This window comes from Lynx rufus, unplaced genomic scaffold, assembly GCF_022079265.1.
Source record: "Lynx rufus isolate CCGP_SWC_20201006 ecotype Redwood Valley unplaced genomic scaffold, mLynRuf1.p SCAF_2, whole genome shotgun sequence".
Taxonomy (NCBI): Eukaryota; Metazoa; Chordata; class Mammalia; order Carnivora; family Felidae; genus Lynx; species Lynx rufus.
The window spans coordinates 178,380,618-178,907,972 of NW_025814834.1; the positions used below are offsets into that span (position 1 = coordinate 178,380,618).

The following is a 527,355-nucleotide window of genomic DNA, read 5'->3' on the forward strand; positions in this document are numbered from 1 at the left end:
TCTGAAATGTTGCTGCTTCCTAACACCCTCTTGTTTCCGGTCTGCAATGTATCAAAGTGACCCAGGTAACAAAGGCTGGGGTTCACACCTTAGTGAGCCTTTTGTCCTTCGGAGTGGTGTAGTGGGGGAAGTCACACGGCTGAGGGAGGCTGTGCTAAAACAGACAGCCCAGGTGTTAGGGATAGTTGGAACTTCCCCCAGCCATTTCTCAATACCAACTTCCAGAATCACCCTCCAAAATGCAAAGCCAAGCAAGTCTCTCCTGCTTTCCCATAGGTGAAGTTTCCCCACCCTGTGCAGGTTGGGGCCAAGCTCTTTATCAGGGTGACCCAGGCCTCTCACCCCCCAGGCCCATCTCCCTGAGCACCCCCACTCCCACCTGGTGATCCAGTCACATTGCACTGCCCGTGTCCCCAAGCAAGGCCTCTCCCACACGACTTTGCGCACTCCCCTTTGTCTGGAACATCCTCCCCTAGTTCCTGTCCCCATGATTCTCCAGGTCAGCTCAGGCCATGCCTCTTCTGAAGGCCACCTGCCCCACCCAGGAGACTGGCTTCCTCCTCTGTGCTCCGAATCCCCCCTGTGCCTCCCTGACCCATCTTGCTCCCCTTGGGGGCCCTGCCATTGGCGCTTGCCGGGTCTGACATCCTTACAGGCTTGAACCCCCCTCCTTCAGCACCAGCCCTAGAATGGCTGCTCTACATACGAGATGCTAGAGCTTCCTGAGACCCCTTGGTTTCTTCTCTCCTACAATATGTCACGGGGGGGGGGAGGTCCCCAGAGCCTGGCACAGTGCCGCACACAGAGCGGGGCTCAGCAACCAATTGGTTATCTGTCTCGTGTGAAGTGTCATAGGGGGGTCCTTTGCAGCCTGGTGTCCATTTCAGAGCTGTTCCGCCTACCAGAAAGCCACAGCTGGATAAGGTCCCTCTTCCCCCGAGATGCAGCCTGCAGAAACCTCAGAGCCAAGAGAGGTAGGGAAGCTCAGAGCTCACTGGCATCTTTCCCAAGAATGACGAGCAACACACAGTGTGCTGGCTGGAAAGACCCTTCTCTCTTTGTGGTTGGGCAGGAAATGATGCTCTCACCTTCATCTTTGGTCCCAAGCCCCAGGCCTCTGTGTCCAGGGTCCTCCTGGGTAGCTCCTCAGCGATGACCCATGACCCCCATGACCCCACGAGATCTGAACCAAACTCCCTCCCAACATGCTCCGCACCACCCGGATTCCCTCCATCGTCCCACCTGGGCATCATTCATCATTCTAGATCGTCTTAACAGGCACATACACACACGCACACACACACACGCACACGTGCGTGTGCTTCTGAATCAGTCAATCTATCAGTGGCCCTGATAGATTTCTCTGTCAGCCTCTGTAAACCAAAGTCCCTGTGTACCTTACAGGTGATTCTTGGACTCATTTAAATTCCAGGGTCCCTGATGTAGGGACAGTCTCTAACTTACTTCCCACGCCAGGGGCCCCCAGGACACCCTCAGAGCGAGGTGGTGACTCAGCCCCTTCCCTGTGGACTCACTGCCCCAGGAGTGGCTTGTGTAACCTAGGCCAGCACGCCAAGCCTATCAGCTTCAATCTCAGGTAGATAATCTGTCAACCACAATCTGGGATGGAAGGAAAGTTCATATGCCTTGGGCACATCTAATTTGTCCTTGTCATCAACCCTTGCCTGACCTTGGTGACTTCCTGGGGCAGGGCAGAATACGGAAAAGAAGGATCCGGCTGCCACCTTTTGCACAGGGGAAGACTCCTGCTCCGATCTCCAGGAAAGCAAGGTCGAGTGGGCAGTATCCCGACTCCCAGGCAGGAACAGAAAGGCAGGGGACAAGGGGCTTGGTCCAACCTTTTCTGGCCTCTTGAAGGGCTCAAAGTTTGTGGTGGAGGTGTTAGGACTTTCTGCTGGATTCGTTAAGATCCTGAGAGGGTGTGGAAAGAGGAGGAGGGGAGGGAAGGAGGAGGAGCCTCAGGGGCGGTCTCTGCACCTAGATGTTCCTGACCTGCGGGAGCTGGAGTGTCTCCGTGGAGAAGTGGATGCCGCATGGGGCTCCTGCCTCCCCCGGGATCCTAGCTACAGGGAGCCTCTGGGGACTCTGGGCCTGAGGAGCTGGGAGGCATCCCACAGAGAGGATCGTCATGGCGTGTAAGAAGTGGTGCTCCAGCCGTCAGACCAAGTGGGCCCTCGTCGGCAGTGCCAGTGTGGTTCTGGTTTTCGCCTTTGGGATGGTCCTGAGCTTCGTGCTGCAGCAACGCACCCGGCCAGGTAGGGGCCTCCCTGTCGTGCCACCTGCTTGGCTTCCCCGTCGCCCACTCTGACAGCCTCCTCTCCCATCCCACGTCCCCCACTGAGACTCTGTCCCCAGCAGAAGGCCCCATCAACTTTCCCCTCCTCCTCCACCAGGCTCCCGTTGCCCACCCGGCCCAGACCTCCCTCCTGGGCCCCTGAATGGGCCTTCTCGTTTGAAGATGATGTGGGCATCCCAGACTCAGAAGACAGAGCTCACTTCGTATTCCCCCCATGCCCATTTCCCCTTCCCTTCCCGCGGAAACTGGGGGGCAGCCTCCACTCCCGCTTCTGCCTCGTGTCTGTAGCCACAGCACCTGGCTTCTACCCTGCGCCCCCTCAACCCTCCCTGCCCACCGGGCACCCCGGCCTCTGGGGTCCTTGACCCCTGCCTCGGCTTGCCTGCAGACGGCCTCTGTCTTCAGCCTGCTCTCTCCAGCCAGCGCTCACTCTGCAGCCCGTGAGATCTTGCTAAATACAACCTCCCTCGCTGCCCTCAGCACACAGCCAACCCCTTTGCTGGCGTTCATGGCCGTTTACAACCTGATCACAATGCCCCTTTCCAATGCTGCCCACACCATGTCCCCACCGCCATCTGTACCAAGCCAGTGGTTATTCCTCTAGGTGACCACCCTCTTTCCTCGGGCCCAGCCTTTGCTTATACTGTTCTCTCTGTCAGGAACAACCCAGTCCCCCTTTCCTATCCCATTTGCACCCAACCTCAAGGCCCCCTTAAAATTTCCCTCCTCTGTGAACGTCCTGACTGCCTAGGCTGCTTTGGGGTCTCCTTGTGCCCAGGAGCCCACACATTTCTCTCGCGCACAGCACTGATGGCCCCGAGACCCCCTGTCTCGCTGTCAGATGGAGAGCTGGACACACCCTGAGAGCCCAGGGAGGGTCAGTGGGATGAACGGACAGGAGTCTTGGGCAGAGGCGAGAACCGATGCTAACGGACCCCTTGGGCTTCATGCCAGGCTGTGAGCAGGAAGCTGCCTGCCGCCCGGACGCAGACATGCTGGACTACCTTCAGAGCCTCGGCCAGATCAGCCAACGAGATGGCCTGCTGGTCACCTGGTACCACGCTGCCAACAGCCAGAAGGAGATGGGGGCTGCCCTAAGCAGTAAGTCTGGCTGCCAGGACTGGGGCAGGCCAGGGTGGGGGTGGAGGAGGTGGGGGGAGAGCAGAGGTGGGGATGAGACAGCACCACCTACGAGGCGGCATTGTGGTGAGAACCAGATGTGTGATTCCAAAGTCATCATGTCCTGCCCTCCGTCCCAGCTGCCCCCTCCACCACCTGCCAGCTGACAGCTGTCCCTGCCTAGCCTGTGGAAGCCAGAAGATATGTGAGTTTGAGGCCCATTGCTATCAAAAAGAAGCTGTGAAAACCTGAGCGAATTGTGTGATGCCCCTGAGTCTCCAGTTCAGACTGATTATGGCAACGAGTCAGCGGCCCTGGGGTAGCAGACAAGCGATCCGGCCCCACTATAGCAGGACTTTGGCCAAGAAGAAAGTCAATAACTCCAACCAGGCAGTGCCCAATAGCAAGCAGCAGGGAGAGGTACCCCTTAGCATAGCTTCGGGGGTCCGGAGAGAACCCCAGGCCCAGTTTTCTCCCGGAGGGTCCTGCCAGAGCCCCGGAGTAGGCTTCTAGGAGAAGGGTGGTGCCACAGCTGGGGTGGGGACCGAGTGGGACCCAGGGGCAAGGTTAGGCTGGTGAAATCATCTTGGACATGACTTCCATGTGGAGAGGAGGGGCCGGAGCCAAGATCTGGGAGGCAGACGGAACCAGGTTCAAGTCTTACCTTGGCCCCCTGCTGGCAGAGTGATTTGGGACAGGTGACGTCACCTGTCCGCAGTTCACTTTTTCCCTCTGCAGAATACGGATTGGTAGAATTTCCGTCTCATTTGTCATCCGAACCAGGGCACTTCCGATAGCGAAAGAAATCATTACCGAAAATTATGCGGAGACAACATGGGGCACCTGGGTGGCACAGCCAGTTAAGCGTCTGACTCTTGATCTCAGCTCAGGTCCCGATTTCACGGTTTGTGAGTCTGAGCCCCACATCAGGCTCTGCACTCATGGCACGGAGCCGCTTGGGGTTCCGTCTCTCCTTCTCTCTGCCTCTCCCCCCACTTGTGCACACACACTCTCTCTCTCTCTCTCTCTCTCTCCCTCTCTCTCTCTCAAAATAAATAATAAAAATAAGCAAAAACGAAAAAGAAAATTGTGCAGGGAGAACAGAAATACACCCGACTATCTCAGGCAAAGGGGGAGGTACGGTCACTCTAGTTCCGTGAGCTCCTCCACGTGAATAATGATTAACACTCGGTGAATGCCTAACCAAGGCTATCTCCATTAAATAATAATTCTTGTGAGTGAGGAAAAGGAGGCCCAGAGAAGTCCAGTAACCTGCCAGAGTTAACAGACTGCAAACAGGAGCGCTGGGACCAGTAGGCCGCAATCTGGGTCCAGAGCCTGCCCGCTCGGCCGGGGGGCTGTCCTGCCTGGCTGTGCTGTGTAGAGCCTCCTGGCACGTGGGGTGGAATGAGGGGAGGCCTCGGGAGCTTCCTGTCCCCTCAGGACACAGCCCTCCCTCCCTCCTCACTTGTCCCTTCCTCATACCCCGCCCGAACACGGCGGCCCCCCAGATTCAGCATCTCGAGGGCAAGACAAGACAGAAGGCTTTTTTGAGGAAGAAGCTGGGTCTAGGTGGCAATCCCAAGGAGGCAGGTTAGGTCCAGAATGTACTTTCTGCCGGTCTTCAGTCCAATTCACTGAGTGTGCGGCTGGGCCCTTGCTCTGGGTCGATCTCCAGGGGAAGGTTGAGAAATGAGTAAGATGTGACCTTGTCTCCAACGGGCTCACAGCGCCTTAAGGGAGGCAGCATCAGAAGGTCACCAGGGCTCAGAGATGGCTTTTGATGCACCCTGCCTCCCCGAGACTGGCACCGGCCCCCACTGGATGGGGAAGGAGACAGCTACGCATCCATTCTCATGAGCTACCCTCTTACCTGCACCCCCACCCGGTTCTGGCCTGGCTTCTCTGGGCCTCACCGGGGCCCAAGCCTTTTGGACCCCTCTCTCTGCGTCTTTTTTAAAAAAATTTTTAATGCTTATTTTTGAGAGAGAGACAGAGCGTGAGCGGGGGAGAGGCAGAGAGAGGGGAAGACACAGGATCTGAAGCAGGCTCCAGGCTCTGAGCTGGGCTCACAAACCACAAGATCATGACCTGAGCTGAAGTAGGACATTTAACCGACTGAGCCACCCAGGCGCCCCCCTGCCCCGCCCCCCTCTCTGCATCTTAACCAAAAGTTAAGATGAGAAAGAAATTTGTGCTCATCAAAATGAAGGCCGCCTTCATAAAGCCCTTTACAGTGTAACAACGTGCTTTAACACCTATGTCCTATTTTCATGGCCTGGGGAGGCTCATCCTCACCTTGCCAACAGGGAGTCCCACACTCTAGAAGTAGGATCTATAACAGGATGAAATGCGATGATGTGAAATGCCCAGCTGGCTGCCAGGGACAGCCTGGCACTCACCTTCCTTCACCTCCTGGAAATCCAGGCACCTAGATTCTAGAGAAATCTGCAAAAATCCTGACTTTGGCCAAGCTGTTTCTTTAACCTTTCTGGACCTGGGTTTATCGATCTTGACTTTTCTATCATTAATTCACTCCGTTTTTCATCATTCAACAACCATTTGCGAAGCTCTTTGTTGTTGTTGTTTTTTGTTTTTTTTTTGTTTTTTTGGGTTTTTTTTGTTTTTTTTTGTTTTTGAGGCCTGATACCAACTAGGCACCAGAAATTCAAGTGATGTTCAATTCAGACCTGGACCCTGCTCCCTGGTGCCTACAATCAGGAAGGTTGATGCTAAGTGAGCAATTACATGGGGCCAAGCACTCAAAAAAGTAGCACAGAAGCAGGTGACTAAGTCAGACTGGGCATGGGGTTCAGGCACGGCCTCCCTGAGGAAGCGATATTTTAAGCCAACACTAACACATGAGCAGAAGGTGGCCTAGTAAAGCTGCAGAGGAAAGAGTGTTGCCAAGGCAACAACCATGAGCAAGAGCCCAGAGATGGGAGCACACAACAAATTCGAGCCTTAGCACTACTCAAAGTGTGGTCCATGGACCAAGGGCATGGGCATGGCTAGGGAGCTGGTTAGGTATGCAGTATCTCAGTCCCACCCCTGATCCCACTGCTCAGAACTTGAATTTTTTTAAATATATTTTTTAAATGTTTATTTCTTTAGTCTGAGAGACAGAGAGCACACGCACAGAGGAGGGGCAGAGAGAGAATCTCAAGCAGGCTCCACGCTGTCAGTGAAGAGCCCCATGTGGGGCTCGATCTCACATACTACGGGACCATGATCTGAGCTGAAATCAAGAGTCAGATGCCTAACTGACTGAGCCACCCAGGCTCCCCCAGAACTTGAATTTTAAGAGTGCCTGCGTGATTTGTGTGCACGTTAATGTTGCAGAAGCTGGAGGGGCTGGAACCTAGAGATCAGGGAGAGGAGGACTCAAGGTGAGCTTGGAAATTTTGTCAGGGCCTAAGCCTGGCCATGCAGGACCACAAGGGCTATGGTAAGGAGTTTGGATTTGATCCTAAGGGCAATGGGTGGGGCTGTTGTTTGGTTGTTTTTTATAGGAAGTGACGTGATCAGGTACATACACGTTTAGAACACTCACTCTGGTTGCTGTGTGTAGAGAATGCACTTCAAGGGGAGCCAGGCTAGAGGTGAGAGGTCAGGAGGTTGTGAGTGCAAACCAGGAGAAAGGGCTCCTGCAAGTGTCTGTTATGCTGCAGAGCTGAACGTGACCCCTCCCTCCCTCCACTGCACACCCCAAATGCCGAGTGACCCTGGCAGGGTCTTCCCGGTCTGCTTCCGTTGGGAAGGCCTTAACTCTCTCCTAGGTTGAACTCTGGAGGACAGGGTTTTAAAAATTGAAATTGAAAACTGAAAAGAACAATGCTCCGTGCTGTTAAGGGTGCAAGGAGATGGGCAAGCTTACATACCTCAGGTGGGAATATGAATCAGAACAACTTTTCTAGACAGTGATGTGATAATATGGACTTAGTTTTTTTTAATGTTGACTTATTTACTTTTTAAATTTTTTTTAATGTTTTTATTTTTGAGACAGAGCATGAGCATGAGCAGGGGAGGGGCAGAGAGGGGGGGGACACAGAATCCGAAGCAGGCTCCAGGCTCTGAGCTGTCAGCACAGAGCCCGACGCGGGGCTCGAACTCATGGACTGTGAGATCATGACCTGAGCTGAAGTCGGACGCTTATCTGACTGAGCCACCCAGGTGCCCCTACTTATGTACTTTTTGAGAGACAGAGAGAGAGAGAGCATGAGTAGGGGAGGGGCAGAGAGAGAAAGGGAGAGAGAAAATCCCAAGCACCAACAGCATAGAGCCTGATGCGGGGTTCAATGCCACAAACCACGAGATCATGACCTGAGCCAAAATCAAAAGTTGGATGCTTAACCAACTGAGCCACCCAGACACCCCAATAATTTACACTTTAAAAATGACCCTTCATGGCCCTACCTCAAGTTCCACAAGTAGGGATTAGAAATAATTCAAAAGTCAGGATAAAAATATGCACCATTTGTTAGTAGCAAAGAATTAAAAACTACCAAAATGTCTCAGGAATAAGAGGTGGTTAACTAAATCGTGGTGAGCACCCACAACCAGAGTTTTTGTAGCCATTTTTCTTTTTTAATAAGACATAGAAGGTTGTGAAGATGCCATAATACTGAAAGAAAAAGATCAAGAATTACAAATGTAGTGTGGTCTCAATTGTATAAAGACCATATGTAGGCAAAAATGGAAGAAAATACATCCGAACGTGAACTATGATGGAAATGTGGATGAATTTTTTTCTTCCTGCTTTTCTGTATTTTCCAAATGTTCTTTGATAAACGCATGATGCTTTGGTGATGGGGAAAAAAAAATTTTTTTAAAGGAACTGATCGAGTTGTGCCTCTTGCCCAGGCAACGCCATGGTCCTGGAGGCAGACGTCACCGTAGAAGGACTCAACACGGTCAATGAGACAGGAGTCCCCGTCATGGCGCACCCCCCAGCCATCTACAGCGACAACACCCTCCAGCAGTGGCTGGAGGCTGTGCTGGCTTCTTCACAGAAGGGTGAGGACTCTCTCAGCCCCTCCCCAGCTCTCGGGTCCTCCCCTGGCTCCTTGTCTGAGCTTTCCGGCCCTAGTGGCCCAGAGAATTCCAGGTGAGGTGGGGGGTGGCAAAGTGCCAAACACGTTCAGGTTGTTCCCTCCTGAATCCTCCAAATTGGGTATAGCCTTTCAGAGCCCAACTCTGCCCTTCCCTCCCAGGTCCCTTTGCCAATTGCCATCTGAATCTAGGCATCAAGGCATCCCCCTCACACCTCCCCCCACGTCCTTCACCCCTTCACCACATGCCGTCCCCAAACTCAGCCGCTCTAGTCTTCCCTCCACCGCAGCCACCAGGCACATCTGAGTGAGATTTCCAAAATGCCCATTTTGTCATGCCACTCCCCTCTTTAGCCCTGCATGGCTCCCCACTGTCCTCGGGCAAAGTGTCATCTCCTTGGCCTGGCTTTCCACACCCCTCTCCCAGTTCCCAGCCTCGCCCCTGCAGTTCTCTTCATCGCCGGCCCCTGGCTGCCTGAGTGGACAGGCCTGTGTTCACAGGGGCCCTTCATCTACCTTGATTGCCCTCCTCTACTCAAACACCCCTCCCTGCAGGCTAAGTGACTCCCCGCACAGGCTCAGGTGGCTCAGGACCCTCCAAGCCTGCCCTTTCCAAGAACCATGGTCTCTTTTCATCAGATGCTTGACAACCCCTACACCAGCCCAAGTCCAAGCCTCTGTTTCCTCCCCCTCTCCCCCAGGGGCGGGGGCAGAAGCTCATTCCCCGGAGGCAGGTCCTTCCTCTGGGTTAGCTCTGCCTGTTTGAAAGCCCTCTTTTCACCCAGCTGGAATCTGGTGCCTGGCTTCTCTCCTCCTCCCGCTCCCAGCCCCAAACACACACACACACACACACACACACACACACACACACACCCCATACCTGCTCTCGCTGCTCCAGGAAGTCAAGTCTGCCGGTTCCTTCTGCCCTGAGCGCGAGAGGCCATTTCCCCAAGTTCTTGGCCCCCTCCCCACAGGCATCAAACTGGATTTCAAGAGCCTCAAGGCTGTGGGCCCCTCCCTGGCCCTCCTGCGGCGGCTCACAGAGGACGGGAGAGTCCGAAGACCTGTGTGGATCAATGCCGACATCCTGAGGGGCCCCAATGTGCCCATCTCAATCGAGGTCAATGCCACACAGTGAGTGTTCACCTCTCTGCCCCAGCTGCATCCAGCCCGCTTCCTTCAACATCTGGCACAGAAAGTGCTCAGGGCACATTTACTGAGTTTACCTCCAGACACACCCTGTCATCTGACCTCTGAGCCTTTGCACGTGCTGTTCTCTCTGCCTTTTCCCCCATTCCCTGATGAAGCTAGGCCCCGTCATGACCTCCTCCAAAAACGACCCTGACATCCCAGGCTGCTGAGAACCTTCCTCCACACTTCCCTCCTAACACAGCCCTGATTTCATTGGGCTGTCACTACCGATGACAGGGTTACAGCCCCTACTACACTGTGGACTCCTGGAGGGCAGACAGGGCCCAGTCCTCTCTGTATCCCCAGTGACCAAGGCAGGGCTTGGCCTGCTAGAAAAAAGTCTAAAAGTGCTAACTCCTTCCCCAGCCCCCCTGAAATCCCGGCACTGCCACCAGCAGCCGTCACACAGCCCAGATGCCTAGTGCTCCACAGTTTATAGTGAAGGGCCACACAAAAGAAGAGAGTGTGTCCGATTTGACCTTTACATAGCAACACCACGTTAGGAGTATCTCCCCCCATTTTGCAGAAGAGAAAGCTGACCAGTAATCAAGACTCAATTTGTTGAATGTTTATTATGTGCCCAGCCCCTGTTTCAAAAGGCACTTGAGTTATCAAGAGAATGAGGTAGGTGCTATTATTTTCATTTTATTAACAGAAGAACAATCTCGTTGGAGTTACGCGACGGGCCTAACTCTAATGATTGCAAAGCAAAGATTCAAAGCCAGGCCTTTCTGATTCTAACATCCATCTGTCCAGCCAGCCAACAATCCATCCATCCAGTGTTTATTGTGATTCTCAAACTGAGATGCATTTGGAAAGCAGCAGTTGGGACAATGCAGTCAGTGGCCCCAAGATAAATATGGCTCATCTTCTTGGAGTGTCGATTTCACTCACTAGTTTAGGGAGGAGAGGGTCATGTTATTTCTCTATTAAAATTTCTATCAGGGCAAAGTTTAAATGAAATTTAAAAATAAAATCTGAAGCTTCAGAGACTTACAGCTGGCAGAGTCCAAATTCCCACATCGGGGGGCCCTGGCTTGTCTCCCCGGTCCAGATGGGGACGCTTCAGAGGCCCTGCCCTCCCAAAAGGGACGCCATCTTTGAGAATCAAAGAGGTTGAGTGAGCTGCCCAAGGTTACAGAGTCAGGACCTGAACCTGGAACCTAGAACCCCTGACTCCAAAGTCCGTGCCTTATTTATAGGACCTAAATAAGTCACTTATGTTCTTCAGGACTCTGCTTCTGTCCTTATATTCTATATTCACCGGGCCTTGTCACTTCCTAGCACGGTGACGGGATCCCAGGAGATGGGGAAGGGGACAGCAAGGCTCTCAAAGACCAGTGTCTCTGATTTCTCTGCAGGTTTCTGGCCTTGGTCCAGGAGAACTATCCTGAGGCCACCCTGTCTCCGGGTTGGACCACCCTCTATGTGCCCCTGTTCCCGAACAGAACATACACCAGAGCCATGGTGGAAAAGATGCAGGGACTGGTGGGAGCACTGCCACAGAAGGTCACCTTCCCCGTGCGGGCTGTCATGGTGCGGGCTGCCTGGCCCCACTTCAGCTGGCTGCTGGGCCAATCTCAGAGGTGAAAACTCCCAGGCCCCTGCCTTAGCCCCTGACCCACCAAACCCACGCCCAGGCATTGATGCTTCTAGACACTTAAACACATTTGTCTAATACCCGCTGGTGCTCACATCTTCTCCTACGGCCCTGGTTTTGCTTGTATACCTCTGGTGACAGGCTGCTCACTACCATTTGAGGCAGCCAGTCCACTGGTGGATAACATCTACCTAATGAAGTCTTCTGCCCATGGGAGCCAGCTGTGCCCTGCACAGCCTGCACCTGCAACTTCTGCCCAGGATGGTCCTGCAGGAATTGAGGGACCCCCATCTGCACTCCTGCAGTCTGCTCCCACCTTCCTCAGCCACTTCCCACAGGAGTCTCAAGGCTGTCTCCTTCCCCCTCCACACCTAATTTCTCCCCCACGGCCCTGTATCCACCCCTTTCTGTCCTTGTCCCTTCCCTAAGACAGGACCAGAAATACACATTCCCAGTGAGGAGGCAGGGCGGGCCATCCCCTCCGTCCTTCTCAGTCTCTGCTTTTGCTCTCCATTAGTGAAGCCCTGTGGCTCCTTCTGCCCCTGAGGAGGAGGTAGTTCTCAGGGAGAAGGGGCTGGTGGGAAGCTGGAGGCCAGATGCTCTATTCCTGCCTAGCTAGGGTCCTGTTCTGAGCACAGGAGTGGGGTTGAGGACCTTGCTGGGCCCAGGCAGGTGCTGAGCTGGCTCTCTGGGCCCCAGGTACAGCCTGACGCTGTGGCAGGGCGCCTCGGACCCCGTGTCAGTGGACGATCTCCTCTATGTCCGAGACAACAGTGCCTCTCACCAAGTCTACTATGACCTCTTCGAGCCTGTCCTGTCGCAGTTCAAGCAGCTGGCCGGTAGGGAAGGGTGTGGGCGGGCAGGAAGGGGCGGGGGGTGGGGTGGGCCTGGATTCTGCACAGAGCAGCATTTGGTGGACACTGGAGCAGAGCTGGAGGGGCGAGGCATCGGAAGAGGAAAATTCTGGGTCTAACGGGGTCAAGGAATCCTTTTAAGCACCTATCGTGTGCCAGACCTCGGTATGGTATGCTGGGCAAGCCTCATATCCAGGAAGCTGTGATTCTGTTTTACGGATAGCGAAACTGAGGTTCAGAGCAGTTAAGTAATCTACACAGTCATTTGCTTGTACATAGCACAGCTTAGATTGGAACCCAGCAAATTCCAAACCCCATGTACTTTTCCCTTACAGCATAGTTCCTCAGAGACTGACCCCTTCACTGTACCCACTAATCAGTGGCCCAGATGCTACCGGTTCCCTTGTCCAGACCCCTCATTCCCTTGACCCTGAACCTAGGAGAGCCTGCAGTTAAACCATCCCAAAGGGAACCCATCGGGTTCTCAACATTCCTGCACAGGCGCCATCTAGGGGAGGGGAGGGGGAATTCCAGCTTGGGGCTCCATCAGGTTCCCACCCCAGCAACTCTGCTCGTTGCCTGTGGGACCTTGGGTAAGTCTCTTATAATCTCCAGTGGACTCCACTGGAGCAAGCAAGCCTGGAGGGTTGCTGTGAGGCTTAGAATGCGCGTAGACACAGTGCACAGAAGGCACTCCGTGAATGGTGGCCGCTTCACCTTGGCAATTTGGGGTCCCACAGCGAATGCCACGCGGAAGCGAATTTACTACACGGGAGGCAGCCTGATCCCTCTTCTCCAGCCCCCTGGGGGAGACGGTCTGAGCGTGGAGTGGCTGGTTCCTGACATCCAGGGCAACGGGAGAACAGCAATGGTTAGCCTCCCAGGTAAGGTCTGTCTTTAGCCCTCGTGCTCCCAGATAAACTGTGGGGGGTTCCTGTGCTTGGGGTAGGAACCTAGGGTCTCTGTTACCGTGGCAACGGGCTGGATGCCGCGGTGGGGGAGTACAGGGCTATCAAGAGCACGGGACTCCTAGCCTTCAGTGCCCTTGAGCCCTGACCTATATCTGCTGCAGGAGAGGCAGGCACAGGCCCCAGGGCTCAAAGGCCAAGAGCTGAGCTAGCAGCTGATCACGTCATCCTTATGAGCCCCGGGCACATTTATAAAGCAACCCTTCCACCCGGAGCCTGGACCAATCAACAGATCTCAGCAGATGGGGCACCAGCTTCTCCTTTACCACCCCTTTCACAAGGGCCTCTGACACCCCACAACCCCAACTCCTGACACCGTTGTCTGCACTGCCTCTTCCAGACAGAGAAGGCATGATCCTGCTGAACGTTAGCCTCCAGGAGCCTGCGGCCAAGGAGCCGGTGCCCATCGTACGTGCCCCGGGAGGCCCCGCCCTGACACTGGAGTCCTGCCTGCTGCAGCTCGCTGGGCGTCCTGGACACTGGGGTGTCCATCTGCACGTAGCAGAGCCCTCAGCCCTCCGGCCAGCCCTGGCCATGCTGGCCCATCTCTCCACACTCGGCCACCTGCCTCGGCCTGTGTGGATCGGGGCCACAGTCTCCCATGGCAGTTTTGCAGTCCCTGGCCACCTGGACGGCCAGGAGTTGCTTACGGCTGTGGCTGAGATCTTCCCCCATGTGACAGTGGCACCGGGTTGGCCCGTGGAGGCGCTGGGCAGTGGCTACAGGGAACAGCTGCTTGAAGATATGCTGGAGCTGTGCCGGGCTCTCTGGCAGCCTGTGTCCTTCCAGCTGCACGCAGGACTGCTGGGCCAGAACACGGCTGGAGTCGTGGCCAGGCTGCTGGCCGCCTCCCCCAGGGCCACTGTCACGGTGGAGCAGAGCCCTCTGGGGGGCAACTACGCATCCGTGAGGGCAGCGCTGCTGGCGGCCAGGGCTATGGACAAGACCCGAATCTACTACAGGCTGCCCCAGAGCTACCGTGAAGACTTGCTGGCGGACGTTGGCAGGAACTGAGCGCCCAGTGGTGCTGGGCAGGTGGACCCCTGGGTGAAGGCTTCCCCCGGGGCGGGGAGGGGGCAGGAAGGAATAAATGCCCCTGCCTTCCTCAATGCACTGCACGTGTGTCCCGTCCCCGGGGACCGGATGGAGTGGGCGTGGGCAGGAGGTGGCCACCGAGGGTTGCCTAGAGGGTCTGGAGGCTGGGGGCCAGATCGCTCCGGTTGTCCAAGAGGAACTGCTCACAAGCCTTGACGGTGGTGTAGAACTCAGAAGAGAGACCAGCCACGTTGGTGGTCACGTAGTTGAGAAAGCCCGGGGTAGCCTGGTTGTAGTAGGACACCTGCAGGACAGGAAGCCACACTCAGGGAGGCTGGGCGGGGGGCCGGGGGGAGCCAGGTGGGCATGAGGCGGGCAGGGAAGGCAGAAAACGCAAGCCAGCACCCCTGGGCCGCAGAAGGTGACACACTGTGACTTCCTCCAGCAGGCTTCCCTGACCTCTGTTGTGGGGACTGACAAACAGGACACTGTCATCATGTGCCTCCTCTGGCAGATGAAGGAGGTTCCGGAGGACAGGGACTGGGTGTCCAGAGCCCAGCGTGGATAAACGGTGATACTCCAGGGTCGTAGAAACAAGTTAGAAATAAGCCCAGGGATCGTGCTGAGATGCTCCTCAGGTTAAGGGTGTTAAGTTAGTGAACACCAGCCTACTCCCTGCCGGGGTGAGTCTTGGGGTCCTAAGGCAGCGGTGCCTCAAGGATGGGGAGCTGCAGTACCCCCTGCCCTCGCTCGCTCTCAGCCTCCTCACCCGCATTTTCAATTAGCACTGGCTGCCCTGCTGAGTTTTATGGGCCCTGAGAGCCGTATAAAGCCTTCCCAGACGAGAGAGGTATATAAGTAAATAAATAATGAGCTGAACTTTAGATCAGAACCCAGGCCTCTGCCCTCAGCATCCAGAGCTTTCTCCGAGACCCTGGAGTCTTGTCTCTGCACAGATTAGATCTTAATGAAGGCTTGTTTTCAGCCCCTGACACTCTTAGGCTGCCCCAAGCTGGAAGAAAGCCTGCTGGGGGGTGGGGGGGCAGGTGGGGCCCAGGTATGGGACTGACTGAGCCTGCAGCACTGAGCTCTGGACACGCATGTGGCTTTGGGGGCACTGTTGGGGGGAGGGGGGACACCGGGCCTCACCTTGGTCAGCTGGTCCCCCTCTCGCCAGAAGCAGAAGCCTGAGCAGAGGGTCTCCCCGCGCCTGTATGCTGGTGTCTCGGGGTGCGTGGGCAGTGTAACGGACCTCAGCGCGATGACATAGGGGTCCCTGGAGCCGACAAAGGGCAGAGAGGGGCACACAAGGAGGTGAAGGCCTGCTCTTCCCAGCTCAGGCTCCAGAGCCCCCTCCACTCAGACATTCTCACCAGAGTCTAAGGCCCATAAACTCTTAAAGGCCCGAGGCCTGGCTCTGGACCAGGCTAGAGAGAGGAGGCACCTGTGGGTCAGCAGCCCTGAATCTGCCAGGAGCCAGCCTGGCTTTACTGTACATCTTCTGGAAACGCTCCTCCACTGCAGCCACTCGAAGGAGTCACATACTTTGGGATTTCATGCTTCATTCTTCTGTGCTTGTCTCTAGCAGAAGTGATGCCGACTATCCTGACGCAGGGGGCAGGCAGCCTTCCCACTTTTCAGCCAACGTGGCGCCCTCAGGGGGTGAGGCCAAGGAGGTGGCCACATGAGCAAGGGCCTGTCCATGACCGGGGCGAGGCAGCCTCACCACTCCAGGGACACAGGCCACCCTGCCTTAGAGCACAAGTGGCCAGAGGGGAGATGTGTCCCCTCGTCCTCCACTCTACCCACAGCAAGGCCACGGCAGCCCAGAAAAGCCAAGTGGTGCCTGAAGTCCGCAGTGGGCAGAAAGCAGAGCTCTGAGGCTAAGCTGACACCCCCTCCCGGGCGGGGGGTTAACGAGCCCTGCCCGCCTCCTACCTCAGCAGGCGGACACCCACCCGTTGTCGCACGGCTTCCGCCGAGAGGCCAGGATCACAAAGTCCTGGGGCTTGGCGTCACCGCCAAGGGCAGGGCTGATGACATGGTAGATGGCATCATCCTCATCCACCTGCTGCACTAGCTCCACGCTCCTGTAGGGAGGCCCAGAGATCAGGGTTCAAGGGAGTCACACTGGCCCAGGCTTTCCCATGCCACACCTTCTTGAGCAGATGTCTGGGGGACTTTACCACCTACATTGCTCAGCAGGGACCACAGGAGGGCAGAAAGGCCAGGCCAAGCTGCACATGAACACACACACACACACACACACACACACACACACACAGGAGCTCACATAGATGCATCCTCAGCCAAATGCACACGCATACAGACATGGGAACAAAGACATGCACACCTGTGAGCGTACACACATGCACAGACACACAGATACCCACCAATGCACACACACACCACGGTGTCTGTACATGTCTGCAGGTGCACACACCCGCACCGATGTGGGACAGTTTAGTGGTTGTGAGCTCCTGCCATGTGTCAGGCATTGCTCTAAGAGCTTTCCATGCACTGTGTCCTTGAATCCACAGCGGCCCATGCAGGAGGTGCTCTCAGTATCCCTACACATGAGGGGCTGACTCAGAAAATAACCTGCCCACAGCCACAAAGCAATTCAGGCTGAGATGTGCTCATACTGGCAGGTGCCAGAGTTCCGCCCCTTGGGCCCGGGCATGCTGCACATATGTGTCCAGGTACACACGCAGAGGCTTACACCAACACACGTGCACACACACAAGGACAACCACACAGAAACACACACGACCATGTCCAAACCCGCCACTCTCTGCCCTGCTCTCTCACTCACCTTCAGAGGCCGTCTCATGAACAGGATGCTATCGGTGGGGTGGGAGGAAGCAGCTAGGGGTTCCCTTTCGCCTTGGGACACTCTCCCCACCAATCCCACCAAGGGTCAAGATCTGACCTGGCCTTCAAGGCCCACGCCAGCCTGCCTCCTCCAAGAAGTCTTCCTATCGTAAGCCCAACACCCCCAACATCCACCACCAAATCACCTCCCGGCTTTGTAGAATGTCACTGCCAACAGGCCTGGGGTCACCTAGACCAAGGCTTTTTTTTTTTTTTTTTTTTTTTTAAACAACAGCCTTTTTTGCACCAAAACCTTAAACAGAAAGCCTGTGTAGAAAGAGCCACAAGTAGGCCCACGCTGGTGAGTTAGATGGGAGTAGAAAGGGGAAGGCAATTGGTCAAAAATCAATTTGCCAAACCTACAGACCCTCCCTATGGCGATGCTCAGGAATACAGGCTCCTCATAAGCAGCCAATTGGAGAAATGATCAAAGAACTCCCCAAAGTAAGGTGTTGGCACAACAGAAAATGACTTTAAAGGGATTTGAAAAAATACCAGTTTCAACTTTAACATTCTCATATTAAACACTGAAATTTTGGCTATTTTCCTAAGAACAGATTTCTCTTCCTTGGTTAAATTCAGGAAGAAAATATTCGCCTGAAGAATCAGTAAATTCAGGGAACAAATGTATTCACAGGAATAACATTTATATTCAGTAACTCACTACATTCAAAAATAACATATGCATGCACATATCCATAAGAAGAGCTGGCAAACTGGGTGAATTCATCAAATCGGCCATTCCTTTAGTTACCCTGAGTCTGGGAAGGGGCCCACCTGCCCCCTCAGCGTTCTACCCCCCACCCCAAGTGGTCCCTGAGCCTTCTTTGGGGACACAGGACCCCACAGAACATGGTTTGAAAATCACTGATCTATCCAGAGTGCAGGTGCATGACCCACACTTCAAGTACCCATTTTAAGAAGAGGGAAACTGAGACCTAGAAAGGAAGTGACTTGCCTGAGGTCACACAGCCAGTTGGGCCAGAAATAGGATTTAAACCCAGGCCTCCAACTCCAATTCCAGGCTCAGTCCCTTCCCTGAGGGCTCAGAACGCCCTTGACTCTGACACCCACCGAACACATGTCTGTAATTCCCGCCCGCCCGCCCCGACGACGCCCAGTAGGGGCCAAGCATAATGGGGGATGGCTCAACAGAAGGACACCCCTGAAGGCCCACCTTCCCAACAGGCCTGAGAAAAGCACCCTGCCCCACTGGCGCCTTGGCCCTCACCGGTAGTGCTTGTCCCACTCGGGCCTCCGAAGCAGGTCTGAGAGCAGCAGGAAGGCCTGGATTGTTTCCACCTGCACCAGCATCTCCATGTGGAAGGAGAGGAACTTGTCGTCCTCCAGGGTGTACAGGCGGACCTGCATGGGACAGAGGGCGGCCTCGTTCCTGCACCACCTCCCCAGCCTATGCTGGGGGCGGGGGGGGGGGCGGTGGGGGCTGACTCTGATGCTGGAGGCCAGGGCTAGAAGCTCAAGGCTGCCACTGATTTGCTGTGTGACTGTAAAAAAGTGACTCAACCTCTCTGAACCTCAGTCCCATCCCCATGAAAATGGGCTGTTGATAGAATTCAGGACAGGTAGACAGGAGGGTATCCTACGAAACAATGACTGAGGCAACAATGGAGTAGATCCTTAGAGTCAGGCGCCCACTGAACCCCCTAATGTCACAGGTGGGGAAGTGACTCTCCTGAGCAAAGCTCATGTTTTCCCTCAACCCATGCTTGTCCGCTGTCCCCATCCCTACAGGAAAGAAGGAGCAGAGAGAGGGAGGAAGCAGCAGGGCAGAGAGCGGCAGAGATGAGAGGTTGGGGGCAAGATCGTAGGCAGGCAGCAGAGGAAGATTTGTGGGTTCTCCACTCCAGGTCCTGTGGGAGCAGCGGTGTTTCTATAACTGGGTTGGTTTCACGGTCTCATCCAAATCCTTTTAAGAAATCCCCTTATGACATGAGTGCTTTGAGGGAATTTCTATTGCTTGCGATCAGTCGCCTCTGCTGGGTGGATGGGATCGGCTACCTGGTTGATCTCCGAGGACAGCACCCAGTTGTCCTTGGTCACAAGCATCTTCAGGGAGGAGACGTTGTTGTAGCTCAGGTACACCTGGACAGAGCACATAGAGAAGCCTCACGCTCTCCCCTTGAGGGGCTCTGTGCTGAGGCCGTGCTGGACTGGGGGAAAGCACATCGAACTCTGAAGGCGGGTGGGTGCCGGGCCCTGGGCTTCGGGACAGGAGGCCCAGCCTTGGGCAGACTCACTGTGTGACCGTCTTCTCAGGGCCTCAGCTCCCTCAGCCAAACAGAGGGACAGGGGAAAGCCCTTTGCTAACTGTACCAGTCCTGAGGCACGACATAATATCCTGTCCCCTTCTGGACCACTTCCAAACCCACTCTGATGAGAAGGGAGAGTCAGGGTCCCCCCGCCCCCACCATGGGCCTGAGAACTGTCCAATCAGAGCAGGAAGTCTTACCTGGTTGCTAGGGTCCCAGGGGACAGAGATGGGCATTTCTGTCTGTTTACAGGACACAATGTACTTCCTGGGAGAGGGAAAAAGACAACCATGGTCCCTCGGGAGCCCATGTCTTCCGGAAGACTTCACTCCCTGTGCTCAGCCCAGCAGGCTGGGAGGGACTCCTATCTGGCCAGGCAGACTAGCGAGCGGGGCAACAGAAAAGAGCAGCTGGGACCATCCAGACTTGGTCACAAGTGGAGCTGGACCGGGCAGCGGGGAAGGGTGCCGGGTGCAGGCTCGGTGCCCCCACCCTTACTGAGCAGTCGGCTCTGCCTAAAGCAACTTCACCCTTGCGCCTCTGTGTCCTCCTCTGTACAGGGGACTGGGAGTCACATCTGCCTTACAGGGTCGCCATGAGGACACTGGTAGGTGCTCCACAGATGCACCCCTTTCCCATTAACGCAGATGGTGAACCCCAGTACATTTCCAGCACTTTCAGGTCGGTAAAGTGCTCTGACAGCACAGTCATTCACACCTGGCCGTGCATCTTGAGCAACTGTATCTCCTCTCAGGACCTTCCTTTTTAATGTTTATTTATTTATTTTGAGAGAAAGAGAGAGTGAGAGCAAGTGGGGGAGAGGCGGAGAGAGAGGGAGAGAGAGAGATTCCCAAGCTGGGTCCGCACTGTCAGTGCAGAGCACAATGCGGGGCTTGAACTCATGAACCGTGAGATGGTGACCTGAGCTGAAATCAAGAGTCAGACACTTAACTGAGCCACCCAGGTGCCCCAGAACCTTTCTTTCTTCGTCTGCCCGACAGGCATCAGAATCAAAGGAAGGAACACAGGATTCAGAATTGGCCAGACCCGGCCAGGTTCAAGTTCTCACTCTGCCCATCATTCCTATCTGTGTGCCCATGGCCACCTAACCCCTCTGTCCTCAGTGTCCTCGCCTGTACAATGGACCAGGAAGACCGCAGTGCAGTGAGGCTGCGTGGATATAAAGGGCCCAGCCCAGTGCCCAGCACAGGGGCGGCACTGAAGAAATGCGAGTCGCCCGGGGCCTGGGGAACAGGAGGACGGCCCTGAACCCGTGTCCCCTCCCTCCACCCAACCCACTCTTGCCTGTCCAGTCGGATCTTCTTCCTGGCACTAGCCTCTCGGTACCGCCGCTCGCCATCCTGGGGAGAGACGCAGGGACGGACTACAATGCGGGCAACACAACCGGCTCGCAACCTCCTCCCCGCTCCCCTTACCCTCTGCCCCCCCATGGGCCCAAGGAGGTCCTTCAGCCCTAAAATGGAGTTCAGGTCTCACCGGGGCAGCCAGAGTCAAGGCAACCTGGACAGCAAAGTGCCAAGTCTCTGAGCTCCAGCTCAGTCTGAGCTCAGAGGGTCTCAGGCTCTGAGCGACTTTGGGAACACCACCTGCCCTCGCTGGACCTCGATTTCCTCCTCTGCACCAGGGGATCCCCAAGGGCACTCACAATGCTAGGAAGAAGCCACGTTTACCGAGCACTTGCTGCTACCAGGCCTCTTCTAAAGCACTTCCCAGGCAAAATTTCAAATAAGCCTCACAACAGCTCTCTGAAGTTGGGACTCATGTTATCCCCATTTCACAGAGGAGGAAACTGAGACACAGAAAGGTTGGTGGCTTGCCCAAGGCGGCAGGGGTAAGAAGCGGGGCCAAGAACAGAACCCTGATGGCCTGACCCGGAGCCCACCCTCTCACCCACTGCCTCTAATGTCCCCTCACTCGTGAGCATTAAATGGCACGGTCCCTCATGTGCCGGTTCCTCCCCTCCCCCACCCTACCACTGTCAACTGCCCAGTGCCCAGCTGCGGAGTGGGGGGTTTTTACAGCCAGTGCTCAGCCCTGTGAGGCCGGCGGGCAGGGTGGGGGGCCTTCCCAGCGAGAGGGAGTGCTCCTCCAAGGTCACCCCAGGCCTCCCAGAAGCAAGCCGGGGACTGGCCCACAGGAGGCACAAGATCGCATTTTTTTTTTTTAATTTTTTTTTTTCAGCGTTTATTTATTTTTGGGACAGAGAGAGACAGAGCATGAACGGGGGAGGAGCAGAGAGAGAGGGAGACACAGAATCAGAAACAGGCTCCAGGCTCTGAGCCATCAGCCCAGAGCCTGACGCGGGGCTCGAACTCCCGGACCGCGAGATCGTGACCTGGCTGAAGTCGGACGCCTAACCGACTGCGCCACCCAGGCGCCCCACAAGATCGCATTTTTTAAGAGACAGCCTTTGAACCCAAGCCCCTGACTCTTGTCCCTGTACTTCTTGCTCTCCTGTCCCCTCCTCATAATGGTCACCATTTACGGAGTGCCTACAGGGCTCAGCCAGGCACAGGGTCAGTGTCCCTCAGCTCCCCCCCAACATCCCTGTGAGGCAGGGGTGTAGATACACCCACTTTACTGGCAGGGACCAGAAACTTGCAGAGGGCACCCAGTAGAACACGGAAGAGGAGAGTTTCAACCCACCTCTGCCCCCAAAGCCCGTGCTTTTCCAACCCTGCAGGCTCACGAATGCCTGTCAACACCTAACCATGAGCTAGGCCAAGGTGCCTGCCTTGCACAAGGGCATCTCCAGGGGCCACAAGGCACTCAGAGCTGGCTGTGCCCCAGCAGAGGGGCAGGGCTGAGCCCATCACTCCCGCACCACCCCCACTCTTGGGCAGAGAGGGAGGGGAGCTGGTGGCGGGGCAGGGTGCCACTCACCCCGGGCTGGGGCCGAATCCAGGGCAGAGTCCGAGGCTGGTCGTCCGCGTCTAGGACCACGAAGGTCATGAAGGCGCTGTTGATGTGCCGCCGTTGGGTCTCAGCACCCTGGCGGTAAGCCTCTACGCACACGCCCACCTCCATGCTGAGAGAGAGGGAGGGCTGTTTCCATGCTGGACAGACTTTCCTGAGCCCACGTCCCCTCCCCAACACACACGTGCGCATACGCACACATGCACCCACACACATGTGCACGCACACCTGTCCACGCCCCCACACCCCCTCACTTAGGAGGCTCTATGATCCCAGAATGTGGTCATTATGCAGAGGGGGAACCGAGGCCCAGAATAGGGCAATCATTGGGCCAAGGTCACACAGCAGTCTGGAAGAGAAGCTGGACTGGAAACGGGGCCTCGCAGCTCCTGGTTCAGGGTTTTTTCCCCTGCACAGCCACAGGATGCGTGCTGGTCAGACTGTGAACAATGACAATGACAGTAGTAATAATCCCTCACTGAACATTCTCTCTGGCACGCCACCAGTAACGCCTCATGGAACCCTCACAGCTAGAATGTAGTTGTGGTGAGCTCCATTTTACAGACAAAAGAACTGAAGCTCAGTGACGGTGAGAAACTTGCCTAAAGTCCAGCCTTTACAGCCAGTAAGGAGCAAGCCAAACTCGAACCCCGGGAGCCTGGCATCCTCACTTTTAACAACTACACGATGATCTTTGAAATCACCAACAAAGACAGATATTTAAAGTAAGCTTTCTTGGAGGTAGCAGGATTCATTCCAAATTAAGGGCTCTGGGACCTAATTGTTGTTTTAGGGAAAAGGTAGGAATGGATTTGACAAATGAGAGAAGACTGGCCCTGTGATCTGAGCATGCACAGCATGGCAGGCCCAGAGGCAGGGGCTGGGAAGAGAGACAGAGACAGAGAGCATAGGATGCGATCCCGAGACAGCAGGAGGCACAGGGCTGGGGCATCCAGAGGAGGGAACAGCAGAGCCGAAACGCGGTCATGGTGAAGGGGCCCAGCAGCCGGGCAGGGTTTAGACCTCACAGGCCTCGTCTACAAGGGGAAGCGTCCCTGGCAGCTTTGCAATTGGGCCCCTTCTTGGGTCAGGAAGAACCCTCAGCCCCCGGGGGGCCCCGGTCCCTCCCCTTACCTATGCTTGAAGGCGTTGTTGACGATGGCCTTGAGCACCAGGCGGTCCCCAACCTGGGAGGGGCCCCGGAAGTGGAACATCTCAATGGTCTTCAGCGTAGGGTGGGCTCGGCACAGCCGGCTGGGGCAGGGAGACAGGACAAAAGCCCCCCCCCCCCCCGGTGCTTCAGCCACGGGCTTGGGCCAGACTCTCCCCCTGCCCCCATCCACAGACCCAGCCCAGAATCACATGCACCGCCCTCTGGCCCCCCCACTCCCACCTGGCCCAGGACACTTCTGCCCAGCAGAACTAAAGTCCCCTTTCATAGCTTAGAAGAGTCAGGTCTATGTGCACTCAAGCAGCTGAGCTTGAGGGGACAGAAGAAAGAACAGGGCTTGGGGCAAATCCCTTCCCCATTTTCCTTCAACCTCTATGCCCAGCACCTGCTGCTTCTACTACCTAACACCCCCCTCCCGGTTACCCAAAGCTACTTGTCACTCAAGGCCCAGCTGAAGAGCTCTCCTCCAGGAAGCCTGCCGTGACTATCTGCGCTGTGAACTTATTCTGAGATCTTATCACACGCGTAGATAGGGCTGCCCAAAATGGCATTGCGTATGCGCTGTGTCCCACAGGGTAAACACAGGGGAGGGGCCAGGCTCTTTAGAGGTGAGGTAAACACAGGTCTTTAGAGGTGAGGTAAACACAGGTAAAGAGCCAGGCTCTTTAGAGGTGAGGGTTAATCCCCCTGGCTGAGGAAAACACTCCCCGCAAATACAAAGTCATGCAGGTACTAGGGCATCAGTCAGGGAATGTCCATTATCATAACTATAAAAAAGACCCCAATATTTAGAGAAGAACAAGCCCCAGACAAGTGCAGAGATTACAGAAGAAGGAAGGAATTATTTTCACCCGTAGGGAGAAGGGAACCGTTAAGAGAGGCTTCCTGGATTTTAGCAGACCAAAAGTAGCGAAGTGGCATGGAGGCAGGTTAGAGCAGGAGCAAAGGCAGAGGCTGGGAATTCCGGGAGGGGGTGGGGAAGGGCAAATGGCTTGACGTGCACCTGGGGGCCTAAGATACAAGAAGACAGCAGGCAGGGCCAGGTCAAGGGGAGGCCCTAGCTCCAAGGGGCTTGGCATTTCCAATGTAGGCGGTGGGACTGCGGGGTTGTTTTTTTTTTAATTTTTTCTTTAATGCTTATTTATTTTCGAGAGACAGAGCACGCGCAGGGGAGGGGCAGAGAGAGAGAGGGAGACGCAGAATCCAAAGCAGGCTCCAGGCTCTCATCTATCAGCACAGAGCTGGATGCGGGGCTCGAACCCACAAACCATGAGATCATGACCTGAGACGAAGTCAGTGCTTACCCGACTGAGCCACCCGGGTGACCCTGGGTTTTTTTTTAAGACAAGGAAGGAAAGGCCAGCTCACAGAAAACCACTCCCTAACAGAACAGCCAAGCTCCTGAAGCCTTGAATGCCAATGCCAAGCTGGGGGTTCCCACCCCTCCCGCCCAGAGGGAGCTGGCCAAGGGAAGAAGGGAGAGAAAGGAAGGGAAGCAGAGGCAGCACACTCTCCCCTCACCTGGCTGCGATGGTGGCCACGTTCTCCATCCAGGCCATGATCTGGCCCCCAAAGGTATTGCCTTGGTGATTGGCATGGGGGGGCAGCACCAGCTCCACGCTCTCCACGCGGGTCCTCTCGGCCGGCACCATGCAGCTGCAGTCTCTACTCTCCAGATCTGACCGGGAAGGACAGAGGGAGGGAGGTGGGAAGGGGAGAAGTTCCCAAGGGCAGACCCTCCCACTGGGCAAACGCAGGGGCCCCGCCACCAGCACGATCTCTGTCATCCAGATTCTTTTACTGGCTCAGCACCACGTGCGCTGGCCCTGGGTGAGGAACAGGAGGACACGGGACGGGGGAGAGGAGGCTGTCTCGGGGCAGTGGGCGGGACACCCACTTTGAGAGAAGACACACCTGGGTCTGAACCTCAGGTTCAGGTTGTGTGACCCGGGCCAGCCAAGTAAGCCTCTCTGAACCTGTGTCCTCAGCTGTGAAGGGGCAGATGTCAAACCCAGCCCATCAGGGTCATGCAGATGGAGTATGGTCGTGACCCGAGAGTGCTTGGCACCGCAGTCAGGAGACAGACTCTCAAAAGGATAGTTCTTCCCTCCCTCTGCCCCGACAGGCCCTGTCCCTCTGGGGCGATGGCATCAGGAGATCCTCAGCGGGAGAGGCCAGAGAGTGGGCAGGGCCCTGCGGGTCAGAGGAGCAGATACTGATACAATCCCCACCCGCCCAACTCAAAGAGGTGCCAGGGAGAGACTTGTCAGGGAGGGCCCATCAGAGAGGTGGCCTTTTGCTTGGCTTGCAGGCTGCTCCGAGATGCCACAGACAGGGAGGGGAGAGCTTGAGGGGGCCTGAGCCGAGGTCTGGAGACCGGGCAGGTAGGACAGTCCCAGGAAGCAATGAGGCCGTGGCTGGGTTGGAGCTGAGGGCAAGTAGGAGGACAGCACCAGGTGAAGCTGCATGGCCCGCCAAGGGCCCAGATGCCAGGCTAAGGCATCTGGACTAACCTTTGCATGGAAGGGCTATCAGGACAAGAGGGATTTAGGAGGGCTGCAGTGGATCGGTGGCCCTGGGGAATCTCAATGACAGTAGGAAGAGCTGGGAGCCCCCCGGCCCAAGCCATAGCCCCCAGACCTTGCATACATAAGGCACACAGAACTCAGAGCCCCTCTCACTGCTTGACTGAGGCAGCTGGTTGCACCTGCTCTCTTCCACCCTGGGCGGCTGGACCACTTTGAACTGTCCTATAATTAATTGCCTCCTTTAGGTTTCAAGGAAGACTCCACGTCCTAACGCTCTGGAGACTGGTGAGTGAATCCAAGGTTACCCCTCTGGGCCTTTGCCCAGCCTGTGTTCTCTGTCAGGAAAACCTTTCCCTATCTCTCCATCTGTCAAAATCCTCCTCGTCCACAGGGGATCTTTGTGTGCTGGTATAGAACAATCTCCAACATGTACTTTCAAGGGGAAGGAAGAAAGATACAGAACAGTATGTTCTGTATGTTCCCTTTTGGGTAAAAAGAGAGGGCTAAATAATACACAGCATGCTTAAATATGCAGGGAATCTTCTGGAAAGATCTCCCAAAATGAGTAACTGGAGGGAGCCTGGGTTCTGGGTGGGAGAGAGTCTTGCTTTTTATTCTATATTTATATCTATATGATTTATGTATATATGTGTATATATCTATGTGTGTATATCTATGTGTTCATATATATATGTGCTTTTTTAAAAAAAAAAAAAACCTACAGTCTTCAAGGCCACGCTCAACAGTACCTTCCCCAACACGTTTTGGATAACAAAGGGTTTTCCTGACGTCCTAATTCTATCTTCACGGCTCCCGGGAGCTGAGCAAGAGGCCCAAAAAGACCCTTCCCTGAAGCAGACTTTGAAGCAAGAGGGCCATCAGGACAGCGAGTGGACGTTCCAAGGAGACTCCCTTCCTCCCTCTGCCCACTGGGGGCCTGGGACAGAGGGGGCATGTAGCATGCCAGCTGCCCTCCCCACCCACGGCCGCTCACCATCCTGAATGACGCAGTTGGCCAGGAGGTCCTTGATGGTGTCCGCGTAGAGCAGCCGCATGCGCCGCCGTTCAGCCGCCACACTGTGCTCGGTCTTCTCCTCCTCCGTCTGCGGCGTGGTCTGCTTCAGCTTCACCTGCGGGCGGGGGTTGGCACGGGGGGTGCTCAGGACGGGTTTCCTGAAACAGCAGGAGTGCCTGTGCCCCAGCATCGTCACACACTTGGGGCGGCTGGATAGCTACAGGTCTTTGTGCCCTCTTTGTCCCCATCTTCCTGTTTCCGTGTTGACTGATATATCACTTTCACCCTCCAAATGCCCCAGTCCCATTTCTTGGGCAAAGGCATCCAAGACTAGGGGCATCTATAGGACGTGTGAGGGAATGATGAGGCCTGAAGAATCCCCGTGTGAGACACACAGGAGTAGGTGGGGAAGAGGAGAGAGGGAAGGTGCCTGGGGTCCGAACACAGGTAGGGGGAGCCGCCTCTGGGGGCTGTGGATTCCCTGAAGCACCCCCACCTGCACCCCTCGGTCAGTCCCCAGCCTCACCACCCTGGTCCTGGCCGGCCTTGACAAGCACCTGGGTGGTCCAGCCGCATTGTGCAGCCGGGGATAGCCCCCACCTTGGAGAGTTCCCGGTGGGCCACAAAGGTGGCCAAGGCCTTGCACACGTTCCACTGCTTCTCGGAGCACAGGTCCTCAGAGGCCACCTGGATGCCCACCTGGAGAGGAAGAAAGGGTGGGAGGAGTGAGGAGGAGAGAAACAGAGCTCCCGACCTGAGGTTCCATAGCTCAACGAGACAGGAAGTCCCACCCCAGGCCAGACCTCATATTCTTCTATCACTTACTGAGTCTAGACAGCCAGAAACCTGGGATAGGTTCTGATTCTACCCCTGGATCCCTGGAAAGCCTTGGGCAAGTCACTTCCCTTCTCCGGTCTTTGGCTTCCTCATTTATAAAATGGGAGTGAGCATGGGGACGCCTGGCTGGCTCAGCCGGTAGAGCATGTGACTCTTAATCTCGGGGTCATGAGTTCAAGCCCCACATTAGGCATGGAGCCTGCTTAAAATATGAATGAATGAATGAATGAATGAATGAATGAGGGAGTGAATGAATGCAATGGGAGTGAGCATACCTACCCTGACAGGGTTACAGAGGGAATGAAAATGAGACTGAACCTAGCAAAGGACTTAAAGTAGGTAAAACGTTAGCTACATTGAAAAGACAGACATCTGGGGGGCACCCAGGGCATACCCAGAGGCAGTCAGGACTCTGCTGCCCCAGCCTCAGTGGCCCAGCTGGGGGACATGGCCTGAGCCTGGCGTCCACAGGTGGGAAATACAGTCGCTGCCCCAGAGTTCACAGAGCCCTGTGCATCACTTAAGAACCCTGCAGCATAGGACTCATGTTCCCATTTCACAGATGGGGAGACAGAGGCTACGGGAGGTAAGCTAACGGACTGCAGTTCAGGCTCTCCCTACTCCAGTCCTGTTGCCTCCAGGGTCAGGCATGGCAGCTGCCTTCCCTGCTTTCCCGTGACCACCTGGCTGCTGAAGAGAGTCTTAGGTTAAGGGTGAAGACCAAGGAGACTGGAAGTCAGTCGCACATTGGAATCTACGTGACCTGGTGACCTGGGACAAGCCTCTTCCCCTCCCTGGGCCTCAGTTTCACTTCTGTGCTAGGGGGTGTTGGACAGGAAGATCCTTAGGATCCTCCCAGCCCTGCCAGCTGTTTCAAAACTCTGCTGCCTCGACCAGGGCTCTGTGGGTGTGGGTGTGGCCAGGCTGGGGGCTGAGTAGGGAGAAGAGGTAGAAAACCTACCCACCCACCTACCCACCCCTAGGCAGCACCCACCCCACACACCTCCATGCTAGAGTTGAAGGCCCGGTTCACCTTGGCCTTGATATTCACCACTTGTCCGACACTGGGGAGAGAAGCGCAGGAGGTGAGCCTTCCACTGGGGATAGAGTGAGGGAAGAGGGGCCCCAGATACTTGCAGGGCCTCTGCTGAAGGCAACTGGCAGAGAAATGTCATGGCTTACGGAGCATGGTCACATCGGCAATGTCACCGAGTCCTCAAAGCAAGCTGGCAAGATAGTGTTAGTACCTCGTTGTACAGGTGGGAGAATGGAAGCTGAGAGAGGGGGCGTGGTTTCACTCATCTCCCCCTTGTCCAGTGAATGCTCAAGCTTCTTTTTGCTTGTGGCTCCACAGTCCCCTCTTCAGGGAACCTGCCCCCACCCAAAGCCCAATATGGTTCATCCTCCCAACACTTCAACAGAGGGGGCCTCTGTCTCCCCCACAATCCTTAAGCTCCACTGGGGCAAGGATCACATCTGCTTTGCTCACCATTGACTTCAAGGCCTAGCACACCTCACAGGGTAGGTCCTCCACAGACAGTGGCCTACTGAATGAACGCATCCCACATCTGCTGAATGCCTACTATGCGCAAGGGACTATAAACAAGGGGTAGGAAGGAAAATGGAAACATTTCAAGAATGCTTATGATGTCCCAAGCATTACCTCATTAGAGTCTCCAAATAAGCTTGACAAGCTTACATTAGAGTGGATTGAACACCCGAGAGGGTAAGCCATTTGCCCAAGGTCACCCAGCTAAAAAGTGACAGAGTCAGGGTTCTAGACTGTTCTGTTGACTACACCGGCCCCACCTTTTCCAGGTGCAGTCTGTCCCTCTGGAATAATTCCCGTGTCCAGATGAACAGTCAGACTCCCTAGAGGGGCCACCTCACCTGCTCTGTGTCTAACCGGAGGCACAGAGTGTGCCCAGCTGATAGCCTATGAGGAGGAGGCAGAGGCTGGAGTGACCTTGAGCAAGTCCTTTCACCTCTCTGTGCCTGGGCCACAAACATGGACAGCACAGGGCTTATTTCTTTCCCAAAGGCACAGCCTCTTCCCCAAGGCTAGGAAGGGTCCCTTCCAAGGGGACTGCCTGTCAAGGGGTGGCAGTGGACAAGAGCCACAAAGGCCTGGGCTCCAGCCAAGCTCTACTGAGTCATGTGACCTGGGATGAGTCACTTTGCCTCTCTGAGCCTATCTCCTTGTCTGTAAAGTACAGAGAAGGTGTGACTACTGGGGGTCAGGCTAGAGGAGGTAAGACAGAGCCGGTGCTGGGAGCTCCGTGAATAACAGGAGCTCACGTGTGCCAAGGACTTGTCCATTTCTGTTCATGTTGTTAGCGGTCCTAACTGGTCCCCGTGGAAGGGACTGTCGTTTTTTGGAGATGCGTGCTGACATATGGAGGGATGAGTGTCATGATGTCTGCAACTTACTTTCAAATAGTTCAGAAAAAAACAGAGAGAAGTCTGTGTATTTACTTATCCATATATAGATAACGCATATGTAGCAAAAAATGTTAATTCTTGAATCTCGCTGGTGGTGATCACTGCACTATGCAACTTTTCTATAACTTTGAAAGTTTTCATTATAAGAAATTGGGAAAAAAAATTCCATGATCCCTGAAATAAAAATAACAGTCTATTTTCTGTGGTGCTAAAAAAAAGAGAGAGATTTGTGTCTCTTCTTCATCCCCCTCCTCCTCCTCCCCCTCCTATTCATCCTCCTCCTCTTTCCTCTCTTTCTCCTCCCCCCTCCTCCTCATCCCCCAACTACCCCCCTCCTCCCCCCTCCTCCATCTCCAAAGCCAAGCAGACACCCATTTGGACTCCTGAGCTTTTCTTCCTTCCTGACTCTCTTCCATCCCATAGCTCAAGCCAAAACCGGCTCCTGCCCCAGGGTCACTCCTTCCCCAGGGCCACTGCCCAACTTCCTCGGGGGCCACCTTAAGCCTCCAGCCCCCTAACACTCCCTCCAGGTGATCTTCACATCACAGAGGCAGCTCCCACAAACATGTCTGAGCCCCATTCAAGCCCTTCCCCAGGACCAATTTACTGTCAAGGGACAGAGGAGCATGTTAAATGACACCACAGTGATGCTAACAGCAAAACCCGGATGACGGAGAACTAAGAGGGCAGATGACCAGGAGAGAGATGGTGAGGGGACAGGGTGCTGGGGGGAGGCGTAGCACCTATAGATAAAAAAAAGACTTGAGGGACACAGCAATCAGTTGCAACCTTATTTGTATCTAGGCTTGGACAACAAAAATAACCGTAAAGCAAAACAAAATGAAAACAGGGGCGCCTGGGTGGCTCAGTTGGTTAAGACTTTGACTCTTGATTTCAGCTCAGGTCATGATCTCATGGTTTGTGAGATCAAGCTCCACATCAGGCTCTGCACGGACAGCACGGAGCCTGCTTGGGATTCTCTGTCTCTGCCCCGGGCTCCCTTGCACTCGCTTGCTCTGTCTCTCTCTCTCTCTCAAAATAAATAAAACTTTAAAAAATAGAATAATAGGGGTGCCTGGGTGGCTCAGTTGGTTGAGTGCCTGACTTCAGCTCGGGTCATGATCTGGCAGTTCCTGAGTTCGGGCCCCGCGTCGGGCTCCATGCTGACAGCCGGAGCCTGGGAGCCTGCTTTGGATTCTGTGTCTCCCTCTCTCTCTGCCCCTTCCCTGCTCACACTCTATCTCTCAACAATAAATAAATGTTAAAAGAAAAAAAATTTTTAATAGAATAATAAATTTTAAAAATGGAAAAAAACAAAAGCAGTTCCTACCACTTAGAGATACATTTTGAAATATTTTTAAATGGCAAAAACAAAAACAAACAAACAAACAAAACAACTTCTCCAGTTTCCTCAGGTGCAGCCAGGCCTCTCCTGACCACCAACCATGCTCCTGACCCCATCCCCAGCTTGCCCTCCTTCCCAGCATCCTCTCTGGCTTGCCCTTCCACCCACATCCTCCTCGGCCCAGACTCACCTTCACTCTCTGAGTCCTGTGGCGGGTCCACCCACCATGCATGCCCACTCCCCACCCCCAGCCCTCTCCTCCCTAGCTCCTCTGGGTGCCAGAACCTGCATTGGCAGCAGAGACCTAGAACTGGCCCAGACACAGAGCTCCCCTTGCCTTCTAAGTGTCCCTACATACAGTATTGATGGTACTGAGCCAGTTCAAACACCTCCTCCAGGAAGCCCCCCTTGACTACCCCCTATGCCATTACACTTGCCCCCAGACATACAGAAAATGCATCCCATTGGTTAAGAATAACAGTTCCAGGGTTCCTGGGTCCTCCACTAGCTACCCGGCCTTGAGCAAGTTATTTTGACTCTCTGTGCCTCAGTTTCCTAACCTGTAAAATGAGGATACTCATAGCCAGAACCGCACAACATTGTTCTGAGGATTAAATAGGTTAATGTATTAAAAAAGCATTACAAATGAAGCATCAAATTAGTTCATTCATAGTGACAAAGGTACAACACCAATTAAAATGTTAATAACAGGGGAACTGGCTGTAGGGTATATAGGAACTTTCTGTATGATCTTCTGAGCTACAACTTTTTTTTGTAAATCAAAAACTACTCTAGGGGCACCTGGGTGGCTCAGTCAGTTGAACAACCAACTCTTGATTTCAGCTCAGGTCATGATCTCATGGTTCATGGGATCAAGCCGTGTGTCAGGGTCTGTGCTGATGGCACGGAGCCTGCTTGGGGTTCTCTCCCTCCCTCCCTCTCACTCTCTGCTCCTCCCCCACTTGTGCACTCGCTCCCACTCTCTCTCAAAATAGATAAATAAGCACTTTTTTAAAAAACTACTCTAAAATAAAAGATATTTAGAGTATGACAAAGCACCCATGTGTCAGAGATCATGATTAGCATGGCACATACCCCTTGAATTCAAATTCTGTTTCTACACCTGCACAAATGGGAGCTCCTGGGGCACAGGGACCATGCTCCAGTTGACTTTGCATACCCGAAACCCAGCGTGGGCCTTGATCTGGAACAGGCGCAGGTAGTGACAAAGGACCGAATAAACGAAGACAGGAATTGGCCAAATTTTCTCCTTAACTCAACGTGCTGGTACCCAGAAAGCCCTGACTCAATCCTTGGCATTTGATGTCCTAGGCACTGATGGTGAGTTTCGGAGCAGGAGTGGAGGCCAAAACACCATATGCAGCCCCTGCAAGGCTGGGCTGAGGGCTTTGCATCAGTGTAGACAGTTTACTGGGGTTTTTTTTAATGTTTATTTATTTTTGAGAGAGAGAAGCAAGTATGAACGGCGGAGGGGCAGAGAGAGACACACACACAGAATCCAAAGCAGGCTCCAGGCTCTGAGCTGTTAGTACAGAGCCTGACACGGGGCTCGAACCCACGAACTGCAAGATCATGACTTGAGCTAAAGTTGGACACTTAACTGACTGAGCCACCTAGGTGCCCCAGTATAAACATTTTAAAAAGCAACTAGAAAACAAAACAAAACAAACTGCAATGTAGTGAACTCCTCATTCTTGGAGGCATGTAAGCGGAAGTTGAATGGCCCAAGTTTCTGACTCAGGCTTTTCCAAGGGACCTTGCCTAGGAAACATTCTACAAGTGACCAATGACCCATAGAGAATGTCCAAGTTCAAAAAGATATGCACGTTTAAGACTAATGGCTTCCATTCTGCAGATCAGAAAACTGAGGCCCAGAGAAAGAGACTGACCACCCCAAAGTCACACAGCACCCCATGATGCCGCCTCAGCAACGTCCAACTCCAAACCTGGCCGCGGGAACCCACCCCGCAGCACCCAACAGCAGCCCAGCTCCTAGCCCGTGCCTCTCCCAGAGCCCCTGCAGATGGGCCACTACCTGCTCTGCAAAGGCCCTCGGTCCGTCAAGTCAGGTTCCAGGGCTCTGCACGGCTCACAGGCTGACCAGGTGGGGAGAGGGAGGAGGAGCCCTGCGTTGGTGGTGGGCAGACCAGGGGGACCAAGCAGCAGGAGGGGCCACTTACCTGATGGTGTGCTCAAAATAGATATCGTCCATGGAGGCGGTGACGCAGGGGCAGCCAGCGTGCCTCTCGGCTGGCATCAGAAGAAAGCCGTGGGTTAGCATCATCCCCCTGTCACCAGGCCTCTGATCAAATGTCAGGCGGCCAGAGCTAAGGTTGTGCCTCCTTGCCCACACCCACCCTTCTCTCGTTTTCTTCACCTCGCTTACTGCACCCTGACCCTGCTTATCTATCCAGGTTTTGTCCATCTGGGGTCTCTCCCTTCTGCCAGACTGCAAGTTTCTTGAGGGCAAGGATTTTTGCCTGTCTTGTTCACTGAGGTGCCCCAGCCTGGGAACAGTGCCTGGCTCAGGAGACACTCCATGAGCAGCTGTTGAATGAATGAAAGATCACACTGGGCTATTCTAGTTCTCGGCCCGCTCAGGTGCCGTACCCCGGTCCAGTCACCTTCACCCACCTCTGTTTCCTTGCCCGAGTCATTCTTACTGGCAGGACTGCATTCACTACCTTAGTCCCTCCGGAATCCCTCCCCTGTCCCCAGGGCTGAGTCACGGCTTCTGGTCTGTTCTCCCACAGACCCGATTCTGCCTCTTTCCCAGTGCTGGGGGGCAGGTAGATCACCTATCTGTGCCCCTACTGGACGGTGAGCCCCCTGCGGGTGGGAGAGTACTCAGAGCTCAGTTCAGCTCCACTCAACTCAGCAAGGCGGGCAGCGGTGGCCTTTGCTCAGGGCACTCTCGGGCCAGTCTCGGAGCAGCCACATTTGAAGGTGCAGGGACAGAGCTGTGGAGGTCTGGGGGAGCGAGGGTGGGCCCCAGCTGAGCGTGGAGAAATTGGAGGGGGCATCTCAGGCGGCTGGAACAGTACGAGCAAAGGGCAGGACGAGGAAGGAGCACGGCGCTCGGGAGGGCCAGTGACCGCCTCTGATAATGGAAGCCTCCCCTCTGGGTGGTGGGGCCACCGGTGGGAGGACAGGTGCACCAAGCACGGGCTCACCGGACAGGCAGGCCGTGGTGTCAATCCACTTGAGCAGCTGCCCGACGCTCAGCTCGCCGCGCTGGTTGGTGTGGCAAGGCAGCACGAGCTGGCTCATCTGCACCTCGGTGGGGTTCCGGTACCCCTCGCCGCCCGCCATGGCACCGTCGTCTTTCTCTGCGTGCGAGGCTGACTTCCGGGACAGGCGGCTTGAGAACACGGAGGCAATGCCCTGGGAAGAGGTGGGGACGGGAGGTCAGCTCACTGCAGGATCTCCCGGGTCCGCCCGACCTGAGACCCGACTGCCACAGGGAGAGCAGACGGCGCCCCGGGGACACCTCCCGCCAGACCCCGACTCCAAGAGTGGCCACCACTCTCAGACCCCAGGAGGCTCGCTGGATGCCACTTCCACCCAGTTTCCTCTTGGCCAGCACCCCATGTTCACAGGACCTCGGACCTCGGGGAGGGGGAGGGAAATTCAGTCCTTCTCCCTCCAGCTCGTGGGCCAGTTGGTTCAAGGTCTGCCTCAGATTGACCTTCATTCTTGCAAGACTCCCCCTCTCTCTGCAGGGAGGCCTGGTGAGCCCTCTAGTAGTCAAGCCTGGGGATCTGTTGTCAATAAAGTAGTCCAAGAAGCAGCCGCCGTTTCGCCCCCAAAGGGCCCTTCCTCGGGCTCCTTCTTTCTGCAGACGACACCAAAGGCAGCACCCCCGTTGGGTGTCCCCCTGTCCCGAGCACTTGGCTTTATGACTAGGAGCGCTCACGCAGTCCCTGAGCAGCTGTCTGAACCAGGCCAGGGCCGCAGCAGCTTCCAGCTGGAGAAGCAGCCCAGAAAATCCTCAAACTCCTGAACTGAGGTGAAATTTCTGCCCAGGGCCTGGCTTGCCTCATTCCCTGGGCGGAAGGGGTAGACAAGCACCCGGCAGCGGCCTGGATGGGGTGGGCTGGGGAAGGGGGGGCCTCCCGTCTCTCTGGCCCGCTGTCCCTAAGAGGCCGTGAATGAGAGCTGGGGACACCTGCATGTGTGAGAAAAGTGACACAAGTTCCGATTCTCACGGCAATGACAACAGCCGCTGCCAATACTGATGTAGCGCTTACTAAGCGGCAAATACTCTCTTCTGAGCACTTTGCGTGTCCTGATTCCATTTTATTCATGCAAAAAAAAAAAAAAAAAAAAAAGCCTGAGGTAGGTTCACTGGTGCCCTCGCCTTACAGGTGATGAAATGGAGGTCCCAGTACGTGGCAAAGTCTGGCTGCGGCACAAGGTCTGGCTGCAAAGCCCGAGGTCCTACCCCCCACACTACACGGTCTGCTCCTGGGGCTGAGAAGAATCCAGGGCCCTGGGCCTGGACTCAGCAGCAACCAGTGCCATGACCCGACGCTGACCCTACCACAGACGCACAAGGGGTCAAGGACAGCTCTCGTGGTGGAGTCCGTGCTCCTTGAGTAACCTCCCCCACGAGGCTCCCGTAGCTAATTCAATACGTTCAAAGCACGCCAGGGTGACTCGTTCAAGGTCACTGACCCCCAAGGGGCAGAAGTGGGATTCAAACCAGGCCTGTCTGACCCAGAATAGCTTCTGGGTTCCCAGAGAGGCATCTTGTTCCCGAGAGCCCCTGGGTATGACCAACAGTGCCAGACTCCGATGGGAGAGAGGAGGGCAGCCCCAGCCCCAGCAGCCTGGGAAGAGGCCTGCAGGGTGCCAGTCTGCCAGGCTTGCAGGCTCCTGTCGGCGTCTGGCAGGCCACTGTGGTCCAAGCAGCAGGACCTGTCACCATGGTAACCACTGCCAAGGCATTTCCGGCCTGTTGTGCAGTGGGGGGGGGGGGGGGTGCGGCATGATGTGGCTGCCTTTCTGGGTGTGGGAGATGGCGGAGGGAGGAGGCAGACAGATTCCATTTACCCACGTTCTTCCCAAACCCATGCCACAACCAGGGGTTCTGGGCAGAACATTCCAGAAAGAAGTGAAAGAGCAAGTTAGGGAAATGGGGGAGGCAAGACGCAGAGGGTGAATGGTCAGAAGAAAGGGAGCAGACCATCGGGGGTTTCTGGGCAGTTCCAGGCATACACACGGGGAAGCCCTACACACTATGCCTCTGCTTTACAAACCTGTTTTCACATCTGCCACCTCACTGGATCCTCCCAAGGAAGGCAGAGGGTGAGGACTGCTGACCCCATTTTACAAAAGACGAAAGTGAGGACGGAAAAAGCCCTAGACCAGCGGTCCGGACACCTGAGTTCCAGTCCTCCCTCTGCTTCTCACCTGCTCGGTCTCCACTCCCACCAGCCTCCTATTTCCTATTCTATGAAAAAGAGTCCCTGCCCTCCCATTGAACTGTACATGCCTGGAGGCAGGATCTTGGCCTTGTTCAATCATTCATTCATTCACCAAGCATTTCTCCTTTACCTTGGACCTAACATTGAGAGAACAAAGATAAACTGGTCCATTCCCTTTGAGAAGCTCCTGCTGAGTGCTTACGCTTAGAAGGTCCCTGCACACAGTAGGCCCTCACCAAAGGTTTGTGGAGGGACGATCAGAGGCAGACTTGAGTTCAAATCCTAGCCCTGTCCCTCTGGTGCTATGTGATTCCGGATTAAGTCCCCTTCCCTTCTGAACCTCATCTGTGACTCGCTGGGCAGGCAGAGGCAGGGGAAGATTGCCAATCCCTAAGGTACCCCCAGTTCTGGTTTCAGGATTCCGGACTCTAACCCCGCAGGGTTCTAGCATGTCCAGCTGACATTTCCATTGAAATGGAAGCTGAGAAGTCCTGTCACCCTGTCAGACAGGAAACAGCGTGATCTTCTGATCAGGGCTGAGCTCCCAGGCAAACTGAGGGCCAAGACCTGCTGTGGCTGTCCCCCTGTCTCTTCAAAGAGAGGGGCCCAGGGGCGCCTGGGTGGCGCAGTCGGTTAAGCGTCTGACTTCAGCCGGGTCACGATCTCGCGGTCCGGGAGTTCGAGCCCCGCGTCGGGCTCTGGGCTGATGGCTCGGAGCCTGGAGCCTGTTTCCGATTCTGTGTCTCCCTCTCTCTCTGCCCCTCCCCCGTTCATGCTGTGTCTCTCTCTGTCCCAAAAATAAATAAACGTTGAAAAAAAAAAAAAAATCAAAGAGAGGGGCCCAGAGCCCCTGGGCTGGAGCACGAGTAGAAGGGACAGAGTAGCACTGGCGGGCCCAGGCACAGCCTCTCAGACTCCAACTCCTTCTTTGGCTCTAAGGCAGTCTGCCCACACCATGGCAGGCCAGGCTGGCCCTCCTCCTATCCCAAGGTGGGCAGGCAGCCAGCCTGGGTGACAGGGGCGTGTGCAGCCCAGACAAGCTCTGGCCAATGGGGCCCCAGAGCCAGGCCACTCCTCCCAGGCCCAGTCACGGGAGAGCAGAGGCCCTGGATGGAGTCAGGGACTGCAGCAGCCAGGCAGGCTGAGCCAAGACAGCTGACAGGGAGGGCAGAGCCTGCTACGAAGGTGGAGAGGGCACCCGGGGGTCAGAGATGTACCCTCTCAGATGGCAGATGTGCCTGCGGCTGGCCCAGACCACAGCAGACCTGGCCAGATTTGGTCATCCCAGACTAGGTCTCAGCTGGCTACACCATGGGCTCTGCGTCCCTCCTCCCGGGCCACAGGAGGCATCCCGTGGCATCCGTGTCACAGACCTGCTGCGTCAGAGTAGGAGAGGCCACTTTGCCCAATCCCTTTGCAGCTGAGGAGACTGACACACACAGAGGGACAGGCTGGTCCAGGGTCATAGAGCTGAGGAGCCAGGATGAGCCCCCCTGGGCCAGGGCTCCTTCTAGACAATTTGACAATAACCCCACACAAACAGACGACCTCGATGTCCTCTCTCTCCTAAGTACCAAGTCCCAGTGACCTGCCTTCCCTAAACTCTCAGGCTCCCCCTCTGCCCTGACAGCTCAGGCCCTGGCTAGGAACTGCCCGCTCACTAGACTGTCTCCACAGCCTGTCCCCAGGCCTCCAGTCTCTCCACCTCCTTCTAGCTTCCACAAGCACCAGAAGGATCTTCCCAAACAGCAAATCCACCAACATGACAACCATAATTTTCTGTACCCTGTCTTGCAGGACCACTAGGTCTGGCCTTTACAGCCCCACCCACCCATGCACCCACCCCCATCCCCCACATACTGTGGGACTTCATTCTGTCCCTTAGGACCACACAGACCTCTCTGAAGAGCAAGCCAGACCAGACACCTCCCCTGCTCAAGACTCCTCAATGGCTCCCTACTGCTCTCAGGATGAAGCTCCTGCCAGGGCCCCCAGCAGCTGCTCTCCCAAGGTCTAGACCACATGCCATTCCTCAGAGCACCACTCTTACCCAGTTCCTTTCCCCACCATGTGGGTGTTGCTTCTGCCTAGGATCCCTTTATCTGCCCTGTGTGCTGGGTAAGCTCTTCCTCCTCCCTCTTCAAGCCCCCACCACCTCTTCCACAAAGAAAGTTGGGGCCTCCCTGGCCCCACAGCCTCGTCTGTCTCCATCACAGCCCCAACCAAACTGTGTAGTCACTGTTTTGACAGCCACCCCCCTCATCAGATAGGCATTCCCTTGGGACAGGGACAGACTCAGTCCTACCACAGAGCAGGTGCCGAATAAAACCTACAGAAGAGGAAAAGGAAGGAAAATGCTGGTGACAGAGCGGTCCCAGAGCTGAGATGTGAAGACAGGATGGTTTAAGGGGCAGAAAGGACACGAAGGGGGAACAGAAGAACAGTGGCTCAGGGGATGGGACCAGGAGGGCAAAAAGAAGCAGGTAGGAAAGTACTAGGTACCTGTGTGGGTGGAGTCAGAGGGAGAGGGGCCAAGGAGTCTCTGGAAACCGGGGAAAAACTCCCAGAGAAGGTTGTGACTTACAGTGATGAGGCAGGAAACAAGACCAGTGAGGGAGATCTTAGTGCCTTCAGGAACCATCCGGAACAGGCCTAGAGCAGAGGAGACCCACCTATCCTGGCAGGGAAGAGCAGGCTTGTGTGACCTCTCAACCGACCCACCATGACACGAGACTGTACACAGGCCACCGGGGTCCGTCTGGCCTGAGTTCAAGTCTGATTCCACAACTAACTCATGTGACCTTGGGCAAGCTGCCCAACCTCCGTGGGCCTCAGTTTCCTCGGCTGGAAGAATGGGATTATAACATGCACTTCATTGGTACGTATGTCATTGTGAGGATGAAATGAAACGAGATTAAGTGTTTAAGGCTGTACGTACCACACCCCCACCCCCGCCCCCCCCCCCCCCCGTTATGACCAACATTTATTGAGCACTTACTGTTAGCATTATAAAGCTGAGTTGGGGCTTTCCACAGAAATATAGCTGGGAGAGACCCAAACATAGTTCACACTGACTGTTTACCTAGTACTCTCTCGTCTGAGTTCACCAGAACATCAGGGCAACCCTGTGAGGGGTTGTTAGCCCCTTTGAGAGGTTTGGTGAGAATTCAAAAAGCCAGTGACAGCGGAACAGACATTCAGGCCTGTGTAGGAGACTGCAAAGCCCATGTTCCTCCCTCTCCACTTCCTGAGGGGGTGGGGACCAGAAGGCAGGCCCCAGGGGGGCAGGGAGAAGCAGCCTTTGGCCCACCCTAGGGAGCCACCGGCCAGGCCTCATGAAAGGCCTGATTGTCTGAGCCAGGCCACTCCGAGCAGTGTGAGGAAGCCATACAAACTAGACGCCCTGTCTGCACAAAGCGGGAATCCAGCCTCTCAGAGAAACAGGGTGGCCTCCTGGAGGTTTCCCACTAGCAAAGCGGCAACATTTGTCAACATCCTAAATTCCGCCTCGGGCCTATTCCCCCATCTTCCTCCCAAAAAAGGCTCTGAGGCAGCCTGCACACGCACAGCACACAGACCCCACAGGCACCCAGAGCTGAAATGCAAACAAAGCTACGGAACCAAATAAGGGAAGAGAGGATTATGTTAGGAATCCAGTTGCACAAAGATGCCGCCAGAGAGAATTGCATTTCACCTTGAGATTCCCAGCAGACATAAAAAAGGCGAAAAGGGGTAGCAGTGGGTACCAAACTCATAGAGTTAAAAGCAGAGAGCTCCCATCCACGAAACCAGCTTCAGGGCCGGGAGGAGGACACCAGAGGGCTGTCCCGTCGGCTTCTGATTGTCATATAACGTGAGATCATATCTTCATTCTATAGGATAAAACAATGGTCCCCAGTGCCCTCTACAAACATCCTCATTCTGCCTCTGGCCACAGGCTGTGTTGGCACTTGACATTTTTTCACGATTATGGGGTGGGAAAAGTAGAACATGAGACCAACATTTTGTGTTAAGCGTCTCCTATACCAGCCCCTTGCTTAACATTTACTGAACACCTGCTGTGCATCATGTTCTATGCTGAGAAATTTCATATGTGTTATCTCAGTAATTTTTACATCTGCCCCGTGAGGCATTATTGTTCTACCCATTTTACTGATGAGCAAACTCAGATACCTTGTTTCTGAGCAAGCCGAAGTCCACTTACATCTCTACAGAATTTCTACAGATTTTTCAAGGGCCTTGGAGACGGGGCAGATGGAAGAGATTCTTCCAGTCTGACACTCAGCGAGAGGAAGCAAATGACTCCAAACATGCAACCAGTCAGTGACCAAAAAGAGTAGAGGCCAGGACCCTGAGTCTCCGTCCAGAGCCCAGAGTCTGGCACAGGCTGATCAGGCACTGGGCTTCCCCCTTCTTCTGACAGCCAGCTCTTATGCTCTCCCAGTATGAAAGAGGGGGACGGGAGGGCCACCAACCTTCTAATCCTGCCCTACACCCCCACTCTGACAAGGAAGGGAGGTGGGGTATGGGGTACAATTGAAACTCTGAGCTAAGGACAAGCTTTCCTCAGGGTAGCCCCATCCTTCCAGAAGTAGAGCTTCATGGGACATGGGACAAAACTGAACATCAATGGAACTTTTATCAGTTCCTCATCCCCAGAAGACCTTGGGCAATTATTTTACCTCTCCACGTGTCAGTTTCCTCATCTGCCTAATGGGGATAATAAAAGAACCTGAAGTTATAGTGAGGATTATAAGACAGTGAGCCCACTAGAATGGCTATAACCAAAATCATGGACAGTAACAAGTGTTGGCAAGGATGTGGAGAAAACAGAACCCCTGCCCATTGCTGGGGGGAATATAAAATGTTTGACCCACCATAGAAAACGGTTTGGCAGGTCCTCAAAAAGCTGAGCATAGAAACACCATATAACTTTGCCATTCCATTCCTAGGTATATACCCAACGGCACTGAAAACAAGGCCTCAAACAAATACACATACACACATGTTCATAGCAGCACTATTCATAACAGCCAAGAGGTGGAAAGCATCCAAATGTCCGTCAATGGATAAATGGATAGACAAACTGTGGTATATCCATATAACACAGCATTAGTCAGTAATGAAAAGGAATGATCGATACATAAAACGTGGATGAATTTCAAAGCCTCATGCTAAGTGAAACGAGCCAGATGCAAAAGGTCACACAGTGAATGGTTCCATTTATATGAACTCCCCAGTACAGATAAGCCCATGGAGACAGAAAGCAGATTGGTGGTCACCAGGGTCCTCCTGTCCCCAGGAGGAAAGGGGAGACACTTCTTAAAAGTTAAGGGGCTTCACTTTGAAGTGATGGAAAGGTTGGAACTAGATAGACGTAGTGGGTGTACTAAGTTCCACTGCACTGTACTTGAAAATGGTTGGGGCGCCTGGGTGGCTCAGTCGGTTAAGTGGCCAACTTTGGCTCAGGTCATGATCTCGTGGCCCGTGAGTTCGAGCCCCGCGTCAGGCTCTGTGCTAACAGCTCAAAACCTGGAACCTGTTTCAGATTCTGTGTCTCCCTCTCTCTGACCCTCCCCTGTTCATGCCCTGTCTCTCCCTATCTTAAAAATAAAACGTTAAAAAAAAAAAAAAAGAAAATGGTTAATTACGTTATGTGTATTTCACCTTGATAAATTAATATCATTTTTTAACTCTTAAGAGTAACCATTTTAGGGGCGCCTGGGTGGCGCAGTTGGTTAAGCGTCCGACTTCAGCCAGGTCACGATCTCGCGGTCCGTGAGTTCGAGCCCCGCGTCGGGCTCTGGGCTGATGGCTCGGAGCCTGGAGCCTGTTTCCGATTCTGTGTCTCCCTCTCTCTCTGCCCCTCCCCCGTTCATGCTCTGTCTCTCTCTGTCCCAAAAATAAATTAAAAAAAAAAAAAAAAAGTTGAAAAAAAAAAAAAGAGTAACCATTTTATTTTATTTTTTTTTTTCCAACGTTTATTTATTTTTGGGACAGAGAGAGAGACAGAGCATGAACGGGGGAGGGGCAGAGAGAGAGGGAGACACAGAATCGGAAGCAGGCTCCAGGCTCTGAGCCATCAGCCCAGAGCCTGACGCGGGGCTCGAACTCACGGACCGCGAGATCGTGACCTGGCTGAAGTCGGATGTTTAACCGACTGCGCCACCCAGGCGCCCCTAGAGTAACCATTTTAGACAAATAATAGGGAAGTCTGCTAATTTAACTTAAATTAAATATAAAATGTCAAATGCATTTTTTTAAAAAAGATACTGGAAGCAAGAGTGTTTAGCATGGTAAAAATGTTAGGTTTCATGATTAGCTGTCTAGGTCTCAGTTTGCTCATCTGTCAAGTGGGACATTTAACTAGACAGTCTCCAAGACTCTTTTTAACCATGAAGGGTTTGGCATACAGGAAGAACTCCTTACCAAGGCCCATGAGGCCCCGCAGAGGGGCTTGTCACACCTCCCACCACAGGGCCTTTGCTTATGCTGGTCCCTCTCTCTAGAGTGCTCTTCACCTCTGCAAAACCTATTCACCCCTCGTGTCCATCACCTCTTCCCCACTCTCATGATCCTGACACCACGTACCTCCCCTCTCTAATACTCTCCACTCCAACAACATTCAGTGCACCGTGGGAGTATTTGGGTGGCCTAGACCAGAAGACACAACAGGCAGGAGCCCTGTCTTTCTCCTCCTGGAGTCCACAGGGCCCAGCACAGCACCTGGCTCACTGTGGACCAAGTGAATGAGTTTGTTCAGTGGGTCCCCAACCTCCACTAGTGTCACCCCATGTAGACACTCACCCCAGGGAGAATGCCGGCCATGAGGTCAGGTGAGGTTCCCCACTAGAGACCCCACTCCTACTCCTGCACCCTCACCCCATTCTAGAACAGAGAGCCTAAACACCACCTGCCTCCCTCCACCCCCAAGGGTAAAAATAACCTTGTCTGAAATCTGACACCTACCCTCAGCCAGGTCATCTTGAAAACTCCCCCTGTCCCACTGAGAAGCCTGCCAGGGGCCAGACGGGGTGAGGAGGGCATTTTCTGAATGCTTTCCCATTCATACCTCATATTTGAGGCATTGTCCCTGGGAAGGTACACAGGGGACCTGAGCCTGGAGAAGTCCCAAGTCCTGTCCAAGGTCCCCCAGCTCTGAAGCACAGAGTGCTGGCCTCTAGCCTCCATCTGTACCACAGCCCCTTCATCCACTGTGAGGGTGAGAAGGGCTTTGGAGATGGATTACAAACTGCTTGCTTGTGTGGACGGGGAAACAGGCATGGGCGGCTCTCTGTCCAAAGGCCTTCAGAGTCAGGCAGACCTTGGGTAAGCTATTGAGAAATTGTTTCCTCCTTGGGGGGAAGAAAAAAACCAAATACCCCCACCCCATCTGCATCCAAGAGTAGCGTGAGAATTAAGGGAGGTCCCCAAACCAAAGGCATCCGGCTAACTGTGAAGTGCTGTGCACATGTGAGGGGGCAGTTGGCTGTCAGCGGCCTTGGTTTCTCACTTTGGGGAAATGGAACCATGGGGAGCGGAGACAGCATGGGACAGTGGGTTCCGGAGGTGGGCAGAATACACGTGAATCCCAGACCTGCCCTCAGAAGCGCAGGGGCCCCAGGCAACTTGCTTCCCCTCCTCCCGGTTCAAGGGCAAGGCACCCCCACGCACCCCTCCCTCTCTGTAAAGGAGTACTTTGCAGCCTGTCCTGAGGTGAAAAGGAGGGAGCAGATGGCAGGTGCTTGGTAAATGGTAGTGGTTCGCTTCTTGTGAGTCGGAGGGGGGCCTGCCGGAGTGGGCCTCGTCCTCCCGGAGCCAAGGTCTAGATGGCAAGTCGCACGGAACAAGGGGATACACTGAGGGAGCTTGTGTGGAAGCTGGAGGACGAGGGACTGGCTGCGTGTGGCCCCCCTGCAAGGACCCTCACGCCCACCCCTCTGTACTGTCTGGGCCCTGCCCTGGCAGTGTGCCCCCCGACGAAGGACCCATGGCCTGGGAGCACAGTTTTTCATTTCTCTGGCCCCACCTTCCTCATTTATAAAATTGCAGAGGAGACTGAGAGCAGTCACCCTCCCACTTTCAATGTTTATTTATTTTTGAGAGACAGAGAGACAGAGCACAAGCAGGGAGGGGCAGAGAGAGAGGGAGACACAGAATCCAAAGCAGACTCCAGGCTCTGAGCTGTCAGCACGGAGCCCGACGCGGGGCTCGAACCCACAAACCAGGAGATCACGACCTGAGCCGAAGACCGACGCTCAACTGACTGAGCCACCCAGGAGCCCCTCCCACCTTCCTTAAATATTTACCATATGCCAGGTACTGTGCTGTATGCACCATCTCATTTCATCTTCACACACAGCTCTGTTATCCACTGTTGTTCTCTCCATCTTGCAGATGGGAAAATAGAGGCTTGGTAAGGGCAGAGTTGGGGCTGGAACTCAAGTCTGTTTGACTCAAAGGCCGAGGCTGCTCGGCCACTCTCGTCTTACTGCTGCATCCCACACGTTTGTGCCACAGTCGAGGGCCCTTCCAAGACACACACACACACACACACACACACACACACACACGCACGCGCGCATGCGTGCTCTCCTCCCCTCACTGCAGGCAACAGCGATGGTAATCACTACCAGTTCCCCTGCCCTGTCTGGGATCAAAGCACTTGTCCCACGGATGCTCAAGGCCCAGCAGCCTGTGAGGGAGGGAGGTGGCCACCACCGGTGAGGAACCCGCAAGCTCTCAGAGCTGAACACTGTACTCTGTGAATCCTCAGATCTCAGGACACTTGGTGTTGGCTCGACTACCTCTCTCGGGTCCAAGAGTCTCAGCTACCGCACGTCTCGGCGGGGGTCCAGCATGAGCTTGCTCACTCCCAGAGACGGGGGGCTCACTCCTTTCTGACATACACCCTTCCACTGAGGAGTGGGCCTGCCTGTCGGAGCTCTTCTGTGCCCCCCACACCACTCACTGCTGCTTCCCTGACGCTCCCCGCCTTGGGGCTGTTTGCTACCCCCTTCCGCCTACCTCCAGTAAACCCCGGAAAGAGGTAGGAGGGATCTGAACACAGGCAATCTGACCCCCAGCGCGATCGGCCCCCACTGTGTGGCCCTCCAGGGGAGACAAGTCTGATAGTAGCCAGCCAGAAACCCACATTCACGGGCAACACCCCCATGCTGGAGCCCGTGGCAGTGAGGTGGGCTCTGTGGGGACTATGAGAGAAAGCCCAGCCTCTCCCCTCATCACAGCCCTGCCTGTGCTCCCTGACAGAGAGCCAAAACTGCCACCAGACCTGCCTCTGGTGACCATGGCAACAGGCACCCAAGATCCTGCGAGCAAGCCCTTTCACCTGACCCCAAGCCCCTCCAGGATGGCAAAGGAGAGAGGGAGAAAGAGCCAGAAGGGAGAAGTGGGGAGAAGAGAGATTACAGAGAGAGAAGGAGGAAAAGGTGGTAAGAGAGAGAGAGAGAATAAGAAACCACGGGGTCACAGCACAGAGGCTGGGAGGGAAGAGAGCAGCAAGGAGAAGCAAGGAGACAGATAGAGGCACTCAGCAGAGGGAGAAGTAAAGAGGCAGGAAGGCGCCCCCTCCCAACTCCCCTGCTGCACACATTCCTCAGGCCTCAGCTGCTCTCAGCCCTGCTGGAGGGATTCTGGCCCCGGGCTGGGACTTCCCAGCCCAGGAAGCTGGCAGCCCAAGGCCCCTCTGAGGCCCCAGCTCCTTCTCCAGCCCCTGCGGGCCCCTCGTGCAAGGGATAGGGTCCTGTCCCTCCAGCAGGTGGGGCCCCTTCTCCCACCCTCAGCAGGAGGCCCCCCGGTGCTCCCCAGTTCTCCTGCCTGCCCCGGGGCCCACCTTTCACAGAGCACACCAACGTTTTCTTCCCTAAAGTGTTCAAGAAACCATCCCTAAGCAGAGTGAGTGGCCTGAGTGAGAGCTCTGACGTTATCTATGGACGCGTTCCTTACACCGGCAAGGCGTGAACCAGGCCTCAGAACAGGCCTAGCAAAGGAACACCAACCTCAAGGGGCTGCTTCTAAGGCCCCGAGTCGCCAGGCCGAAGGGGTAGAGACCCAGAGCTGGGCCTGGACTCTGGCAGAGGCTGCTGTGCTGAACAGGTGCACCAATGGTTCTCTCCAGGCACTCACCACACTCCAGAACCTTCCCTCAGCCCCAAGTTCTCCAGCTGCAAGATGGCCTTCTCATATCTGTCCCCACATGCCCTACACTGTCTCAGAGGAATTCGAGAAAGGTTTGTTGAGGAAACAATGAGCAGGACAGAGAGAAGGAAACAAACAAGGGGCTAGCGGGAGGGCCGGAGCAAGGTCCAGTGGACAGAAGCTGTTAGAACCCTGGCCCCTCCTCAGTCTCCCTGGATAACCTTAAGCCATTTACTTCGAGCCACAGGAATAGACACATTCTGTGCATTTTGCGTTTGCACAGACCCAGAACATTGTAAATGCTCAATAAAAATGTGGAAATGTGTTAAATTAAACCTGGAGGTATCTCCAATGGAGTGTCACATTTGTCTGGTCCGTTCAACATTTGACCAAATGGCTGTAACGAAGACAAACCCAGTCACAGATGGCCACCTAAAAGGCTGTAACATACAAACATAAAACCAAGCAGATGAAATGAACGAGATTCGTGGTATCTGCCTGCATTTAAGTTTTTCTGTCGCTCTTTAAGTTATGTGGCTGCTGGGGTGGCTCTAGCTTGATGGCCGTGTCCTCACGATTTCATCCGTCTACAACAGTGACAATTGCTGCTGAAGGCCTCTGCTGTGGTGACGGTGGAAGGTGGGGATGTGTTTAGGGCAGGGGATTCTGTGACAGGAAGGAGGCAGCCTCCAGCAGGGTGAGACCCAGCCCTGGGAGGGGGAGTCCAGGGGAGGGGTGGCATGGGAGGACAACCAGGCAGGAGGGGGACAGCAAGGAGGCTGTATTACATGTGGCCTGGTGACGGGCTTCAGGCTACAAACCTGAGGGCTGGCCAGGTCAGAAGACAGGAGGGTCTCAGTAAAATACAAAACTAAGACCAGGGACACCCAGCTGGCTCAGCTGGTAGAGCATGTGACTCTTGATCTTGGAGTCATGAGTTTGAGCCCCACATTGGGTATAGAGATTACTTAAAAAATAAAATCTAAACACACACACACACACACACACACACACACACACACACACACAAGACCAAACAGGGGTGCACAAGGTTAGAAAGAGGCCAATTCTGGCTGCGGATCAACATCAATCTTTTTTAAAACTCCCATTCATCCCTTCAAGATGCTGGGAATACAACATTAAACATGTTCTCTAACGGACAGACGATAAACAAGCAAAGGAACATGATCATTTTAGAGAGTAAAAAGTGCTAAAAGAAACAATGGATGAGATGAAGACAGAAAGGGGTGGACGAGGAGATCTAATTTGAGCTAGGTACTCAGGGAGGCTTCGTGGCCCAGATCCAAATGAATGACGAGCGGGAGTGATCATGCAAGGCTCTGGAGGCACAGCGTTCCAAGCAGGGGAACAGAGGGTGCAAAGATCCCAAGGAAGAACAGGGACAAGCTTGGTTGCCAGAGGAACAGCAGGGCGGCCAGTCTCAGCGAGGCCCAGTCCTCTGGCCATTCCTACCCCGGGACCAGATACCAGTGCTGCCATCTTGGATTCCCAAGGCCAGCCCATCCACCAGCTGAATACCACCAAGTAACCTCCACCAACACCCAGCCAAGCCCTGCCCAAATTCCTGACCCACAAAATCTCAAGATGCAATAAAACGGGTCTCGTTTGAAGCCACTAGGTGTGGGGGTAGTTTGCCACACAGCCACAGTAAGTAGGACAGACATCATCCAAGGAGAGAGCAAGGACAGAGCTATTTAGAAGTCGGTGGGAGGGAGCAGCGTGCAGAGGGGACCACAGGGACCCTGGGTGAGCTGCAAAGACACCAGGAGAGGGTGGGTCTCCAGGGGGGGTGCCTCTTGGAGCGGGGTGCTGAGCTGTCCCAGCAGGTGAGCAGAGAAGCTATAAGGGGGCAGAGGGAGGGCGAGGACAGGAGTCACGGACTAGGGACAGGATGAAAGGTAGAGAAGTGGAAGCAGGGACCACAGAAAACTCTTGCAGAGGTTTTTCTAGGACAGGGGAGCAAAGAAACCAGAAAGTAGTTGGAAGGGGAGGGACATGGGTAGAGGGGAGGGATCTTGTTTGGCTTAGAGGCTAGGAGGTACTGGGGTCTCATCTAGATGCTGATGGGACACAGCCAGGAGGAGAGGGATTTCTCTGAGCCAATGAGCTGCTAACAGACAGGCTGTCCAAGAATTGCCCTCTCAGGAGCTTGAAGATCCCATTTTAGAAATCTATGGCTGCCATCTATTATGTCCCTACTGTGTGCCAGGCCTAGTCCTTGTGGGTCCTTGAATCTCCACTCCGTTCTGAAGCAGGAGTCCTCATTCATAGTTGAGGAAAAGGAAACTCGGGGAATATGGAAAGATCCACCCAAGGACACATGGCCAGTAAAAGGCAGAGGGGAGAGGAACCTGGCTGGCTCTGTGGGTAGAACATGCAAGTCTCTATCTGCCCCTCCCTGCTCTCTCTCTCTCTCTCTCTCTCTCTCTCTCTCTCACTCACTCACTCTCTCTCAAATAAGTAAACATTAAAAAAAAATTTTTTTTAAGGCAGAGGTGAGGGGCACCTGGGTGGCTTGGTCGGTTGAGCATCCAACTCTTTTTTTTAAGTTTATTTATTTATTTTGAGAGAGAGAGAGAGAACAAGCAGGGGAAGGGCAGAGAAAGAGAGAGAGAGAGGGATAATCCCAAGTAGGCTCACGCTGCCAGCTCAGAGCCCAACTCAGGGCTCAAACTCATGAACCCTAAGATCACGACCTGAGCCGAAACCAAGAGTCAGATGCTTAACCGACCGAGCAACTCTTGATTTCAGCTCAGGTCATAATCCCAGGGTCTTGAGATGGAGCCCCGAATCAGACTCTGTCTGCACTGAGTGTGGAGCCTGCTTAAGATGCTCTCTCTCTCTCTCTCTCTCTCTCTGCCCCTCCCTCCCACTGGCGGGCTGTCAATAAAATAAAAAAATAGGGGCACCTGGGTGGCTCAGCCGGTTGAGCATCTGACTCTTGGTTTCAGCTTAGGTCATGATCTCACTGTTTGTGGGTTCGAGCCCCACACTGGCATTGACAGTACAGAGCCTGCTTGGGATTCTCTCTTTCTTTCGTTCTCTGCCCCTCCCCCGCTCGCTCTCTCTCTCTCTCAAAAAAAATAAATAAACATTTAAGATACCAAACGTTAATATCTTAAATAAACGTAATTTCATTTCATTTAAAAAATTTTTAAAGGCAGAGGGGAGAGTGGCTTGGGTTCTTGTGACTCCAGAGCCCAGCAGGGGTGCCGCAGGGGGCGTGGCCAGCCCTGGAGGCAGATTACATCACGCAGCCCGTGGGACTTCCGAGACAAAGCCTGGCACTTTGGAGAAATTCCATGGATTGCCTTTTGGGTGATACGGAGAAAGAGCTGAAGGTGGGGTGGTCTCTGACCAGTCCGTCTCCCTGAGCTGTAGGGACCTCAGCACCCCAACCACCATCATCACCTTCACAGTGGCCCATCCAGAGGGCGTAGCGGGCTCAGAAGTCCCTCTCAGCCTCCTGTTTGCCTTGCTGAGAATCAGTTTGCACAATGAAACACACCTTCTCTTAGTCTTAAGCAAGATGGGTGGGGATCAGGTAAACTCAGAGTCCCAGGAGGCCCTGGGGTGCGGAGTGGGGGTGCTGGGAGCAATGCTGGGCTTGCCCCTTTCCTTGCCCCAAACTCACTTAGTCTTTGGGCCCCTTCCTCTCTCCAGCCCCCCTCCCCCACGTCCCCCACCGCCCCCAAAGCCTCAATCTTAAAACTCGGCTCCTCTGTGTCAAGGCCAGCATGGTGCTAACCTGCTTGGCACAAAGCAGCCTCAAGTGACCGGGACCACGACTACCCCATAGTCCCAAGTTACAGACGTGGAAATGAACGCTAAGAAACAAGTAGCCGCTAGCCTCTAGCCCAGAACCAGCCAGAGTCTTGGGACTCCAGACCACTTATCTGTCCCCGCCCCCACCCACCCACAGTTCACAGCGGGTAGTATCCCCAGAGAAGGACAGGAGCTGGGTCTCTCCATACCCTCCCTAAGGGACCAAACGGAAATGGAGACCCACCTGGTTCAGCTCAGCCCTGGAGAGTGCTGGAAGCCTGAGGCTGCTTTAGGAAGGCCTAAGGGCCGCTCCCTTCCTGACCTCTGACTACTTCCTGGGCTTGGGAATGGGCCACACCTGGCAGGGCCACACCCCGGGGGCAGATCGCAGCCTGTTCTAGAGGTCACCAAAAGGAGTGGAGAGGCCCGGGGTTCAGCGTCACCACCGCTCCCCCCACCCCCACCCCGGGCAGCGCGAGGCCCATCCCTCCTGAGGGATGGGCCTCTGGGGGCCACAGCAGAGAAGCTGCTGCGGCCAGCAGCCGACCCGCTGGGCTTCTGAACAGCCAGACAGGACAAGGCACGCACGGCACTTCCCAGTCTATGAAGTGGGTGCCCCCAGGAGAAGATAAGAGACTCCTTGAACTCGGGGCCAGGTCCCATGGCTCCCTGGTGTCCCAGTGATGGACAAATACAAATTGTATATATTTAGATCCCACAACGTGATGCTGTGATACACGTATACACCGTGAAACGAGGACCACAATCAAGCTAACACGTCACCTCACAGTCACCCTTGCGGATAAGGACGCTTGAGATTTACTCTCTCGGCAGATTTCAAGTCTGTGATACATGGTTAACGGTAGTCCCCGTGCCGCTGCACGAGGTCTCCAGAACTTACTCTTCCTATAACTAAAAGTGTGGACCTTTTGACCAACATCTCCCCTTCTCCCCCACCCTCCCCAACAATAATTTTTTGAGTACCTGCCATGTTCTAGGCCTTTATATACATTATATAATGGCTTTGTATCCATACTACCGTGTAACCCTCGCCAAAACTCTGTGAGGGACGATTATCCCTCTTGTATAAGAAAGGAAACCGATGGGGCGCCTGGGTGGTGCAGTCGGTTAAGCGTCCGACTTCAGCCAGGTCACGATCTCGCGGTCCGTGAGTTCGAGCCCCGCGTCGGGCTCTGGGCTGATGGCTCGGAGCCTGGAGCCTGTTTCCGATTCTGTGTCTCCCTCTCTCTCTGCCCCTCCCCCGTTCATGCTCTGTCTCTCTCTGTCCCAAAAATAAATAAACGTTGAAAAAAAAAAATTAAAAAAAAAAAAAAAAAAGAAAGGAAACCGAGACCCGGGCTGTCTGAAGGACTTGCCTAAGGGCACTCTGCCCTCGGTGCTGGAGCTGGGCTTTTGCTTTTTTTTACCACCAAAGCCACCTCTCCAAAAGAGATGCTTCATGCTTCATGTCTACTGACATTAATTAATTAATGTCTGATGTGCTGAGGGCAAATTATTATTACTGAAGGAGCCCCCAGGCAGGATATACGTATCACATGGGCAAGGGGGCCAGAGAGGGACTCCTCAAGGGCTCACTGCCAAATTCTCTCACCATTGCTAATGGAACAAGTTCTTTCCCACATCTCACGCACGGATGCCTCTGCCTGGACCGGGCTTCCTGACCTGAAAAGGCCCCCAAGGCCATGCTAACCCATCACTTCCCCCAGGGAGCCTGCCCTGCCCCCCTCGGCTGGTAAAGGGCCACCTCTGGGCTTCCCTCTGTCACAGCCTGGCCACGCTCTGCTGTCATCAGTGGTGTGTCCCTCCCTCTGTCTCCCCATCGGCCTGCGGGCACCTAAGGACAGGTCCAGTCTGACTCATCCCAGTGTCCCCAAAGTGCCAGGCTCTGGTCCTTTCCATCACTGCCCTGATGCCACCTCCCGCACACAAGGAGCCTGCTCCTGGAGAATGGCAGGAGCTCGCAGGTCTGCGGCCAGGGGAGCTGGCAGAGCACCCAGCCGACAGCACCATCTGTCCCTGGAGACACAGGACAGGGCAGGCACGAGGCAGAGGTATCAGCTTCTCCACTCGGCCAGGTCGGCCCAGGACAAGGAGAACAGCCATGGCACCCGGGCCCCTGCCCAGCTGTAACTTGGGCTCAGACAAGACTTTGAATTCTCTAACTAGCTCCGAGTGGCTCAGGGCTAGAGCCTTGGTCTTCTTATATGTCACACCAGACGAATACCACTAGCCCAGCAGAGCTACTGAGACGTTTAACTGTGTCTGACATGTGGCAGGTACCCAACGAGTTAGTTTTTACCACCTCATCCAGCCAACTGACCCTGGCTTTGAAACACTAAGGGAACTGAAGTCCAGTAGAGATGAAAAGAGAAGGACCAACGTTTACCACGGCCAGTTGTGTGCCAAGCTCCGCACTCCTCCCAACTCTTTAATCTTGCCAACGATCTAGCAAGATCGACAGGAACAGACCTGGTTCACGGATGAGGAAGTGAAGGCCTACAGGGTGAAGACAGTCAGTGTCCCTAAAGTGAGCTCTCCAGACTCGTGAGCAGCTGTCCAGACATGCTGGCGATACTTGGCCCGGCCTGGACCAGACACAGGTCCCCAGACCCTGGTGTGTGTGAGGTGGGGGCAGGTGATCAGCCCCAAATCTGCATTTGCCAGTGCATGAAGCTCGGATGTGATGGGGTGGGTCTGAGTGTGACAGTGAGGCCACTTTCTGGACGCACAGAGTTTCCAGATGTCGCCCTGGCCAGGAGAGGGGCTGGAAGAGGGGTGTCTCAGCCTGGCAGGTAGGGATGCCAAGTCTCGCGCCAGCCGTACGAGCCCAGGTACAGCATCTCCCTTCTCCGCGCCTTGTCTGTACCAGTGTGCCGGGCCTATCGCCACCTTCCTATTGTGGGCGGTCAGGGTGTGGATGGGAAGGTGGCTAGGACCTTCATGGCGCTGGCCAGACAGAGAGGAGCCATGATGATGTGTTTCCCTAGGTCTCTGAGCTTCTCTGAGCACAGTGTGCAGGGACTATGTACCTTGGCACTAAGTCTGGGACCAGCACGTCCCCAAGGACCACACAGGCTAGCGGGCAGGACGATACGACTGCCAGCACTCCAAACCCCAAACCCTGACTATAAGGGCCGGACCCCCAGCCTGCAGCACATCACACCCTTACCTCAGTCCCTTCCACGCTCACTCCTGTCCAAGCCACACCGGCCTCCACTCGGTAGCTCAGATGCACTGAGCCCCCTCACACCACGGAGCCTGCAACGAACTGAATGCTGTTCCCTCTGCCCGGAATGCTCTTCCAGCTCTTCCCCTGGCCATCATCTCAACTGCTAGGTTTCTGCCTCGTTGTCGCCAGCTCAGAGAGCCCTCCCCTGAACCTCTCTCGTTATTCTTGCCCAGCTCCCAGTTCTCCAACAATCTGGGCTTAATCTCAGCAGTGCCACTTAAGAGCCGTGTAACCCCAGGCAGACGACTCGACACTTTCTCACTGTGTCTCCACACAGCAGCCTGGGTTCATCACAGAGTACTCAGTACCTGCCACGTGCTAATCCCTGTGGAGGCAACAACTGCAATCAGCACAGTATCCTGAGGAGACGCCGTTAATTCTGGGAGCAGGCAGGATGCAGATTGGAAGGGGAAACGATGGCTGAGCTGGGTGTTGAAGGATGAAGAAGAGCCCTCCAGACTACAACCACTAAGGGTGTCTGTCCGTGGCTGAGACCAGGGTTCGCGTGGGGCTCCTGAACAGGCTCAGACTAAGTGTCTGAGTCTTGCCTCTTCTTCCAGGAAGCCTTCCGGGCGCAACAGCGCCCTTCTGAGCTTTCATAGTCACTCATCCGTTCGGTAGCTTCTGCCCTCATACCATACGATAGGCATGTCATTTTATTCCTGCGGGTCTCCCCTCTTCACCACACAGCGGGGTCCTCCAGGCAGACAGGCCCCTGCCTTTCACTATCAGGACCAACCTCAAGATGGTACACAAGCCCTTCACCAAAGTCCTGAACCCCAGGATGTCAAGGCTGGGAACCTCAGAGAACAACCAGAGATGGGGAGCCATGGGGTGAAGAAAGGATTCTAATCCAGGGGTGGCCAAGCATTGTGCCTAAAACCTCCTCATACCCTGAACTAGACCCTCAGTGAGGCTGGGGGGCTGGCTGGGCCGGGGAAGAGAACCTCCAGCTGTCCTCAGGTTCAAGGTGAAGCAGTGGGATCACTGCCAGGGCTTGGGAGCAGCGTGTAGGTTGGTGGACACACGAGTATGTGCGCAGATACCCGTGGCTCTTTCTGATCTGCCACCACCCTGTTGGCAACACTACCAGGGTGCAGGGCTCCTCAGGGGAGCTGGGATAAACAGCCCCATCACCTTCCCCAGAGTAAATAAAGTTCCCGGGAGGTGACCTTGACCGGGCTAGAACGCAGGCTGAGCAGAGGTTCCCAGTTTCCCACTAGGGCTCCAGCGGATCCCTGCCAGACCAGGAGCGCGGGACTCAGTCCCCAGTACAGTCTGACACCTCGGATGGGGAAGGAGAGGGTCTCCACTCAGAGAGGCAAGGACTGAGCAGCGTTCCTCCCTCACACCCTGCTCCCCAAGCTGGGCAGCAGACTCACCGCCTCATTCATTCATTCATCCACGCGTTTCGAGAGCTCGCTGGGTATCCAGTGGCAGGTAAGAGCCAGAACCACCTAACTCCAAAACGCCCGTGTCTGTAGTGTCACAGGATACTGACAAGGGCCCCCAAAGCCTGTGAGGCAAAGCTTACGGGTTATCTGAGGCCTCCCTTCTGTTCCCAGTCAACCTGGCTTTCTTTGTCCCCAGTGGGTTTTTTGATTTGCTTGCTTTTCATTAAAAACAGCTTTGGTAACAACCCAGAAAATCATCCCAAACCGTCCTATATTTCCCAGGGAACTAAGAGAATTCAGGAAAAACCAGATCTGCGTGCAGGAGATGGTCCACAGGTGGCAATCAAGGCTTGAGTGTTCTCAGCCGGCACGAGGTCCCCCATGCCACCTCATGAGCCCAATTCCACCCCCATACTTACCTCCACTCCCCAGCTCAGGAGAGCAGGCAGGAGAGTATTGGGGAAGCAAAAGGCTGCCTGGGCTCAGACTCGGAATGTGTGGGCTGGAATCTCACTCTGGGCTCTTGCTGGGCTGAGCCTCGGGCTCCCTAAGAGCTCAGATTCTGGAGCCAGATTGCCTGAGTTCAAATCCCAGCTCTGCCACCTCCTGCCAGGGTGATCCTGAGCCTGGGCAAGTCCTCAACCTCTCTGAGCCTCAGTTTCCTCATCTGGGATATGGGGATGATACCTGTACCTACCTCGCAGGAAACGGAATGAATTAATATATACAAAGCATTTGGTATCGTGCCCAGGTGTGGCCAGCACTATATACAGATTTGCTACTACGATACTGTTATCTCTGTAAAACGGTGATGATGATACATGCCTTCTCCACTGCCTTCTCCCCAGTTATTGATGGGGATCAATGGGAAAAAAGTCATGAAGTGCCCAAGACATAGCCTCGCCTGGAAAACGCTCTCTGCCCCGTGCTCAGGAGATGGGACCTTGCTTCTTAGACCCCACCCTTGGCCTCACTGAGAAGCTGCCTGTGCCCATTCATTCGTTAGGCACTGTCCGGGACCCTGACCGTGCTCAGCCCTCCGCCGGGCACACCAAGAGCAGCCTCATGGAACTCACTGGCTGGTGGGAGAGATGGGCACTAACACAAAGGCTCCCTGTGCCCTGAGTAATCTAGGAAGGCTTTCTAGAGGAGACAGCATCTAAGCTGAGATCTGAGGGCCCAGAAGGAATTTTCCAGGGGGCAGAAAGAAGCTGGGGGCCACCCGAGCAAAAAGCACAGTACGGACCACAGCACAGAGAGGAGAACAAACGCGGTCAACTGAGGCAGTGGCAAGCAGTTCAGTATGGCCACCACGCTGAATGCACAGGGGTGGGGAAGGAAGGATGAGGGGGGAGAGGCAGCCAGAAGCAGAGTACCAAGATCCTTTGGTAGCAGGTAAGGAATGTGAACGTTGTACTGAAGGCAGCCGGCTGAGCAGGTGGGGAATAATCACGTGTCCCTGTTAGAAGCATCCCTCCAGTGGAGGGCGATTGGAGGGGCCGGCTGTGAAATCGGGGAAGCAGGGAGAAGGCGTCCTGGGTGGTGAGGGTGCCGAGGTCTGAGGTGAGCGGCCGTCATGCAGACGGAGGGAAGGGATAAGTAAGAGATGTATTCACCCCTGCCCCTTTCACAAAAGGCATTCCTGAAAACATCCTCAGAGGATACCCACTCTATGCTCAGCACAACCCCTGCCAGTCATTTCACCAGATCAAAGGATCCCGCCAGGCGGTGATGAACACTTGGGTCTGTCCCATGCCTCAGTATCTAATCTCAGCTCCAAAGTCCTCGTTAAGACATTCCAGGGAAACGTGGTCTTGCCAGGACACCTTGCAGAACGCCTTTTCAACAGCCCACGCCTGGTCCTAAGCTTGCTCTCTGAAAGAGGTTATCGTCCCTGAGAATCCCGGGCTTGGTCCTGCCACACCCTCGCCCACCCACATACCCCCTCCCCAGCCCTGTAACATCTCTCAGCGTCAGGGCCTTCGAGCCCTGAACTCCAGCGCGACACACAGCCACGGAGCTCAGATGTGCAGCAGACACACGCACAGGACTCCGCTGGGAGAAACCCACACCGCCAGAATAGAATTCCAGACGCAGACAGCGTCCAGCGCAGACACAGCCAGCCCTCGGGGGAGCTAACGGCCCCTGGGGCTGGTTTGGGGATTGTTGCTTCTAATAAACCAGCCCAGGAGTTCTGCCATTCCTCCTTCAAAGAGAGCTGGAAAGTGGTCCATGGAAAATGAGAGAGAAGCCATAGAACTTCTGACTTAAACTGGAAACTTCGATCTTCTCTCGAGACCACCCCCACCCCCGCAACCTCCAGCCCCCTCTCCTTTGCCTCCGATCAGCCCCCAGCCCACCGCCCTCCATACCCTTCGCAGGTGATTTCCGACATTCTGGATCATTGCGGCGAGACCCCACCAGCTGGTCACACCGTTGGTCGAACCCTCTGAGAGAGACACTGGTAACCTGAGCAACAGCCAGGCTCTGGCTCCAAATGAAGCCTGTCGGCCTCTCCTCCTGCTCCTCCTCCGGAGCTCCCGCCCCTCCTGAGCCCAGCTGTTATCACTGAGTCCTGCCCGTCCTCACACTGCCCTCTGCCCCCCTCCTCCCAGAGCACCCCCTCCCAAGGCTCCTGTGCCCGCCTGGTGGAGAGGAAGGAGACAGGCTGCCAACTGGGCCCCAGCCATGTCAGGGGGCCCTGTGCCCGCCCACTGGGCACCTAGCCGGACTTGCACTTCGCTTCCAGCCACAGCCAGACTTGGTCGCTTCCAGCCCACTTCCAGCCCCTGACATCCTTCTCAGGGGGTCTCTCGGCTCCAGGGTCCTTCCTAGGGGGCCGGAGTTCCCACCTTCCCGTCCCCAGCCAGTTAGCCTGGCCAAATGGTCACCAGGTTTCCATCTGTCCACAAGGGGTCAGGCTGAAAGGTGGCAGGAGGCCAGGGAACTGCCAGCAGCCTCCCGGAGAGACACCAGCCCCACCTGCTAGGACTCTTCACCCTTGGGAGTGCTGCCCCCAAGTGCAGCCCAGTGCAGCTACTGGCCAGGGACAGGGCACACCCCCTCGTTTCCTTACAATGAGCAATGCGACTTTTCTTAAAGTGGCATCTGCTAAATCTCACCTCATTAGCTTCACAGGCTTCAGCCCCCCTGGGCACCCGCCCCAGTGCCCTCCGTAGCCACTACCAACTTAGAGACCACCCAGATTTTCCCTTCTCCCTCTCACTTCTGCAAGAGGCTTAACGAGGAGGCCTTGACGCTGACATTGGACTTTTCACGACAGGGCCATAAAATAAAGTCCTCGGTGGCTAAGAGAAGAAGGTACGCAAGAGCCAGGCAGAGGAGCTGGGGTGGACGGATGGATCGGGAGTAATAATGAGCACCTCACAATAACCAAGCACCGACTGTGCGCCATGCCTGGTGCCGGTCCTCACTCCAACCCCACCGGAAGGTCCCTTGGGGAGGGTAGGTGACACGCCCCAGGTGGCACGGCTATTGAGTACAAAGCCACGTTGGAACGCAGGTCAGCCGGATCTGAGGCCTCTGCCCTTCACTGCCTCTAGCTCATTCCCCACACACCTGATGATATCTCCACCGCCCCCCCTGCCCCCGCCCCCGGGCCTAAGACACCTGGGTTCTGGGCCTGGTTCTCTCACTAATGTGCCGTGTGACTGTCAACAAGTTCCCTCCTGTCTCTGGGACTCCCTGCTCTAGGAGTCAAGGGCTTTAATGTCCACCCCTGTGAGCTCAAGGCTTCCCCTGAAATAACAGACCCAGCAGTCCAGTGTCACCAAGTGAGAAATTAAAGTCACACCTTAAAAGACAGCAAGATGGTCCAAGGAGGGCACGGAGGGCTGGGGCAATCTAGGAGGCTTCCTGGAGGAGGTGGTGGTCTCTGGCCTGAAGACTGAATGGGTTTGGATAGGCTGAGAAGAGGAATGAGACAGAAGGCCTAACAGGAACAGAATAGGACGCAGTAATAGGCAGTAAGGATTCTCATCTTGCAGGAAAAACAAAAAAAAGCTGGGAATCTGTCGAGAAGGACCTTGAATGCCAGGCAACAGGGCTGGGGCTTCAAGAAGCTCTGAGAATGAAGAACATGTTCCACATGCTAAAAGCCACGTGAAGTGAACAGGATAGGAATCATGAGACCTCCCTCGACTGGTAAGAAAAACAGCCCAGAGAAGGGAAAGCTCATCTCATTGGATCCAGGCAGGCGGCCAGGGCAATTCAGGGCCCCGCTGTGCAGATGAGGGAATGGAAACCCGGAGAGGTTCTGATCCCCAGCCTGCCCCCTCCCCAGCAGTCCATAATGTCCCAGACTCACTGGACTCAGTCTGGTCCCCCCACCTTACAGAGGGATACACTGAAGCCGGGGATGAAAAGTGAGCTACCCAAAGTCTGCGAGAAGTTGTCTAGAATCACCACCCCTGACCCCTGACCACCCCACCCCACAGCAAGGCACAAAATACAAGAGACTTCAGTAAGACTTATGAGAGGCACTCCAGCAAGGTTGAATCAGTATACTGTCAGGAACCAGCAACAGAGAACCAGAGCTCTCTGCAGAGAAAGAGAAAGGTCTCTCTCCTCTCTGCTCTTTATTATGGAACTGACTCGTGTCTCTCTGGCAGTTCTGTCGGGTCCGTTACTTCAACAAATATTTCCACAGGGATCTGCCTCCCCTTCCCAACTCACTCGGGAGCCCCCTCAGGGCTGACACCATATCTTACTCATCTCTGTGCCCTCTCCCATCAGCCCCCAGACCAGGGCCCTAAACATAGGAAACATGCCACGTGCCTAGATGAATCACAGTCCTGGAAAAGTGGATACAGAAGAGGTCTTAAGTGATAGTGAGGTCGGTGGTCCCCAAACTTCAGCCTGCAGCAGAATCATGTGAAGGGCTTTTTAAAATTCCGACTGCGGAGCGCCCGGGTGGCTCAGTTGGTTAAGCGTCCAACTTGGGCTCAGGTCGTGATCTCATGGTCAGTGAGTTCGAGCCCCACGTCGGGCTCTATGCTGACAGCTCAGACCCTGGAGTCTGCTTCGGATTCTGGGTCTCCCTCTCTCTCTGCCCCTCCCCTGCTCATTCGCTAGTGCGCACTCTCTCTCTCTAAAATAAATAAACATTAAAAAAATTTTTTTTAATAAAATTCAGATTGCTGGGCCACATCTCCTGTAAAGCTCCAGGAGAGCCCAAGAATTTGCATTTCTTTATTTTATTATTGTGCTTAATGTTTATTTTTGAGAGAGAGAGAGAGAAAGAACAAGCAGGGGAGGGGCAGAGAGAGGGAGACACAGAACTGGAAGAGGGTCCAGGCTCCACGCTGTCAGCTCAGAGCCTGACACAGGGCTCGAACTCACGAACGGGGAGATCATGACCTGAGCCGAAGTCAGATGCTTGACCAACTGAGCCACCCAGACGCCCCGAATTTGCATTTCTAATAAGATCCCAAGTGATACTGACGCTACTGGTCCAGGGACCATACTTTGAGAGCCAGTGAGCTGGGCCAGCCCTCCCATTTTCCAGCTGGGGTGGATGAGACCCAGAGATTGTGGGACAGCTCTTGACTGTACATCACTCTTATCATCACTGCCATCGTCACGGCTCTCCTCACACACCCTGGGCAAGCACGTCATAGAGGTTACCACCTTCAGGCCTCATCCTAGAAGGAAGGTACTATGATTATCATTCTCCTACAGAGGAAAACCGGAGGCAAAGCGTCATTTGTCCCAAGGCATGCACTTGATAAGAGTAGCCTAAGGATCTGAACTCTGATCTAAGTCTAGAGCCCACAAGTGTAACCACCACTCCACACAACCGCCTACAGCTTATGCTGACCAAGGACTTCTCTAGAGGTTCTCAAATCTTGCAGGCTCATTTCTGGTGTGGAATGAGCTTGCGGTGCCCATGGCCCAAAGGCATGGTCCTTAAGTGTGCCTCTGGGGACTCCCGTGTCTAGGGAAAGCCTGCTTTTCAAGCCCCAGGAACCCTGAGTATTTTCCGCCACAAACACTTCTTTTCCCACGTGACATCCTTCATCTGGCCCCACAGATGGGGCCTTCCTGGCTAGAAGACAAATGTCTGCATTAATTCCTCAGCTGTACCATCCCACTCGGTGACAAAACACAGTGGAGTCACCTCCATTTATATGCCACAGTGTTACTGGGTTGTCACTTTCTGGCATGGGTCTGTCTCTCCCATGAGACTGGGAACTCACACGGACAGGGAGTTGATCTGAGTCACCTGAGTCCTCAGGACAGGGTCTGTCCAGAACAAGAGTTTAGTACTGATAAGAAGGAAGGAAGGAAGGAAGGAAGAAGGAAGGAAGGGGGGGAGGGAGGAAGTCAGTCAGGAAGTGGTATAGGGTCAAAGGAGGGAATGAATGAATGAATACATAATCAAACTCCCAGGAATTCCCTCTTCTGCCTTTCCAGATAGGACCACAGACTCTCTGGGGACCTCTGACATCATCCACTCCAACTCCCACTTTCAGAACTGCCCTAGCTGAACCCCTCCATGGGCTAGAACCTAGAGCTCTCTCCTGCTCCAAACACACATCTACTATCCCAAGCTCCACTTATCTACATCCGAGATTGAAGGGCTCACTCCGTCTAAGACTGCTGAACAATCAAAGAACTCTAATAGCCACAAGGATCTTGCTAGTACCCCATGATTGTGGCTCTGGGTCACCCAGAACGCGGCTGCTCTCCTGGCCTGACAGAGGGCAGAGAGATGGGAGCACATGTCCTGTCCTCTACCGGGCCCTGGCCTCCCCATCCAGACTTATTTCTTCTAATAGTCTCAAGCCATGAAAAGAGCTCCCAACTGTCCCCTCACACACCTGGGATTTCCTTTGTTCCTGCTGTTCCCTGATGCCCTCTGATAGCTCTACATCCCAACCCTGGCCCCCATCAAGCCTGGCTCAGATGGCACCACCTCCAGGAAGTCTTCTGAGCTCCTCCTAAGTGAAAATTCCATCCTCCTTCTCAGTACCCTCTCCACACACACAAACACACACGCACACACTTCACAGCGCTTTCTCTCTCTCTCATGCTGCTTTTTCTCTTAAGTTGGGCTGATTTGTGCTAATTTCTCCTTCTTGACCTTGAACGGCTGACATCAGGGATGGAGTTGATTCATCAGAGTATCCTGCCCCCACCAAACACTCAGGGCCTCGAACATAGTAGATGCTCAGTATAAGTGTCCCAAGAATGAAGGAATAATTGAATGTGAAGGAACAAGGGAATGTGTGAGTGAGTGAATGGCAATAAACACACGTGTACATGAATGATCAAATGAATGAATGAATAAATGGATGAAAGAATGGATGAGTGCAGGAATGTCATTCTCTCCTATTCTCCAGTCTAAAGACTCCAGTTCCTTCTGGGGGCCCCTTCGGCTTGGCATGGCAGAATAAAGGAAGTTTTGAGATAAACAGAAGGCGGACAGGAGGAAGGAACAAAGCAAGGAGGCGGTGATACAGGAAGTAGAGGTGACATCAACATTCCTCCAAGGCCAGGGCCCCTCAGAACTACAGCCCTCTGTGGAGAAACTGGGCAAAGAAAGCAGTGGGAAGCCAGTCAACAGTGCAGAGGAGAGAAGACACAGGTGGTAGAGATGGGCGGGAGGGGGGGCGGGGAGGGGGGTTGCCAACAAGCCATGGAGGCCAGATTAGGGATGCACGAACAGAGTCCCGAACCTGTCCAGCCAATCCTAAACTCCATCCTGACCAGTGGGCTCAAACATGCCCTTCCTGCCCCACTCTCAGCACCTCCATCTGCTGGGGCCAGAACGAACTCCTGGGCCCAGCCAGCCTCACACTGGACCCTTGTGCCGGAGGTTACTCACAACAAGGGCTAGGGCTCCCCCACCCACCCCAGATCTAAGTGAGTCAGCATCGGCTGCACCCTCTGGAGTGTGAGTCCACAGGCCCTTCCCAGGGCCAGCCTCCCCCATCCTGGTGAGAGGCCCGCCCAGCTCAGCTCAAATCCCAGGACGCTTCTTCATGCCTCAGCCTGCCCAAGCAAGAGTGTATCAGGCACCAAAAGGCTTGTCTGGAGCCCAGTCCTGGGGTAGAGGCAGATCTGCCTAGAGAGAGTGCTGGGGCTGAGGAGAAGCCAGCAGCAGGGAGATCCTAGAGAGTGCAGTCTTTCCCAGGCAGGAGGCAGGGGAGGGGCGCGGGGGGGGGTCTTACCCAAGTGGTGGGACCCTCTAGACCCAACTGCTTGCAGGGCGGAGGCGGGGGGAGCCTGCTGGGAACTTCGGGGGGGAAGCAGCTCCGCGGGGAGAGGCTCAGAACCGGGCATGCGAGGTCCCAAAGCGGAGCCTGATGGGGGAGGCTAGGAGAGGCTGCGGGAGGCACAGAAAGCAGCGGGTAAAAGACGGGCGGGCGGGGGCGCCTGGGCGAGTTCCCGACGACTCTGGTCCCCTCCCCTCCCCGGTACGGGTGGGGCGGCCCCGGGCTGCAGCGGCAGCGGCGATCGCAGAGGGCCAGGGCACCGAGCCGGCGCCAGACACCCCGCCCCGCCAGGCGTCAGTCCCGGGGCGCCGGGCAGAAGCGGAAACGTGGGCGCCGGACCTGGCAGTGTCCACGTGGAGCAGGACAGGCGCCAGGGCGCAAAAGCCGCTGCCTGTTCTTGCTAAGTCAGCCCCTCAGAGTCCAGAAACGTAATACCTGCTGTTCTGTCACACCTTTACTGAGCACCTACTATGTGCCAAACACTGAGCTGGGTGCTGGGACCCAGCTTCTCTGAGCCAGACACACTGTTTTGCCCTAATGAGTATTGATAGAAAAAAATCTAAATGGACAGTTCAGAAAAGAACAAAGAAAATGAATGCCATCCATGATCGCTCTGCTCAGAGAGAATCATAGTATTTCAAGGCATGTGCTTCCAACCAGACTAGAGCTGAAAAATGTGGACCTGCCAACCGGGGAGGTGGAGACCCCCCTGCCCCCTCTCCGAGTGCATCTGCATATGTTATGTTATAGAGTGTAATATGAGGTGACATGAAATATATGATATGGTCATGGGCATAAGTTGCTGCCTGGAAAAGTCTCCATCGGTTTTCACGTTTGCGATACACGCTCATCAGGACCTGACAGAGGATGGTGGTGCTTCCCGAAAGACACCAGATCTTGGGAGGAGGAGTCTGGCAATGGAAGTGGCTTCCACACCAGGATGGGAGGGGTGGAGAGTCAATCATGGCGGACACCTCACAGAGGCTGGTACTTGAACTCCTCCCGTCCCTGCCCCTCCCTGGAGAAAAGAACAGTGTGCAACAAAGAGAGCTATCATCCTGCCACCCCTGGGGCCCACGCAACTCTCCTGTGGGGACCTCTGACCATGACACAAGATGGGGCATTTTCTCAATTACTTTGCTTTGGCCATGTTCTCAGAGCCCCCTAAGGGTGCAAGAGTCACATGGCTGGATTGCTGGGCAACCCACGCATGGGGCTTGGCACATGTGACATGGTCACACGGACAAGTGACATGGGCCTATCTCTGGCTCCGCTAGCAACATTAATGCAGGAGACTCAGCTTGGCTGGTGTCAGCAACAGCAAGTAACATATGAGATCGCTTTTTGAGTGCACTGAGACACATGTGGGGACACCCAGAAACATAAAGGACAGGGGACTTTACAGGGAAGGAGAATTCCCACACTGGCAGGATGGATCTGGGCTGGCATAAACCATGGTTTGATTTTAATGTGACACTCTTTATAATCAAATGGTGAATGCCATAGATATTCAGGTTATCTAAAAAAAAAAAAAAAAGAAGTGACCAGGGGCACCTGGGTGGCTCAGTCGGTTGAGCGTCCGACTTCAGCTCAGGTCATGATCTCATGGTTTGTGGGTTCAAGCCCTGCATCAGGCTCTGTGCTGACAGCTCAGAGCCTGGATCCTGCTTCAGATTCTGTCTCTGTCTCTCTCTGCCCCTCCCCTGCTTAAGCACTGTCTCTCTCTCTCTCTCTCTCTCTCAAATATAAACAAACATTTTTAAAATTTTTTAAATAAATAAAAATAATAAAAATTTAAAAGTGACCATATTGGACATATTGTTTTGTAATCTGCTTTTTTTCTCTCTCAACAATTATCATAAATATCTGTCCATAATTTTCATTGCTACATACTATTTCTCTTTATGGGTCTACTTGAATTTATTTCTTTTTGTCTTATAGCTTGATTGAGATATCATTACATACAATAAACTGCACATATTTAAAGGGTATAATTTGACAAGTTTTGACATACATATTATGTATACATACATACATATATATATATATATATATATATATATACACATATATATCCATGAAAGCATCACAACAGAGGTAATGAACATATTGTCACCACCGAAACTTCCTATAGCCCTTTGTAATCCCTCCCTTCTGCCCCACACTGCCCCCTCCCCCACATCCCAGGCAAACAATAATCTGCCTCTGTCACTCTTGATTAGGCTGCATTTCTAGAAGGCTATATAAATGGAATCATACAGTATGCATTCTTTTTTTGTCTGGCCTCATTCACTCAGCATAATTATTTTGCAATTCATATGTATGTTGCATACACCAATAATTTGTCCCTTTTTATTGCTGAGTAGAATGCCATTTTATGGTTATAGCGCAATTTGGTTATTCATTCACTTATTGACAGACTTTGGATTGTTTCTATTTGCTGGCTGTTATACAAATAAAGCTAGTATGAGCATTCATATTCAAATCCATGTGTGGACATATGCTGTCATTTCTCTTAGGTAAATACCTAGGAGTGGAATACCTAGGAGTGGTCAAGTCATATGATGGGTGTACGTTTAACATTTTTTAAGCTGCCAACATTTTTCCACAATGGTGGTATCATTCCACATTCCCACGAGTGGCATGCGAGAGTCCCAACTCCTCCTCATGCTCACAGCACTTGGTCAGCGAGTTTAACCTTAATCATTTCCGTGGATTCACAGTGCTTCATCATGGTGGGCTCCATTTATATTTTCCTGTCCGTTAATGTTGTTAAGCATCTTTTTGTATACTGACTTACTGATCTGGGTTTCTTCCTTGGTAAAATGTCTATTCAAACCTTTCCCCATTAAAAAAAAATCGGGTTGATTGTCTTATTATTGAATTGTAATAGTTCTTTAATACCCAAAAGAATTCAAAACAGGCTCTCCAAGATATATTTGTACAACCTATGTTCACGGGAGCACTGTTCACAATAGGCAAAAGGTAGGAACAACCCAAATGTCCATCGACTGATGAATGGATAAGCAAAATGTGGTACACGCATACAATGGAATACACTCAGCCTTAAAAAGGAAGGAAATTCTGACACATGCTAGAACATAGATGAACCTTGAGGCATTATGCTAAGTGTAATAAGTCAATCACAAAAAGGCAAATACTGTATGAGTCCACTATGTGAGATAACTAGAGTAATCAATAGAAACAAAGCAGAATGGCAGTTGCCAGGGGCACTTGGGTGGTTCAGTCGGTTAAGCATCCAACTTCGGCTCAGGTCATGATCTCACAGTTCATGGGTTCGAGCCCCACGTTGGACTCTGCGCTGACAGAGCCCAGAGCCTGCTTCAGGTTCTGTGTCTCCCTCTCTCTCTGCCTTCCCCCCCCCCCCATTCTCTCTCTCTCTCTCTCTCTCTCTCTCTCTCAAAAATAAATAAACATTAAAAAAAAATAAGAAAAAAAAAGAATGGCAGTTGCTAGGGCCTGGGGCAGAAGGAAATGAGCAGTTGTTTAATGGATGTAGTCTCAGTTTGGCAAGAAAAAAAAGTTCTGGAGATTGGTTGAACAGCAATATGGATATACTTAACACTACTTAACTGTACATCTAAAATTAGTTAAGATGGTAAATTTTATGTTATGTATATTTTACCACAATTAAATTTTTTTCTCTTTTTATTTTTTTTATTTAGTGAACTCTACCCGCAACATGGGGCTCAAACTCACGACATTCTGAGATCAAGAGTCACATGCTCCATCGACTGAGCCAGCCAGGTGCCCTACAATTTAAAATTTTTTTTTTCAACGTTTATTTATTTTTGTGACAGAGAGAGACAGAGCATGAACGGGGGAGGGGCAGAGAGAGAGGGAGACACAGAATCGGAAACAGGCTCCAGGCTCTGAGCCATCAGCCCAGAGCCTGACGCGGGGCTCGAACTCCCGGACCGCGAGATCGTGACCTGGCTGAAGTCGGACGCTTAACCGACTGCGCCACCCAGGCGCCCCTAAAATTTTTTTAAATGTAAGTTTATACATAGGTAGACACGAGTCCTCCATTGCATATATGTTTTGCAGATATTTTCTCCAAATCTGGGACTCATCTTTTCATTTTCGTAAGGTCTCTTGAAGAACAAAGATTTTTAATTATGATGAAGTCTAATTCATCAATATTTTTACTTGATACCATAGACTTTTTGTGTTCTACTTAAGAAATCTTTGCCAAGAGTTGCCTGGGTGGCTCAGTCGGTTAAGCATCCACTCTTTTTTTTAATTTTTTTTTCAACGTTTATTTATTTTTGGACAGAGAGAGACAGAGCATGAACGGGGGAGGGGCAGAGAGAGAGGGAGACACAGAATCGGAAACAGGCTCCAGGCTCTGAGCCATCAGCCCAGGGCGTGGGGCTCGAACTCACGGACCGCGAGATCATGACCTGGCTGAAGTCAGACGCTTAACTGACTGCGCCACCCAGGCGCCCCATGCATCCACTCTTGATTCTGGCTCAGGTCATGATCTCACAGTCATGAGGTCAACTCCTGCGTCAGCCTGCTTAAGATTCTCTCCCTCTCTGCCCCTTCCCCCTGCCTCTCTCTCCCTTTAAAAAAAAAAAAAAAATTGCCAACTCCAAAGTCACTAGCATTTTCTTTTATGCTTTCTCCTAGACGTTTTATGGTTTTAGCTTTTACATTAAAAAAAATTTTTTTTGTAGTTTATTTATTTTGAGACACAGAAAGAACGAGCAATGGAGGGGCAGAGAGAGAGGGAGAGAAAGAGAATCACAAGCAGTCTCTGTACAATCAGCATGGAGTCTGACTCCGGGCTTGAACCCAAGAACCAACAATGAAATCATGACCTGAGCTAAAATCAAGAATTGGACAATTGACAGACTGAGCCACTCAGGTGCCCCAAGCTTTTACATTTCGACTATGATCTATTCCAAGTTAATTTTCATATTTGGTCTGAGGTAAAGATAGAGGTTCTTTTTTTTTTTTTTCCGACATGTGTCTATCCAGTTGTTCCAGCACCATTTTTTTTAAGTTTATTTATTTTTGACAGAAAGAGAAAGAAAGAGAATGAGTGGGGGAGGGGCAGAGAGAGATAGACACAGAATCCGAAGCAGGCTCCAGGCTCCAAGCTGTCAGCACAGAGCCCGATGCGGGGCTCAAACTCACGGAGTGCGAGATCACGACCTGAGCAGAAGTCAGACGCTCAACTGACTGAGCCACCCAGGCGCTCCCCAGCACCATTTGTTAAAAAGATTATAATTCTATCCACTGAATTGCCTTAGCACCTTTGTCAAGTCAGTTGACTATATGTGTGGAGGCCTATCTTTGGACTCTCTACTTTGTTCTGTTGATCTGCATGTCTGTCTTTAGATCAATACCACATTTTCCCAACTACTCTCACATAGAAGTCTTGTAACCAAATCACATAAGTCCTACTGATTTGTTCGTTTTCAAAATAGTTTGGCTATTCTGAGTCCTTTGCATTTGCATTTAAATTTTGAAATCTGCTTGTCCATTTCTAAAAATAAAGTAAAGTAAAGCTGGCCCAGATTTTGATAGGGATGGTGTCATATCCATCAATTTGGAAAGAATTGACATTAATAATATTGAGTCTTTTGATCCATGAACATGGTATATGTCTCCATCTATTTAGGTTTTCATTAATTTCTCTCTGCAATATTTTGTAGTTTTCAGCTACAAGTCTTACACATCTTCTGTCAAATTTATTACTAAGTATTTCATATATTCATACTAATATAAATGTACTTTAAAATTTCAGGGCCTGCTGGCTGACTCAGTTGGTTGGAGCATGCGATTCTTGATCTCAGGGGGTCATGAGTTTGAGCCTCACACTGAAGGTAGAGATTAGTTAAAAGTAAATAAACGGGGCGCCTGGGTGGCGCAGCCGGGTAAGCGTCCGACTTCAGCCAGGTCACGATCTCGCGGTCCGTGAGTTCGAGCCCCGCGTCAGGCTCTGGGCTGATGGCTCAGAGCCTGGAGCCTGTTTCCGATTCTGTGTCTCCCTCTCTCTCTGCCCCTCCCCCGTTCATGCTCTGTCTCTCTCTGTCCGAAAAATAAATAAACGTTGAAAAAAAAAAATTTAAAAGTAAATAAAAAGGTGGGGCACCTGTGTGGCTCAGTCAGTTGAGCGTCCAACTCTTGATTTCGGATCAGGACACGATCTCAGGGTTTGTGAGTTTGAGCCCCAAGTCAGGTCCTGCACTGATAGTGCAGAGCCTGCTTGGGATCTTCTCTCTTCCTCTCTCTCTGCCCCTCCCCTGTTCACAACCTCTATCTCTCTCTCTTTCAAAAATAAATAAATTAACTTAAAAATAAATAAATAAAATTTTCTATTTCAATAAGAATGTTGCCGGTATGTAGAAATCAATTACTTTTTAAATATTAAGCATCTGATCTGAAACTCAGTAAACTCACTTTCAGTGGCATTTTGTAGGTTCTTTAAAATTTTCTGGGGCACCTGCCTGGCTCAGTTGGTAAAGCATGTGACTCTTGATCTCAGGGTTGTGAATTCGAGCCCCACACCGGTGTGAAGATTGCTTAAAAATAAAATTAAAAAAAATTTTTTTCTTGACAGACGATTATGTTGTCTGCAAGTAAAGACCGTTTTTCTTTTTATTTTCAACCTCTATGCCTTTTATTTCTTTGTCTTGCCTAATTGCCCTTACTAGAAATTCCCAGCACAATTTTAAATACAAATGGTAAGATCCTGACATCCTCTCCTTGCTCTTGATCTTAGGGAGAAGGCACCCAATTTTCACCATTAAGTATAACTTTAGGACATTAGTTTTTTTTTATAAAAGCCCTTTATCAGGTTGAAGAAGTTCTCTTCTGTTTCTAGTTTGCTACAAGTTTTTCTCAGGAATGGATGTTGGTTCTTGTCAAATGTTTTTTCTGCATCTATTGAGATGATAAAATGGTTTATCTTTTTAAACTTATTAATATGGTGAATTACACTGATTACTTTTCAAATGTTAAGCAAACTCTTCATCCCTAGGATAACATGTATTGCATAATGATGTACTTTACTTTTTATATATTGTGGGTTTTGATTTGTTAAAATTTTGTTAAGCAGGTCATGTAGCCAGCTCAGTTGGTGGCGTGTATGACTCTTGATTTCGGGGTTGTGAGTTCAAACTCCATATTTGATGTGGAGATTACTTTAAAAAGTAAATCTTTTTTTTTAATGTTTATTTATTTTTGAGAGAGAGGGAGGGAGGGGAAGGGCAGAGAGAAGGGAATGGAAGATTCAAAGCAGGCTCTGTGCTGACAGCAGAAAGCCTGATGTGGGGCTCGAACTCACAAACCGTGAGATCATGACCTGAGCTAAAGTCGGACACTCAACCAACTAAGCCACCCAGGAGCCCCAAGAAATTAAATCTTTAGAAAACAAATACATACATACATACATAAATTTTTGTTAAGAATTTTTGCACCTCAGGGCGTCTGGGTGGCTCAGTCAGTTGAGCGTCCAACTTCAGGTGATGATCTCAGAGTTCGTGGGTTCGAGCCCCACATCAGGCTCTGTGCTGACAACTCAGAGCCTGAAGCCTGCTTCAGATTCTGTGTCTCTTTCTCTCTCTCTCTCTGCCCCTTCTTCGCTTGTGCTGTCTCTGTCTCTCAAAAATAAATAACTGTTAAAAAAATTTTTTAAGGATTTTTGCATCTCTATTCATTATATTGTTCTACAGATAATATATGTTCAGGGTAATGCTGGGTTTGAAGAATGAGTTGGGAAGTGTTCTCTTTTCTTTAATTTCTGGAAGAGTTTATAAATTAATATTACCTCTTCCTTAAATGTTTGGTAGAATTTGACAACAAAGTCATCAATATGTTACCTTTGTGGGAGGCTTTTTTTTTAATGTTTATTTATTTTTGAGAGAGACAGAGACAGAGCATGAGAGAGGGAGGGGCACAGAGAGAGGGAGACACAGAATCCGAAGCAGGCTCCAGGCTCTGAGCTGTCAGCACAGAGCCTGACACAGGGCTCAAACCCATGAACCGTGATGGTGACCTGAGCCAAAGTTGGAGGCTTAAGTGGATTGAGTCCCACGTGCCCTGAGAGGCTTTTTAACTACACATAAAATTTATTTAATAGATATAGAGTTATTCAACTTAACTATTCCTTCTCAACTGAACTTGATACTTTTATCTTTCTCCATTTCATCAAAAAATTTAATTTATTGGGTGAAGTTATTCATAATATTCCCTTATTATCTAGTTAATATCTGTTAGATCTGTAGTGATCCCTCTATCATTTCTGAGGTTGGTAATTTATATCTTCTTTTTCCTGATCAGGCTGTCTAGAGGTTCATCAATTCATTAATCTTCTCAAAGAACCCTATTTTTGTTTCATTTGTTTTTCCTACTGTTTTTCTGTTTTCAATTTATTTTTCTTTAATGTTTACTTATTTATTTTGAGAGAGAGAGAGAGTGAACAGTTGAGGGGCTCAAAGAGAAGACAGAGAATCCCAAGCAGGCTCCTTGCTGTCAGCACAGAGTCTGATGAGGGGCTCAAACTCACTGTGAGATCATGACCTGAGCTGAAACCAAAAGTCAGATGCTTAACCAACTGAGTCACCCAAGTGTCCCCTTTTTCTTTTCTTTTTCTTCTCTTTTCTTTTCTCTTCTTTTCTTTTTTAATTTTGCTGTGCCAACATTCCCCTCTTTTTTTTTTTACAAAGTTTATTTATTAATTTTGAGAAAGAGAAAGAGAGAGGGAGTGAGTGAGAGAGAGAATGAGGAGGGGAGGGGAAGAGGGAGAGGGAGAGAGAGAATCCCAAGAAGGCTTTGCACTCTCAGTGTAGAGCCTGATGTGGGACTCCATCTCACAACCATGAGATCATGACCTGAGCCAAAATCAAGAGTCCAACATTTAAGCAATTAAGCCGCCCAAGCGCCCCCTCTCTGTTTTCTATTTATTAATTTCTCCCCTTCTCATTATTATATCCTATCTTCTGCCTACTTGGATTCAGTTTGCTTTCACTTTCTGGTTTCATGACAGTAGAAGTTCAGGTAATTTATTTCCTTTTTTCTAATATAAGTGTTTAATGCTATAAATTTCCCTCAAGTACTGCTTTAGCTGCATCCCCCAAACTTCCATATTGTGTTTTCATTTCATTAAGATCAAAATCATTTCTAATCTCTCTTGTGGTTTCTTTTAGACCTATATTTTATTTAGAAGTGCATATTTTTATCCTAAAATGTGTGGAAATTTTCCAGATATCTTTCTGTTGTCAATTTATGATTTAACTCTATGTGATCAGAACACTTTTAAATATATTGATACTTATTTTATTGCACTAGATATAGTCTTCTGTAGTATTTCACCTGTACTTGGGAAGAATACATATTCTGCTGTTGTTGGGTAGAGTATTCTATAAACGTCAGATTAAGTTGGTTGAGTGTTGCTCAAATCTTCTATATTCTTACTGACTTTTTGTCTAGGTGTTTTATCAAATATGTTGAATGTGTTGAAATATTTTACTATAATTATATATTTGTACATTTCTTTTTGTGGTTCTACTAGGTTTTGCTTCATGTATTTTGATACTGTTTCTAAATGCATAACCACTTAGAACAGTTATGACTAATTCATCAGTTATGACTGATTAGTGAATTGACCCTTTATCATTATGTAATGACCCCCTTTATTCCTGGTAATATTCTTACTCTTATATCTATTTTCTTTTTAATTTTTTATAATTTTATTTGAGAGAGAGAGAGAGAGTGAGTGGGGTAGAGTGACAGGGGTGAGAGAGAGAGAGAGAGAGAGAGAGAGAGAGAGAGAGATTCTTAAGCAGGCTCCACATTCAGCACAGAGCCCAATGTGGGGCTCAATCCCACAACTCTGGGATTGTGACCTGAGCCAAAATCAAGAGTCAGATGCTCAACCGACAGACCCACCCAGGCACCCTGTGATCTACTTTCTTCTGAGTACTGTTAGCATATCTTTTTATATCCTTTTACTTTTAACATATTTGTGTTTTCATATCTAAAGTATATGCTTTATAATCTTATAAATAGTATATATTTGGCTCTTGTTTTTTTAAATCCAATCTTACAATTTCTTCCCTTTAATTGGAGTATTTAGGCTACTTACACATAATGTGATTATTGGTATGCTTAGGTTAAGTCTACCATGTTGCTGGGCTTTTTTGTCTCACCTACTCTTTGTTCCCCTTTTCCTCTTTTTCTGCCTTCTTTTGAATTATTTGAGCATTTGTTATTTTTTATGTTTACTTAAAAAAATTTTTTTTGTGTTTATTTATTTTTGAGAGAGAGACACAGTGTGAGCAGGGGAAGAGCAAAGAGAGAGGGAGACAGAGAATCTGAAACAGGCTCCACACTGTCAGCGCAAAGCCTGCATGGGGCCTGAACCCACAAACAGTGAGATCATGACCTGAGCTGAAGTCAGACACTCAACCAACTGAGCCACCCAGGTGCCCCTTGAGCATTTATTATTATTTCATTCATACAGTAGCATGGCTAGCATTAAAATAACCATACATAGAAATGACTGAGAACCACATAAATCTATCCCACTAAACCCATACTCAACGGATTTCCAACACAACTTTCCTTCAGTTACCTCACAGAAGCCCGCAGCCATTCCAACATCACCCAACACAAGCAAAAGTATTACCATGAGGAATTCAAAGTGGAAAGAGGCAGCAGCCTCAACGGATTGTAGTTAAAATAACTTGTGTTTTCAAATTTTGCACACATGATCATGTAAGCACATTGCATTGGAAGGATTAGTTGAAGCATCTGCCCTCCTGCAGTAGACTGTGTACAACCTATGAACAGTATAAGACTGATGTGCCTTGGCCCTTGCACATGACATCATATCCAATAAACGTTTGTTAAATGGCTGTGTAAGCAAGTGAAATGAGCCCTAGACTGAAAGTCACAGAACCTGTGTTTGAATCCAACTCTGCCACTAAGCCCCAGGACCTTGAGCGTGTTACTTACTTTCCTTGATCTTCAGTTTCATTTGTTTGTAAAAGCCCTTTTTAAAACATCATTGTATTTTAATGATTTTTTTTAACCTAAGGAATCTATCCATCCATATGGTTTGAAAATTAAACAGTACTGAAAGGTTTATAATGAAAGGCAATTGTACTCTACCCCTCTCCTCCTAACCACCAGTCCGGCTCCCAAGAGGCAACCACTTTTTCTTTTACCTATTTCTCCTAGTTACCTATGATTTTATAAATAATGTGCTTATACAGCAATTTCTCACTTTATCAGTTTTAAACATTATCCAGTGGTGTCTTTCCATGACAAGTGATGGATTAACATATACCACTGCCAGAATTCTTCTCTCTCCCTACCCCAAGAGAATTCTATCTGTGGTGACCTTTGTAAAGTCAAGTAATACACATAGCACTTTTTCTGTTGTTCCATAATCTATAGACAGTACGGCTTGATATCCCACTGTGTAAAATGAGGACATTAGGGCCTTTCCTTTCCCATTCAGCTCTCTTCTCCCTCTTCTACCTCTCAGCTTCCCTGTATGAATTTTTTAATTGTCAAGGTTGTTCACATTAAATTCTGTCCTGTGACCATAATTAAATCTTCAAAGCTTTGACTACAGGTTGATTCTAATATATAGTGTCTACATTATTATCAGCTAGGGGAATATCAGTTTTTCAGAGCCAATTGGGTACTATTACATTTCCTTTCTTAGAGAGCTGTTTGTTTTTCCTAGAGTTTGTAATTATTTTTGTTTTCTAATTACTTCTGATAATATTTTCCTTAATTTATTGTCACTCAGCTCTGGACAGGTTCACCTCTCTGTGCTCTTCATACACTTGTGGTTATCTCTATCACTCCTCCATCATATCATATGGTTTATTGATTTCACTTTTTTTCTTCATAGAGCCCTCTGTTCTCCGATTCCAATTTGCTCTAGTTGTTCTTTGGGTTACTGGTACTAGTGCTGTTCTCCACCCAGATGTTATAGTAGAATTGCAAATGCCTGACCCCTTTGAAGTTAGGTCATGTGACTTGCTTTGGCCAAGTTACATCTTTTCTTTTAGTTGGAAGCTCTAAGAGTCAGTGCATGGTTTACCTCTTTCCTTTATCTCCTCCATGGTGATGTGCAGCATTCAATACTGGAATTCAATACTGCAGCATTCAGTTGTGGAATGAGAACATGGAGTAGAGTCCCTAGCTGGCCTATGATGGACACATTGGCGTGAGTGAGAAATAAAGCTTTGTTGGGTTAAACCACTGAGACTATGGGAATATTTGTTACCTCTTTAACGTTTATTTATTTTTGGGACAGAGAGAGACAGAGCATGAACGGGGGAGGGGCAGAGAGAGAGGGAGACACAGAATCGGAAACATGCTCCAGGCTCTGAGCCATCAGCCCAGAGCCTGACGCGGGGCTCGAACTCACGGATCGCGAGATCGTGACCTGGCTGAAGTCGGACGCTTAACCGACTGCGCCACCCAGGCGCCCCTTGTTACCTCTTCATAATCTAGCCTTTCCCAACTGACATGGAGATTACTAGAAGTGGAATGCTATTGTAACACAACCCAAAATATGTGGCATTGACTTAGCATTGGAACAGGGAGGGGCAAATAAATTATTATCAGAGTCTGTGATGAAACACTTAGTGAAACTACGTCCTCCAGTAAGTAGGAGGGCAGCTCATGGGTCTAATAAACTTGTAGCTCAATGAAAGAGGTTGGAAATAGAACATTAGCAGTGTGTATTGATTGCTGTTAGCTATATTTGGCAAGGTACTCCAAGAAAGATATGCTTTAAGAAAATAATTAGCTGGTTTACAAGTAAGAATGAAATGGAACAGAAAGAGTCGAGACAGGGACTTTCAAGATTGCTTCTCAGTCCCAATCTATAAAAGATGAAACTGAGAAGAATTTTGAGTGGAAAGGCTAAGTGAAAACAGAAAAATTGCCATCACCCCCTTATTAAAACCCCTAAGTACATTGGGGCACCTGGGTGGCTCAGTCAATTAAGCGTCCGACTCTAGCTCAGGTCGTGATCTCACGGTTTGTGAGTCTGAGCCCCGCGTCGGGCTCTGTGCTGACAGCTCAGAGCCTGGAGCCTGCTTCAGATTCTGTGTCCCCCTCTCTCTCTGCCCTACCCCTGCTTGTGCTCTGTCTCTCTCTGTCTCTCAAAAATAAATAAATGTAAAAACAAAACAAAACAAAACAAAACCCTAAGTACATTATGGTGTCAGTATCACAGTAAAGGTCCAGTTAAAGGCATGGCACCCAGTAAATCTTTCAATTGGACAAAATAGCTCAGAAAAGGTAACTAGAGATGGGGCTCTCCCACTGTATCTGGTCTAGTTAGAAAAACAGAAGCCACCCCAAGAGTCTCAAGATTTAATTCGGGGTATTAGTGTTATATAGTGTTGGAAGTCTGAAATAACAAAATGATAGTAGTAATTGCCAAAGCAGCTACTATCTTCAGGGCTGGAGAATAACAGGAAGAGGTATGGTTACCAGAACTAAGGTTTGAGAAACCCCACCTGGCTGCTACTCAGACTGCCAGCGGGGGACCACGGGCTGGTGTGCGGACATCTGAGAGGGACACCAAGCCTCTGGTGATGGGGCCAGTCTTCACTAAGAGGCATGGCTGGTTGGTACTGAAACTTTTGAGGGGTCGTACATGATGTGCCTGGAGCTGGGAGAGCCAAAAGAAGCTGAAAGCCGAAGCTACCGCTGTTCTTTGCTCTTGGAAAGATGCTAGTCAGTGCTGAAATTAGAAAGAAAGTCCTGTTTTCCCTTCTGCTACCTTTTCATCTCCTGCCAATTCTCCCACTGGAAAAACCTAACAGGAAGCCATCAGGCAAGGACACCTGGAAAGTTATGTTTGCTGAGTTCCAGTCAACACAAACCAAAATATACAAGGGTACAACTTGGAGCTGAGAGACAACAGAAAAACAACCAGCACATGCAACAAAGCACGCTGGCCCCAGATACCCACATTTCAAAAGACGAGGTATGGGAGTGAGAAAACAAAGAAGCATAGCAAACCTAAGAATATCTAGAAAAGAACTCTGGGTGTGGCTTAATGGCTATGGAACTGACCAGAAACAAACAGATAAGAAGCCAGCTAAGCTTGCGAGAGAGTTCTAGTCTCAGAAGAACTGCCAGCTTGGGCCAAGAGACTGTAACAATTAAGTAATAAAATCGCCCTTGGGTCTCTAGCCGTCTGTGGGCAGAAAGTTGACTGAGAAAATGACCCAATCCCCAATCCAGGTATATTTCCCAACAGTATCTTCAGATGTGGCCAAGGAAGATCATGGGAAAGGAACATCCTCAGAGACAGCCCCGCAGAGGAGTCTCAGAGAACAATGCATAAGGGAGATGTCCCCAGGAAGTAGAACCTGGGCCTCCCCAAAGATTATTTTCCACCTCTGTGGAAGGGGGCCCTAAAAATGTCTGCCTGCTGGAATTTCAGAACTGCTAACAGTCACTGTCCACTGTTGTATATCTCTCATCATTTCCCTTTCTGAATAAGAGCATTAATTACAATTACTATGTATGGGTTCCACAATTTATATTGGGAGTAGGGGATTAGCAGGTATCATACGTTCATTTCTCTGGTTTCATTTCCCTAGGTTAAGACAAGCCACATCTGGACCTGACTTGGAGACCTCTGTGCACCATCCAGAAACCCTGGGCTTTAACTCGATGCTGCAGTTGAAAGGCATTTATGGGTTAGCTGCCTCAGGGAGGAGAGGCTGTGGCTCCACACTCTTGTCAGTGCTTGGTATTGTCAGGGTGTGGGATTTGGGCCATTCTAAAAGATGTGTAATGACATCTCATTGTTTTCATTTCATTTCCCTTATGACGCATGTGGTAGAATATCTTTTCATATGCTTCTTTGCTCAGAGAGGTTAAGTACTTTGCCTGAAGTCACACAGCTAAGAAATTAACAGCTGGCATTCAAACCCAGGACGTCTGACTCAAAGCTATGGAGGAAATCTCTATAATTTATAACCTCCAAAGAGGTAACTCCTCTTTGGGTCCTCAAAGACTCCTGGGCAAGGCACTTGGCCTTGGTCCTCCTGCTCCAGGGCAAGGCGCTTGGCCCCTCGGGGTTCCTGTTTGTTCATTGGCAAAATGGGTAGAACAAGGATTACTGCCCCACCTACCTGTCGGGACTGTTGGGAGAGTCAGCTGAAGCCATGGATGGGAAGGAGGCTCTAAGCTGCAAAGTGAGGCCGCAGGGGTAGCAGAGGAGGCCGGGGAGCTGGGCCACCTCTCCCACCTCCACTGCCAGCTTCCTGGAGCAGCCTCTTCCCAGGAGTTGGGGGACACCCAGGCTAAGCTTGGGAGAGGCTGTCCTTCCTGAGCCCTGTGTCCAGGTGTGGCCACAGAATCAGACGTGGCCCAGTGGGGAAAGGTCCACATCTGGTGGGTTCCCCTAGAACAAACAAGGAATGACCAGAGGTGAAAGTGCTGTGACAGAGCTGGGCGTGTGGGGTGGAATAATCACAGACAGGCGCCTAGTCCAGCTTGGGGAGCCAGGGAAAGCTTCCTGGTGGAGGCGCCCACGGGCTCTCCTTGCTTACACCGCCCCGGCCTGGGCCCCTCCCCTAAGCCACCATCTCTGGGTTCCCTCAAAGCCTCCTCCACTTCCCCTTCGGAGCAGCCACGCCAGCTTCTGAAGGGGCGCGTTCACGCGGCCCGGAGCCCTCACCGCCATGCCTGGCTCTCGGCGCAGAGTCCTCCCCGGGGCCGCGGCGTCAGGCCCCGCCCCTCACTTCCTGGCCCCGCCCCCGCACTCCTTCCGCCCCCAACCTCGCAGGCAGGCGGCCTCGAGCTCACCCTTTTCTCCTCCCCACCTCAGGATCCGTTGCACCCTCCCCTTCCTCCTGGGAGGGCTCCTTGTCATCTCTTGCGCCCTGCCTTAAAGGACACCTAATCAGAGACACATTTTCTGAGGACCCCCCTCTAAAGAAGGTCTCCCCTGGACTCTTCTCTCAGTCCCTAGTTGATTTCTTTCATAGCTCTTATTATAACTTCCAATTGTTTTATTTGTCTATTTGTTTTTTTCTCTCCTCTCCCTCCTATCTCCTCCCACTATAAATGCGTCGTGACGGCAGGGATGGTGCAGGCCTATTCTCAGCAGCCTCCATAGTGCCTAGCCACAGCAGGCACTCAATAAATATGTTTTAGGGGCGCCTGGGTGGCGCAGTCGGTTAAGCGTCCGACTTCAGCCAGGTCACGATCTCGCGGTCCGTGAGTTCGAGCCCCGCGTCGGGCTCTGGGCTGATGGCTCAGAGCCTGGAGCCTGTTTCCGATTCTGTGTCTCCCTCTCTCTCTGCCCCTCCCCCGTTCATGCTCTGTCTCTCTCTGTCGCAAAAATAAATAAACGTTGGAAAAAAAAAATTAAAAAAAAAAAATAAATATGTTTTGGATGAATGAATGAATTCATAAAAGAATAAGTGGATGAACTGGATCTTAAAGGATCTAGAGCTGTGCCGTCCAATATAATAGTCACTAGCCACATGTGGCTATTGAAACTTAAATAAATTAAAAGTAAATAAATTTGGGGTGCCTAGGTGGCTCAGCCTGTTAAGCATCCGACTTCGGCTCAGGTCATGATCACACGGTTCTGGAGTTCAAGTCCCGTGTGGGGCTGGTGCTGACAATTCAGAGCCTGGAGACTGCTCTCTCTCTGCCACTCCCTCTCTCTCTGCCACTCCCCCACTTGTGTGCCCAATCTCTCTCTCTCTCTCTCTCTCTCTCAAAAATAAACTTTTAAAAAACATTAAAAAACAATTAAAACGAAGTAAATAAATTTAAAATCCAGTTCCTCCGCTGCACTAGTCACATTTCAAGTGTTCACTATCTATATGTGGCTAGTGGCTACCCTATGGGACAGCACAGGACATTTCCATCATTTCAGAAAGTTCTATTGGACCGTGCTGCTCTCGATGACCTTAAAGGCAGAGAAGGTGGACAAAGGCATTTGGAACAGAGTGCAAGGATGTATTACATACATACACTACAGTTGTGAGACAGCACGGTGATGTTGTGCTCTGGAATAAAAAAGGGGGGGCACATCACCCCCTCTTTACACAGCCCTGTTTGTTGTTAGAAAGTTTGGTGTAAGGTAAGGAAGAATGTCAGAGATGGCAGAGTCCTAAGAGACCAGCTGCTCCCAACCATCTCCCTTAGAAGCAGAGACTGCTGCCCTGAGGGGAAAAGAGACGTACCCAAGGTCACAGAGAAGGTCGCATGAATGGGACCAGAACCCAGACCCCCTGATTCCCAGTGCGTTAGGCCGTTAGGTGGTTTCCCCCATCAGGTTCATGGGCACCTCTTCCCTCCTTCCCAGGCCCTCTTCCCCCACAGCCTGGCTGTGGGGTATGTGGAACCCCCCCAGGCAGGTCCTCAGCACTCACACTGGCCATTTTATTTACTCCCTAAAGCACCCTCCCCCCCCCAACGTCTGACCCCTAGAAATTTTAGACATCCCAAGGAGAATAGCTGCTTATAACCATTTGCTAATTACACGTATGGATGTCAATTAATTCATTTAGCTAATTAGCCACTCGATGAGCACCACGCACCAAAGAACTGTAAAAGACAGGCATATGGTGAGAGGGGGGTGGCCGGGTGCTCATGCAGCATGCAGAGCTGGGGAAGGGAGGGCACAGTGGGTGCAGCTCCTCCCTGCCCCCACATGAGTGGAGGGAGGCAGCTTAATGGCTGGGGGGACGGATCTGCTGCCGGTGCCATAAAGCACAATTATGCTTCCCACTAATGGTGCTGGGAAGCCACATGTGCACACACACGCTCTCATGTGCACAGACAAGCACACGTACGTATACATACATTTCTGTTTACACACACACACATTCACATGCTCGCAAATATGGCATGCACGTAACCATAAGCACAGTGTACGTGCACATTTACACACATGGACACACTCACGTGTGGACATGTGGGGTCAGATGGAATCAATCCACAGAAACTTTCTTCACCAAGCCCTACCTTTGGCCAAGGCTGGAAAAGGGGAATTAATTCTCTTTTACTGCAACCAACTTTATGCCAAGCAGTGTGCTCAGTTTTTCCATGGACGTCATTTAATCTTCACATAACCCCACAAAGAATGGGTTATCTTCACTTTACAAATGAGGAAACTGAGGCTCAGAGAAACCAAAACAGTTGCCCAAGGCCGCATGGCTGGCAAACGGCAAAGGTGGGCTAATCCCCACATCTCCACGGCCATCTGCTTCAGGGGGCAGGAGAAGGGAAAGTGGGGTTTTTATCTGCTTGCAGTTGGTGGGAAACTGAGAAAAATAACCTCCTTTTGGGGGGACCAACTGCTTATGGAATGAAAATGGACTGCTCACAGGCTTTGTGCCATAGAGAAGAGAAGAAAATTGAACACTGATGAGAAAGAAGATGGATGGGAGGAGGGACACACACTTGGGATTCTATCACAAATGCCATTCTCACTGGTCTTCATCCCATGAGTCCACCCTGGTGCCACCTCTGTGCCAGGCAGGCGCTCGGGACACAGGGTGAATTAGATGTCCGCTCACAGCCAGGGGAGGCCGGCAGAGTGACACAGGCTGTCACCAGAACAGCAAGCATTTGAATGGGCTGTCTGGATGAAGAGTCCAAGCTTTCCCTGAGTTCCATGTCCCTCTTTCCTCCTGTACTCAGCGGTGGGGCATATCACTCTGGATCTCAGGGTTGTGAGTTTGAGCCCCATGTTGGGCATGGAGCTTACTTAAAAAAAAAAAATTTCTGTTGCAAGTGACAGAAAGTCCAACACAAACAAGTTTCAGCAGCGGGAGTGTATTGGCTCATATTACTGACAAGTCAAGAGGTACTGGGCAGCTTCAGGCACAGCTTGATTCAGGGGCTCAAGCAAAGTCATTAAGACCTGACTTTCTCTATCTCTTGTTCTTACTCTCTCCCATGTGTTGGCTTCATTCTAAGGCTCCACTTGGTGATGAGCTTCTCTTCCTCTCAGCTCCCAGTCCACTGGACTTTTTTTTTTTAATAAAATTTGTTTAGTGTTTATTTTTTGAGAGAGAAACAGCACAAGTGGGAGACAGGCAGAGAGAGCAGGAGACACAGAATCCAAAGCAGGCTCCAGGCTCCAAGCTGTCAGCACAGAGCCCAACGCGGGGCTTGAACCCACGAATTGCAAGATCATGACCTGAGTCGAAATCAGTACTTGATGGACTGAGCCACCCAGACACCCTAAGATAGGCTTTTTTTTTTTTAACATTTATTCTTTTTTTTTTTTTTTTTTTTTTGAGAGACAGAGAGAGACAGAGCATGAGTGGGGGAGGGGAAGAGAGAGAGGGAGACACAGAATTGGAAGCAGGCTGCAGGCTCTGGTCAGCACAGAGCCCGATGCGGGGCTCGAACTCACAGACTGCGGGATCATGACCTGAGCTGAAGTTGGATGCTTAACCAACTGAGCCACCCAGGTGCCCCCTAAGATATGCTTTTCTAAGAGCTCCTACAGAAGCATGGGATTTGCTCTGATTGGATGGGCTCAGGGCACATGCCCACCTCTGAACTAATCAATCACCATGGCTAGGGGATATCATGCTCAGACGGACTGGACCCATGGGTGTCCCACCCAAGGTACACCCAAACCATTTGGACTGAGAGCAGGGGCAGATGGGATCCCCAAATGTTGTCAGAAGAAGGGGGAACGGATAGAGGGCTTGGAGGCAAGCTATCAATACCCACTACAATGTTCTAAGCATTCAAGGTAGGCAGGGTGGGGAATACCCATTCTGCAGCTAAGGAATCTAAGGATGAGAAAGGAGACAAGCCTGATAAGGATTACACAGACAGTAAGGGGTTGAGTCAAGATTTGAACCAATTCCTCTTCACTTTCCACCTGAGCCCCTTCCCCAACAACCATCCAACAACACTCTCCAGGCCTCCCCTCCGGAGCTCGCCATCTTCTTCAGAGTCTGTTGTCTGCCAATCAGGAGGCTGGGCCGGCAGGGCCTCCTAACTGCACAGGAGAGACCTCCAAGGCCGGGCACTCCGTGAGAGCCCCCTGCTCTATCTACACAGGCACCAGGGCCCCAGCCACATCCCTTTGTGTTCACTCCAGGACAAGCTGAAAGCCTGCGCCCAACTCTCTCCGGGCTTCTTTCTGTGCAGGGGCAGGGGGGACAGGCCAGGAGGGCCCAGGAGTGGCCCCAGCCACCGACCCATGGGAGGTGAGCATCAATGCCAGCTTCCTGGCCCCATGGGTGGCATGACAGGGTGGGGCCTGTTCTGGCCGTTTGCTCACAGTAGTGACTGGCCTGATAACACACCCTTTACCGGCTGCCTTCTTTGCCCCGTCACTGTCCCCCTCCTTTCTCTGCTTCCTGGGATCACCCCCTCAAACAGGCTTGCATTCAAATCCTTTCCTCAGGACCTCCTTGTGGGAAAATACGACTTAAGGAACCCCCCCCCATTCTTCTATAACATGAGGGTACAGGAGGCCTAAGGGAGTTCAACTAGATGGATGCTTTTCAAATATTTTTCTAGTAGAATGATTTTTTTCAAATGCTTTTTTTTTCTCTGTCTGGCCTCTAAACCCCACCCCCACCCCTCCTGAAATCCAGTCCTCTGCCCTCCCTTCCCCTCATCCCATTGAGTCCCAGGTGCCCCACAACCCCTTCTGAGCCTTGTGAACTCCTCAGCCCCTGGCATCCTCTGAGTCAAAGGCATTTTTCTTCCCTGCCAGGTTGTGTGCTAAGGGCAGGCAGGAAGTGCGGATCCCTTAGTGAGGGAGGCAGGTCATGGAAATGGTAACAGTTTGCTCCCTCCCCACGCACCTAAAAAAATCAGACACATTCCACACCTCAAAAACGAGTTTCCTGTTGAAAACCCTTGTCGAGTCTACATATTCTTTGTTATAATGTAACTTTGGCCTAATCATGCTGTAAGAATACCCACCCCCTCTCACCGTGGAAAACCTTACAAAACTCCCTCTTGCATTAACACAACATTGGAGAATGCCATGTTGAGGGGCTCCAGACTGATCAGGTCCTGGGTTTCTCCCCAGCTTCAGGAGGGGTTATGAGAGATCTGTCTTTCTATCTCCTTTTACCTGCCTCTCCACCATCTTCGTGAAGGACCACCTTCCCATCTTTCTTGGAGTATTTGGAGATGGGGGTATCCGTTATCAAACGCTATGTAACAAATTAGACCAAAATTTAGTGACCCAACACAATATTTCGTTATGCTCACAAATTCTGTGGGTCAAGATTTCAGGAAGCTGGGCAGTTCTCTTTTCGGGTCTCCCACGTGGTTGCAGTGAGATATCGGCTGGGGCCACGGTCCCCTGAAGGCTTGCCTGGGCCCAAGGATCTGCTTCCAAGGTGACCCACTCATGTGGCTGGCAGGTGGTGCTAGCTGTTGGCCAAAGGCCCTGACTTCTCCCCATGTGGGCTTCTCCACATGTGGGCTTCTCCACAGGGCTGCCCCAGCCTTCTCACGGCATGGCAGCTGGCTTCCCCTAGAGCGAGAGTGCCAAGGATCCAGAGCAGAAGCTGCAAGGCCTTTTGTGATCCAGTCTTGGGAGCCACCTTATCACTTTTGTCTAATTTCATTGTCTATACAGGGCCAGCCCTGATTCAGACACTCCTGCAGGCCATGTGGGTCACCGGGGCCATCTTGAAGGCCGGCTACCACAGGATGTTTAATGGGAGCCCTCTCCACTCCAGGTAGCCCATACTGTCTGATCCTCAGGCCTGATCCTGACACACCCCTCTTCCTTCACCACCACCGCCGCCACCCCCCAAATCCCCCTAACATGAGATTATAATGCAGTAGCATGTACCAAGAATTCAGGGCCCAGGGCAGGAAATGTCTGCAAAACCCTTGTCAGCCATCCCCCTCGGTGCCACGCTCCTCTTACAAACTTACAGGACTCCTGGGATCAGGGAGGGAAGCCCCATCATCACCGCTGCACTGTGGGGACAGAAGCCCTAGGAGGGTCAGCTTTATTGCTGGAGGGGTGAGATGGGGGAATCGGGGTGGGGGGGCCACCCGGTTGCTGACATACACCCCAACCACAATCACCAAAGAAGAGAGAATCCATTCCAGAGGCTGCCTGCACTCCACCTGAGGAGACTCCAAACAAGAAATGCCCAGCCCCGGGGCGCCTGCGTGGCTCAGTTGGTTAGGCATCCAACTTCAGCTCAGGTCATGATCTCACGGTTCATGAGTTCGAGCCCCGCATCGGGCTCCGTGCCGACAGCTCAGAGCCCTGGAGCCTGCTTCGGATTCTGTGTCTCCCTCTCCCTGACCCTCCCCAGCTTGCGTGTAGGCACTCTCTCTCTCTCTCTCTCTCTCTCTCTGAAGAATAAATAAACATTAAAAAAAAAATTTTTTTTAAAGAAACGCCTGGCCTGAAGTTCCCAGAAATCTGTGATCCACAGAGTCTGTGAGCAGACTGTGGGATGGTTTTATACCACTTCATTGTGGGATAATTTGATATGAGGCATTAAAAAACAAACACCCTCAGGTCCAAATTCACCACATGTTAAAGCAGTGATTCTGCCCCAAGCTAAGCTAACCTGGCCCAGGGGTGTCAGGCTCCCTGCAATTTTATCAATCAAACGGGTCACTCCTCTTCCTCTGTGTGGAACAGGCAGGAGGGGTGGAGAGAGAGGCCCAGAGTGTTCATTGCAACAATCTGCGACTACAGCAGGCAGACAAGGGGAAATACAGACAGGACACCCCCATGCAGCCCACATCCACATACTGTGCCTTGATTTCCCCACCCTTCTGCCCAGATCCCTCAGTTCCTGTCAGGTTTTCAGGCAGTTTGGGAATTTCTCCTCTCCCTTCCACCCCAGCCCCATCCCAGGCCTCCAAGCCATCATACATAAATGCTTAAGGCCCAACTAAACACAGTCCAGCCTCTGCTTTTAGCAACATACACACACACACACACACACACACACACACACACACACACAAACAGCAGAACTGGGACACTGGTTTGTCCCTAAGCTGAATGAAAGTGGCCAGCTACCCTAGGACCCAGCCCCAGGAGGGTAGGCTACGGGTGGGCAGGCTGGGAGGCAGGTAGGAACTTCATATTCCCTGAGTTTGACCACACCTGGAAGGAAAAGCATCAATCTATATTTAAGCAAGATGGATGGTTTCTTGGGAAGCCCAGTGGGATAGCCCACAGAATGGCAGGGATCTTGGCAGGAACGTGGGTGGCTCCAGGGGACTTGGGAACTGGAACATAAACCACACTTGAACAATGATTGTGTGTAGGGAATAGGACCGTGGAAGACTGTGTTTCCTCCATATTATTTGGATTTCTTTCTCAATACCCATGTATAATCAACCATGGCGGGGCCTGCATGGCCCATTCAGTTGAGCGTCCAACTCTTCGATTTTAGCTCAGGTCATGATCTCAGGGTCGTGGGATAGAGCTATGCATTGGGCTCCATGCTGAGTGTGGAGCCTGCTTGGGATTCTCTCTCTCTCTCTCTCTCTCTCTCTCTCTCTCTCTCTCCCTCTGCACCTCTCCCCTGCTCTCTCTCTCTCCAATTAAAAAAAAGAGTTTAAAAAAATACTCATGAAAAAATTAAATTAAAATTTAAAAATACTAACGGAGGGGCGCCTGGGTGGCTCAGTAGGTTAAGCTTATTGTTAAGCTTCCGACTTTGGCTCAGGTCATGATCTCACAGTTGGTGAGTTCAAACCCCACATCAGGCTCTGTGCTGACAGCTCAGAGCCTGGAGCCTGCTTTGGAGTCTGTGTTTCCCTCTCTCTCTGCCCCTCCCCCACTCTCACTCTGTCTCTCTGTCTCTCTGTCTCTCTCTCAAAAATAAATACACATATAAAAAATATTAGTGTATAATCAACAATAAGAAAATATCCATTTAGGGGCACCTGGGTGGCTCAGTTGGTTAAGCGTCAGACTTCAGCTCAGGTCATGATCTCATGGTTTGTGAGTTCGAGCCCCGCGTCGGGCTGTGTGCTCTCAGTGCAGAGCCTACTTTGCATCTTCTGTCCCCCTCTCCCTCTGTCCATCCCTTGCTGGCATGCTCTCTCTCTTCCTCTCAAAAATAAGTAAGACAGTAAAAAAAAAAAAAAAAGAAAGAAAGAAAATTTCCATTCAGAGAAAAGAAGTTTGGAGCAAGGAGGGGACGCCTGGAGCCCTACAACCTATGCCCCAATAAGCACCCCCCACCCAGGGCTCCTGAGCACATCCACTAGATGATTTCTCAAGATCTTCCAGCTCAGACCCATCATCAAACACTGCAGAGTCTGGAGCCTTTTAGGGTCCAAGCCCAGCCTCACCTGCCCTGACCTGGCCCGGGATGGCAGCCAGCACCCCACAGACTCGGGTCCCCACTGCTGATCTGCTGCCTGCTGACAAATGATCCTGCCTTCCCCATGAGCTGTGACTCCCAGGCCCACCCGTCAGCTGCCCAGCCCGAGCGATTGGAGTTTAATGATGTCATGATAGGAATGATTACAATTGTTAATTATGTCCCAGCCGTCAGGAGCTTCTGCAAGCCCTCAGCCAGGTGGCAGCTGTCACAGACACCCCACACCTGCAAACGTACCTCTCCTGACCTCATGGACCACCCCACTGTGCTCCCAAAGGCCCTGAGATATGGAGGTAGGCATTTCAGTGGGGCATTTCAAGGCACCAATATGTCCCCCCAGGCCCCAGCACTCTGAAGACCTAAGTACTTTGCCCTCTGGCTTAATTTATAGGACCCATGCTGTCAGAATCCTGAAGGGAAACACTGACCACACCACTATCTGCTCACAGTCAATGGCTCCCTACTGCCACAGCATAAATTTAAACACCTCGGCTTGGCATATTAAATGTTCCATGAAAGGACGCCCGGAGAGCAAGTTTCCCGCCTTCCTTTAGCTGGTATCTCTGCCCACCCTGCTGATGGAGCTGCCCCACGGCCCAGCCATGCCCACATACTTTCCCCGGCTCAGCTATACCTGCCTGATCTAAGCTCAGCCGATTAGATGCTCTCTCTTCCATGGGAACCGGGCTTCCCAGATGAGCAACTGAGGTGTACATTAAGTGCTCAGGAGCCATGGGGAGGTTATAGTCCACTTGGGGACCAGAGAGGACACATGAAGAGGGAGCATGAAGAAGGGAAAGAAGAGGGCCACAGAGAGACAAAAGATTCCAGATCCAGTTCCAATGGGTTCCAGGAGAGGCTGTCTCCTTCAAACACTGTCCTTTCTCTCTTACTCTGGTTTCTGTTAAACGTATATAAGATGGAAGCTATTTTGCTCATCCAAACATATGTAGTTGGGAACAAACATTATATGTATTTCAAAGAAATTCTCTGAAAAACCATTTGGGGTTCAAAAGGGACTTGGGGGGGTGCAAGTTCCAAGGGCTTGTCCACATTTTCCACAGGCATGAGGAGGCTGCATTCTGAGAGGCAGGTGAGGACATCATGCTGCTTCTAGAAGCAGTCTGGAGTAGGGCTTCCAGAGAACCATCGTCTGGGTTTCCACCCCGGCTCTGCCACTTACTACATAAAACGGGACCCGTTGCCTCTGGCTTTAGTTTCCTCATCTGTAAAATGGGCATGCTGATGATAATGGTAGCTACCTCGAGGGGTTATCGTGAGGACTCAGTAAGTTAATATTCAGAAAGCACTTCCTAGTACCTGTTAACAGCAAACACCAACAAGTGTTGGCAATAGTGAGGAAAGTGGCTGCTATTGACAGAAAGTCCCTGGAGTCCTGAGATAAAGTTAGTGTGCAAGAAGCTGGGGCACAGGTGAATTTGAGAAGAACGAAGAACGGAATTTAAAGTGGATTATTCGTCACTGCGTTCCCAGGGGGTATTCTGGGCCCAAGGCAGCCGGAGTCCCTGCCTTCACAGAGCTTCAATTCTAGAGGGGAACAGGCAACTAACAAGGTCCTTTCAGATAAGGACCCAAAGGGGCGCCTGGGTGGCTCGGTCGGTTAAGCGGCCGACTTCGGCTCGGGTCATGATTTCGCGGTCTGCGAGTTCGAGCCCCGCGTCGGGCTCTGTGCTGACAGCTCGGAGCCTGGAGCCTGTTTCAGATTCTGTGTCTCCCTCTCTCTGACCCTCCCCCGTTCGTGCTCTGTCTCTCTCTGTCTCAAAAATAAATAAACGTTAAAAAAAAAAAAAAAGATAAGGACCCAAAGACAACAGAACCCAGGAAGACGGTGGGGGTGGCTGGAAGGCTTCTCTGGAGTGGGCAGTCAGGGAAGGCCTCCCTGAGGAGGTGATGGAGAGAACTAAATTCCCAAAGACCCCAGTCCTGAGGAGGGAAGCCATCAAGGAGGGGACAGCATTTACAAAGGCTGGCACGGTGAAGGGGGGGGGAGAGAGATGCCACCAAGGAGGGGAGCAGTGTGTGGGGAGGGCAGGGCCGGGGGAGCCCCCAGGACAGGCAGCCGAGCAGGGGCGTGGGAGAGCAGAACAGCTAACACAGGTTCTGTTCCGTTCTTTGCTATAAAGCATGAACAGAAATGGCCACGTCCATCTCTGCTTTAACTCAGTCCATCCCACTTGTTGTTCGTGTGTCTGGGTGGCTCCCTTCTCTTGGGGGGATTCAGGGAGGTTCTGAATTCAGGAGGAAACAAGAACCAAGGCAAGAGGCCCCTCCAAGCCTCTCTTCCTCCAAACTTAGCCCTTCCTAAAAGGGTCCACAAAATTCCCTGTTTACTCAGAGCCCAAGGCTGGTTAACCTGCTGTAAGAAGGAAGCTGAGAGAACTCACCTTCATCCTGAGAACTTGCTGAAGACCAGAAGGCTCCCTCAGCAACCTTTAGTGAGAAAGGAGCACTGGTTTGGGAGTCCAGAACACTGGGTTTCGGTCCCTGCTCTGACACTTAGGTACTAGGCCTAACCAGTCTGCTCTGTAAAACATGGTAACAGTTCTTGGGGAAGGTCAGTGGGCTTTGTACACCATGACAGGGAGTATCGATCTCAAGAGACCCAAGCTAGTCATCCCATTTCCCACCCTTCCAGGTGCCAGGCACGTGCTAAAGAAAAAATGCCATTAGAGACAACAAACACGAGGAACGAGTGCTGGATGGGACAGCTTTGCTACTGAGCTGGTCACCCAATCCGACACAGAGTCCAGGCTCTGGGGAGATGCGAGTTTGATGAGGAAAAACTGAATCAGGTCTCTTAAAACCAAACACCAAGAACTGTCTGCCCCAAGTGAGGAAAGCCAGGCCTCTGAATAGGACAGAGACACCAGGTCTTGTCAGTAGACAAGTGCCAGGCCAGCTGGAGGTACTAGCTGCATGTATCTCAGGGTCACGGCATTTAGCACCTCTGCTGTGCACATGAAGGGCATGCCGAGGTCAGAGTTATGTGGCCCAGCAGGCCTGTCCCAATGTCAGTAGGCCAGGTGGTCAAGGCTGGGGTTATCACCCTGCACAAAGCTGAAGCTGCATTCTCACTGATCCTCACAATAACCCCACGAGATACGTCTTCTTATCCCAATTCTACAATGGGAAACTGAGGCCCAGAAAGGTCAGGGATTCCCCCTGCCCTCTGCCCCCCAGGTCACGGAGTTAGACGGTGGCTGGGCTGGGATTTAAACCTAGATCTGTCTGACTGCAAAGGACATAACTGGCACATCAGGCCACAGAAATGCCTGCTTTGGGTGGATAGCAAGCAGGCAGTAAGCAGGCTGAGCTCAGAATGCACAGAAGTTTGTGGAGGAGGGAGGCAAGGAGGAACCCGGCCAGAATGCTGGGGCCAGTGGTCCCTCCCAGGCCCCTGGGGTTGGTGGGAAGCTGGGCCAGGACGCCACAGGGAGAAATGTGGGACCTCTCCCAAGCTGCATGGGCAGGACCAGCCTCCAGCTTCCCCCCAACAGCACCCCCCCCACCAGGGGGTGATTTTTCAAGCCAGACTTCCCAACCTCACCCCTCCCCTCCCTGGGCGGCCAGACACCCCGACCCCCCTCCCCACCCCCGACCGCCTGCCAGCCAGCCCTGCCTCCCTCCTGGAGCGGCCGGAAGCCCGCAGTCGCTGTGCAGACACCCCCTGGTGGAAACAGCTCATTACGGGGACGGGGAAAATGTGCTAGAACATTAGCTTAATAAATCAAGCGCTCCCGGAGCCCGCAGCCGCCACCGCTTCGTGAGGCAGGGCCGTGAGGCGCCCACCCCCGCTGAGTCTGGGGGGCGGGGGAGCCCCGAAAGCCCTGCCCCTGCCGGTCCACCTACCTCCTCCTGCCCTGCGGAGCCAGGCTCGCACCACCCCCCCATCCCAGGGGGCCAGGCTCGCGCTGCCCGCCCCCCCTCCGCAGCCACCTCTCCCACGGAGCCTAGAAGCCTGTGTGTAGAGAGGGCTTGCAAGTCCAGGCCACCCAGGGTGTGAATCCTCCTGCTGCCACTTGCCATGTGGGCCTACGGGAGCCTCAGTGACTTGGTCTCTACAACCGAGGCAATAAAAGACACTATTGATGAAGGGCCAGCTAAGAGCCAGTACTCTCCATAACTCTCACAGCTCTGTGAGATCCCAGAGACCTCCCATTTTTTCAGCCCGTAGCTGGGTTATTTTCAGTCCTGCCAACCCTCTGCCCAGAGTCAGTACCAACCCAGTAGCCCACCTTCACCCCTAGAGGGTGCTCTCTGTGAAGACAGTCCTGCAGGGTGACCAGGTCCTGCAGGGCGGCTGGATCTGCACAGCCACAGGCTGGCCACCCTACCAGCTGCACAGCTTCGCAGCTGAGGAAATCCCGACCAGTGGGAAAAGGGCTGCCTCCTGCTGGGTACCGGGAACCCCAGGCTTCCCGCAGCTGGCTGCCCCTGGTGTGTGCAGGGCCCTTTCCAGTCCCTGTGCCCCGCCTTCCTGGGGCAGGGCAAGCGAGGACTGCCTCCGGGTGGCCTTTCCCTTCTAGTCCCAGCTCAGGCGCCAGCCCACTTAGTGCCCACAGAGAATCCCACCCCTCTCAGGGCCTCAGTTTCCTCCTCTGTGCTACGCTTTGCCCCAGAGGATCCTAAGAAGGCTCCAGCTTGCCCCCTCCCTCCCTTCCTCGCTGCTCTGGGCTGGGAAGGGGAGGCAACACCAGAGCTCCTTAGTAGGGAAAACCACTGTCTAGAGAGCTAATTCCTCCTGCTCTCTGGGGGGTGGAGAGAGGGCTAGAGGAGAAAAAAAAATTCAATTACCAGCCCGACTATTTGTCAACTCCTCCCTCCCCATTGACTTAATTTTCTCCAGCCAGGCCCAGAGTCAGAGGAGGCAAGAGTGAGTCCGTAGACCCAGAGAGGGAGAGAGAAAAGAGAGCAGGAGCAGGGATAGGGAAGGAGGAACCCCCCAACCTGGACACAGGGATGGGCCCGTTGGACACACACCAAGCCAAGAAGCCTCACTTGAGCCAAAAACAAACAAGCAGCGCCCAGAGAAGAGGAACAGATATTCTTGAGTGCCTAGCCCTGCCCAGAAACTCAGAGCAGCATCACTTCCTCCGGGAAGCCTTCTCGGATCCCCCAGCCTGGGTTAGGAGGCTCCCCTGGCCTCCCACAGCCCGTCTGGACTGTGCTCATGGACTGCTAACTTTCATTCGTTTATACAACAAATATCTGTAGAGCATAGTACATTCCAGGCTAAGTGCTGGGAATAGAACCAAAAACAAAAACTATAGTCCGCCAGAGAAGACTGACAATAAAATAAGTATAAATCTGTTTGGATTATCTACTGCCGTGTAACAAATCATATCAAACCTTCGCGGCTTAAAATAACAATCACGTTCTTTCCTCTCAGGATTTCTGTGGGTGGGCAATGTAGGAGGGGCACAGCCCGGCAGTTCTGGCTCAGGGGACCCACGCACGTGCTACTGGAGACGGCCGACAGAGGGCCAGAGCTGGGGGGGGCGGCTGAGCACCCCTCTCTCCATTGACTCCCAGGACCCCTCTGCACGAGCTCTCCGGCCTCTCCGTGTGAATGAGTTTGGGCCTCCTGACAGCATGGCGGGTTTTAGGGCAGTCATGGCAGGTGGCTTCCATCATCACGAACTTCCCAAGAAAACAAAGCAGACATGCATGGCACTTTTATGACCTGGCCTTAGTTATAAAAATAGGGTCCTTCCACCGCACTTTGTTGGTCATAAAGGTCTACCTGGGTTCAAAGAGAGGGCATATTGACCCTTGATTTGAGGCGGGGAATGTCAAAGTCACATTGAAGAGGAGCATATGGGATAGAAGATATTATTGAGGCCGTTTTTGGAAAACACAATCTGCTACAAAACCCACTTGGATTTAAATAGGATCCCTCCATTCACCCTTGGAAGCTAACTCCTCCACATTTCACATTTCTGCAAATTCCCCAGGGGCTGACTTACATTTCCCCGATCACTTCGGATTCCAAAATCCTGCTTCTGCCATATTTGATTAATCCTTGGGGTTCTCACCGGCCTGTGGGGGCTGACTCTGTCACAAGCCGTGAATCTTGGCCAGAAACTCCACCCCTCCCTCAGTTTCCACAAAACGCTCACCGGAGGCAAACGAGAACACAGTGGGCTTTGCTGAGGGTTTAGGGAGACAGAGGAGCAACTCTGGAGACTTGAAACTGAGTGTCAGGCACTCTGCTCCGAGGTTTATGCCTGGTCTCTGTACAGCGCACCCCTCACCTCACCTCACGTCCTGTCCCCTTTCACCCTCCTCCCCCTCCACTCTCTGCCTCTCCCCTTCCTCACCACCCCAACCCCCACGGCCATTTTTGTCAGCCAAGTTAAGCACTTCTCCAGCACCCCTGCCCTAGTCTCAGCCCCAGGCATCCTTCAGGAGGCTGAAACAAAGGGCTTCCCAAGTTCACAACTGCCTTCCCTGAAGTTCCCAGTGGATCCGTGGATTCAGTAATGGATGTTTTCCTCCATTACCCAAGCCAGGACCATCAGGTGGGACCAAGGTTCTAATGGGGAAGTGCTTCATATGGACCACTTCACTTAGTCTTTGGAGAAACCTTATTCTGTCCAGTCTGCCTCTCTCACTGTGAGTTCTCAGAAGACCAGCCTGAGTCGTTGAGTCCTTGGACCCCACACAGGGCCTGACCCCAGAAGAGCACTCCAAAAAGGTTCACAAAATGACAGAAATTCAAATGACGGTGACACCAATGACTGAGAGGTCAGACCCTTCAAGCCAACCCGATCACCCCATCCCCAGAGGAAAGCTATGCTCTGAGGCAGTTGTAGGCTGTCCTCCATGCTGACCGTGGAGCACCCAACAGGAAGACAGCTCAGGAACCCCAGCAGAAAAATGTGTGAAGCACACAACAAGTGATTCACAGAAGAAGAAGCCCGGATGGCTAACAAGTGCATGAAGACCTACTTACACTCACAAATTACATCCATCATATTGGCAAAAATTAGAATGGCGGGTAATACCAAGTGCTGCCAGGCAGGCAGGGAGGTGGGAATGCTCCTGTACCGCTGGTGGGGCACCAAGTGGTTCAGTCATTCTAGAAACCTGACGATATTTAGTAAAATTAAGTAGATGTGTGTCCCATAACATAGCAGTTGCAACCCTGGATATCCCAGGGAAATTCTCACACAGGTCCATAAGGGGACACCATCTGTGTCTGGGGACACATTTACAAGGGTGTTTTTTTTTCAAGGAATTATTTGTGAGAGAAGGAAAGTGGAGAAAACATAGATGTCTTCACCAGGAGACTAGATACTAAAACATGGGTTTTCTTGTCCATGTTTTCTTGGGTGTGCACTCAAGAAACTATACAGCAATTGGAGGCAACATAGAGAGATTTTCAAACACATAGTGTTGAGTCGGGGGTGGTGGTGGTGAAAGATTAAGAATAACACCTCCTAGCACCCCAAACAACACTTCATATTTCACAAAGAGACATGCATATTTAGGGTTACATATGGAATTCTCTGGAAAGAAGAGCCCAGTGAGGGGCAGTTAAGAAGGAGAAAAACCCAACATACATTGTGTATTTACTTTGAGCTAGGCACAGTGTTCAGAGCTTTGTATGTATCATCTCAGTTAATCTTTAGAATCTCCTGTGAAGTAGGTACTACTAACATCCCCATTTTTTCAGATGAGAAAACTGAGGCTAAGAAAGGCTGTTATACTATCCAAGGTCACATGGCTGTGAAAGTGAGGGTAAGTGCCAGGTTTTGACCCCAGGCCTTGGCCATGGTGCCCACCTTCCCCTGCCCTGCCTGAGTTCACCTCAATCCCAGCTACGCTGAACGAGAAGGGGAGGGGCAGAGAGAGAGGGAGAGAGAAGATTCCAAGCATGCTCCAACACAGGGTTCAATCCCAGAAACTGTGCGATCATGATGCCAAATCCAGAGTCAGACACCTAACCAACTGAGCCACCCAGGCACCCTGCTATAGTGGTTTTCTTGTCTTTTTTTTTTTTTAATTGAGGTATAATTGACATGTAAATTCTATGAGTTTTGACAAATACCCTCACTGTTTGGATAATCATGTCTTCTCTCCCAGTCTTAGTTTCCTCACCTACAAAATGGCGTGATGTCAACAACATTATAGGGCTGCTGTGAAAGAGAAAAGTGACAAGAGGCTAACACAGAGCCTGCCACACAGCAGGCAGGCAGTAAAGGTCTATTACTATTATTCTCAACAACAAAGACTAAACTGAGCATCCACTCTGTGCCCCAGGTATGTATGACCTGGAGACCTCCCGAGCAAATCAGAGATGGAGCCTGCCAGTCTCCTATGGATTATTCAACTATGCTGGGGTGGGTACTGGGATAAAGAAGGCGTAAGGGAGGGGTGCCTGGGTGGCTCAGTCGGTTAAGCATCTAACTTTGGCTCAGGTCACGATCTCACACGGTTCGTGGGTTCAAGCCCTGCGTCGGGCTCTGTGCTGACAGCTCAGAGCCTGGAGCCTGCTTCAGGTTCTGTGTGTGTCTCTCTCTCTGTCCCTCCCCTGCTCGTGCTCTGTCACTCTCTCTGTCTCTCTCTCTCAAAAAAGAAATAAACATTAAAAAAAAAAAAAAGGCATAAGGGACAAGGGGAATTGAGGGGGAGGAGTCCAGCCCAGCTTTGGGGATCATAGAGGGATTCCTAGAGGGAGGGATGCCTGAGTGGCACATTGAAAAGCCACCGTTGAATAAGAAGGGGCGAGAGGCCTGGGTGCTGGGAAATGGGATTCCAGGCAAAGCAAACAGTATGCGCCCAGATCTGATGGCTGAAGGGAATGTGGTCCATTGGGGGAACTGCAAACAACAGCTGGCTGGAGGAAAGGGAGTGTGAAGGGCGCGGCCAAGATGAGCTGGAGAGGCCAGCAGGGCAGACCACGAGGGCCTTAAGCGCCACACAAAGGAGAGGGCCCTCCCTGAGGGCGCCAGGGAGCCAGTAAAGAGGTTTAACACGGGGGTGAACAGGGCCACTAGGTGTGTATTTTAGAAAGTTCTTCCTGTGCTTTCTTCGTTTTGCTTGACCCAGTTTATTCTTAATCTATCCCAGCCTGTGAGCTCCTTGAAGGCAAGAACCGTATCTGATTTTTCCTTACATCCTCTCAGATCCTCGAGGGAAAGAGGCAGGGAATAAGGTGGGCTGGGCTGGGTTTAAGAAAAAAAAAAAAGTCATTTTTGCATTCCTAGGGCCTCACTGCAAGAGGGAGGATTTGATTCCCTCTCCAGCTACATCTCCCCCCCACTACCCTGTCCTCTTACACTTTAGCTACGCTGTTTTCTAGACTCCTTAAGGGTCATGCTCCCTCATGGCCTGTGCCTGCCCACACTGATGCCTATCCTTGTCATTCCTCTCCCCGGGTTGTCTTTCCCCTTCACCTCCATGTATCTGACCAGTTCTTCCCCCTCCCCTGGGACTCAGCACAAGCTGTACCTTCTTCGGGGAGCTTTCCCTGATCTCCCTCCAGGATGGGTGAGGGTCCTCTTCAGACTGCACTCCACCAACAATTCTTATATGACCATGCTGGTTGTGTCTGCCATGGTCTGTGAGCTCTCTGCAAGGAAGAGTGGTTTTCTTGTTCACCTCGGTATCCCCAAGGCCTGGCAGGACCTAGTGTGACAACCTGTGTGAGCCCAGGGAGCAGGACAGGCTCCTGAAGCGACATGCAGTGTCACTAAAACACATAAGATGTCCCAGACACAAAGGCCAAAAATGAGGTTGGAGAGATGGGCAGGCCCAGGTCACAGAGGATCTACCAGCCTGGGGTGGAAGGCAGGGCAGGGATTGAAGCAGAGGAGGACGCACTTTGTGGCACAGAAAGCTAGCGGCAGGGGCCAGTGTGGAGGAAGGCTCAGAGGGGTCAGTTCAGAGCCCCCTGGAGACCAGCAGTCTGGCAGATTAGGGTGGCAGCTGAGGGAAGAGAAGGACTGGAGAGATATTCAAGGGGAGAAAGGACCAGACTTGGTGCCTGATTGTTCGTGGGCAGTAGGGGAGAGGGAGGAGTAGGAATGACTCCCAGTGCACCTTCCCGCATCTCCAGGGAGAGAGGAAGGAGGCTAGCAGCCAACTCGGACACCAGTTACCTTGGACACAAATAACCCTCAGGGACCCTGCTCCGCCATCGCCTAGCTGCAGCCTCTGACAGCAGCCCCCCACGCCCCCCCCCCCACACACACACACCCTGTTTTCCCAAAGGGCTGACTTGACGCTCTACTGGCTCCTCGCCCACCGCTCCCTCCTGCAGTCAGCTCCGCGCCAGCCAGGAGGGGAGGGGAGGGGAGGGGCGGGGCGGCCGCAGAAGCCCTGCAAGGAGGGGAGGAAGGGCTGGCGGAAGAAGCCAGCCCAGCGGACCCGAACCAAAGAGCAAGGGAGAGTAGGAGAAGCGGGGCCGTGAGGAACAAAAGAGGAGGAACAGCATAGTGTTACCAAACACTGGAGGTGCAAGATGCCTTCCAGGTCCTCTTGCCCCACCCCACCCCCCATTTTAGAGATGGGGAAACTGAGGCCCAGACATAAGGCCGAGTTTAAGAGCCTAGAACCCGGGTTGCAACAGACTCACACGCCCTCAACTGGAGCAAGCACCTCTGCCCTGGTCTGGCAGGGATGGGTAAAGAGCGCCACAAGGGCCCCCAAGTAGAAGACTGGCCCGCTAATTGAGCCTATGGTTCAAGTCCCCCAAAGTCCTCATAGTATAGACAGCTAGACTGAAAGTCAGGGGAGTTGAGTTCTCACTCAGCTGTGTGACTGAGCAAGTCAAAATATCTCTAATCTCTCATTTGTAAAATTCCTAATCATGCTTTTCTTCGGAAGAAGGCACTGAAGTCAGGGATGAAAGAGGACTTTATGAGTCCAAAGAAGCCATAGGACCTCAGGATGATTGGGTGCTAACCTCATGTCCCTAAGTGAGTCAGTCCTCTCTCCGGGCCTCAGTTTCCCCAAACACACAATCAGAGGACTACATCCATTGATCTTAAAGGTCCAGTCCCTCACTGAAAGCCTGCAGGATGTAGCCAACTCTCTTCCAAAGTTTAAAATTCTAGAGTAAACAAACCGCACCACCTCATTCTCCAGCCCCCAAAACTGGCTCTTGGAAGCCCTCTTCTGACCTGTCACCGGTCACCGGAGGGTCACTGCCGCCGCGGCCCAGGTACGACTATCTGAGTCCAGAACTAAACCCAAAACGTCAAGGTCCCTCGCCGCCCCGGCTGCAAACCTCCGGCGGTGGCCCCTAGGGGGCAGTGTTGCCCCGAACTTGGGCAGGCGCCGCCGCTGCCCCCGCCCCAACGGGCGCCGGGAGAATACTTGAGTTCTGGGAATGTTTGACGCCCCCAGCACACACACCGCCCCCCGCTGCCGGCCCCAGCCCCGGGGGCTCCCGCGCCGCGCGCTGCCGGCCCGGTGCGGACTTGCTGCTGGCTCCCCCACCGCTCCCAGCAGAATGCACTTCGCAGGGATAGGGCTTTTGTTTTTATTTTTATTTTTTGCAGGAGTGGGGGCCAGGTACCGGGCTCTTGCCGCTTCCTGCGGACTACGATGTCTGTGCTCCGAGATCCGAAGGAAAAATTTGAGGGGCGGGAGGGGGGGCTTGTTGTACCAAAAACCTGTCAGCTGCTTCCCTCGTCATCCCTTTATCCCTTTTAGCACCCCCTACATTTGGCGGTCATCCACCCCGTACGTCCTCCCGCATATCCATCTCCAAGGATCCCCCAAACCCCAGGAAGAGCCCCGGGACTGGGGAGGTGCAGGGAGCTATAGGATCCGATGTCCCCAACCCCACTACCAGCCTCGCTTTCCCCAGCTCAAGCCCAGGCCCAGGGGCCGAAACACAGCCCAGATTTGAGGGGTTGGGCTTGGGGGGGGGGTGACCCCTGCTGCGAAACCCCCAACCCCAGCTGAGCAGCAAAGTCGGGGTTTGGAGTGCAAGCGGTAAAGGGGAAGGGAAAGCCCCATTCAAGTTTGGTCCAAAGGTTTAACGGGAGGGAGGGGAGTAGGAAGAATTTAAAGCCCCGAACCCACAAAGCAGACTTTTTAAAAAATTATAATTGAAAACATCTCGAAGTAAGGGCCGCCAGAAGTGGGCCAGCTCACCCCCCCTGCCCCATCCCCCTCCCCTGCTCCCCGGAGTCCGATGAAGTCATGATAAGTAGGCTGCAAAAAAAAAAAAAAAAAAAAAAAAAAAAAAAACTGGGGAATGGGGGGGGGTTGGGGGCACAGGGGTCCCAGGCTGGGGCCCCGCGTGGACACAGTTTGGATACTATGGTTACGCGATCCGACCCAAACAGCGAAGGCGGACAACAATAGCGGCCGCCAGAGGAGGAAATTCCTTCCGGGGTGGACGGCGCGGGGGGAGGGGCGCCTGGCTGGAACGCCGAGGCGGCGGCTCGGCCAATCAGCGCGCGGCCGCCGGCGGTTTCAAGGTGCCCCGCGCCGCGCGCCCCCACCCCCCCGCGCGCTCCGCTCGGGCGCTGGAATTGCTGAGACGTTTCCCTGCACGCGCCCGGGTAACCCTGCGGGGGCTGCTGCCCAGGCCGACCCCCTCCCCAGCCCTTCTCCCCGCCCCCTTCGGAAACCCACCGCCCCAGGAAGGCTGAGCGTTCCGGCGCTTGAGTTGCTTGCACTTGAGGGGTGGGGGGGAAATCCCTCCAAACCACCGCTTTCTATGGGGTCGGTTCCTGCACAAGCCTGTTTTCTATTTTAAAGCAAGTCTCAAGAAAAAATGAGAGAGAGAGGAGAGCGAAGGTCCACCCCAACTCAGAGCTGGGAGGCTCTGACCCCTGCCTGCCTGGCCGCAGGGGCTGTTATATAATAAGCTAGGTTATTGATATTGGCGGTCCTGGCTGGGCATCTGGCATGCAGAGGTCCAAGGGCAGAGCTGGCATTTAGAACCCCCTAGTGCCATTCCCCACCCACCCCGTTAATGTTACTTGCCTTGTAATGGACCAGAGAAACCAGGGGCTCCCCTCAGCCGGTGTCCGGGTTATTTATGTGGTGCCCGCCAGGTGATTGCCTGTTTCTCCCCCTCCTACCAGGGGTTCTGTGCCCAAGTCCCCTCCTTTAGAAGCCCCAGACTGGTTCCCAAGCTTCCTTCCCCCGCGGCCAGGCCCTCCACCGTTCCTCTTGCTCTCCTGCCAACTACCCAAAACCAAAGCTGCTTGCTGGGCACTGCCAGCACCGAGTTGGTCCTGTTCCTTTTTTAAGCTCCCTGAACCAGGTTTCTGCTTTCCGATGCCTCCTGGGCACAGAGCACCACTTCTGCAAGGAGTAGATGCCTTTTTATTCATTGCATATTAAGAGATTCACTCTCTGGAAGGATCTAGCGTTCAAAAAGTATTTGCCTCTCTCTCCTACTCTTTTTCTCCCTCTTCATATATAATGGGGATAGCCCTAATTCTCCAGTTCCTCGTGTGTCTCTTTATAAATAAATAATGAGATTTTATTAATTATGCACGTACAGTATCTGCAAGCAGATTGCTATGTCTCTTGATGCTTAATAAAAAATTTTTAAAAAAAGGAAAAACCCTCCACACGGAAGCTGAATTTTTTTTCCCTGCAAGCAAACAAAAACTTCAAGGAGCCATATGTCCTCCAAGGAGGGAGAGCAAGATAGAAGTTGGGGAGTGCGTGGGGTAGGAAGGGAGGGATTAAAGGGGGTTCCTTTGCAGATTTTCAAGGCAGCTGAAGACAAGAATTTTGAGTTGCCTGCTTCACGTTTGTGACTGAGCTGCCTGTCTGAAAACATACCAAGGTTTGCTGGGGCGTTTGTGTGCTAGGCGGGATGGGCAGCTGTTAATAGTAAACAGGAAACCCGTGAGAAGAGAGCTGGCCACAGCCCAGTCCCTCTTTCAATTCCTCGCCCCTCCTCAGAGCCCCAAACCCCCAGCTCTCAAAACACACTTTCTGGGCATTTGTGCATCACCTGTTTCCTGAGCGCCCAGCACAATTCCTGGCACATGTGAAGGGCTCAACAAATATTTGCGTGTTGAAGGAATGGGACACCTACGGGGGTGGGAGAGTGGTTACAAAAAAATGGCCAGGGGCTAGTGGTCTTGGGGCTCCAGGCCTTGAAGGTGTGAGAGTTAGGGCTTTAGCCCTCAGACAATGGGGCAGGGGGTCCTCACCTCTCCAGTTTTCTGGTTCAGGAAATGACAGGGCAGACCTGAGCATTCAAAAAACTAATCTGGATGGACACCAAAGAGGGGTGCAGCAATGCAGGTGACATTAGGCAGAGTCAGTGTGGCCAGAGAGGAAAGGACATGGGGGACATGCCCTGGTACCTTTAGCACATGGAGATGAGGGAGTAGGGGGGTCAGGGGTGAGCTGTGGTTCAAAACCGTCTGGTTCCGGTTCTGAATAGCAGGTGTGTATAGAGGTCTGAAGGGGGCCCAGATGAGATGCAGGGACTCCTCTAGAAATAGGCACCTTAGTTTGAAATTTGAAAAGCAGGAAAAAAAAGACCCCAGAAGAGGGATGTACGATTGCCCATAGAGCTGTTTGTCCAGGGAGTTGTTGGGGACCCAGGGGTCCCAAGAGAGTCAAGGACGAGCCGGGGTCCCATGGCAAGACAGTGGCCAGGCTGGCACAACACCTCCACCACATGTTCTGCCTCCTTCTCAGGTACTTTAGCCTCGCAGGAGAGGTTGTTCTTACCCAGCCCAGAACAGACCAAGCGTCCTGACCAAAAGGTTGATTAAATTGGGCGTGTGTTGCACAAGTTCAAAGATAAGTTTTTTCCAAGGGAGAAGCCCTGGATGCCATTTCTCCTGCCTGTGAGAGGTCTGTATATCAACAAGGAGTTAAAACATCAAAATAAAATTGTGCTGGCTGAGGTTACCACAAAGCTATCAAGCTGGGTCTTGCCGGGGCCCTGGCATCTGCTGTGTAATTTGGGGAGCACTTAATCTTCCAACCGTGGGTGGGGGTAGCAGCCTGACTTCTCTCTTTGTATCCTCCTCATTAAAAAGGACCAAGATCCCTTTCCACACGTGTTGAAGAACATTTTTTTGTGTGTGCCCAGGAAGGGCAAGGAGATGCAGATACTATAGGCACTTGGGATTTGGGGAAGTGGTGGCAGGATACAGCATGGACCCCCTCTCGGAGAAGGCGTGACCTGCTGTGTGACTTTGAGCAAAGCCCTCAGTTTTCCCACAGGTCAAATTGTGGGGAGGAAGGGGGTGCTGGCTGAAGATCAAGGATCCTTCTCACTCTCTGGTTCTAAGACATCGGTCCAGGGACGCCTGGGTGGCTCAGTTGGTCGAGCGTCCGACTTCAGCTCAAGTCATGATCTCACGGTCCATGAGTTTGAGCCCTGCATCCAGCTCTGTGCTGACAGCTTGGAGCCTAGAGCCTGCTTCCGATTCTGTGTCTCCCTCTCTCTCTGCCCCTCACCTGCTCATTCTCCCTCTCCCTCTCTCTCTCCCTCTCCCTTTCCCTCTCCCTCTCTCAAAAATAAATAAACATTAAAAAAAGTTTAAGATATAGGTCCATATGGACCTCAGGGCTATTTTCCCCCATGGTCTTTGGGGATGGAACTTCTGCCCCCACATTGCCATCATGCCTATATCCCACCCCCAGTTCCAGTTGTGGGCCAAAGTCCAAAAAGACGAACTACCTTTAGACCACAAAGGTCCCCAAATCACCGACATGCCCAAGCTGCAACAGACGGTGTCTCATGCACATACCCGCGGCAAAATCCTAGGGTCAGATACCATCCAGGCTGGGAGGTCACCAGGTCACCAGGTCACCAGGCCCAGCTCACATCGGATGCACATAAGCCCTCTGCCCCACATTCCAGTCTAGTGTTTGTCCAGCTCCTGCTTGAATGCCATGTGTGACAGGGAGGGGGCACCACGTCTGAACTCCGGCTCAGAAAATGCTCCACGAGCTAAAAACCCGGGACTTACTCTCGAGTTCCCACTCCCCCTCCATCCAGTCAGTCTCTGAGTCCCGACCTTCAACCTATGTCTCCAGTCCTCGTCATCACTCACCTATGTGATGATGTCAGCTTCCTAACTTGGCCTCCCTGCCTCCTGACTAGTCCCAACCAAATATTCATCGGTGCTACCCAGCAGAGGGCTCTTTCTAAAGCCTTAGGCTGAATACAACACTCCTCCGCTTATAAATAAGGGTGGCCCTGAGTTGCCCACATAACCCAAATCCAAATTCCCTAGTGCACTCTTCAGGGCCTTTCCTGATGGGCTGCGGACACACATGCAGTCCCATGGCCCATGTGCCTTCCGTGCAGCCATACCGAATGGCGTGCTGTTCCCTGAACATACTTTCTCCTTCCACACCCGTGTCCTCCTCCATGCTCTGCCCTCTACTGAGAACACCCCTCTCGACATTGAAGAGATTAAAAGTAAAGATTCCCTGCCCTATAGGAACCCGCGTTCTAAAGCAGCCCTGTCCACTATGGTAACCACTCACCACACGGACTGATGGAGTGCATGCCATGCGGCTGATCCAAACTGGGATGTGCCGGGAAGTGCAAAATACACACCAGATTTCAAAGAAGAAGATACATTAGCTTGTTAACACTTTGTCTATATGGATTACATGCTTACAATATTTTCGATCTATTGGGTTTAATACAGTGTGTTATGTTAGAGTTTTTTATTTTTTTTAATTTTTTTTTTTAACGTTTATTTATTTTTGAGACAGAGAGAGACAGAGCATGAACAGGGGATGGTCAGAGAGAGAGGGAGACACAGAATCTGAAACAGGCTCCAGGCTCTGAGCAGTCAGCACAGAGCCCGACGCGGGGCTTGAACTCACAGACCACGAGATCATGACCTGAGCCGAAGTCGGCCGCTTAACCGACTGAGCCACCCAGGCGCCCCTATGTTAGAGTTTTTTAAATGTTTATTTATTTTTGAGAGAGAGAGAGAGAGAGAGAGAGCCCGCCGCAGGGCTTGAACTCATGAACCAGAAACACGAGATCATGACCTGAGCTGAAGTCGGACACTTAACCAACTGAGCCACTGAGGTGCCGAAGTACAGTATAAGTAACTCCCCCTGGGTTTGTTTGTTTGTTTTTATAAGCTCTAAGCCCAACTTGGAGGTTGAACTCACAACGCAAAGATCTAGAGTCACATGCCCTACCAACTGAGTCAACCACGCGCCCCTATTTATTTCCTAAAACATTTGTGACTTGCATGATTGCATCTTTGGGACAGGACCTCACAGCGCACAAACACGAAAGCGAGTGGTTATAAGGGTAACGTGGTGGGGAACATAGGGTGCTGGAGGCACAGGGCAGGCGGTCACTCAGGCTTCCCAGAAGATCCACTGCCTAGGGCGGCACCTGCATCCAGCTGGCCCACAGTGACAAGTGCTGCTTGAAGTAAGTGCAGAAAGGAAGAGGAGGAAAAAATCCAAATCCAAATCTCAGCTCTCCATAGCTTTCTCTGGGAAGCCGTCCCCGACCACCCTGTCCCCTGCCCCCACCTGGGTTATGTCCTCCTAGGGGCTCCCACAGCCCCCTCTGCTCCCCTGTCATAGCACGGATCAGCCTGCATTGTCATGGCCTTTAACTGGCCTGACCATCTGCCCACCCCTCCCCCAAATATGCGCCTGAGGGCAGTGCCTTGCTTCCCTCACAGTGTGTCCCAGGGCTTGGTGCAGGGGGGACGCCTCCAGCGAATGTTTGTTGAAAGTTGAATGAATTCCTTCGTTCAACAAACAGTCACTGACCCCCAGTGACCTTTCCAACTACATCCTCCTCCAACCCCACACATCCTCAAAACACAAGCCTACCACCAGCCATATGTGCCCATGCCACCGCCCATGACAGTAACAGTGGCTGGGTCTCACTGAGCACCGACCATACGCCACATGGTACTTATGTAGGTTAATCTTGTTGCTTGTTCCCCATAATCCTGGGAGATGGGCTCCATATATGCCCATTTGTGTACAGATGAGGAACCTGAAGCTTGGAGAGATGAAGTACTTGTCCAGGGCCCAAGGTCACACAGTAGGTCTGGATGGAGCCGACTTTCACAAATCTGCCCTCTAATTCCCAGGCCTTTGGCCTAAGACAGGGGTTTTCCTGGGGCTGTCCCCGTTGACCACTCTCCATTCTCTCCTCTTCCCTTACCTCCTTGTCCCTCTCCTTCTATGTCTCCAGGCTGTGAGAGAGCCGAGTTTATCTCAGACCCCAGCAGCAGGGAGGACCCCCACCCCACACTGTGCAGAGGAAGGGCCTCCCCCCCAAATGCTGCCTAGGGCTGAGCACCCCACCCCCAGCTGGGGAAGGGAGGAGGCCAGGAAAGAGAAACCCACCAGGGCCTCTGGGGCACAGCCCTCGAGGAGCCCCGGTGTTTGGTTTCAATTAGGAGGACAAATTCCAGGAAGCCAGGCCAGTGCTGAGGGGGATGGGGGTGTGCAGAGCAGGGCTCAGAACGAGGAGGCTCCTGGAATCTGGCCTCAGGAAGAGGCTCCTGGAGGGCTGAGGGGCCCACTGGGGAAGAAGCTTGGCCCACAGGGCCCAGCTTGAGTCCCAGTTCACAGTTACTGACTTACAGTGCGCTCTCAGAGCGGTGAAGACCGTGGGTCAGGCACCTGGCACAGAGCAGGCTCTCCAGGGCTCAGTAAATGGTGGCCAGCATTGCTTCCGTTGATGCTTACATTGTTCTATAAATTCCAGCTTGGGGGGTGGGGGGGAGCAGTGCCTGGTGGTTGATAATGCAACCCACTGCATACCAAGCCGAGGGCTGGGCCCCGGGGCCCCAAGATGACCTAAGCTGAGAGCTCGCATGCAGTCCAGGAGCGACAGGTACAAATAACTGTTATGTGGTGTGGTCAGTGTGAGAGCAGCAGCAGGAGCTGGGTCCTGGGAGGCTCACAAGAGCGCGGAAGATCAGGAGGGAAGAGCCCTCCTCTGTCCTGTTCATGCTGGCCTCCCCAGCCCCCAGCCCCATGCCTGGCACATAGGAAGCACTCAATAGTTACTTGTTGAATTAATGGGTAAGGAACCCTTCTGGGAAATTTCAGGGAAAGCTTCTTAGAAGGTGGGGGGTTGCATCTAAGCAGGGTTTCAGAAAATGAATCAAAGCTGAGAGACTAAGAAAAGAAGGGCATTCCAAGCAAAGGGAACAGATGATGCAGAGAGGAGGCAGCACAGAGCACATGGCAAAGTATTCACTGATTCACTCATTCAACAAGTATCCATGGCGTGTGCCTGTGAAGGTCCAGGCCCTGTGCTCAGCTGATGGCTGTGGCTGGGCTGGAAGGGACTGAGCTGGAGCAGGGGTCAGACCATGGGGGCAGGGACGGGGTGAGCGTTCGTATCCTGCAAGGGAGTCATAAACTGTGGGGAGGTCCCGAGGGGTTTCTGTCTTCTGGGAAGTCACAGTGGCAATATAGAACTAGCATGTGGGGAGAGAGGAGTTCCTCCCACAGAGATGAAGAATCTGAGGCTCAGAGCCATGTTGGCACGTGCTCGGGGACATCTAGCTGGGCAATAGCGGAGGGCAGGCTTTTGTGTCACAGCCCAGGGCTCTCTCTCCTGAGCCAGCGCTGGGCCCAGCTCCTCTTCAACCAGCCCTACCCTGGGTCAAAATCCTGGGTCCTTGGCTCTTGTTGGTTACTTCCTTACTGAATGACCTTGGAGATGTCTCCTCCTCTCTCTGAACCACAGGCCTTCAACTGAGGCCGAGTCTCTCTCAAAGCGTGGGTCAGGTACACTGAGCGGGATGGCCCACAAGCCGGGCCACACAGAAACAGGGACCCTCAAACTCATCTCGGGAAAGTTATTGCTTCTGATTATGTCAAGGAGAAAGCCCAGTTTGAACCTGGTACGTCTTTAACACCTAACACTTGCTAATCTCCCTTTAGAGCAAAGAGAGGCCTCTAGCAAGCAAGAGTATCTAAGCTAGAATTGCTTCGTTTTCCTTGAATTTTTTTTTTTTTATATTTATCTTCTGTTTTTGGAAAGCTAAACATTTAGAGTACAGATACAGCTTCTTTTGCTAAAGTTTTGTACAGTGAGTTAATTTAAAGAAAAACACTAAGCAGATACAGAAAAATCTTAGAGGAGGGGTGCCAATGACTGGACATTAGGGGAATCGTGGATGGGGCACCTCTGACTCTTGGGTCTAACATGAGCCATTTTTCTAGGAAATTGACCTAGGGTCTTGGTGCTGATATTAACTTTTGTTTTTAAGTTTTTTTCTTTATTTTTTTAAATTTTTTAAACATTTATTTATTTTTGAGAGACAGAGGAAGACAGAGCGTGAGAGGGGGAGGGGCGGAGAGGAGGAAACAGAATCAGAAGCAGGCTCCAGGCTCTGAGCTGTCAATACAAAACCTGACGGGGGCTCGAACTCACGAACCGTGAGATCATGACCTGAACCAAAGTTGGATCCTTAACCAACTGAGCCATCTAGGTGCCCTAAGTTTTTTTTTCCCACTGTTTATTTATTTATTTTTGAGAGAGAGAGAGAGAGAGAGAGAGAGAGAGAGCATGAGTGGGGAGGGGACAGAGGGTCTGAAGTGGTCTCTGCACTGACAGCAGCAAGCTCCATGCTGGGCTCGAACTCATGAACTGTGGGATCACGAACTGACCTTAAGTCAGACGCTGAACTGACCGAGCCACTCAGGTGCCCCTACTTTTTTTCACCAGGCATTTCATGTTGGAATCAGCTACTTACCAAGGAATTTCCCTCAGCAAATTTCAATACCAGCTACAGCACCTTGGCCACACCCCCCACAAAAATGGGGATATGGAAGGAACCCCAAGCTGGGGTGGCCAATCTTAAGCCATTGTTAACCTCCTTCTCCTGATTCTAGGGGAGCTCTTGGAGGGAACTCTGGGAATCCCAACCCTCCTAGAGTCAAGAAAAGCTGTCAGGAGGGCCCTTCCCAGAAAGTCTTACTTTACAGCCATGCGGGGTGTTGGGCCAGTGAAGCCAAGGCCTCTGAGGACCCCCTTCACCTCTGGGATAAAGGCGAAGCTCCTTGTGCGGCACTCAGGATTCTTCAGTGACATCCCCAATCTGTCTCTGCACACGCCCCACTACCTGGCTGGTTCCTACCCTGGCTTCAAGCTCCCTTGTCACCATTTCTGGGGAGCCCTTTCTCAATCTCTCCAGTCTCTGCCCCCAGTCTGAGCCAGGGCCTCCTGTGGGATTCCAACTTCCTTAGCATCCCAGCCCTAAGCACCCTAAGTCATCATTGCCTCTTTGTGTGCCCATTGTCCCCAAGGATGGGAAGACAGTGTGTGTTTTGTCTCTATATCCTAGCACCCAACACAGGGGGACGCTTGATAAAGCTCTGCTGAACTGAAGAGGGTACATTTTAGTGCCCACGTGGTGACATCGGTTCCTTTTACAGGCCTCCTCTTCTTCTGTTGAGTCTCCTGCAGGGAAAGGTGCCTGTGGAGAACAGCGAGAGGCAGGGTTCAGGGAAGGCCAACATCTAACACCAGGCAGATGTGGATTCAAATCCTATTTAGCTGTTCAACTGATTTATCTGAGCCAGAGTATTCCCATGTGTGAAAGGGGGATCCTAATCCCCACCACAGAGGCAGACAGAGTATGATGAATAAATGAGAAAATGTGAGAAAAAGTACATCCACAGATCAGGTGTACACTTGCCTACTAAATCATGGAAGTGTTAGAACTGTAGAAAGTGTGGAAACCCTAGATGTCCAGGGTAAATGGGAATGAACTCATTCTGCCCAATGGACTGTCGCAGGGAAGGCCCTCTACTTGAAGGGACTTTTGAGTTGGGCTTTGAAGGGTGACTAGGAGCTCCCCACAAATAGTGAGAGAACATGGAACTGAGAAGGTTGAGAGTCACTTAGGGAGAGTACTCTCGGCCTCAACAGGGAGTAACAGCAAGAAAAATTTTAAGATTAAGCAAAAAGGACTTCTCATCCCAAGCTTAGGGCAGAATTTTAATCCAGGATTTGACTGAAAGTGCAAAATGGCCTAAGAAGGGTCAAGGGCCCCTTCATTATAAGTCAAAGGTCAACTGGTTCAACCTTCTATGGCTAAGCCACCCAAGGACTTTTGTCCCTAAACCTGCTTCCTTTGTGCTAGAAGTGAGTTCTCCTTGAGTGAGTAGGGGAAGGAGACTCCCCCTGTTTCCTGGGTTCTTAGCCAATGGGCTGGGCCTCTGGCCAAGCAGCCCCTTCCCTCCCTCTCCAAGAGCCTGACCCCGCACCCTGTGTAGGTTCTTCATTTCTCTCTGCAGCCTTGACCCAGGGCAGTGATACCAGCCAGGGAAAGCCCCCTTTCCTGGGCTGGGGAGGGATGGAAGGAGGCAGGGTCCATTTTCTAGGTCAGAACTCCTCGCCCTTGCCCTTCCTCCCCTAGCCCATGTCTTTTAAAACTAGACCTTGGGGAGAGAGGGAGAGTGGTTGGGGAGAGGCAGAGAGTGTGGATGCTTCTGTGTGTGACTGAGTGTGTATGCCTGTGAGGAGAGAGGGAGAGGGAGGGAGAGAGAACAGAGCCTTGGAGTGTGCATATGGAGAGAGGGGCGGGGAGAGAGAGAGAGAGAGAGAGAGAGAACAGAGCTGTGTGTGTGTGTGTGTGTGTGTGTGTGTGTGTGTGTGTGACTGCGTGACTGTGTGCTAGGGAGACTGTGGGGTGTGTGTGTGTGTGTGTGTGTGTGTGTGTGGCACTCCAGCAGCAAGCTGTACCTTAAAGGTACAGACTGCCTCTGACTGCTCCCCTCCTCCTCTACCCCTAGCCAGACCACCTTCCACCACCATCAGCTAAGAACCTGAGCAGGACCAGTCCCCAGCGACTCCTGCGAGGGGAGAGAAGCAAACCCAGCGCTCTCAAACAGCCCCCCTCCCAGGTTGAGGCTGGGAGCGCTCTGAAGGGGGTCCTACAGGAGGGAGGAGGAAGGGGCTTTATTCCTGAGGAAGCAGGGCCTTGCAGAGGGAGGACTGCGGGCTGGGGAGGAGTGGAGCCCCAGCTCTGGGGCCACAACTGCTGGCTGGGGTCCCAGCTCATCATTCACTAGGGTGGGGTGGGTGGAGGGAGGCCACAACCTCCACACCTCTTTTGCAGGGCCTCCGGGACAAGGGCACAGAGTTGTGCAGCTATGGGGGATGCAGACCGTGAGGATGTGAGGGTGGCAGGACCACCATGGGGGGTCTCTGGTGCAGTTGGGGAGCCCCTACCTCAAGTCTGCGCTCTCAGGCAGCCTTTGTGCCATCCAGGCAGCTGGGGCTGGCAGAGCAGAGCAAGGGCATTTGTTTTCTCCCCACAGCAACCTGCCCCTCCCCCACCCTGACACCAAGGGAGGCTCCAAGGGAGGAGGAGATGGGTGGAGCACTGGGTAGCTAAAACCTGGTTTCTCCTCCGACCTCCACCTGAGACTCCCGAGACTCGAGCCTCGCTGTGTGACCCTGACCAGGTTCCTCACTCTCTCTGGGCTTCCTTTGCCGGCTCTATGTGATGAAGGAGGTTGGGTTCCGAAGCTCCACCAGACATTCCCCTCTTCTGAGTCCTACGACAGGCGTCATTTGATGAGAGCATGCCTCCATCCAAGAAGAGGATGAGAAATTACCCAACCCTGAATCCTCCCGGCCCTATCCCAGAGCCATAAAAAGTATGTGCGCTGAAGCGTGCGGGAAAATCTCCTGGTCCAACGCCTCCGTTCCAAAGTCGGGGAAACTGAGGCTGGGAGGGAGAGACAGAAGCAGTGATAAGCCCCAGATGCACGGGGAGTGGGAGCCCAGGTCTGGACTGGAGCCCCAGATCGAAGCGGCGAGGCACAGGCCGAGTCGCCCAGGGAGCCCGGGAGCCGGGCAGCAGGGAGGAGGAGGAGGAGGAGCCCAGGGCGCGCCCCTCCAGCCTTGGCCCCCGCGGGCCCCTTCCGGCCCCTCCCCCAGCCTGCGCACCGTCCCGCCACCTGCTCCCCCGCCCACCGGGGCGGGGCGGCCGCCCCCCTCGTTCCCTTGGCAACGCGCGGTCCCGGCCGGCCGCCCTGGCCTCCCAGCAGCAGTGCAGCCCATCTGGCCCCAAGCCCGTCCCAGCTGGGCCGCCTGAGGCCCCGGTCGCCGGGGGCCCTCACAGCCCAGCAGCGGTCTGAGACTAGGGCAGGAGCGCCAGGCGTCGGGCACCTACCTATGCCACCACCTCGGCTAGCTGCTGGGCTCATCCTGATGGGTCAGAAGTCATACTAGAAGCCCTCCAGGACCCCACTCCCTACCCTACCCCTGCCCCCCTACCACCCCAAATGTCCACCCAGTGCAGCAGGAGGCAGCATCTCAGGATGAGAGGTCGGCTGTTTGGAGCCAGCCACTCTGGTTGCAAATCGCCAGGTAGTGCGATCTGGGCAATTTACCTAACCTTTTACCCTTCTGAAACTGGAGATGATCATAGAACCTGTCTCATAGGGTGCTTGTGAAGGTTAAATGGGTCAATAAAGAAAAATACGAGGAGTCAGCACTCAGTAATACCAGCTATTATTATGAGTGCAGGTGGCAAGTGCTCAAGATAGCCGTGGCAGTGGCAGCCGAGGAGGGGTCCCAACCCAGCCTGGGAGCCCCAGGGGTGGCTTCCTACCGGAGGCCATGCTGATGGAATCTTAGGAAGTAGCAGTTAGCCAAGGGAAGAGAAACAGCAGCAGCAAAGGCACAGAGGTGAAAAATCGCAGGGGTGGGGGTGAGGAGGGGTGTCCGGGAGACTTACAAAGCCCCTCAGTGTTCCTGGAGAGTGTAGAAAAGCTTGGCTTTTGGTCAGAGGGCACGGAGACAGGAGCCACTGAAGGGTTTTGAACAGAGGCATGACCTGTCCCTTGTTTTCTAGAGACCACTGCAGCTGCCATATATGCAGTGGCTTGGAGGGGCCCGTGGTCCTTTTAGGAGACGGTGAGGCTTCAACAAGGGGAGATACAAGGTCAGGGAAGATGGAGACAGATTCATGGCTATTAAGGAAGTAGACATGGCAGGATGGTGACTGGACTGGAAGTGGCTGGAAAGGTCAGAGTCAAGGATGGACATGGGCACTTGGGTGGCTGGCTTGAGCACTGAGAGTGTGGCAGGGCCAGAAGAGGGGCAGGTCTGGGGGTGGGAGGTGCTACCCAGCTTGAGAACACTTGAGTTTGGAGCTGAGAGACAGAGACCTGGGCTGAAGAGACCATCATGGGGACATCAGTGCCTGGATGGTAACAAATCCTGCCAGGGTCTGAGAGCTGCCCCAGCGTCAGCAGAGGGTGGGGGCCCATCACCAGGCCAGAGAAGAGGATTTATGCTTTGCGATTGGATTCTAAGCTTCATTTTCCTGGAACCAAGTAGAATTTGTCCGGACTTCTGACCCAAATTGTATGTGTGCTGTTATCACTTTCTGAGGTTTTGGGGTTTGGGAGGGTTGTTTGGGGTGAGGGAGGGGCAGGAGAGTACAAGGAGATATCATATTGTACTGACTCATCCCAGCTCTGTCCATTGCCAGGCAGGAGGTCTTAGGCAAGTCTTCTTATAATGCCTCAGTTTCCTCCCAGCTATCTATCTTGAAGGGTTATTGTAAGAAGGGCACAAAGCTCCTGCATGGTCTCTGGCCATCTTTATTAAACATGCAAATTCTAGAATCTTCTCCAAAATTCAAGAATTTGAATTGCCATGGGTGGGTCTGGGAATCTGTAGGTAAAACTGACGTGTCATTGGGTCAAAGCCTCCAACCACCACCCTGGGACTCCTCTGGCACTGGCCCCTCCACAGCGTGGCACGCCCCTCACATTTGCAGCCTGAGGCAAGAGTTCAAATGGCAGTCCCCTTGGGTGCCTGAATGGCTCAGTTGGTAAGCGACTGACTTTGGCTCAGGTGGTCTCACGATTTGTGAGTTAGAGCCTCACATCAGGCTCTCTGCTGGCAACACAGAGCCGGCTTTGGATCTTCTGTCTACCCTCCCTGGCGTGCGCTCTCTCTTTCTCTTTCTCTCTCTCTCTCAAAAATAAATAAACATTAAAAAAAAAAAAAAAAAGAAAGAAAGACCAAATGGCAGTCCTCTTGCCAGTTTGTCCTTCTCTTCCCCACCCTGCTTCCCATCTATTGTTAAAGTCTTTGTGTGCAGACATGTGGACTCAGGCCCCCTGTCCAAGCTCCCAGGCACAGTTGGCCCCCAAACAGCTTCCTTGTCCGGCCCTCAGGCCTAAGGTTGCAGCACAGTCTGGTGGGAGGATAGACGCAGGTCCTGGGCTTAGAGCCCTTTGGGCAGGGAACTCCAGACGCCAGGCACCTGGAGCATGATCTAGAATGATAAACTTGGGCTCCAGGTGGCATGTCCTCTTGGCCCCATTTACACCACACGTTGGAGCAGGGGTGGGACTGCAGGAAGGCAGAGGAGAACCCTAGATAACAGAGTCGGAGCCGAGGACCAGCTGCCCAGATTTGTGGACTCCCCTGCCTCTGTTTCTATCGGCCTTTCCCACCAGGCCCTCTGGTTCCCAGCAGCCGTATCAAGGAGACTGTAGCCATTCATTCATCTGCCTGCGCCCTGCCTGGCTAAGGTCATCTCAGCCTCTGCTGGCCCTGGGAAGTATAGCGTTCTGAGGCCTCCCGCACAGCTACCTCGGGGGCCATCACAGCCCACACATGCCCAGTCCCTGGCTTGTCATGGAAGATTATATCATTCTTTCAAAATGAAGAAACTGAGGCTCAGAGGAGACGAAGGGGGAACTGCCATTACAGAGCACCTACTGAATGCCAAGTGCTGAGGCAGGTGCTTTTAAAGACATAACCACACAACACTCCTGTCTGAATGATCCCCAATTTGCAGGTGAGGACAGTGTGGCTCAGGAGGGGGAGGTAACTGGCCCAGAGATCACCCAGCCGGTGGGAGGCAGAGTCAGAATACAGATTGGTCAGACTCCCGGGTCCAGACCCCAGGGATGCACAGTAGGCCTTCAGTAAGGCCTGCCAAGAGGAGCGGAGGATGGTTGGAAACCTGGACCCACCACCTCCGGTGAGGGCCATGGAATGTGAGGAATGTCCATCCCCAGGGTAGGGCTGTGGGCAAGGTGACCTTTGGGAAGATAAAGTCAAATTCCAGTCCTTGGAGACTAGCAGAGGTAGACCTGGGGTGGTACTACCAGGGACCAGAACCAGCTGCAACGGGGCATCGGCCCCCAAGCCCCTCCCTGAGCCAGCAATTACAACTGAGGCACGTGATGGGGGTGCACAAGGGGGGCCACCGCCACATCAGCCCCTGCTGTCCTCTCAACTGGAATCTCCTTTCCCCCACCCTGCCAATGACACTTCAGCCACTATGCTTCTCACCCTGTCCCCAACTGTCACCTGAACACTTCCACTTGGAGGGCCCTGGGGAATGTCAGCCATAACGTCCATAACTAAACGCTCCATGCCCCCTGACTCACCATCCTCCCTGGGAGTACCACCTCCATGCCCCAACCTGATCGCCTAGATGGCAGGTTGCTAGCCTTGCCTCTTCCTTTTCCCTCTTACTCCATTCAGACTCAGTCTCCAGTGTCTCCGCCCTCTCCCTGCTGCCTCTGGCCTCCAGCCTCAGACCCTCCAACCCAATCTCCCCATGGCAACCAGAGTAAGTTTCCAGATGTGGCAAATAAAAATACAGGACTCTCAGTTAAATTTGAATTTCAGGGGCACCTGGGTGGCTCAGTCAGCTGAGAATCCAACTCTTGATTTCAGCTCAGGCCGTGATCCCAGAGGCATGGAATTGAGCCCCGTATCAGACTCTGCACTGAGTGTGGAGCCTGCTTAAGATTCTCTCTCCCCCTACCCCTCTCTTTAGTTTATGCTCTCTAAACAAACAAACAAACAAACAAACAAACAAACAAATAAATAGGGGCACCTAGGTGGCTCAGTCGGTTAAGCATCCATCTCTTGATTTCAGTCATGATCTTAGTTTCTTGAGTTCGAGCCCCAGATGGGGCTCTGCACTGATAGGAGGGTGGATAGGGAGAGACCTGCTTGAGATTCTCTCTCTCTCTCTCTCTCTCTCTCTCTCTGCCCCTCCCCTGCTCATGTGCTCTCTCTCTCTCTTTCAAAATAAATAAACTTAAAAGAAATAAAAAGAAAGAAATAAATTGGAATTTCGGACAAATAATTTTTTTTTTTTTTTTTAGTATAAGTATATCCTAAATGCTGCATGGGACATACTTATGCTAAACAATTTTTTGTTGTTTATCTGAAACTTTCGATCACTGGGCATCTTGTATTTTAGCTGGCAACTCTAAGCCAGAACATACTTCATCTCTTAAAATTCCCCAGTGGTTCCGTGAGGCATGGAGACTGGAGAAAGCTCCCACGCTTGGAGCATTCTTGCCCCACCATTTCTTGTCTGCCTGTCACCAGCAACCATTCAATTCTCAGAAATCACCTCTTCCAGGAAGCCTTCTGGCTTAGGGGCTGCTCTGTGAAATGGGAGGCTACCAAATTCCCTTATCAGAATCCCAAGTGCACTGTTAGGCTCCTCCAGCAGTAAGAGCTCCATGAGACCAGCATCTTGTCTTTCTGTTCACTGTGTTTTAGCCTCCAGCACCTTGCATGCGCCCCGAATGACTTGCTGTGGAACCCTGAGTAAGCCCATTGCCTCCTCTGGGTCACAGTCTCCATCCATATGAGGAAGGCCACGTGATATGGTCTCTGAGCCCCCTTCCAGCTCTGATGGCTGCCCATTTCAGCCTGCCCCGGCACTTTGATCCTGGAGATGCTGGGCACGGGTGGCACAGGAGAGAACTCTGAGCCAAGCTTGGAAGACCTGAGGACAAGCCCTGGTTCTGCCTCTCTGCAGCCTCCGACAAGTTTCCCACCCTCTCTCAGCCCAACCTTTCTCTCCTGCCAGGCTCCGGACAAGTGGGGACCACACCACCTGCTGTAACCTCATAAGGCTGGAGAAGTCTGAAGCCAGAAAGGTAAGGCGCACAGCACAGCACCCGGCGCATAGGAGGCCCTCAAAAACACAAGATTCCTGCCCCCTCTTCTCACTCAACTGGAAGGGTGAACAACCCTGGAGGGGCTCAGGCAGTGGGGGCTGCAGAGCTCCAGGGGGAGGAGGGAGGGAGAAGCTGGGCTGGGAGCATTCAGGCAAGACTTTAAATCTGGTCTTCAATTTATTTATTTATTTCTTTTTAAAGGGCCTGAGCATCTTCTGCGAGGAATCCATCCAGCCTGCCAGAGACAACCTGCAGTCAGTCCCCCACTCCCTTGAGTGTTAAGTGTTCACCCTAAGTGCAAGGTGGGGACATGTGAGTGTAGGTGGAACAGACCCCAGGAGACCTGGGTCCAAGGACACACCAGCGTGGGGGACTTTGTTCAGCCTTAGAGCTCCCATAATCTCCTCCAGACCCCCAGGGCCACCCCCCAAGTAAACAGCTTGAGGGAGAACCGCGTGGTGCTCGCTGGCTTCAGGACAAAGCTATACCACCACCCCTGTTCCAGCCCCCTCTCAACCAGCGGGTTCACAAGATGGGGATGTCCCAGCAGGCTCTTCCAGTGCTAGGACAGGGCCTTCCCCAGGCCCGCTTCTGGTCTCATCTGAATGATTTGGTGTAAGGAACAGGGGACGGTTCCTTCTCGGATAGGTAATCCAGGGTTCTAGAGGATGAGACGACAGTGCTGTGAGCCTCCAGAAATGAATTCCTGCCTCTGGACAGGAATCTGAAGATAGATCAGGCTCTCTCACTCTGTCTCCTTCTTCTTGGGCTCTTCTCTGTCCCCTCTCCTGCTTCCTTTCTTCTCCTGCTCTCTGTCTCTCCCAGCCCCTGCTGAACTAGCTTCCCAGGCCTATTAATCAGGCCTGATCTGACCTCAAGACCAAAGAGCCAAGAAGAGAAGGGAGGCAGGGAAGAAGAATGGAGGGAAGAGGACAATTCACCTGCCCGAGACCTGGTCAGTGCTACTCACCTTTGCCTCTCTTGTCTCCTAGACCGCCCCCAGTCACCCTACAAGGCAGAACCTATTTATAGGGGAGCAAACTCAGTCTCCAAGAGCATAGATGTTCTGACTGGCACCACACAACTGATAAGGAGCCAGTCTCCAGGCTCCTAGGTGGCTCCTAGTTGACAACCGGGAGCTTAAACTGACCCGGGAGGAAGAAGAGCATCTCCTTGGTCCTAAGGCTCTCAGTCATTCAGGGCTGAAGCCAGTCAGGGCAGGTGGGAGGGCTGGCCTAGCTAGTCCCTGTCCCAAAGAGGGCAGGTAGCCCGAGGCAAGTCACTTCACCTTTCTGAAGATCCTTTTGTCCAGTTAAAATCTGGCCAGGAGTGACCTTTGCCCTCGAGGGAAAAGTGATAAGTGCCTTGACTTGTAGCTAGACTTGATTTCAAATTCTGGTTCTGCCTGTCCCTAGTTGAGTAGCTAGACACAAGTCACTTCTCACTGCTGTGAAATGGGAGTGATCAGGCCATCCACATGGGCTTTTGCTGAAGATTGGGCCCCTTAGACGGCTCCACAGCTGGTGCTCAAGGGGTGGAAAGAAATGCAATGAGAAAGCCTAGTGACCATCAGCTGTGGGACCAGGCAAGTGGCTCCCCCCTACCCTGCCCCCACGATGCCAAAGCACTCTTGGGCCTGGGAGGGCAGACTAGAGACTCGTGTCTGACCTTTTACCCTCTCGGATCCCCAGAGAGCACACCCTCACTCCATCCTACCATCCTGGCCCTTACATACCCATCCTGCTCCATTCTTCCCTGGCCGACTCAGGGCTCTGTTCCCACCCCACCCCCAGTACAAAAGGGACATTTGACATTCTTTGTTCTGTGCAAGCTCATTCTCTGAGTGTGGGATCCACCAGGGCTCGCAGCTGGGACCTGCCACCTTCCCCCCCAGGCCTGGCCCAGCTCTGCCAGAGCTTTGTGCGGGAGGAGAGGGAGGGAGGGGCCGCAGAGGAGAGTCCCAACCCCCACCATCAGAATTGGCAGGAAGGAAACCTGGTGGGGGAGGGTGCCGGAGAGGTTCTAAGAGGACTGCACTCACAGGACTTGTTTGAGATTGGGGTAGGGGCTAACTTGAGGCTAAAACCTATTTTTCTCCTGGCTCCCAGCTAGGGGCTCTTTTCACTAACTAGTTTCTTAGTAAATTTTATTTATTTACTTTTAAAAATGGTTTCATATTTATTATTTCTGAGGTGGGGGCGGGGGGGGTGGAGAGAGAGAGAGAGAGAGAGAGAGAGAGAGAGAGAGAGAGAGAAAGAGCATGAGCCCTGGACGGGCAAAGAGAGAGGGAGACACAGAATCCAAAGCAGACTTCAAGCTGTCAGCACAGAGCCCAACGCGGGGCTCCAACTCTCGAACAGAATTGTGAGATCATGACCTGAGCCAAAGTTGGACCCTTAACTGACTGAGCCCCCAGGTTCCACCTTAGTAAGTTTTAAAGAAACTGCTCCCAACTCTGCCCTGATTTCCTGTGTGACATTGGGTATGTTCCTTTCCTTCTCTGGGCCTTGGTCTCCCTGGTATAAAATGAAGGGAAAGACCTGGAGAACCTCTCACATGAGAGGGTTCCTGAGCCAGACCCTGGCCAGGTGCTGGGATACCACAGACCAGCCACCCTTCCAGAATCTGGTTCTAGGATTCCATCAAGAAGGAGCACAAAATGACTTCTTGAGGTAAAAGTAATATGTTTCCATGAAAGTAGGATCCCCCCAAATGGATCTAGCCTCCCTCCCCTCAAACTGATGCAGTCCTGGACAACCTCCAAAGCTGTTTCCCCTCTTCATCTATCAATAAGCTTGTAAGACAAACGAGACCAAAATGGTGTTCTCCTTTTACAGAAAATAAGGCTGCAGGCTCACCGAGGACAGGCCCCAACCCGCCCTGGGAGTGACGCCTGAGCTCACTGGGGAAAGACAGATGGTGGATATTCTGGGTGAGGGCCCCACATGAGCAAGGGAGAGAGCTCAGGTAGACCTGAGGGCAGCAGAGAGAGGAGGCTGCAGGGTGTCGGCTGCCTGGCTAAGGAGTTTTCCCCACGGGCGCTGGGGAGCCACAGGAGAGGGGTTTATGCCAGGCCTGTGTCGTCACTACTGTTGTTGCAAAGGGAGTGAACGGTGGACCCAGACAGAGACCAAGGGAGCCTGAACAGCTGTAGACACAGGTAGCTTCTGACAAAAGGGCCAGGGAGCCTCAACAGGCCGTGGGGGAGGGGGAGCCAAGCAATTCCTCTCGGGGAAAGAGGGGAAGTGAGCGGGGAGATGAAGCAGGGGAGAGGAAATGAAAGATTAAGTGCATAAAGGCCATAAAGCTCAGAAATGTCCAGGCCGGATGGATTCCCAGTTTATAGACACATTTGCGTTCAAGGATGCTCAGCCGGGCCTGATACCCCAGCAAGAGCAGCCGCACAAGGAGGCCGAGGGGATACTGGGCTGGAAGGGACCCCTCATGCCCCTGACCCACTCTCTTGCTCCCCCCACCATTCCCAAGCTACCCCCCACTCCTCCGGCTGGCTGACAGCCCAGCTGGAAGCAATTGTGGGAGCCTCCAGCCCAGAGAGCTGCATCCCACAAAGGGCCCTGGTAAATAGCAGCCCACACCCCAGACGGCCTGCGCACACACCCCCTCCTTCGCAGCCCCCTGCCCGGAAATTTAAAACAACTGCTCAACATAGTCTTAAATCCTCCAGGAAGGAGCTCCGGTAAGGAGGCCAGGCAGGAAGCATGAGGCTGGCCAAGGCCCTGCCTGGAACTCCCTCTCTCTCCAGCTCCCACCCTGAACTCCGCTGAAATACCGCCCCGCAAAGTCTGGCCACGGGCCTCTCAGCCCCTGGGGTTCCTGTGCTGGTGTTCGCTGCGGGACGCTGCAGCTGCCGCTTGTCAGAATCGCCAAGTAGACAGGGAGCACCCTGTGCACGGGATGGTCTTGTCCCCTGCTTGTCCCCAGCGCTGGGTCTGCCACAGAGCAAAAGCATAGCGTATATATGAAGAAGAAGGAATAAACGGAGCCACCAGGTGACCCTGAGCTGTCACTGCTCTTTGGACCTCAGTTTCCTCATCTATCAAATGGGCATGATAACTTTTACCCTGTCTACTTCCCAGAGTTGTGAGAGTTGAACAAGAACCTTTGTGCAAGTGTTTTATTTTATTTTATTTTATTTTATTTTATTTTATTTTATTTTATTCTATTCTATTCTATTCTATTCTATTCTATTCTTGGTTTTTTTAATGTTTATTTTTGAGAGAGAGAGCGAGAGCACGCGCATGAGCGGAGGAGAAGCAGACACAGAATGTCAGCACAGAGCCCAGTGCAGGACTCAAACCCACTGACCGTGAGATCATGACCGGAGCCAAAGTGGGCCACTCAACCGACTGAGCCACCCTGGAGCCCCAGTGTGCAAGTATTTTAGTAACTGCAAAGCTGGCTTGCCTTCCTGACCTTGGCTTGCTCATCTGTAAAAGGAGGGTCCCTCCCAGCTTTGATATTTGGAGACTTTAGCCAGAGAGGAGAGTGCTCCTTAAATATCAGCTGGGTATTCGGGGGAGGCCAGAGGCTAGAGTGACAGGAAATAGAGCCCTGGCCAGGGTTCAGAAGGCCACTATTTCAGTTCTAAAGTGGCCTCTGACTCATTGTATGACCTTCTCTGGGCCTCAGTTTTCTTCTCTGTAAAATGGGAGTGGGTGGACACAGAATGCCTAAAGTGACCTCTAGCATTCAAGCTCTGTGAATGACAGGACATTATTCAGAGGGCAATGGGGAGCCACTGATAGGCTTTGAGCTGGAGAGCAGCATGATCCCAATCAGGTTTCAGAGCACTCACTCTGGCAGTGGGGTGGTTTGTGGGCAGAAGGACAGGGAGGCCGGATTCCGGAGGCCTGGAAGAGGCAACAGAAGACAGTGTCTTTCCTCATGCTGTGCCCGTGCCTGGACTGCTCTGCCTCTTCCCCAGGTCCCTGCTTTTTCAAAGTCACCCATCTAAGACACAGTTCAGGGAGCACTTCCTCCCTAAGGTCTTCCCAGCTTGGCTCCGATGCAGTTACTTCCTCTGCCCTGCGGTCGCCCAGCCCTTTGTATCTCCATCCCCGGACCAGTGTGGATTACTGTTGTGTGTGTATGTGTGTGCACAGGCGTGCGTGCATTTCTCTCCTGGGCTGTGAGCTCCTGAGGTCGGGGTGGGTGTCCCACATCCCCGTATCATCTCTAGCACCCACCACCGGGCCTGGCCCAGAGGCGGTGCTCAGTACATGCATGCAGAGTGCTGCGGATGCCAGAACATCCTACTCTCTGAGTCCACCTGCAGGATACGAGACTGGGCTCCAGCCCCAGCTTAACTGCCAGTAGCCATGTGACCTTGGGTGAGTTACTTCTCCCTTCTGGACCAAGGTCCTTTTTTGGCCAAATAGGAATTACCCTGATTATTCATTCTTGAGTCAGGACTCTGATGGGAGGGAGCATCCTTAGGCCTTTTCCTGGGCATGTCCCCTCACCATTTCCTTTGCTGTGCCCTGGATCACGGTGCGCTGTGAGGACTGATTCCAGAACCCAAGCTCACTGAAAACCTCATCCGTGGGTCCTGTACCGTGCTGTGCACAGAGGGGTGCTCGGCAGGCCTGTATAAAGAGGCATTTGTCTACTCCACAGCCCCAAGAGAGGGAGCCTAGTGGGATCTCCATAAACAGTGATGTGCACCAAATGCAGGGCTTTGCAAGAGTCCAGGAGCCCAAACCCAGCTGCAGTCCAGCCTCTGTCCCCATATCCTCCTGCCCAGCCATCCTCCTGGGGCTGGCTGGTCTGACCTCCCCAGAGAGCTGTGGGGAAGGGGTGCTGTCAGCTCCAAAAGCAGATGGATCTTTAGCCGGCACTACTCTGCCCCAGGCAAGCCCTGCCTGAATCTCAGCCAGAATCCCCCTTCTACTCCCCCGCTCCCATGGGCTGGGACAGACCTCAGCCAGCAGGCCTCCCAGCTTTGATCAATACAGGGCAGGCAGCCAAGGCGGCTGCAGGCTCCATCCTCCCAGGAGGCCCCGGCTCAGCCGGGGTCACAAGGGGGAGGGGCCCCAGCAGCAGCTTGGCTCAGGGGCTATGGGGGTGGGGCAGGGTGTGGAGAGCAGGAAAGGCAGGCATCACTCATGCAGTCGTTGTTCACCCCTTCTTCACCTGCTCGCTTCTTCGTCCACATTCAGGTGGTCCACAAATATTTGGTGAGCACCAACTTTGCCCCAGGCACTGGCATTGGCCCTGGGGCACAGTGAGGAGAAGACAGCAGCTCTTGTGAAACTGATTTTCTAGTCTGGGAGAGAGACAGCCGAGGAGGAATGAAATAAACAAACATAAGAGGTAGTTTCTAAAGGTGATAAATACAGAATAGGGTAACGCGACAGAGAGATCAGGCGACATCACACACACGGTGACCAAGGAGGAGGCCAAGGAGGATAACGTCTGAGCTGAGGCTCAAATGATGAAGAGGTGCCCACCAGGCTGGCTCAGTCAGACCCCCAGAAGCACACGCCAAGATGGAGAGCTACATGTAGGAACCTTCTGGGGGCTTGCCCTTGGACCCTGCACCTGCGGGCACCTGTGGGTGGGTGAGGGAAGTATCGCAGAGTGATGGAAGGAGTTGGGCTACGCTGACGTCACAACAAAGGCCTCAGCTGACCCCCATGCATCAAGGAGCAAGGAGAACCTTTCCAAGTTGTCCCAGTTCCAGGCAATGGGTCTGGCCTTTGTACCCGCATGCTGGCCAGCCGATGGGTAGCTACCCACAGGAAGGGACAAGACTGGCCAAGCCAGCTGTCTTCAGAGGAGGCATTCCAACAGAGTCTCAAGTGAGAGCAGATGGGGGATGGAGCCCCTCAGCCCCAAATGGGAACCTGGGTGGCACCCCCTCAGCATCTACGAGGTGTGCTATGATTTGAAAGAAGAACATTCCAGATAGCGGAATAGCAAATGAGAAGCCTTGAGGCAGAAATGAGCTTAGCCTGAAGAAGACCAGCGTAGTGGAGAGTGCTGAGTGAAGAAGAATCACAGGACAGTGGTCAGAGAGCAGGCAAAGGCCATTCCAGAAGGGCCTGTGAACCAAGGGACTTTATTCTCAGTGTGAAGGGCCACCCCATAGGTCCTTAAGAGGAGAGTGATCTGGTAACTCCCTATTAACACTACCCTGGCTTCTGTGGAGTAGGGGAGGGGGAAAAGGAGAGCAGTAGAAGGCCATGGGAAGAGTCCAGGTGAGAAGATTCTGGATAAATCTTGGCTGTTGTAAAGATGCCTCCAGTGTCCTGTCGGTGATATTCAACCAGATGAATTTTACTTTTTACCATTCTTAAGGTCCTGAACTCTTGTGGCTTGGGGAAGAACCTCAGAGATTCCTACTTCCTCTCCCTGACCTGGGCAGGAAGCCCTTTGCCAAAATTGGTGGTTAGTGACCAGGCAGCCCATGCTATGCCCCATAGAGACTGAGGAGCTCACTCCCCTTATGGATCACTCTGCTGGAAAGTTCTGAGAGCTGCCTCTTGTAGCTGTTCCCAGGGGCCCCTGTTCTGCTCTGGGCCACACTAACCACATCTGTTCCCTCTGCCCCAGTAGTTCCCAAGAGGTGAGAACATGCTGCTGTCTCCACTCCAACCCCATATCTTGTCTGGTGATGATCTCAGATGATGCCCCCTCCCTAACTCAAGCCTAGTTCCTTGCCAGCCCACCAATTCACTGCTATGACATGCATCTGATTCTTCAAAGGTATGGAGAAAAGTCATTTTGTAGAAGTTGTAAGAGGAAAATATTTTCTTTAAAAAAAAAAAAAGTTAAATATATTTTCTTCTGAGGCCTGACTCATGTGGAGGCCAAACCAGACTAGGAGTTAGGACAGGTGGGTTCTAACCTGCCTATGTGACTCTGGACCAGTCTCTTCCCCTTTCTGGGCTTTATTTGCTCCTCTGTCAATGAGGCTGTCGAGCTGGGTGGAATTTAAAGCTGAACCAAAATATTGTGAGTTCATGTGTAGATCTGCCCTTGTTCTTTCTTTAAAATCTGAGCCAAGGGATTTTCTGATTTCTTTTCCTATGACTCCCAGCTCCAGACTCGGAGCTAAAAAGGTCGCAGAAAACCTAACCAACTTCCTCTGCTCCACGCCACCCGCTTTGCTGAACTGTGTTTCAACATCACCATCAGCTGATTACCTCTACCTTCAGAGCTTGTACACCTCCAGACATAGGGAGCTCACTATCTTGAGAAAGTTCTTCAGCTAAACACGAAGATTCTGTAAGTAATACAGCGGCTCTTGTCTTTCTCTGTGTCACTGCTCATCTAGTCATTCATTCATTTATATTTTCATTCATTCAATACTATTTATTGAGCCTCCACTAAATGAAGCAGAAAACTCATGGCCCAGCATCGGAGCAAAATCATAACTCTAAAGGTAGTTTATGTTCTTTGAGCAATTATACTATGGCCAGCATTGTACTTAGCACTGCAAATACACCATCTCAGTTAATCATCATAGTCACCTCCCTCTTTGCAAATGAACAAATTGAGGGTTAGGGAGTATGGGAGACAGGGTCCCAGTAGGAAACAGATGGCAACTGAAGGGTTTCTTGCAGAGTTGAAGAAAGGGACTATTTACACAGGTGTGGAAAGGGTTAAGGAAACCTACAAGGGATGGCAGGGTGCCCCAAGGTTAGCAACAGGGAGGAGCCCTAACCACCTATAGATCTGAAGGGAAAAGAAGTGAGAAGGTTGTCAGGAGCACCTGGTGAAGCTAGAGTTGTGAAAGAGGGGGCACCTGATGGGACCCATGGCTGTAGAGAATGGGGGTAGGAGTAGAGGAATTAATAGCCTTTCCTCTCGCTCCTGCTGGTGCCTCCCAGTGATTGAATCCGCAGGGAATCAGTAGGCAAGATTTTTCAGGAGATATAGTCCACAGAGGTCAGGCTTCTGGGCACACTGAGAGAAAAGAACCAGTCTTAGGGGAGTGTGCAAACTGAATAACCGACCCAGAGAGTTAGCTGATTTGTCTAAGGTCTCGAAGTCAGGAAGTTGCAGAGCCATAGAAATAAAGACAGTGATTCGTGCGCTGTGTTCAAGTTGTAAGAGCCTGAAGGAGGGAGTTGTGGGTGAGTTTAGAAGGATCTGGAGGATAGGCAGGAGTTTGTGGAACAAGAAAGGGGAAAGGACTTTCCAGAAAGGCTGGAGAGGGTATAGGAACACCACCTGTTGGGCAAGAGTGAGGCGCTCTGCAGGGCTGGAGAGAGCTGGGAAGTTTCCAGAAACCTCTGGGGGGAGGCTGGAGAGGGAGCTCGGAAGTGTTACTATTGGAATAAGATAAAACCACTACTCATCCATTAATTTACTTTAAATATGTATTGATTGGGCTTCTGCTCTTTGCCAGGGACTGTGCTAGGAGTTGGGGTTACAGCCACGAAAAGTGCAGTCACAGGCTTGTGCAGCCATGGTCCTGACCTTGTGGAGCTTATGGTCTAGTAGGGGAAGGGGAGAAGCCACTGATGAGTGGGAATGAGCGCTCTGAAGAAAAATCTGGATTTTCTCTTCTAAGCAATGGGAGACACTGATGGACATTGATAGCTGAAACTTTTTAATGTGTTTTTTTTTTTTAATTGTGGGACAGCTTGCAAATAGTAGATTGCCCAGATCTTAAGTGTATTGCTTAATGAATTATAACCACCACTCAGATCAAGACTCAAAACATTTCCAGGGCCCAGAAGGCTCTTTCATGCCCCCACCCAGCCGTACCCCCGCATAAAGTAACTGCTATGTTGATTTTTATCCCCATGTATTCATTTTGCCTGTTTTTGAATGCCATATAAATAGAATCTTATAGTATGTACTTGTTTGTGCCTTTCTTCTTTTGCCCTACATTTTGCCCAAGAGATTCATGTGTGTTGCAGCTTGTGGCAATTGCCTGTTCTTACCCATGGCTATTTAATCTACTGTGTGTGTGTATGAATACATGTATTATTTTATTTATCCAGTCTACTGTCAATTTGGGTTGCTTCTAATTTTTGGCTATTATAAATAATGCTGTCATGAATATTCTTTTTTTTTTAATTTTTTTAGCATTTTTCAGTTTTGAGAAACAGAGAGGGACAGAGCTTGAGCAGGGGAGGGACAAAGCAAGAGGGAGACACAAAATCCGAAGCAGGCTCCAGGCTCCTAGCTGTCAGCACAGAGCCCGATGCGGGGCTCAAACCCATGCACCGTGAGACCATGATCTGAGCCGAAGTCGGACGCTTAGCCAACTGAGCCACCCAGGCGCCCCTGTCATGAATATTCTTGTACAGTGTTTTTGGTGACCATATGCACGCTCATTTCTGTTGGGTATACATCCAGGAGTGGGATCCCCGAGACATACATGTTTAGCTTCAGTAAATACTGCCAATTTTCCAAAGTGTGGTATCAGTTTATACACCTACTAACAATGTATGGAGCCCTAGTTGCTCCACCTCCTTGCAGACCCTTGAAAATGTTGGTCTGGTTCATTTTAGCCATTCTGGTAAGTGCATAACAGTCTCTTATTGTAGTTTAAATTTGCATTTCATTAGGGCATCTGGCTGGCTCTGTCAGAAGGGCCTGTTAAAGCCCCGTATTGAATGCAGAGATCACGAAAGAAAATACATTTTTGAAAACTTCGAAAAAAGTAAATTTTCGGGGCTCCTGGATGGCTCAGTCGGTTGAGTGTCCGACTTCGGTTCAGGTCACGATCTCGCAGTTTGTGAGTTCGAGCCCCGCGTCAGGCTCTGTGCTGACAGCTTGGAGCCTGGAGCCTGCTTCGATTCTGTGTCCCCCTCTCTCTCTGCCCCTCCCCAACTCATGCTCTGTCTCTCTCTATCTCTCAAAAACAAATAAACGTTAAAAAAAATTTTTTTTTAAAAAAGTAAATTTTCAAGTCACTGACACATAATGTGTGGCGCACCTTGTTATATACTTATTGATAATTTGTGAAGTGTCTGTTTAAGTCTCTTATTTTTTTTTAATAATGGGTTGCCCCGTTTGTTTTCTTGATGCATGAGTTCTTTGATACATGAATATTCTAGGTTTAAGTCCCTTGTTGGATATATGTATTGCAAATATCTTCTCCCAGTCTGTGGCATACGTGTTCAGTCTCTCTCTCTTTTTTTTTTAAGGTTTTATTTTTGAAAAAGCAGAAGCCGGAGAAGGGCAGAGAGAGGGGGACAGAGGATCCAAAGTGGCCTTGGCACTCACAGCAATGAGCCCAACGTGGGTCTCAAACACGAACCTCCAGATCATGACCTGAGCCGAAGTCAGACGCTCAACTGACTGAGCAATCCAAGCACCCCCTTTTCACTCCCTTTAGTGGTATCTTCTTTTTTTTAAATTTTATTTATTTATTTTTTAATTTATATCCAAGTTAGTTAGTGTTTAGTGCTATAATGATTTCAGGGGTAGATTCCTTAATGCCCCTTACCCATTTAGCCCATCCCCCCTCCCACAACCCCTCCAGTAACCCTCTGTTTGTTCTCCATATTTAAGAGTCTCTTATGTTTTGTCCCCCTCCTTGTTTTTATATTATTTTTGCTTCCCTTCCCTTATGTTCATCTTAGATTTGAATCTTAAATTCTACATATGAGTGAAGTCATATGATATTTGTCTTTCTCTGACTGACTAATTTTGCTTAGCATAATACCCTCTAGTTCCATCCACACAGTTGCAAATGGCAAGATTTCATTCTTTTTGATTGCCGAGTAATACTCCACTATATATATATATATATATATATATATATATATATATATATACCACATCTTCTTTATCCATTCATCCACTGATAGACATTTGGGCTCTTTCCATACTTTGGCTATTGTCAATAGCACAGCTACAAACATTGGGGTGCATGTGCCCCTTCAAATACCTAGTAGTGCAATTGCCGGGTCTTAGAGTAGTTCTATTTTTAACTTTTTGAGGAATCTCCATACTGTCTTCCAGAGTGGCTGTACCAGTTTGCATTCCCACCAGCAGTGCAAAAGAAATCCTCTAATTGGGGTCCCTGGGTGGTTCAGTCGGTTAAGCGTCCAACTTCAGCTCAGGTCACGATTTCCCGGTTCGTGAGTTCGAGCCCCGCATCAGGCTCTGTGCTGACAGCTCAGAGCCTGGAGCCCGCTTCCGATTCTGTGTCTTCCTCTCTCTCTCTGCCCCTCCCCTGCTTGCTCTCTGTCTCTCTCGAAAATAAATAAACATTTAGAAAAATTTTTAAAAAGAAATCCTCTAATATCTTTTCTTTCAAAGTTTTTATTTATTCATTTATTTTTAGTAATCCCTACACCCAAGACGGGGCTCCAGCTCATGACCCTGAGATCAAGGGTCATACACTCTACCAACTGAGCCAGAGGGCACCCCTCTTCGTGTTACCTTTTGATGCACAAAAGTTCTTAATTATTTTTAAAAGTTGTTAATTTTAATGACAATCATTTCCTTTATCTTTTATCTTTTCAACTTTTTCCTTTATGGTTGGTTTTTTGGTGAGTCTGTGATTTGAATAGAACAATCTTTGCCTACCTCAAGGTGGTAAGATTCTCCTATGTATTCATCTAGAAGCTTTATTGTTCTATCTTTTACACTTAGAACTCTGATCCATGTTGAATTAAGGGTTGTTTTTGGTAGGGTACCTGGCTGGGCTCAGTCAGTAGAGTATGCGACTCTTGATCTTGGCGTTGTGAGTTCAAGACCCATGTTGGACATGGAGCCTACAAAAAAAAAAGAGTTGTGTATGGCATTAGGTAAGAGTCAAGATGTCTCCCCCTCAAATTTCCAGCATCATTTTTTGAAAATACTCTTTTCTGGGGCGCCTGGGTGGCTCAGTCGGTTAAGCGTCAGACTTCAGCTCAGGTCATGATCTCACAGTCTGTGAGTTCAAGCCCCGTGTCAGGCTCTGTGCTGACAGCTCAGAGCCTGGAGCCTGCTTCAGATTCTGTGTCTCTCTCTCTCTGCCCCTCCCCTGCTCATGCTCTGTCTCTCTCTTTCAAAAATAAATAAAAACATTAAAAATTTTTTTGAAAAAAAAAAGAAAATACTTTTTTTCCTTCCAATGAATTGTAGTGATTTTTTTTTTCATATATCAAGTGATAATATATGTGTGAGTCTATTTCTGGGTTCTCTATTCTGTATCATCAGTTTACTTGTCTACTTTATGTCAGTGCTATATTGTCTTAATTGTAAATTTTTATGGTAAGTTTTTTTTTTAAGTTTATTTATTTATTTTGAGAGAGAGATAGAAAGAGAGTCAGAAAGGGAGGGGAGGCAGGGCAGAGAGAGAGAGAGAATCCTAAGCAGGCTCAGCACTGTGCAGAGCCCAATTTGGGGTTTGATGTGGGGCTCGAACTCATGAACTGTGAGATCATGACCTGAGCCAAAATCAAGTCAGATGCTTAGCTGACTGAGCCACCCAGGTACCCCATATGGTGAATTTGTATATGTAGTAGTATAACTCCTCAGGCTTTGTTTTTTCCAACAGTGCACTGTCAGTGTAGTTTCTTTGCATTTTCATATAAATTTTAGAATCAGGGCATTAACTAAAAAAATCTATTAGAATTTTTATTGAAATTGCATTGAGCCTATAAGGCCAATTTGGGAAGAATTGATAACTTTACAACATTGAATCTTCCAATCCATGAACATGGTATATCCTTTCTCTCCCCATTTATTCAGCTTTTTTTTTTTTTTTACTTTCTGCAGCAATATCTAAATTTTACAGAATTTAAAGTTACAGAATAAAGTCTTACATATATTGCATTTAATCCTGATGATTTTTTTTCAGTTGACTTATTTATTTTGAGAGAGAGAGCATGCACAAGCAGGAAAGGGTCAGGAGAGAGGGAGAGAGAAAATCCCAAGGAGGCCCCAAGCTGACACTGCAGAATCTGATGTGTGGCTTGAACTCATTCATGAACCATGAGATCATGACCTAAGCTGAAACCAAGAGACCAAGAATCAGAGACTTAACCAACTGAGCCACCCACCCCTATTCCTGATTTTTTTATGCTATTGTAAATAGTATTATTTTTAAATTTCATTTTCTAATTGTTTGCTAACAATAATTATATTTTTGTATATTGTCTTTATATCTAGCGACTTCATTGAATTAATTCTAATACCTTATTTAGAAATAACTTTGGGGATACCTGGGTGGCTCAGTTGGCTAAGCAGTTGACTCTTGATTTCAGATCAGGTCATGATCTCATGGTTCGTGAGTTCAGACCCCATGTCGGGCCCTGCACTGACAGAGTGGAGCCTACTTAGGATTCTCTCTCTCCTTCTCTCTCTGACCCTCCCCTACTCACATTCTCCCTCTCTCTCTCTTTCTCTCAAAATAAATGAAAGTTAAATTAAATTAAAAAATAGAACAGGGGCACCTGGGTGGCTCAGGTGGTTGACCATCTGACGTCAGCTCAGGTCATGGTCTGGAGGTTCATGAGTTTGAGCCCCACATTGGGCTTGCTGCTGTCAGTGTGGAACCCACTTCAGATCTGTCCTCCTCTCTCTGCCCCTCCCCTGCTCATGTGCTCACGCTCTCTCTCAAAAATAAACAAACATTAAAAAAAAAAAAAAAAAGACCAGGAATGCCTGTGTGGCGCATTCGGTTAAGCATCTGACTCTTGATTTTGGCTCAAGTCATGATCTCGCTATTTGTGGGTTCGAGCCCCACATCAGTCTCTGCAACTGGTGGGGCAGGGCCTGCTTGGGGTTCCCACGCTCTCTGCCCCTTCCCCACTTGCACTTTCTCTCTCTCCAGATAGATAAATAAACTTAAAAAAAATAGAACAAAAGAAACTTTAAAAAAAAAAAAAGAAAGAACTCTTTTTATTTTTAAGTAACCTCTATACTCAACCTGGGGCTCAAACTCACAACCCCGAGATCAAGAGTCACATGCTCCACCAACAGCACCAGCTAGGCACCCCTTTCTATTGCTTTTTCTTGCTTTATTGTCCTTGCTAGGTCCACTAGTACTAACGGTTGAGCAAAAATATGATAGGACATTCTTGCTTTGTTCCTCCCATCAGAAAGAAAATGTTTGATACTTGACATTAAATATAATCTTAGCTATAGGATTTTTGTAGATATCCTTTGTCAGATTAAAGAAGTTCCCTTCTATTTCTAGTTTGCTGAGAGTTTTATTGTAGCTGGTATTGAATGTTATTTAATGTCCTTTGCTCTACCTATTGAAATGGTCATATTTATCTTATTCTGTGAATGTGACAAATTATACTGATCTGATTTAGGATATTAAATGAGACTTGAATTTCTAGAGTAAGCCCCACTTGGTCAGACCCATATACCACTGTGTAGCATGGGTCAGAGTAAGCAAGATTGGAGACAGGGAGCAAGGCTGATGCAAAGGTCCTGATAAGAGGAGGAGGACCTGGACTAGGGTAGAGGCTGTGATGAGTAAAGAAGATATTCTGAGAGGGTGGGGTGGGCAGGACTCAGTGGCAAATGAGATTTGAGGCCCATAGGAAATAAGGGCTTCTGGTCTGAGCATCTAAGTAGGTGATAGTGGTATCATCTTCCAGGAAGAGGACTGTAAGTCTGGGCTGACAGTGAATGATAAATTCCCTTTGCTGCATTACATATATCCAGTGAAGCTGTCCAGGAGGCAGGTGGCAATGCAGGCCTAGAACTTTCGAGGAGGTGATAGGAGCCTTGAGAACAGAGAACATGGCCCGAGGACAGAGTGCAGACTGAAGAGTAGAGAACCCCAGGATGAGCCTTAGGGAAACCCCCAGTTAAGAGAGAGGTTGAGGGGCGCCTGGGTGGCGCAGTCGGTTAAGCGTCCGACTTCAGCCAGGTCACGATCTCGCGGTCCGTGAGTTCGAGCCCCGCGTCGGGCTCTGGGCTGATGGCTCGGAGCCTGGAGCCTGCTTCCGATTCTGTGTCTCCCTCTCTCTCTGCCCCTCCCCCGTTCGTGCTCTGTCTCTCTCTGTCCCAAAAAATAAATAAACGTTTAAAAGAGAGAGGTTGAAGGTGAAATCCAGGGAAGAAGATGTGGAAAAGAGCAGCCAGAAAGGATGAAGGAAATCCAGGAGCCCAAGATACCAAGGAGGCCATGGAAGACCACACTCCAAGGAGAGCGTGGTCACCTGTGTCAAACAAGAGGTCAAGTGATGAAAGGACCCAGGTGGATTTAGCACCCAGTACCCCTGGGGGACAGAGGCAGGGGCAGGGCTGGGAGGTCAGAGAAAAGGTCACGTGCAAACAGCGTCAGAGATCTGGTCCTCACATTTCACGCAACAGAGACCGAGGCTTAGTGACAGGAAGCATCTTGTGCAAGGTCACACATCACAGTTGTGGCGAAACAAGGACCAGAAACCTGTTACCCTGAGTCCCAGAACCAAGCCTTTTCAGTATCGGTCCTAATAATGATAGCTAACCTTTACAAAGTGTCTACTAAATGTCAGGCGCTGTTCTGTGCATTTCATAATAGTAACCGATTGAATCCTGTATGAAAAAGATTTTATTTATTTATTTATTTAAACGTTTATTTATTTATTTTTTTTAATTTTTTTTTCAACGTTTATTTATTTTTTTTGGGACAGAGAGAGACAGAGCATGAACGGGGGAGGGGCAGAGAGAGAGGGAGACACAGAATCGGAAACGGGCTCCAGGCTCTGAGCTGTCAGCACAGAGCCCGACGCGGGGCTCGAACTCACGGACCGTGAGATCATGACCTGAGCCGAAGTCGGACGTTTAACCGACTGCGCCACCCAGGTGCCCCAAAAGATTTTATTTTTAAGTGATCTCTACACCCAACACACCCCCCAGATCAAGAGTGGCACGCCTTACTGACTGAACCAGCCAGGCAACCCTAACTAATTTAATCCTCAAAACATGAAATAGGTACGCTTGTTTCCCATTTTACAGATGAGAAAACTGAGGCATGGACAAAGTTCACGTGTTTTGTTTTGTTTTGTTTTGAAGTAGGCTCCATGCCCAACGTGGGGCTTGAACTCACAAACCTGAGATCAGGAGTTGCGTGCTCCACCGACTGCACCAGCCAGCCCCCCCACCCCCCCACCAACTCCATGGTCTTAACCGCTTCTCTATAATCCCTCTTTCAAAGTTTAAAAACTATCCCTCCATGGATCTGAATATTAGGATCCTATCCTCCAACCTCATGATTTCTAGCTCTGCATCCATGTTCCCTTTGGCCTCCACAAAGTGATGCCCAGGCATTGCCACGCCTCCGTAATGTCCTTCTATAGCTCCCCGTCGCCTACATCTTAACCCCTAACCTGGCTCTAGTCCTCTGTGATCTGGCCCAGCTGCCCCTCATCAACCACCACAGCATCTTGCCTCCCTCTGCATCTCACTCAGGGCTTTTAGTTGCCAGCAACAGAAGCCACTCAGGCATGCGAAAGCAGAAATGGGGTGTGCGGCAAGTGGCTAGGTAGTTCAGAGAATCATCAGGAGGACGAGAAGAGCGGCCTCAGGAGAAGACGTCACTTCCAGGAACAAACTGAGGAACCGGCCATCTGAGAACATGCTGTCCCTGCCGCTGTCACAGTCGAACAGCAAATGCCAGAAACTCAACCTCGGTGGCAACGGCTACAGCTGTGCCACCAGCATCAAGGCCACGTCCGAGTCGGGGATTCAACCCTGCAAACCCGTGCTGCCCCTCCCCCCGCAACCAGATGTACGTGGACCACCTCCACCGGCAAGGTGCCAGCTCATGTTGCTTCATCCTGAATCAAAGGTCTGAACAAGTGCATGGGCCGACCCTGTGTCACACGTCTGCCTTCTACTTGCAGAGAAGCTTGGTGTTCTGTCTTCTATCTTGGGAAGATGGGGCTCACTAGGGAGAATCACCCCAAATACAAAGAAAAAGATAGGCAGCCGTAGTGAACTATAGTATAGGATTCATTTTTTTATATATTATTTTTTTATTTAAAAAAAATTTAATGTTTATTTATTTTTATTTTTTTTAACGTTTATTTATTTTTGAGACAGAGAGAGACAGAGCATGAACGAGGGAGTGTCAGAGAGAGAGGGAGACACAGAATCTGAAACAGGCTCCAGGCTCTGAGCAGTCAGCACAGAGCCCGATGCGGGGCTCGAACTCACGGACCGCGAGATCATGACCTGAGCCGAAGTCGGACGCTTAACCGACTGAGCCACCCAGGCGCCCCTTAATGTTTATTTTTGAGAGGGGGGAAAGGGGCAGACAGAGAGGGAGACACAGTATCTGAAGCAGGCTCCAGGCTCCGTGATGTCAGCACAGAGTCCGAAGGGGGGGCTCGAACTCATGAACTGCGAGATCACAACTTGAGCCAAAGTCCGACGCTTAACCGACTGAGCCACCCAGGCGCCCCTAGAATTCATTTTTTTAATATTTATTTATTTGAGAGAGAGAGAGAGAGTAGGGGAAGGGCAGAGAGAGGGAGAGAGAGAGAGAGAGAGAGAGAGACAATCCCAAGCAGGCTCCACCCTGTCAGCGCAGAGCACCCCCCCACCCCCGCCGCCCCACCTCATGCAGGGCTCCAACTCATGAACCATGAGATCATGACCTGAAGCTGAAATCAAGAGTCAGACGCTTAACCGACTGAGCCACCCAGGTGCCCCAGAACTCATTTTTATTTTTAAATTTTTTTTTTAACGTTTATTTATTTTTGGGACAGAGAGAGACAGAGCATGAACTGGGGAGGGGCAGAGAGAGAGGGAGACACAGAATCAGAAGCAGGCTCCAGGCTCTGAGCCATCAGCCCAGAGCCCGATGCGGGGCTCGAACTCACGGACCGCGAGATCGTGACCTGAGCTGAAGTCGGACGCTTAACCGACTGAGCCACCCAGGTGCCCCCAGAACTCATTTTTAAAGGCATCCTCAAGTGTTACCTCTTCCAGGAAGCTTGCCCTGGCCCCCAGCCCATCTCAGCCTGCCTGGGTTGAGTGAGGTGGCACTCAGTGCCCTATAGATCTCATGGCACTGATCACAACGTCCTAACATGCTGGGATTGGCCACCCCTACCACCGCTAGATTACAAATTCCCCTGAGGGCAGGAGCTGTCCCACTGAGCTCTTTCCACAGGCCTGATATCAACACAAGCTTAGTGAGTGTTTGTGGAATGAATAAATAGATAAATGAACGAATGAATAAAGAGGCTTAGTTCTCTTCTACCTGGTCTATGGCAGCAGTAGGAGTTCTTCCCTGAGAACTTGAGGCACAGAAGGAGGGATGTAGTTGCAGAGGTGATAAGTGCCAAATGGAAGTGAAGAAGGGACAGAAAGGGCTGCTAACATATAAGACCAATATAACAAATAGGCTGTTAACATTGCTTAGATGGGGTAGCCTCCTGGTTGGCTCTATTTGCTATAGGAAGAGATATTTGGACAGGAAGAGATATTTGGACAGGCCTGGAACCAGGGATACAACGCTGGGTTCCATTTGAAACCTAATAGAATCACTGTGAACTCCTGAGCCAGCAGAATGGAGCACAAAGAAAAGAAGGCAGATAGACCTGCCCTTTAATCCCTTTTTTTTTTTTTTAACTATTGTTTCTCTGAGTGGCTTTGACAAGTGTTTTTACTTCTCTGTGTCTCAGTTGCCTCATCTATAAAATGGGGATACTAATGTCTCACTCCTCCCAGGCGGATGTGAAAAGTACCTTTGTAAGTTTGTGGAAGTGTCTGACATAGGGTTGGCCCTCAGAAAATGGGTCCCTTCTTGCCCTGAGCCAAGCGCTAATGTTTCTTTACTTTCCCTCTAGTCCTCCCCCACAGCCAATCTCCCTACCCACTCCTGTCCTCCTTTTTTTTATGACACACAGCAAAAGTTGGGTGCTTTTTAAAATGCTTATTTAATTCATTTGAACCAAAAAAGTAACTTAAGAAATTAACTCACCAGTGTGAAGCGATGTCAGTGTCAGTAGCTGGGCAGAGGGCTTAGCAGCACTCAAGCCTTCCAGGGATGTTCACACCATCCACATGCAAAGCCTCTGGCAGGAAAGCAGGCACCCCCATTATTTACGTATCTTTCTGAAAAGGAGAGTGTACCTTGTTCAGTAAATGCTTATTCTTCTAAATGTTTTTTTTTTTAACGTTTATTTATTTTTGAGACAGAGAGAGACAGAGCATAAACGGGGGAGGGTCAGAGAGAGGGAGACACAGAATCTGAAACAGGCTCTAGGCTCTGAGCTGTCAGCACAGAGCCCGACGCGGGGCTCGAACTCACGGACCGCGAGATCATGACCTGAGCCGAAGTCGGACGCTTCACCGACTGAGCCACCCAGGCGCCCCAATGCTTATTCTTCTAGAAACACTAGGGCAGGGTGGTGACCACCAATATTGTTTTGCCTGTTCGGCATTCATTCCCCTTCTTTGGTGACAAAGCCTGCACTTTCTTTTAGGAACTCACTCTCTTACTCTTGGTTCCAGTGAGGCCGAGACCTCAGGCTGCCTGGCTTGATCAAAACATTCTATGACCCTGAGCTCACCGATCAGGCCTTAGGCGGTCACATGATCCACATCAGCCAATGAGAGCAAGACCTGGGATTCTTGGCAGAGTTACCGGGAGAGAAATGTTACTTTTTCATGGGGATTACCAAGTGGTAGAACATAAGCCTGGAACCATCGGTGACCATCTTTGAGGCTTTCTATGGGAAGGTCCTGTCTGTGAATAAAGCCAGCACCAAAGAAAGCAGAGCCAAAAGTTAGAAACATATATTTAATAGCGGTATTTGAGGCTCTGGGTCCAGCCAGGTCTGAAGCCAGCATTACCCCTGGGCTTTTCAACTACATAAGCCAAAAAATGTCCTGTTTTGAGTAAGCCACTTTGAATTAGGTTTCTGTCAGATCCAAATTAAGTCACTAGGTGTGGGAATCTTTTTCTATCTCAAAAATCACATTAGGAAAAAGCAACTTAACAAAGTGGTGATAGTGGTAGTCACCACAGAGAGCCCCTGGGGGCTTGTGGGACAGGGCTGGGCAGCAGATTCACTTTCTTCATATGTATAAAGACACTAAAGGTTTTTTTAACCGTTGGGGGGCGCCTGGGTGGCTCAAGTCAGTTAAGCATCTGGCTCTTGGTTTAAACTCAGGTCATAATCTCATGGTTTGTGAGTTCGAACCCCAAGTCGGTCTCCTTGCTGACAATGCAGAGCCTGCTTGGGCTTCTGTCTCCCCTCTCCAGCTCTCCCCCCCCCCAAATAAATAAATAACTAAAAAATATATTTTTTAAATCATTGGAATGTATTTTCCATTTAAAAAATTCAATCATTTATATTTAGGACGTGTAACTTGTTATTTAAAGAACAATAGAAACAATTTTCTCACTTACCTAAACACATTTCCTTATTCTTTAAAAAAAAAAATTTTTTTTAATGTTTATTTATTTTTGAGAGAGACAGAGACAGAATGCGAGTGGGTTAGGGCCAGAGAGAGAGGGAGACACAGAATCTGAAGCAGGCTCCAGGCTCTGAACTGTCAGCACAGAGCCCGATGCGGGGCTCCAACTCATGATCCGTGAGATCATGACCTGAGCCGAAGTCAGATGCTCAACCGACTGAGCCACCCAGGCGCCCCACATTTCCTTATTCTTAACTATAGTATGTCATTTTAGAAAATTTGAAAAGTAGCAAAATATTGTAAAGAAGAAAAGTCCAAGAAGCATCTGTAACCCCATCATGAATTTTTTTTTGTCTTTCATTAATTACCTTTCATGTTGTTGTTGTTGTTCAGTCTATTTAATTCCTACAGCAGCCTTATGAGGTTAAGTACTGCCAGTGCCCCCTTTTGCAGAGGATAAAACTGACTTATAGAGAGGAAAAGTGACTTACTCAAATTCAGAGCTGCTAACCAATATATATATCACACACAGACACACACATCATACAACATAAATTGGGGGGGGGGGGTGGGAGGACGTCTCATACTATATAAGTACTTTGTTTTTTTAATGTTTATTTATTTTTGAGAGAGGGAGAGAGAGAGAACATGTGCATGTGTGTGCACATACACGCCCAAGTAGGGGAGGGGCAGAGAGAAGGAAACAGAGAATCCCAAGCAGGCTCTGTGCTGTCAGTACAGAGCCCAATATGGGGCTCAATCTCATGAACCATGAGATCATGACCTGAACTGAAATTAAGAGTTAGACACTTAACCGACAGAGCCACCGGGTGCCCCAGTATTTTTATATTCTTATGTTTTTCACTTAAAACTATATCATAAACATTTCTCATAACATGGCCTATTTCTTTAACACAGGATTGTTAATGGCCATAAAATATTCTGTAATTTGACTGAGGCATTATTAATTTCTCTAATCATAACCTATGGCTATTCCAACTGTTTCGATGTTTCCTTCTTGTTAATTTGTTGTGATAAAGCCTCTAGTATGTGAATATTCAGTTCCCTGGTTATTGGTTCGGGTTAACCCCCAGAAGTGGAGTTACCAGGTCAAGGAACATGAGAGCCTCCTGGCACAGATTGCCATCCCGCTCTCCAGAAGGGCTGGTTCCATGTACAGCCCCAGCAACATCCGTGAGCATGCCCAGGCCACCGCGTCTTCACTAGCACTGGTCATGATTTTACTCACCTGCCTGCCACACCCCTCTCCACAACATAATGAGCATCCACACTGGCACTTACCCTTCTGTGTAGAATGTAAAGTTCCCGGAGATGGACAGAACAGCAGGCTTCAGAATCTCCTGTTCGTTTTGTCTTTATCGTTTGCGGTCTGGGCATAGGTCCTCATTCTAAGTCTCACTCGTAAGTTGGAAATGGAAGACTGTCTCTTGGTAAGGAAAATCCAGTCACGGTTGAGTAAAGGGAAGAAGTGATTAGGAATGTAGAGGACACTGAAGTTTCTAGCAAAGGGTGCGCTCAGAGACATACATACCAAGAAATTAACATAAAAGTGCTGGAGGAAAACATCAGTGAAGTAATGCATAACCTAGGAATGGGCTCAGACTTTCAGGTATGACTTTAACCTAGAAGCTATTAAAGACATGAATGATAAATTTGAGAACATAAAAAATCATAAATTTCCATATGGCAAAAACTTGTACGTAAACACAAAATGGAATTAATATATATTATATATATATATACATATGAATCTGTATATTGTATATATATTGTGCATATATTAATACATATGTATATATATACTATTATAACTCATTAACCAATGTCAAATTTCATTAAAATATAAATATTTGACTAACAGACATAAAAGCAGATAAAGGATACGAATAAGCTGGTTGCCGAAAAAACAAATACAAATGGTCAATAAACACAGTAAAAAGATGAGCAACTTCCCTTATAATTAAATTAATCACCGCACATTAAACCAAAGAGATACCAGATTGTCCAAACTGTCAATGAGGTATCAGGCTGTGAAGATGAAAAAAACTGCCAGGACGTTGACAAGGAGGAAAGCTACTGCAACATTCATACGTGCTTTGTGACTGTGTAAATGGGCGTCATAATTTTGGAAGGTAATTTGTTCGCCTGTGTTCTGCAAGTCTCTGAAGCTGTTAAAAAGAATGAGATATCCCTTCATGTCACGTGAAGAGAGGTCTAGGATATACTGTTAAGATAAAAAAGCAAGGTACATGGCACAGTATATATAACATGAACTTATTTGTTAGAAGTGAAAAGGATATATATATACATGATTGCGTTTAGAGAGATATGGAAAACATTTGGACGGCTACACAGGAAACTGCTAACTGTAAGCTGGCTAACTGTTAAGGCTACCTGAGAAGGCTTAGATGGGAAGGAAAGAGTGGGGGCTTTTACTTTCCACTCTTTCTGTACTGCTTGAACTTTTTTATTATTTTATTATTTATTTTATTATTTATTTATTTATTGTTTTATTATTTTATTATTTATTTTTTATTATTTTATTATTTATTTTATTATTTATTTATTTATTGTTTTATTATTTTATTATTTATTTTATTATTTATTTATTTATTGTTATGTTTATTCATTTTTTTCAGAGAGACACAGAGCACGAGTGGGGGATGGGCAGACAGCGAGGGAAACACGGAATCTGAAGCAGGCTCCAGGCTCTGAGTTGTCCGCGCAGAGCCTGACATGTGGCTCCAACCCACGAACCGTGAGATCGTGAGCTAAGCATCAGACTTCAGCTCAGGGTCGTGATCTCGCAGTTTGTGAATTCGAGCCCTGCATCGGGCTCTCTGCTGTCAGTGCTAAGCCTGCTTTGGATCCTCTGTGCCTCTCTCTCTCTGCCCCTCACCCGCTCTCTCTCTCTCTCTCTCTCTCAAAAATAAATAAACATTAAATAAATAAACAATATATATAATATACATATTAATTATCATATATATGTGTATATACACGTATATGTGTGTGTGTGTGTGTGTGTATATATATATATATATATATATATATATATATAAATGTGGGATGCCTGGGTGGCTCAGTTGGTTGAGCATCCGACTTCGGCTCAGGTCAGGATCTCTTCGGCTCAGGTCAGGTCGGGATCGTCTGTCCCCTCTGTCTTAGCCCTTATGATTTCCTATTAAACTTTATATTTGTGTCTGTCAGCTCTATTGGACTTGGAGCTCCTTTGAGGGCACAGGTACCTGGTATCTGAGTTTAGTTAACGCTCCTAGAATGAAAAAAAAAAAAAGGAACACACGACTTGATGTATCTTTATTCCACCAATGTCTCTTTACTTGCCAAGATGTCTTCTCTCCCAGTCTTTTTTCCATAGTTTCCTAAAAGTGATATCTGGCCAGTGACCACTGGCACTATCTCTGCTGAGGAAAGCGGGCTCATGCACACACACACACACACACACACACACACACACTATTACACTCATATGCTTCAATTACAATGTAATTCTATCCTGTGCCCATAAACTCAGGAAGCCCCTTACCCAGGGTCAAGACCCTGGTCTAAGCAGACCCACTCTTACATGCTGTACCTTGAAGACCCTCTTTCAGCCCAAGAGCACATCCATCTAGGGCTTTTGATGAGATACAGGCTGCCTTTGCTATTCTCAGACAGGAGCATCGGTGACAGAGGCAAGAGTATCCGGCAAGAGTATCTCGCTGTAGGGGTTCAAATGCTCCCTCAGAATTGGTGGGAGGCCACACCCTCAGAAAACAGACTCAGCCCTCTGATTTTATCAAGGGATCTTTAAAGATACTACAGGAAGATGTTGTGTTCCTTTCTCCACAATAGTTTTTGAGTTTGCTCTCTCCGATGGCATGTAGAGAGCATTTGGGGGGGGGCAGGTGGGATTTAAGCAGCAGAAACTGGCTATGGCTAATGTGAGCCCAAAAGGAACGCACTGGAAAGCTATGGTGTGGCTTGTAGACCGGAAAGAATAGCTGGGACATTAGGCCTTGCAGAGAACATAGGAAGAAGAGTTCTGGAGATCCAGGCAGCAGGACCCAGCAGCCTTTTGAGAAAGCCCACATCAGACGTTTCTTGCGTCCTGCTTCACATCTTCTCAGGCTCCCTGTGCTGCCACTGTGGTCTCTTCTGCACACGTTTTGACCCGGTTTGCACTGATAGTGTTCCGTCTCACAGTGAGATGTGCTGCAGCCTCCTGCTTCCGCCCCAACTTCTCTGAGGCTGCCACCCGAGGTGCCTGTGGGAGCCGACTGGCCACGTGTCATGGGCACCCCCGGGATGCAGGGGTGTCTCTCCTTACCCAGTGGGGTGAGGAGCCAATGGACACTGTCCTCTCCCTTCACATCCCTCCCCTGCCTCTTGCAGACCGTTCTGAGACTCATGCTGTACTCCTCAGAAGGTTCCAGTGGGCTGGAGCATCCAACATGATAACCCTTGGATTAGATTTGTCTTCCCAGTTCCTCTCTCCTGCTCCCTGGAATTACTTCCTCCAAAACACTTCCTGCACAGAAGCCCCTGCTCAGATAGTGAGTTGAAAGGAGACCAGACTAAGACAAAAACTTTGTCTTGGGGATGAACGATGCGTACATTGTGAGACAAGTCAAGGTTCAGATTCCAAGGAGACCATTTAATTGTCCAGGCTTGGACCATGGTCCATATTTTAGCCAAACTGATGGCAGACCACCCCCCTCCACCCCAAAGGCTCTATCCAGTGTTTGGAGGATGGTTCCCTAAAGTCAGTCAAGGTGGCTATCAGAAGAAAGGCAATAGATGCTTCTCAGTAGGCTTCCCGACCCTGCTAGCATCTTGGGGCACCATGCACGAACCACATCTGAACCGAGCTTTGTTTTCCGCACAACCCTTTTTCTGGCATTGCCCTTCTCCATGCATGGTGCCACCATCCCCCCAGATGCCCCAGCCTGAACCCTGGGAGGGTTCTCATTGCCCATCAGTATTCCAAATGATCTTCTTGCGCTCAGTCTCACTCACACTCTCTGTCTCTTTCTCTCTCTCTGTTTCCTACAAATTGTTCTTAGCCACTAGAGTGATTTTCCTAATGCAGATCTGAACAAATCACTTTGCTTGTGTTTAAAACTTGCTTGTGTTTAAAACTCTTGGCCGGGGCACCTGACTGGCTCAGTGGGGGGGGGGGGGGCCATGTGACTCTCGACCTTGAGGTCAAGAGTTCAAGCCCCATGTGTGGAGTAGAGTTGATTTAAAATAAAATAAATTACAGGCGCCTGGGTGGCTCAGTCGGCTGAGTGTCTGACTTTGGCTCAGGTCATGATCTTACTGTTCACGGGTTCGAGCCCTGTGTCGGGGTCTGTGCTGACAGCTCAGAGCCTGGAGCCTGCTTCAGATTCTGTCTCTCTCTCTCTCTCTCTCTCTCTCTCTCAAAAACATATAAACGTTAAAATAAAATAAATTTTAAAAAATACATAAAACTCTTGGCCAGCTCCCTATTGCCCTCAGGATGCAGTCCTTGAAACTTCAATGGCATAATCTTGTCATGACCTGGGCCTACTGGCCTCTCTGTTGTCGGCCCTCCTCCCCATACACAGCTTCTCCTGAAGCCATACTGAGATACAGGCCATACTCTCTCATCTGTTCCTGGTACCTGGAATGCTCTTCTGGGATAGTTAGCATGCTTTTCAGCTGCAAGTAACAGAACACCCTAATGCAAACTGGCTTACACAATCAGGAAACACATTATCTCACCTGGCATAGAGGCAGGATGGACCCCAGGTACTTGTACACTCAACAAAAATGTTGAGGACGCAGCTCATTTTGTCTCTTTCCTCTGCCACCAATGGGATCAGATTCAGTTGAATCTGATTGGATCTCTTCTGGGTTAAAAGAAGACGGCAGTAAATTCAATCTTCGCTCCTAGACACGACAATGTCCACAGGTAGAAAAAGAAGCCATGTCTGGCGTCTTTTTATTTGATGATTGAAAGTTTTCCTCAGAAGCCCCCTAGCGGACTTCCCCTCAGCCTCACATTGGCCAGGATTGGCCGCATGCCCATTCTTTTTTGTTGTTGTTGTTAAATGTTTATATTTGAGAGAGAGAGAGTGGGGGAGGGGCAGAGAGAGAGAGCGGGAGATCTAGAATCGGAAGCAGGCTCCAGGCTCTGAGCTATCAGCACGGGGTAGGGGAGCTCAAACCCAGGAACCGAACCAAGAGATCACAACCTGAGCGAAGTCGAATGCTCAACCAACTGAGCCACCCCAGGCGCCCCATCACATGCCCATTCTTAAACCAATCACCAGCAATGGAAATGGGATCATGTTTGGTGGGAGGAATGCGGGGGTTGGGGGGTGGCACAGTCGGCCTCCATGACTTCGACACCTACCTTCTCCATTTATTGGGCTAATTATTTCAAAACTCAACGCAAGTGTTATGTCCTCTGGGAAGTTGCCAAAGAGAAACATTCCTCCTCTATCCGTCACTACCACCACAAGCACCAGCACCTCCGCCCCCAGAAATGTAAACTCTTTCACAGCAAGAAGCTGGTTCGTATTTACTCTGTATTCCCAGTGCCTAGGTCAGTGGCGTGCAGGAGAAACTCAATTACCTTGTTGAAAATTTCTGTAAGTAAACTATTCTTTCAACCAAAACGTATCGTATCATATACACCGTCTACAGCCAACTTTTTTCCATTTCACAATATACTATAAAAATCTTTCCCTCGTATTGTATCATGTTAAAAAATAGCTACGTCAATATTTCATAGTATTGACACACTGTACCACAAATTATTTAACCAATCCCTGTGGATCATTGGTCATTTAGATTGTCTGCAGTTTTGCAGCATTATAACAATGTGGCTGTAAGCTTCCTTAACATAGACCTTCGACAAGTATGTTTGTTCCTATGATAAATCCCTACGAGTGATGTGTGGTTTAAAAAGACAGATGGAAGGGGCACCTGGGTGGCTCAGTTGGTTAAGCGTCCGACTTCAGCTCAGGTCGTGATCTCGCGGTCTGTGAGTTCCAGCCCCGTGTTGGGCTCTGTGTGACAGCTCAGAGCCTGGAGCCTGCTTTGGATTCTGTGTCTCCCTCTCTCTCTGCCCCTCCCCTGCTCATGCTCTGTCTCTCTCTGTCTCAAAAGTAAATAAAAATATTTTTAAAAATCTAAAAAAAATAAATAAATAAAAATAAAAAGACAGATGGTTGCAAATTCTTTGATACTCCTCTCATCAAGAGGTGTGGTCTACATTCCCTTCCCTGAAGTCTGGGTGAAATCATGCAGCTTTGACCACTAGAGCACAGTAGAAGTGACAAGTCGTGCCTTTTGAGGCAAGTTCATAAAGTTTTGTGTGTCTTACGCCCTGGGTTTGGGGAATGCTCTTTCTCAGGACTCTCCCTTTTGAAACCCAGATGGTCTGCAGTCAAGTGACCAAGTTACAATCCTAGCTGAACTCAACTTTTGAGTCATCCTAGCCTAGGCACCAGATGTGTAAGAGAAGGTACCTCCAGAAGATTCCAGCCTCTAGCTGTTGGAGTCTGGCTAGCTGAGAGCCCAGACACCCCAGTTCACAGAACAACCACCCCTTCTGTGCCCTGTCTAAGGTCCCCAGGATCCCTGAGCATGATAAAAGAGCTGCTGTTTATACCACGAAGTTTGGGGTAGTTTGTTATGCAACAATAGCACTTGGAAAACTGTGAATTTCTCTTATGGATAGTATACACATTAAAAAAAATGTTGATTTATTTTGGCAGAGAGAGAGAGAGAGCGCGCACAAGCATGGAAGAGGCAGAGAGAGAGGGAGACAGAGAATTCCAAGTAGGCTCTGCGATGCCAGCACAGAGCCCGAGGTGGGGCTCAAACCTGTGACCCATGAGATCACGACCTGAGCCAAAACCAAAACTGAGTCAACCGACTGAGCCACCCAGGTGCCCCCAAAGTATACACATTTTAAACTTTTTGATTCTAAATTAAATACTGAATTAAAGTTTTATAACTCAATGCAAGCACACTTTTGCCTCCTTTGGGAAACTGCCTCCATGACATAATGAGGAAGGTGTTTATCTGGGATGTTACCTTGAGCAAGTTTACCAAGATGTCTACTGAAGATTGGGTTCCCTAGGAAGAAACCCTACTTTGAGTGTTGTGGTCCATGGTTTATTGTGAAGTGCTCTTGGAAGATGTGCCTGTAAGGTGGGTAGGAAGGCAGGATTGGTTAGAGGCAGAAGCTGACCAGAAATGTGGCTATAATTGAAACCTCATTTGATCCTACAGAGAGCCATGAAGCTGGGATGGCCCTTCGGAGATGTCCCAAATTGAGGCAAAGTAGCAGGCACTGCAGCCCCACATTGGCCACCTTTGGGAGGGGGTGTAACATCGGGTGAGGACCCCTGCAGCAATATTCCAAGCAGCTTAGGATGGGTGGGTTAACCTTGAAGAGGAGATCTGGGTGGAGGACCAGAGTGTCCACTACAGTCCACCCCTTGCACTTTCCTGATTTATTTGCTGCCATGAAGTTTGACCCATGTGGGACTCACTTCTCTAGGATTCTAGTTGGCTTTGTGTCCTGGAAAACTTGAAAGGTTAGTGGGATGAACTACAGCACTAGCTGCAGAAGTTGATTTCAAGGCTATAACTGACACAGTGATCACCCTTCTACCACCTGATCTAGAGTCCCCGCACTTTTTTGCCAGCATCTCTTCTCATCTGGGCAGCTTTCCTCGTGGAGAACCAGACCCTTAACCACAAAGGGTTTGAGCCCCGTGTTACCATGGTCTGCTTGCCTTGTCCATGTGCCATTAAAACTGGGCAAAGAGCATAAAGGACACCCCAGGGGATCCTCTGAGCAAGACACATCTTCTCCTCTGCTCCTATTGCTTAACCACATGGCTGTACCTCCTCCTTTCGACCAGCATCGATTACCTCTGCTAGTACGGGGATTCTTTTCCTTGTGATGGTCTCTTAGCTCAAGGAGTTCAAAGTAAACAGGGAGCAGCCATGATTTAAAGTTCATTGGCACTCTTACTGTGTCCCTTCATGGAAACATTACCCCTTTGGGACCTCTGGACCCTCAGAGCAGGTGTAGAAATCTCCTCTCAAAGCAGGTATAACTTTGGACGAAGTAGTTCCCTACAACCAAAGGCAACTCCCAGGGAGGAATACAACTGCGAATTCAGCAACCCAAATTCCCAGGAACTGTGGGATGAGTGTGTTGGTCCAGGAGAGGGAATCTCAGTGAGGCACAACCACAGAATCCGCTGCAACATTTGAGGTTCACTCTCTTTCCCAGAAAATGGGAGTAACAACAGCTTACTGGCATGGGTATTGGGAAGGAAATGAGAGACTATAGGTTACAAATCCCAGATTGTACTCAACAAATGTTAGTTTCCATCATCTTTATGTAGAGAGTTCTGTAAGTGATCGTGTTTCAATTTTGCCTTGGCCAGTTAGGAGAGAAAGTTGCTGCTCTGAAGACACTTCATTTTCCAAGAAGTGGCAGTGCCTCACCTACAATACTGTCCCAGCACCTTGCTAAGCCAAGCCAAGTACTTCCCTATGGGGTCTTTGATTTGTTTTGGTATCTGTCAGCCAGGCAGCCAGCACCTAGGCATGGGAATCCCTTCACCTAGAGGGTGACTCACAGCTCTGACAGGTTGGAAAATACAATAAAGGGGTGGGGGGTAGTGTCATCAGGCATTCCTATCAGCTAAAGACACTGCTGATAATCTCTACTCCTGCCCTCTTTCCAGAAGGATCTCTCCATTCTCCCCCAGATGGCTCAGTTAGTAGTTCCATCCAGCCATTGGAACTGAGCCATTTAGGGGACAGAATGGGGCATCTGTGGTCCAGATGTTGTGACTGAGTTGGCTCCTCCCACTCCAGGCTACCCACTGGGTTTGCATCTCACCGCAAGGCATTTGGGACTTAGCCATGGAGTGAGTAGGCTCCAGGTGTGCCCAGCTGGGTTTTCTGCTTGAGATCCCTTCACTGACTCCAGGATAATTCTTGTGAGCAACCACCTCTCTCTGTTCCCTCCCTCCATAGGAGGCCTCAGAGTATCAGTGGGAAGCCACGCCTACTATTCTTGTTTCCAGACCAGTATATAAGAGGAACTACACTCATGAATAACACTTCCCCGGAACTCACATCAGCACATCAGCAGACACCCTTTTGCTGAAGGATTTTACATGTCCCATTGTTCATAGCTTCTTGCTCTGAACCTTCTCTCTGGCTCTTCTCCCATTTGTGGCTCCATGTCAAGTTCAAGAGCTCGGAGTGTCCTTGATGAGGCTGGGAATACAGCCTCCGAGGGCAGGTATTTTGCTCCCACGTGTTGCTTCTTTATGCAATCACATCATTGCCTAGTGAGAGTGAGCACATAAGTGTGTTCAGGGAAGACTCATGAGTTAGGGCTCAGCTGCTGGGTTTTGGGGAGCTCCGGAAGGGGGAGAGATGCTAAGATGGTAACAATGCCAAGAAAGAGGCTGGAGTCAGGATGCCCAGAGTCCAGTCCTCACCCTGCCTCCTGCTAGCTGGGTGACGGGTAAATTGCCCCTCCTCTCTAAGCCCGGCTTCCTCCCCTACAGAATGGGTGAAAGAACACATACTTTTAGGATCCTTGTGACAGCCAATGAGCTAACATTTAGAAAGCTAGTGCCATCTAACGTTTCCTGATCACATACCACGCTATGTACTTGGCCAAGCACTTGATAGCTATTATCTCATTTAATCCTCCAAAAAACCCCAAAGAGTTGGTGTGATGGCCTTCATTTTACAGAAGAGGAAAATCAAGGCTTCCAGAAGGTCAATGATACAGCAGTAAGTGGCCTCTCTGACCCCAAAGTAAGAGCTAGTAACCACTGCACAAGACTGGACTGCAGCCCCAGCACAGGGTCTAGTGCAGTATAGATATACACTGCATCTTTGCTCCATTCTTCCCGGCATATCCAATGCCCTGAGAGAGAAATTGATATGATCATTCACCGAGCACGTACTACGTGTGAAGTGCGAAGTGCTTGGTACACCTTGTTCCGAATCTCAGTCCAAAAGGATGACGCCATGAACTCCATTTTCCAAATGAGGAAGTGGAGGCTCAGAGAGGTCAAATAGTTTGCCCAAGGCCACACAGCAAATAAGGAGTAGAGGTAGGACTGACCAAGGCCTTCTGTTGGTCTCCATACCCCTGTTCCCACCGCCACAGCACGCTGTCTGTCGATTAGGGGGCTGTCTACAAAGTTGGTATCTGAGGGTGTAAGCCTCTTTCTCGGAACCAGGTCATATTGTTCCCTCATGCTTCTAGGGGGCCTAACACTCCTCTTCCTGAAGGCAAAACCCTCATCTTCCCCCAGCACCCCAGAGAAGAAATTTTTAGACAGGCCCCTGAAGACATCTGATGGCGACTAGGGTCACACCGGAGCAGTGAGCAGCTAGTCTCTGAACCTTTTCCTACAGCAGGTTATTGGAGGGGGGCAGTCTTTTGGCGCTGGGGGTCTTGCTGTTCAGGAGGGGCACTGGGCAGGGGAAAATGGTGACTCAGAGCCCAGTGAAGCCACTGGAAACAAATCGCTGACTTCCCAGTTTTACTGCGGGCTGCCCCAGTGCCTGGTCCCGTTTGTAATGGTAATTTGGGGGAGGGGGGAAGGCGTGTAGGCGGCTCTCTGAGGGTTGGAGCTGTAGCATTGAAGTTAGGTTTCCTAAATCCACATCAACCTAGGAAACATGTACAGGAAAGAATGCTGCAGATGTGTGTGCGTGTGTGTGTGTGTGTGTGTGTGTGTGTGTGCTCGCGCGCGTGTGTGTAAAAGAGAGGCCAGCAGCCACTGACAGACAGAACAGGGAGAGAGGGAGAGAGAATGAGAGAGACAGAGCAAAAAAGAAAGACAAAGGAAGAAAGGGAGAGGGAGATACAGAAGTCCAAAGACACATAACAGCAGATGAGGCCAAAAGAGAGGACAGAGAGGGGAGGCAGCGATGTGCAGGAAGGGAGAGAAACAGACAGACGTGTAAAAAGATCATTCATTGGGCAAGCGGTTGCTGAGCACCTACTATGTGCCAGGTCTTGTCCTAGGCTGTGGGGACTTGACAGTGGACAAAATAGACAAAATCCTTGTCCTCGGGCGTCTCAGGCGGGAGAACAGGGAAGCCCGGAAAGATAGGTAAAAAAACCCAGAGAAGCCCACAGAAAGGGACCGACCGAGAAGGAACTGTATGGAGAGATCCAGAGATAGAGATGGGCTAAGACATGGAGACAGAAGAGGTAGAAACAGATAGGCATGCAGAGACAGAGCAACGGGCTATAAGACACAGCAGATGAGAAGGTGGAGACCCAGAGCACAGGCAGGCAGACAGAGGCAGAGAGATAGAGCCCAGTGGACGCTGCAGAGAGTAGTCCCTTTCTTGTGAGCCTGCTCTGTGCGGGATCAGTGCCTGTGGGTGACCTGTGTTCTCCCATTCCCCCCTCCCAACATCCTCTGAGCCGGACCCCAGCCCCCAGTGACCAAGGAGCAGGTCTTAGGTTCCAGTGACATTAGCCTTGGAAGAGGGGCTGACCACCCCCACCCCTGTGCCCATTGTTCTGGACTCCCCTGCACTGAGCTGGCCGGATCCTGAGGTGCCCGACAGGTGTGGGCTGACTTCCAGCACTTTCTCCTCTTTAGAAAGACGGGTGGGCAAACTGGGGCCCTGGCTAATGGGTCAGGATGGCTGTGGGGTCTCCGGGGTTGGGGCAGCACCGGACGAAGAGCCAAGCGCCCAACTAGGAGCCAGGGCTCTGTGTTCTAGCCTTGACTCTGCCCTCACAGCACGGGGGGGGGGGGTGGACGCTCTGTAAGGCCCCTGCAGCCCCCACAATTGTGAAGTCTATGAATCACGTGAGAGTAAGTTTTGGAAGAGACTCATGTTTGAAAGCTGGGACTTTGATGGTTGCCGATGTCTGTTTCCGTGGAAACAGGGCTCAGAATCGGAGAATGAGCCAGTGAGCTCTGCTCTGGGTGCCCCAGATAGCTGGGGGAGAGGGCTGCTCCCGTGCCTCCTCCCCCGGTGGCCTCCGAGGGTGGCTAGAGAGGACGTGTTGAACACAGGGACCCCAGGGACACAGCGGACATTTATTGAGCACTCACTGGTGCCAGCCCAGCACCGTGTCCGGCACTTGGAAGGGAGAGAGGCGATGATCCTGCCTGAGGAAGCCTTGCTATCTCCACAGCACTCATCCCTAGGATAGACTTACTCTGTCCGAAGTGGACCCCCTGTTACTCAACACACAGAGAAGCTAGGTACTGGGCAACACCGACATGAACAGGGCACAGTCCTTGCCTTCCCTCAGGACCCATGGGTGCCCAAGCTGTGTGCCCATGAAGTCAGTGTGGAAGGGAGCAAGAAGTCCTGGTCTCCCTCTCCTGTCCCCATCCCACCCCCCTACCCCAACACCCATGCCCCATGCTGTTCTCTTGCCTGGGGTCCCCTCACCACCACGGTGGCCCTGTCTAGCGAATTCTTGCTCAACCTCCAAAGCCCCACCTTCAAGCTTACTTCCTCTGCAAAGCCCCCTCCCCCAGGCCGTGAGCATCTTGAGAGCACAGGCTGAGTCTCCCCATCTCTGTGTTCCCAGAGGGGAGTGAAGGCGTCCCTCCAGCTGTGTCGAGCTCCATCCCGTCCCCCCTTCTTAGACACTTCACTGTAACGTGGGCCTCGGCCTCTAGCCAGTACCTTTGTCCTCTCCCTCTCTACCCGCTCTTTCTAGTTAGCGTCTATACAGGTTCTAGTCTCTCTTGTCTTTAACCAAAACACAGCAAAGCTCCTTCCCCCTGGGGTGCTGGCCTGCCTCTTACCTCCTTCACAGCCCGATGTCTTGAGACAGTTGTCTGCCTCTGTGGTCTCTGTCTGTCTCCCTCCCACACCACCACTGCTGTGATATGACTTCTGCCCAGATGGCTCCCCCCAAACTGCCATCGCCAGCCAGTCATGGCTTCTGCAGAGCTCTCTCCTGCTTGGCCACTATCTGGGATTCGACACCTTCCTTGAAGCACTGTCTTCCCTAGGCAGCCCCCCCGGCCCACATTTCCTCCTCATTGACCCCCTCTGGACAGGCCTCCTCCATCACTTTAATCAGATCCTCCTCCATCAGATCTGCTGGTGCTCCTCAGAGCTCTGTCCTCCAACTTACCCTTGAGAGTGCCTTCCACTCCCATTACTGTCCAAGGAAGGCCACCTCTCCTAGCCACCTTCCCTGGCCCGCTGGCCCAGCCTAACACGCCTGCACTACGCCTATGCACAGGGGCCTATGCTCTCCATGGTGACACTTGTCATGGTGTATTATACGTACAGTAGAGTTGTGTGTCTCCCCCTCAGGCTGCAAACTCCCCAGGGGCACATCCAGCCCCGGTGCTCCCGGGGCTCAGGACGCTGGTGAGCCACAAGCTGCAAAGGGACACAGGAGCGAGATTATGAAGGACCTTGAACTTTTTTTTGCTAAGGACCTTGGGCTTCATCTTGTATGAGAAGGAGAGCCACCAAAGAGTTTTGAGCCAAAGCATGCCATGGTCACATCTGTGCCTTAAACACATCCCTCTGGCTGGCGAGGAGAGGGTGGAAGGTTGGGGGAGCGTCTGAAGGCAGAGAGATCAGTTGGGGGTTATGCAATAATCCAGGGCTGGACCATTGATGCGAGTGGGGGTAGCGAGTGGACAGAAAGTGGGATGCTTGTGGGCTGCCTGGCTGGCTCAGTCCGTGGAGCATGTGACTCTTGATCTCGGAGTTGTAAGTTCAAGCCCCACATTGGGCATAGAGATTACTCAAAACTAAAATATTTTCAAAAAAAAAAAAAAATGTGGGAGGCTTACTAGATCCAGCTGACCAACCCAGGCTCTGGCAGAGGCAGAGGGGGTAAGGAAGAAAAGAAGCAGAGACCCACTCTTGGGTTTCTGGCCCAGGGAAGTGGCTGGTGTGGTGCCTTGCACAGAGACGGGGACCGAGTAGGAATTGGGTGGGGAGAAATAAAGACCAGTTCTGGACACATGGACTTTGAATCACCTGGGGGACCTCCAGGTGGGAATACCTTTTAACTAAACAGATGCGGGGGAGGCTGGTGGTGAGAAAAATATCTGGGCCAGTGGGGTGCATTCAGGAAATCATCATGGAAGTTCAGGTATGTCAATGCCATGGGCATGGCTGCACTTGCCCGAAGCAAAACGAGAGGCCAAAAACGGGAGCAAAACTGAGAGCAGCTCATTCATGGTAGCTTGTGTGGCGAATATCCACCTCCCTTTCCGTGGGAGGCATACCTCTCCCTGCCCCACTGAGGCTGGGTCGGCCATGTGACTTGCTTGCATGGATTGACTTGGCATCTGGTGCTCTTTCCCCCACTCTAAAAAAAAAAAAAACAAACAAACCACGCCAGGCTGCCTCTGCCCTTCAGCCTGGGCTCAGCAAGGGAGACCCATGAGCAGACTCGAGCTGTGCCCTGAAGCAGAGCTGCCCAGACTGGCTGCAGACCTGTGAGTGAGAAATAAATGGCTTTTATAATAAGCCACTGAGCTTTCGGGGCTGTTTGTTATGTAACATTGTATCAGCAATAGCTTGCCTAATACAATTTTAAGGGGAGGCTGGAGAATAAGAATCCTTTAAAGGCTAACCGGAAGAACGGTGAGAGGGGAAGGAAGGAAATTGGGAACTTTGGGGAGAGGGCTTCGGGAGCATCCTGACCTCTGTTGCTCTGAGGTCGGGGGGCAGGTGTGTGTCGGGGGGGGGGGTGGGCATCCATACTGTTTGCACCACGCCTGCGTGTCTTTTTTCTTACATGTTATGGTTGGGTCACCTTAGCTGCGTCACCGGGCTGGAATCTGAATTCTAGATTCAGACGACTCCCCAGGCTCCATCTTTAGGGCAGACTTCTCTCCGGAGCTCCAGACTTATGATCTACCTGTCCTTGGATATCTCCATCGGGACCTCCAATGGGCTTTTCCAGCTCAACACGTCCAAGACTGCCCTCTTCATACTTGCCACCCACAGACCTGCTTCCGTTCCTGGGCCCCCTGACTGGCAGCTCCCTCCTCCACGTCAGAAGCCTGGGAGTCAGCTTTAATACCCTCACGTGCCTTTAGCCACCGAGCCCCCCCCCACCCCCCCCCCCGGGGAAATTCTCTTCCTTCGACTTTTCTCCATCCCACCTGCCTCAGCACCTCTCACCACACCTGCTGCTGAGCCCCCTACTGCCCTCAGGGCTCCCTTTTCTACAGTAGCCCCTCAGAGAGCTCTTCTTGAAGCACAAAGAGGTCATGCCTGGTTAAAGCCCCTGCCTTCAGGACACGTCACCCAAAGGCCCTGAATGGTCCAGCCCAGTTGAATAAATTCATTAACGCCATTCATTCCGTCTGAAACATATTCCACACCTGCCCCCCAGGCTCCCACTCAAACCTCAGTTTCGACCTGGCCTGGTCCAGACAGCTTTCCTGATGTTTCCCACCACCTCCCACTCTGTCCCACTCCTCTGCACATGGGACAAGTTGAAACGCTCCCCCCACCCCGCCCTTCTTTCAGGTGCCCCTTTCAAAGCCCCATGACATCCTGTGTTCGACCCCTCCTGTGCTCATAACCCTCACAACTCTTAGCTCAGTCTTTTTCCTTTCTGTTTTTTATTGTGGTAAAATGTAACAGAACACTTTACCATTTTAACCAGTTATAAGCAGGCAGCTTAGTGGCATTACGTAGGTTCGTTCACATTCTTGTGCTAACATCACCACCACCCATCTCCAGAACTTCTTCATTTCCCCAAACCCAGACTCTACCCATGAAGCCAATAACTCGTGTTCCCCTCACCCTACCCCATCCGTGGCAACCACCATTCTATCTTTTGTCCCTATGAATTTACTCTCTCTCTCTCTCTCTTTCTCTCTCTCTATATATGTATATATATACACACTATATGAGCGGACTCCTATATTTGTCCTTTTGTGTCTGCTTCTTTCACTTAGCATGATGTCTTCAAGGTTCAACCGTGTTGTAGCCTGTGCCAGAACGTTCTACCTTATTCAAGGCTGGATGACATTCCATTGTATGGATATATCACATTTTGTGTTTCTTTTTTTTTTTACATTTATTTATTTTTGAGACACAGAGCGAGACAGAGTGCAAGTGGGGGAGGGGCAGAGAGAGAAGGGGACACGGAATCCGAAGCAGGCTCCAGGCTCCGAGCTGTCCGCACCGAGCCCCACGCGGGGCTCGAACCCACAGTCCGCGAGATCATGACCGGAGCTGAAGTCGGGAGCTTAACCGACTGAGCCACCCAGGCGCCCCCACATTTTGTTTTTCCGTGCATCTGTTGATGGACGTTTGGGTTGAGTCCATGTTGTAGCTATTGTGAATAGTTCTGCTATGATCACTGGTGTACAGATATCTGTTTGAGCCCCTGCTTTCAATTATTTTGGGTGTATTCCTGGAGGCGGAATTGGTGGCTCATACGATGGGTCTATGTTTAATTTTTTGAGGAACCTCCATACTGGTTTCCGGAGTGGCTGCACCATTGCACACTCCCACCAACAGTGCATGAGCGCTCCAATTTCTCCACATCCTCGCCAACACTTGTTATTTTCTTTCTTTCTTTCTTTTCCGCTCTAATAGCTATTGTAACACTGTGAAAGTGGTCGGCCCACTTTTGACTCCAGCCGTTGCCACAGTAACCAGCTTCGGAAGTGTTACCTGATAGCACCTCCCCTCCTGTGAAGGAGCTCTAGTTTTCCGATCTGGGGTTTCTCTGATACCATGGCAAGGGACACCTGCAGAACCGCTGGGCATTCTGCTCCTGTCACAAGGACTGGCTATGAAGAACTCCACCTTGACCGGGCTCCTCCCTGCCACAGAGACTTCCCTTCCCTACCTGGAACATTCTTCCTTTGTGTGGTTCACTCTCCCACATCCTTTGGAACTCAAACATCACCTACACAGAGAAGCCCTCCCTGATCACCACTCCTCCCCCCGCCCGCCCGACGGGATCAGACTCTGTCATTTGCTCTTATACATCCTCTATTTGGCACAGTTTGCCACGTCATATTATCTGTGTGCCTATTGAATTAACCCTTATCTTGCTGGGCTGTGAGCCCCAAACGGAAGGAGACTGTGATTGTCTCGTTCACACTGTATTCTCAGCACCTACTGCGATGCACAGCCCATACCAGATGTTCAGAAAGTCTTTGTTAAATTAATTATTTTATTCAACATTTAACATATTTTTGTCGAGTACCTGTTCTAGAAGGGGGATAAAACTCCCACAGAGCTTAAATTCTAATGAGGGAAAAAGGTAAGAAAAACAAATAAAGAAACATAAAATATGTTAGGTGGTGATGGTTGCTATGGAGAAAAATAGAACAGGATGAAGGGGGGGCAGGTGCCATTCCACAGAGGCTCGTTAGGGACGGCTCCGGCCATGTTCAGATGGGGGACCTGGGCGAAGTGAGGGATGTGCAAAGCCTTGGTCTGGGAGAAGGTGCTCCAGGCAGGGGGAACGGTGTGGATAAAGATGTAGCAGTCGATCACACACAGAGCACTGGACGCCACGGAAGCCTTCATGGAGGGTGGCGTGGAGACGAACGCGTGGCCAGGACACCCTGGAGAGGAGGTTGGGGGGACGCAACAGGAACCTGGGAAGAACCACAGCATCAGCTTCCTCTCCCTGCTCACCCCTGGCAGGACCTCGCCTTGTATTTTCTTGTACTTTCCAGCGTCCTTGGCTCAGGGCTGAGCGCTTAGTAGATGCTTTCTAGATAGAACTCACTTCTTCCAGAAAATGCCCCAAACCATTCTGCTACGATACACCTCAGCACAGGTGTGTGTCCATCAGAAGTCTCAAAACACATGCGATTTTAAACTTAAATTCGCTTCCGTCTTCCTTAGCACCTCTCTGTTTGCTGGCTCTGCTGTGCTAATAACATCAGGAGTAATCATCTTTTTCAATTTACAGAACGCTTCTCCAATTACTATCTCCGCTGAACCTCCAAACAGTCTTCAAAGCAGTGGTGTTCCACTGTCCGGAGGCGTCGAGGGGCGCAGGCTTGGCTGGTGGTGACTGACAGCCGACAGCAATCCCCCAGGGTTCCTGCACTGCATCCTCCTGCTTGCCCTGGACACGGCCGCTAACGTTCTCCCTTTCAGAGGCTCACACAGGGGAGGCCAACCTGCCCCATGGCCCCTGGAGAGGCCCTGAGCCAGGCCCAAGCCAGGTCCCTGGACGCTGGATTTTGTACCCCCTCTCCGAGACCCCCGATCTCCATGGGGAAACTTCTGCTAAAACCAGGGCTGACCAGCCTGGGCCTGAGCCCTTGCAGCCCAAGTTTTGGCCAGATGTGCCTCTACTCAATTCCAGGACCCACTGGGCTGCGGGCAGGAGGGGGATGGGCTGCGTGCTCGGTGACCATTCAAATAGCCCCCCGAGGGGAGCCCCGTCCTCCCAGCAGCTGTGAGGAACACTGAAAAAGAGCTTCTAACCAGGGAGAGGTAAGGAGATCCTGTGACATCCTTGGCAGGCACAACTCCCCGCCGAGCCCCTGAAGTCTTTTTCCTTTAACTGCCACCTTCTGGAGGCCTGGCCACTGCCAAGCTGACCTCAGAGCCCAGGATTTCTGCCCCCCACTTTCTGGCAGCTGAGTGAAGGAATGGCCATTCTAGCCTAAGCTTGGAGCTGACTTCTCCTTCTCCTCTCCCACCTCACCTGGTGCTCCCCCTCATTCTGGTCACTCAGTTATTTGCGTCTCCTTTTACCACAGTGGCTGGGCACTGGAGGTCCACCGGTGAATGGCCATCATTCCCCGACTAGGAGGACCTTAACGTTCCCGTGAGGGAGGTGCGCTCACATCCACACCTATGCAGTGTAGCTGACTGCAATCAGTCATAGTTTGTGGGAGGTACGGGGGCTGCCAGGGGACACCTGGCCCAGTCTGGGAGCTCAGAGAGGGTTTCCCAGGAAGGCTTCCTGGAGGAGGTGCCACCTGCCCATGCTGGATTTCAGGAAAATTAGTAGGAGTCTGTCCCAGAAAGAGGCTTTTGGATGAAGGATTTCCCAATAGCGTAAGGTCTATAGAGTGAGGATTTGTGTTTGGTTTATTACCTAGTGGCTGAAACAGTGCTTGGTACATAGTAGATGCTCAATAGACATGTACTAAAAGAAAGAAAAAAAGGAAGAGGGAAAGAGAGAGAGAGGGAGGAAGAAAGAATGAATGAGTCTAGGGTGGATGTGTGCAATGACCTGGTGCATTCTGGGAACACAAAGTACAGTAGTTCCAGGGGGCTGTAGGTAGGTGGGTGGGGCTGGGAGAGGGGCCTTATCTAATCCTATTGTTGGCGGTATCCCTTTCTTATCTCCCCCAGGGACCCAGAGCTACTTTGAGGATAAGACCATTTTTTCCTCTTGTGGTTCCCTAGCCCCTGGTGTGTACATTGAATGTCAGTGTGCTCACAGGTATCAAACCTGGGTGGTGGAGACACACAGATGACTCAGTTAGTTCCTCTCCCTGCCAGGTCTGGCACAGGAGACAGACAGTAAACAACTGGCTGCAACAATAGACAGAATGAATGGAGAGCCACCATGGAGGTTCAAGCAAAATGAGACCAAGCCGAGGGATGGATGACTTTTGCTCCAGGAATGAAAAGCAAAGAGGTTTTGGAGGAGAAGATGGCATAGGAGATGTTGGCCCTAAAGAATGGTCAAAGGGAGGTATTGGGGTGGGAGGCATTCTGGTTAGACACACCAGGCCCAAAGATGTGGTCTGGGGCCGGAGGAGCTCAAGGATGCAGGGGGGAAAGGTAGGTTGGGGTTCTGAATGCTGTTCTTGGGTATTTGGACTGGCTTCTGATCTGACCACATCTTGGATCATTGTGCCAGCAGCTGCACACCTGGTTGGGGTTTGCTGAGTGGTTCTGCTTCCCAGGGGCTCATCAGCTTCCTTCTCTCCAGCGGGCTGGGGGGCTCTCTGCTCTGTTCAGGTCCTCCCTCCCGCTGTTTCTTTTAGCTGCACCACAAACTTACTGATATGGGGCCTCATGCTGTGTCAAGCCCTAGCAAACGGCAGACCACAAGGACAGAGTATCTGGTACAGAACCTGGATGCCACTCCTCTTGCCACATGTGCTCCGGAAGAAGGTGCTAGTCCTTTTTTTTGGGGGGGGGGGGGGAGAAAACTACAGAAGGGAAATTAGCATCATAGAACATGAGATTTAGGATCTCAAGGAACATTAAAGATCTTCTAACCCTCCTTTCCCATTTTAAGATGAGGAAAATGATGCCCCAACAGACAGGTCTGTGCTGCAGCACTGGGGCTGATCAGGCCTAGCCAACTTGGTAGAGACTGCCATTGTAGAGCCAGAGAAGGGTAGTGTTTTCCTTTAGCCAGGACCTGACCGATGCTCATGATACTCATAATTTGTGGGCCTTGCAGACCCGAGATGAGTCAGGCTTCTTATGAGTCAGTCTGTTGACAAGCCATCCTTGGCCATTCCTAGCCCATCAAAAATAGAAGTCCAGGGGAAGGGTATGAGCAGGCCAATTTAATTAGTGTGGGCTCTAAGGTACCTTAAGTTAGCCCCATTAAATTAAACCGCCTAGGGGAAAAAATAACTGTAATTATTTCCTTCTCTCCTCTATCGTTGTATATCAACTCCCTCCCAACCTCCATGCTTCTCTCATTCACAAAACAACCTTTAAACTAGGGGCTAGCATACAAACAACCATAAACTAGGGTTCAGTATTTCCCTTCTTCTGTCCCCTTCCTGGGTGATCTCTAGGTCTCTCTACACAGAGAACACAGTGCGTCCAGAAGCATCCGTAGGGCCTTGGCTGTATTCTAATTTAGGGAGGCAGTTACACTGAGTAGAACATTATTCCAAAAATGCACTGAGTCTCTTTCCTGAACCAATGCAGATCGGTTTGCTGAGGGGCATTTCTTTTAAACGCCCCTTTTCTCTTTTCAAAAGATTAAAATGAGCAAACTTTAATGGCAGGGAATTATTCTTTATTTTGTTGAAATTTAGTTCTGAGTTTTCCTACTTGAAACGTGTTTTCCCCAGGACACTGACCTATCCTTTAATTGTTTGGTGCGAGGCATGTTAGGGGGAGGGGCGTTACTTGTTTATTGGAACAGCGCAGTTAAAAAAAAAAAAAATCAACCTAGGCTAACAGTTTCAAGGCTCCCCTAAAGATGTATCCAAACAGGCAGCCAATCAGCGCTTACACAGCTTTTTCTGCTCGACTCTTTTAAAGAGACAGTGCCGACAGTGTTTTATCGCATTTAAAGAGAACGGCGCTCTAAAAGCAGTCTGAAAATGGGGGAGTCTTCCCCTATTTCGCTGGTTTCTGGTCTAATAAGGGACTCATAGTGTGTACTCGGGGTTCTCAGCGTGGCAAAGAGGAGTCAGCAGCAAATAGCTGGGTCACTCTTCCAGCCCCCCCCCCCCATTTCCCATTGTACACCTGGGTCACTGACAATGGAAGCTTCCCCTCCCCCCCAAGCTCATCTCCCCCCCCCTCCACTCCCCAATTTAGCTCCATTTATTTGAAGTTTGCAGATTTCAGTGGCGCGCACTCCACGTCGCGGGGCGCCCAGGTGATGCCCCCGTCCCCCGGAACGGTACCGTCTCCGGTGGAGAAGCCAAGGGGCTAACTAGCCAGGGCTGGCGGACCTTAGAAATTTAGGAGCACTCTCCCTTTTCTTAGCACAAGTCCCCAGTCCTCTCCCTCAGGCTCCCCAAAGCACGCCAAGGACCTTTTTCGCGCGACTCCACTTTGGGGCTTTCCAAAGTATTTTAATGATGTAGTAAAGGAGCAGCCGCGCGCCTCGGCGCCGACTCGGGCCGCCCAGCTCTCAGCGTGGAGCCCCGGGCCCGGCGCTCGGAAGGCGGACTGGGCAAGAGGGAGGACCGGGGGCGGGGCGGCTGGGGGGCGGCCTGGAGTCTGGGGTGGGGGTCGGGGTCGGAGCCCAGGGGGAGGGTAGGCAAGGGGGAGGGGGAGATAAGGGCTGGGCCGGCGCGGGCCGGGCGGGGGGGAGGTGAGGGGCAGATAAGGGAGAGGGACGTGGCGGGAGGGAGCCGGCGGCGCTCCGCTTAGGGGTCCGCGCCCCCTCCTCTCGGACGCTGCCGCAGCGCCCCCCACCCCCCAGTGGTCCCCGCACGCGGAGTGGTCCCCGCTGGCCAAACCCCCTCATCGCCGGGACCTGGAGACCAGAGCTCCCCCAGCCCGATTCGAGTCCCCTCCCCACAGCTACAGAAAAGAGAGGCGCGCGCCCCCGGGCACCCCCGGCTCGGCCGCAGGAGCAGGGGCAGCGGCTCGGCAGAGGCGGCCGCAGCGGGGACTGCCGCGGCCGGGCGCTGACAGGGCGTCCCTCCCGGGCAGCCGGGCCCGCCCCCGCGCGCCGATTGGCCAAAGCGGCCATCAATCGCGGGACGTTGACGCCCGCCTCGCTTCCTCGCCCGGGTAGCCACGTTCGGTTGAGCTCCAAGTAGACCAGCGGCAGCGGCGGCGGCAGCGGTGCCGGAGGCGCAGAGGGCGGCGCAGGCGGAGCCGGGCGGGCGCGCGAGCGAGCCAGCGGGCGGCCGGGCCGGCGGGCAAGCGGCGGCGGCGGCGGCAGCGGCACCCCAGGCCGAGCCGGCGCGGGAGGAGTTCCAGGGCGATGGGGCCGCGGCCGGGGCTGACGCTTTGACAGCTGGAAAGAGCGCGGAGCCAGCGCCTGGGGGGGAGGGAGGGGAGCGCGGCGAGGAGAGCGCGAGCGGGCGAGCGAGCGAGGCCGGGGAGGGGGCCGGGAGCGAGGGGACAGCTCGGGAGCAGCCGGAGCGGTAGCGGCGGCGGCGGCGGCGAGGCTCGGCGCCCTCTTCTCTGCAAACCATGTTTGCCAAAGGCAAAGGCTCGGCGGTGCCCTCGGACGGGCAGGCTCGGGAAAAGTAAGCCCTATTTTCCAAGTGGCGGCCGCGCCGTCGCGGGGCTGCGGGAGGGCGGTGGGAGGCAGGTGGGCGGGCGGGGGCTGCTGCGCCCCGGGTCGGGCGCCGCCTGCCTGGCCCCTTCCCCGAGGCCGCGGCGGGCGGCGTGGGAGAGCCCATTGTTGGGAGGCGGCGGAGGCCGGGGCGTCGGGGGGCGCCGCCGGGGGAGGGGGCACCTGGTGGCCGCGGGGCGTGCCGGCCGCGGGGGCCCGCGGAGAGGGGTGGGCGAGGTCCCGAGCGCCGGCTTGGGCGCCCGCCGCGGCGGCCGCACTTTGCCCAGCGGGCGCGGGCAGGGGGCGCGTGGCTTCTGCAGCCCCGAAGGCTCCTTTTGTCCGCCCGCGGCGTGAGGAGTGCGTGCCGGGGGCTTTGTTCGGCCGGGAGCCCTCTCCCTTCCCTGCCCTCTGCCTCGCTGCCCGCCCCGCGCCCTCCCGGGCGCCGCGCTGGGCAGGGACGGCGGCGCCGGCTTGGCCCTGGGCTTGGGGGACAGTTGCTTGGGGGGGAGGTGGTGAGGGTGGCGCTTTGCTGCCCTCTCCAGAGCGCACTGAGCACCCCAGAGTCCGGGACTGAGTCTCCCCGGACCCACAGAGCTAAGGAGAGGGTGGCGGTGGCAACGAGTGGGTCGGGAAAAGGAGGGAGGCTCTGGGGTCGGAAGGCTTTCGAGTTTGAGAGACCTAGGTGGTTTTGGCTCCGATGCCAGTTGGAAGTTCAAGTTTGGGGGCTGCTTTCCAGCCCTCACGGCTCGAGGCAGCGCGTCGCCTGGTACCCACCCGATAACTATTTCCACCCGAGTACCCACCCCCCCTCCCCCCCCCCCCCAAAGGGCATGGCCGAGCTGGCTGCTCACCTCTGGTTGGGGCCACAATGGGACAGCGCAGACAGGGCTGGAAGCCGGCTGGTAAGGTCCAGAAGCGAGCGCCCCGTGTGATCTGACGTCTTCCCTCTCTTTTTGTGCCCCCTGCTCACTTTCCAGGTTAGCTTTATACGTCTACGAATATTTACTGCACGTAGGAGCACAGAAATCTGCACAGACCTTCTTGTCAGAGGTGAGTGGAACTCCCCCCCAGCCATCTAATTTCTGGACACCCCCTCTTCCCCACTATTCTTAGAGCCTTTGTTTTCAGGAGCAGCCACTGTGGCCACCATTTTGAATTTTTATCACCTTTTGGCATTTATTGTTAGTTGGTCTTCACAGCCTTTTGGCTCTGGGAAGCCCCCAGCGCACCCTTCCTCTCTGCTCCTCTAAGTGGTCTCTGCTCTCTGCTTTCCAGATTCGATGGGAAAAAAACATCACGTTGGGAGAACCGCCTGGGTTTTTGCACTCGTGGTGGTGGTAAGTTTGCGTGATAGTTTTGTGTGTGTGTTTGTTTTGTTCTGAGCCCAGGATCCTTGTGAACAAAGACGGGAGGCGTGGAACAGACCCCCATGCCTTAGCCCTCAGTCTTGGCACAGAACAGGGCACCTGCGGGCGCTCAGACCAGAACTGGTGAAGGAGGAGAAGGGCAGGAGAGGCTGGTGCCTGAAGTTTTTGCCTTGTCTTTCTCCTCCTATTGAGAACCGACTAAATTGTGCCTGGTGTTCGTACAGAAACTCTTTTACTTTTCTGTCTCTCTCTGGGGTACCAAGCAGGGGCTTGAAAAAACCTTGAAGGATTTTTGTCAGTTCTGCATGCTGCTTTAATTAGAGGGAGTGGGGGCGGGGTGGGGTGGAGAGGATACCAGGTCTGTGTTACAACTGGCCTGTCCCTTCCTTTTTCTTCTGTGAGTTTGAAACCTTGAGAGAGCAAATCTACTGGGGCCTTTCCCAGGCACACTCAGAAAAAGCAAGAAGGGGCTGCCACTTCCTTTAAAGATACTGATTCAGACTGATTGGACCTTCCTCTCCTCTGTGGGCCCTACCCCCAGCATCCCTAAAGCCACAAAGTTTCGTTTTAGGGAGAACCTTAACTGGTTGGTGTTGACCTCTCAGAGTGCATGTAGTTTCCTGGCTCTCCCTTATTTGTGACCCTTTCCTGGGGCCCTTCAGGGTGGGACCTCAGCAGGTGTGATCTCCTTGTCGGTTTTGCAGCAGGCAGGAGGCGGCTTAGGGGTCAGCAGGAGTGAATTGCTGTGAGTGTAAGACCTGGATGTTTTGTGGGACCGATTGGTGGAGTCTTTGACATCCTTTTGAAAAGGACAAGAAAGCAGAGTGGCTTTTGATATTTTGGTGGGAGTTCAGAAGGGTCCCTGTGCCATGTCTTGGGATCTTAGCGCGTTTACCTGACCACCAGTTCAGGCTACTGTTTCAAGTTTCTTTGAATCGAAATGCGGGGGGATGAAGTGTCTGTTCTAACTTGCACAGAGAAAATGAGTTTTTAATTACTTCTGCCAACCTCGGAACTGCCGTGCTGTGGCGTAAGGGTTCTACCTGTAGGAGTGGGTGATGGGTTCTCTGTGGTGGTTTTTGGAGAGGACTGTGTGAGCGGGGTTGGTGTGTCTGATCATCGTGAATTTTGCAGAAACTTGGGCTCATAGGTAGAAGTTACTGAGAAGGAGCTGCGGAGTTTTTAGTGTTGGAAGTCTTCGGTGTGTGGGGGAGTTAAACGTGTGCAGCTTCAGGGGACAGAAAGGAATGTTTTTGAGCCTCCTTCTGCAGCTACTAGAAGCCCCCGATTTTCTTGTTCCATCCGTAATCCCTCGCGCAATCTTCTCCGGCCTTGTCTCAGCCCCAGGAACGTGGAGAGCAGTGGTGGCTCTGAGTGGCTGTGGTCTGGTTAGTTAGAAGTTGCCTTGCGCTACTTGACAAAATGAGCTGAGGCTCCCTAGGTGGGAGGAAGCAGTGGCCCTGATTCTAAGAGGGTCAGGCCACGGGATTCACACCCCTTGAATGGTATGGCTCCTCCGATGACACTGGCAGAGCTGGCTGTTTGTGATGGGGACAGGAGCACCAGACCAGGAGTCAGACTTAGGCTCTGGGGCCCGTTTCCTTCAAGTGGGTGCCCAGCCCTGGGCCTTGGGCTCCTAACCCAGAGGCCCTTACTAATACCAAATACTGGGGTTTGTATAAGGTTTTACTGGCTGACAGGTGATTTGTCTATTCTCAGGTGATACAGAGTGTTAGAATGACCATACAAAATCTTGGAGGGGGATGAGGCAGGGAGGTCTAGGCTTCCCCCCTGACCCCACTCCCCTCTTGCTGGATGGGTGGACTGAGGCCTCTCTGAGGAGGGCTATTTCAACATGAAAGGACAAGATACTTGGTTGTCTATAACATACTCTTCTTTGCCTAATTGATATGCATTCTTTGAGTGGGGGAATGGTTCTTGCATAAGAATTCCTTGGGGGAGGGCCTGGATGGGAGTAGGGGTGAGCTGGGAGGGGCGGGGGTGTGGGCTCTTGGCTCTGGGATTAAGAACCTGTACGTTCCCTTTCTTGCCAGTCACCCAGATTGCTACACGTATGAATCATAGTCCTGACTTTGACAGTTTAACCTTTTTATGAAACGTAGCCGTTTAAGTTGGGGAGGGGGTTGGTGAGAGGAATACAGCTGAAAGGGGAGGCGTGGATTCTTATCTACATTCCTACGTGTCCTATCTGGGCACCCCCGTGGACGGCTTGTACTAATCTGTCCAAACTTCAGTTGCCCGTGTATAAAGTAGGGGTAAAGTCACCCACCTTGTAACACTGTGGTAGTTACGGGTAGTGTCGTGGGTGAGAGGCATCCGGCACATGGTAGGCACCCGATAGAACTGACACTCTTGCTACAGATGTCTGGCTTGCCAGAAGAAGTCGGTCCATTTTGTTTTCAAGCCCGAGTTTGCTCAATAAAGGCTGGGGGTGTGGGATTGAGCCTCTGGGAGACCTGGTGCTGTTAGCACCGCACGTTGTGCACTTGTCGTTGGGACACAAGTGATAATTAGTAACCTGATCTTATTTTATGTTTCGATTTGCAGCGTATTTTGGGACCTTTACTGTGCAGCTCCTGAAAGGCGAGACACTTGTGAACATTCGAGTGAAGCAAAAGCCTTTCATGATTACGTGAGTAACAAATTTTTAATCCTGGCAATAATTACAGGGTTGGAGAGCTCTAACTTCTCTAGTACCAGAAGCAAATACACAGCCAATTGGCAGTGGTCTTTGTTTTCTCCTTGCCTTTCTTTTTGTTCTGCTCCCCTCCCTGCTGCCCTTGCCCCATTCTAACTTGGTGAACGGTATTTCATAATGTTGTGATTATGCAAAAGGTGTAGATACCTATCTGGAGAATTAAATGGTGTTGATCAGGGCTCAGCCATGTGAGGGTTATGTTCAGAGTGGACAGTTAGCTGGGAAGAGACCGAGCCTCCTTGGTATTGGTTTAATTCAAAAATGTACCACCACCACAACAGAAAAGCAACTATGAAACTTGTGCTTGGGTGTTTGAGTGAGCATTGGTGAAATGGACTCTTGCATTACGTTCCAGGGAGCAGTCTTTTCAATTACGTTTTGGGTTGTGTGTGGGGTGTGTGTGTGTGTGTATGTATGTATGTACGTGTGTGTGTGTGTTGGGGGGGGCTCATGCTGTGTCCACTAAGACCATGTATGCTTTCAGGTCCTTGGCTGCTCCATAATCTCGTGTTCAGAACGTTCTTGTGAAGGTAGTTAATTTCATCATATCATAGTGCTTGCTTTGCTATCATTCATCCCCTACCTGGATGAGTTTCTTAAGATTTATGAAACGCTTATAAGAGCGATGTCTACCGCATATCCATCTCCCATGGCAGTGCCCCTCAAAAAAAATATTGGATTCCAAACATGGGTTGGAGTCAGAATTTATGATCAGATGAAACACGATCTTGGGGAGATGGGAGATGGAAGGGGAAGTGTCTGCAATTCTTCCCAGCCTCTTTCCAGTCTTTGCTTCCCATTGGCCTGGTAGATGGTGTGTGTGTGTGTGTGTGTGTGTGTGTGTGTGTGTGTGTGTGTGTGTGTGTGTGTACGCATGGCCACGCACACGCAGGCAGAGAAGAGGTGGTTCATTTGATCTTGTACTTTTTTCATGAGGTGGGTAGGAATGGTCTCCAAGCTCTCGAGTATTGAAGTTGGTTTCTTTTAACGTCCTCAAGGCCCACCCACTTGGCCAGGCCATGTGTGTCCCCTGCGTGCAGAGGTTGAAACTGACTTAGGACACCGGAACCTAAGTTGCATTTCACAAGTGGTCAAATCCCATTTCCATGAATATCTTTACAGTGAAGATTTCCCCTGAAATACAGGGAGTTAGAGACTCAGCTGGAGGCTCACTGGTTTTAAGAATATTCAACGTGATGCAATTTTGTTATGACTGAAAAGTTAATGCCCTTGGAACAGAATGCTGAGGAAATTGACCAGTTCATGTACCCTCTCCAGGGTTGCAGAAGAGAAGCTGGTGAATGGTACTTATGGCCTGGTAAACTTTTAGTAGTGCAAGGTGAGGTGACTGGTTCTTTTATGGTGTGGTTCTTATGGGAAAATCTGTGGTGATGATCATAGGGTTTCCTGAGCTGGAGGTTGGCTGAGGAGGCCGGGAGGTACATTAGCCATATAAAAAATAGTTAGTGAATTTGACCTTTCTACTTAAGAAAAGTCTTGCTTTTTCTCTGTTTTTTTTTTTTTTTTTTTGTTTGTTTGTTTGTTTTTGTTTTTTTGTTTTTGAACCTATGGAGAGCTGATTCCTGTGTGGCCAATCTTTGCTGTGCAAATGGTTTCATTTTTAAGAGTTGGGGAGAGAGGTGGACGTGCCTATGTCAAATAAATCTCTTGATATAGGGTGTCTATGCTGTCTTTTGCAAGCTGTGAGAAAAGTTAATTTTTTAAAAATATATTTATTTATTTTTGAGAGCGAGCGCACCAGCCGGCAGTGGGGCAGGTGGGGGGTGGGGTGTGTGTGCGGGGTGTGTGTGCAGAGAACAGAGGATCCGAAGCAGGCTCTGCCTTAAAGCAGCGAGCCTGTTGCAGGGCTCAAACTGGAACCTTGAGATCATGACCTGAGCCGAAGTCTGATGCTCAACTGACTGAGCCACCCAGGCACCCCAGAAGTTAATAATTTCTAACAAAGTTTTGTGCTCTGGTAAAGGGTGTGAGGTTCTGGCCATTTGTGGTTTGGTCTGCCATCTTGAAGCAATATGGATGGCAGTGAAAGCTTGCGTGGGTTTGCGTTCAATAATTTGTTAAGGAATAGTGTCAGAATTATGCTATGAAGTTGGCATAGACTTGATTGAAGTCACGCTGATTGAGGACCAGAGTTCACGGATTTTGGGGTCAAAACTCTTTTTCCTAGGTTGGAATCCACTTGGTTTCATTGGTCTGAGAGGCAGGTTGTGATAAATGAGGACGGGGAGGGAACATCTGTATTGTGAAGGCATTAAGGGGTGGTTTGGGGTTGCAGGGGTGACAGAGAAGCAACTGGAAAATTAAGAGAAATTTGAGAAAATTAAGAAAAGGAACTCTCTTTTTTCATTGTCCTTCTCCAATCTTCATGTGTTCTATTTCCATGGCTACTGTCTAGTTAGCCCTCATTCCTGCTTGCTAGAATTATTGCTGTTGTCTCTTTCCAGACTCTTCCTCTAGTTTGGAATGCATGCCTCTCCTATCCATTCAAATCCTGGCCATTTTTTTAAACTTTTTTGTAGACTTTTATGATAACTTTTATGATCGTTTTCCGCACACTTTGATCACTCCATCTCACTGCCCATGGAAACCATCTATACAGAGCCTTGTTGGCAGCTTTCCATGGGCTGGGGCCTTGTGCTTGCTGAGTGCTTTGGTTCAGTCTCATTTCAAGCTGCCAGGGGCCAGGTGAGAGAAGGAATTGTTACCTCCATTTTGCAGGTGAGGAAACTGAGGCACAGAGAGGTTAATTCACAGCCGGTATCTGGTAGAATGAGGGTCCAAACACGGGCCATAACTGACTCCAGAATCGGTGCTCCTAACACTGGCTCAGTGCTGCAGGACCATGGCAAGTGCCCTGTTGGCTCCTGTTCCGATTGACTTCTCATTCAGATTTGTCTTTCCAACCACAGCTTATTAATCTTTTCCATGCCAGAGACCTTTCATGTGTATACAGACCTATTCATCTGTGTAACTCTCCCATAATGCCTTGCACATAGTAGGCATGGGTGCTAATTGAATGAAGGGGTTAAGAAACTATGGGTGAGAAAAAATAGGTAATTTGGGGTCACTGAGTAACCTGGCCTGGAATACCAATGGCATATTGGAAGATGTTCTTTTGGCGACTTCACTTTTGCGGGGTGATCTTGAGCCAGGTGCCTCTAATGTGCATTAGCTAGTTACCTGGCATCTTGTAAAAGAGTGGGCAGCAACTGACTTTCCTTTTTCAATTAAGATGATTCACAGATCACCATAGTTTGTGGGGGAGCCTGTCAGCCCAGGTACCTGCTCAAGCCTTGGTGAGGGGCAGGGGTGAGGAGGGAGTGCCCGACTGCTGCTGGGCTAGAAGGGACCTCGACTGGGAAGATCCTGGTCTCCACTCGCTTAGGGAAATGACTTTGTGTTCCTGGCAAATTGTCTCCCCTTCTTGGCAACGGGCCTAGGGGTCTTAAAGGCTCCTCTCACGTCAAGGCCGGACCCTAGGAGCTGGAGTGAACCAGGTGATTCGGGGGAGGGGGTTTAAATTTTCTTTGAATTGGTGAGTTTTTATTTGAGTCACAGTCTGTTTCCCCACTGACACACCGGGCACATTATCTGTAAGCATGAGTCCCTGATGTTGACCGCATGTAACGTGGAGCATTAGGACATTTGGTGCGCGAGTGGACTTTTCTGAGAAATTGGTTTGCCTTAAGTCAGAACAGCCGTGAGGCCCCGGGAGGAGCCTCACGGGGACTCTACTGTGGTTTCCTCTCCCGGCTAGAGCGTTGGGTCTCAGAGTATTGATGAACGCCCTTGGGTGCCATTGGGTCCTCTTAGACGCTGCTGTCTGGGTCCTGGCCTCCTTTTGTGGAGCGGACACTCCCAGTGCTACCTGTGTCTCTTACTTTGGGCCCAGTGGTGTCCTGGCTGCCTTCTCCACTGGGCTCTCCTCCAGGGTCAGTGGGGGTGCTAGAAACAGGTGTCTGTGGTGCCTTCTTGGCTACCAGCAGTCCTTTCCCTCCTTAAGGTAGCTAATTGTATGTTTTCTTCTTGGCAGCAAGGAATGAGCGGAGTAGACAGGGCCCGGGGTTGGCTTCAGTGCCGAAGGTGCCAGAGAGCAGTGGTGGCTCCTTGCGCTGCTCATGTGACCGTAGTTCTTAGAACGCTTTTTCAGCACATGCTTGTGGTTTGGCCTCACGGGGGCCTTACTGGCCAGGTTTTATTCTTAGATTTCATCCCCATTTCACAGATAAGAACACTGAGGCCTGGAGTTTAGATAGTTTGTCCAAGGGCATGTAGCCAGGGGGCAGAGCTGGGACTAGATGTTAGTCTTTCGAGTTCTACCTCTCAGCCTGTGACGGCGCTTATTTGATACAGAATTCCTGCTAAACGGAGGGAACGTTTGTGCATTTGGCCCCAAGTGTGCCCCTGTACAGTCACTGCAGAAACGCATTCAGCAGAGAATTAGACTGAAGCCCCTGAGAGGTAAATTGCAGAGTCACTGGCAGAGGTGGGACTGGAGCTCGGGAAGGGAGTTTGTTATGGTACAGTGGCTCTTTTGGCAGGGAAAATGTGATAAAAGCTATGGCCTTTCCTTCCAGAAAATACATGCGTCCCCACAAAGGAGACTTTGTGCCTGGTTTTGGGAGGTGCACGGATTGCTGCCTCTAACCCCAGCCCCTCTGTGATTCCCGGGGAAGAACTCGGGGAGTGTGCTAGACATGGAATCCCATGACCTTGGCTAGTGTTGAGCCTCAGTTTCTCCGCTCTGAAGACCTGAGGTCCCTTTCTGCTCTGCCATTGGGAGCCCCCGACTCAGCAGGGCTGGCTCCCTTAGTCCTGTGCGTCTGCAACAGGACTCTGCTGACCCCCTTGCCCCCAGCTGTGAACCTGTCTCCAGGCAGTGGGGGGCAGGTGGGGGGATTAGGAAAGTGCCCCAGAGGCCTAGGCGTGGACGAGAGCTGAGGTATTTGTGGCTCTGTGGCAGGGGTCCAGCGTCCTTGGTGGGTTCGAAATAGCAAAGTGATATTTGAGAGGGCTCTCCTTGGATGTGCTGAGCTGGGGTTCCTGCCAGGCGGGGAGTGTCCACGCCTGCCAGAACCCTTTGGGGGCAGGGGCATGAGAGGACGGCAGTGCGGGCAGAATGGGAGGGGAAGGGCTGAGGCCCGGCCCGAGGAGCTGGGGAGTGCTCTCCCCAGAGATAAGCCAGCCTAGCCATCTGCCCAGAGGTCCTGGCAAGTTCATAGCAGTTGCCTTTGGCTCTGACCCTTGGCGCCCTTGTGTGGCAGATTAAAAAAACAAAACGTAACACAGTTATTTTTCCCCACCCCCACCCCCCTTGGAGCTTAGACTTTGTGTTGCATCCTTTCTTGGGGCTCCCACCCCGTTTGCTGCAATTCCTCTAACCCCAGAGGCTGCCAGACTCCTCCATCGGTAGCTAATTAAACACTAAATGAGTAACTGGAATTGCATTTTGCCAGAACCCAGGCTGTGCGGCCACCTTAATGGGTTTCAAGTGGCGGCAAGACCCCAAATTGCAAATCCTTGCCCTTTATTTCAAGGCAGGAGGTGGGGCTGGGGCAGGGGTGGGGGTAGAGTGGCAGGGACCCAAACACAGTTTTTGGCAGTGGTCACTTCATTTGAACTCCAAGACCAGCCGTGTGCACGTCTTTGCATAATGCCATCTTTGTTAGCTAAGCATTTGCAAACTTGGACCAAGAGTTAGTTCTGTGCCAGCCACTGCTCTGAAGGAGCCAGAGACACCCAGCCCTCCTCGAAGTGTCCCTTAGGCTGTCTTAATTTTCCAAGGGAAGCAGGTTCTCTAGTGGAGACCTCAGGCCAGGGCTGCCTTGCCCTCTTCCCTCGACCTTCCTGCCTGTGTGTGTGTGTGTGTGTGTGTTTTAAGCCTTAAGAGGGAGACATGGAAGGGAGGTGTGTGTGCTTGAGGCCCTGTCAGCCAAGATAACAGAAATGTTACACTAGCTGTAGCCTTTATAATAGCGTCTAGGGTTTAGAGTATTTAGAAAAATTAATCTTTTTTAGCTTGGTAATAATTCTGACCACGGCACAAGTGCATTAGATGATTCACATAAACTTCTTTAATACATGTTGCTAGGAGCTTACAGCAAATAGACAATAACGATTGTTTGTTTTTGATTCGCCAGGGTAATGGGGTTTTCTGTAGCCTCAGCGAGATGAGTTTTAGAAATGTTTCTCTCCCGTGTTACGCTTTTCTCTACCCGGGTCTTGAATCCTCTGGGTTTTGAAGGGTTTGGGCTCAGACTGATGACTGGGATGCACACCTAAGTTCCATTCCTCACTGTCATTTCCTGGCAGGGTGGAGTTTCAGATCTCAGTTTCCCCATCTGTAGAGTGGGCGAGTGGTGGTCCCTTCGCGTGGTGGTTTTGAGAGTTTTGTACTATCACGTATGCGGGATGGTTGTGTCTCTGTGGCTTGTGCTTGGTGAGTTTATCTCCTTTCTCTTTTGCAGCCCTAAGGTTTTTTTCCCCCAAAACTTTTATTTATTTAATTTAATTTATTTATTTATTAAAAAAAAAATTTTTTTTTTTTAACATTTATTTATTTTTGAGACAGAGAGCATGAACAGGGGCGGGTCAGAGAAAGAGGGAGACACAGAATCTGAAACAGGCTCCAGGCTCTGAGCTGTCAGCACAGAGCCCAACGCGGGGCTCGAACCCACGGACTGCGAGATCATGACCTGAGCCGAAGTCGGACGCTTAACCGACTGAGCCACCCAGGCGCCCCTCCCCCCAAAACTTTTAATATGATAGAGACAACAGCATCCTTTTCTGGGAGAGCAAGCTGACTGAGGGACCTGGACACTTGAATTTCCCAGTGATGCTCTCCAGTGCCTGGGCTCCCCGAATGTATCATGGAGTCTTTCCCTCCATACTAGCTGTCTTGTCTCACCCCCACACCCCTGCAAGGGGCAGAGTAGGCAGTACTACCGCAAGCTGGCGCTGATAAATGCTCCCCTAAGATGTCGGCACCCCTTATCTGTGTTGGACAGAGGCGTCCGGTCCCACATAGTGAAATGGTAAGACCCAGAGGGGCTTGCGACTTGGCATCAGCAGAAATCTGGATTCAAATTTTGGCTCACACCCCTTGTTACCCGGGGGAGCCTTCACTCCTCAGGGTCCCTTCTCGACTGTGAAGTAGGTACAAGGGTCGTCCTTGCTCAGCCCCACCATGGAGTGGTTGAGAGAAAGGCATGGAAACCCGTCTAGCGAGGTCAGTGGTGCTGTGATGTGCTGTGTAGATGCTTATAGGGATGAACGGGATTGAAAGCGCCAAGTTGGGATCTTGTCATCGCCTTTCGTACGTATCCCACCCTTGCCTGCCTCAGGTCTCACTTGACTTTTAAAAAAATTTTTTTTTTTCCAACATTTTTTTATTTATTTTTTGGGGGGGACAGAGAGAAACAGAGCATGAACGGGCGAGGGGCAGAGAGAGAGGGAGACACAGCATCGGAAACAGGCTCCAGGCTCCGAGCCATCAGCCCAGAGCCTGACGCGGGGCTCGAACTCACAGACCGCGAGTTTGTGACCTGGCTGAAGTCGGACGCTTAACCGACTGCGCCACCCAGGCGCCCCCACTTGACTTTTTGATTGAGCAAGGAGTCCCAGAAGGGAGCCTTAGGACGTGAGCTTGGGAGGGGATGTGTCTCCATGGCAGGTCCTTGGGAAGCCAGTGCTGGTACATTGGCTGCTTTCTCCTCTGACTTCCTGCGGAGCTTGAGTGAGACATTGGTCATTTGGCTCCCGGGCCAGGAGCAGAAGACACTGCTGAGTTTCGTGGGGTTGATCCAGCTGAATTACGGAGTGCTTGCTCTGCTCACTGTCTCGTTGAAGAGACAGATGCAGCCTAGGATGTGATAAGTACTTAGAAAGCCTTGTGCGGAGAGATCTTGGTCTTTCGAGAGATCAGGATGCAGTCAGGACAGATGGTGGGAGAAGGTAAGCGGTCCCACTCTCGGTGGCGGCCAGGAAACGTATTTAATGTATATGTACATGGCGGGATCGCAAGTGATGGAACTGGAGGTCACCTAGGCATCTTACAGATAGGTAAACTGAGGTCCAGAGAGGAAAGATGCCCCACCTGAGGTGACCGGTAGGTCTCAAACCTACAAAGCCAATCAGGATCCGGGACATTTATCTTTGCTTCGTGCTGCCTTGCTGCACCTGTAAGCTGTGCAAACTCGGGCACTTTAATTAGCCTCTCTGTTTCTCAGTTTCCTCAGGTAGAAAATGGGGTTGATAGCGTATACCCACCTCATAAGGCCGTCGTGGGGATTAAATGAGCTTATGTGCTTGCACACATCCCGTATGTAATAGGGCCTGGCACAGAATAAGCACCATGTCAGCGTGCTAGCATGACCTCACCTTGGGCCCTGTGTGGATCCTGGCTTTCTCATGGCCAAAAGGGAGGCAGCAGCAGAATGGTCTTGGTGTGAGAGGTGTGTGTGTGTGTGGACATGAACCATCATAGGCTGCCTCACCTGTTGATTAGCGCTCTGGATCTGTGGCTTTGAATCCACCTTCTTCAAGTACCCTTGGACATTTGGAGGGTGAGGGTCGCACCTGCAGCCTCCAAACCGGCCCCAGCACTGTGAGGATGTAATGAGATGACATTCATGGGCATTCTGGGCTGGCAGCTGGACTGTGTTGTTCGGTCAGCGTCCGTTTTCTCCTCTGCTGGCCACTTCTCTTGATCTAGGAGTCTGGAACTTTCCCCTGCCCCCTCTGACCCTTCCTGTGGTCCCTGCTGGGTACCACCGGAGATGGGGTGTTTGCTCTCCTGCCCGCTGGCCCTCTGTAGAGCAGATGCCAGCCTGGAATGTGGCTGTCTCCCCACCAGACCTGCCAGGACCACCCCCACTGGGGACACCCCCTCCTTTTCTTCCTTCTTTTTTTTCTCTCCCCGGGAACTCTGTGTCCTTATTTGCTACTTGCTGCCCGGCAGGAGGGTGATTTGAGTCAAGGTTGTATCTCTTCCCTTCCCAACTGGTAGATTAAAAGCTCTTGAGGGCAGGGGCTCTTACCTTCACCCTGTTTGTGCTACCCCCACTCCCGGGGCCTATTGCAGAGTCTTGAATAAATCCCGAGATTGGTGAGCTAGACTCCGGGCCTTGAGAAGTGAGAAAGGTCTGATCCCTGCCCTGGGATCAAGCGTGTTAAATACACGTTTTAATGGAGATGGACAAGTGGCACATGGTAACACATTGTTTTGCAAACTGTGAGTTGTGACCCATTAGTGCCTTGGGAAATCAACTTAGTGGGTCACGACTGGCAATTACAAAAAATGAAACAACTGTATCACACAGAGGAAGCGTAAGTATTGTTTGGGGGAACTTCTATTTTCAGTGATTTATGCGTGCCCGTAAATAAATGTTGCGTCCTGGGTTTGCGAGGTAAAATTTGCCTCCTTGTGGGTCTCAGTCTAAACTTTGAAAGCCGCTAGCTCAGAGGGGGCTGAGATGGAATCTTGCGACCCACAGGTGACGTCAGCCAAGCGACAGACGGTTGCTGACCTCAGTTTCCGGATCTGTAATAAGGAGGGAATTATTCCCACCTCTGAGGGTTCTTGGGAGAACTGTTTCCCCACCATGTCTTTCACTTCCAGGCTGGTGCCTCAGGGCTCACTTGGTGGCTGCCAGTGGTGTTTGCTGCCCTGTTCTTTGTGCAGAGAACATGAGCAAAGTGCCCGGCAGGTGCTTGCCAAGTGCTGAATGAGCAGTAGCTCCCACCTAAAGTCTGCAGCTTGTCCTTGCCGGCTGGCCACAGGGCAGCTCTCCGTGCCTCCCCTCCTCCGGGTCCTGGCCCTCCATGGAGGGTGCTGTCGGAACACCTGCAGGGCTCAGGCTACAGCAAGGGTCTTGAGAATAGGTCTCCAGGCATCCTGTCTGACCCAGGTTGGCCCAGCTTCCCAAATTCTCTGTCCCCTCCCGGTGACAGCTGTTTGCACAGCTCCCGAGGCAGGCTTTGTGTCTCCCGTTCTTTGTGTGTTTGGGTGAAGCGCCTGACATTTCACTTCTGTTTCACAGTCCTCTGACCTTAAGAAGCACGGCTGCTCCCTGGGGCCCCTGTCTGAGGCTTTCCTCTGATCCTTCCTTCCCCGTCACAAAAGGCTGTTTGAGAGAGCAGGCTCTGGGGTGGCAGACCTCCCCTATGCCCGGGATGCTGGCTGCAGCTTTGAGAGCTCTTGGGATAGACAGAGCGTGGCTTTGCAGACTGGACCGGGAGGGCGGTGGATGGCGGGCAGTTGCTCCCAGGTGTCCACTGCATGCCTGGCTCTGTGCTGGTGGTGGGGATGAGGGCAGGGTCATGGACGGTGCCCGGGATTTGCACTTGGATGACCAGAGTTCAAGTTCTGATTCTTTCAGATAGCCGTGGGTAAGTCCTCTGGCCTCCCTGAGCCTTGGTTCATCTGATCCGAAATGATGTGAGACGAGGCCTGGATTTTTTTTTCTGCCTCTCGAGCATTTTAGAAGTCGGGTGAGAGCGCGTGAAGATGGTTTTTGTTAGTGGTGGTCGCCTGTTGAGAAGGCTTTTTGGAATGTGAACAGACCATCCGATCACGGACTGTGTATTAAGAAGCAATGTCTCAGTTAACAGATGGGGGACACCGAGGCCCGGAGTAGGACGTTAACACAGCAAGTCTGCGGCTGGACAGATACCCGATTCCCGTGGCAGCCGCTGAGTGTAGAAAACCTTTCCTTCCGAGGCTGGCGCCTGTGTCTGTGCCGCCCGTTAGGAATTTCGCAGCTTTCTTTGGGAGATGCCGTGGGCTTCCTGTGGCTTTGGCCATCCGTGGCCTGTGCCGAGGGGGGCAGACGGCCCGGCAGGCAGGCCTGGTGTCGGGCGTGTGCACGCTGCTGTTCTTTTCTCGCTGTCTTTTAGAAGGCTTCCAGTAGCAAATGTTATCCTCCCTCTGGAGGCCCTTCCTCTTGGCAGCGCTGGCCTCCCGCCGCCCGCCAGCTCCCGCTCGTCGAGCCCACTTGTGTTACACGAGGCCGCCCTGGCCCACGGCTCTGCTCGCGGGTGTCGCTGCGGATCTCCGGGCTGGCGAGCCGCTTCGGAAGGGGATTTTACAGCATGACAGGGAATTTCAGCCACCACGTTATCTCCGAATTGGCCAATTGATGGTTTCAGCAGAGCATTTCAGCATCGGGGAAGCCAATACAATTTGAGTTAGTTGTGATGGCTGCCACTTTAAATACCGCGGTGAATTTCTGTCAGTGAGCTAATGCGTGGAATAGGGAATTGCAGAAAACTTGATCACCAGAGTGCATCAGTCGATTCTGACCCCAAGCTATAGAAAATGAACTGAAATCTAGTTGACTGTCGCCACATACTTTCTTTGGCATTATTTAGCTAGCAGCATCTTTGTCAAAGGGAACTTGAAGAGAAGAGATGAGGTAAAAATCACGGTATTGGACTCTGGCCGCCGCGATTTTAGGGAGCAGCGATCTTCCACGGGAGGCTGAGCCGTCGGGTTGGGGTGGCGGTTTCTTGCCGAGGGATAAGTAACTAAACTACCTAAACCACGGCGCTGTGGCTTAAAAATAATTCGTTATTTGTTTAACGAAGGAAACCGGTATTTATTGAGCACTTACTGTGTGCCAAGACCTTGAGAAAAGTATTCTTATTCAATCCTTGTCCATTGGGGGCAACGTAGGGGACAGGATATTTATTCTTCGCATTTCAGGAAGTAAGAACTGTTGAGAACGACGAACAAGTTTGAGTGCTAATTGTGTGTCAGGCACCGTTCTGAGCCCTTTAGGTTTTTTGTTTTTTTAATGTTTATTTTGAGAGAGAGAGAGAGAGAGAGAGAGAGAGAGAGAGAGAATCCTAAGCAGGCTCCGTGCTGTCTGCGCAGAGCCCGACGCGGCACTCAGTCCCATGAACCGTGATACCATGACCTGAGCCGAGATCAAGAGTTGGATGTCTGGCCGCCTGAGCCACCTAGGTGCCCCTGAGCCCTTTAGGTTTTATCTCTTCTTGTACTCCAAACAGCCCAACGCATTAAGTTTGGTTTTCCTTCCTATTTTGTAGAAGAGGAAACAGACGCAGTAGAGGGATTCAGTAATGTTGAAGGTGGACATAAAATGAAAGTGGTCTTCATTACCATACCATGCTGCCTCCCCGAGAATCAGTACCAGATTCGACATCTTTGTTGCCTGATTAACTGATGACCTATCGCCCAGCCCAGGGTAGTTTGATACTGGCACTGAGAGGAGTAGCTGGAGGGGGTCTTCGGGGAGATGGGCAAGCTGAAGCCTTGCCTGTGGGGTCGGGTGGTGCCTTACCCAGTTGGTTTTCAGTGACCTCAACCAGGAGGAAGATCTCTTGCTTTGGGCTTGCCTACCCTAACGAAGAGTTTCCCCTTCTCTTCACGTACACCTGCTTCCATGCCTGAAAATATTTCATTTGCAAATAGATTGCATGCATCGAGTCACCATTTTAATGAAGAAGTAGGAAAGACAAGAACTATAGAGTTGCTGATTAGAGCTTCCTGCCAGCTCAGGGGACCCAGTGTGAGCATACCAGGTTGGTAGAATTCTAGTCAACACAACACGTTGGGAATTTCGGTTCCATTTCGGTTGAGGTAGACTTGATTTTTGTGGAGCCTAAAAAAATGCCAGCCATGCTTCAGAGTCTGCAGTGGAGTTTTCAAGAGACCATGACCCTCTGCACTTCCTCCACTCACCTAGCAATGTAAGAGGCTCCTTCTAGGCTTATTCTGGGATGGCCAGGGTTGGGCTTTGTGGAGGGAGGTTCCTCATTTTTTCCCCCTAGGGAGTCAGGAAGGGTCATGATGCCGAGTTTGCTCTGGGTCATTCTTCCAAGTGCAGGCCGCTCAGAGCTTCCCTGTGAGGAGAACCCACCTGCGGGAATGGGTGGCACAAGGAGCGCACGGAGCCTTCTGTGTAGAAGGCTCCCATCGCCAGCAGGTGCTCCCGAGACTCCCCTCCCTCCCAAATAAGAACCGTGCTCCCTACCATTCTGAGCTGACATCCATTGGTGGCGGGGAGGGGAGATGGATCACTGGACAGAAATCCTCTTTCACAACCAAACCGCCCCCCTTACTAGCCGCGTAACCTTCGATCGGCCATTGTCTTCTCTCTGGGCCTCAGTGTCGTAATCCGTAGCATGGGGACAGTGAGGGACACAAAAGTGATTTCTGAAACCGTGGTGACCAGCATTTGTCACACGTTTACCCTGGGCCAGGCACCGTACGTGGGCGTGACATTTAATCCCTGTAACTCTCTACAAGGCAATGGCTATCTTTATAGCCTTTGGACAGGGAAACTGAGGCTTAACTGGTGATGAAGTCATTAAATAAAGGAATCAGGATTTGAACCCAGGGCCTCCTCCCTCCTTTTGAGCCATGCTGCCAGTTTCACAAACTTTTGGATGACGTTAGGAGTTGGGGACCGTGGGGTAAAAATGCACTTTGAAAGAAGTGAGGATCATTTCAGTAGAAACCTGTAACCGTATGTCTTTAAACAACCACAGAAAAAAGATGTCAGTGACGGTTTGCTTCCCAGGGAGGTGAACGCAGACAAACCTATTTTGACTGTTAACTTATTTTGTTGCTTAAAAGCCAGTGACATGCAGCGTTGGATTTATTTTTCTTCACAGCGTTTAAGTGTTTGCCACTTCGTGAGTGACGTGTGTGAATGGGGGGATTGCCTGTACTTTGGGGATGCATTTCAGGCTTTTGCCTTAAGAGGGACCTGGGAGAAGGTGTGTGAGGTGCCCCTGGAGCCAGAGCCGAGCAGTGGCTCGAGGGCCTTGTGCGGACCTGTGTCTCAGGGTGTTGCTGGAGCCAGAGCTCGCTCTGGAGTTGGGGTCACGGTGGAGAACCGATCGCAGGAGTCTTTGTGACTGGAAGCCTAAATATTTATTCTGTTCTGTCCCTAATGAAAACAAATTGTCAACAGTTGTTCAGTAACTGACTAAATTAAAATCTGTAATTAGTCAATTAGATTAAAGAGTTGGCACAACCTGATTGTATCATGCTGGTTAGGTTATTAAGAGAAAGGGTGTGATTTTTAATTACTGAATGCTAATTTTGACAGTTTCAAATAGAAACAGACGTGTTTTTCCCCCCTTTCCCTAATTCTGAATGGTTTGGAAAGTAAAGACACTCCATGTGTAAATTATAGTTTTTTGTTTCTGTTTTTTGTTTTTGTTTTTTTTTTTTTTTTTTGAAGGAAAATAATCCAAGAAGGCCCTGCCATGGAGTAGGGGGATTTTAGTTAAGGGGCCACATTGGATTTCATTGATCGGGTTAGCTGGAAATCCTTACCTTCTTGAGGGATGGATGGCCTGGCGTTCGGCAGCTCTGTTTTTGCTTTAAATGAGAAGTTGAATTTCAGCTTCAAGCAGTCAAGTCATTGGGTTAGAGTTCTTTTTAGCGTCCCCCCCATGTCTTTCCTCTCAAGGGGCTTTTTTGACCAGCACCCCAGAAGCGACGGGCAGCAGGAGACCGATCCAGTGAGGAAGCAGCTGTGTGTGTGAAGTGTGGTGGGAATCCACGGGACTCAGACACCGGCAGACATGGATAACCGTATCTGACTTTATTTTATAGAGTACTTTCCCGCATACAGGGCAGCCCGGTGAGAGCGACAGCCGGGATGAAAGTTCTTAGTGCTTCTGCTTTATGGCTGAGGAGAGCTGAAGGCTGAGGAAGGAGGAAGCCAGGGGTGGGTGTGCAGGCAGGATGGACAGGTGGGTGGGGACAGGGTTGTGCGCAGGCGGCCAGGAGTTCTGGTAGGGCAGAGAGGAGAGGGGCTTCTTGCTTGGCAGGAAGATGGGATCAGGAGGGAGGGCCGGCTGGTGGATTTAGAGGTGTAGAAAGCCAGCGGAGAGTTTAGGTTGAATGGAGTCCGCTGACTTGAAAATGGAGCAAGTCCTTCTGTTTTGTTTCTCTGGGGGATGCTGTCTCTTTGCCTTCCCTGCCAACACTGGAATACGGAGTGGGGGCAGTCTTGGAACTGGGGGTGAGATCTGAGCTGCTTCCAGACCCCGACACAGCCTGGATCCCCTCAACTGCCAGAAGGGCCTTCCCGTCTCCCCGCCCTCCTCCTCAGCTCCTGGGAGGTCACATGTGGTTGGCCCTGGAGGCATAAGGAACATGGTATCTGGAGAGCCTCAAGCCTTAGAAGAGGTCCAGGGGCCACTGCAGGAAGGCCACCCAGCCCTAACCTCTCCTTGCCCCAGTCCTGTGCTTAGTGACTATGGGTTGAGACTCTAAACCCGCGTCCCCAGCCGAGGGGCTGCTGTCTCCTTATGGCCCACTGGGCATCCTCCCTGTCTTGGAAAAACTATCCCAAACCCTGTGCCTCCAGGAACCACAATGGATGGTGGTGTTGATACGGTGCGTAAGCTCTACTTTTTGCTGTCTTAAGTTTTCCATGATCCATTTGGGAAGCACTGGTTAAAATGGCCTTTGGTTTTCAAGATTTAATATTAAAGCTGTTGATGAGCCAGGATGAGTCTTTTTTAAAAGGAAGCAGTTTTGCTGTTTGCATTTGATAGATGTATGGGATGCTTGGGAACCACAGTGCAGAGAAGAAGGTGAGGCAGTCTGGGCTCTAATCCCATTAGGACTTTTGCTTGTAGCGTGACCTGTGCTCCTTGCTTAACTGAGCCTCAGTGTCCTCATCTGTAAAACGGGTTGCACTCAGCTTGCATTACTGTTTTGAGGCGAGGATGCTGGGCACCTTAGAGGATGCCCAGTAGGTATTTCTGGAATGAAAGAACGGGAGGCTGAAAAGTAGCCAGTGCTCTTGGGAAAGTATCCCTGCTTAGGGAGCTGCACCATGTATGTTTAGACCCACAAGTAAGTGAGAGGAGCCGAATTAAAAGCAGGAAGTATTTACAAGTGGTGGATTGGTGTGTGTTCTGAATTTGGAATTGCTCTTTCAGACCCAGGATCCACAGCCAAGGTTAAAGAGGCGGTGTGTGTGTGTGTGTGTGTGTGTGTGTGTGTGTGTGTGTGTAGTGGCAAATAGAAGAAAGGAAGTGACATTGCTAGGAGAGAGTTTATTTTAAAGCTTCCCCACTGATAGATTTGTAGTCCTGGGTAAATAGGGAAGCTTGTAAAACTTGATTCATTTTCTTCCTGAAGTCTGTTTTTGCTGGGGAGTGGGGGTGCGAACAGAGCCTCCAAGAGAATCACACGCTTTTAGGTTAGAAGTGTTTGTGTGTCCCCAGCACACCGTGGACAAGGCCAGAGCCGTGTTCTCACCTCCATCCTCTGCCCCCAAATCATCTTTCCCTTCCTAGGACAGAGTGCCTGTTGCTGGGCTTTGCTCTGGTCTCATCTAGGGATGAGTGAGGACTTCCTGCACTCGGGATGACTTCCTACTTCCTTCCTGGCCTGTGCTGCCCAGAGCAGATTGGGCTTGCTCTTTTCTTTCGGTTAGGAAACACATTCTCCCTCGTCCCTGCCCAGGCCTGTTCTGGATACATGGACAGGCAGCCTGGGCGACCACTGGCCAGCTAGGAAGCTAGGGTGTGTCCTAAACTGAAGGCCCATGTGAGCTGTTCAGGAATTAGAAGTTACTGCTCCCGGGAAACCAGTGCAGAAATGGAAAGATGGTCAGCAGGGAGAGGTGAGAAGGTGGTTGACCTCGTATGTTCGGGAAAAAAAAAAATTGAGGGAATTTTGGAATGTTGACTGTGTATTTTTGTTGTTTGGGTGGAGTGTGAACCTTGAGACTTAGATACCAAACATTGCCAGGCTGTAGTTAAGGAAGGGAAGGGCTGGGCTCCCTACCTCAGGGCCTTTGCACAGGCTTTTCCTCCTTGCTTGAAGCACTTTCCTCCATTCTTTTCCCCCTTGGGGATCTCTGTTCATTTTTCATGTCTCAGTTCGGATGTCTCCGAATTCTAAAGAATGCCTCATGATCATCTTTGAGCCATTGGGCAGGGCCCATAAACTTGAGGGCTTTTGACACCTGATGGATATTCCAGTTCATATTTGTGGACTGAAAGTGATCAGGAAGTACCAGGAGGCTACCCACCTCCCAGGGCCCCGTCTGTGCATTTAAATGGCTTCCTGAAGCCTTAGTGTCCTCGGCACATGTCCCAAGTTTTGTTGCCCTGGCCTTGCTGTGCGCCTTTCTTTTCTGAAATAGATCTTGGACGTATTAATGGAGCTTCCAATATGAAATGTCCTCAGAGATGTGTGGAAAAATGCTCAGTGTTCAGTTAGCCCAACCTTTGGCCAACCGTTGAGGCCTCTGAGGCTAAAAGCCCTGTGACTCTTCTCCTGCCTGGGTTTTGCATTTTGTATAGAGGCTTGGGGGGAGGGTGGGCAGGGACCCGGCCTGGAATCCTGAACACCGTCCCTCGGCTGGTGCCTTAGTGTGGTGTTAACCTAGGATCATGGGCAATAGCCTGGTTTTGATTCTTCTAACTCTCCTGCTTATCTGGACAGGAATATTTCCTGATTTGACCCCCTGTAACTCAGAGTTGGTGACAATTTTATCCGGCCACACAAGCCTACAGTTGGCCTTTGCATTATCTGAGAAGACGGTTTGCTTAGCCTGGAGGACAAACAAGATTTGGGGATGAGGGGGTGGTCAGGACTTGGGCCACAGGACTTTGAGCAGTGGAGCTCTTAATCTGTTCTCCGTGGAGGGCCAGCCACACCCTAGGGAGGGGCTGCCGAGTTCTAAACCTTCTAAGCCAGTGGTTCAAGCTTTTCCGAAGGCTTGAAATCACTTCCCTTTAAACACCACCTTCTGTTAAGACTGTCCTGATGGTGCCAGTTCGTGAGGACATCTTATCCCAAATCCACTGAGGGGTCAGAGCAGATACTTGTTTTTCTTGGATCTGTACAGTTTAGTCTTTTATCCTCAGAGAGTTGGTGCCTCTGAGGTGTGGTGACAGACGGGACAGCAGCCAATCATTTACCCTCACAGAACTCACAGACTGTTCTTCCCCTTTCTGTGGGGTTTTTGTGTATTAAGATGTTAATTGCACGGCTGTGAATGGCAGTTACAACCTGCAGGTTCAGGTGAGCTTGCCCGCCCCCCCCCCCCCCGCCCCCCCAGGAGAGCACCAGAGAGCCTTCCTGGCCTCCCATGATGGGAAGAGCATTGAGGTCATTTGTGCCCCAGCCCGCCCTAGCCCTCTGGCCCGCCCCAGACTTCTGGACTGGCTCCTTGGAGTTAACTGACTGCTCACTTCTTTCTCTCTGAAGTTTTGGTAAGCGATACCTCCCTGGTCCCAGGCTCGGTCTGCAGCTCTACACAGCTGAGCCCCTTGGGGGCCTTGTCAAGGTAGGGTGAAGAGTTTGGAGAAAGTGATGATTGTGCCTTGGACACAGAAGAGGCGGAACAAAAATGTCCTTGCATGACTGTTACTCTAGAAGTTTTCTTTAAAAATTGGTTATTGGAAACACAAATCCACAAGAACATAAACTACGAAAGAAGGAGAGATACGCTGACATAAGGACGCTTTCAGGGGCCTCCGTTCTCTTAGACCTGAGTTAAGTTTTCTAGGCTTTACCAGAAACACAAATGCCCCTCCTCGTGGTTGGGGCGTGGACATTGCAGCCAGGCCTGGGCTACCTCCAAGGCACAGGTGCCTGCCACAGTACCCCCCTTTTCCAGCGAGTCCGTGAGTTTGTTGTGGACTGTCTCGCCCTGGGGAGGGCCGGGGTCATGGGCCAGGGCCACTCTGGGCTGCTGCTTCTCAGGAAGCCAGTGCCTGCACCATCCAGAGCTGCCTTGACACTTGAGATACACGTAGCTTCTTTCTCTCCCTTTTTTCTTTATGAAAATGTTTACGAGGAGCGTGTGTCCCCTCCGCATTCTTTTCACGAGGACAGAAGCTGTCACTGAGAGCCGAGAGACTAGTTTTGATCCACAGCTGATTGTGGCCCAGTCCTTGACGTAATTATTTGGTGGGCCTATGGGGTCCTGTCCAGAGCATAATCAGGACTCAAGCATTGGGCCTGGAGGGGAGGAGGATCCATGGGACGGGAAGCGATGGAGGTGTGTGTGATCCAGGCCACGGAAGGGGTCACTCCCCATCGCAGTGGCAGCATCGGCTGCTCCAAGGGAGGGTCCACTGCTGACCTGATGCAGGAGGTGTGGCTACAACCAGCTTGGCCGCCAGGCTCAGACCACACGGAGGAGGGGCCTGGAGGAGCTCTCCCAACCTCTCTGCGGTTCAGTGGGTCCAGTTCCATTTTCCCTTCTCTGAGTACAGGCTCCTTACCACTCTTGAAGCCCCCATTGTCCCCACTGCAGGACTAAGAGTGCCCTTTCCCGGGCTCCAACAAATGAATAGCACACAATTGGTGCTCATTAAAAGTCTTGCATTTCTTTAAAAAAAAATTTTTTTTTTACATTTATTCATTTTTGAGAGACAGAGAGAGACAGAGCACAAGTGGGGGAGGGGCAGAGAGAGAGGGAGACACAGAATCTGAAGCAGGCTCCAGGCTCTGAGCTGTCAGCACAGAGCCTGACGCGGGGCTCAAACTCACAAACTGCAAGATCGTGACCTGAGCCGAAGTCGTACCTTTAACTGACTGAGCCACCTGGGCACCACCCCCCCCTTTTTTTTTTTTAAATTTTTTAATGTTTATTTTTTAAGAGAGAGAGCGCGCACCCGAGCACAAGTGATGGGGGAGGGGCAGAGAGAGAGGGAGACACAGACTCTGGAGCAGGCTCTGGGCTCTGAGCTGTCAGCACAGAGCCTGATGCAAGGGTTCGAACCCACAAACGGTGAGATCATGACCTGATCAGATGCTCCCTGACTGAGCCACCCATGTACCCCAAAAGTCTTGAGTTTTAAAGCAGTGGGTGGGAGTGGAGGACTTGATGCATCATCTTGATGCTCTTGCCAGGAGGCCAGGGACCATACTACCTGTGTTTTGCCTTGCACGTTGGAGGTGCTCAACTGTTTGGGTGAGTGAAGTGGTATCCAGGGGGAGCAGGACTCTGGCCTGGCAAGGGCATGGGTGGCAGCAGGGAGGGGGGGAAGGAGTCTGTTGAAGGGGATACCAGCGGCTCCTGCCTTTCTCGTGCTCTCTGCGGGTGGTGACAGCCGGCCTCCTGGCCTCTCCCCAAAACCGCCCCTTTGTTGTCTTGGGCCTACGGGTGGATGCCAGATTTGCTTCGTTCATGTTAAATGTGATGGCGTCATGTCTCTCCCCTACTCAAAATCAAATCAAAATGGAACAAATCGGGAGCCTCACAGAAGATAGCCCAGAGGTTTCCCTGGCTGTAGGGTAGAGGCTCCAGACGATGAGCTAGACATCCAAGGTCTTTCTGGTCTGACCTCGCCCACATGTCAGATTTTGCCATTTTTATTACAGACCTCATTCTAGCGCTGGACACTCTCTTCTTCGACATAGATTAATTATCACAACCTCCTGGTGAGGTAGGCAGTGGTCTTGAGGGGAAAAAAACCCAAAGGGCCAAGCAGGTAGGATTTGAGAGTGTCTGAAGGTACAGAGGGTGGCTGGTGTGTGTGTTGCTGGTGAAAGCCCCCCACAGACTAGAAAACCCGGCGCCTCGCTCCTGTCTCCTCGTTCCTGTATAGAAAGTATCATGTCTGTCACTGGCTGACACTTTGAGGGTTTTTCTTTTCTCCAAATAAATAATTCTTTGTCTCTCTTCAGGGTGGCGGATGGGGCTGGAGAGAGGCAGCTGATCAAAGGCAGCCTCCCTGACTTTGAACAAGTGGGCTGAGGAGGGGGCTTGGACAAGCAAGGGGGGTGGGCAAGGAGAACCATCACTGTGTAGCTGGGGCGGGAGGGGTGTCTGTGTCACCTGAAGCCACCTCCCCAAACGTGTCCTTGTGCGCTCCTGGCCTGGGGAGGTATGAGTGAAATATTAGGCTAAATGGAGAGTTCCTTCCTCAGAGGAGAAAGCGGGCTCCCTTTTCCTGTCCCTTTGTCTCTTGTCCCCTTTGTCCCAGCCCTCTAGCTCTGCGGCCTCCCCTCCCCCAGCGGTTCCTTCCTTTGTGCCCCCGCCACTCACTCACCAGCGAAACTTAACTGGAGCCTCCAGTGGCCGCCCAGGCCCCTGCCTTTTCTGCTCCCCCTGAAACAAAAGTAGCTGCTGGGGCCTGGCCTGGCTGTCTGCACAAGGACTAGAAGGAACCAGACAGGGGCCCCAGTCCCTACAAAGGTGGTGGTTAGTTTTGAAGTTTGGTGTTGGTTGTTGGTAGCCCCTCCAGAAGGAGCAGCATTGTTGGGGGGGGGGGGCTGCTTCCTCAGAGGGATCTGGGGCTGTAGTGTGGCCGGGGGACCCCCTTCCTTGGACCCCCTTCTCTGGACCCCCTTCCAGGACCCCAGGAAGGGCCCTGGGGCCTCCATCAAAGCTCCTCTTTCTCCTGCCCTGAGTGTTTCTAAAACGGGGCCCTTTTCGTCTCAAATTCTGTGTGTGACACCTAGAAATAAGGGCGGGCTAATCCCCCTAAAAGAGCCAAACCCACACTTCTGGCTACCAGAGGCCCACCCTCGTTACAGGATAGTCTTCATTATCTTTAAAACAAACGTGAGAGCGGTCACTTGGGAGGTAAGCATACATTGGGGGAGGATAACTTGAACGTGGGGGAAAAATCTAGTCATAACCTTGATTTGCTGAGCATATGGAAACGACGGGCTTGATTGAGTTTTTCATGGTGAGAGTAGGAGCTCCAGTGCCTGATTTCGAACCTGGTTTCTAACCAGGGGTGTGAGGATGTGTGCTTCCTGAGGGCATGGGGCTGGGCGCCTCACATTGGACTTGAGAGACCGGGGCCTGTGGAGGTCAGGTGGGAGCGGGTGTGTGGATTTGCTGAGGCAGAGCAGAACTGGGGCCGGTTGGTGTGGCCTCATTGTCGCCAGAAGTAATTTTCCCTACTTAAAATATTTCAAGTTATTAATTTAACCATATACGTTTAAACGCACGTTAGAAGAGATAACGTGTAAATTTAGAAGTTCTCTACTCTGCTCTTAACTTACATAAAAAAATCGACTCTAGTTCTCCACGTGCATTTTTGGCATCAGTGTCTTAAATGCTGTCACCAAAGCCACTGTTTGTTTTAACCCACTTTTCTAGCACGTTTCACCAGTACTCCCATTTGAGTTGTTTGATACATGTTATTTTTCAGATTTACATACGATTCTGTCTCTAGGAATTTTATCAAAAGCCACAGGGATCCATTAGAACATTAAAACTATTGGATTTGTAAAATTTGTCTCATTGGTATGTATTGCTGAGAAGCAGATTTGAGACCCCCGTTTTGATGCTGGAAAGTGGGGGGAGGCATTGCCCATTCTGAGTCCCCTGTAACCCTGGTATTTCTCGGAGGCTGTTTCTTTCTCTGTAAAGAACAGATGACAATAGTGCCTAAGGCCCACTTCTCAGGATTAAGTATGTGAAGAATGCAAGGCAGTGCCCTGTATGCAGTAAGCACTCAGCAAATGCACTGTTGGAGGTTGGACTGGTTGGAGCACTCTGGCCCTTCTCATTTGCAGAGTGACTTTGAGGGTTTACGAGGGGAAGCTGGGAGACAGTCCTTGTAAGGAAAGCCAGGACCACGTTGGGTTTTGGAGTGGGGGGCCATTCCAGGGAAGGGGGTCGCACTTTCAGCTGATGAGAACTCAGTAATAGGAGCGAGATGAGGCCTGAGGCCTCTGGCCCCAGGACCATTTACTCATTGTCCTCTTTAAAAGTAGTCCCAGTGCTTGGGCTCAGGTCATGATCTCACGGTTTGTGGGATCGAGCCCCTCGAGCCCCCACCCCCGCCTCGCTATTGGTGTGGAGCCTTCTTGGGATTCTCACTCCTCTCTCTCTGACCCTCGCCCACTTGCACTTTTACTCTCTCTCTCAAAATAAATAAACTTAAAAAAAAGCAGTCCCTGTGGCCTGCCCTCCGGCGTTCCTAGAGTGTGGCATGTTTTCTCTTCTCTTGGTTTGGAGCCTTGTTGCCCAGGAGGTGAGAGAAGACTTGACCAGTGTGTAGATAGGACTCCTAGCGAACATTTAGGCTCTGTCTTTCAACTGTCTTCATTTCAAAGCCGGCAGAAGCTCAACTCGATATAACGGGCGCCAGGTCCTGCGCGTGCCCGTAGATCTCTGTCGTCATTGCCACGGTCATTTGCCATCTCAGGATTGGGGGTGACGTGCCGCCCGTTCCCCTGGTGCTTGGTTGGGGTGGAAGTTCCGGGGATGGACAGTAGCCGAGGTGTGTGTTACTTGTGTCCAGCCTCATGGGGCAGATTTGCATCGCCGTTTGTAAATAAGGGCTGCTTTGAATACCCACCTCTGATGCACCTGTGGTGTCGGCTCTGCGATTCCCAATTTAGATGGCTGATGGTAATTTGAAACTGAAACCATCAAAGTATGTATCTCATAAAAAAAAGAAGGGCAGGGGAGATAAGAGCCCCCCCCCCACCGGAAGTTGTCACCTAGCTGGGACCTTCCATGTGGATGGCAAGGGTCCACACCGACCGCATGTGGAGGGCCCTGCCTCGCACCAGTTTGTCCCTCAGATACCGTATTTCATTGAGAGAATTAGCAACGTGAAACGGAGATGGGTGGTGTGTTCAAGTTACTCTGTGTAGCTTTAAGCCACGCGTCGCTCCTTCCAGCTGTGAACTATTTCCCTGGATTAGCTTTTTGTGGCCCCAGAACGAGGAAGGATTATGGCAGTGGTAAAATCAGGGTAAAACGAATTCCAAAGACTGAAGACTTTAGATATGTAGGGTTGGGGTGGGGGGCAGATTTCTTTTCTGAATGGGCAAGGCCTAAGGGCCCCTGCCCGTCCGGGTGTGTAGGGGAGGCAGAAGGCGCAAAGGAGACACCCAGAGAGGACTGAGACACCCTGAGGGAGTGGGAGGGGGCCCCAAGGGGTGGTGGTGGCTCTGGCTTGGGGGAGGGGTCTCTATTTGCATAACTGATTGTTGCTCCCGGGGATTGCTGTGGGGGAAGGGAGGCCAGTACAAAGGCTCCTTCCTCTCCTTCCCAACCCCTCCTCTCTCCTTCCCTCCTTTGCCCACCCCCTTCCTCCCCTCCAGCGCCGGCTGTTGAGCCTGGTCGGCACCACCTGTGCCCCCTTGGATGGCTCAGGGTTGGCCTTGCCCCACTGCCCAGTGGACTGGGTTTTGCTGCCCAGGCTCCAGTAGCAGGGGGAGCTACCGCAGCCGCCTGGGGAGTCAAGATAAAGTCCAAAGGAAGGCCTCTGGCTGCGCGTCTCTCTTTAAAAAGTGGTACTTTTTAAGACGGTTTTTTGCATGAGCTCTGGAGTGCTTGCCTTGACCACCTTTGCTACCTAAACTAGCCGTGGGGGAGACCTTGGCCTGTGTCCCCTTTCATAAGGTGGTTTACCAGGGCCTATGTCTCGTGGCCCACAACCTGACGCTTGGTGATTCACTGGAGTCAAGGGTGGCTGGTGGCGGGGGTGGCCAGTAGCAGCATCAACCATGTCTCAGAATGGGAGTCCCATGGAGGTGCGCTAGAGATGATCTTGCACTGACGCGGGTGCACAACTTAGTATTTTGCTCACCACTGCGTATCCTAGGCAGTAATACCTGCTGGGTCCACCACACATCTTTGTGAAACCAGTAAGTAAAAGGATGCATGCGGGTGGCGTGACCCCCAAACAGGAATAAATACGACCTAGCGGTTTGTCGTCCACTCTGTTGGCCATATTTATTGAGTGCCCTTGGGGAGGCCACCTCCCTGCCTGAGCCTCAGTTTCCCCATCAGTAAAATGGCGATGACGTTCTTTGATCAGGCTGCCCTGAGACTCCAGGGAGATGTGCTGTGGATCATTGCCGTGATGCTGAGCTCGTTGAGCCCTGCAGGCTCTGACTGGAGGGTCCTGCCCAACATCTGGGGAAATAAGGACAGAAGCAGGCCCTGGACTCTTCTGCCCACGAACGGAGAACCACATGGCAGAAAGCTGGTGGGCTGTGTAGGAAGCTGACCTGAAGGGTGGGCTATGTCAGTGTCCTCGCGGCCTGCTGGGTGGTCTCTCCTCTCTGCTGCCTTGTTTGTTTTGCCACAGGACAAAGTTAGTTTGCTGTTGGCAGGTGAGACTCCTACCAGTTCACCCAGGGGGTGGGGGTGCCATGCTGCTGTTTACATCTCCCCAGGAGGCCCTTCCCCTTCTCCCTCCCCCACACCAGAGTTCCATCATCGTGCTGAAGCTTAGGCTATTGTCCTTTTAACAAAGTGAGGACGGAAGGCATTTCAAAGCAAATCCATGCCCTAGTGGCCAGTGAGTTCCCCTGACACCCCCGGTTTGGGGTCGGGGGGTGTCGGTATTATAGACAGCGACTGCACCTCCCCCTCAACTCTTGGGGGCCGGGGCTGGGTGCTTAGTATTGTAGGGGATGGCGGTTTGCTTTGGGAAAGGAGGCAGAGAGCCGGGGAAAGCTTGTGCCCCGTGAACGGCTTTATTGACTGCTTCTTTATCTGATCCACAACTTCTTCAGCTATGAGGTGGGGAGAGCATCAGCCTCCAACCAGAGGATAGTTGAGAGTGGTCTGTGAATCAGTTTCTCTCTGGAAAATGTTAGGGATTTGGTACTGATAATCCTGGAAAGGCTTGGACGAGTCAGGAACTTGCACTGGGAGGGGCAGGGCCATGGCTCCTGAAGGGAGTGATGACTGCCCTTTTGTGGCTTGCTGAGGGGGTTCATAACAAGGGTCACAGGGACTGAGACCACTTTCCCAGGGTGTTTGCTCAGAGGGGCTGTATTCCCGGAGCCCGCGCCCACCTAGTGGGTAGCTGTAGGAGTTAGGACTCAGGGCTCCCAGCCACCGGGCCACGCTGGCCACCCCCAGACAACCTGTGTCTCTTTCCTGTGAACTTCCTGGGTGCCAACTCTAAACATCAAGAATAGCTGGTCTTTCCTGTCCAAGCAGGTTTATAGTCTAGTAGGGATTATGGGATGAAATAATGGTAGCTCTAGCTCCGGTGGTCCCAGATCACACATAGCCTGGAACAGGCTCAGCCCATGGCACTCAGCTCAGACGCTGCTCTTGGGTGTAATTTTGTGTGTGTGTGTGTGGGGGGGGGGTCTGCCGAGCTAGGGTGCTGAGAGGCATTCCTGTGTTTTAAAAACAACACTTGCTGACCCATCCAAATTCAACCAGCACCCCCCCCCCCCCGCTCCCCGCCCCACAGTCAGAGGCCCAGTTGGCTGGATTCCCATAACTCTTCTCAGTTCTACAACTAGAATCAGGGAAGGTGGCGCCTGCTTTTTATAGAAGAGGAAACTGAGGCCCAGGCAGGGAAGAGGCCGGCTTGATTGATGGAAAGAGGCCCCAGAGGCTCTTGAAAATTTCCCTCCAGCCCTCCGCAGCAGGCTGCTAGGTCTCACCTTGCTCCCAAGGCCGTTGCTATTAGCAACCAACTTCCCCTGTTGGTTCTGGGGGCCCTCGAGGGGAAGAGGGAAGAAGGTGGAAGCCAGGCTGTCAGTCAGTCAGGTGGCATTTGAGTGTCTGTGTCAGTGGGTTAGTGCAGGTGACACTGGGGGGAGGGCCTGGGTGCCTCAGAGCCATCCAGTGAGGAGGCCCGTTGGTTTGCTATTAATTGTTCCCAGTAACGGGGAAATTAATGCAGGGACACCTCACTTTGTGCAAAAAGATGCCACATCGCTGTTAGACCATACACACAAAAGAACAGAAGAGGAAGAAAAGCAAAGACAGAGTAGAGGATGACTAGGCAGTAAGGTCTGCTAGAGTCCGTAGACTTTGCTCTTGTCCTGGCCCAGCTCGTCTCCAGCTGTGTGGCCTTAACTTAATCACATGGCCCCACTGAGCCTCAGTTTACCCATCCAGAAAACGGGTCAAGGTACAGGTGTACATTAGCAGTGCAGATGTGTGATGCTTAGCATCTTCTCTGACACTCCTGGCCCCTCTGTAAAAGATGACTGGTGTGAGAACTGGAAACCTGTGGAGGGTGGCTTGCCAGTCACTTGGTTACATTTATCGAGTGTCATCTGGGTCCTGCCAAGAGGATGGTGCTCAGGGGGTACAAAACTGGGTGAGGATCAAGTTGATCTTTGTCCAGAGGGGTGGGCAGACTGATTGACAGTCGAGTAGGTAGGTCCTAGTCCGTGCTGGGAAGGGGATCCAGGCAGAATCTGAAAGGAACCCAGACAGGGGCGTCTCCGGCCACCTCAGGGGCTTCCGGAGGGGGTATTGCCACTAGGCTGCAAAGGAGACAGAGGAAGAGAAAGTGGAGGGGAAGCACTTCCCCGGCAGGTGCAGATCTTTGTTTTGGAGGCCTGTGGACAGTGAACATCGACAGCGGTTGACATTTGGGCTCTGAGTCTGTGCCAGGCTCTGGTCTTGTGTGTGCAAAGTGACAGTTCCCATAACCCACCCTGTGAGGTAAGTTTGTTTTTTTTTTAATGTTTGTTTATTTTTGAGAGAGAGAGAGACAGAGCGTGAGCGGGGGGGGGGGGGGGGGGGGGGGAGGGGCAGAGAGAGAGGAAGACAAAGCATCCGGACCAGGCTCCAGGCTCCAAGCTGTCAGCACAGAGCCTGACGTGGGGCTCGAACTCACGGACCGTGAGATCATGACCTGAGCCGAAGTCGGAGGCTTAACCGACTGAGCCGCCCAGGCGCCCCATGTGAAGCAAGTATTATCCCATTTTGGAGTTGAAGACCTGGGCCACGGAGAAATTAAGGGGCTTTTCCAGGCTCACACAGCATGGAAGATCCCACATTCACACCCCGAGAGCCAAGCTCCAGAGACACATCCCCACCATGGCCACTTCTGAGTTACTGCCTTGCCTGACAGGATCGGATCTATTGCCGAGAGGGAGATGCTCGTTAACTAGCGGTACGACCCACTAGTTGCGCGAGCTGGGGAGTCCTCCCCGCCTCAGTTTCTTTATCTGTAAAATGAGAATAACCCGTGTCTCTGAAGTGAGGTTCTTGGATGGAGTCTGCTCTGTGGGGTATGTCCACAGAGTGCTTTGTGGGCAGAGAGCTGTGGCCCCCCCCAGCAACTTCAGGAGGGGTGGTTGCAAGGGAGAAAATATCCAACCATAAGGCAGTCTCTCCCCTCCCCCACAGTCCTTGATTGAGAGGCCAGGAGCCTGTGGGACTTGGGCAGGATTAGATAAAACGTGGGCAGAGTGCCCGGCCCAGCACTGGCACACGCACGGCCCTGGTAAACAGTAGTCATTTTCATTATTGTGTCTTATCTCTCGATATTAGTAATTATTATTGATGGTCCTCTCATCAGTCCTGTGGGGTGATTTTGGCCTCGCTTTATAGAAAAGGAAACAGCTTGGAGGGTGGATAATGCATCCAAAGTCACAATAATTGGCAAGACGCGCTGAGATTCTGAGTCGGGCGTGTCTCCTCCTGTCCCTGCCCTCTTGCGTTACATCACGGGAAGGCTCTGCCAGGCCCTCCTGTGTGTCGTAAGGCAAGGCTTACAGTTTTACCAGGGCTTTCTCAGAGACCGCCTTCCAAACATGCTGGTTGTGTAAGGTGAAGCTTTCTCGTGGACATGTGGTCTCTTGGTCTGTGCCAGACTCTGGTCTTGGATGCGTGAAGTGACTTAATTCCCATAACCAACCCTGTAAGGCAGGCAATATCCCATTTTGCAGTTGAAACCTGGGCCGCAGAGAATTTAAGGGTGTTTTCCAGGCTCTCTCAGCATGGGAGACCCAGCGTTCAAACCCTGAGAGCCAGACTCCCCCACTTGGATGCTTGAGCTTGTGATGGTGTCTCTACACTCCACAGCGATGCAGTTGCCCCTGGTGCTGGTGTATGAACTGCACCCCCCCCCGACCAAATCCAGACCCCGAACACCTCTGTCCTATGAGAATGTGCGGCCCCTGTGTGGACAGTCCAGCGTCTGCCAGCATGGTGACCCAGTACAGTTATAAAAATAATGCAGTGGAACAAGCGTCCGTAGCTTTGGGGTTGCCTGGAGCCTTTCACCATGGCCCTTTAGAAGACCTCCAGACCCTCTTTGAGTGGTCTCCGGGCAGCGGTATCATTCATTACTTCTCTCCCGCCTCACCCCTGCTGGGATGAGGTAGTTGTCCCTGTCGATTTGCAAACCGGCCCCTGTGGTTCTGAGCCTTTGGGTCTCCAGGCCGTGTGTGGCCACAGCACAGTGCCAGGCAACATCGGGAAGAATCCGTGAGGACGCAGGGATCCCGGGTCTCCTTGTCTTGTGTGACGGCGGCAGAGAACCGTTCCCAACTTCAGAAGTGAGCCGTGCCTCATCAGGACTGCCACCCTCCCAGCCACCGCGCTTGTGCTAATTCTTTGTTGATTTAGAAGCCTCTTCAGGATCGTGTAGTGCCTCAGGGCCACTCTTGTGGAGAGGAACTGTAATCCCTTAAATATAATAATCCCCCGCACTGGATACTTTATAGCACGGTCTCCCGTACACGAGCTTGTTGGCACCCTCCAGCAGTCCTGGTGGAGTGACGGACAAGGCTTATTATCCTGTTTTGTGGAGGAAAAGGCAGGTAGGTGGCTTTTGTGACTTTCCCAAGTCACACGTCCAGTATACGGTGAAGCTGGGAGTAAAATCCAGTCTAGTCGTGGTACACAGGACAGATGGCAAATACTTGGTGCACACACCGACACTTCTCCCTTGCTCGCGTCAGACATTGCAAGTTGATCACCGTGACTCTTTCCCTTGCGCCCCGGGTTCCCAATTACTTTTAGTAGCGCATTCTAGCCGGCCGTTGTCAGCTGAACAACATCGGTATGCAAGGGGAGTTCCTTGTCATCGGTGTCACACACGAGCTGGAAGTGGGCCAGTGACGTTGCCTGCGTTTCCTGGTTGTTTGGATTTCTAGATAAGTGAAAGCCGGATGCGCACTGTAACTGGATTCCAGTTGGAAGCCGTGCACCTTTCTGACAGAGCCAACTACCGGCTTCCAGGAAGGCCCTGGAGAGTCTCAGTGAGATGCGTAGTGGTTGACGGAGGGAGGGCTGCTCGAATTGGAGTGCCAGATGGTGATCCAGAAGGGGATGGAAGGTGGGACAAGCTAATTGCCGAAACGTGATTGAACCCTCCTAGTTGGAGAAAGCATGGAGGAGGCAGCACAAACGCCTTTCTCTTCCACTCCGTGTTTTGCTTTCTCATGGGTCGTCCCAAGGATGACCTTCCACTCCACACAAAGACCCTCACGGGATGTGGGGATCCTGCGTGTTGGAGGGGTGATAACGTCGAGGGGTGTTATTATGTGCCCAGGAGGTCGTTGGGGGTGCCATCCTTGAGAATCCTCTGTCTCGGCCAAAAGACCAGGGTCATGTTCTCAGACTGGTTGGCAAGTCTGAATATCCAGGCCTGTTCTGGGCATCATCAGATACCAGGTTTGAGGTGGAGGTTGAGTTTGAAGTTCTCATTCAAGTTGAACCTTGAATTCTGCATCTGACCTTGGATAGCCAGACCATGAGCACTTCTTCACCTCAGCCTTTCCTCCATGCTGAGCCACAGAAACCGTCCGCCACGGTCACCTAACTAGTGGCTCTCTTGTTTTGATCGCGTAACTCTTCAAACATCAGCCGATTTCTTGCTGTCAGCCTCCACGTGGATATTCTTGACCTTGGTTTCCAAGGTGCCTTTTCATCCGTCCACTTAGTTGCACAGACCCTCTCATCTCCCCCAGCAGTGTCACCCCGCTCCCCGCCTTCCTGCCCACGGGCAGGCTCCCTGGTTCATCCCCAACCCTAAACCTGCGGAGCCTCTTTTGGAGTAAGTTCAGCTCAAACCCTCACCTTTTCCAGAAAGACTGGCCCGGCCCCTCCATTTGAGAGGACTCTCCCACATGAAATACAAATTTAAAGAAAGCCAACTGTAATGGTTAGAAGGTACCTTACAGGGCATAGGCTTCGGTAGTTTTTTTAACTTACTTTTTTTTCTTGGTGGCAAGAGAGCCCTTTCTTTAAATGAAGGCTTCTGTGGAAGACCAAATAATAAAACAGAAAACGGAACTGTCCACTAGTTGAAGGAACGTGGGGTGCTGAGTCCTGCCTGCTGAACCTCCCACCTGTACACCCCCCCTCCTGGCCCCCGTGACCCTCTGATTTAGTTCAGTTCCCAGGCGGAGTGGTTGTGCCCAGGGAAAAGAGATGACTTAGCTGAAGATTCCCTAGTAAGTGAGAGGGATCCCCATGCCTCCCAGCCACATCTGGGGTACTTTCTAGTTTGTCAGCATTCCCCAGCTCTTCAGTGAGATGTTCAAACAGGTTTCAGTGAAGGGTCTGCAGCCAGCTTCTTGTGCGAAACGCAGGGGTAAGCAGTTTCTTTAACTAGGGCTTCTCGAGTTTTTAGTGCATTGGGATGCATTGCAGATCTCAGAAGTCGGGTACAGTAAGGTAGTGGGGTGTGGACAGATAGTATAAAATACAGTGATTCTCAAACGTGTTTGGCCACAGGACCTTATCTGGTTGAGGAATCCTAAAACGGTTTCAGAAATACTACAGGTGGGAAAGTGACTGGGTTGTAGTTGGTGATGAATATATATGTATATATATATATATATATTTTTTTTTTTTTTTAATGTTTATTTTATTTTTGAGAGAGAGAGAGACTGAACGTGAGCGGGGGAGGGGCAGAGTGAGAGACACACACACAGAACCCAAAGGAGGCTCCAGGCTCCAAGCTGTCAGCACAAAACCCGACGTGGGGCTTGAACCCATAAACCATGAGATGGTTACCTGAGCTGAAGTTGGACGCTTAACTGACTGAGCCACCCAGGTGTCCCGGTGATCAGTATTTTCAAATGTTTATTTATATTTTGAGAGAGAGATAGAGAGAGAAAGTGAGAGCACATGTGCATGTAGGGGAGAAAGATTCCCAAGCAGGCTCTGTGCTGTCAGTGCAGAGCCCAACGTGGGGCTTGAACTCAAGAACTGTGAGATTATGACCTGAGCCGAAATCAAGCAGAGTTGGACGCTTAACCAACTAAGCCACCCAGGGGCCCCTGATTCCCACACCCTCTCCCCCCCGCACCACCCTCCCCCTCCCCAGGACAGCTGTGGTCTGGTTGTCAGTCCAAGAACAAGTCCTTTTTCCTGGGCTACGATGTAGTATCTCCATCCTAACAGCTGTCTGTTTCATCACAAAGCCTCTGATTTGGTGTCTCGTGAAGGGCTCCCATAAGCCTCTGCCCTCCCATGTCTTTAGACACTTTGTCTTTTCCAGTGATCACCAGGTAATTCACTGGTCCCTCATGATGGAACATTAAGATCGTTGCTGGTTTTCTCGTGTTGTAAACGGCACTGTGATGAACGTCCTCGTGGCTATTTGTGCACGTAGATGGGATGGTATTCTTAGATGCAGAATGGTTGGGTCACATGGTATCCACAGCATGCTTTATAACCACAAGTGCATCAGAATTGCCACCACATCGCTTCATAGCCTCCGAGGTTCACTTCCCAGCGTCGTTCTTGGCAAAGGTATTAACCAGCGGAGTCGGAAGACGCCGGCTGCACAGGCAGCCTTGGCCTAGGTAACCAGCACCTGGGAAGTCAGAGGAGGGCCTCGTGTTGTTGGCCATGCTGTCTTATCTGGCCGGTCTGGTACTGGAGGGCCCTTTGCTCTTTCTCCTCTCACCCTGCTGAAGCTCCGCTCCAGCGGCCGGGACTTCATACATATTAACTGACTTAGATTGAGAGGTTTTTCCCCGTGTAAGAGCTTGGTAGTGGAGACCCATTTATATGAATGCTTTTTATGTCCCTGAAACCTTGTGCAAGAGGCACAGATTGGACTACAGAGACAATGGGGTATCAGGGGCCTCGTTTACAAGAAGGTTTCTGTCGCCACTTTTATTGCCTGGATCCTGCCTGGCTCCTAAAGGGTGGTTGGTGTTCTGAGAGGGGGGTGGGCGAGGGGCAGAGGAAGAGGGAGGGAGAGGATCTTTAAGCAGCCTCCACACCCAGTGCGGAGCCCCTGCGGGGCTCCATATCATGACCCTAAGATCATGACCTGAACCGAAATCAAGAGTTGGACACTTAGCCAACTGAGCTGCCCGGGAGCACCAGGGGTGGAGGTTTATGGGCAGCAGTGGTTGGTGGCATTCTTTTTTCCCCTCTTCCTTTTGGCTCAAGTAGATCATTTTGGAGGAGGACTGACTCTTGGATATGGACTAGAATGAACCCTTCCAACGAGGGGGAGGCAGCCACACTCTGGCCTTCTGTGTGCAGATGGTGCATCAGAACTTTGTTTGCTGCTTCAGATGAGTCCCGTGAGATCACGTGGTCCCTTTCCTGCTCGAGGGACCTAAGGCGCTGAGAATTTGGGTACCGTGAACAGTGTCACTCAGCTATAAGAGGGACAGTATTGGGACTGGCAGCCTGGTTTGTCTGACTACAAAGCTGGATCGTGCCACGCCTTTTGTCCAGGAATCTCTAACCTTTATTCGAATTAAGTCTGAGTGGTTACAGGTCTTGTAGGAGATGAATATAACGTGATTCTTAATTTTTAATTATGTGAATAGCACCTTTTTTTAATGTTTATTTTTGAGAGGGAGAGAGAGAGAGAGAGAGACAGAGAGAGAGAGAGAGAGAGACAGAGACAGACAGAGCACGAGCAGGGGAGGGGCAGAGAGAGAGGGAGACACAGAATCTGAAGCAGGCTCCAGGCTCTGAGCTGTTAGCACAAAGCCCAACGCGGAGCTTGAACTCATGAGCTGTGAGGTCATGACCTGAGCCAAAGTCAGATGCCACCCAGGTACCCCGGTACCCAAGTACTTGTTGTGTTAAATACTGCTAAAATGGCAGAGGTGTATAAAATAAAAAGTAAAGAGCACCTCCTTGCACCTTGCTTCCCCCTTTTCTGACAACCAGACTTAACCTTCTGGTCCCTTTCTTTGCATTTACATGTATTAATATCTGCTCTGGTTCAGCCCTGAAAGCCATTTCAGTTCTGACAGGAGGCCTTAGTGCGTGCCCACTCTATTTCTTTAATTTCAGCAAACCCAAATTAAATAGCAGCATGATAACTCACTGTAACTTTGGGCAAGTCACCCATTCATGAGAGATAAAACATCAAATCTCTCGTCCATATACTTGGGGTAAGAGTCCGGAGCGTCACAGGGTTTTTGAGAGAATTATGAGCCAACAATGTAATGGTCTGGTATAAGGCACAAATGAAGGTTCGAGAAAGTTACCTGAGATTGTGCCCCCGCGTTGCAAGATATAGGAATGGACGTAGTTAGTTACTCTGCCTAACTCAGAGTCATGTGGACAACAATTATATAAATAGCCATGCATACAACATAAGCTATAAGTAAGCTATAAATGTCACCAGAGAGGTGTTAGCAGCAGTTGGAGCCCCGGGCTCCAGTGGGGGAGCAGTTAAACCACGGAGGGTATTAGGGAAGGCTTTCTGAAGGCAGTGCTCTCCAAGAAGGAGGGGTGGGGGGGCCTTAATAATGCTAACTTATTCAGCCTTGACTTTGTGTCGGTCAGTGTTCACCACATTTTATGTAACCTAACTCATCTTACCCACACGAATAACCATGAGGCGAGAACTGTAGTTTTATAGGCGAGGAAACTGAGACACAGAGAGGTTAAGCGGGCCGCCCTAGGTCACACAGTAAGGGTCTGAGCGAGGACTTGAGCGTAGGCATTCATTGCTCTCACTGGTCGTGCTGCACAGCCCACTGGATTTCAGGGAGAGTCAGTCTGGAGGGGTGTAGCAACCAGCATGAGCAAGGCTGGGGGGTGAGGCCGCTGCTGGCAGAGCTGGGGATGGCCAGGGTGTGCGGGCGGGTGGGAGTGGCAGTTCATGACATGGCTGGATAGGGTGATTGCAAGCACGTCAGGGAGCACCTAGAGCCATTAATATCTGTGATAGTTGGGCCTCCTCCCCTCCCTGCTCTGTCACTTGAGTGGGGGAGTAGCTGCCCTTCCTGGCATCTGCCTTGCGAGTGACAACTCCCAACCTGCCTGCCCTGCTCTCGGGCCACTCGGTGGCTCATAGGCAAGCTGCCTGCTGTTCCTCAGTTTGTGTTTGCCCTTCCCTTCAGCTTTTCGAAGAGTAGAGTCGTGTCAGGTTGCTGGTCATTGCTTGTTTTTGAAATTCATTTAAGAAAATCTACTTCCAGGTTTGTCTTATACTAGCCATTACACACACACACACACACACACACACACACACACACACACAGAGGCATGCATACCTTCCTTGAGGGAACCATATTGGTGACACGACAGAGCATGTCCTCACCTCTCGTACCTGTGGCTGCCAAGGGCCTTTCGACATTGTGTGTGATGCCCTTGCACTTTGATTGCTTCACCGTGCGGCACAATGGAGCCTCTGTCAACATGCCAGCTAATTAATTTTCACTTTGTAATATTGCTTCACCCCTATGCACTGTTCACGGTGTCCAGGGTTTTCCCTGGTGCTGGTTTGAGGAAGGCTCTGGAAAGGGAGGATGTGAATGTGAACCCTCCCTCCTGCCCCTTCTGCGGAGGCCTGGGTCTTTCCCATCTGCATTTCCCTCTCAGCCTGATTTCCAGTAGCTGTTTTGGGGGAAGTGCTGGGCGCTCCTTTTGGGAGAGGTCTTAATTATTAGAGTGTTAAAATGAGCACAGACCTCTCTAATTTGGTCTCCTCAAGGGCAGAGTTGTGTGAGAACCAAGAGAAGCTGAAATTGCAGACAACTGGTAAAGACGGGCTGTTTGGGTTCAGCACTGCCAAGTTCACTACCACAGTGGCGAGGAGGGGTGGGCCTCTGCCTGGGCAGGGAGAGGGCGGGATTTGTAATTAGCACATGCGCTTTGGGTATGTGGAAGGGGTATTTCTAAAGGGCTTAAAATAGTGTGTCTTTTTGGATATTAATTTGCATAGGCCATTCTATGTCGCCTTCCCCTCCCCATTTTTTACATTGCTGATGTTAAACTTGGGCCAGGCATTCACATTTGCAGAATTGAATTTTCTGTTTATATTTTTCCCCCGTCGCTGGTGTTTTATTATGAGAAGCCTCACCTATTGTGTTGTGTTAAAAGGAGTGCTGGGTTGGAAGGCAGGAGGGACCTCTCAGTCTTTCTTGCAGCCTGACCTTGGCAGGTCACCTCCTCCTCTTCGTGCCTCAGTTTCTCCATCTCAAGTGGAGGTGCCGAACCAGCTATCCTCATTCTTTGAAACCCATCTATTATTACACCCTTTGTAGTGGGTTATGTTTGACTCCAGAGTAAGGTTCAGCAAGCTTTTTCCGTGCAGGGCCACGTAATAAATATTTTAGGCTTTGTGGGTTGCATGGTCTCTGTCGCAACTACTCAGCCCTGCATCGTAGTGCAAAAGCAGCCGTATATAATACAGAAATGAAGGGGTGTGTCTGTTCCGGTAAAACTTTATTAACATTTGGCTTGTGGACTTTAGTTTGCCAGCCCTAGCTCTAGAGTGTTCTCTTTGTTTTTGTTTTTTAATGTTTATTATTAATTTTTGAGAGAGAGCGCGAGCGAGTGTGAGTGGGGGAAGGGCAGAGAGAGAGTGAGACATAGAATCCCGAAGCAGGATCCTGGCTCTGAGCTGTCAGCACAGAGCCCAATGCAGGTCTCGAGCCCAGAAACTGTGAGATCAGGACCGGAGCTAAAGTCAGACATTCAGCTGAAGAATTTCTTCAGGGAAGAATGTCTTACTTGAGTTAGGGACCAACCTGAGCTCTCCTGAGGCCCAACCTTGCCGCGAATCTGGTCTGCCCCCTAGGTTTCCGCTCTGGTAACTGGGAGGTAGTCTGTCCAGACTCTTGGAGAGCAGGAGTGTCTAGCTCTATGCAAATTACCCTGTTCGGAAGAGTTGTAAGATTTGGCAAATCCCAGCTTAAGTCTGATTAAGGAAACTCTACCACAAAACAGCATACTTTTTCCCTGTATCCTTTCCTTCTATATTTTCCCTGTGATACATCTTTACAGGGAGAGGGGGAAAAAAAAACACAAAAAACAAACCCTGCTTGCTTTTTGTCAGCGTATGGCTTTCTTAGGCTTTTATTTCAACATTAAAAAAATCGGTGGTACACGGGGTTGTTTCAGGGACAGCACTGTTCTGCTCGTTGCTCATACACAACTTCTTGTTTTTTTAAGAAACTACTTTGAGAGGCTCCTTCTTTGAGGGCCTGAGGACACTGTGGTTAGTGGGGGTAAAGGAGTGTAAATAAAGGTTACCCCTCTTCTTTGTAACTGTCAGTGTGGTATCAGATGGCTGATGTGGTAGCAAGATCGTCCCTCATTTCTTTGAATAGTGCTAAATAATGCTTTTCTTCCAGGTGAAGAAATGCTCAGTATTCACATTATTGCTGAGGGCTGTCACGTGTCCTCTGTTGGTCCTTCTCTTGGGACTTGAGGAGAAGGGAACATTTGTACCCATTTCCCAGATTGGCAAAACAAGGCAGGGTGCCATTGAAGAGCTTTGCAGTCTGGATTGGAAATCTCATGTGGCTACGACAAGCCAATGTCTTTATCGTTTTCCTGTGGAACTGAGATGTGACTCAGCAGACAGTATCTGGGGGTTCAGGGGTGCTGTGCTAGAGTGGGCTTCCTAAGGCCTGGTGCCTCCCTTTACCAAGAATGCCCTCCAGAAAGTGGCGCATCCTTACGGTGGAGGCTGGGAGGGTTATGCCCCTCCGACTCTCCCAGACTCCCCATGGAAGTGTGCAGTCAGAGTGACACAAGAGTGTGCTGTGCAAACGCACTTTGAGACCCGTCACTCTAGCCCACCACCCCCATCCAGTCAGATTAGTGACTCCCGGGAAGCGCACAGCTCTTATAAATGTGAGGCTCTGCTGTTATCGGGGGGAGGGGGGAGAGAAAGGGGGAAAAAATCCACCACTAAAAGCAGAACTAACCTCCAGGGCAGCCTAGCATGTGGCTGAGATACTCTGGCAAATGTTTGGACAGCTTAAGAAGATAAACTAGGACTTAAATAAATAAAACCAACTACCTGGTCTATGAAAAAAAAAAAAAAAAAACAAGGTAGATTTGGGGGCCTGCTATTTCCTGAAGCTTTCAAGGCCGGGAGCACGTGGGGTGGGAAATGTACCATTGGGTGACCCTTCCTGGTGGAATAACTTCCTTCTCCGGGTCGCAGGAGCCCATGCCTGTGTAGGGCCCTCCTGGAGGAGCCTGGGGTGGGCTGGAGGTTTCAACCTGGTGGAGTCCTCACTCGCCGCCCTCTGTGGCCCTGAGGAGGGCCTCAGCCCAGATGCCCCTCCTCCACTCATTAGCTAATTGGTCTTTCCACAGAGCAAAGCAATCCCTGGTGTCCCCCAACCTCCTTCCTTTGCCAGGCCTATTTTGGGGGACAAGAGGACTGTCAGTGGAGAGCCTGCTCTGTGGACTGACACCACTCAGTATACATGAGGAAAGTTTTTTTTGTTTTTTTGTTTTTTTTAATTTATTTACTTTGAAACCGCGACAGAGCAGGTTCCGTACTGCCGGCACGGATCCCGATGCGGGGCTTGAACTCAACGAATGGTGAGATCACGACCTGAGCTGAAATCCAAAGTCTGACTTTTCACCGACTGGGCTACTAAAGTAGGTACACCCAAGGTGGGGCTCGAATCCATAACCTCGAGATCAGGCGTCGCATGCTCTCCCGACTGAGCCGTCCAGGCGCCCCCTGAGGAAGTTTGCTCTTACTTGAGCAGTTACTTGTGCCGGGGATTGTCCGGGGGTACAGTGTTGGCAGCAGCCCCCAGCATGCTCTTGGGGAGCTCATGGTCCAGAGTGAGGAAGTGAATGACTGGTGAGGAAAGTGGAGTTCTTCCCCTTGCTAGGGTACTTGTGTGGATGTGTTGGTCTGTGGTCTCCTCTGCTTGTCCTAACCGTGGAAATCAAAACCTGGGTGAAGATAATCAAATGCGATGTCAGACTGGGAATGAAAAGGGGTACATTCTAAATATTTCCTGAAGCTACCCGACAAATACTTGCTAGGCTGTGAACCCTTCTTTGCTGAGCTCTTTTAAATATGTCCCCAGTCTTTTCTCAGGAGAACTTCTGGTTGCCTCCTAATTTTAGCGAGGAGGGAGAGGTGACCCTGGGGGTGGGAGGGCAGGAGGCTGGCCACGCCTACCTGTCAGGGAGAGTTAAAAATGAGGTCTTTTACCTTTTAATGATAACGCACATTGCCCGGCAGTATCCTAGTGGTGTGGAGGGCCTGAGTGTGTCCCGTATGTCCAGTAAGGTCACTTGTCTTGATTTTGGCTGTCACTTGTGCTGCTCATAGGTATTGTGTTGATATACACCACGGATTACGGCCTTGCTTGTTTTACTGTGGGGAGGAGGGTAAGCAGGCTCCCTACCTCCTGTCTGAGGTCTGGGAGGGCTTGCTCTATTGGGGGCAGCATTTCTCTGCTTATTCCACTGCAGCCATCAGTGTGGGTTGAATCGCAGCTTCAGAAAGGCTCTTGTCTTCCTTTTAGGGGTGTTCAGTTTTCCAAATATTTCCCCTCTCTCTTCTTCAAACCTTCGTCTGTTTAGTCTTCTGTGAAGGGAGCAAAGAGCTTGAATGAACGGCATAAGATTAAACATTTACATCTTTGTAGTCAGGACAGGCCAAGTTATAGATTGTGAATCTTCAAATAACGTTATTTTGGGAATTGGTCTTGACTATACTTTGGTCCCGAATTGGCATCTCCCATTGAGGATAGAAGTTCATCGTAAAGTGTAGAACTGGAAGTGACAGAGGTCCTTCTGTGAGTGAGGGTTTGTGGAACCTCACTCTGGGCTAACCTTAACCCTTGCAAGGTGCTTTTATGGGCGTTATCATATAATCCAGACTGCCATCTGAAGAGGTAGCTTGGTGTGGTTCTCCATCTTGCACATGGGGAAGTTGAGGCTCTAGGAGGTTCAGTGACATCCCTTGAGTCTTGTGTCCTGAGCTTGAGCTGGGATTTAAGCATATGGGTTCTAAAGCCTGTGCTCTTTCTATGGCACCACACTGCCTCCTAGCTTCCTCCTTTGTGGCAGCTCCTGGGGGGACCCAGACAGGCTTCTGATTAAAGCCATTTGTGTGGCCAGCTCACCTGGATCACAGATGTGGGAACCCGTAAAAACTGGCTGAGGACCCCTGAGCCCCTCTGGCATTATTATTTTATAGCTGAGAAAAGATGCCCCATAGAGAGAAGTGACTTGCCAAGATAGTACAGTGAATGTGTTTGCTGATGCTTTTTAGATGTTTGTTGAGTGCATTCCTGGTGTCAGTGTTGTTATACCACATCGTTGGGGAGAAAGCAGTGAACAAAACAGACCAAAATTCCTACCCTTGTGGAGCTCAAACTGAGGGTTCCATATTCCCATGCCATAACTTCCTACCCTCAGCTTCTAGACCGCTCCTTTATCCCACCATAGATGCAAGGAATGCAAAAATAATTTTCGTGTAATATTTTGAGCCTGAACACAAGGAGAGAGGTGAATCAGCGGGAGAAAAGAAGTTATGCAATTGACTCTAAAACTAAGGGAAAAGATACTTGGTCTGCTCATTTGTTTTAAATCCCCATTCTTTCTACAAGTCAGTCTGTCTTTCTTTCTTTCTTTCTTTCTTTCTTTCTTTCTTTCTTTCTTTCTAATTTCTTTCTTTCAAGGAACTTTTAAAAAATGTTTATTTATTTTTGAGAGGGGTGGCCCAAGCAGGGGAGGGGCCGAGAGAGACAGGGAGACACAGAATCTGAAGCAGGCTCCAGGCTCCGAGCTGTCAGCACAGAGCCCGATGTGGGGCTCGAACCCACGAACCATGAGATCATGATCTGAGCCAAAGTCAGGTGCTTAACTGACTGAGCCACCCAGGCGCCCCTCTACGAGTATTTCTTGAGCACATGTTATGTGCTGGGCACTGTTCTAGGTCCTCTGTATTCGGCAAGTGAACAAGGCCCTGAAGGAGTAGCAGTTACAATACACTTAGTTCTCACTGACACCCAGCAGTGGCAGGAGGTCGAGCTCTGGCTTCATGGTGATTACCGATTTGTGGTCTGAACATTTTCCCAGCATGGGTGGTGAATGTTGATCTCTGTGGCCGCCCTCTACCCTCAGCATGCCAGATTGGGCAATGTTGGTGATCGATTCCAACATGGCATCCCCCCCCCCCCCCCCAAAACGGAGAATACCTACCTGCCTTGTTTCTTACACGGGGTCTGTTCCCCGACTCATTTTCTGATCGTCTGCTCCACAGAGGCATCCTAAGCATTTGAGTTTTTACATAATGGAGTTTTCCTTACTTACCCAACTTCTCAGTCACCACCTGCAGCTTTGGCCACAAAAACAGTGACCTCTGCAGCGGGGAAGAATTTGACCAAGGATGTCTGGGGAGACTTTGTATTTATAAAACACCCTCTGCAGGTTAGTGAGGGGCAGGAAGAACATGTTCATGTCCCCTTAGGAGTCCTACCCACCCCACCCCCCCTTTTTAAGGAAAAGCTATTTTATTATTTCTTTTATTTTTAAGGATATTTTATTTTTTAATGTTTGTTTAATTTTGAGACGGAGAGAGAGAGAGCATGCTCACACAAGTGGGGAGGGACAGAGAGAGAGGGAGACACAGAATCTGAAAGAGACTCCAGGCTCTGAGCTGTCAGCACAGAGCCTGACGCGGGGCTCGAACCCACGAGCCGTGAGACCATGACCTGAGCCGAAGTCGGACACCCAACCAACTGAGCCACCCAGGCGCCCCAAGGATATTTTATTTTTTAATGTTTGTTTAATTTTGAGACAGAGAGAGAAAGAGTGATCACACAAGTGGGGAGGGACAGAGAGAGAGGGAGACACAGCATGTGAAGCAGGCTCTGTGCTGACAGCTCAGAGCCCCACATGGGGCTCAAACCCACGAACCGTGAAATCATGACCTGAATCGAAGTTAGATGTTTAACAGACTGAGCCACCCAGACACCCCTAAAGGGTATTTTATGAGAGAGACAGACAGAGAAAGAGCGTGAGCAGGGGACGGGCAGAGGCAGAGGGGGTGGGGGGAGAGAGAGAGAGAATCTCAGGCAGACTCTACGCCCAGCACAAAGCCCAACTTGGGGCTTGATCCCATGACCTGAGCTAAAATTAAGAGTTGGATGCCCAAGTGACTGAGCCGCCTTGGTGCCCCAGGAAAAGCCATTTTAAAACATGCACAGCCTGAATGCTCCCCTTTGCATTCTCTTCCCGTCAGCACCTTACCATTTGATAACCTCTAAAGTCCCTTCTGAACTTGAGACTCCCTGGCCCAAGTTTTCTTTCCAGTGTCTGCTTCCCCTTCATTGATGGGGAACTCACTACCTGACAGGGCGGCACATTTCAGTTTTAGACAATTAGAATTAATGTCTGTTCTTGGTATTACCACCACTAAGTAGAAAGACTCCCTCTTCCTTATGACAGCTTTCTTGGGGGGGGGTAATTATAGCAACTCATTCATGTTCTCTATTCTTCCCATAAAACTCCCCCACCTGCACCAGTGGGTTTCCATTTAAAATAGCTCCTGTTCTGTTTTGGAAGGCTTCTCTCCTGGCTTCTGGTTTGCCAATGTTCTTCTGAAAATGTGGCTCCTAAAACTGACCTCCAGCCCCACTCTTTGGCCCGGCACCCTCGAAGTGTCTGGAGTTGGCAAGAGGGAGAAGTGTGGCAGGGGCGAAGATGCTCTTGAGTCAGGAGCTGGCCGCGATCCGCTTTGCTCTGTGGTAGGTATTAAGTGCGTTCCCAGGCCTGTTTCCTGCTTCCAAATGCCAACATCCCTGCCTCTTATGTGAGGTTTAGCTTAATCCCCAACCTTACCTAAATGTTACTTCTATTATTATTCAGAGCTGTGGGTAGAATTTCCCTGTGTTGTTGAGAGCGTGGGTGGGGACTCCGTAGCGGGAGGCCCACTCTGCCTGGAATCCTCCTCGCTGGGTTCTTTGTTCAAAACCCCTGTCCAGCCAGGATGGTGCTGCTCTTCTAACGTTGCTTATTCGAATGTCTTCAGAGATTAGACGGGACAACTCCCTTGGTTCGCCAGCAGGGGATACTGGGGTCCAGAGGGTAGAAGTCAGCTTGTCCCCATTCTCCTGTCACACGGCAAGTGAAGTTAGCCTTTGTAGCTGGAAGGCTAACTTAGCTGGAAGGCTAAGCTGGAAGGCTTCTTGCATCTTTTCTTGGTACTCTCTCCCACCCTGGAGTGAGTCTGGAGCTGCAGCTCCTGAGAAAGGGTCTTTAGTTTGCCGGTTGTAGAATTGAATTGTCTGTGAGGGTTCTGGCTGCTCAGCCCTGGCCAACAGGTACTGGGATTTGCACAGAAACCCTCATACCCTGCCCTTGCTTTCCTCTGTCCCACCTGAGCTGGTGGGCTGGCCAAGCGTTAGGGGCACACCTAATGAGAATCCAAGGATCCGGTGTAGCCATCAGATACCGAGGGCCTGCTGAGCACAAGGCGGGTGGAAAGCCAGCAGAGTACAGGGGATAGTTGCCATGGAAGAGGTGCTCCTTGAGGGGCAGTAGTTTTCACGGTTGTATATATGGTGCCTGGTGCCTGGCACATATAGAAAGTGCTCGACATGGATTTGTTGAGGGAACCAAAGGATTTGCATAGATGAAACCAAACAATGGATAAGCTTGGTGGCAGCCTACCCATCTTGTGGGCTAAAATGGAAAAAAGCCGATTCCTTTTTATCTTCCAAGTGTTCTTGGAGCTCCTGCCCCATCCTGGACCCTGCAGAGGGATATAAAGGTGTGGTCACAGCCCTGCCCTCGAGTAGGTTAGGGAAGGAGACCCCAATATAAGGACCCCATGTCTAGATGGTAGGGGAAGTTAGCACTGGTTGCCCAACTGCCTTGGCTTTGGAGCATCCTCCTTTGAAGGGCCCCTCCCGGCTGCTCCTGGAAGTGTCCCCCAGGTATCACGGTGGCCAGTGCTTGCTGCCCAGTGATAAAACTCTAGCCGAAGCTAGAGTGCCCTCCCTTCCTCTTCCCGGGGATATGGCCTACCCTTAGCCGCCCCCACCCCACGGCCGCTCTTCTGCTCCTCTTTAACCTGACTGACCGGCTGCTGTGCGTGCAGAAGGCCTGGGTGACGGGTGAGCATGATAATAAAAATCCTCACTCCTCTCTGGGCGCCGTGCCGTTTGTGGTACGTTTCGTTAATCACTTGGCAAAGAGAACATTAGTGCTTTAATTCACTGGACTGGGTTTCCTCCCAGGTGTCCCCCGGTGGGGGTGAGAGGTGGAGGTGGCCAGGCTGGCTGGGCAGTGCTTGAGGCGGGGGTGAGGTGACAGGGTGGGCAGGGTTGCATTTTCTCCTTTTTCTGTCCCGATAGAGCCAGTACAGTGCCTGGGAACCCCCTCCCTACTGAAGCACTGACACTACTGAAGCACTGCCCACCCCCATGTTGCACATCCTGCCCCCTCCTGCCAGTTCCCCTGCCCAACTTTCTAAGTGAATCCAAAGCCTTCTGTCAGGAGAGGGGCTGTGGTGTGTGCCCAGCACAGTGGCCTCAATTTCCCCTTGCCTGCTTTGGCGGGGTGGCGGGGGTGTTGCGTTAGGCACTCTGGGGAGATGTGGGCAGTGCCTCCCACCCCCTGCTGCTGCCCAGCCTGTCCTTTGGGTCCTGGGTACCTGGCTTTCTTCCCTTCCTCTCCTCCCTCCTCCCCCCTTCGCTTCTGTCTTTGCTCTCTCGAGGAATCAGCCCCCCTTCCTTGCATCCTTCCATCCAGGGACCCCTTCTCAGCCCTCGGGGAAACCACACAGGCCTCCTGTGCTCCCATCGATGGGCCCTTTTCCCTTTCTCCTCCAAGTCTCCCCCCACGGAAGGTATGGCATGAGGTGAGGGGGCCTCGCCCCCAGTGCTGAAGCCCAGCCCGAGTTTTTCTGCCCCTGCGTGGTTTTATGAAGTTTCTCCTGTCAAATCCAAGAGGCTGAGGAAAGTCATCTTAAAGATTTATTCCTCAGGGACCCCCTGAACTCTGGTCGTTGAGCACAAAGAGGGTTCAGTGTCTGGGGGTGGGTGGGAGACTCTCCCTCTGGAAGGAGGGAGGGAGCGGTCTGGGCGGTTGCGGGAGTGGAGGCCTCTGCCTGTGCATCTCCGATGAGTTGCAGATGTTGGGGGGTCAGGGGCGGGAAGAGTCAGCCCCCTGAGCTCTGGCTCCCCTTGGAGCATATGCACCGCAGTTTCCGGGAGCTGTGTGTGTATGGTGGGGGGGGGGTGCGCCGCGGGGAGGTGGGAGCTTGTTTGGCAGCAGGCGCCCATCAGACAACTGGAAAGTGCCAGTGCTTGCCTGGCCATCTGTCCCCCTCCGCCTGGCTCCTGTCCGCCTTCTGCTTACCACAGAAGGGCCCGGCAATAGTCTGCAGTGCGAGGGCACGGAGCCTGGCCGGGAGGGGCAGGCACGGTCCCATCTTGCCTTTGTTTATTCCCATCTTGTCCCCGGCTCCTGTGCTCCGCGCGAGTTGCCAGGTGCCTGAAAAGTTTGCTGTGCTGCCGCTCATCGCGGTGGTTTTGTGGCAGGACGGTGGGAAGGGAAGGTGGATGTGTGCTGTTTTGTCTGTTTGCTTAAGTGAGACCTTCGCCCTTCCCCCCGTCCGCTGTTTGCCTCCGTCCTTGCTTTAATTTGTAAAAGCGCCACCAGAGCCAGAGCCAGAGCCAGAGCCAGAGCCGGCCAACTCTCCGCGGTTTGGGCTCATCTGTACACCACCCTCCTCGAGCTAGTTAAAGGGTTAAAAATTATGGGGAAGTTCAGCCGGCACTTGCAAGATATGGTTGCCGTAGCAACAGGCCTTCTAATCTGGTAGGTGACCTGAGAGACTGGAGAAGATGTAGGGGTTGGTTTGGCATTTCATTATTTCATGAGGCTGCCTCTCCAGCTGGTTTCTCTGCTGAGCTTAAAGCTTGCTGTTCCTGCCACTAGAATTACTGGCACATTCCAAAACAACAGTGTTGATGGCACTAGCAGTGCGTTAATGGGGGTCTGGCCAGGCAGGGTGGGCGGAGGAGAGGGAGCTGGGTTCCAGGAACCCTAGCGTGGGACTTGTCCCCTCGCACAAAGGGGGGGGGTGTGGATAGAAGGGTGTGCGCTCAGGTTCGCTTTCCTGCATACAATAGCTGCCTTCTTAAAACACCACCGTGTAAACGGAATCCTGTTTTTTAGTGCCCTGAGAGGGACTGGCTTTTTAGAAGGGTTTTCAGGGAACTTGTTTAGTTGGACAAAAATCCTCTTTAAATTTTGGGGCCCCTGTGTAAGGTGGGAGGAGACCCCCCCCCCCCCAGGGCAATATCTACACTTGGTTTTCCCTCTTCTTTTACTTACCTCCAGGTGGATGTGGTCCAGAAATTCGGTTCAGTTCAACACATTCATTGCGCGTCTCCTGTGCTCCCAGCCCCGTGCCCAGAGCAGAGAGAAATAGGACAGAATTCCTAGTTCACACCACAGTCCTGGCCAGAGAGGCTCCCGGTCTCTCAGTCTGCGAGGGGCCTTCCTTTTAGAGTGACCTTGTATTGAGGACACCTTTCTCAGAGGGGTCTGCTCTGTTTCTCTTTTCGCCTTGGCTGTGATTGCCCAGAAATCCATGGGCCTGGTAATTGGTATGTGTAGATGCCGTGCTTTTCTAAGCACCGTGTCCTGCGTAGAGTTCTGTGTTAGCTCGGGCCCCGGTTCACAGGGAGTTCCAGTGGGTTGACTTTGTGGGTTTCTTGCTTTCCTCAGTTTCTTCCTTCTAGAGAGGTTGAGCATGCCTGAGATTCGTGAGGGAATTTTAGGTGGTGTCGTCCCTCTCTTTGAAAGAGCGAGGTCTGTGTGTTAAAGGCCTGGCGGGTGGCTGTGGAGGTTCACTGTTCCCATTTCATAGATGGAGAAGCTGAGGACCAGAGACAAGGGCATATCCACTCTTGGGGCTTCTGGATCCCAGACGAGGACTTGCCCCCACTGTGCCAGGTCCTTGATGGCCTGTCCATCCACTGTGTGTATGGCCCGTGTGTGAGAAGGTTGGGCCGGAATGTGTGGTTCTTGGTGGGTGGGAATTTGGGAGATTGGGAAGTGCACTGTAGATGTCAGAGGGACAGGCACCCTTACATGATCAGGAGAGTCCATGGATGGTAGGGTGCACTGGCCACAGGCTTTGGTTTTCTGGTTCAGAGGATCCGGTTGGGCCAGTGGAATGAGAGACTCACCTGTTGCTGGCCAGCATGGCCCGTGTTGGGATGTGGGAGTGTTCTGGGGAGGGCACAGAGGTGCCACCTGCAGCCTGTGTGGGACCAGCTCAACTTCTGGTCCCCGTGTGCTTTGGGTGGTCGGTCCCCTCTGCACCACAGTCTCCCATCTCTAAAACACCAGAATTGACTTCATCATATTCCACCCGTCAGGTCCCTCGGTCCATGTCCGGGGGTAGAAGCAGCATCTTGGCAAAGTTCCCTCTGTACTTCCGGGCCTCAGGTTGGTTTTTCAATAACGTAGAAGGTGGCTTGAGGGTTTTGCCTAGTTTTTATCGGGCTTGGGTGTAATTTTGCCCAATTCAGTGCATTTTAATGCATTTTAAGCCCTTGTCCTTGGGCTGCTGTGTGGGGGAGGCAGGGATCAGGCCACATCTTGGGCCTCGGAACCCTGCCCACCTTGGTCTGACCTCCGTGGACTCTGGAGATGGTAATCAGAATTGGGTTCTGATTCTGCCTGTGGTTCACTTGGATACCCAAGCTCTACTTTTCCTACACAGAGAGATCTTGGCTTGGGGTAGTGGGGGAATTTAGCACGTCCGCAGGGCCTTTGTAAGTGAAGCATCTCAGAACCACCGAAGGAAAAGATCTGCAAGGCTGAAGCTGCTGGGATTGGGCTGTGTGTCTGTGTAGATCGATGGGTGTGTGTGTGTGTGTGTATAAGTGGGTAAGTCACTGGGTGGAGTGGGGGCGTGCGGGTTCAGGTGAAGATATCTGGGACCTCTGGGATATAAAAGTAGAGGTGAGGGGCGCCTGGGTGGCGCAGTCGGTTAAGCGTCCGACTTCAGCCAGGTCACAATCTCGCGGTCCGTGAGTTCGAGCCCCACGTCGGGCTCTGGGCTGATGGCTCGGAGCCTGGAGCCTGTTTCCGATTCTGTGTCTCCCTCTCTCTCTGCCCCTCCCCCGTTCATGCTCTGTCTCTCTCTGTCCCAAAAATAAATAAACGTTGAAAAAAAAAAATTAAAAAAAAAAAAAAGTAGAGGTGATTTTGCTCCTTCCCACTTTGGCTTAGATTTTGGCCCAAAGTTCTTTCTCTCACAGTGGGCCTGCCTGATTTCCATGGAAAGAATAGATGTGCCCTGTTCTAATTAGAGAGCCAAAGTCTCCTTACATGCAAAATAAATAAAACAAACTCGGTATTCACTCCAGAGTTGGCCTAGGCCCTCAGAGACCTGCCTTCCCCACGGCAGGGGTATGTGGGGAGCCTTAGTGGTTTCCTTACAGATGAGGGAACCAAGGGCCACACAGGGGATGGAATGACTGCCTGAGGACACATGACCGTCAGGTTCCAGCACTGAAACCCACGGCTCCTGAGGCCCAGCTCCTCCCTCTGACCCACTCCCCCCAGTTTCTCCTGTGTTCTTGGGGTTGCTATTCAGGAGACATGCCCCTCAGAATCTGCTTACGTTCTGCAGGGTTGGGTAGGTTTTGTGCTTGTTATGGGGGATCTTAGTTGAGCCTCATGGATCTTGTTGTGGTTCTTCTATCATTCACCATCCTCTGTTTTACAGTAGGATAAAATAACAAAGAATTTACCCCCATATTGAAATTAAAAAAATTTTTTTTAATGTTTATTTTTAAAAATTTTTTTTAATGTTTGTTTATTTTTGAGACAGAGAGAGACAGAGCATGAATGGGGGAGGGGCAGAGAGAGAGGGAGACACAGAATCGGAAGCAGGCTCCAGGCTCTGAGCTGTCAGCACAGCCCGATGCGGGGCTCGTACTCACGGACCGTGAGATCATGACCTGAGCCGAAGTCGGACGCTTAACCGACTGAGCCACCCAGGCGCCCCTTAATGTTTATTTTTGAGTTTATTTTGAGAGAGAGAGAGAAAGCGTGAGCTGGGGAAGAGCAGAGAGAGAGGGAGACACGGAATCTGAAGCAGGCTTCAGCCTCTGAGCTGTCAGCACAGAGCCCAATGCAGGGCTCGAACTCACGAGCTTCGAGATCATGACCTGAGCCGAAGCTAGACGTTTAACTGACTGAGCCACCCAGGTGCCCCAATGTTTGTTTATTTTTGAGAGACAGAGCACAAGCAGGGGAAGGGCAGAGAGAGAGGGAGACACAGAATCCGAAGCAGGCTCCAGGCTCCGAGCTGTCAGCACAGAGCCTGAAGCGGGGCTTGAACCCACGAACACTGAGATCATCACCGGAGTCGAAGTTGGATGCTCAACCGACTGAGCCACCCAGGTGTCCCCCTCTCCCCCCACTGTCATATTGAAATTTTAAAGCAGTTGCTTGAGTTCTCCAGTTTTGCGTTGTCTATGCATTTCTGTTAAGAGTAATAGTAGTGAGTACAGGGCCAGTCATGGTAGGTCCTTGATGGTCAAAAAGATGACTGAAATGCAGCGGCTTCCTGCTGCAGGGCCTAGCCAGGTGAGACTCCCAGGATAGCCGCCCACATCTTACATTTGCCTTGTTGTGTTCATGTTGCCATAATAAGACACAAAATGGATCACTTCCTTCTCTGGAGGGTGGGAGTGGGAGGTGAGGGGAAGGCAGGTGGGGGTTTGGAGATGAAGCCTCACGGGAAGTGGAGGGGGGTTTCTGACAAAGCTTCCCTCAGGATATCTTGTGGAAAAGTTTGACTCCTTTTCATGATGTCACTTGAGGAAGCCTCCGTACCTGCCAGCCCGAGAAGTTTGGATCCATTTGGCTTCTCTGGAGAATGCCACTTCCTGGAGTAACAAGTTAGTCCTTCCTAGGTGAAGTAGGACTTGAATCCATTTCCTTCAAGCTTCCTAAAGTGTCCCGTGCTAGTTCTGAACTTGTGCGTCTTGATGAGGAAACTAAGGCCTTTGGTCCTTTTATGTACCTTGAGCCCCGTCTGGCCCAAAGCTGTGCAGACTGAGGGTGCTTGATACGTTTTATCTTTCATAATAAGGAGGCCTGTTAGTTTGCCCAGAGTTCCCACTGCTTCTTGGGAGTTCCTTATGGAGAATGAACTTAGAGCCGTTTGGATGGGTGGATGGGTAGGTGGCTGGCTGTCTGCTTGAGTGGGTTGAGAGTGCTGATCCAGCCTCGGGTGAGTCAGGAGTCTTCCCAGAATGCCACGTTACGTTCGAGAACTTCTCTCCAGCTCGGGGTACAGGCAGCAGGCGGGCCCTGAATCTCATGAGGACCCAGCGAAGTTTCTCACCGTTCCCCTACGGTATCTGCTGGAAGTTCCTCCCTGTTCGGTTGATCTGTTGGGGAACCTTGTCTTAAACGAATATCCCACATGCCAGAGGAATATGGAACAATGAAGGAAGATTGTTTTTAAAGCTTAATTTATATTTAAATTCTCACAGCCTTACCCTTGAGATCTGTGAATTTTTAGCATTTGTGGCTTCAACAGTTCGCATGTGACAGGAGTAATTTATAACCTCCCTGAGTGTAACTTTGATTTTTGGCCTGAGAGGCGGGTTGGCCTCCTAGTCGCTGAGCGGGTGGGTAAGCCTGGCCCACAGCTCTTGGGCACTGCTGTCCAGTGCCCACCCTGCCCGGTGCCCACAGCTCTTGGGCACTGCTTATTCATACATAATGTAATTTCATCCTTACGGTAACTGGGAATTGGGTGTAATTGCTGTAGCTTTACACGTGAGAAAACCGAAGGAATTATATGTCCTGTACGTGCTCATTTTGAAAAGTAGAAGGAAGAAAAAGTCACCCCATCATTCCACCACCAAAACGAACTTTGTGCTAACTTCTTTTGGTGGTGGTGGTGGTGGTTGGGTGGGGGTGGGGGGAGTATTTCCTTTCAGGCTCTTCTTTTTTTTTTTTTTTTTTTTTTTCCACTTAGCATTTTTGCATTATCACGTTCTAGTCACAAAATCCTCATTACGAAAAATAACAGTTAAGAAGCTGCGTAGGCTCTGTTTCTGTTTCCGTGTAGGTATGGTTTCTGGAGGGCCTCCGTGTGGGACTTCTCTTCACAGTTCCTGGGCAGAGCTAACCCAGGAGCGGGAGTGGTCCATTCAGCCAGCATCCCTGGCTCAGGCATTCAGACCCAAGCAGGGCCCTTTGTGTCTAAAGTAGTAGTTGATTGGAGTGCTAATGAATCAATTAGAAAATTACTTGCTGCTGAGATCCTCAGCCAAACGAGGATGTGCAGTCTTAGAAAACCATCCGAAGGCCATACGCCTATAAATCTCTCTTGGCTGTGGCCCTTGTAAATCGCGCTGCAGCCTTTCTTGGACCTGTTAATCACTTGAGAAAAACGGGACCTCTTCTGCCCTGCGAGGGCTGCCTTGCGCTTGGCCCGCTTTTCGAGCGTGTACTCTGGTCCATTCTTCAGTGGTGAGAAAGGGAAGACCAGAGTACCTAGTGACAGCATTTGTAGCTCCCTCTGAAAGAGAACCAACCATTCGGCAGCATGCCCTTCCTTGTTCTTTCTTTTAGCCCTCCCCACAGCCCAGTTGGGAGGTACTGTTATTACCGTGTGCCAGTTTCTGCGGATGGCAGAACTGGAGCTCGGGGAACAGAAACAGCTTGCCCCTCCAGTCACACGGGAACGCAGTGGTTTGGCCTTCGGATCCCCGCGTCTTCCAACTGTCCCTCTGCTGTCCTACCTTTCCACACGGGTGCCCCGAGTCCTAGATCTTAGTGGGTCTTACTAGTCCTAGGTTGGGAGTGGCAGGTAAGGCTCGGCCCTTAGAGGTTAAATGGTAAAGGCGTCCAGGTCAGTACCCTGGGTTTTGGGTTCGATGAGGTGTAATCTGGGGCAGGAGAGTTGGAGTGACGGCCAACAGTCATGGCTGGAGGGACCCCGGGTGGGTGATGGACCAGCAACTTGGGTTGTGAGTTTCAGGGCAGTTGCCAGGGTGCTTGAACCTGAAGTGGAAATGGGTAGAAGGGAGGGAGGTTAAAAAAAAGGGACAGTGTTGTAAGTCCTGACCAAAGTGGGAGCCATCTCTTGAAAAAGACAACCGCAAAAACAATGATTGTGATATGTTTTTCTGGCCCTTCCACACCTGTTTCCTCATTGGCTACCCATCTCGTCTGATGACACCCCCCAGCCCTCAGTGACAACTAAGGTGTCACTAATCCTTTACCCGTTTGCTTCCAGACAAGCCAGCTTGCTTCTCTGAGGCTGAAACCACAGGCGGCTCCCTGCTGGCTTCCTCTTTTAATTTGGTTTCATTTGCCGGGAGCCTGTGGCCCTTTCATTGCCTGGTGGAGGGGCAGAGGAGGGGGGGGGGCAGGATTGTTTATAACCTCAGATTCTGTCCTTTCGTTTAGTGTGTCAGGACCATTTTGATAGCCTTGCATCCAACATTGGGTGCCTTAGGATGTCTGGCAGTTTTGTTCATATGACATTTGAGTGCTAACTGTGTGCCCAGCACACGTGTGCTCAGGTGCTAACCGTGTGCCCAGGTGCTGGGAGGGAATAAATAGCACAGATGATAACTGTGCCTGTCCTTTAGCGCTGACATACTATGGGATGGCATTGCTGTAGACCTTGGGTCTCAAGCTCTGATTTGGAAAATAGGACCCTAATAAATAAGAACTCTGATCTCTTCTTTCACCGTGGCTCTTTTTAATATGCCCAACACTGTGCCAGGCATTCTATATTTGTCGTCATGCTCTGTCCTCAGAAGAGCTTCATTAAGGCAGGTATTGTCGCTCTAAATTTGCAAGTGAGGCCACTGAGAGCACATAGCAGGTGCTCAGTAAATCTTTTTGGCTGGATGTGTGGCATACGGCTTGCAGGCAGTGGAGCTGGGTCTCTAGCCCAGCCGAGGTTCTCAACAAGATAATGTCTCAGGCTGCTTGTCCAGAGCCGTACCTGTCACTTGAGGCCGGCTTCCTTCTGTGGATTTGCTTCAAGTGTGAGCACCAGAGCTTAGGAAGATTATATTACAAGGTCCTGGTGTGGTCTGTAACCAGCTAGATGTGTATCACCATCATCACTGCCCCTGCCGGAGGATTCCTTTGTTTCTGGTGGTTTCATAGAGGTGCAAGTGAGATTTAGCGGCTACTCAACTTTCCCGGCTACCGCTGTCCGTCCCCTGGCTTGCTGCTTGAGGTGCATTGGTGCTGCCATCTGAGCTGTGACTGTAGGAGGGGAGTGAGACTGGGATCCACCTGCCCTTATGCCCCAGGACTCTAGGTGATTCTCCTTAAAGTTAGCAAAGGTGAGGCAACAGGTGCAACCTTTAACCTCATTTGGTCTGCCTGGCCAGCATTTGGCCATCCTATGTTGACTTGATCACACCAAGTTCTAGGTATTGAAAATCCCCAAAAAATAAAGCCCAGCCTCTGGATGGGAGTGGGTTGGCTTTCTCTTTGCAGAAGCTCAAAGTGCAACAGCTGTGTGGGTAGTCAGCAATCTGGGTGTTAACCTGCTTGGCAGGCGGTTGAAGTAAAGTTCCAGGCAGGCGTCAAGTTGGTGGAGGAGAGAGTTACAAGCACGTGGCTGGCCATGGCAGGCAGGGCAGATGAGGTCTACTTTCTTTGCCTCTTGTTTGTGCCCTGGACCTTCAGGATCCTTTGTGAACTTTCTCCTTTTCTCTACCTCTCTCGGCCAACTCTCTTAATTTCCAGCCACCTTCCACCTGCTTCCCTACATCTCTGTATTTCCCAACACCTTGTGCATTGCCTCAGACTCTACTTGGCTGTGCTCAGTTGGCAGGCCAAGGGGTACAGTCCACCACCCAGTAAAGATGACCTTGTGTCACTGTGACCCAGCTGGGGATGGGGACTCTGACCTGTGCCAGAGGATGGTAGAAAGTCAAGAGTGCTTGCACGGATGTCAAGGTGGGTCACGCGACACTGCATGGGCAGCGGTGCAGAGAAGGAGGAATGGGGTGGGTGAGAGCGTAGTTGGTGATTGGAGGGTTGGAAAGATTCAGGATGGATTCGTTTCCCGGACTGCAGTAATAGACTACCACAAACGGGTTGCCTTTAAACAAGAGAAATTTATTATTTCTCAGTTCTGGAGACTTGAAGTTTGAAATCAAGGTGTCGGCAGGGCCGTGTTCCCCCTGAAGGCCCCAGAAGAGGATCTGTTCTGTCTGTGCCTTTCTCTTACCTTCTGGCATTGCTGGCAGCCCTTGGCATTCCTTGGCTTGAATGAGGCTCTGCCTCTGTCGTCACATGGCAGTCTCCCTGTGTGTCCTTTGTGCTGAAATTGCTCTTATTTTACGACACCAGTCATAGGTTAGGTCCCACCCGAATCCACCATGACCTCATCTTACCTTTATTGCATCTTCAAAAGACCTGTTTCCAAATAAGGTCACATTTACAGGTACTGGAGTTAGGACTTGTAGAGGGACACGTTCAACCTACAACACAGGGTGACGGTGCTGACCCTAAATGCAGAGTGTGTTCAACTTCTTGTTTTAAGGGGCCTCAAAGATCCTAATCAATTCTGTAATTTCAGTCAGGTACATTTATGTTAGGAATCTTGTGTGTGCTGTGTTCTGGGCTTGCCCCCCCTTGCACAGGGGTGAGACACTGCCTGGCCTTCACAGTGAGAAGCTTCTATGGAGACCAGGGTTTTTAGAAGAAACTTGGAGGAAAGGTACTTGCAAGTACTTCAGTCATGACCTTAGAAATACAGACGGGCTTTTTCTTCCTGCCCTATTAATTTTGAGGCCACCTGGATCGAGCCAGGATTTACTCTCCCTGCCCTCGGGATGAAGGTGATGGGGAAGGTGGTTGGGAACCTCTGGATATGGAGGTTGTTTAAGTGCCTTAGTTTCTTCCTTGCAAGTGAGAAATGTGCTTCTTGGTGTCTGTTCCAGGAAGGCTTGGAGCTGTGTTATTGGAAGAGCAAAACACTGTAATGTCATTAGAGATTTTTTTTTAAAAATAGGGGCTTCTGTATTTTGTTGTGGATAAACATGAAGCCAGGTGGGTAGTGTCTAATGGATTGGGCCAGCCCTTTTTCATCCTTCCCAGAAGTTTCCTGTAGGAGCAGAGAGACCTGAGATCAGTCTGCTCGCCACGCATGAGAATTCTTCCCACGACTTTACAGTCTCCCTGTCTGAGAAGGATTTCCACACAGATGACAAGAGTGGAGCAAAAAGCATTTGTAGCTATTGTGTTGGTGAAAACCAATGTAATGTAAATAGGAAGTCAGGATTATATGTATCCTCAAAATGCTGCGACTGAAAACCACACACGCCAGATGAAATTTACAACCACGCGCCTGTAGGCTTCAGAGCGCTGTCTGCAGGCGTCAAGGGCTTACGCAGCGGGCGGACTTTGTTCTCTCTGCCATCCCTCCTCTCTGTCGCCTCCCCCCCCCCAAAAAAAAAGAAAAGAAAATTAATTAGGCATTTCCTCCAATGATTTCACCTCTTACAAGGCCTTCACCCCTCTGAAGATACAGAACATGTTGAGTCCAGAAGATTCACCACCCTTTCTGTCAGTCGTTACAGAGAGGACAGTGGTACATCCCTAAATGACCAAACCACAAGGGATCCAAGGAAGTATTGTGGACATACTTTAATCTCCTCACTCTGTCTCCAGAATGATAGCTTTCCTGGGAGTGGCCTTGGATCACCCATTCCCAGAGGGGGCCTTCAAGAGTCTACTTTTGCAGAAGTACAAATATTCATTATGCTGAGACTGATCATGTGCTTTACACAGGTAGTTTTGTGAGTAGATTAGTTTCATGTCTTATTTCCAAGCAGTGTCGTGGATGACAGAGACAGAACTCTGGCACTTCTGCTATCCAAAAAATTAATATTGTTAATACCCTGATTTCTGTTTTGTTGGTATGACTTAGTTTCTAAACATGTCCCTTGCCCATAGGAGGTCAAGGGCAGTGGGATAATAGCAGTCCACATTGCTGATTGAGCCCAGCCATCCAGCCGTAGGTGCCTCCTGGCTACCGCACCCTCCTCACCTGTGCTTCCCCAGCTGCCTGGTGCCTGGCTCTGTGCTGCCGTCTCCCTTCTTCCCCTCTGGTTTTCTCAGAGCCTTTGGGAACCCAGACCACCTGCCTCGGTTTGCCAAGTTGCACGTCCTCTTAGATTCTAGAACCCGTGTAGTGTGTGGTTTCCCTTCCAGGAGGCTTGCCCACACAGTTAACTGCCTGTGGCACTCCTTCCTCCAGCGAGAGCTCTTTGAAACTGATGTTCCCAAGAACCGATTTCTTCTTGGGGAGAGGGGAATGGGGTATGATCCTTGCTCCAAATCCTACTGGTGTCCAGAACTGCTCTGCCAGGGAGAACCTCGTGTATGTCCAGTATGGAGCACGGCTTTAACCTTCACGGGCCCACATATCCCCGCGAGGCTGAGGAGATCGCCGTCCTATCCAAACACTGCACATTCACATGTACAAATAACTATGCGTTATAAGTCCAGGGGTTTGTAGGCCCTTTGTGTAGCCCTTCAGAGAGAGACCTGCCCCTCTGCCACTGAGTGTCCCCAGTGGCCTTGTGGTATCCATTTTGTCTCCTGTAGGGTGGGAGCAGTGATAGCTACCTGATGGTCCTGCTGTGGTGATGGTGACTTCAGTTGTTAATAGCGCACCTTAAGTTGTTCACCCACTCCTCACCATGACCCAGCGAGGGCAACGTGCTGCCAGCTGCATTTCACAGATGAGAAAACTTAAGCTCAGACAGGTGAAATGATGAGCCCAGGGTCATGGAGTTTAGGAAGGGTCAGGATTGCAACTCAAGCAGTGTGGCTTTAGAGCCCCTGCCAAACACCTGATCTGCAGCAAAGGAATGCAGTAGGTGCTCAATAAACGGTAATAACAATACTAAAAGCCACAGGGGGGTAGGGCACAGCTAACCTGTTGGTTGTGGGGCTTCCCCTCCCCTACAGGTCTCCACCTGTCCTAAGTATCTCCTTGTGCAGGAGCGGGGCTCCAGACCTTGCGGGTGGGTGGAGGCGAGCACAGATCCGCCACTCCTGGGAAATGTGTAAAATCCTGTTCCTGAAAACCGGCCGGGTTCTCAAAGTGTCCCGGCTGGCGTGTTTTGCTAGTCACGAAACATGATCCATACGCTGTATTTTAGGACTTCCCATCTGTCGGCAGGCAGGCATCATCGGGAGGGTTTTCACTTGAGGGAGCTCCAAGCAGCTCACCAGTGGGGGAGGGGAGGTGGGCTAGGACGGTCTGTGACAGCAGGGAGGCACAGCCTGCCTGCTTGGGGGACCTGAGAGACAGGATGGGGGGGTCCTTGGAGTGTCCTGCTCAGCAGCATACCGCATCCCTTTCCCCATGACTTCCCTCAGTTTTTAGGTGGATTCCCACGTTTTAGTTCAGCAAAACAGAGAGAGAAGGTGAAGTCGCCAGGATTTCAAGGCAGCGCTGACACTGGAACTTAGAAGTCTTTAGACTGTTGTCCTCTCCCTTCCTTGAGTCTCTGTTTCCTGGGTCGTAGCTGTGCGGGTGGTGCAGGGGCAGGGTGTGGGAGACCTGGCTTGGAAGCTGGAGGAGTGAGGGCAGGGAGGGGAGGCCTGGCGCCCCCACCCTGCCGGTGGAGGCGGAGCGCGGAGAGGGCTGAGAGGGCTATCGATCCACCCATCTCCTCTGAGGGAGGGCCGCAGCACATTCGAGGCTTTCTTTTTAAAAATGCATTAACTTGACCGTAAGCAGGCCCCAGTTTCAAAATAAATAAATAAAAATAAGGCAAGCAAAACAAGTGGGAGTGGGAGGCAGGGAACCTTAGAAAAACTAAAAGTGTGCTTGAGGAGGGTCCTTCTTGACGGAGGTGTGCCAGCTACAGGCCAGGATGCGGGGCCTGGATTCTGAACCAACGTTGTCCTGCTGTACTGTGCCCAGGTTATCTACATTTCCCTGGCTCAGCTGTGCAGGGAAACTTTACCTAAAACCAGAGGTTCCAGAAAACCCCTCTGGGGGTGGGGGAGGGTGGAGGGGGCCTCACATGGAGTGTGGTGGTAATCCATATATGAAAACCTGCCTTGCCAGCCCCAGTTTGGGGCACTTTGGTCTCTTTTTTTCTCCCTCAAGCCGCACTGGTTTTCTCTTCGTTTCCCCCCAAGTGCCTTTGCACAGGCCCTTCTCTGCCTAGAAGGTGTGTCCCTCCCTTGCTTTAACCCCCCTGCCCCCTTCTCCAGGTTAGCACCTGCCCCAAGGGCACTTCCTGATTCTCTGTCGGTCAGGCCTCCTGGTATAGACCCCCAAGGCTCTCAGTACTTCTCTTTTGTAGTTCTGACCACAAGCATAATAAAAGAATTAACTTTTACAGCATTTAGCAATTAAGCTTGGGGAAGGCGGGGACTGGTCTGTCCTGTTTGCTAAATATTCATTGTCCAGCACAGCACTCTAAAAGGAGTAGTAAATCCTTGTGGAATGGATAGAGGGTAGCTCAGGGTCTATTCTCTTTGGCCCATGGATGCATTTTGGGTGAGGGTGGAGGGAATAAACATTTGAGATCAGAATTCACTGCGAGTTCCTAATGTTTCTAGAGGCATGGGCCCACTTTGAGGTCAGGATATGGTTTCGGAATGGAGCTCCTAACACTTGAAACAGGGAGACTTCTGCCTGCAGCCCCATAGGCCAAGGTACACAGCATCCAGATCTGGCCTGTTTGGAAGGCTGTCCCGGTGAACCCGTTTCCTTAGTGGGTGGAAAGACACGGAGCCCAGAGAACAGAAAGGACTTGGCCAAGACCACACGGCAGAGCCTTTGAACACCTTAGTTTAATAGTTAAAACACAGTTACTCAGGTGCCAAGTGCCTAGTGCGCAGGCATTGTTTCCTTTGCTCCCTGTAGTGGCTCTGTTGGGGAGGCACCACGTGTGGAAGAGGAAGTGGAGACTCCGTGAACTTGGTTGCTTGTTTCAGAACACAGCAGAGGTGGCACCAGAACTCTGGTCTTTCTGATTGCACATCCCCTTGCCTCCCAGCAAGGGGAGGGGGACTGGTGACGGCCCAGTTCTCAGATTGGCTCCAGTGCAGACCCTGCCTGCTGCCATAGCCAGTGGAGGCTTAGCGACTTACAGGAGCCTCCATTGCTTCCAGCCATCTGTGCTGGGGGGACTGGTGGCTCACAGGGACCACCTTTCTCCCCCACTGGGTGTCACCTGTGTTTGTGTTCTCCCTCTTCACCTCTGCAAGAGCTGCAGAAATTTCTCTCCCCCGGGCCTCCCGGAGAGAGGGACGGAGGGTGATGAGGCAGAATTTGCACCATTCTGGGAGTAACTTTCCATCATTTGTGGCTAAAAATAAAACGTGCGCTTGCTCCTCACTGCCTGTGGGCTTTCTTTTGGGGTTTCAGTGGGAGCCGCTTGCCCCTCTGTTTCCCCCTCCTAGCTGCCCCTCAGCAGGCGTGGGGCCGCCCACAGTTTTGGGGACGGGTGGGGAGGATGGGTGAGGGGGATTTGAGGCTGCTCACCCTCCCTGAGAACAGAGCCCACAGGGCCTCCGTGAGGAAGTGCCTCTGCTTCTCTGCAGCAGCAAACAGCCGTGCCGGTGGGCTGGTGCCCCGGCATGCATGGGGACGCCAACTCCCTTTGCAAATATTACTGCCGCTGAAAAGAGACAAGCCCCTTTAGAGGGCTTTCTTTGTGCAGCCTGCTTCTTTCCGATAATCTGGAATGCACAGAGGCAGGAGAGATAAATTAATTTGTTCAATTAATTTTGTAAATATTGACTGAGCAGAAGTTTTACACGAGTCACATGTTAGGGACCCGAGGGCTAACCAAAACACAACAGGACACAGTTCCTTCCGTGAAGGTGCTTATCCTCTAGGTAGGGGGAGAAAGAGGGAAGCCTTAAGATAGCCCTGGAGCAGGCAAGCCATGGGGGTCCTGCTGCGCACAGCACCCTCCCTTCCAGAATTCAGTTGCAGTGTCTGCCTGAACGGGGAGCTAAATGCCAAACCGGACATTTTGCCTTTCCCTCTTTTTTTTTTTTTTTTTTTTTCAACGTTTATTTATTTTTGGGACAGAGAGAGACAGAGCATGAACGGGGGAGGGGCAGAGAGAGAGGGAGACACAGAATCGGAAACAGGCTCCAGGCTCTGAGCCGTCAGCACAGAGCCCGACGCGGGGCTTGAACTCACGGACCGCGAGATCGTGACCTGGCTGAAGTCGGACGCTTAACCGACTGCGCCACCCAGGCGCCCCAGCCTTTCCCTCTTTTTAAGGCACTTTAATTCCTCTCTCCCCCAGCGACACATACATACGTACATACGAACATACATAAAATCGAGTACTTACTATGTGCTAGCGCTGGGCACTCTGCTAAGTACCTTACTTGGCATTTATGTCCCTGGACTCATAGTGACCCTGGGAAGTGATTTTTGCTCTCATCCTTATTTTGCAGTTGATGAAATGGAGGCCCAGAAAGGTTAATTAACTTTCCCGAGATCCCACAGCAAAAATGTTGCAAAGCTTGGATTCAGCTGTGGGCAGATTAATTCCAGAGCTCACTCTCTGCACTGCTAGCTGTATAGACATGTCTACACTGGGCATGTGGCTGTTAAGCACCCACTATTGGCCCAGCATGAATTATCCTAACGGTGCTTTCTCTTTAAAAAAAATCTCCACTATGCTTTCCATTTGATCTTTAATGTTCTTGTAGCAACCCTGTGGGAGAAGAATCGCACCCCCAGTCCCCAATTTCCCTTAAAAAAAAACCAAAAAACAACAAGGTCTCTGTAGAGGGTACCATACTTTAGAGACTGGTATTAAACCCTCTAGAGCCTGTGGGAGAGTGAAAGTCTCTGGAAGCATTCTGCAAACTGTAAAGTGCCCCATGAAATGAAGGGCATGGGAGAAAAGGTGCCTCCACGCGGAAGACTCACTGGTACCCCAGACCTTACGCATCACAATAGGGGATTTCTCGCACTGTTGTCACGGTGTGGTTTCAGGTACCTGTGAAAAATTATGGTAATTAAAATGTAATTTGGAATCCCCTGTTGGCTCACAGCAGCTGGTCCAGATGTAGGAGGCTGGGGCTGTCCGTGCTGGAACAAGCTAAGGCTTGTTAGGGGTGTCACTTTGTCCTGCCCTTTGTGTTGCTGAGGAGAAGGGTGGGGGCAAGAGATACAGCAGCTATTTTTATATCGTTCACGTCATGTTCAGCATTACTGGATGTTTGTGGTTGGGTCCCTGTTTAGCCTCAGCCGGGAAGAGAGAACTCCCTTTGCTGCCTTGGTCTGTATGGAAATTCAAGCTCATACCCCTTGGGTTTATATATTTGTCTAAAGCAGAGGGACCTAAAGTGACCGTACAGTTCCCCTGGATAGGTCAGAGTTGTCTTATTATCAGGGCTTAGATTTTCCAGGGCTCTTCAGACGCAAGGAACCAGGTCCCCATCCACTCCCTCATCCACTCCCTTATTGTATTCAACAGATGGGTTTTCAGTTTGAGATACATGCCAGATCTTTTCCCAGGTACTTGCAAAGTGACGTTGACCTTTGAACAGTGCAGGGGTTAAAGGCGCTGGGCAGCCCCTACCCAATGGAAAATCCATGTGTAACTTTTGACTCCCCCCAAACTTAACTACTCATAGCTTATTACTGTTGACTGGACGCCTAATAGGTAGCATGAACAGTTGATTAATGCGTGTTTTGTATGTTATGTGTATTATATACTGTACTTTATAATAAAGTGAGCTAAGAAAAGGGAATGTTACTAAGAAAAACCATAAGGAAGAGAAAATATATTTATGGTACTGTGCTGTAAGAAATCTATGTAATAAGTGGACCTGTGCAGTTCAAACCCGTGCTGTTGAAGGGTCAGCTGTATTACCCCTCAAGGATTTCATGGTCTAGTTGGGGAAATGGAAAGGAAACCCTGAATTTGGCCTATGCAAGCCACACATATATGTTGGGCTTTATTGTAGGTACTGCATTGTCTTAGAAGGGGCCCAGGCGTGGGAACATGGAAGAGGGGCACTGGGATCAGGGGATGTTGGAGGCAGCTTCCTGGAGGATGCATTTGAGTTGTAGGAGTTGACTTAATGAATCGGGGGACAAGAGGTTCCAAGTATGTATTTTGGTTTTATTTGCCACAGGGCTTCATTTGTATACATACATGATATTATGAGTAGTTATAGTCATTGTATCTTATTTTATTACCCAGTTGAGGTCCTGGGATTTTATTTTTATACCCAAAGGGCGCGCGGTCTTTGAAAAGTTTGAGAAAAAAATGCCGTGTGTCAGCCAAGCCCTTGTTGCTTCAGAGGTCAGAGATGGGAGGTCAGCCACACAAAGCCTGCCCTTGAAGTCTCTGCCTCTCCGGGCCTCTTGGCACTTCCGGCACCTCTTCCTGCTAAAAGGGCAGACCAGAGTGGGTTATTGCATAGAAGGCGTTAAAACAAATGGTTCCCCAAAGTCTGCGCCCCGGCGTGTGCACCAAGCCCGAGCGTGTGTCATGCGATCGGGCATCTGGTCTACCTGCGTATCCTGCTGATTGAGGCATGTGGCCTGGGGGTGACAAGGCTGCTGGTGATCCCTCCGTGAAGACCGACTGTGGGATCTGTTGGAGAATGGAAGTATACAGAGCAGAGCACTTAGCTGGAGGCAGCCCGGCATGTCAGGGCTACTTCAGAGCAGGGGCTCACATCTAGACCTTGCAAGAGTACTGGTTCCTTGTCCTTTCCGCTTCCACTGTTTATATGCGTTCAAGTGTGTGACGTAGTTTCTGCCAACCGAGCATCCAGCAGAGCCTCTCTACCACCACGCCCTGGGAGGGGTGTTGAGGAGGCCAGTGAATACAGTGCAGTCCTGCCCCTGGGGTAGCTGACGGTTCTGCGTGGTCCTCCTGCAGATGGCCAAGGGGCCTGACACGACATCTGGCTTCTGGGGACCCTCTGCAGATAGCTGGAGTGTCTCGGAGTGTCCCCACCATCCTTGCGAACCACATGCTGACACTGCAGCATGCCAGCCCTGTCCTTGGTGTGGGATTATTTGCAGTTAGCATTCCAAATGTCAAGTTCCCCTTGACTTGATCTGAGCAGACGAAACAAAATGGCAGACAGATTAGAAGGGGCTTGAGAAGCCTTTTCGGATTTGAAAACCTTCCTTTGTTGACTTTGAGAAGCTGCTGAACCAGGCCAGTCTGCAGAGGCAGGGACATCTGCCAGGTGCCCATGGGCTCTCTGGGCTTGGGAGGCTCTGGCTGGTGCTGGCTTTTTTCCTCCAGGTGCCTGGCAGCTGGGGTGCCCACTGAGCTTGGGCAGGAGTTGAATCCAGTTCCTTCTTGTTAGTGCCCCCAGAGCAGGAGGGGAGGTGAGGAGCTGGGGCCTCTGAGGGCTTTAGGGCAGGTTTGGGTGGGTCCCCGAAGACAGGGGGCCATGTCAGGCAATATCTGTTTAATCTAGACTTGTATTTGCCTGCCTGCTGCGAAGACCCAGTAGGTAAAAGGGAACTCGATGGCTTACCGTATTGCAGTTCCTCTGAATGTCTGGGGAAAGGTTTAAATAGTGCTCACCAAAGATGCGGACGTTCCTGGCTAGAACCCGGGTATCATTGCTAGAAGAACCTTAGGGATGGTCCCCTTCATTCCCTCCCTTCTGCAGTTGTGGTAGCTGAAGCTCAGAAAGGTTAAGTAATCTGCACAAAGCCACACAGGAAGCAGTGGGGCTGGAATTTGAGTAGTCTGTCCGGCTCTAGCGCTCGTAATTGTCCCATGATGTCACATTGGCTCTTGCTCCCAGTCCTCCCTTCTCTGAGACTCATTTGTCCTGCCCTTCCCCCAACTGCTTCCTTTTCCTGCCTGCATTCCCCAGGAATCCCTCTGCGGGTGCTGCTTCATCCAGCTTGGGAGAAGTACGAAGAACTGGAGGGCTGAGTGAGAACCCAGCCCCCAGCCGCTTCCCTACCACCTTCCAGGGTACAGAGTGCTTGTCCTACAGGATTGTGCATGTATTCTTGTCTGCTGAGGACAGGCCAAGATGAGTTTCCCTCCTCGTTGGGCCATTCAGGGTACCAGAAAGGGTTTGTGGAATTGCTATGTCTGACCTCAGGGGAGATAGACTTTATGCGCGAGGCTCTGCAGACTGTGGCCGGGTAAGTTTTAAGTCTGGCCGGACACCTGATCTTAAACCCTATCCTTAAATCTGCCTCGGTGCCCTGCAGCCACTGTAGGACAGATTGCATAAAGTTTCTCTTGCCTAAAGGCTTTTGACAATGGCCCGCAGTCTCTGGACCCAGAGACTAAGAGGTAGTTTTCGCTTTTCTCTCCTTTTCTTTGCACACTTACGCACAAATGCCTTTTGTCCCCAGGAAATGCAGCTTTCTCAATCCCCATCCTGGAAATATCAGCGGAATGTAATAAATCTGATTTGTGTTTATGTTGAAGAAATGAAACACATTTCTGGGGAGGAATGCGGTGGAGGCCTTGAGAAGGGGCTGTGTGAAAGCGTGGTACTCCCCCTCCTTCCTGATAGGACTCTGGTAATAAGAGCTGTCTCCTGTGTTCTGCTGTTGGGCAAACAGAAGGCAGAGCTGGCCAGGGCCCCTCACAGCTGCGGCTGTCACCTTCTCAGTTCCGAGAGTCCGGCTTCTCTGGACCCTGTACCTTCTCGGGGATTGCAGTTCTTCTGGGGACAGCGCCCCCGTGCTGGTTGAGTCAGAGCTGATTAGCGAATCCTCCCCGTTCTCATTCCAGGTTGAAAACAACAGGATGAAATTTAATAGGCATAAATGTAAAGTCCTGTATGTGGGTTCAAAAAAAAAAAAAAATCAACTTCACAGGCACAGGACAGGGAAGCTTCATGTGAACAAGCGAGCGAGAAAGTGACCCTTGGCTGTACCTGACAGTTGGTTCTGCGGGCCAGTGGTTGGCCGTCAATGAAAGAGAGTAATGCAGGCTCACTGAACAAGGATCACGTCCAAAAGGAGGATGATGATGATGTTGTTAATGACTTGTAATAGTAGCTAGTGCTTCACATGCATTATCATTGCACCCTTAAAGTCATCCTTTGAGGTAGGGCAGAGGATCCCCTGTTTTGGGAAGAGGCAACCCAGGCTTGGGAGACTAAGTTACTTGCCCAGCGTCACACTGCAAGGAGGTGGAACCCAGAGCCTGTGCTACCTGGAGCGAACTAGAGGGTCAGCAGATGGCAGAGATTCTGAATGAAGAAATGCTGAAGGAGGGGCGCCTCGGTGGCTTAGTCGGTTGTGTGTCAGACCTCGGCTCAGGTCATGATGTCACAGTTCGTGAGTTCAAGCCTCGCATCTGTGCTGACAGCACAGAGCCCGCTTTGGATCCTCTGTCTCTCTCCCTCTCTGCCCCGCACCCACTAGTTCTCTCCCCACCCCCCTCAAAAGTAAAGGGTAATAAAAAATATATATGTTATATATATTATATACGTTATATGTTTTATACATTACATATGTTATATATTACATATATATTTTATATATATATATATAAATATATATATGTTATATACACATGAGAAAGAAATACCAAAGGAAATACTAGCGGTTAGCTTGAAGGCAGTTTTAATGATGCTTGACTTTTGTTCAGTCCCCACTGTGTGCCAGGCACCACGCTGAAGAATTTATACGTATCAACTCCGTTACTGCTCTGTTTTATAGATCAGGAAACTGAGGCACAGAGAGGTTAAGTAAGTTGCCCAAAATGACGTAGCTTGTGAGTGGCAGATACAGAATTCAAACCCTGATGATCTGGCTTGGAGGTGTTGCTGTCTAGGCCTCGCAGCCTTGGAGAGAACCAGACTGGCCAGCGTGGGGGCGGTGGGTGGGGAAGGAGCCGGCTGTGCTCTTTGTTCTTTGAGGCAGCCTGTCTGCAGGACGCCCTTGTGTTTGGATCCAGGGCAGAACCACAGCCTGCGGGTGGATGTATAAATAGGCGAGGCTTCTGCTCTCCCGAATCTGGACACCAGGTGGTCACGGAATAGGCCCCTTGAGGGAGGTAGTGAGCTCCCCACTGCCGGGTGACTGCCCACCCCTCAGGGATGCCCAAAGAGGCGGAGGGCTGAGGGGACCACCTGTGCGGGCCACGAGAGTTCCCCGGGGCCCCTCCGTGTAGCTGGCTGGCTCCCAGTCCTTTGTTGAGGACAAGCCCAGCTTTCCTGGCACATCCCCCACCCCCAGGCAGTGGCATGTCCCCGTGGACCACTAGAGGGGAAGTGACCGGGTGTCCGCCGGGTCCAGCCTGCCCTATTAGGAAGCCCGGGCTGTCAAGCCGGGCAGAACTGCTGACGGAGGCACTGGGAACAATGCTGCGTGGGAGGAGGCGTGTGCGTGTGTTTGCTCGCCTCCTGACCCGAGTGCCAGCAGTGACACATTTTATTTGTCCCCTCTGGTCCCCTGTGGGCATTCAGCCTGACTCTCTGATAGATCTGACTCCCACTTGGGCCCCCTGTCCTGCTGTAGCTTTGGCTATAGGGCAGGGGAGCCAGTCAGCAGGCTCTGGTCCCTCCTGATGCCAGGGCTTACCTGGCCTCCTCAGAGTTCTTACCAAGGAACCCCGGGAGCCCGTCACCTCCTTGTCTCAGGCACGGAGAGGCGAAGTGACTTATCGGAGGCCATGTAACCAGCACGCACGGCAGAAGGCACAGTCAGGCCCTGGAAACTGGAAATGGGAGTGAAGGGGCCTTCGAGATCATCTTGTCCAGCCCTTTCATTGTACGAATGAGGAAACAGGGCCCACAGCTGCACCTTGACCTGGCCGAGGCACGGCTGGTTGTCAGTGGCAGAGCCGGGACTAGAACCCAGGTCTCCTGGCTCCAAATTCTCGGTCCTCTCCCTTCTGCAGCCCCCTCCTCCACTTTGGGTTTCCTCACATCTCAGTTCTGCTGCTGCTTCCCCTGCAGGGCTGACTGATGCAGTGGTTGTGGCTCCCACCCAGGCTTCCCTTCCCATACTGCCGCTGTCGCCTTCCTTGGCCGCCAGTGTCTGATTATCCCCGTTGTCACTTCCTTTGCCTCCCAGGACTGGTAGCAGCAGCTGGTTTACAAGAACTTAGCTGAGTGGAAGGAGCGCGGGCTTAGCTAGGCAGCTTTGGGATCCAGTCACAGCTCTTCTTCCACTTGTGAGATGTGTGACCTTGGGCAAGTTGCTTAACCTTTCTGAGCCCTGGTTTCTCATCTGGGAGATCAGATGATTTGGACCTTCCAGCCCTGCAGGTCTGTGAAAAATGATTTTCAAGAGAGTGAGTGAGACCCACGCGGACCTGTGGTTGGAGGCTCTTGGGAAGGGCAAGGTGGCGTGGGCTGGTGGGAAAGGCCTGTGTTGGGGGGTATAGGGCATGCATGTGTTTAGAGTTCTGGCTTCATCAGAGGTCTGGTGCCCTGGTTGGGTGCTGGTGGGCACTTGGGGCAAGGGACCCCACCGTCCTTGGCCCCTTCTCTGCCAGTTCTTCCTCTTTCTTTGCACCCATGCTGTGGGTGACACTGCTTGTCCTTGGTGGCGGCTGCCCAGGGTAGAGAGGTTCCTGGTAGAGGGTTGGCCAGCTGATTGGCATGGCCTTGGGGCAGGCATGACAGCCAGGCACAGGTAGGAGCCAGATCTTGTGACCTCTCCCCTGCATTGGATGCCACCGGATTTTGTCGTGGGAGGAATGCCAGCCCTCTTATTAGGCCCGAGGGACCCTCTACTCCATGTGAGACCACATGTGTGAGATGGAGGGAGGGGAGTTAGAGTTAAACCAGGAGCCCCTGGCCTCTTGTGACTGCTCAGTCCTATAGTCCTGTCAGCTGTTTACACGATTTTCGTTTTTCGGCTTTTGCCTTGGCTGTGAAATTGCACTGTTTTCTGAACTAATCCTGTTTCGTGTAACCCAAATCCAAGTATCTGGATGTGAAGGGCAAGCTTTTTTTCCCCTCTTCCTTAACAAAGGCTGTCCTAGGCGGTAGCATCTGGAAATGATTCAGCATCTGGTCTAAGTATTGTGTACATGCATGGACACACTTCCATGGTATAATGTGCCCTCACCCAGATCATATGCCTTTGTCTGTCCAGCCAGGCACATACCTGTGCTTCTTTCTGTATAGGCGACTTTACGTACAGAGGTCATCTTATTGGGACATATGCTTAGGTGCGAACACACGTATGAAGGTTTATTTCTACTTAGAATGAGGAAATATTCAAAGGCTTGATGTATAGAAAAGCATTTGCACTGATGGATGTTGATGTATTTTTCTTCGCAAAGTTTAATAAACCATTTAACAGTGCCTTCAGTGACTGTAATTAGCTGATTCTTCATTGTTCCCAAGCTCTGCCTTAGCAGGCATCCCAGGACCCCGTCCCCACTGCTAGTATGGCGATTCCCCACACAGAGTTGGGTGCTCTGGAGAGGCGGCACAGTTCAAGGTGAGGTGCGTTGGCCCTCTGTTAATGGTGTGCCTTTGCCCTCTCGTATTGCTATGGGTGGGAGCCTGTCCTGGGTGATTTCTGAGCTGGTTGTGTCCTTCACATTTAGGCTTGGGGGGTGGAATGCTTTGATGGCACAAGGTTGGGGCCTTCGGTTATGTTGACATCTGATCTGTGTCAGCAGATAGAACTTGTATCCTCACCATGGGCGTGACGGGCAGAGGGCATTGAGTACCTCTGTTCACTCTAGTGGACGATGACCAGGGAGCGGTGAGATGACCTGTAATGGTGGAGAGGATGTTCCTTGGGAAAAAGGAAGGGGGTCAGCCTTGCCTCTCCCTCTTCACCTCAAGAGACTGCTGGTAGGCTGATGGCTGGTAACATCTTAGACTCAATTCTGGGAAGAATTGGGTAACCACCAGGGTCAATGACACAGGGACAGATGGGTGGTCTGGGAGGAGGCACGTGGAGAGCTGTGCTGGATGACCCCCCGGGGGGGGGTGCATTATTAACTCCCCTTTGAACTGCAGGGGAAGGTGGGGCTGTAAGGTAAGGTGGGGTTGGTAACCTCTCCCTCGCGGTCACCACCAATCCTCACTCGCCTGGCACCATTGCTTGGGGCAACCCTCCCTCCGTGGTGGCCGCAGTTTATTGATTGTTGTTCTTTTCCGTTGACAGTGGAGTTTGGCCCAGGTCTCCCTCTGGCTCAGGTGTGATGGAGAGCCCACCAATGACAACCCTTGAGAGCAGTTTCCTGTAGGTCGTCACGTCTGCCCTCTTTACTTTGGGGGCTGCCTGCAGCGAGGGATTGATGCAGGTCTCTTTTCTCCTTTGGTTCAGAGTTCTGGTATGTGTGCATTAGGGACCATATGATATCTGAACTGGGATACTTTTATAACCAGGCCGTGCTGTGTATGCATCAGTGTGCTGGCAGTGGGTGTAAACCCGGTCGTTTGGGAAGTTCCTTAGTGTATGTTGAAGGCTCTCCCCTAGCTTATGCGACATTTGACCAAAATCCACCCAAAAAGTAATGCAGGCGTCCTCTCCCTTGCCTGCCCAGCCCTACAGCCTCATGTGAACGGTGAGGTGAGGAGGACAGCCACCAAGGCCATCGCCTTCCCTGGTCCTGAGGGAGGTGAAGCTGGGGCAGCTGTTTGGTGTAGCACATTGCTGCCATGGCATCCAGATTCCTAAGAAGCAGGGTCGGGGCGGTGGGGATGAGGGGCTCCCTGCTTGGGACTGTGCCTTGGAACAGTTGACGGGGAGCTGGATCCCTGAATTCAGTCTGGAAAAATGTTTCTGGTGAGCCCTTGCAGTGCCTGTGGCCTGCTGGAGGTGAGTTCGGCTCCCCTGCATGGGGCCTGGGCTAAGCCTGGGGGCCCGGGTCGGAGGCAGGGGCTCTGACAATGGACCGAGCGTGGTTGTGAGCTCCAGCCTGGCCGGCTGTCTGGCTGCCTCCGAAACATAACTCAATATCGATTGTGCAGGAGGCCCAGCCTCTGTCACATGCAGTAATCCTTGCTCCACAGCAGGCATGCTCCTTGAAGGGAGAAAGGAAGCGGTTTTGTCCCTGGTACAACACGTCTTTAAAAATGCACCTTGATTTAAGATTCTGCTTTCTATAGCATATTTTAAAATGTCAGAAAGATAAATATGCAGCCTTTTTAGTGTGTCTGCCTTGAACCGAATCATTCACTCTCGGGGTCACAGGCACATTCAGACTCCCCGCCACCCTCCTGCCTTCGATGGTGTGTCCATCTCTCTTCCAGGAGCCGAGTTTTGGTGGGGCCTGGGGACTAGGCTCTCGAAGTCCCTTTCTTCCGGAAGTCCGGGAGATACATTTGTTTCCCCAGCTTTGAGTCTGCTAAAGCTGTACAGAGAGTTTCCAGAATATTTTTTGGAACTTTACTGTTGGACTTGTGAAACAGGCACTGGCTTCTAGCTGCTTCCATATGGGGACCCTTCTCACTTCCCGTGAAAACCCACCAGCCAGAGGATCTAGGGAGGGAAAATGTACGTTCCAGCCCTGGGCTTCCAAGACAGGCAAACACTGGCTCCCTGTTCCAGTAGAACTTGGAGGAAGTTAGGCCTGGTGGGGTCAGGGGAGCCCCCCATTCTTGTGGTGGTACGGGGCATCGCAATTCCAAGGTTGGGTAATGGCACCTTCGAAGCTCAGTGAAGATTCTGGAGGGGGATTGAACTATAGGTGAGGGAGATGCCATCAGATCAGTCTGTGGGGTTTATATCCTTTTGTCATTGGTGTGGCTTTTTATAAAGGATACCCTGGCAATCCAGCGGTTGATTTTCTCCCTCTCAGAAGGAGCTGGAGGAACCCAAGGGGTTTTCAAGATGGCGAGTGAGGACGTCAAGACATTGATTGTTACACTGGTTGAAGAACTTAGAAACCCCAGGGGGCAAAGCTGCCTTCTGCCTGAGGGAGAGCTTGGGGGGGGGGGGGGGCTTCTGGTTTGACAGGTAGTCATGCTCAGTTAGGTCTGAAATGAACCTGGAGGATGCTGTCTACACCAGCCTCCACCATGTATAGAGATGAGGTGCTGTGACTTGGCCAGGGCCATACAGAAGATCAGCAGCTGAGCCAGAAGCTTTTAGTCGCCTTGCTCTATGGTCTCAGGTGGGCCTGGCCTGCGACTCAGCGGTGCTGGTCGTGGCATGTGGACAGAGCTCTGGCAAACACCTGGCTCTCGCCGGGCCCCTGCCCTCTTCTGTCTCGGTGGGTTACATCCCCGAGGACTGTCCCTTTGGCATCGTGGACCTCGCGTGTGCCGATCACCCCCTTGCTGGGCCCCAGTGTGTTGCTCACAGAGCACAGGAGAGAGGAGGGGAGGGCAGGGCCGACCGCCTGGACAGAAGTCCGGATGACCGGACAGCAGAAGGGGAGGCTCCAGGGGAAGAGCTTCCGTTCTCCCGCCCAGTCCCCGAGTCGCTCTTCCTCTTCCCCTACAAACCATTTTGAGGATCATAACATTTATCATGAGCTTTATTATGGGAGACTCTTCTTCATGTTTAAAAATAAACGCTGGCTTACGGAACTATATTTGGTACATGGAAGCCGTTTGCATGTAAATGTGCTTAAAGGACACTGCTTTCTTTAAGATGTAGAGTGAGCCCCAGCTAGAGGGGCGTGCTGGGGTGGGCTGCGGGAGGGACCCCGGGGTCTGCCTCGCTCAGGACAGTTGGCTTGTAGCCCTCAGTCCCATTGAATCTGTCCTTCCTTCCCCAGGGACAATTGCAAAACAGGATAACTGGTGCTTAAAAATTCATAGAAAATGTTTCTTATCACAACGTCATAATTGTTATGACTCAGAAAAGTAGAATTGCCATTCCACTCTGCCTGTCTGCCCTCACTTTTGTTGCCTACCGAGTCCCCAGCAGCAGCTGCAGAATCATAAAAGAGAGAGAGAGCGAGCGAGAGAGAGAGAAAGAAAGAAAGAAATCCAGGGCAATGCTTTATTTATGTTAACGGCTACATTTGACTTGAAAATTCCGTCCCCTGAGCCTTGGGGTCAGCACATTACAGAGTGATTGATGGCTGTCAGGAGCCGGCAGGGCGGCAGATTGCAAAGGGGGAAGCGGACATCATCGGACAGATGATGCCGTGGCTTTTGGGGGCTTAGCAGAACCCAGACCTTGAAAGGAACGCAATGGAAAACAAAAGCAGTTGGAGAACTCTGCTTTGGGCCCGGCCTTTTCCTCTTCTCTTTCTTTCCTTTTCCCTGTCTTTTCTGCTGAACACTAGGAACAGGGCGGGGGCACCCCACCATACCAACACACCCCAGAATGTATCGCTGTTGGGGTGATGCTGTGATAAGACCCTAGAGAGGCCAGGCCCAAGATGGTGTGCCCTCACCTCCACGTGTCTGAGTCGTGTTTACAAACCAGGGGCTCTTCCCCCAGGTCACCTCTTGGTGAGAGCCCCATAGACATCTTCTTGTCCCCCACCTTCTCCTTGGCCCCATTTCCGAGGTCCAAAAACCAAACACAGGAGGACCACCTCTTCTGGCAAGTTGTTCCCACCCTACGATCCAGGCTACTTCGGATTATGTTTCCAGAGGGCTTTCTGGCTAATCCTTGTGTATTTTCGCCAGTGGAAACAAATGGTATTGGACCCACAGGCCTGTTTACAGATGGGGAGACACGGGAATGATGGAGGAGCTTTGAATTTTAAACATTAGCTAATGAAATTGCAGACGGGGGCGCTGGGTGGAACAGCCTGGGTATTCCCAGGAAACAGTTTGTAGTCAGTTGTGAGGAAGAGAAGCAGGCCGGCTTGCTCGCTCGCTCGCTCGCTCGCTCCACGGCTATTTCTGGAGCCCCTACTGGGTGCCAGGAGCCACATACAGAAAGAGCTCTGCGTGCTGCCCTGGGGTGTCCCAGCCTGAGTAAATAGAGAGTGTGCACGAAACTTTGCAGGGAAGAGGGTGGAGGAGGGCGAGTCTGATACTTCCCTGAGTAGGAGGGTTAGGAGCCCGGCCCTGCTGGAAAAGGGAAGGCACTTGGGGAGGGCCCTCTGGGCAGATGCTGGTGGGATGGGCGTGCGGAGGAGATGGAGGCGAGGCTGGGGCAGCGTGTGGCTGCTTTAGAATTGGACCGCCTGTCCCCAGGCGCGGGCAGGATGGCGGGTGGCTGCAGTTCGTCATTTCCCCTGCCTCTGCCTCCCCCGCCTTGCTGCTCTTGTGCAGTTGTGTTGGAGACAGAACTGGCTGTTCATTCATCCGCTAATTGTTTTGATAAGAGACTCTAATTATCCACTGCGATCATCAGATTACCGTGAGCTCCAGGAGGGAGATTGGAGAGTTTGAGCCCACTGCTGCAGCCACAGCAGCACCCTCTCCCAGAAAGGGACCCAGCGTATGTGCTCTCTGTGCCCCTAGCCCTCTGTGCCCAGTTCCCAGTCAGTGCCCGCTGAGCCATCGTGTGGAGGTGTCCCAGATGGCTGGGGTAGGCCCTGGAAATCCACTGGAAAGCACAGCCCTGATGTCAAGCAGGACTTTCCCTTGGATTATCTTTGCCACTGTGTTAAGTCCACAGATAAGGGTTTGGTTCTAGGGATTTCAGAGTAAGGTGAGGAGTGTGGAGAAAATCAGAGGAGAAGCAGTAATGCCTGTAATGAATTGACATCAGCGGTAGAGACATTCAAACACCTTTTTGGACCGTTTGATTAAGTTCTATTACATGTGATTTTGGTATAAAGAGAGCAACAGGCAAAAAACAACCAGGAAGTCAGATTATAAATTAATCCAGTAATCGAATCCTCCAGCAAAGGTAATGGGGAATGATGGTGTTGTAATTGATCTGATACGGACTTTCACATCAGTGGGAGCTACAGAGTGAGGGAGCATCTCGCCTTGGGACGATGATCACGATCGTGATCGGGTATGTCCTACGGAGAGATTTGGCGTGGCCCCAAGGGATTGTTGGAGAGGAGGAGGGTTCCACTGTCAGTGACTCTGTCTGCCTTCATTCAGGCAATGTCTGTAGCTCCCAAATGAGCCAGGGCAGGCCTGGGCTGTGGGGATCTGGCTGGGGTTTGGAGGGGTGGGCAGGGATGGTTGCCCACGTAGAGTCACATCCTGGTTCAAGACACTGGGCTGCCTTGTATGCCAGTATCTGAGGCTCTGTCTTCCCATTGATAAGACGGTGCCACAGCAGGTGATGTCTGAGTTCCCTCTCGCCTCTACTCTCTGTAGTCCTTTTGTTCTCGAACCCCCAACTCTCCCTGCCCTGACCAGGAAGCCAGAGAAGTTAAGTTCAGCTTTCCTTAGTTCCCCAGCATCGGCTGCTCCCGTTTTTTCCCACCTCCTAGAAGAGGGGGGCCGACTCTGTGCCCTGGCTCTCCCGTTGTCTTCACATTTGGGGCTCAGCTAGCTGGGAAGTTTGGCAACACGTCAGGCCATATATCTTGTAAACCGCCCTCCAGAAACGACCTCGTTTAGCAGATTTACAGATGTAGTGGGCCTGCCTGTTCTCGGGGGCTGCCATACTAAATCACGGCAGGTCCACTGGACTTGGACGCCTCAACACAGAACTTTTCAAAAAATTTCAGGCAGGATATATCACTGCCCCATTAACTCCTTGCCATTAATCTACCTCTCCTAAAAACCTGGAGTTTTCCCCAAAGCACTGGGACTTGGTGAAAAACGGGCCTATTTGGTAAATTCTATAAATCAGGCCGGTTTTCTCCTCGGCTCGCTCCCCAGCGGGCCTGCCTCGATTGCCTCGGGGGTGGAATGCCAGGTGGGCCAGTGAAGCTGCAGCCTGGCAGGGTTTTTAGGGAGTGTCCTGGGGACGGACACTGGCCTTGAGAGTTGGGGCTGCTGCTCTTTCTGCATCTGACCCGCGAGATCCCGGAGTGAGCACTGTTCCTAGGGCAGGGACTAGGGCTGTCATCAGTGGGGGTTGCCAGAAACCGCAGCGGCCCCTGTGGTGGCACAGAGGCTGGCAAGGGAATGGGGCCCTGCCAGGGGACTGTCTGGAAGGGGCAGACCCCTTCCCTCATCCTTCCCTGATTGCCGAAGACAGGTTTTGTTCAGACGGGGCTCTGTCCACGGCTTGAAGACTGTTGAGAGTCTGTCCCCATGTCTGGGGTCCGTGAGCTGGCTGGGGCTTTGGAGCCCTAGACCTGAGCGTGAATGCTAGCTTTCTTGGTCACTAACCACAGGAATTCAGGGGTATTTGAAAAGAAAAGCTGTGACTTGGAAGAGTGGGACCTAGGATGAGTAAAAGGAAGAACAAGAAGGGACAGCTGTGATCTCCAAGAAACAAGTTCCGGTATCCCACCTCCCCCCTTCCTTATCCCAGCTCCTCATTGGGGGGGAGAGCACATTCAGCAAGCATGCTTGAGGATTAAATGAGATGGTTCTTGTAAAACACTTAGCATGATACCTTTCAATAAGCGATAGTAAGTCTTATGGGGGAGCACAGAGGCATACCTGCCGCACCCCACGTGTTTATCTTGCTGAGGTGGGCCCATGCTAGCCTGAAGGGGAGTGACTCTCGTTTTTGCTAGTTCCCTCCCCTCAGTCTTTGCAGCCTTCTTATGGGTAGAACTAGGGTTAGACGGTTTCTGTAGGCCTTGCAGGGTCAGTACATTTCACCTCTTAGAACTGGATGAATTCACTTCAAGGCTCAGCTGTGACTGGAATCCAGGCTTCTGGAATCCACGATGGAGCCTCTCCCCCAACCACCCACCGCCTCTGCAGGCCTTCTCCCTGCCCTCAGCTTGCCTGAAGGCAGGTAGTACAGCAGGTGAGGCCAGGATCAGTCCTCTCCTGCCTGTTGGGACAGGGTCTGGCAAGCAGGCTGGGACAGGAGGCTGGAGCACCACCTTATCCAGGGAAGATGGGGAACCTCATTCCAACAGGATGCCTTGGCATCCTGCCCTGCTGGAGGAACTGGTTTCCAGGGCCTGGCTCCCAGCCCCACCTGCTGGAGGGGTCCTGGAGGCTGGGGACATGGATCTTGTCTGTTTCTCCTTTTTTGGCAAAAGTACCTGTTATCTGTGCATCTCTTGACCTTTTACAGAGCTAATTAAGCCCTAGAGGCAGAGTTTTGGGGGCCTGTTTTTTTTTTCCTTTGTCAACTAAAGCGTAATTTTAGATCCTCTGGGAGCTTAATTGACTTGCTCCAGGGCTGACCATTGGTTCCCTGTGCTGGGATGGGGTGGGGGAGGTTTAAGGACCCTGGACCTCTCTTCTCTGCCCTCCCTGTTATTTTGTTCTAATAATTCAGATACCTTGCCTTTTCCTTGTCCTGGAAGCCTGGAGTCTCCGCCCGAGTTCCTTGAAAATCGTAGGCTAGGGTTCAGTGAACAGACCTGTGGAGTGTAAGTCATTATTTATCAGTATTATCCCAGAAGGCAGGGAATCTGTTTTTATTCCCAGCCCCCTGGAAGGTGCCGGGTGTAATTTTGGAGGAAACCAGTGATTGTATGGGGTGTTTGCCTATGACACACGCTGTGTTGGTCTTTCAAAGCCACCGGGTAATGCTGGTTGACTTAACACTTGAGGCAAAGTGGGTTGCTGTGTTTTTCTGAATCTGGCTTATTTGATTGGGTAGGGTAGACAGCTGACTTATTTCTTGGAGATCACAGCTGTTCCTTCTTGTTCTTTCCTTTGTCCATCCTAGGAAAAGGGGCCTTGCCTTCTATATCTCTTTAGTACACACCCTGTGTTCCCGCTTGATTGGGCCTTTTGGTATTTGGTAGGTGCCATCTTGAATTTATGTGCCAAATACATTAGTAGGTGGTATTGATAAGAACGAACTGTGTTGTGGGTCCTTGAGGGACTGGCCTGCTGGCCCAGATCCAAGAAGGCTGGCCATTGTCATTGCTGGTGGCTACTGGCCATGGCTGCTCATGTGCATATGCCTCAACCCACCGAAGCCTTCCAGTTCCCCCAGCCACAAAACTTTACTGGTTGTGCAGCAGCACACCTCCTAAGACCCCAAGTCCATACGGTTCTTCAGTCCACATTAACACTGTCCATGACCCCCTTACTGCCCGAGACTGTATTACTCTCTTGCGCCTGGCCTGCCTGTCCCCAGCCAGCCACAGGAGAGATAGCAGATCCTTGTGACCAGACCAGAACCTTCCTAAACAGTGATCTCATAAACTGTGCTTTGGGAAGGCTGGAACCAGGGCCGAAGCTGTGTCCCATCTCCAGGCACGGATGTCAGGTAGACCTAATTTTTCAGTCCCAGAGCTTTGGAGGGTAGAGCAGTTTGCATTCCATTTTCCCAACCCCTTTCCCGACCGGCTTTCTGGTTTTATCTCCAGGCAGCCGAACACTGCATAAAACATCATGGCTTTAATCTCTTCCTTGCTTACCCAACCCCTTCCCTTTGTAGGCCAAAGGCCTCAGACCCTGTCACTGTCCACTGTGGGGAACACTCTGTCCATTTTTGTCGTGGTGGTCTTCAGCTCCCTCTCCTTCATTCTGCTCTTTCTAAGCAGAGCGGCACATTGTAGACACTCCAGTATGTTTGAATGAGTGAATAATAACTAGTCTGACATCCTTGGAGGGCTTACGGGCCGCGGGTCAGCACACCAAAGTTATACACACCTTCATTTGATTTGCACAGCAGCTGTCTGGGTTTAGCATCCATTCCCCCATCTTTCACAGGAGGAAGAAGCTGGGGCTCAGGCAGGTGAAGGCCCTCCCAGGCCCCAGAGCTGCACCATTGTTTGTGCAGATCCATCCAGAAGAGCCTCCGCCGCATCTGGGGAGTATTTAGGTAATGGAATGAGAGCTCTCAGGACAGGAGCAGGGTGTGATGAAAGGGGCCGTGGGATAGAAGCCAGGGATGGACATCATGCAGCCACTGGACCTCAGGCAAGTGTGGAACCTACTTAAGTCCTTAGTTTCTTCACCTGGAAACTGGAGGCACTGGGATGTGAATCAAAACTGCTGCCGGAGTTCTTGTTCTGAAATGTGAGTTGGCCCTCCTGCACCGGTGCCTGGACATCCCTGCTCTCTCCTCGGCTTCAGGATGCAGCTCATGCTCCCCAGCTGGGCCCAGGGCCCTGTGGGCTTAGCGCCTTTGTGCACGGCACCCCTTTTCCCTCAAGCATGAGCAGAGGGGCTTCTCAGAGTTCCCTGGATATGCCATGTTCCCTTGCATCATTGTGCCTTTGCACACGCAGCGTCTTCCACCCAGGGTGCCCGACGCTCCTTTGCTTGCTCAGAGGGCAAGTTTCCCTTTATGACTGGGCTCTGGGTTCTTTTCCCAGCACATCTTTTCTGCCTTCTCAAGGCCCTGCCATTCTTCATTCATCCGCAAATTCCTTGGTTGCATGTCTCCCTTTGCCAGGTGCTGTACTAGTTGCTGGGCTGAGACAGCCTCTAGAGCTCTGCTCTGTGGCTTGAAGTTCTGTGTGATTCCGCCTAGTTTCCTTGAAGTTAGGGCCTGTCTCTGTGGCTCTGCCCCAGGTTCTTAGCACCTGGGTGATGCTCAGGATCCTGCCTGCCCGGTAACTGGGTGTCTTCGGTGGCTTTGAAGCCAGGCCTCTCCTCTCCTTGGTCCTTTTTTCTTTTTCTTTTTTTGAGAATGGGGGCCAGAGCCCAGAGCCAGCATTTCTCATCTTAGAAATTGGCTTTCCTTCTACATAATTTTTATTTGCTGCTATTCCCCAGCCCCCCGGAAGTCACTAGTGATTGTGGTGAATGTCTCTCCCACTGGACTGGAAGCCTCTGGAGGCCAGGGCCACATCTGATTCACCTCCGCTTTGCCTGGTGTGAAGCAGGTACCCAAGTGTCTGTGACGGTGGGAAGGGCAGCAGGCAGCCTCTGGTTGTTGTATTTCGGGTGGGGGGGGTGGGGGTCTGTGAGCTGAGAGAGCCCCCCTCTCTCCTGTCAAAACCTGAGAAATTGTGAAAAGTGTGTCCAGACAGTGGGTTTGAAACCAGTCTCCTGAGCACTAGTCTTTGTGGTTGGCTCATTCCTTAGGCTTTTCCTGTACCACCTGCCTCCTTGAAAGAGAAGGGGCCAACCAAAGGACAATAAAAGTACCGGAAACACCATGTCTTGGCTGCCCTTTTTTTTTTTTTTTTTTTTTCTTCACAACCCTTGTTTACAACCTAATCAATTGATACAGGACCTGCTTTTGGCCATTTTTCCTGGGGGTGGTCATTGTCCCTTCAGAAGGCTGGCGCCTCCCTGGAGGGTTGATCATTAACAGATTCAGAGAGGGTCTGGGTGGTAAAGCAGTAGGTAACAGAGGGGTTTGCACTGGGAGTGGGGGCTATTAAGGATCTTCCTAATTGTTGGGCTAAAGGTGGGTTCAGTGGGTTATGAGGTCCAGCAAGAAGCCGCTGAACTGTGAGGCGGCACACTCCTCCCAGGAGAAGTCCGGTTCCATGCTGCTACGGTTTCTTGTGTGTTTGGAAATTTCCTCCATTAGACGTAAATCCTCAGGACTTTCCGTTACCCCGGTTTATGCCTTCCTTGTCGCCAGCAAAAGCACAGGTCCTGAGTACCTACACGCTGCTGCTACGCGTAGACCTGTAGCCACACAGACCATCTGGTTTACAGTCTGGTTCCTGGAGGAACTTTGGACTGTTGAACGGTTGCCGTGGGGGTGGGAGGGGAGACAGGGGCCTTAGTTCTGTGACCTGGGCTCAAGTCCAACTCATCACGTAGGTGAGAAGAAAGTCAGCTCCCCTCTGAACCCCACTTTTCTCATCTGGAGCCTGGGGGTGAGAATATAGTTCCTTTTCTCCAGGCTGTTGTAAGGATTAGAGAGAATATATGTGGGAGCATCAGACACATACTCAGTGCTCAGTAGTGGTTGGTTCCCTCGTGGTCCTCAACAGCCAGTGTGGTGCAGAAAGCCCAGAACAAGAAGGGTTCAGCCACAGACTTGCAGCATCTCCAAGATTCAGTTTGCTCATTTATAAAACGGAGTGGCCCCTGGTCAGGTTGCTGAGGGGAGATCACGGAAAAAGGTGCCTGGTATATCCTGGGACACACAGCAGCCTTCTCCCTCCTGTCACTCTCTAAATAAGTTTTAAGGCTATGCTAAGTGGTGGAGGTCAGGCTGGTGCAAGCAGTGTTCTAGTCTAGAAGATCTTTGCAGCTGCAGAGCGGAGGAGGGGAAGATCCCTGACTTGAGCTGGGGGTCCGAGAGGCCCCTGGGAGGCAGTGCCACCTCCTTCCTCTAAAGGGACCCTGGAGGGGGTGGGCAGGAGGCTGGGGATGTGGCCCTTTCCCAGCATCCTGTTCCTTTAAGCCTGAGCTTCCAGCTTCCCCACCGGGTGGGGAGGGAGGGAAGACGCCAGAGAGCTGCTTGGAAAGCTTGATCCTCCCCTCCCCCAAGCGCTGGGGGTGTGAAGATGAACTGGTGTAACTACAGCTTGGTGTTTTGGTGTCTGTGAGAAAAGCAGAATTGGCTCAAGCTGCTTTCTCAGTTAAGGGGATTTAAGAAAGGAAAAAAAAAAATTAATCCAACCCTGGTGATCAATCTGACACCTTCCCTTTGAGCCCCAGATGGCTGATTGGGGCAGAAAGTTGGCCACCGCGGCTGTTGGGGAATGGAGCGGTGTATATTGAGAACTGTGGCTCTCTCTATGCGCACGCACGCTGTATGTAAAGCCTGCCTGCCTGCTTTGGTTTTTTTATTTTTTATTTTTTCATTTTTTGAGGGTATTTCAATATTCCCAGAAGGTTCCTTTTGGTTAAATGTCATTCTCAGAGGTGTCATGTTAACAGAGCTTGCAACCAGGTTTGGCTGCCATGGTTCAGAGTCTTCCTGCCACGTCCTGTCCCCTTGCTGAAGTCCCAGGCCTGGGCATGAGGTGGATGGGTTGGAGGACGCATGGCTCTTCCGGCGCCTTGAGTAGGGTGCCCTGTCTTTAGAGTCAACTTCAGGGATGGTTTGGAAAGTGAAAGGAAAACATTCACGCTACCATTATCTTATCACAACTTCTAGACTTGGACAGAATGCTGTCCGGGTCTGTACATGGGTTTGTGGTCTGCTTTTCCTTTTGATAAGCCTGTTTCTAATTATTCCTAATTATCCTTTAATGGCTGCATCGGTTTTATTTAACTCTTCCTCTCTTACTGGATATTCCTTCCTGTCCTCCCCCTTCCTCCCCACCATTGTACATAACACTGCAGTGAACATCTTAGCATTTCATTTTGGATGATTTCCTTGGAATAAATTCCCAGAAGTGAAATTACTGGGTCAGAAAGTATGGGCCTCTCCTTTCAAGATCCTTGAGTCTTTTTGCCAAATTATTTTCAAAAGGATTGTCTTGATTTATACTGATGCTAGAATAGATAAATGGGTATTCTAACTGCATTTTTGCTTGCACTGGGGATTATAAAACACGTTTTTTAAGGAAGCTCTTTTTTTTTTTTCGCTCTAGATGAAAAATGTTATAACCCTGACTTTCCTACTTTTTGTACCAACCACCACGTCCGACTGCTGTGTGCTTCTTATAGTGCAAGTGGAGTGTGGTGAGTCCTCTCTGTTCCCAGACTGCCAGGGACTCACAGCTGCCCAAGAGAGAGGAGAGGGCGGCTGGTGGGAACAAAGGTAGACCAGGTGCGATCTCGTGCTATATGAGCCACATGTGCTCTCCACGTTAAGGGGAGAGGAAGTTGCAGGCTTAGGGAGCCTTAGCCTTGAGGAATGGGCGTGGCCAGCGCTCCCTGCTTAGGAGCAGGCTCTTGGTGGTGCCCCGGCTCATCATTTTGTTCGACAATGTTTAAGGGGCCTCCTGGGCACCACGCTCAGTGGGGATAGGGAGATGGATAGGAGCCAGCAGTCTTTCCAGGCAGACAGAATCACACACAGGGAATTTCTATATGATGTGACAGATGGCTGGAGAGGGTGCCATGGATGATCAGGGCCAGAGTGACAAGCTCTGCCGTTCTTTTGTTCTTAGATTTTCAACTCCCTTCTCCCTTCCCTGTTCGTCAGGGGCTCCCCTTACCAGTAATGAAGGCTGAGCAAATCAACAAGTATTCCACCTTGTCCAGTATTCATACCCAGGTGGCTTTTGACTTCATGGAATTTCCATGCTGGGAAGGGACGTTGGAAGCCAGCACCCCAGGCCCTGTTGGGTGTAGTCAGTGACCGGGTGCTTACTGCCTAACTAGTCTGCTCACTCCGCACGCTTTTCCTCCAGCACCCTCTCAGGTCCTTTCTAAGAAGAATCTAAGGAAATATTTAAGGCCGTAGCATATTTGTCCTGGGAAGCAGTATTAGAGGTGTCAGGCCCAACTTTCCATCCATTTAACAGTATGTAACAAAGCAGTTTTGCTCCGTGAGGGCTTCCCGTATGTGCCAGGCAGGGAGTCACTGTTGCCCCGCCGACGTTGGTGAGACTGCACAAGCCATGTCTGGGCACAACTTAGACGCCACAGCTCTCGGTCACATTGTGTCATATAGAAGAGTTCTCATGCCTGTCTTCTTGTGGGCCTGAGAGCTCTGTGAAGTAGCGGGGGGTGGGGGGGGGGCGGCGGGTTCTTTATTCTTTCTGCTTCTCCACGGAGTTTGTGCCTGCATGCTTCAAATCTGCTTTTTGGGGTGTGTCCCACAGGCTCGGTTGGTGTGGTTTGTCACTGTGTGGTCACACCCCGCCGCCCCCCCCCCCCCCCCCCCCCAGGCAGAGAACCAAGTAATTCTGTCTCCCTTTGGGAACTGGGTCTAGGGTTACATGTTGGGGGCCAGTGCCATTTGGGCGCATCGCAAGAGCCTTGGATAGGAAGGGAAGTCTGGTGCTGGTCCCAACTCTTGGCTAGGCCCTGCCAGGCCCCCATTCTCATCTCAACCACCCTGATACCTTCTAGGTCGGCAAAGTGAAAATCCCAGGGTTCCTGTTTATTAGCTGCCCTGAGGTGTGGGAAAGCTTATTTTGGGGAAAGCTTGGCCATCTTGACCCTAAGTAGCATCAGCCTAGGACCTCTGCACGGAGGTGATGGACGGCCTTCAGCCATCTGGCAGGGAAGGTACTCCACTCTCCAGCACTTTCGTGTGAGACCCTGGGCACTGACCCCAGCGGACTCGGCTGTTGGTTTCAGAAAACACAGGCACACAGTTGGCTTTGGTATGGTCATCTCCCCTTCCCCTCAAGCTCCTGGTTGGGGAGCAGGAAAGCCCTGAAGCAGAAGAGAACACAGAACCCCCAGATTGTGCTGGGGAGGGGTGGCTCACAGGACTGGCTCCCAGCTGCCTTCCATTGTCTGCTGTGGCAGTGGCCTTAGCCCCCTCCCCCAGGTCCTCCTTTTGAGAATAAACATATCAACAGGATTGATTACCCAATTGGTCCCCAGGCAGCTGGCTCTGGCCTGCATCTGGAGCTGATTTCTCTGCTGTCACACACCCATTGTCTTGGATTATTCACTTCCACAAATCAGAGGTTGGCTTCACCGCCCTAACCCTACCACGACCCCCAGATGCTTGTTTGTCGGTCGAATGAACACTTCCTGCTGGGGGGGGGGGGGACAACCCTGAAGCACACGTGGGCAGCCTTTGAGCCCCACCCCCCTGCCCTGATGCAGACAGGATGTTCCCATCCCAGCTCCTCCCCAGCCTCCACCCGGGCCTGCCTTTCTGAAGTGGATTGGAAGTGGAGGAGACATTTCCAGGAAGCTGGATCAATCCCCCCATCTGGAGGGAGAACTTGGTGGGGAAGAGACACCCAGGGGCTTCTTGGGCGCTGTCTTGTGGTCTCTGCCTCCCAAGTGGGGGCAGTGGATCTTGAGCCTTGGCGGCTCCTGGCATGAGGGTTGGTCTGGTCTGCCCACTGGGCTCAGGAGCTGTGACAAGATGGGACAGCCTTAAAGGCACTGAACAGGTCATGGCTTTGCTTTGAACCCAGAGTGGAGGCTGTAAAGGAGTAAACGGGAGCATATTCTCTGGTCCTCTGTGAAATGCTGCCTGTTCTTCAAGGCTTGTCGTGAGCTACACCCTCCTTGTGAAAGGAAGCTCTCTTTGACCACTTGCCCCAAACAATCCCTTTCCTTTGAAATACTACAAAGCTCAGAGTTGGTGCTGTGGGCTGGAGCCCTTTTCCTGCGGGCTGCTGCTTTGTTGCACAAGAATGAGAGAAGGGCAAATAGACCGGTGAATGCTAGGGAGAGGCAGTTGGGTGTAGTCTGAGACGGCTGTGTAGGAGAGCGTCCACTAGCTGTATGCTGTGCTGGGCAGGTGTGCCATTGGGACCTCAGTACCATGGACCTGGGGACACAACACAGAGCTCATTTGGGGTGGAATAATTCAAGGACTTTTTCTACGTGCTGCCTTCTTGCTTTTGAATGGTGATAATAATTTGGCTGGTTCTCTAGCTGAAGACCTTAGAAATCGGATTCTCTGCTACACAGGGCTTGAGGTGGAGGGGGACGGTGGGGCCAGAAGGCTGCTTGCTCAGTGTAGTTGGGCTGTTTTCCTGAACCTGCTGGCTTGCAGTTAGCTCCCTCCCTGCATGACAGCGGCGATGGCCATGGTCACAGGGCCACCCTTTGGGGGGTGCGTGTCCTTGCTTATTTGCTCCAGATGAGGCCGACTTGATTTGGAGGCCTTGCTGGTGTGGTCCTTTGTAGTTCTCCAAGCCCTGCACCTCCACTGCCCTCTGTGAGCCCTGCAAGCAGTCTCTTGAGTTAGTGGGGTTGCTTGTCTTCTCTTCGCCCCAGAAGCCCCGCAGGGCCTCGTGATCTGGTAGGGGTTGGAACCAGCTTTGACGTCCAGGTTGTCCACACTGCCTCTCTGTCTTCTGGCTTTTGTTCCAAAGCACAGAGTGCTTGTGGCTCAGCCCTTCCCGTGGGTGTTTTCAGCCTGTGAGGACCATCCTCCTCACTCCCAAGCCGTTGGTGGGTTTCTACCTGGAGCCCAGGCTGCCCAAGGCCAGACCGTAACTCTGCTGCCCCCTTCTGGGGTGGCCCGTTCTCTCCCTGTGCCCACCTCGCTTTCCTATCTAAGACGAGGAAGTCTGTCGCTGGTTGGTGTCAGTGAAGCGTGTGTGGCTTTAAAGACCTCAAACTGCAGAGTCCTTCTTGCTCAAGTCTCCGGAGAGATGAGGGTGGGGACCTGTGTTCCTTCCAGGGCCGTTAGCTCCCGGTGCAGAGAGCACTAGATCGGGCCCCGCCTGGACCCAGACTCCCCGGCACGCAGGCTCGCCGTCACCTTCCGTTCGCTTTGTCCTGTGCCAGGGGGGTTGTTGTCCTGTGCACACCTGGTGCAGGCATTTCAGTTGTTGGCAGACCAGCCAGTGAAAAGACTTTACAGGGGAACTCTTCTCTTCCCAGGAACAGAAGAGGTGGAGTGGGAACGCTTGGCCTCCCCATGCCCATCCCGGGCTTCTGTCCACCCCAGCCCTGCTTTTCCACTTAGCTCTTGCTCTCCCCATGGTCTCGGGACTAGTACTTTGCAGATTGCATCAGGGAACCACTTACCCCAATTAAAACAGCCAGGGTGGGGGCAGGAGGAAATGGGCTGAGGTGTTGGGAATGTTTCAGCTAATGCGGGGAGTGCTTTTTAAAAGGCAGGTAGAAAACTTTTTTCTCTTGGTAGATCAATTAAAGACCTTTCTGAAAATTAACCCCTGGGAGGTATGTCCGTGGGCTCTGTTTTCCTATGTATACCCAACTCTGTGCAACCCGCCCCCCCCTCCCCAGTCCTGCCTAAACATACTCTCAATGCCTTTAGAAATTTCTGTGAAAGGTGACCAAGTGTTTTTCAAAAGAGCTCCCCTTCTGTGATAAATGCCAGGTAGTGACTGAGCCTGCAGCCCCTGGGGAGAGAGAAGAAAGCCTGGCTGAGCATTGAAGAACCATTTCTGAGAGGGTGGGAGCCTGGCTGTGCCTCCCTGAGGTCTACACGGCCTGCTGGCAGCAGCAGGCACGAAGACGGGCATCTTGTCAGAGCCAGGCAGATGGCGTTCACCTGCTCGGGACACGCTCCCTGGTGCTGGGGCCCTTGGAGTTGCCGGGATAATAACAGACAGCTGCCATCTCCGGGCTGGAGATCTGCGGGCATTCAAACACTTGGGAAGTGTGCAGGAGAGAAGGAGCCGGCTCCAGGCCTCCTGTCCCCGGCACGGCCTGTCTTTTGTTTTGAGATTTGTGGTGCCCCCCCCCGCCCCATCAACATCCGAGCAACAAGAGTGTTTTAATAGAGGACAGTTCTGTTTTGGAAACGACAAGAAAGCGCCTTGTCGAGTGTGACCTGGCCCGTCCTTTGTCCAGCCTTCTCCTGCTTTGTGTATGCTTGCAATGGGTTTTGTTCTAAGGGGCAAAGGAGTTGGACATGGATTTGGTGTGTTCCTGGGGTTTTCTTTCTCCCCACCCCACCCCCCCTTTTTTTTTGGCAGCGACAAAGGCTTTTGGTTATTTCTGAGTACAGGGCAGTCGGGGAGTTAGGGATTTTCGGGACCACTCCAGCGCCTTTGAGTTTTACCGGGTGGTGTCAGGAGTGGTTGAGAAGCCAACTTTCTGACCGCCTGGTGTTTTCTCGGCCCATTGAATACATGTGTCAGGGACAAATTGTGTCTCACCGTGCCGTCAGCCTCAACTCCTAATAGGGACATTTCCCCAAATATCGGTCGGATGCGAGGCTGACTGTTTTGAGACCCAGCTTTGTTTCCCTTCTCTTGCTCTGCGGAGGAGGGATGCTGATGCCTCCCTTCATTATCCGCTTCCTGTATCGTGGCTAGAGCTCAAGTCTGGGTTGACTTGATCTGGCTTGTTGTGGAAACTTCGGCTCTCGTTAGGCTACTTGCAAAATTATGCATTGTTTGGAGGTAGCTCAGTTTGATGGGGTCTGATAGAAATTTTATAACCACCCTCAAGGCAGAGCTCATGCCTCACTCCTTCAGGCCAAGACGGGAAGACAGGTTTGCCAAGCAAACGAGTGGTGTCCTAAGATGCAGGAAGATTACAAAACCCGCTCGATAATCTACACTGCTCGAAATCAGCGTGCTCTGTTTGCTTACACGCTCTGGTTGCGCCGTTGACAAATGGGCCCTGCTCAGTCGCTAAAGCCATATTCTGTGTATGCCTCATTCAAGTGCATTATAACTTTTTACAGTGGTAGGTCACACCAGCTTTTCATCTTCTATCCCTAATTATTCCAAGTCGGTGAGATTGTTCCTGTATAAGACAGTGGCAGAGATTACCTTTTAGTTAGGTACTCTTCATTTTCGGAACTGGCCTAGGAATGAATCCCTGCCCCTCTGGATTGGTACCCTATCCTAATCTTCTTGGTTATTTCCATACTGCTCTGTTGAGAGGCTTAGGAGTTGTTTGTTTGATGGGGGAGGTATGCTTTAAAACATTAATTTATTCTACAGCGCCAGGGATTCAAAGGTAAGATGGGATCTTTGCCCTCTGGGAACCCACCATCAAGTAAAGTCAGACAAAGCGTTGAACACAGGACACTGTGTAGTTCTGTGCAGGGCCCGGGCCAGGGTAAGCTGGGTATAGAAGAGAGAGAATGGGGTGGTTCTCCGGGGCCAGGGGAAATGTGGGGTGGGTATAAAGATCGGGGCGCCTGGGTGGCTCAGGTGGACAGGTGTCCAACTGCGGCTCAGGTCATGATCTCGCAGTTCGTGAGTTCGAGCCCCGTACCAGACGCCCTGCTGTCAGCACAGAGCCCGCTTCAGATCCTCTGTCCTCTCTGCCCCCCTCTGTCCCTCCTCCTCCTGTTCTCTCTCTCTCTCTCAAAAATAAATAAACTTAAAAAAAAAAAAAAAGATTGGTAAAGAAGGTGGTGCTCGAGGGGTGACTGGGGGAACAGCTGGAACCCTTTTGTTTCACCATTAGAATCTCAAGGTTGAGTGAGCGTCAAGGTAAGTAATGGCGCTGGGCCCCCGTGGGAAAGTCTGCCGTGGTCATTGAAGGATCCCGCTGTCAGGCAGGTGCCAACTCTGCCAGCTACAACTGTGTGGCCTCAGTAATCTAATCCTCAGTTGCCTGCTCTGTGAAATGGATCTGATAAAGTATTTACGTCTTGAGGTTGGCGTGAAGGTGGATAAAGGGAAGTGAGCGGAGTAAGTACTCCACACCAGATAAACACGTACCGTTATTATCATCTTTATAGTGACGTTACCCGGAACGGCTCCTAGGACATGTCAGATGTCAGGGTGCTGGTCCCCCTCCACCCAGCCACCATCTTTCCCATTCTTCCCAGGGATAAGCCAGATAAGGGGCGGACGTGGCGTCTGGTGAGGCTGTGCTGTGGCCGTGCCTGTTTACCTCTGTGACGCGGCCTGGTTTCGGATAACTTGATGTTTGCTGATAATGCGCCTGGTGTCCTAGCCTGAAACTCTACGCCTGTTTGGACTTGTAGCATTTCCCCTGTCCTCCGGTGGATGCGCTCTGTGACACATGGCTGACACCGGCCTGAGGCTTATTGCCCCAAGGTGTGCGTTATCGTAGCCCTCCCACTCTTTCCCCTGGCAAGCGTGTGATCTCCACTCTGAAGGCCCCGTGGATTCTGTGCGGGTTCCGTCCTGGGGGTGCTTCTAGTCTAGGAGGAGGGGTAAGAAAGAAGCCCAGGAGCTGCCAGCCTGGATAGAAGGGTGCCAGGAGTTGGGGACAGAGTGGGAGCAGGGGTGGGGGTGGGGGGTACCCGGTCAGGTAGGGGGGTTCTGGGAAGGGCTACTGAGGAAGGAGGCCCTGGGGCCTCGAAGATTTTGCACAAACGACGATGAGTGGGAGTGTATCTTGGTGGAAGAGGGGGAGAGGTGGAGGAATAGCTAGCAGGTCAGGGTGCCTGGGCTGGGGACAAAACTGGGAGGGGGCAGAAAAGTCTGCCAGAGAGAGAGGCAAATAGTAGTGACTCTTCCAGCCCCATGCCCAGCTGAGAGCTTCCTTCTGTTTATGGTGCATCATTCACAAGATCCAGACTGGGGTGCCTGGGTGGCTCAGTCGGTTAAGTGTCTGACTTCAGCTCAGGTCATGATCTCATGGTTTGTGAGTTCAAGCCCCATGTCAGACTCTGTGCTTATAGCCCAGAGCCTGGAGCCTGCTTCAAATTCTGGGTCTCCCTCTCTCTCTGCTCCTTCCCCACTCATGCTCTCTCTTGCTCTCTCTCAAAAATAAATAAACATTAAAAAAAAAAAAAAAAAAAAAGAAGATCCAGACTTGAGTATCTTGGGGCTTTGCCATGGCTCTGAATTACCGAGCCTGGCAAAGGAAGGCAGTGACCTCCAGCTTGAAGCTTTCTTCCATTTTTAAAAACGTTTCCTGGCCCTGTGATTGCTTGCTGAGGTAACTTTCTGCTCTCCTAACTGGATCTAATTTGCTGTTCCTCAGCTGTGACATCTGATAATAGAAAATGTAGTATTTATTGAACCCCTATCATGTGCTGCCCACTGTGCTAGGCAGGTACTGTGTACTCATGGACCATGGAATGAGGGTATTTGGGGACCGGTGACAGTGGGAAGGGAAGGGAAGGGCCTGGGTCTGTGCTGGGTAATTCACATCTATTGAATCTCTTGGTTTCTCACAAGGACCCTGGGGAATAAGACAGTGGTTCCCCTCTTACTCAGTTAACAAGCGGCCTGGAGGCTGTCAGCGTACAGATGTCCCAGCTAGGATTTGTTACCCCTAGCCATACTCTTCATGGGATCCCTCAGAGGGATCGAGAAGGAGAGGGGGGCATTAACAGAGATGGAAATATGTTTGTTGTTTAACATTTGTAGGCATTGGAATCGTCACCCTTTATTTATTTATTTTTTTTTAATTTTTTTACATTTATTTTATTTTTGAGAGGCAGAGAGACACTCCCTCCAGATGCACTCTGCGCTGGTCTCTGCCTGGCTTTCCTCCCGTCATGGTAAATGTCAGCCACGTGTGTTGGAGCGACAGTGCTCCAGTAAGGGAGGCATTGGTCCCCTGCATCCTCGCCCCTCGGTGGTGGTGGTGGTGGTGGTGGCGATGGGGGATGTTACCGGGTTTTTCTGGGATCGCCTTCTCAGCACCTGCCAAGGCGCACCACGGGTCATCTCAGCAGAAGAGAGCTAAGAGTATCTGCTGATATTCCTTATCAGCAGAAGATCCTGGGATCTAGCTCCAGCGCCCCCTCTAGATTCTGCTCTTCTGCTTCTGCCTCTGGCTGCCCCCTGTGCGTACGGCTTTTGCACGCACCGGACCTTCTTCCTAGAATGACCTGTTCTTCCAGCATTCCACCTGCTATGTCCTTTGCCTGCCCCTACTTCCCAAACCCCCATTCTGCCTTACTTCCCCGAGCAGCTCCTCATCCCCTGAAAGGCCTCCTCAGTGCCCCTATGTGAGACTAACCCTGTGCCCACAGTTCACTGGGTGCCAAGTTGGCACGGGTGTTTCCTGGCCCTGGGGCGGGGCGGGTGGGGGCGGGGACCCATCCCAGTGCTCTGTAATGCAGGAAATTGAGGACTTGGCTGCTGTGTTCTGCAAGGCACCTGGGTAGGTGACTGGTTCTAGGCCACTAGTCCCACTTAGTCACTGTACCCACTCTCTTCTCTGCATGGTAAATAGCTTGGCCACCTGTGTTTACCAGAACCCCCAGGTCAGAGTCCTGGCCTGCTCCCCATGCCTTCTGTCATTTGGGGCCAGTGTACCTGACCAAGCCCTCCCCTAGTTCTAGGCAGACCTCACCCCATCCATCCTGTCTGCAGGACTCAGGGCTACTGCACCCCCTACTCCCTGGCCCCATGCTTGTTCTCACCTGAAATGTCGCCTGGGCCGTTCTCCCATCCTCTTGTCCGCGTCCTGCTCATCGTTCATTCACATACGTCACGGAGGCAGTGCTGGCCTCTGCGGACAGAATGTTAGACACACCTGTCCTCCTACGGTCTCACACAGTCACATAAAAAAAGTGAAATGGATGAAATTCATTTCATTAGTCTATTCTATTTCCTCGTAAATGAATATGCCCCAAACACTATCCTTTTCAGATGTAATCAGTGTAGAAATGATGGACGAGTTATTTTACATACTCTTCATACCAAGTCTTTGGGATCTGGTCTGTATTTTAACATCTCAGTTTGAACTGCCCACATCTCGAAGGACTCATTAGCCCCCTTGGAGCTGGGGTTTCTGTGCTGGACCGCGTGGGCATGGAGATTAGGAGCATGAGATTTGTCGAGCGGTGGACCTGTTTTAGGTTGTCTCTTGACTCTGCCATTTATTGGCACTGTGGCCCAGGAGGGTGGCTTCCCCTCACTGAGCTTATTATGATCTGCAGAAGCATATGCGCCCTTACCTCACTGCATTGTTGGAAGGCTTGAACGAGCTGATGTTCGCAGAGGCTCAGGTCAGTCCCGAGCATGTAGTACTGGTGACGGTGCATGTTGAAATAACGAACGCTGACTGATGACCAGGGGCTGGCTCGGTGCCAGGACCTGCCCCCTGCCCCCTAGGATGACCATCCAGGTGATCGATAGCAGACCGCTTGAACGAGGGCCGTGAGTGACAGAGGGATTTGGCTGGCTCAGGGCAGGAGCTAGCAAGAGCACTGAGGAGGGAGTGGTCATCTGGAGAGGCTTCCTGGCGGAGGAGCCCCACCCCAAACTCACCTTGGGTTCCTTGGTCTCCAGAGTCCTCTGTGACAACTCCAGCGCCCTGGCGGCTCCCGTTTGCTCACTCTTTGTCCTGTGTAATTAGTGCCGTGTGCTTCACTCTTGTCTCTAATTGTGTCGTACAGCGTGTACTTTATTATATCCGGGTATAATACCGTCAGGCTGGCGGTTATCTTGTTCACTAATTGTTTCACGTGTCTGTCTTGTCTGCCCCGCCAGATCACCCGCTTCTTCAGAGCAGCAGGCACATCCTCGGTGCCTTTTGTCCTCCCCTGCCATGGCAGGCGGGCCTCAGGACCCAGATTCGAGTCCTGCATCTGGCACACTGGCCACAAACAAGGCACTCCCTCTCCTTTTACAAATGAGCAGGGTGACACCAGTGATATTTAAACTCCCTCCATTGGTGGGTCTTCAATGTTCTCAAAGTGATGAATGGTCATTCCTTTGCATAGGAAGTATTTGTATATTTATTTATTTAATGTTTATTTATTTTTTGAGAGAGAGAGAATGCGTGCACATGCGTGCATGAGTGGGGAAGGGGCAGAGAGAGAGGGAGACAGAGGATCCAAAGCGGGCTGCACGCTGACAGCAGAGAACCCGATGCCAGGCTCGAACTCACAAACCGTGAGATCATGACCTGAGCCAAAGTTGGAAGCTTAGCCGACTGAGCCACCCAGGTGCCCCAACACAACAAGTATGTATTTATTGAGCACCCCCCGAAGTGCCAGTCATTGGGGAGGTAATGAACAAGACAGGATTTCTGCCCTCAGAGTGCTGCAGGTTTAGAGAAAGGGACAACTATAAAGGAATAAAAATATCCATAGAATCAATTGGAGTTGTGATTTACATTCATTCAGCAAATTTTTTTTTTAATTAAAAAAAATTTTTATTTTTGAGAGAGGCAGAGATAGAGCGTGAGTGGGGGAGGGGCAGGGAGAGAGGGAGACACGGAATCCGACGTGGGTACTGTCAGCACAGAGCCCAATGCGGGGCTTGAGCTCACAAACCGTGAGATCATGACCTGAGCCGAAGTTGGACGTTTAACCGCCCGAACCACCCAGGTGCCCCCATTCGGCAAATCTTTGAATATGTCTTGCACAGCCTTGCCCTGTGTTAAGCAGTGGGGGTGTTACAGTGAGCGACACCGGTCGTTTCTGTCCTCTTGTTTACTGGGTGGAAGGGAACACACGAAGGACGATGTCGCTGTGCACATGGGTAGGTGCTCAGGGAGAGTGGGGGACACTGGGCTGGGAAGAAGGGGGGTGGGAGCCCTTCTGAGGGTGTTTTGCCCCTCCCGCCCAGAGTGCAGAGAGGGGACTGGGTGAAGTCGGCACCTTCCTCCTTCCCCTGGAAGCGTGTCCCAAGGCTGGCACGTTTGTGCTCCTGCCCTTGCACATATGATTTGGGGGAGGCTCAGGAAGGGCTCTAAACACAAACCAGATGAAGGCAGTGCCCGCGGGTGCCTGGGAGCAGGGGCGGCCCCGAGAGCATGTGGCTGGGTCACCCTTTATAATTATAACACTGTGGTGAAGGCCCCGGAACCCAGGGTGGTGGCGGGCGGGGGAATGCCGGCTTCCCATCTGCTCAGCCTCTTTGGGCTCTGAATGGATTAGTTCTGTTTGGGTTGCAGCTTACTGTTGTGTGTGTTTTTCATCCCCTCCCGTTTGTTCTCTCTCCCTGGCCTGAACGCCTGCTCACAGGAGCAGCGAGGGTCCTGGTGTGGGAGGGAGAATTGTGAAGTGGCCATTATCCAAACAAGAAAGGGAATCATTGGAGTTTGCATTCTTCTGGGCCTCTATGGAAACTCGGATGTGGCTGGGGGTAGGGTGGGGTGTCGAGGCCTCGGGAAAGTGAGAAGATGGGGTGCAGCTGTAGAAACCGGGGCGTGGTGTGGTCTGTGTGACTGACCCCCCATGGAACAGTTGTGCCCCTTCGGTAGGTTAATTCGTGCTGGAAGACCAAAGTTGGTGTGCTGGTGGTGGTGTTTCTTGCAGGCGGGAGGTCTGGACCGGCACTAACTCATTCCTTCCAAATGGCCTTGGTGATGCCTCTGTTGCAGGAAACTGTTGGCAGCAAAGTAATATTACAGGCAGTGTGATGTGGTCAAAGACCCACGTGAGCCTGCCACTGACCTGGCCCCATGACCTGTCTCCAAGCCTCAGTTTTCCCAGTGTGTCAAGTGAGGGTATTGATTCCTATCTCGCAGGGTTGTTGAGAGGGGGAAGCAGGTGAGGTGTGGAAGAGACTCGGTGCCACCCGTTGGACCCAGGACGTGTTCAACAGAGCCTGAGTGCCCATCTCTTAATGCCACACCAGAGGCACAGGACATTTGGGATGTTGGGAGTGCCCCTGGGCACTGCTGGCTTTCTTCATGGGCTTCAGGGAGCTTCTGCAGGTAAAGCAGACTTGTGGGAAGCCAGCATTACTTTTACCTCCTCTTTGGAATAGAAGGGTGTGGCCTTTCACTCCTGTTGGCATTCCTCAGTGTTTACGAGGAGCCCCACTGTCGAATGGATGCTTTGGAGAGAAGGGTTGGGGAAGGCAGGGAGGGCAGCCACAGCCTCAGCCTCTTAAGAGGCCACATTCTAGCCTAGAATCAAAATTTCACACATGTGGAACAATTAGAGAAAAATAACAGATGGCGTCTGATCAGATGTCACTGCTCTGTGAAGCTGTCCCAGACTGCCCCACCCTCTGGCAGAAAATAATCCTTCCTTTCTTTGAGATCCTGGAGCCCCGTGCAGGCCTGTGCGATGCTGTGCATTGCGTTGGTTTATAATTGGTCGTTTGTGCCGTTAATTGTGCAACAGCAAATGTTTGTTGAGTGCCTCCGCGTGCCAGGTGCCGTCCTTGGTCCTTCCTCTTGTCCTTGTCGAGCACCTGCTCAGGATAGTTCTAGCCGATAGTCTCCACTTGGGGTTTCCAGGTTGGCATGTGTATTTCCTTATGCTGGGCTCCTGAGCCCCCAAGGCAGCGCCTCCGGGGCTGCCTCTAGACCTTTCGAATGCCCCTCTTTCTTGGATGTTCGGTCCCAATAGCACTCTCTTGAGTTGGGTCTTCCTGTGAGCCTTTTGGCTGATCTGGAGGAGTCTGTGAAGACGCGGGCTAGCCACCAGTTTGGCGCTGCTAATGAGCTATGTGATACTAACACTCTCATCCTCCCTGGGCCTTTGTTGTTGTTGTTTTTTTTTTTTAATTTAAAAACAAAAACAGTAACAGCAACTGGGATTGGATTGAATGATGTCTCTGGTATTGGTTCTGAGACTTGAAACTTCTTTTGCAAATTGTGTGGGCCTGGAAATGCCTTTGGTGCGCTGGACCCTTAGCTGAGCTGGGCCAGGTGTCTTCTGGGAGTTTGCCTTCTGGGATCTCACAGTTTTGTGGGAAAGAGGGACATAGGCATAAGCAGATGCTTCCGATGCTGCAAGGGACCCAACCCCGTTGCTGGGTCCCAAGAGAGGGCTCTACCCAGAGGGCTTCCTGGATGCAGTGATATTTTCTGTGGATCCCACGATGAAAAAAGGCGTAGAAATTGGTGACTGAAAGGGAAGTGTGAAGAGAGCATTGCAGGGAAAAGAAGAGTCTGTAAGCCCTTGGAAGCGTATGTGGGTGGAGCTGGAACTGAGAAGGGCCTGCCCAGCCAAGCTGGTGTGCAGCCGGTAGCCACCAGGCCACTGAGCTTGTCAGTGGCTGGTTAGGTCGGTTTGGGGAGAGGAGTAGGGACGAGGGGAGGGCTAGAGCAAGTGCTCCAGGCCCTTGGACCGAGTCTAGATGGAGAGTGGGGTGGATGGAACTGGGGCATTGTATGGCAGCTGAGAAGTCGGCCTGGCCCATGAGAGCCGGCATGATTGGAGGGTTGCCCACACGCCCTTGACCGTCAGACATTTTCCTAATAATATGCTGCCCTCGTGCCCTAGAGGGTGGGTTTAGGGGTGATTGTAAGCAGCTTAGATTTGCTGAGGGCATTTAAAAAAAAAGCCACCTCTATCCAGATTATCCAAAGAATGAAAGCGTGGTGGAATAAGAGGCACCCTGGCCAGGTTCTGGGCATGTCTGTCTCCTACTGTGGGCCTTTGTTCCCCCTTTGGTGAAAAGGCAGGGGGCGGGGGAGACACCGGACCAATGCCTGAGGTGCGCTAGCCCACCCCCGTGACTGCCGCCTTTGTTTCCAGGGGGTTGAGGATCACACGGGGCAGGGTGGCTTCATTCTTGGCAGGTGGAGTGGAAAATGCCAGTGTCTTAAAGCGAGTCCCAAAGGGGGTGGGGATGGGTGTGTATTTGTACTTGGCTGGGCGTGTCCCCAAACATCTCCCTTGGACAGGGTATCTGTTCTAGCCTGGCTTGGAACCTGCACAGAGTCCCTTCCCTTCTAAAATGTTATCTTCCCTATTAAATATTAATAATCAACTGCTTTCAGTGGGATTAAACCCCCAGCATATTCTGGGTGGTTGTTGCCGGTGTGCGTGTCTCCATGCCTGTCCTTGACCCAGCGTGGCACCTTGAGCAGAGCAGAGAAGGAGAGCGGGAGGGAGAGTTTGTTTTTGCTACTTTGGAGCCATGGCAGAATTTCTTATACTGCCAAGTTATTTTCTTGGTGTGTATTTAGATAGAGGAGATGATCGAGAAGTGGATGACGTATATTTGCACAGGGATGTTTGTACACGTTGACCATGGCGTTGTCGGGGCCAATGTCCAGGAGCTGGCTACTGCCTCAGCCCTCCTCACACACTTGTCAAGGAAGGACTTTGGGTACCTTCTCTCAAAGGGCTGGGGGAAAGGGTGGGTGGCAGGACAGATCTTCTCTTCCAAAGGCACAGAGCATAGCTGCTTGGACCCCAAACCAGCCCCCTCTTCCCATTGTGAATGGGAGGGGAGGCAGCTGTGAGTCCTGCACTCTGCACTCTGTCCGTCTCGGGCCAGGGGCCTTGGTCCGGAGTGGTCCTCTCGGGTCTCCCCAGACCTAATCAGCTTACCGTGGGCAGGGCAGTGCTCTTCTGTTATTAAATGCAGAGCTGTGGTCTGCATGATGTGGGCAGCTTTAATGAGATTAGAAAGCTTAACCGAGAGGCCAATTACATCTGGGCCTGTACCTGTTTGGGCGGCTGTCTAAGCCCCGACCTGCATCCGGAAGCTTCCTGCAGGCCTCCTGGGAGCCTGGCTGGGGAGGGTGAGGGGCAGAAGAGGCCTGCCCATCTGTCTAGTCATCGCTGGACCTGGGGTCTATTTACCCTGGTCAGGGCAGAGGCAGAGCCCGGGAGGAATCTGCTGGAACATCTGATCCAGGAGCTCCTGAAAGCTGGATGCCTGCTGCCTGGAGGGAGGGTGGGCAGCTGGGTGGTTGCAGAGCCCCCAGAGGCTTTTGATGTGCAGCCAGGTTTGGGGACCAGGAGTGGAATTTGTCCCCTTTGTTTTTATAGGTGAGGGGAAGGGACTCGGAGCCGCGGCCTGACTCCTAGTACAGGCCCTTTGTTACTGTAGCTTCCTCCTTTCTTCCCACCGCTTTGATTGTCTGGGAGCAGGGGTGCTGTTGCCTTTCTGGTCACACCAGGTTTTGCGTTTGTTTCTTCATTTGTGCTTCACATTTTGCGTGAGGTAGGCCAGGCAGGCAGTGGCAACTTCTCGTTGTATAGATGGTCAAGTTAAGGTCGAAGAGACCCACCTCACGCAGGTGCCAGAACCTGAGGGGCTAGTTGCAGGGTTAGTGTCTTTTCTTGCCATGACTGAGGTCTTCTGTCTGGTTCCCACTGGGGCGCTCTCGGGTGGGGAGTGTAGGTCTGTGATGACTGGACCCAGCCAGGAAGAATTGTGACCTTGTGAAGACACTTCACCATCGTGATCTTCACTGGCAAAAGGGTCAGGTGTGAAGCACAGGAGTGGGGTTAGCATCTCCAGGTTGTTGGGAGGATTGGCCTTCCCCATGCCTACCTCCAATGGTGGCTTGTTCCCTTTGCTGGGACACACAGGCTGGCAAGTGTCAGTTCCCTTTCCTGGGACACTTGGGTCGGCAAGTGTCAGGGGGTGGGATTGGGACCGCTCTGAGGCTCTACAGGTGAGGACTGCCGGCTGGTCCCTCTGGGCGAGGCCTTCCTCCGTGGAGAGTGGAGAAAAGGCAGAGCGGAGGGTTTAGGAGTATCCATTCAACAGTTACTTACTGCGTAGCTGAAAGATACAGGCCAGGTGGAGTTCTAGGGGAGGCAGCGGAAACTTCACTTTCGCAGACTCTGTGAAGCAAGGCTTATTATCCTACTTTTCCACATGAGACTGCCAAGGTACAGCCGTCTTGGGAGACCCAGGTCCCAGACCGATTCCTGCCCTTGACCGAGGTCTGTGAGCTGGAGGCCGCATCTACAACAGAGGGACCGCAGGATCTCCTCCTCTTCTGAGGTTCTAGATTCAAAGTTTCTGAAGCCCTGTGGATTACGCAAATCTAATTAAAAACTTCTATCTTCAGTGGAGAAGACCCAGGCCAGGGACTTAAATGAAATTAGACAAAATAGAAGAAAAACAGACAGCTTTAGACACATTTGCAGCAGAGAGGGGTGCTTGGTCATCCATCGAAGATAGTTTTGTCATGTCTCTGTGACTCACGAGTTTCAAGGTAGGATAGAACCAAGATTCAAATTCAAGCCTTCTTCAAGGTTTCCATGTTTCTCTCCTGCAGTGATTGCTTGAGGAGAAAAACAGAGAAACACTGGAAGATAAGGCCCCTCTTTGTCCTTTTTGATATTTGGGTTTATGAAAGTTTGTTCTGTTCTTTAAAGTTTCATCTTTATAAAGGAGAAAAATAAGAAAGAAATTACCCAGAAGAGCCAAGGCCTAGCTTTGTCCAAAAAGCTCTTTCATAGTCCTCAGTCGTGCGATAGTTATTGATTATTAGGCATAGTAAATATGTGGATTCTATTCTTTGGAACCAACAGTCCTGAAGGGAGATAGCTTTTGTCCTTACGATAAGGCCATGTAGAAGATACTGGAAGAGTCACAGGTAGAGTTTCACATGGGCTTGGAAGACAGAAAAAATCCTGCCCAGTGCCCAGGGTGGCCCAAGGGGCAGGTGGAGGGACTGACATGGTGGCAGGGAGTTGTGGGCATTCTGGGTGGAGGGGATGGTCTGTGCAAAGGCTGGGGACCAGAGAGGCTGAAGCTTGGGCACAAGAAAAGAGGGAGGTTGGAGTGGGGGGAAGAGAGGGGGACTAACATGAGATCATGGCCCTTTATTATCTCCTTATTTGCTGTAAGTCTCATGCCAACCCCAGCAGACGTATTGTCTTGTATTGGAGGAGCTTCTTGAGTCAGGGGGAAGTGCCTGCCGCTCTGAGTGAGCCGGGGAGCTGGGGAGCTGGAGCCCTCATGCCACTGCTCTCTGTACTTTACCACAGCAGTCCTTGGTTAGGAGTTCATTGTCATTGAACGTTCCATTGGATGACTTGCAAGACAGTTGCAGGTGGAAACTGGTATCTTCCAATATTGAGTTCTAGTTCATGAACCTACTCTACCTATAGGTGGATAAATGGAAGGTGATAGGGAGCTTGTCTGGGAGAGAAAGTGTCCCTAGGAGTGGAGGACCTGAGATCTGGTTGGTAAGTGGCTGGAGCCATTCCCAGGGCATGGTAAGCACAAGGAGGGAGTAGAACAGGGGTACAACCAGAGGTCCCTGTGGGCTCGGAGAGCCTGGCGTCTGCCCTCGTTCTCCTCTCTGCCCTTCTCAAGTTCTCATTTCATGTTAAGTGAGGGACTGAATCAGGGAGGAGGAGGACGCATTCCTCCTGAGTGAGCTCAGGGCTTGCTCTGTGGCTCGTCTCTGATGGCAGGAACCATGTCTTTTAGAAACCTGTGGTTTGGAGGGTTCGGCTGCGACGGGCATCCTCAGATTGGCAGAGGATTCCTGTCTGTGGGACACGGAGAATGATGTCTCAGGTTGGGACCTCTGCCTTGCTGTCCTCCTTGGTCTCCGGACTAGGCCAAGGAGGGGCTCTTCCCACCTTTGCTGTCCCTAAGCTCCAAAGGCGGGTTCTCTCAACCCTGTCAAGAAGCCTGTGGAAAAAGTGGCTTCTTGGTCAGTGGAGCAGACATCTGTCTTCAGTGAGGTGGAGGACCAGGGCATCCAGCCTATCTGAGAATAACCAACAGGCTTTGCTTTGGAGGTGCAAGGGAGGCTGGGCTGAGAGGGCTGATAGAAGCAGCCAGATCTTAGCAACTCATTAAGACTACTCGAATCCACTCACTGCACCCAGCCTACTGGGCCCAGTCTCCACTTCTTCCAAAGTAGGAACGCGATGGGAATTTAGCTCCCTGAGGCAACCCTGCTCTCTGTCATTGCCCCACAACTACCAGTGCTTTGCCCAGATGTTAGCTTTAGCTAATTCATAGCTGTCTTGGGAGGGAGAGGTATAAAGACGATTCCATTTTACTGACCTGACCAGTACCTCTATGAGAAGTGGCCTGCCCAAGTCGTTTGCCAGCAAGGACCAAGCAACACCAGCACCCAGGTTTTCTGAATACCCAAAGCTTGGGTTTTACAGCCAGAGGGAACAGTGTGTCCTAAAACTAGCCTGGGTGTGGTGGTGGTGGTGGTGGTGTATGTGTTGTTACGTTGTTGTTTAGAGAGGACAGAATAGTTGTATGGATATAGCCAAGTGGTAAGTACGTGACTGAGTTAGCTAGTCCTAGAATTTTACTTGTAGACATGGTGACTATTCTTGAAAAGCAGGATTTCTGCAAGGACTTTATCCATCCAAAAAATATTTACTGAGCCAGCACCTTCTCTGTGCTATGTACACCCTTCCTGCCCCTGTCCCTGGGAAGACAGCTGGCTCCTTGAATAAGGAATTAACAGTCCAATGTGACAAGTGCTGTGATGAAGAACACATAGAGGACGAAGAGGTATCACCCACGGAGAGAGCGTGGAGGAGTGTTCCAGAGGGGTGGACCGGCCTGTGTAGAGGATGCTTGGGCATGTTCATCAAGTAAACATGGGTGAAAGGAAGGCTTTTGTTAGCTGGAGTACTAAATATGTGCATGTAATAATAGGTTATTCTTTCTCCATGGGACTAAAAGCATCTCATTTGTTGGACCCGGATGAACGTCTCTATAAAGACCTTCCTTTGTGCTTCAATGCCGTATGGAGTAGGGGACGGACCACCTCTATGGGAAATCCTGGGTCTGTTTCAGAAGCCACGTTTGGGTCAGAGTCCTCAGTAGATAAACTCTCCCTATCCCCCAGAAGCCTTTGACCAGTTAGGTCATCACTGGTCCTTCCAGGCCAGGCTCCTGGCCCCACCCCATTAGCAGGTTTCCCCACTAGGATCCCAAAGGATACGTGTTCTGGGATGCTGTGGGTGGGGCGATACTAGCAAGAAAGCCCTGTCTTGTACCTCTGCTAGACACCCAAGAAATATCTGTAGATGTCTTTGTGGGGGAGCTCCGAAAAGGCCGCCCTGCCTTGCGCCATAACACTCCCTGGTCCTCGGCAGGCCACAGACCTAGGTGTGGAGGCTGGGGCTGTGTCAGGGACTGAAGCAGGTCAGCTCTTGGTATACACCTGATCTACCTCTTCGGCCCCTCTGCATCACTCTTGAAGCAAAGTAAACAGTCCCCCCGGGGGCCTCTGAAGGCTTGCTGGGGCGGGCTCTGTCCCGCAGTGCCACTGAGCAGGGTGGGGGTGTGATGTGGCTTTGAGGGGCTGATTCCTGTAATCACAGAGCTCGAGTCAACCAGACTGGCTGTGTTTGGTTCCTTGGGGACACAGGATATCAGAGCTATTACCTTTCCTGCTTTAGGGACAGAGACACACACACAGAATCTGTGAACCGGTGACCCTATAAACCCTCCTGTTGGAAGTGTTAACATTTCTGTAAAATGACCGTTCTAGTTTCCTCACCTCAACACCGCTCTCTCGTGTTTGCTCACAACCCCAGGAATTGGGAGCAGGGCAGGATGAGAGTTCCTTCTCTCTGGGCTGATCTAGTGCAGCAACAACATTCATTGCATACCACTGGATACCTGGCCTGGTCCTAGGAAGCCTTCCTGGGCCTGCTGCATTTAGGCCGGGGCTTGAGGGGCAGGTGGGGTGGCAGGGGAAGCCAGGGGACAGCTGGCTCCCAGCATGAGGACCGTTCTACAGCAGAAAGGGGGCGCTGGGCCGTGTGGCCTCTGTTGCCAGCGTGGCCAAGCCATCAGCATCTCACGGGCCGGCACCGCCGGGGCGGTAGAAACTGAGTCCTGCAGTTTCCCTCTCCTCTTTGGGTCCTCCGGACTCACCCACCTTAACTTTGTCTGTTTATAAATGAGACACCTGGGGCTCCGAGACAGGGCTGCCCTGCCTCTTGTTCACCCAGCTAGTTTTTGTCGAGGTCATTGTTGAGGTTGAGCTGTATCAGCCAAAGAGTGTGGTAGAGGGGAGGAAAGGTGGACTTTGAAGTCAGGTGGACCTGGGTTCGAATCCCAGGATTCGAACTGCTCCCTGGCCTGCTGTGTAAGTACAGCAGGTCAGCTCTCTGAACTTGTTTTCTCCTCCAGCACAGGGACAGTAATGCCACCTACCTCCTAGAACTGTCGAGAGGGTCAGAGATAATCCTGAAGGGCCAGGCATCAGGAGGCACCTGTTACCGTCAGCTGTTGCTGTTCCCTCAGTCTTGTGGGCACTGCAGGGAGGGAGGGAGTGTGGCTGGAGCATGTCACCTCCAGAGGAGTAGAGCCCTGGCTTCCCCCGTGCCCTGGAGGGCTGAGACGTAGGCCCAGCCGTTGCCAGCCAGCACCCACTGGTTAGGGGCCAGTGTAGGATTCTCTCCCCCTTGTACTCAGTTGCCGGTGATCGTGCCTGGCAGGCTTCTGGGAGCCAGCTGCCAGGGGCCTCTGGACAAGGTTCTCGGCCTTCTACGTCTTTGGCATCACCAGCGCCTGAGCAGGAGGCAGCCTGGCACCTGGATTTCAGGCAGGAGAGCCAGCTGTGCTGTCCCCCCTCCGACAGCTGTGTGTGGAGGGGTGCCCGAGTGGACAGTGGCAGACTCTCTAAGTGCCCAGCTTCTCGTGGTGGTGTTTGGTCCAATTTCCTTTGAGTTGTGACCTACATCATTCTTTATTTGCTAAACCCTCTGAGCAGGCAGCAGTAATAAATCAATTAATGACTCCGATGAATCGTTTAATGGCTGACAAAATAACACTAAAGCCAACAGCTTGCATCTCTCCAGCAGTAGCAGAGGATGCTGGTTGACTGGGGTGGGGGACGGGACAGAGACTGTTAGCTAAATTAGCGCAATTAGTGCATGCTTTAAAGGCTTAGGTGGCATCTGCTCAGCTCTGAGCCCGTGCGCCAGCCGTGCAAACCACAGTGGTGGGCTACTCAGTGGCTTCCCTCCTGGCCCCTTCCTGTATACACCCTTCCCAGCCAAGTGTCAGCTTCTCTGGACTTGATACAGGGGACCCCAGTGAACTTTGCAGATTGCACAGTCGTCCTGTCACAGCAGAGGAGGAGCCGAGGGCAAGTGACTCTGTCCCCACTAAATTCGGTGCCAGCTGAACAAAGTGTGGGCTCCCGTTTCTGAGAGGTGTGTTCTGAGGGTCATGCCTTTAATGATTTCTTTTAAACCTAAAAGTTTCTAGAAGCAGGCGATTTTTTTTTTTTTTTTTTTTTTTGTTCCCTGCACACCTCAGTCCTGGCAGGATTAAGTTGTCATTGGAACTGAGCGTGTGTGTGGGTCCACGCCAGGGAATTTTCCGCTTTGCAGAGGCAACTGCCAGTGTTCTTGTTAAGGAGCTGTCACTGGCCTACTATGACATGTTTGCGGTTGTAAGTAGCTCCTTTAAGACTGTGTGTGTGGAGGGGGGGGTGGGGCACGGCTAATGGTGTAAACTGGGGCCGCGAAGCTCATCTCTCTTTAAGAAGAAAATCGGCGCTGTGCAAATAGCGTGCTGTTGATCCACTCTGTGCTGTTCATTTGCGGGGGCACCTCTAGCCCTTAATCTCCCTTGTCTTGCGTGTACACGCCTAGGCACCCGTGCCCTGTGCCGTGCGGCCCAGCCGGGGAGGTGTTTGCACATGGAGGAGGGTGCCCTGGCTGGCCTCCACGGTGTAACCAGGTATTAATTAAGTGGGGCTCCACCTCATACACAAACGGTACCCTTTGATCCAATTCCCAGAAGAAGCTGGGTGCTCCCTGGGATGCATGGGCAAGGCCCAGTGGGATGGTGGCCGTGGCCTTCTCAGCACAGGGAAGGAAGCCAGTTCTCCTTTTGGAAACGTTCTGACTGGCGTGCCTTTGTTTCGTTCTTAAAAAATGAAATCAGATTTTTCTAACGTGGGGTAGGGCGAGGCCACTCTCCAGAAGAGTGGCTTCTGTTGAGTGGTAGACGTTGTCTCCCGACACTCCTGACTCCCTTTCCTTCCATGTGCTCTGCGTTCATGGACTCATGGAAACTAAACATGTCTGTTGTCTGCCTGGTGCTGTGTCTCCGGCTTAGGGGCTTCTGTTTGCGGAGCACCTGTCTCAGGCTGAACCCGTTGCCTGAGAGTCGTGTTTAAAGTTCCCCACACCTCTGCAGAGGATGGAGGGCTCCTTCCTTTACAGATGACTGGGCTCTGAAAGGTAAAGCAGGGTGCCCAGTACCTCGACTCCTGGAGAGTGGAAGGGCTGGGCCTCGAACCCGGACCTCTCTGTTCCCGGGGGGGCCATCTTGAAGCATCCGCTTCAAAACGGAGACCCGAGAAGCTGTGACATGGCTGAGAACAGGCCCTGGTTTTAGCACATCTGGCTTGACTTCCAGTTCTGCCCATCCGAGCTGTGTGACCCTGGTCAGATCCCTTGACGTCCTCATCTGGAGTCCCTACTGGGTTGTTGGGGGCCCCCGGGGGAGAAACTGGTAAGCTGTGCCCAGCGTAGCCGGTGAGCTCAGCCAGCAGGTGAGCTCAGCCAGCAGCCGCAGCCTTCTCAGCCCTGGTGGGCGGCTGACTTCCCTCCTGCGGAAGAGCCCCCTGTTGAGGAGGGGAAGTGAGTAAGCCCCAGGCCCCCCTCCCCCCCCACCCCAGCCCAGAAACCAGGCTGGCATGGAGTTCTGAGAAGGTGGAGGCCTGGCAGGCTCTGCACTCTGGAGAGGCTGTCAGAGGCCTGCCTCCCCGGGAGGCTTGAGATGACAGCACTAATCTCTCACCCCGTATCACCACCCGCATCTTCGAGTCCTGCCGTCCTTTAAGGCCCTGGCTTGAGTGCCACCTCTTCCATAAAGCCTCCCTGATCCCCCTAATCCCTGCCTCGCAGCGCCCGCCCGGAGCACCTTCCCACACCCCTCAGTTCTCTGTCACCGCGGCTCATTTCATCCTCCAGACCTTGAGGGCAGGGCCGCGCGCTGTCATCTGCCGCCCTGGCGGGCACGGCGCGTCCCAGCGGCCCCAGGAGCCAGTGTTTGCTGAGTGCGTCTGACGTGTGTAAAGCACTCGTAACCTGTTTAAGCTCCCACCTACCTTGTTTCTCCTTCTCTTCTCAGGGTAATTTGCCAGTCACATCCAGCAGAGTCTTCAGCGAGTTCGTGCGATCCTGCACAGACACACACACACACATGCACCACCACCACACCCCTTGCTGAAGGCCAGGCTAGTCACCTGTTCGCTGGAAGGAGCAGGGTTAAGTCCGTCTGCTTAGGGAGAAGAGCAGAACATATGGATGATCCCAAACGCAGAGAACCGCACTGTGCTGCCCTCACGTTTGTGATGATCTGTCTCTTGTTTCTTTCCACAAGCGTCAAAGAGCACACAGAACTCTCCCTGGGAATTGCAGGGTTGGTGGGGAGACCCAGTTTCTGGGTTTCTGGACCCAAGACTGGGGAGTGGAGGGACAGAGAGACTAAAGTTAGAGCCACTCATGATAATGTGCTTCTCTGCGCCTCCGTTTCCTTACTGGTAAACAGAAACGACCTCTTCCGCAGGGATGTGAGGAGTCAGGCCCACCCCTCCCCTCTCCTGATCTCTGGGGTCAGGATGAAAGGCAACTGCTTCTTTCCATACCCCCCTCTCTGCACGCACCCCTGCATTTGCTCCCTCCCCCAGGGGACTCGGGAAGAAGCGCTGGCGTCAGGACGGCCCTCACTTGGGCCCGATGGCCTGGCTGTGGCAAGTTGGGGCTTTTTCTGCCTACACATGACCTTGTTTTTCAGTTTGCTCTGCTGAGAGCTCGGTGTGATGCCCACTGTATCGTTGAAACCACAGGACCTCAGCCGCCTCATTTGGAGCTGAGCAGAGAGAGGCCAGGGGCAGGAAGGCTTGCCCAAGGCATACAGCAGGTGATTTACAGCCAGAGGAGGAACCCTGGTCCCGAGACGCTCACCCCAGGGCTCTTCTGTCATAACAATCCCCAGGACACACCGGGCAGTGGTAGTTAATGGGGTTCTTCCCTTTCACAGAGGGGAAACTGAGGTTGAGACCATCAGCATGGCTCTGAGTTGGCAGAGCAGAGATCAAGCCCACATATTTGGATCCGTGGTGCACTCTTGCTGTGTCCCAACTGTGAGCCACCCCAAGTTAACAGAGGCCACCACTTCCTGAGACAGCTCACTCTGATGCTCGGATCTGGAGAAGCTTTTTGTAGCTCAGAGCATCTACTGCTGGGCCCAGAGCCATCCCGCGGCACCAAGAGAGCACGTCCACTCCTGCTTCCACGTGACAGCCCACTGGCTATTTGGAGGCAGGGATCCTGTGTCACTCACTCCCGTGTGTCATCTGAACCTATTTTTAATGCCAGCTGCTTCTGTCTCTTCACATAGCAACATCTCTGCGTTTTCTCCAAGCTGCAGACTTCAAGCCCCTGTCCTCCAGGACGGATTCTTTTCTCCGGTCTGTGCATAAGACGAAGAGGCCCTCTTCCTGGACTTCTCCCTCTTTTGACCCCACTTCTCTCTGTCTCGGCCTTTCTGCCTGGGTTATGACACTGTCTCTACTCCCTCATCTACATCTTCGGTTTCTGTCCTGCTAAGATTAACATCCCCTGGAGGAAACTCAGCCCAGAGGGACCCAGGTCGCTCCAGTATTTTGTGCAGATTGCTGAAGCCTCTGTCTTGATGGTACCCGCTCAGGCATCCGTCCCTCTCCTGGACACAAGCATCCCACAGAGACCTCCGTTTCTCACTTGCCCTTCTCACGTAGGCAGCGCATGGGTGCCTTCACTCCTCTGAATGACCTCTGTTTCCCGGCCGCGTTCACACAGCCACATGCCACACACCCTGTGGCATCCTGGGTGCTTGGCCACATGGCCTGTGTTGAGTTTCAGTGGAGAAAGGCTGTGCTCGGTGGTTTCGCATGTGGGCCCTGTGCTGCTACACGCCTGAGTATTGGGGTGGGGCGAGGAGGGAGGGCATTTGCAGAACAAAGTTCCGTTTTGCAGCCCTGTAAATCAGGAGGCGTGGCCACGCTGGCAGGAGTCCCGTGGTTCATTCTGAGCATTTGTTTTTATCCAGTTTTCCAGGAGCTTCATGTGTAGAAGATCATTTTTAAAAAAGAGTGAACAATGGCTGGGGGTTAGGATGGTCCCAGGCTAGTTTGTGGAGTGAGGATAACTAGGGTTCTCGGGGTGCGGTCGGAAGATAATACCTAGTAGGGAACACCCCTGCCCAGACCCACGCTTCTGGAAAGGAAGCATGAGTGCTTGTCACCTACCACAAGATGCTTTGAGCTAAGAGGTGGCAGGCTCCTGGGAGCTTGTCCCTCGGTTCCTCTGCAATGACCCTGCTGTTCCTGGAGCCACAGGGGACTTCTTGCAACAGAGCGAGGAAAGGGCCTAGCACCACATCTGGGACTTGCCACGTCTGTTTGTACTCCAGGGTTGTTGAGTGGGTTAGTTGAAGGTGCATTGGGGATGCCCAGCACTGGCAAAGGTGGTCACTATTGGAAACCAGATTTGACAGTGAGGGATGCCTGTAGTCAGAATGGCATGTGTGAGACCAGCTGGCGTGCGTCTGGAGCACATGGGCAGGCTGAGACGCTGCAGTGAACCCCCGAGCGAGCCCTGGCGGCTGTGTAACCACCACGGGATCATAAAGAAACCCTACTCTTCAGGGGAGAGGGCTGTGGGATCAGTCCTCCCTGGAAAGCTCCCAGGCCGTGAGCAAAAGTACGCTACTTTGCAGGGGAGCTGGAGGGGCCTCGGTCACCTTGAGCTTTCCAAGTTGACTCTACCCCTGAGCCTCAGAGGAGGCAGCTGGCTGGAGTGGGCCACGGCACCCAGCGCGAGGCCTGTTTTCTATTTAGAAAAGAATTTTAAGTTAGTTTTATAAAAAATGCATGAGTTACCAAACTGCATGCCTGATTTGATTCTGCTTTTTTTAGTCCATGTATGTATGCATATATGGATAAATGTTGGTGAGGAGGGCCTGGCGGGGGGAGCTCAAATGTCATCGGCTGTTATCTGCAGGCTCTGATAACAAAGAGGTTTCTGGGTGGTTTTTAATCTTTGATCTCTTAAGTGTTCTGTAGTGAACAGAGAGGAGTTAAAATTCGCAGTCTCTGGAAAGAGAACTGTCCCCCTGCAGAAGGAGCTGCTGTTTCCAGTCCCTGCCCTCTGGGTGTGTGGACCAGGCTGGGAAGAACAGCCTGGAAGAAGGGCCTCGGAGATCGTCGTGTCTAGCCCTTCCATTGGACACGTGGGGAAACTGAGGCTCCTGGCAAGGAGCCGAGCCCACCGGGAGGTCTCTGGCTCCAGAATCCAGTGCTCTTTACTCTCCTGCTCCGGTGGGAGGGCTCCATCCCCTGTACCCACCACAGCCCTGGCAGCTGTAGGCCTCCGTGAATGTCAGGGGCTTTCGGTTTGGGTTCTGTGTTTTTAGAGAAAACTCACATGAGACGCTTTGCTGAGTGCCTTAATGGAGCTCTAACTCAAAGCTGGAAACCACAGGGAGAGGCCGATTCCTAGCAATCCGGAAAGGCCTGGCTCCAGATGGCCAGGTTTGAGCAGGTCTTTGAATAATAAAAGTCATAATCATTTATTGAACACCTGCTGTATGCCTCACATCTTCGAGATGGGTAAAACAGCCCCTGCTGCCAGGTGTGGGGGTGGGAGAAAGGGTCCACTGGGGTTGGGTTGTGTGAGTAGCCGTTACTTCTTAACCCCCTGGTCGCCCTCTAACACAGGTTGCTGCTTTTCATTTGCTGCTTTGTGCTTTTCTGCCCTTTTGGAAGTTTTCCGTTAGGAGCACGTGTTTGTGTCATAATCAAAGGATAGCAATAGCTGTCATAATTCAGGTTAATTATTTTGTTTAGTTTTGCTGCTGAACGAGGCTTTGAATGATAAAAGTTGTCTCCTCAGCGTCCTGCCACCTTAATCATTGTTCACATGGCCTTCCTTTCATTGGAGGAGAGCAAAAAAAATCTGTCTTCCACCCAGATGTCAGAGAACTGCACCATCCATGTTCTGGAACCGTGGTTATCCCAGCCCTGACATTCAAAGGACCATGGAACACCCACCCCCAGTTCCTAGAACCATTGACTCACTTCTGATTTTTGTAGGGAAATGAGATCTCCCAGTGAGGGAACCTTTGGAAGTCATGCTCCCAGGTTCAAATTTTCATTTTAAAAAGTTGTGTGTGTGTGTTTTTTTTTTTAAAATTATAAAATATCCTTATATCTTTAAAAAAGGACAAAAAGAGCTCTTCTGTATCATTAAGGAAAAACCTAATATACAGAAAGCAAAGAAGGTGAACATTTTACCATAAAAGTAGATCTACAGACCATTTCAAAAGATAGTGATCCAAAAAAATAAGGCAGAATACCAGGGATCCCATTTTGTAACTACCAAGGTAGCAAACCCCAGTGTAATGCTTGTTAATTAAATTGGTTAAATGATGATACCTCTATATAATATTAGACTCATTAAAAACTTGTGTTTTCTTTGGCTGTGTAATGAGAGCGGGAAGTGCTCTTGACATTCTTCCGCAAAAAACGGTGGCTAATTTTCTTTTTCCTTGGCCGTGTGCTATAATAAGCAAGTGTTGGGTACTAAATGATAAATGCTAATTTAAAGAAATCAAGTTGGTGAGGCTTTCCAGATCTTTCTGTAAAAGCGAAGCCTTGTTCTGGGCTGAAAGCTGGAGAAGAGTGGGTCTGGACCGAGAAGGACGGATGGGAGAGGGTTGTCCCGAGCCTGCTTTCTTTCCATGCAGATATTTGTGTCTCTGGGGTGCTTGTGTCTACCTCAGAGGCCACCTGGGGGTTCAGGGAGAGACGGGGAGGGGGGGAAAAGCACCCAGCCGGTCTCTAGCATCGGGCCCAATGGCTCCTGCCATGCGCACCACCAAGCACTTGCCAGTTAGGAACTCTGTTATTCCTGTCCTCATCCTACAAACAAGACGGTGCTACATTTGTTGAATAAAACGTTTAGTTGGCTTTAGCAAGGCAGGGTTTTTGGTTTTTCCCAGTGTGTCACCTACTCCCACCTGCCTGCTGATTATTGTCATTGTGCACCCCACCCCCCCTCCGTCCCCACCTGGTTAACTGCTGGACTTGTACCAAGATGCGAGTAATTGGAGAAAGACCGTGTCCTGGGAGGGTGCCTCTGAGGAACAGGTCATTTCTTCAGATTTGTACGTGTATATATACTTGTAGATTTGTGTATTTGTGTGCATGTGTACATATATGAACTTTTTTTTTTTTAAGTGTTTTATTTTTCAGAGGGAGAGAGAGAGCAGGAGAGGGGCTAGGAGAGAGGGAGACAGAGGATCTGAAGTGGGCTCTCTGCTGACAGCAGAGAGCTGATGCGGGGCTCGAATTCACAAACTGCGAGATCATGACCTGAGTTGAAGTTGCTACCCAGGCACCCCATATGAACTTTTTTGGTTTGGTAGGAGGGTGACTTTTATAAATGATCTGTGTTTGGAGGGATAGCTGGGTGAAAATAAGCCAGAAAACTTACGTTGAAGAATTGAAGGAAAAAGTAAAATACACCCTGAAACTCCCAGCTATTACAATGAAGTGTTAAAGATGTAGGACAGAATTGGGGCGCCCGGGTGGCTCAGTTGGTTGAGCATCCGACTTCAGCTCAGGTCATGATCCCGTTGTTCGTGGGTTCGAGCCCCATGTCGGGCTCTGTCTCTGCTGACAGCTCAGAGCCTGGAGCCTGCTTCGGATTCTGTGTCTCCCTCTCTTTCTGCCCCCCGCCCCTCTCTTTCTCTAAAAATGAAAATAAACAAAAAATATTTTTAAAAAAGATGTAGGACAGAATTAAAATGCAGAAACAGACCCAAGCCTTTGTAAGAATTTTGCCTCCTGATTTCAAATGAGTGGGGTGAAATTGTACCGAGGTACAGCTGCCTGAGGAGTAAAATCTATATTCTGTATCAAAATAAGTTCCTGAAGGAGTAAAGAGTTAAACGTAAAGCTGGTCTCTGAAAGAACCTGAAGCAAACGTAGGTGCCTGTTTACGTTGTTTCAGGTTTTTTTTTTTTTTTCCTGTTTTGAACTTTTCTGCTCCTGCTTCCGAGGAATGATTGTTGGCTGTAAATCTTGAAAAGTTGCATTTTCACAGAACCACCAACCACAAACAAACAGTGCAGCTAATGGATAGCCTGGCATACTCCCCCAGGTGGCCCTCACCCAGATAATACTGGGGTGGGGGCTAGGCAGAGGCAGGCTGGTCTCTCCTCTGTCTCAGTGGGGCTCACACCTGGAAAGTGGGAAGACCAAATTTGTGATGTTGGGGGCTGCTTGGAACACACGACAGGATGGTTGGCAGAATCTGTAATTATGGAGAGGGTTGCTTTTCGGTGGGCAGAATGATTTTGAAATGTTGGGCCGGGACAGCCAGCCCATCCGTTACCCCCCCAGTCTCTTTACCTGGGTCTGTTAAGACACCCAGCGCATGCCCATACTCAGCCCTCCTTGCTTCCAGATTACCAGGGTTTCCCGGTTTACAGAACACGGCCCGTCCTGTCACATAATCCTCCACGCCCGCGATGAGCAGGCAGGACAACAGCGATCCCCACTTTTTATAGGAAACTAGTGCGGGAAGGCCAAGTGACTTGGCCACGGCCATCCGTTGCTTGTAGAGGTAACAGCGCTCTGACCCACATGTTCTCAGGGGTGTCTGTTCATCTTGCTGCCATGTAGCGTGTTCATGGGATTCGTACATTACCTCATTTCCTTCTACCATCCTTGGAAGTTAGGTGCTCTGGTTCCTGTTTCCTGGCTGAGGAAAGGCAAGAAGTGAATTCTGCATTTGTAGGAGAGAAAGAGGTGGTCCGTTTCCTGACCCCAGGGGCTCACTCTTGTCCCAGAGAACCAGTCAGACCTCTGGGAGACAGTCAGTGATTCAGTCTCGAATTCTCAGTCCCGGGCGGGGAGGGTGGGGTGTGGCAACACTGAGGTAGGAGGTGGGCATCCTGCGGGGGTGGGGGGAAGTGCCTGGGAGGTTTAGAGTCGGTCAGGGCGGGGGCCGGTGGGGGAGTATGCAGGGCACCAGCCCAGGTGGGGTGCTAGGCCCGTGACTTGCCCTGGGCGCGTGCGGGCCCAGGCTCAGACATGCTGACCACGTGGCAGGTGGGACACACATTGTCTGGAAGGAGGCCAGGCTGGGGAGAACGACGTCTGTTCACCCCCAGGAGGCGTTTGTTGAGGCAGATGTACCAGGTAAATGCCCGAATAGCAGCATTTAAGAAGAAAAGTGCCTCCAGTCCCTGCATTGGGCGGACCCACCTCCTCTCCGGTGGCACCCAGGACCCTGACCAGGCCCAAAACACCCCTGCCCTCCTTCGACCTTTCGAGGGACATTTCCCAGCAGGGATTTGTGTTTATGCGTTAAGTTGTGGGTCTTTATTGGTCTACTCTGTACAGCATGCAGCCTCTTGGAGAGGGCACAAACATTTGTAAAGCACCTCAGCCGCCCTGTGGGAGCTTCATAAAGCCGCCGAGTGGGTGAGGCAGGGCACCCCTCCATTCACAACGGCTGCTGTATGTTGGCCACCCACTACTGTTCTGTTCTGCAGTGCGTGCGCGAAGCGGGAGACCTTGTTCTCCCATTTTAGAGATGAGGAAACAGAGGCTCGGAGAGTTCGTCACTTGCCCAGTAAGACGTGCCTGGGAAGGTGGTCTTTGAGGAGGGTCTGTGGAGGACGTGGGCAGACCGGGAGAACCCGGTGGGACAAGGCTCAGAGCTCCAGGTCTCTTGCGGTGGGTACAGCCTCCTAACTCTCCACCTCCTTGTCTCCGCAGAGCGCAGCAGCCGCCCCGAGCCCCGTGCTTGGCAACATTCCCCCCAACGACGGGATGCCGGGAGGCCCCATCCCGCCAGGTTTCTTTCAGGTACGTGCTGGGCCCCCTCGGCCCTGTGCTCCTTCCACTCCTGGCCAGGCCCCGGGCGGGAGGGAGGGAGAGAGAAGTAAGTAGTAGCTCAGTTTGCCATGGTCTAAATACAGTTGCTGTGTGCTGGTTCAAACCCTTCCCATCCCTTTCTCCACCCCCTGCAAACCCTGAGGAGGGGAGAAAAGAGATGAAGAGCCGACCCCCTCTGCACGCGCTGTGTCACTTCTGCTCCAGCTTGTTTTCTTCACACCGGCTTCGCAGTCACGACACAGCCCGCCCCTGGTCGGGGAGGCGGGGGTGGGCCCCCCCCTTCCAAGTCCTCAGAGAGCTGTCTTTTATAACAAAAGCCTTTTTTTTTTTAAAAAAAAAAAAACAAGTAAACTGTTCTTTGTTTCTGTTTTGTTGCTGCTGTCATTGTCATTGTTTACTTTGCCTGTCCAAACTACAAACCTTAGGCGTAATCTAAAAAAAAACAAAAAACCCACCATCCTGGCAGGTCTCGGAATCCTTTCCCTCTGGTTAACCACTTGATTTTTTCCGAGTGCGATCACAGGCGGCATCCCACGAGCATCTGGGCCCGCACTCCGCCCGCCAGAGGCAGGGGCAGGTCCCACATGGAGTGAAAGCCAGGCCTTCCCCAGAATACACCTTGTGGGCCTCTGGGGGCTCCATCTTCTGTTGGGGCTGGGTGTGGCTGCTGTCCCCTCTCTGCCTCCTCCTCCTTCTATCTCTGCAGGCCTCTAGGAAGTGGGGGGTTGGTGGGGAGACTCATCCCATTTTAACCAGGCTGAGGCCGGGGAATGCTGTTTCGGAGAGGTACTGGCGTGCAGGGCTGGAAGGAACTGCTTTAAGCTCTTTTTTTGTTTGTTCATTTATTTATTTTGAGAGAGAGCAAATGGGGGAGGGGCAGAGAGAGAAGGAGAGAGAGAATCCCAAGCAGGCGTCGCACTGCCAGCGCAGACCCCAGTGCTGGGCTCGAAGCCACCAACCGTGAGATCATGACCTGAGAGCTAAAACCAAGCGTCGGACGCTTAACCGACTGAGCCACCCAGGCGCCCCTTTGATGAAGCTCTTGAGTGGAACATTTCATTCTTTGAAACCTGTCTGTGGCTGGATTTGAGAATCTGCCTTTGTCCCCCACCCCTTTGAAAGGCTAGCGCTTTCAGAGAAGAATATGGAAGGAGCTGTCATATAGAAAAGAAGGCCGAGATCTCTCCGTGAAGCCCAAGAATTCAAAGCTGGGAGCCCTGAGGCAAAGTCCAAGGAGACTTTTGCTTGGTGTAAGCCAGAATCTCACACCTTGTGCATCTAGCGATGAGACGCAGGCTGCTGCAAGTGGAGCCTCCTGCTCTGAAGGCATCTGAGCAAAAGGGGGGACAAACCCCTCTTAGAGATGTTAAGGGGACTTTCTCCCTGGGTGGGAGACGACCTGGACAAACCACTTCTGCTTTGTAAGATTTCACATTTCGGTTGCTCTTGACCCCCGGGAGAGAAGGGTTTGGACGTACTGCTCACCAGCCAGGACAGGAATCAGCGAAATTTGGGTGTTGCCCATAAAACGGCAAGAGTGGGTTGTCCACCAAGATGGCGGTGAGGGAGGTGTGAGGGATGTAGGGATGGCGGTTGAGGGCTTTGGATGGTCACACATGCATCTATATACATTCCTAGCATGTTGCCCAAACTGGAGCCTTGCCCTGGGGTGGAAATGGGTACAGCCTCAGAAATGGGTGTGCAGACTCCAGGTTAGCCCAGACCAGGCATCACCTGGGGCTTGGCTGGGGGTAAGGCATCAGGAAGAGGGGCCAGACTTTGGAATGAGACATTCAAATGCTTAGAAACCTGTGGACCCAAGAAAGAAAGAAGCCAGGTGGGCTGCTGCCCTTTCTCCAGAGGGGAAACCCAAGGGACTACAGTCATCCATGCCAAGGGACAGTCCTCTTCCTGGTCACTGCAGGCAGATGTTCTCTTCCTAGTTGGAGATCTTTCTTACAGGTGTTCTGTTCTGCTTGGGGACCTCTTTTCCCAGGCTTACACATCCTCCCACATGATACCCTTGATACAGTGCACTTGTGACTTTCCTGTCTGGTGGACGGAGCCCCAGGCGCCAGGCTCCACCTGTGTGCATGCCTGTTGAGGCTGCCTGCTGGCATCTGAGTGCTCAGTGCAGGCCACTGTGGTGGGAAGAAGTGGACAATAGCCAGCTGTATTTTTTAAATAGGCCATTGGCTTCTATTTTGGCCTGAGTCTGGGGCAAGGCAAAGTTTGCCTGATATGTGGGCAGCTCTTAACTTCCTGCTTTGGTATAATTGTCCATGGTTAAAGCCTAATTCCAGACATACTTCTTGGGCCCTCCCCTGTGACGTTCAGGGGTGTGTGGTCAGAAAGTCCAGACTGATTCCTGTCCTTATTTGGCCACTTCCAGGCACCATCAAACAGAGGTCGCTTTTGGATCCTCTCGACCGGAGGTCTTTTCTGATCCCTAATCAGGATGAGTCGGCAGGGGCTGAGGCGGGTGGGGGGACAGCATTGAGCAGGGACCTGTGTGCCCCGGACTGTCTGCTTCTGGGGTGGCTCTGGCTGGCTTTGTTCTCCCCGCCCTCAGGTGAGGGCATCATGTTTAATCGGGCAGAGGAAGATGAAGCAGATGGGCACTTCCTGGTTGTGATGCTGAAGTACTCACGCTAGGTCACTGCTGAGGGGAAAGGGTATCTCTCTGGAAGGCGGTGGTGACTGCCCATTTCCGGAGTAGGCCAGGACGCAATGCGAATATTAGCTATTGATTGCCGGCCCTGCCCCTTGCTCATCTTGCAGGCAGCCACTCTGATATTAGAAGGGAAATCGAGATGGTATCGGGTTTTATCTGCTGCCAACAATTTGCACTTCTTCCCCTGCTTTGCCCACGGTCTGGGCAGGCAGCTCTGATGCAGGGGGGCTTTGTCCCAAGGAGCCAGCCTGGGCTGGCTGATCCGGCTTTGACCAGATCCTGTCCCAAGGTGGCCAGCCCAGTTTTCAGATCAGGACTCTGCCCCTAGTTGGTGCTAAATATAGAAGCCCGTGGGGCCTCCGGGTAGGTGGGAGGGAGCAGCTGTCCACCCCTGTCCCAGCCCCTCCGAACACAGGGGGGCTTTCTTAGGTTGCCAAGCTGCAAGGCTACTCCAGGGGTCAGAAGGCTTGGCCATCCACATACTAGGTTCCATCTGTTTGCTTTTTCTTATTTGGTGTTGAGGTTTCTCAGGTGGACGGTGCGCTGGTCCTGTGGCATGAGATGTCTATTAGTAGCAAGTTCAGGGCTGGCAGAGAGGTGGTCTGGGACCCAACCTGACCATACCTCACAGTATTGGGGACTGTTTTGGTTTTCTTCGGGTTATGGAAGAACTTACCAAGGGTGTTCTGGTTCTGTGCTTTCCTTGTAAAAAGACGGCCTTGATCTTGGTATCGCGAGTGTCTGGCATGTGCTAGGAACCCGGGAGATGTTTGAACTGAGTTTATTTCTGTTGCTCATGTTACCAGCAGTGGAGCCCAGCCAGCCCTAAAGGTCTAGATCCTCATTCTGACCAGGCTTGGAGTGTCCAGAGGTGGTATTCTGCAGTGGGGAAGGATACAAAGGACCGTTGTCTCAGGACACCTGTTCTGGTCCCCCACTTGTCCACATACTTGCTGAGTGACATTGGGCGAGGTGCTCCCCGTCTCTGGGCCCCAGTTTCCTCACTAGTAGATGAAGCTGGGTGGACCAGATGGTCTCTGAGGGCCTTTCCAACTTGGATTTTCTGCTTTGGATCCAGATGGATTTTACATAATCAAGCAGTGGCATTTTTTTTTTTTTTTTTTCCATGCAGCTTAAGTCAGTTGGTCTTCACATCTGGCAGACTCGGCTTGGTTTGGCCAGGCCTGCTGGTCTGGGTGGGCCCCCAGCTCCTTGGCCCTCAGGTGGTTCTAAGGGAGGTACCGTCCAATGAGGATTTCTAGGTCCAGAGCTGGGGAGTAGTTGCAGGAGGGCAGGGGTCATGAAGACGGGAGCATTGAGTACAGGCTGTTTTTGTTCTTGTTTTGTTTTAAATTCCAGTGATTGTTTTCAGTTATGTAGTGTTTTTAGACATCCAGCTTACTTTCATTTTGATCGTAGCCTTTCTGCAGAGGGGGCAGGGCTAATTGGGAAAGTGAGACTCGGAAAGGTGAATGACTTCCCCAGAGTTCTCAGCTGTGGGCTACAATCAGGGTCTAAACCTGGGCTTGCTGCTTCCAGATCCTGGTGTTCTTCCACGGCAGTCAGATACATGTCTGATTGCCTACAGGAAGAAGAGACAATAGAGACCAAGGAAAAGGAGGGAAATGATGGAGGGAGAAAGAGAAACTCTAGCCATCTTGTCTCAAAAGCAGGCAATGTTTCTATTCAGACAGCAGCTCTGACTGGTTAGTGGTGTCTTGCTAGAACACGGTGCTGGGAATGATGCAGAAGCCACGTCCAGGCTCAGCAGATACCGACTGGCAATGTCTGCCATGAACATGGGGATGTAAGTGGTAGTACATGACCCGTGTGTTTGCCATCCGTGATCTAGTCCAGGCTTCACTTCATAGATACAGGATGGAGGCTCAGAGGCAGGCGGGACTGTGGTTAGCGATAGTGGTCAGCCACCTCTGAGGGCAGGGGGCTGGACTCTAGGCCAGAACTGACCAGTCATAGTCTGCCCCCAGAAGCACCCAACCTACCAGAGAGACTGACAGGTAAACCCATGCCCTATAGCAAGAAATGGAGAGACCAGCCTGCTCAAGAGCTTCCTGGAGGCAGTACGGTCTGGGACGGTGTGTAGAGTGAGGTGGATGATAGGTAGGTGCTCACTAGGAGAGGGGGACTGGAGAGTTTTCTGGCAGTGTTTGATGGACCTTTTTAGGGACTGTGGGCTCCATCTGGGGGTAGTGGGAGCCACTGGAGCACCCTGGTCTGGATAATACCTTGGCCAGGTCTGTGTTCTAGAACAGTTAACTCTGTACTGCTCTGTCAGCTCTGTAGGGGCAGGAACTTGGGGGCTGACCACATTAATGATGGAGACTGGTATTGCAGAGACCCAACAGAGGTCAAAGGGCTAAAGACCGAGCCTTCTCTGGACAAGACAGTCCTGGGGGAGCCAGTTCCCTTTGCCCGAAGCACAGCCTGTTCTGTTCTGAGCATCCCCAGATACTTTCCATTGTAGTGGGGGCACAGTAGGGGTTGACATGTGTCCCCCCCCCCCCCATTCTAAGGAGTTCTTAATTCCTGCCAGCTGAGTCCACTCACCTCTGAGGTCTACCTCCAGAGAACCCTCCCCATCAGTTGTGGGTGGGGGTAGGGGAGGAGAAGGAGCATATCATGTGTATAGCTCAGAAGCCAAAGAAATGATCCAAAAATAAGAGGAAGAAACCAGATACACGTGACCTTGGACCTTTCTTGTTGAGACTATAGGAGCGCTTCTCTCCTCATTTCCTGCAGAAGTAGCTGGGGTTTCTCTGGGAGAGAAGCAGCCTCAGGAGGGCTCTGACAAGTGACTCCAAGTATCTGAAGTTTAGCCATATAGAAGATTCTCAGACCTGGGGCACCTGGCTGGCTCAGTTGGAAGAGCATGCAACTCTTGATCTCGAGGTTGTGAGTTCGAGTCCCACATTGGATGTAGAGATTACTTAAATGAATAAATCTTAGAACAAGAAGAAGATGCTCAGATCTGCCTCTGCAACGCTTCAGCCCTTAGATCTCAGGTCCTTCAGAGGAAAGAAGAGGGAGGCCAATTTGAATCTTTGTGTGGAAGATCGTTCTACCACCTGCCAATTTAACAAAGTAGTGAGCTCCTTGGCACTGGTGGTAACCAAGTAGAGACTCAGTGCTCAGTAGAGAGCCCTGGGGACTGAACGCCTTGGGCTGGGCTGGTGTGTTTCCAGGGAGGATCAAAGCCCAGTAAATGAGAGCAGGCTGGCAGCAGGAGCTCAGGCAGTTCCCAAGAGCTGGGCCGAGTGCTGTCCATTTCCTGCCTTCCTCTCCGGCGGGAAGCAGGCAGCAGCACTGTGAGCTGACATTCCTTGCCAGAAAGCTGCAGCAGCAGGAAAGACCTCTCTGCTGACTAGGGCCAGGGCGGGACTAGGGGAGGCTTGGAAAGAAAGAAACCACCCTGTTTGTGTGGTTTTCAAAGCTTGCTGCACAGGAGGGCTCGATGGGTGGGGGTTTAGATCGCCATTCGATGGATGGTGAATCTGAGGCCGGGACCTAAACCATGTAAATCTTGGCAGACTTGGGGCGCCTGGGTGGCGCAGTCGGTTAAGCGTCCGACTTCAGCCAGGTCACGATCTCGCACTCCGTGAGTTCGAGCCCCGCGTCAGGCTCTGGGCTGATGGCTCAGAGCCTGTTTCTGATTCTGTGTCTCCCTCTCTCTCTGCCCCTCCCCCGTTCATGCTCTGTCTCTCTCTGTCCCAAAAATAAATAAATGTTGAAAAAAAAAAATTAAAAAAAAAAAAATCTTGGCAGACTTGCTGATCATCCTTTAGCCCATTGGCCAGACGTGGTCTCTAAGGGCACAGTGACCTCGCGGTCACCCACCCTTGGTGAGCATTGCGGACGAAGGAGGCAGCCGTGGACCTGCCCTCAAGGGGCTCGCAGTCTGGTGGAGGCAGGGAGTGATTACACTGAGGCTTCAGTGCCACGAGGGCAGGTGAAGGAGCAGCTGGCCTAGCCTGGGGTCCATCTGGGAAATTTCCCCTGAGGGGCTGACATAGGAGGCCTGAGCAGGAGGCAGTTGCCAGTAAGGGGGTGGGGCAGTGTGCCAGGACATGAGTATGAAAGGGCAAGTTTGGAAAGGCAGGAGACCTGGATAGACGCTCAAAGGACTGTAACTTAAAGACAGAGGAGCCATGGAAGATTCCTAAGAAGGGGAGTGGCCCGGTTCCAGGAAGACCCCTCAGTGGCCTGGAGGGGCTGTGCTTGTGGCAAGCTGGCCATTGTGGAAGTGTGGAGTCCAGGCAGTGGTCCCCTGGGGGTTGGCCAGGGCCTGGGCTGGAGTGGTGACTGAGTGCAGTGCTGAGCACCTCCCTGGCCTGAACCAACAGCCCCTTGGATATGGGCGTGGGGAGGAAGCAGAGCTGGGAGGATGCCACGGGTCCTGGCCTACCTTGGCCTGAGGTAGCGAGAGGCTGTCAGCCAGCCGCCTCCTATCAGACCCTTCACTTTAGAAGGCAGGGGCCCCACACATGGTCCTGTGGCTGCCCCTTTGCCCCTTGAGGCTCCCAGCCAGTGTTTTCAGGTCCTAAAATGGAACTATCTTGACCCCCTCTTGTAGTTGTCGGTAGAAGGCTCTCTAGATGAGAAAAGTGGTCCCCTTATGTGATTCCATTTGACCCTTTGAGGTAGGCCTGACAGCTAACAGCATTCCCACTCTGGATGAAGAAACCAAGGCTCACGTTGGCCAGAGTTGCTCAGGGAAGACAGGCCTGGACCAGGTGGTAGTCTCTATAGAGTTTTGAATGAGCACTCAGTCCACTGGGGAGCAAATCCCCTCCCTTTCTGGACCCCATTCTCTGGCCTCGGCCCTTGCCACGTCTGCATTGCTGTGGGCCAGAGGGGGTCTGATAGATGCGCTGGTCTGTGGGAGAGGAGGACAGAGATGCTGTGTCAGGGGTGAGTGCACCAGTTCCTGCCGGGGACAGAAGCACCCCCTCCGCCCCGCCCCTCACCCTGTTGTCTGCCTCCAGACTGACAGAAGGCAGGGTCACTCCCGCTGAGAAGGATTAGAGAGGAGGCGGGGCACCCCAACTGCTGGGCCCTGAGCTGCTCCCACCCCAGCCCCACCTGTTCCAAGCCAACTTGGTGCGCTCTGCAGCAAGAGCACCACTCCTCTGATTCCTGTGAAGAATCTAGAAGCTAGCTTTAAGCCTGAAGACCCCTGCCCTGGCTGTTGGACGCCCTGATTTGAGTCCGACCGTGTTGCCAAACGGCTGTGTGTCCTTGGGGAACCATCCTCCCCTCTCTGGGCCATACGTGCTTTAGAGGACTTCATAAACCCCTGGCCGCTCAGAAACTCTGTCACCTGGGCTGTCCCCTTCTCCCCACCGTGGACCCACACACAGGCCTCCCTGCATAATTGCCTGGCCTGGGTGGAAAGGCCAGGGCAGGAGAGGAGGAAAAAAACCTTTTCTTGCCAACACCACCTCCACAAAGGTCAGGCTGTGCTCCCGCCCCGCCCGGCAGCCAGCTTGGTGCCTAACGTCTGCCCGGCGGCAGATGACCGCGCCGGGGCTCCTAGCAACCGCGGACAAAAGGTTACTCCTGACGTGCCAGGCTGCCGGCCCCCTCGCCCTCCCTTCGGAAAGGGAAAACAAAGTTGCGGCCTTGACTGGCGCGTGTGCCTCTGTGCACGCGGGCGGGCATGTTTGTGTCTGCACACTCGAGCCGCCTCTCCGCCCCTCCGAAAAACGTGAACTCCGCATGTCGCGCCGTAACTCTCGCTGATGAAATGGAAAGTTGAACATAAATCAATGTCTGCCGCCCTGTTAGCTATGCATCAGCAGTCAGTGCCTGGGAGATTTGCTCAGTAACAAAGCACCCAGCCGCTCCGCAGGCCTCGACCGCCCCCTAACGCGGAGCCGGCCCCACGCCGCTGGGGAGCTCAGCTGCTGGCCGCCTCTGCCTCCCCACCAGGGACCGCCCCCAGCCCCAGGTCTCTGCTCCCTTTCTGGGGAGAGGAGGGGGAACGTCTTCCGGAAGGACCCTTGGACCTAGGAGACCCGGGCTAGTTCTTGCTGCTGCTCCTTACGCTCCCCCCAGGAGACCCCAGCATGTCCCCTCCCTCTGGCCTCTCCTGAGTTGTAAGCCTACTCGCATCTCTGACTTTTGTGGATCCCATCCTCAAGGATTGGTGTTCCAGTAGCCTCCTTCACCTCTCGTGTATTAAAAAGCTTGGGCTGGTTTATCCTTTTTCGCCTCTCTGCCTGGGTTTTTACTTTGGGTTTCTTTTAGAACTGGATTTCTCCCTCCTGGGTTTGAGAGCTGCCGTGCCATGTTGTCCCCTGTCCCAGCACCAGGGTCGCGTCTGTTCCCTCCCTCCCCCTGTCACCCCTGCCAAGATCCTCCTGCCTGTCATGGGGGTGGAGGAGCCCCCTGTGTTTCTGTTTTGTTTCTTCATAGTTGGCTGAGGGGGTAGACCCTCCCGTGTTTCTGCTTCCACCTTCCTCCTGTGCAAATCGTGCTGAGGTTTTTTCCCTTAAAAAAAAAAAAAAGGTCAAATTCCTCAGCCCTTGTAGCAGAAAAGGTTGGAGGAAGAGAATTCCAGTGGAATCCTATAATAACACGCCTTGGCATTATGTGGCTCAGGATAGACCCCCCCTGAATGAGATCATACCACTCTGAAAGGAAACTGCCCAATGGGGAGTCTGGGCTGGGCCAGCGGGCTGGACTGGAGTCTGAGGACTTTCTCGAATCTCCCTGAGTGTTCCAAGAGCTGGGATATGGCAGGAGATCCACAGTGTGGGTTTTGTGTTCATGTCCTGTTTTCTGCGTAAATGAACTCCGCAGCCGACCTCTCGCAGACAAGTGCCCTCCCCCAGATGAAGGCCTTGGGATAAACAAAACCCCTGGGCCAGGCCCACCTGTCATTCAGCAAGCCCCCTATCTCTTGCTAATACCAAAATGGTGGCGTCACACTTGGTAAGAGTATGGTTAGGAAGCCGCAGCTTTTCCATGAAGTGTCAACATCACAGTGTGCAGTGGCTGTGACCAGGGGCTTTGGAACAAGACAGCCCGCTGTCACTTCCTGACCACGTCTTCTGGGGAGCTTACCTGACCTCTCCGGGCACTGGTGTCCTCAGCTGTGCTGAGGAGCAGTCATTCAGCAAATCACAAGGCCTCTTTGGAGCTCTGGTAAGGATTGGCTATACGGAGAAATGTGTCCGTGTTCAGTGATGTTCAATGGTTTCTCACTGCCATTGAAACATTACCCATTGGCTTTAGGATCTGGCTTGACCAGTAGTCAGAAGCCTAGCACCTGGGCCCCTGGAAGCTCATCTGTCATCCCTCCCTCACCCTCTCTGAAGGTGTTCCATCCTTCCTGGAGGCCCTGAGGTCACGCAGCCTGGGTTGTCTTGAGAAAGTCCGCTAACCTGTCTGAACCTCATTGCTTCGTCTGCCAGTTGGGGGTGAAGATAGCCCCAGACTCTTGGGCACTTGTGAGGATGGCGTGAAATGAACCTGTGGAGCCCTGCCTGGTGCCTGGTGTGGGTAAATACTCAGGAATCTTCCTTGTGGATATGTGTAGGTCTGTCCTGGGGCTGTTCTTTTCTCAGAGGTAAGGGTCAGGGTAGGGCTAGGGCCACCGTGAGTGTTCTTCCAAGAAGGGAGTGTTAGGGGCTCAGCACAGCCTTGGGGGCAATGATGTGTGGGAGAGGCTCTGGGTGTTTTCGAGATTGATTGGCTTTTTAGTACTTAACCCTTCAGTTAGACTGACGTACCTGTTACCTACTAAGCACCAGGCCCTGCTTGGCCCTTTAATGTGCTACCTTACTTAGTTCTGCCCACCTGGCCTAACTCCTTGTTCCCTGGTCTACCCGCTGGGAGTTTACAGGGGAGGTAGAGGCAAGGAAGCAGGTTGTATGTTCAGGAGCTTCTGATTCTGTTCCTGCCAGGCTCAGCAATATGAACTCCTTTTACTGTGAGTTAATGTCAGCTCTCCCGCCCGGGAGGCTGGGTCTTTGCCGGTTATCCTGAGTTCTGTTACTAGTGGACCTCACCTGGGTAAATTTTGAGTTTCAGCTCCCCGCCGATAAAACAGGAACAGCTTCCACCCGCTTTACCAGCTGTGCGTTTGGAAATGTGGCTGGAATGAAAGGCAGATCAGAAATCTGCACAAGGCCTCCTTCCTAGGGGCTGGCATTCAATCATCTGTTCCTTCAGTACACATTGAGTGACAGGTTTCTGCCTGGCCCTGCAGAACCTGACTGCAGATGTTCATAGTATGGGGCCGACCCCAGCCTGGGCTAACTGCAGGCCAGTGGGCGGCTCTCCTTCAGCAAGTGCACTTCCTGTCTATGGTGTCCTTGCATTGAGGAAATCAAGTCCAGGTTCTGGGTATGCCATTCACAGGTCTTTGTGATCTGACCCCTGCTACCTTCACACCATTATTAGACCAGCTGTTGATCCCCAGGGCAAGGGCCAGAGCTATTGCTCTCACACACGACTTTGTCCCTCCAGCATGTCTCTGTGGCCTCTTCTACAGACTGCAGAATCCTCCCCTCCCCTTGTTGCATGAAGGCTCTTCAATTTTGGGTCATTTCATTCAAGAAGACTTTGACAGAGTCTTGCCCTGTCCTTGTCCCAAGGTCAAAAAAGATATGCCCAAAATGTGGATCTGATTAAGTGCCTCTTCCTCAGAATAATTATAGCATCTGGTCCCAGGAAACTTACTCTGAAGTTGTGGAAAAGGCGCTAAGTGTTTGGAGACTTGCAGTTTGTTCTGGGGCAGTGGCTTTACCTTTCTCGGTCTCCATCTGCCCATCTGTGATACGCACCAGTGTTAGAAGGGGCGGACGTGGGAGGTGTGGTGGAAAGCAGAAGAAATAAGGGACCACTTCAAGGGCCACACGACTTCTGCAGAGTATGCTGAAGAGCTCTCAACATCAGGCAGAGTGCGTGAGGGTCATGCCTCTAGCCTGAAACTGTTAGAACACAAGGAGGCCGCTCCCTGGGTTTGGGGTAATACGAAAGCTTAGTCAAAGAAAGAGGGGAGCTCCTGAAGTATTCCTGGAGGTGGGGAAGATCCTGACAGCTTTTTGTTACCAGCAGCCTCCCTTTGGTGAGGGCCAGTTCCTGGCACCAGACTAAGTACTTGACTCTCAGTATCTCAGTCCTGCAGCTCTCTGGGAGGAGGTGGGGGTCCCATTTTACAGGTAAGGTTAAGCAAGTAGTGGGGTGGGGGAGACTGCAGACGATGCTCCTGGCCCATGAATCTGGGGTTCTTCCAACAGCGCTTAGCCCCCTCCGTCCCCAGCTGTCCCTGTGCTTTTGCTGAGGTGAGCCAGTTGCATAACCCACTGCCCGGGTGACCGCGGGCAGGCTTCCTAAACCCATTTCTCCCCAGAGTCCTGGTTCTTCCCCTGCCCCATCTGTTGCTTCTCCTTGGCTGAGGAAGGAAGATGAAATCTTGGGCCATTCCCCAAGCTGTTCCCTTCCCTCCCAGTCATCCAGGGAGCTGCAAACCAAAGGGAGAACCTTGGCCAACTTCTTTTTCCTCTTGTGGTCAGTGGACAATAGGGGTTGAATTCTGGCATTCTGGATTTGTGCCTTCCAGAGCCCTGTGTCTCCTCTTCCTAGTTGGATATGATGAAATCTTTACTTTTTGGATTGTCTGTCAGGGCGTGAAGGGGTAGGAGAGGAAGGCTGTATCCATGCATGTGTCTGGAGAGCTTAAAGTAGAGCAGGAATTCTCCGGGTGGATGAGGCAGTGCCTTTTTAATATGCACCTCGCCTTCAGTGTGCCGTTGTGATTAACAGCAGAGCCTGAGCGCTGGTGAGAGGCGGTGTGGAGGCTGGCGGGCAGGAGTAGGATGTGTCTCTGCAGCACTATCCATTCTCAGAGCAAAAGGCAATCTTTTGATGGGGTGGGGGGGGGATTTTGTTCTCTTGGCAAGGTAGGTGTTCCTAGGGATTGGTGTGGTTCTGGATCCTGAGTCAGTCTCTTACCCATTGACGCAGAGAGTCGGTCTCTACGGCAGTGAGTATATGTCAGGGAGGGAGAGGTTTGCTGTCTGGATCCTGACCAGAAACCCACATGGCTGGGACTGGGTATTGGAAGCCTTCCCCCGGGCCCCAGCTCCTTTGCCAGCACTAAAGAGGGCTAGCTGTTCAGGACTGGAGTATGGCTTAGTGGGAGAGCAGGTGCATACTCCATGTGTGGTCAGAGAGAGATGGGAATCAGCACCCCAGACAGCTATGGACTTGGTGTCCCGAGAAGTCTTAATTTCTAAGTTGAGAGACACCATAGAAACATCTCTGGAAAGGAAAGGAAAGGAAAGGAAAGGAAAGGAAAGGAAAGGAAAGGGGAAAGGGGAAAGGGGAAAGGAAAGGGGAAAGGGAAGGGTGTATAATTTCCAACACTTAGGCACGAGCTGCTAAAGGTTAATGACCCCACTTCTCAGCCTGGAGCGCCCAGCCCCAGGTCTCCCCATCTTGTGCATAAGGCCCTCTAGCACCGTGCCCACACAACCTGTAGAGCACAGGTGCCAGTCTCTCAGCCCAGAAGCCCCTCTGTGCCTTTTCTGCCAGAGGACACCTGATCATCTTTCCAGGTCTTGCCTAAATGTGATTATTCTGTAATTGCTGCCCTCTTGCTCTCTAGCATGCCTGGTACCTTGTCTCTGTTGGGGTGCTGCTGTGGTAATAGTTAAACTCTGGTCTCTCCAACAGCCTGGGACTCTTTTGGGGAGGCCTGAAGTACTATTCAAGCGTCTCTGGTGCTTAGTGCCTCCTTGGCCCAGGGTTCTGGAACCCAGTGGCTGGATCATTGCCAAGGTGGACTGGGTTTTGCACATATGTTCTGGGTATCATTGCTTTTCCCTGTGTCCCTATAAAGGGTGCCTGGTTATATGGACACAGGCACGTACAAAGAATCTCTAGCAGGGAGACCGCAAACGTTTAGCAGCCGGAGGCAAAGTCACCTCTCTTAAACCTACCCCATCCCAACCACAGCCATTCAAAGTAGAGCCCTTCCTCGAGATGACCCTAGAGAACTTCACGGCCCAGGAGAGAGTCAAACAGTGTGGGCCTGCTGAAAGAAGTCAGGGCTGGAATGGAGCCCCCAGGATGGTCTGTGCTGGCATTCGAGGGATGAATTTGTTCCCCAGCATTGTGGCAAGAAGGAAACTGGGGAGATGATCAGCAAGGAGGTACTCTAGGACCAGCCAGCTGGATGTGAATGCTGGTTAATTGTGTTATAATGATGAAAGATCAAGAAAACCAGGGCTCAGAGATTGGCCACGTGGCATTTTGATGGGAGAACTAGAACTCGGGTTCACTGACCCGTGGTCTAGTGCTCATTCTGTTCATCCTCAGTGGGAAAAACTGTGGCTGTGATAAATAATACTGTAATGTCATTGGACTTCACTTTCCTTACTGTAAATGGGGTTGATTTTTGCTTCACTTATTTTATTAGAGAAATATAAGGTTAAAAAATTAGAAAGTAGATACAGTACTATTTTATTTCACCTTGAGAATTTCAAAAAGACCCCAGTTTTTTCCCTCTACAGCCTTGAAAACCATTACCTATCGCAGGGGTCAGCAAGCCTTTTCTCTGAAGGACCAGACAGTACATCTTTTAGGCTCTGTGGGCCATCTGGTCTCTGTCACAACTCTGCCATCAAAGCATGACAGCAGCTCTGGACAGTAGACAAGTGGGCATGGCTGTGTTCCGATAAAACTTTATTTACACAAACAGGCAGCAGGCCCTATTTGGCCCCGAGCCATAGTTTGCCAGCGCCTACTCTAGCTGAACATGGTGGCCGTGCTCTTGGGGTCCTGGCACTCCAGCCTCCGCTTTGGGCATGCAGCGTGGTGCAGGGCACCCAGCCTGGACCTGGGACCAGTGAGATGGGGCTCAGTCTCCCTGTCTATGCATAGAGCTGGGGGAAGAGCCTGGTGGGGGGCAGTATGTGCCGGAACTCTGCGTTAGGTCGTGGACCCGCCTCTACTTTCATTTGCCACGTTTCCTCCTTTTGTTTTGAAAACCGTCGCCTGCTGATTCTGCGTCTCTGTCTCTGTGAGGCAAGCGTGTGTGCCTCATGCCTCTTGAGAAGAACATATGCTGAGCACCTCCTGTGAGCGTCTTGGCACCAGATTCACAAGTGTGCGGACCTCTCGCCCTTGCTGTCTGCCCGGCACTGTCTCGGTTCCTCGTTAAGAGGGGGGAGAAGGGGAGGTCAGCTGGGGCCTTTGCTCAGACAGAAATCAATGAGTCTTCCGCTGATCTCTGCACAGAATGGACCTCGGTGGCCATGTAGATTGCTGATGGTATGCAGAGGTGACCCCAAGGGGGAAATGCTGTGTACTGTCTTGCTCCTTCTGACTGGTAACTTCCCCACCATCCTGGGAAGATGGGCTGTTGTCACTCGACCTCTCTGGCAAAACCCATTCTCCTTGTCAGGTGCCCATGGAGAGTCACGACTGTTGCAGGCTCATCTCCTAGGTGGCCGTGGCCAGCAGCCCCTGACTTGGAGCTCTCCTGGGGTCATGCCATTGGGTATGGCCCAGCTCAGCCCCCGGAGGACCTGCTGTGTATGTCCCAGGCTTGCGTCCCAGGCTCGTGTTGGGTGGGCGTACGGATGGCCCAGGCTTCCTCCGCCCTCGGAGAGTTGGTAATTTCAGCTCCAACTCTGGCCTATACCTCCCACATACACACACATAGAGAAGCCCTAGAGAGGACAGATAGAAGCAAGGATAGGAAAGCCACTGTGTGAGCCGTTGCCAACTTTGTTCCCATGGGTCAAGATAAAGAAATAACTTTTCCTCCAATGAGGCGCATGTTAAAAGGGGGGGGGGGTTGGTTAAAGCTCTCCCTCCTTCACCTAGCCAGGTGGTCAACTTCGCGCTCTAGGGACCAGGCAGACCATGTTGACGGATGTCGGGTGTCAGTGGCACTCGGGCACACCTTGGCCCTCTCCCCAGAATGGGCTAACAGCGTTTTCCGTCAGCATTTGTGTCCAAGGAGCAAATTGGATTGTCTGCCGCATGCCTTTTACCATGTGTATAATTAATGTAATTTTATATTCACTCAATTAAAGTGACACACCCAACAGGCAGATTACACAGGCCCCTAGTAATGCCGGTCGTCTGTCTCTGCTGCCAGTAGATGAAACCCATCCCCTCAGCCTTGCCAACCTAGGGGCCAGTGGCCCCATGAGTCAGGGAAGGTGTGCAGTGTTTTGTCTCTGAGCCACCTAAAACGTCAAGTCCCCTTCCCCAAAGGCCTTCTGTTGAGACAGAGCAAATTTAGCCAGTGGTAACCACGTAGCATTATTCTGCAGCTTGCAGGGTACTTGTATGGCTTCGGTATGAGGAACGTGTCACCTGAAACCCTCCCCCTTACAGATGAGCAGCCCAGGGCTCAGGGATACGAGGCACGGCTCTAGCCCGAGTGCCCTGGGCTCTGGGGGCCGACACTCTGGCCACTGGCCACAGCCCGGCTTCATTCGTGCTCTCTCCCAGGTTCCCCTCTGCACCCAGAAAGCCTGGGGCTAAGTCTCAGCTCTGTTTCTCAGCAGGTCCATGATTGCTAGACAGGGAAAGGCAGCTTTGCAGAGTGTGAGGTGGCACTGGGTGAAGGAGCGGTGAGTTTTGGAAACATTAAAGTTAGCACATGGTTTTTATTACTCTGTTCCTTTAAAGACATCAGTGCAGTGTTTGTTTGCTTATTTGCCTTTTAATTTTAAAGAGCTATCCTCTCTTACCTGCAAGAGTTTTTAGCTCAGAGGGCCAAATTGGTCACCTTCTTGGTACTAACTTTTCCTCCTGGTTCCTTGAACTCAAAGGTGTTAGTTATACCCCCCGCCCCCCCCCGGGGGCTGGCTGACTGTGGCTGTGGGGTCCGCCTGCTGGCCCAGCCTCGCTGCCCCGTTTGGGCCTTGCCCAGGATGTCCACGTGGGGTGGGTTGAGCAGCCTACGCAGCGTCTGCAGAAAAGACAGGGTCTGAAGAGGATGGAGCCGTGTTTCGGGGGTGCACCTTGACAGGGCTGAGGAGGGTGCTCCCGGCAGAGAGGGTCTAGCTTGCACTTTCCCCGGACACGGGCAGCGAGTGGCCACCGGAGCATGTGGCGCGGGACCACAGAAGACTGAGGACCTTGTGCGTGCCTGGTGCTGTCCGCTGCACCACCCCACTGCAATTCCCCTTGTCGTCCTTGTGAGGAAACTGGACTCACAGCGTGCCCTGCGGGGGCTGGGATCAGATGCCAGGTCCATGCAACCTGAAGCTTTCCTCCATCGTGCAACAAGCCCTTCGATCTCTCATGGATGACTTCAGGTGAAGTCCAGGGACTCCACCCGGAAGTGACCGGGAGGCATAGGTGGCTCCTGCTGATGCTTCTGAAATGCCTTTCTGCAGAGACCTTGGGTCGGCTGTGCTGTGGGAATGTTCTGCTCCCCACGACGTCCGTGATGGCAAAGGCTCTTCCACGGAACTGGCAGCATCCAGAGTTTAAGTGAAATGGCCCAGCGTTTGCTTTGATCACACCTGCGGCAGAGCCTCCCCACGCCCTCCCCGCAGTGGCTCTTAGAGGCTGCTGTGCGTACCACCACCCAACGCTGGCATTGCAGGAAGAATGAAAAGGAAGTGCAAGAGTTCTGTATCTCTGGTCAGAGATCCCGGGAACGTGTGAGACACAGTGGCAAGTCCCTTAATAGGGTCTGGGGCAGGATGAAGGCCCAGGCAGGAAGTGGGTACGTTTGCCGCTTCCTTTTTCCAGATTCAGTTGCAGGGTTTCCCGAGTTGGGGTCTCTGCCAGGTGCAGGCCTCCTTGCTGTCCCCCCATGGTAGGGGCAGAGCACTGCAGTGGAAAGAGCTCTGACCAGTCAGGGGGTCCCAGTTCTCATACCAGCTGCCTGTTGGCCCACGTTCTACAGCCACTCTGGGCCTCAGTTTACTTGCCCCCTTCTCTTGGAGCCCAAGGCATTTTAACTGACACTCGAGCCCATTTGTCACTATGTCCTCATAACTTCTTGCCAACTAGCGTGGGAGCCTCTAGGGCCAGATGAGTCTGATGCATCTCCGTGACCCACCCCCAGGAAATGGGGCTGGCCGGACGCCTGAGGTCAGCATCCAGAATATGTGTGTGTGGGTGAACGTGACTGCATGCGCCGACACATCCTTCAGCCTCGAGGATTTGTTCTTCCCTGGTCTTTGTGCTCCACGTGTGACACGGAGGCACCACTTCCAAGCTCCTTAGGATGGTGGGCAAGCTCAGACCCCCTGGAGCTCTGGAATCAGACTCTGCTGCTGTTTCCACTGCTGAACAGCTTTGCAAGTGGCTTCACCCTTTTGAGGTGTAAGTGGAGCCACTGATGGCCTTTCCTGTGAGGGGTCCAGGGTTACCTGAGCTAATACAGGTGAAGGCCAGCTCCCCCACGTGGCCTTGTGTGGCTTCGATTATTCCCATTTCACCGATGAGGGAAGTGTAGTCAGTGGCAGAGTCATGATTTGAACCGGGTTCTTTCAAACCCTGTTTGTTTACCTCCAGTGGACAGGAACATGATCACCATGAAGAGAGCCCTGGGCTGGGGTTAGGAGATGTGGTTTAGCCACCAGCGTGGTCTTGGGCAGGTCCTGCGTCTGTGCTGGACCTCTCTTTTCTCCCCTGTAAATGTAGGACGTTGGAAGAAGTGTTGATCTGTCAGGGCCACCCAACAAACAAGTGACTGCCAGCAGGTGCGGTTCTCGCCAAGTTTCCAGTGGGACCCCCCCCCCAACTCCAGTTTAGCCCAGTACTTTGTGCACCTCAGATGTCTGCTCCTACCCACCAGCTCCAGGAAGGCCCCTGGAGCCGTCCTATGTGGGAAAACTCATCAGTATTATCAGCGTTAGGACTCCCTCCCACCTTGATCCTTTCCACCTGCCTGCCAGATCTTTTCAGAATTTGGGGAAGAGAAAAGCCAACATGTCAACAAAGATCAAGATCCTTTTTTTGGTCTGCCTTCTCTGTAGCCTTTTGACCAAGTGAGTAATGAGTTGAAAAGACCATAAAGTCCATTTTCTCTATACCTATCTGTTAGTCTCTTTTTGAGCATGCAGGATGCGAGAGAAACACCTTTTATTGGCCCACTAAACCAAAAGGCAGCAAATTCCGTACCTCCTTGTGGAGATGGGAACACGTCTGTCATCCTCTTAACAGAAGCAAACATTTCAAACGCAGAACCTGTTCTCTGCTCCTAAGAACGTGCCAAGTGTGCGGGGTCCCTCCCTGTGCCGTTATATGCCGTCTTGAGGACAAAGTCCAGACGCAGATGTAGTGGCAGACAGCTGCACGCCGAGTGGAGGTAGCAGAGACACGGAGGATGGAGCTTTGGGTAGACATAGCGGACCACTGGGAATTGGTAGACTTCTGGCTCCATGGAAGAAAAGCTTTCTGGCTCGTAGAGCTCCCAGTAGTGCTGGGGGCCATGCGGTGCTGGGAAATACACAAGCAGAGCCTGGTCAACACCCCCCCTGGGGTGGGAGGGGAGCTCCGTGCCCTGGGGACGTGAACGCTGAGCATCTGTGTCCATCTTGAGATCATGGTGGGGTTTTCTGTTTGGGTAACTGGCTGGCCTGGGTGAGGGTTCTCTTGTCCTCAGTATTCCAGAGCCTGGCTCCAGGTCACAGGGGAGACTTCTGAGATGCTGCTCCTCCCTAGCTTAACAGCCTACTACTCCCCGCCTCTCCCCGCTTGCCAGAGAAGTTGCTGGGGCCCCACTGACCAGCCACATTCCCGGCTCTTAATACTCACTGGCCGTTTGTCTTGAGGCACCTGCTTTGAGGCAAACCTATGCCACATCTGCTCATTCAGGGACCAGTCACCAGAGTCCATCCAGAAGCTTCTGAGGGAGGTAGGGAGGTGAAGCACACATACCAGCCTGCCCTGTGAACCTCTGGGGGCCCGAGCAGCCATAATCCATGGCCAAGAGATGGCTTAGAATGGCCCTCCGAGACCCAGTTTCAAGAATTGGCCCTCAGCAAGGACTGCCATCGATTGAGGCCCCCTGTGGGTGTCACACACTCTTCGGTGCTTTGCATACATTTTCGGCAACCTGTCATCGAGTCAGCCTGCTTGCCTCCCCTGGCTAACGGGGGCACAGGTGTGGGGGACCTGCCCAGAGACACACTGCTCTCTCTGAAGGACTGTATGTTACCCGTGAGGGCCATGAGGGTTGGAGGGAGGAGGCGCTCCCTTCCTGCCAAGAGCTGGGAACTGACAGAAGGCCTTTTGCCCCCTCTTGGCAACTGGACCTCACCCTTGAACCCTTCTCTTCCGTTCTTTTTATTTTTCTTTTTTTGGGGGGTTGGCTTTGAATTATCTTATTTTGTTTACATTGCACCCAAGTTTCATGGTACAAAAGACTTGCAGGTGCAAATATGTCCCGCCTTCATTAACTTCCCCTCCCTTTTTAATTTATGTGATTTCAATTTTCCTTCCCTGTACTGTTAATTAGGGGACCCTCTAATCAGTGCCATTATCACAGTGGTATTCATGTTTAGGAAAGCCGCTAAACAAATGCTTGCAAAATTGCTAAATGGCTAATTAATGTCTGTTAATTAAGAAAATTGCTCATGGTAACAAACCATGCCGTTGCTGGCAGCCGCTAGAAAGACACACACTTGTTGAAATTAGTAGCGTGGCAGGTAGGGGAACATCTGCTCCGCGGAGCTCTCCGGAAGTGAGCAGCCCCTCGCTTGGCCAGGAAACTCCAGGCCTGTCCTCGGTGGCGCCCCCGGGTTCCTGTATGCCTCCTGCAGTCTTTTTCTGCACACCTCTTCTCTGCGTCCCCTGGCCCTGCTGGCTGGTACCAGCCCCTCCACCCGTCCCCAGCCCCAGCCTGGTTTCCTGAGCGGGTGGGAGGCTGGGCAGCCTGGCTTTCAGGGAAGAGACTGTTGAAGAAAATCCTACCTGCATCTCAGAGATTCTCTCTCCCTCTCTTCTTTAATGTAAACCCCCCCCCCCCATTCCCCCTGCCGGTGTTGAATTTTTCTCAAAATATTCCGAGAGTATTGGGTGGAGAAGAGACAAGTAGGGTATGCTTCTCATCACCAGCACCAGAGTCCAGCTCTGAATGTTCTGAGCAGGCAGGAAGGAGCCTCCAAGATGAGTTTTTTGTGCTTTGTGATGGACCCGCAGGAGGAGATACATTGGACGTTTATACACACACGTGTGTATAAATGTAAAAAGCAGTTCGTGAAAAATACTTGACTTTGTATACACAGAGTTGTTCGATATTTTCTATTATTTTATTCTGTTCCAGATATTTAGGAAACAATGGTTGTAACCCACTAAATTGATTTCACCACTCATTAATGGGTTGCAGCCCACAGTTTGACCAACCCCGTGGTTTAAATGAATTCATCTCCTCATCTCTTCTGGGGGGAGTCGAGGTCAGCATAGCCCAAGGCTTCCGGGGTCAGCTCGGAACCATAGGTGGCTCACTGCCCTCTAGACCAGAAAGCCCAGCCCGTCCACCCATCAGGGACCTCCAGCCCCATCCCGCTGCTCCTCTGCCCATGTCTGCTTCAGCTCAGGGCTGCAGTGGTCAGGGTGAGCCTTGGGCCCATCAGGCTTCACATCCTGGCTCTGCTACCTACCAGTTGTGTGGCTGTGGCCAAATCCCTTCGTCCCTTGAGACCCAGTTTTCTCGTTGGTAAAAAGAAGAATGAAAGCCCCGACCTCATGGGGCCATTTCCAAGTGAAGGTGAATTAACAGTGCCCTGGTCCGTCCTGTCGTTCCCTCGTCTGTTCGGGCTCTGACTCCTCTATCTATTCTCGTGCATCCATTAGGCCTCCTTCCCTCTGTAGACTGGCCTAGGAACCTGCACCCTGTCTCTGTGCCCCCCTCCCCCCCAGACCGGGAGCTCCCCCAGGGCAGGGCCTCACCGGTTCGTCCCCACTCCCTTGCACGCTTTGCAGAGGGGTCTGCTCGCTGCGCATCACTGCGCTCTCTGAGCCCGTCACAACCAGCGTATTTAACATGGCAAACTCCGCTCCATCCGTAGCCTGCGCCCGGGCCCCTGCTCCTGCGTGCTTTGACAAAGGAGCTGGGTTTTATCTTCCACCCCTGGAACACCCCCCACCCCCCCGTGAGTGTGTTCATCGGCTTCTCTCCCTCCCGCTCGCCACGTACACCGTGGGGCCTGCGACCTAAGCAGCCGCTCTCACCTCCCCGCCAACCAGAGCCCGCCGCCCGCACGCCCGCCGCCTGCCCTTCGTTTTGGTTTAATTTTTGTTCTTTTAAGCTTCTGCGCTTCTCCATGTGCTGTGATCTATAACCTGCCTCTGCTGTCTGGCCTCACAGGGTCCTCCGGGGTCACAGCCCTCGCCGCACGCACAGCCTCCACCTCACAATCCCAGCAGCATGATGGGACCCCACAGTCAGGTAAAAGCGCTGTGGCTCGCCCGCCCGCCGGGGGGCGCGGGGCACAAGGAGGACAGAGCCAGCAGAGGAAAAACAAAAATCAAAATGTGCTCTAGCCATTGCTTTCGAGTCTTGACTGACGAACGAAATTTTAAAAACAATAATAATAAAAAAATAAAAATCTCCCCCCCCTAAAAGATAGTCTTCGTTCCTTGGACATCACACCCAGCTTGGATATGAAACCAAAAGAAAATCTATTTCTGTGACCTTGTCAGCGGCCTTTGCGTTTTTGTTTTTTCCTCTCTCACTTTTGATTTGGTTTTTGAGTTTGGTTAACCATTTGTTTGTAACCGAAGCTGCATCCCTAGCCTTTTCTGTGTGCACTCTCGCTGCTGAGAAAGCTTTCCTGCCCATTGCCCTGCACAAGTTAGGGAGCCCGCTGTCCCCTGACCGTTCTCATTGTGTTCCCCCGCCTTAAATCCTCGCTCCCCTTTCCCACCCCCTTTGTCAGTGGTTTCTGTGTGTGTGTGTGTGCGCGTGTGTGTGTCCAGCTTTGTCTGCACACCCTGGGAATTTTATGTATAAGTCCCTTTCTGATTTCATTTGCCCTTACCGAGAGCGGCGGTTTCCTCCTTTGCCCCACACTGATGTACCTGCTCTTCCGCGTCCTGTGCAAAGCCCCAGCCACGCTATCCTGCCACCCAGAGTAGATCTCCGTGAGCGGATGCGGAGTCAGGAGGCACCTATGCCATGCACGTCGTTTGTTCCCTCTGCCCAAAGAAGTTTTGCCCAGAGGGAAGAGGCCACCGGGGAGAAAGAGAGTTTAAAAGATCACTAGTTGTAACAAAACTGGACTTTGTGGAGTGGAGCGCATTTGTGTTTGGCCCTGTGCGGTAGTGCAGGCTGTCATTGAACTAATTCCCTGTAATTGCAGCCTTTTATGTCACCGCGATACGCAGGCGGCCCCAGGCCCCCGATCAGAATGGGAAACCAGGTACTGTATCTTTTCATGTTCTCTCTCCCCTCACTCAGCCACCCTTGACCTCAGTTGGACTTTGACCCAAATCAGAATTTGGGGGAAGGGTCGGGAGATGGAGGGACAAGTTTCAATGCAGGAGGTAGCTTCCAAGCAGGTCCCCAGAGAGGGCCCTGTGTCCACTTTGTGTCCGTGGTACAGCTCCCCACTCGCAGCATTTCATTTGCCTCTCCTGGTGGGCTTTGGGCAGCCGGTTCTGGAGCTCAGGGGGCAGCCCCAGAAGCAGCCATGTTTGGGAATGCAGGGTTTCAGCTATTCTAGAGAAGGTGGTAATGCCCCTGCCCCTCCCTTCCAGCCCCTTCTTGGAAAAGGGTCTTCCTCCTTAATGAAGTTAATTGACAACGTGCATTTTTTCCTGGAAGCTTTTGAGAATTGCCAAGGCTGGTAAATATAATCCTGCTATTAAGGGGAGAAATGGCCCGTAGGAATGCTTAGATCAGGAGCCTGGATGCAGCGGAGCAGGACATTTGTGAGGTTTTAAGCAATGTCTGCCTGTTTCCCAGACCCAACTCAAAACAAGAAAGGATTTGTTCGTGTAATTAGAAAAGTGGTCTGCTTATGGGAGGGCTTCTCAGCCTGGGGTTGTGTGCCTTATGCTGGGCCATTAGGGTTGGCAGTTCTAGGTGGTCTGGAGAAATCGGCCCCCGTGCCACCCTCCCTAGTTCAGCTCATCCCGGGGTGGGAGGGGAGCTGGAGAGGTAAAGATAAAATACCTTTTGAGGATTGACAGATTTAAAAGAAACTTAAAAGAAACATCAGTGGGATTTCTTTTCATGCTGAAATATTTTTTACGTGTGACTCTTAGAGTGACCTTACAAATGCCCTTCAAAAGATTTGACCACATCACCAGCACATCCAGCCCCTACAGCCTTTGGAACTTGGGAGTTCAGTTACCCACTGGAGGGGCGCTATTTTTACTGTTACTCAAGGCTCTGCAAGAAAGCCCCTGAGTGCGGTGGTGGAGGCTGAGGAGAGATGCTTGTAATCAGGGGCCTCCAGGTTTACGGCTGAATTGCTTATCAGGTTTCCAATTATCTTTTTCCCCTCCAAACATCTTTTGTTTCCTCTTTCTCTGACATGAAGGGGAGATGTAGACAGGAATTAGAGACCCAACTTTTGAGCAAGTGGGACACTTGGGTGTACCTCAGATGAGGAAACAGGTCAGAGTGAAGAAGTGACTTCCCAGAGTCTTCCAGTGAGCTGGGATTAGGTTGGTCTGCAGCTCCTAGCCCAGTGCTGTTTCCTCTGCACCTCGCCCAATTCATTTAGCTTTCAGGGGTGTAAAAGTGCTGCCCCAGTCACCAAGTGGGCCTCCTCTGCCATCATGTGCATGGGCCCGAGCAGCGCCGTACCGCCCCACCCCCACCCCCACCCCAGCACATCCAGAGGAGGCTCTCCTTGGCCAGAACTGGCCTCCGCCCCATGGAGAGAACAGATGCTTCCTTATCATAATTGTGGCCTTTCCTCCAGCAATTAAGGGACACGAGAGGAAACATGTATGTTTCTATTTATCAATTAAGCATGAGCAAGTACCCAAGAGAGCAAATGGAGGATAAATCCGTCATCTGCACCTCGCATTACAAACCAATTGTCCCAACCTTCCCGCCACCCCCCATCGGAAATCTACACTGATTTTCCGGTTTCCTGTGGGCTCAAGAAGGGTTTGCCCTCCGAGGAGGGACGTACCCCTGTCACAGGTGTTGCACCTGGGTTTCGTGGAGAGTGCCTCGCTTGGGGCTGCAGGTTGAACAGGAGCCTCTGTGCCACCCCAGTGAGCCCTCCCCTGTGGCAGGTGGAGGAAGCAGAGGCAGCGGGACTTGGTCAGGTACATGTGATCTCCTATGTTAGGGCAATGAGAAGGGCATGCAAGGGGACAAGAAGCCAAGGATTGATGACCTATCCTTACAAGCCCACTCTCCTAGCTGCCTTCCTGGCTACAGGTTCGGGGTTGTGTATAGAGAGAGCACTGGTGTTTTTTCAAGCAAGAGCGGGTGGGTGGGTGGTGGTCATTGGGGTTCAGCTGGGCTTAGGAAGACTGAGATCGGATGTGTCAGGCAGCCCTCCCATACATGTCCCAGAGGAGTCCCCGCTGGCCCGGTGGCCGACTGGGGCAGGCCAGCTGAGTGACCGTGCACACGCTGCTGGGATTTGTGTATTCCCCGGGCAGACACTTGCTTCCTGTCCCTGCCCCGCGGTGCTGTACGAGAGGCACTGGCCTACTTCTAGGAGCCCGGATGACCACCCCGGAGCGGCACTTTCCCTAGCAGGCTCCGAGAGTGTGTGCTCAGCATGTGCTTACAGTCCCATATATGAGCTGTTACTTTTCTTCCTTCTTACATTTGAAGGCTTCGGCCTTCTTGTGTGAGACCCTTTTATTTCAGTCATTGCACATCACCCTTCTCTTGGAGAGGAGGCTAGACTGCCCTGTCCTCAGTTCAGGGTCCACCCCAGTGAGAGGAGGAGGAGGGAAATGACGCTCAGGCTCCCGTCGAGCCTCTGGGCAGCCCTTCTCTGCTCCTGAGTCCTGACACGGCAGGATCAGGGGAGCCCAAGGAGGAACTTCCTTTGAGAATTGCTGGTGTTGACACTGGGCTACCTGGTGAGGGAGCGATTGCCCGGCCCCCATGGCTGCTCCATCAAGGTTAGGTGGGGGCATTCTATGACCTGGAGGGTGCCCCGTCTACCTCAGCATCCTGGGGTCCCCCAAACCAGACAGCCTCAGAGGCAAGCAGGTCTCTGTCCTCTCAGAGTCCTGTAACTGGGGTCTAGAAATAGCCCAAACCCCAAAGTGGGGCAGGCACAAAACCAGTCAAATGATTGAGAGCTTGGGAACCGGGGGAAAGGAAGTAGGGCTGGGAGAGAATGAGAGGTCGGAAGAGCTGAAATCCCAGGGGTAGAGAGACAGGCAATGGAGACAGCAGGCAATCCCAGGTTTGTATGGCCTCCCGCAAGCACCCCCACCCACTAGACAGACACACACACACACACACACACACACACACACACACACACACACACCTTTCTGAAGCTTGGGAAAACAGCGAGAGCTTGCCCCTTTGTTTACCACCACCTCACCCACAACTGGTTTAGAGCTTGTTCTTGGGCCAAAGGCACCCATTTCCCCACTCAGACATCCTCCGGCAGTGGTGAGGGCTGAGGCTGGAGGGGACAGGTGTCCCTATCCCAGATGCTAACCCAGAGAAGCATTGGCACGTGCAGATGGGAAAAGGTGGTCAGCGTTCACAGAGGCTTTCCTCTCAAAGGCAAGGGCCTGTGTTTAGTCCTGAGGCAGAGGCTTCTAGAAGCAGACTTTTCCTTCCAGCTCTGCTTCCCTTTTTATTTTCTTCCCAATTGCAGCTGAAATAACTCCAGTCCCAAGTAAATCACTTGTAACAGGTTTTCACAGCAAGCATGCCAAGCATTCGCTTGGGAAACCCGTGGCACCCTGTCCTCACCTTCTTAACAGTAATCACACCGACACCTGCCACTTGCACCAGGCTTTGGGGAGCAGGCTCTCATTCAGCATCCTGCTCGCCCCTCTCTGGGAGGCCTCCTCTACCCCCCCTGGGGTCGGAAGGGGACATTTCACGTGCTGGGTAAAGGCAGGGAGTTGGGAGCCTGAGTGCTCCTGCTGGCTCTGCCAGTTGATGACTGGGGGCAGTTGGGCCTGTGGACCTCAGTTTCCCCTTCCAAATCTCAAAGGCTGCCTCTGCCTTTGCTCCCTTCTTAGTGTTAGGATTTTTAGCTGGTGGCTCTCTCGGTCCCCACACTTTGGGGGAGGGGGTGGGTGAGTTACATCTCTATGGGGTGAAAGAAAGACAGGGTTTGGCTTAAACCATGGTGGCTGGGGTTCGGGAGGTGAGGATGGGAGGCATGTGGCCGTGGAGGGGTGTATGGCAGGCGGTGCGGCCAGGGTGAGGCTGAGCTCCGGCAGGAACACAGACACGTGGAGACAGCAGGGTGTGATGGTTCCTGTCCCACCCACGCTGCACCTTCTACTGACGCCAGCTCTAGCCACCTGCTGCTCCTGGAGATCCCCCCGCCCAGCCCCAGCCAGCAGGTCAGGGAGGCCGTGGGTAGCCCCAGACGGGCAGTGGAGAACTGGGGCAGGCTGGCACATCTCCCTCCATCCCCCAGCCGCTCAGCACAGGCCTCACATCTCTTTCAGCCTCCAGGAGGAGTTCCTGGGACCCAGCCACTGCTGCCCAATTCCATGGATCCCACCCGACAACAAGGTAGAGAGAGCCGGGCGGGGCGGCCCACGGCCTGGGGAATCTCTGCTGTCTGCCCCTGCCACCTCATGGTTTATCTCCTCTCTCATGCAGGGCACCCCAACATGGGAGGATCAATGCAGAGAATGAACCCTCCCCGAGGCATGGGACCCATGGGGCCTGGCCCACAGGTAACCACCTGTCTGTCTGTCCATCTCCCTGGCCATCTGTGTGCACCCGCCTACTCTCCTCTTTCCACAGTCTGTCAGTCCTTCCACGTCCCTCAGCTCACAGGGGTGAGGGGAGAGGACATGGCCAGGTTCCCAGCTGCCCTCTCTGTCCATGGCTGGGCTGGCCCCACACGCAGACAGGAGCAGCCCCTCCTTGGCAGGCGGCAGGCCGAGTTGAGGGGCCCCCAGGGAGCTGCAGGAGAGGGACAGCCGGGAGCCTTCTGGTTGGCAGATCCTCCCTTGGGGGAGGGAGTTGAGGAATTTGGAAGGTGGAGGGTCTGGTCCCCGAGCAGCAGTGTGGGTCCTCCGGGAATCCCAAAGCCTCCTACCCTGGGTAGGTGAACTTGAGCTAGCTCAGGGTCATGGTTTGTTATGACCCAGAAGTGGGACAAATGAGTGGCAGTCTTAGCTCTGCCTGCAACACACCATTTGTCCTTGGGTGAATCATCTGACCTCAGTGGGCCCCGGCAGGCCTCAGTTCCCGACCGGTGCAGTACGAGGGGAGGAGTGTATCTATACCCATGGCTCTCAGCGATGCTATCCCAGCTGAGAGGAGGCCAGGCCAGCCAGGGCCCCTAAGACCCACTTCAACCCAGAGCTTCTACTGGTTTCATGGACCAGGCTCATAGGTAAGATTTCTTCTGACCAGAGGGGTTCCATTGTCATAAAGGACACCTCAGAAACCGCTGGAAGAACTTCTGTCAAGTGCCCGGTCTACTTCTTTACAATTACAGCCCAGTGGTCTCTCCTTGTGACCCAGTTCCCTGTTCCCCAGGACCATCGGGCAGAGGTCTGACAGGCCATTCCTGGTCTAGAACCTCATCACAGTTGGTTCCCATTCTTCTGACCATTTGAATGTGGCTCTGTCCCCTGTAGTAGCTGTGGCAGAGAGTGTGCTGATCTGTCTCAAAGAAGCTGGGAGTCTGAATAAGAAGGGAGTTTGATTTAGTGAGGGGACAGTTTTGTTGTAGGGCGTTGCTTCCCTTTTCTGCCCTGCCTGGAAGCCCGCTTGTCTCTTCCCCGCTCCCTGCCTGCAGATGTTTGCATTTTCTGGGCCCCTCCCCAGGTTTCCGGTTCCCTGGAGGAGGAGGAGGAGGAGGAGGAGGAGTACTCCCGCTCACAGACACGTGCCCTGCTTTTGTAGCGAGAGGTGCCTGCCCACACCCACAGTCCTCCGCTCCGTCTGGAGTTGTATTTACAGCACACCCAGCCCACTGCTTTCTTCTCGAGGATGGCTGCAACCTCTGTGGTGCTGAAAAATGTTAGGGAGGTCCTTGGCTTCTCTTGGCCCCACAAGCTCACACCAGTTGCGCCTCTGGTTTTCTCGTTTGTTTGTTTGTTTGTTTTTTCTTTCCTCAAATCCTTCAAAGCTTGTGTTTTCCCCAGTTCCTCTTAAGCCCCCAGAGAGTGGCCCCTTCCTGCCATGTGGCTGTCTCCAGCTGACCTCTGCAGGGCAGGTGGGAGGGGCAGCAGGGTCTGAAAGCAGAGCGTTCCATCCCCGGAGTCAGGAACCTTTGGGTCCTTCTGCGGCACATGAGAGTTACTCTTGGGGTAGATAAGCAGTGATCTTGGACTTCCAGAACGTCCTGGGGGACCTGGGGACACAAGAGGATGGAGTGGGAGGCAGGAAAACTCCATTCCTATGCCCCCACGTGCCCCTCTGGGTCCTTGGAGGCTTAGCCGCTGCGTCCATCAAATGGGAAAGAGACCAGTATCTGCCATACAGAACTGTTCAAATGGGGAGGCTCGGGTTCTCAGTGTGATGCTTGGCATGAGGTACTCTTAATAAGAAGTGTGTGTTTTCCAACTTAGGGGCTTAAAATCAGTGTTTAGGATTCTAATTGTGCGGGTTTGATGACTGCTTTGAGCTGTTTGTGTTTTGTTTTTTTTAGTTTTTTTTCTGACCAAGGCCATTAGCAGTTTGTTAAGCCTGTAGTAATATTGAGATTCTGGAAGCTGGGAATGGATGTCAGCAGACTGAGAACAGAATATTCTCTAAGTTTAGGACTTCCTCCTGGCTTAGCGGGCGTCTCGTCATGTCAGAGTCTCTGACCAGCAGTCTGGCTTACTGTTGTGGCATGCTTTAAAGAGGTGAGAGTGCTAAAGACTGGGGTCTTACCAGAAAAGGCCTCTCGGGTCCAGTGTGGCTCTCCTGGCTTCACCAAAGGGTGTGCAAGGGCAGAGCCCTCCCATAGGCCCTGACAGGCACGCCCAGAGCCCAGGGAGATACTAGCCCAGGGCAGCTGACCCACCCCCCTCCCCACCAACCACAGGGGCTCTGGAAATGTCTCTCTTGTTCTTTATATTTGACTTTATTGTATCAATAGAGAGACCCCCAAAGTGCTTTGCCCAAGTCTCCTGTACCCCTCTGGGTAGAGTGCAGTCTGAAATTCCAGAGCCAGAGCTCCCTTAGAGCAACCCAGAACATCTGCACCAGATGGAGGTAAAAGGGCTGGCCTGGTGTGGGACAGGTTTTGGGGTCATCCAGGGAGCAGGCACTGCAGAGCCTAGAAGCTTTGGACCCCAAGGCTGAGGGCAGGACCGCTATACCTCCTGACCCCGGCCCTTTCTGTGTGTCCCCTGAGGGTCCTGTCTTGTTCACTCCCAATGGACAGGAGAGACATGAACTCCGAACCTAGTGCTGGAAAACACGGTTCCAGCCACAGCTCAGCCTGGTTGGGCCTCTAGTCCCTCATCTGCAAAATGGACAGCCTGGTGATCACCTCGTGAGGTCCACTGTAGGTTTGGTAGAAACAGCATGAGGTACCTGCAGGGTGTCTCTTCCTAGAACAGGGGCTCAGGGAGGGGGTCCTGCTTCTGCCACAGCCTGGGATCTTAGAAAACAAGGCCAGCCCCTCAGGCAGCCTTTAGTAAGTACCACTGCATGCACAGTGCCGTACTGAGACCAAACACAGAGGTGGGAAACCATCAGCCTGTTATTCCAAGAGGAGAATAAGAGTGCTAATAGCCAGTGACCACTCCAGAACTTTCTGAACAAAGAATAGGTACAGTGTAGTCTTGGGGCTACTTTATAGATTTCAAAGCTGGACGGAGTGACATTTGTTCTTTTTGAGCCTGTGTTACATTTTAGCCTGAACGTCACAAAGGAACCAGCACACCAGGCATCGGTTTGCCCTGTTCCCTGAGCGTGTCAGACAGATTTTACTCTGATTTTGTGAAAGGGCCAGTGCCGAAAAAGAGGTAATATATCCACTTAGTTATAGTCTTTCTTTAAAGAACTGTGTCAGTATCAGATGGGAACGTTCTGGCTAAGTTCTTCAGGAGTGACTTCTGTTGATGTGAGGCTAAATCTGCAAGGGCTGCCGGCCGGGCTCCCGTGGACAGAACGCAAGGCCCCCTCAGAGGTGCTGTGGCTCATACACCCCGTGGGTACCAATTACCTTCGTTGCTGGTATTCAGGCTGGGGGGTGGAGCCAGCACAGGCTAGCATCAGATCGCCGTCCTAGCTTGTCTGCATTTGAGAAGGTTCAGATGAAGGATAGCCCATGATCTCAGGGACAGTTCTGTGCCACCCAGAAGAAACCGCATCTCCCTGCCGATCCAGGATAGCCCGGCTCTTTGTGGCTACTGCCTGGGGCCCCGGCAAGAGGTGGAAGGATCATAAACCAGGCTAGAGGTGTGAGGGACTGCGTGAGGAGAAAGTGGGGCCGCTCGACACTTCCCAACGGGGGGCCCGTACAGGCCCCTGCTGCCCAGGAAACTACCCCATCAACCTGTCCTAAAGACTGGAATGTTCTTCCCCTACTTTAAGGTGAAGGTGGCGCTGGGCGGGCTACGGGCAGCACCGAGGAAGAGCCCCTCTGGGAGTTGGAGGAAGAAGGAGCAGGTCCCAGCTCTGCCAGCTGCCCAGTGCTTTCCTGTGTCCAGAGCTTGATGCCTGACCCAAGGTCCCCGGCAGGGAGGCCCTTCCTTGTTCCTGCAGGGCCTTCTGCCCAGCATCCAAGGTTCCTGAGTGGGGATGAGAGTGAGGGTACAGGAGGAAGGGGACCACCCCCGTGGATGTAGGCAGCCCCATGCTGCCCTGAGGATCCCTCCCAGGCCTCCAGCTGTCCCTGCAGAGCCATGCGGATGGCAGAGAGGGAGGGAGCATCTGGCTGGTGGTCACACCTTGCAGTACAGTGCTGTGGGCAGGCGGACATTGAGGGAAGAGAACCATTTCTGTGGAGTGTCTGAAACCATGCTTCCAAGCCCTCTGTGAAAAGGCTGGTGTTTTCCCCAAAGTTGACAGTCAGCCCTGCTTTCACCCCTGAGTTACTGTGCACCTTTGAGCAAGTCTTTGGCCGCTCTGGGCCTCTAGCTTGTCATCTTTGAAATGGGAAGGTGTAAGTGGCCCTCCAGGGTCTGGGCCTGTAGGAGGGAGGATCTGGTGGGCAACCCTCCCTTCTCGGGAAGCGCCGGGCTGGCTATTGGGGAGGCTCTGGAAGGTGGGGTAGACGGAGGAACAGCAGCTGGCACACCAGCGCCTCCCCCGAGGGGCCACACGCCACATGTGCAGGCGTGTTTTGGGAGTGAGCGCCTGGCTTGTCCTCTCCCCTCGCCCACTCTGTGCCGCAGCGTCCCAGGCTCCTCCAGCACCCAGGCCAGCCTCTCCTGGCCCTGCAGCACCAACCGCTCTCCTGGGCGGGATGCCTCAGGACGCAGTGGTAGCCCCTGGAAGGGATCTCTGGCTGGAAGTTGGCCAGGCTGTACACCGTGGGAGCATGGGCTGCGTGGGGAGGGGGCAGGCTTCCTGTCCTGCAGCGGTGGAGGCGAGGCCGAGATTCGTGTAGGGGCTTAGGAAGGGCCCTTTAAGACCTGAGGTTCCGTGACGCTTAAGGCGGCATTAAGGGCTTTGGTGTTCGTTCTGCCGCTGACATCCCAAATCAGCACACGCCTCCGAGAGCCGACAGAGAGCGCTTCAAAGCCACCATTTCATTTGATCCTCCCAGACCTGTAAGGTTGGGAGCCCTCTGTCCCCGTGGTACAGGCGAGGGAGCACAGCGGAGGGTGGCAGCCGTGAAGCCGGGGCCAGGCCACGGGCCTTCAGCCACAGGGTTGCCTTGCACGTAGCCGCGCGAGGGGCCGTCACTTTGCTTGTGTGCCACAGTGTTTTAATCTTTAAAGCGGACTCGTGATGGGGCCGTTGTCAGGACTGAGCCCGCTGTGCGGCCTGGCCCGGAGTGAGCACTGGGGTCACTTGTGCGGTTTGCCCAAAGTCACACACGTGTGCCCAGCCTGGGGCTGGCTCTCCTGTGCTCTGACCTCAGATCTGGCTCCACCTGCCAGCCTGTGCCATTGTCTTTAAAGAGGGCCTGGCTCCTGCACGTTTCCGGAGCTGACTCTGGGGATGCGGGACTGCCTGAGGACCCCTCTGTGGCCACCCTCGTCTCCCTCCTCGATTCTCTGCCACTTGGCCTGGTGCCGCCCCTGTCACTGTCTACACCCCATCTGCATATTCTCTTAGACTCCAATCCCCTGTCAGGGTGACCAGGCAGAGGAGATGGCCCCACAGCCGGTCCTTGGCTGGAGGACCTGCCACCAGCATGATGTTGGCTCTGAGCTTTTCAGCTCTGGCTCGTGGGCCTCCTGTGCCGTTCCTCTCCCCACCCACCTTTCACCAGACGTGTGGGGAGAGTGTGGACCTAGAGGGGTTTTTTGGCTTTTTTTTAATGTTTATTTATTTTTGAGAGAGACAGAGCACAAGTGGGAGAGGGGCAGAGAGAGAGCGAGACACAGAATCTGAGGCAGGCTCCAGGCTCCGAGTTGTCAGCCTGCAGCCCGATGCGGGGATCGAACTCACAAACTGTGAGAGCATGACCTGAGCCAAAGTCGGACGCTTAACCGACTGAGCCACCCAGGTGCCCTTGTAGATCCAGGTTTAAACCCCAGCTGGGTCATTGGCTTCCTGACTTTGGTGGATCTTTCTCCCCTCAGACCTTCAGTCTCCTGTAAAGTGGGAATAACACTAGTTTCGTGGCAGTGTTAAAAGGACAAGCCAGAGACTGTATGTAAAATGTGTTATGTGCTCAGGTAACACTGGCTGTCCCTTTGCCATCAAATTTTCACCGACCTTACTTCTTTCAGATTCTACAAAGGCAGAGTTTAACCAGCCCAACCAGCCCAGTTTTACTTCCTGTTCATTTACTCGTTCACTCCTTCATTGATTCAGCACCCAGTCTGTGGCGGCTGGTACGTGGAGTGATGCATGCACGAAAATCATTGAGATATAGTCCCCACCTTCCAAAGGTACTTGGAGCCTAGTGGGAGAGATGGACACGTGGCCACGATCATAGCCCAGTGTGGTACGGGCTGTGGCAGGGGTAGGAGGATTACAAGGCATTTGGGGAGTGACTAGGGTGAAGCAATTAACCCTAAGAGGTGGGCAGGGAAGGCTTCGCAGAGGAGGTGCTCTTTGAGCTGGGTTTGGAGGCTGTGTAGGCGCCCAAGTGGAGAAGGGAAGCAAGGTATTTATTTCTTCTGCAAGGAAAATAACACTGCAAGAGGGGTCAGGCGCAGCCCCGATTGGAGGTTCCTGATCCAGGCATTCCTGTGACTCACCGCACTCTGCCTTGGGGGGTTGTACTGAGCCGAGGTGGGACTCTTCCCTCAGAATTGGTGATTCCCCCTGAGTTTTCTTCCTGCTTCTCCAGCACTGTGCTTGGTGAGGGCCCCACACGCTGACACCTGAGTCAGGTGACCTGGGTTGGGGGACAACCCAGGCGTGGGGCAAGGTGGGGGATCTGTACATGCTGGGCCTTGGGGACAGCCACCAGCCAGGCCTTTGCGGGTCCTCTCCCCTTCCACATTCAGACCCAGCACCTGCCCCCAGGCTGCTGGCAGTTTCTTCTCCCTCAGAGTTCCTAAAGTGGGCAGGTGTTCGCCAGTTGGATCTGTTACGAGTCCGCTCCTTTCCACCCACCTGAAACCCAAGATGAGAGGGCTTACTGGACCTCCACATGCTTTTGAGAGAAACCATCCCGAGACCCCTGAAGATGTGTTTCAAGTTGTGACTGTCCCTCTGTGCTGGCTTGTCATTGTGGCCCCATCCCTCGGCTCCCACCCCCCTCACCTTTTTTAACGAACGTGTAATTTTTTTTCTCATCAAATCCTTTCCACAGACTAATCCTCTTGCTTCTATTCTGTTTGTCTTTCTTCCCCCCTTCCCTCTCCGGTGCCCCTTCTCCTTCTCATAGACTGACCCTTGGTTATCGTTGCAGAATTACGGCAGCGGCATGAGACCACCACCCAACTCCCTCGGCCCCGCCATGCCCGGGATTAACATGTAAGGCAAAAAGGACCTTGCTGGCAGCTCAGAGCCCATGGCTCCCCGACCCTCTGCTGGCCCCCCCAAAGACTCGTGAACAGAGTCATTCTTGGCACCTCTCTGGACCTCAGGCCTCTCATCAGTGGAGCCGGGGATGCTGGCGATAGATACTTGGATAAGAGCTCATATGGTCCCGTATGGGGCTCATCCGTCCTGGGTGTGTTTCTGAGCCTGCTGTGTGGATTAGCCCACCTGCTCCTCATAGCCCGGTGAGGTGGTTATTGCCCCCATTTACAGATGAGGTAACTGAGGCACAGAGAGGTGAAGTCACTTGCCCCTGCTCACAGGGCTCTTAAGTGACAGGGCCAGGATTTGAACCCCGGTACAACTGGCTGCTGTTGTAGTGCTTGAGTGGTTCTTAACCCCCTTTCGGGGATAGATCCCCATGAGGATCTGTGGGTTCCCTTCCTGGGAAGATGCACATGCAGAGGCAGTTTTATATACTTGACACTTTTTTCACGTAATTTAGAGGAGCTTGTAGATTTCTAGCCGTGGAGCTGCCCATTACTGCCCGAGAACCAGGTGTGTAAGGCCCTAGGGCCGCATGAAGGATTTCCTGTTAGTGATGTCAGCCCTCTCGTTCTGGCGCTTCCGGCACCGCCCCCTTGGGGTCAATGACACCTTTTTCATTGTTGCCATCTCTCTCCTCTCTCTCTCTCTCCCCCTCTCCCCATCTCCCCGTCTCTCTCCCTCCCCCTCCCTCCCTCTCCCAGGGGCCCGGGAGCTGGCAGACCCTGGCCAAATCCTAACAGTGCTAACTCAGTGAGTACCCACATCGAGTGGGAGGGTTTCTAGGCTATGGGGTGGTCCTGTCCCCAGGTTGGGGGTATCATGAGAGGCAGGGATGCAGCGAGAGTCCACCTGACGCTTGCCAGCGGGAGCCCCACCTGTAAGTGGAGGCTTGGGAGTAACATTCCCGGGGCCTTCAGGGTTTGGGCCCCGGCCCAGCCCGCTGATGGGCAGAAAGCCTGTGTGAGCTGAGAGCTTGCTCAGAGAGCATTGTCCACACAGAAGCGTCTGGCGATCCTCTCCCCCCGGCAGGGCTGGGTTCTGGTGCTCAGGGGAAGGAGCTGGAAAGGGGCTCAGCACAGACAGTCTGGGGAAGAAGGCCAGAGGGGTGAGGAGAAGCTATCGCTCTCCTGTCCTCTCACACTGGAGGGTCTCCCCTGCCCATGCCCCCTCAGAACTCCCTGCCAAGGCTCTCGGGATCAGTTCAGTGTAGGCACTGGGCTTTGCTCACACCCCTGGCCCCCTCCTGGGGTGTCCCACAGCCTTTCCTAGCAAGAGGGGGTGGGTCCCCAAGTGGATTTGGAAGCCCAAGGGTACTGAGTATCAGAGGAAGGGATTCTGACACGTGGCTGCCCACCTCTTGTTTTTAGATTCCATACTCCTCCTCATCACCTGGTACCTACGTGGTAAGTGTGTGTGGGTTCGGGGCATTGGGTGTCCAGCCACATGTGACTGAATGTGCAAGAGAACTTCTCCAGGGTCCCTGTCTCTTTCCCTTTCAAAACACACTCCGAGCACAAGTTCTAAACTCTGCTAGAACCTGCTGTCATTGTTCAGGTACCTTCTGGGGGCCCGGAAGTCCCCAAACAAGACCTAGAGTTGGGTCCCCATCTTGGGGGCTGACCAGTGGCCTAGCTGGTTTCCCCCACAGACCTCTGGTTCCACCAGTCGGCGTGTGAACACATACACGCACACCCACAGCTGCCTCTGGGTTTGAAGAAAGGCAGTGGGGGGGGGGGGGCGGAATCCAAGTCCAGCTCCCTTGGGGCTTAAACACTTGGGCTCTGCTTGAGCTTTAGCGAGAGCGGGATGCCAGGCTGGGCCCTGGAGGAACACTTGACTTTGGTGTGGCCGGAGCTCGGGGGTTTCTCCCGACCTGGGTCACGGCCATGGGTTCCTCACGTCAGTTTTTCTCTCATCTCCAGGGACCTCCTGGCGGTGGTGGCCCCCCAGGAACACCCATCATGCCTAGTCCTGCAGGTAAGAAGCCTTGGGGAGAGGGTGCCATCGAGAGAGTTAGGGGGTCCTGGAGGGGTCCCAGTGCAGGGCCAAAGCTTACCAACCACCCTTCCTGAGCAGCGTGTCCCCCACCAGGCATGTCAGCATCAGGTGTTTAGGAGGAAGGACGTCCTCGGTGCCCCTGACCTTCCCTGTGGCCTTAGCAAGGTCACTCCTCCTCTCTGGTTAGAGGGAGAGGCAGGGCGGAGAGCTCCAGGAACGAGGGGGTCTCACTGTCCTCTGCTCGCACTGGTTGGCAAGCACCCTTTCCCAGCTGTGGATTTCTCTAGATGACTGAAAAGGGGCTTTGGGCTTCTGACATCCTGGAACCAGGACTCTTAACACCATGTCTCTTGAGTTCCCAGAGCTCTTGGCTTCTGGTCCTCTATACGGGAGATCTCTTCTCCCTCTTTCTCTGATCAGAAGAGGGCGTGCGTGCACACATGTGGGCATGTACACACACACACACACACACATACACACACACACACACACACACACAGCTTCACAGTTGCGTTTCTTTCCCAGCTGAGAATAACACACCACCATCTAGAAGGAATCCCACGGACAATCTACCCACCCAGCAAACAAAAAGTGAGACGTGGTTGGATTTCCGCCCTAGAAAGAAGATGCCTGCTCCTGATAGAAACATGTTAGCTGGTTTTCTTAGGAGACTTTCCTAGCTAATTGGGGAGACGGAGGGGTCCCTCTCTCCCCAGACTCCTCGGCTCCCAGTGGCAGGGAAGCTGCTTATCCATAGTCTGGAGCTAGCGGCGGCTGTGATGTTCCGGCCCCCACTCCCGCTCCTCTTTCTGCTGCTGCATTTTTATGAGCCGCATGACCTACATTCAGACTGGGTCACATTAAACCACTGCATATGTTAATGTGTCTCCAGCCCCATGCTTCCCTCTCCCTCCTGCCCCATCAGCTTGGCAAGGTGGCCCCTGGGTAATTTGTGGCGTTTCTCTTTCCCCAATTTGATTAAAACCCCTGGGCGGGATTGGGGGAGAGCGCAGCTGGTGGTCTGGCCGTCCCTGCGTGGTCCCTGGCAGGGTCTGGGGACCAGGTTGTTTTCGGATAGGGAGATGAGAATTTGAACCTGCCACCCCCGCTTTGCCACGTCCACACTGCTGTCCACACACCCTGGACTTCTTTGTTCCAGGGTTGAGCAGTTTTCACAGTTGAATTTTCTGTGATTAAAAACTTTGTGAATCTTCATTAAATACAAATTAGCCAGAAAATGGTGGTACTTAGAGGAGATTTTAGGTGATAAAATACAAAAGAATGAGTTCAAGTGCCACGAGTTTGTTTTAATTAAGAAATGAATTAATCACCCCGACTTGTGGGTTTCCACTGTTCTACAGATTCAACAAATTCCAGTGACAACATCTACACAATGATTAATCCGGTGCCGCCTGGAGGCAGCCGGTCCAACGTAAGTCCGCTTTCTAATAATTTACATATCAGATACCATAACAAATCATAATTAACTTCATCAGCTGAGGGGAAAGCAAGTTTAATTGATTTCAGCCATTTGTTACCAAAGACGAATAAAATAAACCGTCAGAAAAGCGATTAACTCTTGGGCAAATCGGTTCCCATTCCGCAGCTGGCCGGGGGTGGAGAGGTGCCCTCCCCTCTGGCCAGAGCGGCGCACCCAGCCTCACTGTGGGAATCCCTGCCACCCTGAGTGGGGTGTCAGGGAGGGAGAGCACTAGGCTGTGGGTGGACCCGGGTCACTCCCCGCTCCGCCGACCGGCTGTGCCCCCCCAGGCAGTCAATCACCCTCTCAGGTCTGGAGCTGTGGGTCCCTGAAGCCCATCTGGGGACCTGCCTGGCCTGTGCCTCCAGCCCCTTTGGGAGCCCTGTGACTGCAGCTTCCTGGTCTGTCTTTGGGTCATTGCCTGCCTCCCACCCCCTTCCTTCTTGGCTTCTCCAAGTTCCAGCCCCTCGTAATGTAGGAGCTCCAGTTCCACCTTGTCTGACCCCTGCCTATCCACTCCCTCCCATGGCCTGTGTCCCCTGCTGGATGGCACTTGACTGTGCAGCCATAGCCCGTCCCCTTCTCCCAGCTGGGAGCTCCCCGAGGAGAGGGCGGGTCAGACTCACCTCTGGAGACAGCCCTTCTGCACCAGCTGGGGAGGGGACTCGGACTGGCCTTGCGCTTGGGGAGCCCAGTGTCTGGAAGGGAGGCTGCTATGTGACCAAATCAACAGTCTGGACTGCAGAGCCAGGGGCTCTGGGTGTTGGGGCCCCAGTGGTGTTCTGGCCTTTTGGGGTGCTTCGTTGGGTTCTGTTGGTTTGGTTCCTGATGTGACCCCTGAACCACCCACTGTGCTAAATGCTGATTGGGAGCTGCCCCATGCTGGACCCTGCACGTATTTAATCCTCCAGCAGCCTCTGAAGGGGGGAGAGTCTTTGGATCCTCCTGGGTTAGGGAGAGAGACCTAGAGAGGGGTCCCCTAGAGAGGGGTCACGTGACTGAGAAGCGTGGGAACCGCACTCCTTAACCATTGCTCCGCCATCCCTGTCCCTCTCCTGGGCAGCCAGCACCCCTCCCACCCCAGCCCCATCACCCCTGCTACCCGTTAGGGTGACTGGCCATCAGGTTTTAGCATTAAAAGCTCTGTGTCTCAGGAGACGACTTCCCAGGACACACTGTCCTTGGTTTGGGCAGTGGATGCCAAAGGGTGGGTGGAAAAGTGTAAGGCTCTTCCAGCAGCCCAGAAGCCAGGGACTGAGCTCACTGTGTTCAGTGTCCACTGGAAAGGGCATAGGTGACCTTCCTGCCACGGCCGCCGCCGCCACCTCTCCCAACCGTGGACGCCAGCAGTCCCGGCCTGTGGCTCCCAATGAACCATCCACGTCACGGCTCCGAGGGCCGGGCTCCAGTGCGCTGGGGTCAGGGGCCCCGATGGGTCCGCCTGGGCTCTGTCTGCAGATGAACCGCTGTGTTCTGTGTTGAGGTTGCGAGGGTCTCCTCTTCCACATTGTGAGTCGGGGGCCGTGTGTTCTGGGAGTTGAGAGGATGACAGGTCTGCCACGAGCATGGCCCAGACAGAAGAGAAGGGGAGGGGCGGGGAGGCAGAGAAGGGGAGAGCACACAGGGGGCCCCGCTGCACGGGGCTGAGGTGAGACAGCACAGCCTTCTAACCCAGCCCCGGCCACCTCTGCCACCGCGTCATTCCCTGTCTGGCTCCGTGAACGGAGGACAGTACGTTTTCTGAGGCTGCACCCGAGTCCTGAGCGGCAACACAAGGGGATTTGAAGCTGCAGAAAGCAAATGAAAGATGGTTGTTCTCTTGTCCAAATACAAGCTAGACTTTGCTCATCTCTGCCTGTTTGGCAGTCAGCACCCAGTTGATTTGGCAGATTTCATTTGGGGTGTGAACTTCTTACCTGCTGAATGTCCCGCACACCTTGTGCCCGGCACTGCTACGAAAGGGGACAGGGTGCTTACTTAGGATGCCAGGCTTTCATAACGAAAGATTCTGGTCACTCCCCAGTCAGATCTCCTCAGAACATGCAGATGCGCTTAACGAGACCTTGGACTCTGTAGAAGCAGAGAGAGGCTCAGGTGCACGCCCGCACGGTGGCTGGCATCACTGTTGGCCGGAGAAAAGATACGAGGTCGGCCCGCTGTGACGTCTTCTCTCATTGGAGATCCGTTGAGCTGAGCACGCAGAGAAGGAATTACAGTAAGAGAGAAGCGTATGTGCTGTTTCTCTAGAACTGCTCAGTGATCTTTTGGGGGGCCGCCAGGAGTCTAGAAGAGAATGAGCAGACCTCACCTGGGTCGCTTGGGGTGGTTGGGGGGGTTGCGACAAAACCTCATCGGCCAAAGTAGTGACTTTTGTTCTGGAAATGAGATGGCCTGAGAGCATGTCACCGGTAAAGGGCAGCCGCGTCATATAGGACTTTCTCAACTTCTTTATTGAAACTGTAACTTACTTGGAGTCCAGCTTGGACCTCACAGGTTCATCTCACCTCTATGCTTTAAAACCATTTTCCCCGAGCGAGGACTCCGTGATGACGACATCCAGTGTGCTTGGGAATGCTTAGAAATCACAGACTTCAGAGACGGGACAGCCCACCTGATGAACTTCCGGATGCAGAGGACCCGACTGGCAAGCGCTGGTCTCCCTAAACCAGCCTGTAGATACGAAGGGGATGGACGTGTTTGGAGAGCTGGAAGTGAATTCCTACAGGTCCAGAAACCTACGCAAGTCCACAAAGTCCTAAGTACTCCACGTGCAGACGTTGTCGTGGAGAGCGTATGTGGGTGTTGCCATGTTGGACTGACACCAGGGCTTGATGAGAGCACGGCAGCAAGTCAGAGTGAATCGTACGTTTGCCCCTGTGTTCCTTTAGCACTACATAAAAAAACAAAAAGGCTGGCCTGGAGGCTGCAGGGAAATCAGAGAGGGATTAGAGGAAAAGCAAGCACCTTTTACCCCATTGCAGGCTCGAGGGCAAGATGGGTCACCAGCAGCTCCACGGCCCGGGTTTGCTGCCCTGCTGTGTCTTCTCAATCTGGCGGGGGCCACCCAGGAATGTGTTCCCAAAGGGATGCTCAGGGTATAGGCTTTGTCAGGTCGGACTGATGACCTCGCTTGAATGGATTATCTGAGACATCTACCTGACAAACCATGCTAGCTACCTCTTTGTACAAAACTTTTTTCTAATCTTAAAAAAAAAAAAATGCAGAGCAAAAATACCCTATTATAAATTTTTTTTTTTCAAAGTTTATTTATTTTTGGGACAGAGAGAGACAGAGCATGAATGGGGGAGGGGCAGAGAGAGAGGGAGACAGAATCGGAAACAGGCTCCAGGCTCTGAGCCATCAGCCCAGAGCCCGACGCGGGGCTCGAACTCACGGACCACGAGATCGTGACCTGGCTGAAGTCGGACGCTTAACCGACTGCGCCACCCAGGCGCCCCAAAAATACCCTATTATAATACAGGACGGAAAGAAACATGATTTTTAAATTGCTTTTTAGTGTTTTATTTATTTTTGAGAGAGAGACAAAGAGCGTGAGCAGGGGAGGGGCAGAGAGAGAGGGGGACACAGAATCTGAAGCAGGCTCCAGGCTCTGAGCTGTCAGCACAGAGCCTGATGTGCAGTTCGAACTCATGAACTGTGATATTATGACCTGAGCTGAAGTCTGATGCTTAACCTACTGAGCCACCCAGGCGCCCCAAGAACATTTTTAAATCAAATATAAGCAATATGTGTTTAGTCAGTCCATTGCATTTAGTTTTTTTTAAAAAAATTAAATTTGTGTGTGTGTGTATTAATGTTTTATTTATTCTTGAGACAATGAGCATGAGCTCATGCACGAGCGAGGGAAGGGCAGAGAGAGAGCGGGACATAGAATCCAAAGCAGGCTCCAGGCTCCGAGCTGTCAGCACAGAGCCCAACGCAGGGCCCAAACCCAACAACAGGGAGATCATGACCTGAGCTGAAGTCGGACACTCAACAGGCGCCCCAAATTTATATATTTTAAGAATACATAGTAATATAGCCTGGAAAATTGAAGTAATCCAATAAAGAGTCCAGATAAATTGTTGTTTTTCTCACACAAACCGTTTATTTATTTAACTAGTCCTCTACCAACTGCTGCTGTTAACTAGCCTGACTGTGGTTTTATTGAAATAATAGCACTTACATAACAAAATAACGAACACAGAATCAACAAGTGGTGTAGAGACAGCTGTATGTCCCCTGGCAAGTGCATGAAGTTGGACCGCTGCTCCACAGTGAAACCCAGAATCTCTCCAGAGCATTCAACCCTCGACATGCACATCTGCGCTGAAACGATAAAACGTTCCGAAGAAAATGTAGGCATAAATCTTTGTGGCCCAGGTAAAAGCAAAGCCTTCCCAATGACACCAAAAGCACGGGTGACAAAAGAAAAAAGTAGATAAATTGGACTTCATCAAGATTTAAAACTTGCATGCTTCGAAGGAGCGCCATCAAGAAGGTGAAAAACACAGCCCGCGGAGCGGAGAAAATATTTGCAAGTCACGAATCTGATACCGGACTTGAATCCAAAATACGCAAAGACCTCTTCGAACTCAGGCATGAAAAACCAGCCCAATTTAAAAAGTGGGCCGACGATCCAAAATAGACTTTCCTGCCAAGATGTACCCGTAGCCAGTAAGCACACAAAGGTGCTCCGCTTCGTGGCCATCGGGGGTATGCACGTGGAAAGCACGAGACAGTGCTGCACACTCACTGGGCTGGCTGTCACCAAGAAACCGTGCCGGCGCGGGTGAGGCCGGGAAGACCCTGGAGCCCTCACACGTGGCTGCGGGGAACGTGAAATGATGCGGCTGCTTTGGAAAACAGCGTGGCGGTTCCTCGAAAGCTTAACCAGAATGACCACAGGACTCTGCGATTCCACTGTTGGGTAGGTATCTACCCAAGAGAAATAAAAACCTGTAATCGTCCACCAGCATTCACCGCGGTGTTATTCATAATAGCTAAAAAGTGGGAGCGACGCGTCCGCCAACTGAACGGATAAATAGAACACAGCCTCTCCGTGTAATGGAATATGATTTGGCCGGAAGAAGGAAAGAAGTACTAACTGATGCCCCAAACCGGACGAACCTCGGAGACCTGCTGAGCGAAGGAAGCCAGCCGCAGAAGAAGGTCATATGTGTCCGGAATAGGCAAATCCATAGACAACAGAGAACAAATTAATGGTTGGAGGGGGATGGGGAGTGACCGAACGGGTACAAGGTTTCTTTACGGGGTGATGAGAGAGTTCTAACGTCGATCTGGTGGTGATGGCCGCACACCTGCACACATGCTAAAAACCACCGAACTGTGTGCTTGCAGTGGGCCAGTTGTACGGTGTGCGAATTCCAGCCCGGTCAAGCGGTTAGAAATAATAATACACGAGAAAACACAAAGTTTTAAAAAGATGCTTATGTTGAAGGCAGAACATGCCGTTGTTTATGACATTAATCGCGTTTGGGGGGCTGTTTTGTCTGATACGACTGTGTCCTGAGTTGGCTCCTTAAAAAGTCCATCACCTTCTCTCACTTGGATGAGTAAGTGTGAAATTTGTTGCCAGGTGTCAAAAATGTGCCTCAGTGCCTGTGAGTGGCCCTGGGAAGCCTCTGGGGAGGCGAGAGGCGGGAGGCAAGGGGGCCGCCTCTGTGGTACATGTGAGTGGGCGGTGGGCGCGAGGGAGCGGCTGGCACACTAGCCGCACCCCTGCAGTGTGGGCTCCGGCACCCTGTGCTGCCCCCTGCCTCTCTGCTCACATAGGACCCCTACCTAGAATGACTTCTGTGGCCTGTCTCCCCCTGCCCAAATTCTGTCCTCAGTTATTTTGGCCCTCTGCCTCCTCCTCCATGCAGGGGTTCAGATTTCTCTGCCCTTTCCCCAGTGCCTCTTCCTGAAGACTTGGCCATGCCTTGTCTGCAGCTCCCTTTGGAACTCAGCACCTCTGCCCTTGGGGTGGTTCTGCCCTTGGGGTGGTTGGGTGTCCATAACCGTGGACTCCCCTTCCGGGCTGAGGCTCGGCTGTGACTCAACTCTGTGTCCCTCGCCCCTGGCATAGGCCAGATGCCAAGCAGTCCTCCTTTCTGCCGTGTCCACCCCTGTGCACCCTGACGTCTGGTCTGCATCACAGGGCCTAGGCTCACCAGACTGGGCTCAGCCATCCCTTCTCAACCATGGGATATGACCTCTGGCCTTTGGTTGCTACTTTTCTGAGATCATTCATTCTACCACTCCCTCCAGGTCCAAGGCTAGGGGTAGAGCAGATTCCGCCTCCGGCCTCTTGAGCCGCCTGCCCTGCCACCACTTCTGCCTGGGGGACTCATCAGTGGCCTTCCTCTACATTGTCCCCAGGAGAGAACTCTAGTCCCCCGCCCAGCTTCTCCCCTGACCCCCCAGTCACTCAGTAGACCCGATCTCCTCACCTCGCCCATGAAACTCCATTTCTGAGGAATCACTCAGAGGAGGCTGGTGGGACTCAGGCTCAGGCTGCCTGCGCCCCAGTCCCCGCTCCTCCCGTCTCCCGGCGGGGGGGGGGGGGACCTCTGGCAAAGAATTCCCCACTCTCTGTGCTTCACATTCCTTACCTGTAAAATGGGGATGAGAGACATTAATACCTTTGGCCCCTGGCTGCGCACAGTCACCCATTTGTGTGTCTGTGTGAGGTTCTGACTGATGAGTCACACGCTCCGTCCCAGGGATAGAGAGAGCCTTATTACGGGGTCCATGACACTTGGTTAGAGAGCTGTCCCAGAACCACACTGTGTAGCCTTGGGCTGGTGTCTTTCCCTCTCTGGGCTTGTTTCTTCATTTGGAGCCAAGGGGAGGAACCAGCTCCGGCCTCCTGGCGGCATCAGATAGCCACGCGGTGTGCCCGACGGAGGAGCCCAACCAGATGGAAGCTCCCTGAGGGCACAGCTCCTTTGTAGCTGGGTGTGGGAGCCCGTGAGGGGGTGCCGAGGGCCTGGGGCCCACTCAGCCACCACGCCCTGTGCTTCTCCCCCAGTTCCCGATGGGTCCAGGCTCGGACGGCCCGATGGGAGGCATGGGCGGCATGGAACCACACCACATGAACGGATCGTTAGGTAAGCGGGCGCCAGCCCCGTGGTCATGCTGCACCCCGTGCGACCCTGCCCGAGCAGCCTTCTTTGGCTCAGCCGGGCCTGGTCTACCCCACTGACCTTGGCTGGGCACGTAGAAAGATCCCCAGAGATACAGCCAGGACAGAAGATCGTCTGCACAGAAATAGTGTGGGATTTGGGTGGCTTTGGAGACCTAGCCACGGAAGAACAAACAAGAAACTGAATCCAGATTTTCCTTCCTTCCTTCCTTCCAGGGTCAGGTGACATAGATGGACTTCCCAAAGTGAGTGTGTGTTCTGTGTGTTCCTCCCTGATCACATCCACCTTGCCCCAGCCCTGAGGCCCCAGAAAGCTTTTCTCCCCATTGGGTGGGCAGGGCTCTGGGGCTCTGGGGCTCACCTCGTCTCTCCTCTCCCCAGAATTCTCCTAACAACATAAGTGGCATTAGCAATCCTCCAGGCACCCCTCGAGACGATGGTGAGCTAGGAGGGAACTTCCTCCACTCCTTCCAGAATGACAATGTAAGTGCTGCATGTATCCCTCCCCCCAGTTTCGTCCCTGGATCATTGTCTTACCTCTGGGGCCGGGGACTAAATTACTTAAGTTGTGGTGCCTGCTGGCCAGGACCAGCCTGGCAGGCTGGTGTCCCAACAGCTGTGCCTCTGGCTTTCACCTTGGTCCTTTTTCTGTACAAAGTGCAGGGCCCTCTCTTCCCCGCCGCATGGCCTCCAACCGCTGCCACCCTGACCACTGGCAGGACCTTCTGGAAGCCTCTACAGGGAGGCACATCACCTCCCAACACTGATAAAGCTGACCGGGCTGGGAAAGCCCTGGGTTGGGACTCAGGAGGCCTGGGCTCTGGCCCGCCGGGCCTCTGAGGGGGTCCACTTCTGTCTGTCCTGGGGGGGGGGGAAGGTTCATATCACCAGAGATTTCCTGGGATCCCCACGCAGAGGGCCTGGCTTCTATTTACATTCTCGTATGAAGAAACAACGTCATGATTCTGAGAACCCCAGACTAGCTCCCCCCAGGACACCCTGGGCGAGCTGCAGGAAAGCAGCTGTGTGGGGAGGGCAGTGTCGGCTGCTTCCTCGGCTGGGAAGAGGGGATTTGAGAAGGGAGAGGTGTGGGATGGGGGGGCGAGTTGTGATAGCAGCCCCCAGAGCTCCCACGATGCGGGGGTGGGCACAGTCTAGTGCTGAGCGGGCAGAGCCCTCGCAGGCTTCCCCACCCAGGCACGCTCCCAGACTGGCCCAATCTAGCCCACACTGGCCCTCATGGCCCTGTCTCTGCTTCTCCCCTTCCAGTATTCTCCAAGCATGACGATGAGCGTGTGATCCCCTCCTCTTCTCCGAGACGCTGAGAGAGCCGGCATTGCAGGCGGGAAGATGCCAGAAATTATGCAAGAAGAAGTGAGGTGTCATTACCCAGGAGCTGGGGGAGGGGCGTCTCCCTGCTCCCCCTCAGCCCCCACCCTCCTCCTCCAGTCCCCCCCACCTGTCCCAATTTTAGTTTCATGCAATAAAAAGGCCGAACTTTTTATTCCATAAAACATGAAGGACAAAACTCAAAATAAAAATATATTTCAAGTCAATGACCAGAAAAATCCCACCCCTTGCCCTTTCCCAAAAGGACCTTTTATGTACATGACACTTTTTTGTTGTTTTTTTTTGTTTGTTTGTTTGGGGTTTTACCGTTACTGGGATTTTTTAATTTGTTTTCAGGGGGGTTTTTTTGGGGGAAAAATTTTTAAAAATGGAAGCTTCTAGCAAGTCCCCCACCCACCCCACCCCAATCAACCTCTTTGCTTTCTTCTTTAAAAAAAAAAAAAAAAAAAATAGAAAAAAAGAAAAAAGGACCAAAAAAAAAAAAAAAAAAAAAGCCCTGCTGTCTGTCTGTACCCAAGCCCTTCCACCAGGAAAGCTAGTCTAGGTGTGAGATCTCACGCTGTCTTTGTAGCCATCTAAAAATAATAATAATAATAATAAACTGGGCAGTTTACAATCGGTGGTTTCTTTCAAAAGGCCTTTTTTGGAAAGAGACAAGAAAGTCCCCTTTCTCCATTTGGGGTTTTCGGTTTGTGCGGATGGGCAAGTAAGGGGTGGGAACCTGTTTTGTTTTCGCTTGGTTTCTCCCGGCGAGGTGGCCTCAGCAGCTGCACAACTGGGACCCCAGAACCACCCCCTCCCGTATGTGGCCCGAGGGGCCAGACCACCTGACCGCTTTCAGGACTCCGCCACAGCGGAGACTCGCTGTGACCCGGTGGCATGCACTGTGTTCCCAGGACTGCTTCCTCCTCTCTCTCTTCTGGACCTTCCCCTGCCCGGCCTCCCTGCCGCTCCAGCCCTCTCCTCAGCCCCCACCCCAGTCTTCCCAGCGAGAATCCTGCCAGCTGGGTGGTGGCCTGGACGGAGCGCAGTGGGGGAGGCCGCCCCCAACAGGATGGCTATGACCTGGGACATGGCAACCGTGACCCCCGCGTTCTCGCCCCGTGGCCCTGGCTCGCATCGTCCTCGTCGTGTGTGCTCGTGTGTGCGGGCACTGTAGGGCTGGAGTTTGGGTTTCCTTTTGTTTTGGGTTTTGTTTTTTTTTTTTCTCTTGATTCTTGCTTCTTTTTCAAAGATGGGAATTGACCAGAATTGCTCTGTATACGCTTGGAACTGGATGGAAAGACTTTGGAATAGCTGTTGGGGGGGCGGGGGACACCAACAACCAAACAGACGTGCTGTTTCCGGTCCTGTTTTTATTTTCAAAAACCGACAAATGCGACAGTGGAGCCTGTCCCCTCCCAGGAGGGGTGACTCATGGCCTCCCTCACCTCACTACCCCCATCGAACCTCTGTGTCTTGCCCTGAAGACACCCGAATTCTTTGTACATTTACAGCCCCTCCTCCCTGCTCCCCTGTAGCTGCTGTTTGTTTTCCTCCCTCCCCTTCCTGATCCATGTATATCATACTATGTGAGATACCATCTGCCTGAAAAAAGACCTTGTGCGGATTATTGGGAACATTGTAGCTGTTTCTGTGTTTTTTCTTACCTTGTAGTCTGGTTCTGAATTAAGAGAGGAAAAAAAAAGTAATTATGATACATTGTAGTTTGTGTACGATATATGTTGATAACGTTTTATTAAAGGGACATCTTTTTTCCGCAGCCCTTCCTGACATGTTTGGGGGCAAACGTGGGTGGGAGTTTATTATTATACTGATTACAAAATGTGAGGTGGACTGCTTGGGCACAGTTTCTGTTCCCGGTGCATGACAAGATTTTGTTGTGTTCAGGTTGTCCTCCCTGTTTTCCTGGGCATGTGAATTCTGCATTTTCTGTGCAGAGTTGCAGTGGCCTTTGGGGAAGGTGGGTTGGGAAGGGAGACATCAGTGTCACGTCAAATATTTGGGGGCACTGCCAGAATGTATTTTTCAGGGAGTAGAAAAGTTTCCTGGTGTTTTCCAAGGAGAATCAGCACTGGCCAGTGCCAGTTGTGGCCCTGAGGGTGGCAGCCACACCTGGCTTTCCCACTCAGGTGGAGTGATTCACTGGTCCTAGGCTGGGGGCCCCACGGAGCTTCAGTCTTGTGTTTTTGTTGTTTTCCCTCCAAGGCAAGGGGGAGCCCTTGGAGGATTTTCACAATAGCCTTTCCCAAATGCATCCTGGAAGGTGGTTGGGTGGGGCAAGGTAAGCAGCGGGACAGGGGCATTTGAACATTTAGAAAGTAGGACTTTCTGCTTCCCTTGAGCTCTGGGGACCTTGCTCCAGGCCCGCAGAAGGGGAGGGAAAGTGTAGTAGGCTCAGTACATCTCTACATGGTCTGACCCTTCCAGACACACATTGCCAATTTCCGATCCTGTCTTTACCGCTACTTACTGTGAACATGGGCGAGTTAGTTTCTACCTGTGCCCTGCTTACCTCATTTATAAACGGGGATAATGGTTTACCTACCTCATGAGGTTGTTGGGAGGATGAGGTGGCTCTTGTGAAGGGTTTAGACCATGCCTTGCACGTAGTACGAACAGCAGTGTTAGCTATTAGTGGTACTGTTCCTCCTATGGGGCAGGTGCAGAGTCCAAATGGGTGTGATGGGAGGATCTAGAAGCTTGCATTTTGCCCTTCCCTCAGCTTGGAATCAGGTTTCTAGGCTCTTCCTCAGCACAGACACCTTTGAACAACTGGGCAGCCCTCACCGTTGGAAGAGGATACTCAGGCTGGGACTGACCTGCACTCAGAGCTCTGAAGAAGTTTCTGTTCCACCAGCAGGGAGCCTCTGCCGCGTGCCAACCCAGTGCTGGGCAAAGGAGGTGGTGATGAGCAAGCAGCCACCCGTTACCCTTGCCGCCACCTGGGATTCCCAGGCAGGACTCGGGCAGGTGGGAGCCACGGTATGGGGGTGCCAGGCTGGAAGCGAACCCAGGTCATGGGTGCCCCGGTAGGGAGGAAAGGGCCCAGCCTGCAGTGGGATCCTGCTTTGCACCTCCCTGCACACCTCTGCTTATAGGGTAAGAACACCAAGCACCTTCCCACGCCACCCCTCAGCCTGTGGCCCCCAGCAGCTAGGCTCCTCAGAGCTGGAGCCGACATCCAAGTGTTCCGTGTCCCCAGAATCACCAAGCAGGCACTCAGTTTCTCATGGAGTAACCGGATGTTTTTGAGTAGTCACCCCTGCACCTTCCCCTGCATGCTGTCACCTATGGGCCCAGGTGGGTGGCCTTCACAACTTCCTGTTTCTGTGGATCCAGAGGCCAACTGCTGTCAGTGTCTGCCAGCAAACTGGGAGTTCCTGGAGAACAGAGACCAGGGCTCATTCTGTGTCTCTGGTTCCCAGCACGAGGCCAGGCACACAGCAGGTATTTATAAAATGGGCTGGATTGCCCCCGGAAGAGGTCTGTAGTGGGGAACCTTAGGGCTCAGTCCCCAGTCCTGACCTAGTCTTCCATGGTGGCCCAGCTGGGGATGAGGAAACCCATGGACGCACACGTGTGTTTCGGGGGGAGGGTGACAACTAGAAGGGGCTGCGCTGCTGTTGACAGGCTGGCTCTTAACTCTGGGCAGCAAGCCCACCCTGGATGCAGGTGGTGAGGCCGAGGGAAGCAGGCATTTGAGATTTGGAGAAGTGGATACATCTCTGTGGAAAGGACAGCTGTCCTCACATAGGAGCTTTCTAGCTCCTCACACTATACATACTCTGAGCCTGTTTCCCCATTTGTAGAGGGAGGATAAAACCCACCAAGTCCCGCCTGCCTTACCTTGCACATGAGGTGCGTGGGACTTGAGAGCACAGTGGGCGCCCAGGGCTTAGCTCTGAGCTCCACGGGGGACACACCAAGGCCAGCCGCTAGGACTGCTCACTCAAAGTGGGTTGTGAGGAGGGCCCGCCACCCAGCCCGGCCTGCAGCACCGGCTTCTCCCAGGGCGGTCCTTGAGCTGCAAGGTCATCTACTGGCGGCCTCGCCTCTGCTGACTCGCAGCCTCCTTCCCACACCCGAGTTGGCTGGCTTTGCCCCCACCCCCGCCTCCCACCGGACTCCAGGGGCTTCGGCCCACCCAGCCTGGCTTCAAAGCAGTCGCCACCATCCCACCAAGCCGAGAAGGCAAGTTGCGAAGCGGACAGAGTACAAGCCTGGGGGCCAGACACACAGGGCTGGCGTCCCGCTTTGCCATTTACCAGCTCTGGTGGCAGTGATGCTGCTCCAGCTCGCTCCCCAGAGGCCCTCTGGCAGGCAGCAGGGAAGGCCCACCTGCTTCCGTGGCGAACAGCTCTCAGCCCAGTCCCTTTGGGAACTGCACTCTGCCCAAGGAGGCTACCCAACCCGTCTCTCCCACGCAGGGGAGCGGTGTATAGCCAGCCAATGATGGCGACAGACTGGTGGCGTCTGAAGAAAGGCTCACCTCCTTGCCACCCACGGAACTGGGAGCCGGCCGAGACCTCAGGTGCAGTCACCGGGCTCAGAGCCCTCTGCACAGCAATGCCGCCACCACTCCCCAAAGGTGCTAGTCCTTGAGGCCCTCCCCAAACTCACCTGCAGATTGTCTCGATGAGTTTCCCGGTGACCTACACCACTAGCTGTGTGACCTAATACTATCTGAGGTCCCTTATTTTGAGGGCCCAGAACACTGCCCAGCACACGGTACGCACCCAGCATCTTTCGTGAATACAGAAACACTGACCTTGCAAGAGCGGTGTGAGGAGTAAATAGGATGCGGTGTATAAGGTGCCGGGCCCAGAGCAGGACCTGGATGCTATGTGAATAGAGGCCAGCTGAACCACAGATGTATTCCATTAACCCGGATGCTAAGGAGAAACCTACAATGAATACTCTCTTCAGATTTCCCGCAGTCATTATGGAATGAGCCCACAATTCAAGGAGTCCCGTAAGATCGCCCAAGTGTCAGAGAGCACCTATTACATGGCAGATGCTAGGTGCACACCATCTACAGTCTTCAGAACAAGGAGGTCACGTTATCCTCAAGTTTCAGGTGAAGAAGGTGAAACTCAAAGAGACAAAGGCTCTTCTCTAAAGTCAAAATGGACCACGGCAGAGCTGAGCTTAAGGTCAGGCAGTCAGGCTGCCAGGACAGCACCTGCTCAGGACGCCACCTACACGCAGCCACAGGCGACCCTTCTGACAGCACCCCACACCGGGCACAGGCTCCAGTGCCTCTCAAGGGCTCTTTATTGGCATCCAGACCAGGGGACAAGGGAGCCCTCAGGCTCCGGGCAGTCACTGCCCTGGATGCAGGATCTTCCACGGGAGGGGCAAGGGGGCTTCAGACTCAGAGCGGTCCTTGGCTCACACGGCACCATGCAAATACAGAGCTAAAAACTTCCTGAATGTCTCTGGCTGGAAACCAGTCGGCCCAACAGGTTCCTGGAAAAAACACAGCCCATTAGGATCCTGCTACTAGGTTTAATGAAAACAAAGGTCGGTTTTATGTAAACCCTCAGACCTGGATAATCCCAGTCTCTTCCTCTCGTGGACCAAGAAGCGGCACCAGGGAGCTGGTACAAAGAGAGGACGGAGGGGCTGGGTTGGTGGACGTGATGCGCTCATAGTGCTTTCAGCCAGTTCGTCAGTGGGCACCGCCCTCACGCCTCATCCCTCTCACCTCAACCACGGTGAACAAATGGTCTGCTGACCCTTTCCGTTCCGGGGGACGATAATCCCTCACTAATCCACACACACAGATCAGGCCCCTTCTCCTGTACTGGGCCTATGCCCAGCGTTAGAAACCCAACGGAGGCTTGAATCTGGCTCTGCCCTCAAGGAGCTTGCGGCTGGGTGTTCAAACAGGGACAATAAACGGTGACAGGCCTCACAGCAGTAGGGAAATGATGCTCAGGAAGCAGGGGAGATGACTCACTGACTCCCATACATGGAAGAGACCAGGTATGAATGAGTATTAAAGGGCAAGGAGAGTGGGCCAGAAAGGCAGAACAAAAGGCAGGCGGCTTCACAGAGAGTACATGTGCCAGTGCAGAGGAGGGAAGAGAAGGGTGAGGCTGGAGCCCAGGGTCTGTGCTAGGGGGCGGGGTTGGGTTAGGAGCTCAACTTGACAGGCACCGAGGAGCCATCCGAGCAACCAGGATGTGTCTGGCACTAAGTCAGTGTTCTAGAAGGGAGGACCCAGAGACGAGAAGGAGAGCAGGGTTAAGGGCAGAGAGTGCAGGGGTAGCGGGTGTGGCTGCAGGTGACAGATAACGGTGTCTGGGGCCAAAGAGAAGGGCCCAGACGGGGGAGGGGTTTACAGGGCAGAAGCAGCACCGACAGGTACAAGAGACGTAACTATGCGGCTGCCGCACCGATGCTATTCGAGGGGCCGATACCAGCTCCGCACAGCACGTCTGCTCAGGCCCATGTGGGACCCCCAGCCGCAGACCCAGCAGCACCCCTACTCTGCTCTCTCGCAGCCCCCGATGCGCTCTTGACTCTTCAGAGTGCTCATCACTGGCTGACATTACAGCATTAATTTTAGACACCGCCACCGCCCACTGCACAGGAAGCAGGCCTACACTCTGCCAGTGGAGCACTGAGGTGCGGCAGTGATGAGCCACCGGAAGAATCCCGTGTCCTTGGAATGAAATGAAGGAATGAATGCCTCGTCCACAGGCCCTGCCTCCGAAGAGCTTAGGGCTCAGTTTGATGGAGGAGAAAAACCTACAAACAGCTGACTGCAGAACAGCAGCAGGACTGTGCTATGATGGGGGAAACACGGGGGCTATGGGACCCACCCGAGACACTTAAGTGAGGCTGGCAGGGGGGTGCTGGGTCCTTATGCTAAACCTGGAAGGACAAGGAGGGGATGGCCAGATGAAAGAAATGGGGGCGGGGGGAGAAGCCTCCTTTACAAAAGCAGCAGCTCCTACTAAGACCGCAGGCTAGCAGCTGGGCACGCAGGGTGCCGTGAGGAGCCAGGTGTGGAGGGGGACAGGGGGAAGCGGGAGGGGAGAGCCAGGGAGGGCCCAGGGTGGAAGGTGCCATTTTAGGTGACAGGCAGGGCTAAAGTAGCCCTCCAGGTAGAGATCCTGGGCAGGAAGTTCCTAAAGCCAGGGTCCCACTCGCAAGCATCCCTTCAACTCTACCCCTGGCTCACTCTGGGGAAACTGAGTCACAGCCCCGATCCAATCACAAGACTGGAGATGGCTGGACTTACCACCACCACCTTCTTTTTGATCACTGGGCGACACCAAAAATGCTGATAGAGGAGCTGGTCTGAGTCCACCCAGACCAGATTCTTGACGCCCTCGTTAGAGGCCAGGTCTGTGGTGTTCAGCTGTAACACCAGGAACTGGAAGACACGTCCATCGGTGCCCACGCTCTGCACAACTACCGGCTGCTCCAAAACTTTAGTGTCACTCTGAGAGGAAAAGGGGACAAGTAAATCAAACCAGAAACGCTGGGGTGTGAAGAACGGCACAGAACAGGCGGCTTCTAGTTCTGGCCTTTACAACAAACGTCTGCTCCCATTTAAGGGTTCCACCACGGGGCCATGAAAACAGAGTAAGTTGAGGGCACCATCCAGAATGAGGCCAGCCCTCCCTCCCCCAGCCTGGCTCTGCTGACGTGGCATCTCATGGTTAAGCACACGGAATAATCCCTGCCGCTGGGAGGTGATGACCGGGCAAGCGGCAAGAGTACAGGAAGGTGAGCTGGGAAGTTAACAAGAAATCCCTCAAACCCATGGTGTTACGTGATGGTAACGGCAGTGACATCAGTTCCATCGAACGTTAACCTGGAGGGTCAGTGAACATATATAACCTCACTCAGTTCTCACTCTACTTGACAGATGAGGAAACCGAGACTCAGCAAGGCAAGTGACTTATCTGAAGTCACACAGACGTGTGGCGCCGAACGGACTGGCCCACGCTCCGGCATGCTCACTTTCCACTTCTGCCTTGCTCCTGAGGGCCTGGCACCCTGGAATGCTCTAAGCCTGCAGTTAGTTGCCTTACTTGGGCTTCGTGCTCCCGATGCAACTCCAGAACGTGTCAGATTCCTGGAGTGTCCACAGCACTGTGTCGGCACCAGGTTTTCCCCAGTCAACACATTTGCTAATGCTCCTCAATTAGTGCCCCTTGGTAATAATAAGAACAGCAGCAACCAGTTACTGAAAGCCTCCCACGTGCCTGGCATTATACCAGTTTTACACAGAGTCACCTGTAATCTCATGATTCTAGCAGTCTATTCCCACTTCACTGATGAGGGTCAGAGAGGTGGTATAATCTGTTCCAGGTTACCCACGAGACGTGAGCCAGGATCAGACCCCAAGCTACGAAATCACTTAAAACCCCATCGTGACTGACACCTAGCGCCCCACTGTATCTGACACTAGTACCTCTCTGCACCCCTGGTAGCGTCCAGCGTGGATGACAAATTCTATGTTCACACCACTGAGACTCTGCGCAGAGTCCAGTTTGGTGACGACTACCCACGGGACAGAGATCCAACGGGCAAGCCCCATGAAGCAGAGCATCCTGGATTCAAAAATGCTGCCTACGTTCACCCCTCCGGGCTGAATGCGACATTAGGAATAGCTAATGTCAGACCTCAGTGTGGGCCACACCGGGACTGCTGGCCTTAGAAATACCTGTTCTTAGCTGCACGAGAAATAAATAAAAAGAAAAGTACCTCTAAGTGTTAGCTGAGAATTCTGTATTGACTCTTATCTCCCTCTACAGATCAATAAAACTGCAGGTAGTACATAAATTTCTCAGCAATTTTACCCTTTACATGGAGGCTCTTCCCATAATTGCTCAACTTCACATCCCCAGGAATAATTTGTACCTGGAGAGGGTGGGGAGGTCCCCTCTCCTACCCAACTGGGTGGCAATTAGCGTCAGCCTTGCTACCCGGGCTCTGCTGGCAACAGCTGGCACAGACGCTATGACGAGCTTGCAGACCTGGTACCTGGCATGTGACTGTCTGCTTCCTTCCCCGGCCCCAGAGTCGAGAGGCAGCATGTCCTTTGAAGCTGGAGGGATCAGGGCTCCAATGCCAGCTTCCTCACTCGACAGCTGTGGGATCTTGGGCAAGTCACCTAACCGTCCAGAGCCTTCATGAGTATGCAGTCAGAGAATGGGAATAAAGACAACAACCCTCAAGGATTGGAAAGTCACATGAAGATGTGACAGTGGCTAATCTCTTAGCTGTGTGACACTGGCAAAGTTACCTAGCCTCCCTGAGTTTCAGTTTCTTCATCTGTAACATGAAGCTGACAGTATCTGCCCAGGGGGTTGCTACAGGGATCTGACAATGCAGTGGTTTTCAACCTTGAGCTTAAACCAGCATCACCCAGAGGGCTTCTCACAGCACTGGTTACTTGGGTTCCATCCCCAGTTTCTGATGCAATTTTGCATTTCCACCAAGTTCCCAGATGATGCTCATGCAGCTAATACACGACCACACTTTGAGAAACACTGACACAAAGAATCCTAATTAAACATCTGGCACGTGGCAAATGTTCAATCTAGGCAAGGTCCATTCCACTCCCTATCTCATTGGGCTAACCACACCTCCACAAACCCACCTAGTTCCTAGACCAAGAAGGATGGGAAACAGAACACTGTGAGTTTCACTCCTCCGGGGGGGCCTCGGACCTGGGAGCTGGCAGCAACTCTCAGCACTCCTCCTAATACACACCCATCCCACCCCCTCCCCGACTCCCCAGGATCCAGTGTCCTGGGCCTGCTCAGGGAATCCCCTACTGCCATTCCCTACTCCCTCCCGGGAGGCCTTTGCTCCCAGCCAGGCTCTCACCAATGTGGGGGCTAGCTCTGTGGGACAACTACTCAGCCTGCACGCTACACCATCCAGGTCTGAGACCCTCTCTCAGAATCAAGGGGCTATCACCAAATGGCATCTGGGTCCCCAGAACCCGCCCTCACTTGGCAGGCAGGTCTGCACCACCTCTACTGCTCTCCTTCCTCCTGCCCAAAGGAGCCTTGTGCTCCAGGTCTGGTATCAGAGAACCGAGGCGGCATCCCAGAGCACAAGTAACTGAAGCTGTAGGCGCTGGGTGCACCTAGTTCCGGTCCTCTCTCCCCCACTCACTGTGTGTAATGCTGGACAAGCTGTATTTGGTGGCATCACTTGGGAAACGGGGATGACGAAGAAACCTTGTGGGCTATTTTGATCAACAAATGAGGTATCTTATGTAAAAACACAGGCACACCGTAGGCCCCTGACAGATGTCAGTTTACCCCTGTGGGGTGAGTGGAAGAGCCTCTCCCTGAAACTCCTCAGTCAAGCAAGGAATCCCCCCTGTGCCTCCCTTCTTTCCGTGAGCAGCGTAAGCAGGAGGCCAACAACACGTCAAGTACCTTGGAGGTCTTCTCCACATACATACCCCATAGAGGCGCCGGGCCTGAGCCAGGGCATTGCCAAAGGCAAACAGGATCATCTTGGCCCGCAGGTGATCTGGTTGAAGGCGGTGTGGTCGTAAACTGGCTGTCTCCAGGAAATATAAGGTGTGGGGATAGGGGTAAGGATAGCCCTCCTGGAATCCTGCAAGGTACATAATCATGTGGAGGGGTGGAAAGGATGATCAGCCTGTCCCAAAGCCTGAGGAATGTCACCCGACCTTAGCTCCATGCCAGGTACTACAGACTCAGTAAAGGCAGATGTTATCCCTACAGCTCGGGGGATGACAAACTACAGCCTGCCAGCCACATCTGGCCCCTCCCATTTGTGAAAATAAAGTTTATACTGGGACGTAGTCATGTCCACTCATTTACACAGTGTCTACGGAGTAGCTGTCACAGAGACCATCTGTGGCCTGCTAAACCTGAACTATTTACTATCTCTTTACTGAAAATGTTGCCAACCTGTGCCAGGTGATTCCTGCATGCTAGCTCTAACGACACCCCTTTCTCGCTCATTCAAGCACATAGGTGACAATGATGTCAGTAGAAGGAAACCTGAAATCTACGCTAATTATATTTTTAAAAGCAAATCGTTTACGAAATTCCACACTTTATTATTAGCAATAAATAACTCACTTCACACCTCACAAGTGAGCTGCAAACACTGGCACTGAGAATCAAGGCTTAGCCCTTGTTATCCCAGCCACACAACCCTGCCAGGCCATCATTCTCATCCCCTGCACTGCTAGGAGTAAACCCTGGGTAGGCTGGCAGCTTCCGGAACAAGTAATCTGGCTCAGTGAAAGCAGGTGTGAAAGGAGGAAGAAAGAGGTCGGGAAGACACTGGCTATGAAAATCCCAGAGGTGGGTGCCTGGGTGGCTCAGTAGGTTAAGCATCTTACTTTGGCTCATAGGTCATGATCTCAGGGTTCATAAGTTTGAGTCCTGCATCAGGTGAGCACAAGTCCTGCTTCGGGTGAGCCCTACTTCTCTCTCTCACCGCCCCCTCTTGCTCTCTGCCCCTCCTGGGATTCTCTCTCTGCCCCTTGCTCCCTTGTGCCCTCTCTGAAAAGAAAAGAGAAAAGAAAAGAAAAGAAAAGAAAAGAAAAGAAAAGAAAAGAAAAGAAAAAAGAAAGAAAATCCCAGAGGCAAGCGCTGCTTCAGACAGACAAGACTTCCCGTGGGCACTTCGGTGGGCCCTCCCCGTGCGCCCAGCCTGAGACATGCACCAGGAACAGCAGCCAAGTGCAGCCTGCCACTACTTTTGAGAGGCTCAGTCTAGAGGGGAAGCAGACGGAAAAAGTGACCATCTCCACACGGAGGACATGTGAAGATATGGGGTGAGCCAGGGGCCGGGGGAGGACAGATGAAAGGCCTCTGACGATGCTGGAAGACCTCACAGCATTTCTGGGAAGAAGAGATTCCAAAGATGAACTGTGACAGATGAACTACTGAGGTGAAGGCAAAAAGAGGTGGACGGTCACAAATCTCAGGGAGAGGACGTGCCGGAGCCTCTGGTGAGAAGGGCTCCACGTGTTACACGTAGCTGGAATAATGGAGGGTCTGCGGGGTACGGGGGAGACACAAGTAAGGTTGGTGGCTGGAGAGAGGGGCCGAGGCCGGGCCTGGAGGCCCTCATGTGATAAGCTGAGGAGTTCCAACTTTACCCAACAGGCAACGGGGAGGTGGGCATGGAGGGAAGGACGGAATCTGCTTCAGAAGGGTGCCTCTGGAACCGGGAACCAGAGGGACTGACAGAAAACAGCCTAGGTCAGACTGGCCAGCTGGGAGGCTGTGGCAACAGGCTGGCCGAGAGTGGGTGGGGCTGCTGGAGGTTGTCACTGTGGAGATGACGGGAGGCTGGGAGAAAGACACTACACCTCACAGGGACGGACTGGATGGCACGAACAGCGGGCCTGCCCAGCCTGACACCCTCATTTCTGTCTTGGCTGCCTAGGGAGATGGTGGTGCCTTATTTGATGGAGCTTAGATGAACAGCCCCATTTGAGGCCTGTGGGGCTTCCTCAGTCCTAGCAGAATGTTGGCCAGAGTTTACAGGGTGCATGGAGAGAAGGGTGTCTCTCAAGGGACGTGTGAATAAAGGAAACACCTGGTGCCTGACCAAAAGGCCCCCCAAAGATACCCATTCCAACTCTGATGCAACAGTTACCTCTCAGAGGTCAAAAGCAAAGTCAGCCTTTGAACTGAACCCCTTAACCTCCCTGAGTCTCGTTTCCTTGCCTACAAAATGGGAACAACAGTACCTGGCACAAAGGCTGCTACATGGCTCTTAGGAGAAAACGCGCATGAGGCACCCAGCGCAGACTTAGTAAGCATTCAATATATCCCTTCCCTTCAGAAAAAGCAAGACCCTCATCTCCATGCTTCCTGGAAATGCAAGGCTTTGACATTTACCTGTGTTGTCTTTCACATCATAAACATTACATTCCTGAAGATCAATAGTGGGTGATATGGGATAGAAAGTCTCAAGAACATGATTCTTAGTAGCTTCAACCTCCTCCTTGGAGGCGATGGCGGGCAGCAGATCCTTGGTATTCAGTTGGGCTCCGCTAGAACCACGGACCTGAAGGAGAAAAGACTCTAAAAGGGGAGAAAGACAATTAGTCTACCCTGGTCTAAAGTCTTACCTCAGCTCAGCAAAGTCTAGAGCCTTCACCCTGCCATGCTCAAGTCTTACCACTGTCCTAGCTGATCAGCCTAATTGCAGAAAACAAAACTTTGGTTAAATGTTAACCCGGGGATTCTTGAGAAGGGGATCAATCGATGCACTCTTCTTCCTGTGTTCCCTGGCCAACGAGCCCTGAGGCCCGGCAGGCTCTCTAGGTTAGGGCTGCCCCACACAGATGTTCCCAAGCACCTGCTCTACACTGGAGACCTAGAAATTAATGACAGTTACCCTATGCTCTCGAGAAGCTCACCAGGTAAGGTGCATACAAAAGTATGAGCCATATTCAGAGACAGTAGAGGTGGGGAAAGCCGGCCTCCTCTCAGAGGTCTGAGAATCCTTCTGAAAGTGGTGTGCCTTCAAACTAGCTTCCGACGGATGGATAAGAGCAGAACTTCTCAACTGTGGCACTATTCTCATTTTGGACCAGATAATTCTTCGGTAAGGGAAACTGTCCTGTGCAGCATCCCTCACCCTTACCCCCTAGATGCCAGCAGACCTCCCCGCTCTTTAAGTCATGACAATCAAAAATGTCTCCAGACCTTGCCACATCTCCCTTAGAGGGCAAAACTGCCCTTGGTTAGTTAACAGTTGGCCCAGGCAAAGAAAGGGAAGGAAAAACATTTTGGTTAAGGAAGAATAACCTGTGCAAAGGCACAGAAGTGTGCTCCTCCACGGCAGAGTTTAAGGAGACAAATCCAGGTGACTAGAGCGTGCTGTGGCAGGGAGGGAGGGAGGGAGGGAGGGAGAGGGACTGAAACCAGAGGCTGAGGAGAAAGGCTTTATTAAACTCCGGAAAAGGGCCAAGTTGTCTTCAACAGCTGACAGTGAAAAAACTGTGCCAGTCAGAAAGCCTCACCTAGGTCGGATCAGCGTATTTGCTACATGGAGACACAAGTTTATGAGGAAACAAACTCGCATCGGACTAATCAGCAAACCTGCCACCGTGAACATGTGCGGATGCCCTTCACGGAGGTCCCCACGGGAAGCTGCGTTGCCACCAGGCAAAATGTGCCTGAATGCCTCCCTGAGAATGGCCTCCTGAAGATTCTCCACGGAGGCAAATCTTCCTCTGCTTTGGGTTTTTAGAAACAGTCAAATCATAATGTGATGGTAACAGATCAAGGGTAATGATCTTCTATGTCTAAAAGCTGGTTTGGCCAAGAGCGCTGTCATATAATTAGCGTGTGGTCTCCCTCACTGGGTATGTAAAACAGGGATGCTACATCTGTGGATGGATAAACTCTGATCTGCTTGTTAAAGTACATCATACCCACACCTCAAGAAGAGTTTCCTAAAGTATTTCCTGTTTCCTCACATATAATCTGCAAGGAAGATAAATGTGCCCGGACCTCTCCTAACCTTGGGTTTTAGATTCTCCCCACAGACCACTCTAGTGTGGTTTCCAGTTCAATTCCCTCCACATCCCTCCTCCAGTGACAGCTCCAAATGGGGCAGTTTAATTAGAGGTAATACTTGATGATGGGCCAACAAGTACTCCTCTATTAATGAGGATCACTAATTTCCTTAGTGGTGCCATTACCTCTGCAAAGCTGACTCCGTGCCAGAAAGTCCATACTCAAAGGGGCAAGCTGGAGAAACCTGACCAAGTAGATGTCCTGAAAATCCCAAAATCATTCCAGAGCTGGTTTCCCTGCTCCAGAATTCCACCAATCACAACACTGGTGTGCTTTGAACATCCCTGAAACCCCTCAGCGTGGTAATCATTTGCCCATCCCTTCAGTCAGCACCTATCATGTGCCATAAACTGTTAAGACACAGCAGACAAAAATGAATAAGGCAAGGTCCCTGCCATCAGAAGTTCAGTCTAGTGGGACAGATATTAGATATTAGAGAATTCCAATACAGTATAATACATGCTCTAATAAAAATAGGCATGATTGGCATAAGAAGCACAGAAGAGAACTAGCTAATCTCTGCATTCACATAGGAAGGGGGCTGGGGCCTTGCAGACAAGTAGAATTTAACCAAAGGAGGAAAGTAGAAAAGAACATTCCACACAGAATGTACAGCACAGTGCAAAAGCTGTCAAAGTTTCATGCCAAAAAGCTCCAGGTGGCTGAAGTGTAAATTTGGCCCGGGGATAGGGGCGCCTGGGTGGCTCAGTCGGTTAAGCGGCCGACTTCGGCTCAGGTCATGGTCTTGAGGTCCGTGAGTTCGAGCCCCACGTCGGGCTCTGTGCTGACAGCTCAGAGCCTGAGGCCTGTTTCAGATTCTGTGTCTCCCTCTCTCTGACTCTCCCCTGTTCATGCTCTGTCTCTCTGTCTCAAAAATAAATAAAAAACGTTAAAAAAAAATTTTTTTTTTTAAATTTGGCCCGGGCGCGCCTGGGTGGCGCAGTCGGTTAAGCGTCCGACTTCAGCCAGGTCACGATCTCGCGGTCCGTGAGTTCGAGCCCCGCGTCAGGCTCTGGGCTGATGGCTCAGAGCCTGGAGCCTGTTTCCGATTCTGTGTCTCCCTCTCTCTCTGCCCCTCCCCCGTTCATGCTCTGTCTCTCTCTGTCCCAAAAAAAAAAAAAATAAATAAACGTTGAAAAAAAAAATTAAAAAAAAAAAATAAATAAAAATAAAATAAAATAAAATAAAATTTGGCCCGGGGATGGGGCTGAAGGTGGGGGTAGCAGAGAAGGAGGTAAGACTAGAAAGACTAGGTGGTGGCCACATCACAGCGGCTCTGGATCCTATGATAAATGGTTTAAGCTCCTGGGAGACACTTAAGGATCTGAAACAGGGGAGGGAAGTGCGCTTTAGAAAGATCACTCTGGCAGCTACGTGGAAAATGGATTTGGAAAAGGAAGAAAGCATGAATGGGGTAAGAAGGCTCTTGCAATCCAGTATGAGCTTTGTGAAGGCAGAGATAGACTGTGCTTCATCACTTCTTATCTTCAACATTTAGGCACTCATGGGCACTCAATAGATAGATATGGTTGAATTAAGTCTTGGGAAAAAGTGACTAAAACCAAAAAGACTGGCCTGTGGCTAACGATAGGAGGAGGTGTCTGAGCCTACAAACTGGTCTGTGAAGGATGGAAATGAGCACAGGTATGGAGGCGGTGGTGGTGAGCTGGTAGTCAGGCTAAAAGTAGAAAGATAAAATACAGACCAAGATGACTAACCTCGATTCCAGGTGGTGGATAACGTGTAGTTTTTGGCACAGATCCGCCTGGCCAGAGAGGGATGCTTGAGAATCTGGGATTTACACAGCTGTATCAGACTGTCCACAATGACTGGGCTTGGAGGAAAGAAGAAACATTTGGAGATGTAAAGCAACAGGTTGACTCCCAAGATCCATTGACTGGAAATCTTATTGACTTGGGGGAAACTCACCAGTAGGTCTCTCTCTTGGGGGTGTCTTCAGTGGAGTGCCAAAGACGGGCGTGAAAGATCACATTCAGAATGCGTTCATCTTGGTTCTCTATGTGGTTCTTTGGATCATCAACAAGGCTAAGCACTTTCTTGGGAAGGCCTTCTATTAATTTGGCCTTGGTTAGCCACAGGGCCTGCTTTACACCTTTGGGGTAATCAGTTACAAAAACCAAAAAAACAAAAAAGGTGATTCAATAAGAATTGCTGAAGTCTGCCAATAGCTTCTTAGGGAAACGTCTGTCTTGAGAGAGACAGGATTTGTACTGTGACATCTGAGGAGTCAGAACTAAAATAAGAGTGAACGCCAGGACCACCAAATTTCAACTCAACCTCAGGAATGACTGCCTATCTAAGGATGGTCAACAGTTGACTGAGGCAGTCGATGCCTGCACAGGAGGAATTCAAACAGCAGCTAAGATGGCTGGGGTCGTAAGGCTAAATCTTGCAGGAAAGTGTCTGTCTGTTGCCTGCAAGATTCAGACTCTAGACTCTGGGACTAGATCGACAGATGCCAACATTTCAAATCCTAGATCCCTTCTATTAACCCACACCAAAATCCCTGATTGGAAAAGCCCTGACAGTGGGCTGGTGACTGCTTTGGGTAGCAGGCTACTCATCCCAGATGGGAAAACACCACTGTTTCAGAGATAGATCTTCATTTAAAAGCTATGTCTGGGATTAAATGGAGCCTAGGGTACTTTGGGGGAGACACCTTCAGGCAATTTCCTTTGTGCTAATAAATGAAATGCTATAAGGGCAATGGGACTTTTCACTTTCAGCCTTGCAGGCCTTGAGAAATACAAACATTTAAAAATACAACTTCTGGATTTTGTGGTGCACCAGAAAAAGCTCTGAGTGGGAGTCAGGTAACCTGAATTTTAGTTCTGACACTGCCACTGTTTCTTAAACTTCAAAAAATTTAAAAAAAAGATTTTTTTTTAATTAAAAAAATTGAGATTTGGGGGCACCTGGGTGGCTCAGTTGATTGAACATCCAACTCTTGTCAGGTCATGATCTTAAGGTCATGATATCAAGTCCCAGGATGGGCTCGCTGCACTCTCCAGTGGGCATGGAGGCTGCTTAAGATTCTCTCTCCTCTCTGCCTCTGTCCCTTCCCCGCTCGCTCTCTCAAAAAAAAAATAAAAAATAAAATTGAGATTTTTATGGTTCACTAGAATACGAATAATATGTAATAATTACAGATGCCATTTACTGAGCATCACCATTTACCTGTGCCAGGTACTTTATCTATGAGTTGGATGTGATTTTATGGAATGGAGGAGATCCATCTGGAATCCATTATAGGATGGATTTTATGAAACTCAGAGACTAAGGAATTTACTTCAAGTTACACACCCCGAAAGTGATGGTGGGGAGGACAACGTGAGTCTGTCTACCCTAAAGCCTGGTAATGTTCCCAGGGTCACTCAAGGGTACCAAGTCTTGTGAGGTCCATCATAACACCTTGGTAGGGCAATAGAAGTGTTTAGATGCTGTAAAGTCAGTTTTCAGGAATGGGTCTGATGGGCTTAAGAGACTGGCTGGTTGACTTAAGTTTTTGTCAAATCAAGGATTTATTCTCTGGCTTAGTCCGAAAATCCTGCCAGGTCTTTGTTTCTTAACTACTCCTTGGAAAATACTGCTCCCACTGAACCTGACCATTTTGTGTTTTTAGAACCAGAATCTGCACAGTAATTTGGGGACTAAGGAAGAATAGGCAAGAATACAGGCAAGAAGACAGAAAGGGGGGACACATGGGTGGCTCAGTCAGTTAAGCATCCAACTCTTGATATCAGCTCAGGTCGTGATCTCCCAGTTCGTGAATTCAAGCCCTGAGTCTGGCTCTGCGCGGACAGTGAGAAGACTGGTTGGGATATTCTCTCTTTCTCTCTCTCTCTCTCTCTCTGCTGCCCACCCCCCTGCCCACCGCTTCTCCACCTCCCCCCACCACGCGCTGGCACTATGTCTCAAAATAAACTTAAAAAAACAAAACATATATATATATATATATATATATATATATATATATATATGGAAAGTGACTCAATAAAAGAAGCCCTCCCATCCCCCACGGACCCTGTAAAAGAATTTCTGGTACTGCTCTAGACACACAGACTGGTTTCATTCAGCTCAGTCATTCTGACCTGCTCTTAGTGAGAATGAGGTGGGGAGGTGGGGGAAATAGGCTAGATGGCTTTTAGGTCCAAATCCCTTCCTTGAGAACACCTCAGCTCTGACCTTTGACAAAGGACACTGATCTAGGAAACCAGATACGTAGCCCTGGCTTCACTATTAACCCACAGGGCATCTCTGGGCAAATCACATCCCTCTCTGTTACATTCACCAAGCCTGGGATATGAGGCCATAGGCCAGGCGATTAAGCACGCTTTCAGCTACGACTTTCCACTATAAACTCCCTCCACCTATTTCTTCAATGTAGTTATGTGTCCAGGGTGTTAAGAGCTGCAAGGGTCAATGTGGTCCAACTAGTCAAAACCACTCAGTTCACAGAAAAGAGAGGCTCTGGAAGGTTCAGCCACTTGCCCCAAATGACTGAGATTTAGATAGAGGCACGGCTAGGGCAGAAACCAGGTCTTTTCACCTCGCCACTCAACCTAATATTCGCTCACACAAGCACAGCACTTCACATCCCACTTAACCCTGAAACCCTCAGAAGACGTAATCACTACCGGCCCCATTTCGCAAAAGAAACCGAGCTTCACAAAGTTTCAAGGTCTTGACTAAGGCCACAGAGGGTCGGGGTCGGTGCTGGGCGGAGGAACAAGGTCCCTCCTGCTGGTCCTAGGGTCTCACCCTCGAGGAGGCGGCAACGGTGGTGGAAGACGTAGCAGGCCCGATCCTTGTACAGCGGCTGCTCGTGAATCGGGGTTGGGCGGCGGAACTTTGGGTGCGTCCAACCAGGGTCCCAGGGTGGGAAGACCGGCCGCGCCAGCCCGGGCATGAAGTGCATCTTCCCAGCGTAGGTGATGGGCTCCAGTCCAGGGATCTCGTACACCCTGTCCAGGGGAGGAGGCTCGGGCTTCCGCGTGGAGCGCACGCCCCACTCGTACGCCCCGCGTGTCGGGGTCCCGCAGCCCCCAAGACCGAGCGGCCCAGGGCGAGCCAGTGCACGCCTCGCGGGCCCCGACGCCAACGCCATCCCGACTTAGTTTCCTCAAGACCTCCACCTGGACGCCGCCATATTCCCGCGCGCAAAGCCTGCTGGAAGCGAAAGGGGCGGGATGCCAAGGCTCGTTTTATGATTGGCATCCACTTCAACCAATAATGTTCAAGATGTCCCTGACTTGCCCCACCCCTCGGACCACTTTTATTTTCTCATAGGTGAGACCCGCTAGGCACTTCCCGCCTCCCGGGAGAGGGCGGAACCTGGAGTAACCTCTCGGGGAGAGGCGCGGGTGTGTAGGTGAGTGGTTTTGGTAGAGGCTGGCATAGGACTAGGGATAGAACACCAGTACTTCAAACCTGAATTTAAGGTAACCTTGACCGCTTACGGGCAGCTGACGCTTGGCAGGGCACTTTCCTCTGAGCCCCAATGTCCCTTACTGTAAAAATAGGGATCGAAATGCCTAAGGGCGTCCGCACAGCTCCCGCCCCTAGTGGGTGCGCTGGAAGTTTCCTTGCTTCACCACCCACTTCTCACAGCTGCTGCGCCTTCACCGGGGTCACCCGCTGAGCCTGAGCGTGGCCCTGTCCACTACACCAGCGCCGCATCCGACTGCACGCCCCTTCCCCGGCGTCAAGAGGGAGTTAGTTTCCTCCCATTTCCTTGGGGTTTCCCCATCTGCCTCCTAGAAGCTAGCCCAGAGCTATGGAGATGTTCTTTGCTCCTTGCACCGACACCAATTTATCAAATGCTTGCGGTGTTGGTCAAGCACTGTGGTGAGCGTTGGGTTTGCGTTGGTGAATAAAACAGCTATGGCATGAAGAGTTTATGGGCAGAAAGCAAGTAAAGTAAATAAGCGATTGCAACACGCATGTATATTTCCTATTTCTTTTCCCCAGTTATTTTTCTTTTTAGCATTTAACACTAAATACCGTGTTTTCCATTTGGGTCTTGTCTGATGACCTTCTCTTCCACTAGAATGTAAACTCCATGAGTGCAGCAGGTTTTGTTTCCTCACTGCTCTATCCCGTGCACCTAGAACAGCAGTAAATATGTGGTAAATGAATCAATACATAGAGGAAACAAATAGGGTATGTGACAGGCATGAGAAAGGGGAGGTTCAGGATGGGCCTCTGAGAGGAGGTGACCTTTAAGGAAGACCCAAAGGTCATCTCGCCAGAGGCAACACAGGTGTCAAGGCCTGGCTTAAAGTTAATGCTTCTTAGACTGGAAAGGTAGAGGCTAGGAGCAGGCAGGAACCAGATCTTTAAAGTTCACGGTGGACTTGGCCAACTTCTCTCCCAATTTCCAAAACATCAAAGAAGGTAGGGTAATTAAGACGCAGAGAAGGTAAGTTTAAGGCAAATACTGATAGGAATAACCCTCATGCTATATTGCAGTTTACAGTAACAGAGCTTTTACTTATCTCACTTATCTTGCAAAAACTTCGGGAGTTAAAAAAAAAAAAAGCATAAAGAGGGCTCCAGACTTCATTCACTCACAATACCTACCTGGTCCATAGCACAAAATAAAAATGAGTTGAATTGACGTAACACCATGCTAGACTGCAAGCTTTATCTCTTTATGTAGAGAGCCCGTGTCCTATTTATATCTGTTGTATCTCAGCACCTAGCACTGTGCCTGGCTCCCAGACCTTATTTATAAACTGAATGAGCACTCACCATTCACTGGAGCCTTGCATATGCCAGGCTTGTGCTTGGTGGCAGAATACAGGAAGAATAAGACACCATCCTTGCCCTCAAGGGGGTTGCAGCCTGCTCAACCCTCCTGAAATCATAGAGCTCACGAACAGTAGAACCAAATTTTCTGAAACCAAAATTTCAGAGAAATTAGGAGAAAGATGTATTGCACACAGAGGGACTGCCCTTCTAAAACCAAGCAGTAAGAGAATGTGGACAAGTTCTGATCAGAAGAAGCATGGAGCACCAGGCAAGAAGATTGGATTCGAGCCAGTAGGCAATGGGGAGCCGTTAAAGCTCGCTTAAGTGGGAGACTGGTGTGATAAGAGCTAGTGGCAGGTGTGAGGATGGGTGGTGTAGGGAGAGGCTGGAAGCACATCCTCTGGGACCATGGGAAGCCCCTGTGTAAATGGACATGGGAAGCAGGAAAAGTAGAAAAGGTTTTAAAGGTTAGGAATTGTGGGAGGTGACTGGTAACCAAGAAACGGGACATCCCTGTCTTTTAGGAGCTATGTGACCTTGGTAAGTTATTAAACAAACCCCGCCCCCCACCTCGCCTCCAGTTTTTCCGCCTATACAATGACATCTCTAGTACTAGCCTCATTATAAAGATGAAATGAAACGCAGCAATTTGGTGGGTGACTTGCCTGAGTGAAGACAGAAACTGAGTGAAGACAGAAAAGGATATGTTGGTATAATTCCGTTTACGTAAAGGTAAAAACCGGGCAAAGCTGAACTGCAGTGGTTAAGTTTGCACCCAAAAGTAGCAAAACTAAAGAAAAGCAAGGGAATGATTATGCCAAAAGTCAGGATGATGGTTACCTTGTGGGGGATGGGAGGTCACCAGGAAGGGACACATGATTGGCTTCTGGGTTGCTAGCAAGGCTCTTTGTACTTGAACATGTTGTAGTTACATAGGTGTTCTTTTCTAAACATTTTAATTTCCTTTTTAGTAATTTCTATAATTACTAAATTATACATAAGTACTGTGTTTTAGCATTTGAATATCATTTACTTATTTAATGTTTATTTTTGAGAGAGAGAGAGAGAGAGAGAGGGAGACAGAGTGCGAGTGGGGAGGGGCAAAGAGAGAGAGGGAGACACAGAATTCAAAGCAGGCTCCAGGCTCGGAGCTGTCACCACAGAGCCTGATTCGGGGCTTCAACCCACAAACCATGAAATCATGACCTGAGCTGAAGTCGGAAGCTTAACCGACTGAGCCACCCAGACACCCTATCACTTAAAATATTTTTTAAATTCAGTGAGGTTTTCTGTGTAAAGTGCTTAATCCAGCACTGAAAGCACAGGAAGAGTCAGGAAACCTTGGTTGCCAGTTCTGATTGTTGTGTCCCGTCTGCCTCCCTTGCCAGGCAGCAGATCTCAGGGTTGATTCATCCCTGTCCCGATGCTCACACAGAGTTTGGCACTTGCAGGCCTCAGGGAGAATAGGAGGAATAGAGATGACCAGAGTATAACCCATATGTTTTCCCTCTCTCAGGCTGACGGAGGAGCAGGGCCTGGGCCTTTGGCCTCACAGAGTCAAACCTGCTCTGGGAAGAGCACCCAGTTGTCCCTCCCAGGCCACCCAAGCCCCACGGATGATGGACGAGAGGGGGGAGGAGGAGGAGGAGGAGGAGGAGGAGGAAGCCTGGCTGCAGCTTCGGCCCGTAGAGCCCTTGCCCTCCCAGTGCTGTGGCAGTGGCTGCTCACCTTGTGTGTTTGATCTCTATCACCGAGAGCTGGCGAGGTGGGAGGAAGCGCGAGCCAGCAAAGACAGGAGCCTGCTGAGTGGAGAGGAGTCACAGGTGAGGGAGGGCTGCTCCTCAGATAAGAGGGCCAGAGTGACAGCGTCTGCCTGGCCTCTGCCCTGCACGGTGGACCTGTGTGGAGATGCTTTCCCTGACTCTGCACAGCAGAGAGAAAAGAGTGTGCTCACTGGAAGCAGACAGATCCAAGTTCAAAGCCTGACCCTGAGCTGGGGCATGGGGTAGTCCCAGGAGTGAATGGGGCTTGGGCATTTTACAGGCGAGAGATCTGTGAGTCATGACATTCATAGAAAGCTTCTGAGAGAAGGTACAGGTAGATGGAGTGTTAAAGGCAGGGGACTGAAACGTAAGACGTGAATTTGAATTCCTGCTCAGGGTGTGACCTTGGACAAGCAAGCCACTACCATTCGGGCCTCAGTTTCCCCACATGGATAATAAGGATATTGGATTGAATCATCTTAAGATGCCATCAGTTTCTAAATTCTGCAAACCTGAATTTTAGCAGGTTTGAAGGATGAGTAGGTATTTCATACATTGGAGATGAGTGTTCTGGATAAAGGGCACAGCTTGAGCAAATGAAGACTCCCAGATAGGAAGCAGCAGGGTATTCTTGGGAGAATAGAGAAAGGTTTGGCATTTGATGCAGGGGAGAGAAAATGAGGCTTGACGTTCATCCACAGGGCCCTGGAGTGCCCAGCTGAGGAGGCTGCGCTTTATATCCTGGGGCTGAAGGAGCCATGGAAGGCTTCAGAGCGGGGTGAGCTCAGTGTGAAATGTTTGGGCCTTCTTAGATCAGAGTATGAAAGGGCAGTGAGGTGGGACTGCTCTCTATTGTACAGAAAACTTACCGGCAGAAATAGCCTGTCCTTGCGGAGAGTGAGGAGGGTGCTTGTGGATGCTTGTGTGTCTGTTGAGTCCCAGGTCCTAGCTGTTGGATATTTTCCTGTTGCAGAGCTGCCCTTCCAAGCTGAACCCAGAGACCTTCCTGGCCTTCCGCATCAGTGCCGTGGACAGACTCACCAAGGACACTTACCGTGTTCGGTTTGCACTACCCAGGAACAGCCGGCTCGGCCTGCGGCCTGGACAGCACCTCATCCTACGGTACACTCAGATGGTGGGAGGGCCAAAGCTTTGAGGCCCTGCTTTGCCATTTCCTAGCTGTGTGTCCTAGAGCAACTTGCTTAACCTCCCTCATGCCTCCATTTATCCCTTTTAAAATAAACATAGTGGTACCTGACTCAAAGGGTTCTGGGATTGTGTTTTCATATTAACTAGTAGCAACAACAGCAACAGTGAACACCTTCATAGTATTTACTCTCCAAGGTGCAATTCTGTGTGCTTATACCTAGGGAACTCATTTAATCTTCACAAAACCCTGTGCAGTAGGTACCATTGTCATTCTCAGGAGGAAACTGAAGTCAGAGAGGTTCAGTAACTTGCCCAAGGTCACACAGTTAGGAAGTGTTGGGGCCAGGATTTTGAAGGCGAGCAGTCTGGCTCTAGAGCCTGTGGTATTAACCTAACATTAGCGCCAGTTGATAGAAAGGACACTTGTAATTGAGAATAAGGGACTTGCCCAGGATCACACAGCTGGGATTCAAATCCAGACAGCCTGGCTCCCCAGCTACACTCTACCACTCCTCTGAAGTTCCTTCCTCCTCCCAGCCTACTTCTGCCCTCTCCCCTCATCTTGATCCCCACCCCATGCTCCAACTGACCTGACCTGCCCAGGGACAAGGCCCTTTTGGGACCTCCAGGTGGAGGCATTTGCTAGACAGTTGACTATATGGGTCTGAGGCTCAGCAGAGAGATCTGAGCTATGGATGTGGGTGTGGGAATCATCGGCCTGCACCTGGATGACATTTGGGAGTGTGTGTGACATGGAAAGACAGAAGGACAGAGGACCAAACCCTGGCAATTCCAGCACCCGTGGTATTGGCAAGAGGGGAAGGAGCCAGCAAAGCAGACGGAAGGTATAGACAGGAGACGAGGAGAACATGTCTTACTGCTGGTCACACTCCAGCCACTTGCCTCATGCTGACCCCTGGTGTTTGTGTCCAGTGCATCTGGCCTGTGCCCTGGCTGCCTGTGGTTAAAGCTCACTGTCCCAGTGGTTCTGGGGCAAGTCGCAGCCCCAGTACAGCCCTCCATCCATAAATAGGGATGCTCAGAACTCCTGCCCCTAGCTTGGCCCCTCTCCTCCACTCTCTCTGCCGCTCCAGTGACATTCCTAACACGTGTAGCTGACCTTGTCGCTCCCATTCAGATGCCTGCTGGGTTCCAGGGAAGCTCCCTGAAGCGCCAGCTTCTTTCCCCACCAAGTTCTCCCCACTCCTCCATCACACTTGTGCCTTGCCCCAGCCTCATGATCCACTCACCACTTCCTGGTTTGCTCTGCATTTCCTACCTCTGAGCTTTTGCCCAGGCTATTCCTTCTGCCTGGAATTACTTCCTTCCTATTCCCACTTTCACCTATCAGTGGCCTGTTCCTCTTTCATACCCAGGAGGGTATCAAAAGCTCCAGGAGGCCTCCTGAGTTCCCCAGATGAGAGTGGTCCCTTCATCTGTAGCATGTCAGTGTGTACCTCTGTGGTAGCAGATGTCACAGTGCTCTCTGTGTCCATGCCACGCCGTATGTTCTGTTTATTATTTCCTTGTTTGTTCCCTAAGCACTCATTGAATATTTCTATCTATCTTCCTGCTTTTGATGCAGTTCAATGGGGCCTTTTTAATCCATGCATATCTCTGAGAAGAGAGTTTTGCATGCAGTAGGACTCAAAAGAGGAGTGCTTGGGTGCTTCTGGGAAGCTCTGAGGTGTCATGTGAGGAACCCAGCTCTGGAGTCAGGCAGAGCTAAGGATGAATTCTAGCTGTGTGACCTCAGGCAAGTGACATCCTTAGCCTTGGTTTCCTCCTGTGGGTTATTGTTTGTTAAATGAGATAATGCATACTATATGGCTGGTGCACAGTTGGCATTTAATGCAGTATGGCTGCTATTATTACTCATGATATCATCCCAGCACCCTTTTTCATAACATCATAGGTCGGGCCTTGAACTAGGGCACCTTCGAGCATCCTTCTGATTCTGATGCTCCTGGTACATGGTAGTAAGCATTCCATAAGTGTTAGCCTTTATCTTTCTCATTCTATGGTCAAGAAGAGGTCAGGAAGGGGTGCCTGGGTGGCTCAGTCAGTTAAGCATCCAACTCTTGATTTTGGCCCAGGTCATGATCTCCTGGGTTGTGAGTTCAAGCACCATGTGAGGCTCTGCGCTGACAGTGTGGAGCCTGTTTGGCATTCTCTGTCTCCCTCTCTCTCTCTTTGCCCCTCCCCCACTCGCTTTCTCTCTCATAGATAAATAAATAAACACTAAATTAATTTAATTTAATTAAAAAAGAAGAGGTCAGGAAAAAGCACAGTGATGTCCTCAAAGCAGTTCACATCATTAGTGGACTATTTGAAGACTTTCCCGTCTGTAATCCTGGTAGAACCACACAACAGGGACACAAATGGTTGTCTCCACCTTACGGAAGGGACCACTAAGGGATCAGGGACCTGATCCTGGCTGGGTCTCACAGCCAGCATGTGGCAGCAGGGGAGCCCAGTGTTCCTTTTTTCTGCTCCACCTTCAGTGAGGACCACTGGGGATGACTGGACCCTGGCTTTCACCAGCCGGACACAGAGTAGGTACCTACAAGGGTTTGTTGAATGACGGCCTGACTGCCTGACCATATACTTCCCTTTCTCAGAGGGAAAGTGGATGACTTAGAAATTCAGAGAGCCTATACGCCCATCAGCCCTGCCAACGCGGAAGGATACTTTGAAGTTTTAATCAAGGTGAGTTGACCCACACAGATGTTCTTAAGATGGTATGGACTGGATCTCCATTTGGCAGCTTGGTTGGGATGGGGCAGGTCCAACCCATGTGGGAAAAGCCAGTGTTCACATGGGAGGAGGCTGGCTTGAGGAAAAGGCAGGGACAGTGAAGGAAGCCTTCTCCTATCTTCTTTTCTGGGGAAGAGGGGCTGCTGGACCACCAACAGAGACAGATTTTACGAAAAGGACATTCAGACTGAGAAAGGGAACACTGTTCCTTCTCACCTACTCACGGAGAATGAGCACTGAACCCAGGGGAAGGGGGAACCAAGTCATTTGGTACTGACTGTGTGCTTGTAGCTGGGATCCAAAGATGAGTCAGATACTATGACCACCTTTGACAAGGGGCCAGGACACTACGATATGATAGATGGCATGACAGAAGGCCCCATTCCAATTCAGGGCAGCTGGGGCTGCAGGGAAGGGAGCTGGGCTTCCTAGCAGAAGCTGTGAGTTTGAGCTGTATGTTGAAGTTAAGGAGGGGAGGACTGAGAGGGATATGTGGAAAGGAAACTCAGTGCTGGGAACAACACATACAGTGGCAAAGGAGGCACAGTTTGGGGAACTGTCAGTCACTTGTCCTGGAATTGCAGGAGGCAAGCAGGAGAAGGTGGGACATGGAGCACCTTGTGAACTGAACTAACCTGAGACCACCTCTCAGGGAGGTAGACAGGGGCTGGGGCATTTGAGTTGGGCCTTGAAGACCAAATACATCTTGGCGGTGGTAGGGAGTGGCATTCCAGGCTGAGGGGACAGCTAACTGAAGGCAGGGAGGTGTGAAACAGAGCATGGTCTTGTGGGAACTGTACCCAGTCTGATTGGCAGGAGGAGGGGTGCTCGTGGGAGCAGCCAAGGTGGGTGGGGCACTTGGCAGAGATGAGCTGAACAAAATGGGCTGGGTACAAATCCCCCCTTCCCCGCAAGACCCAAGGCCTGGGTGCCAGATGTATATAAGAGGGCTTGAGGGTCCAATTATGTGGAAAAAATAATTAGGTTGAACTGTGTGAAATTGCTGATACTCTAACATTTTTGACTTAACAGAAGTGGTAGTTTTATACAAGTCAACCTGATCATCTACAACGTCATTTCCCAAACAGAGTCCCAGGGAACACTGATATTTACGAATTGCTTTCACATCCTTTATCTCCCTGGTAGGGCGGGAATTATTATTTCCCTTTCATTGACAAGCACGCTGAGACCCCAGGGGGACCCAAGCCTCCACAGGTAGTAAGCAGTGTGGCTGGTGAGTGAGCCTCCTGACTTCAGGACCCCAGCACTGTCTTGGCTCCTGTCTTCCCTGACTTCAGTCAAAGCCCGAGTGTTTATTCCCTCACACATAAGCTTGGATGGGATCCCTTCTCCACGCAACTGTTTGTCTGGGAGATTCCACAAATCCTCTCCAAATGGCCTGCTTCCCCAAGCTGCTTGTCTGGGTGTGTTTCTGTTGAAAGGATAAGCCTGGAGACCGTTCTTCAGGGCAGCTGGATCTGTCCCAGCTGTAAGGCTGATTTTCTCCTTCGTTTACCGGAAAGCCTCTCTTTAGAGAGATGCTTAATTATCCCTAAGCCGCTGGCTGGGAAGAGCTGAAAATGTCTTTGCAAATTGGGAAGGCAGGCGGGTTTTTTAGGTTTACCTCCCATGTGGATGGGAAGGAGGAACTCTCATTTCTCAGGCACCTTCTGGGCACCAGGCACTGCTTCTAGCTCTTTATATTCCTCATCTCCTTTCAACCTCATAACCATCCTGCAGAGCAGATCTTATTATCCCACTTTACGGATAAAGAAACGGATGCTCAGAGTGATGATGTCACTGTCCCAAGGCCCCTTGGGTAATAGGATCCCAAGTGGAAGAACAGAAGTTCGGTGTCAGTTCTGTTTAACAGGTATGTATCGAGCAGGCTTTGGGTGGGTGCTGGAGACACAGAAGAATCCTTCCTTTCTCCTTGAGTGCTGTCTGCGGTAGGGCTGTGGAAGCCCCAGCTGGGGCTGTGCCTCCGCCAAGACCGGGGCCAGAAAACAGGTGTGCTGGAGACAGGTCTCCAGCAAGTTAGGTGGAGAACTGTAGCCTCCCTCCCAGGCCTCTTGCAGGAGAGCTGAAGACTTTGCTTGCTTTATGCGTATGGTGCCCGAGGAAGTCAGGGATGCTCCCACGGGTAGTTGTGGGCTCTTCAAAGCGTGTCTGATGACCAAGGTTCCATCTCCTTCCAGCTTGGTTATAATCTCACTCGAGACACCCTTTCAGTCCTGTCTACCAGAGCTTCCCCCTCCTCCTCACACTTGTGTCTTGGACTGTCCTTCCCTTGACCACACCACACCTGATGCCCAGAATCCTCTCTGCCTTCCTGCTTCTTTCCCCAGGGAATGCAGTCTTGCCTAGCCTGCAAGCTTCAGCTCAAATGCCTCCTCCTCCAGGAAGCCATTCCTGATACTACTCCATTGGAAGTGACTGCACCTCCTCAGGGCTCTCTCAGCACTCTGTCCTTTTCATGGGGTTTTAGGTAGTCTCTATCTTGTGTATGTGTGAGACTTCGGTCCCTCCTAGTTTGTTAGCTCCTTAAGGGGTGGGCCTGGATCTGGATTGATTAATTCATTCATTGAGATATTTATTAAGTCTTTCCCATGGTTCAGACTCTGGCTGCCTTCATGGAACTTACGGTCTAGCTGCCTTCCCTGCAGCCCCAGCATGGTGCCAGACCCAGAGTGGGCATGCCCCCAGGAAATGTGGGCTGCCCACCCCCGTGAAGGAGTCCCCTCTACAACCTTCACTTTTCTCGTCCAGCCAGGACACAGTAACAGGCAATGAAGAGGTTGCAAATGAGCGGCCTACAAACTGGCACATAATTATCTTTGGTTTGGGCCTGCACAGTGTTTAAAAAATTAGAATTGATTTCTGACATTTCAAAACAAGGTGATTTTACATAAAAATTTGTATCCCCTGCCCCTCTTGGAAAATCAGAAGATGTGACAAACTGTATCCTGGAGTCTGCAAAGTATCTTCCTCCTTTAGAAGGAGCATTCATTCACTCACCAGTTTACTACAGTCCCCACCTCCCTGTGTTGTCTCCCTGATACTGAGAGTGAGTGTCAGTCGCCATTAATCATCTCATACCTAGTTCTTTACTCAGTGATGCTACGTATACGGTCCCTGTAGTCGTGTGGGTTTGAGACCTCTGAAGGTAAGGCTGTCGGTCCTGTGGTTCTTATCCCAGCCTCACCGTTTCCCTTCTGGATAAGCTTCTGGGCCTCATCTGAAAATACGGAATGACTACCAACCCTGGGGTGACTAGGAGGATTAAATGAGATAACACACATATGGCACTTGGCCTGCTGGAAGGGCCGCACATTAGTGACTGATGTGGTTTATATTGGGCATATGTGCCTGTCTCAGTAGGTCTCCATGTGTTTGCTCCCAGTGCTACCAGACTGGGCTGATGTCCCGGTACGTCGAGTCCTGGAGCGCAGGAGACACTGCTTTCTGGCGAGGTCCATTTGGAGACTTCTTCTATAAACCAAACCAGGTTGGTGCCAGCACACTGAGTCTTCAGGAGACCCCTCCTAGCTTAGCCCCAGGACCACGGTTTTCCTGTTTCAGGCTGCAGAATTGCACTGTGCCATTCTTCCTGAGCCCAAATTCAACTCCAAGAGTATCTTTGGGGTTGGACATGGGAGGAGATGGAATAGGCACTAAGAAACAAAATTGCCTGCATATGCTCTAGAACTGTCCATGGCTGCCCATTAATTGGAAAATCCACACTCACATACTTGGTACTCAGGACTCCTGACCGTCAGATCTTCAGGTATCTTTCCACTCTCACATTCCAGCTACAAAACTATGGAGACTACTCCTTTTACACCCCATGGCTTTCCACTTGGGAGCCCACTGCTTCCCAGCCTGAAGGCTCTTCCCCTCATCTTCCTGGCATATTTATATCCTTCCCTGATGTGCCCAGGACGAATTAATAATTTCTCATCAGTTGGTGCATATCTGGAAAGCAGCTGGGCAGTGTGTACCACATCTTAAGAATCTTCAAATCCTTAGACCCAGCAATTCCACTTCTGGAAGCCTGTCCTATGGAAAGAATCCAAACGTTGTCTGTTGTGCACATGTACACGGAAGCTTTATTATAGCATGAAACTGGAGGAAACGGAATATCCAACAACGGGGCAACTGTTAGGTACACTGGGTTATAGGGACTTGATAAACTATTATCCTGGATTTTTAAATTATGTTTATAAATGATGGTCTGTGCTTACGCTGTAAGATCTGGTGACAAACACTGTGTATAAAACCAAATGTACAACAGGTTGGGCAACTAAGTTTAAATGCACAGAAAAAATATAAAAAAGAAAATGCAATGAAATGTTAGTGGCTCTGGGTGGTAGAATTATGGGTGATTTTTGTTTTCTTCATTATACCTTCCAAGTTATCCACAGTGAGCATCTATTACCTTTATGATCAGGAAACAAAGCAAAACAAAAACAAGTGAAAAGAATGAATCCTTTCTTTCTCTCCATTATTTTTGTTTAATATAAAAATAGCTTTTTATTGTTTATTAGAAATATGGTCCTTGTACATTACCAAAAACCAACCAACCAACCATTTAGCAAAGCAAAAAGAAGAAAGTAAAGAACCCCTGTAGGCCATCTACCCAGACACACCAGCCTTACTATCTTGGCAGATGACCTTCTAATTCCTTTTCCACACACAGGTGTATATACAAGTGCACACGCACACACGTATTGGTGTATAATGATACTGTGAAACACCTGTGTGGCACTGCGTGTGTGTCAGGCTCTGATTTTAGCCCTTGCCGTGCTAAAATTTTACTTTATCCTCACAACAGCTCTTAGGTACTGCTACCCCTACTTTATGGATGCGTGGCGTATATGTGGTAATGCTGTTGTGTAGTGCACTTCTAGTACAAACCATGCTCAGCCTTGCATTTTAGCTGAGGGTGTCTCTGTGTCCCCCAAGGTCTTGAGAGCAGAGACCAGGATTGTTCCTGTTTTCTCCTGACCTCGAGGGGACCCCTGATGAACATTGTCTTTTTTTGTTTAAGTTTCTTTAGGAGCTCCTGGGTGGCTCAGTTGGTTAAGCATCTGACTTCAGCTCAGGTCATGATCTCATGGTTCATGGCTTCGAGCCCCGTGTCGGGCTCCATGCTGACAGTGCGGAGTCTGCTTGGGATTCTCTAGAGAGAGAGAAAGCATGTGTGCATGCAAATCGGGGAGGGGAAGAGAGAGAGGGAGAAAGAGAGAATCCCAGGCAGGCTGCGCACTGTCAGCACAGAGCCTGATGCGGTGCTCAAACCCACAAATTGTGAGATCATGACCTGAGCAGAAATCAACAACCGGACGCTTAACCAACTGAGCCACCCAGGTGCCCTGCAATGAACATTGTCTTGCCCACCATTTCTGGGTGGAGCCTCTCAGGCACCCCTGCAAAGCCCCTGCACTTACTGTCCAGGGAGGTTGTAGAGCCAGGCAGTGAGGAAGACGAGTTGTCATCTCACACAAACATTTCGCCACTGAAACCGGCTAAGGCTTGGTTCTGCTCCCCTGGGGGACGTGGGGCTGTTCTGGCCCTCCTCCTGGCCCTGCTGTGCTGCTCTGCAGGGGTCTTCATGGTAGACGGCGACCACAGCAGCCGTGACACTGGTACGTGAGCATCTGCCTGTGTGTTCCTTGCAGACGTTTGCAGGTCTCTACCCAGGGCCACAGGTGGGTCAGGCAAGGCCCTGTCTTCAGAAGCTCACAGTGTGATAGGGGGGCAGACACACACACAAATGGTGACAATACGGTGTGACCAGTGTCATGAGGAGGGTGCACAGAGAGCTGTGGGGATGCAAAGAAAGGTTCCCTCATACGCTACTGGCTTGGGGAAGGCTTTCCAGAAGAGACCCTGAGCAGTGATGGGAGAAAGAGGGGGAACACGGCAGGCCCAGGACCGGGGGGCTGAACAGGGTGGGGCAGCCGGCAGCAGGGCTCAGTGAGGGACAGGATGGAACTGTGTTGAGTGCCAGGGTCCACACTAGGCACCTGATGGCATCTTGTCTAATCCTCACAACCATCCTGAGACACGTGCTACTGTGGGGAGGTGCTGTTATTTTATTTACTTATTCATTCATTCATTCATTCATTCATTCATTCATCTCACCAGTGAAGAAACCAGGGCCCAGAGAACTGAAAGCATTTGTCCAGATCATATGGCTGGGGATTTATACCCAGGTCTGCATGACTGATACTCGAGGAAGTGTGATAATGCATTGGCTGTCGATAAAGCTAGTGAAAACCTGGACTGCATTCTCAGAGGCCTGATCTCTAGAATGAAGGAGACAAACCACCTTGCTGTATAGGTCAGGCACTAACCTTTAAAGCCCTGATCTTAAAGAAGATCACCCTTACTTCAGAGATCTAGAGCCAGGAGATGGAGTCAGTGATTGGGTCAATGAGACTGGGGCCTCTTGGAGAAGAAACTCACATGTTGCGCGGGACTTCTGTGCCAGCACTATGCTGGGTGCTTATGTATAGTAAGTATCTCAGTCTAGAGAAGAGGAGGCATCCATGCCAGAGCCCTCAGATCTCTACAGGGCTGCCCTGGGGCAGAGAAGGCAGCCCAGAGAGCAGAGCTGGGATAGGGGTGGTAGACAAGGCTTTGGTGGGAGCAGGTTTCTGTTCAGGGTGAGGCGGAAAGACCTCACCAGCAAGGGGAGTCACCCTATAATAGAACAGACTGCTTTGGGAGGTAGTGGGCTACCTGTCAAGAGAAATGTGCAAACAAAGTCCTGTGGAGTTGGCTTAGGAAAGCAACACAACCACTTAGAGCCTCCCGATTGCATGATTTCTCTTCCACAGACCTTGCAAGCAAGGATGGCTTCTTGGAGGATGTTGAGAGGGGAGCTCAGATGGGTGGGACCCCCAGGAAGGGCAGGGCTGTGCAGTTGAAGCAAGCCCAAGAAAAGTCCCTAGAGCAGGTGGGTGGGCTGACGTCTGTCATATACCCATTCTGTCCCCCAGTACGGTGAGCTCCTCATGCTGGCTTCGGGCACTGGCCTGGCCCCCATGGTGCCTGTCCTGCAAAGCATAACAGACAATGCAGAGGATGAGACCTTTGTCACCCTGGTCGGCTGCTTCAAGACGTTTGAGGGCATCTACCTGAAAACCTTCCTCCAGGAGCAAGCTCGTTTCTGGAATGTCCGTACCTTCTTTGTACTCAGCCAGGTGAGCCCAGCGTGGTGACTTCCTTCCCTGATGGACACTGTGGTTTCCCCTTGCAGCTGTCCTGAGGATCCCCTGGGGCCTCCCTGCCCCCTGCCACCAGTGGGAATCCCCACCTGCCTGGCAAGGAAGGTTATGTTTGTTGAGTAGATGAGGAAACTGACGCTCAGAGATGTGAAGGTGCTAGTGCATCCATGCTGCTGGATGGGCGAAGTCAGGGCTGAGCTCCAGTCCTCCCCGCCATGCTTTGCTGCCTACTATCTGCCCCCTGGCATCACCAGGTTTATGTGCTGAGGGCCTGATTATGGAGTCAGTGGGCCAGACCACAGATGTCCCCTAGGCGGTGATAAGCTCCTTTGGGTAAGGCTCATGTGTCTGGATCACCGTGCTCTCCTCCGTGCCTAGCAGAGTGCCGGGCACGCACTCCATCAACAGTTGGTGGTGTAAGTTGGATCTGGGTTCACCGCATTTATTAGGGCCCCTACCACACCACTTTGCCCTGCATGGTGGGAAAGCTGCTTCCAAACTCTCCAAGCTTCAGATACTTGAACTGGAAGCAACTCCGCCTCCTGACCTCTTCTTCTCTGATTCCTTCTCCCCTCCATGGCCACCCTGCCCTGGCCCTCCCCTCTGGCCCATTGTGGGAGGGGGCCATCTTGTTCCTTATTCCAAGCCAGGCCCTGAGCTGTTCTGGTCATCTGCCTTTGGTCATCTGCCTTCCCCTGGGTCTATAGCTTTATTTCTCTTTCTCACCCCAGGGTTGGGGTTCCCTGCTGGGGCCTCCCCTCTGTTCTGTGTTGCTCAGGGTCAGCCTTACTGCCCAGTAGTTTGGAGCACCCTTCCCATCAGTTTCCTACTTGAGGCAGTTTTGGAGCGTTCCTAAAGACTGAGCCAATCTTCAGCATCATGATTGAGTGGCGGGGATGGTGTCAGGAAATTGGGTTTCCCTTCCCAATTCCAGGAGTCCTGGGATCCTCAGTGGCCAGGCTCTGTGGGCCTGTCCATGGGACAGAATGCTCAGTGGCATGAACATCAAGAGTGTGGTACTTGGTGAACGTTAGCAGCCGCAGGAGGTGCTGGAGGCAGGAGAATGAAGCAAAGGCTGGTGTGCAACCCTGCTCAAGTGCCAGGTCAAGGAAGCGGGCAGGAGCGGCAGGAAGGCAGGCACCTGGCAGAGTCACTGGCTGTTGCCCAGCCTTCTGTTCCCCCAACCACGGAATTTAGAAATGAAGACAGCCTGCCCTCTGCCCTCCAGGCGCTAACCTGTATATGGGGAGACAGCCACAGGGATAGCTTCACTGAGTGTTTTCTCTGTGCCTGACACTGTGCTAAGCTCTCTATGTGTGTTACGTCATTTAATCCCAGCATAATCTTGGGAGGCTTGCACTGCTATTGTACCCATTTTATAGATGTGGAAACTAAGGCACAGAGATTAAGAACCTTGATCAAAGTAACACAGTGAATTGATGGAGAATTAAGTGTGAGCTGGCAGCAAGCAGGGAGGGCTTCACAGAGGAGCTGGCATTGAGCCTGGGCTTGAGGGCAGAGTTAAAGTTGACCAGCAATAAAGGGTCTTCAGCCCTGGGCCAGGGCTTTGATGATACCACTGGCCTGGGGCTGGGCAGGCGAGGGGGCTGGCTGTCAATGGCAGGGACTGGTGAGGGGCAGTGGAGTGGGAGGTGCCGCCTACCCTTCCATGCCTCCTTGACCTAGGCTGCTCCCTGTCCTGCCCAGGCTGCAGCCACAGCTTCCTCAACGGTCTCCCTCTCCAGCCATGCCCTGCCAGTGTGTCCTTCATCGTGCAGCCAGGAGGGCGGCACAGACCACACCACCACCATGCTTTTAGCCCTTCTGTGGCTCCCCACTGCTCCCCGGATGACAGCCAAGCCCACGTGGTTGCACCAGCCTCCGTGGCCTCGTTTCCTGGCTCACCTGCCCTGTGTGTCCTGGCGTCACTGGTCTGCACGTGGCTGTGAGTGCACCGTGCTTTTCTGGCTGCCAGGTCTGCCTTTGCTGGCGCTGTTCCCCCTTCCAGGAGCACTTTTCCCTTCTTCCTCGCCTAACACCTACTCCCCGCTCACATCTCCCTGCTGCGGTGTGACTCCATCCCGGAAGCCTTTCTAGAGTCCCAAGACTGGCGTGGGCGTTTCTGCTGTCATAGCCTGGGCTCTCTTCCTTGATGGTACCTACCCTGCTCACCATCATTGATTACAGGCCCCGCAGCCCACTTGAGCAACAACCAGACCCACCACATCTTTGGGTGTGCGGTTGGAGGAAGGATGCTGTGCCAAACCTAACTAGCTGGGGGGGATTGGGCAGTGGCAGGGAGGTGTGAGGCCGGTGGGCCCTGTGGCCCCGTGAGCCCATGAGGATCACCCCGTGAGCACCGCAGTGCTGTCCTAGGAAAGGCCCATGGGGTCAGGTGAGCTCTGTGGCGCCGGGCTCCAGGGCCCTGTGAGTACCTCTGAGAGCAGAGGCCTGTGCTCATCACGGTAGCTCACAGAGGTCATAGTCACTCGGCTAGAACATGGTGGCAGAGCTTGGACTCCAACCCCCTCTCTCCATGCTGTCTCTTGCTTTCCCCAGAAACTAGAAGCTCACCTTAATAGGGTCTGCAGAGGTGATGGTCCTGTTCTGTTTTTGGGTGTTTCGCTTCTGGTTACATGGTTTCTTCCCTCCGTTAGAGTTCTTCAGACTACGTACACTTACTGATTTGTGCGCTTTTCTGTAGGTATGGTGTATCTCGACAAAATGTTCATTTAGAAAAGAGAAGTTCCTCCACATAAGCTGAGGGTGGAGCTTTTCTTTCGTGATCCTGAGGATGTAAGCCACAGGTGGAGCTAGAGGGGCAGAAAGAGCAGCCTGGGTCACTCGGGCACGCTACGCCCCGGAATACTCCTTCTGGCCTTTCTGTGTGAGAAGTAGCCCCCTCTGGGTTAAGGCCCTCCTGCCTCGGATCCCTCATTCACACAGCCAGAGTGAGGCCGGGAAGCTTGTCTGTTTAGAGCAGCTGCCACATCCCAGGGCCTACCACAGTGCCAGGTGCAGAGTGACCGCCCAGTTAGGTGTTCGCTCGCTCAGTAAGATCACTGAAACCTCATGAGACAGGTGAACACGTGTTGTACTCCCTGGGTGATGGTGGCGGACAACCTTAAAAAGACCCACAATCTTGGGGAGAAGACATCCCCCTGGAGTGACAGATGCAGTGGCCCCTGGGAAGCAGTGAGAATTGGTGGGGCCTGCCTCATGTGCCCTGGGTGTGCCTCCTCCCTGTGTCTCACCTGTGGGGAGAGGATAACCGTCCCCCCCCCCCACGCTTGTTATGAGGGTGATCAGAGTGCCAGTGCCAGGAAGTGCCTGGCCTGTGGTAGGGCCTCTGCCTCAGTTTCCTGGTTTGGTAGACCATACTGGCTGCATGAACTCTGAAGACCTCCCAGTAGTCGCCTGCACTATTTCTCATTGTCTCAGGAGAACTCTCCGGAGCAGCTTCCCTGGAGTTACCGGGAGAAGACCCGCTTTGGCCGCCTGGCCCAGGACCTGATTGAAGAGCTGGTTGGCTCCTGTCGGAGAAAGCCGTTTGCATTGGTCTGTGGCTCAGCAGAGTTTACCAAGGACATGGCCAGGTACCTGCTGTGCGCAGGCCTGGCCGAGGACTCCTGCTTCCTCTTCTAGCCCTCGCCAGGGTCCTGCCACTGGGACACTGGAGGAAGCACGGACTTGAGTCAGAAAACATGAAGAGCAGGCCTGGCCCTGCTGCTAACTGGCCAGGTGACCTAGGTGAAGGTCTTTGCCTCTGCGCACCTCCGCCTCCCATCTACCCCACGGGGTGGCCAACTCCCTCCGGCAGACATATTGCTGTGTAGAAGGAGGATGGGGCCGCAGGAGCTCTTAGGAGGAGAGCCACCAGCCTGGGAGTCAAGGGCTCCCTGGAGAAAGTCAGGTCCATGTTAAGCCGTGGGATGGATAGGAGTTGGCAGGAGAAGGTGCAGGAGGAGCTTCCCAGGTTCCTTAGATTAGGGGGCTTAGGGACCCCCATCTGCCCCTGCCCTATAAAAGTCTGTTCAAAAGTCTGCTTTCCCTGGAAGATGTGTCTCCCTGCTGTGGCCTCAGGGCTGGCTCGGATATGGTGCTTGCAAATGCCTAGGGAATGAGCGTAGGGGTAGCTAAGAGCTCTTTGGAGGAGGAACCTGCCTTATGTACCTCCAGTGCCTCAAGCCTGACACAGCAGTCTCAGCTTCTGTGACCTGATCACATTCTCCGAGCAAGGTGGGCCCTGGATTACTTTTATTTCGTATCGGGCCCAGGCCTTTCCTGCTGCAAACGGCTTCACTCTCTGTCTCCCTTCCCCTGTCTCAAGAGCAAGAGTCCTTTCCTGAGCAAAAGAGATACGGAAACAAACACCCCTCCCCGCAGGCAGCCAGCTCAGCCCGCCTTCAGCTCCTCCGGAGTCCTGGTGACGGTTGCTATGGAGATCTAAAGATAGAGCAGGAGTCAGGAGACCTGGGTCCTTCTCTCTGCTCTGCCCACTGAGCAGCTGCTGATTCCGCTCCACCCCCGCTGCCCTCCCCACCCCGCCCCCCTCCCCACCCCACCCTTCCATCCTGCATGGGGCAAGCCCTCCCCAGGTACCCGGTACTCCCGGGCAGCACCCTGCAGGTCATGAATTCTGGTTTCCACAGCCTGGGCTCCACTGTGCTGAAGCAGCCCTGGCTGGCTGGGGGCACTTCCAGAATCGGAATATTAAGCCATGAAATCTCAGAATCCGAGAAGCGTGGAATCATAGAATTAGAACTTTATAGTCACGGAATCACAGTCCTCCTCACACCAGAGATTAAAGTTCAGGACTCCAGAAAGCATCCCGTCCGATAGACTCATTGTGTAAACGGGGAAACCAAGGCCCAGTGAGGCTAAGAGATTTGCCCAGGGTAAAACAGTTCATGGCAGAGTTGGCACTAGAAGCCAGGTCTCCCGATGTCACCTGTACTGAGAGCTGTGTAACCAGTGATTTTCAAACTGGGCTCTGAAGGACCCTAGGGTTCTTGGCATGGCAGCAGAGAAGGGACAGCCAGGTGGGATTTCCAGGCCCCCTTCAACCTTCAACCCGAGCAGTTCTGTTTTCGTCCCATTTATATATTGGGGTTTGCAGTCATTTCCATTTGTGAGATCAGGTTTTCCTGCGTTGCCCAGAAAGTTGCAGCAAATCTCCGTGCTGTGCCATGTTCACTAAACAACCATGGTGAGCAGATGGGGGATGGTGCCAAAGGTCTCAAACTACATTTCCCAGGCACACAATTCCTCTGTCACTTAGATGCGGCAACACTGCCTGTGACCTTCGCCAAGACTCCCATGCACATTAGCATATCAAAGGCTCTGAAAAGTCCAATGACAAAGAAAATTTTTTTTTCATTTTGTTTAACTCAGTTTGCCACGCTTATTTAACTACAGAACAGTTTGATCCACTAGAATCTTTTGAGACCAGCATTCCATGGACTGTCTTTGGGGCATGCCGTCTGTCGCGCAGCCTCTTTTCGGCTCGGTGTAGTGAGTGGGAAGGCCTGCACTGAGCCTCAGAGGTCCCGAGTGGGAGCCTTGACCTCTTACCGCCTCTCCTGTGACCTGGGCAAGACACTTCTCCTGTCTCCAGGCCTCTGAAATCTGAGCGTCTTCCATCCGCTTCCCCTCCCCCAGTGCATCCTATTGACGCTACTCACAGATAGTCCTGGAGGGCCTGTTTTGAGTCAGACTGTGTGCTCCCACTAGGGAAACTACAGTGAACAAGGCAGATGCGGTTCTGGTCGCTCTGTCCCAGAGCTTAGAGCCCAACAAGGAGTACGAAAACTAAACTTGTAAATCTAAAAGGGAGGAGTGTGCTAGAAAGGGAAGGACTGATGCTAGGAGAGCGGATGGCAAGGGCTTTTAGCCTAGCTCTTGGGCAACCGGGGACAATGCCACTGCCCGGAGGGTAGAGGCTTCCAAGGCAGTACTGTCATTCAGAGTTAGGGTTGGTAGGGAGTCCCCCCCTTAAGAGATGGTGGTCTGGGGCAGTTCTTTTGTGTCTTTGTCCCATTTTATATATTACATGTTTAAATGTTAGACACGGCCATGCAGTGTTAACCAGCGGCCCCTCTTGTTCTCCCCTTCCCGTCACCCCACGTGGCATCCATGCCGTCTGGATACTGGCCCCCATCATGGGACAATGGTGAGGACCCTTGGCCATGCCTTTGGTACCGAGATGCCAAAAGGGCTTCTGTCATCCAGAGACTCGAGAGCTCGTGCCTTGCAAGATGATAAGTGACCCCAAGAAGGGGACTGGTTGGGGTGTATGAGGACACGCTGTTTGAATTGGAGGTGAGGCTCTGTCAGCTGGCCCGTCCTATCTGTCCCTCCTGATGAAGCCCCCTGCTGCGTGTCGTCAGTGGAGGGGGGGCACACAGTTGGGGTGATGGCCTCAGAAGGACCACTGCCTGCGTTCACCGTCACCGTGTCTCACCTGCACGGCTTCCCAGGGCCCCCTCACTGGTCTCCCAGCCCCTCCCCTCATGCCCTCCATGCTATAGCCAGACCTGATCTTTCAGTTGTGGTAAGAACACTTAACATGAGAGCTACCCCCCTAACAAATTTTGGTGTACGGTACACTATTGTTGACTGAAGGTACGGTGTTGAATGGCAGATCTCCAGAGCTTATTCAGACCGCTTTTTTTTTTTTAACATGCAGATCTGAGCCTGTCACTCCCTTGCTTCAAATCCTTCAGCTGCTCCCTGTTGACCTAGGATGCGGCATCTCAGCTCTGCCTGCCTCTCCAGACTCTGTCCTGTCCTCACCCCTCGCCCCCACCTCGTAGGTTGTGCATGGATACACTTGCTCTCGTGCCAGCGCGTCCCTTCACGTTTGCTGCTCTCTGTGTCTGGGCCATCCTTCCACCCTTCCCACTTCCGCTTGCCTTTGCCTCCTGGTCCCTTGAGGACTTAGCTCGGTACCCCTCCCTCTCTGAAGCTGTGCCTGCTCCCACCACTCCGGGCTCCGTTAACGAGCAGGTTCTATGTGTCCTGCTCCTGCTGTACCTCTCAGACTGTCCAGTCTGCACGTGAGCACACCATGGGCCTGTGCATGGTGTCCCAGCGTGGGAGGGCGTGCAGTACATCCTGAGTGCCAAATATCTGCATAGCAAACCACGGATATTCGTGGGTACCTCACGGGTTGCAAAATGCATCTCATCTCTGCCAAAGCACCTAATGGTCACCAAAATGCATACTATTTTATTACCCCAACCTACTGATGAGGAAAACCAAGCTTCCACGACATCAAGCAATTCTACAAGGTCACGTAGGGGTGCATAAATTCCAACACGCTGCAGTTGTTATAAAGGTTATATGTGACACATGAGTACACCAGGAGATGTGTGTAAAGGGTTTCATTGCTGCACTGTATGAAACAGCAAAGAATCAAAACTACCCGTGTGTCCATCAATAAGAGACTAGAAAAATAAACTTCTATATTCACACAGTAAAATAACATATAGCAGCTAAAATGAATGAACTAGACCTACATGTGTCAGCATAGACTCAAAAAATAAAAACCCATAATAACGGAGTGGAAGTCAAGTTGTAGAAGGAAGGGTACAGTGAGATACCAACACTCTGAAAGTTAAAAAACGCAAAACAATGCCAAATGTTCAGGAAGGGGGTAACCAACTTTAAGGATGGTGGTGACCTCTGGGGATAGCGTGGGGTGAGGGCTTTTCTTTTGATGTCTGCATCACTTCAATATAAAACCATTTGAACTGAGTATGGCAAAATATGAACATCCGGTGAATCTGGGTGATAGGGTCACTGATGTCTGCTTTTTCTGTGTTTGAAATGGTTCCATAATTAAAGCTTTAAAAAGGAAGACTAAATATGCCTGGTCAGTGTGCTTCAGAAACTAGAGGCTTAAAGACATTCATTCCCACCCCCCTCAGGATTGGCTGTGCCCTTTTATGCCTCCAGGCCTGTCTTTCATTTGAAACTGTTACGAGCACCTGCTGTGTGCCCTGGTCCGGGGCCACCACTTAGATAGGAAGAGCAGCATTGGCAGTCCTTGCTGTCCTTCTGCTTCTCCTTCCTTTTTTCCTTCCTCTTTCTTGTTTTTGGTTTTTGGGTTTTGTTTTGTTTTCCTTTTTAAATGAGGCAGATCTTGTTTCAGTATAACTTGGCAGAGCAAATAACTTGGCCTCTCGGAGCCTCAGTTTACTCATCTACAACATGGGGGGCAGTTGTGCTGTTTCCAGGGTTGTGTAAAGATGAAGGAAGCGTGGGTGGTGCCCAAGCACAGCACCGAGCACAGAGCCGTGCGAGAACCCGGTCCCTTCCTTCTTTCCCGTGTCTCCCTGGTGGCCCCGGCCGTGCCTGCCTCATGCCTGGCCTCTGAGAACAGCACTCGTTCTGAAACTTTCGCTATCAGGAACTCCCCTTTTTATTATTTTTCCCATGCTTTGGAAGATTTTGATCCCAAATTGCATGTATTAAGTCATTATTAATTTATCTCCCATTTTTTATTAATCAAAGACATAGATAGCTGCCCCTCAGAGCTTCTGATCTGTACAGCCAGCTGGGAGCTGCACGTGGCTGATATAACTCCAGCCAGAGGCACAGGAACGCAACAGCGTGTGTGGTCTGGGTGGCCTGAGGAGGGGTAGTGTAGACCCGTCCTATTCATTTTCTTGTTTTCATGGACGGTGGGTTGTGGGGACTGCTGCCTCGCCTGGGTGGGTACTGTTTGCACAGGTCACTCACTGACTGGTGAGCTAAGGGCAGAGTTTTCCATGCCAGGATCCAGCACAGGGCCCCACACGGGTTCGGGACCCCTCATGCCACACTGTAAACAGATGGCGTAGGCCAGTGCCACACAGAAGAGCGTGGGATTCACATAGTGTTACGTGGCAAAGCTGTCTCCATGTGGATCCCACAGTCATCCTGCCCCTTGCTCCGGATGCTTGACGGAGCATGCTAGCTTGTGACGGGGCGGGGCGGCAGCCTTAACCAGGTCCTGGGTCTCAGCACTCAGCTCGGCGGCCAGCGGGGCACACAGGGCTGGGCGGTAGGCCATCCCAGCCAGCTGCCGGGGCAAGTGAGCCTGCATCAGGAACTCTACCCGGACGCGGGGAAACTTCGCCCCTGGCCTGGCCGACCACAGAGGCACCTGGGAGGAAGAGGGGAGTGAGGCGTTGGGTGCTTGCAACAAGAATATGGAATTTGGGCTGGCTTGAAGCCGATTATGTTGAACATAGAACCCCACGTTGGAGCATATACTTTGGAACAGTGGAATGAAAACTAGAACGTAGAATCAGGAACACAGAAAATAACTTTATAACTGGAAGGTGCAGATTCACCAGGCTTCTAAGTGGCTCAGCCTACAGTGAATGCTCCAGGGGCCATGACCCCTACCCTCCTCCCTGTCCTTGCGCCCCCAGGCCACTGGCCCACACCTGCTCCTGGATGATGCTGATGGGCCAGAGGTGGTTGGGCTGGAGCCACGACCGTGTTCTCGAAGACGTCTGATTCTGTAAAAGTGAAAATGAGTGTGGAGGCAAACAGCATTTGCTGAACATCTACTGGATGCCAGGTTTTAGTCATCTGTTCCAGGCTGGCCATGCCCCAGAGCAGGCTCTGAGCAAGGATTTGAGTGCAAGTTTACTGTGGAGGTGATTCGGGGGAGTGGGGGAGGAAAGCCAGTAAAGAGTGTGTTGATGGGCAGGTGACCCTGGGGGGCAGCTGGGAGCTCGTCCGCTAGGGTCCACCCATAAGACTGTAGAGTGCACCTCAGAACTGTCACAGCAGGGCGACACCCGTTGTCCAACGGGAAAGGGAGGGGTGAGGCTTGCTCCGCCTCCCAGGGCTGGGCTCAGTGTCTGGCAGCCTGAGGAGCCTTCAGGCAGAGAGACACAGGAGCCCGGTGCTTGTAGGGACTTTCTGCAGGTTCCTCCAGCTGGGAGGGTGCTACAGGTGGCACATGAACAGTGTCCCCGAAGGCATCTCACTTAATTCTCACAGTCGTTAGAGAGAAGTAGCTTCCCTGTTTTGTAGGCAAAGAACTAGACAGATGCTCAAGAGGTAAAGCACCTGGTGGAGAGTGTGGTGTTCTCGCATGAGGGCAGGAGCCCATAGCTAGCCTGCTCCCTCCCCAACCACCCCGTCTAGCACTATGTGCAGTGAATGTTGATGCGGCATCTGTTGAATGAATAAATGAGCTGGTGGGAGTCGCATGACCGCTGGTTGGCGTTGAGGCTGTGTAAGAAAAGTACTCGGCGCTGTGCCTGGCCCACCCTGGGGTCTCAGTGAGCAGTGATTCTTCTTCTCTGCCCCCTGTAAGGGCAGCAGGGCTCTCTGCCAAGAAGTGAACCTCCATGCCCGGCTCAATGACCACCTTCAGAAAACTGCCCCCCGAACCTGCAGATAGAGAGCCCCAGGGAGTCTCCAGCACGTCTCTACTGGCCCCATCCAATGAGCCCTGAAGCCTATCCAGGTTTCCCCCATGTTAACTCAACAAAGGAGAGCAATAGCTTGCCTGACTCCCTGTTACTCCAGAGCAGAGTGCCCTCTCTCAGTCTCTCTATCTCCCTGCACTCACTCTCTCTCCCATATTTTCATCCTCTCCTTGAAGGACTGCCTGCAACTTGCACGGCTTCCTTTCTCACCTCCCTTCACTCCTCAACCCGCTGCCATCTGGTGCCCACCCCACATGTGTCCCTGGTGTCCAGAGATCATTTTCCAGCGGCATGTGATGCTGTTGTCAGTTCCCTCCTTTCTGAGCATGTTTCCGCAATGGCATAATAATTCCCACCTCACCAGATTATTCTGGGGACTAAATAAATCCTCCTCCGTGCATGTATTCAGCAAACATTTCTGAACACCTGCTGGTATGCAGGCTTTCTGCTGCGTTCATGAAGACCCTGACTTTGGAGGGCTCTGCAATCTCCCAGGGTCAGAGAAGCGACTATAATAAATGTGAAAGAGCCTGGCACTCTGCCTGTACACGGTGGGCACTTGTGAAGGTGGGCTCTGTCTTATCTTTCTGCCTTCCCTGGGCCTCAGTTTCCACAGCCAGAAAATAGGTTGGAAGAGGGGGTTGGACTTGCTCTCCGAAGTCTCCTTCTCCCACAGAAGGCCCAAGGCCCTGGCCCACCCTCCTCAGGCTGCCCCACCCCTCCTCCACTCTGCCTCTTCCCTCTCACCTTGAGCTCCTGGGTAAGGCTCTGAGCAGTGATGAGGCCCCCTGGAGGCTGTGTGTGGCAACTTCTGCATTTGGAATTTCTGAAGCTTTGGCTGGCCTCCCTTCTTGATGGGGGACCTAATGAGGGAGTGCTGCTTCCCGAACCAGGATGGCCAGTGTGGCCTAAGGGGAAAGCCAGGTGGGCAGGTTGGAGACAGGAGGGACCAGGGCTCTCAATGAAAAAGGATAGAGGGGTCTTGGCCCCCATCTGTACCACTACAGGCATCTACAGCCCTGTGCTCCAAGTCTACACCCCAGCTCAGACCTTGTCTTGCCTCCATGTGAGTAGAATTGCTGTCATGGTAAGAACATGAGCTTTTGAGCTGGTCATACTTAGGTTCAAGTCCCAACTCTGCCACTGATCATTTGTGTGATCTTGGGCAAATCACTTCATTTCTCTGAACTTCACTTTGCTCATCTATAAAGTAGGGATACTTTTATTCCATCTCTTAACAGGTATTTATTGAGCACTTACTCTGTGCCATGACAAAATACAGTTCTCTGCCCTCCCTGTGATCAGGTGCTGGGCGCAGACAGGAAGCAGCCAGGAGTCTCAACCAGGGTGGTCCTGCCTCCCAGGGGGTGTCTGGACACCTTGGGGGATACTAACACTTCCTCACAGAGCTGTGAGGGCTAAGTGGGATCAAGTGCCCAAAATATTGAGCATTGGCCTGGCACACGGTAGGTGCTCAATAAATGCTTGTTGAATAAACGAACTAATAAAAGCAGTCCTGCCTGAGCTCTGATTGCCAAACTATAAAATGGAGCTCGGCAATCCTTGCCTTGCAAAGTTGCTGTAAAGATTTTTAAATGTGTTTAAAGTAATGAGTTTACATTAATAAATAGAATGTGCTATGTGCCAGGTACTCTTCTTCTAAACCCTTTGCAAATATTAACTCCTTCTTCTCACTTCACAGATAAGGAAGCTGAGGCACAGAAGGGGAAGTTAAGGAACCTGCCCAAGGTGGCATAGCTTGGTTGTGGCTGGATATGCTTGTGCCTGGCAAACAGTGAGTTCAACAGTTGCTTTCCAGTGGGGCAGGAAGGTTTTAGGCTTGGTATCCGGTGCAAAGCAGGAGGCTCTGGAAGGCTCCCATGTGCCCGAGCTCTGGGCGAGGAGGGGCAGCTGAGGGAGCTGGTAAGAGGTGGACTGTGGTGTGAGAGTGAGAAGGGGAAAGGACAGGAGGGCCCAGAGGAGTAAGAGGAGGTAGTCAAACACTCCGGACACCTCTCTGGAGGCTGTAATCCTGGGACAGCCATTCCAGCAGCCTCTCCTGAGGCAGGGAAGCTCACCAGGGCAGTTTCCCCTTATGTAAGTAACCATGAACTTCCTGGACTGTGCCTTGGTGTGTTAAAGGTCCTGCCCACCAAAGCAGCAGGACTAATTGGCTATCAAAGGGAGGTGACAGGAGAAGCTGGGCCAGCAGGAGGCTCCCTTCCAGAGCCTCCCCGACCCCTCTGCTCCAGGCCCTGCCTCTTCAAGGACCCCCAGTGGTCAGACTTCCCTGGCCAGTACTCAGCACTCAGCACCCTACCCAGTACTCAGCACCAGCCCTGCAGCTCTGCAGTCCTGGGCTAGAATCCCAGTCCTGCCATTTACGGAAGACAGTGATCCTGGGTATTTATTGTGCCCCGGCCTGTGCACTGGGCGATGGTGGGGCCTCCTCGGAGGGGACGTGTGGATTACAGGGGGCGACCTACACAAAGGGCTTAGCACAACGCCCAGCTCACTATAGTGGTTACTCCAGTTGTTGCTGTAGCCCCCTCCAGACACCAACCGTGCACAGCTCTTCATGGTTCGCAAAGCCCTTTTGCTCTCAGATCTTGCATTTGGTCCTCACAGCAGCCCAGGGAGCCCAGATAGAGAGCTGCATTAGTAACCCCCTTCACACATGAGGAAACTGAGGCTCCGGGGCAAGTGAGTGACTTGCCCGAAGTTACACAGCCTGTCAGATGGGGAAGACGGGTCCAAACCCAGGAAGATTTGAACCCAGACCCGTCACCCTTTCCACTAAACTGTGGGCTACTGGCAGTGCCCTCACATAGCTGATGGTGAGCAGGTCCCATGAGGGGCCCATTCTCTGCTGGCCCCTGGTTCTCGCTCTGCCCCGTGACCAAGTGCACCCACCCTGGCTGTGCTATAGGGGCGGTAGCCCCTCCTTGCATGGTTGGAAGGTTCGGTGAGATCCGATGTGGAAGGACCCCGAGCCGGGCAGGCCCCACAAATGGTGGCGATCCTGGCCCCCTCCTCACTTTCTTCTCATTGGCCCAGGAGCCGGAGGCTGTGAAGGTCACGCCCTTGTCCAGGGCCTCTCAGGGAAACCTGGTCCTTGGCCCATCTGTTCTTCTGGGACATCATTCCAGGTATGTGGCCTTTGCAATGTAGCCTTGGGAAAGGACAGGGTAGGGCGACTGAGAGAAAAACAAGAGACTTAGAGAGAGGAGAGACAGGGGAGGGAGGTCTCCTCTCCACAGAGTTCCAGCCCTGGAGCCAGGTTGTGGCTCCTAGAGCTGTGAGGGACAGCCCCCTCCTCCTGTCCCCTGGGACTCTACCCCAACCCACCAACAGCCTTGTCTTGGTCAGGACCTGCCTCCCCTGCTTTTGGCTTTCCCCCTTGCTCTTTGACCCTTCCCTTCACTGGCTTTCCTGGTTGCTGGCTGTCTGTATTTCCTCCATCACACACTCGCCCACTCACCCTGTGCCACCCGTGGCTTTCTATCAGGCCCTGGCAGAGAAAGTCTGGGATATGACGTGCCCATCTCGCACCCTGCTGATATTAAGTGGGTGCTCCCCGGGTGCTCCTGGCCTCTGCCACTGGGCCCATACTCATGGGAAGCCCCCCTAAGTCCCCAGGGCCCTGGTTAATGGAGAGATGTGGCTCCCTGGGGCACAGCCAAGGAATCCCCTGGGTTGGCATGGCATCCCTGCTCCCAGCCCTCTGTCACACCCCCTTTTGTCAGCTCAAACCTCTGTGGGGAAGGGACGCTTTAGGCAGCACCCTTGCTGTCCCATGGGCACCAAACCCTGTCCCCAGGTGGAGTGACAGAATGCAGATAGGAAAAGAAGGGGAGAGGGGCCCCAGGCACAGATGTATATCCACAGAGGTGATACAGCTGTGCACCCGTGGAAATAGACATGAGCTTATAAAGATAAATGTATGTGTGGAGAGGTGCATAGCCCCTGACACGGTCATGCATGCACACAGCTTGACATTTGCACTCAGACACAGATACACAGCCGGGGAAGGACATTCCCTCAGAAATGTTTGTACAGATCCAGAGACAAAGCTGGGCACATGCAGGCGTAGCTGCATATCCGTGTAGGTAGAGACACGTGGATACACAGAGGCAGAAGTAGGTGTGGTCCATGTGCATGCACAGAGATGGGCGTGTGTGCAAAGAAACAGATATGAATGCACAGTGTTGGGTGCAGCAGCAAAGGGCATATTCACACTCCGAAGTGGACAGTCACCCACAGAGAGATTAATGTACCTGGCGCCTGATGCACAGACACTAAGATGGGCTCGTGTGCCCGGGGAAACGGCATGACCAGATGATGACGCAGGGGCACCCAGAGACGGACAGTCTGTACGGTGTCTGTACAGTGGCCGAAACAGACAGGTACGGCAGCAGGCCCTCCACCCCGGACATACTCACAGTGCCCCTCAGAGACAGCTCTTGTGCCCACTAGGCGTCTGAGATGCAGCAGAGCCAGTCATGGAGAGGGGAGGCATCTCTATGCCAGGACACCCCCTGGAAGTTTGAAAGTGTGTCCTCAGGGCTCGGCTGTGGGAGACTGCACAGCCAGGCTCTGGCAGGGCCCCAGGAGCCTGGGGTTGACTGTCCCGTGGGCGGCTCAGGCACTAATGACCCTCGTGGGCAGGCAGCGGGCAGCCTTTGTTCCTTCTCCACCACCCCCCTGGGGACCGGGAGAGAGGCCGAGGCCAGGCTGCTGATTGGAGGAAGGGCAGCCGGGCAGGGGAGGCCCCACCCACTGGAGACTTCCAGGAGAGGTGAAAAGTACTAGCAGACCTGAGGTCTGTGTAGCCTTTGGGGTCCGCGCAAACGGAAGGCAGGATAAGGGAGAGCATGTACCCGAGCTTAGTGGGACTGGCACTCTTCCTCACACTCCACATGCCTTAGCCATCTAGTTCTCACAATGCCTGACAGGTAGCCACTCTCATCTCACAGCTGAGGAAACGGAGGCCTGGAGAGGCGAAGTGACTTGCCCAAGATCACACAGCTAGTAGCTGCCAGAGTTGCAATCTGAACCCACATGGTCTTGGTTCTGGGAGTTTCCAGGCAAAACCACACCAGACCCTTGCCATTCCCCCTGGGGCAGAGGGGGGACTTAAAAGGACACACTTTGGGCACAGATGAACATGGGCTCAAATTGATAGGGATGCTTCCTAGCTGTGTGTTCCTGAGCAGTTCAATCCGTCAATGGCTGCTGAGCACTTAGGATGTGCTAGGGGCAGGTGCGCAGTGGGGACGGAGACAATGAGATGATGTGCCCTGGGCCAAGCCCCGTGGGAGGCACTGGAGCGAAAAGCCCAAAAAGACAGAGGATGTTCGTAGAAGAGTCAGGTGGCCCCCGCTGTGCTAGGGGAGCACCCAGAGAGGGAGCACTCTCCCAGCTTGGGGTGGGGACAGGGCAACTCCCTGGAGGAGATGACAACATCCATCAAGGGACAATGGAGCAGAAAGAGGGGCAGTTCAGGCTCAAGGAACAGAGCATGAAGAGTGAGAGAGATGCCGGTGGCTGGGGTGTGGAACTCAAGACGGGAAGAAAGTCTGACATGTCCTGAAGAAGCATGAATGCCAACCAGAGGAATTGGGATTTTATCCTGAGCAGAGGGGTGATGCAGTGAGACCTGCGTTTTGGAGAGATCGGGGCAGAGAGCAGTTTGGAGGGGAAGAGAGCAGAGAAGAGCAGAGGCACGCAGGCCAGGGAGGAGTTTGCCGTCATCAGGCAGGGGCGAGGTGGTAAGCGTGGCCAGCGGTGGCTTCAGAAGTTGCCTCAGAGCCTAAAGTGGTCACCAAGCTCGAGCACGGACCGTGTACGTGGGGATGAGGGGCAGGGAAGCCGAGGCAGCCGCTACATTTCTGGCTCGTGGGTTGGTGGTGCCACCACCTTGAATAGGGAATCCCAGGGGAGAAGCAAGTTTGGGGGCAGCAGGGGTGGAGGGTGACAATGAGTCCACTGTGGATTCTGAGGGGCACTCTGGTGGTTACTGCTGGTTGCCAACACAACAGCCTTCTGTGCCTTGCTCTTTGCTAACCAAATCCTGGTTTTGTTGTGGTAGCACTATGCCGGCAGCCCTGTAGACCCTAGAGGAGGGAGGGGAGGGGAGAAAGTGAAGATAAGAAGTGTAGACATTGCTCTCAAGAAGCCTGGCTCTGACAGCCAGCAGATGGGTAGGGTGGGAGCTGGAGGGAAACACAGTTTTGTGAAAGTGTTTGTATCCCCACCCACCCCCATGATGGGGAGGCATCCGTGTGCCTAAATGTGGATGACAGAAGGAAAGCCAGGCAAGAGAGGCTGGGGACCCAGAGAGAGGGGAGCTAATGGAGGGTTAGGTCCCAGAGTCAGTGAGAGGGGCAGGCGCTGGGCATAGGAGGTGGAATTGGCCTTGGACAGGATGTGGAACCATCCTGCAGCTGGAGGGAAGGGACAGATGAGCACTTGGAGACAGGGTGGGAGATGACGGGGTGTCTGCTTTCCATCTCTTTGTTTCTGCTGGAGGGGCTGGGGTGGTCTGCAAGGGGAGACTAGTGACCATCTGGGATGAGCTCCATGGAGGGTCAGAGAGAGAGCCACCTAGGGAAACATGGAGAGGCTGGGGGTGGAACTGAGACCCGAGAAGAGGCTGGAGACGCTGACCAGGCACAAGTGCTGACCGCATGGTGACGGAGCGCTGCCCAGCAGTGCTCAGGGGTCCACGGCAGGTGAGAATATAGCCAGCTGGGCTTGTCCCGCAGATGTCACACACTGGAATCTAAGCCAAAGGGTATGCCAGGTGTGGGACAAGCACAGGGAAAAGAGACTAGAGGTTGCATGGAGTGTGGAAAGAGACGGCTGTTTCAAGGGTAGGATGAACATTTCAGAGGTGAGTGATCCTAGGGATAGCAGGTCGAGGGTGTAGTCGTGATGACGGTGACAGTCTTCCATTCTCCGTGGCTCAGCCAATGCCATCACAGCCCTGCCTGCATCTTGGTTTTCACCGTTCCAGGCATGCAGACAGCTTCTGCCTGCAACCCCTGTGCTTTGGAGCCATTCCTTGCCCCTCACCGGTACAACTTGAGGCCATAGTCTACACCTTCTGCCGGAAGTGTGCATGCGGGTTGCCTACCATGGTAGCTGCTCATCAACATACCCTCAACTGGCTTCTTCTCAACCCTGTCTCACTTCCCCACGCCCCTGCCTGTGCTTCCTGGATCACCTCCCAAATAAGCTGCTTGCCCTTAAACCCTTGTCACAGAGACCTCCTGCAGAGCAACTCAACCCAAGACAGCAGGCTCAAACCCTCTGGGTATTAGTTACCTCCTCTGTAAGACAGGGAGTCTAACGTGTGCCTGTGAAATTAGAAGGGCGCAAGCACACGGACGTGAGGCTTCTGGCACCAGGCCCAGCACCCAGCAGGCACTAGGTCAGCGCTCTCTCTCATACACACAGTGGGTGTTTAATAAAAGCTCCCGTCCCCTCAGATGGCCCAGGACAGCGGAACCTTTCTGTCGCTGCCAATCAAGTCCCACAGGTAAGCCAGTCTCTGAGGCCTGACCAATCCCGATGCTCTCTGCTGAACACCTTCCAGGTGGCTTCTCATGCTGCCAGCAAAGGGCTCCCCGGGGACCTCCTGACACAAGGATGGGCCAGAGGCAACATGTGGTCTGGCAGATGGCCGTCTGAGTTCCTCTGAGGTAAATAAAAATCGTGCTTCCTCCCATGCGCGGAGCCAGGCGCCAGCTAAGACTTCCCGTGCACTATCTCATTGTATCCTCTCAGCGAGTGACAAGCTACTGTCTTTTCCTCTTCACGCTCTGGAGGCTGGGCCTCAGAGAAATTGGGCGACTTTTCCAGGCTGCTCCCACCCTGCAGGAGAGGCAGAGTCAGGATTCAGATCTCGTCAGCAGAGCCCAGCCTCCTCATTGGGAGGCAGGAACATGCCGTGTTACCCTCAGATGCCTTGTCCTGGTGTATGCTCTGCACAGAGAAGGAGCTTCGCGAACGAGCCCTGGGCTGAACTGAACCAAAAGGGGCTCCTAGAGGAAGTAGAAAGATCCTGTTTCCTGTCGGACGCAGAGCCCTTGAGGGCATTTCTGCAGCCTGACTCCTAGCACACAGCCTGGCGCAGAGTGATGTTCAGGCAGGGTTTGTGGATCAGATGAGGGAATATCTAAGATTCTTGGCCAGAATTTCCACCGCAGCCAGATCTGTGATCGCATTAGGAGGTGCGCACTACTATCTTCCCATTCTGTTATTCCAGCTGCCTTCTTCCGTGAAAAAGACTTTTCCCTCATCAGCTGTCCACTACCACCTCCTTCACTCTCCCTCTGAGCTAATCTGAGCATGTCCGAGGGATGCTCATCCCACCAGTCCCACTAATCAGAGCCTCCCGTCAGCACCCCCCACGGGCGGGGATGGGAAAGCCCGTAGCAAACACCCACGACCTGCTGCAAGACACGTCACCCCATCCCATTTCCGTGACAGCCCTGTAGGCAGGGCTGAATGGCCCCACTGGACAGATGAGTAAGACTGAGACCCAGAGGAGCTAGATGACTTGTTCAAGGCCACCTGGCCACCTGGCAAGCTAGAGGCTGAGCTGGAGCGGACACCAGATCTGCCGAGCCCCCAAACTCATGCCCTTTCTCCACCACCAAATTCCCTTCCCTCCCGAAGTTGCTTCCCTTCCTGATGCGGTGTGGCCAGTGCAGATCTCAGAATGTGTAAACCTGGTGACACTAGATCCGTCACCTTAGAGTGGAATGAAGGAAGCACCTGGGGATCGGCTTACTAATTCGAGGGGCTGATGAATTATTCAGGTCGCCATTAACTTAGAGGCCTTTTCAGCCTCACCTGTCTTTCCCCTGCTCCAGACCCTCAGATCCTGGCCTGCCCTGAGCTCTACGGACCTGTGGGAGCCCCGGCGAGGAGATGCTGGCAGAGCTGGGGTCCTGTCTGCTGCTGGCAGTGGCTCTGCTGGGCCCAGGCCCCGGGGCCCAAGCCATGACAGGTAGGAGCTCCTGAGGATAGGCGGGCTCTGGGAGGGGGTAGACGAGTGGCCAGGTGGCTGCCAGGGCCTCAGGAGGCTTCCATGTGGGAGGACAGAAAGCAGGGGGCCATATGGAGGGAGTTGGCTGAGTTGAGGATGTATTTGTTTCTGAGATGGTGGAAGATGGTATTTACGGGGTGCCTGCCATGTGCTGGGTGCTTCACAAATATGACTGCATTTCATCTTCACGGCAAACTTCAAGGTGGGCATGAGTTCTCCATTTCACAGGTGAAGAAACTGAGGCAGAGAGAGAGGTTAAGTAACCTGTCCAAGGAGGCATAGTTACCAAGGGCTAAGGGAATGGCTCAGAGAACAACTGAAGGTTTAATGCCGGAGGGAGCCTTTACTCTCCTCCTGACAGCCTGCTGTACTTCCCCACTGCCAGCGGGTGAAATCACAGTCCCTCCTAATGGCATTCAGTGTCTCTCAGGTTTGGCCCTAATCTCCGTAATATCCAGCCTCGGTTCCCTGTGTCCCTTGGGCATCCCATGTCCTGGCAGAGGATATACCCCCCTTCTGGAGATGCTTCCCCCTCAGAGCTTTCACCCCACTGTGCCCTCTGTCTGGAAGGTCCCTTTTCTCTTTTTCCATCTGAGAACCTCTGGGTCATCTATCAAACTCAGGTCAAACACCACCTCCTCCAGGAAGACTTCCACACGCTTTCGTCAGCCTCAGATGCTCCCTTCTTGGAGCTCGCAGAGCCCTCTGCCTGCACCCTGGTCCCGGGTGGCTTTGTGTTGCTCCAGCCCTGTAAGCGTTGTGTGTCTGTGAAGCCAGGGGTGGTGGTGGGGTGGGGTATCACCTCACTGGTCTTCAAGGGGCGTGCATGTTATAGGGGCTCAGCAAACAGCCCTCAGTGCCTGGTTTTCCTGCAGGTTCGGGTGGGCCTCCAAGAAGGAAAGGTGACGGTGCCACTCACCTAGTTGGTGGCAGAGGTGGGCTGGGTATGCAGGCGTCTCACTCCTTCCTGTAGGGGGAGAAGCTAGCTGTTCCCATTTTCCAGCCTCTGGGGCTTCAGTGGCCCTGGGGCGACCCTGGGGTGACCCTGGGGTCCCGGGTGGCTGGCTGATTGCTGGAGGACACGGCCTCCCCTTGTGCTGGCGCCTGAGGCCTCCTTGGCCACAGGAATTCTGCTCCAACACTCCCAGGGCTTTTCCTGTCCCGTGGGCAGGGCCAGGGGAAGTCCAAGGACAGGCACTGGACAGAATGTCCCTCTGTCCTCCTACCATAAAGGATGAATCAGACACGGTTCCTGCCCCAGCCTGCTGCGGGGGCCAGCAGGGAGCTGACAACCTGAGCCGGGTGTGCTTCCGCAGCCCTTTCTCCCCGGTGCTCACAGCCACCCCATTTCCCAGATGCGTGACTGAGGCTGGGGGAGGCTAAGTGACCGTGAGAGCTCTGTTCACGTCATTTCCTCCCTCCGAATTGTCCTCAACTAACAACCTTCTTGTTCCTCCTGGTCAGACTCAAGTATCACCTTCCCTGTGAATCTTGTCCCTCCCCTAACAGTGCTGGCCCAGCAAGATTGGCCTCCCTCCCTCCGGCCCCCAGAGCCCCTGTGTGGCCGCAGTCACACTGCTTGGCTTTGTCTCATTTGCCTAACTCCCAGCCCCTGACTAACCCCCCCCCCCTCCCCGTTCCACAGTACTCTCCCCAGGGAGACACCCATTCTGAGTCAGCACAGGCCTGGCTACATGCTTTTTGACCTTTTCAGTGAACAGAGTTAGGAAACTAATTTTTTTAGAAATAAAAATAAATCTTAATTTCAATTCAAATCGAGGACCACAAGTGTTCTATTTAATTTTTTAACTTTATGGTTGTATTGCTCTCCTCTTACACTGAACGTCTTAGCTTCTATTGACATTAACATACATGCTTTATTCCGATTTATAAAATACTATAAAATAGCACTACTGACTGTTATTCAAATAGTAAGTCTACTGAGTAATATTTCAGATTTCTTCGTGGTTCATTTTGTGCTGGGGATATATCCCACTAGGAACATACAGTAAAAAAAAAGTGTATTTCCACGTCATTTGGAATCCTTTTTCCCCATGTGAATGTGCCTCCAACCTGATATATGGCTAAATTTATTTGTTTCAGCTTGGAATATTTAGGGATTACTTAAAAATGTCTTTTTTTTTTTGCCAAGTTAAAAATTATATTAAAAGTTATTCATGATTATAAAGTCAAAATCATAAAACAGGTCGCACTGAAAGAGGTCTAGACGGCATGCCTTTTCTTCCCCTCTGTTTACTCCATCGCCTGACAGAGAATCACTTTTATTAGTTTCCTTCCATTGTTTTCTTTTTTTAAATATAAGCAAATATGTGCATATGAGAATGTACTTTTAACCGCAACAAGCTGTGCGCATTTTCACTCAGGGCGGGGGTATTATCATTTGTAATTTTTAAATTCCTCCCTGCACACGTGTAGGGTCTGGCACATAGTTCTATTTTATCTAAAATTATAGGTCCACCCTGACATTTCCTATCTCCTTTCCCTGCTTTATTTTTCTCCACAGCACTAATCACTATTCAATACGCTCTATATTTTACTTACTGTGTTTATCATCCACGTTCCCCACCAGAATGTAAATTCCACGAAGGCAAGAATTTTTGTCTGTTCTGCTCCTGCTGTAACCGCAGCACCTAGAACATTGCCTGGCACTCAGATGATGTTTGTTGAATAAATACGAGAATGCTTGATAAGTATTTGAGGAATAAGCAAATGAATGAGCACACATAGGCATAAATGAATTGATTTAGGGTCGTGGCCTCATGCTCCCTCAGCCCAGCCCAGCCCAAAGACCCAGCTTTGTAGCTGGGCCCATCCCCCAGGACCTCAGCACTGACTGAGCCATTCTTCCCTCTTGCCTCAGGTGTTAAATGTGGGGGTGTGCTCTCAGCACCTTCCGGAAACTTCTCCAGCCCCAACTTCCCCAGGCTCTACCCCTACAACACAGAGTGCAGCTGGCTGATTGTGGTGGCCGAGGGTTCCTCTGTGCTGCTCACCTTCCACGCCTTCGACCTGGAGTACCATGATGCCTGTGGCTTCGACTACCTGGAGGTCTACAACGGCGCCTCAGGAGACAAGGGCAACCTGCTGGGGAGGTTCTGCGGCCGGGTGCCCCCGCCGCCCTTCACCTCCTCCTGGCATGTCATGTCCGTCGTCTTCCACTCAGACAAGCACGTGGCCAGCCGCGGCTTTTCTGCTGGCTACCAGAAAGGCAAGGGGGTCCTGGCAGGGGAGAGGGTGGCCCTGCAGGGGCAGGGGGTAGGAAGAGAAGTGGGCTAAGGCGAGACTTGCAGGCTGCTCCAGAGCCTGGGTGACCCTGCTGTCGCAGTTCCGGGGCAAAGGCAGCCTCTGGCTGTGGTCATGGTGGTTGTGGGTTCCCACCTTCACGGCAGTAGTCCTGGGAGTCCCCAGGAGGGTCTTGCTGTCCTCTTGCATTTGCCATCATCCTTCTTATCCCATGCCATGGCATCAGGACAAAGGAGAGGACGCCATGCTCTGGGGATGGGCAAGAGACCCCTCCCATCCCAACCCAAGTCCTCCGGAGTATAAGATATGCATGGGTCTGTGTGGGGCTGGTGACACTCTCCCTCCCTAAGTCTTTCCTAATGCCTCTTATATTGCAGGTCCCTAACCCTCCCTCCCTCAACCAGGCTGGAAACCTGCACCATAGTCTAGTGAGGGGGGCAGAGGCCTCCTCCTTGCCTTCCTCCTTGACTTATTCCTCCTGTCTCCAGGCCTCTCTGCATACGCTCAAACCTCCTCCCTTCTCCCAAGGCCCAAACCAAGGGCCTAAATCATGTTAGCTCAAGAAATAGACAACCACAGAGGCTCCTGGCACACAGGGTCTACCAACAGCAATTAGGGGGCTCAGGTGCGACTGCTCCCCAAGCTGGCTTTAGAGGCACAGAATTGTGGAATGAGAAAGCACAAGAACCACAGACTGATCTCATCATAGTTTTGGATGCTTAGGTTTAAAAAAAAATTTTTTTTTAATGTTTATTTATTCTTGAGAGAGAGAGAGAGAGACAGAGCCCGAGCAGGTGTGAGGCAGAGAGAGACACAGAATTGGAAGCAGGCTCCAGGCTCTGAGCTGTCAGCACAGAGCCCAGTGTGACTGTGAGATCATGACCTGAACCGAAGTTGGACACCTTACTGACTGAGCCACCCAGGTGCCCCTAGACCCTTAGGTGTTTTTTTTTTAATGTTTTATTTTATTTTTTTAAATTTTATTTATTTTGAGACAGAGAGAGACAGAGCACGAATGGGGGAGGGTCAGAGAGAGAGGGAGACACAGAATCCGAAACAGGCTCCAGGCTCTGAGCGGTCAGCATAGAGCCCGACACAGGGCTCGGACTCACGGACCGCAAGATCATGACCTGAGCTGAAGTCGGACGCTTAACCAGCTGAGCCACCCAGGCGCCCCGACCCTTAGGTTTTTTAAATGTTAGGATATCAAAATCATAATACCACGAGCAATGTTTTCCAACATTTTTAAAACCAGGAGTACCTGTATAGCAAATAGAACCTTATGTTAATCCCCTATACGTAAAAGAGAGGAAAGCAATATTTTATTGGTATGCCTTTACTGTATTTTGTAAGTTCATGTCTTTAGCATTTACTTATTATATGTCAATCACTGAAACCATAAGTCAATATTGATGGCCTCCAACGAGTGAAGTGTTTATATATGACCTGTGACTGTGGACGCTGTCTTTCAGTGCATTAAAGATAGTCTGAATACAGCATAAGAGTGAAACTTGCCCCACATGCCAGCAGACAGATGCCCCAGGTGGCTCCTGTGAACCCCCAGAGCATGGTTTGAAAGCCTCAGCTAAGGGTGTTAGTGTTGAAAAGGGTCTCGCGACTGTCAAAACCTGCTCTCTCGTTTCACAAACAATAAATTTGAGAGCAGAGAGAGAGTGTGGCTTCCCAAGGTTACACGGCTGTGGGAGGGGGAAATGCTGAGACAAGAAGTCAAGCCCTTAGCTGCCCAGCCCAGTGTAGTTAGTGCCCGGTTCACAAAGCCGTGCCCTGGGGCGAGATTCTGGAGTCTTGGGAAATACCAGCGTGCCCCTCCCTGCCGGTGGCCTCCAGCTGGTCGGGTCATTCGTCATCACCCACCTCCTAATTGTCCTGGCTGCTCTGGCTTCCAGAGGGCTTTCGCCAGCATCTTAGACTCTTGCATGAGCCCGAGCCTGGTGGATCGGGCCGGGCAGGTCATCTGACCTCTCCTACTCCCACAAGGCTCAGGGGTCACTTGCCCGGGGCCACACCCCTAAGAGAAGACAGAGCTGAGAGGACATCTCAAGCCTCAGACCACAAGCCCATTTCAAGTCCATCTCTACTTCATCAGATCCTCTCTCCAAGCCTCAGCTTGCACGTCTGTCACAGAGGTCTGAGAACACTCCTGAACTCAGAAACCTCAGGCTCTGTGCCCCACGGGCCTCACAGGAGGGGACAGTAAGAATCAGCAGGTCAAGGGCCCGGGCTCTGCAATCAGGCAATTCCGGCTCTCCCTGTTACCAGCTGGGTGACCCGCTGTCAGAGCCCTGCCCGTTCCTGGGGCCTTGCCACGTCAGCGGCTCCTGCCAACCTCCGTGTCTCTATTTGAAGGCTTCCTCTGAAGTCTCGGTTGGTCACCTGTATCCCCAGCAGCCTCGGCCTGGACTCTCAGGGGTTGGTGTACAAACGCCCCAGCTCCTTTCTCTCGGGTGACAGAACTCTGAGGCGTGTGCCTGACACCCTTCCCCAGAGTTCCCCAGCAGGGCTCAGCAGCTGGCCTAAGAATACCCTTTAGTGACCCTGGCTCCCTCATTCCTCACATGGGGCCCCCCGTGTCTCCCAAATAAACTCCTTGTGCTCGGACCCTCGTCTTGGGGGCTATCTGGGTGAACTCCAACTCCCCCAGGTAAGTTACTTACCTTCTCTGTGCCTCCATTTTCTCAACCATAAAGTGGGGAGAACCACTGAGCTTTCCTCTAGGGTGATGGTAATGGTGTCAGAAGACTGTGTAGGTGCTAAGTGCCGGGCCCGTGCCTGACGCTTAGCAAGTAAGTGCACGGGGGATGGTGACGAGGTTCCCATGACATACCTGTGGGAGCAGCACATTGGGGGGTGTCCGGTTCCCAAGGGAAGGGGTCCAGGGGATCACGGGGAGGAAGAAAGGTCAGTTAAGAAGGGCTTCCTTGCAGATGTGTGTGGCGGTGTCCTGACGGGCCTTTCGGGGGTCCTCACCAGCCCCGAGTACCCCGACAGCTACCCCAACAACGTGGAGTGCCGCTGGGTGATCCGGGCCGCCGGCCCCGCCACTGTCAAGCTGGTGTTCGTGGACTTCCAGATGGAGGGCAATGAGGAGTGCACCTATGACTACGTGGTCGTCCTTGGGGGCCCCGGCCCTGCCCACGGGCATCACTACTGTGGCAGCACCAGGCCCCCCACCCTCGTGTCGCTGGGCCACGAGCTACAGGTGGTTTTCAAGTCCGACTTTAACATTGGAGGTCGGGGCTTCAAGGCCTACTACTTCTCAGGTAGAAGGGGCTGGGGCTACACCTTGAGTCCCCCGTGCATGCTGTGTCTGTCCCTGTCCGGCCAGTACCAAGGCATAAGCATGTCTCCGCCTCTCTGAAGTCTTCCTGATTGAGTCAGAGTTAGTCCCTTCTTTCAACTCCTTTAGCAATGATCTAACACTCTCATTTATGTTTGTGCTCTGCACATTGATCTCCCCTGACTGTGAGTTCCTACGGGTTTGTCTTTGTACCTGCCACATAGAAGGGATTCAATTAATGTTTGTACAAATGAATGAATGAACTCTTGACAGTGAAGTGAACTAGACAGTGGAGGAAACGGAGAAGGAAACAGACAATGAAAACCTACTGGGATCGGTGCTAACAGTAAGGATCATGGATGACTTCCTGGAGGAGAAGAGAATCCGGTAGTGTTTTGAAGGAGTTAGCCAGAGGCTGAAGGAAGGGAAGGGTATTCCAGGTAGAGAGGTCAGCGTGTGCAAAAGCACAGAGGACAGAGAGGGCTTAGTGTGCTTGTATGATGGATGTTTGGTGAGGCTGGGAGGTAGGGCTGGGTGAGGGGCAGTGAGAAAATGAGCAAGGTCAGGTCATGAGCCACCTTGTCTGTCAAGTCCAAGTTTGGACTCCACTCTGAGGACACGTATTAGGTCCTGTTATTGAATTCCTGACGGGGCCAGCCCTCGTGGACTGCCAACTGGAATGAGAGTCCCAGCTCCCAGCCAGTTTCAGTGTAAAGCAGGCTTTGGGATCAATTGTCTGGTTTACTGGCCATGGTGCCCATCCCCTGCCAGGGTGGTTTTAGCACCTTTATGGCGCCCACTGCCCCAGCTGTACTACAGAGGGTGACAGTCTCCACCCTTCTCATCATTGCTCCTCTGTCCCTCTCTCCCCAATCCAGGAGAATGCCAGGAAGTGTACACGGCTGTGCGAGGCAACTTCTCCAGTCCACAGTACCCCAGCTCCTACCCTAACAACATCCACTGCCACTGGACCATCCGCCTGCCTCCTGGCTACCGGGTCAAGGTGTTCTTTCTGGACCTGGATCTGGAGGGTCCCAGCAGCCTGACCAGGACCTGCGACTTTGACCATCTGGCGGCCTTTGATGGGGCCAGTGAGGAGGCGCCCCTCCTGGGGAATTGGTGTGGCCACCACCTGCCAGCACCAGTCACCTCAAGTCACAACCAGCTTCTGCTTCTGCTGCACACAGACCGCAGCACCACCCGAAGGGGCTTCTCTGTGGCCTACATTGGAGGTCAGCTGGGGTCGAGGGTGTGGGTGTGCTGATGGGGGAGGGCAAGGCTGGGGTCCCAGGTCTTTGTAGCTTCCTCTCTCCAACCCACCAGCTGGTGTCCTCAGCCTCTTCCCGTGTGGCTACAGCATGGCCACCTGCTGCCCTGGGACCTCTGAGACCGTGCCAATGTGGCCCTTGCTTATTTCTACTACCACAGGGCCCTGCCTTTCCAGTTTCCAACTCCACGATCCCTAATCGCCCTGACCCCATCTGTCTCTTTCCCCCTGGGGCCCCTGGCCTCTCTTGAGCTGTGGCTTATCCTATGTATCCAGGGGCAGTCCACAAAATATGGCCACGTTACTTACGATAAACAATTGGCATAACCATGGAGATGCCAACAAGCTTTGCTTGTGCCGGTCATAAATCCTGACTGACAGTGGCTTGCACAAATGGCCTTTTTTCCCCTCACATAACAAGAAGTCTCCAGCTAGGCAGCTGCTTTGTTGGTTCAGGGACTTTAACACTGTCTCAGCCGGTATCTCTGGGATTCTCTTGGCCTTCTGACTGCAAGATGGCTGCTACGACTCCAGACATCATGTCCGTGTTCCAGGCTGGAAGAGGGTAGGGGAGATGCCAGCTACAAGTGTCCCCTTATCAGGAAAGCAAAAGCATTTTCAGAAGCCCTGAGAAGACTTCTTGGTCTCATTAGTTTGAACTTGGTCAGATAGTCATGCCTAGCTTCAGAGGCAGCTGAGGAAGCTGGTACTGGGCTTTTCCAGCTTCCATCGTGCCCATTAGAGTTGCCAGCCAGCAGCGTCCACCATCTCTGCTGTCTTCTCATCCCCTTCCCTGGGCCATGGGCCCAGAAATGCCTGTGCTCTGGACCCATTTTGCCCTCTGTCTGAGCAGAGTGAAGCTCCTTATTGTGCAGATGTGGGAAGGGAGGTCCAGAGAGAGGAAAGACCACCACAGTCACACAGGCAGTGGGGACACAGCCAGGACCAGAACGCATGCCTGTCTCCTTTGTGGCTGAGCGGGGCCCGAGGGGAGGGAGTCAGGGCTGAGCTCAGACAGACCAGGGCCACATCCAAATGCTGCCATTTACCAGCCATCCAATGGCCTCATCTGTACAAGGGGTTGGTAAGTGCCCTAGGTAGGTGGTCATTCAGATGAAATGAGGCAAACAGGTCCCAGGGCCAGACTCTGAGGACATGCTTGCTGAGGGTGGATTTTTTTCCCTCCTGTGTCTCAGGCCTGGTCTGCATTCAAAACATCTCCCCTCCATCCTTACCCCCAACACAAGTGGTGATGGGGAGGGAAACAGCAGAGCCTCAGCGATGTAGTGGCAGCAAAGTGACCTGGGCAGACCCACCCTCCAGGGCCTCAGTTGTTTCCATCCATAAACTGGGGGAGGAGAGCTGTCCCTTTTTAGAGCAACCCCTTCTGGAGTTTCACTCCAGAGAGCCAGGTGCCATGGGATCTGCCACAGCCAGCTGGTAAGTTGTCTTTTCTCTGCGGGTCTCAGTTTTTCCATCTGTAAAATGAGGACACTGGCTGAAGGATCTTTAAAATCCCCTTTGGCTCTAATAGTCTTGTTTCTGGGCATGGGTCCTCTCCCAGCTCTGTGGGATCTTGGACAAGCCCCTTTTCCTTTTGGTTCCTCCAGAGACTGAGGGTGGGGCAGCTCAAATCCTGGCTCTGTTCCAGGGCCAGGAGCCCCACTCCCACCCACCCCACCACCCTCCCCAGATCCCCATGGGAGCCCAGGGTCAGACAGGGGCACTCACGCTGGGCCAGGCTCCAGATGTGGCCCAGGCTGCAGGCGGCCTCCCGGCTGGAGGACAAGCTCAGCATCAATCAGGGGTGACACACAGTTCAGCGCCACCGAGATCATCGTGGGAGACGGCGGGCCCATAAATCCCCGACTGCCCAGACACCAGAGGCTGAAATATGTCTGAGGCATTTCCCGGAGAGGGGCTGAGAGTTCCAGGCCTCTGCCTGCCAGCTCTTCCCTTTCCCTCCCACCAGCCACCCCTTCCTCCCCTTCCACTGCCCCCGCCCCAGCCAACACGGCCCACCCCCCCCCAATACACATGTTCAAATACAAAATACACCCAGACACAAAACATCACACCATCTTGTGTGTATAGGGTGGGGAGATACCCAAAGACTCGATCCTATAGACTCAATAACGGTTAAAATCCCAACTCAACCACCGCAAACAGCCTCACCTCTCAGAGCAGTTTCCGAAACTGTAAAATGGGTTTAGTTGTGTCCACCTCATGGAGTCATCGTGGGGAGAGAGTGAGGCTTCCTTCACCACCCTCTGCAAAACTACTGTTCTGCTCCCCCCACCTCCCCACATATCCCCTGCTTTCCCTGTTTCTTTTTTGCTTGATTTTCTTTCAACCCACTCTGACATGTATTTTATTTTACGTACGTATTGCCGCCTCGCCCAACTAGAATGTAAACTCCAAGAAGGCAGGGAGTTTGGGCTCTTTTCTTCCGTTTCTGTTTCCATGGTGCCTGTTAGAATTGTGCCTGCACATAGCGGGCCATCAATAAATATGTGTTAAATGATTGAATGAATTGCCTGGCACATCGCAAAGAGATCAGCAAATAGTAGCTCTTCTTATGGTTAAGAATATTCACTTATTCATTCATTCATTCATTCATTCAGCACCCCACGGCACCTGCCAAGTTCTGTGGCAGGCTGCAAGGACATGAGAGGGCCTGGTGCGTGCCCTGGGGAGCTCATAGTCTGATGGAGTTAAGTGGAGTAACACGTGTAAAACATCCCCATAGGGCTGCATAGGAGTCTCCCCTCTCCGAGCCTTGGTTTTCCCACACACCACCCTTTGGGTGGGGTCTGGGGGTGCTGGGGGCAGACCACCTGCCCCTTAAGGCCTCCAGCCCCTCCTTCCCTCCATCTCCAGTCGTGCCCGTGAACGTGAGCTGCTCCCGCACGGATTTCCAGATCCTGATCTCCGCACAGGCACTGGCACCGCTGGAGCGGACCAAGGTCTACCTGGGCAGCCGGAGCTGTGCCGCCCAGGAAGTCGGCAGCACCTTCCGGATCCAGGCCCGCTTCGACACCTGCGGCACCGAGTCTCAGGTAGGAGCAGGGGCGGGTGGTGGGGGGGAGGAGGGCAGGCGTGAGGGAGAGGGTCTGACCCCTGCTGAGAGGCACCTGCGATTCCTGAGAATTCTGGCTCCAGTGACCCCACAAGCCTGGGTGCAGAACTCAGCCCCTCTTGGCTTTACCCCAACAAACTTGCTCATTGTAGACATGACAAAATACTCAAACAGGGAAGACAGAGCAGGGGGCCCCACTGCACAGCGCAGTGACGGCCAAAAGCCCCTACTGAGGGCTCCTCCTGCAAGGCCCTGACCCTGACCATCCTCGGAGGCCTTCCTGCCGTTTCTTGCCTTCTCCTGGGCACTCCTTGGCACCCAGTCCCCACCCCTTTAACATGCAGCCCTTGCTGCCTCCTGCTACCCCTTCCCCAACCCGTGATCCAAATCGTCCCTGGGCTCCACACAACAAAAGAGCCTTTCAAGTAACAGGAACCACTTCCCTCCAAAGGCAGTGAGGCTTACAAATAAATGAGTTTTTTCTACTATCCTTATATTTTCGAGGCTTTGACTCCAGGTTTGGGGCCCTCAGAGTCACTGGCAGCAGCCCAAGCACCTGGGATGTTTGTATTCTTAGGACAGATTGGAGGGGAAAGGAGAGACATCCCCCCCCACCCCGCCCACCCCCAGAAGGAGCTCCCATCCCCAGCCTTGGTATCCAGGGATGTGCCAGACTGGCTTGGCAGAAATCACACACTTTCCAGCAAACCCTCCTGCCTCCAACATTAGCTGAATATATGCCTCTGGCCCCTCCAGCCCGCCCCTCTGCTTCCCCAGCCTCCTGGAAATCTCTGTCCTTTAGACCTGAGGAAAAAGAGAAGTGGGGGCAGAGTCTTGGCTGCCAAGATGACCTGCCCTCCCCCCTACCCCGTGCCCTGAGTCCTCATTCCGCAGAGCCATGAAATGATGGCGACAGAGAATCCCAGAGGCAGGGAACCATGAAGTCGAGAATGAGGGATCACAGACACTCGGAGTCTCCGAGTCATGGAACCACCACCCTAACTTGGAACCAAAAAATCATGGAATCTTGGAGCCAATATCATGGGAAACATAAAAGCTGAGAACCGTAGACTCCTGGATCCCTAGTGTCACCCTTATAAGTCCTAGACCCACGAGGACCAGTCTCTGCATCGGGTCACTTCCAAAGATGCGCAGCTCAAACAGCCAAAGGCAATGATAACCTTTCTGTGCATCTCTGAAAAAACACTGGAGACTTGATTTCATAACCAGAATACCAACCACGTCTTGTGTGGCTTTTTCCCCTCAAGTCTCTCACTCATCGAAAACCCCTAAAACTTCCCCTCACCCCCATTTTATGTGATTTTTTTTCTCCCTTCTTTACTATGTGGATTCACTTGACCCTTTCACTGGGTCCTCTGCCACTCACAGGTCCTGTCTTTCTTCATCCAGTAGCCCAATTCTGTATCACAAAAATCTAGGACATCAGTCTTCCCCAGAGGGTGTGGTGGCAGACAGGTTGAGGGTGCACATGCAGAAGCCTCTTTTGGGGACATGGAACCCGAGCCTTTTGGAAGCCCCTCTGTGACTCCCTTCCACACCCTTCCCCAGAGGGGTCGCCCAGGGTCCAGTGACAACAGCTTCTGACTGCCCCTGCTTTTGCTCGCGTTGCGTTAGGCAGCTTTGCTGTTACGAAGCATCAGCTCACAAGTGCCACCACTGGACATGGGTGGTTGGGCAGCCTGAGGGGTGTAACAGCTGCTGCAGACTTGAGGTTGGTGGGGAGACTAGCCCTGTGCCACTGCAGCCCCCTGCTCCAGGCCATGCCAGACTGCCCACTAAAACACTGCCCCTCAGTTCTGGACCCAAACACCCCACCATCTTCAGGGCAACATGCCTCCTGCCTCCTTCATCTGTAGGGGCAGGGAGGGCAGCAGTGTGCCAGGCCCCCCACGTTTCACTCCTCGGTGGCTCTGCCTAAAGCTGGGTGGTGCCACTGGGATGGCCAGGGACTCCAGTTCCATGTCACTTGTGTGTCGTGTGACCTCAGACAAGGGATTTAACTTCTGGACTTTGGTTTCCTAATCTATAAAATGGGGGTATTAATGGTGCCAATAAGAGAGGGTCACTGTGAGAATTAAATGAGATAATGCACTTGAAACAGAGGCTGGATCATGGCAAATGTCCCTGTTACTGCTGCTACTGTCTCTCATAGACCCCGCCTCCTTGAAGCCAGAGCAAGCACTGACCCATCAAAACTGATATTGTCCTTCCAGACATCCCCATGGTGTCCCTTTTACAGGTGGGGACACTGAGGCTCCAAGCAGAAAGGGAGTCAGTGGCCCAGTGGGGACTAGAACCCAGGCTCCTAGGGTTCTGCCCCCTTGGCACTGAGTCCCGACATATCTAGAGGAACAGGGTCAGCCCTTGGCCCCTTCAGGTGCGAGTGAGTGCCCTGTGACCCCCCACAGAGGAGGAACAACACGTCGGTGATCGTCAGCGTGCTGTACATTGACTTCTCGGCTGGTGGGCAGGAGGACATCCATGAGTACGAGGTCCGCTGTGAGCCACGGCGCAAGGAGGCTTCTATCCACCTGCTGTCTGGCTCCGACTGGCTGGGGCCCTATGCCGCCACAGCCGAGCATCTTCAGGAAGCGCCACCCAGGGATGAGGTGGAGGCCCTGGAGGGCCCTGTGGCCATGGTGACCCAAGACACCAGTGACATTGTCTTCCTGGGCCTTTGCATCCTGGCTGGAGTCCTCATGGTCATTGCCATCGTGGTCCTGATGCTGCTGTGAGCAGGCAAGGGACCTGGGTTCTGGCTTCCCTGGGAGGCAGCTTGCAGTCCCCAAAACAGGAGCAGACCAGGCTTTATCGACTTGTTGGCGACCATGGACAAGTCACTGTCCCTCTCCGAGACTCAGTTTCCTAGGCTCACAGAGCTGGCTTGAGGCTCAGAGAAGAGCACGAATGGATATGAGCTTTGTAAACTATGTCATGTTGTGTGTGTGTGCAATTGTTACTAATCTGAAAGATGGCCTGCAGTAGAAAAGAAGACTCCTGTGTGTGTTACTTGGCATCATGGATAGCTGTGGTCACTGGTCACTTGTTCTGTAACTTGCACAAGTGCTTTACCCACTCAGGATAAAAACAAGGGCATCTTTTATTTTTCCAACTAATGGCTCATCACAAGCCTTCATTGGCAGGAAAATTTAGTAACTGTCTAGGGGCCTCCGCTCTCTTGAACTGACTCAGGAACCTTGAGGACTTCATCCACAGGCCAGTCCTGCCTCCAAACTCCAGAAACAGAGAGAAAGGGAGCCGAAACCCCACCTAGTGCTGTCATCCCAGCCTCCGCCATGTGGTGTCGCTGTTGGAGGCTGGTCGTGCGCATCCCAGTGGATCCTGTCTGAAGAGGTGGCGATGCCCTGCGAGGTCAGATCCCTGCATAAAACACAGGCGGGCCCACACTGTGCTCAGCAGTGAGGCTGGAAGCTGAGGACTGGTGTCTCTTTCATGCTGGCGTTTTTCCTTAAATAGATCGTGATCCTTGACTGCAAAGCTGACTGAAGTTCCTGTGTCTTTGTCCTCACCCCTGATGTTGAGTCCATTGTTTCCCTTCAGATGAGTTCTCTTTGGAGCCTGTGGACCTTCTCCTGCCATTGGACTTCACTCAGAGCTACTCCAGCATCCCCGTATTTCTCTAAGTTCACACTACGGGGAGCATGGGTTGGGTTCCCGGTGCTTTCTGGCATCCTCAAGCAAATTGGTCCAGTCCCCCCAGAGCTCCAAGTGGAACAGCCTTGTTAATGAAAAATAAACAAAGAAATACAGTTATAATACACCACCTTCCCCTGCTCACCTGTATGTTTGCGTAATGAATCACTCACAATCAACAGAAATCTCCACCTTGACCATGCTGACCACGGTGCTCAAGTAAGTGAATTGGAGCCTGATTATAGTTCTTTCAACAACCCAACCAACATCCACTTGTTTCCAGCTTTGTCCCCATTGTTGTGATCGGCTCCAAGCACCCAGCAGCAAAGAAGTCAAATGAGATTTCCTGCCTTTGAGATGTCTATACCCAGGTGTAGCAGCTTCGGGGAGAGGGAGGCAGACAGTAACTTGCAGAGAAAACGAGAGTGAGAAAAGCCAACAAAGTAAAAAATTAAGCAAGGGAAAAAGAGTTGCCTGGACATTAGGAGAACTGGTTCAAGTCCAAGTTCTTCTCATTAATTGTGCAAACCTGGGCAAGTCACTTTGAGTCTGTGGGCCTCGATATCTCCATCTGCAAAATGGGACCACTGTTCATAGCTTGCTGTAAGATCGTAGCAACACGATGAACTAGGGAGGTCTGCCAGGATAATGTGCCAGCAGGCGAGTTTTGACTGACACCCCGGGGTGTTGGGAGCAGAGACCCCGTCCTCTTTGTCTCTCACCCACCTTCTCCCTCTCAGATTCCTCTAGCCACTGAGCTACCTTTGCCAGCCTACAAACCACCTGGGTCTCGGTTTCTCTGGACAAGACTGATTACACCCCCCTGCCCCCAAGGTCAGCCTTCCTGCCTGCAAAGCAGGGGTGATGATAAATAACACCCGCTGCATTGGTTCTGTGTGGGGCCTGAGATCATGCATGACAGTGGCCAGTACCTGAGAAGGATTCAACAAACCTGTTATGACCTTGACCTATGAGTTCATACAAAAGCTCCGGCCTAGAAACCCAAGTTCTCGGCCCAACTTTGCCACTGGCTTGCTGTGTGGCCTTCAGGAACCCATTCCCTTCTCTGGCCACAGTTCCTGTTTTTAAAATATAACAAGCATCATTATCACCTCTGGCACCATCGCTGTCGTAGCGACGACTCATAAGCACCAGCTACATGGCAAGTGTTTGAGCTGTGTCAGCTGACGTAAGCCACCTTGTGAGGCAGACATAATTGCCCCCATTTCACAGATGAGGAAACTGAGGTCTGGGGAAGGAAGTGCCTTGCGCCAGGTCACAGGTGATGAAATGCTGAAGCGAGGCCGAGAGGAGGCAGTTCTTTCCTGAGCTGGAGCCTCTTGGGCCCCCAGGCCAAGCTCTCAAACCCAAGGGCCATGTCTGGTTGGGAAAGGACTGGAATGGCCGACAGGGAGAGGATGGTTTTACCCACGGACGTGCCCAGATACTGCCATTCCCAGCCCTCTGGGCAGCCGGCACGTTGATTATCCTGCCTGAGCCATGGGAAATGACAGTCTTTCTGACGGTACAGTGTCTATTAGAAATGAAAGGGCTGAAATGATACCCATTAGCCAACACGCCCTGGCCCAGGAAGAGTGTCTGATGGTGTGTGTACGTGTACCAGTTTCCCCTTGGTGGAGAGCGGAGGCCTTAACCCCAGCTCCCCCTCCCCCCCCCCCCGCCCCTGCACTGGTTATATGGTCTCGGGCCTGCCTACCCCGAACTGAGAGCTTCGGGTCCTCCCGCCTGCCTGTCCCGGTAGAGCCAACGTTACAGATGAGGAAATCCTTGGCAAATGGAAGTGCCGGCCCTGGGAAGATGCCTTCTGGCCTCCGGGTCAGGCAGACCTGGGTTCATTTCCATTCTCGCCCTGACTCTGTGTGACCTCGGGCAAGTTGCTTAATAACCTCTCTCAGCCTCAGTTTCCTCATGCGCAGAATAGGGACACAAAGATGCTCCTCCCGAGGTCATTGTGAGGCTTGAGAGAACACAGGGAGAGCGCCCACATGGGACTTCCACCTGTACGATTCTGGAAGCTGGCAGGCCCCGGCCAGGCGAGGGCCTCTTCCCCGAGGAGTCCTCAAATCTCAGAGTCGGAAGGGTCTCCCCGGACTCCTAGCTCCCCTGCTGATCAAGAGACCATGGTTCCCACCCCCAGCCTGTCACTTTGTACCCCTTTGCCTTCCTTCGTAAGACGTATCACCGTCTGCAATGATGCGAGGTGTGTGTGTGCTTTCCTTGTCCCTGTCACTATGACGCCAGCTCCATGAAGGCAGTCTTTATCCCACTCGCCCCTGCCAGAGCCGGGCACACGTGCCCTTCAGTAAGTATCTGTGATCGGCTGAGTGAATGAACGGAGGAGCTCCACGTGACTCCATCCACCGAATCCCACGTGTGTGGCAGTCTCGGAACTTCGGTGCAGTCTGAGTCACGGACATTTCCCAAGTATCTTCTCTGGGCCACCCTCTACGTGGACACGCAGACTGGCTCAGACACGGCCCTCCCTCAGGAGCTCAGCGTCCTGGGGGGCAGGGAGCGGGGAGAACCAGGCATCTCACGGTGAGAAGTAGTACTTCCTGGAGGAACACAGCCAGCCAGGGGACCCCTCACTCTCCCCCTGCCCTCCAGTCTCCCCGGGGGGCTCCTCAGGCCGAGCCCAGAGGTATGCAGTCCGTGTGGCCAGTCTCCCTAGGACACAGAGCAGGGTGGAGAAGTGACAGTGGATCTGGACGGGCAAAGGGAGACCAGCACAGAAACGAACAAAGTGCTTTCCTCTCAAAGACTTTTGGGAACAAGACAAGGTTTAAATGGCTGCCTCAGCTCGGGTAAGTGCAAGAGGAGCCCAGAGGGATGATTCATGCTTCCAGGAAGGCGCATCAGGCAGAAGACAGGGAATGGCATCCCAGGAGTGGGGAACAGCAGGTGCTAATGCAAGAAGGTGCAGAAGGGTATGTCGTGATGGGGATGGGAAGGAGGGCTGGGGAGGGGGGCTGGGAGGTATGTTGGGGCGATGCTGGAAAGGCAGGATGGGAAGTTACTAGTCAGGACACCTGGATGGCACTAGCAGCTTCTCTCAGAACAACAATGGAAGGAGCCCTCTGTGTCCTTGGGCTCCGAACGAAGACACCCATTGGACCAACAGGGCCTGCCATCGATGTCTTCTCCTGGGACATCCGCCCATACAGAAAGGCTCTTAATCTGTTGGCACCAGGTGTGCTGTCTGGGCACACATTGGCACAGTGAGCCGAGCCCTGGGCTCATGGCTGTCTCTGCCACCTTCTGGCCCAGTAGTATTGGTCGGCTAATCCCACCACCTCCAGCCCTCCTTCAAAAGGGACCCGCCCCAACCCCGGCACCCACCGGGACCCAGGACCTGGCTCTGACTCTGCCACTAGCTTTCCATAACCTCTCCCAAGTTGGTCTTCTCGTCTGTCAAGTGGGAATAATAGCTGGAACATTTATTGAAATGTACTCTATGCCAGGCATTGTTCAAAAAGGGTTTTACATTTATGTTCTCATTTAATTCTATTGGGGCACCTGGGTGACTCAGTCAGTTGGGTGGCCGACCGGTTCAGGTCATGATCTCATGGCTCGTGAGTTCGAGCCCCACATCGGGCTCTATACTGACAGCTCGGAGCCTGGAACCTGCTTCGGATTCTGGGTCTCCCTCTCTCTCAGCCCCTCCCCCACTCACACTCTGTCTCTCTCTGTCTCAAAGGTAAATAAACATTTAAACTATACATATATATAAATTCTCTAAATAGTAACTGTAATAATTCCCTCTAAGAGATAGTCCAGGTGGGATTCAAATCCAGGCAGCAGATCTGCCTGCAAAGCCCAGGTCTTTTACTAGAGCAGATGGAGGAGCCAATAGAAACAGGTCACAACCGTAACTCGCATTTGTAGCTGTAACAAGATACATGTTAGACGTTAACATTGAGCACTTTGCGCTTGGTGTTATTCTCAGGATCTAAGCATGTTCCATAAATTAAATTCATTTAATTCCTTGCACTAATGCTATGAGGGGAGTACTGTTATGCGTCCCATTTCACAGATGAGGAAACTGAGGCACTGAGAAGTCAAGTAACTTGCTTGAGGTCTCACACCTAATAGCTCCCATCGGGTGAAGACTAATGCTGAGAGCCAGGAATCACTCTAGACACTTCCTATGCGCTAGCTTGTCTAGTCCTCACGACAGAGGAGCTGAGGCACAGAGGCTGTGTATCTCATCCACGGTCACATGGCTGGTGAGTGGTGCCATCAGGCCTCAAAACAGGTGGTCTGACTTCAGAGTCCCCGCTCCTAACCAGTGGCCCTAACACTTCTTGGCACGATGCTCGGTGCAGGGCCTGAGCTTGGGAAGTGTTGCCCAGTCTCAGCGTGAGGCTGTAAAATGGGTTCTGGGCTCCTGAGGTCTCGGAGAGGCCCTGACAAACTGCTGCCCATCACGGGTGCCTTGTCAGAACCCGAGGCTGCTCCCAGGGGAGCCTTCTGGGACCCGTGGCGTCCCAGGCCACCGGTTCTGCCCACGCAGTCGCCGGAACACACAGTGCCCGAGCCAGTCCCGGCTGCCCTGGACACTGAGCCTCAGGACCCCCCAGGGCTGTTCCACATTCCCCTCCAAAGTCAACGAGGCCCCGGCTGGCTTTCCTCCTGGAAAATCAGTGGGGCTCACTGCCCTCTGCTGGCTTCCTCCAAGGCCGCCCGGACTCCAGGAGCAGCGGGCACTTCGGGGAAGGCTGCCCCAGCTGTATCTCTGCACCCTGGCCCTGCCTGGGCCTGCATCCTACTGCTTCCCTGAGCTCCCCTGGCTGTGGCTCTGGAGGGAGCCGTGATACCCCTGCCCTTGGAAGCGCTCGCAGAATTGGAGCTAGACAGTGACGGCTCCCGTTCCCTGAGCCCCTTGGGGGAACACAGGCATTTAACTGCTCTAGTCCTCAGAACCACTCCGCTTAACAAACAAGGAAGCCGAGGCTCAGTCTGGCTGATGGGTTTGCCAGAGACCACGCAACTGGTAACTGGTGGAGTGGGGACCTGAATCCAGTTCCTTCTGGGGGCTCTTTCCACGAAATCGACTCTGTCCAGATGGCCCCCCTGCTCTCTGTGCTGAGGACTTCAGGGGTGTTTATTCATGCCTTTGAGTGCCTAGCACTGAACTGGTAAGTGTTGGGGAGACAGTGCCAATGCAAGCGGTGTGGGTAGGCCTCCCCTAAACCAACAGTGACGCAAAGCAGGTGGATAGACGAGGAAACCCCACAGTGCCTGGAAGCAGCCTGAGTCCCTGGAGGCAGTGATGCCCCGGGCAGGGTGCTGGGGAACGAGAAGACATTAAACTGGTGACAGTGGGGAGACGCAGGGAGAAAGGGCATTTCGGGCAGGCAATGGCTGGAGATTAGAGATTCGAGGGAACCCCAAATTCACCAGGTGGCTACAGCACAGAGTGGGAGGAGACAGTGGAGGTGACAGGGCCGGGAAGGCAGGTGGGGACACAGCCTAACTTCAAGAGACTTCCCACAGTGGCCATGTCGGCTCTTGGGACCTGTTTGGTGCCCTTGGGATTCCTGTGTACAAACGGCTCCCCAAATCATAAATCCAGTACACTGGCTTTATAGCTGAAGCTTGGAGAGAAGGTGATTGGCTTCAGGTCACCCAGAGGAGCCAGAATCACACCCAGGTTACCTGATTCCAAGGGACACCCTGTCCCTGCAGCACCATCTCAAAGCCCTTCCTCCTTCCCGGGGGATGAGTTTCTGTCCGATCACCACGGGGGGCAATCAGGGCCCACAAACCTTGGGATTCCCCTGGCAACTCTGTGGATCAGGCCCGCCCATATCACCTGGGTGAGGGAGTTTCCCTGTCTTTGAGATCAAACACAAACCCCAAACAGAAACTGCCCCACACCTGAGCTCCAGGTAAATGCAGCCCGAGCCTGTGAGGTATACACACCTTTTGGCTCACACCCAGGAGAAGAAAGGAAGCTGTTTGAATAAAAACTCTCCTGGACGGGTGCCCAGCGATTTATAGTTTGCAAAGTGCTTTCCCCAAACGTTCTGCCTTTTGACCCTCGCACCTGTCCTGAGAAAAAGGTGCTGCCCATTTTACAGAGGCAGAAACTGAGGCCTGAGAGGTGAAGTGCAATGCTCAAGGTCACAGAGGGAGGGCGCTCTAGGGTCAGAAACAAGTGGCCCCAGGAGGCGACACGTGCCGGACACACATCGACTAAATGGCCCATCTCTGACAAATGCGGTGGGTAAAGCCAAGAGTGGTCATAGGAGGTGTCACTGAGGTCCTTTCAAAAATGCATAGCAGTGACCAGGCAGAACTCGGGAGGGGAGCTTTCTGGGCCAAGGAAAGCGTGAGCAAAGGCCTGGAGGTAGGAGAAAGCAGGCAGACAGGAAACAGGGAATACTCCAATGGGGCTGGGGCGCAGAGTGTGGGCGTACCCCGGGGTGGCTCCCCTCCTTTCCCAGGGACCTCTTCTCCCCTCCCCTACCTCCCAGCTGCCTCTCTCAACATCTGCTCTACTGTTGCTGTTGGGGTTCAGATCTGTCTCCCCCATCCTTCTGGAAGCTCCTGGAGGGCAAGGACCTTATCCAGTTCACTTCTGTATCCTCAGTCTCTAGCACAAGGCTGGCCTGGCACAGAGATGGAGCCAGTTAATGAATAAAGATGAATGAATGAATGAATACACAGTGCCAGCTACATTACATGAAATAGCAGCTGAGAGGTTTTTGAACACTAACCACGTGCCACCAGGTGCTTGGCTAGCTACTTTTTATACACATCGTCTCTTTAATCCCTGCGAGGCCTATTATTTACTTTTTATTATCAAAATCTCCATTTTATAGATGAGGAAACCGAGGCACAGAAAGGTGAAGTAACTTGGGTAAGGTCACAGAGTCCGCAAGTGTCCTTGGGATTTGAACTGAAGCCACAGGCTCAGTTGAGCGATTTTGCACTCTCAGCCACGTGGGGACACAGCTGCCTGCACAGGCACACACACGTGTGCACACACACGCACAAGAGCACCCAGGCCACAGCCTTGTGCTCCTGGATACCCGGTCCTTCCCAGATTTGCTTACCCCCTAGCATGGAGAAGGAGCTCACAGTCCTGGTGCCGGGCTGGGGGCAGGGGTGGGGTGAGAAGGAGCCAGGTGGGCTCTGAGACGTGCTCACTCCCTTTCTCTGGAACGCAGCTTCCTGTCATTAGGCACCTCCAGCTCAGGGGTATAGAAATCCTTTCTTTTGTACAGTCTCCCCTTCTATATAATCCCTGCCACAAAATGAGGATTCCCTGCAATAAAGGAAGCAAAGATTGCCCATATGCCTCTGGGCGTACCAGGCCCTGTGTGGGTCTCCTTACAAACCCCGGGAAAGGTTTCTCAGTGTCCCAGGTCACCTAGGCTCAGGTGGAATGGGAGTTCCGATTTAGGTGGCCAGACCCTCTAGGCCAGCTCATCTTCTACTGCCCAAGTCCTTCCAGTACCCCCACGACCCCTTAACATCTGATAGAGGACAATCCAGCCTCAGGGAACAGGGAAGGGACCGGAGAGTGGAAGGCCTTGCCTGAGGTCACACAGGCAGCGCAGCGGGAACTGGAACTCGGGCCCGAGGTGGGGACGGGCTGCAGGAGCTTATTTCCAGCCAGAGCCGAACTCGGGGCTGACTGGGGTGCAGTCTGGAGGTGTGGGGAGGCCCTGCCTGGGCGCTGGGCCTCTTTGCCAGCTCCGTTTCATAGCAAAAGGGAAGGAGGGGCCCGCTGGGCATCAGGCGTCCAGACCAGGCCTGCCGGTCTGCACAGCAGGGCGAGTTCGTGGGCCGTGGGTACCTGTACTGCTTCACATGCATAGCTGCACATGAGCTCTCTCGTGTGTGGCTGGGGCACAGGTGCGAGGGGCTGCGTGTTGCTGCGTGTGCAGGTGTATCTGGGTGTGTTTGAGAGCATCTGTGTGTGTGTCTAACGTTACCCCCACCGCACTCTCATGAAACCCCATCTCTTCCAGTGTCTTATCTGATCCCCGTCGTAGGGCAGTGAGGGAGGCATGGCAGGGGTTGTGGAGAAAGAGAGGCCGAGGAAAGCTTGGACCGAGGGAATCTAGGGTGAGGGAAGGGCACCCGACCGCAGGAGGTAGCCCTGCGTGCCTGTTCCTGGATGGATGTTCCCATGCGTGTGCGGGTGCCATCTCCAGAGGGACCGGAAGTGATAACCCTTCAGGTCCGTCCTGGCTCTGCCCAGCATGTTCCTGCAGGGCTGCAGGGTCGAGTGTGTTTGGGGTCTATGTGGGCAGGGGAGTGTGAGCAGATGTGTGCCTGGTGAGAGAGAAAGCCTGTGCAGACTGTGGGTGTTTCGGGGCGTCTTCTTCCACCGGATGGCTCCCAAGCGCCCAAGGCCTCAGAGAGGGATGGGGGAGCAGGCTCAGCGGGCTGGCCAGAGGCTCTCCAGGCCCCTCTGCCCAGCTGGGCAGAGGCCTGGGCTGGTGTTGGGCACAGCGCCACCTTGTGGGGCCGCAAGGAGGGATCTGTGGCATGTCCGGGAAGCTGATGGCCTCCGCGGGGAGAAAGAGGGATGGGGATGGGGAAGAGTGGCCCCGGGGAACCTGGAAGGCCAAACCGCTCCCAGAACCCGGGCCACCAGATCCGGGTTGTGCCAATTTCCTGGGACAAAAGAGATCCAAGAGGCTTCCCTGAGGTTTTCCCCCTCCCTTCCTGGCTCCTCCTGGAGGATGCTCCTTCCTCTGACTCTTAAATACTATTCCCATTGACTAGGGAAGTCAGACGCTAACCAAATTCTTAAAAGTGAGAAAAGCCAAAGGTGGCTACGTGTCCTGGTTTGCCTGGGACTGACAGGTCTCCAGGACACAGGACCCTCGGTTTTAACATCAGGGAAGTCCTGGGCAAATGGGACTAGTTAGTCACGCTAGATGAGCAAGTGTGGCGGCGGGGAAATTGTGCAGACGATTCCTGGGGACCTAGGTTGGTCTGAAGGGTCAGAGGAGGCCTCTGTGCCCTCACCCCAGCAGGGGTCTTGGCCACAGACGCTTTAGACAATCTCTTCTATCCTGAGGGCTTTGTTACCATCTCCGTGGGATTTGTTGACTCCCAGTTGGGCCTCCACCCAGACCTCTCTCCTGGGTTCGGTCCCCTCATCTGCTCTGAACTAGTGAGCCAGGCTGTCACACGGGCGTAGCCACCCCACAGGCCTCAAATGCGATTATGATGTCCCCTGAGCCTCTTTCTTCTCCTGTGTTCCTATCTCAACGAGTGTCATTCCCACCCACTGGTCACCCAGCCAGACATCTTTGATCCCTCTTTGATCCCTCTGAATCCCTCACCTGCCACATCCAGTCCTTTCAATTCCATGTACCACCATCTCTCCAGTCTACTTCTTTCTCTCTCATCCCCGCTGCCACTACACTGTCACCACCATCCTCCCCTGGCCTTGCGGTCTCCAGCAATTGCCCTGAGTTCATCTAGAACAGGCCAGAACGTGGAGTCTGGTCCCAGCTTAAGGATAAATGAGAATGCTGGCTTGAACTCGGTTCCAGGTCCTCAGTCCTGAGAATTCTTGCCATGCCAGCCTGGGGACACTCTCTCTAGCCACCCTGCATGAGAGGAATGTGAGGGCCCTGTTTTTGTCCTTCAGAGCGTTTGGGAAGGCTGGCCAAGGCCAGATCAGGTATCTCTCTACTCCATATCCACTCTGCAGCTGGAGCGTCTTCCTGCTCAGGCCCCTCCATGGCTCTCCGTGGTCCTCAGGATGAAATTGCAGCACCTTGACCTTGCTATGTGACCAGTTCTTATTGCCCTTAGAGTTACATTTCTAACCATTGCTCCACCTGTACCCGCTGTGCTGCTGGTTTTCTGTGTTCTGGTGAGAATGATGATGGTATGGGTGCACTGGTGTGTATGTGGCATTATTGGTGTGTGTGTGGTGGTTGGGATGGTGTGTTTCTAGTGGCTGTGATGGTGTGTGTGTGGTTGGGATGGCGTGTGTGTGGTTGCGATCGTGTGTGTGTGGTTGGGATGGTGTGTGTGTGGTTGGGATGGCGTGTGTATGGTTGGGATGGCGTGTGTGTGGTTGGGATGGCCTGTGTGTGGTTGGGATGGCGTGTGTGTGGTTGGGACGGTGTGTGTGTGGTTGGGACGGTGTGTGTGGTTGGGACGGTGTGTGTGGTTGGGATGGCGTGTGTGTGGTTGGGATGGTGTGTGTGTGGTTGGGACGGTGTGTGTAGTTGGGATGGCATTTGTGTGGTTGGGATAGCGTGTGTGTGGTTGGGATGGTGTGTGTGTGGTTGGGATGGTGTGTGTGGTTGGGATGGCATTTGTGTGGTTGGGATGGCGTGTGTGTGGTTGGGATGATGTGTGTGGTTGTTATGGCGTGTGTGTGGTTGGGATGGTGTGTGTGTGGTTGGGGTGGTGTGTGTGGTTGGGATGGCATTTGTGTGGTTGGGATGGCGTGTGTGTGGTTGGGGTGGTGTGTGTGGTTGGGATGGCATTTGTGTGGTTGGGATGGCGTGTGTGTGGTTGGGATGGCGTGTGTGTGGTTGGGATGATGTGTATGTGGTTGGGACGGTGTGTGTGGTTGGGATGGCATTTGTGTGGTTGGGATGGCGTGTGTGTGGTTGGGATGGTGTGTGTGGTTGGGATGGCATTTGTGTGGTTGGGATGGCGTGTGTGTGGTTGGGATGATGTGTGTGGTTGGGATGGCGTGTGTGTGGTTGGGATGGCGTGTGTGTGGTTGGGATGGCGTGTGTGTGGTTGGGATGGCGTGTGTGTGGTTGGGATGATGTGTGTGTGGTTGGGACGGTGTGTGTGGTTGGGATGGCATTTGTGTGGTTGGGATGGCATTTGTGTGGTTGGGATGATGTGTATGTGGTTGGGATGATGTGTGTGGTTGGGACAGCGTGTGTGTGGTTGGGATGGTGTGTGTGTGGTTGGGATGGTGTGTGTGGTTGGGATGGCATTTGTGTGGTTGGGATGGCGTGTGTGTGGTTGGGATGGCATTTGTGTGGTTGGGATGGCGTGTGTGTGGTTGGGATGGCGTGTGTGTGGTTGGGATGATGTGTGTGTGGTTGGGACGGTGTGTGTGGTTGGGATGGCATTTGTGTGGTTGGGATGGCGTGTGTGTGGTTGGGATGGTGTGTGTGTGGTTGGGATGGTGTGTGTGGTTGGGATGATGTGTGTGTGATTGGGAAGGCGTGTGTGTGATTGGGAAGGTGTGTGTGTGATTGGGAAGGCGTGTGTGTGGTTGGGACGGCGTGTGTGTGGTTGGGATGGTGTGTGTGGTCGGGATGGTGTGTGTGGTTGGGATGGCATTTGTGTGGTTGGGATGGCATTTGTGTGGTTGGGATGGCGTGTGTGTGGTTGGGATGATGTGTGTGGTTGGGATGATGTGTGTGTGATTGGGATGGCGTGTATGTGGTTGGGATGGCGTGTATGTGGTTGGGACGGCGTGTGTGTGGTTGGGATGGTGTGTGTGGTTGGGATGGCATTTGTGTGGTTGGGATGGCATTTGTGTGGTTGGGATGGCGTGTGTGTGGTTGGGACGGCGTGTATGTGGTTGGGACGGTGTGTGTGTGGTTGGGATGGTGTGTGTGGTTGGGATGGCATTTGTGTGGTTGGGATGGCATTTGTGTGGTTGGGATGATGTGTATGTGGTTGGGATGATGTGTGTGGTTGGGACAGCGTGTGTGTGGTTGGGATGGTGTGTGTGTGGTTGGGATGGTGTGTGTGGTTGGGATGGCATTTGTGTGGTTGGGATGGCGTGTGTGTGGTTGGGATGATGTGTGTGGTTGGGATGGCGTGTGTGTGGTTGGGATGGCGTGTGTGTGGTTGGGATGATGTGTGTGTGGTTGGGACGGTGTGTGTGGTTGGGATGGCATTTGTGTGGTTGGGATGGCGTGTGTGTGGTTGGGATGATGTGTGTGTGGTTGGGATGGTGTGTGTGTGGTTGGGATGGTGTGTGTGGTTGGGATGATGTGTGTGTGATTGGGAAGGCGTGTGTGTGATTGGGAAGGCGTGTGTGTGATTGGGAAGGCGTGTGTGTGGTTGGGACGGCGTGTGTGTGGTCGGGATGGTGTGTGTGTGGTCGGGATGGTGTGTGTGGTTGGGATGGCATTTGTGTGGTTGGGATGGCATTTGTGTGGTTGGGATGGCGTGTGTGTGGTTGGGATGATGTGTGTGGTTGGGATGATGTGTGTGGTTGGGATGATGTGTGTGGTTGAGATGGTGTGTGTGGTTGAGATGGTGTGTGTGGTTGGGATGGCGTGTGTGTGGTTGGGATGGCGTGTGTGTGGTTGGGATGGCGTGTGTGTGGTTGGGATGGCGTGTGTGGTTGGGATGGCGTGTGTGTGGTTGGGATGGCGTGTGTGTGGTTGGAATGGTGTGTGTGGTTGAGATGGTGTGTGTGGTTGAGATGGTGTGTGTGGTTGGGATGGTGTGTGTGGTTGGGATGGTGTATGTGTGGTTGGGATGGTGTGTGTGTGGTTGGGATGGTGTGTGTGGTTGGGATGGTATGTTTCCAGTGGCTGCGCTGGTGTGTCAGTGTTGGTAGGGGCAGAATAGAGCTTTCAGATCGCTCACATCTACTTTGACCAGAGCAGTTCCAATTGTGTACGTTTTATGGATTGGGGTTCCTTACAACTTTATTTCTAAGAAGGCTTTTGTGGCTTTGAAAGGTTTGCAAAGAGTCATTGCTCTAAGATGACTAGTTGTTTTCTGCTTCTCCTCCACACCAAGCAGCTTCCCACCTCTGTGCTTTTACCCAGGCTCTTCCAAAGACCTCCATCTCTCTCTGTAGAAATGTTACCCTCTGAAATGGTCCCACCTCCAAGAAGCTTCTGGGGCTCAGTGGCAGGGACAGGATTGCTCCCTCCTCTACGCACCACTGCCCTTCACATCTACCCGCTTTGTGTCCTTGTTTTACACGCCTAGACTAAGAGCTCACCGCCTCAGTAATCTCCACACTAACATTCTTCCTTTCTTCTCTGCTGACTCATGCACAGAGGTGAATAAAAATCGCGTCAGCGGTTTTGTGCAGCACACAGCCTGGTGGGAAAGACGGACACATAGCACTGTGACATCAGTGCTATAATGGAGGGGAGCTAGAGGCCCCTGACCTGGGAGCAGGGAGGCAAAAAAAGGCTTCCTAGAGAAAATAATCCCCAAGCGTAGTTTTAAAGGATGAAACATGCCCCTGGAGAAGAAGTGGGGAAAAATATCCCGGGGAAGAACCGCCCGCCGGTCACATCGCACCCTCTCTGCTGCCCGTGTCCCCCCCTCGCCGGCCTCACCATGCTGTCTCTAGATTTTTTGGACGATGTGCAGCGAATGGACAAGCGGCAGCTGTATTATCAAGTCCTAAATTTTGGAATGATAGTTTCCTCGGCACTAATTATCTGGAAGGGGTTAATGGTCATAACTGGAAGTCAAAGTCCAATTGTAGTTGCTCAGTGGCAGCACGGAACCTGCATTTCATAGAGGAGATCTTCTCTTTTTTTTTTTTTTTTAATTTTTTTTTCAACGTTTATTTATTTTTGGGACAGAGAGAGAGCATGAACGGGGGAGGGGCAGAGAGAGAGGGAGACACAGAATCAGGAACAGCCTCCAGGCTCTGAGCCATCAGCCCTGAGCCTGACGCGGGGCTCGAACTCACGGACCGCGAGATCGTGACCTGGCTGAAGTCGGACGCTTAACCGACTGCGCCACCCAGGCGCCCCAGATCTTCTCTTTTTAACAAATGGAGTTGAAGATCCCATCCGAGTGGGAGAAATTGTTTTTAGGATAGAAGGAAGAGAGATTCCTATAGTTCGTGGAGTCTTGAAGATTCGTGAAAAGCAAAATGGACATATCAAGTTTTTGGCCAAAGGAGATAATAATGCGGTTGATGACAGAGGCCTCTATAAACAAGGACAACACTGGCTGGAGAAGAAGGGTGTCGTGGGGAGAGCAAGGGGGGTCCGTGCTCAGCGTGAGCCCAACACAAGGCTTGAACTCGTGACACTGAAATCAAGAGCCAGACGCTCAACCAACTGAGCCACCCAGGCACCCCCCCCAAAAAATACAATCTTTAAAAAAATAAAATCAAATCCCAACGTTGAAAATAAAAAAAAAAAAATGTACGAAGGCCCCAGCATTAGAAAACACGGTTGGCTTGTGCGACAAACTGTCAGCAGTTGAGACTGTGGAGTGACGACTGTGGGGAGCAGGGCATAAGGCCTGAGAGGTGGGGAGGCTGCGTCCCAGGGGACTCTGGGTGCCCAACTGTGGAGCTGGCACTTCGTCCCAAGAACAGGCCATGGCAGGGAACTGAAAAGATACTGACAAGGTCAGATTTCCTTGTTAAAAAAATGTTGTGGTGACATACGGCCTAAAATTTGCCACTGTGAACTGGTATTAAGTACACTCACACTGTCGTGCACCATCACCGACCACCCATACCCAGACCTGTTTGTCCTGTAAAACCGAAACTCTATACATACACCTCCCCCCAGTGCCTGGCAACCCCCATAACCATTCTGTCTCTGTGGATCTGACCACTCTAAGCACCACATATAAGTGGGATCATACACTATTTGTCTTTTGCGTGTGTGTGTGCCTGGTCAATGTCACTTAGCATCGTGTCCTCGAGGTTCACCCGTGTTGTAGCATGTTGCAGGATTCCTTTTATTTCTAAGGCTGAATAATATTCCAGGGGGTATACTTACACCACGTGTCATTTATCCATTCATCGGTCGATGGACGCTTGGGTTGATTCCACATTTCACCTCTTGTGAATCGCGCTGCTAGGAACGTGGATGTGCGAATATCTCTCTGAGACTCTGCTCTCAGTTCTTTCGGATGTACACCCCCACGTGCAACGCCTGGGTCGTGTGGTATGTCTATTTCTAATTTTTTGAGGAACCACCGTCCTGTTTTCCATACAGGCTGCACCACTTTACATTCCCACCCACAGGGCACAAGGCTTCCCATTTCTCCACATCCTTGCCAACCCTTACTTTCTTTTGCTTGGTCTTTTGTTTGGTTTTGGTAGGAGCTATCCTAATGGGTACGGGGGTGGCATTTAAAACAACTAATTCACCGAGGTGAAGTTCGTAATAACATAAAATTAACCTTTTTTTAAAAAATTTTTTTTTACATTTATTTTTGAGAGATAGAGAGAGACGGTGTGAACAGGGGAGGGGCAGAGAGAGAGGGAGACACAGAATCCGAAGCAGGCTCCAGGCTCTGAGCTGTCAGCACAGAGCCCATGCGGGGCTCGAACCCATGAACCACGAGATCATGACCTGAGCTGAAGTCGGATGCCTAACCGACTGAGCCACCCAGGTGCCCCTAAAATTAACCTTTTTAAAGTGAACGGTGCGGTGGCACGTAGTACATTCAAAGTGTTGGGCTACCTTCCTCTCTATGTAGTGGCGAAACATTTCTATTACTCCAAGTAAAACCCCTTACGTGTTAAGTAAGTAGTTTCTCCCCAGTGTCCCTTCCCCCAGTCCCTGGCAACCGTCAGTTCTCTGCCTTATGGATTCGTCTGTTCTGGACATTTCACACAGATGGAGCCATGCGATACGTGACCTTTTGTGTGTGGCTTGCCTCCCGTAGCTTCGTGTTTGTAAGGTTCACCGGCTCGTCAGTACTGCATTCCTTTCTATAGATGAGTAATACTCTGCTATGTGGATTTGCCACTCATGGAGTATTCATTTGCCTGCTGACGGACACTGGGCTGGTCAGGCTTACTCTTGACCCCTCGAGCTCTGTCCATACAATGGTTTGGAGGGAACAAGACAGGACGAGGAAGAAGGGCTGGGGCCATGTCAGGGGGGCAGGCCGAGGGCTCTGGCCGTGGGAAAGACAGAGGAGTGCATTATTTAGGGAGGCAGATGGTTGCGAGGTGCCGGAGGGAGAAGTGAGGCATGTCGCCCCAGTTGTGTAAGACAAGCCATGAAGGAGGACAGGTGGGAGAAGATGGTCACGGGTTTGGTTTGGGCCTTGCAAGTTTGAGTTGTTTGTGGGCCATCCAGAGGGAACTGTCCTCCATGCAGTAAGAGCTGTGGGCCTGGAGCTTGGGGGGAAGTTCTGGGCAGAGTGGGGCTTGGCAGTCAGCAGTGTGTCGCCGAGAAGAACAGAAGAGAGCGGGGAAGAGGGAGATGGGAGGGCTCAGAACAGAGCCTCTTACACCGTGTACTCCCAAAGGCAGGACCTGACCACCTTGCTCCCCACTGATTGCCAGACCCAGCCACAATGACTAGCATATACACACAGCCACTTACAACCCGGTAGGATGAATGAAGGAGTCCACAGAAGCCTGGGACCTCGCAGGAGAAATCAGAAAAACAGGGTGTTGGAAAAACTGAGAGGAACACGTTTCAAGGATAAAGTGGCTGGCTGATGCTGCAGCTGTCAGTCTGGGTAAGAACTTTTTTTTTTTTTTTAAGTTTTATTTATTTTTGAAAGAAAGGGACAGAGATGGAGTGCGAGCAGGGGAGGGGCAGAGAGAGAGGGAGACAGAATCCGAAGCGGGCTCCAGGCTCCGAGCTGTCGGCACAGAGCCCGGCACAGGGCTCGAACTCACGAGCTGTGAGATCATGGCCTGAACCGAAGTTGTACGCCTAACCTAATGCCACCCAGGCGCCCCGATAGTCTTGATTTATGTGTGGAAACGGAGAGAGCACTGGTGACCCAGGCAAGTGCAAGTGGTGGAAGTGGAAGCCGGGGGTGGTGCCCAGTGAGCATGAAGTCAGATTTGCAGAGTCGGGCCAAGTCGGGGTAAGCCCGAGAGCCCTTGCGGGAGAGGTGCATGGAGTGGAGACAGTGAACCGAGAGGCCTCATCTGGTCAGTCTAGGCCAGTCAGGGAGCCAGGATCCAACTGAGTGACCTTGGCTGGGTCCCTCCCCTCTCGGGTATTCGAACAGCCGCTCTTGAGGGGTCTGCGGTGACTCAGCTCTCTGCTTCACTAGCTGCCCCCTCAGATGACCCTCCCCAGGACCAGCCCTCACTTAGTGCTGTGACTAGGCCCTTTGGCTCTGCAGAGGGAAGGGCTCCTTACCTCGGGGAACCTTTCTACATAGACTCGGGAAGTAGTTAGGTGGGGAAGACATAACTAGAAGTTTTTGGCTGCTATGCCAGAGTTTCCAAGACCAAAATAGTTTCCTTTCCCCAAAGCTGAGCTTTTTCATAAGCCCCAGGCACACCAGATGGGAAGGGAGAAGCATCTAGAAAAAGCTGAGAGGGGCGCTCAGTTAGACGTCTGATTTCAACTACTGATCTCATAGTCTGTGAGTTTGAGCCTCGTGTCGGGCTCTGTGCTGACAGTTCAGAGCCTGGAGCCTGTTTTGGATCCTGTGTCTCCCTCTCTCTCTGCCCCTCCCACTCCCCCCATCTCAAAAATAAATAAACATTAAAAAAAAAAAAAAAAAAGGCTGAGAGACCCCAGGAGCACCTAGTGTCACAGGACTTTATCATCTTGCATCCAGACGGCTCAAAAGACCCCTGTCTCCACCTCACTGCTGGCCCAGAGGAGACACCCAGCAGTGGTAGGGGAGCTCTGAGGTAAGAGGAGGGACACCAGGTCTTTGCATATGGTTTGATCACTTCCTTGCTGAGTGACCTGAGGCCAGCGGCTCCTCTTCTCCAGGACTGTTTCTTGTCTACCATGGATTCACCTGACTGCCAGAGACTAATAGCACAGCACGAAAGGTGCCCTGGAAGAGGCAGTGACCAGAAAGGGGTGTGAGGCTTAAAGATCCCCTGGTTATTTATTGAGGGTCTACTAAGTACAGGGCACTGTGCCAACCACAGATGCAACAGCCTGGGAGGTAGGAACTCAGATTCGAGTCCCAGCTTTGTCTTTAACTCCCTGTGTGGCCTAGCCTCAAACATGAGCATGCAAGGAACAGAATCACCAGGCAGTGGCACGGACTGCAGGCCTTCCCCCCAGAATTTCTGATTTAGTACGTCTAGCATCGGGCCCAAGAATTTGCATTTCTAACTGATGGTGCAGGGAGGAACCGTACTTTGAGAATTGCTGGCCTAACCATTTGTCTGAGTCTGACTTTCCTTGGCTCTCAACAGGGAGAATCGCGCCGGCCCGGCTTACCTCCTGCCAAGGCGTGCTCTGGGGTGCGAATCAAAAAGCTGTAGAATTATGGAACTTCTGAGAGAGCTGGTTGGGACCTCAAGATCCACCTGCTTTGAACTCCCCACTGGACAGGAGACGAAACAGGATCAGAGATGGCACAGACCAGGGTCACAGTCAATTTGAAGGCACCAGAGCTGGAGTTAGAACCCACAGAGCCTCCCGCCTTCTCCCAGGTTCCCCCAGTCCAAAGGAGGTGCTTTTACTATCTTTCTTGTAAGATGAAGTGACACTACATGGTATTTGCAGCAGATGCTCTGAATGTCCTGCCTGTGTCTCTTGGTGTCCACCATTTCTGTGCATCTCGACCCAACAGCTTCCAAGTGCCAGCCCCTGCACTCTCCCTGAGGACCTTTTCTGGCCTCAAAGCCCACTTGGCCCGGCCTGCATTTGTGCAGGAACACTGCCAGAGACTTAACATCTACTTCCTCTGAGCAAATCCCAGCCAATGACAAGTGGATACATACTCCAGCTTCCTTGCCCCTTGATTGGGACAACACTGAGGCACATTCTTCACATTATCCAGAATTCCTTAGTGGAACTGAGCCCGGGCTGGTTCCAGCAGAATCTTGCTTGATAGTATATTCTTTGCTTCTTTCCCTTCCCTTTCTCACTTTCTAGCACAACCTCTACAGGGGTTTCCTCGGATTATCTTTCAAATCAACTGTTTCAAATCCTTGTTTCAGGGTCTGTTCCTGGGGGAATCTGGTCTCAGACATCATCATTATCATCATCATCATAATAGTAACGGCCATTTATTGAACACCTACTATATACCAGGTATCATGTACATATGACCTCATGTGATCCTCATGACAATACTCTTATGCCTCTATGTAACGGTTGAAATAATTCAGTTCAGAGGCCTGACCAAGGGCTGTCAGATGGTAAGCCTTTAGCAGGGCTGGGTGTTGAGGGACCTTGGTTCCCTCCCTAGGGGCCCAGCCCCACTGCGTGGTCACACCCAGAGAAAAGGCAACCTGGGGCATTTTTAGGCCCTGACACTGTCCCCACAACAGGCACTATTCACAATGGCAGCAGTGGGACTCCTTCTAAGGACCTCAACTAGTTGAGGATATTGATAAAGGAGACAGCTGGAGAGGAAGAACAGGCCAATATTTTATGATGACTGCAATCGACAGACTGGTCTGTGTCTACTCTTGGAGAGTCCCAGGAATAACTGGGGGACTCTTTGGGGATAATTTCTTCCTTACGTAGAAGATGGCTCAGGGCCATTGTCTTTGGACAAAAATAAACCTCCATTTTGTAATCACAGATTGGTGAAGCCGGGCAATGTTTAGGCTGCACTGAATACACTCCTAATGTGTTTGTGCAGACCGAATAGGGTCTTTGTTTATGGAAGTGCAATGTTTTGCTTTAGGCTTCAGTTTCAAAGAGCATGTTTCCATAGCAATTATTTTTGTTGTATAAAGAGAAAGCTATTGGGGTAATAAAATCATACACTCACATACAGTACAATAAACTCCCGGGATGGTACTCAGGGGCCTGCATTAGACTTCACACTGGGCCCATTCTCCCTGGTGGGAGCTTTGAAAGTATCTCCCCATTTCTGGCCTCAGTTTCCTCATGTGTCACAAGCGAGGCAGCTGCATGGGCCCTACGCTCTCCGAGGCCCCAGGTGACAGGGTCCATGGTTCTCCCTCAGGGCCGCCTGGCAAATCTAGGCAGCTTTGCTGCTCCAGTCCAGCCTGGAAGCAGATCTGTAATTGAGCCTGCAGGGTCCCTGTGACAGGCACAGCCTGTAAATCTCCGCTGGGGAAGCAGCCCAGGGAGATAAATTGCACCGCAGCGGACTCTCCTTGCATTCTAGGAGCCGCCTGTTTCTGGGGTTAACGTGGAAAGAAGGGAGGGCCGATAAAGCCCTTCCCCATGATCAGACACTCAACAGGGTGGGGGGAACGAGGACCCAGGCCACCGCTGGCAGGGAAGGAGTGGTTGCAGCGTGGTGTTTGCTCCTTGGAGCCCATGAACACGGGCACTGGAGGATTTAAGCAAAACAGTGACTTGGTCAGAATGAATGCATTGTCATAGGGTGTATACATGCCTCTCTCCTCCCTCAGCTTCTGAGCCCAGACACTGTGTCTGAGTCAGCTCGGTGTGCCAGCGCAAGGACTGGGACAGGGCAGGCATCCCTGAATACAAGTAATGGAAAATAATCACAATAGCTAATGCTAATGAGCTAACGCTCAGTCTGTGCCACGCCCTGAGCTTATTGTTCTGCATGTATTATTTACTCCTTGCAATCCTAGAAGGCACAGCTCCGTGACACAGAGATGCTAAGTAACTTGCCCACGAGCCCTCAGCTAGTAAGTGGCTAGACCAGGATCTAAACCCAGGTAGCTTGGCTCCAGAGTCTGGGCCCCGAAACACTCTGCAAAATGATCAATACAGTAGTGACAACGACAATGGAAATTCACTGTGTCAGGTGTCTGTCACGGGGACTGTGGGAGGAATTCTTGAAGGATAGGCAGAAGTCTACCGGCTGGCCTGGCAGAGGGAAGCAAAGGACAAGGGCTGAGAGAGGTCACTGCTTGTCTGAGGAATGAAGAGATACTTGAAAAGACCGGAGCGTAGAGGGGCAAAGTGACAGATGAATCTGGGGAGGAAGGCGGGGCTAGATCCTGCCGAGCCTGCGGTGCTGGGGGCCAGGGAGCACGGGTCTGTGGCATGGGCGAGGGCAGGGCAGTGACAGGCCAGGTGTGAGGACTGCACCACCTCTCACCGGCTCTGTGACCTTGGGCAAGGCACTTCTCCTCTTGGAACCTCAGTCTTCTCATCAGTAAACTGGGGTTGCTAATCCCGCTGCCTCTCAGGGCTTGGGCAAAGATTAATAAGGCAACAGATGAAAAGGATTTTATAGACTGTAAAAGATTTCACAAATGCAGGCTTGGGGGTGGGATGGAAAGAAGTGAAGCAATAGTCATTGTGAATTTAGCCAGCTGTCTTTACATAGAGACTACCAGATTCATTCCAACTTTTATGGTTATTAAAAATAATGACATTTGCACGTGGCACTGTTACTCGCCCTTTGGCCTTTATTACCTCACTTGAGCATCTCCAAACCTTTTACGTGAGATGTAATCATTCCCGCCTTATGAGTGAGGACACTGAGGCACAGAGAGGTGCTTGGCCCACCCCAGTCATGCAGGCCAGAGGGGCAGCTGAGGCATGGTCTAGGTTTATGGCTGAGCAATTGTGTTTTTTTCTATTTGGTCTCACAAAACTTGATTCATATTGAATGGCTTGTCTGAGCTGATGCCTCCAAAGGGTAAACCAAGGGCACAAAGGTACAGGAAGGCAAGTACAGCGAGACAGTCATCTAGGGGTATTTAGGATTGGAATGCTTGAGGTCTTGACTATTGGTCAATAACCTCAGAGGTTTGAGACAGGTCATAATCTGTCATTTTACTGAGGCCCAAACTTGAATTATTTTTTTTTAATTAAAAAATATTTTATTATTTTTGAGAGAGAGGGAGAGACAGAGAGTGAGCAGGGGAGAGGCAGAGAGAGAGGGACACACAGATCTGAAGCAGGCTCCAGGCTCCGAGCTGTCAGCACAGAGCCCGACGCAGGGCTCGAATTCACAAACCACGAGACCATGACCTGAGCCAAAGTCGGACGCTTAACTGACTGAGCCACCCAGGCACCCCCCCCGCAAATTTGAATTCTCAAAGACCGGTATGTGGAGGAAAAGCCTGCCTGGCCTACACTTCTTAGCTCAACTTACTGGTTTTTTCCTCCCCAGAAGAGGCAGGGTGATCCGGGGAGAGAATGCACGTGGGGTTAGAGGCAGTCCATCCGGGGAGAAATCCCAGTTCTGCCACCCAAAGCTGTGTAACCTTGAGGAAGCAGCCTCCTGTCTCTGAACCTCAGTGTCCTGATTTGTGATACAAGTATATTCATATCTACCTCAAAGGGCTGTTGAGGATTAGTGAGATCACGGTCATTCACGGACCCTGCAGGATACCCAAGGAACAGGTCACGGTGGGCTCTGGGAGGGGAAATGGGAGACAGGAGTCTTCACATAATACTCCATAAATGTTAGCTTTTACTGTCATTATATATATTATTATAAATCAGTTTTTAAGAATCTGTTTATTTGTGGAAAATAACCCCCCCCCCCCAAAGCTAAATGCTCCTTCATGGAGCTAAAGAGGAAGAGGCTAAAGCAAGTGATGCTTCTGAGTCAGAACGTAGGCGTTTCGTGGGGCAGACACCTGCTTTTGACTGGGCTCCTCGCTGAGTCAGGTGAGGCTGACGCCTGGGCACCTGGAAGAGCAGGGCAGCTTTGCTGAGAGAAAGGCTCGTCCACCCACGAAGGGCCTCAAATGCCTGTCAAACAGTCAGTCCACAGCCCCGGGCTTGGCACCTGTCCTTGTTACTTGCTGGCTGAGTAACTGTGGGCAAGTCACTGAACCTCTCTGAGCCATCAGATTTTCATTCAACAAATGAGGACAGAGTTACTCTTCTGCCTTGTAGGGCTGCTGTGAGGCTCTGACAGTCAGGTGGCAGCTACCTTCATCACATCTTCATTATTATAAGGCCTTTGGGCTTCCTTGGGGACAACGCAGACCAGAACAAGGCTTTTCACCGCGGTGGTGAGGTTGGATTCTAGGGGTTAGAGAGGTCACTTCAGAGGCCGGTGTGGGGCAGGGACTGAGAAGGATTGTGTGTGCGACCCTCCGCACTCCCACCCCATCTGACCTCTCTGGACAACACCTTTAGCCGGGAATCGAACGACCCCAACAAAGGGCTGATTCTGGATTGCGGCAGGGAAACAAAATCTGAATGTAACTAACAGAGCTTTACCTTATCCACTTGCCAGGGATGGTATTTATGCTAATCCTATTCCAAGCGAAAGCAACTCAGACTAATAACAGCCGCGCCTCGGTTCTGGGTTCCCCACCATCTGTCCATCCGCCTGCTCTGGGTTAGGTTTTCCCATGGAGTGCAAACAGGGCCGCTCAGTGGTGTGGGCGCTCATGGGCCAGCTTGAAGGTGTGCAGGGGGAGACACTCATTCAGGACGTATGTATGGAGCCCTGCCAGGCACTGGAGACCCAGAGGAGGGACAAAGTCACCGCACCCATGAAGCATGTGCTCTGGTGGGACAGGCAAAAGGAATAAATGAGTACAGTAAAGAAGTGGAGATGGGGTTAAACCCTAAGAAGAAAAAAAGCATCGATGTGTCAGAAAATGACTTGGGGGTGAGGGCCTAATTAGAGAGGTGGCCAGGGAAGTACCTGTCTGAGGAGGTGAGATCTGCACGACAAGGAGTCACCACTGGAAGGTCAGAGTGCACGAGGCAGAGGGAGCAGTGGAGCAGACACCCCAACAAAGGGCCACGGTTTATGAGTGTGAGGGACAGAAGGCCGGAGTGGCTGCAGCCGGGGGTAGGAGACAGTGCCAGAGGTCAGGCCACTGGGGACCTTGTAGGTCACCGTAAGGGCTTTGTGTGATGGGAGCCACTGGAGGGCTTTGCACGGAGTGACCTGACCTGCAGTCTGTTTTAGATGTTCACTCTGGCTGCGGGGCGGAGAACCGATTACAGGAGGGCCAAGAGGGCCCCCAAGGAGACAAGGTCAGAGGCTCTGGCACTAGGGGTGGGGAAAAGAATAGGATTGAGGTTACGTTTTGGAGGTAACAGTGAGAAAAAGATATGGAGGGTAGAGTACCCAGCACATTCTCTAACATGCAGCGGAAGCTCACTATGTGATGGCTGGAGTTTAGATTAGTTGATACTCTGCCACACAGCCTTTCCAAAATAATACCTTTGAAAAATCCTGGTATTTGATCAGCTCAAGTACTGGCCCGGAGGCCCCCACGACAATGCTAGCCACGTTTTCCCTTGTGGGCTGTCCTCAAATCATGTCCCCAGTGGCCACGTGGGCTGCTTACCTCTGAGATGAACCTCCCATGGGCCATGCATTTTCTGGCTCTGAAGCAATCCAACCCTTAGTGCTTCCTCAGGGAGCTCTGCTCTCTGCATCAGGCAGGAGAGGATGAGACTCTTGCATGTATAGAGAAACTGCAGAACCATGAGAGACTCGTGAAAATCATGAGGGAGGGCTTGGCCCCTATCCTGCATGGTGAGAACCTAAACAGGACTCAGGCACGGGGTCTCACCTGGGCTTCTAATTCCCTCATTTCAGTGTGTGTGTGTTGAGTTCCTGCTCTGTACGAGACTCTGCTGGGGACACAGAAATGAATGAGACACAGTCCCTGTCCCAAAGCTCACCATCAGGGTGGAGGAGGAAATGAACAAGTGCCTCGTGATGTGCCACAGGAGCTCAATATTTGTTGATTAACAGTTACCTGAGTAGTAGGTCCCTGATCCAGGACCTCTCCTTTTACTTAGGTAATTTCCTCATCTCAAAATATCAAAAATTCCCCAAGTAGAAATTTCCAGCCCAGAATTCAGGCTTTCACAGACTGTCCCCCACCTCAGTCTCCACTCTCACTTCAGGCCATTCGTCCTCTGTCTGCACTTTGGCTCTAGCCATATCATGCATATTATGGTTCCCTGTTCTTTGACATTTCTCTGGCTTGCATATACCTTTCCTTGTGCTGGAGCACCACTTCTCCCATTCCCTGCCTGGTAAATTCCTATATACCTGTCCCAGGCCGGCTCCCAAATTAGCATCTTTGCAAAGCCTTTTTCATTCTCTCCAGACCAACCCCCTCCACAGGCACACCTAGGCCCTCCCTCCATAACGCTCCCATAGTCCCCAACCCATTCCTCCAGATGACAGATTGCTATGGATTGATGACCTGGTTCCCCCACTGGAAGATGGGCTAGGACACAAAGCCCCTATCCGGTTCATCTCATCTCAGGGCCTGCCACAGAGGAGGGAGATATTCAGTAAGCGTTTTCGTTCATGGGGGTGATAAGGACATCAGTGTGGTCATAGCAGAGATAGATGAGAGGCACAAGAATGAAGCCAGAGGTCAGGAGACATCTGTAGGACAGGGCTCCCAGTGCCAGGCCTCAGGGTAGACTTCAGCCACTGGAGAAAAAGCTGAGGGAGAATAGGAAAGCCAGATCCCACTCAGAGGTGAATGAGTAGGGCAGGAGAACTATTTGGGGTTGTGATAGGGGATGTAAATATTGATTATGTTTACGTCATGTTCTCAAGGGCTATTAGCTCTGGGCTCATCTTCCAACATAAATAAGAGAAGATAACACTTGCCATTAAGGACTTAATGTCTATTAGTAGGCAACAAAATACCTGTAATACAAACATCATCCCCTTCTTCACCTCGAGACCATTTCATGATACATTCTCTTATTCAGATGGGGGTACTGAGAGCTGCAGAGTTGAAATAGCGTGTCTAAAGTTGCTAGTTGAATAGTAATGAGCCAATGATTATCCTCCTCAAAGGCAGTCTTGAAGAGCTGTGGAGGTAAAAGTCTTGCCAATCATAGAATTTGTGTCTCACACAGCATGGTTGTTTGTGTTTTCTGCATTAAAAACATCACAATACATGAATTTATATTCATTGTGAAAAACAATCCAATTGGATTACAACTGAAGTATAAAACAAATATGTGAGTCCATACTGAGAGCGAGCTAGCTAGCCAGACAGACAGGGGAGAATGGACAGATCTTCCTTAGGGAAGAATTCCAAATAATACAAGTAGATACTCCACCCAGGAGAAAGGAGTTTAATCACCACCGCCTTTGAGGAAGGTCTGGACTTAGTGACTTGCCTTCAAAGAAAAGAGTATGGGAAGGGAAAAATAGTAACATTTACAGTGGAGAGACAGGGCAGACACTACCTTAACCAAGCAACAAAGGTGAACATTCCCAGGGATAAGGTATATGGATGTCCTATACCCCTGGATGTGCTGTGACAAAGACAGCTCACCTCTGTGGTATTCTTCCCCAAAACCCATCACCCCAGTTCAGTCAGGAGGCCTTCTTCAGACAAACCCAAACTTAGAAACATTCTACAAAATGCCTGGCCAGCACTGCTTAAGACTGTCATAGTCATAGGAAACAAGGAAAGACTGAGAAACTGGTCAGAGAGCAGAGAAGACTGGAGAGGCATAATGACGAAATGCAGTTCAATCCCAGCATGAATCCGGAACACAAAAAGGACACTAGTGGAAACACTGGCAAAGGCTGAATGAAGTCTGGAGTTTAGTTCATAGTCGTGTGCCAATCATGGGTTTTTAATTTTGACAAATGCGCCACGCTGATGTACAATGTTAACGACAGGGGAAACTGGGTGAGGGGCAAATGGGAGCTCCCTGTATCATCTTTGCAACTTTTTTGTGAGTCTAAAATTATCCACAAATAAAAAGTTTATTGTAAAAGATCAGGTAAGGACAGAGTGAGTCCCTCCATCGCTCCACCCAAAGCCTCATTCTAAATTGGGTACACATGTGTATACATCTTCTTCTTCAATATGTTCGTGGAGTGTTTCCCCTTTACCGAAGTGGTTCATACCAAAGTGGTACCGTCCCCTTTTCACTAAACCATATATGTATCAGTGGCGTCTCCGTGGCAGTAACAGATTTTCAGTACAGATCTACGCTGTCCAATACAGTAGCACTAGCCACACATGGCTACTGAACACTTGAAAATGTGGTTGGCCCAAATTGAGATGGGCTGTTAAATGTAAAATACACATCAGACTGCAAAAACTCAGTACAAAAAAAGAATGTAAAATATCTCATAAATAATTTTTATGTTAATTACATGTTAAAGTGATAATATCTTCAGTGTAGAGAGCTCAAATATATGTCTCCTTTTTTAAAGTGTGTGTTTATTCTCGAGACAGAGAGAGAGAGACACACAGAGTGCAAGGAGGGGAGGGGCGGAGAGAGAAGGAGACACAGAATCCAAAGCAGGCTCTAGGCTCTGAGCTGTCAGCACAGAGCCCAACACGGAGCTCGAACTCAAAAAACCACGAGATCATGACCTGAGCCGAAGTCAGACATTCAACTGACTGAGCCACAAAGGTGCCCCTCAAATATATTCTTAATTTCATCTGTTTCTCTCTACAGCTTTCATTGTGGCTCCTGGAAAATTCAAAATTACGTATGTGGCTGGCTCATGTTATATTTCTATTGGACAGTGCTGCTTTATAGATCTAAACTCATTCTTTTTATATGCTGCATACTATTCCAAAATCTATCAATACCACAATTTATGTAACCTTCCTTTTTTTAGTGTAAGATTACTTCTAAAATTTTACTACAGACCATGCTGCAATTAAATTTTTGTAACGCCTACTTGGTACACTTGTAAAAATATTTCTTTAGAGTAGGGGTTGGCGAACTAAGGCCGTGGACTGAATGCCACCTACCACATGCCTTTGGAAAGTTTTTTGGAATACAGCCACACTCATTCATTTATGTATTATTTATGGCTGCTTTTGTACTATAACGCCAGAGTTGAGTAGTTGTGAGAGATCATATGGCCTGCAAACCAGACTTTTTCTGTCCCTTTTTAGAAAATTTTGCTGACACCTGATTTAAGAGTTGTTACCAGCAATTAGAAGAGCTATGTTGCAGGTCCGTTCCCTGGAAGGTAGACCGTGAGATGGAGATTAGCGTACAGGAAGTTTGTTAGGGACTGTGTGACTTTATGATTTGGTGGATTTGATAGAACCCAGCTTATGATGAACAGCTTTGGCTGCATGGTCAAATACCATGGATTCTGCTAGATCATATGGTTCACAAGTAGCATGGCTACTTGTATTTGTTTAATGCTTCTCCTGTGGTGTACATTCTCTGGTGGGTGTTAACATGGAATACAATGAACTTCACACTTGATGCCCACTCTCGTAGGTCCATCCACGTGCCTCTACCCCAGACCTCTTTGTCCCTGATTTTTCAAACTTATCCTTCCAGGCCTCTAACCAACCAGCCAAGCCATTCACCACTGCCCACTAGATCCATGTGTCTTCTAACGATGGGCCCTCTGTCTCTCCACAAAAGGTGGATGACTGGGTGTACTATTCAGAGCTTGTCCACTGGAAGAATTTCCTCCTCTACTGTCTTTCAAGGACACTGCAGTGGGGCCTGCAGTATAGCAACAGTCTATTTTTGGCTTACTCACACATACTGAGCTGACCCACCCATGAACAAAGCTTGGCTTTTTTTCTCCTCCTGCTGGATATAAGGAGCTCCTCAGGCAGCCATAGGTGACCTCAGGGAGAGGCACTGGTGCAAAGATGGTGGATGACATAAATGTCTGGGCCACCTGCTCATGCAGCTGTCTTTTGCCCTTTGGCCCTGTTGTGCCAAATCCCAGTTGTACCATGTCTATCCTGATGAATTGGGCCTTGTGTGACCCTATGATTTGGTGGATCTGACAGAATCTACCTTACGATGAACAGCTTTAGTTCCATGGTCAACTTGATGTTCTGCAGTCAGATGATCTGTTTTGTTTCCACCAGAACGCTCAGCAAGTCAGAAGCTATTTTTTGAAAAGTGTGTTATTCCTGGCTACAGATGGCATGGCCCTGCTCCAGAACCCCAAGGGTCTATATTGTCTCCTACTCAGCCTTGTCGCGAACTCCATACGTACCTTTTCCCACTACATATACCTCAAATACCATGGTTTCTGCCAGATCATATGGCTACTTGTATAGTCTGGTTCTGCTGCTGAGCCCTTTCCCATTCTGGGCCAGCATCAAAACTGGCAGCCTTCTGTGTCATCTGATATGGGGTGGAGCAGTATTCCCAGGTGGGAAATGCGCTGCCTCCAAAACCCAAGGGGGCCCACCTGACAGTGAGCTTCCTTCTTCATGCAGGGTGGAGGTGGGAGGTGCAATCACCATTATCTTTCACTTTGGAAGATATGTCCCTGGCATATCCCAGACTACTGGTCCCTAAAAATTTCACTGAGATGTCTATCAGGCCTCTGAATCTTCATAGTGTGTTCTTCCGCTCTCTGCAATGCATGTGTCTCATCAAGGCTTCCAGTACACTTGCTCATTGCTCATCTGGTCCAAGTTGATGTTCTGCAAGGTATCTAGGCAGTATAGGTCTTCTCAGACTAGGTCGTGAGAGGGCAGGAAGCTTAACAGCCCTGGGGCAAGATGGTAATTGTGTACATTTGTCTGTTCCAAGGGAATGTGAACTCTGATCTTTGCTTCTGATGGGGAAGGAGATGAAACACACTCACCAGGTCCATAGCTTTATACCGTGGACCTGAGAACATGCGAATGTGCGCTAGGACAGACGCCACATCTGGCACAGCACCGCAAGCAAAACCAGCACTTGGTTGATTTTGCCATAATCCACAGTCATCCTCCAGGAACCACTTGATTTGTGCAGGGGCCAGATCAGTGAATGAAATGAAGACGATGAGAATCACTGCCCCTGCATCCTTTACGTCCTCAAGGATGGCATTGATCTTTGCCATTCCCCTTTTATTAGTAAGGTTGAGCATCTTCTAATATGTTTATTGGCTTATTTCCTTTCCTTTGAATTCCCAGAATTCACAATCATTTGTCTTTTTTTAATGGTTTATCTGTTTCTTTCATTAGACTGTGGGGCCAGAGACTATGTCTCATTTATCCCTGTGCCCCCCGGACCTGGCTCGTAAGAGCTCAATACATACACACTGAGTGAGTGATCTTAACAAGATGAACAAGTAGCATTTGACTGGACATCCTGGTATTCTTGGGATCTTGAGACTAAGCTCCTTTGCTTTTGGGTAAGCCTATCCCTGACAGCAATTTTATTATTTTGGTTGACTTAAAAGAAAATACAATGTTATCCAATCAAACCATCTCTCTTTTGAAACGAAGGCAGTGTCACTGACCTAATCAAAGCTCCCAAAGCCTTGTTTTCTGGATGGACTCCCTTTGATAGCAGTAATGGGCAGTAACAAGCCGAGCCCCCGCCCCATTTGCCTGTGATAAACGCATCCAAAACACATTACAAATCTCAGAGTGAGGCTCTGAGGCCTGAGGCTGCAGCAAAAGAAAACCAAGGTTGACATGCACAAGTTTAAGAACCTGATATTCTATAAATGAAAAAAGGCCAGCTGCCTGTTCCTTCACCACTGAACAAAGTAAATGCATTATCTCAGCCTCCTGCCATTTTTCAAACCTGGGACTCTCTAATGATATCTGTTTGGTCAACTCTAAACTTCATTTGTCAAAAAAAAAAAAAAATCTCTCATTTACTGAATCTCAAGCGTGTCTTTCCTTTGTCTTAAGCTTTTGGGTTAACAATTTTTTTTTTTTTCTTAAATACGTTTTTACGTAGGAACATTTTGATCTTTGTAGAACACACACCTTACTAGGTCCCTCACTTCCTCAAACACATCTCATGGCCTCCCATTATTTGAAGGTCAAAGTCCAACTCCTGCATAATGTCTTCACGGCCCTGGCCACTTTTTTTTTTTTTTTTTTTTGCCCCATTTCTGCCCACCATTCCAAGAGCCTTATGCTTCCAACACACATCTGCCTCTAGTGAAACAAGCCTTTACACCTGTGCCTCTGAGCACACGCTGCTCCCTCTGCTAAGAACTCCTACCTCTACTTCAAGATTTGGTTCAAACATCAATGCTCTGTGAAGACTTTCTTCCCTTAGAATGGTGTGAATCATTCCTTTTCCCACCTTCTCAACATTTTAACTAAATATCTACAGTAAATACCTATTATCTTATACTATAATTATTTACCTATGTAAATATATGTATAATTATTGTGTGTGTATATATATACATGTATATATATATATATGTATAATTATTTACCTATGTGTCTGTGTCGCCACCAGACTAAGAGCTCCCCAAAGGTAGAAATTGTATCTCATTTATTGCGGTTTCCCCAGTGCCAGTCCAGTCACGGGCACACAGTAGATGGGAAACATCTGTTCATTGAGCAAATGAATGAAAAGACCCAGTCCCTACCCAAGGGCCCAGGACCTCCGATTCAACCACCAAAAAAGGACCAATAAACTAGTGGAGCAGACTCTAATGGTACTTAATTTCCTAATTTCCTATAGCAAGTAAATACAGAAGACATATTCATGCGTAGACTTACAGGTAACTCAGAGTCCTAGGGACCTCTCTCACCCCTTTTCAGGAGCTGTCCCTTTCACTTGTAACAGGCTGGAGCTCAGAGGTGCTTCTCTGTGGGTGGACAAGCGTACGTGGGTGTCTGTGAGCCTCCTTCCCTTTGGCAAGCACTCAGAATAGCTCCATTACCATGCATGGAAATTCTGCACATGCATCAAGGAGAAAACAGCCACAAATAACACAGCCTGCCTTCCAAATCTCCAAAGCACATCTCTGCAATCATTTCACTTTCTAACTATCACCACTGAAGCCTTTCAGCTAGACAGCAATTTGTTTTCAACTTACTCTGGGTTCCTAAGTTAGCGGAACTCTTTGGATGTTTATAAATGAAGCTTCCTCCTCCTGCCCAGCTCTCCCTGCTCTAGCTTCTCTTCCACACAGCCCGGTACTAAGAAACTAACTAGTTCCTGCTTGCAATCAGTCCAAACCTCTTCATTTTGTGCTCAAGACCCTTCAGATTTGTCCTGGTCCTTGCCCTCCCATCCGGCCTCATCCCCAGGTACTGTCCTGCATGTGTTCTCTACTCCAGCTATACCAATCACCCCCTAGGGATCACAGTTCCGGGGCTTTCCATACTCTGCTTTCTCTGCCAGGCATACATCTCAACCACCCAATTACCTACTTCTGCCCTTTCAGACTGCACACAGGTTGTCACCTCCCCCAGGAAGCATTCCCTGATTGGATTAGATGACTTTCCTGTATGGCTACAACTGGCCATTCAATTATTCAATAAACAGTTATGGAGACGAAGTTTGTGCCAGCCTCTGTTCTAGGTGCTGGAGGTATAGTAGGAACAAAAACAAAGACTCTTGCTATCAAGAAGCTTAAATTCTTGGGGCGTCTGGGTGGCTCAGTCAGTTGAGCACCTGACTTTGGCTCAGGTCATCTCACGGTTTGTGGGCTCAAGTCCCACATCGGGCTGTGTTGGCGCAAAGCCTGCTTAAGATCCTCTGACTCCCCCCTCTTCCCCTCCCCTGCTCATGCTCTCTCTCTGTCTCAAATATAAATAAACATTAAAAAAATTTAAAAAAAGAAGCTTAAATTCTTATAGGAGGTGGGGTAATAGGCAATAAAGAAATAATAAACTGTATCAAGGAAGGGGATGAATACTCTGAACAAAAATAAAGCAAGGTAGAGTATTAAAAAATGATTGGGAGAGAGTGCTGTTTTGTTTAGGGGAGTCAGTGAAGGCCTTTCTGATAAGGCAAACAGAGACCCAAATCAAGTAAAAATAGGAACACGCAAGTATCTATAAAAAGAGCATCGTAATCAGCGCAAGAGTTTAAGTGCAAAGGCCCTGAGGTAGGAACATGTCTGGTGTGTGTGTTCAGAACAGCAAGGGAGCCAGTAGGACCACACAGGTGTAAGAAAGGGAGAGAATGTTATGAAGTGAGGTCAAAGAGGCAGCCAGGATCCACATCACGTTGGGCCTGGGAGGACATTGGAAGGGCTTGGAATTTTGCTCTGAGAGGGAAGCCACTAGGTTTTGAGCAGAGTAAATACATGATTTGTTTTACATTTTTAAAGGTTCACTCTACCTACCCTAGCGGATAATAGATTCTAAGGGGAACAAAGGTGGAGGTAGACAGGGCATAGGCACCTGGATATCCATTAATTCCACAAGTACGTATTGGGTATTTCTATGGGACAAGCACTGTTCTAAGGACTGAAGATACCAAGAGGAGTAAGACAGGACTTCTGACTTCTGGCAGGACTTCTGAAGGAGGTTCCAATCGAGTGGGGATACCCAGAGAACATGTGAGTATGTATATAGAACAGGGTATTACAGAAGGGGCAGGGGAGGGAATTAGATAGAGAGTAGCATTCCAGAGAGAGAAAACGCTCACATGTGAAAATGCTCCAAGGGGGAGTGACACAGTGGGATTTTCAGTTTTGGTATGTCACTTTGTTTCTAGCACAGAGAGGCCAATTTGAAGAGGTTAAGACTGGAGGCAGAGGGATCAGTTAGCGGGGCATGTGATCACCTGGGAAAGAGAGGATAAAGTCCTGAAGTTGTGCTAAATATGGAGGAGAGACAAGAGACTGTAAACCTAGGTGAGAAGTAAAACCATCAGGATTTGGTTGGGTGGGTGGGGGGTGAGGGGGGGTGAGGGGATGAAGAGCTTAGGCTGACCCCCAGGCTCCTGGCTAACATGCCAGTATTGCCAAGTACAAGAAGACATGTTACCTCTGAGATGCGCATCTAGGAGATTCTGTCTGAAGCTCAGGGGTCTGAAGACACAAACTGGAGAGTCATCGGCATATACGAAATGCCTAAGGGCATGCGTGGACGAAATCAACCAGGAAGACCATCTATATCAAGTAGACTTCAGTTTTGGATCTTGAACCTACCATTCACCATCTGTGACCCCGAGTAAGTTACCAGCCCTTCTGAGCCTCACTTTCCTCATCTTTAATCAGGTATTAGTTTATTAGTTTTACTTTTTTATTTGGTTTGTTAGGAGTTTTTAAAATGTCTACCACAGTGCCGAGCCCGTGGTTAAGTGCTCGATTATTATTCTAGCTCCAACAGTTATTAGCAGTGGGGAACTGAGCAAGACACTTCTGCCTGGTGAGCCTTAGGGTCTCATCTGCTGCTACCGCTCGGTCGGTCCCACAGTGCCCCGAGGAGTGGTGCTCAGTAAATAAGTGCTAAATAAATGAAGAAATCTAAAAAACTGAAACAATATTTACTAACGCAACAATGAGAAGGTTAAACAGGATTTTTAAGACCCTACATAAACATCAATGTAAATGCTAACAAATTAGCTTAGGAATGGTCTCTAGCACTTAGAAGGTAGACATTAGGCCCCTCTCTTTTCTCCTTGCTTTTGAACTTAGCCCCTCTTTTTAAACAGTTTAATTTCTTCCTTTCTATTGGCTCCTTCTCTTCAGATTATAAACATGCTCTCATCTGCCCTAACCTAAAAAGCTTTCCTTGGGTATTGCTATCTCCCTCAAATTCTCATCCAGTCATTCTTTATTTTCACCAACTGTCCCCTTTCTCAACCCCAAATACTTTTCAATGAACAGGCCATACCTTTTGTTTTAGGCAAAAAAAAAAAAAAAAAAAAAAAAAAAAAAAAAAAAAAAAAAGTCCCAGTTTATTATGACTTTAAAAGAGCAAATCTCATTTATGTAATTGTTCAAGCAGGCCTGTACAGAGGCATTTCATTTCAGAATATAGATGTGTTTTTTTCTACTGTGGTAATTCATTTCAAGAGAAATTTCATTATGTATCTTCTACGGAGCCCTAAACCAAGAGCCAGCGTATTCAAATAAACCCCAAGGTAGGGGGACGCTTCAGGCCAGTTCCTCATTAGAAGCCTCAGCATGGGGGCTCTGGAGACCAATGCAGAAGGTCTTCCAGGGAGAGCTGAAATGTTCAGATAAGTGAGTTCTGGAAAGAAGGGGTAGTTGGCTGGCTCCAGCAGGCTCACCCCCGGGGTAGAGCAAAGAGAACAGACAGGGGAGTTCTGAGAGGCACCAGAGCTATCTAAACTCAGGGGGATGGAACTGAGTGTGCAGCCACAGTAATTGAGTTTCAGTTACCTGCAGGGTGGCGAAATAAAGTAGTAACTTCATCTGCCTGACATGGGGGAAGTTTAGAGGTGTCCTTGGCGCACTCACAGTGAAATCTGTCACCCTTTCACTGGGTTGGGTGATGGCAACCATACCGCGCTTCCTAGTGACAGCCAGCGCATGTCCCGTGAGGCAGCGCAAGTGCATACAGCTAATGAAGCATCTCCCGCAGGCCTGGCTCCCGGGGCTCTCCGCATCCTCTGTCTGAAGGAATGGCACCATGGGAAAATTTAGCACCACCAGCAGCAGCCATCACCCAAACTCAAAAGAGTCTTTGAATGGCAGAGAGAGGCCCATTTTGCTTTCTGCCCAGCCCAGCTTTGGAACCATCCTCGGGTCATTTTTTGTGGTTCTGTACAAACGTGCCGACTGGCAGCGAGCCGTTCTTCACCTGAGCCCGGATTTCAGCTCGGTGCTTTAATGTGAAGACCAGGGCTCTCACCGTCCGCCGGTATGGCCCATTAATGAGGCGGGAGCAGAGATGAAACGTTTCCCGCTCAATATTTTCAACCAGTAGGTGATCCATCTAAAAAACAGCAAAATTATCAAATTAGGGCCTTGCATTGCATAAGGATTAAAAGCAAGAGAGGCTGGAGCACTCTGCTCAGAGGCCTCCATTAATCAACTGAAATTCAAGGACATCTACTTCCTGTCACAAGAGAAACAGGAAGAGCAAATTAATTCCACCCTAGCAATTAAGGAACAAGGCCATGTGCTTTGTGACAGGGACCTCATTCACAACCCCTGCCGGGTGGTAATATTTGCCATTATAACAGGAAACTGGCCTGAACTAAGCAACGGGTACTGGGCCCTGTACTTTACCAACCAGGAAACGAAGACCAAGGATAATAAATCAGTATAACAGTTTATACTTTTTTTGGTTTGTTTTTTAAAGTGCCTTTTAACCCCTTACAACATTTTAGAAACACTGGGTCTGGGTCCTGATATGTGTGTAGAACAGTTTATAAATCACTTTTCACATTTAATGCTCACAACTCCTATTACCTCATTTTACAGATGAGGAAATAGGTTCAAGGGTAAAGAAAGGTTCAAGGTCTCACAACTAAGAGGCAGAGCCGGGACTCTGACCTGGCACCCCTGACCCCAAAGTTCATGATCCTCTCCTTTCACCATACTAACTGCCCCCTTACTTTTGGAGAGACCAGTTGAGTTTGAAGGGACCTCCACGGGGCCAGCTAAGCAGAGTGGCCCTAGCGGATGGGACCTGTGGCAATTCTGGGGTGGTCCAGCTCAGGCCCAAGCCCTCCTGAAGTCACAGACCTAATCAAAGCAGGACAGGTCTGGGTCTTTGTCCACAGTCTGGATCCAGGCCAGACTGGGCTGCTGCTCAGAGACTCCCTCATTACCCTCCTTTCCAGGCCCACCTCCCACTACTCGCCTCGCCAGCCCTGACCGTGGCCCAGCCTGAGCAAGCCAAGGTGCTTTCACATCCCGCTGTGCCGCTGCCCAGGTACATGTTCCCTCAGCAAGGTCCACTTTTCCCAAGAAACATATTCCTATTTGCATGTGAAAACTCAGCTCAAAACCAAAAAGCAAAAAAGCAAATCCTAGCTCAAAGGACTGAAAGTTCTTCCTTGGGTGGCCACAATGTCCTAAGCTTCCTGTAGACACTTTCATAAGATGAATGACCTATTTTCTGAGTTTGTCTTCCCTGAAAACAGGAAACAATTTTCTTTTTCTCACTTCCTTTTTTCCCTTCTCTCCCCACCCTGCCACTCATTCAAATACTTATTCAGCACTTACTATGTGCTAGGCTCTGTGCATGGGCTGAGGAAAAAGCAGTGAACAAGGCTGACAGTCCTTGACTCCACGGAGAGCACAGCCCAGTTGGAGACAAGTAGAGAACAGGATCGTAAGTATACGGAGTATCAGGAAAGGGAACAGGAATGGGTGCTGGGGCGCAGAGCTACAGCACAGGGTCCCAAGCCAGGAGGGCAGCGCCTGGCTTTGGGAGAGAGTGATGTTTGACCCGAGACTTATCTGGTGAGGTAAAGTGGGCATTTGCTTTGTGAGAAATTCACAGAGCTACATACACATCTATCTTCTGTGCACTTTCCTATATATGTACTACAGTTCTATTTAAAAGAAAAGTTTAAGAAAAAATGTACTAAAAGTAAAAAAGGAACACCTGATATTCGATAAAACATCCTCACATAACAGAGAGACCGACAGAACAAAACGAATAGAGAAGGGAAGCTTGGGAGAAATAAGGACCAGGCAGAGAGCAGAACAGGACTGAGAGAAACAAAGAGACAAGGAGAATGACTGTCTAGGCCCAGACGTCTGCCTATGTGTAGCAGACAAAAGATGCTCAGGGAAGTTCGGGATCCTGATGACTATCTCCAAGGCCTGCATTGGAGTGAGTGGTTTGGCAACATGGTTCTCCAGAATCCAGACTCCTTGAGCTTCTCGTAGCCTCCTGGGAGGGCACCGAACTAGCCCCCGGCCTGAGGCAGCCCTGGTACCAGACTACTTTAGGAGATGGAAAGGGTAGCTGCTGTTGGCCCACTGTTTGTCCAGCAACATTTGCCAGAGAGGCTGCTCACCTCAGTGTGAGGATAGTAAGTCACTGTTCAGAAATTCTCTTAACATAACAGACAAGAGGAAGTCTTCATTTTCCTTTTTTTTTTTTTTTTTTTGAGGAAAGTGGTTGTTGGGGGAGAAGGGTATATGTGCATTTGCAAAAAGAGGTCATGGCCATTCCATCAAACTGTAATATACATATAAAAAGAACTTTAAGAGTACCTTGAAATTCACATAACTGGATACCACCCATACTTCACTCAGCAAATAATTCCTGAGTCACTACTCTGAGTCCGGCCTGATTTGGGTATTAGAGACACAAAGCAGAAAAGACCTGACCCTGCCCTCCAGGAACTCCCAGTGGAAAAAGGAGATGGCATGTATACAGATAACCGTGGGGCAGTGGACTGCGTGCTGTACCAGTGATGTGACAGGGACAGAAAGCAAACACCTAACGATTTTCATGCATGCTTCTTGTTAAATGGAGGCCAATCACAAGGAGGAAAAATAGCAGTGATATTAAACTGTAAATCATAAGGGGAAAGAATTCATCACACACCCATGTGTACAAGTTCATTGCCCCAAGTGAAGAGTGTCTATCTTCTAACTGCCTTTGGTATTTCAAACCTACCCAAGTTGTTGAGTCCTCTCCAATGGGTCCTAACTTGGTGATTCAGGTTAAGTCCTTTGGGGTGAAAGGACCGGAGTCTCACTGAGACCTTGAGAAAAAGAGGTTTTGCCATGAGAAACATCCATGTGGATGGAAACGGGAACCGGAATGGGATATATCTGTATGAATGGGATCGGGAACAAGAAACCTAGGGATTTATTTAGAGACCATACCCTTTCTCTCGTGTGTCTCAAGATCTGCCTGGTCTCTTTCTTACATGTTTTTGCTCCTCTCTATTTGCCTTACTACCAATTCTAACCGCTTTATTCTCTCCCCTGTTCTACACATCTCTGCCCACAGCTTCTGCTCCCTCGTAACTCTTCCAACACCCCTTCTGCTTCAACACTCCTACTGCTGCTTTCTTGCCGTTTCCTAGTTCACACTTCTCAGAGACAGAGAATCTGATTTGCCTTCCTTATCTATTTGTACCTGTAAATTCACTGTGTGTCCAATCCTGGACAAACTGGCTGTAACTGGGGAAGATATAAAATGTGACCATCTAGGGGCGCCTGGGTGGCGCAGTCGGTTAAGCGTCCGACTTCAGCCAGGTCACGATCTCGCGGTCCATGAGTTCGAGCCCCGCGTCGGGCTCTGGGCTGATGGCTCAGAGCCTGGAGCCTGTTTCAGATTCTGTGTCTCCCTCTCTCTCTGACCCTCCCCCGTTCATGCTCTGTCTCTCTCTGTCCCAAAAATAAATAAACGTTGAAAAAAAAAAAATTAAAATGTGACCATCTAGAGCTGTCTTCCATCAAGGAGTCTGGACACAGTGGGAAATGGTGCCATAATCAATTAGTGATGTTTGGCACATCCTTAAGCTCTTTAAAAGCAAGCTTAAGGAGGTCTTCTTCAGGTGTCTACCTCAAGTGTAGAACTTCCCACATTGGATTGTGACTATTTATCTGTCTATCTCCCTCAGAAGATGGTGAGCCCCTCTAGGGTTGTTACCATGTCGGAATTATTCCCGAATTCCTGATGCCCAGCATAGGTGCAGGCACAAAGCAAGTACTCAGTAAGCATTTGTTAAATGAATATCCTTTTTCCCTGTGTATACCTCCATCCTTTCTTGCTCTTCCAATAATATCCTACGCATAAAAGATGAGATCTGAAATATAATGTTTCTATTTTAATATGTATTTTCTAGTTAGGAAAATCCTATCCCCTTCGACTGTCATCTCTTCCATAAAACCTTCCCAGATTCCCCCATCAGACTTCACTGTTCTGTCCTTTGTGTGTCTATACCACTTGCCAAACCGCTATTCCAGACATATTTTCATCCTGCCTTATATTTAGTCATTTGCAGGCTCTCAGCCAAGAAAGGATAAGCTTTCTTAGCCCAGGAAATGCGACTCATTTATGTTTATATTCTGTCCAGCACCAGCACCAATACTAAACATTTGTTGACTTGAATATCCACTGGGAGCAAACTTCGTATGAGTTTTCCAATAGCTTGACTGGATTTGTACACATCTACCCACACTCCTTTTTGACCACTCGAATACATTTATGAGAGAGCTGGTCAAAGCCAGAGGTGCAGTCTGAGGCCATTAAACAAAGGAAAAACTAACAGTCCCATATGGGGACGTACCCCTGACCTGGATCTCATTAGCACCATCCGACAACCAACTGGGCCAACCGGCCAGTGTTTCATAACTCTTAATGATACGGGCTCACTTTGAGAATCAGGTTCATTTTTTTTTAATGACATAATAGGAAAATGATCACAGGCCATGAGGTAGGAAGGAGAGTGGATAATGAGGAAGGGGAAGTAAGAGAATGACACCACAGGGGACGTTCATATGAGGAAAGATCTAAAAGACAGGGAAGAACAAAGAAGATCCGGAAGGGAGAAGTAAAGGGGAATGGAGCATGGGTCTCAAAAGTGGAGTTTTTATTCATCTATCCCATTATTCCAAGAACAAGGAAACAATCCATAAATCTGGAAAGCGAGACCTGTGTAGAGTAATAAAGAGATGCGCCTTTTGGCTGTGTGTGTATATTCTTCATCTGTGGCTTTCACTACTAAAGGACATGACCCAAACAAATAACATGAGACCATTTTTTCTACAAAAATGTAATGAGTGAATTTGCAAGAACACATACTAGGATCAAATTGTAAAGGCTTTTTAGTCATTGGGCCAGTAACTTACCCAATGGTTTACTACTGGCTGATAGAGTACATTTATGGAGATCTGATGTCTGATTTGAATGCACTCAACATTGGTTACTGTCAAAGACCAGATACTGGATTAGATGGTTCATTGATTCACCCTAATATGGAAATATTTCAGATGATGATAGGTGCTAGAAGTTAACCTTATATAAAAGTGCTTATATTTTATATCTTCTGACATACCAAACTGATAAAAATACTATCAAATGCTGTTTATTATGCAAGGGAAACAGATTGATTTTTTTTGCCCAAGGAAGATGGTAAGATGCACATTTTTAATTTTAAAAATTTATTCTTTGGGAGCAAAACCATTCAGCTATGCTTAATCTGATATTTTTTCCAATTACATTGGGAAGCGCTAACGAATGTATCACTTTTTTAACTTTGCTTTGTAACACTTGAGTGCTTACCACTTGATGTGCCATTTAAAGGATAATTAATGGATAAACTAAAAGGATAATTATTATGGAGTTTAATATAGCAGGCAAACTGCTCATTAATCCTTACAAGCATAGCTTCGTTATTATCATTTACTTAAAAAGATACCACAGGGAACTGGTATTTACCACCACATTAACTACATATTATATACCCACACTCTATGTTCCTGCAATAATTTTGGCTTATTTAAAAAAAAAACTTTATGTAAAATATTAAATAGCAAACCTTGTTGGCTAATCGATACTCTGGAAAATTAGACTTACAGTCTTCGTATTTTTTTCTTCCCTCAAGGGTTTAATAGTCATATTAAAACTTCGTTTAGAAGAACTTAAGCAAACTTATAGCATATTAATTCACTAAACTATCAAATAGACATTAAAAATTATAAACATGAAAAAATAAAGATATATAGAAAAGGATATATAAAATGACACTGATATTGATCAAGGTTAAAAGTAAAACGCAAATGTAAATAATCGTCAGTTTTTGGCGGTTATTTAAATAATCAATAAAAGCATCATATGGAACATTTAGCATATGATTGGCTCTTAATAAATATGGTATAATCATTAACTTGCCCAATATTCATTTAAAGAGCTATAATAATTTACCAAACAGGAAATGCACCAAAATGTCAATAAGATTATGTCTGATGGTAGTTCAATGGTGATTTTATTTTTCCTTTCTGCATTTTCTCATTTTCTATCATAAGTTTGTATTAAAAAGCCCAAAACTCTATTTTTAAAAAGTAACATACCACAAGTCCATTTACCTTTCTTCTGGAGATGTATAATTGAGATAGAAAGGTTAAAATATTTTTTCAGAGAATGCAGACCTAGCGTTTAAATCAGACTTTTGAAATTGTTTCTTTTGTTAATAATATTAAATTATTCTTATTTATTTTTGAGAGAGTGTGAGTGCACACACATGCCAGCAGGAGAAGGGCAGAAAGGGGGAGAGGGAGAGGGAGAAGAGGAGAGGGAGAGGGAGAGGGAGAGGGAGAGGGAGAGAGAGAGTCGCAAGCAGGCAGAGCCCAATGCAGGGCTCAATGCCGTGACCGTGAGATCATGACCCAAGCCTAAATCCAGAGCTGGATGCTCAATGGACTGAGCCACCCAGGTGCCTCTCAAATTATTCTTTAAGTATATTTTAATAGGGATATCTTAAGAATAGGAAAAAATATGGATGTTACATCTGATTTTTCAAAAATATTAATTGATCTATAAGATTTGTTTTTGATGATTATGAGCAAAACTCCTTCTACCAGGTGTACCTCAAACTACTAACATTTGAACTGTCAGCTATGGAAACAATAGAGATTATGTCTTGCCAATTGATTATATGCCTTGGAACTAAAGGTATGAGTGCTGACATTTTAAAAAAGGGGAGTAGTGTCTTTTCAATAGACTGATAGTCCATAGCAGAGTCCATACCAGAATTTTTGCTTCAGTGGGAAGGGGAAGAATTTTATGTAGGAAGGAACCAATACTCGTTAAGTGACTTCTAATCATCACATACTATATATACTATTCCTTTGTGTAAGTGTTTCATCTTTCCAATAATTATAGGTGATAGGAATTATAATACTCATTTTACAGATAAAAAAGTCAAGTCTCAGAAGCATTAAGGGATTTGCCTACAGTGACACAACCAGTTCCTAATAGAGCCAGGGTTTTAATCCAGGTCTTGCTAGTCTTTCTGCAATACTATCTCCCAGAATGCTTACAAATTCAGAATCCTTAAAGAAAGCCCAGGTAGAGTTGGGGGGTGGGGATGAGGGGAAAGTGGGTGATGGGCACTGAGGAGGGCATCTGTTGGGATGAGCACCGGGTGGTTTGTTTTTTTTTAATATGAAATTTATTGTCAAATTGGTTTCCATTCAACACCCAGTGCTCATCCCAAAAGGTGCCCTCCTCAATGCCCATCACCCACCCTCCCCACCCTCCCACTCCCCATCAACCCTCAGTTTATTCTCAGTTTTTAAGAGTCTCTTATAGTTTGGCTCCCTCCCTAACTTTTTTTTTCCTTCCCCTCTCCCACGGTCTTCTGTTAAGTTTCTCAGGATCCACATAAGAGTGAAAACGTAAGGTATGTGTCTTTCTCTGTATGACATATTTCACTTAGCATAACACTCTCCTGTTCCATCCACGTTGCTACAAAAGGCCATATTTCACTCTTGGTCATTGCCAAGTAGTATTCCATTGTATATATAAACCACAACTTCTTTATCCATTCATCAGTTGATGGACATTTAGGCTCTTTCCATAATTTGGCTATTGTTGAAAGTGCTGCTATAAACATTGGGGTACAAGTGCCCCTATGCATCAGCATTCCTGTATCCCCTGGATAAATTCCTAGCAGTGCTATTGCTGGGTCATAGGGTAGATCTATTTTTAATTTTTTGAGGAACCTCCACACTGTTTTCCAGAGTGGCTGCACCAGTTTGCATTCCCACCAACAGTGCAAGAGGGTTCCCGTTTCTCCACAACCTCACCAGCATCTATAGTCTCCTGATTTGTTCATTTTAGCCACTCTGACTGGCGTGAGGTGATATCTCAGTGTGGTTTTGATTTGTATTTCCCTGGGGCGCCTGGGTGGCGCAGTCGGTTAAGCGTCCGACTTCAGCCAGGTCATGATCTTGCGGTCTGTGAGTTCGAGCCCCGCGTCGGGCTCTGGGCTGATGGCTCGGAGCCTGGAGCCTGTTTCCGATTCTGTGTCTCCCTCTCTCTGCCCCTCCCCCGTTCATGCTCTGTCTCTCTCTGTCCCAAAAATAAATAAACGTTGATTTGTATTTCCCTGATGAGGAGTGACGTTGAGCATCTTTTCATGTGCCTGTTGGCCATCTGGATGTCTTCTTTAGAGAAGTGTCTATTCATGTTTTCTGCCCATTTCTTCACTGGATTATTTGTTTTTTGGGTGTGGAGTTTGGGGAGTTCTTATAGATTTTGGATACTAGCCCTTTGTCTGACATGTCATTTGCAAATATCTTTTCCCATTCCGTCGGTTGCCTTTTAGTTTTGTTCAATGTTTCCTTTGCAGTGCAGAAGCTTTTTATCTTCATGAGGTCCCACTAGTTCATTTTTGCTTTTAATTCCCTTGCCTTTGGAAATGTGTCAAGTAAGAAATTGCTGCGGCTGAGGTCAGAGAGGTTTTTGAGCCCTGGGTGTTGTATGGAAACCAATCAGACAATAAATTATATTTAATAAAAAAAAAAAAAGAAAGAAAGCAAGCCTAGGTAGAATAAAGCCAAAGCACTAAGACTATGAAAGATCATTACGAAAATGTGAGGCTCATTTACCTAAGAGAATCACATTCCAACCAGGAGACATTACCTCTAATTCCAAGGCTTCTGAGAGTAACTTCTGGGCATTTTTCCTGAATGTCTCAGTTTTGGGGTCACTTCGCACTTCAATAGAAGGTCTATCTAAATGTTTTTCAATGAAAGTTCTCCACTCAGTGTAAACTTCTCCAGCAAGACAAGCCACTTCTGAATCTGAGTGCTGACGCATCTTATTCACAGTGTGACCTGAAACAAGAGAGGAGAAACCAAAGGAAAGGTTGTTCTGTTTTCTACTGAAAACTACAGGACTAGAGGGACTGATGTGTGACATGCAGAAAGTCATTCACATAGCTAAGGATGTAAAGCCTCTTGTGCAAAGGAAGACCCATTTCTCAAAGGCTGAGATAACCAGATAATCATGGCAGGAGGATCACTAGACTTGCCAATGCAATAAGTCATAAAATAGAAGCATGATCAATAGATACTTAAAATGGAACAATTAAAGTACCAACTCCTTAATTCAAAAATTGCAATAAAAGAAAATGAATTAAGCATTTGTCTTGTCTTTTTGGTACATATTATATTTCAGAACAACCAAATAGCCCTAGTTATTGAGGGAATGTTCTTTATTCAACTAAGAAGTGTGAAAAGATTGACAGAATTTTTAAAAATTTCATAGCCCATGATGAAATAATTCACTCAGGTGACAAGCATCAGTGGATGAACTCATTCGATGAAAGGCTGATGGGGAAATTTATAATGGAGGGAGGAGCCGTCAATGCCTGAACCACTAATCAATCTTAGTGCCCCGAAGAGTGCGGCTATCGGACAGAGGTAGCACTTCACAGCCCTACCTATCAGTAGTCTTGCACCCTCCTCCCAAAGAAAAGAGGAACCAGAATCCAACTAGTTATTCAAAGCTAACCTCTGGCTAATAGAAAATATAAGAGGCAGCAGAATAAGTTAAATTATAGTAGGAGGAAAAAGACACATCCTGAATGTGGGACATTCTACAGGACCACAGACCTGATTTCCTCAATAGTCAATGGCATTTTTATTTTGTGTTATAATTAAGTTTTTATTTGAGTGTAGTTGACACACAATGTTACATTAGTTTCAGGTGTACAACATAGTGATTCCACAAGTTTATACCTTATGCTATGCTCACCATACAACGCTATGACAGTCCCATTGACTATATTCCTTCTGCTATGTTTTTCATTCCTGTAACATATTCATTCCATAACAGGAAGCCTGTATCTCCCACTTCCCTTCACCCATTTTGCCCATCCTCTACTCCCCCCCTCAACTGGTAGCCATTAGTTTATACTCTGTGTTTACAGGTCTGATTCTGTTTTTTGTTTGTTTTTTTATTAAATATTTTATTTGTTAAGTAATCTCCACACCCAATGTGGGGCTCGAACTCATGATCCTGCAATCAAGAGTCACATGCCCCGAAGACTGAGCCAGCCAGGTGCTCCTGCTTATTCATTTGTTGATTTTTTTTTTTTTTTTTTAAAGGGAGTAATGTTATGGACTGCTATAGATTAAGAGTCTTTTGAGTTCAAACTACCAAATGCAATGTGTGATTCCAATCCCGACTGCAACAAATCAACCAACTATTAAAAGAGATTTTGAGATACACAAGGAATATGAATATACACTAGATATTAAATTATACCAAGAAATTACTATTTGTTAAGAATGATAATGGCACTGTGGTTATGTAAGAAAATATCTGTATCTGGGGTGCTTGGGTGGCTCAGTCAGTTAAGCTTTCGACTCTTCATTTTGGCTCAGGTCATGATCTCATGGTTTGTGAGTTCAAGTCCCACACTGGGCTCTGTGCTAACGGCACAGAGCCTACTAGGGATTCTCTCTTCCTCTCTCTCTCTGCCCCTCTCCCCTGCTTGCTCTTTCTCTCTCTCAAAATAAATTTTAAAAAAATTAAAAAAAGAAAATTTGTATCCGAAAAACATAGGAAATTTTCAGAGATGCGTACTGAAGTCTGTAGAGCTGAAATAATAAGAGGTCTGGGATTCTGCTTTAAAATACTTCAGCAACAGCACAAAACCATGAAAAAAGGAAAGATGAAGTAAGTGGGACCATATCTTTAAAAAAAATTTTTTTGGGCGCCTGGGTGGCGCAGTCGGTTAAGCGTCCGACTTCAGCCAGGTCACGATCTCGCGGTCCGTGAGTTCGAGCCCTGCGTCAGGCTCTGGGCTGATGGCTCAGAGCCTGGAACCTGTTTCCGATTCTGTGTCTCCCTCTCTCTCTGCCCCTCCCCCGTTCATGCTCTGTCTCTCTCTGTCCCAAAAATAAATAAAAACGTTGAAAAAAAAATTAAAAAAAATTTTTTTTTAATTTGTTTATTTTGAGAGAGACAGAGACAGTGCAAATGGGGGAGGGGCAGAGAGAGAGAGGGAGAGGGAGAATCCCAAGCAGGCTCCACGCTGCCAGCAGAACTGCCCAAGGCAGGGCTCAAACTCACAAAACCATGAGCTCATGACCTGAGCCAAAACCAAGAGTTGGACACTTAACCGACTGAACCACCCAGGTGCCCCAGGACCAAATCCTAATAGTTACTGAATCTGGGCGAAGGGCATATGGGGTTGTGTTCTATGATTTTCTTTATTTTTATGTATGTTTGAGATGTGCATAATAAAAATGGAAAAAGAGGGAAAGGATCAAAAATATATCAATATGCAAAAGTACTCAAAAATAATTACACAGAAAAGCAAAAAAATCAACTAAACACTTAGATTTAAAAACTTAAAAAGTAGGGGCACCTGGGTGGCTCAGTTGGTTGGGCGACTGACTTCGGCTCAGGTCATGATCTCACAGATCGTGAGTTCAAGCACCGCGTCGGGCTGTGTGCTGACAGCTCAGAGCCTGGAGCCTACTTCAGATTCTGTGTCTCCCCCTCTCTCTACCCCTCCCCTGCTCACACTCTGTGTCTCTCTGTCTCTCAGTAATAAATAAACATTAAAAAAAAATTTTTTTTTAATAAAAAATAAAAACAAAAAGTAGAGAGGCACCTGAGTGGCTTGGTTGATTTGAGCATCCAACTTCAACTCAGGTCACGATCTCATGGTTTCATGGGTTCAAGCTCTGTGTCAGGCTCTGTGTGCTGCTTGGGATTCTCTCTCTCTCTCTCTCTCTCTCTCTCTCTCTCTCTCTCTCTGCCCCTCCCCCATTCACACTCACTCTCGAAATAAATAAATGATAAAAAAAAATTTTAAACACTTAAAAAGTAGACAAATATTAGCTATATTAAAAAAAATCAATTGCTTTCTTACATCTGCAATAGCTAGTCTGAACACATTAGGGAGAGATTCTGCTTAAATAAGTAAAACCATAAACCACTTAGCAAAAGATTAACAAGAGTGGGGTACCCTGTCTTCGGGCATGTCATCTCTGATTCCAACAGCCCCAACTGGCTTCTCTGCCTAAGTTTCAAACCCCTTAATGGCATCTCCCACACTGCAGCCAGAGTGGCCTTTTTAAAACCTAACTATTCTTTCTTTCTTTTATGTGTATTTATTTAATTTTGAGAGAGAGAGAGAGACAGAGGGAGAGAGAGAGTGAGCGAGCAGGCAAGGGGCACAAAGAATCCCAGGCAGGTTCAGCAGAGCCCGATGTGGGGCTCGAACTCATGAACTCATGATCATGATCTGAGCTGAAATCAAGAGTTGGACGTTTAGCCAACTAAGCCACCCAGGCACCCCAAAACTTAACTGTTTTCTGTTTTCAGGATATTTTTTCTAAAACATAAATCTGACCATTTCACTCCTCCACTTACGGCTTTCAATCCTGTATCCAAACTCATATCTTGTCACACAAGTCCTTTCACAATCTGTCTCCTCCCACCTACTTTCCAATGAACATTCAGTCTGCCTGGAATACTCTTGCTTCCCTCTATCTGGTTAACTTCCCTTCTGCCTTTAAGACTCAGTTTTTTTTTTTTTTATTTTTTTTTATTTTTTTTTTTCAACGTTTATTTATTTTTGGGACAGAGAGAGACGGAGCATGAACAGGGGAGGGGCAGAGAGAGAGGGAGACACAGAATCGGAAACAGGCTCCAGGCTCCGAGCCATCAGCCCAGAGCCTGATGCGGGGCTCGAACTCACGGACCGCGAGATCGTGACCTGGTTGAAGTCGGACGCTTAACCGACTGCGCCACCCAGGCGCCCAAGACTCAGTTTAGGAGTCCCCTACTCCAGGAAGTCTTCCTAACACCCCCCAGTCTTGGTTGGTGCCTCTCCTCTCCTGTGCTTCCTTAGCACCTTGTGCTTCTGTTCACAATAATTGTTACAGTAAGTTGTAATCATCTGATCAGCTATCTCTCTTGCCCACCAAAAACAGCTTCAGGGCAAGAGCTGTGACATGTTCATCTTTGTCTCTCCAGCAGAGAACACAGTGGCAGAAGGTAGGGGTTGGCAGAGTGGGTGTCCAGTAAATGTTGGTGGAATGAAACGCCCATATAAAGAATGTATTTTTACTAAAATACATGAGAAAATGTGAACGAAAGGGGAAAATGTACAATGTTGTAAAATAGAAAGATTAGCACAAAGAGAAACAAGTAAGACACAGTCCTTGGAATTTAACCTACACTCACTCTGCCAAAGTGTACAAAGATGATACGTGTGCAAAAATACCCTTATAGGTACTGTGATAGTGAAAAGCTAGAAACAATGAGAAGTTCATCATTCAGGGTCCAATTTGTTAAATAAATTATAGTCCACTTGAACAACGAATACTTTGCAGCCATTAAAGACTGGAATAGCTCTACATGTAGTAACATGGAAAGATGATTACTTTACTCAGGTTCTCAGAAGAGCACGCACAGCATGAGCCAATATTTACTTTTAAAATTATATTTGTGTATACATATAAGCACACATATTTGTTTATATGCAGGGAAAAAAGTCTAAAGAATTTATAATGAAATTATTAACTGGGATCTCCTCTGAGTCGTAGGACTGAATGCATCTGTGCGGTTCAGCTCAGTCTCATGGGTTGGCTCAGCCTGTAAGCAATCCTAACGGCATGGTTGTGTTGTACTAGAGGTGCATTCCGGTTTCTTTGGAACACAGATCCTTCTCTTCATGTGTCCCCCTTCTTATCCCTTTCTCTCTCCAAGAAAGACACTGTTGATCAGGCTTTATATGTGAGCAATGAAGATGCCGAAGTCCCTCAAACAGAGTCCCTCTGCTTGTCAAATCCAATGGACCTTCTCCATCCTGATGTAACTTGATGCCTCTGTGGCCTCTGATATTGTTTTCTGTCTTCTGAAATATTCTCTTCCACCACTTTTTGAGACACCACCTGTTACTGTTCTTTCTCTCTCTTCTGCTGGCTGCATATGCCTTACCCAAACTTTAATTATCAGTGAACCCAAGCTGGGGCGTTGTCCTTGGTCTCTTCTCTTCTTTCTCCACCTGCTCTCCCTGAGGAATCTTACCCACTCCTGTGGTCCAACTACCATCTGCAAGCAGATGACTCCCAAGTATTAGCCCAAAGGCTCCCACTGACACCAGTCTCCTACTGGACACCTCCACTTGTTTATTTTGCAAGTACCTCTAACTCAACATTTCTAAATGGAGAATGGAACTCACTATTATCCCCCCTCAGTGTCCTATACTTGTCCCTCCGGTACTTGTCATACAATAGCACCACCACTCACCCATCATTTCGGGCTCCTTAACATTTTTTGTATCTTTCCCTTTTCTTCCTCACTGTTACCTTAATCCAGGTCCTCATCACCTCTCCACAGGTCTACTGCAAAAATGTACTAACCAATCTCTGTCCCCAGTTTGGTCTTCTCCAACTCAATCTCATTACTGAAGTCAAAATAACCTTTTACAAACACAATGTGATCTCATTACTCCCTTACCAAAAGTCCTTAAATGGCTCTCCTCACTGCTCTCAAATTAATTCCTAAGTATAACATCCAAGCTCTCGATGACTTGGAACTTCCCCCACCTTACCTCTCACCTTTTTGCCCTCTTTCCTCCCTCCCAGCCCTCCTACCCCTTTGCCTCCATGAGCTAAGTTCTGGCTAAGGAGAGCAACTTGCATGTCCTTGTTTTGGGTCAGGCTGTCTGGCCTTCTTACATTTCTGTGCCTTAGCTCACACTGTTCCCTCTGTCTACAAGGTTTAAATACCCACCTTCCCCTCTAAACTGTAAACATCTTGAGGGCAGGACCCCATACGTCACTCCAAGTTATATTGCCAGCTCTTGGCATAGTGACTAGCACAATAAGTGTTTGCTGAACTGAATCAAACAGTTAAATAAAAACCACTTACATTTGGCTTTCAAATTGCTTTTGTACTAACATTTGAATATGGATGCAGTTGATTGGGAAAATCACACAACTGCAAACAAAATAATGGAACTATACTATAAAGAATGGAATCCAAAGGCGCTGGGAAAATGAAAAGTTTCTAATTCTTACTCATTGTTAAGAATTCTTCCTACTCCAGATTGTATATGAATTATCCTCATTATGTAATTATTTCATTTCTATAACTGAACAACGAACTAAAAACTATTCTATCTCCTTTTCCAAATGAGAAAAGGAAGCTCAGCAAAGTAACTTGCCCAAGGCCTCACAACCAGTAAGTGTATAAGCCAGGATGTGAACACACACAGCCTGACTCCAGAGCCTGCACACTTAGCCGCTTATACCCTGTACTTCTCTGTATTAGGGACTGGCACATGGGGAGTGTTTGATATAATGTAGTTCACCTTCTGGATATGCCCAAATCAGAAGAGCACAGGTCTTAAGAGGTGGCCAAAGGGCAAAAGGCTTCGACTCTCAGGCCAGGCCAGTGGGGTCACTGCTTCTGGCCTGTAGGAGGCAGTATACCTCACAGATACCCCATAGGAACCCCACCCAGACTGGTCAAGAGGTACTGCCAACACCAGCCAAGCCCTTCCGGGAAGGGTAGCACTGTAAGGGAGCCCAGGAAGATCCAAGATTTGTCACCAAGAGGGTGAGAGCAGGAAAGGCAGTCGGTCCGGGGCAGGAAAAGAGAAGAGAGGGGGTCTAGGAAATCCTCTTCTAGGACCAAAAAAAAAAAAAAGACAAAATAACAAATTTTAGATCATAAAGGGAATTTCATGGTAACAATGATGACAGTTAGTCACTGTGCTAAATGCTTTACCTATCTTAACTCACTTAAGCGTTGGAACAACACTATGAGGTAGGTGCTGTTAGGATTCACCATTTTACAGGTAAAGAACCTAAGGAACTGGAAATTAAGTGACTTGTGGGACACCACAAGTAAGAAGCAGGACCAGGTTTCAAATGTAGGCAAAGTGGCTCCAGAGCTCACGCTTTAATCCTATACTCTTGTCTCTGGTAATGATACAGTCCTACCTCCTCCTGACTGAGATGAAAAAATATGAGGCTCTGTGACCTTACCCCAAGGTCACAAGTTGGTCAGTAGCTACATCAAGGAAGTTAATGATCTGCAAAGTCATTATGTGCTCCATGAAGTTTATGTTTTAAAGCAAGCAGTGCCCCTGGCTGGTCTTATGATCTAAGTCCAGTCCCCTAGGTTTAAGGGTAGGGGGTTTCTGCATCCCAACACATTGTTAAGACGAATTCCCTGCAGGAAGCAGTCTTTTTGCTCATTTGGCAAACATTACTGAATACAAAGTATATACCAGGTCTTGTGCTAGACCCTAGGATAGAATGTTGAATAAGACAATCCTGTACTCAAGGAGCTCTAGGTAGGTCTAAGCCTAGGAGAAGACACCTAAACAAAACAAAATATGAAAGTATTACAGGCAGATCCAGGGTCCTAAGACAGTATTGAAGGGGAAACCCAGGGGGATCAAAAGGACAGAGGAGTCAATTCAGCTGGCAAAGGGGAACACCACGAAAAGAGGTAATTCTCGTCTTGAGTCTCGACAATGACTCAAGAAGACAGGACTCACATGAGAAGTACAGTGAACGAGAACATAGAACCTGAAATAGCATGGCATAACTTAAGGGCTGTGGTAAGAAAAATAATGATTCCCAAGGATATCCATGCCCTAATCCTCAGAACCTGTGAATATATTACCTCACATGGAAAATGGGACTTTGATGAGATTAATGTTAAGGACCCTGAGATGGGGAGATTAGCCTTAATTATCTAAGTGGGCCCAGTATACTCACATGGGTCTTTAAAAGTAGAAGAGACAGAAGGCTTATGTTGGAGAGGTTTAAGTGTAAGAATTCGACCCACAACTGCCAGCTCTACAGATGAAGGAAGGGAACCATGAGCCACAGAATGCAGGCGCTTCTAGAAAGTAGAAAAGGCAAGGAAACAGATTCTCCCCTAGAATATCCAGGAAGGAAGACAGCCTTGTCAACACCTTGATTTTACCCAATGAGACCTGTCCTGAACTTCTGACCTATAAAACTATAAGATAATAAATAAATCTGTGTTTCAAGGTTTTCAACCACTAATTTTGTGGCACTTTGTCATGGCACCATTCAATGGAAAATGAATACAGGAATCTATAAGTACGTCAAGATTGCTGAAGCAGTGACAATCTATGGGACAAATCGAAAAGAAAAGGACATTTGGAAGGTCTTTACCACTAACTTATTCCATAACCTTTATCAAGTTAAATCGCACACCCATTCATTCACCCACTCACTAACTCACTTATTCATCCAACAAACATTTTTAGCTTCACATAGAAGACTGTTTCATCTGGGTCTCAAGTGAAGGAAAAGTAAGAGTTTACCAGGGACAAAGGTGCGCCTTTAGGTTTCAAGAGGTGGCATGACATGGTGTAAGTACATCAGAGCTTTGTCACTTATTATTTGGTTTTCTGACCTAGGGCAAGTTCCTTCAAACTCTCTAAGCTTCAGTTTCCCATTTGTAAAATGGAGAAAATCATAACGTTTCCCTCACACACTTGTTAAGTGGATCAAATGAGATCATAGATGGGAAAGTACTTTGGAAGTACAGGGTTTTTTGCTGTTGTTAACCAGTCGTGAATGAAAGTAAGACGTCTCTGAAATCAGATCAATAGGACTGACATAAAACTTTCCCCAGAATATTCATGTATACAATATGAAAAAAGGGGAGCATGCTTGTTCACTCCACGGCCTTACGAGACATTTACCCAGTACTCCTTGCCCACTTATTTCCTCTATAATAAAGGTATCCAGTCACAGAGCCCTTAATTAAGTGCTAGGTCCAAAGGCTTTTGTCCAGCCAGCCCTCGACTTCCCAGACCACTTGAGAATAGTGAGGGCACACATTTCTCCTGCCTCTTAAAACACTCTCCTCCTGGGCCTGCACATCACTGTACTGCCCTGGCTCTCTCCCTCCTCCTTCTTAATTACACTCCCTCTACCTCTTCACTGGTTCCTCTTCCTCCTCCCGCTTCCCCTCCACAGACATTCGCTCAGGTTCAATCCTTCACCCCTTTAATCTGTTCTTTTACTCAGAGAATTCATCCACTTAGGTGACTTTAAGCAAATGTTTCCAGGCAGATGAACTTCCAAACATGTATTTTGAGTCTTAAATCTCTCATATGCACTTCAATCCCACATCTCCGATTGCCTGTTGGACATTTCTACCTAAGAGAGTTTACGTCAGAGCAAAATCCAAGAGATGCTGACTAAAATGGGAATACAAGGAGAAAACTCCCAACTGGGGTACATAAGAAATGGCACTAAATTCTGACTTAAAAGAGGTGAGTTTGAGCAGATGGCAGAACCCATAGAAATGCTCCAATAAAATAAAGGCACATATGGCTGGGGTCCAGGGCACAATGACAGTCTGCTAACCAGGAAAGAACGCTGCCCCAAGAGACCTGGGTTCTCATTACATTGCTAGTGCTAACCTCGCTAAGTGGCCCTGGATAAGTCACTTCATCTTCCTGGGTCTTAGTTTCCTTCTTTACAAATTCAAGTAGCTAAATGGATTTAAAAGTGTTACAACATTGACATTTATAGAATTCAGAAATAGATAACAAAAATTAAAAGATCTCAACAGTAAACAAAGAATACAATTCACAAAGAAGAGAGTGCCTATAAACACAGAAAACAATTCATTCTATGCAGCAAATGAAAAACAAGATGCTATTTTTACCCATTAAATTAGTAAGATTTTAAGAAAATGGCAGGAATATAAACTGGAATATTTCTAAAAGTCTAAGACTCAAAAATGAATCAGGCTAGGAGATATATATGCCCAAGAATTACCTGAAATAAGGCCTCAGTTAAGCTGAAGTGGACAAGCTCTTTGGGTAGGTACTCTAAAGTCCCTTCTGTTTGGGGAAAGGGACAAGGACTGAAGAAAGAGACAAGGGCAAGAAACAGCATATACAAAGCTAGAAAGAGCCATGGAGGGAATCCTTGACCCTGTCGTTTTCACTGATTTGATGAACATATCCTGAGCTGCTGCTATATGCCACACTAATGCTTCAAAAGCACTGGTGAATAAAATAGCATGGTCCTGCAGGCACAGAGCTGCGATTTAGCAAATAAAAGACAAAGAAGCCAAAAAATGAGTTAATTATAAAGTCAGATAAGGCATATGAAAGAAATAAACATATAAAATAACAGACACAGAATGGGCAACAGGTTCAGTGCCATTTATGTCAACAGAAAAGAGAGTAATCAATGGTCTCAAGTTCACAGTTCTGGGAAGATGAGAAATGAGACAAGAGTACTGGATCTGGGTAGAAAGAAATCACTCGTGTCCTGTGAGGAAAGAACAGTGGTGTAGGAGAAGCCAGGATGGAAAGGGTTTAATGAAGGAATGGGAGGGGCGGGAATGGGAGTTGTGAATGCGTATCAATCATTTTTAAAGGAATTTGGCTATAAAAGAGAAACAGGTGCCTGGAAGATGCAGCAGACAGTTAAAGGGGAAGATCTGAGTGTGTCTGAGGGCAGACAGGATGAGCTGGAGGAGAGGGCAACAAAGCGAAAGGCATGTTGGCATCCTCATTCCCTGTCACTTCCACAGTCAGTCCCTGCTAAGTCCAGTCCGTTTGCCCAGACCAGGTTCCCTCTATGAACCTGTCACTCCGCAGGCTGGCTTCTCTCCTGTTCCAAAAGTCAGAACTTTCTTCCATCCCACATTTCTTTTCTGATACTGCTGCCTCTCTTTTCTTTCAATACAAAATTTTTTAAAAGGGCCGGTTTCATTTCCTTACTTCTTCCTTACTCTTCCCGTTTCTGCTCCTAACCTTGTCTTTGAAGCTGTCTTCATCAAAACTGTTAATGACCTTACTTTGCAAAATCTAACATGCAATTTTTAGATTTAGCTTATTTGGCCCTTTGACAACAATGGACATACTGACACTCCCCCCCCCCCACCCCCCCCAGCAAATGCCCACTCCTTCCCACTGCATGACAGCATTCCCTCCTGTTTTCCTGGTCACACCTTCTCAGTTTCCTTCTATAAGTCTCTTAAATACTGGTGTGCCTCAGGATTTTGGACTTGGCTCTTAGCTTTTCTTATATACTCTCCCCGGGCAAGCTTCTTAGTTCTGTTGCCTCAGTTTCTAGCTATATGCTGATGATGACTCTCAAGTGTATATTTATAGTCTCTCCTTAGCTTCAGCCTTGTACATCCAACATCTTGTTGGACATTTCCTCTTGGATGCCCCACAGTATATCAAATACAGTAAGTCTAAAATGGAACTTGTTATTTCCCCCATCTCTATGGTAATAAGTGGTACTGCCATCCACCAATTTGCCCATATGAGAAGTCTGGGCCTCAACCTTCGTTCCTTTATCTTCATTCCCAATATCCAATCAATATCTACATCCTTCGGATTTTAATCTCTTGATTCCAACCACACTTCTCCATACCCACAATGACTATCCGATCCAGGTCACTCTCATTTCTCACCCAGACATTTCAATTGCATCTTAACTGGCCTCCCTGCCTCTAGGTTTGCTTTTCTCCAACACTCTTCTGGTAGACAGATTTCCCTAAAACGCAAATCTGAATATGTCACTCCTCCATTCAAAACACTTCGATGCAACCACTTTTTATCCTTAAGAACTCAGGCTTTACGATGGACTAAAGCTACCCTTGCACTGCAATATACTAGATAAATTCTGGACAAAAGTCACTTCATTCCCTCAAAAAAAGTAGACAGAGGCTAAAGAAGTAGGGTTATCCTAAGGGGTGATGTCAACAGCGATGTTACTAAAATACTTAGCTTTGGGCCCATGGTGAAGTGGGAGAGTTAACCGGTTAGTTGGACTCTGATACTGGGCTGGGATCTTTGCAAGGTGTGCTAAAGTATTCCAGGTAAGAAGTGGTCCTTGACTACTGGCAGAAAGAAAAAAAAAAAAAGTAAATCCCCTCTAGAGATAAGCTCCAACTTAACCCCACAGAATTTCCATGGATTAAAAGAAAACAATGAGCTCACAATTAAACATCAACGAGCACATGGAAAGGCAAGCACCATAAGACTCAGAAGAAACAAAGATTTAAACCCCCAAGGACTATAAATATTAGAATAGTCAGATGAAGTATACAGAAGAACCATACATTAATATTTAAAGAAATCAAAGGCACTATCACAAGGATGTACAAACAATATTTAAAAGAGACAGATTGGGGGGAAATTTTATAAAAATGTAAAACAGTTTTTGAAACAAAAAACTCAGTGAATGGGTTCAACAGCTGATTAGAGTGAGCTGAAGAGAGAATTAATGACTTGGAAGATATATATCTGAAGAAATTTACTGCAATTCTATGGGATAAGGAGATAGGATTATGACAGACAAGCTAAGGGGTATGGAAAATAAAAGGTCTAAACATACTTCTAATTGTAGAATCCAAAAATGAAGGAATAATGAAAGAGAAGCACTTTGGGGGCATCTGGGTGGCTCAGTTGGTTGAGCATCCAACTTCAGCTGAGGTCATCTCATGGTTCATGAGTTTGAGCCCCACACTGGGCTCTCTGTTGTTAACAGAGCCCACTTTAGATACTCTGTCCCCATTTCTCTCTGCCCCTCCCCTGCTTGCACTTTCTCTCTCTCAAAAATAAACAAACATTAAAAAAAAAAAAAAAAAGAAATACATATTGTGGTAGCCAATCTACTAATAGCCTCCAAAGATCCTTACCTCTTGGTGTTCATAACCTGTATGCAGTTGCCTCCCAAATTTTACCTGGGTTGGTCTCGGTGACAGAAGCGATACCTTGTCACTTCCAAGATTAGGTAATGAAACACGCTGTGGCATCCATCTTGGTTGTTCTCTCTTGGGTCTCTTGTTCTGGGTAAGTCAGCTGCCGTGTCATAAGCAGCCATAAGAAGAGGCCCATGTGATGAGGAACTGAGGCCTCCTGCCAGCAGTTCAGTGAATGAGCCATCGTGAGATCCTCAAGCCCTGGTGAAACTTTCAGATGACTGCAGCCCCAGCCAACAGCTTGAATGCAACCTCTTAAAGGACCGTGAGCCAGAACCACCCAAATAAGCAGCTTCCAGATTCCTGACCCTCTAAAAAACTATGTGAGATAACAAAAGCTTAAGCTGCTAAATTTGGGGATGATTTTTACACAGGGATAGACAACTAATACACACACTAAGACCAAACAGGCTTACAAAGAGCCTCTTCCATCTGGTCCAGACTGCCTCTCCAGTTTCATTTCTTGCCACACTTTCCCGTTTATTACATTTCACACACACCAAACTTTTAGTTTCTGGAATGCATCATGTTCTCTCCCCCCTCCAGTCCTCTGTAAAGAGCACATGTTACCCACTATCTAACACATTCTTCAACACCTTCTTCTCTACTCCCAATGCATATACTCCTTTGGCTAGCTTCTACCCATCACCAGAGCACTCATCATACTGTATGATAAACTCTTATTAAACTGTCTGTCCTTCCATTAGACTGCAGGATCCAAAAAGGAGAGGGCAATATCTGTCTCCTTTATTATTATGCCAGTGCAGTTCCTAGCACAAAGTAGTCAGTAAATATTTGTCCCTTTTAGCCCACAAGATATGGACAGGCAGGAGGCTAAAGGTAGAAGAATGGAGACATTTTTAGGCAATGATCCAAATGAATCTTCAGCCTAGCAACTGAAGTAACTACAAAGGAACCAAGAAACCCCTATATTCCATACAACCTCAGGTTTAGGGAGGGCTTAGGGTAAGGTCAGGAATCAAAAGTTGGATAATTTCCAGCTCCTCCTAAGTTAAGCCTCCTTGTTATGGTTTCATTATGATCCTTGAATTGAAATCTATGAACATCAGACACATCCATTCTTAAAAGCACACTCGCAATTGTACTCAAAGGACAAATAATTTTTTTTTAATTGATCTCTGTGCCCAATGTGGGGCTTGAACTCACAACCCTAAGATCAAGAGTCACCTGCTCTACTGACTGATCCAGCCAAGCACCCCATAAACAGAAATATATATTTTTAAATGATCATCTGTTCTGTGTGTATGGGACAATTCCAGCCTATTCCGTTGATATTTATGATCTGAGCAGAAATGGCATTTGTGGTGTGTGCCTAAATATGAACATACACATACACATATGTACATATATACATGTCACAAAATATTAATCACTAGTACCCTCTACTGGTGGAAATACCTTATCCGCTCATATGAATGGTCTTATTGCCCTCTAGTGACCACGACTTATAAAGAGAAAATCCAGCAGCAGATGGGAGAATCTCCTTGGCTGTAATGATGGGGTTTTATGTTCTTTAAGCATCTAATTTTCTCAGATTCTGGTTTATATTACAGGGGTGCAACTCTCGAGACTCTTGGGGGGCCCTCTGGGGGATTCCACACAGCTCTTGCCAGCTGTTAGCGCCAGTCTGAAGCTGCTCTCTCTTTTGCTTCCCATGAACAAGAGGTCAAGGGGAGGCAGAGAAGGCATTGGTTGCACTGGCGAGGGCAAGAACAGCAGCTGTGAATGACTACCCTGGACTCCCTAGGGAGCTGGGAGCAGCTTGAGGAACACATGTTGGCCCTCCCTTACATATTATTCACAGTTGTGTACTGTACTAAAATGGCAATTCAACGTAGTCCCTGACTTACCTTTTAAACATCTCAATGCTGTAATAAAGGATGTCGCAGCAAATGTTGCCATCATTTTGTTTTTACAAACCACACTCTGCAAGTTATTTCTGCTCAAGACAGAAAAGCTAAGATTTAACTGTCAAGATTTAGCGGAAATATCATCTCTTCCATGAAATCTTTTCTGAATTTCCCAGATGTAGGTGACTGCTCTGTCCTTTGTGCCAGGAGGGACCTTGTACAGAGTAAATGATATCCAGGATACTCTTTATATGTTTTTATTTATAACCTATAATATTTTCTGCTCCTCATTGCCTACACACTTGTTTCTCCTACCAAACCTCAAGTTCCTTGAGGTGACAAACCATGTCTCATTCATTTCTACACACCTTGCATCAAACGCGCTCAAAATGTTATCCCTAGATCACTGCTGGTTACCAGTCTATGAGGTAAGTACAGAAACTGAAGTATGTATTAAGAAACTTTAATAGCAATTTGACAGAGTAATTCTGTATCCGTTGAATCTAAAAAAAAAAAAAAAAAAAAAAAAAGGAGAAGAAGAAGAAGAAGAAGTGGGGCTTGTATTTTGTATATTTTAATTTTATTTTTCTGGAAATTTTTATTATGTGTTATAGAAGTATTGGTCTGCAACCAATGGAGAATTTTTTAAACAATGGTCCTTCACCACGGACAGTCTGAGAGGCACTGATATGATAGATAACTTAATGTTTGAGGCAGGGAAGAGAGGAAGAAGAGACAAAATATAAGCACTTTTCATAAAATTCAGAAGAACATACCTATCCTTGTTGATTTTAACACTTCCCTGGAGGGTATTTTCTTCTTTAATTCTCGTAAAGCTTCAACTAGATTCTCTCTGGTCTGACCAGGAAGCTCCAACGTAGTTTTCCACCTTTTTATGTCTTCTATAACCACAACTCTCTGGGAAAAAGAAAAGTCATTTGGAAATGGAACATTTTCATTAGAAAAACATCTGCCTTCACCTGAGTTAATGGGGCTCCTATTGACATATGAATTATTGATTATGACCTGAACCAAAGCACAGTACATGATGGCCCCAAATGATGGGTAATTGCTTAAAAGCAGGTCCCGCTTACTGCAAATCAGGAAGAGAGTTACATCTATTAGGAAAAGTGCAAGTTTTAATCTAACCATGTCAGACACTGCTGGGCACTTAGCAGAGAGAGGCAATAAGGATGAAAAGAAAAGAAAACTGATACTAAGGTGAATCAACCTTATAGCTCACTTAAGTGTCTTCATTCACAAGCAAGGATAGAAAGCAAAGAAGCCATAAAGGCATATTTATTTTAACAATAAAAAGCATACTTCAACAGCTCCCCACTTCCTAGATGATAAAAGTCAAACTCTCTTGTTTGAAAAGTTTTTAAAACTCTGAAACACATAATAAGGTACAGAATATTTATAACTGAAAAAAAGTTAACATTTTGCCATTTCCCATAAAATAACAAAACATTCTAAAGTTTGTCTCCTTACACCCTTCACTAAACTCATTTCGCTCCTGTTTCTAAGAGAAATCACCACCTTCAAGTTGATATGCATCTCTCCATTTGGTGTAAAATATGAACACTTAAGGAATCTGGGTGAAGGGGATGAGGAAGTTCCTTGTACTCTGTTGCAACTTTTTCATAGTTCTGAAGTTATTTCAGCTAAGAATTAAAAAAATTAAACTGAAAGACAAAATAATAAAGTTGCTTTCATAATTACAAAAAAATACTGTCTTGGATGGTTATTTCCCCAGGGAGGTAGGCCCAATTAGGGAAAGGAAGGGGGCACAGAGGGCTTCTGGGATTCTGGTAATGTTCTGTTTCTTGATCTGGATACTGGTGACACAGGTGTGTTCACTTTGTGAAAATCTGTCAAGATGCACATTCATGATTTGTTCACTTTTCTATATACAGGTTATAGTTCAATAAAAAGCAACAACAACAAAATCTCAATTTCCTTCCCTGGCTGGGGTCTGCTTCCAACCTAGCAGCCCATGGTGGGAAAGGTCTGACTCCTCTCCCCATTTTGCTTCCCCTTCCCCCATCTGCTTGTTTGCTTTGGCCTCTGACCCTTCCAGGTTTGAAGCTGGGAAAAGGAGGAGAGGTAAGGGACAGGAAAAGCCTTCTCCTCTTTTGTGATACTACACTAGTCCGGTTTTAGTGTGCTCTCTAGACTTGGCAGATTCGGAAAGCAGACTCTTTTTTCTTTTGAGGTGTTTCTGTGGTTCCTCAGAGAGCCCCCATTGTGGAGACCTCACTTGCCATCCCTGTAGTGTTGGCAATGCCTCTTCTAGCCAGCCACTTCCAACTCCCCGCAAGCCCCCAGTTTTCGGCAAACCACTTTACACACGCTCTCTGTGGGGGTCCCACTGACCTTCCAATGATCCTTGTGAACTTAACCCCTTTAAATCAACTCCAGGCCAGCTCGCATTTTTTCTGCTATATCCTCATCTTTGCCCTGAAGAATTCTAAGGGTTACGAGCCTTCCCATTCAGCCACTCTCTGTTTTTAGTCTTTCCCAGGCACAGATCTGGTCTCTGTGTCCACCAGATCCAGGTACAGAGGTCAAGTTCTCCAAGTGAAAATACCACAGCCCTCCCACTATATCCAAGGGAACTCTCTCCTCTCTTCTTTTAATTTCAACCTTCTTTATGGCCTAGAGTAGGTGATGGGTTCGGGATTCCGAAACTGGTCTTCATGTACTGCCTTCACAATTTCTGCATAGTCTAGAATCTCATCTGGGAACACTTTGCTTTGTTCTCAGCCTTGGGGTGCTTTAGCCAGAAGGGAGACAAGTTCTTTGTTATGATCTGCTACAATACAAAACAATACTGTCAGTGGTATATGGTATGCAAAATAAATAAATGAAGCCAGTTAAGGGGATATTTTCAATAGGAAGAAGATGTAAAGTATAAATATCATATCATTCTGCAAAAGGCTTTTTTTCACTCAATATATTTTCTCCATTCACTCATACTCATATACATAAACCCAGTTGATCCACTTAATAGTAATGGATAGTATTCCATTATTTTTACACACAAATGTCTTAGAATTTTAAAATCTATTCCCCTAATGGATATTTAGGGTCACCCCACCCAACATTTTTCCTGTTGTAAACATTGCTAGGATGAACTCCTGCCTGTGACATATTCGATATCGTCTTCCATCCCTTGCCTTTTAACTTTTCTGGGTCATTATGCTTTAAATAGCCTATGGTTGCTTTATTTTGCCCCCATTCCCCATCCAATCTGAGAATCTCTATCTTTTAACAGGCATGGTTAAGCCACTCGCATTTATTATGATTACTGATATAACTGGATATACTTCCTCTTTGCTTCTTTTACTTTTCCTTTCTTATCTTTGATTGTAACAGCTTGAGTTTTCTTTGATCTTTTCTTTGGCAAATTATACATTCTATTTCTATCATTATAGTGTTCGTTATTATACTTTTTAAGACATATGCTCTATGAAATCTGTATCAGTATCCTCCTCACAAGCTTCGGCTTCAGAAATCCCTACTAGAAATATAAATGACTTGTCTATCCTTTCGTGTACCTTAACTGTTCTTTCATATTTTTCTCTATTTCTCTGGAATGAATTCTAAGTGATTTCCTCGCCTCAAGCTTCCAATCCACTATTTCTCTCTGTAGCTATGGCTTGTCTACTTTTAACCTGTTCCATGTCTCCATCAAGGAATAATTTTTTCATAGGACAACTTAATATTTTCCTCAAAATGTGCCCAATTTCTTTTCATAGTCTTTTGTTTTTTTCTTACAGTATCTCATCTTTTCTTTATAAAATTCACATATTTAAGATCTCTTTCAGGTTGTGCTCTTATTGCCACTTCTTGGGGTAGAAATGCTATTATTTATCTCTATCTGCTCATTCTCCCTCTGGGTAATTTTGACCATGAGTTCATCTTCAATGGAGACTATTTCCATGGGGATCTGGTGTCCTAGGGTGTGAGGTGTTTTAACAGGAAATCTCACATTTGCCTTGGCCAAAGCCTCTGGATTTCTCTGATCTATGCCAGTTATGTTCACTTTTTTCCTGCTTTGCTAAGAGTGTAAATTTAAAACCACACATAGTAGTAAGTATGGGGTTCTAATTTATTATAGTCAATTCTTTTTCCATCCAAAACCCCTGAGAAGATCATCATTTTCATGCTATTGCCTTGGAATAGTGGATGGAATTTTTCTAGTTCATTTTTCACAATCATGGTAGACCTGTTTTGGCTCCCAGCTTGAAGTAGGAATTATTAGCCTGAGGCCTTAGGCCCCACACTGGCCCTAAAACTTCACACCCCAAACATTGTATCTAGTTTCATAAAACTGTTCAGCTTCAGCCCCCACTTAAAGCTTAGGGTTTGAATTTCCTCTCTCTTTCTGGCATCTGAAGATTTCTCGTTCTTGCTTTCAAGCTCAGCTCTGTATTAGAGACTTTTTATCTAGCATTTCTACATGGTTAGAATGAGGTTAGGGATTCCACATGAGATCATTCTAGTATATGGAACTACAGAAGCCCAAACTCTAGCATGGAATAAAAGGCCTTACATGACTTGGCTCCTGACATCCTTTGCAGCTTCATAATTTGCTCCAGCTACATAGCAAACTATCTGAAGCTGCCTAAATGAATTGCAGTGTTTCACACCCTCTGCCTGGGATGCTCTTTTTTTTGCCTCAACCATATGATAAACACCTACCTATATTTTAAGACTCCTTTCGAGCATCCCGTCTTCTATGAGGCCTTTCCTGACTCTCTCCTACCAAATTTGACCACACTCCCTTTTAAGTCCTTTGTAATCTGGACACATTCCTACCACTGTATCTGCATTTTATGCACATACTTATTTATAAGGCTGTCTTCACCACTGACTAAGCAATTTGAGGGTTGGGACAATTTATTTGTCTCTCTATTCCCTGCCACACTAGGTATTATTGAACAAGTCATCTCTACCCTCGAGGACTAAATCCAGTATAGTTTTCAGATCCGAAATTTTAGCTCAGAAATAGAAAAATCTGCAGTCAATTCCAGAACAGAATTCCACATATATCCAAGAATGTTCCTTATTTCTGTCCAAATATGGGTCTCAAAAGAGATATTTCAAGTTATTATCTGAATTATTTAGAGGAACAAGGGAAGTGGACACAAAGTATCAAAGGGGAAGCTACAATGAGCAGTGGAAAGGTTATCACCAGAACGACGTGCTCTCTCCTATACCATCTGGTCTTATAGTTGTGGATGGCTGAAACATCGGGTTTGACAAAACCAATTAGGGAAAATGATTCACTCATAAGCAATAACATGGAAACCATCCCACCAGAGGGGGCAGGGGACAATCTATTGGCTGCTCCATCCTACAGAAGGAGGAAAGGTTTACAGAACATTCTAAAGTGCTGAACCTAAAAGAATTCACATATTCTTGAATCTTTTAATAACAATTAAAAAAAAATCTCCTGTTGCAACCAATAGAGGAAATCACTTTCCCTTCAGGAAGTAAGACGAGATTAACCAAATTAACCTCTACCATTCAAATGTATATTACACACGCTCTATTGGGTATCACTTCTACTGAATGTGATAAGGCTACGGCAAAATTACTTGTAATATACCGATAACAGAAGTACAATGGCCCCAATATCCAAGATTTTTATACCTCTTCTGCTTGACATTCAGAAACCTCCACTTTCTTAGTTCACCCTGTAGGGGGCAGACAGTGGAACTAGACTGTCTAGGTCAAATCCCAGCTCTGCCACTTAAAGCTGCATGACCTTGAGCAAGCTACTTAATCTCTCTGTGGCTTAGATTCATCTGTAAAATATAAATGATAAAAGCATCCATTTCATAGAGCTGTTATCAGAGGTTAAAGAGTTAATATATGTAAAGCACTTTGCACAATTCCTGGCCCAGAGAAACAGGCTCAATGTTAGCTGTAATCATGACCATCGCTATCATCATCACTGTTCCCAGCTCTAGTGTTACCACACAAGCCCCTCCTTTTCCACACATGAAAAGAGAACATTACTGATCAGTTTTACTATATGACATGCACAATGCTTAGCCCTTTCAATATGTATTTATCTATTTAGCTCTCATAACAACCCTGCAGGTTATAGTTATTTCTAATGTTACTGATGAGGAAACTGAGGCTTGAACATTCAGCAGATTCTTGGCAGTTAAATGTGACACTGGTATGTGGGAATAAGTTACTTGGCAGAGTAGATCTCTTTAAAATGCAAATTTAACTCAACTTATTTTTAATTTGTCATTGTGTATACATAAAGCAAGCATGTGTGCATGGACAAAGGGAAGAGAGCAGCAAGAACTACTTACTATTAAGTGGTTATACGTCACTACTTCCCTCTACCTCGCCAAATCTTTTCAAATCTTTAAGGTGCTCTGAGCACTAAACAGACACTGAACTCTCTCCTCTTATCTCTTAACCTTTACTGTCTAAACAACAGTTTTGTAATGGATCACATATGATTTTCTATCATTACTTATTAATTTCTTATAATATGATCCTCCAATAGGAAGTCCCATGAGGGTTCATACTTTCATCTTAAATTTCTTTTATGGGGGCACCTGGGTGGCTCAGTCGGTTAAGCATCCCACTTCAGCTCAGGTCATGATCTCACGATTTGAGTTCGAGCCCTGCATCAGGCTCTGTGATGACAGCTGGGAGCCTGCTCCAGATCCTGTGTCTCCCTCTCTCTCTCTCTTCCCCTCCCCCCTGCTTGTGCTCTGTCTCTCTCTCTCTCTCTCTCTTAAAAATAAATAAACATTGGGGCACCTGGGTGGCTCAGTCGGTTAAGCGTCCGACTTCGGCTCAGGTCATGATCTCACGGTCCATGAGTTCGAGCCCCGCATCGGGCTCTGTGCTGACAGCTCAGAGCCTGGAGCCTGCTTCAGATTCTGTGTCTCCCTCTCTCTCTGACCCTCCCCTGTTCATGCTCTGTCTCTCTCTGTCTCAAAAATAAATAAACATTAAAAAAAATTAAATAAATAAATAAATAAATAAATAAACATTTAGAAAAAAATTTTTAATTTCTTTTATGTTCCCTGGAGTATGTAGCATAGTGCTGGGCATGAAGTTGTTTTGTAATAATATTTGTTAAATAGTTTACTATACAGACCCTGCAAGGGCATCCCCAAATAAGAATGATTATTATTTAGTCAATAAATTTTTACATGCAGGCACTGTGTTAGGTCTTGGAGCAGAATCAGAACATAATAAGACACTGTGGTCTCAGTGCTCAGGAATTCATAGTAGACTGGGGAAAAGTACAGGTAATCTGATCATCACAATACAGTAAGGTACGTGTTATGAGGATATTTGAAGTGCTGAGACAGTATTGAAGAGGGAAGGACTAATTCCCTCCAAAGGACTCAGAAAGCACTTCAACACTCACTTATTTAACCATTTAATATATGCCAAGCACTGTGACAGGAGGTAAATAAAATACCCAAGGTCCCTGTACTCATGAAACTTATAATCTAGGAATCACAAGGAAAGTCGCACTTGAGTGGGTTCACCAATGAGAAGCATTGTCTCCATAAAAAAAAAAAAGAAGAAAGAAAGAAAGAAAGAAAGAAAGAAAGAAGGAAAAAAAGAAAGAAAGAAAGAAAAAAGTTTGCCAGGAAAAGGGACCAGCATCAAGTCAAATCACTGGAGACATGAAAGAAACTAGTTTATACAGAGAACAGCAAAGAACGGGTGTGGCTGGAATGCATTCTTGGGAATGGGGAGCCATAAGGGATGAGATGAGAAGGCTCACTGGGGCAGAACAGGGTCTCATACACAATGCCAAGGCTTTTAGTGTTTTAGTTCATTTAATCATTCAGAAAAATACACAGTGATCTTCTATGTACCAAGCCCTGTGCCAGGTACCAGGGACGCAAAAATCAGTCAGACAGTCTTTCAAGAAGCTCAGAGTATAGTAGGATATAGCATTAAAAAAGACACAATATAGCACAAAGGAGTGCAGTGACAGGGTCATGTTTAAGATACAGGGATGGCTTATAGAACGGAGTGATTAGATTGGCTTTCTGTCTGGGAGACAGAGGGGTGGTCAGGAAAGGCCTCATAGTAGAGGAGACTCTTGAACTAGGTCATAGTGAATAAACTGGAGGTCATAAATTGATGATAACAGCAAACACTTGCACAAGTACTTATTATGTGCCAGTCTCGGTTCCAAGCACTTTACATATATTGGCTCACTCAAACTTCAAAACTACCTTATAAAATAGATAGTTCATTAATCCCACTTTATGAAGAAAGACACAGAGAGATTAAATGACTCGCCCAAGGTCATGCAAACAGTAAGTGGCATGGCTGGGATTTAAACTTTGTTCTTTTTTTTTTTTTTTTTTTCTAAATGTTTATTTTGTGAGAGAGAGTGTGTGCATGAGTGGGGCAGGGTGAGAGAGAGAGGGAGACAGAATCCCAAGCAGGTTCCATGACATCAGTGCAGAGCCTGATGCAGGGCTCGATCCCACAAACCTAGAGATCACGACTGAGCCAAAATCAAGAGTCAGAAGCTCAACTGCTTAACCAACTGAGCCACCCAGGTGCCCCCAGAGTCTGTGTTCTTAATTACCATACTATATTGCCTCCAGGACAAGAACGTAAGGCCGTTCCAGCCAAACAGGACAGCATATGCAAAGGTACAGAGGTAAGAAACAGCACACCATCTTTGGAAAATTGAGTGGTTGGCACCGGATAGAATGTAAACAAGGAGAGCAGCAGGGGATGAAGCAGGCAGATGCCAGGTCACAGAGGGCCTTGGGTGCCAAGTAAAGAAATGTCTTCATTGACAGGTAATGAGAAACAGCTGAAGGGTTAGGCAGGGAAGTCACCTGACAGATTTTCTTTTTTTTTTAAGACTGATTTCTCTGGCTTCAGTGTGAAGGGGAGAATGAAAGAGAATGCCAAAGGCAGGGAGACAAGTTAACAGACCATGGCACTGCTCTAGATGAGGGATTTTTAAATTTAAAGTTGGAGATGTAGAGACAAGAAGGACTTTTAGGAGGCAGAATTGGAAATTAGATACAAGAGAGGAAAGAGTTAAGGATGGCTTCCACGTTTCTAGTCCCAGTTTCTTGGCATATGGATTTAAAAGTAAAAACAAGAGAATAAAGAACAGGTTTGAGAGAAAAGCTACTGCATTTAAGGGGAAAGTTATTCCCCATACACACTTATTATTTATTCTGATTCCATCGTCACATGACATATTCTCATCTTCACACACAGGGACTCTCAACTGAGGCCCAAGTGGGGACACAGAGAGGAGAAGGGGCAGGTGGAGGTATATTAGAATCTGGGTGTTTGTATGTGAGTGTATGAGTAGTTCGATTACTACCCTCCTCTTTTTCTTCCAGTCTGATACCACAATCCTGCCCACCACGTCATTGAGAATCACTATTGTATACAAGTATCCATGAACACTCTGATAAAACACAGACAGTTGAAAAATCTGATTATGCACAGAAATCCAAGACCAGGAGAGACTTTTAAAGATCATCTAAGGGGCGCCTGGGTGGCTCAGTCGGTTGAGCGTCCGACTTCAGCTCAGGTCACGATCTCGCGGTCTGTGAGTTCGAGCCCCGCGTCGAGCTCTGGGCTGATGGCTCAGAGCCTGGAGCCTGCTTCTGATTCTGTGTCTCCCTCTCTCTCTGCCCCTCCCCCGTTCATGCTCTCTCTGTCTCAAAAATAAATAAAAATGTTAAAAAAAAAAAATTAAAAAAAAAGATCATCTAGAATTCAGTAGGTCTAAACCAAGGGCTGCCTGGAAACACATGAGGGCATTTTTGCTTATCACAATGGGAGGTGCTGTTGGCATTTAGTGTCTGAAAGCCAAGGATGTTAAATGTCCTATAATTCACAGGACAGTTCCAAATCATGAAGAATTAACCTTGCCCCAAATGACAACAATGTTCCTTTGAAGAAATACTGATATGGTTCGACCCCCACATTTTACAGATGAGGACAAACTGAGATCCCAGGTAAGAAATGATTTGCTAAGGATCACCCAGCTGCACAACAGGGCCGAGAACCAAGGCTTCTGTTTATACTCCCCTGCACTGCTTTCTAATCAGGGTCTGGTAAATCCGTAGCACATCTAGAAGAGGAGTCCAACTAAGTACGGAAGTTAAGTACTCAGAATGCTGCCTTGCTATCATAGCCCTGTGCATATTTTCTCTAGCCCCAGATCCCACTCTCACCTTCAGAGACCTAGGCTGGAGGTACACATCTGGCAGTCATCACCGTGGGAAGCTGTAAGACAAATAAGGTCACCCTGGCCAAATACATAAAGTGTGACAAGCCCTGGGGAGCACAAATATTAGGAGTCTGGTGGAAGAGGAGGAGCCCATTAAGGAAACTAAAAAGAAAAGGCCAGAAATGTAGAAGTTCAAGAAGGCAAAGGGAACTAATTACAACCGTTTGTTTGTTTGTAGTGAAACAATTCTTACTTGATCATTAATTGGGTACCTATGTCCATTGATGCATTGTTGTCTATCCTGTATCTATTCCCTTGCCTCTTCTTTGCCAACAGAAATCAGACATGTCAAAGTTGCAAATAGTCTTATCAAAATAGTCTGTTTCCGGGGCGCCTGGGTGGCGCAGTCGGTTAAACGTCCGACTTCAGCCAGGTCACGATCTCGCGGTCCGTGAGTTCGAGCCCCGCGTCGGGCTCTGGGCTGATGGCTCAGAGCCTGGAGCCTGTTTCCGATTCTGTGTCTCCCTCTCTCTCTGCCCCTCCCCCGTTCATGCTCTGTCTCTCTCTGTCCCAAAAATAAATAAACATTGAAAAATTAAAAAAAAAAAATAGTCTGTTTCCCAGTTTCAGCTGTAGCTGTTAAGACCATGTGATACAGTTCCAGCCAGTAAGACAGGAGAGTATAGTATCATCACCCAGCCTTATTGAGTTTGTACAGAGTACACAGAATCATATTTGGTACTTTAACATTCCTAATAAACCAGAAAATCTTGCAAAATAATAATAATAATAATAATAACCTAGGGGGCTTGTCCTACCAGACAGCAAAACACACCATAAAGCCAAAGTAATCAGAAAAGTAACAGAAATGCATGCAGGCCTTGATAAATAGAAGTCTGTATAGGGTATGAAGAAAATAAATTAGGAGTGATCAGGAACCTTTTGGGGAGAAAACAGCAAGAAAGAATTCACAGGTCTTCCACAGAACACCTCCTGCACCACCTTGCTATCACAGTCCTTTCCACATTTTCTCTGGTCCCATATCCCCTCTCACCTTAAGAGATTCAATCGTGGCCTGCTTATAAATCTTTGCACCAGGATCTTTCTTCTGAGGGCTATTCTGGATTCTAGGCGTTCGAATGACGAATTTATCCATGGCTAGTGGACTCCCAACTACCTTCACGTGCTTGCAGCGTGTTCTGCTCAAGAAAGAGGGAAGATTCTAAAACGTCATCAAAACTGCTGTGATGTGTGCTCCTAAAGTAACACAATGGCCTTTTATATACTCTGGAAGCCTTCCTCAATTAGGAGGACTGGGGTGGAATTTACAGGAAAGAAAATTTCGTCTTGGAAAAGAAATATCTTGCTATGAACTGAAATTGTATATAACGATCAGTCTAATTTCTGAGTTACGAGGTGCCTAGCTTCAGAAGTGCACGCTGTGCAAGGGATTCCAATATTGGGCCAGGCGTTGAATCTGGTGACTTCCAAAGCCTCTTCCAACTTAGGTGAGGTTGAGGCAGGATTAAAAGTTCCACCGAGTTCCGTGAAGCTCTATTAACAACTATCTCACCATAACCACAATTCCAAAGATCCCCCTAGTAACTAGCAACTAACAACCACCTCCAGATCTCAGCAGGGTCCTCACAACAAGCAACCATCTCCAGGTACTGCTCGGTGGTCAAAAGACCCTAACCAGGACTGTCGTGTTGTGGATCCCCCGGCAAAGGGAAACACCATCTTCCTCTACCCTCAGCACTCAGGGGCCCAGCAAGGGGAACCCAACAACGGTCTGACGTGAAACCCACCAGGAAAAGCAGTCCTGCCAGCAGCTGGACCCTTCCAGAGCGCACCCGCTGAGGACCCAAGCCTGGGCCGTGGGGGTGAGAATTAAACCGACGCTTCCTTCCCAGACCGTGGTTTCTCGGAACTGGCTCCGCCACCCAGCGAAGCGTCTCCGAGCCACAGCAAACCACATTCCCCAGAATGCACTGCAAAGGAGCCGGTGAGGCCCGCCAGGGCGATTGTAGTTCTCCGAGATCAACTTTCCCGACCCCACCGTGCACTGCTAGCCAGCGGAGAACTACATCCCCCAGCGTACCCCGCGGAGGGAAGGAGTCAGGGAATGCCGGTTCGTTCTAATACTCGCGATGGTTGGATCCCTCTCTTCTTGCCAACCTAAGAGAAGATCGTAGATTTGGAGGTGGGGCGGAAGGCGGCAGTTTCGGGGCGCGGGGTGGGCTCAGGGCGGAGCTGAGGAGACGGCGGAGGCGGAAGCGGCGGCCTGAGGGGCGGGGAAGGGGCTGGCCCCGGAAGGCGGAGGAAAACCTGAAAAGAAAACAGCAACAAGCTGAGCTGCTGTGACAGAGGGAAACAAAATGGCGGCGTCGAAGGGGAGCCTCTGGGTCAGGGCCCAACTGGGGCTCCCGCCGCTGCTGCTGCTGACCATGGCCCTGGCCGGAGGCTCGGGGACCGCTTCGGCTGAAGCGTTTGACTCGATCTTGGGTGATACGGCGTCTTGTCACCGGGCCTGTCAGTTGACCTTCCCCTTGCATACCTACCCCAAGGTAGGGCCCGTCCGAACCGGGCTACAACCCTCCCCTGGTTGCCCATCTCCGCTCTCCCGCACATCTGTCAGCTCTGGGAACCTGGGTGTCGAACCCACACCCTTCAACCTCTGTCTCCCACCTGTGTAGCTCCTGTTTTCTTCCCTAATTCTACCCCATACCCCGCTCCTGCTGTAATTAATGGGAAGTTTGTGCTGCATCTACTCTATAATATGGGCCGGGGGGACTCAAAGATGAAAAAGACAGGACTTCTTTCTTCTGGAGCTTGCGAGGCGGCTGGGGAGGAGGATATGGATGATTAATGCAGGGTATGGATGATTAATGCAGGGTCTTCACCTTCAACGAGCTTAAGGGACGGTCGCGGGGGAGGAGCAGATATGCAAACCCACAAAAGATTAGTTCGTAACCCATGTTTACTGAGCGCTTCTCCGGGCTGAGAGCGCACAGTCTGTTCTGGGAGTCCGACAAGTAGACAATTCCACTGTGGTATGAAACGTATTAAGTCAGCCCTAGGAGTTGTGAGACGCCCAGGAAGGGCTTTCTGCTTGTGTTGAATTACTGTGTGCAAGACGCTGCCACTAGGGCTTTGGGATGGCTTAGAGAAGAAGCAGTTAGGTTTCTGCATTCAAAGAACGTAACCGTTCAGTGCAGAAGACAGGGGGAATTTGTGGAGCGAGTATAGAAATGAGACTGCCCCTGGGGCGGGGGGGGGGGTCAGGGTCCCAGTTTACGGAGGGGAGTGACCCAGCTTTCACTCCTTGTGCACCCGTCTGTGATGCCTTTCCTTTAATTCCATTCCACTCCCCAAGTTGTTTTTTTCAGTTTAGGAACTCTGTTTACTCGACATGGTCAATTGCGTGGCGACTCCCCACCCTTTCCCATATGTAATTTTGGATCTATGCTCCCCTCCCCCCACTGCTTTTTTTATAAGAGCTTTTGCTCATGTTTCTGGCCTTTTTCTCCTTGTTTTCCCTTCATCTCTTCTGTGCTGTTGGCTTTACCGTGTGGCTAGCCCTGTTTGCTCTCTCAGACTACAAAGTGACCATGAGGACAGGGTTACTGAAGTTTAAGATGTTTCTTATTGGCAAAATACTTTAAGGTCTTTGAAATGAAAAGCTCTAAATGCTTTCACTTCCCCTATATCTTGTTTACTGCAGGATTTTACATTGCATGAGGATTATGTTTTCAAGAAAAAGTGTGGGAGAGATTACCCTAAAGTTTTCAGACACTAATAGAGCAATCAAGAGAGAAATGAGAAATTCTGACTTCCAGGCTTAAATCAGTGTGTACTGCCCCTAAACACATTACTTTCTTCTCTGCTTATAAACCTCTCATCAAGATTGAGGAAACTCACTAATATTGATTTGGCCTGGCATTGGGCGGAGACTTATTTTGTAACCTAGTGTTTGGTTGTGGTTTTTTTTCCCCCCTTTTTGAGCTTTTCCTAGCAAACTTGTAGTGTGACCCAGAATGCTGGGAGAGTAATTAAGTAATATAAACATTTCTGGAAACTTCAGGTACTTTTATAATATCCACAGTTTAACAATTTTTAACAATTGATGTGATATCTGTAAGTCATTTTTGCTTATTTATTAAAGCTGTTCTCACCAGGAACTCTAAGTCATCTGGCTCCCTGTATGTTAGATCAACTTAAAATCTATTAACTGCCTACTCTCTGTGAGCCAGTGTGATGAGAGAGTTACACCCATTATCCCTAATTCTCACAAGCATGCAAAGTAGGGCTTTACAGTTGAGGCTCTGAAAGGTTAAGTGACTTGTCTAAGGCCACATAGCCAAGAAGTAGTGGAGTAGTAGGAATTCAGTCCTAAAACTGGCTACAATGTGCTGCCTTCTGTTAGTAAAGTTATATTTAAAATTTTTAATTTACTTCACTGATTTCTGTTGGCCCTCTGAATTGTTGTGCTTTGCAGTTCAGGAAAAAGCCTTGTGTGTTACCAGAAATGAGATGAATTTAGAAGCTCACATAGCCTTTCTAGTCTGGTATGTGCAACTGGAAGATAGGGTCATTTTAATGACTCTTTTTCAGAATTAATTATTTGTTGCAAGAAAGTAGAACACTTGACCTGTTTGTAAGTAATTATTTTAAAATTACTATGTAGTTACCATTTCACTTTCCTCAGCAGTGCAATTGTGTCATTTGTCTGGATCCAAATAGGAGAGACCTATGTTAACAACAAAACTAATTAGAACCAGCTTGGTCATTTTTTGTCGTTGTTGTTTAGTGTTTATTTTTGAGAGAGAGAGTGGCAGGGGGGAGGGCAGAGAGAGAGGGAGAGAGACACAGAATCTGAAGCAGGCTCAGGCTCTGAGCTGTCAGCACAGAGCCTGATTCAGGGCTTGAACCCACGAACTGCAAGATCATGACCTGAGCCGCAGTGAGATGCTTAACTAACTGAGCCACCCAGGCATCCCGTGCAGCCTGGTTGCTTTTAAACAGAGTGGGGGCTCTGGAACCATATAAACCTGTGTTCCATTCCCAGCTCCACTTTTACTGTGTGTTTTTGCTGATCAGTTAACTTCTCATGACTTCATTTTGTCAGCTGTAAAAAAACAAACAAAAACAAAAACAAAACCCTGACACCTGGCAGAGCTGGTGTGATGATTAAAGATAATGTATGTGGCACTCTTATCACAGTGCCTAACAGATGACAACAGGTAGTTATTTCTTCTGCTATATGTCATAAAACCCATTTGGTACCTATAGTATCAGTGGTGCTGAATAATGAGAATAGTTAGCTCAACTTAGCTCTGGGAAAGAAAATGTGTATATTCTATAGATAGTATCATTGAAGTGCCTTCTAATTATTTATCTGGTATTTGTTTTGGTGGGGAGCACCATTTCCTTGTGCTCTAAATCAGAGGAGATATATTTTAGATTAGTTTGCCAATAATTTGAGATACACAGAGCATGAAATATTTACTTAGAACAATAACATTATGTAGTACATGAAACACTTAGTTGGAATAAGGATATGATTCTTTTTTTTTTTTTTAACGTTCTTTTATTTTTGAGACAGAGAGAGACAGAGCATGAGTGGGGGAGGGTCAGAGAGAGAAAGGGAGACACAGAATCTGAAACAGGCTCCAGGCTCTGCACTGTCAGCACAGAGCCCGACGCGGGTCTCGAACTCACGGACCGTGAGATCATGACCTGAGCCGAAGTTGGATGCTCAACCGACTGAGCCACCCAGGCGCCCCTGGGATAGGATTCTTAATAGCTACCGACTGAGTACCTGCTCTGTGCTGGATATTGTATAATACTTTAGGTGTTAGCATGGTGCCTGGCACATTGTGGGTACTCGTTGAATATATTATTGTTGTGTCTATTTATTAGATAGTATAGCATAATATTCATGATGTTGTGGATATAAAATATATAATCCCCATCATAATATTGATTCAAGAGTATTGTCCCCAGCTTACAACCAAAGAAACTGAGACTGAGAGAAATTGTCACCTTCCCAGGATTGTACAGAATAAGTGGTGAGGCTGAGCTTCAAACCAGGACCGATTCTTGGACCCTGGCTCTTTTCATCATGCCATACTCCCTTTTGAAAATGGGACTGGAGGGCTTATTGGCTTGGTTTAACAAAAGAAAACATACCTGAAAATGAAATGGCATGCAATATAGCTCCTACTAATGAGCTCAGGCTTCCTCTGCAATATAAGAAAACGTGTACTCCAAATACGTAAGAGAATTCTTCCACTTTCCCAAAGCTGCAAAAGCTACTCAGGTATGAAATTTATCTTAATTGTTAAAATTCTTTCAGTTTCGCCTTAACAGTAAATGCAGCTAGAACTGAGGTCCAAATATATGCCACCTTCAAAGTCGTCTGATAACAACTGCTTAATATTAGACTGCAGCCATCTCTTCTTAATGGATTGTTGCTGCTGCATAAATTTTACTGATCCTTCTACTGGAAAGAAATGCATACCTTTGTGTTCATTGGTTGCTAACTGGTATATGCACATGCTGTTTGCTTCCTTATTAGGTGCCTGCCAATTTGTACACAGTGGATCACACAGTAAGTTGAGGGGGTTCCCCCACATGTACCGGTTTGTTTCCAATACTGTATATGTTTCCTCTAAGAAAAACCTATTGAAGACATCGTCATTAGTCTTATTAAGCAGCTAACATTTTCTGGTAATGAAAAATCTACCCTGTCCTGAGCTCCCATAGATATACAATGATGCCTGCAACCGTTGTTTTGTTTTAAAAATCTGTTATGATTAACGCTACTACCCTTTACTGAGAACCATTTGTGTCCCAGCCACTATACTAGGAATAGGTATCTTCCAGCATTGTTGAGGGGTTTGGAGATCATTTATAGCTATTATCCCCTTTTATGATGAGAAAACTGAGGTTTAAGTAGGTAAAGTAACTTCGGCAGCATCACTCGCCCAGAGGATTTTAGTCCAGGTCTGGCTGATCCTAAAGGCCTTTCTCATATGCCACACTGTTGCTCTCGTTTGTGTTTTCAGTTAAAGTAAGCCAAGTTTCAATAACCCTTTCATGTAAGCATTTTTATAGCTGTGTGCCTCACTTTGTGGGGGCCTTTATGACACTATTTGCTATGTGAAGCCAGTCATACTACTTTTTCTTGAGAAGCCTGATGATTTGTATAAATATTTATGTGGCAGAAGTATGCTATTCATCCTAAGGTACTTGCTCACTCATTTCCACCTCTGCTAAATTTCTGATGATGTCACTGTTGTTTTTATCTCCAATTTTTTTCCCCATAAAATGTGACCTTGGAATATTGGAAAAAGGTGATACTTTTACCCAGTAGGCTTTTTTCTTGGGTGTCACTTTTAAAATAAGAAACTAAAGCCTCTTTATATGGCAAAGGTCTTGGGTATCAATCACCTGGCTCCTATCATATTTCTTTCAGAAAGTTATAAAATTTTATTGGACCGTTTATAATAAACCCTACTAACTTTGCTTTCTTTTTGACCTTCTTTTCCCTGAGAGAAAAGTACTGTTTTATTTTTTGGTAATCCTCCTTCTTCTTGAACTCCCTAGGAAGAGGAGTTGTATGCATGTCAGAGAGGTTGCAGGCTGTTTTCAATTTGTCAATTTGTGGATGATGGAATTGATTTAAATCGGACCAAAATGGAATGTGAATCTGGTAAGATGCTATGCTAATGATATCAGCAATATATAACATTCTGCTTTCTTTGGGTTATGTTATGCTCTTTATGTCTTTTCCTCAGAAAATGGCAAGCATATTGTTTAAACTAATTTCGTGCATATTTTAATTATTATGAAGTCAGAGTTGTAGCAGCAGCTGCTAGAAATTTCACGGGCTTTAAATTTCATCTGTAGGAGTCCCCGCTGTATGAAAGTAGAGTGTTCCTATGAAACCTTTCATAAGCCACAATGGCATAAAGCAAAGCAACTCCCCTTAATTTACATGGAAAAATTTTTGAGTGCTTTTAGACCCAAAAAATAACCTCTCTTAGGCTTTTCTGATACTTTAGGACACATCTTGCTAACGGATGCACAAAATAAATCAAGATAAAACACAGATGCTCACACAGTTCAAAGCCATGGTGGCCTGACGCTGAGATGCTGAGCGTAGTTCCCAGGGAGGGAGGTTGGTGGTGCCGCTCTTGCTGCTTGAGCGTGCGCTGCCTCTGTGGGGGCTCACTGCGGAACACTTGCTGGACGCTGTTTTCGCTTTCTTTTTTGAAAAGCACAAATCCTCTTGATTTCTTTTGGTTAACAAAAATAGCTATGAACTTCCGAAAAGTAGGGGATACTTCTGTTTGTTGAGACAATATTTATTTTGTACTATGGATAGGACACCTTTGTTTAACCAAGCATTTGGTTTAAATGCAGTAGTAATTACCCTTCTCATAATTCATCACTACCTTTTCAGTGGATAGTATAATTTTCCAAAGCCTTTCAATCATAGGTCAGTTAATTTAGCTCCAAGTTTTTGGGTTTTTTTTACTGAATCAGGCCTTTGACTCACTATTTAATAGTGTATTCTTTGTGGGTCATGCCGATAAAAGAAGTAACCAAAGTCTTTGTCATCTCTTAAACCACTGTTTTTACCTTTTGCTGAAAGAGATGTGTTTAATAAAAGAAGCCTGTAATCGAGACAAAACTGACATTTAACTTTTTAAAGAACTGTAATGGAATTTTCTCCATTCATTACATCATGCTGTTGCCTCAGTGTAGCAGGAAGTACCTCTCTTCTCCCTATCACTATGCCAAGACTCCTATCCAGTCTCCTTGGTATCATAACCTTACTTTTTATGGCTCAGTCTCCTAACTGGCCATCTTTCTGTTTGCTTAGTGCAGTTCAGTTTATGATCTAACACCTTTGAGAAGTATATTACAAATGCATGACTGGGTTGGAAAGAAATAAAAGATTGTTATAGTGGTAAAGTGTTCTATGTCACAGGAAAGAAATGGCTCTAGTGAGCTAAATGAGAGGGTATATACTCATTTCAACTTCAGAATCCTACTATAGAACATTTTCTAAGTTCAGTTTCTCAGAATTTAGGGTGTTAGGCTGATTGCTTTGTTTTGTTTTTCCTTGCCGTGGGAATACCCTTGATTCTCAGTGAAATGATCTAATTCTTTACAGTAATATCATACATTTGTGTCGATCATTAAAATATATTGTTTTGTTCAACTCCATGAAGTAGGTGGTGCTATTTCCATTTAAAAAATATAGAAGTCAATAGTTGGAGAGGTTAAACAGCTCAGCCCAGGTCACATACACAGCCAAGTGTGTATGGAGCCAAAACTTATGCCAGACCTGTGTTTTTTCCACTTTACAGCCTTAGCTGTGAGGATTCCCTTATTATGAATGTTATCATATAGCCTGAGCCTGAGTGTGTAATCAGTAGATTTATACCCGAAACATCAGACATGTGAGAGGTAGAAGATATGGGGCTTATTAAAAATAATATATTTGCTACTATTACCAAATTTGAGAATTCATATTGTGCTTTTTAAGTATAAGAAATTTTTATATAAAATGCCAAGTCCCTTCTTTTCTATCCTTCCCCCTTTTCTTTTCTTCCTTCTTTCTCCTTTTCTTCTTTCCTCTCTCTCTTTTTCCTTGTAATTTGACTGTTTTTCTTTTACAGCATGTACAGAAGCATATTCCCAATCTGATGAGCAATATGCTTGCCATCTTGGTTGCCAGAATCAGCTGCCATTCGCTGAACTGAGACAAGAACAAGTACGAAACAATACTGCCTTTCAAAATTGCCTGCTTAAATTGCACTGACTTGTATTGAAGTGTTTATCGCCCACTTGATACTATTTTAGTGTTATATTTTATAATTAGTTTTCAGCAAACAAATTGTATGTTTGCAAATAGAAAACTCAACTGCATAATTACTTTTGTATAATGCTTTACTGTTAAAAGTTCCAAAAGTTCTGTTCACATCCATAATCTCTTTTGTTTTTTCTCTCGGTCCACTATATTATCCCCATTTTGCATATGAAAAAACTGAGGCTCAGAGAAGTTGATAGTTCAGAGTCATTTTTTTCCACCCCAACTGCCATTGCCTTACTTCCTTAAATCATCACTATTTCTCATCTGTATTACTAAACTTCCAAACTATTTTCCCACTTTACCCGCTTCTAGTCCATCCTTTAGTCTTTGTTCAGATGTTTATTTTCTAAATGGAACTCTCATCATGTTATTCTCCTATATTATATTCTTCAGTACCGGTACCTCCCATTACGTACAGGAGTAAGTCCAAACCACTTATCACAGCCTGGCTCCTGATTTCCTCTCTTATGTCATCTCTCTTCCCCACCCCTCATACTCTGTCCTCCAAACATACTGGAAAAAATTTGTTCAGAGGAAATATACTTACATGGTAAAGAACTCAAAAGGTAAAAAGAGTATGTAGTGAAATATCTCGTACCCCTGTATCTCTTAATCATTCAGTTTTTCTCCATTAATGTAGCAAGTGTTACCAAGACAGGTATTCTATGCATATACAAGGAAACAGATATTCTTTCTTTTTTTAAAATACAAGTATACACAAAGAATGTCTAGTCATTCTTTTTTTTTTTTTTTTTTTTTTACTGCATAATCCATTATAGATGTGTCTATTTAAGCAGTCTCTTATTTGGAAATGTACCTTGTTTCTAATCTTTTTCATTTATAAGTGATGTTGCCTACTTTGCACATTTATACGAATAGAATAAAACCAGTCGAATTGCTGAGTAAGAGGTATCTGTATTTTTAATTTTGAGAAATAGAGCAAAATTGCTCTTTGTGGAATTTTACCAATTTTTTAACTCAAGGTATAATTCACATACTATAAAATTCACCCTTCTAAAGTATTCAATAGTTGTTAGTATATTCACAAAGTTATGCAACCATCATCACTGTCTAATTCCAAGAATTTTTATCACCCCAAAAAGAAATCCCATACCCACTCCTTTCCTCCTTCCCCCCTTCCCCGACTCCTGAAAATGTACCACTTTTAAGGTAGTTTAAATTTATGTTTCTTGGGGCGCCTGGGTGGCGCAGTCGGTTAAGCGTCCGACTTCAGCCAGGTCACGATCTCGCGGTCCGTGAGTTCGAGCCCCGCGTCAGGCTCTGGGCTGACGGCTCAGAGCCTGGAGCCTGTTTCCGATTCTGTGTCTCCCTCTCTCTCTGCCCCTCCCCCGTTCACGCTCTGTCTCTCTCTGTCCCAAAAATAAATAAACGTTGAAAAAAAAAATTAAAAAAAAAATTTATGTTTCTTTTATTATGATTAATGTTAAACATGTTTTCTAATTTTTAAGAGTCGTTTTTTTTCTCTTAATTGTATACGTAGTGGACAGTTCTTAATTTTTACAGTATGATGAGTTATTACGTGCTTCTGTTTCTTCTACTCTCCATCCTTCTATTGAATCCCCTTGATTCAGGGCAGGTGTCATTTCCTGTGTGAAGCCTTAACCACTTCTCACTCTGGTTTGGGTTAGGTGCCTCTCTCCATATACATGTATTACCCTATTTTTAACCTCTGTCCTATATAGATTACACAGATTAAACACAGGTGTACGTTGATGTATAAAATACACATGGTCCCTGATATCCTAAAATTTATAATCTCAGTGAATACTTGTTTGGTGAATTAATCAATGAAAGATTTCACAGCTATTAGTGGGGAAATTGGATCATGAATATAGGTCTTTTGATTCTAAAAACTGATCTCTTACCCCGTAATGCCTCTCTTGAAATACAGCAGAACGAAAGCTATCTCTAGAGTTCAGCAAATGGTATCTCATACTCGTGCTCTAGAGGGGCCCACTGCTGCTAATAAATAAGCAAAGAAGTCAGAACTGGGGGAATGGGGACATGAAACCAATTAATGTTAAAATGAGTAGCTTATATATTAGGAGCTGAATATATATAGCCCATAAATACTCCCCTCACCCTGCCCTATTATCAGATGTCTTACATTTTATGCATATATTCTTTTGATTGATTTTTTTTCCTTCCCCTTTTCCATCAGCGTTCATTGTAGAATGATTTATTTTAAATTTTTTTAATGTTCATTTATTTTTTAAAGAAAGAAAGTGCATGCAAGTGTGAGCAGGGGAGGGGCAGAGAGAGAGAGAGAGAGAGGGAGACACAGAATCTGAAGAGAGAGAGAGGGAGACACAGAATCTGAAGAGAGAGAGAGGGAGACACAGAATCTGAAGCAGGCTCCAGGCTCTGAGCTGTCAGCACAGAGCCCAATGCAGGGCTCGAACTCACAAATGGGGGGATCATGACCTCAGCTGAGGTCAGATGCTTAACTGACTGAGCCACCCAGTCGCCTCTAGAATGATTTATTTTGCATGAAAACATCAAAGATGAGGATGGTATAATTTCTCCCTCCCCCTTCTATCTCTTGAGTCCTTGCTAATCCTTTTTTAATCAAATCTTAAGATTCTCCAAAATGTATTTTGGGACCTAATTCAAAAGCCTGATAGAGGTGACAGGTAGTTTATATGTGTGTTTGGTGATAAAGTAGCCTGGGATAATAAGCTTTATTACAGTTAATTTGCATAGATAACTAAGAGTTTAATGCTAGTAGAATCACTTAACTTTTTATTCTCTGTCTCAATCAGGATTTGAGGAATGTTGATTAAGTTTGTTCTCTTGAATATACATATATAAAAATAATATATGATTTTATTTTATTTTTTGAAGCTCATGTCCCTGATGCCAAAAATGCATCTACTTTTCCCTCTAACTCTGGTAAGGTCATTCTGGAGTGACATGATGGACTCTGCACAGAGCTTCATAACCTCTTCCTGGACTTTCTATCTTCAAGCTGATGATGGAAAAATAGTGATATTCCAGGTAATGACTATGCTTCATAGATTCATCTAAATACTGACAAGAGTAAATGTACATGTCTTAAATGAATGTCTTGGCATAGAGCCATATACATCATCAAATAATAATTACTAATTTGACCTACATTAAAACATTGGGCATCAGGGCACAGTGTGACTTATTCTTCTGTCTACCCATTGGAAGCCTGTGGAAGCCCCGCTGATCCTTATCTAACAAGAATTCTGAGTCTTCTAAATTTTATAGTGGTTAAATTGATGAAATGAAACCACTAGATATGAGAGATAAGAATAATAAATATACTTTGAATGTAAATAATGGCATGTCTGTATATCACATACGGATATTAAAGAAAAGCAATATGACATAATTTTTAGCTTTTTATAGTGCTTTTTCTCATAATTCTTGTAAGAGCTTGTTAAAGAAGCATATTGCCTCCTAGAGAAGTAACTTTTCTCCTACCTCATTATTTACCATGTGATGTGATGATAATAGCTGCTTTTCTTGAAGGTTCTTAGGTACTAGGCATTTACATATATTATCTCAAATCTTTGCATACCTTCCTGAGGTTGTATTATCCCTATTTTATTGATAAGGAAACAGTCTAACTTTTTAAGATCACCCTGCCAGTAAGTAACAGAATTAGACTTAAGACAGGTCACTTTTCGCTCTCAGGCGCATATCACACCCTACCATGCTATCTTCCTTTTAATTTGGTACTTAAATTCCTCAAGTGTACCACAAACTATGTTGTGGCACTTTACCCCATGTAATAAAGTAAACCTTTTAATATTGCTAATAGAATGGCTCACTGTAAGGCTACCATGTAATTTTTTAGCACTATCCTGAGTTCTTGGGTCCTCTGTACATAATTTGGTAATAAGTAAAACACAGAAGGACTTTTTTCTCTTTAAATTTGTGAATAAGTTCTGTGTCCTAAAGCTAATTAGCTTTTAAAGCTTGAGTTGAATGTGAGAGTAGAGCCCTCATTCATTCCTGATTGGATGTGAGATTAGCTTTGTTTCTTTGTATCAAGTGTAACTACAATGGAGAAACCCCCTCTCCAGGGGGTCTGTGCGCCATAGAGGATGTAAAGTATGGAGTGTTTAGCTATAATGTATGAGTTACTCATACTGAGGGAAGAATGGAATGTTTCAGATGAGAAAAATAGAGATAATACTAGTGTAGCCCAAAATTTCAGCAGCCTGCTAAATTATTCTTTTTTCAACTGGAATTAGAACTCATTTTTTGCAGGGTATGATATTTAATGCAGTATGTTGTCATTTGTCTGTGCTTTTTAATTTTTTTAATGTTGTCAGAAAGTTAAACTGACTAGATACTTGATGATGCCAGAAATCTGTCTGTTTCTTTGCAAGGCACTCGATCTGATGTTTAGGAAGTGCAATTAAAATATATTGTGGTAAATGTGTTTTATTTTTTATACCATACTTCTGTTACTTTTTCTCAATTCGAATGTTTATACAGATGATGTGTTATAGAACTTGTTACTTAGAAAAGCATAAGAAGTACAAATGGCTTAATTGCTTTCATTATCATTTTAGTCTAAGCCAGAAATCCAGTATGCACCACAGTTGGAGCAAGAGCCTACAAATTTGAAAGAATCGTCGCTAAGCAAAATGTCCTGTAAGTTTTATTTCCAGTAGCTTGGGATAACAACATTAGCAAATCTGGTTGTGGTCTGGAATTAGTTGTATGATTATTCTTACACTAATAGAAAGTGAACAAATAACTCTTAAACAGTGGTTCTCAAACTTTAGCTTGCATTAGGATCTGGAGAGCTTGTTAGAACAGATTTCTGAGCCCCACTTCCCAAGTTTCCAATTTACTAGATCTGGGATAGGACCTGAGAATTTGCATTCCTAACAATTTCCCAGATTTTGTTGATGCTGCTGGTCAGGGGATCACACTTTGAGAACCAATAGTATAAAAACATGTAATTGGCTTTGAAGGATATTTTGACTATAAACTAGTAAGATATTGTGATAGTTCGTAATATGCTAACCAAACAGTGAAATCAGCCCGAAGGTGTGAGTTCCTGTTCTATTTACTTTTAGACTAGAAATAAATTTTAACTTACAGGAATATAAAACATCAACCTAAAGCTGAGCTCACCTTTTAAAATGTACTGGCTCATACCTTATTTTAGATACTGATTTAATTAATTTTCTAATTATTTTGTAATTAGAATTAAACAGAATGTAATTAAACAGAAAGCAACATCAGTAAGAATTTAGAAATAAAATAGGAAATCCATAACGTGGTAGAATATCCATTTGGTTTTTAATGTGCCGGAGGAACTTGCATTCATTATCAACGTATCAGATTACACTTACAAAAACAACTGGGTGTCTGTACAGTGAACGTATCTAGGAGTAGTCATCTGAGGCTAGCTCTTGGGATACAGGATATCATAAATTGTACCTTGTTATTTCAGCAGATCTGCAAATGAGAAGTTCTCAAACACATAGGAACTATCTTGAAGATGGAGAAAGTGATGGCTTTTTAAGATGTCTCTCTCTGTACGTATTCCTGTTTATTTATATGTAGAGGGGATAGAATCTGGCTTGTAGCAGATGCATTCCTTTTTATTATTTTAAAATTATATTTGGGGTGCCTGGGGGCTCAGTCAGTTAAGCATCCACCTCTTGATTTCAGCTCAGGGCACGATCTCCTGGTATGTGAGATCGAGCCCTGCATTGGGCCCTGCACTGACAGTGCAGAGCCTGCTTGGGGTTTTCTGTCCCTCTCTTTCTGCCTCTCCCCACTCGTGCATGCACACACTCTCCCTCTCTCTCAAAATAAATAAGTAAAATATGAAAAAATAAAATTATACAAGCTGCTCAAAAGTAAAAAAAACTTTTTTAAAACCCTTTTCCTACCAAACTTGTACTTTGGGATATTTTAGTTTGTTTAAAAGTTAATAGACTACTGTAATAAAACCCAAGCAGGTAGTTTTTTTCACAATACCAAAGCATTTTTGTTCTTGTTAAGATTCCTTGATTTATTATGTTAAGAAATGTGCTTCTCCAGACGTTTAAAATAAGCTTTAAAGTATGTCTGAATGGTTTGGGGTTGGATTTTGTTTTTATCTACATAGCCATCTGGGGCACCTGGGTGGCTCAGTGGGTTAAGCGCCTGGCTTCGGCTCAGGTCATGATCTCACAGTTTGTGAGTTTGAGCCCCACATCAGGCTCTGTGCTGACAGCTTAGAGCCTGGAGCCTGCTTTGAATTCTGTGTCTCCCTCTCTCTCTCTGCTTCTCCCCCACTCATGCTCTCTCTCTCTCCTTCAAAAATAAATAAAAACATGAAAAAAATACGTATGCTTCTTCTCCTCCATAGAGTTCTGATGTGAGCTCTCCCCCTATATCCACCTCCATCCTTCCAAAAAAAAAAAAAGATAAAGACAGTGGCCTGGAGCACTTACTGATAATCATCTACTCACCAGACAAAGCATTTGGTCAACCAATGCCTGCCCTCACTGTGTGTATACTCCAGTATATGCTGTTCTGTCTCAAGTGTAACACTGCAGTAGTCTAAACTGCCCACTTCTGTCATTTCTTAGAATAGAAATAGTTTCTCGACAGGTTTTGTCAGGTATCAGTAGGGTTATTTGGCACCTAAAAATTAATACCTTTTACCAAATTCTTTAAAGACTGGGTAAGAAAATGGGGCTTTAACTTTAAATTTTCCCTTCCTTTCATCTCTAAACCTGCTTTGGACCTTGGCAGAATATGGGCAATTTTTCCTCTCTCTAATATTTAGGATCTTTGTTGTAGTTTGCTGGTCTTAGGAAACCTAAGTAATCACCTAATCTTGAGTTACAGCTTATTCTCAATAGTATACTACCTGGTAGCTTATTGGTGACTTACACTCTTTAGCATTTTATCATTATATTTCATGTAGTTCTTTTAAATCTAACATTTTAGAAGTAATTTTGTAAATGTTTAATTTGTGAAAGAAGTAACTTTATAACTAGAGTTTTAATGCCTAGAAATTTCTGTGCACAAACATGAATTATAACAGTATTCTACATTTTAATAAAAAATACTCTTTTTTTTTTGTTAATATTTTCCCCCCCTCAGTGAGCTCATTTGGCTGTTAGAACAGTACACTGTGATAAGTAGGTGGGTCAGAGGTGAATTGCCCACCCCTAAGGTTATATATACCCACTATGTTAAAGTTCAAACCTAGCTTTTCTAAACCTACATCTTTTACTTGTCCTCTTCTGCTATAGTTGTCTTTTCTAAAGGGTCATGAGTGTTCCATGATGAATGCAAGATCACCTGGCCAGTCAGTGGAATCTGGCTCTTCACTGCAGTGCTTTTTATTGTACTGTATAGCTGTTATGGAGGTACCCTTAGCTTCTAGAATGGAAATTGAGGTCAACTCATTTTTCCACGTTTCTTCTCAAAGAGTCTATTGTGTACCAAGAACTGTGTTAGGGACTTTGAACGTAAAGAAAGAATTTCAGTCTCTGACTCTATGGAGTTCTCAGGTCTAATATGGTAGAGACAGACATGCAAACCGTCAACAATGGTGATTGCTGTGTATCACATACACATACACATCTCTCATATACAGATACAAGAAATATACCTTCAAAGGGAGGATTGACAAAGGAAATAGAAATAAGTCTTAAATAATGAATAGAGAGTTTTGCTAGTTGTAGCAGATTTAATTTTTTTTCCAGTTATGCTGGCTTCCTACTAAATACATAAAGTGTATTACTATGTATGGAGAGTCAGGAGAATCGGGGATTTGACCAAACCAGGTGGACAGGAACTAGATAGGAGCAGGCAAGTAATCAAATCTAAGTATTAGGAAGAGGCTTCTAGGTGAAGGATAGAAGATCAGATTGGAGAGCTGTGGTAACTCCTGAACAGAAGAGAGAAGAGATAGTTGAGAATCTGTAGGATTGTTTTATTGTGGAAGTTGAAGAAGCAGATTGATTGTACACTGAGCCCCTGTTTTCTGGCTTAACTAGTTGTCACTAGAATCCAGATGTCAAGTATATTCTTCTCATTTCGTGGAAGGAAATTCCTTAGTACTCGGGTTAGGGCTGGGATATGTAAAGTGGGTGTTGTTTTCTTTTTTTTTTTCATGAAAAATGTTGTCTACTGTTATCTTTCTAAATTGGAATACTTAAAACATCATATAGACGTTCCGTGCTTTTAGATGCAGTGCATTTTTCAGTGTCCACCTCTTTTGCCCACACACAGTGACTCTGCATACCTTTTCTTTAGCATGTTCAAGTGTTGGCAAACCATCAAGTAAATGGGTTACAGTGGTAAGTATAGACCTTTTATCAGGCAGTATCGGATGAGCACAGATGTGAAAATCAGACTACCTGCCTTAAGTATCAGTTTATTCAGAACTGGACTACTAGATATTTAAAAATAGCTTGACTTTTGTTTTTATTGTTTGGCAAACAATAGGTCAATTATGGAAATAACTCCAGTTGCTAATTCTTGTAACTGGCCAATTTTATATTTTAAACATAAGAGAAATTTAACTATCTCTTTACTGAGGTATGCTATAATGGGTACAGAATGTCTCATAATAGATGCGCTTTTGTAAATTGGTCCATGGGTTCGAACCCAGCATTGGGCTCTGTGCTGACAGCTCAGAGCCTGGAGCCTGCTTCAGATTCTGTGTCTCCTTCTCTCTCTACCCCTCCCCCACTTTTGCTCTCTCTCAACAATAAATAAATGTTTAAAAAAAAAAATCTAACAAATAGTTTTAAAGGTAGTACATGTGAAGTTTTAATTGTATTATTAAACTAAATACGTCAGGTTGATTGCCTTTAATTATTAAGAATCTCCTTCTTTTTACATTAGGAAATTTTAACATGACTAACTTGTTTTTCAGTAACTCTGGATGGATTTTAACCACGACTCTCGTCCTCTCGGTGATGGTACTGCTCTGGATTTGTTGTGCAACTGTTGCCACGGCTGTGGAGCAGTACGTTCCCTCTGAGGTAAATTTAATTCCAGCCCTTTGGCCGTTTGAAGTATGAGCCATATGATTTACTGTTTTGAATGCCTTATTTGTTAACTAGAGGAACAAGGCCTGTCTGTTAATGGAATGAGAGAAGATTAGGTGGTTTTAATCACACAGATGCGTGTCGGCACCCATGGAAATGGCAGGTTTGCAGCAGAAGACTCACTGTTCCCAGTGCTCTGTGATGCTACCAGAGTGACACATATGTTGGCTGGTTTGAGTAAGGTGTCTCTCTCTTTCCCTGGTTTTTTGAGCATAGAGAGAACCTGGTGATACCAGTTTCTAAGGTGATATGTAAGAAGGAAGACTTGTAGAACTACTTAAAATTTTAAATTAATTGCCCCAGATGTTCAGCAGGAATTGCTGCTTTAGAAGTGACATGGCTGGAGTATTTGGTTTTGAGTTACTGAGTGCTGTAATCTAACCCTGACAGAGGTGGAAGACGATTGTGACTTCCTTGGTAATTAAAATTTAACTGGCCCAAGAAACCTAACTGTGTAAAGGATTTTTGTTTGCGGAAAAGGCTATAATTTGGTGACTCAACTTAGCTTTCAAGAAAAGAAAGTTATTTATGTGACTGTGTAGAGAATAATAATGTCTGTTGACATCAAATCCAACTGAAAGAAACTTTAGTTTTCCTATGCCTCCAAAGTGTAATAGAAAAAGACTTAAAAGAAGAAAGAGAAATTAAAATAGAATCGAATAAATAGTTAGGATGTGCCTACCATGGTGCTTGAACAATAATAGCCTTATCTGAATAGACTAGAAAGGTAGTTTTTAAAGATAGGTTTTATTTAATATAAGGTTACACATGAGTAATGATTATGATATTTCATATTTTTTATTAAGATACTGTGTGATACAAGCAGCTAGAAACTGGGACAGGATAATGTTGGTAACTAACATTTAGAGTTCTTTAAAATGTTCAAAATATTTTCATGTATCTTCTATGTCTAGCAATACTCTGGAGCAGGTTTTCTTATCCATTTTGTAGATGAGTAAATAGGCTTACAAAGTCTAGGTGACTTTCCTGGATTTGCACAGCTATGAAAATATTGAGGCTGGAATTCAGCTCATGTCTTTTGACTTGTGACTCCTGTTTTTTTTCCTGTATACATACCACCTTTCCCATGGCTAATAAGGTGGCACAAATAGGAAACGTATAAAGTGTTAAGGAAAGCACAGTCTATGTGTGGAGATTGTCAGGGAGGGCTTTTGATAATGGGGGTCTTGACCTGAATTTTGGAAAATGGCTAGTAAGGTATAGGTTAGCAGAGAGAGGAGGGTGGATAATTTTCCCAAGTACAGGCAAGAATAAGCTGTCAGTGACGGACTGTAAGGAATTGACTTAATTAAAAGAACTTAGGAAATTAAACAAAATGAATAAAGTTAGGATTAGGAAGAACCTTGAACTGTGGAAGTATTAGAGAATGAGTAAATTTCTATAGAACTCATCTGTTTATGATATGAATATACTAATAACATCCTCTGGATACATTATCTACTTGTGTTCTTGTTCAGTTCTGTTGTCCATATTTTAATCATTTTTTTTATTCCTGATAAAACCGAAATTACTTATGTAACATAGGAATGCCTTGGCCTGTTCCTTTAGAGCTGCCCCATGCTCTCTCTAAACCCTCGTGACAACAAAGCTACAAACCTCTATTACTAAATCTTTGTTGATCCCCACCCACCCTGTGGCACTTCGTTCCTTGCTTTTTGTATGTCAGCACAGCTCCTTCTCCTTACTCCCCATAGAGATTCCATAGAGATTGGTCTGGAATCCCCAAGATTCCATAGAGATTGGTCTGGAGATTGCCGGGAAGGACTGAATGGCTGGCCTCAGGCAGAATGTACTTTGTAAGTCCACCACAAGCTGGATCCTGGTCCCCAGGCCTGACTGACGTTGAGCACTTTCTCGCAGACACCCTTCTAGGTGTTTTACCTGAATTGGCACATGGAGTCCTTTCAGGAACTCTGTGAGATGGCTGCTGTTATCATTCCCATTTCCCAGGTAGGAAGACTGTAAAAGAGAGTGTTTAATTTCCCCAGTGTCACCTACCAGTAGTGGTGGAACCAGAATTTAAACCCGGGGAATCTGACTCCAAAGCTAGTACCCTGAAGTGTCTTTAGTTAGCCTGAAATCATAAACAGCAGAGTTGATTATGTGGTTCATCTCAGGACTGATCTCCCCGTGGGACCTCTTTGACACTAGGAAGATAGATACCACCCGGACCACGTGGTTCATGTTTTTGCACCAGGATCTTCAAATTCTCTCCTATCCAAACAGTTCATAAGTGGAGATTTCATAGTTTTTCCTCTCTTATCGCCTTACTTGACTTAGTGGAGATGACCGCTTCTCATCGTGGCTTTGGTTACATCTTATAGACCTGGGGCTCTTTCCCTCCCTTTTAGATGACTCTTGATCTTCTCTTCTGTTCAGGTGTTGTCTCTGCTCTGATAAATTTTGTTTTGATTGTATAGCTTTAATTCTGTGAGAAATTTTCTCTCCTGTTTTCCAAGTTCTTTGGGGAAACACCTCACTTGTTGCCACATATGCCCCCACACGCTTGTGATCATAAAACCTAAGGCATCAGCACCACGCAGAGTCCTGTGGGCAGCTGGTATATTCCCCCCAGATACCTGCCATATGGATGTTACTTTCTCACCCCTCCCTAGAACTCTACTGCATATCCTTAACAATCAAAATTATGGCTCCATCTTCAAAGGACCTGTGCTTTTCTAAGAAAATAGATTTTCTAGAAAAACGTGTGGAAAACAGCTGCTTAGATTCTCTGCTCTTAGGCTTTACTTTGTAATGCAAATCCAAACTTTGGCTAAGTAATAATGTAGTTTTAACTATTGTTTTCTCATTATAAAAATTGCATATATTTACTGTCGAAATTTGTAAAGTATGTATAAAGAAACAAAAAAGTCAGTCACCATCCAAAACTATCATGGTGTTTCCATTTTAGCAGATTTCTTTTCAGCACAAATAATTTTTAATATTGGGAAACCTGGGTGGCTCAGTCGGTTAAGCGTCCGACTTCGGCTCAGGTCATGATCTCATGGTTTGTGGGTTCGAGCCCTGTGTCGAGCTCCATGCTGACAGCTCAGAGCCTGGAGCCTGCTTCAGATTCTGTCTCTGGCTCTCTCTGCCCCTCCCCCACTTGTGCTCTCTCTGTCTCTAAAATAAATAAACGTTAAAAAATTTTTAATAATAATTTTTAATACGTATTGTTAATATTTTGTTTCTTGTTTCAAAATATCTCTGTCCCTGGTATTTGTTCCTCTATTTACTGTAAAAAATAGCTGAAAACTTAGCACGAGAAAAATTACTCGGTTTTCTTGGCCAAAAGCCACCTGTTTTAAAACTTTACTTTCATAAAGCCTTTTTGTTGATTTTATTATTGAAACACAAACTATTTCTGACCCCTCTCCATAGGAACAGGAGACTTCATTTTAAGTTCCACAAGTATAACTCACGTGTGAGCCATGTTACTTATATGTTGTTAAATTACTTACATATATAATCCTGTGTGTTTGTAGGAAATCTTAAGTCTGCTGAGAGTCTCTCTTCAGTACTGATCTGGTATCTGAGAGCTCAAACATGAAATATAAAAAGCTTCCTTTTCGGTCACTACAACAAAGCTTAAAATTGTGGTAAAGAGGTCAAGAGTGTGGTCTTAGAAACTTATGAGCAGCTTTGTTTTTCTTATTTAGGAAAGCTCTGTAATAATTTATCTTTAGCCTGCTTTGCACATAGTAGGTACTCATCATTTATCATTTGATTATAATGACCAGAAAGAGTTGGCAAAGAATTTCATTTGTTTGGTTGATCTTGAAGCAGTGTCATTTATAAAGATTTTGATTCTCTTTTCTCTCCTTTTTTCCTATTTCACATTTTTTATGTCATTTTTGAAATGTCATAAGCATGACGCTTTCTCTTGTTGAGCTATCCATTTAAGATAAAGAGTCGTCATTCATAGTGGCCCTTGTCAGGAAGGTCAAACTTGACATGTGAGATCAGGATGTAGCAGTATTGGATTATTCATTCCTAGAGATCAGAGGGAAATTTTCTGTTGCAACAGATGGTGATATAGATGCTGTTCAGTGTTCCCATCTGTGTGCTTCCTTTTTTCTTATTTTTCAAGATCGTAATACTCTGATTTCAGGCGGTCAGTTAGAAAGGGTTTTATCTCTCTTGAGCAACTCCTGTGCAGCCTTGTTGCAGAGTGTGAGCCAGACACAGTCCCTGCCCGCCCTGGTCTGTAGTGCATGTAGCTTTTCTCCTTTATGGTGCCTGAGATAGTGTACCAAGAGTGGAGAAGATGGAGACTTTTGCCTTCCAGGCAGAAATTGCCTGATTCTAATTTCTTGTCATCAATACTTTTTATTCCAACAAGGAAGTTTTCCTCTGGGAGTTGATCAGTAATGCTTCTGATGCTTTGAACCAGATTCACTATGAGAGCCTGACAGGCCCTTCCAAGTTGGACAGTGCTAAAAAGTTGAAAATTGACATCCCAGTCCCAAGGAACATAACGCTGACTCTGGTGGACACAGGCTGGCATAACCAAAGCTGACCTCATAAGTAATTAGGGAACCATTGCCAAGTCAGGTACTAAAGCATTTACGGAGGCTCTTTAGGCTGGTGCAGACATCGCCATGATTGGATAGTTCAGTGTTGGCTTTTATTCTGCCTCCCTGGTAGCAGAGAAAGTGGTTGTGATCACAAAGCACAATGATGATGAGCAGTATGCTTGGGAATCTTCTGCTGGAGGCTCCTTCACTGTACATGCAGACCATGGTGAGCCCATTGGCTAGGCTACTGAAGTGATCCTCTACTTTAAGACCGGACACAGTACTTCGGAGAGTCAGGTCAAAGAAGTGGTGAAGAAGCACTCACAGTTCATAGGTTATGTTATCACCCTTTATTTGGAGAAGGAACAAGAGAGAGAAATCATTGATAATGAGGCAGAGGAAGAGAAAGGTGAGAAAGAAGATAAGGATAATGAAGGGAAGCCGAAGACTGGAGATGTAGGCTCAGATGAGGAGTGATAGCAGGAAGGACAACAAAAATTAAACAAGACTAAGGAGAAATATATTTGTCAGGAAGAACTGAACAAGACTAAGCCCATTTGGACCATAAACCTGATGATACCACCCAGGAGGAATATGCAGAGTTCTACAAGAGCCTTACCAATGACTGGGAAGACCGCTTGGTAATCAAGCACTTACCTCTAGAAGATGAATTGGAATTCAGAGCATTGCTGTTCATCCCCTATTGGGCTCCTTTTGACCTCCGAAAGCAAGAGTAAAAAGAAAAATAACAAATTCTCCATCTGCCATCTGTTCATTATGAACAGCTGTGATGAGTTGCTATGGGAGTATCTCAACTTCATCCATGGTTGTGGTTGCCTCTGAGTACCTGCCCCTCAACATCTCCGGAGAATGCAGCAGAGCAAAATCTCGAAGGTCATTTGCAAAAGCATTGTCAATAAGTGCCTTGAGTTCTTCTCTGAGCTGGCAGAAGACAAGGAGAATTATAAGAAACTGTATGAGCCAATCTCTAAAAAGTTAAAACTTGGAATCCTTCGAGACTTGACTAATTGGCAACTCCTTTCCGAGCTGCTGCACTGTCACACCTCCCAGTCTAGAGATGAGGTGAGTTCTCTGTCAAAATATGTCTCTCACATGAAGGAGACCCAGAAGTCCATCTGTTACATCACTGGTGAGAACAAAGAGCAGGTTGTCAACTCTGCTCTTGTGGAGCAAATGTGGAAGCAGGGCTTCAAGGTAGATGACCGAGCCTACTGACTATACTGCACATAGCAGCTCAAGGAGTTTGATGTGAAAAGTCTGGTCTCAGTTACCAAGGAGGGCGTGAGCTACCTGAGAATGAAGAGGAGAAGAAGAAAATGGAGGAGAGTAAGGCCAAGCTTGAGAACCTCTGCAAACTCATGAAAGAAATCTTGGATAAGAAGGTGACAGTTTCCAGTAGGCTTACGTCTTCACCCTGCTGCATTATGACTAATGCACTTAGCTAACGCGGAAAAGATCATATCCCAGGCACTTTGGGATAACTCTACAATGGGCAATAGGATGGCCAGAAAGCCCCTGGAGCTTAACAATGACCACCCCATTGTGCAGACACTGCACCAAAAGGCAGAGGCACATAAGAATGATAAGGTTGTCAAGGATCTGGTGGCGCTGGTATTTGAAACTCCACTCCTGTCTTCTGGCCTGCCACTTGAGGATCCCCAGACCCACTCCAGCTGTCTCTACCTCATGGTCAAACTAGGCCCGGGCATTGATACAGATGAAGTGGCAGCACAGGAACCCAGTGCTGCTCTTCCTGATGAGAGCCTCCCCTTGAGGGTGACGAGGATGCCTCCCGTGTGGAAGAAGTAGATGAGGGGGCGCCTGGGTGGCTCAGTTGGTTAAGCGTCCGACTTCGGCTCAGGTCATGATCTCATGGCTCGTGAGTTCGAGCCACGCGTCAGGCTCTGTGCTGACTGCTCAGAGCCTGGAGCCTGTTTCAGATTCTGTGTCTCCCTCTCTCTCTGACCCTCCCCCGTTCATGCTCTGTCTCTCTCTGTCTCAAAAATAAATAAACGTTAAAAAAAAAAAAAAAAAGTAGATGAGGAGTTTCTGCTTGCAGAAGTTGTGCCCTCAGCATAGTGTCCCCATGGCTCTCCTAGTAGCCCTGAGTGGCTCTGGGCTACCTCGTTCCCTCTGCTGATACCTAGTGGGTTTTTTCCTCTCCTGTCTTTCTAAGGCAGTATCCAAGGGCCTCAAACCCTATTTCTTCCCACATTTGACAATCAGGTTTGGATGTATGTTGTGGGGGGTTTTGTTTATTTTGTTCAGAATTCTAACTGCAAAATAAGATGCAGTTTTCTACAAAGAAAAAAGGCTTTTAGAAGACTCCTAATAACATTCATGTTAGTATATCACATACATTTATGAGTAACTTGATATGTGCCAAGCTCTGTTCAAGGCACTAGAGATACAATTGAGAATATTGTGATCAAGATGGAATGATAAAGGCTTCCAAGACCTGGGAAGTAGAGTAAATATGTCTTAAACTGTAATAAGGGGGCACCTGGGTGGCTTAGTCAGTTAAGCATCAGACTCTTGATTTCAGCTCAGGTCATGATCTCGTAGTTTCCTGAATTCAAGCCTTAAGTCAGGCTCTGCACCGTCAGCACAGAGCCTGCTTGGGATTCTTCCCCTCTCTCTGCCCCTCCCCTGCTTGTGTTCTCTCTAAAAGTAAATAAATTTAAAAAAAATAAACTGTAATAAGCATTATTTTTTTTAACTTAAAAAAGACCAAAAACCGTGCTGTTCTGAAGTATTAAGTCTGATAAGAGTCAGAAAATCAGAAAACAGTGTAAATGCCACAGCTTTTAAATGCAAATTCTGTTAAGAAACTGAGTTTAAGAGATTTAAGTAACTTATCCACGATCCCATAACTGGTTAGTGGCAGAACGAGGCCTAAAACCCAAATACATATTTATTAATTTACTTTTTAACTTGTAGAAGTAATAATGCATGTGAATTAAATTGTCTTCCTTTTCTTCACTTCTCAGATAAACCAGTTAATAGTTTAACAATTTTTCCAAGTAGCTGCCACTTTTTAATTTTATCTTCCATTTTTATTTTTGTCTTTGATCTTCTATCTTCCATTTTTTGTTTTATCAACTGCAGACATCATCTAAGGTCTTCCTACTGAAGAATGAGGAACTTGGTTCACTTATACTCTGTCCCACCTCACCTTGTCTCTCCATGCTCTTGTTTTTGTAATGTGAATTTTGTATACTTCTAGTGATTTACTTGAACTCCTCATACTTCTTAACCCTCTCCTTTCTTCCCGTAGTCTATCTCTCAGTTGTCATTAGTTATGACCCTTGACAATAAAATGTAAATATTAATTATTTATATATCCCTCTGTGCTTTTCTAATAGATTAGTTTGAAAAATTAAAATCCAGGGGTGCCTGGGTGGCTCAGTCGGTAAGTGTTCGATTTTGGCTTAGGTCATGATCTCATGGTTCGGTAGACCCCACATCAGGCTCTCTGTCAGTGCACAGCCTGCTTCAGATCCTCTGTCCCCCTCTCTCTCTGCTCCTCCTCCCACCCACCCCCCACCCCTACATGTGTGCTCTCGCTCTCTCTCGCTCTCTCTCAAAAATAAAAATAGGGTGCCTGGGTGGCTCAGTCGGTTAAGCTTCCAGCTCTTGATTTCAGCTCAGGTCATGATCTCACAGTTTGTGAGTTTTCGTCAGACTCTGTGCTGACAGCATGGAGCCTGCTTGGGATTCTCCTTTCTTCCTCTCTCTCTCTGCCACTCCCCTGATCATACTCTCTCTGTATCTCTCAAAATAAATAAATAAAAACTTTTAAAAAATATTAAAAACATTAAAATCCAGTAGATAGCATTTACAATATGATTATGTAAATATGCAAAATAGAACCAAATACAGTGGTGATTAGAGTCACATAAAAGCAAATGTAAACCTGAATTACTTAAAATTTTCCCAAGAGAATCTTCCAAATATCTCTGCTTAATGGAACCTTTTATTGTTTTGTTCTAGCCTTCTTCTCATTTTCTAAGTCATCTCAACTGCTACTGTTTCTTGTATTCGGTGTGTTTTGCTTTCTTGAATTCTTTTATTTTGCTGGAGTACTTTCTTAAGTAGTTGTTTTTCATAAAGGATACTTGGATGGTAAACTTATCAAGTTAACACTTTTGAAAAGCTCTCTGTTGTACCCTTATATTTAATTGGAATTTGAGAATTCAGAGTAGTCACAAAATCAGTATACCTACTGGTTACAGAGTGTCCATATACTCCCATTCATTTCTCTGCACACATTTTACACTTTTACCCTGTTCTAGGTAGCTTCTTCCATGTGGATGTTTGAGATCACTGAAACCGGTCCTGGTCACTGCTTCAAGGTCTAAATGCCGTTAGGGTCGTGAAAGTATCTCTCTCGCCATGCCCCAGAGCAAATTAGCGCCTGTTAGTTCTGGGGTTTAAGGAGGCCACAGCATGTCAGATTTATGTCCACTGAAACCTGAGCAATTTTTCTTGATACTCAGTTGCTATACCTCTATGTATTTTAAGCTGGGACATGTGGAAAAGTTTTCTTTGGCCATCCATTGGGAGCTGAATCACTTATCAGTAACATTGAGTAAAAGCATTCTTCATTCTTGAGGATGTCGGTAGAGTTTTTGTTTTTGTTTTACCAAATACCTGTAGATTAAATTACTTTTTGAGGATGTACTCAGAGAGGTTCTTAACTATTGTAATACGCATTGATTTTCTTTTGCAGAAGCTGAGTATCTATGGTGACTTGGAATTTGTGAACGAACAAAAGCTAAACAGATATCCAGCTTCCTCTCTTGTGGTTGTTAGATCTAAAGCTGAAGACCATGAAGAAGCAGGGCCTCTACCTGCAAAAGTGAATCTTGCTCATTCAGAAATTTAAGCTTTTTTTTTTTCTTTTTTAAAGTAAAGGGTAATAGACATCTAAATTTCCCTTCCTCATAGAGCTTTTAAAAATGGTTTCATTGGATATAGGGCTTAAAAATCACTATAAACTGCAAATAAAGTTACCCAGATCTGTGAAGACTGTATTTGCTGTAACTTTATCTGTAATTTCTTTTCTAGTAATTTAAGAGACAGATATTTGAGATTGCATTTTTATTTTACTAATATCTGTAGCTATTTTATTATTTACATTGTTTTGTTTGTTGTTTTTTTTTTTCTTAGCCAAATTGTGTGAGTTGATCATTGCTCTTCCCCTCCTCCTACCATGATAGTATCTGTCGTCTTAGTTAATAAACTGAATACTCGGTAGGATTTGATGCTTCTGCTCAGAAATGGCCCACAAGCTGTATTTTGAAATTTAGCAGGAAATGCCCTTTATGACACTACATTTTCAGTTGTATTGACTGAAGTCATTAAAATTTTATTTGAATAATTATGTGCCAAAATTTGAGTTAATATACTCTTGATTTTCCAGATCTTCCCCTTTCACCCCAACCCAACCTAGAAAAGAATTATGAAATGTTCTATGTCTATTGCTATATAATATGATGATCAGAGAACAAACTGAAGCAAAAATGACTCTCTCAGAAGTTCATTTGATGTTATTTTGTATAGGCTATGGAATTTTTGCTGGGTGAGTCTTTCCAAAAAACGATTTTTCTGTGTTAGAAAGCATATAAAGTATAAGTTTCAGAGAAAACCTTTAATGTTGATGGTAAGAATTAGACTCTTTGGGATGCAGAATTAAGTATAGATTTCACTTGTCAAAGACTGTTGTTATCATCATTCCTTTAACCTACAATAATTCAGATTTTAAAAAAAGAGTGACTTTAGGCGACATAGTATACCACAGTCAGAACATGATTCTGTGTCATTATACCATGGAATGTTAAAGAATTTTGCAGACCACTACTTTCCCTACTCACAGGGCATTGCGTGCCAGCACTCTGCAGAGTGAGTCACATGCTTACCTTCCAGCTGGGTCATCAGCTTTCTCTGAGTCAGAAGAAAATAGGGTTAACTAATCAAGTGACACTTTGGTCATAAAAAGATGGGTTTTATTTTTTAAAATAGTTTGTCTAGATTTGAAAGACAGCGGGTTTGAAAGTATGCGAACACATCCAGAACGGGTAGAAGGAAGGAATTATTAAGCAGTTGTCGAGCAGTCATTGTCTCTTTCTTATTTTTTGTAGAAAACAGTTGAAAAACCTGAGGAATAGATTGGAGTTATCTAAAAACACACACAGTTGTCTTACCTTCCCACCCATGCTACATACTTAATGTTCCTTAGTCAGGCACAGGTTTTATTGTGATGCATCCAGTGAAGCACGCTGCGAGGGAAGTACACCAGATGATGCAAATTTATAGTAGCCTGAGAACCCACTGTTAGGGAGGGCCTTCCTTATAAAACACTACAAAGGCATGCGTAGATAAGAAGGAGCAACTGGATAGTTGTCCTAGATTCTCCCACCTTCTCTTGGTCTTAATTCTCTTTGCTTCTCCAATGAGGTGCCCCTGAGACACTCTCCTCTTGAAAGTATCGATCCAAGTTTAGACAAACTATCCCCTCTTGTGTATGAGACATTTCCATATATGTGGAAATACCCAGTCATTCCTGTTATTTAGTAGGCATGCAAATATTTGTGTTCTGACTTTTTATTTTAGTATGAAACCAAAAAGACATTTTCGGAAAGAGTTTAGCTTAAAAAAAAAACTCCCCCCCCCCCAACAAAAAACATAAAAATGTTTGACTTGAAATTCCAAAAGAAGCAACAAAACCAGTTCCTTCTTTTTTTTTTTTTTTTTTCCTTCTTTTAAAGTTAGCCCTTTTGGGGCACCGGGGTGTCTCAGTTGGTTAAGCCTCCAACTCTTGATTTCGGCTCAGATCATGATCTCACGGGTTCATGGGTTCAAGCCCCGCATTGGGCTCCATGCTGTCAGTGCGGAGCCTGCATGGGATTTTCTCTCTGGCCCTCCCTCTCTCTCTCAAAATAAATAAACTTTAAAAAATAAATCAATAAAGTTTAGCCCTTGTTGGATGGGCCCATCTTCACTTGTTGCCATGAGACAGGCAGCACCTTCTTTCCTACCACACAGTATCTTCTTGAGAATCTTGTCTTGGCCCTGGACAAATTATCAAGACCCTTGAGTCTATGACTGAAACTCCCCACGCTCCAAAGATCTTGGATCAGGTCCCTGGTCTAAGATACATACTAATTCAGGCAGTTACAGAGACTACTATTCCCTATAATGAAGAATGTAAGCCCCAAGAATCCCAATCTTTTCACAAAACTTTATGGACATCTTTTGTTTAGGATACACTTTTTTCCCCAGGAAATTAGAAATGTCCAGATTATCTGGCCTATCAATCCTGTCTCAGAAATTCCTATGATACATTATCAGCCAACCTGAGCTTTCGATCATCATGTGAAACCTATTTTACTCTGAGCTGATAGTCTAACCAAAAGCAAACAACTTTATCCTTTGTTATTGGTCTGGCTTTATCTCAGATATATGTGCCATTTCCATTATGATTTTTGTAATATATAAAATAGCTCTGTTAGGATTTTTATGAGCTCTTGTGTATCTTAGGGCATATATTGGGAATCTTGACCTAAAGGTTTCTAGACCTTTTCTGATAAAATTAACCAGCCCCCCCTCACTTTTGGAGCAATCTATAAAACAGTCTCATCTGAGTCCAACCCCGCCCCCGCCACACACACACGCACACCATGGCAGTGATTTTGTGCCGGGATCCTGTTCCCGATTCACAGTGTAACCATCCAACAACCACTTGAGAGCCTGAGTGTCAGGCCCTATGCCAGGTGATAGGACTTTAGCAACAAACAAGACTGGTTGCTCAAAGTCTGGGGAAGGAGATGACTATTAATGTGATAAGGGCTATGAGCAGATAAGCATAGAAGTACTATGGGAAGACCCCTAACCTTAATTTGTGGGAGGAAGTGGTATCCAAGCTTAAACCTGGAGGAGAAAGGAAAGCCAGACAAAGAAGTATCCCAAGCAGTGGGAGCAGTGCGCACAAAGACCTAGACATGTGAGGACTGCAAATTGGTCGGCAGGTTGAGACAGAGTACGCAAAAGCATAACGATAGATGGTGCTGGGTGGGCAAAATAATAAAGGACCTTCTTAAACCCAGACTTGATCCTGAGCATGACGGAGAGCCATAGGAAGGTTTGAAAGAAGTTATAGCGTTTTAGAACAGATTCACTTGACAGCAACGTTGAGGATAGACCAGAGGGGCAAGTTCAGAAGCCAACAATAGTGGTTCTGTAGTAACCTCTAGAATCTATTAAATTACATACTTATTCAGCCACACCAAAATGGGAAATTCCATTCCTTTCCCAGAGTTCTTTTTTTTTAATGCCCAATAATCCTGTTTCATTTTACTTCACATATATTTTTGAGTCCTTATCTCTAAGTCTCTCTGCCCCTCCACATTACTGTTTGGATGGTAAACCCTAGGACCGGTCTCTGGGTCCTGGTCACAAGCAAAGTGTTACCAGGCCAACTGGGAAGGCTGTTCCATGAAGCCCAAGCTTCTTACCAGACTTATGTTGGGCTACATTTTTAAACTGCAATGCTAGGTCAACTTCTCACCATGCTCAAATTCTAGGTTTGCCAACCCAGTCTCTTCCAACCCAGTGTGCTCCTGAGCCCCTCCCACAAGCTTTCCAGTTGCTAAGGGTGTCATGTTTACATTTGAGTATCATCAACATTTGAGTTACCTTTTTTTATCTTTCTTTCCTTGACCACTTGTTCTAGAGTCTGGGGGTGGAGGTATGTACAGTAACGGAGGTTGAAATAGTGGGAAATGCAGACTTCCGTGAGAAGCTAGATTGTACAATGAATGTGCATTTTCTGACTCCTTGCGATAATTATACTGGGAGGTACAGTGTATATACCTTTTCTGAAAGTTGTGATTGTTGAAGTCAGCTCCATACATTTCAAATTAAGTGCTCTCTTCCTGTGATGTTGATGACTTACTTGTTTAGAGCAGGCGTTCTTCACCCTGTTCAGACTGTGGACATTTTTGGCGATCTGGTGAAGACTGTGGACTCCTTAGAACAATGTTTTCAAATGCATAAAACTAAATATGAAGGACTGCAAAGGACACTAATGATGTTAAACTATAGTTCTTAAGAGACTTTTGAAATGTTGTGGTTGTGTATATAGGTATTTCTTTATTAACACATAAATTAAGGTCTAGTGGTGGTTCTAAAACCTCTGTAATTTCAAAGTAACTGCGAATTATTATTTTGAAATATCTGCAGCAACTGTAATATGATCTCTAAATGTCTGTGATTTCTATTGGTGACAAAGTCGCAGGTACTTCTCATATACTGTCGATTGTTGCCTGTATTTCATAACTGAAGGAAATGATAGATTTCAGTTAGAAGTTAGTGAAAATAAAGATTTAATTTTTTTCCCATTCAAGTTCGCTGAATCCTTGGTTTAAAGGACATCTAACTTTTGTCATTTTTTATAAGATTTTATTGAAATTCCAGTTCACCTACAGTTTTACTTTGTCATTTTAGGAGCAAAATATTTTTGTTTGCTTCTTCAATTCTAAATTATTTGGGTTTTTTTTTTTTTTTTTTTTTTTTTTTTTTTACTGTTTCCTGTGTGCTTTTTATATTTGAATTGTTCTGCAACATTGGACCAGCAATAATTGAAGGCTTGGGCAGAAAGAAAACAGCGACTAATTAGACATGAGAGGTTTCCACAAAAGCTCGATAATGTTACCTCAAGATGTACCATCAGGCAGTCATTGCTGGAGCCCCACATCTGTTGAATCATAATGCTTAAGTATGTCAACTTCAATAACGTGAGGATCATCTGCATTAAACTATATTATAATGCTATCTTGGAAAAGTGTCTGCTTAGATCTATCACGATGGCGTTTGTCACTTCTGCCAAGCCCTTCAGAGCAGTCTCACTATCACGTTAAATGGGTGCTTACAACATTCTTCTAGGAAAGCAGGCTGGGACCCACTATTCCCATTCTAGCCTTGGCGTAGACAGTCTCGGAGAGGAGAGACGGCCAGCCACCGCTCCCCAACTTATAGGGGAGGAGTGATAAATGCCGAGGCAGGGACCAGGCCTCACTCTAGGCAGGTCTGGAAGGAGATCTCTCCGGTTCCTGGGTCCATGTAACGGTGGCACCCATTAGCATTCTCCAAACCAGCGTTGGGCACTGGACTGAGAAGCAGTCCTAGTGGATCTCTCTGTGATTGTAAACAAACCAAGGCCTCCAGAAACAATATTGCAGGGAGCGGAGCTCTTTTCACATAGGGGCTCTTACTTCATAATACACGTAGCCCTTTGAGGTAAGTGTCCTTATCTCCATCCTTCAGATGAGGAAAGATTGCAAAAGGCTGTGACTTGCCACCTTAAATGAGATAGTACTAATCTGACAGAGTTGGGATGAAAATCCCGGTGTGTCTGACAAGCTGAGGTTTGCTGATCTCACATCTAGGGGGTCTCTCCTAGCCACAGCTGGGCTAAGACAGAACCCCACAGGGTAAGGTATATAGGGAAAGGTAAATCCAGGGAGGAGGGAGAGTCAAGTCTTCACCAAGTGAGGTTTTTACCCGGATCTGGGCACAAAAGGTGGATTTAGAAAGGCAGAAGGATGGGGCGCCTGGGTGGCTCAGTCAGCTGAGTGGTTGAGCATCCAACACTTGATTTCTGCTCGGGTCATGATCTCACAGTTCATGGGTTTGAGCCCCCTGTCGGGATCTGTGCTGGCAGTGTGGAACCTGCTTGGGATTCTCTCTCTCTCTCTCTCTCTCTCTCTCTCTCTCTCTCCTCTCCCCTGCTTGCCCACTCTCTCTCTCAAAGTAAATAAACTTCCAAAAAATCTTAAAAAACAAAAAAAGGGGCGCCTGGGTGGCGCAGTCGGTTAAGCGTCCGACTTCAGCCAGGTCACTATCTCGCGGTCCGTGAGTTCGAGCCCCGCGTCAGGCTCTGGGCTGATGGCTCGGAGCCTGGAGCCTGTTTCGGATTCTGTGTCTCCCTCTCTCTCTCTGCCCCTCCCCGTTCATGCTCTGTCTCTCTCTGTCCCAAAAATAAAATAAAAAACGTTGAAAAAAAAATTTAAAAAAACAAAACAAAACAAAACAAAAAAAGGCAGAGAGAGCCAGCAGAAGTAACTCTAACCAAGTGACAAGCTATAGTCTGGAGAGAGATGTATAACCCGTGTAACAGTTTACTCAAATCCAGCATAAAGAAATCCATAAATCAATAAGAAAATGACACACTGCCCATAGAAAAATGAACAACAGATAGGAAAAAGCAACACACCAGGGAGGAAATCCGCACAACCCGTGTATAAAAAAGAGCGGCACAAAAGCATGGAGTAGGACAAGGCTTTCCAAACTGAATGTGCTTTTGAATCTCCTGAGACTCTTGTTAAGATGCAGGTTCTGGTTTGGTAGGGCTGGAGTGAGACCCCAGTTCTAAACAGCTCTCAGATGATGCACATGCTGTTTGGAGAAGTGAGGGTGTGGGCACAGGTAGGGTGTGAACTCTCCAGCCAGCCATTTCTGTATCTTGGCTCTGCCTCTTTTCTTTTTTTTTTTTTAATGTTTTTAATGTTTTTATTTATTTTTGAGACAGAGGCAGAGCATGAGCAGGGGAGGGGCAGAGAGAGAGGGAGACACAGAATCCGAAGCAGGCTCCAGGCTCTGAGCTGTCAGCACAGAGCCCGACGCGGGGCTTGAGCCCACGACCTGTGAGATCATGACCTGAGCCGAAGCCAGACGCTTAACCGACTGAGCCACCCAGGCGCCCCGGCTCTGCCTCTTTTCATCTGTGAACCTTGGGCAAGTCACCTAATGTCCCCGTGCCTCAGTTTCCTCATCTGTAAAATGGACATGATAGTCCCCATAGTCTGTGCTTGAGAGGACTAAACGAGTCAACATACATACAGCCTGTAGCACAGCGAGTGGCAAAAGCGAACGCTCCGTAATTGTCAGTGATTAGTGGCAGCAGTAGTAGAGATGTACTTACTAGAGATGTACATATTAAGCCAGAGATACGATTTTTGAACCTACCAGACACAGGTGTTTGAAAGTCTGACCACTTCAAGGCTGGGGAGATGGGAGGCAGAAACTCCCACACACTGCTAATGGGCGTGCAAAGCAGTTTGGCAAATTCTGGTAAAACTGAGGTGTCCTTACCATGTGATTGTGTGTGTGTGTGTGTGTGTGTGTGTGCGCGCGCGTGTGTGTGTAGAGAAGGCAGCAGCATTGTAAAAATCAGCCCCTGGAAGCATACAGGGCATAGTCAGGAAACTGATGGACTCCGGGGAGGGAAGGAAGGGAATAAACACGACTGGGGAGAACAGATGCCTTTGATTTTGCTAAACTTAATAGTAAAGATGTCTGAAGCAAAAATGACTAAGTCTTGCCCTTTGTTAACTCCGGGGGTAGGTACATGATTATTTGTTACATGATTCTTCCTACTTTTCTGTGATAAGTTTTGGAGACTCTTTTTTTTTTCCAAGGGAGGGAAGAAGGGAAGAAGGGAGAGGTGAGAGTAAATAGGGAAAGGGCACCTGGGGGTGGTACTGGGTGTTGAGTGGGGAGGACAGAGAGGTCCTTTTATTGGGGCACCACCCTTCTTCTGGAATGAATGGATAGGAAGCTTAGAGATATAGATGAGAGAGCTGAAGCTCAGAGAGGTTGGGTAACCGACCTGCCAGAGGCCACACAGCCAGCGTGGGACCATTTGGACTCTCAGCTCCAAAGCTCCTGTTCTTGCTGGAAGTTGGCTCCAGCAGGCCCCAGCCAAGGCCAAGGGAGCTCAGCAGGGTTGCCCAAGGGAACCCATGGTAGACGTCTCTGCTCAATCTTAAAACCCTGAGTCCTGACCTCAGAAACCCTGCGAACCCCGTGCGCCAGACATCCTCTACCAATCAGTTGCCATTGGCACACCAGATGGGATCTAGCCGGCATCTTTAGCAGATGGTGTGGCGCGTCCCGCCCATAGCCCTCAGCCCTTTCCATTTCAGGGCACATCAACCTAGCCGGCATCTCTGCGCCTGAGGCAGGCCAGCGGTGCCAGGAGTGAGTACCCTCTGGTGAGTCTCAGCCAGTGACTAGCACGAGCCGGCAGATAAATACCCCAGTGCCCTGCCCTTCAGGTGGGGGAACTCTGAGGTGCCCGTCGTGGGAATGTGCTCGATACCATGCCCGTTACGGGGTCCTTCCTTTCCCCGTCTCACTTCCCGCACTCCCCAGCTGGCATTTCCAGGCATCACTCCCAATTAAGCCTATTTGCCTTTCAGTCTGGTCTTATGGTCTGATTATAGGAGTCCCCAGCTAAGACGCCCCCTTCATCTAGTCTAAGCTTTTCACCTACGCACGAGGAAACTGAAGCTCCGCGAAGGGGAGCCACTCGCCCACAGCAGTGCCAGTGGCAGGGCCCTCAGGAGAGCCTGCGGGTTTAGCCCTTCCCAGTGCTGCTGCCTCCAGAGGGCTGCCCATCCCGCCCTACCGCAGGCGGATCCGGTACTTAATATCCCAATGCAAAAGAGAAGGTCAGTCACAGGTTAGACAACCCCTGGGTATCAGAGGCAGGCTGCAGAGGGACCTTCCCTGGAGGCCCCAACGGACACCTCTCCTCCCTTGGTCCTCCAACCAGTCCCTTAAGCTCCCTGGGCCTTGGTCTCCCCAGCGGTGGGATGAGGGTTGGGCGGCAGGGGTTTTTCAGGTGAACAACCTGCCCACCCTTCCCCCATCAGGGGCCCCACTTCCAGAAAGATGAAACCGTATGTGGCGGGGCTCCTGGGTGGCTTAGTCGGTTAAGCGTCAGACTCTTGATTTCCGTTCAGGTCACGATCTCATGGTTCATGAGACTGAGCCCCACGTCGGGCTCTGTGCTGACATCATGGAGCCTGCTTGGATCCTCTCTCCCCCTCTCTCTGCCCCTCCACTGCTCATTCTCTCTCTCTCTCTCTCTCAAAAATAAATAACCATTAAAAAATTTTTTTTTAATTTTAATGTTTATTTTTGGAGAGAAAGAGAGACAGAGCGCAAGCAGGGAAGGGGCAGAGAGAGGGAGACACAGAATCTGAAGCAGGCTCTAGTCTCTGAGGTGTCAGCACAGAGCCCGATGCAGGGTTAGAACTCACAAACGGTGAGATCATGACCTGAGCCAAAGTCAGATGCTTAACTGACTGAGCTGCCCAGGTGCCCCTAAAAGAAAATTTTAAAGGAAGGAAAAGAAAAGAGAAGAGAAGAGAAAAGGTACATGGCTACTTTTTAAAATAAAATAATTTAAAATTATATCTGCTTTATAATTTTAGTGGAAAATTCATATTCTTTCCACATAGATAACCTATGAAATTGAATAGAAGAACAATAAGAAGACGACTCCTGTTTTTTAGCCACTAGAACATTAATTCTGGGTATTTCTGCCTGGATCTTTATGTGGCCGAGGGGCCGGAGATTCCCCAGTCTCATCACTGATGTAGAGGAAAAAGCAGGTCTGAACCCCGCTTGCCCCCTACTGCGACACTTGGGGCAATTTCTCCCTCTCTGAACCACAGGCTCTTGGTTGGTAACGTGGGCAGGAAGATTCTAACCTGAGAGTGTGCCATCAGACTGCAGGGTGGGGAGAGGCCAGGCAGGAGCCTGGGAAGGGACTGCCCGCAGGGAGGGTGTGGCCAGGCCTCACACCCTCCCTCCTCCAGGCTGCCCCTGGTGACAGGGCAGGAACCCGCTGAGTTCTCTGCATGGGGCCCCCAGTGCCAGGAGGCTGGAGCTGGGAGCTAGAGGCCAGAGACATGAACAAAATCTTCCCCCAGGTAAGAGCTGATTGATGGATTGATTTTTTTTTTCAAATTTTATTTCAGAAAGAAAGAGAGTGTGTGAGCAGGGGAGAGAGGCAGAGGGAGAGGGAGAGAGAAATCTCAAGCAGGCTCCATGCTCAGTGCAGAGCCCAGCGTGGGGCTTGATCCCACAACCCTGGAATCATGATGCGAGCAGAAATCAAGAGTCGGTTGTTCAACCAACTGAGTCACCCAGGTGCCCCAAGAACAGCTTTAAAATGGCTCCTGACCTGGGGGAGTCAACCCCGGGGCAAGGAGTGGGCAGTAAAGTGGTGAGGTGCTGAGGTGGCCCAGGTCCCCCTTGCTCTGGAGGCTCCCTCCCAGATTGTAGGGGGCCCAACAGGTGAACCAGCTGCACAGTTTGGGTGGTGGGTGCTGGAAGGGGGACAGAGGAACCAGGTGGATAGGAGGCCAGGGGAGGCAGCCATCACCATTACGGGAGGGGGCATCAAGGAAAGCCCCTCCAAGGAGGAGCCTAAGCCAGTTTGAAGGAGGAATGTTTGCCAAGTGGAGAGAAAGGCGTTGCAGGCAGAGGGCACAGTCTAGGCACAGGTGTGGAATCGAGAAGCAGGTCTGAGGCACTTAGCGCGCTGGCTTTGGGGGCCTGTGGTTCCATAGAAGACTCTCCGTGACCCTTCTGAAAACCCGTTCTGTCTCTTGGGCAGGGAGATGGCAATGGCAATGCTGCTGCTGGAACCAAAGCCCTCCCTGGAGGGGAAGGTAAAGGACAGAGGGCTCCCAGGTGGGGCTCCCTTGAGGCTGGGTCACGCATGAAGAGGGCTCCCCATGGCTCCCACTGTCCCTCGGACCTCTGCCCCCATGCTAATGTCACCCGCTCCCAGCTTCCTGGCCAGCCCTGCTGACGGTCACCTGCTTACGAGGCTTGTTCTTTCTCTCCATGCGTTCGTTGAGCGCTACTGTGCGCTGCCTATCACAGACCCCGCGCCACATACAGCGCCCCCTGTAACCTATAGAGCGAAGAGCTCTGGAGCCAAAGCCCTGACTGAGTGCATGACCTGGGCTCTGCTCTTTACCTCTGAGGGATAAAGCGGGCAGGATCACATACTTAGCACTTCCATTGTGACACTGACTCACGGTGTACCCAGCACAGTTTGCTTTCCCTTTACGCAGTGAAGGAAGGAAGGAACACACATCTATTGAGCCCTGTCTTGGCCCATTTCTGTCACCGAGGAAACAGAACCAGAGAGGAGGATGATAATAATAATGGCTATAAAGAATCAACCCCCCTAGTATGTGCCTGGCACTGTATGGCCTCTTTTTAATCCCCAGGCCGCTCCGGGAAGGGGTCCTGTTTGGGGCAGTAACAAGACGGGGCAGCTGAGGAGAAGGGAGTTTGGGGAACTTGGCCAAACTGGGATCCCACACAGCTGGGAGGTGGGAGAGGTGGAGTTCAAATTCGAACTGGGGTTCCTCTGGCGGCAAAGCCCCTGCGTCCCTGTGGCTCCACACCGGGGCTTGTGTATTTCCCAGTGCGGCTCCCGGTGGGCGTGGCTGTGGAATAGACAGTCTGGGTTCCGTCTGTCCGGAACGGATTGGCGCCCGAGGGCTTTTTAGCTTTGCCGAGCGGCATCTTCACCTGGGCTCAGGCCCTGTTGCCGCCAATGGGTCTCAAGCGTCTCCCGCGACACCCCGCCCGCAGCCCGTGCTGCACAAATATTTGAGGAGCAGCTGCTTGGCTGACCAGGCTCCCCGCTGTTTCCCTGGTTACCGGAGTTTACTCTGTGTCTGCCACCGACCAAGGCTGCGGGGGTTGGGGATTTTCAGTTCACGCTGCATCGCCTGTTCTAGCTCCTCTCCCAGGGCACACCAGGGGCTCCAGCCACACCAGGCCACTTGCCCTTCCCTGCGCGCCCTCCGTCAAGCCTTTACTCTTACACTCTCTACCTGGGATGCCTTGTCCTTGCACCCTCCCCTCACCTGCCTGTGGAAATCCCACCTGTGCTTCCCACACCCCTCCGTCCAGCAGCCATGCCACCTTGCTCATGCCTGCTCGACACTTAGTGCCTGGCACCGGAGCTGCCCGTGTCCAGGTACCCGTCTGATGGGCGGGCAAGCACAGAGTAGGCAGCTCCGGAAATGTGAGTGGACTGGAGGGAAGTGACATGAACTCACCCGAACTGGGGGCCCTCCTGTGTCTCTGGCATCTCTAGGTCAGAGCAGTCACAAAGCACCTACTGTGTGTCTTGCCTCTCAACGGGACGCTGGAGACCTCGAGATGCCTAAGACCTGTCTTGCCCCTTTTTCTGCGATAACTGTGGCCCAGAGGACAGAGCAGTGGGCACCCACACTCTTCCTTTTCCCCATCCATGCCTTGTCCTCTAAGTACAACAACAAGCTTTCAGGGCATAAGGGCCAGAGCCATGACTACTGTTTTTCTGTCCTTTACAGAGCAGGGCACCTCATAGGTCCTTAATAAAGCTTTCTTTCATTATTTTCACAAGGAAGCAAAATTTAAAGGAGCCAGGGAAGTTAAAGGAGCAGGATGTCTCCTCTCACAGTTATTTCCACAGTGCCTAGGATACAGCTTGGCACATAGTGCTCAGCAAACAATAATAGCTAAAGCCTTTAGAGCACTTACTATGTGCCAAGCTCTGCTCTTATCCGTTAACTAGCTTAGCTTAGCTCTCTCAACAACCCTAAGGTAGGTATTATGACCCCCATTTTCCACATGAGGAAAGAGGCCTAGAAAAAGAAAGTGGTTTCTCAGTATGGTCCAGTTGGGATTCTAACCTGCATCCTGGCTGGCTCCAGAATGGACAATCAGCTGGCATCCTGCAAAGGGCACGACTCATGTCCCAGCTCTGCACAAGGTGACCTGGACATTTTCTCCTCTGAGCCTCAGTTTCCTCGTCTATAAAATAAAGGTTCTTTTTGAAAAATTAATGACTATGAAGGCCCGCTTTAGTTTTTCCCCAGGCAGGGGCTCACCAAGCAGGTGGGCATCTCTCTTGGTCCCCTGAGAAGTCCTCGAGGGAGGACATCTGGGTGAGGGCAGTGGAGCAGTGACTGGGATGTTTATTCTGACATGTTTATCACTGGCCAGCTACTGGCCGGGGCGAGGGATGGGTGCTTGGTGGAGGTTGGCCCACAGGCAGGACCGGGAGCATCGTGGAAGGCTCAGGCACCCCCTCCTCCAGGGAGCCCTTCCTGCCCCTGCACCCCTAGGAGGGGAGGCACACCTACAGGGGCCAGGGATTAGGATCCCTAGCTGCTTGGTCACTGGTTTCCCACCCCGTACATCATAGGCTTTGGCTCCCTCTGTTGCTCACGCCGAGGCGCCTGCCTCTCAGCCTTCTTGCTCCTGCTTCTGGTGACTCTCGCAGCCCTGATCGCCCTGGTCACCATCCTTGGACTCCCCCCGCGCACACCAGGTCAGTGTGGTCAAGAGAGGGTGGGCTGGACTTACCAGGAGGGGATCCGGGGACAGGGAGATAAGGAATCCTAACGCCGCTGGCTGCTCCACGAACAGGCTTTGGGACAATTCCCAGGGTGTGTGCGCAGACACGGCCCACATGCACGTCTGAGCTGCCATTTGCACATCCGTGACAGGAGTTATTGAGAGGACTAGCTCTGACATCACCTTCCTCAGGAATCCTCCCTGGCCCATAGGCTAGGCCATGTGTCTCGGTCCCCACAGCCCCACATACTTCCTCTTCCCCTGGCCTGGCTTTCCTGGGAGGTGCCGTCTACCTGTGTATCTGCCTCCACCATAAAGGACAGGGATGTGTCTGGGACATCCCTGCAGCCCTGACTTCAGTGCTGAACCCCAAGACAGTCTCTGCCTCGTGGAGCTCGCAGTTTGGAGATTAAAGGACATTCATCAAATAAGCACCTGAAGGCAGGATTAATGGGGGCTCTGCGAGTCTGGAACAGGGGCACTGACCCAGTCTAGGAATCACGTGGGCGCCCTGAGAGGTGAAAGGGAGCCGAGCCATGAAGAAAAAGTGGGAAATGGTTACTGGAGGGGGTGGCAGGAAAAATGTCCTGGGCACAGGCAACCCCATGTGTAGAGTCCCTCGGATGAGAGGAAACATGAGGAGAAGGAGAGACTGCAGGAGGCCAGGGGACACCCAGGGCAAGAGCAGGGGGCGAGGCAGGTGCTCAGGGCCTCAGGGCTGTCCTGTGAGGGGTCACCGTCCAGAGAGCCATGGGAAGGGGCTTAAGCTGGGGGTGGGGTGTCATTTCTCAGAGAGGTCTCTGGAGCCAGGTGGGGGGGTATAAGGGGACAATGTGGGGGTAGGGGGTAAAATCCACAGTACTCTATGTGCCTGTGCAAGAACACGGGCACTGATGGTAGACGTGAACACACGTGGAGCTGCACTCATGTGCCCGTGAATGACACGTATGTCTGTATGTGTGTGTCATTGTGTGTGCGGGTGTCTGTGTGTGTGTTCGTGTGCATGTGTGTGCACGTGTCTGAGTAGGTGCATGTGTGTCGCTGTGTGTATGTATGTGTGACAATGTGAGTATCTCTGAGAGTCAGTCCCCCTCCTAGAAGCCAAGCTAGCTCCGGGAGGTGAGACGTGGTTCATGGGTGCCCAAACACACGTGCACAGCCCCGATCCCATCTCCAACCTGCACACACGTATATATACACAGGCACAGCCCGTGGGGCCAGGGCGACCCCCCACTTGTCTGCCAGTCTCTCTCCTTTAGTTCTTTGGAGCAGCCATGGGGTGGGTGTTCCCCCCAGTGGGATGGAAGAGAAGACTCTCAGCTGGACACTGGGGGGCCAGCCTCAGCCTCAGGGAAGAGCCAGCCCCAGCAGGCCTGGGCTATCAGCGGTGGGACTGGGCCTTGCATCTGTCTGAGCCTCACTTTTCTCATCTGTAAAGTGGGGCTAATGATGACACCTCACAGGGCTTTTGGGGGAAACAGTAGAGTACAAATGTGAAAGGGCTCTGCAGCCCATGAAGTTGTGCCCACAGGTAAGGGACTGTGGCCTAACGGTCCCCAGCAGGCCCCACTAGATTGCTCCTGCCAACCTGACCTGGCACCAGGACCTCCACGATTAAAACCACTTCATGGACTGGAACGCTGTCCTCAGGGGACTCCATGGGACTGGCCCTAAGCTCTCAGTAAAGGAGGGAACCATGACTCACTCTGCCTGTTCTCTGTGGTAGGGTCATTCACACACAAGCTTTCATGTAATCTCTCCAGCAGTCCTATGGGGTTTGTGCTCTGATCTCCATTGTACAGACAAGGAATCTGAGACTCAGAGAGGTCAAGTAGTCTGCCGAAGGTCACACAGCTGGCAAATGGTAGAGTGGGGGCTTGGACCTCATCTCCGTCACCATCCCGCCAGGGTCACACCTGGTCCTGTGGGCAGGCTCAGTGTAAGGCTCAGCTTCAGGTACTCGTGATGTCCTTGTAAGCACCGCTCTTGAGCCTCCGGGGTCTCTCCCTGTCAACTCAGGGGTCCAGACCTGTGTGACACTGATGAACAGGACAGGCTTCCTGTGCCACGACCGGAGGAGCTGCGTCCCAGCCAGCAGGGTCTGTGACGGCGTCCGCACCTGTGCCCAGGGCGAGGATGAGGACGAGGCCATGTGCCGTGAGTATCTGCTCAGTCCTGCCCTGCCCCGAGTGGGCCCCGCCAGGGCCCATTTGCGGTTGCCCCCCCACTCTGTTCTCCCTGCAGCCATACTGAAGCTCTACAATCCCCAGTCTACCAAGCACCTTCACGTCCCCCAGCCTTTGCTCGTATGGTACCCTCAGCGAGGAGCACTGTCCTCACCCTGTCCCAGGCACATGCACACATACGTGCCCACGCTAGGAAGGTCTACGCTTTGTGCATCTCCACTCCCTGAGAACCTGTATCCATCTTTCAAGGGAGAGTTCAAGTGTTAACTCCACCAGGAAACCTTCCCTGACTCTCAAAGTAGGTTAATTCCCTCCCCTGGGCTCCCATAGCCCCCGTGCTTCCCCCTGTCCCAGCCCTACTCACATTGGCACATTGGCCACCCCCACAAGACTGTGAACCCCTCTAGGGCAGGCCTGGTCTACTTGGTCTGGGGGCTCCAGTTCCTGGCAGAGGACTAGATCTGGGATGATTTCCTGAATCAATGATGGAATGAGTGAATGAGTGGGAAAACCTGGTCCCAGAACTTAGAGACCTGACAGTACTCAGGAGAGAAAAACCATGGCTGTGTAGACGAGGCACTTTCCATGTAGGAGGGAGAGAGTCTACTGTGTTGGAGTGTGTGGGTGGGTGGGGGGAACGGATGGGGAAAGGGTCACTTTATCGTGGACACGCTAGACTAGAGGAGATGTTAAAGGTCATCTGGTCCATGTCCCAGCTCGTGCTCAAATGCCCTCATAACAAACCCAATAAAGGCCACCAAGCCTCTGCTTGCATATGTCTAGGACGGGGGGCTCACTACAGTGTGAGGCACTGCTCCCCTCCTTCATCACATAGTTTCCATGGGAATGTCTCCCTTGTGCCAAGTTTAGAGCTGTCTCCCTGCAGCATCTTTATTGGTTCCAACTCTGTTCTCTCATCTGAACCACATTTTAATCTATCTTCCATGATGGTGGCACTGCATGGATTTGCAGATTGCTCTCTCGCCTACCGTGAGAGTCTCCTTCCTCAGGCCACACTCTGAACTCCTACAGTCATCCCCTCGTGCTTGGTTTTCTCCATTCCACCAGCACACCATAAGACACACACCAGCTACCCTTGCCCCTCTCCCTGGTCGGGCTCCAGAAGCATCCATGACGTTTCTGGCTGGCCCTGGCTTGTCCAAGGAACAAAGGCTTTTCCACTCCCAAAGGCCTCTCGTGATGTGGCCTGAGTTTATGTGAATTTTTGGTAGCCCTTTCACCCCTCTAACACAGAACCCATTTGCAAGAACGGTGCTCTGACGCCCTCTCACAAAGCATGTGAACCCGCATCCTCTGAGTTCTGGCACCCGAATGCAAGATTTCATGTTTACTCTTGTTATGTTCCTGTTGGAGGCTTCCTGGAGGTGAAGGAACTTGAACCTGGACTTAGAAGTGGGATGGTTTTGGAGAGGTGTCAAGAAGGACATTTCCGGAGGAAGGAGTAGTGCAAGCCCTGGTGTGGGGTGGGCATGCACCAGAGCCAAGCCGGGAATGAGGAAGGAAGATGCCACTCTCTGGGCATCTTGTTGGGCAGACAGGGAAAGAGCACTCCTCTGCCCTTGATGTGACCTCTGCCCCAGGAAACCTCCTTGTGAGCCCGTTTGGCAACTGCCAGGGTGGCCAGGACAATCCATCTCCTGATAGACGTCTGGAGGCCGGATGTGGACTTCCCCCTTCTTCACCTGTCCCCCTGTAGGGGATGTGCCCCAGAGCCTCCCCAGCTTCCTCGTGGCCCGCTGTGGAGACCCGACTTCCTGGATCTACTCGGACCAAAAGTGTGATGGCATTAACAACTGCGGGGACTGCTCAGATGAACTGAGCCCAGGTAAGGGTCTGGGCACAGGCCGGGCTGGGGCAGGTGACCAGGCAGTGGCCAAAGGGCAGAAGTTGACCAGAGAATCTCAGAGGTTCCCCCTGCCTCCCCTTCTCACATACCATGAAGTTCTCCACCCCTGCTTGAATGCCTCCAGTGATGGAGTGCTCACTACCACTCCAGGTGGCTCCTGTTGGAGGGTTATTCTTCTGTGGTGGGGAGCTCACCCTCAAGGGCACAGATGAGGAAACTGGGGCCCAGAGGGTGGTCACGCAAAGAGTACGTACATGGTTGAACTGGGATGTGAACCCGAGTTTCCTTCATCCCCTCTGTACCTCCCAAAAGCCCTGTGAGGAAGCAGCATAGGAATCACTGGCCCCAAATTCATATGTAGGTAAACTGAGGCCAGAGAAGGGACTTAATAGAATAAGTGATAGGAAAGAAGCATGGGTATAAACCCAGGTCTCCTGACTCCAAGTCTGAAGCCACTGCCCAGACTTTTCTTTCAATCTCTTCCCCATTGTTCAATCAACAAACGTGTTCCGAGCACTGTTAGGGGCTGGCCCTGGTGCCAGGTTCTGCTGGGGGATAGTCAGGAGTCAAACATGTGTCCTACCCTCAAGACTAACATCACGTTGATGCCAAAAGGAAGTGCTGGGTTCCAAAAACCCTAGAGAGGGTTTGCAGGGTGGTCAGTGGGGGGCGGGGGGGGGGGAAGAATCAAGGGAGACTTCTCAGAAGAGGCACTGTTCAAGCAGGTTTTAACAGGCAGATGCTGAGTGTGCAAGAAGCACACTGGAGGCCCAGGGTACAGGGTGAAGGCAGGAAGTCTGTGAGCCATCCTCCGAGAGTCGCCATAAGTTGGCTGGCGTGGCTGAGTCAGAGCGAGGGAGGGAAGACGGGCTGCGGGAGACAGTATGCACCCCTTAATATCCCATACTGACCATGGGCCTGGCACTTTGCTTATCTTCCTTAATAACATCCTTGAGCAGATGAGGAAACTGAGGCTCAGACAGGGTAAGGCTGTGTGTGGTCACATAGCCTATGATTTGGGGAGTCTAAATTCTCTCTCCCACTGGGAGATAAGGCATACAGGCGACCCATGTCTGATGGGGTGGCTCTATGGGGAGCTATGGCAGATTTCAGAGCCAGGGGTGGGCGGGTGCCTAGGGCACTCCAGGACACAGCAGCAGCCCTTCTGCTGGCTCTTGTGCCCACAGTGACTGCATGCCCACCCTGTGGCCCCGGCTGGTGGCGCTGCCCCTCCACTGTCTTCAAGTACTGTGACTGCATCCCGAGGGTCCTGTGCCGTGACCACACGCAGCACTGCTCCGACTGGTCTGATGAATACTCCTGTCCTGGACCCTGAGGGGGCCACCCGGGCCAGGCTGGGAGGCTGGCTGGAATGGCACTCATAACCCTTCACATGAGCATCACATCCAAGAACGCGAGGGCAGGAAGGAGGCTACAAGATCATCTAGTGGGATCCATGCACCACTGCCTGTGAACAAGAATCCCCTCTCCTGGGGGCGCCTGGGTGGCTCAGTTGATTAAATCTCAAACTCCTGATTTTAGCTCAGGTCATGATCTCAGGGTCGTGAGTTCGAGCCCTGCACCAGGCTCTGAGCCGAGCATGGAGCCTACTTAAGAATCTCTCTCTCCCTCTCACTCTGCCCCTCCCCTGCTTGCTCTCTCTCTTAAAAAACTGCCTCTCCTGCCTTCAAGTTGGTCAGCCTCTCCTTGAATGCCTACAGTGATAAGGGCTCACTACCGTAATAGGCAGCTCCTAAGATGAATGGAATCTGCCTCCATGACTTTGGGCTTGTTTCTGGGCGACACAGAAGAAATACGTTCCTCTGCCTTAAGACAGGCTTGCAGATCCTGACCTTGTCACCCCTTAGAAAAAGGTTAAGTCTGGGACTTAAAAAAACAAGCTAAGGAATTTAGCTCTTAGGGATGGAACATACATGTGAAGTGTATGCCACTTTCTGCCCCTCTGGTACCTAAGACAAACGGCCGGGCTCACGTGCAGCCTTAGCATTTTTCTCAACACGGTAATCCCAACGAGTGCTTCTGATCACAGAAGATTGCATATGAGGCAGGGTACGGGCCATTCTGCCATTGGGAAGCTGTCACCGGAGGCTCTGAGCCGGAGAATAGAGGGTCAGGAGAAAGCGAAGCTTGAGGAGCTGCTCACTGCCCATTCTCCACCCTACCTCTCCCCACCCTCTACCCTGTGACCAGCTGCCCAGCCAAACAGCCCAGGTTTCCTGAAGTGGGTATTATATTTTGGTGCTGGTGTCTGAGGGAATGAACTGTTTCTTTGAATACTTTCTGGTTTCACAATAGCCAGACAGAAGAGGACGGTATCCCCATTGAACAGATGAGAAAACTGAGGCCCAGAGGAAGAAATGGCTTGCTCAGGTCATACAGCAAAGACAGTGCTGGAACTGGAACTCAAGCATGGTCTCTGGTCTCTAGGCTCTGAAGCCTTTCCTGCTACCAATGTGATTATACCCTGGCCAGGAACAGAATCTCTGTGGGGTATTTAAACAAGGTAGCTTGAAGGGCAGAATGTGGCCTGCCCTTATTCCAAAAGAGAGACTTAGAATCTGGCCAACGAGAGGGTTCCTGTTGAAGGAGACAGACATATCTCCATTGGAAATTAATTGGTTTTATATAGCAGTCTTTTGTGAGTTTTGAGTTGAAAATGAGCATCTGAGAGATTGCTGAGCTCCAGTTCATCCTTTGACTCACTGCACAGCCTCCGTGCACCTGCTGTGGGCCAAGCCAGGGCCAGGCACCCAAGAGGGAAGACAGCTGGATCCCAGCACACGAGGAACAGAGTCTCATGGGGGAGGCACCTCACACGTAGAGGGATGGATGGACAGCAGGAAATGCTGGGATCAGGGCACCAAGGAGAGGCCTTTGGGGAGTGAGGATACAATCGTGTCCCCGACACTGACGACCTGAGGACCAGCTCCTGGAACAAGGTGCCTCAGGGATGCTGGCTGAGGGATGGTCAGCCCAGGGCTCTGGCACCCTTGGCTGAGCTTCATTCCAACTAACGGCACAAGTGAGGCACTTCTGATACCTGGTCCAGAGCAAGGACACTTGGGCTGGCTCTGGAGGGTAGGAGAATTTCCAGGGGTAGAGGTGGAGGAGAAGGGCATTCCCCGCCAAGGGGCCAGTGTGAATGAAAGTATGGGTGTGTGACAGGGCACACCTCGGCCAAGGAATGCCCAGCAGGCCAGAGAGGCCAAAGCATGGGCTGGGGGTAGGAGACAGTAGGAGACAAGGTGAGGAGGCGAAGAGGGATGTGATCCCTCAGGGCACAGCTTGTCACGCTTCATCCTAAGGGCAGTGGGCATCATCGGGGCCAAGGAGCAAGGAAGTTTTCTGGACCTTTGATGAACTTTAATTGCAATAATCCAAGAAAGAGATGCCAGCACTTGGACCACCTGGGAAGAGGGGGTAGTCAAGGGCTACTTATGGGTGGGGAAACCTGGGCCTTAGGGCCCTATGGGAGCATGGGTGGGGGCAGGGAGAAGAGGGCCCTATGGGAGCACTGGGGGGCAGTGGGGAGAGGAGGGCCCTATGGGAGTGGGGTGGGGGGCGGGGAGAGGAGGTCCCTATGGGTGCCTGGGTGGGGGGCAGGGCGTGGGAAAAGGGAAAAGGAGATAGAGGAGTCCAGAGGCCTGAGAAAGAGTACCAGTCCTCCCTCCCTGGGCCATGCCTTCTCCAACAGGACACCCGTCTCCAGGGGAAGAAAGGAACAAGGAACGTTCCAGAGGCACATTCCAGCACTCAGATATAATGTGTTTCCAATGCCCTGAGCCCTGGCTGTTGAAAACAAAGTTGCTGGGAGGAGGCCATGGGAATATGCCCTTAGTTTGCTCACACCAGTCAGCCTCAGTGGTTCGGGCAGCAGGAGAGTGCCCGGTTCCCGCCAGGAAAACATTTCCTATTGGTGCCGTGGTTGGGCCCTGCAGAGTAGAGGCAGGTGGACCCCAGTGGTCATCCCAGTCCTGGGCTTCTTCAGTGGCCGCGGTTCTTTTCAGAAAGTGCCCGTTTGGCGTGCCTGGGTGGCTTAGTCGGTGAGCGTCCGACTTCGGCTCAGGTCACGATCTCACGGTCTGTGAGTTCAAGCCCCGCGTCGGGCTCCGTGCTGACAGCTCGGAACCTGGAGCCTGCTTCAGATTCTGTGTCTCCCTCTCACTCTGCCCCTCCCCAACTCACGCTCTGTCTCTATCAAAAAATGAATAACCGTTAAAAAAAAAGTTTAAAAAAAAGAAAGTGCCCGGAGGCCCCACTGTTTGCACATCATTTTACCCTCCTCTCTCCACCAAACCCCTCCACGGGCCCCTAGGAAGCAAGTGAAAGATGCTTCCTTTCTCAGGACAGAGAAACAAGGCTGGGACAAACTTGTCCCAGTCCACGCAGTGTGCCAGTAGCAAGGCAAGGACTAAAAGCCAGCTTTCCAGGTGCACACAGTTGGCACTTGATGAGTGCTTACTATGAGCCACGCATGCACAGTTCTAAGTGAGAGCTTAACCCTCCGACCGGTCAGGGGCAGAGCCACGGGCCTGGGCACTTAGCTGTGGCAGTCTGCTGTTGAACACCGGGAAGCTTCTGGTGGTGGTGATGCCTGAGTAGGGCCATGCAGGAGCCAAGTGGGAAGCAGGGACAGGGCAGCCCAGGCTGAAGCGTGCAGGCAGGGCACCCGGTGGCTGAGGGAATGTGAGACGGTACCCGTGGCTGCAGTGTGAGGAAGAGCCTCTGACTCTGGGCTGCAGGGAGTAAACTTGACTCTGGAGACTGCAGGGTGCTGGCAGAGGTCTTTAGCAGGAGGAACGCATTTGATTCTTCCTTCCAAGGAGGGGCTGCAAAGAAGTCTCTCTTCCGTGCATCAGGAATCATGATGTCATCGTCAAACTATCTTGCAGGCTCATTGAGAAGAAAAAGTGAGATCCAGAATGTGAACGCCGCTGGGAAACCTTAAAACTTTAAGCAGAAGAAAGGGGAGGGCCAAGCACTGTGCCAGGGACCTTTCACTTTAGTGACTATTAAAAGGCAACATTGAGTCAGCATGTAGTATCTGCCAAGCAGTGTCACAAACTTATCTACGTCTTGTCCCTTGTATCTCATTTCCCCTCGTGTTCGCAAACGTTCCAGGAACCTGGTTTGCTTATTCGCACTTTACAGAGGCACAGAGAGATAAAGTTACTTGCCTGAGATCACGTGGCCAGGATGAAACCTTAAGAGGTCCAGATCCAGAGCCTGTCATACCCCCCACCCCGCCCCTTGACGTCTCACTCTTCCTCAGCCAGGATTCCCTGGAAGAGAGAGCTGGAGGCCAGGCCAGGGGGAACCGGCCTGTCAACAGGAGGTGGCTGCCGCTGGCAGAATGGCGTTTGTTCTTTTCTTGTCTATCGGTACTTCCTTTCAGAAAGAGGCAGGTGCCACAGCAACCTCCCAGACAACACTCATACGCCAGGTCCAGAAAGCCACAGAGCCCAGAGCGGCCAGCCAGGCCCCTCCCCTGGCTCACATGGACAGAATGGCGGATTTAATGCCACAGGCTGAATCGAGAACCCAGGCAGCCAGCGTCAATATTTGCTATCTCCCTGGCCCCGGCTCCCCCCACCCCCCCCGCACCCAGGGACGGATGGATGAAATTTAAAGAGGCTCAGCCTTCACTGCAGGGCTTGCACTGGAAATCTGGTCTGCTTTAACCCTCTGTGGTCACTGTTTGCCCAGGACTCTCCGTCCATCCTTGGACTCTCTGAACCACAGGTATTGGAAGTGGTGAGAAACTCAGAGCCCAGCCAGGCTTTTGACAAGAGGACACTGGGACCAGCTCAAAGTGGCACTGACTGTCTGCTGGGTGTCACTGGGATTCTGAGGGATATGCAGCAACTCCAGGTCAAGGTAGAAGTGATCAGGCTCTGGGCTGATGGCTCGGAGCCTGGAGCCTGTTTCCGATTCTGTGCCTCCCTCTCTCTCTGCCCCTCCCCCGTTCATGCTCTGTCTCTCTCTGTCCCAAAATAAATAAAAAAAAAAAAAAAAAAAAAAAAAAAGTTGAAAAAAAAGAAGTGATTTCTCCGAATCCTCTTAAAAAAAAAATTATTGAGGTATAACTTACACGCAGTAAATGCATAGATCTCAAGTATATGTTAATGAGTTTTTAAAAACAGCTTTATTGCGGGGCGCCTGGGTGGCCCTGTCGGTTAAGCGTCTGACTTCAGCTCAGGTCATGATCTCACGGTTCGTGAATTCAAGGCCTGCGTCGGGCTTTCTGCTGTCAGCACAGGGCACGCTTTGGATCCTCTGTCTCTCTCTCTCTCTCTCTCCCCCCTCCCCTCTTGCTCTCTCTCTCTCTCGAAAATAAACATTTAAAAACACTTATAAAAATAGCTTTATTGAAGTATAATTGACATACAATAAGTTACACATATTTTAAGTGTACATTTTCATAAGTTTGACATAGGTACATACCCATGAATCTATTACAATCAAGATCGTGAACATATTCATCACCCTTTACCCTCACTCTCCTCAGTCCTTACTCTCATATTCAGGCAGCCAGTGATTATCTTTCTTCAGTATAGTCTGTCCTTTTTTTTTTTTTTTTTTTTTTTTTACAATGTTATAGAAATAGAATCACATAGTATATACCCTTTTGGCCAGGCTGGCTTCTTTGGCTCAGAATAACTATTATGAGGCTCACCCATGTTGTAGCATGCCTGATCGGCCTTCCTTCTTATTGGTGACTAGTATTCTTTTGTATAAATCTACCACAATTGGTGCACTCCAGGCTGAAGAGAGGCACTCTTCAGTGACGCATTCATTTGTTAATGGATTTTGGATTACTCCCAATTTGGGCTATTACAAATGAAGCCCCTATGATCATTTATGTACAAATCTTTATCTGGACAGGAGACTTTTCCTTTATCCTGGAGTAATACCTGCAAGTGAGATGGCTGGATGTTTACCTTTTTATGAAACTGCCTGTTTTCCGAAGTGGTTGTTGTATCATTTTACATTCCCGCCGTTGCAACAGGAGAGTTCCCTTGCTCTGTATCCTTGCCGGCACTTGCTATGGCCAGCCTTTTTCATCGTAGCTATTCTAGTAGGTGTGGGGCAGCATCTCGGTGTGATTTTACATTGCATTTCCTTAATGACTGATGATGTTGAGCATCTTTTCATGTGCTTACTTGCCATGTATATTTCTTCTTTGGTGAAGGGTTCCTTCAAATTCCTTACCCATTTTATTTTATTAGATTGCTTGTTTTTTCATTACTGGGCTTTGACGGTTTTTTATATACTCTGAACACATGTTCTTTATCAGATGTGTAATTTGCAAATATTTCTCCCAGCCTGTGGCTTGTGTTTTCATTCTTTTAACAGTGCCTTTCCAAGAGTGGAAATTTTTTATTTTGATGAAGTCCAATTTATCAGATTTTTTCATTAAAAAAATTTTTTTTAATGTTGATTTATTCTTTTGAGAGAGACAAAGAGAGAGAGAGAGAGTGAGCAGAGGAGGGGCAGAGAGAGAGAGAGAGGGAGACACAGAACTCAAAGCAAGCTCCAGGCTCTGAGCTGTCAGCAGAGAGCCCGACGCGGGGCTTGAACTCACAGACCATGAGATCATGACCTGAGCCAAAGTTGGATGCTCAACCAACTGAGCCACCCAGGTGCCCCAGATTTTTTCTTTTATGGATAATGCTCTGGTGTTGTATATATGAAATAACTGCCTAGCCCTAGGTCACAAAGATTTTACCCTCTGCATTCTAGAAGGCTTATAGTTTTGTTTTTACAATTAGGTCTATGACCCATTTTGAGTTAATTTTTGTATATGGTGCAAGGAATGAATCAATATTCTTGTTTTGTTTTTGCACATGGTATTGTTCCAGTGCCATTTGTTGGAAAGACAATGCTTTCTCTACTGAGTTGCCCTTGCGTCTCTGTCAAAAATCATTAATTTATAGAGGCGCCTGGATGGCTTAGTCGGTTGAGCATCTGACTCTTGATTTCGGCTCAGGTCATGATCTCACAGTTCACGGGATCGAGCCCTGCATCAGGCTTGGTGCTGACAGCATGGAGCTTACTTGGGATTCTCATTCCCTCTCTCGCTCCGCCCTTCCCCTGCACTCTCTCAAAATAAATAAACTTAAAAAAAAACCCAGCAATCTATATATTTGTGGTCTATTTGTTCCACTAATCTATTAGTCTGTCTTGGTACCAATACCATACTGTCTTGATTCCTGTTGCTTTATACTAAGCCTTGAAATCAGGCAGTATCAGTCCTTCTACTTTGTTCTTCTCCAAAGGTATTTTTTGGCTATTCTGTCTAGGTCCTTTGCACTTCCATATGAATTTTAAAATTAGTTTGCCAATTTCTACAGAAAAGTTCTGCTGGAATTTTGATTGAAGTAGCATTGAAACTACAGACCCATTTTGGGGAGAACTGACATCTTAACATTGCTGAGTATTCTTACCAATGATTACATTTATCTCTATTGGTTCTCCTTTAATTTTTCTCAGCAATGTGGTATGGTTTTCAGTATACAGGTCTGTACATCCTTGGTCTGATTTATCCCTAAGTATTTTATGGTTTTCGATGTCAAGTGGCATTTACAAATTTTAATTTCTGATTTTTCACTGCTAATTGTATAAAGATACAATTTTTGTACATCAATCATATATACCTTGCTAAACTCTTTCATTAGTTCTAGATATTTTTTTGGTAGATTCCATCAGACTTTCCATATAGATAATTATATTATCTGTGAATAAAGATAGTTTTATTTCTTTCTTTCCAATCTGGATGTCTATCATTTTTTTCTCTCATTTCAGTGGTCATTTACAATGTTGAATAGAAGCAGTGAGACTAGACGTACTTGCCTTGTTCCTGATCTTGAGGAGAAAGCATTCAGTCTCAACGATCATTACCCTTCATGGTCTGATGTCCCGTGTTTTAAAATTGTTGCTTCATGTATCCTGCCTGGTTTTTTGTTTGTTCCAGGCAGGAAGGCAAAGCTGGTCCCATTATTACATCTTGGCTGTGTTCTGAATCCTTTGAGAAAGGCAGTGGGAGGCACTTTCCTAGAGTTTTCCAGCCCCAGTCACTTGCAGATTTGTTCTACCTCATTCATCAAGAAGCCAGGGTCCAACCATCGCAATTTCATTTTATGGGCTGGGAGACTGAGGCAATGACTCAAGCCTCCTGGTCTCCACAGATGGGACTGATGGTAATGAGTGAGATTAAGTCCTGCAAAATTCCCCATTTAGCCCGCTCAGTGCTGTGGGAAATACTGGACCTGAGAGTCAGTCCAAGATTACACCCTGACTTTCCCCGCAAGCCCACCCCCGCCCCCTCACAGTGGAGCCCAACTTCCCATCTGCACAGCACACAGAGATTTACAGAGCACTTTGTTTAGAGGATTTTTGTTCTCGTGCCATTATCAGTTTCCCAAAGAAGAGTCCTGGGACCTGCACCTAAGATTCTGAGGGCAGGGGGAATGCTGCTTGATTAAAATGCAGGTTCCTGGGGCCAAACAGCAATTGAGAGTCAGAATGGAGTGGTGGAGGTTATCTGCACTTTTTTTTTTTTTTAAACAGTGTCCTCAAGTGGAGGACTTGGAACTTCTAGGAATCACTGATCCAACCTTAAGCCAGTGATTTTCTTCCCAGGAGCTATACCACTTGCTAGATGTGCTGTCTTGTCGAGTTATATCACCCCTTTCTACTCCTAACCTCATAAGCATTATATGGCATGATTTTTCTTTAATAAAATGAATCAAAATAGTATTTTTGCCCATTTCACAGAAACCTTTGAGATGACCAGGGAAATCTGACAAGCATTAGAGATTGCCCAGCCTAGAGGGGACTTTCAAGTTCATCTACCCTAACTCCCACCTGATGTTTGGATTCTATGTACCAGCCTTGCCTTCTGTTTGCACACTTTTGAAGACGAGGAACTTGCTACCTCTCCTAGTAGCTGTAGGTTTAGAAATTTTCTTCCATTGCTGAATCAAATCTCTCTCTTTAAATTAGTTCTGGGTGCAGAAAACCTATCTGTTCCCTCTGTCCCAGGAAAGTTCTTCATCTGAAAACAGCTAACCATTGCCCCCTGAGGCTTCTCAAGCTGCACAACTCCCCGGTCCTCAGCTACTCCTCCTGGGATCAAGGTTTTCAGTCTCCTGAACAAGCCTACTTGCCAAGCTGCACAGGGCTGCTTTCGCTCACCTGTCACTGGCTTCCTCTTGCTCTGGGGGAGCCACTGCTGTGCTGGCACGGCCACTGCTTTCCTGAAGTGCGGGGGGGTGGGAGGTGGGTACTGATGCTGCTTGGGAGCCTGGTGGCCTGCGATGGCTCCCCTTGTCTCCTGGGTTGTTCCTTGTAGCACGTGAACATGTGTCGAGTCTCAGTCTTCCTGATATGAAAACAGCCTGCTTCTATGCCAAGTTCTCCCCGGGCTACCTTCTCAACTCCAAGTCCAACTGCTTGCATCTGTCTTCTCTGCCCTCTGCACCACGGAAATGCTCCTCTCTTGCGGTTTCCATGATGGGGCGCTATTCTGGCTTCCTCCTCCTTTTTCTCAGTGGCCTCTTCCTCTGCTTCCCTTTAAAGGCTGCTACTCCCTAGGTCTCTATCTTTAGCCATCTGCTCACCCCATTTTATCTCAGTGGCTCATAATTGGGGGGGCATCTTTTCTCCCCTTTGAGAATGTGAGGATGATGGGTCTGGAGCCACCATAGGGTGGGGGAAACCTACATTTATCGAAACACAGAACACTTTGCATACAATTCCAGGTTCTTAGCCTGAGGCCTGTTCTTCCTGCCTGATTTCATTCTGCCCCCTCCCCACTCCTCTCCCAACCCCCGCCACCCCCAGCTTCTTCCCAGTCTCTCTCCCAGGTGCCTAACTCTCTGGCCCCTCAGACTAACAGATCAATGATCACCTGGACAGTTTCATCTGGTTGTCCCACCTCAAACTCGACAAACCCCAGACTGAACTTATCTGGCCCCAAATTTGCTCCTTCTCCAGGGCTCCCCATCTGGGTGGGTACTGACCTCCGTTGAAAGACCTCGAAGCAGTCTTTGACCACACCTTCTCCAGTAGATCAACACCAAATCCTTCCAGTTCCCCCACCAAGCTCCACGGCTCCAGTGTCTGTGTTCATCACGGAGCCCCGTCACCGGGCAGAGTGCCTGGCTCACACAGATGCTCAACAGATACCTGCTGTGTGAGTGAATGAAGACATCTAACCACCAGCCCCTCTGCTGCATTTCCTCCGTGCCTTACCTCAGGCCTCCCTTGGCTCCTTGCTGGACTCCCCCTCCTGGCCAGCTTCCACCGACAAGCCATCAGTATCTTTCTAAAACATGGGTTTCTGTCGTCCCTGCTTTCATCCCCAGTGTGCCTCCCTGTGATTTTCAGGAAAGAGGCCTTCTCCAAGACGGGTCCCTGTGGACCGCTCCACCTTTGTCTCTCAACTCCCTCTGGCTCCAGCTCCGGAACTCTTGAGAGCCTCAGGTGGGCAGATGCTAGCACCCTTTCCCACACTCCATAGAGCTAGAAATGCCCGGCCCCTCTCTTTGATTTGCTAACTCACATTCATCCTTCAAAATTCACTCAGGTCTCCTCTTTTGGGAAGCATCTTGCGCCTCACAGCTCTTGGTTACCCATTTTAGCATTCCTTCACTGTGGTCCCAACGCTCCCAAAGCAGACCCAAATCACAATGCTGATCACACAAAGCCGTAATTGGGAAGTCACTTGTCTGTTCCCTACTTGAGGACAGGGACCCTGTCTCATTTGTTCTAACAGAGCCCACAGTAGGTGCCCAATATTTGCCATATGAATGAAAGGAGGAATGTATTAGTGGTCTGCAGAGAGGAAAAACAAATAGGCTCTGTGTGTGTGTGTGTGTGTGTGTGTGTGTGCACACGCACGTGTACACATACAGAGGGAGAAACAGGGAGGGGGGCAGGAAGAGGTTTATTCTAGGTATCTGTCTTTTCTCTTAGGCCTGCAACTGATTAGATGAAGCTTATAGACATTATGGAGAATAATCTCTTTTTTAAAACCCACATTTATAAATAGTTTCACAGCAACACCTAGACTGGCTTTTTTTTTCCCCCCTAGACTGGATTTTGACCAAACTCCTGGGCATCATAGCCAATTCAACTTGACATATAAAATTAACCACTCTAATGAATAAACTTCCTCCCTCTAAGCTTCAGCTTCCCCATCTGTAAAATGAAGAGCTGTAATAATATTCTAGGATTCTAGAAATAAATAATTATAATTAGACAACACCGGGATCAGACTTTATAGTTCAAAGCACTCTCACTCACATTATATAATTTAATTCCTACAACAATCCTATCAGGCAAGTTAGTTCTTTTTACAGATAAGTTAATCCAGGCCCCGAGAGGAAGAGATTTGTTGGTGACAGAACGTGGACTGAAGCCTGGGTTTTGGGACTCCTCGTCTAGAGCTGATTCTTCACTGCCCAAAGAACCATCTTTTCATAGCTGAAAGAGAGGAAGTTGCCAGGAACGAGAGGCTGAAGCAGGAGCAGAGGGGGAAATTTCATTAAAGAAACTCAGAGTAAAACCTTAATGGTTGGACATCAAAATCAGACTGGTCTGGACAGTCCAGGAATTCCAGAATGGAATTTCTCTTCTCCAACTGAGAGAGTACAGGTATAGCCAGAGCTCAACCCCTGGTGTATTAAAAACTACTAACTTGGGGTTTAAAGATAAATTTCAAAAAGTAAAGATGACAAAAGATGCATGTTAAAGGTGGCCAGGAAGGCGGGTCACTCACTGCTCTTTATTGGCCAGAAGGTATGCAGCATTTAATTTTTCCAGAATATTCTCTTACAAAATCTATTCCAAAGCTAGGCCTCTGTGTTTTTTCCAGACCAAAGGTACACAAAGACCTTTGGTGGCAGGACTAGAAAGAAAGCAAAGCCTTCTGGTAACACGTTCTATTTATTTTGACTTGGTATTACCTTTGTTTGCTTACGGGATTCCAGAAGATCACAGCTAAGTTGGACACTAAGAAGGCAGCGGGGAGAATCTCAAGACCAGGAAAAAACCTGCAAGCTAACTCTGCAAGAGTTGTCAAAAAGCCAAATGTCCCAAGCACTTCCAGGGCTGGGAAAGCCAATTGCTTGCTCTTGCTTTAACACTTTCTCTTTTTCCTGTGTTTTCCCTCTGTGTGAGGCTTCAGGGAGACTCCATATCCCTGCCTGTGTCAGTGTCCAGAGGCCACCTGTATTCCTTCGCCACGAGGCCCCTTCCCTGTATCACTCCAGCCTCTTACTTCCACGAGCCTCCTGCCTCCCTCTTAGAAGGGCCCTTGTGATTACACTGGGCCCACTTGGATGTTCCAGGATAATCTCCCCATCTCAAGGTCCTTAGCTGAATCACATCTGCAAAGTCCCTATTACATATTCGCAGGTTCTGGGGATTATGACCTGGACATCTTTGGGGGGGCATCATTCAGCCTACCGCAATGGATAATGGGTACGTGGGGGTTTGTTCTATTCTACTTTTAAATATGCTTGAATAAAAAAAAATGATGAAAGAAAACACTTCTTTGACCCCAATACCCCAGTTACCATTGAAATTTGGAACTTTTACTCCTTTACAGAGTACAACTTCTTGAATTCCTCTGTAGTTCTCTCCACTTCTTCATCTCCCATTCTCTTTATTTCATTTGGTTTTTATCTCAATCAAGGCCACAACCTCCAGCTTGCTGATTACCTATTCTCATCCAACCTGAGTTCTCAGAGCGTTATCACAATCCACTACTCCTTTCTTGTCCAAATTCCCATTCTAGGCTTATATCATATACACTCTCCTCGTTTTATCCTGACCTTCACACCCATTCCGCTTCTGCTTGATCTTAAGTGTGGGAAGGCCCCATGCCCTGTCTCAGCCCTCTTCCGACTTCCTCCCTAGGTGATCTCGTGTAGTCATGGGCTCTATCAGCTCTACACGGTTGAACCCCAACTTTACTTATCCCGAAGCTCCAGGCTCCTGTCCGAGAGCATGCCTACTTACTGTATCCCACCAGGCATCACATACTCGTCTGCAATAGAACTCTTGATATTTCCAACCACTCTGAACCTGTTCCTCTCCTGTGTTGTCCAATCTTAGTAAATGGCACCAGCGCTCGCTCAGTTGCTCAGGCAAAGCCTTAGGAAGGAGTCACCTTTGAGTTTATTCTTTCTGTTCCTTTCCTTCCTGACACCAAGTTCATTACCATGACCTATCAGCTCCCCCTCCAAAACAGCCCCTGAATCCAGCCTCTTCCCATTCTCACTGTTGCTGCCCAACATTGTGGCTGCCATCATCTCTCACCTGGACTTCTGTAAGGGTCCTGATGGGGCCCCCTGCTTCACTCGTGGCCCTGCCATGATCCATGCTCCACATATGGGGCCCATTGAGCAGCAAGAGTTACTTATTCAAAATATAAATCAGATGGCATGTGATTTAGGCTTAAGTGGTAGCTTCCTGTTACACTACAGTAAAATTAATTTTCCATGACCCACAAGGCCTAGGTGATCTGCCACTTGCTTCTCCTAAACTCATCTTTTACTACTTACTATGCACCAGCTATCTGCCCTTTATTATTTTTCTTCTTTCTGTCTAGAATGTGCCAAGCATTCACCATCAGAGACTTTTGCACTTGCTCTCTTTCGCTGGGACTCTCTTCACCCAGACCTTTGCATGATTGTACCTTGTCGTACTTCTCAGCTCAACTGTCGCTTCCTCAGACAGGCCTTCTATAACCCCCAAAATTAGAAGTCTAAATGAACCCTCCCCATGCCCCAATATTCTATTATCCTATTCCACTTTCTTTACTTATCACCATGTGAACTTAGCTTTCTGACTTACTGTCCTATTTGCTTTCTTTTTGTCTCCTCACCTGCTTGAATGCAAGCTCCTTGAAAGCAAGTACTAGCCCTTGTAGTATTCACTACTGAACCCTAGCACCAGGCACATGTTACATGTTCAATAGATACCTTTTCAGATAAATACCTTCACTTGGCATTTTAAAAATATGAATGTATGAGAAGAAATGTTGGCCTAGCATCATTGTTATGTAATTCTAATAGACTAGAAGATTCTGATTCAGCAAATATGGTTGTGGCACAGGAAATTTCATTTTAACAAATACCCCCTGAGATTCTGGGGTAGGGGTCCACAGACCATACTTTTGAAACTACTGATTTATTCATTCTCACAAGTATTAGCAGGTAGGTGGCCTAGTTTTCTTTTTTTTTTTTATATATATATGAAATTTATTGACAAATTGGTTTCCATACAACACCCAGTGCTCATCCCAAAAGGTGCCCTCCTCAATACCCATCACCCACCCTCCCCTCCCTCCCACCCCCCATCAACCCTCAGTTTGTTCTCAGTTTTTAACAGTCTCTTATGCTTTGGGTGGCCTAGTTTTCAAGTGGTAAAGGGAGTATTAGAATTGAGCCACTTGGCTAAAGTTCATAAAGAGTTAGCAAGTGAATCCTAAGAAGAAACAAGAAATTCAATTTAAGAATAGCTAATCCTCAGGGCGCCTGGGTGGCTTAGTCGGTTGAGCCGTCCAACTTCGGCTCAGGTCATGATCTCACAGTTTGTGAGTTCGAGCCCCGCGTTGGACTCTGTGCTGACAGCTCAGAGCCTGGAGCCTGCTTCAGATTCTGTGTCTCCCTCTCTCTGCCCCTTCCCCACTCACGCTCTGTCTCTGTCTCTCAAAAATGAATAAACGTTAAAAAAGAAAAAAAAGAGCTAATCCTTGTAGGTAAGCTTAACAAATACACAAATTACCCCATCTATTTTATGCTAGTCATAAATTCATGGACTTGATCATTTGTTTCAATCATTTAAACAAAGCCTAGACTTTTGTAACTCCATCTGAACGACTATGATGAATTGTTCAAATCGAACGAGAAACATTTGTTTAAAGGAATCACCAGCAGAGGAAAATGAGATCCTTGAAAAAGGATTTAAAAAAAAAATGAAATCTTAACTTTGAAAGTACACTGTATTTATGAAAGAGAAGTGGTCAGAAGTTGCTTCCAAGATTTGCCCTCCAAAACGACCAGAACAGGTGGATGTTTGAAGAGTAATTTCAAATGTACCTCTCTGATGGTATTGTCCCACCGCAACAATGGGTGGGACACAAATTAGACTCCAGTTTGACTAACAATATATGCTAAGTTTGACAAGTAAGGCTGTATATGTGCACTAGGAATTTGGCAAGGTGTGCTCCTGTCCACCCGAATGACATTTCAAAACTCAACTTTACTTCTACAAAGAAAAGCAATCTGCACCTCCTCTGCCTTTTTCAATGTACAAATTTCACGATCAGAACTTAAAAATTTTTTTTTGCTTTTGAATGTTTACTTTTGAGAGAGACAGAGACAGAGACAGCATACTAACAGGGGAGGGGCAGACAGAGAGGGAGACACAGAATCCAAAGCAGGCTCCAGGCTCTGAACTGTCAGCACAGTTTGAGCACGTGGCACTCAAACTCACGAACCGTGAGATCACGACCTGAGCCCAAGTTGGACGCTCAACTGTGCCACCCAGGCGCCCGCCACCGCCCCCCCCCCAACCCCACCCCGGCCCAGGATCAGAACTTTTGATATGATCTTGGGCAACAGGCCTTTACAGACCTAGAGCTTGCCTAGATCTGAAAAGCAAATAAAACATGTATCAGACCCAAGATCCACCTTTACTAAAATCCTGGTTAAACTCCAGAGCATTTCCAACTATCAAACCTGTCACACTAATGTATATCACACCAATGTATTAATTCCTTGAGCAATTCACTCTCTTCCTTTTACTTGCCAGTATGTCTTGCTTTTAAGCTCATCTTAAGGATGGAATATGGTCTACAACAGCACTGTTTCACAGAAATAAAACATAAATCATAAACATTAAGACGTGTAAACTTTGTACTATCATAGTAGAAACATAAAAACAGGTGAAATGAATATTTTAACCCCCAAATGACCATTTTAGCATGTAGTCAATACTAAAAAATGGGAGATATTTTCCATTTATACTTTTTTGTACTTTGGTATGATATCCAGTATGTTTTTTACAGCACATTTCAATTTGGACTAGCCCCACTTCAAGTGTTCAAAAGGCTACATGTCACTATGGGCTACTGTATTGAACAGGGAAGGTCCTGAACCTTGCTACTCTTAGTGTAGTCCACAAATTAGAAGCACAAGCATCTTCTGGAAACTTGTTAGAAATGTTGAATTTTGGGCCCCACGTCAGATCTACTGAATCAGAATCTACATTTTAACAAGATTCCCAGGTGATTTGCATGCACAATAAAGCTTAAGAAGCATTGGTCTAAGGCAAGTCATTGGTTTCAGGTTCCTCATGTCAAATCGAGGTGATAATCCTGACTTTGCAGGACTATTGTGACAATTCTTGGTTTACTTCATAGACTTAATAGTTGGGATTTTAATAAACATTAACTATTATTTAGGAAGGTAATGTAAGAGTAGGCTCTAGAGTTGGACGAAAATGAGTATAAATTTGGGTTCTGTCACTTATGAGCTCTGTGATCTTAACCAACTCATTTGAGGCTGAGTTTTTTCTTTATTGAGGTGTTTTTTTTCCCTCATAACAAGTGCCCTCCTTAATACCCATCACCCATCTAGCCTGTCTCTCACCCACCTCTCTCCATCAACTCTCAGTATGTTCTCTATTGTTAAGAGTCGCTTGTGGTTTCCCACTCTTCTCTCCCCCACCCTTCCATTATGTTCATCTGTTTTGTTTCTTAAATTCCACATATGAGTGAAATCATAGGGTATTTGTCTTTCTCTGACTGATTTCCCTTAGCATAATACACTGTAGGTCCATCCATATTGTTGCAAGTGGCAAGATTTCATTCTTTTTGATGGCCAAATAATATTCCACTGTGTGTGTGTGTGTGTGTGTGTGTGTGTATACACACATATATACATACACATATATGTACATATATACACACATATATACATATATATACATCTTTATCCATTTATACACACACACACACACACACACACACACACATATATATATCACATCACATATACCACATCTTCTTTATCCATTCATCAGTCAACAGACATTTGGGCTCTCTCCATAGTTTC

General features: G+C 50.4%; 9 protein-coding genes and 1 pseudogene across 21 annotated transcripts; 7 read left to right on the top strand and 3 right to left on the bottom strand.

Annotated features, from left to right (window-relative positions):
• Positions 1–2,149: 2,149 nt before the first annotated feature.
• Positions 2,150–14,114, top strand: FAM151A (family with sequence similarity 151 member A). Its single transcript, XM_047085129.1, has 8 exons — positions 2,150–2,276; positions 3,272–3,418; positions 8,300–8,452; positions 9,462–9,621; positions 11,040–11,264; positions 11,978–12,117; positions 12,873–13,016; positions 13,441–14,114. The coding sequence occupies exons 1-8, from the start codon at positions 2,150–2,152 to the stop codon at positions 14,112–14,114; spliced, it is 1,770 nt and encodes a 589-aa protein (XP_046941085.1).
• Positions 10,245–162,260, bottom strand: ACOT11 (acyl-CoA thioesterase 11). The gene is made up of 17 exons (XM_047082351.1): positions 161,671–162,260; positions 63,788–64,055; positions 34,749–34,959; positions 33,756–33,825; positions 28,771–28,831; positions 27,531–27,629; positions 26,910–27,045; positions 24,909–25,065; positions 23,351–23,470; positions 22,184–22,328; positions 20,585–20,640; positions 19,480–19,546; positions 19,029–19,112; positions 18,241–18,374; positions 16,094–16,225; positions 15,285–15,411; positions 10,245–14,439 (listed from the first exon to the last, which is right to left on the bottom strand). The coding sequence occupies exons 1-17, from the start codon at positions 162,258–162,260 to the stop codon at positions 14,284–14,286; spliced, it is 2,613 nt and encodes an 870-aa protein (XP_046938307.1). The 3' UTR covers positions 10,245–14,283.
• SSBP3 (single stranded DNA binding protein 3) lies at positions 162,179–326,242 on the top strand. 7 transcript variants are annotated; one of them, XM_047082951.1, is made up of 18 exons: positions 162,179–162,314; positions 163,321–163,393; positions 163,619–163,680; positions 166,279–166,363; positions 278,956–279,045; positions 301,071–301,151; positions 302,065–302,124; positions 306,335–306,401; positions 306,492–306,568; positions 313,825–313,889; positions 314,645–314,693; positions 315,311–315,346; positions 315,866–315,920; positions 317,303–317,373; positions 324,458–324,536; positions 324,788–324,816; positions 324,953–325,054; positions 325,841–326,242. In XM_047082951.1, exons 1-18 carry the CDS (start codon positions 162,259–162,261, stop codon positions 325,868–325,870), a joined length of 1,167 nt encoding a protein of 388 aa, XP_046938907.1. In that variant the 5' UTR covers positions 162,179–162,258; the 3' UTR covers positions 325,871–326,242. The 7 variants fall into 7 exon arrangements, with proteins under 7 accessions (XP_046938907.1, XP_046938909.1, XP_046938908.1 ...); XM_047082952.1 differs by lacking the exon at positions 301,071–301,151 and having other exon boundaries at positions 162,180–162,314; XM_047082953.1 differs by lacking the exons at positions 301,071–301,151; positions 302,065–302,124.
• A 4,938-nt stretch (positions 326,243–331,180) lies between these two features.
• On the bottom strand, positions 331,181–345,649 carry MRPL37 (mitochondrial ribosomal protein L37). The gene is made up of 7 exons (XM_047083935.1): positions 345,271–345,649; positions 342,418–342,601; positions 342,207–342,322; positions 338,800–338,985; positions 336,369–336,526; positions 333,177–333,380; positions 331,181–331,393 (listed from the first exon to the last, which is right to left on the bottom strand). Exons 1-7 carry the CDS (start codon positions 345,614–345,616, stop codon positions 331,316–331,318), a joined length of 1,272 nt encoding a protein of 423 aa, XP_046939891.1. The 5' UTR covers positions 345,617–345,649; the 3' UTR covers positions 331,181–331,315.
• Positions 345,650–348,782: 3,133 nt separating this feature from the next.
• LOC124516302 (NADH-cytochrome b5 reductase-like) lies at positions 348,783–368,009 on the top strand. The gene is made up of 6 exons (XM_047085585.1): positions 348,783–349,085; positions 349,999–350,147; positions 352,796–352,883; positions 356,335–356,439; positions 359,939–360,142; positions 363,608–368,009. The coding sequence occupies exons 1-6, from the start codon at positions 348,879–348,881 to the stop codon at positions 363,809–363,811; spliced, it is 957 nt and encodes a 318-aa protein (XP_046941541.1). The 5' UTR covers positions 348,783–348,878; the 3' UTR covers positions 363,812–368,009.
• A 5,677-nt stretch (positions 368,010–373,686) lies between these two features.
• Positions 373,687–394,361, top strand: CDCP2 (CUB domain containing protein 2). Its single transcript, XM_047085824.1, has 8 exons — positions 373,687–373,751; positions 378,203–378,308; positions 379,485–379,621; positions 382,542–382,889; positions 385,870–386,205; positions 387,101–387,454; positions 390,370–390,548; positions 392,998–394,361. The coding sequence occupies exons 3-8, from the start codon at positions 379,543–379,545 to the stop codon at positions 393,322–393,324; spliced, it is 1,623 nt and encodes a 540-aa protein (XP_046941780.1). The 5' UTR covers positions 373,687–373,751; positions 378,203–378,308; positions 379,485–379,542; the 3' UTR covers positions 393,325–394,361.
• Positions 394,362–428,534: 34,173 nt separating this feature from the next.
• On the bottom strand, positions 428,535–465,603 carry TCEANC2 (transcription elongation factor A N-terminal and central domain containing 2). The gene is made up of 5 exons (XM_047086046.1): positions 465,209–465,603; positions 464,455–464,599; positions 453,952–454,093; positions 438,186–438,379; positions 428,535–429,554 (listed from the first exon to the last, which is right to left on the bottom strand). The coding sequence occupies exons 2-5, from the start codon at positions 464,554–464,556 to the stop codon at positions 429,366–429,368; spliced, it is 627 nt and encodes a 208-aa protein (XP_046942002.1). The 5' UTR covers positions 464,557–464,599; positions 465,209–465,603; the 3' UTR covers positions 428,535–429,365.
• A 114-nt stretch (positions 465,604–465,717) lies between these two features.
• On the top strand, positions 465,718–492,308 carry TMEM59 (transmembrane protein 59). 4 transcript variants are annotated; one of them, XM_047086042.1, is made up of 9 exons: positions 465,718–465,967; positions 469,981–470,013; positions 471,012–471,117; positions 473,096–473,190; positions 476,155–476,307; positions 477,864–477,945; positions 478,757–478,841; positions 482,192–482,300; positions 491,658–492,308. In XM_047086042.1, exons 1-9 carry the CDS (start codon positions 465,779–465,781, stop codon positions 491,811–491,813), a joined length of 1,008 nt encoding a protein of 335 aa, XP_046941998.1. In that variant the 5' UTR covers positions 465,718–465,778; the 3' UTR covers positions 491,814–492,308. The 4 variants fall into 4 exon arrangements, with proteins under 4 accessions (XP_046941998.1, XP_046941999.1, XP_046942000.1 ...); XM_047086043.1 differs by having other exon boundaries at positions 465,719–465,967; positions 478,760–478,841; XM_047086044.1 differs by lacking the exon at positions 469,981–470,013 and having other exon boundaries at positions 465,719–465,967.
• LOC124515761 (heat shock protein HSP 90-beta-like) lies at positions 482,441–489,919 on the top strand (annotated as a pseudogene).
• A 9,379-nt stretch (positions 492,309–501,687) lies between the features above and the next one.
• On the top strand, positions 501,688–510,539 carry LDLRAD1 (low density lipoprotein receptor class A domain containing 1). 4 transcript variants are annotated; one of them, XM_047085660.1, is made up of 7 exons: positions 501,688–501,708; positions 502,398–502,452; positions 504,686–504,688; positions 504,999–505,124; positions 507,170–507,307; positions 509,054–509,182; positions 510,391–510,539. In XM_047085660.1, the coding sequence occupies exons 1-7, from the start codon at positions 501,688–501,690 to the stop codon at positions 510,537–510,539; spliced, it is 621 nt and encodes a 206-aa protein (XP_046941616.1). The 4 variants fall into 4 exon arrangements, with proteins under 4 accessions (XP_046941616.1, XP_046941617.1, XP_046941618.1 ...); XM_047085661.1 differs by lacking the exons at positions 504,686–504,688; positions 504,999–505,124; XM_047085662.1 differs by lacking the exons at positions 504,686–504,688; positions 504,999–505,124; positions 507,170–507,307.
• The last annotated feature ends 16,816 nt before the right edge of the window (positions 510,540–527,355 follow it).

Bases quoted from the DNA above. Each gene is read 5' to 3' on its own strand.
- FAM151A (XM_047085129.1), top strand. From the start codon at position 2,150: ATGGCGTGTAAGAAGTGGTGCTCCAGCCGTCAGACCAAGTGGGCCCTC. The intron at 3,419-8,299 runs GTAAGTCTGGCT...CCTCTTGCCCAG, and splicing joins GATGGGGGCTGCCCTAAGCA to GCAACGCCATGGTCCTGGAG. The intron at 13,017-13,440 runs GTAAGGTCTGTC...TGCCTCTTCCAG, and splicing joins AGCAATGGTTAGCCTCCCAG to ACAGAGAAGGCATGATCCTG.
- SSBP3 (XM_047082951.1), top strand. From the start codon at position 162,259: ATGTTTGCCAAAGGCAAAGGCTCGGCGGTGCCCTCGGACGGGCAGGCT. The intron at 163,394-163,618 runs GTGAGTGGAACT...TCTGCTTTCCAG, and splicing joins CACAGACCTTCTTGTCAGAG to ATTCGATGGGAAAAAAACAT. The intron at 313,890-314,644 runs GTAAGGCAAAAA...TCCCTCTCCCAG, and splicing joins GCCATGCCCGGGATTAACAT to GGGCCCGGGAGCTGGCAGAC.
- ACOT11 (XM_047082351.1), bottom strand. From the start codon at position 162,260: ATGGTTTGCAGAGAAGAGGGCGCCGAGCCTCGCCGCCGCCGCCGCCGC. The intron at 34,960-63,787 runs GTAAGACCCCCC...ACCTCTTCCCAG, and splicing joins TAGAGGGTCCCACCACTTGG to GGCATTGCCTCCGTGTTCTC. The intron at 27,630-28,770 runs GTGTGTGGGGTG...CTTCCTCTCCAG, and splicing joins CCTTCAACTCTAGCATGGAG to GTGGGCATCCAGGTGGCCTC.
- MRPL37 (XM_047083935.1), bottom strand. From the start codon at position 345,616: ATGGCGTTGGCGTCGGGGCCCGCGAGGCGTGCACTGGCTCGCCCTGGG. The intron at 342,323-342,417 runs GTGAGTTTCCCC...CTTTCCTCCAAG, and splicing joins CCCAAGAGAGAGACCTACTG to CCCAGTCATTGTGGACAGTC. The intron at 331,394-333,176 runs GTAAGTCCAGCC...TGTTTTTTCCAG, and splicing joins TCAAAAAGAAGGTGGTGGTG to GAACCTGTTGGGCCGACTGG.
- LOC124516302 (XM_047085585.1), top strand. From the start codon at position 348,879: ATGATGGACGAGAGGGGGGAGGAGGAGGAGGAGGAGGAGGAGGAGGAA. The intron at 352,884-356,334 runs GTGAGTTGACCC...GTTTGCTCCCAG, and splicing joins ACTTTGAAGTTTTAATCAAG to TGCTACCAGACTGGGCTGAT. The intron at 356,440-359,938 runs GTTGGTGCCAGC...TCTGTCCCCCAG, and splicing joins TCTTCTATAAACCAAACCAG to TACGGTGAGCTCCTCATGCT.
- CDCP2 (XM_047085824.1), top strand. From the start codon at position 379,543: ATGCTGGCAGAGCTGGGGTCCTGTCTGCTGCTGGCAGTGGCTCTGCTG. The intron at 379,622-382,541 runs GTAGGAGCTCCT...CTCTTGCCTCAG, and splicing joins CGGGGCCCAAGCCATGACAG to GTGTTAAATGTGGGGGTGTG. The intron at 390,549-392,997 runs GTAGGAGCAGGG...GACCCCCCACAG, and splicing joins CCTGCGGCACCGAGTCTCAG to AGGAGGAACAACACGTCGGT.
- TCEANC2 (XM_047086046.1), bottom strand. From the start codon at position 464,556: ATGGATAAATTCGTCATTCGAACGCCTAGAATCCAGAATAGCCCTCAG. The intron at 454,094-464,454 runs GTGAGAGGGGAT...TCTTTTTCCCAG, and splicing joins CCACGATTGAATCTCTTAAG to AGAGTTGTGGTTATAGAAGA. The intron at 429,555-438,185 runs GTAATGTCTCCT...GCTGTTTTTTAG, and splicing joins CAGAAGCCTTGGAATTAGAG to ATGGATCACCTACTGGTTGA.
- TMEM59 (XM_047086042.1), top strand. From the start codon at position 465,779: ATGGCGGCGTCGAAGGGGAGCCTCTGGGTCAGGGCCCAACTGGGGCTC. The intron at 473,191-476,154 runs GTACGAAACAAT...TATTTTTTGAAG, and splicing joins CTGAACTGAGACAAGAACAA to CTCATGTCCCTGATGCCAAA. The intron at 476,308-477,863 runs GTAATGACTATG...TTATCATTTTAG, and splicing joins GAAAAATAGTGATATTCCAG to TCTAAGCCAGAAATCCAGTA.
- LDLRAD1 (XM_047085660.1), top strand. From the start codon at position 501,688: ATGAACAAAATCTTCCCCCAG. The intron at 505,125-507,169 runs GTCAGTGTGGTC...CTGTCAACTCAG, and splicing joins ACTCCCCCCGCGCACACCAG to GGGTCCAGACCTGTGTGACA. The intron at 509,183-510,390 runs GTAAGGGTCTGG...TTGTGCCCACAG, and splicing joins CTCAGATGAACTGAGCCCAG to TGACTGCATGCCCACCCTGT.